Here is a 489,615-nt window from a genome sequence, read left to right on the forward strand (position 1 = left end):
CATACCAGCCACACCAATCACACTGTATAACCTGTGATCTGAACCCAGTTAACAGCATGATAACAGCGGAGCCTCTGAAAAGATGGCTCACAACAACAATAACCCGATTTTTGAACAATAACTATGTACAAGTATTGCAGACAATCCGCACTTGGGATGGGCGCCCAGCATCCACTACGGACTACGAGAAATAGAATTATCGGTAAGTAAATTCTTATTTTCTCTGACGTCCTAAGTGGATGCTGGGGACTCCGTCAGGACCATGGGGATTATACCAAAGCTCCCAAACGGGCGGGAGAGTGCGGATGACTCTGCAGCACCGAGTGAGAGAACTCCAGGTCCTCCTCAGCCAGGGTGTGCCCCTGACCAAGTAGCAGCTCGGCAAAGTTGTAAAGCCGAGACCCCTCGGGCAGCCGCCCAAGATGAGCCCACCTTCCTTGTGGAATGGGCATTTACATATTTTGGCTGTGGCAGGCCTGCCACAGAATGTGCAAGCTGAATTGTACTACACATCCAACTAGCAATTGTCTGCTTAGAAGCAAGAGCACCCAGTTTGTTGGGTGCATACAGGATAACAGCAAGTCAGTTTTCCTGACTCCAGCCGTCCTGGAAACCTATATTTTCAGGGCCCTGACAACATCTAGCAACTTGGAGTCCTCCAAGTCCCTAGTAGCCGCAGGTACCACAATAAGCTGGTTCAGGTGAAACGCTGACACCACCTTAGGGAGAAACTGGGGACGAGTCCGCAGCTCTGCCCTGTCCGAATGGACAATCAGATATGGGCTTTTGTGAGACAAAGCCGCCAATTCTGACACTCGCCTGGCCGAGGCCAGGGCCAACATCATGGTCACTTTCCATGTGAGATATTTAAAATCCACAGATTTGAGCGGTTTAAACCAATGTGATTTGAGGAATCCCAGAACTACGTTGAGATCCCACAGTGCCACTGGAGGCACAAAAGGGGGTTGTATATGCAGTACTCCCTTGACAAACTTCTGGACTTCAGGAACTGAAGCCAATTCTTTCTGGAAGAAAATCGACAGGGCCGAAATTTGAACCTTAATGGACCCCAATTTGAGGCCCATAGACACTCCTGTTTGCAGGAAATGCAGGAATCGACCGAGTTGAAATTTCTTCGTGGGGCCTTCCTGGCCTCCCACCACGCAACAAATTTTCGCCACATGTGGTGATAATGTTGTGCGGTCACCTCCTTCCTGGCTTTGACCAGGGTAGGAATGACCTCTTCCGGAATGCCTTTTTCCCTTAGGATCCGGCGTTCAAACGCAGCCGCGGTAAGTCTTGGAACAGACATGGTACTTGCTGAAGCAAGTCCCTTCTTAGCGGCAGAGGCCATGAGTCCTCTGTGAGCATCTCTTGAAGTTCCGGGTACCAAGTCCTTCTTGGCCAATCCGGAGCCACGAGTATAGTTCTTACTCCTCTACGTCTTATAATTCTCAGTACCTTAGGTATGAGAAGCAGAGGAGGGAACACATACACCGACTGGTACACCCACGGTGTTACCAGAACGTCCACAGCTATTGCCTGAGGGTCTCTTGACCTGGCGCAATACCTGTCCAGTTTTTTGTTCAGGCGGGACGCCATCATGTCCACCTTTGGTCTTTCCCAACGGTTCACAATCATGTGGAAGACTTCCCGATGAAGTCCCCACTCTCCCGGGTGGAGGTCGTGCTGAGGAAGTTTGCTTCCCAGTTTTCCACTCCCGGAATGAACACTGCTGACAGTGCTAACACATGATTTTCCGCCCAGCGAAGAATCCTTGCAGTTTCTGCCATTGCCCTCCTGCTTCTTGTGCCGCCCAGTCTGTTTACGTGGGCGACTGCCGTGATGTTGTCCCACTGGATCAATACCGGCTGACCTTGAAGCAGAGGTCTTGCTAAGCTTAGAGCATTGTAATTGCTCTTAGCTCCAGTATATTTATGTGGAGAGAAGTCTCCAGACTTGATCACACTCCCTGGAAATTTTTTCCTTGTGTGACTGCTCCCCAGCCTTTCAGGCTGGCATCCGTGGTCACCAGGACCCAGTCCTGAATGCCGAATCTGTGGCCCTTTAGTAGATGAGCACTCTGCAGCCACCACAGAAGAGACACCCTTGTCCTTGGAGACAGGGTTATCCGCTGATGCATCTGAAGATGCGATCCGGACCATTTTTCCAGCAGATCCCACAGAAAAGTTCTTGCGTGAAATCTGCCGAATGGAATCGCTTCGTAAGAAGCCACCATTTTTCCCAGGACCCTTGTGCAATGATGCACTGACACTTTTCCTGGTTTTAGGAGGTTCCTGACTAGCTCGGATAACTCCCTGGCTTTCTCCTCCGGGAGAAACACCTTTTTCTGGACTGTGTCCAGAATCATCCCTAGGAACAGCAGACGTGTCGTCGGAGACAGCTGCGATTTTGGAATATTTAGAATCCACCCGTGCTGTCGTAGAACTACTTGAGATAGTGCTACTCCGACCTCCAACTGTTCTCTGGACCTTGCCCTTATCAGGAGATCGTCCAAGTAAGGGATAATTAAGACGCCTTTTCTTTGAAGAAGAATCATCATTTCGGCCATTACCTTGGTAAAGACCCGGGGTGCCGTGGACAATCCAAACGGCAGCGTCTGAAACTGATAGTGACAGTTTGTACCACGAACCTGAGGTACCCTTGGTGAGAAGGGCAAATTGGGACATGGAGGTAAGCATCCTTGATGTCCAGGGACACCATATAGTCCCCTTCTTCCTGGTTCGCTATCACTGCTCTGAGTGACTCCATCTTGATTTGAACCTTTGTATGTAAGTGTTCAAATATTTCAGATTTAGAATAGGTCTCACCGAGCCGTCTGGCTTCAGTACCACAATATAGTGTGGAATAATACCCCTTTCCTTATTGTAGGAGGGGTACTTTGATTATCACCTGCTGGGAATACAGCTTGTGAATTGTTTCCAATACTGCCTCCCTGTCGGAGGGAGACGTTGGTAAAGCAGACTTCAGGAACCTGCGAGGGGGAGACGTCTCGAATCTCCAATCTGTACCCCTGGGATACTACTTGTAGGATCCAGGGGTCCACTTGCGAGTGAGCCCACTGCGCGCTGAAACTCTTGAGACGACCCCCCACCGCACCTGAGTCCGCTTGTACGGCCCCAGCGTCATGCTGAGGACTTGGCAGAAGCGGTGGAGGGCTTCTGTTCCTAGGAAGGGGCTGCCTGCTGCAGTCTTCTTCCCTTTCCTCTACCCCTGGGCAGATATGACTGGCCTTTTGCCCGCTTGCCCTTATGGGGACGAAAGGACTGAGGCTGAAAAGACGGTGTCTTTTTCTGCTGAGATGTGACTTGGGGTAAAAAAGGTGGATTTTCCAGCTGTTGCCGTGGCCACCAGGTCCGATGGACCGACCCCAAATAACTCCTCCCCTTTATACGGCAATACTTCCATGTGCCGTTTGGAATCTGCATCACCTGACCACTGTCGTGTCCATAAACATCTTCTGGCAGATATGGACATCGCACTTACTCTTGATGCCAGAGTGCAAATATCCCTCTGTGCATCTCGCATATATAGAAATGCATCCTTTAAATGCTCTATAGTCAATAAAATACTGTCCCTGTCAAGGGTATCAATATTTTCAGTCAGGGAATCCGACCAAGCCACCCCAGCGCTGCACATCCAGGCTGAGGCGATCGCTGGTCGCAGTATAACACCAGTATGTGTGTATATACTTTTTAGGATATTTTCCAGCCTCCTATCAGCTGGCTCCTTGAGGGCGGCCGTATCTGGAGACGGTAACGCCACTTGTTTTGATAAGCGTGTGAGCGCCTTATCCACCCTAAGGGGTGTTTCCCAACGCGCCCTAACTTCTGGCGGGAAAGGGTATAACGCCAATAATTTTCTATCGGGGAAAACCCACGCATCATCACACACTTCATTTAATTTATCTGATTCAGGAAAAACTACAGGTAGTTTTTTCACACCCCACATAATACCCTCTTTTGTGGTACTTGTAGTATCAGAAATATGTAACACCTCCTTCATTGCCCTTAACATGTAACGTGTGGCCCAAATGGAAAATACGTTTGTTTCTTCACCGTCGACACTGGAGTCAGTGTCCGTGTCTGTGTCTGTGTCGACCGACTGAGGTAAATGGGCGTTTTAAAGCCCCTGACGGTGTTTGAGACGCCTGGACAGGTACTAATTGGTTTGCCGGCCGTCTCATGTCGTCAACCGACCTTGCAGCGTGTTGACATTATCACGTAATTCCCTAAATAAGCCATCCATTCCGGTGTCGACTCCCTAGAGAGTGACATCACCATTACAGGCAATTGCTCCGCCTCCTCACCAACATCGTCCTCATACATGTCGACACACACGTACCGACACACAGCACACACACAGGGAATGCTCTGATAGAGGACAGGACCCCACTAGCCCTTTGGGGAGACAGAGGGAGAGTTTGCCAGCACACACCAAAACGCTATAATTATACAGGGACAACCTTTATATAAGTGTTTTTCCCTTATAGCATCTTAATATATATAATCATATCGCCAAATAAGTGCCCCCCCTCTCTGTTTTAACCCTGTTTCTGTAGTGCAGTGCAGGGGAGAGCTTGGGAGCCTTCCCACCAGCATTTCTGTGAGGGAAAATGGCGCTGTGTGCTGAGGAGAATAGGCTCCGCCCCCTTTTCGGCGGGCTTCTTCTCCCATTTTTCTGAGACCTGGCAGGGGTTAAATACATCCATATAGCCCCAGGGGCTATATGTGATGTATCTTTTAGCCAGTATAGGTATTTCATTGCTGCCCAGGGCGCCCCCCCCAGCGCCCTGCACCCTCAGTGACCGCTGGTGTGAAGTGTGCTGACAACAATGGCGCACAGCTGCAGTGCTGTGCGCTACCTCATGAAGACTGAAAAGTCTTCTGCCGCCGGTTTCTGGACCTCTTCACTCTTCGGCATCTGCAAGGGGGTCGGCGGCGCGGCTCTGGGACCGGACTCCATGGCTGGGCCTGTGTTCGATCCCTCTGGAGCTAATGGTGTCCAGTAGCCTAAGAAGCCAATCCATCCTGCACGCAGGTGAGTTCACTTCTTCTCCCCTAAGTCCCTCGTAGCAGTGAGCCTGTTGCCAGCAGGACTCACTGAAAATAAAAAACCTAACAAAACTTTTACTCTAAGCAGCTCTTTAGGAGAGCCACCTAGATTGCACCCTTCTCGGCCAGGCACAAAAATCTAACTGAGGCTTGGAGGAGGGTCATAGGGGGAGGAGCCAGTGTACACCACCTGATCCTAAAGCTTTTACTTTTGTGCCCTGTCTCCTGCGGAGCCGCTAATCCCCATGGTCCTGACGGAGTCCCCAGCATCCACTTAGGACGTCAGAGAAATATACATTATGGTAAGAACTTACCGTTGATAACGGTATTTCTCCTATGTCCACAGGTTTCCACAGGGATCCCACCCTGACGCATCTGATTTGAGAATCTTTATACTCACTAACCTCTTCCCTCTTGCATGGAAGGGAGTACATGTGTGTTCTTCTCGCCTGAATAGGGTTCTACATAATGCTCCTGCCTAAATGCTTTGGACAACTGATTTGACTGAGTCGGTGGGCGGGATTATATGGACGAGCCCGTTGCATCCTGGGAGGCCAGAAAGCTTGTTATCGTTTGGTGCCAATCCGCTGTCGCTCCATCATATCCCAATGTTATCCTGTGGAAACCTGTGGACATAGGAGAAATACAGTTATCAACGGTAAGTTCTTACCATAACGTATATTTTTACCACCTATATCACCCTGTGTTTGTTTTTATTTATGTAACATTTTTCATACATCTTTTACACTTGTAACACTGATCAGCTAACCTCACTTGTGTGTGTGTGTGTGGGGGGGGGACGTCTCAGATCATGTGATCTCTTCGCGATCACGTGATATGAAAGTGTTGTTCAGAATCTCCTTATTGGTTGGCGGGGATTAGCAAAACGGGTTGTCTGGACAACACATAGATGTCTTACAGGGAAAGTAACCTCCTCCTTAGTCACATCTTCCGCGTCATAAGCCACGTCACTCGATACGCGGGCACGTGGCTCTGACACGGTTGACCATGTGACTATGGTTGTGGTCCACGTCAATTGGAGGTTTTAGTCACATGGTCCCAGTATCCTGTACCACATTATCGATCTCTCGATAATGTGGCACAGGCACAGCCCACTCAGCACCAGTTGATCGGCAGATGACTCGGCCTATCATATTCGAATATGAAAATGTAGTTAAATTTGGACTGTAGATAAGAAACAGCACTATTAAACTGGCATAGCAGTAAAGTTACAGATCCAAATACAATCTGGAGCCCTTTTACATTTCTTGAACATTTAACTGAAAAAAAAAAAATATATATATATATAAGCTGGTTGAATAACATGTCTGCTATATGAAGTAAAAAGCTGATTGAATAATAAGCAGTGTGCTGGTTCTGTCTACACCCTGGCTGGAAGGTCTTGGATGGACATGTGTTGATATAACATTCTTTTTGACCGGTCACCTGCATCATTACATATGAGAGTGTCAGTGCGGCTTCCCGGGACTTTGTTCTGTGATTTGTCTATATATATATATATATATATATATATAGAACTGGTATGAACCGTCACTCCGTGCTGGAAAAAGTTGCTCCTTGGTGCCCTCAGTAGAAGTATTGAATAGTAGACGTGGAGACTGCGGCACTCAGTTTCAATGATAAGGCTTTTTACTGAAGCATGTTAGAAGGTTACAGGATGCCTAGACAAGGCCGACGTTTCGGTGCTGCAAGCACCGTTTTCAAGGCAGGCATGAAATACTGGGTAAGAATAGCTAACAAGACTAACAAACATAGATTTCTTACCTAAATAGGGGAACAGCCATCACGCCGCTGGAGAGCCGGGACCGGCGTCCGCTTCCGCCCGCCGCAGCTGCGTATGCGTCACTTCCGGTGACGTCAGTCGACTTCCTTTCACGTTACCATAGCGACGCGTCCCGTAGTCATGGCGACGCGTCTGCATGCCTGGCCGCCTCTGTGGAGCCGCTGACTGATCTCCCCGGCCCTCCATACAGCGCTCTGCCACAAAACACAAGGGGACACATTATAGAGAGTTAAAATATACATCTAGGCAATACACTATAAGCATGTATATGCAAATCAAGCGTAGATGGGCACATAAGTGTAACAGTCATATACGTGCTTGTACAAAAGATATCATAAATCGTATGTACTGTAAGGGATGAAGGAAGAAGAAAAGGAAGACAAAAGGAAGGAAGACACACAAAATGACCAGTTAAATCTGGCATCATAGCACTCATGTATGAACCAGAAGGAGAAATGTGAAATGTGGCAGTCCACTTGATCAGGGGACAAGATAATGTAAACTTCAACTTGCGTTGTACGAGGTTAATGTCCTCCAAAGACGTTCCAGTTGAGGCGTTCATTCATTCCATTGGGGGATACTGTATTCAGGACGTGAATCCACCTGCTTTCACACCTAAGTAGCTGGCCGTCACGATCGCCCCCACGTATTGAGATGGGAATGTGGTCAATCAGAATATGTTTGAGCTGGGCCAATGAGTGTCCCTCTGCAAGGAAATGGCGAACCACCGGTTGATCAGCCACCTTAGATTTAAGTGCCTTATTGATGGATGAACGGTGTAAAGCCATGCGTTCCCGGACGGTGCGGGTGGTCTTCCCCACATAATACATGTGACAAGGACAGATGATAATATACACCACGTGCGTGGATAAACAGGATAGTGTATGTTTGATCTTGAAACTCCGGTCCTTATGTGGATGTTTAAAGAAGTTGCCGGTGATCGTGTGTGTACAAGTAGTACATCTAGGGCACTTGTAGCAACCCGCTGGTTTTGTCATGAAGTGGGGTTGCACTTGGGTTTGCTTGAAACCCGTAATGTCCGTATGGACCACCATATCTCTGATGTTTTTGCCCCTTGTGAAACAAGGCATAGGACGTTTTTGTCTAAAGCATGTTGTTTCTTTATCCGTCGCTACTATGGGCCACAGGGCCCGACTTGCTCTTTGGACGACTTGACTGGAGGTAGTAAAGGCCATTTTCCATGGAATCACTGCGTCATTGGTACGAACTTTGGGACGTAGCAGTTCACTGCGACTCATGGCTAACACCTCGTGTTTTTGTTGTTTCAAAAGGTTCAAACTATAGCCTCTAGTTAAGAACCTATCGAGTGTAGCATCGATACCTTTGACGGCGGTGGCTGGATCGTCCGCAATTCTTGCAACCCTCATCATCTTGGACTTAGGCAAACCACGTTTAAGGGGTTTGGGATGGTGGCTTGATGCTAGCAGTAGGGTATTCCTATCAGTTGGCTTGGAATATACCTCGGTGTGTAAATGGCCAGATTCAAGTGTTACCAGTACATCCAAGTAATGAATGGTAGAGCGGCTATGCTGATGGGTGACCTTAATAGTGGAGTCACGATGGTTAATGTCCTCAATCATCTGGTCCAGCAGTTCCTCACTCCCTGTCCAAATGATGAACAGGTCGTCGATGTAGCGCATATAGGTCAAAATGTATCGCTTATATTCATCTTTATTGAAGAACATCTGGGATTCTTCCTGAAACATAAATATGTTTGCATAGCTGGGTGCCACGTGACTTCCCATTGCACAACCGGACAGTTGTCTATAGAAACGTCCATTGTAGATGAAATAGTTTCGGGTTAAGGTTAATTCCAACAGCTGCATAAACAAATCAATATCCAAGTCATCGATCTGTTGTGATTGATAAAATGACTTGGTTGCCGCAAGACCCTGGATGTGTGGAATAGATGTATATAGGCTGTTAATGTCCAATGTACACAGTATGCTGGCATCAGGGATGTTATTAATAGCTGAAAGTTGTTGTAAAAAGTCGGTTGTGTCCTTGATGAGAGTTGGTTGACTGATGACATGAGGTTGTAGAATATAGTCTAAATACATGGAAATTGGATGGTATAGCGAATTGCGAGCCGAGATGATCGGACGGCCAGGTGGATGGGTTGGATTCTTGTGAATTTTTGGAACGGTGCATAAAACAGGACTGATTGGAAAGGGTTGTTGATGAGCTTTAAGGAGTTTGGACTCCATGGTCCCCTGCTGATGTGCTGTCTTTAAAATGTCCTGCAGTTCCGTTTGATACTGAATCGTAGGGTCGCCTGGCAGTAGTTGATACACCTCCCCGTCGGCAAGTTGTCTGTCAATCTCGGCCATGTAGTCATCTAGATTTTGAATGACAATGGCGCCCCCCTTATCGGCGGGGCGCACAATGATGTCTCTGTATTCCAACAAGTTGCGTAAGGCCTGATGTTCTAACCGGCTGAGATTGTAATGTAATTTTGGTTGTGCCTGAACGAATTTCTGGACGGAATCGTCCATGAGTCGCGTAAATGTTTTGATGGAGCTGTTGGAAGATGCCGGATCAAAGGTGGAGGTGCTACGTTTAGACAGAAATACCTGTTGGGGTGAATTTTGTTGTAGGGGTTCGGAGTTCTGGAAGTACTCTTGAAGTCTCAATTTTCTTGAAAACTGATGCAGTTCGATGTTCCAATTTAGATCGTTATGCCTATTGGTAGGGACGAAAGATAGTCCTTTGTTTAGGACTTGTTCCTCGAGGTCAGTGAGTACTCGTGAGGACAAATTGTAAATTATTTTTTCTTGGTCTTTTGAGAGCTGCTTTCGCCTTTGCCTCTCGTTTTGGCCCCCGCGACGGGTGGCTTGGTACTTGAATTTGATTCCGGCTGGCTTTTGGTGCTTATGGCTAAAGGGGCCGAAGGTCCTTCCAAAGGGTCATCTGATTCGCGGGTGGCAAATTCGCTGTCGCTGTTGGATGTAGGGGCGTCACGTCCCCTGAGTTCTCTTCTTCTGCGCCACCCTTGCTTCGACCCTTGCCCGGCTGTTCTTGCTGGGCGCCCATCTCCTCCCATCAGCCAATGGTAGACTCGGTTAGAGTCATAATCATTCTGAACCATTTCCAATTTTTTAGTTTTGAATTTCACTAATTCCTGTTGATACAGGTAAAGTTTTGTTTTAATTGATAGATATAGATCGACATTGGAGGCACTCTTCAGGACCGTACTGTTTGAAATCTCCAGCCTGGAGATTTTGTTGCGTGCTGACTTTAATTCCCGGTCCGATTCTTGTATTACCAAAAGCATAAGGTCAAAGCTGCATCGGTTGACAATCCCAATCCATTTTTGACAGAAGTCAGGATTGTAGCGGCCTATGGTGGGTGCGTTCCGGACTCTGAACCCGCGTGGAATCATTTGCTGTCTGTAATATTTGGTGAGCGATATTCCATGCATCAGGTAATCTGTCTCGCGTTTTTTTAGTTTGATAAGTTGCTCACAGATCTCCTCTGCTGTTTGGGTTAAGTCCTTGTGAGGCCAGTCGTCCTTAAATAGGATGTCCTCCGCTTCTTCATCAGTGAACCGGTGTGTATATCCTTTGGTGACCGGCATGCCCTTGCATCCCGCAGGAAAGGAAGCGCTGGCCATGGTGTGAGACTGTGATGTTGTGGTGCTGGTCATGTCCATCTTGTGTGTGTGGGCAGATGGAGAAATGGCTACTGGAAATGTCAAAACCAGGACTGTGTGAACCACAGAACTGGATGCTAGGCAATGGGTGCTCGGTTCCGAGTGGGGGCAATAGCTCCCGGGAATACAGAACTGGTATGAACCGTCACTCCGTGCTGGAAAAAGTTGCTCCTTGGTGCCCTCAGTAGAAGTAATGAATAGTAGACGTGGAGACTGCGGCACTCAGTTTCAATGATAAGGCTTTTTACTGAAGCATGTTAGAAGGTTACAGGATGCCTAGACAAGGCCGACGTTTCGGTGCTGCAAGCACCGTTTTCAAGGCAGGCATGAAATACTGGGTAAGAATAGCTAACAAGACTAACAAACATAGATTTCTTACCTACATAGGGGAACAGCCATCACGCCGCTGGAGAGCCGGGACCGGCGTCCGCTTCCGCCCGCCGCAGCTGCGTATGCGTCACTTCCGGTGACGTCAGTCGACTTCCTTTCACGTTACCATAGCGACGCGTCCCGTAGTCATGGCGACGCGTCTGCATGCCTGGCCGCCTCTGTGGAGCCGCTGACTGATCTCCCCGGCACTCCATACAGCGCTCTGCCACAAAACACAAGGGGACATGACCAGCACCACAACATCACAGTCTCACACCATGGCCAGCGCTTCCTTTCCTGCGGGATGCAAGGGCATGCCGGTCACCAAAGGATATACACACCGGTTCACTGATGAAGAGGCGGAGGACATCCTATTTAAGGACGACTGGCCTCACAAGGACTTAACCCAAACAGCAGAGGAGATCTGTGAGCAACTTATCAAACTAAAAAAACGCGAGACAGATTACCTGATGCATGGAATATCGCTCACCAAATATTACAGACAGCAAATGATTCCACGCGGGTTCAGAGTCCGGAACGCACCCACCATAGGCCGCTACAATCCTGACTTCTGTCAAAAATGGATTGGGATTGTCAACCGATGCAGCTTTGACCTTATGCTTTTGGTAATACAAGAATCGGACCGGGAATTAAAGTCAGCACGCGACAAAATCTCCAGGCTGGAGATTTCAAACAGTACGGTCCTGAAGAGTGCCTCCAATGTCGATCTATATCTATCAATTAAAACAAAAATTGACCTGTATCAACAGGAATTAGTGAAATTCAAAACTAAAAAATTGGAAATGGTTCAGAATGATTATGACTCTAACCGAGTCTACCATTGGCTGATGGGAGGAGATGGGCGCCCAGCAAGAACAGCCGGGCAAGGGTCGAAGCAAGGGTGGCGCAGAAGAAGAGAACTCAGGGGACGTGACGCCCCTACATCCAACAGTGACAGCGAATTTGCCACCCGCGAATCAGATGACCCTTTGGAAGGACCTTCGGCCCCTTTAGCCATAAGCACCAAAAGCCAGCCGGAATCAAATTCAAGTACCAAGCCACCCGTCGCGGGGGCCAAAACGAGAGGCAAAGGCGAAAGCAGCTCTCAAAAGACCAAGAAAAAATAATTTACAATTTGTCCTCACGAGTACTCACTGACCTCGAGGAACAAGTCCTAAACAAAGGACTATCTTTCGTCCCTACCAATAGGCATAACGATCTAAATTGGAACATCGAACTGCATCAGTTTTCAAGAAAATTGAGACTTCAAGAGTTCTTCCAGAACTCCGAACCCCTACAACAAAATTCACCCCAACAGGTATTTCTGTCTAAACGTAGCACCTCCACCTTTGATCCGGCATCTTCCAACAGCTCCATCAAAACATTTACGCGACTCATGGACGATTCCGTCCAGAAATTCGTTCAGGCACAACCAAAATTACATTACAATCTCAGCCGGTTAGAACATCAGCCCTTACGCAACTTGTCGGAATACCGAGACATCATTGTGCGCCCCGCCGATAAGGGGGGCGCCATTGTCATTCAAAATCTAGATGACTACATGGCCGAGATTGACAGACAACTTGCCGACGGGGAGGTGTATCAACTACTGCCAGGCGACCCTACGATTCAGTATCAAACGGAACTGCAGGACATTTTAAAGACAGCACATCAGCAGGGGACAATGGAGTCCAAACTCCTTAAAGCTCTTCAACAACCCTTTCCAATCAGTCCTGTTTTATACACCGTTCCAAAAATTCACAAGAATCCAACCCATCCACCTGGCCGTCCGATCATCTCGGCTCGCAGTTCGCTATACCATCCAATTTCCATGTATTTAGACTGTATTCTACAACCTCATGTCATCAGTCAACCAACTCTCATCAAGGACACAACCGACTTTTTACAACAACTTTCAGCTATTAATAACATCCCTGATGCCAGCATACTGTGTACATTGGACATTAACAGCCTATATACATCCATTCCACACATCCAGGGTCTTGCGGCAACCAAGTCATTTTATCAATCACAACAGATCGATGACTTGGATATTGATTTGTTTATGCAGCTGTTGGAATTAACCTTAACCCGAAACTATTTCATCTACAATGGACGTTTCTATAGACAACTGTCCGGTTGTGCAATGGGAAGTCACGTGGCACCCAGCTATGCAAACATATTTATGTTTCAGGAAGAATCCCAGATGTTCTTCAATAAAGATGAATATAAGCGATACATTTTGACCTATATGCGCTACATCGACGACCTGTTCATCATTTGGACAGGGAGTGAGGAACTGCTGGACCAGATGATTGAGGACATTAACCATCGTGACTCCACTATTAAGGTCACCCATCAGCATAGCCGCTCTACCATTCATTACTTGGATGTACTGGTAACACTTGAATCTGGCCATTTACACACCGAGGTATATTCCAAGCCAACTGATAGGAATACCCTACTGCTAGCATCAAGCCACCATCCCAAACCCCTTAAACGTGGTTTGCCTAAGTCCCAAATGATGAGGGTTGCAAGAATTGCGGACGATCCAGCCACCGCCGTCAAAGGTATCGATGCTACACTCGATAGGTTCTTAACTAGAGGCTATAGTTTGAACCTTTTGAAACAACAAAAACACGAGGTGTTAGCCATGAGTCGCAGTGAACTGCTACGTCCCAAAGTTCGTACCAATGACGCAGTGATTCCATGGAAAATGGCCTTTACTACCTCCAGTCAAGTCGTCCAAAGAGCAAGTCGGGCCCTGTGGCCCATAGTAGCGACGGATAAAGAAACAACATGCTTTAGACAAAAACGTCCTATGTCTTGTTTCACAAGGGGCAAAAACATCAGAGATATGGTGGTCCATACGGACATTACGGGTTTCAAGCAAACCCAAGTGCAACCCCACTTCATGACAAAACCAGCGGGTTGCTACAAGTGCCCTAGATGTACTACTTGTACACACATGATCACCGGCAACTCCTTTAAACATCCACATAAGGACCGGAGTTTCAAGATCAAACATACACTATCCTGTTTATCCACGCACGTGGTGTATATTATCATCTGTCCTTGTCACATGTATTATGTGGGGAAGACCACCCGCACCGTCCGGGAACGCATGGCTTTACACCGTTCATCCATCAATAAGGCACTTAAATCTAAGGTGGCTGATCAACCGGTGGCTCGCCATTTCCTTGCAGAGGGACACTCATTGGCCCAGCTCAAACATATTCTGATTGACCACATTCCCATCTCAATACGTGGGGGCGATCGTGACGGCCAGCTACTTAGATGTGAAAGCAGGTGGATTCACGTCCTGAATACAGTATCCCCCAATGGAATGAATGAACGCCTCAACTGGAACGTCTTTGGAGGACATTAACCTCGTACAACGCAAGTTGAAGTTTACATTATCTTGTCCCCTGATCAAGTGGACTGCCACATTTCACATTTCTCCTTCTGGTTCACACATGAGTGCTATGATGCCAGATTTAACTGGTCATTTTGTGTGTCTTCCTTCCTTTTGTCTTCATTTTCTTCTTCCTTCATCCCTTACAGTACATACGATTTATGATATCTTTTGTACAAGCACGTATATGACTGTTACACTTATGTGCCCACCTACGCTTGATTTGCATATACATGCTTATAGTGTATTGCCTAGATGTATATTTTAACTCTCTATAATGTGTCCCCTTGTGTTTTGTGGCAGAGCGCTGTATGGAGGGCCGGGGAGATCAGTCAGCGGCTCCACAGAGGCGGCCAGGCATGCAGACGCGTCGCCATGACTACGGGACGCGTCGCTATGGTAACGTGAAAGGAAGTCGACTGACGTCACCGGAAGTGACGCATACGCAGCTGCGGCGGGCGGAAGCGGACGCCGGTCCCGGCTCTCCAGCGGCGTGATGGCTGTTCCCCTATTTAGGTAAGAAATCTATGTTTGTTAGTCTTGTTAGCTATTCTTGCCCAGTATTTCATGCCTGCCTTGAAAACGGTGCTTGCAGCACCGAAACGTCGGCCTTGTCTAGGCATCCTGTAACCTTCTAACATGCTTCAGTAAAAAGCCTTATCATTGAAACTGAGTGCCGCAGTCTCCACGTCTACTATATATATATATATATATATATATATATATATATATATATATATATATATATAAAAGTGTGTGTGCAACGTAAACAATATTAGATATAAAGTCGCTCATATACCTGTTCGCTGATTTAAAATAAGAGGTAACACCCTCATTTAACCCCCTAGAAATCTGATATGTCAAAACACCCACAGATGACTACATATCAAAACACCCACAGATGACCACATGTAAAACTACACACAGTAACCCAATATGACTAATTGCCTCATTCAGTCCGTAGGGTTGGAAAGAATTTTAAAAATTCAAAAGATCTCTTTCTTGCACAATTCATTGAAGCGATCTCCTCCACAGTTACTTCAATGCACTAGGATCGCCTTGATGGCACTTCACAAAGTGCCTAGATACACTATGATCGGTTTTCTTATTAATAATATTTCAATGATGTTCCAAGAACCTCAATTTGAGATTTGTTGTCGTTCTGCCTATATGGTTTAAGTTGCAAGTACATTGCAACATATATATCGCCCAGCTTGTATCTCAGTTAATAAAACTTTTGGTAGAGTAATTCATCTTATCTGTAATGGTCAAAACTATTTTTGTTTTATTTACCACATGTGAACAAGTTGTTCATTTGGTTTTTCCATGTGATAGAGAGAAGCACTCCACATTTCCACCAGAAGGTGATTGGTTGCCTGTACAACATATTTTTTTTCTATGATTCCCAAACAATACGATGGCTTCCTGAAGAAAACTTTATTGATAATACACATGGTATCACGTGATCGCCAGGTGGTCATGTGATTAGGACATATGAATAAAAACCTTACTAATTGCAGTTTTAAGCCTCATTTTTATATATGTTATTTGAAATTTGGTTTGCCTTCCCACTACTATCTCTATTAATTAGAGAGGTTTTGAGAAATACAAATGTTAAGTATGTGATTAATTACAGACAATTGCTATGTGTGTATGATAATGATACTCCTATATAAAGGGTACATGGGGCATAGGACAATACCTTTCATAAGGCTGCCAAAAGACAGTGAATCGCGTTAGAATGGCCTGCCTCTGGACCTGGACACTGCCAACAAGCCATACTGGGAGATGGTTTGGATGTATAAAGTACTTGGAAACTCCAGCAATATTTGTGGACAGAAGGGGATATCCATTACTATCTGCCTTGGACCATTGCTAGTGGAATACTCAACCACAGAAACCAAAACTACATTTACCAAAAATGCTGGTCTATTGTTTACAAAATGGTCTCTCCCTATATTGGTGTATAAAAGTGCCCTAATTATCTATAGATTGTGGACCAGAGACTGGTAAAAAGACCCTTATTACCTATTTTAAACCATTTTATAGTTTTTATTTGTATGTAATTCTATACTCATGCTTGTGTTTAAATAAAAACCATTGTTCCTTTTAGCACCTGTCTGTTTAAGAGTTGTTGCTGTTCATTATATATTTTAGTTATTTCTGACTATGTCCGATAGAACAGCAGCTTGGAAAATCATTTCTGGGCATAGCGCCTGATTATATATTATATTATTTGTTTAATATACCTTTTAAATTTGCGGATGGGTTGGGGATATTGTATAAACAAAGATAGGGTATTGATAAAAGGCTAGTGGAGTAGTATGGATAGAAGGGTGTGAGTCAAGGGAAGGAAATGTAATTCCACAGATAACGCTGTGGCGGCATTGTAAGATTAGTAAGATTTAATTGAGTGAGTGGCAAGGGACCAAAGAAAATAAGCAAAAGGAAGCCGACTAAAAACTAAAATAGTATCTGCAAATTATGTGGTGAATGCAGTTCATAGATGTACCTGTAGCATCAGATGAATGCTTGCTTAGGGGATGCCCCTGTGATTTCCTATTCTTAACGTGTATCCATTTTTTTTGTAACCTACTTTTATGTAGCTTAGATGTCTATTTACTAAACCTTGGATGGAGATAAAGTACTAGCCAATCAGCTCCTAACTGCAATGTTACAAGCTGTCCTTGAAAAATGACAGTTAGGAGCTGGTTGGTTGGTACTTTATCTCCGTCCACTTTATCTCCATCCAAGGCTTCGTAAATAGACCCCTTAGTTTGTCTGCACTAGCATTACATTTACAGCTTGGTAACACTTCCACTCATGTTCCTTGAAGATGCTCTAGTTGTGTCACAAAAGCTTTATGTGAACTGCCAATTTAAGGGTATTTTTGGAGCGGGGTTTACAGTGGTGACTTATTAAGGCAAAACCTATGCTGTTTAAATAGCAACTTTAAATCTCGAGACAAAAAAAACATTTGGACAAATCACTACTTCATTACACAGGGAACACTAGATATAGCCTGAAGAGGAGAGAGTCTGGGTACCAAACAGTAGCTTTTAAGTGGTCCCCCTGGTTACTTTTCTTTATTTATTTTGTTGTTTTGCTGAGTGGTCTGTGAAAGGCATCCTACAGGACACCTTCAGAGCAGTGCCCAGACCCAGTGACGGCAGCACTGGCGACTGGGCCAGTGATTTCTGCCACTGGACTCCTGAGTGGTACAGCACACCACCGCTCATGGAGCAATGCAAAGGGGCAAGTAAGCATAGCTGCAGCAGTGATAGCCATAGTCCCTGGGGGTTTTCACCTGAGGAGGTATGTGAAGCCTGTTAGCCCCACCCCTCAACACAATCGACTGCCTCCCTCAGGTAAACTCCCTCTCTCCTCCCTCCTAAAATGCTGGCCAGCCATTTTAAGAACATTGTTGCATCAGTGTGTCAGTCTGGGTAGCTAAGGTTGTCAGGCGCTGGGATGGTATCCGCTCTCATACCAACAGAAAGGAGCTGTCGTTTCTGGTAGCACCCAACAAGAATGCAAGCTCTTAACTGGGGGATTCGGCCATTCTAACTCTAAGCAGGCTCGAAATGCATTACCCTATTTAGGGGATATCCTATTTTGCCAGGAGTTAGACAAGATAGCAGCCACATTGGCAGCATCCAAGACAGCCTTCCTCCCCTTGGCAGCACTTCCCAGATCAAGAACGTCTCATTTTTGCTCCTTTCATCCACAGGGGAAAGCTAGAGGTCAGGCATCTTCTAGGTTTCTGGGTGCTTCCTCAAAGGGATTGAAGCCTCATGGTAAGCAACACTAGGCTACCAGATAACCTGTTCCCGAGCCTGCCGCATGACAGGGCAGGCCTCCACCTGGGCGACACTAGTGTGGGAGGCCGGCTTCTGTTTTTTGTCCAGGTTTGGATGGAGACCTCAATGGACACTTGATTCAGAGGCGTAGTCTCTCAGGGATACCCTCTAACTTTTTGAAAGTCCTCTGTTGTGTTTCTTCCCACTACATTTCCAGTAAAAGCAGAAGTACTCAGTGAGTCAGTTCACTCCCTTCTGGCTTCCATGGTTATCATCCTGGTGTCCCCCCATATCTGTTCGAGTTCTTAAGCAACCTCTTCGTAGTTACAAATTTGGTGGCTCATTCCTGCCTATCCTCAATCTGAAGATGCTGAACAAGTATGTTTTCCCATATTTCACAGTCTTTTCGCTCCATTATCCTGGCTTTGGAACCAGGGAATTTTACAGCATCATTGAACATCCAGGATACATATTTATACATCCTCATCTGAGCCAGCCATTGCCTCCTCAGATTTGTTATTCAGTTCAATCATTACCAATTTTGGCCATTATGAGTTGGACTGTTCACGGCACCTCAGTTGTTCACAAAGGTGATGGCAGTCCACCTGTGTCGCAGGTGTGTCAATCCTTCCCTATCTGTATGACCACCTGCCCCTGGCACAGTCGCCAGAGGGTTTGATTAACCACTTTTAGTTAACAGTGTATTTTTTACAGTCACACGGATGGAAGATCATATGGTGCAAGTCTTTGCTATTACCTTCTCAGGAGATGTTGCACTTGGTTACTCTGCTGGATTCCACACTTCAATGGGTCTTCCTCTGGGAGGACAAGACTCAGGATCTGCAGTCAAAGGTTTGCATGTAACTTGGTCTTTGGGTGTCCATCCATTCTTGCATGCAGATCCTGGGGTCTTTGGTCTCCACATTCGACATGCTGGAGTATGCCCAATTTCATCCTCTTAAGCTGGAAGTTCTTGCCAGATGGAACAAGTCACATCAAGGCACAGACAATTGTCCTCTCACAAGGGGTTCATGACTCCCTTTTGCAGTGGCTACACTAGTTGCACCTGACAAAGGTATTCCCTTCTGGTTCCAGAACTGGGTCCTATTCACCACCAATGCAAGTCTTTTTATGGTGGTTGGCTGTATCTTGCTGGCAGACTCTCTAGGGACGGTGGATGGTATGAGAGAGCCAGCTTACCGATCAATGTCCTATACTCAGGGTGGTATACAGGGCTCTTCGCTTAGTTCAACCTCTCCTCCAGGGGTTCTGGTCAAGGTGCAGTCGGACAACGCAACAGCGGCCTCCTACATAATCCACCAGAGCGGCCCCATGAAGAAAGTCTACAGCAGCCTTCGCTGGGCAGAGAAGTACCTTCCGGCTGACTGTGTTCATTCTCGGCGTTTGTAATCAGGAGGCAGACTTCCTACATTCAGGCGAGTGGGTCGTCTTTCACTTACTGGTCAGCCGCTGGTTCCTGCCAGACATAGATATGGTGGCGTCCTGGCATAACCATCAAGTACCAAGGTACTGTTCTCGCATCAGGGATACCGGAGCTCATCTAATAAACGCTCTGGTGGTGCCGTGGGCGTTTCCACTCATCTGTTTTCCTTCTGGTTTCAATGATCCAGCGGGTGCTTAGCAAGTTCAAACTGGAGGGCAGCATGATTATTCTAGGCGCCCCTGACTGGCCAAGGTGGGTGTGGTATGCCGATCTTCTGGGTCTCTCTATCGATGCTTCTCTGTGTCTGCCTCAGTAACCGGATATCCTGTGTCAGGGCCTGTGCTTCTATTCGAATCTGGCCTGTCTCACTTTGACGGGGTGGCTCTTAAGGCATCCGTCTTGAGAGCAAAAGGCTTTTCCAGGATGGTCATTCGTACCATGCTGAATGCCCGAAAGCAGTTTTTAGCTAGGATTTACCACAGTTTTTGGCAAATGTACTTCACGTGGTGTTTAAACCCTAGGTCATTCAGACTCTCAAATCCTTTCCTTTCTACAGGCATATCTGGGTTTGGGGCTCTGACTCATTCTTGAAGGTACAGGTCTCTGCCCTTTCTGTCCTCTTTCAAGGATAAATTGCTCTCTTACTGGACATACAGCTTTTTTTTTTTCAGGGCGTTCAGCACGTCCAACTGCTGTTTGTCCTCTCATTGGTTCTTAGGACTCTCCAGTCTGCTCCTTTTGAGCCCTGGATACTGCACACATTTGTTGGCTTATGTCATTGCATCTGCCCAGAGGGTGTCCGACTTCAGCACCTTATCTTAGGACTCTCCCATTCTGATTCTCCTTACTGTATGGGTGGTCCTTAGAACTCGGTTGGGTTACTTTCCCAAGGTGGTGTCTGTTTCACATTACCAAGAAATAGTGGTACCGTCTATCAATGCTCTGAACACTTTTCTGGAAGAGTCCTCTCTCAACGTGGTTTAAGCATTTAATTAATAACTCACCTACTGTATGTAACACTTTTTAACACATAGCTGTTGCTTTCTTATTAACACTAACACCTTTTAACCTCTTATTAGTGTGCTGTCCTGTGGTCGCTTGCCTTTGATGGCTTGGTTGGGTCCCACGCCCCATACTTCAACTTAGTGTATGACCCACAAGAGAAAAGGTCACCTGAATGCTGGTTGTGGGGGGTCGGTATTTTTTTGCCAAAAAGTTTTGCCAAGCTGTCACTGACTGCAATGATCAATAGACGCATACTCAGCTCTTCATAGAAGAAGTCTTTATGCCATAACATAAAGTGATGACAGTACTGTACTGTATGTCATAGATGCTCCTGGAGCCTACCATTTGTTAGGCATGCTACATTATCACTAGGTCTCTGCCGCACATCACTGATAAAATTATAAAGTCCCTGAGCATAGCACATATGTAAGGCATGCGTTGGAAATTTTAAAAAAAGCATCTACAAAAAAAAAGTAGTTCTTAGGGGGATATCCTATTAGCCCCGGTAAAACATTGGGGGTCATTCCGAGTTGTTTGCTCGCTAGCAGTTTTTCGCTGCCGTGCAAAAGCTAAGCTGCCGCCCACTGGGAGTGTATGTTAGCTTAGCAGAAGTGCAAACACTTGCATCGCAGAGCGGCTACAAAATAATTTTGTGCAGTTTCAGAGTAGCTTCAAACCTACTCAGCACTTGCAATCACTTCAGACCATTCAGTTCCGGATTTGATGTTACAAACATGCCCTGCGTTTGCCCAGCCACGCCTGCGTATTTCCGAACACTCCCTGAAAATGGTCAGTTGCCACCCAGAAATGGCCACTTCATGTCAATCACTCTGCGGCAGCCAGTGCGACTGAAATGCATCGCTAGACCCTGTGTGAAACTACATCGTTCGTTGTAATAGTACGTCGCGCGTGCGCATTGCGCCACATACGCATGCGCAGAAGTGCAGTTTTTTAGCCTGATCGCTGCACAGCGAACAAATGCAGCTAGCGATCAACTCGGAATGACCCCCATTGGGTGCAAAAAAGGTATGTTTTTCGCGATTTTTCCAGATGTTTCACCGATTTGCCCTTTCTCCCAAAAACACAGGTTCGGTGAAACCTGTGTGTTTTCGGAAGAAACAGCCCCATTTTTGCGGATTTGGTTTCGCCTGCCTGATTTCGCCCACGGCCGGAAACTGCCACACGGCACGGTGACCCCCGGCGGAGAAGCCAGGCCAGCGCCGTGACCGCATCTTCATCATCCACGGCGGCAGTCACATGACAGGGGAGTGTCCATGTGACTCGGGTGAGCCGGAGGAGCAGCGCTGCACTGGGAGCTGTCAGCAGCCGACACCCGGTGCAGCATCAGGTAACCCCCGATAAGCCACCGCTCGTGCTGGCTGATCGGGGGTAATAGGATAGCCCCCAGCCGAACAATTAGCCCCGGTAAATTACCGGGGCTAATTGGATATCCCCCTTAAACTGCAAGCATCATTTGACATTACATTGTATACTTTAATGGCTGTTTTTAAAAGCGACACCTGGTTCACAAACACGAGTATTGCACTCACTGCATACTCAGTTCTTTACCCTGCAACGGAAAATGCTTCCCTGTGTCCAGGCACAGGCTTACGTAATGTTTTTTCCCCACTACATGCCATACGGAGATAGGATGACCATGACTATATCTGTACATTCCAGTCAGTGGTGGTTCTAGGGGTGGCAATATGTAACGTATATAATGGGCTCTATTGTGGCATAACATGTAAAAGCAGCTCTACTGTGTTGTAACGTTTATAAGAGGCACTACTGTGTGGTGTAATGTGAATTAGTACTATTCTGTGACCACGCCCCCTTCCCATGAAGCATCTCCTCTATATAGTCTACTATTGGGTGCCAAAATATATGTTCTCTTACTAAAAAAACACGCTCGGGCTGGCCCTGTGTGCAGTTCAAGGTCCCCCTTGCCCATACACTCACAGCAGCTGGAGAAGATCCCGACACTGGAGAAGACACCACTTTGGAAGGTGAGTAATATTACGTTAATTGGAAACTTCCAATTGCATAATTAGTCCATGGAGGTGCTGCTGGGGTGCCAGAGCAAGTCCGGGTGATTTTTTCCTAAAATTAACGATTTTATGAAAAATCACACTTGCTCTGGAGGTGCGAGAAAAAAAGACCCAGGGGGCCTGTGGCCATTTTGCAGCTTCTGGCTGGCTGCTCAGGGTCCTGACAGGAGGCAGAGCTTGTCAGGACCCCGAGCAGCCATTCACAAGCCACAAGATAGCTGTCGCTCGCCCGAGTCAGCAGCACTATAGTCAGGGACATGACAAAGACAGCCAAATGCTATTGGTTCCCGCAACGCACTGCAACCCACAACACTGCCTGCCACCCCCCTTACCAGCGTGTACCTTTGCACTCTGTGTCGCTGCACTTGAATAACAATGTTCCTAAATGACAGGGGATGCTCCATTATTATGTGCCCCATTACCCATGTGTGCCTTTGCCCCCATTACCCATGTCTGACTCTGCCCCTGCATTACCTGCTCTGAGGCATGACAACAAACAATTTGATGCTTTGATGATTGTGTTCGCTAATTAGCCAATTACCATGGTGGCCTGTTACTCGGAGGATCTCAAGAAACAATACAATCAAAATCTGTTCAGTAATTCTCCAGTTCATCGCGAACATACATTAAAACAAACGTTTTTCTGATTATATTTATGAGGACAATTTTTGTTATTTCAGCTGTTTACTAAAATACATTCAAGCACTTTAAAACCATATGCATTATATAAATATTTATAATTTGAGGGTATTCACATCTGAATTGGAGGAAAGGTTTCGGAACAGCTGTTTAATATGTATCCCCTCTTTTTCAAGGGACCAAGGGCCTAATTCAGACCTGATCACTAGGCAGCGATTTTTGGTTTCCTGCTACCAGATAGTCGCTGCCTACAGGGAGAGGGTATTTGAGCTGTGCAAGTGTGTGAACGCATGTGTAGCAGAGCTGTACAAACTGATTTTGTGCAGTCTCTGCGCAGCCTATTACTTACTCAGCCGCTGCGATCACATCAGCCTGTCCGGGACCAGATTTGACGTCAGGAACCCTCCCTGCAAACGCTTGGACACGCCTGCGTTTTTCTGGACACTCCCTGAAAATGGCCAGTTGCCACCCACAAACGCCCTCTTCCTGTCAATCTCCTTGCGATCGCCCGTGCGATCGCTTTTTTCGCACCATCCCGACACTATGCACCGATGCCCGGTGCAGTCGTCCGACGTGCCTGCGCATTGCAGTGCATACACATATGCAGTTCGGACCTGATCACAGGCTGTGAGAAAACGCAGCCTAGCGATCAGGTCTGAATTACCCCCCAAAAGTAATTGCACAATTGACTCAAAAGCCATTTCATGGTATTGGCTATTCCTTATTAATTGAGCAGGCAAAAGGTCTGAGTTTATTCCAAGTGTGACATTTGCATTTGTAAGCTGTTGCTGTAACCCACAACCAGGGGTATATCTAGGGGTTCCTAGCGCCCCTGGCAAAGTAAGGGGCTGGCGCCCCCCTACACACATTTGGAATAAGGTGTGAGTATTGGAAATGGGGCAAGGTCTTGTGGGGGAAGGGCGTATACACAATAGTACTTCCAATTCAAATTATGCCACACAGTAGTGTCCCTCATTTCACATTACACCGCACAGTAGTGTCTCGTATTAACCCACCTTTCCCACAGCCTGACCTTAACCCGCCCCCCCAAAAGCCTCTTCAGTGGTGCCTAACCCTAACCCACCCTTCCTAATCTCCCTCCCTGCAGCCTAACCCTAGCCCTTCCGCCCTTACAGCCTAACCCTCCCACGTGGCTTGCCAGTGAAGACTTTGGCACAAACTCGATCCGGATTTTGGCATTCTGCATCGCTATCTATGTTGGGATGCCAGCATCAGCATTCCGAGCAGTTTCGGGCTGCTGGCGTCAGCTTTCCGACCGCCGGGATGCCAAACGCCGGCATCTTGACTGCATTCCGAATGTGTGCTAATGAGATGCTGTGAGATGAGCCTCAAATGGACCCAGCCATTAACCAAACACCATTAGTTGGATGGTAGAAGTGCTTCCTGTTAGAAAAAACATCAGGGTGCCATCACTTCCAAGATAAAATCATCAATTATACAATTAACTGATCTACATTTCCTTGAACATGGCCTTGAAATAGGTAAGATTTGTTGTTTCTTTATTACACTCAACAAGTTAAAGTTTTCGCTTACATACTACTTACTTACATCTAACGTGCATGAGAATCGTGTAGTTTTCCAGGTACTACAGTCCCAGCTCCCAAACACTGACACTTTTTTTATTATCTTCAACAACAAATATTATAGCACTATGCTATATAACAATTGTTGTGTACGTCGGCACCGCACTGCACTAGTGATCAGACTCACAATAAACTAAAGTTCCCAGCAGCCCTTTTTTATTTTGAGTCTGATTACAAGTGCGGTGCTGCCGGACACCAGCGCCACTCCAGCAGTAACAGACTCTCACCAGGTACAGTCTGACAGTACGGCTTTTCTATCCTTTGGCTGCGGGTGGCACAGCCAGGCGGTGCCCCCTCCTTGCCTGGCGCCCCTGGCGAGTGCCATCCTGGCCAATAGGTAGATACACCCCTGCCCACAACATGCAGTCAAAGGAGTTCTCAATGCAAGTGAAACAGGCCATCTTAAGGCTGCAAATGATAAACTAACAGTTTGGTACATTTTGAGAAATAAAGATTGCACGGGTGAGCTTGGAAACACAAAAAGACTTGAACACCGGCGGAAGACAACAGTGGGGGATGATCGCAGGATCATATCCATGGTAAAGAAAAACCCCTTAACAACATCCAGCCAGGTGAAGAACACTATCTAGGAGGTAGGGAAATCATCCAAGAATAGAAAGGACAGATTAGGGTTTGCCCCCCAAAAAATAAAAATAAAATTATATATATATATATATATATATATATATATATAAATACACACACATGGTCAAGTCACATTATTATTACCACCTCCTACATTTGACGTCAGCAGTGCGTAGCCCATGAAGTATGTCACGTATCGTGCGCTGGTAAGGTGGGTATATAAGGTGTGTTATAGACCATCTGCACACATATCACTCATTGTTGTCATGGGTATAAGGGGCGATTTATTCGACTTGCAAAAATGGATGATTATCGGCTTTCGTGCCATGGGTGGCAGTATTTCTGAAACAGTGGCTGGTTCTGGAAGCAGGCAAACTGACACAGAGGAGGAGGATTTTGAGAGGGAGCAGGAGAAAGAGCTGGAGGAGCCTCTCCTTAGTGACATCGACTGGCAGGAGGAGGAGGGTGATGGGGACCAGTTTGAGGAGGAGGAGGCCGCAGAAGAGGGTGAGGAGGATGAGGAAGGTGAGGAAGGCCCTATGCCAGGGCGTACTCCCAGTGGTCGCCATGTGCGTTTCTCCTATGAGGAAAATTGTGCCCTAGTCAGGGCAATGGTGCCAGTTTTTAATCGGCTTCTGGGGAAGGATAACCACAGCACTAATATGGTGCGTAAGCGCAAAATGTGGGAGGACATTACAGACGCAGCTAATGCGGTTAGCAATTTCAAGCGAAAAGTGGTGAACGTTAAAAAAAGATTTAATGACATAAAAAGACTGCTCAAAATGAAGATGGCTGCAGAGAGAAAGGACGCCAGACGCACAGGGGGAGGTACCAGTGCACCCTTACAGTTTACAGCCTACGAGGAACAACTTAAGCGAATAATACTGCCAGAGATACTTTCCGGGCTACACATAGCTGATACAACAGTATATGTGTGCATCGTTATATTGGCGCTGTGAAGGGCCTTGTGGATTACGCAGAGGTGTCATCAGCCACTGTAGTCACCCATACCCTGAATCCCCTGCAAAACATAAGTTGTGGTTGTGAATGATTAATTACAATTGTTTTCAGGTATTTGTTACACACTAAGGTATAGTTAATTACTAGTGATGAGCGGGTTCGGTTTCTCGGAAACCGAACCCTCCCGAACTTCACCCATTTTACACGGGTCCGAGGCATACTCGGATTCTCCCGTATGGCTCGGGTAACCCGAGCGCGCCCGAACGTCATCATCCCGCTGTCGGATTCTCGCGAGATTCGGATTCTATATAAGCAGCCGCGCGTCGCCGCCATTTTCACTCGTGCATTGGAAATGTTAGGGAGAGGACGTGGCTGGCGTCCTCTCCGTTATTGTTGAACTTGATTGTGCTGTGCACTATTGCTTAATTGTGGGGAGGGCTGGGGAGCAGCTGTATATAGGAGGAGTACAGTGCAGAGTTTTGCTGATCAGTGACCACCAGTTATCCGTTCTCTGCCTGAAAAAAACGCTCCATATCTGTGCTCACAGTGTGCTGCATATATCTGTGCTCACACTGCTTAATTGTGGGGACTGGGGAGCAGCTGTATTATATAGCAGGAGTACAGTGCAGAGTTTTGCTGACAGTGACCACCAGTATACGTTGTCTGCCTGAAAAACACTCCATATCTGTGCTCAGTGTGATGCTTTATTGTGGGGACTGGGGACCACCAGTATAATATTATATAGGAGTACAGTGCAGAGTTTTGCTGACCAGTGATCACCAGTATATAATATATAGCATTACGGTACAGTAGGCCACTGCTGTACCTACCTCTGTGTCGTCATTAAGTATACTATCCATCTACATTCTATACCTGTGGTGCATTTTAGTTTTGCAGTTTGCTGACACAGTGACCACCAGTATACTATATATAGCAGTACGGAAGGCCACTGCTGTACCTACCTCTGTGTCGTCATTCATTAAGTATACTATCCATCTACATTCTATACCTGTGGTGCATTTTAGTTTTGCAGTTTGCTGACACAGTGACCACCAGTATACTATATATAGCAGTACGGAAGGCCACTGCTGTACCTACCTCTGTGTCGTCATTCATTAAGTATACTATCCATCTACATTCTATACCTGTGGTGCATTTTAGTTTTGCAGTTTGCTGACACAGTGACCACCAGTATACTATATATAGCAGTACGGAAGGCCACTGCTGTACCTACCTCTGTGTTGTCATTCATTAAGTATACTATCCATCTACATTCTATACCTGTGGTGCATTTTAGTTTTGCAGTTTGCTGACACAGTGACCACCAGTATACTATATATAGCAGTACGGTACGTAAGGCCACTGCTGTACCTACCTCTGTGTCGTCATTCATTAAGTATACTATCCATCTACATTCTATACCTGTGGGGCATTTTAGTTTTGCAGTTTGCTGACACAGTGACCACCAGTATACTATATATAGCAGTACGGAAGGCCACTGCTGTACTTACCTCTGTGTCGTCATTAAGTATACTATCCATCTACATTCTTTACCTGTGGTGCACCTCTTTTTTCTTTGCATCATGTGCTGTTTGGGGACAATTTTTTTTAAGTGCCATCCTGCCTGACACTGCAGTGCCACTCCTAGATGGGCCAGGTGTTTGTGTCGGCCACTTGTGTCGCTTAGCTTAGTCACACAGCGACCTTGGTGCGCCTCTTTTTTTCTTTGCATCATGTGCTGTTTGGGGACAATTTTTTTTAAGTGCCATCCTGCCTGACACTGCAGTGCCACTCCTAGATGGGCCAGGTGTTTGTGTCGGCCACTTGTGTCGCTTAGCTTAGTCACACAGCGACCTTGGTGCGCCTCTTTCTCTCTTTGCATCATGTGCTGTTTGGGGACTATTTTTTTGAAGTGCCATCCTGCCTGACACTGCAGTGCCACTCCTAGATGGGCCAGGTGTTTGTGTCGGCCACTTGTGTCGCTTAGCTTAGTCACACAGCGACCTTGGTGCGCCTCTTTTTTTCTTTGCATCATGTGCTGTTTGGGGACTATTTTTTTGAAGTGCCATCCTGCCTGACACTGCAGTGCCACTCCTAGATGGGCCGGGTGTTTGTGTCGGCCACTTGTGTCGCTTAGCTTAGCCATCCAGCGACCTCGGTGCAAATTTTAGGACTAAAAATAATATTGTGAGGTGTGAGGTGTTCAGTATAGACTGGAAATGAGTGGAAATTATGGTTATTGAGGTTAATAAAACTATGGGAACAAAATGACCCCCAAATTCTATGATTTAAGCTGTTTTTTAGGGTTTTTTTGTAAAAAACACCCGAATCCGACAAAAAAATTTCGGTGAGGTTTTGCCAAAACGCGTCCGAATCCAAAACACGGCCGCGGAACCGAATCCAAAACCAAAACACAAAACACGAAAAATGTCCGGTGCACATCACTATTAATTACCAGACCCTAACAGTCAGTTATTACTACACATAAACACAATCATTAGAGGAATGTAAGTTGACTTCATGGCACAAATAAGTGTTACTGACCAAATAAGCACACCATTATGGGTCAGGGTCATGCTGCATTGTTAGGCATTAAAACAGTACTTTTAAAAGGACATATTAGGAAATACATTAAAACAGGCATTGCCAACCGCGGTCCTCAAGGCACACTAACAGTGCAGGTTTTAGTGATATCCAGGCTTTAGCACAGGTGACTTAATTAGTAGCTCAGTTTATTTTGATTTAACCATCTGTGCTGCAGCCTGGATATCACTAAAACCAAGTAGCCATCCCTCAGGCATGGTGTGCTGCTGAAAGTATTCCCAAAGGGAAGAGTGACGCAGGATACAGGCATAATGGCAAGATCCAGGGTAACCTGCAACCACACTGAAAATTCTAAGGTTAGCGTCACACACCACCTGCACATTGAGGGAGTGATGCCCACGTCGATTGACAAAGACATACCCCCTCACGTGTGGTGCCCGAATCCCAATGTGGGTGCAGTCTATGGCCCCCAGCACATTAGGGAATGCTGAGAGCCGATAGAATGCCACCTTCAGGTCCTGCCACTCGGACTCAGAACTTGGCAATGTGATATATGTGCACCACAGCTTCTTCAAGGCATATAACAATTGAGTTAAATGCCTTGATGAAGTGGCTTGTGTAACCCCCAGCAACCAAGTGCCCACAGGCTTAGTGGTGCCTGTGGCAAAAAAAGTGCAGGCCACACATTAATTTTTGCAGCCCAGACACTGCATAGTTGACAGAGCCATATGTCATGTCTCACCTGCTCATATAAGCTCAAGAGATTTGTGCGGTTCAACCAAAACATCACCACCTCTTGATTTTAGAGGGTGTCCAGGTACACCCTGGCACAGTACCTATGTGAAGCACAAAGTGGTCTGGGGACCTGGATCTGGGGCGCAGCCTGCGCCTTCCTCCTGCGCAGCTCCTCCAAATGTGCAATAACATATACACACAGCTCAACTCCTGACTGCAGAAACTCCATAGCTCAATCCCTCACAGGTGCACTGGATGATGTAGGGATATTTGTAAGGGTGTTTCTGAAGAAAGTATGGCTCACCTGTGTAAAATGTAACCCTTTGGGGTTTTTTTGGATGGTGGAAGTACTCCAAATCGCCTATCTCTACCTGGTCTGTTTTGTGTGCGGTTTTTAGTCAATTTTTAAGTACGATTTCCAATATCGCATCCTATTACATTTGCGATTTGTATACTTTTGAATGGGAAAACATCTGGATGTGATTTGAAGTGCGAAATATGTGATTTTCTCTGGGAAAAATGCGAATTAGAGTGCAATTCATTTGCGATTTACTTAAAATATACGTTATGGTAAGAACTTACCGTTGATAACGGTATTTCTCCTAAGTCCACAGGATCCACAGGATAACAATGGGATATGATGAAGCGACAGCTGATCTGCACCAATCGGTCAAAGCTTTTCCGGCCTCCCAGCATGCAACAGGCCCATCCATATATCCCCGCCTCCTTGCTCAGGCAAATCAGTTGTATTCCAAAGCTCAAGGCAGGAGCGTCATAGATAGCACTAATCAGGCGATAAGAACACACATGCACACCCTTCCATACAAGAAGGAAGAGGTTAGTGAGTAAAAGGATCCTCAAATCACGTGAGTCAGGGTGGGATCTCTGTGGATCATGTGGACTTAGGAGAAATACCGTTATTAACGGTAAGTTCTTACCATAACGTATATTTCTCCGTCAGGGACCACAGGTTATCCACAGGATAACAATGGGATTTCCTAAAGCAATTTAGTGGTGGGGACGCTCCTGATTGGATAGGAGAATCCTTCGCCCGAATTCAGCGTCATGAGAGGCAAAGGTAGCCAAGGCACAATGTCTAATGAATGTGTTAATGGAAGACCATGTGGCTGCCTTACTTACCTGTTCTGCTAAAGCACCACGTTGTGCTGCCCAAGATGGACCTACCTTACGAGTAGAGTGAGCAGAGACATTAGCCGGAACCGGGAGATCAGCCTGAGAATATGCTTCTGAAATCGTCATCCGAAGCCATCTTGGCAGCGTCTGCTTATCAGCAGGCAATCCCCTCTTGTGAAATCCGTAGAGAATGAAGAGAGAATCTGTCTTCCTGATGGCACTGGTACGATTCACGTAGATCCTTAATGCACGGAGCACGTCCAGCGATGCATCTCCCGCAGAAAGGCCCGGTACCTGGAAAGCCGGGACTACAATTTCTTCATTAAGGTGGAATTTAGACATCACCTTCAGAAGATACCCAGATCTAGTTCTGAGAACTGCTTTATCTGGATAAAAAAATCAGAAATGGGGAATGACATGATAATGCCCCTAAATCTGATACTCTTCTAACTGATGCCATAGTCAGTAGAAAGAGAACTTTAGCGGTCAACCATTTAAGATCCACTTTATTAAGTGGTTCAAACGGGGCAACTTGAAGGGCTTTCAGGACTAGACTTAAGTCCCAAGGCACTGTAGGAGGAACAAAAGGAGGTTGAATGTGCAGCATTCCCTGGAAAAAAGTAAGCATATCCTGTAAATTGCCAATTTTCTTTTGGAACCATACAGATCCTGTCAAACCACCTTACTTGGCTTTTATGAAACAGTAAGGGCAAACCTCGATCAGGGTAAAGAGGTGGATGTAATCTTTTTAGACTTTGCCAAAGCTTTCGACACTGTACCACACATGCGACTTATCTACAAGCTACAAGAAATAGGGCTAGGAAGCACAATATGCACTTGGGTCAGAAATTGATTAGATAATAGGGAGCAGCGCATTGTGTTTAATGGATCTTTTTCAAATTGGACTGAAGTGCTAAGTGGTGTGCCACAAGGCTCGGTATTAGGACCGCTATTGTTCAACATTTTCATTAACGACCTAACAGAAGATCTAGAGAGCATGGTGTCAATTTTTGCAGATGATACCAAATTGTGTAAGGCTATAAATACGGAGGAGGATGCTGAGTTGCTTCAGAACGACTTAGTAAAATTAGAAGCAGGGGCAGCCAAATGGAGAATGCACTTCAATACAGACAAGTGTAAGGTAATGCACTTTGGTAACAAGAACAAAAATAACACCTACATACTAAATGGGGTAAAATTAGGGGATTCTGTACTGGAAAAGGACTTAGGTGTCCTCATAGATAGCAAACTAAGCAGTAGTACCCAAAGTAGGACTGCAGCAAAGAAGGCTAATAAGATATTAGCATGCATAAAGCGGGGAATAGATGCAAGGGACGAGAGTGTTATACTCCCATTATATAAATCACTAGTGAGGCCACACCTTGAATACTGTGTACAATTCTGGGCACCATACTACATAAAGGATATCCTGGAGCTAGAAAAGGTTCAGAGGCAGGCGACCAAACTAATCAAGGGCAAGGAGACGCTGGAATATGAGGAAAGTCTTGCAAGATTAGGCATGTTTACACTGGAAAAGAGGAGACTAAGAGGGGACATGATCAACATTTACAAATATATAAGGGGACAATACATAGAGCTTGCGTGGGACCTGTTTTTTATTAGATTAACACAGAGGACTCGTGGACATTCGCTCAGGTTAGAGGAGTGGAGATTCCGCACAATACGGCGTAAAGGCTTTTTCACGGTAAGGACAATACGTGTTTGGAATTCCCTGCCTGAGGGAGTTGTAATGGTGGACTCAGTCTACACCTTTAAGAATGGGTTAGATAAATTACAAATGGACAAGGATATCCAGGGTCATGGTATATAGTCACGCACTATAGTACTATAAAAAGAGGGATAAAACTCAACGGCTGACATCAGCATCAGTCAAAATTTTAGACCAAAATAATCCTGCATAGGAGACCACAAATAGGTTGAACTCGATGGACAATTGTCTTTTTTCAACCTTAGATACTATGTTACTATGTCAATGCTGATACTTGCACTCTCAAGGAGCCACCTTCATACCTTTATCCCTTCCTGCCTGAAGGAATGCTAAGACCCTGGAAACTCTGAAAGATTTAGGGTCCATTTTCCGTTCACTGCACCAATGAATATAGGTTTGCCATATTCGGTGATAAATGCGAGCTGAGGAAGGTTTTCTTGTTCTGCGCATAGTTTGAATTACCTGTTGTGAGAATCCTCTTGACTTCAGGATAGAGGTTTCAAGAGCCACGCCGTCAAAGACAGTTGAACCAGATGTCTGTGATAACAAGGACCCTGCATCAGTAGATGTGGACGTTGAGGGAGCAGAAGTGGAACGTCCAGCAACATCCTCTGCAGATCTGTGTACCAATGTCTTCTGGGCCAAGCCGGAGCTAATAGTATCACGGCACCTTTTCCTTGCTTTATCTTTCTCACCACCCTGGGTAATAAGGTGATTGGAGGAAACACATAAGCCAGATGAAAATCCCATCTCACCGACAGGGCATCCACAAAGATCGCTCTGGGATCCTTTGTTCTTGACCCATATGTGAACACTTTATTGTTCAGATGGGACGCCATGAGATCTATCTCTGACAACCCCCACTTGTCTACTAGAGTCTGGAAGACCTCCGGGTGTAGAGCCCATTCGTTGCCTGAATGGCGTGTCGACTGAGAAAGTCCGCTTCCCAGTTTAGGACTCCCGGAACGAACACTGCGGACAAGGCTGGATGATGAAGTTCTGCCCACTTTAGTATGTGACTTACCTCCTTCATCGCTTTTCGGCTGCGAGTTCCTCCTTGATGGTTGAGGTACGCTACTGCCGTCGCATTGTCCGAGCGGATCTGGACTGGTTTTCCCCGAAGAATGTCCTTTGCCTGAATCAGTGCCATGTAAATGGCCCGAAGTTCCAATATGTTTATTGGCAGACAGGTTTCTTCCTTGGTCTATTGCCCCTGAAAACACAACCTTCCTGACACTGCTCCCCAGCCCTGAAGACTGGCGTCTGGTGTCAGAATTTCCCAATCTGATATCCAAAAGGGTGTCCCCTTGTCCAGATGGGATGTCTGTAGTCACCAGGCTAATGACCTTCTTACTTATATCGTAAGAAACATAGTCTGTGTTTTTATCGTCTGATGCAACCCATTCCATTTGACAAGAATCAGATGCTGCAGAGGCCTCGAGTGGAATTGTGCATACTCCCCCATGTCGAATGTTGACACCATCAAACCCATCACATGCATTGCTGCGTGAATGTATACCTTTTGACTGTGTAACAAGTCCTGAATCCTTGACTGGACCTTGGATATCTTGTTCAGAGGTAAAATTACTCTCTGAAGACTTGAATCCAGTACAGCCCCAAGTGAGTCATCCATTGTGATGGAACCAGAGACGATTTTGCCCAATTATGAGCCACCCGTGGTTCTGCAGACATGTTATTGTCTGTTTGTAGATGACATAAGAGCAATTCCTGCATCTGTGCCAGGATTAAAAGATCATCGAGGTTTGGAAATATTCTTATCCCCTGCTGGCGGAGATAAGCTGCCATTACCACCATAATCTTGGTAAATACTCTAAGAGCTGTGGCTAACCCACAAAGTAGGGCCTGGAACTGAAAATGCTGTTGGAGGATAGCGAACCTGAGATAGCACTGATGGGACAGTGCTATAGGAACATGTAGGTAAGCATCCTGTATATCCAGGGATACCATATAATCCCCTGGCTCCATGGTCAAAATGATGGAACGTAATGCCTCGATGTGAAACCGAGGTACCCAAATGTATTTGTTCAGTACTTTGAGATTGAGAATGGGCCGAAATGACCCATTTGGCTTCTGAATTAAAAACAGGTTGGAGTAAAAACCCTATCCTCGTTGTGCAGGAGGAACTGGAATGACTACTCCTGACTGAAGCATTTTTGAACTGCTTCTAACAAAGCCCTGGCCTTCGTCTCTACCCGAGACGGGATGGTATAAAAAAAACTTTGAGGAGGGTTCTTCTTGAAGGCAAAAGCGGAACCTAGAGATACCGCTTCCTGCACCCAGGCATCTGTTGTAGACTGCTGCCAGATCTGTGCAAACTGAAGAAGTCGGCCTCCCACCCTGGGGTCCCTAGGTGGAGGCCCGCACCATCAGGCTGATTGCTTATTATCTGTTTTCCCAACCGGTCCTCTGGTAGCCCAATGCTTTTTACTCTTACCAGACTTGTTGTATTGGGGCTGCTTGCCATCACTTTTTCCTTTAGCTTTTCCTTGAGACCGAATGGGCCGAAAAGCCGGAACTTTAGGTTTGAAATTGTATGTGGAAGGAAACTTGACCTTCTTGCAGTCTGCTTCTGACTCCAGAATATCTGTCAATTCTTTACCAAAAAGAATATCTCCAGAAAAGGACAAAGATTCAAAAACCTTCTTAGATTCTGAATCAGCTTTCCACGTAGGTAGCCAAACTGCTCTGAAAACAGCTATTGTTGAAGCTGATGCCCTGGAGGGAATAGTACCCATATCCAATGCTGCTTCTTCCAGGAACATTGCAGCCTGTTTTATATGAGCCATATGGGATTTTTGCACTCTAGAAGCTATAGAAAAATCCCTCTCCAATGCATCAGCCCAGGCAGCCACTGCCTTTGCCATCCAAGCTGAAGCCATGGCTGGCCTTATGACTACCCCAGACAGGGAAAAAATGTTTTTTAGAAAACCATCCACTTTCCTATCCGTGACATCATTTAATGATGTTGAAGGCAAAGGTAATGTAGATTTTCGCACTAATCGAATTACATGCGTATCTACTTTAGGAGCCACCTCCCTTTTTAAACAATCCCCAGCTGGAAGAGGATAATTAGAATTCCATTTCTTAGGAATTCTAAACTTCTTATTGGACATAGCCCAAGCCTTTTCCATAATTTCCGTCAGCTGATCTGACCCTGGAAACTCAGTCTTAACTGTTTTGGGATGTTTAAACACAGGTGCCTTGGTTTATAACACAGGCTCTGCAGAATCCTCTAAGGACAGATCAGCTTTCATTGCTTTAATTAACTCAGCTATATCCACTGAGCTGAGACCTTCCTCCTCCTCTTCGTATACCGAAGTAGAATTAATGTATATCTGGCACAGTGGGGCAATGTGTATCTGGCACAGTGGGGCAATGTATATCTTCTCAATCTCTGCCTCTCATCTGGCACTGTCCCCTCTGCCTTCAAGCGTGCACTCATCTCCCCTTTTCTTAAAAAGCCTACCCTTGATCCAAACACCCTCTCCAACTATCGACCCATCTCTCTCCTCCCTTTTGCCTCCAAACTCCTTGAGCATATTGACTATAACTGCCTCACTGACTTTCTTTCCTCCCACTCACTGCTTAACCCATTCCAGTCTGGTTTCCATTCTTTCCACTCCACTGAAATTTCCCTCACAAAAGTGTGCAATGACCTCCATGCAGCCAAATTTAAGGGCCACTACTCTCTGCTTATTCTTCTTGACCTCTCTGCTGCTTTTGACACTGTGGACCACCCTCTCCTTCTGCAAATCCTTTACTCTTGGTCTGCATTATACTGCCCTCTCCTGGCTGTCCTCCTACCTCTCTGTTCGTTCCTTCTCTGTCTCCTTTCATGACACTACCTCCCCCCACTTCCACTAACTGTTGGTGTCCCCCAAGGCTCTGTTCTTGGTCCTCTCCTTTTCTCTCTCTATACGTCCTCTTTAGGTGAACTCATTAGTTCTTTTAACTTCCAATATCACCTCTATGCTGATGACACTCAACTCTACCTTTCCTCCCCTGATCTCTCCCCGGCTCTCCTCACTTGTACCTTCAACTGTCTCTCTGCTATCTCTTCCTGGATGTCCCAGCGCTTTCTTAAACTCAACATGTCCAAGACTGAGCTGATCATCTTCCCACTCTCCAACACAACCTCACCTCTTACAATCTCATTATCCATTGATGGCATGACTATCTCCTCTAGCCCCCAAGTACGCTGTCTTTCACTAGTAGGGCCCTCTTCCCTCATGTGCTTATCCTTTTCTTAGTTTAATAATCCTCAACTGCCCAAATCCTGCAGTTCTCAGCCACCTTCATACTTATCTCAGTGTCGTCTACTGATGTAGTTATGCTTAGTTACCCTGTACTTGTCCGATATTGTCTTCAACTGTAAGTCACTGTTTTCCTCTTTTGATTATGTGCATGTGTACTCTGTAATTAGGCGCTGCGGAACCCTTGTGGCACCAAATAAAGGATAATAATAACAATAAATCAGAAAATTATGAAATATCCATATCTGTATATTAAAATTAATAAAGTCTTTTAGGAATCTGGATGACATTTTCATCTGTGTAATAGGAAATCTTTCGCAGAGACTTCGTTGGTTTTATGGGAGAACGCAACTTCCAATACTCGTTGCATTACATTTTGCTATAAAATAAAAAACATTTCATCAGTGGGGTGATGAAATGTTTTTTATTTAATATACAGATATGGATGTTTCATCATGGCCGTGCGTTTCACAAGATCTGCTTTGGTTATTTTGCAATTATGGCCGTGCGTTCCACACTTCACTCCCCCTTATTGTGCACGGTTTTAAAACTAAGTCTCATTCCATGCCGGCACTTAGATCCTTATTAGGATCTTTTTGTCATTCATCCCAGTTGAATTTGAATACTATTCATTCACATTTATCACTTAATAAGCTAGAAAACTGAAACCGGAAATCACATGTTGCGGTCCACTTGCGTTATAAGTTCTCGCTCCATGGACTCTGTTTACTTCTGGTTCCGGTCACGGTTTTTATAAACTTATTTTTATTTCTTACCGGCATCTAGATCCTTAATTAGGATCTTTCTATCACTTATTATAGTTAAATATATTAGTCATTCACGTTTATAAGCAAAAATATTGTGACCGTAAGTCACATGGTGTGATCCATATGCGTCCCACCACCATAAGCTTCCGCCCCTCGGACTTTGTTTACTTCCAGTCCGGAGGTGACAAAAGTTGGCAACTAATTAAACCACCCTCTCAATCTCCTGCACTTTACAACTCTATTTAAGCACAATAGCACTCCCACAAGTCCGCCACCTTATTTGTATTTACTACCGATCACCGGTTAATAGATAGCTTTCTAGAACCTGGAACCAGAAGTGACTCATGTGCGTGTCATATGCTATCCACTGCGGGGTTTTACACTTCTCATCACTTCTCCTTCTTAGTTACCATATTTCTATGGCTACCTCTTTCACTTCTTCACCATTATGTGTATCTGTAGACTTTCTTTATGATATATATGGTGTTATTAATTATCACTCACAGCAGGAAGTGAGATAATACTACACGTCCTGTTCACACAACAGGCAGTGAAGTAATAGTACACTTCCTGTTCACACAACAGGAAGTGAGTAATAGTACACTTCCTGTTCCCTTTGCTATATAAAGCAGATCTGGCAAACACTTAACCATCCCCTTGATGAAGTCCACAAGCTAGGATAAAACGCGTTGGTACTTATGCCTTCTGGACCCCTTTTGATGGACAGATAAGCCTTCTTTTAACTTATTTCTTGTACGTTTTCTACCTATTGGTTACCGTTTGGAATATCTGTGATTAAGGAACCGGTTGTCTCTGGACCCAGTGTTTGGGCAGATAAGCTTGTTATTGATTTTTATCTTGTACATGCAATACCTTTCGGTTTCCACTTGGAATATTATGTCGATTAAATTATTGTTTTTATATATAAAAAAACATTCTACACTGTTTTTTGGAACTTGCAACAGTTTCTAAATACAGTTCCTTTATATGAGAAAAAATAAGATTTTACTTACCGGTAAATCTATTTTTCGTAGTCCGTAGAGGATGCTGGGGACTCCGTAAGGACCATGGGGAATAGACGGGCTCCGCAGGAGATAGGGCACTTTAAGAAAGCTTTGGATTCTGAGTGTGCACTGGCTCCTCTCTCTATGTCCCTCCTCCAGACCTCAGTTAGAGAAACTGTGCCCAGAGGAGATGAACAGTACGAGGACAGGATTTTTGTAAATCTAAGGGCAAGATTCATACCAGCCACACCAATCACACTGTATAACTTGTGATAAACTACCCAGTTAACAGTATGAACAATAACATAGCCTCGGTTCAAACCCGATCAACTATAACATAACCCTTATGTAAGCAATAACTATATACAAGTCTTGCAGAAGAAGTCTGCACTTGGGACAGGCGCCCAGCATCCTCTACGGACTACGAGAAATAGATTTACCGGTAAGTAAAATCTTATTTTCTCTAACGTCCTAGAGGATGCTGGGGACTCCGTAAGGACCATGGGGATTATACCAAAGCTCCCAAACGGGCGGGAGAGTGCGGATGACTCTGCAGCACCGATTGAGCAAACAGGAGGTCCTCCTCAACCAGGGTATCAAATTTATAGAACTTTGCAAAGGTGTTTGACCCCGACCAAGTAGCAGCTCGGCACAGTTCGAGACCCCTCGGGCAGCCGCCCAAGAAGAGCCCACCTTCCTAGTGGAATGGGCCTTAACCGATTTAGGTAATGGCAATCCTGACGAAGAATGCGCCTGCTGAATCGTGTTACAGATCCAGCGAGCAATAGTCTGCTTTTAAGCAGGAGCGCCAACCTTGTTGGCCGCATACAGAACAAACAGAGCTTCGGTCTTCCTGATCCTAGCCGTTCTGGTCACATAAATCTTCAAAGCCCTGACCACATCCAGGGACTCGGAATCCTCCAAGTCCCGTGTAGCCACAGGCACGACAATAGGTTGGTTCATATGAAAAGATGAGACCACCTTGGGCAGAAATTGAGGACGAGTCCTCAACTCTGCCCTATCCACGTGAAAAATCAGGTATGGGCTTTTATATGATAAAGCCGCCAATTCTGAAACCCGCCTTGCAGAAGCTAAGGCCAACAACATGACCACTTTCCAAGTGAGGTATTTCAACTCTATTGTTTTGAGTGGTTCAAACCAAGGTGACTTGAGGAAACTTAATACCACGTTAAGGTCTCAAGGCGCCACCGGAGGTACAAAGGGAGGCTGAATATGCAGCACGCCCTTCACAAAAGTCTGTACTTCAGGAAGAGAAGCCAATTCTCTTTGAAAGAAAATGGATAAGGCCGATATTTGAACCTTTATGGACCCTAATTTTAGGCCCAAATTCACTCCCGTTTGAAGGAAGTGAAGCAGACGGCCCAACTGGAACTCCTCCATAGGAGCAGCTCTGGCCTCACACCAAGAAACATATTTTCGCCATATACGGTGATAATGTTTCGACGTCACGTCCTTCCTAGCCTTGATCAGGGTAGGAATGACCTCCTCCGGAATCCCTTTTTCCGCTAGGATCCGGCGTTCAACCGCCATGCCGTCAAACGCAGCCGCGGTAAGTCTTGGAACAGACAGGGCCCCTGCTGCAGCAGGTCCTGCCTTAGAGGAAGAGGCCACGGATCTTCTGTGAGCAATTCTTGCAGATCCGGATACCAAGACCTCCTTGGCCAATCTGGAACAATGAGGATTGTTCTGACCCTTCTTATTCTTATTATCCTCAACACCTTGGGTATGAGAGGTAGAGGAGGAAACACATAGACCGATCTGAACACCCAAGGTGTCACCAGAGCGTCTACCGCAACCGCCTGAGGGACCTGGCGCAATACCTCTTTAGCTTCTTGTTGAGGCGGGACGCCATAATGTCTATCTGAGGCAGTCCCCACCGATCCGTGATCTGTGTGAAGACTTCTTGATGAAGTCCCCACTCTCCCGGATGCAGGCCGTGCCTGCTGAGAAAGTCCGCCTCCCAGTTGTCCACCCCCGGGATGAACACTGCTGATAGTGCGCTTACATGGCCTTCCGCCCAGCATAGAATCCTGGTCGCCTCTGCCATAGCCACTCAGCTCCTTGTGCCGCCTTGGCGGTTTACATGAGCCACTGCCGTGACATTGTCTGACTGAATCAGAACCGGTTTGTTCCGAAGCCATTCCTCCGCTTGGCGTAGGGCGTTGTATATGGCCCTGCATTTGATAATGCGGTACCTTCTTAGCATGCTGCGGGGGAACATAAGGTAAAAAATTCGATTTACCGGCCGTAGCAGTAGAGACAAGGTCCGAGAGGCCTTCTCCAAAAAACTCCTCCCCCTTGTAAGGCAATGACTCCATATGCCGCTTTGAGTCGGCGTCTCCCGTCCACTGTCGGGTCCACAAGAGTCGCCTAGCAGAAATAGACATAGCGTTTAATCTGGAGCTTAGTAAACAAATGTCTCTCTGAGCATCCCTCATATACAAGGCAGCATCTCTGATATGCTCAATGGTCATTAGAATGGTATCCCTATCTAAGGTGTCAAATTCCGTAGATAAGGAGTCTGCCCATGCCACGACAGCACTACAAACCCAGGCCGACGCCATGGCCGGTCTAACGATAGTTCCTGAATGTGTGTAAATGTGCTTCATGGTAATTTCCTGCTTGCGATCAGCAGGATCCTTGAGGGAAGCAGTATCCGGAGAAGGCAGTGCCACCTTCTTGGATAAGCGTGTCAGTGCCTTGTCTACTTTAGGCGAAGATTCCCATCGTATCCTATCCTTCTGCGGAAATGGATACGCCATAAGAATCCTTTTGGAAACATGTAGTCTCCTATCCGGAGACTCCCAAGCCTTTTTCGCACAATTCGCTTAGCTCAAATGAGGACGGAAACGTGACCTCAGCCTTTTTCCCTTTATACATGTGAACCCTCGTGTCAGGGACAGGGGGTTCCTCAATGATATGCAAAACCTCTTTTATGGCAATAATCATGTATCGAATACCCTTTGCCACCTTGGGCTGTAATTTTGCATCCTCATAGTCGACACTAGAGTCAGTATCTGTGTCGGTATCTGTGTCAGCGACCTGGGATATGGGGCGCTTTTGAGACCCTGAAGGTCCTGGCGCCACAGGGACAGGCACGGTCTGGCTATCTGACTGATCCCTAGCTTCAGCCTTGTCTAACCTTTTATGCAGGAGATTCACATTTGCATTTCAGACATTCAGCATATCCACCCAGTCCGGTGTCGGCGTTGCCGACGGTGACCTGACATTCAAACACTTCCCCTCCACATTAAGCGAGCCTTCCTCGTCAAACATGTCGACACACACGTACCGACACACTTCACACACACAGGGAAACTCTTTTCTGCAGACAGTATCCCCTTTAAGGCCCTTTGGAGAGACAGAGAGAGAGTATGCCAGCACACACCCCAGCGCAATGACCCTGGAGACCAACAGAAAATGTTTTCCCCCCAGCAGCACTGTATAATATCTTATCCGCCAATTATGTGCCCCCCCCCCTCTCTTTTAAACACCCTTTCACCGTGTGTAAGCAGGGGAGAGTCCGGGGACCTTCCTCTCAGCGTTCTGTGGAGAGAAAAATGGCGCTGGTGATTGCTGAGGGAGAAGCCCCGCCCCCTCGGCGGCGGGCTTCAGTCCCGCTCAAAGTTATTGAAAAATGGCGGGGGCTCTTTTATATACATGTACAGTGCCCACCTGTACATGTATATTGTCTTTTGCCATAAGAGAGGTGTTATATTACTGCCCAGGGCGCCCCCCCTGCGCCCTGCACCCGTACAGTGACCGGAGTATGTGAGGTGTATGGGAGCAATGACGCACAGCTGCGGTGCTGTGCGTTACCTCAGTGAAGCTCTGAAGGCTTCTGCCGCCTGAGACGTCTTCTGACTTCGTTTCTTCTGGCTCTGTGAGGAGAACGGCGGCGCGGCTCTGGGGGTGGACGCCCAGTAAGAACCTGTGTTAACCCCCTCTGGAGCTAATGGTGTCCAGTAGCCGAGGAAGCAGAGCCTATCATTTAAGAAGGTCTGCCCCTCTCTACTCAGTCCCTCGATGCAGGGAGCCTGTTGCCAGCAGTGCTCCCTGTAAAAATGTAGAAAAAATCCAAACAAAAATGCTTTCTAGGCAGAGAACTCAGGGGAGCTCCCTGCAGTGCACCCATCTCGCTCTGGGCAAAGTGTAAAACTGAGGTCTGGAGGAGGGACATAGAGGGAGGAGCCAGTGCACACCCAGAATCCAAAGCTTTCTTAAAGTGCCCTATCTCCTGCGCAGCCCGTCTATTCCCCATGGTCCTTACGGAGTCCCCAGCATCCTCTAGGACGTTAGAGAAATTTTTATTATAACTTGAATTATACCATGGTCATTTGACTGAAGACTTAAATATAAAGGAAGCTAAGTGTATCTTTGTATCCCAATTTTTTATTACTTTTCCACACCATTAGGTGCTATATTCACTCCAACGTACTATATTATCACCACTTGTGTGTCTCACTAACACACATCTTATTGTGAAAAGCTGCCACTCAGTTATAGTTGAGGGGTGTATTAAGATTTGTGTTGCTATTACCGGTCTAAAACACATAGTTCACTTACCTTGGTGCCTATTTCTTCCTTTATTTTATATATATATATATATATATATATATATATATATATATATATATATATATATATATATACACACTGCTAAAAAAAATAAAGGGAACACTAAAATAACACATCCTAGATCTGAATGAATAAAATATTCTTATTAAATACTTTGTTCTTTACATAGTTGAATGTGCTGACAACAAAATCACACAAAAATTATCAATGGAAATCAAATTTATTAACCCATGGAGTTGGAGTCACACTCAAAATAAAAGTGGAAAAACATACTACAGGCTGATCTAACTTTGATATAATGTCCTTAAAACAAGTCAAAATTAGGCTCAGTAGTGTGTGTGGCCTCCACGTGCCTGTATGACCTCCCTACAACACCTGGGCATGCTCCTGATGAGGTGGTGGATGGTCTCCTGAGGGATCTCCTCCCAGACCTGGACTAAAGCATCCACCAACTCCTGGACAGTCTGTGGTGCAACGTGGCGTTGGTGGATGGAGCGAGACATGATGTCCCAGATATGGTCAATTGGATTCAGGTCTGGGGAACGGGCGGGCCAGGCCATAGCATCAATGCCTTCGTCTTGCAGGAACTGCTGACACACTCCAGCCACATGAGGTCTAGCATTGTCTTGCATTAGGAGGAACCCAGGGCCAACCGCACCAGCATATGGTCTCACAAGGGGTCTGAGGATCTCATCTCAGTACCTAATGGCAGTCAGGCTACCTCTGGCGAGCACATGGAGGGCTGTGCGGCCCCCCAAAGAAATGCCACCCCACACCATTACTGACCCACTGCCAAACCGGTCATGCTGGACGGTGTTACAGGCAGCAGAACATTCTCCTTGGCGTCTCCAGACTCTGTCACGTCTGTCACATGTGCTCAGTGAGAACTTGCTTTCATCTGTGAAGAGCACAGGGCGCCAGTGGCGAATTTGCCAATCTTGGTGTTCTCTGGCAAATGCCAAACGTCCTGCACGGTGTTGGGCTGTAAGCACAACCCCCACCTGTGGACGTTGGGCCCTCATACCACCCTCATGGAGTCTGTTTCTGATCGTTTGAGTAGACACATGCACATTTGTGGCTTGCTGGAGGTCATTTTGCAGGGCTCTGGCAGAGCTCCTCCTGTTACTCCTTGCACAAAGGCGGAGGTAGTGGTCCTGCTGCTGGGTTGTTGCCCTCCTACGGCCTCCTCCACGTCTCCTGATGTACTGGCCTGTCTCCTGGTAGCGCCTCCATGCTCTGGACACTACGCTGACAGACACAGCAAACCTTCTTGCCACAGCTCGCATTGATGTGCCATCCTGGATGAGCTGTACTACCTGAGCCACTTGTGTGGGTTGTAGACTCCGTCTCATGCTACCACTAGAGTGAAAGCACCGCCAGCTTTCAAAAGTGACCAAAACATCAGCCAGAAAGCATAGGAGCTGAGAAGTGGTCTGTGGTCACCACCTGCAGAACAACTCCTTTATTGGGGGTGTCTTGCTAATTGCCTATAATTTCCACCTGTTGTCTCTTCCATTTGCACAACAGCATGTGAAGTTGATTGTCAATCAGTGTTGCTTCCTAAGTGGACAGTTTGATTTCACAGAAGTGTGATTGACTTGGAGTTACATTGTGTTGTTTAAGTGTTCCCTTTATTTTTTTTAGCAGTGTATATTTTATATACTGTATATAAGCCAGCCATTTTCTAGAACAGCATTCTTTGGAGATCAACCTGTACCAGAATGATGTCAAGAAAAAAGTATTAAGAAGGTTGAGAATGGCTGAAGAATACCACTCCTTCTGTAAAACATGATAGAGGCAATGTGATGGCATGTGCATGTATGGCTTCCAATGGCTCTGGTCACTAGTGTTTATTGATGATGTGACAACAGACAGAAGCAGCGGGATGAATGCTGCTGAAGTGTATGGGGGATATACTGTCTGATCGGATTCAGAAAAGTTGTTTGGACGCCGCTTCATAGTACAGATGGACAATGACCCAAAACATACTGCAAAAGCATCACAGGAGGTTTTTTCGTCTTTACGGTAAACAAGTTGAATATTCTGTAATGGTCGAGTCAGTCACCTGATCTCAACCCGATCAAACATGCATTTCACTTACCGAAGATAAAGATAAAGATTCATGAACTAACAACTGAAGATAGCTGCAGTAAAGGCCTGGCAAAGCTCAACAAAATCCATATCCCAGCATTTGGCGACCCCTTGAATTTTTGGTCAACCCCTTGAATTAAATCTGAAAGACTGCACTTCAATTGAATCTCCATTTTTTTCTATTTCAAACCTATTGTGATAGGGTACAAACAAAATTAGGAAAATTGTGTCACCTAAATGTAATTGTGGGCGCAGTGTCACAGCGGAGAGGTCTCCATGGCATGTTTGTTCAGTCTGGAAACATCCAATAGACCATTTTTAATGGGTAAAACGAAAACTATGCATCCTTTTCCAGCTTGTTAAAAAAAAAAAAAAAATAGTGGAAATCTACTTGTAAATGTGAGCCCACTTCAGCGGGTGGGTGTCTGTGCATATGACAGGGGCTGATGTTTGTCAGCAGCTGCTTGGAAGGAATCTGGACTATAAGCTGCCACACCTGTTCCTGGAACAGTTGCTGCCTTTACATCTGTTGTGTAATACAAAGTATAGTGTGTGACTCCTGCTAATGCATCTAGGTGGAAGTGGAACACTTGTTGCTTTGTTAGAAATTGGATGACAACAGACGTCTGAGTACCACGCGCACTCAGTGACACTCCTGTTTGGTGTGGGCTTTGGGTCTATGCTGCTAATGTTCCTGTTCGTTGCAAATTGTCCAGGCCATTGTGGAAAAGATACCTCATTATTATTTACAACATAAATATATGCTGGCACTTTCAACTAATGCTGCTGCTGTTGAACAGAATGTATACATCTCTGAGTGGGTCTGCATGTGTTCAGAATTTTCCAAAACTCCTTCACTGTACTTGTCCTTCTTACCTCTGCTCAGGTGTGGCATGAGGGACTAAGGTAGGGACAGTATACCCAGGCCAAGGTATGTCTGAGGGGCCCAGGTCAGACAGCTGGACCAACACCCCTGTTTCTGTGCGCACAATATATCAAGCAGGCATGGCCAAGCCTCCATTATTGGCCAGCCCCCTCTCTAGCATCATGGCTTACCTGATGTCTCTGCCACCCTGCCTCTCCAGTCACAAGAAGGTGCAAGTGTCAGATGTGAGCGTAAGTGTCCGGCCTGTTTTGTGAGCATGCACACAACCAATTTGCATATTTTAAGATATACAAATTGGGTTAGAATAGTGGCAATATGGGATGCAAAATATATAAATAACCATTTTACTTGTCTAAATTACCTACAATAAGAAATTAATAGTCTTAAGGGGCCTACACACTGGGCGATGGTAGCGATATTATCGACTATCGATATTACCGATGGTTAATATTTTCGCCAACGATTTATAGCCTACACACTGGATGATATCGATGGCCAATTTGGACTATGATAGTACAGACATCGATATCATCAAAATTGACGGACATGGTTTAACGATGATCATTCAACGATGAACGATTGCGGGACACGCGCATTGTTCATCGTTGTAGCATACACACTGAAAGATATGAACGATTTATCGTTGCCTTTAGATCCACTGGACTGCAGTGTATAATCATCCATTTCCACACGTGCAGACAGTAGAATACAAGTGACACAGGCCTGTGCGCTAGCCATTACAGGGAGGCAGCTAGAAAAGCCTTCCCATTTATACAGTGACGATTCTCTGCTTGCCCATACAGCGCGTCACAGTTTAGGGAATGCCAACACTGCTCTTATCTGCCAGATATAAGCTGATATAAATAGCAACAATAAAATAACCTGTACAGCTACTAATGTGCTCTGTTCTCTTCCCTGCACTAAACACAGCTGACCACAAATGCATATGGAAGAGCCAGAATAGGTCTGCGGTCATTATTAAACCTCCTGCAAGGAGACTCCACTCTTAGAACGTAATACTGTGTCCAGCAATACTATTAGAGAGTGGGGCTAGATAATAGGCAATTATTTATGTCTGGAATTTAGATCTTATTATCTGCAGCAAAATAATCTGTAAATAAAATGAATATTGTAATTTATTTAATTATATAATCTTAACGTAAAGATCTAAAAAGATCTACACCTACAATGGTAATCTACCTGCCTTCCACCCAGCAGAACTGTGTAACTCCCACATCTAGGATCCCTTCCCCCACACAACATTCACAGTCATATGTCATGTCTCAACACAATGATCCAATGGTTTTGTTGGTTAGATCCAAGGAGTGTCGGCAGTACAGAGAGCTGCTCCCTTCCGTCATTAGATCATGCTGTCTGTGAGACATTATAATAGCATACACCGGTAAGACAAGGCAGAATAGCAGTATCAGTGGAAGTTAATGTAAAACTACAACAACTTCAGACACAGGGGGTCATTTATATGATCAATTAATCTTATCACCCATTTGATGAGAAAGGCATTTATTTAGTTAATGATTTACACTATGGGGGTAATTCTGAGTTGATTGCAGCAGAAAGTTTGTTAGCAATTGGGCAAAGCCATGTGCACTGCAGGTGTGGCAGATATAACATGTGCAGAGAGAGTTCGATTTGGGTGGGTTATATTGTTTCTGTGCAGGATAAATACTGGCTGCTTTATTTTTACTCTGCAATTTAGATTTCAGTTTTAATACACCCTGCCCAAATCTAACTCTCTCTGCACATGTTATATCTGTCCCCCCTGCAGTGCACATGGTTTTGCCCAATTGCTAACAAACTTTCTGCTGCGATCAACTCAGAATTAGGCCCAATGACTTAAGTAATCTGTACTTATCAGCTAAAGCATTGAGCAAAGGTGATTTTACCCAATGCGTAATGCTGCTAGATCACACTTGATATCAGTCGATTGGCCCACTATTGCAGCATATTTAGCCAAATCAATCAGATGATCCTGTGTGTGGTCAGCCTGAATATGAATTAGAGGTAGAGAAAAATGTTTCCCTCATTTAGGGGTACATTTACTAAGCAGTGATAAGAGCGGAGAAGTGAGCCAGTGGAGATATTTCCCCATCAACCAATCAGCAGCTCTGTATCATTTTATAGTATGCAAATTATAGATGTTACTTCAGTGCTGATTGGTTGCCATGGGCACTTCTCCACTGGCTCACTTCTTCACTCTTATCACTGCTTAGTAAATGTCCCCCTCAGTGGTTTATTCATGAAGCAGTGAAAAGAGTGGAGAAGTGAGCCAGTGGAGAAGTTTCCCATGGCAACCAATCAGTAATGAGGTAACATTTCGAAAATGCATTCTATAACATTAAACTTAGCAGCTGGTTGGTTGCCATGGGCAACTTCTCCGGTGGCTCACCTCTCCACACATTTCACTGCTTCATGAATAGACCCATATATGGTTTATGACAGCTGGCCGGACAGAAGTCTTAATTTTGAATCAATGTAATTAACAAAACAAGAAAAATTATAGTTGTGTATGTTTTGAATGTAATCTATTATAATGACTGACATGAAGATTTGAGCAATGACTAGAAGGATCACAGACTACTCCAGGTGGATGTGTTTTGCTCTTGTAATAAATTTGTTTCCTTCTTAAACCAGCAGAGTGTACCAAGGTTACAGTTGTCACATAGGATTGTATCATACAGTACAATAAATTTGGCTCTTAAAACTGATCTAGTATTTAAACTTTATCTTTCTTTATGATACACAATAACAAGGATGTCGGACAATCATTTTATGGAGAATTTATTACTTAAATAATGTACAGTCTTATAATAACTCAATGTATATGTGAAATAGTTGTAAAAACTGTCCAAGATGATTATTTCCGCTGTGTATCCATTCTCCCAGACAGGACATGTGACAAAGTATAATGACAAGATCTAAAGCACTCCGGTAGTGAAAGGGTTACTAGCTGGACTTGTTCAGAATAAAAATGTCTCTTTTTTTCTTAATGAGCAAAAGTTTAAGTCAAACACTGTCCAATCAGAAGCAAGATCAGAACTTTCAGCATCACATTCAAAGTAAACATTAAAAATGGACCAAAGAGATCAATGTTAGAATAATTTACATCCACTTATCCTTTAAATGCAAGGCTTGGAAAAAATAGTTGTTTTAAAAAAATATTTTAGAAACCATAAATATATTTGTACAAAATGTCTTGAAAACAAACAAACAAAAACAAATCATAATAACAGATGGCTGCATATGTGTCACTGGAGGAAAGTATTGCGCTAAATTTTGGTATCCAGATGATAGATAGACAGTGTCTAGTTAGACAGTCAATAGGTAGACACCATATGTTAGACAGACATTAGGTCGATATGGTCAAAAGGTCGACATGAAAAAGGTAGACAGTATAAAATGTTGACAGGGTCAAAAGGTCGACATGAAAATGGTCAACATAAAAAAGGTAAATACAGGTTTTTTTTTCAATTTTACATGTTTTTGGACTTTTTCATATCTTCTCTATCCATGTCGGCATAGAGTTGGTTATAAACCTTGAGGCGAGCGCAGCGAGGCGAGCAAAGTGAGCCCCCCGAGGGGATGCCTTTCTACAATTCGAGGTCCCAGATGACAAAAACTATCCACACAAACCCCAAAAATTAAAATAAAAAAGTCTACCTTTTTTATGTCGACCATTTCCATGTTGACCTTTTTACCCTGTCTACCTTTTGTACAGTCTACTCTTTTCTTGTATACCTTTTGACCCTGTTGACTTATTGACCCTAAACAAAAGGGAGGAAGAAGAAGGCTCTTGTGTGGGCGCACTCATTAATTGTAGTTAAATAACTAGAATGAATAACACTAGGTTAATTAGTCAGTAGATAAAACAAAATTTATTTGGAAATATTAAGAATATAATTGCCCCTTATTGAGGAGATGTGAATGATCCCAGATAAAAATGTTCTGGTCCTGCCTCAGGAAATGAGATGGAGAGGGGTAGAGACACTGCAAGTCATAAACCCTTTCTCACCCGGCCAGTACAGATGATCTGTATTAATGAGATCAATTTAGGTCAATTGATTTTAAATTCTGTCATAATCCCAATGAAGGAATAGCAGCTATTTATGGCAATAGGCAATAATAGAAATAAATCAAAGGATATACCAGGGTAAAGAATGAAAAGAATAGAAACAAATGGTGATGCTGCTGTTGGAGTCACATACCACACATCATATGCAATGATTAATGTTCTACAACACTGAGTATTCCCTGTGAGTCTCCACCTCAGGTACTAACTCAGCCCACACTGTTTCGCTTCCAAGATCGGACGAGATCGGGCATTAGCAGTGTGGTTTGATAGTAGAAAGATTTGGTCAGACGTCCAATGAGAGTGCGTCTTTCTACTATCAAACCACACTGCTAATGCCCGATCTCGTCCGATCTTGGAAGCGAAACAGTGTGGGCTGAGTTAGTACCTGAGGTGGAGACTCACAGGGAATACTCAGTGTTGTAGAACATTAATCATTGCATATGATGTGTGGTATGTGACTCCAACAGCAGCATCACCATTTGTTTCTATTCTTTTCATTCTTTACCCTGGTATATCCTTTGATTTATTTCTATTATTGCCTATTGCCATAAATAGCTGCTATTCCTTCATTGGGATTATGACAGAATTTAAAATCAATTGACCTAAATTGATCTCATTAATACAGATCATCTGTACTGGCCGGGTGAGAAAGGGTTTATGACTTGCAGTGTCTCTACCCCTCTCCATCTCATTTCCTGAGGCAGGACCAGAACATTTTTATCTGGGATCATTCACATCTCCTCAATAAGGGGCAATTATATTCTTAATATTTCCAAATAAATTTTGTTTTATCTACTGACTAATTAACCTAGTGTTATTCATTCTAGTTATTTAACTACAATTAATGAGTGCGCCCACACAAGAGCCTTCTTCTTTCTCCCTTTTGTTTATGCATATGTCACTGGCTCTGGGCGCACCCCCAAACTGGACATTATATTAAAGATTTACTTAAAAATTGTCCAATCTTGGGTTCTCTGTAATCAAAAACCATTTTTAGACCAGTGCCGGGTCGCCCCCTTTGTGTAACAGACTTATTGACCCTGTCGACCTTTTGACTGTCTATATGTTATACCAGACCCCTAAATGTTCTGCCTTCACTTTGTACAGGAACAGACCTTTATTGTGCACATCCTGCCCACACAGCGCAGAGGCAGGCACTGAACCAATAGCTAGCAAGGCTAATTCTCTAGGGACCAGCGACATCACCAGGGATGAGGTAACCAGTGACTGCACCAGTATATACCTCCCAGCATTCACTCATACAATGCGTATCATAAGCCCCTTCTCTGGCCTGCCCACATTCGCCTCAGTCAAGTTCACAGGAAGTCCTGGGTATTTGTGACTATGCCAGGCATTCTGGGAAAGGAGGCAAGTAGGATTACAGTGCTGCATTACTATTGGTTCAGCCCAAACAACTGATGCACTCTGGGTGGGCAATACAGCACACACATCTTACCATAAACTGCTATTAAAAAAAAGGACTTAAAAAATAAAAAACTATGGAGTATAAAAGTGTACTTTTACTTCTAATATCATAAGATAAACAAAACAGAGAGGTAAAGGCTGCTGCAGTTCAGAAGGGTACACAAGATACCACCGGCTAAATGAACAGGTTTGGCAAGTTAGCAAACACATATTTGCAGCGTTCATTGCTTAAATTAAAATAAAGTTTTCCAGGAAATGGAGATTACATATCCACGTTAGGGCTAACAGTCTGTGAATGATGTCCAAGTGACGATGAGACGAGATAGTGCTATAGTGCATCTTACTGCCAGACAAGTCCCAGGTGATCTCATCACACTATAGTCTCTTTCGAATTCCGTTTGAGCGAGTGCAGCCCCAATAACGACTGCTGATTGGAAGGTAAATTGATCGATTTAGGGATCACCAGAATAACCCTCTGATTGGTCCGACGCCATTCATTGTATAATCTACAGTGGTATCTAAATGACACCTGGAAAAAAAAAATGTAAACACGGATTTATAATTTGCAGATGGAAATGTATGACAGCTACTTCGCAAACAATATTGTAACTGCAGATTGGGGTTGTACATTAGTATTTTCACAATGCCACAGTGTTTGGCCGCCAAATGATAGTAATGTTAGAAAATTATTCTTTCAAAATGAATGGGGACAGTATAGCACCTGACAGAGAATGCTGTGGGAAGAGAGGAACATCATTTGCCTCGATACATAGTCATCCTTCATGGCCTACCAAGCTACAGTGTCTGGAAGAGATAAGGGGGGGGGAGGGGGGGGATGTATCAAACATTGGAGAGAAATAAGGTACCAACCAATCAGCGCAACCCGCCATTTTACAGGAATGTTTGAAAAATGGGTTAGGAGCTGATTGGTTAGTACTTTATCTCTCTCTCCAAGGTTTGCTGCAACTCCCCCTTAGTCACTGTATCTGAACGTCAAGCATCAGGGTGACTGCTCTATTTGGCCAAGCAATGCCTAACATAACATAAGATGATGGACAATTGTCTTTTTTCAACCTTATTTACTATGTAATGCATGCTAATGGATATTAATAACTGCACATATAGGAGAGAAAATAGATTCTCTGTGCATGACAGTACATCCTACTATTATTATATTAGCCATTTATTAAAAATAATTGTAATAGTTAAGTAATATGCTCAATTGCCCCATGGATTAAAATAAAAAGGTTCCACTGTTGGTGATTACATCACAGTTATTATCCAGATAAACATTTGTAAAACAAAGAATTCCATTGTCACATTTTAGGGATCTCAATAGACAGCTAAGTTCCTAGGCCATCCTCATGCCAGTCTAGCATTCAGTAAGAGCACATAGAAAGGGGGCGTCCATTATCCTGAGCAACATTTACCTGGAGGACGAGCTGTGTCCATAGGGGGTCATTTCGACCCGATCGCTCGCTGCAGTTTATCGCAGTGCAGCAATCAGGTCGGAACTGCGCATGCGCTGGCGCCGAAGGCCGTCGTTCCCTAGCGATCGCCTCTGCCTGATTGATAGGCAGAGGCGGTCGCTGGGTGGAAGGGGGCGGCACGGTGGTGTTTGGCTGCCATTATGGGGGCGCGGTCCGGCCAACGCAGGCGTGGCCGGACCGTGCGGGGGGCGGGTCGCATCAGCTGCGTGATGTCACACGCAGCTGCTGCGCCCACGGGCAGCGCCGATCAACTCCCGGCCAGCCGCAGGAGCTGCGCTGGCAGGGAGTTACTCCACAAGTACAAAAGCATCGCCGCTGCGCGATGCTTTTGTACTTGTGCGGGGGGGGGGGGGGGGGGGGACTAGCACTGTGCTGGGCGTCCCCCCGCATGTCAGGGAAGATGATTATAGCTGTGCTAAATTTAGCACAGCTACGATCAACTCGGACTGGCCCCCATAATCTGACATAGAACTGGTACCAGTACAGCTCCTACCTCTTAGTGATCTAATGCTTCCTCCTGGTGATCACAGCACAGAGTAGCAGACCAGGGACAGATGTTACACCCACCCACAGTATTATTGCTAATATTTACTAGCCTATTAAATTGAAGAAAGTTAAAATAGGAACAGAATGTCCCAAAAATCCATCTAACAAGTAAGTAGTAGAGGTATATGCACTAAGCAGTGCCTTGTACAAGATGCCGCGTCTTAGCGTGTGTCAGGCTGAAACTTCAAATAGCAGTGGTTTTAAAAACAAAACATGTGTTGCTATTAATATCATTGTCGTTTTACATTCTGGTCCTAATCACGCCAGGACGCAGCAGCTGACACAATGAGCCGAAGCTGACACTGCAGGGACCTGACAAACAATGGGCCTGATGCAGAGATGTACGCTAATGCTGCAGCTATGTTACATACAGTAGTTACATAGCTAGTGAGGTTGAAAAGAGGCAAAATACCCATCAGGTTCAACCTGTATTCTGTGTTAAGCTGCTCCCATTATAATGCACCTGCTGAAGTAATGGTTTAGTACCAATTGGCAACTATGATTCTTTCCACTCCCAGATATTAATGTCACTATGTTAAATGCTATAACCCTGGATACTTTTTCCAATTAAAAATTTGTCCAATCCGTTTTTAAATGCATTTACAGAGTCCGCCATTATTACCTTCTCCGGCAGGGTGTTCCAAATCTTTATTGCCCTTACCGTGAAGAACCCTTTCCTACATTGTGTACGGAATTTTCTCTCCTCTAGCCTTAGCGAGTCCCCAAGTGCCCTATACAGAGTTCTTTTAATAAACAAATCCCCTGCTAATTCCTTGTAATGACCCTTTACATATTTGAAGATATTAATAATGTCACCTCTTAGAAGCCTCTTTTCCAGTGTATCCATATTAAACCTAGTAAGCCTTTCCTCGTACTCCAGTGTCTCTAACCCTTCAATCAATATAGTAGCCCGCCTTGGAACTCTTTCTAGTTCCCCGATATCTTTTTTATAATATGGTGCCCAAAATTGAACACAATATTCCAGGTGCGAACGTACCAATGATTTATGCAGAGACAGGATTACATCCTCATCCCTTGTCTCAATAATCCCCAGTTTTATGCACGCAAGCACTTTACTTGCCTTTTTTGCTGCATTTTGACATTGCGTACTGTTATTAAGCCTATTATCTATGAGCACCCCCAAATCCTTTTCCACCACAGTTACCCCTATATTTTCCCCATTTACAGTATATGATGCATGTGTGTTTTTTGTCCCAAAATGCATAACTTTGCATTTTTCTATATTGAACCTCATTCCCCATTTAGACGCCCAGATTTCAAGTTTAAATAAGTAATTCTGTAGAGACTCCACATCGCTTTCTGAATTAATTACCTTACACAGTTTAGTATCATCAGCAAAGATTGACACTGTGCTTCCCAGGCCTATTCCTAGATCATCTACTAAAAGCGAAAATTTGTCCTTCTGTCTTTCTATACAAATCCACAGTTTACAAGCGACGATCGTGAAATTTTACGTACAAGCGTATTAAAACACGGTGGAGGCAAATAAAACAATCTGAAATCCCTAGCACCCCTAGGGAGGGAGACAGCAGCACAGAGTATATCAGGAGACAGCATAACTCTGGAATTGCTGGATCAATGTACTCAAAAATTGGTACACATATGCCTTACAATCTGGGAACAAACACTGTGGGGGGGGGGGGGGGGGGAACACACCCCTAGCACCCTTAGGGGTGAGGCAGCAGCACTGAGTATTTCAGCAGACAGCATAACTCTGGAATGCCTGCAGCAATTTACAACAAACTTGGTACACAAACGACTTACACTCTGGAAACAAACATTGTGGGGGTAACATACCATTAGCACCCCTGGGGGGGGGGGGGGGGTACAGCAGCACAGAGTATGTCAGCAGACAGCAAAACTGCGAAAGGCCTGGAGCAATTTACACCAAACTTGCTACACATATGACTTACACTCTGGGAACAAACACTGTGGGGGTAACACACCACTAGCACCCCTAGGGGTGGGCCAGCAGCACAGACTATATCAGGACATGCACCATATGTCAGTGATGACAGGGCTGCATGTGACAGGGCCAGTGACATGATGTGAGGAGGGGAATGCAGCTAGCACAAACCCACACACTGAGAGTTATATAGTGGAAGTAGCACGGACCCACAGCAGCACAGAGTATATCAGGAGATACATAATGTGCTGCGCTATATAAGAAACTGTAAAAAAAAGTCTATAATTTCACAGGGGCACTGACATGATGTGAGGAGGGGAATGGAGGCAGCAGGAAGCCACAGACTGAGAGTTGTATAGTGGGAAGAGCAGGGTCCCTTGGGGGACCAAAAAGGGGTCCAGCCACTACACAAAGTGCGTCAGGGAAACAAGATATGCCTATATACTAGATCTCCAACCAACGTAAATTAACAAACAACTATCATTCTCATTTACCATCCTCATCCCATAGCGAAGCACGGGTATTCAGCTATCTACAATGTTATTTATACTGTGTGTTTAATATTTACATTTATTTTTGTATACAGACATTCTTAAAATGCTGGGCAACGCCGGGTACTCCAGCTAGTTGATAAATATATTGAACAGTAGTGGGCCAAGTACGGACCCTTGTGGTATTCCGCTGACTACTGGTGCCCAGCTGGAGAACATCCCATTGACCACTACTTGTTGTACTCTGTTATCCAGCCAATTACCTATCCATGTACAAATAGTATATCCTAGGCCAAGTTCCCTTAATTTGATGATCAGTCTCCTGTGAGGCACTGTATCGAAGGCTTTTGCAAATTCTAAATACACCACATCCACTACTTTTCCCTGGTCAAGATTCTTGCTCACTTCCTCATAGAAGCTAATTAAGTTATGTACGCTTATGCAGTGACTGTGCAGAAGTATGCCAGTGCTGCAGCCACCGGGATTTGTATTGAGACCTTTGTGAGTCCCAGAGACTGCGTACAAAGATGCAGAGTAAGCTGCAGGTCAGTGGATTATGGAGTCCTCAGTAGCCTCACGGTCGCACATTGTGACCGCTGGGAGTGAGATGCCGGAGCTATTGCAGCTGTGTATGGAAATGCAGTCACAGGCTGAGACACGCTCAGGAAATGTTCATGACAGGCCCGCCATTACCTGTAACCGCCCCAAACGGTGCCTGACTGTCAGTCACTTTGTGAGTCCTCGCTGTGACCACTGCTGCAATATCATTGCAGCACATTCGCAGTGCGACCAGTAATGGCTCAACTGCGCAAACACTGGGTTTCCGCACATCTCTGCATCAGGTCCTCTGTGAAATACACATATAACAAGAAAAGAGAAAAGAAGACTCTTTTGTGGGCGCACTCTTGTATGTATATGTATAGACGTCTCAGAAGAAACGATGATAAAAATATATATATTTTATTAACACAAATCGATAAAATAGTAGTAGGATATTTTGTCAAAATATTGCAAGAGGGTGGGGGGGGAAAAGGAGAAAGAGGGTGGGGAAACACAGAACAAATATTAACAGTGTAAATACTGAATAGCAGTTCTGGGCTGCCTGGGTTCAAAATGACAAAAAGATAACAGCTGGAGGCCTGAAAGAATACCTAAGTTGGTCCTATGTAGGTATGTATATCACATTTTTTTTACCTATATTAGGTTGATGAATCAGCTACATCTCTTGTGAGTATATAGAAATAGAAAAGGTTGAGGTGAGCAAGATGAATCTGCTGTCAGTGTTAGACGCTGAGCCAAAACCGTCCACGGATTTCTACTGAACTGAGTATTCCTCAAGAGTCTCCCACTTGAGTACTAACCCAGCCCAACACTGCTTAGCTTCCAAGTTCGGAAGGATTCGGGCGTTGCCAGTGTGGTATGAAAGTAGAATGAATATTGTAATCGAGGGCTCAGGAATCACTGATGAGAGTTCACGAATCAGGAAGGAAAAGAGTAGCTATAGGTTGGAGAGGAAAATAGGGGATCTGCTGCCAATGTTAGACAGGGATGGTCACCCTGACCATCCCTGTCTAACATTGGCAGCAGATCCCCTATTTTCCTCTCCAACCTATATCTACTCTTTTCCTTCCTGATTCGTGAACTCTCATCAGTGATTCCTGAGCCCTCGATTACAATATTCATTCTACTTTCATACCACACTGGCAACGCCCGAATCCTTCCGATCTTGGAAGCTAAGCAGTGTTGGGCTGGGTTAGTACTCAACTGGGAGACTCTTGAGGAATACTCAGTTCAGTAGAAATCCGTGGACGGTTTTGGCTCAGCGTCTAACACTGACAGCAGATTCATCTTGCTCACCTCAACCTTTTCTATTTCTATATACTCACAAGAGATGTAGCTGATTCATCAACCTAATATAGGTAAAAAAAATTTGATATACATACCTACATAGGACCCACTTAGGTATTCTTTCAGGCCTCCAGCTGTTATCTTTTTGTCATTTTGAACCCAGGCAGCCCAGAACTGCTATTCAGTATTTACACTGTTAATATTTGTTCTGTGTTTCCCCACCCTCTTTCTCCTTTCCCCCCCCCACCCTCTTGCAATATTTTGACAAAATATCCTACTACTATTTTATCGATTTGTGTTAATAAAATATATATATTTTTATCATCGTTTCTTCTGAGACGTCTATACATATACATACAAGAGTGCGCCCACAAAAGAGTCTTCTTTTCTCTTTTCTTGTTGCATGTTTCATTACTGACTCAGGGTGCACCGCCAAATATAAGATTAATTAGAAGACTTAGTTTTCTCCTTTTACTTATTACATTTTGGTCTCAATATTATCCATTAGATACGTTACTACTTTCCAGTGCGGTATACCCCCAATACATATAAATACACATATAACAATGATAAAGGAGGAAAACTGTAACAAGAGCAGTATAGAAACTTATCTCCCAAAATCCCTGCCATGGGTAAGCAGAACCTGTGGGGGAAATTCAATTGGGCACGTTTTACCTGCAAAACAACCTTGCGGATCTCCCCTCCATCTTCTCACTGAGGAGGGGCTGCTGGGAGATGTAGTTCTCAATGCTGCCGCCTTTGGGATGGGGGAGTTACACACACACACACAGGGGTCACACACTAATACTTACACACGCTCACACTTTCTTACACACTCACACACACACACACACACACACACACACACACACACACACACACACACACGCTGCTGCAGAAGACCGGATCCTAATGCTGGAGGAGAAGACACTGTTTCGGAAGGTGAGTAATTACTGACTAATTAAGATAATTGGTCCTGCAGATTTCAGGAAAATCGGACTTGCTCTGGAGGTGTGAGAAAAAAGAAGCAGTGATTTCTATTGAGATTTTCTCTTTACTAGTGATAACCTGTATTTTGGGCCCGATTCAGAAAGGATTGCAAATTCTATGTGTACTTGTGATAACCTGTATTTTGGGCCCGATTCAGTAAGGATTGCAAATTATGCTAATTAGCAAAATTTGCAATCCTTGCGAATGCATGCCCATCGCAGAGCAAGGCCGGCCAGCATGCTGACCAACGCTCCGCCCCTTGATGAAGCAAAAATTGCGATTACATCACAATTTCTGTTTCATTGTAGAAATTAGGGTAGCCTCATGCTGGTGCAGGAGACCCGCCGCCAGAGCCGGATTAAGGGAACGACGGCTCAGCTGTCCAATAACGTATGAGTGAAGTAGGCTGCCCCAATGGCTGAGCGGCAGGCTGCTTCATTCATACATGATTGGAGAGCTGAGCCGTCGCTCAGCTGTCTGTGCGGTTGGCGGGGACGGGAGCGCAGGTCGATCGTTGGATGGTATGTGACCCCCCCCCCCCCCCGTCCTCCTCCTCTTCTCTTGAATAGGGGCCCCACTTTCATAAGTACCCCGGGCCCCCCATGGACATAATACGACTCTGCCCGCCGCCATCTTTTTTTGATTGCGGCGGCATGTGACATCACGCAGCTGCCCCGACCAAGCTCCCACCACGCCTCTATTTGCACCGCACCACCCCCATTTTTAGCCACGCCTCTGCAACGCTCAATCTCCGCCTAGAAAACGGAGCTTTGCCACCCCCCTTCCCTGGAGCACCTCTGCTAATTTTCTGTGATCCCTCGCATGCACCCACATCCTTTTCGGAATATTTGCAGTTGGATCGCGTTTTGGGATCCAAACTGAATCAGCCCCCTTATACCGGCTCACATCAGTTATAGATTCTCACCTCTTGCAGACCGGTGGTGCCATGGGCTGCTGAATTGGGTGTTATGGTTATGTATTACAAGAACAGAAAATCCTGAGCCAAAGTCAAAACTATTTTTCTCATTCATTTTATAAATAGGTTCAGAAAAGATAAAAATCAAAACAGGTACGTTGCCAAATACTCGGCAGATTATTTATTGATCCAAGTCAGGTGTGGAATGGGCCAGATATGTGGCAGCTTGAAGTCTTGAAATGAGCAAATGTTACAAAACACAGACCTGAATCAGTCTGCATGTCTCTCACTGATCTCAGACTTTCCTCTTAACCATTCCCTCATCATCTCATGGACTTGTAGGACTACAGTATGTATTATCCATTTACTTTTCCCTGCTTCCTGTTCCATCATTTTTCTTCATTAACCTTCTAAAACACACAGTATTTAAATTTTCACACGTTATATAAAAGCAAAGAGACACACAATGAAACACAAATACTCACAAGTGTCCAAAAGAGGTAAATAGTAAAGAGTGCAACAGTGAGTGCAATAAGTCCAACTGCTTCTAGCCGGCTACTGAAGTGCAGATGATCCACCGCCCCTCGCAGACATAGCCATCCTGAGATGGTGGCAAGCGGTGTTATGAACAAGAAGCACACCATGTCTCCAAACAGTGTCCTCTTCTCATGCTGTGGACCAGGGTTCCGCAACCACTGCATAAAGAAAACAAGATTGCTGAACAAAAATCCGGAACTGTGTGAAATAATAAATGAAAGCTAAAATCCCAACCTACTATGGGAAACCATCCTAATTGGAGTTACTAATCACAATGTGATGTAGGTCATATTCATTTAGGCTGAAGTTTTATCTGCAGAAAATTTTCTGCATGGTGAAATGTATACTGATTTCTAATTTTCCAACATATATATATATATATATATAATATAAGTATTCAGTATATATGAATGAGATCTTATTTCCAATAAATACAATTAAATCTGAAACACATTTGTTTACAAAAGTGAAAAAGCATAGTGCATAAGTTGTTTTGTGACATCATGGGGGGATTCAATAGTTTTTAGTGTGGCTGTATGAAATGGGCGGGCAGCAGTTTGGCAAAATGGCGAAAAAGTCCATCTTCTGGGAGCCCAAATGCTAACCTGGACTTCAGAAAGTACATTTTGTCACGATAAGTAAAGAAGTCGCACCTGATCACCAAAACAATTGAATAGTTCCATTGGACACCCATTACTTATTATTGGCCAAAAAATGTATTGAAATCCCCCCATGTGTCTACATTTGCAGATGCACTTTGTATAATGAGTAAGCACACAGGCTTTTAGGCAGTGATAGTAACTCTATGGCAAGATTCAATTCTTATCACGCCAGCAACCGCAAGATGGCACCCAAACAGAGCAATTCAATTGTAGCTCTGTTCAGGTGCAGTGGCTGCCGACACCTACATTTCAGCTCACACCCCCTTGAGTGGCAAGCTGAAATGCGCAAAGTGACCCATTTGTGCACCCAAACAGCACTTTCCGTGATCGTGCCCATTAGTTTGGTTGGGTTTTGACGCTCTATGCGGCTAAACCAGACTGCTATAGGCGCGATATGCATGATAACGAGGATCAATTGAATATCACCCATCGATCTCCCATCACTATAGAAGGGAGATCGGGTGCGATATAACAACTGAATACAATATGATACAATACGATTTATTGTCATCATCAAATACATTTGCCAATTAAATTCAATTTGTACAACACACCAAAGCAATAGTATAAAACTGAGACACAGGTATAAAAAAAAAGAGAACACGTACAGCACACATATGAGAGATGACAAATTATTCCCCATAAGTGTTTAAGATGCACACAGCAGAAGCTGTCACGTAGGTGAGTCGTGCACCCCATATCGCCCCAATGTGTGTAAATGTTGGCACCTTCTGATGTGAGGAGATGAGTATATCAGGAACATTCCTTGCAGAGATTGTGACAGATGCATGAATATGCCTAATTTTGAGCCTACACACAAAATACATGGTTTCATGGGATCACATTATATAAATGCGATTTGGGATGGAGTAGGTCAGTGGTTCCCAATTCCAGTCCTCAAGGCACTCTAACAGTCCAGGTTTAAAGGATATCCATTGTTGACTGAGATACTAAATAAGTCACCTGTGCTCAAGCCTGGATATCCTTAAAACCAGAACTCTTAGGGTACCTTGAAGGCCGTGTTTGAGAACCTCTGGGGTACAGATGTGTCCACTTACATCTTGCCTTCCTGCATGTTAAACAACCCTTCTAGTCACGCCTTGCTGTGGCGTGACTTGGTATTGCCGATCATCTTTTCGTGTGACTTTTTCCATTAAAATGTGTCTTATTTGCAAAAGATGCTGATAGGATGCACAAGAATCTTATGCTAATAAAAAAGTCACGTAACGATGCGATTAAGATGCATTTCTTGCTTGGAACCTGTCAGCTTACTCATGCCAGGCCTCTCCTGCTGCGTGGTGTATGAGGACACATCTGTAGATGCTTTTCTGTGTTTCATGTTTTGTGGAAGACTCCAAGACTAGACTGTTACACATTCCCTGACGCGGCGCAGGTCATGCCGCATCCTACACGGAATATGAAATGCATTTTGCGTTTCCTGGTTGCATTTTGGCAGGAAAGTACATTGCTAAGCACACTCCTCAATGTAATAAAAACATTCAAACACAACGGTCCTGTTTTCCTCTCACAGGCCATGTACTCTTTCCACCATGTGCATTTTCAAGGGGATCTGAAAACCAGCAAAGCCAGATGCTGGTTGGGGGCAGTTCCATGGACAGGGAAGTGGGACTGAAGCTAGAAATAACTTTGTAGGCAAGCAAACGGGCGCGATAACATTATGGGCCAGATGTACTAAGCCCTGAAAATTGATAAATTGCACGGTGATAAAGTACCAACCAACCAACCACCTCCTAACTATCAATTTTCAAACACAGCCCGTAACAAGGCAGTTAGGAGCTGATTGGATGGTACTTTATCTCTCTCTAAGGCTTATTATTACACCCCTTTATGTCTTCTACTCAGTGCTGTGGGAGATGTTCTGCCATTTGGAACATCTGTAAGATGCTCAGAGCAGCAGGCTAACGATTTGGATCAGTGTGACCCATCCTCCCACCCCTTGGGACACTTCGTGATGACGGCTTGAGTGACACTTAGGTGCCATGTAGCACATTGAAGTGCAATATTTTTGTGAAATGCTCAGAATATATAAGACAATGCTATGTTCATCTTCTGCCTAGAAACTGACATACACTTGAAATATACTATTTATTTTATTATTCATAGTTAAAATTCAATGTGACTCAAAGTTACATCCTTAATTCAAGTAAAAAAACAACTTTAAAACATAAAAGTCAGTTCTGACTGTGACTTAATTGACTGAGAAATATTTCACGCAGTAATGCTCAATGGGGACTGTGGCCAGATGAGATAACAGACATCAAGGAATCTGAGCTATCCAGAGAACACGACCTGCCTATTTGTGCTTTACATTGGTCTGCAGCTCAGAAATACAGTCCTGTGGCTATATTAGTTATCGTTCCACTGTATATCACATGCTGCCCTGCATGTGATCAGCAATTATGCTGATATCCTGTCTATATACTTATATAAGCAGCACAGTCATCTTACATAAGGACTGTCTGGCTTTCTATCTGCACGGTGTCACTAATCAGAGGGCAGAAATAAAATATGCTACTATTCATTTTATTAACCTTTTTCTTATTTAAATAATGGAGGTGGAACAGAAGGCTGTAAGTACAATCACAGCAAGATACCGTATATGTACTTACAGTACCAAACTCATTGCTGCTGTACATGCAACCCTGCCCCATACACTGCAACTGCTGTAGAGATGCATATATTACCTTCTGCCACCAGATGGCACTAGTGCTATTAACTTATTTACAGAACAACAAAAATGCAAAATAATTCCACAAATGTAAGGCTGCCCTGCTTCAGGACAAGCAAATGATGGTGGTTTGTTATCAATGGCATAGTGACGAGTAAAAGCCACAATAGGATCACAAGAATCACTAATAAGGTGAATTTCAAAGATAGTAAATATCATAGATGTAATTGTCAACTGTCTCATACTCAAGTCAAGATATAGCACTTGACTCTATAATATTATGCTATCATTATCATATACAGCATTGTAAAATAGATCAGAGACACCAAATGAGATTCTAGAAATTATTGGGGGGGATGTGCTGGACTGCACACCCTAATTCTAAACATAATAAGAGATGCTACAATGCTGAGACTTGTAGTGCCACACAGAAAAACAAAGAAAATGCAGGTGCACATGCTAAGAATGCTAGTAAGCAAAACAATTCTAATACTCTGCAATTTAACATGGAGTGAACGTGAGGTTCTTTTCGCAATATTTTTTCAAAAATATGGGTCCACCAACCACGGCCAGGTGTCCTCATCAGGTGGGTTCAAGTACAGAGCATGGGGGAGGGGGGTCTATATTTGCACTATTGGTGTCAGGGCAGACCTTGCACTAAAGGCCCATACACACTGTGCGATTTTGAGCTGAAAGCAGCTCACTTTTGGTGTTTTGAGCTACTTTCAGCTCAAAACCGCCCAGTGTGTATGCGATGAGCGATGAGCGTAGATGCGCGCTCCCGCTTCATCGCCGGCGTCCGGCGTTCATCTGCTGGTATTACCAGCAGATGAACGGCGGGGTGAACGGCTTTCCATAGCGTACTGCTATGGACAGCCATTCAGCCCCGCTGACATCGCTGGGCAGGGGGGAAAAGCGATCAGTGTGTATGCACTGAGCTATTTTCAGCCCAGCGATGTCAGCCATCATCACTGTGCATACACGCTTGGCAAAAACACTCAGTGTGTATGCACCTTAAAGGACCAGTGGCAGATCAAGGAGAAGGCATGTCTGTTCCGGCGAAGTTCCCAGAGTTCTCCAAAGCGAAGTTGATCTCCAATGCACATGCGCCAACTACTATGCTGCCTACTGTCCTGGCCGGCACCCACTTGATGTCCCGTGGCAGAGTCAGGGGAAGGGAAGGAGCTACATCTGCCAGGTCATACTCGGCTGACCCTTCCCAGCCCGCTCTCCGTCCCCTCTTCTTCCTCCCACTCTCTGACCCTTCTGACCCAACGCAGAACACAATCAAAATTAGGTCATCACGTCTCCTTGATGGCCTCATTTTGAACAGGGAATGATATACTGTATAGTTTGAACCTGGGCTTCACTACACATACAACTGGACACATTCTTCTCACTGTCAAGCACTGGCCGCTGCTGCAGAGTTCCTGCTTGCAGTTCCCCTCTGCCATCTTGCTGCTCTCCGCTGCCTACAGTTCTCCTCGGCCACCTCCTCTATAGAGCTGCCGGCAGGTCTGATTGTGGCACTGTAGAGACGGAGACAAAGCTGTCTCTGTCTCAAAAAAAAAAATTAGCCCGTCAAGGGGTGAGGGGGTGTTTTCGGAGTATTCAGAAACCATCCCTGTGTGGTGTGCTATAAGTATTCTATTTACATGGAAATGATCACAGTTGGCACATTACCACAATGCATAAAGCACTCTGGGCCTGATTCATGTTTGTAACTAAAGCAAAAAAAAGCAAGTAACTTTGGGGGTCATTCCAAGTATTTTCGCTCGCTAGCTATTTTTTGCAGCGCTGCAAACAGATAGTCACCGCCTATAGGGGAGTGTGCGATCGCATGTGCAGCCGAGCACTACAAAAAAGTTTTGTGCAGTTTCTGAGTAGCCCAGTACTTACTCAGCCGCTGCGATCACTTCAGCCTGTCCGGTCCCGGAATTGACGTCAGACACCCACCCTGCAAACGCTTCGAAACGCCTGTGTTTTTCAAACCACTCCCAGAAAACGGTCAGTTGACACCCATAAACGCCTTCTTCCTGTCAATCTCCTTGCGATTGGCCGTGCGAATGGATTCTTCATTAAATCCATCGCTCAGCAATGATCCGCCTTGTACCCGTACGGCGCGCCTGCGCATTGCGGTACATACGCATGCGCAGTAGTGACCTGATCACTGTGCTGCGAAAAACAGCAGCATGTGAACAGGTCAGAATGACCCCCTTGTTACATGTGTAAAACATGGATTTACCAGTTGTGTGCTTTTTTTGCTTTATTACAAACATGAATCAGGCTCTCTATATGCAAAGGATATAATTACTTTGCTGCCTTGTAGTTACAACAGATGACAAAATAGTTGGATATCTAAGATTTAATTCACCAATTAAAATGTCACACAAACCCAATAGGCAGATATGTTCATCTGAAGTAATATTTCAAAATGGTTGTGCAGAGCCGCTATGCACAATTATATAATTCTTGGACAGAAGCAAAGTACAAAAATTCATTTCTAATTATAACACTAAAGAATCTCATTAGAGCTATAACCATAAGTGAAGGCATTATCATCTCCCAAATTGGAGTACTTTAATTAAGAGAAAAGCACAGAAATTAAGTGCAGGAATCCCTTAAAGACTGTTCTAAGAGGCACAAGCAAACATGAAATGGCAAAGCATTAAGTACATGGTGCACAAAAAGCAATCAGAACAATCTCAACGCACACAGTAAGTCCCGCCCGTGACGGTTATCTGTTATGTATGATGGTGTTGTTCTCTACAGTGTTATAGATCATGATTTAGAGTTAGACACAAGTACATCTGTGTGCTGTGCAGTAATTGTACATGCAAGTAAATGGCAGAGCTTGCTCCAGTACTTTGAGCTGCATGCAGCTAACAGTTGCTGTCAGGGGAATACACATGCAGGCAGGGAATGGAAACAACAGAGATGCAACTCTAAGGGTGTCATTCAGCTGAGCGCAAGATTTAGTGAGGTAAAGATCCTTGCGTACCTTGCGCCCAATCATGGATTACCATGGATATGCGTGTTACAGATATCACAATTTACAAAAAATGATTGCCGGTTTTTCAGCGCATGAAAAAAAACCTCACCCCTCAGGTGGTCTCCGCTGCTCGTGATGCAGGGATTTTTGAACTTCCTGAAGGCAACTGAATTCCCCCCTAAATATAGGCAGACATATATATTTAACTTGTGTCTGTAGCATACTTGTGTACTTCTGACAAAGCAGAGCGTGTACTGTTCTGTCTGAGACGTGTGTCATAAAACTGACTTCCAAGTAGTTGCATAGTTCGGCACATACTGTATATGAGGATACTGTACATTGAGCCTAGTATTTAAGTTTTACAAAATGTGCAGTTGCCACCAAAAAGAAAAATATGCAGTGGTCACAGAAAGAGCCAGCACAGACTGACAATAAGTATACTCTTGTACACATGAAATCACTAACGCAACGTCCTCACATATGCATTACTATGCATTAATATATGTTGCACTCTACTATTTTATAGCAGTTCTTCCTTCCACCAGGTTCAAGCAATTTGTCACATGCTCCCTGTAAGGAAGCACACATCCCTACACACAGATCCCCTGTAACCAGTGCTGCAAGTATGGCAGTACTGCGTACCAGTAAGAAATTGGCAGCTGGTACGCAGTACCGCTGGGCCGACCACCTTGCAACCACTATGTCCGAGGAGAGCACAGCATGCGCCTCTCCTGCCCAGTCAGTCTGGTCTCCCTCCGGCAGCGGCGTGTATCACAATCAGGAGGCAGTTCGCGAGCCAATCAGAGCTAACGGACCAGCAGCCAATCAGGAGCCGACGCTGCCGGACTGCTGGGGGGCATATCTGTATCTGGGGGCATATGGCCTCTCCTGCCCAGTCAGTCCGGTCTCCCTCCAAGAGCAGCGTGTATCACAATCAGGTGGCGGTTCGTGAACCAATCAGAGCTCATGGACCAGAAGCCAGCCAATCAGAAGCCACCGCTGCTGGAGGCATATGTGTATCAGGAACTATTGGGGGGCAATATGTGTTTCTGCCAATATTGGGGGGGGGGGAGGCATATGTGTATCTGGCACTATTGGGGGGGAATATTTGTATCTGGCCCTATTAGGGGGCATATATGTATCTGGTACTATTGGGGGGCATATCTGGTACTGTGGAAGCATATGTGTATCTGGCACTGTGGGGGCATATCTGGCACTGTGTGGGCATATGTGTATCTGGCACTGCACTACTGGAGGCATATCTGTATCTGGCACTATTGGGGGCAAATGTATATCTGGCACTGCACTATTGGGGGCATATATGTATCTGGAACTGCGCTAATAGGGGCATATGTGTATCTGGCACTGCACTATTGGGGGCATATGTGTATCTAGCACTGCACTATTGGGGACATATGTGTATCTGGCATTGCATTATTGGGGGCAGATGTGTATCTGGCACTGTGGGGGCATATCTGGCACTGTGGGGGCATATGTGTATCTGTAACTGTGGGGGCATATTTGTATCTGGCACTGTGTGGGCACATCTGGCACTGTGGGGGCATATGTGTATCTGGCACTGCACTACTGGAAGCATATGTGTATCTGGCACTATTAGGGGCAAATGTGTATCTGGCACTGCACTATTGGGGGAATATGTGTATCTGGCACTGCACTAGTGAGGGCATATGTGTATCTGGCACTGCACTATTGAGGGCATATGTGTACCTGGCACTGCACTATTGGGGACATATGTGTACCTGGCACTGCACTATTGGGGGCATATGTGTATCTGGCACTGCACTATTGGGGTCATATGTATATCACGTCCCCATTTTAATTGGCCACGCAACATGTGGCCACACCCATTTTTTTAATTGGATATGGTCAGCGCACTCAGATGTGAGGATGTGTGTGAAGATTTGAAGGCTGAGAGGAGGGGGGGAGGAATATCGATTTAGTCAATGACTGTGTGTGAAATGATTAAAGAAATGAGGACTATGTTTGTACTGATTTGAGATCTGATATTTATTTGTGGGTAAAAAAGTCTCTATCAGGTGTGTCATGCAGACCACCCTTTGTACAGTATACCCTCCTAAATGGTATACCCTGATCTGGATTGACCCCTGATGGGTGAATGTCAGGTGTTCCTGTTAGGGCACCTTTACCATAGGTGGATATGACCTATGTATTTAGTATGAGTATAATAGTTTATCAGTGTTCGTGAGGTATGAGACTGTTTCGGCGTCCCGCTAGTCCGACCCTTGTAATGCTGATGTCTATGTGCACCACTATGAGGAAAACAGGTTACGGGCTTGGTTCTTTTACTTACCGCCGGGGGTGCGTTGACAAATCCTTGACAAAGGCATTATTGCTGAAACGCGTTGGACACTGCTGGACACTGCAACACAATTATTTACCACACTTTACAGCTCTCTCCCCCGGCTGGAGAACGAGGACTGCCCGAGAGATCCCGCACCACGTGACGCATCACGTGACGCGGCTACCAGGAAGTGACCAACAGGACCATAAGCAGGCGAGTGCAGCGGCTGCTGCACCGCACGGTGTTCGAGACGCCACGGACTGGTAGACAACAGCACTGGAAGATACAGGCACGGAAGCTGAGCCGGCACAGGCGCACTGAACGCGCCCCCGCAGGTAAGTAAAAGAACCAAGCCGTAACCTGTTTTCCTCATAGTGGTGCACATAGACATCAGCATTACAAGGGTCGGACTAGCGGGACGCCGCAACAGTCTCATACCCCATGAACACTGATAAACTATTATACTCATACTAACTACATAGGTCATATCCACCTATGGTAAAGGTGCCCTAACAGGAACACCTGACATTCACCCATCAGGGGTCAATCCAGATCAGGGTATACCATTTAGGAGGGTATACTGTACAAAGGGTGGTCTGCATGACACACCTGATAGAGACTTTTTTACCCACAAATAAATATCAGATCTCAAATCAGTACAAACATAGTCCTCATTTCTTTAATCATTTCACACACAGTCATTGACTAAATCGATATTCCTCCCCCCCTCCTCTCAGCCTTCAAATCTTCACACACATCCTCACATCTGAGTGCGCTGACCATATCCAATTCACAATTCAGTAGGAGGCTGGACACCTCCAGGTCTAGCAGCACCAATTCCCTACATTTCCCTCCCCCACCAGTGAGCGCAGTCTCCCATTTTTTCTTTTGATATCACACCCATTTTTTGTCACGCACACAGTACCACTAAGAAATGTTATCTACTTGCACCACTGCCTGTAATGCAGCACACATCCTTACAAATAAACCCTCTGTAATGCAACACACATCCTTGTATTATATCCCCTGTAAGGCAGCACACATCCTTACACACAGATCCTCTGTAACGCAGCACACGTCCTTGCACAGAGATCCCCTGTAAGGCAGCACACATTCTTGCACACCGATACCCTGTAAGGCCAAGGGCGGATCTAGGCGTTTCTTATAGGGGGCGGTTTCAAAATGAACCCTGACTCCTCCCCTCCCTATTTCTCCTCCCCCTTCCAGTCCTCACTCCTCCCATTATATATATATATATATATATATATATACACATATATATGCACTATTTGAATACCCGTGCTTCACTACGGAATGTCAAGTATTTCCGTGTGTATAACTTTCATTTTGAAGGACTTCCTGGTAAAGTAATTAGACTTACAACAGTACATGCTCCGCCCACAGCTGCCAATCTTTGTCAGGCCGCACCTCCAGACGGGTCTTTCCCGGATTGATGCTGTCAAAAGGCTGGCGCTGAGGAGAATAATCCGCCTCCTTCTCTGCCCGTCCCGCCTCTGTCTCACCCCCCATGCTGAAGTGGGCTGAACTTGGACTTAAACGGCGTCAGGAGTGTCACTATTCATCTCTGTGACCCCGAAAACTATGGATTTTTACATGTCACCCCCTTCCCACCCCCACCCCTAGGGGTCGTAGGTGTATCTTGCCCCTACAGTATTTTTTTCCAGATTGTAAGTCATATGTGTACCAAGTTTGTTGTAAATTGCCTCAGTCATTCCAGAGTTATGCTGGAACATACATATACACATACATACTTTAATTTTCCATTTATATATAGATAAAATGGGGGATAGCCCTACAGGCACAATGATGCATGGAATACTGATATATAGGATCATACTGGGATAAAGGGCTTTATGTTTCAGCTCATGGACCTTCTGAGGAGGCATAAAATACAGAATATTAGGGTAGAAGTACCCTGTGGTTGGCCAGGGACCCTCCCACTACACCAAGGCTACCACCACAGCCGCAGCCCAGGGGAGAGAAATACAATAGGGTATGTACCGGCCTCAAACTCGGGTATCCGGGCCTGGATGTTTGCTCCCACTCTCATGCCCAGATCTGCAAAGGGGAGACGGCTATAGCGGAGAAGGCCGGTTGGACCCAGCCACACACTCACACTCAGACGGGAGAGGGGGGACGGCGGAGGCTCATTCACTGAGTCCGAGGCTACCACCATGCTTGTCGTCGCTGCGGCTCTCCTATGAGCAGTGTCTGTTGGAGGCGCTGGACGGGCTCTTGGTGCTACTGGAATGGCTCTTGGCCAGGAAGTTGGTGTTCCTGTTCATCATGTCCGGCATGGCGGCTCCTAGGGTAGTCGTCGGGGACTACTTGGTAGTAGGTAAATGGAGGCTCCGTGCTGCCAACAGCACACTCATACACAGCCTCAGCACTCCACCTGGCGAGGGGTATCACACGGGTGGCCCGGCGTGATAGGAGGGGGGAGTGGGATTACAGGAGGCGGCGAGCCGTGGCCGTGTAACAGGCAGCGATGCTGGCCTTGCCTGGGCTTATTCATCACGCGACCCCGAAAACTATGGATTTTTACATGCCACCCCCACCACTAGGGGTGCTAGGGCTGTTTTACCCCCACAGTATTTTTTCTAGATTGTAAGTCATATGTGTACCAAGTTTGGTGTAAATTGCTCCAGGCATTCCAGAGTTATGCTAGAACATACATACACACATACATACGAACACACACACACACACACACACACACACACACACACACACACAGTTATATATATATATATATACACACACACACACACACACACATACTAGCTGAATACCCGTGCTTCGCTACGGAATTTAAAGAATAATGACAACCTTTGTCAGGCCGCACCTCTGGGCTTCCCCGGATTCATGCTGTCAAAATGCTGGTGCTGAGGAGAATAATCCGCCTCCTCCTCTGCCCCGTCCCGCCTCTGATACTGCCCTGCTCAGTGCTGTAAATGCTGGGATGACAGGCCAAGCTCCACCCGCTGTACGTTAAATATGTCAGGTTTGCAGGCTGTCTCTATGTAAAAGGGCCCTAGGTCTCCTTGCTTAGTTTTGAAACTAAAGTATGACTCTGCACCCACCCGTGTGTGCCTCTGTCCCTACCTGTGTGTGCATCTGCCCTTACCCGTAGGTGCCCCTACTCCTACCCGTATGCCTATGCCCCTACCCGTGTGTGCCTCTATGCTTATCTGTGGGTGCCTCTGCCCCTACCCTTGGGTTCCTCTGCTCCTACCCATATGCCTATGCCCCTACCCATGTATGCCTCTGCCCCTACCTGTGTGTGCATCTATTCTTACCTGTGGGTGCCTCTGCCCCTAACCATGTGTGCCTCTGCCCCTGCCCATGGGTGCCTCAGCCCTTACACGTGGGTGCCTCTGACCCTACCTGTGGGTGCCTCTGCTCCTACCCGTGGGTGCCTCTGCTCCTACCCGTGGGTGCCTTTGCTCCTACCCGTGGGTGCCTCTGCCTGAACATGTGGGTGCCTCTGCCCCTACCCATGTGTGCCTCTGTGCAAATTTCTCCAGGCTTTCCAGAGTTATGCCGAAAACTATGGATTTTTACATGTCACTCCCTTCCCACCCCCACCCCTAGGGGGGCTAGGGGTGTCTTGCCCTCACAGTATTTTTTTCCAGATTGTAAGTCATATGTGTACCAAGTTTGGTGTAAGTTGCTCCAGGTATTCCCGAGTTATCCTGGAAAACATATACGCACATGCATACACACATAGATCCATATATATATATATATATATATATATATATATATATATATATATATATACACTGCTCAAAAAAATAAAGGGAACACTTAAACAACACAATGTAACTCCAAGTCAATCACACTTCTGTGAAATCAAAGGGGTATATTTACTAAGGTTCCGATTTTGACCGAGATGGTGTTTTTTCTTCAAAGTGTCATCTCGGGAATTTACTAAACTCAAATCACGGCAGTGATGAGGGCATTCGTATTTTTTTAGAAGTCCAAGAAAAAAAATACGAATGAATACACCATCGGTCAAATACCCCTTTAATTTGGTAGAACTCGGTCATTTACTAAAAAGTGTAATTCACAAACACTGCCGACAATAGCCAAACACTGCCGTGCAAAAATACCAATCGTGAAAAAGTGCTAAAATAAAACAGACCTGCTTTTTTTTACCGTGTTCTGATAAGCATGCACAGATCCATGAGATCCGTGCATGTTTATCAGTGGCAAGGGTTGGGAAAGTGTTAAATTTGCCAAAAAAAAAAATGCGTAGGGTCCCCCCTCCTAAGCAAAACCAGCCCCGGGCTCATTGAGCCGGTCCTGGTTGAAAAAATCTGGGGATTAAAAATTGACCGGGGTTCCCCCATATTTAATCAGCCAGCACCGGGCTCTGCGCCTGGTCCTGGTTCCAAAAATACGGGGGACAAAAAGCGTAGGGGTCCCCCGTATTTCTGAAACCAGCACCGGGCTCCACTAGCCAGATACATAATGCCACAGCCGGGGGACACTTTTATATTGGTCCCTGCGGCCCTGGCATTACATACCCAACTAGTCACCCCTGGCCGGGGTACCCTGGAGGAGTGGGGGCCCCTTCAATCAAGGGGTACCCCCCTCCAGCCACCCAAGGGCCAGGGGTGAAGCCCGAGGCTGTCCACCCATCCAAGGGCGGCGGATGGGGGGCTGATAGCCTTTTTGCCAAAATTTGAATATTGTTTTTACTAGCAGTACTACAAGTCCCAGCAAGCCTCCCCCGCAAGCTGGTACTTGGAGAACCACAAGTACCAGCATGCGGTGGAAAACCGGGCCCGCTGGTACCTGTAGTACTACTACTAAAAAAATACCCCAATAAAAACAGAAGACACACCTTGAAAGTAAAAGTTTAATTCATACATCCACACCTCCAAACATACATACTTACCTATGTTCACACGAGGGTCGGTCCTCTTCTCCATGTAGAATCCATGGGGTACCTGTTGGAAAAATTATACTCACATAATCCAGTGTAGATCGGTCTTCTTCTGTTCTATTTGTAATCCACGTACTTTACAAAATAAAAAAACGGACACCCGACCACGCACTGAAAGGGGCCCCATGTTTTCACATGGGACCCCTTTCCCCGACTGCCAGGACCCCCCCTGACTTCTGTCTAAGAGGGTTCCTTCTGCCAATCAGGGAGCGCCACGTCGTGGCACCCTCCTGATTGGCTGTGTGCTCCTGTAGTGTTTGTCAGGCAGCACACGGCAGTGATACAATGTAGCGCCTATGCGCTCCATTGTAACCAATGGTGAGAACTTTGTGGTCAGCGGTGAGGTTACTTTTGGTCAACTGCTGACCACAAAGTTCCCACCATTGGTTACAATGGAGCGCATAGGCGCTACATTGTATCACTGCCGTGTGCTGCCTGACATACACTACAGGAGCACACAGCCAAACAGGAGGGTGCCACGACGTGGCGCTCCCTGATTGGCAGAAGGAACCCTCTTAGACAGAAGTCAGGGAGAGTTCCTGGCAGTCGGGGAAAGGGGTCCCATGTGAAAACATGGGGCCCCTTTCAGTGCGTGGTCGGGTGTCCGTTTTTTTTATTTTGCAAAGTACGTGGATTACAAATAGAACAGAAGAGGACCGATCTACACTGGATTATGTGAGTATAATTTTTCCAACAGGTACCCCATGGATTCTACATGGAGAAGAGGACCGACCCTCGTGTGAACATAGGTAAGTATGTATGTTTGGAGATGTGGATGTATGAATTAAACTTTTACTTTCAAGGTGTGTGTCTTCTGTTTTTATTGGGGTATTTTTTTAGTAGTAGTACTACAGGTACCAGCGGGCCCGGTTTTCCACCGCATGCTGGTACTTGTGGTTCTCCAAGTACCAGCTTGCGGGGGTGGCTTGCTGGGACTTGTAGTACTGCTACTAAAAACAATATTAAAATTTTGGCAAAAAGGCTATCAGCCCCCCATCCGCCGCCCTTGGATGGGGGGGACAGCCTCGGGCTTCACCCCTGGCCCTTGGATGGCTGGAGGGGGGGACCCCTTGATTGAAGGGGCCCCCACTCCTCCAGGGTACCCCGGCCAGGGGTGACTAGTTGGGTATGTAATGCCAGGGCCGCAGGGACCAATATAAAAGTGTCCCCCGGCTGTGGCATTATGTATCTGGCTAGTGGAGCCCGGTGCTGGTTTCAGAAATACGGGGGACCCCTACGCTTTTTGTCCCCCGTATTTTTGGAACCAGGACCAGGCGCAGAGCCCGGTGTTGGTTGATTAAATATGGGGGAACCCCGGTCAATTTCCCCCAAAAAATTTTTCAACCAGGACCGGCTCAAAGAGCCCGAGGCTGGTTTTGCTTAGGAGGGGGGACCCCACGCATTTTTAAAAAAATTTTTTAACAATGTTTTATTTTTTACGAAAGGTGCACAATGAAGCCCAGCACGGATCTCACAGATCCGGCCGAGATTCATTGTGTTAAAGTCGGCAGTGTTTTACAATTCACTCACGTAAAACACTGCCAAAAAATACGAATGACATCGACATCGGTAAATACGAAAATCCAGAATACGACAGCTTAGTAAATTAGTCGTAATAAATTCAAAAAGTTGCAATTTTACACTTTCGATGTCATTCGTGATTGAATGATTGAACTTTAACCTCATTCGGAAAAATACGAATTTTAGTAAATATACCCCAAACTGTCCACTTAGGAAGCAACACTGATTGACAATCAATTTCACATGCTGTTGTGCAAATGGAATAGACAGCAGGTGGGAATTATAGGCAATTAGCAAGACACCCCCAATAAAGGAGTTGTACTGCAGGTGGTGACCACAGACCACTTCTCAGCTCCTATGCTTTCTTGCTGATGTTTTGATCACGTTTGAAAGCTGGTGGTGCTTTCACTCTAGTGGTAGCATGAGACGGAGTCTACAACCCACACAAGTGGCTCAGGTAGTGCAGCTCATCCAGGATGGCACATCAATGCGAGCTGTGGCAAGAAGGTTTGCGGTGTCTGTCAGCATAGTGTCCAGAACATGGAGGCGCTACCAGGAGACAGGCCAGTACATCAGGAGACATGGAGGAGGCCGTAGGAGGGCAACAACCCAGCAGCAGGACTGCTACCTCCGCCTTTGTGCAAGGAGGAACAGGAGGAGCACTGCCAGAGCCCTGCAAAATGACCTCCAGCAAGCCACAAATGTGCATGTGTCTACTCAAACGATCAGAAACAGACTCCATGAGGGTGGTATGAGGGCCCGACGTCCACAGGTGGGGGTAGTGCTTAGAGTCCAACACCGTGCAGGACGTTTGGCATTTGCCAGAGAACACCAAGATTGGCAAATTCGCCACTGGCGCCCTGTGCTCTTCGCGATGAAAGCAGGTTCTCACTGAGCACATGTGACAGAGTCTGGAGACGCCAAGGAGAACGTTCTGCTACCTGCAACATCCTCCAGCATGACTAGTTAGGCAATGGGTCAGTAATGGTGTGATTTTGTTGTCAGCACATTCAACTATGTAAAGAACAAAGCATTTAATAAGAATATTTCATTCATTCAGATCTAGGATGTGTTATTTTAGTGTTCCCTTTATTTTTTTGAGCAGTGTATATATATACATATATACATAACATCAAGCCAGGTGCCCGCACCAGTTAAAGATCCAAAGTGGTGCAGCATTTCAGACATACAAAAAAAGTATACTTACAATGGTATAATAGCGGCACACTAATATTAGGTATCTCTGTTGAAAACACATTTGCCGGGCACCTGCTGCGATGTCCCCAGCTCGGCTCCTTCTTCTGATGGCGACTCCTGTACTCTCTGCTGTCCTTGCACAATGAGATATTACAGAGTGCGGGAGCAGAAACCAGGCCAGTGACATCGCAGCGGGTGCCCGGCAAATAGACTTCCAGCAGGGATACCTAAGAATAGTGAGCAGGCCGACGGCTGCAGACCCCTTCAACAAGGAGGGCTCCATCGCCGCTGGTTTTTACAATGATCAGGTCTGTGTTGGAGGGGTGCGATCGCCCTGCTGCCACCCAGTAAGGCCCACTCAGCAGTCGGTGAGAAGCACCTTTAGTTGGGAACAGTTTTCTAAAAAATTGCAATACGTGTCTGTATTCTGACTTGCGTGTGACACAGAATCACGTGCCATGAAACAGAATCCCCAACATGACAGTGCCGTGTCCATTTGTTCCTACTAATCCCAACTGGCGCCCACCGCCTACAGCTCACCATGACCTCTGCTTCCCGCAGTAACTGCAAGTGGGCGGGGCTGAGGCAATGTGTTACAGGGGACGATCGCCCTTATCACCCCCCCCTGCTAAATCCGCCAAGGCAGCACACATCCTTGTCCACATATCCCCTGTAAAGGGGGGTACTCACGGAGCGATATTCTAAGCAATCTGACTAGATTGCTTAGAATTTAAGCATTATCGCTCCGTGTGTACCCCCTACAGCGATAGCGATGCGCAGCCCCGCGCATCGCTATCGTTGGTGCTAGATTGGCAGCGCACATCTTTGCACACAGGTCACACAGATCCCTTGTAGTGCAGCACACATCCTTGCACACAGATACCCTGTAAGGCAGCATGCATCCTTGCTCACATATCACCTGTAAGGCAGCACACATCCGTGCTCACAGATCCTCTGTAATGCAGCACACATCCTTGCACACAGATCCCCTGTAAGGCAGCACACATCCTTGTATACATATCCCGTGATGCAGCACACATCCTTCCCACAGATCCTCTGTAATGCAGCACACATCTTTGCACACAAATGCCCTGTAACGCAGCACACATCCGTGCACACAGATCCCCTGTGATGCAGCGCACATCTTTGCACACAGGTCACACAGATCCCTTGTAGTGCAGCACACATCCTTGCACACAGATCCCCTGTAAGGCAGCACACATCCTTGTATACATATCCCGTGATGCAGCACACATCCTTGCACACAGATCCCCTGTAAGGCAGCACACATCCTTGTATACATATCCCGTGATGCAGCACACATCCTTCCCACAGATCCTCTGTAATGCAGCACACATCTTTGCACACAGATGCCCTGTAACGCAGCACACATCCGTGCACACAGATCCCCTGTGATTCAGCGCACATCTTTGCACACAGGTCACACAGATCCCTTGTAGTGTAGCACACATCCTTGCACACAGATCCCCTGTAAGGCAGCATGCAGACCCCTTATAATGCAGAAATTTTGATATACCAGAGACTAATCAAGACACAGGCAGTGGGCACCAAAAGAGTGGGCAGTGGGTACCAGGCAGTCAGCACAAAGGGGGGGGGGGGGGGGGGGTACAAATTACCTGGGCCCAGGTATGATGGAGGGGCCTAGTAAGGGTCCATTAGGGCCCCAGGCCCCCTCCCCCTTACCTGACAGCAGCAGCTGCAGCTCTTCTCAGCCCAGCACACGCCGCTGTGTACTGGGCTGCAGTGTGGCCATGGAGGTGCTTAAAATACTATTTTTTTCAGTATTTTTTTCTAAGGGTACATGACCACACCTCCTGTGATTAGGCTACGCCCCTTGAAAAGTACCTGGGCCCAGCCCGGCTCTCAACTGCCCTGGATACAGGTCCAAAAATAAACCATCTATTAATTTGTTTACATATTGGAGTTAAATTCGCATTTACCCATATACATTGTACTGTGTATATTTTTGTTTTCTTCTTTTTATACCATGAATGAAAGCAGAACTCTAATCACTGTGTATGTAGGTACTACTAATTAGGGAATATATGCAGGGAAATATCCAACAATTCTGCTTCGTAACAATGGCTTGAACACAGCTTTGAACCATGGATTGTGGCAGAATATTTAGCACAGTTATGTATGAGTTTCTAACAAGTTTATAATGAAAATACACCAGAATATATTACCGTTCTTTCAGCACTAGAGTCACAGTAATTAGATACATGCTCAATGTTAGATGAAATGTTAATCTCTGACCTTGGGCAGTGCTGGAGCTGTACCTGTGTGTCTGTGTTTATTGGATATTTGTGTGTGTGACAGAAACAAATATGACAGGGCCATTCTGTATGCGATCAACTTAATTACAAAACCAAGACACAAAAGGTGCTGTGTCTAAACAAAAGCAACACAATAAAGATCTATCTCCTATATAATCTCCTATATAATTGCCCAGATCTGTCACTCTGTGACTGTGTGGATAACGCTGGGAGTGGCTAGGAGCTCCCATTGGGTTAACAGCTGGTCTATTCCACCCAGTCCACAGCTGATTGGGCGGGAAACGCCCTCCCACACAGGTTACATCCAATGGGAGGCTCTGCCCTTTGGCTGCTGTGTGTTCCCAGAGCAGGATTAAAATGAGGCTGACAGGGCTGCAGATCCAGGCCCACAACCAAAAATAGGCCCACTGCATCTGCAGCAAGTCTCTGCGCTGTAGATAGGGGGGGATGGGGGGGGGGGAATCCATTTACTGCAGCGTCCTATGTCCTGCTGCCAGTCCACCTGCCACCTCCGGTATCAACAAACCCCACTCCCTAGCGTGGGTGGAACAAAAGCTGCTGCGGCCACCGGTGTGGATGTGTATGAAAGTGGCGCAGCAGAAGGCTTTCATAGCCCTCCCTGCGCTGCATACTCTCTGAGCACTGGAGCTTCCTCTGCGCGTGATGTCACAGAAGTGCCTCCCCGCCACAGCCATGCCCAGATCCCCAGAGGCCCCGACTCCGCAACACAGCACCTGGGCTGCCGGCCTGGCATTACCCGCCCCTCCCCCATTCTCAATTCCCCCTGGGCCCATCCGGGGCAACCCCACAAATCCCCTCCTCCACCCGCAGCACCCCCGCACCCGCCCCTCCCCCACCCATAGCCCCTTACGACGGTGTGAAGAGCGCCCGTAGGGCGCAATGAATCACCTAGTTTAATAAAAATAAATGTAAGTCTTTGTTAATAAAATAATCCGACATTGTGCTAGACAGACCTGGCAAAGACTATTATGGGCCAGGGGGAGGGAGTTAGTTAGTTCATAGGTGAAAGCCCATTCTACCATCCTAGCCGGGACATTTATGTGGAGTTAAGGTTATATAGAGTCTAGCGTTGGGGTATTATTATTATTATGTTGGGAGTAGGACTGGTATGGAAAGTTAATGTTAGCTGAAGTGGGAGGGGTGATTATATGTGAAGTGTACAGGGCTGCCACCAGAAATTGCGAGGTCGGCAATGATAATGTAGGCAGGACCCTCACTGGGGCTGGGGCTGTGGATAATGTGGGTGGAGTTACAGTGGGGGTGGGGCATCAATTCCGTTTTTTCAAAAATAAATTGTCAAAGTTTGGACTGTGGGGCTGGGTGTTAGCATAAAAGTTAATATTCATATAAATTCAAGTTCATCTAAATTAAATAATACCTTAACCATGCCTTAGCCACCTCAGTATGATACATAAATACCCCCGTGGCAGATCCACCTCACCACACATACCCCAGCAGCCCTCCTCTCACGCACATATAAACTGCCTTGCCCCAACCACCTCCCTCTCACGCACATATACCCCACTCACCTACCCATAAAACATATACCCCACCCACCTTCCTCTCACACATATATACCCAATCCTGCCCCAGCCTTCTCCCTCTCACACATATACTGTAGTATACACTCAGCCCAGCCTCAACCACCTCAGAATGGCACATAAATACCCTCATGGCAGCTCCAACTCACTCACACAGACACATATACCCCAACCACCTCCCTATCACACATATACGACCAGCACAGTCCCAGCCATCTCCCTCTCACACATATCTCAGCCTTGCCCCATCCACCTCCCTCTCATACATATATATACCCGAGCCACCTAACTCTCACACATATAGATACCGTACCCCTGCCTCGTCGCTCTCAACCAGAGTTTCCCAGTATGCTACTTGGTCTGCCATGATCCTGCAGACATAATGTTGCCTTCTCTCTGACTTATTTTAAACATGTGTACCTATGTATTTGTTCATCCATGTTGGCTTTTTTTATGTCTCCTCCATGGTGGCGGACATTTTATTGATGACATTTCTATACAGATATCCTCATTCACAGCTGCAGAGGACAGGCCCCCTCTCTGTCCAGGCCCGTTACTACAGTCCCTACCACCCCAATGGCGGCCCTGAAAGTGAATATTATATGGGGACTAGTGTAAGTGATATTAATATTATGTGGGGACTAGTGTGGGGGATATTAATATTATGTGGGAGCTGGTGAGAGTGGTTATAGTTTCCTGGAAAGTGCTGTGTAATATGATAGCGATATACAAATAAACAATTATAAATATTGGAACTGGAATGTGGGGTTAACGTTATTTAGGGACTGGGAGCAATTATTAATGTTATGTATGGTCACTGTATTAAATGTGAATACTATTAATGTGATGTCAAGGCTTGTTGGGGGATCTGGCCTATAATATTAATATGATATGGGGCATATTTACAACATCTTGCTGACCCACGGCTTGGAGCTCTGCTGGAAAGCATCTGCATGCAGCCCTGCTCTCTCCACGGTTACTGTGCAGCTCCTGATTTGCCTGTGAGCAGCATTCAGTGATAGGAGCTGAACAAACAGGAAGAGATGAGCTGAAGTTCACGACATTTATGACTATTAATTATTTTACAGCGGAAAATGTATAAAAGGGTAGGTTGCTCTCCAGTACATTGGTGTAGCTCTGTGCTGCACTGACTGACAAGAGCACTGCATTAAATATTAATTACTGTTTGTGTTCAGTTATGATTGTTTTATAGTTTAGCATCAATGGACGTAGGTTGTCCTCATTAGAGACAAAGCCATTCATTGGTTGTAAAATGCAGGGTGTCATCCATAATTTACAGGTGCCTAGTGCTGCGTACAGTCTCAATACCATCTAATATAGCCATAAACTCATAATGTAACATAACACAGCACTATATCCAAGTATATATTTATGCATTCTATAGTTGTGTGTTCTATAGACCTGGTTTAATGTTTATTTTCTAACTACTATAACATGCAATACAGACACGCTGAACATAGCGTGTTGTGTAGATAGGACACTGTTTGTCCCCGTGATATATTTAAATATAGGACAATATTTACTTTGTCAATACCCAGTATGTGCAGCATGTAATAATTTATAGTTTTATATTTGAGCCTCTGGGGCTTCCTTATTCCGGTAGTCATCAGCGAATCTTGCCACGGGCAAGCAGAATTTTTTCCCGGCGCGCCGCTGTCCGAGGGCGCAGCTGCCGTGGCAAGATCCGCTACTGGTGCCGGTGCTGAGCAGTTTGTAATGATGACGTCATCGCGCACCGCACGGCATTGTGGGAGTAGACATAGACGCTAAAGGTCATAATTGATCTCTAGTGTCTATGCGGTGCTATGGGAGAGACGTCATGATGTCTCTCCCATAGATCCGAGGAGCGGTGCCGGCGGCCGTGGGAAAGTAAGAGCGGGGATGGTATTTATTTATTTTGGTAAGCGGCACAGCTACAGGGGGCACAACTACTGAGGGCACAACTACTGAGGGTACAGCTACAGGGGGCATAACTGTGACCATGACCCTTCCCAATGAAAGTATTAGTAGTAGTAGTAGATATACAGTATAGGGACATTTTTACCAGTGCTCTGTTATGGATGTCTGACAAAGAAGCACTGAGGTAATGCAGACAGAATAAACGCTGTTCAGTGCTGAGATACAGCTAAAACAACACAGTCCCCGAGAGCAGCATTCTCTAGGAAAAACTGTAGAGAATTCTGCATTGTCAGTGATACTGATACTGTGGATGCCATCAACAAGGTACAACAACTAAGAAAAGCCATCAAAAGAACTCTGATGTTGTACTAGCTGAGGTGAGGACACACGGGACATCTCTCCCCCAAATATCTCCTGGAGCTATAGCTCACCCATAGACGTGTTTTCGTCTACAGAGAGCTATTTCATTATCATTTCCAATGGTCGGTAAGGAAAACATGGCAAGTAGTAGGGAAGGGATATTGACAGCACAGATGAATTGCAGCTCTGCACCACTGCAGAGAATTGCATCAAACAGTTCAGACCTTTTGCATTTTCCTTCCCAGGGACATAAAAAAAACAGGGTCAGGCAAAGCAATCACAAAGGCTAATTAAATCTGCTGGGCTGAGATAATGGCCAACAGCACGGTTGTAAAGGTTTTGTAGTGCCTTTTACTGGATGCCTTTTACTTTTACTAGATGCAAGATTTGGGGGCGCTCTGCTCACATGGGTGTGCCACTGCTGAGTCAGGGCACTATATTAAAGACTTCCAAATATAAAAGATTCTAATAGATATTAAGCCACATGCTGGGTACTAGATATTGTATTGCATTTGTTGTTGCTTTATGTGTAGTGCAGAACAACATTGCTCATTTTCTTTAATCCAACCCCAAATTGAAATACTGTCAGATTGTTTATAACGCCCACCCTCCACAACCACAGAAAGACAAATGAAATGTGTTATTGATATATATTTTGATAATATTTATAGTAGGGACAGGACCAGTTTAGAGTCAGCCACATTGACAGTGATTTATTACAAGGAAAATGTAAAACTAAATGTTTAGCAGAATATTTTATGCTTACGATTCAAAACAGAAAACGAATGCTATAGCCTTGCACTGGATGATAAATGAGACCACAAATATATACTGGTTGGTGAAAGGGGTTCAGTATGATTTACCGACGGACACAATACCGACATGAGTTTTTCAGGGTTTTTTGGTGTAAATGTCGACATGAACACCGTCGAAATGTACCGCGTCCCCTTGCATGGCGAGCGCGGGCACACTATTATATTCCCCCTCCAGGTCCACTGGGATGGTAAAGTATGAACAAATCTGTTTTTGGGCAAAAAATCCTTAAAACCGCATGTCGGCATTTTGACATGTCGGCCTTTCAAATGTAGGTATTCTGACTATGTCGGCATTTTTAACATGTCAGCATAATGAATGTCGGTATTTTGACCGTGTCGGTATTCTGTCAGTCAATGGCTGTCGGGATTGACCGTCAGTATTGTGTCCGTTGGTAAATCAACTGCTACACGGTGAAAGGCTGTCACCTTGTTTTTAGCAACTATAGAATGTGAGACTAAAACAGAACAATTTACATAAACAGGTAGATGGTGAAAACAGTCATTTAATGCAACTATAAAGTAATCATTGATCAAGGAAGACTGTCCTGATTTCTGCGGTCACTTGGAGATAATGATACAGTATTTCTGAAATAGTAATCACACATTTGCGTCCAGAAAAACACCAAAAAAAAACCCAACCCAGCAGCGCTGTAATATTGCCACTTCCTTTGTGAGCAATACAGAGCCAGATAGTTTAGTAAATACAAGTCACTTAGGGAAGAATTAGGCTGGTTCAAACTTGGAAGTATTTAACAGGACCTATAAGCTGATTTTAAAGTCTGCCTGTTACTTTCCAAGTTTTTATTTTAAATGACAATTCCCATTTTCATTTCTTATTCTATTGGGAAGATACAGTTTTACTTTAACCTGCCTTGGGTTAATGCTGTGTGTAAGTGCCGACCCCAGTAATGCAAATCCATTAGTGTTGCCTAGAGCCTGATTAAAAAAACAGCAACAACAGAAAAAGAAGCTGTCTGGCTGGGGAAACCAGGATAATATGTGTTGATCGAAAAGACAGCTTGACAGGAAGGAAAGACATTAATATTTTGTTATAAAGTATGGATGGAAAGCTGAGCGTCGCTTTTCGGAACATAACATATGATCCCCGGGGTATTAGATGCCGGACACAGTAAGTAAAAGTTGTAGTCACTGTTTTTTGTTGTTTTTCTGATTGCATTGAAACATGGCTGCTTGGCAGTCATCTCTCTGTAACTTCCAGCACCATTAAAACACACTTTCATTGCTATTTGCAGGCAATTACAGAGTATAAGTGCCGGTTTCCCTGGAGCGATGACACACTGTCACTCAGAGCACATGTGTGTCACTATTATAATATATACCCTCATCCTCCCCCTAACTAGCTGGCAGTCCCTGCCTTGGGTCTCCCACCATTGTCAAATTACAGCCTCCTGAGAACCGCTAACCCCAGACATCAGATCTAGAGAATTGTAACTGGCCTGTGTGAGGGTGTTGAAGACACCTGCTTGGACAGCTGCCTGGCTGGCTATCTATTCATGTGCCTTGCATACTCTGACACAGACCTGTTCCATGCTTAGAGAAAACTGCACTATAGGGATCTCTCAGCAGCTGAGTTACAATGAGGAAGGGATCTCTGCTGCCTTTATGTTAGTAAGGGGCATTTAAATGAAAGACTCAAAGCCCTAAATCCTGCAAAGACAGGACATTTTAGCTACAGTAGATTTAAGGCTTTTGCATTTCTATCGCAGTCCACCACAGATGAAGGCCATCACTGTCTGTGAAGGTTATCACTGACTATCGGAAATTATAGTTTTCACTGGGGGCATTCTGTGATGTTTCCCCATGCAAAGGAAGTCTATTTATCATGGAGAGCTGCAGTACTGCTGACCCGCGATTGACAATTCCGTCTCAGCCAGCCTTAGGCTCATAGGAACAATTATTATTCATATAAAGCAGTGGCCAAAAGTTTCTCAGTTTAATATTTCTTTCTAAATTTCTCAATAAGTAAAATGTGTTTATATGTCATCCTTAGGCTCAGTTATATGGTGAGGGACAAGATTTGCTTCTGTGTGTTCATAGATTTTATGATTGGCAGCAGCTAGCACTATTAATTGGACCTGGACTACCAACCCAGGGCACCCCTGTAAGTGTCCCGGGGCACTCCAGGGTACCACAGCACACAGTTTGAGAACCTCTGATATACAGCATTTTATCCATGTGTTTTCAAAAGTTATTTTTGCATAAAAAACAAGTTTCATCTTTTTATTTAAATTAATCTGATAATCTAGCTCATGCATGGCAGGCAGTAAAGAGGTAGTAACACTTCCATCCAATAGTAACTTAAAATAGACACAGTGCATGTGGAGGGATAGTATTGGGATCCCGACGCTTGTGATGTCGGCGGTCAGAATACAGACAGCGGCAGCCCGACATGCTGAATCCTGACACCTGGCAGGTAAGTAGTCTAACCGTCCCCATCTACCCCGCTAACCCTAACCGTCCGTCCCTGCAGCCTACCTCTAACCAGTCCCCTCTGCATCATAACCATACCCCCCCCCCGTAGCCTAAACCAAAGCCCCCCCCGCAGCCTGACCCTAACCCGCGGCGGCATACTTACTAGTGGGATGCTGACAGTGGGGATTCCGGCATCAGCATTTACGATTCATGATGGGATCCCGGTGTCGGTCATCTGACCGGTGTTGGGATTCTGGTATCGGTAGTCTGACTGCCGGCATCCTGAACACCGGTATGCTGACCGGATCCCCATGCAGAAATACTAAAATAATGACTTGAAACATTGCAGGCTCACAAACCCTTGTCTTACTTTCACCAAGCCTTACCATACTCGTAGCACGACACTTTTTATATATGTATGTTCCAGCATAACTCTGGAATGCCTGGAGTAAATTACACCAAACTTGGTACACATATGACTTACAATCTGGGAAAAAATACTGTGGGGGTAAGACACCCCTAGGGTTGTGGGTGATATGTAAAAATCCATAGTTTTCGGGGTAGCTTAGATGAATAGTGACACTCCCGATGCTGTTTCAGTCCAAGTCCAGCCCCCATCAGCTAGAATTTTTCTCACCACTGGCAATGTAGTTATTTGGTGCGCCACCGTTAAAATTATGAGTAGGTCAGAAGCATAGGCCCTATACTGAATATATATCATTATATAATTTTATATGATTCTAGACATTTAAGAAAACTGTTCTAGAAGTGACTGTGCAGAAAAGGAGGTTTTGCCTGTAGCACTCAATCAGATTCTATCATTGTTTGGTTTATAAAATGGAATCTAACCTCTGACTTGGTAAGTAGGATACTGGGCCTTATGCTGGCCATACATCAGACCAACTTTCATCCAACTCTCCAAACTTCCAACCGTCCAACTTGTCTGTCCAACTGAAACAGTCCACACACCTAACCAGCTTTTCATCAGACCTGTCAACATGTCAACTTTTGTCCAACTTGTGATGTCACCGAGGTAGGTGGACAGTGTCTGCCTCCTCCTGCATGTTTTGCATAAATATTTGTTTAAAAAATACAGCTTTTGCAATATTTTGTGATAATATTTAAAATCAGGCTGCTCAGATTATATTAATATTGTCTATTTGCTGTAATAGCAGTGATTATACCTGTAATGGTGACAATCTATAAGTATGTTTTTGCTGATATGAATAAAAAACTCTTCCTCATTAAGATGAGTCACTCATTGATTTTCTGTTGTATAATATTGTAAAGCTAATTTTCGCTATGCTGCTGGCATGTAGGGCTTAATTCAGCCACCCCACATGCCGGGCAATCCCCCCCGCTATCATGCAAGCGCTTCGCTCAACAGCTAAGCGCTCACATGATAACGGTAGCCCCCTGCCTGCGCAACCTAGCTACGTAGGCAGATGGAGGGCCGCCATGTTTTGGGTTGCAGCGGCTGCATGTGATGTCATGCAGCCGCCACGGCCCGCTCTGAAAACGGTCCAGACACGCATGCTATGTCCGGATTGCGCCCCCCCCCCCCAAAAAAAAAAAGGTGTGTCGATGCCCCATCACTGCCCCCCTGAAGAGAACACAGTTTAAGACCTTGCACATGCATGCACTGGCGTATGCGCATGAACACATGTGCTGATATCGCATCATAGCCATTTCAGCACAATAGCGACTGATGCTAAATCGGCCCCATAGTTCTTCAGGCCAGGTATTTAACTCTGATTCAATAGCTTTGTTAAAAAAGTAGCAAATTGTTTAGTAGTTAACTTTGCCTGTGAATACAATGTAACAGATGTGTCCCAGACTGGGTTGGATATTTTATGAACACAATGTGGAAAAGAACAGTGCTATGTGACTGGAAATCTAGGCAGCTATTAAACATGTTGTATTTTAAATGGGCATCTGGCTGTTCTGTTTAGCACATACATACATACATACATACATACATACATACATACATACACACAGTATTATTCAAGTGGGGAAGGTATCCATAGCCAGATATGCAGCTCTTCCACATGCAGTGCAGACACATGAATTAACACAAATTGCTTACATGTGCATTAGTGTATTAATTAATCAATCACTGATGTATGTTATATTTCAGGCAATATATTTAAACAGATGCACTACTTGTAGGAAGATGAGTAGCTGCCAATATATAAAGTAACAGTGCTTGCAAGTATATATGCACAATTGGAACAAATGTAGACAGCAATTATTATTGACAAATACACAGAACAAAAGCACTGCTCTAGGCAGCTACAAGGGCCACTATAAGAAGCAGCGCTTGGGTTGGGTTAGGGTGACCGGTGGTCGGGATCCCAGCCAGTAGCGGATCTTGCTACGGGCACGCAGGATTTTTGCCCGGGGCACAGACGTCCACCGTGGCAAGATCCGCTGCTGGTGGTGCCCCCCCATGCTGTGCACAATAACGGAATCGCGCACCGCATGGCATTTTGGGACCAGCAAATAGACGCTAGGGATCATAATTGACCTATAGTGTCTATGCTGCGCTATGGGAGAGACGTCATGACGTCTCTCCCATAGATCTGAGGAGCGGCGCTGACGGCCGGAGACGGAGGACAGCAGCAGTCGGGAAGCAGGAGCGGGGCTTGTGAGTATTTTTTTATTTTATTTTGTTACTTTTGGGGGTGATCGCCGCTACTGGGGGCACAGTACTGGGGGCACAACTGCTGAGGGCACAACGGCACGGGGCATAACTGACCATGCCCCTTCTCTGAAGCCACGCCCCTATTTTTTCGCCCTGGGTGCCACAAGGCCTAGATCCGGCCCTGATCCCAGCGGTCAGCATACTGATGCCGGAATCCCGGCCGCCAGGGGGGCTAGTGCAACAAAGCCCCTTGTGGGCTCGCTGTGCTAGCTATGCTGTGGGTTCTATTCCCACTCTATGGGTGTCATGGACACCCAGGAGTGGGAATAGTCCTGGGCCCCCTGCCGGCATTCTGGCTGCTGGGATCCCGGCGTCAGTATGCTGACCGCCGGGATCATAACTACATCCCCAGTGCTTGTCCCTAATACATGCTTAATTCCAAAGTATTGAGGATGCCATTATGCTGTAGTATTTAATCAAGCAAGGATATGACTCAGATTAGAAAGAAACTCCACTGTGCTCCTGTTTAGAATGATGAAATCAGATTTATAATAAAATTCTGTAATAATGTACAAAACTGAGTGCCTAATGCAGACCCGATCGCACCACTGCGAATTTGCGGAGGTTTGCAATTGGAAAGTTGCCGCCCAGATAGAGTAAAAACCCATCCCCTTGCAAGTCTGCGTACATTGGGGGTAATTCCAAGTTGATCGCAGCAGGAAATTTTTTAGCAGTTGGGCAAAACCATGTGCACTGCAGGGGGGGCAGATATAACATTTGCAGAAAGAGCTAGATTTGGGTGGGTTATAGTGTTTCTGTGTAGGGTAAATACTGGCTGCTTTATTGTTACACTGCAAATTAGATTGCAGATTGAACACACCACACCCAAATCTAACTCTCTCTGCACATGTTTAATCTGCCTCCCCTGCAGTGCACATGGTTTTGCCCAACTGCTAAAAAATTACCTGCTGCGATCAATTTGGGATTACCCCCCTTGTGTGAAAAGCTTTGCAAATGCCGGTCAGCTGCAAATCCGTTCGCAACTCACTCACCATCTAATGATTTTTCCAGTCTGTGCGTAGCCCAGGACTTACTCCTACAGTGCGATAGAAACGGGCTGTTCGGGCCGGAGCCGATGTCACACACCTTCCCTGAAAACACATGGGAACGCCTGTGTTTTTCCTGACACTCCCTAGAAAACGGCCAGCTAGCAATCAAAAAAAGACGCAGGAATTTTTTGCAGTTTGGCCTTGCACTTGTGCATTACAATCTGTAAGCATGTGCAGTCATTCGATAATTGGCCGCTTTGCGATTTCGCACAGCAACAATCAGGTCTGAATTAGGTCCTGATTCACTTCAGAAGACTAACAATAAATATCACGCAAAAATGTGCATTTATTTGTGTATAGAGATCCCTGACACCTTCCATACACTTTGTTCCAGTACTAAGATCAGAAACAGACTCATGCCTAACAGGCTGGGTAAGGATTATTATGACCACTGATGTATATACAGTCTGGCTGGAAGTGACCCAGCTGACCCTAAAGAAATTCATATTTCAAACATGTCGACTGATGGATAAACATGCCTTAATACTGGGAACAAGCCTACTCCAAACAGCAGACAATGCTAGACAGAATGTAATTCATCTTCCCTCAAACCTCACTATGGTAATGATATTCTTTGTGAGACTAAAGGAAAATAAACCAATTTACAGTCCCGTTATATTAAATACCTATTTCTTAGTAAAATAACCTGAAGCCCGTGAGTCACACACTGAATGAAACAAAGGAATGAAAGATCTTCAGAAAGAAGACTAACCCAATAAATGTTTTATTTCTGCGGGTAGTGCCGCTAGTATCCTTGATTGTTGTGCTGAATGCTACGTGTTATTTGTTACTGGAGCGTTACAGTATAAAAAGAGCATAAAACAACCAAAAAGTGATAAAAATACAGTATCTACTTTCTGACATTTAATAAGTCCTGTATGTGATAGTTATCATCACAGGATGCTTAATCTATTTAATAACAGTGACTTCCTATTTTATATAGGGAGATGATCCGAGGCATTCGGAGCATATCATAAAAAATCCAGCTCTTCCTTTATTGACCCTTCCTAAATGTACTTGTTGTTCTCCATTGAGGGAAGCTGTATGTGAATCATTTTCCAGTCAGTTTCATCATACTAGCAGGAACCTGTGCTGTCTGCAAAGTGGCCAAGGTATTGAAAGCAGGCAGTGGCAGCATAAATGTTTAGACATGCAGTCTAATCTTAGGGGGAGATGGTCCTGTAGGAGTCCTGCATAATGTGTGGGATCTTACTAGTCCTAAACATTGCTTATTTCACAGGTGCGATGTGGAGGCCTTGTTCTTATCTGAATTTTTCCTTTAATCCTAACTAGAAACAGACACGTTTTTCCTTGTGTTCTGAATGGAAAGGACACTACCCTGATATCTGGCCATGCTAAATGATTGTAAGGGGTAATATTTCTCTTCAAACTGGTAGTTGCTACCTTATAAAAATATGGTAGGGCCTTCTGCTAGGGATGAAGTTACAATGCCGGCGGACGAGAGCCCAGCGGTCAAAATACCGGAATCCCGGACAGCGGCATAATGTCGGCATCAAAATCCTGATAGAGCTCGGGATCCCGGCGCCAAAATACTGATGCCTGGAATTCCCGAATGTTCTTTTAGCAGGGAGCAAATGCATCCTGCTGCAGGGAGGTGGAGGTTAGGTTTTGGCATCAGAAAGAAGGTTAGGGTGCAGGGATGGGAAGAGGATGGCTAGGTACTGGGGAGAGGGGTTAGGATTAGGCACTTGCAAGGAGAGGTTAGGGTTAGGCACCAAGCGGGGAGGGTTATGCTTATGCAGCGGAGAAAGGAGGGTTAGGTTTATGCAGTGGAGAAGGGAGGGTTAGGTTTATGCAGCGGAGAAAGGAGGGTTAGGTTTATGCAGCGGAGAAAGGAGGGTTAGGCTTATGCAGTGGAGAAGGGAGGGTTAGGCTTATGCAGCGGAGAAAGGAGGGTTTAGGTTTATGCAGCGGAGAAAGGAGGGTTAGGCCTATGCAGTGGAGAAGGGAGGGTTAGGTTTATGCAGTGGAGAAAGGAGGGTTAGGTTTATGCAGTGGAGAAAGGAGGGTTAGGGTTATGCAGCGGAGAAAGGAGGGTTAGGCCTATGCAGTGGAGAAGGGAGGGTTAGGTTTATGCAGTGGAGAAAGGAGGGTTAGGCCTATGCAGTGGAGAAGGGAGGGTTAGGTTTATGCAGTGGAGAAAGGAGGGTTATGCTTATGCAGTGGAGAAAGGAGGGTTAGGGTTATGCCGCGGAGAAAGGAGGGTTAGGCCTATGCAGTGGAGAAGGGAGGGTTAGGTTTATGCAGTGGAGAAAGGAGGGTTAGGGTTATGCAGCGGAGAAAGGAGGGTTAGGGTCATGCAGCGGAGAAAGGAGGGTTATGTTTATGCAGCAGAGAAAGGAGGGTTAGGTTTATGCAGCGGAGAAAGGAGGGTTAGGTTTATGCAGCGGAGAAAGGAAGGTTAGGTTTATGCAGCGGAGAAAGGAGGGTTAGGCCTATGCAGTGGAGAAGAGAGGGTTAGGTTTATGCAGTGGAGAAAGCAGGGTTAGGGTTATGCAGCTGAGAGAGGAGGGTTAGGGTCATGCAGCGGAGAAAGGAGGGTTATGTTTATGCAGCGGAGAAAGGAGGGTTAGGTTTACGCAGCGGAGAAAGGAGGGTTAGGTTTATGCAGCGGAGAAAGGAAGGTTAGGTTTATGCAGCGGAGAAAGGAGGGTTAGGCTTATGCAGTGGAGAAGGGAGGGTTAGGTTTATGCAGTGGAGAAAGAAGGGTTAGGGTTATGCAGCGGAGAAAGGAGGGTTATGCTTATGCAGCGGAGAAAGGAGGGTTAGGTTTATGCAGTGGAGAAGGGAGGGTTAGGCTTATGCAGTGGAGAAGGGAGGGTTAGGTTTATGCAGTGGAGAAAGGAGGGTTAGGGTTATGCAGCGGAGAAAGGAGGGTTAGGGTCATGCAGCGGAGAAAGGAGGGTTATGCTTATGCAGCGGAGAAAGGAGGGTTATGCTTATGCAGCGGAGAAAAGAGAGTTAGGTTTATGCAGCGGAGAAAGGAGGGTTAGGTTTATGCAACGGAGAAAGGAGGGTTAGGTTTATGCAATGGAGAAAGGAGGGTTAGGCTTATGCAGTGGAGAAAGGAGGGTTAGGCTTATGCAGTGGAGAAGGGAGAGTTAGGGTTAGGCACCACTGAGGAGGGTTAGGGAAGGGGTGGATTAGGGTACTTTCTGGGTGGCTGTCATTATTCAGATGGTCGGGACGCCGCTGACTGTATTATGACCGCCGGCATCCCGTCCATCGGTATATCATACCGAATCCTTCTGCTAAAGTGAAAGGAAGCCATGTTTCTTTATATTGGGCCACAAATATAGTCCAGAGTCTTATAACGTGTAAACAGTGAAAGTTTCTGGATTTTGATCATACTTTGGGGGATGTGTACTAAGTCTTAGAGAGTGATAAAATGGAGAGAAATAAAGTACCAGCCAATCAGCTCCAAACTGCCATGTCATAGACTGTGCTTGAAAAATTAGTTTGAAGCTGATTGGTTGGTACTTTATCTCTCTCTACTTTATTACTCTCCAAGGCTTGGTACATCTGCCCCTTGGTGGAGCACTCCAATCACATTATTTTACTAGCTGTGATAATAGCATATTCTTTACATTGTAACTACTCCTTTTAAACATCTGAAACCTAGAGAATAAGAAATGATGTTGGATTATGCGGTTAGTTAATAATACAAAAGAGGGACATTCATAGGTAAATAAAGCTCTAGACCTGTCCATGTAAACTGTGGTTTAGTTACTCTATATTACCCTTGTTGTTGTTATTAGGTAGGCATATAAGAACAAAGTAAACTCTCACGTCCTGAGCTGGTATATAGTAACCTTTGTATGTACTATTTCAGTTCAGCAAAGGTCTGAACTTGCACCCACATCTTGGCAGTTGCATTTAGCCAAAGCTGATATTGGAACAGTGTCGACAGGGCCTTCAGTGGTATCAAGATTACACATTATATACACAGGCCCAGAGTTATCAAGCCTTGGAGAGTGATAAATTGGTACCAACCAATCAGCTCCTATAATTTTTCAGGGTGGTATTCATGTGACCGGCGGTCAGGAGTCCGACGGTCACATGACCTCCACCAATATACCGCCTCCTCACTATCCTGACGGTCGGCATGCCGACCAACAGGGAGTATTTCCACTCGTGGGTGTCCACAACACCCATAGAGTGGGAATAAAACCCGTGGCGACCACAGGTCACCACTGAGCCTGCAAGGGGCTTGCCGCACTCGCTCCTCCCCGCCGAGATTCCGGCGTCGGTATGCTAGTCATCCATACCACACCGCCTTTTCCAAACACAGCCTGTAACATAGCAGTTAGGAGCTGGTTGGCTGGTACTTTATCACCATGTAATTTATCACTCTCCAAGGCTTGATAAATCTGGGCCACAGTTTGTTAGATTCTTTTATACAATGAATTTATGACATATTTCTTCTGTTAATTAGTGCAACAATCTCTAATAAAATCTATATAAGTGAAATTACACTTATATTCTAAACTTATAGACATTAATGTAAAACGTGATCCATACCATAATGGCATCTATAGAGAAAGTGAAAGTGTACTTGGATGTTTGTATACGCTGGAAATATTGAGCTTATAAAGAGAACTCTTCCGTTAAGATTAATGAGAGAGAGATACCTATCTATATTAATATATCAGGAGGCACTAACAGTGTTACAAGCTATGCAGCCCTAGGGCCGGCTGTTGCCCATCACTGTCCTACACTATGGGGGTCATTCCGAGTTGATCGCTCGCTAGCAGTTTTTAGCAGTCGTGCAAACACTAAGCCGCCGCCCTCTGGGAGTGTATTTTAGCTTAGCAGAAGTGCGAATGAAAGGATCGCAGAGCGGCTACAATAAAAAATTGTGCAGTTTTAGAGTAGCTCCAGACCTATTCAGCGCTTGCGATCACTTCAGACCATTCAGTTCCGGATTTGACATCACTAACACGCCCTGCGTTCGGCCAGCCACGCCTAGACCTTGTGTAAAAATACATCGGCCGTTGTGAAAGTACGTTGCGCGTGCACTCTGCGCCGCATACGCATGCGCAGAAGTGACGTTTTTTTACTTAATCGCAGCAAAGCAAACATTTTCAGCTAGCGATCAACTCGGAATGACCCCCTATGTTAGGCATTCTATACTATAGTAAACAGTTCTGTTGCTGGACATTGAACATGTCGACATTCAGCATCTCAACACTGATGTTATGTCAACATGCTGTTTTTTTTCTCTCGTTCTATCCCCAGCCTTAACGGCAACTGTGATGCTAACCCTGAGAGCCATGCTAACCTTAACCCTTAGACCAACCCTAAACCTCATGGAAATTATGACATTATGACACTTTAACATTTTGGAAGTCAACATTCTGTCAATGTAGTCATTTTGCAGGCGTCGACATTAATGACATCACTATTTTAGCCATGTTGACACAGTGAATGTTGGCATCATGAACTGTGACATCCTGACTGCAGTAAATGAAAAACAAATGTACATAATAATGCTCAGTGATGAGCCACAGGTAACCCGGGCAACCAGCGTGACTGGAAGCCGCTACACAGAGGTTGCTCTATGTTTTGTATTATGTCCTGGTATGTAACTTGTATTTTACTACATGTATGGTTATCATTATAAAGGCTGGGACAGAATAGATGCACATGTTTATCAAATGTAACAATCATATCATTTAGTAAAGGTACATGTACATTCCAATATTGCTAATACAAAACTGCCATATTTCAGGCTTTCTATGGCTTTCGTTTAATCATAAAACAGTGTATCCAAAAATATTGCAGCATAATGATTTCCACATTCCAGTTTGCTAAGATCTGGAAATTGCTCAGACCGTGCACGCGCGCGCACGCACGCACGCACGCACACACACTCTACTAGTCATGGGGGGTTTTATGTGCAACAGCCACAGATATAATCTATTTCCTGATATGAAATACAAACTGATGTTGAGAATTGTATTCATTATAGAACTGTAAGGCAGTAATGTTAGACGTAGATTTCTATTTGCATTTGCCAACTCTACCTAATTTCCAGGGATTTTCCCTGTAAACGTCCCAATTGCACAATAATATTCATCTTTTACTTCATGGCAGAGACCATTCTCACCATCTATTATTTTTCTCAGAGCATTGTAGCTTCATTTTTATTGTACAGCAGTGTTTAAAAGGCAAAAAAGTATTTTGTAATTATGTTATCAACATGGCAAGCTGGGGATTGTAATACTAGAATAATATTGTAACTAGCGCCCACATTCTTTCTATATTTTTATTGAACAGCAGTGTTTAAAAGGCAAAAAAGTACTTCGTAATTATGTTATCAACATGGCAAGCTGGGGATTGTAGTGCCTCATGGCTCATTACATGCTCAAACACTATCTATAGTCTACTCTCAGCAACAAAAGGGCCCAGCCAGTCTCCTATCCCTATACAGTATCTCTACGTCTGCTCACTGTGCTCTGGCTACAGAAACAGTATGGGAAAGCATAAGGTGACACACAGACTATTCACTAGTCACCGTACATTTGCCCATGCAGTCACTATACTGTATGAATAATAAAACTCCCTGCTGTCCCATTTAGATGGAACATTTATGCTTTGAGGGCTCTGTCCCTTTGTCCCAATCCGGTCAACTTTGTGTCGAAGGTTCGAAGTAGGGATGACCATTGGTGTGCTCTCTATTAATGGCTGCCATTGATGGTGAGAATGGAAGGAAGCCATCAATGCTAGTAAACTATATATTGGTGGACCATCGATGGTGTCACCCACTGATAGTCATCCCCGCTCTATTACTTACTGGCCATGTAGAGTCGGGGGGGGGGGGGGGGGGGGGAATCAGGGGACTCTATACCGTTGATGGTGGAGAACCATTGGATATTCACCATCGATAGCAACCCCATACGATTTGCCAGGCCTGGTTATGGAAGGGAAAAGTACAGTAGCAACATGGTAAGTTTAGACAGGAATTCAGATATACAAAATCTCCACTGCTTTCCATATGATATCTTATTTCAGAATCAAAATAATGATCTGTCACGGATCGCGAGCCTAGCTTGTACCAGTAAGGCACACCAAACTCACCACCCAAATCTGGGGATGATAAAATAAATGCATACCTTCATCAATATGCTGAGCTGCACGCACCTGGTTTACGTCAGGGTACAGTATATATCACATACATTTATGCATTCCAGAGGTAAATTCTTAAAGTTAGACGCATAACAAATCTCTCCTGATCAGGAGTCATGCCTACAATGAAACAGTTGTTGCCTGTACAAGAAGAGGGCATTGCACATGGCATGCATACTGTAGTTATGGAGGGTGAGGACTCTAAGGGGGAAATTCAAATATTTGAAAAGTCGGTTAGGTGTCTGTTTTTTCCTGTCTATTAGATAGGAAAAAACAGACACTCAACTGACTTTTCAAACAATTGAATATCCCTCTAACAATTCCTGACCCCAGACCATGTTTACTGCTCTCCATTCTCAGATGTTTCAGATAAATCATTCGTAATATGTCAGTGCCTCATTTCATTCAGATAAACACTTGCTAGACACCTACAGTACCTTTTTTGGAATTTGTAATATCAATGCCAGAACAATACACCCAGACAGAAAATTCCATTCATTGGAACATTGAGAAAATTGCTAATACGTATCCAGGAAACAAAACGTAGACTGCTTTCCTTCCTCACATTTGCAGAAGTGGATTGTATTACTAAGCGGGGCTCAGCTCACATTCCGAGCGTTACAGCAAGAATCTGCCATTGTTTCATGTGGGCAGTAACCAGCTTGATTAATGTTTTACTGTAACTCATAGGAGGGGATTTTTAAGTTTTATTTTCTTACATACTGAATATAAGAGACTAGCTGCCCTTCCTAAAAGCAAAATGAGCTAATGTCACCAACATATTCCTAGTGTTATGACTCCTTTGTTTAAGCCAAATGTCACACCTTTACTAACATCCTATTATTAGACATGCTTTCCTGACATCCTCATATTACGGTTATAAATGAAGAACAAGCCAGCTTTCACAATGTGAAGGGTGCGACTTCCACTGTCAGATCCTGTTTTTATGGTGTGAAAAAAAAAAAAAGATTGATGAAAAAAATGCTGTCATCACTGTTTAAGGCAGTGGTGGAACTTGTGAGTGGTGCAATAATATAATTTGGGTCCCCCTCCTCCATCCCAACTTAAGTTCACAATAAGCCACACAGCAGTGGGTGACAGGGAGAGGCAGCGCGTGACAGCATAAGGCAGGAGGAGACAGAGCGTGATGGGGAAGCATTGGGTGACGGGAGGGGCATTGTAAGAGAGGAGGGTGCCCATGTGCAGACTCCGGGTGGGTCATCTCCTCTCCACGGCGTCATAGGCTCCGGCATTGTGCATGCACAGGTCTCTAGAAAAATGGTCCCCGGCATGGTCTGGAAACTAATTACCTACTGTGCATGCGAGGCGGCCATTTTGGGAGTGATTTTTGCCATGGCTGTTGCAGTGCCCGTCGCGGTATTTCGGAAAGGTAAGTATTAAAACATGGGTGCACTTTGTGCGGTTTGTGCCCCCCTGGACACAGGTGCCAGTGTGCACCGCACACATTGCACCCATAATAGAAACAACAGTGGTTGACTGGTACAAGCACAAAGGCCCTCATTCCGAGTTGTTCGCTCGCTAGCCGCTTTTCGCAGCATTACACACGCTAAGCCGCCGCCCTTTGGGAGTGTATCTTAGCTTAGCAGAATTGCGAACGAAGTATTCGCAATATTGCGAAAAGATTTTTCTGTGCAGTTTCTGAGTAGCTCGAGACTTACTCTTCCAGTGCGATCAGTTCAGTGCTTGTCGTTCCTGGTTTGACGTCACAAACACACCCAGCGTTCGCCCAGACACTCCCCCATTTCTCCAGCCACTCCCGCGTTTTTCCCAGAAACGGCAGCGTTTCTTCACACACTCCCATAAAACGGACAGTTTCCGCCCAGAAACACCCACTTCCTGTCAATCACACTCCGATCACCAGAACGAAGAAAAAACCTCGTAATGCCGTGAGTAAAATACCAAACTACTTAGCAAATTTACTTGGCGCAGTCGCAGTGCGAACATTGCGCAATTAGCGGAAAATCGCTGCGATGCAAAGAAAATTACCGAGCGAACAACTCGAAATGAGGGCCAATGTCCTTTGCAGGGGAAAAAAAGGGGCATGTACCTTGGTGGGTCCCTGCCCCTGATTCTTTCCTCAGTTTGGTACTTGGTCAGGCAGACTCTGACAGTGTCAGTTACACTGGATGTGAGCGCCTTTAATTCACAGACAGCTGTGAATCATAAAACAATGTACAGCTGTCTCTTAATTAGAGGCGGTATGTGGCTGTAATCATCAGTGCTGATAGGTGGCAGGACCCCTCTCTCAGACCAACACACACAAGGTCAGCCCTGCCTCCCTAAGGCAAGAGGTAGGTACCTTAGGCAGTGGGGCCCACTCTGCTCTCTGCACTGGGCCATTCATCTGATATTGTTCAAAATGGTCTGCAGGAGGGCTATGGGACAACTCATTGCTGGTCTGGGCAGCCATGGGCTCTTTGTCCTCAAGGGCCTGATGCAATGCACCAGCTGCACCAGTGGTAGTTCCGCCTCTGGTGTAAGGATTCCATAAGCGGGCTGGCTTATCTGCTCAGGTTGCTGGATTGACACAAAACAAGACCACATGTTACTACAAACTTTAAACGGAAATGTGAAATGTTATGTGAAATGTTACATTTTGTTACTTCAATTGAGCCCTTTAAACAGCTTTTTTCAGTTTACCCTGCAGGGGTTGGTAATAAGTGACTCTCCAGCTGCTGTGGGACTACAAATCCCAGGGTGCCGTGCCCTGCCATAGCAAAAGTTGTGGCAAGGCATGATGGGATTTTTAGTCCCACAACAGCTGGAAGATTGCTTATTTCCCACCTGAGGGTATGAAATTAAGTACTATTTGAAGTGGGATCAGCCTTTTGAGTTATACTGGAAAAATAATTATTGCTGTATTTTCTTTGTATAGGATCTGGGCAGTATAGCAACTGAAAAAATAAAATTAAAAAACTCTCAATCACCGTAACACCACAAAAATGATGCCCCGTATCTATAACTACATTCCAGAAATAAACTCTGCTCCAGCTTTTCAATGTTACCAAATTCTGTTGTTTTATTGCAAATGAGTTTTATTAATTTGCAGGAACATCACACTCTGGAACATATATTACTATGAAAAAGCTCATTGACTTCAATAGACTGACTCATTTAAATCAAAAGATTCCCATTAAATTTACTACACACACACCTTCAGTCTAACCTTCATTAATTTGGATTTATAAAGACACTCCAATCTGAAAGTGAGGAATATGAACTTGCTTATTATATTGAGACTTGATGCTTGTAAACAAGATGAGGCTTCATCACCAATAAAACCCTAGCACGACCAGCTTGTCTTACAAGTCAGTGTCATAAAGCCACAGTTTGCCTGTACGTGGATTAAAGGTTTTAAGTGTCTATAAAGTAGCCCCTATAAATTGCGATGCCAGCATCTACACTAGCAAGTTAGGAATGATAATGAACCAGATGCATAATATTATATTAATCACTTTGGATTAGATCAATATTAGACATGGGGCATAATTCAGCATGAGTTGTAGTTGTGCGATTATTCGCATAACTACAACACACTTCACTAGCATGCAGGATGATGCCCAGCACAGGGCTAGTCCGCCACCCACAAACACCCCCCCTTCCTGCTGAAAAGCAAAGCGCTTGCATGTTTAGGGTTGCCCCCTGCCTCCCGGCAGGCCGCCATAATTTGGGTCGTGCACTTGCAAAGGCCCGTTTCCGTTGTCCGGTCCACCTCCCCCGGAAGTTGCGACGACACCCCATCACTGCCCCCCACCGGGACTTAGACTGCATTCAGACACAAACTCAGTTCAAGACTTCACCCATGTGCGCAGCGGTGTGCACGTATTCACAGAAGTGCTGAAATCGGTAAATAGCGATTTTCAGAACTTCTACGATCCATGGCCACTAAACAACTGATGACAGCTACCAGCTTGGGTGGATGGTCCACACTTTCAGGCCCTATGGGTTGTGGAAATAATCAAGTCACTTGGTGCAACCACAGATCTTGGTTGGATCTTGCACAATTTGGCTGACCACATTATTCTATCATTGGTCATACCACAATAAGTTATCCAGTTTGTTCACTATTATAATTATTGTTCCATAAATGCACAAGAGTATAAAATCAGGTCCACTGGTGACCTCCATCATCTTGTGTGAGAGACAGCATAGGCCACTTGGAGAATGGTGAAAATTATTTGCTAAAGCCTGCGGGTGGGTCAGCGGTATAGTCCCAGAAAAGCAGGACAGCTGTGAGGTATTGGGGATATTTTATTCCACGAATACAAAGTCTCCCTAATCCCACAAGCCCACTCTTCCATCGGTCCCATGCTCATAAATTTGAACTGAGTCTGCAAATGTGAAATAAATGGAAGCAATCTAGACTGATGGATGTTAAAATAAGTAATATTTCAGCGTCATATCCCTTTAACCATTTTCGAACAACTTCCGTTATTCCCACACTGTATAACTTTTTTCATTTCTACTAAAAGCACAAGACACGCCTTCCACTCCCAACCATCCATTTATTCATTTCACCATCATATAAAGGGATAAACAAGCTATTTTATAATTAGGATGTACGTTCTGTCAGACAATCCCTGAAGACTACATATTAAAGTTACCTCACAGTCCATCAATTATTTAGCATCCTTATTGAATGGTCAGTGGCAAATGCAAACAAAATAGTTTTATGTAGTAACCGCAAGCTACTTAAGCCAGTCCAAGCCAGCTCGGTGGGGTTTTATAAAGAAATCGATAGATGCACAAGAGCCATCTATCTATGATGCTTGGGCTCTGAGCCTATCACTTATGTTTACACTTCATAGTCAGTAACACAAAAGCAGGAAATGAAATAACCCTTGTTCTTGCAGCATCACAATATGAACACTATAGGGGGAATTCAATTGTACCCGATAATTTTTGCATTGTAAAAACAGGACTTTTCTGCAATTTTCTTATGCAATTTTTTACCCAGGTAATTCAATTACCTCTCTATTTTTACCTCAATAAAACATTTTAATTTGTGGTTGTAAACACATCGGATACAGGATAAGTTCCCGGATCCATGCGTTTTTGTGATCGTGACAAAAAAAAATGCCACTTATTGGGGATTTTGTTTCGCCTTCCTATGGGCAAGTGAAAAAAAAATCCCTGATAGTACGGCTAATTGGGGAAAATTAAATAAACTAAAGGAGATGAATTAGCTGTGGATGTAAGTGGATGCTTGCCCATTCTTCAGGATGGCTAAGATCTAGAGGTGTGGAGTATAACAAGCTGGTGGTATTCACCAGGGACCCTCACGAGGAGGTTTGGACTTCGTTGCACTCACATGCAGATTGTGGCCCTCTGTCTGATTTCCCTCATACAGGTGCTGGTATACACTGGGTAGAGCTGGACATATGTCATGAAACGTAGTCAGCAAGCTGGGTCAGAACCAAAATGGACTGTGAAGTACCAGGGATAAGGCAGAATCAGGTCACAAAAAAGCCAAGGTCGAAACAGGAAATCACCAAACGCAGTACCAAAGAATCCGGCGGAATCAGGTCACTAGGAATAGCCAAAGTCAGACATAGGTATCCGATATCACATGGTTCAGGTATGCTGGAGCTAGGTATGAGCCTATACTCTGGCACAGGGGTGCTCCCAGGGACTTCCTTTTATAGGTGGAGTTCAAATCTGGCACCAATCAGAACACCTTTAGGCACATCTGTCCCTTTAACTCTCACACAGAGCGGTGCGTGCGTCCCTATGGAAGTTACGGCTAGCTGCCGGAGGAGGGAGCCAGAAGAGGAGATGCCAGCAGAGAGGCGTCACTGGGTCCGGAGTTGCGGCTGTCTGAAAGGAGGCGTGGTCTAATTTAAAAGGGGCATAGCCTCACTGGATCTCCTCTCCATCACTCTGGGGGCATGTCCAGCTTCTCCAAGGACGCTGGCTTCCCCCGGAGACTGGGCAGGGTGTAGTGCTGGCTCTTTATCTGTGACAGAAGCCAAGTGCTGCAAGAGATTATCACACTGCAGCACTCCTGTCACTGCAGAAGAGTCGGCACTTTGACTATACCCCTTCTGCACCCCCCACACCCGGCTTGTGATGTCACTGCACCAGCATCAGACGGTAGTGGGCGCCGGGTTAGGCCGCTCTGTGACACCTTGGCTAATTCCTCCTTATATGAGATTTGCTCAATTCATTTCTAAGAAAAAAACGTAGCGACACAAAATTATCATACAGTACATTGGATACTGTTTTACAAAATAAATGCAGTGCTATCAATACATAGACACTATATACAAGCAGGGCCATATTAATGCTGGTGGGGTACAGGGTCAATAAAGTTTTGGGGCCCCTAGATTTAAAAAGTTGATAACAAACACCACCCTCACATGTGTCCATGACACACACATACCTAGTAGTAAAAAGTGCTCATAAACATCACCAACCCCCCCCCCCCACCCGTTTCTTCAAGACACAGACACGGACACGCGGTCTGTACCACGAAGCAGAAGCCTAGATAACCCCAGCAGCATACACTCCTGGCTCACGTAACTGTCTCACGGAATTACACCTCGCAGAGGGACTCACTGGACAAAGATGAGATGACCTCCACAGCAGCCGCTGTTATTGAACATCTGCATCTGTACATAGTACATCTGTACTACTGCAGTGCACTTCAAACATCTGTGTGTGGGAGCTTCTAATGTGTGAGGGCCCCCGAGACAACCGCCCCTGTCACCCTTTGCTTAATCCGACCCTGCATGCAAGCATTACTTTTGTTAACCCAGGACATCATTCAGAGATGCACGCAAACCCAATGGTTCACATATATCTCCAATGTTTTCCAATCTGCGCATGCGTAGGATGTGTACTGTAGATGCGTAGATCTGCGTCTGCGATGACAGTCACAGTGCCTCCTAAGCCATTTGGGGGCAGTGACAGCCAGTGTTTCAAAGAATGGGGGCATGCTGAAGCCATTGGCTGCGTTCTAAGTTGCAGCTTCAAGGCTCCGGCTGCGTGAATATCCCTGTCATCCTGAGTAACCTGAGGGTTACTCGGATGGCCTATGCTCACACAAATGACCAAATGCTGCATCTTCAGACACACTAGCAGATCACAGAAGCCGGCAGGATCATTCCTTATTCTAGAAGTACAGGAAAAAGATGTGTGCTGAATTAAAGTTACAATTTAAACTGTGTGAAGCAAAAAAACTGATAAAATTGTTGCAGAAAGTCATGGTAAATGATCAGGAATACCACCATGGTGTGAGGGTGCCACTGATTTGTGCAACGAATCAAGGGTGTATTTTAGAAAACTGTGTTTTGCCCGCTATGGTGACGTGGTGACATGACCCCCACAATGTGACACCTTGTGCATGCGCACCACAAAGCTTCAGTTCTCTCTATTACCTCCGGAACAAAGCTGGAAGTTATGTCTTATCTAAAAGCTTTCATTTGGGAATCTTCTGCATTTTGTTTAATATCTTTATCAAACAATGCAAAGTTCAACAAAAAAATCCAGTCAGGCAAGAGGTTGTTGTAAACCTAGAGTCCTAAAAAGACCAACAAGAGACTTTATCTAAAAGTGCCTTTTCCACATAGAAGCATTAGTCTACAAGACAAAAAAGCAATAAACAATAAAATCCCAATCCATTTTATGTGTCTGTATCATTATCTATGACACATGGGTCTTCAACCTGCGGCCCTCCAGCTGCTGTGGAACTACACATCCCAGCATGCCCTGCCACAGTTTTGCTATTAAGGCATGCAACTGAGGAAGGGCATCTGACAATTACCTCACTCCATTCCAATGTATCCTCAATGCTGCAGGCCGGCTCATCTTCTTCACCAAACGCACTACGTCCACCTCCCCTCTCCTACAAGCCCTTCACTGGCTTCCATTCCCTTTCAGAATCCAATTCAAACTTCTCACACTCACTTACAAAGCACTCACCCACTCTTCTCCTATCTACATCTCTGACCTTATCTCCCTTTACTCTCCCACCCGTCCTCTTCGCTCTGCTAATGCACGCCAAGACCCACTTCTTTACCAAACCCAGCCAAATCTCATCCTAACCCTCTGTCCCACACTCGGTCTACCCCATCTGTGTCACCCCTGTCTGTCTGCCCCTCCCCTTTAGAATGTAAGCTCTCATGAGTAGGGTCCTCTTTCCTCATGTGATTATCCTTTTCTTACCTTAATAATCCTCAACTGCCCAAATCCTGCAGTTTTCGGCCAACTTGATACTTATCTCAGTGTCGTCTACTGATGTAGTTATGCTTAATTACCCTGTACTTGTCCGATATTGTCTTCAACTGTAAGTCACTGTTTTCCTGTTTTGACTATGTGCATACGTACTCTATAATTGGGCGCTGCAGAACCCTTGTGGTGCCATATAAATAAAGGATAATAATAATAATAATAATAATAATGTGTAGTTCCACAGCAGCTAGAGGGCCGCAGGTTGAAGAGCCATGCTCTATGCATTGGTAAAATAATTGAAATAAAATAAAAATAGGCTATTTTGGGTGAGTGCATCCCTGAGTATAGCACTACTGAACATAGAAGTCTGATGTCGCTTCTCCAATTTTTTTTTTCACACTGTTGCTGTGTTTTATAAATAGCTTATAGGGGGATTACACTATGAAAGAACGCTTTTATTTACTAAGCGAAATTGCCTGGTTGTAAATGTGTCAACTGGGTATCAGAATCATTTTCGAATCGTAATGTCTCAATTACAGCTCAGCAAAGTACAGCAAAACTGCATAGTATTTGCATAGTACTATTACTTCTTGTTTGGACATATGCACAGGGAAAATATGTATAAACACTAGAAAACTAACTTTATTGATGCATTTTAAAGTTTTCCATGCATTGCCATTCGATGCACATTTACCAATACACCAACACTGGCGAACGGAAAATAGATTGTATGGCATGCTCTAATTTTGCTAAAACTTGACACGTGACGTTAAGATTTTAGAAAGCAATGGTAGGAACAGCACCATGGACCATTATGTGACATTTTTAAAAACACTTTTATGTGTTTACACACTAGTAAATGATTCCTGACTCCCCTCCAGGTCTTTGTACAAATTCATAAGTACAGTGGCACGTTTTTTGTTATCTTATGTAAGCACTGATACTGGCAAAAACTACTTTGCCCCATTTGGTGGAGAGTAGAATCCACCTACCCACTATTCCAGTTTTGGAGGACAGTCCCGATTTGAGCAGAATGTGACACAATTTGTTCCAATTTCAGTGAAGTTGGGAAGTATTTTGCCTGCCACACCAAGCGTAAACAGGTGCCTCCAGTAAATGCAGCAATTAAATTATGTTTTTGCAGGAGGGGAGGGCGGTTGGGGTGATCTTGCACTTTAGAGGTGCTAAGCACACTCACTGGGAATGTAGCCACACCACCATGCCCAGATTTGGCCTTTCCTAATGTTGGGAGGTATGTAGGTCTGGTGTTACTCTACAGGAACCCACTCTTGTCTACTTCTTCTAATGCTGTGTACTGTATGTTGTAATGCTAAACATTTTAGGCTTTAATCATTAGTCACAGTTGCTGTAAAAACACCTGCCATTCGCATCCTCCAAGCCACACAGAAAATAATACATTAACCACTTTTCAATCCCAATACCCGGGATTGAAAAAATTGCCCGGGATTGGCCAACCTATCCCGGAGTAATTACATTCAGCACCATGCTAAATCTGAGAATGCCCGTACTCGTGGACTACTGAAGATGTTTAGGTGGGAGAATGGGCATTCTCTGTCTAAAGTGCCCGCTGTGATGCCGTTTTGTCCACATTGCGGCATAAAACAACATCGTGGACCTAAGTTTGTCGGATTTCTGCTCGCACTCCTGGAGGGCATTGTACAGCGGGGATGTGGCTATGATTATGCGAACACGCAGCCGTGCCCCCACTCAAAGCCTTTTACACCGTGTAACACCCCCTTTATGCCAAACCATGCCACCTGCATTGCCCACTGCTGTACCAACCTGGCTGCGCCCTCCCAGAGGGGGCAGCCATAAAGTCGCCAACTATGAGTGGATGGTCATGGTGCTTGATGATTTGCTGTTAATTACAGTGTTTAATGATGAAAACCACACCACCATGCCCTATAATATGCAGAAGTACACAGCAATAGTTACCACTGCTCACTGGTCACCAATGATAAATAGACCCCAGATATAACAGACTGATAATGTCAGGCAATAGTCCCACACTGTCATTGAGGGTAACAAGAAAACAGCGGTTGTCGACTGATTACAAAGCTGGACAGCATGATGGCACATATTACCAGCAGTGTACAGTCAGCAGTGTACAGTATGTGACAATTACAGAATCTCCTCAGCGTTAGCTGTGATACAGAAGCACAAAATGTTTTGTTTTGTTTTTTCTTGTAAATGTGTTTAAAAAATGTATTCAGATGGCTGGCTACCTGGCAAAACTTTCATATGGGAACATTCTGTATTTTGTTTAATACAAGATCTTTATCAAACAAAGTGAAATTCAACAAGCTAGTCCTGCTAGGCGAGGTTTTTTTTCTAAACCTAGAATCTTAAGATGCCCAATGAGAGACTTTATCTATAAGTGCCGGGAAAACAGAATAAAATGGCTTTCCATTCAGGGGGTTAACTGGACTCACTAAATCCATTAAGCTTTTTGAAGCTGGAAGGGTCACCTGTGCACTGCTGATTAATAGGTTGTAATCTCCTATAACAGCAATGGAATAAATCTGATAATAGCATACATAGAACCTTCAACCAATATTAAGGCGACTATAGGCACAATATATGGAATGCTGCAATTACAACAGCGTATAGTCAAGGACAAGTTAACTTAATGGCTACAAGTGAAGGGCAATTTAGCTGCCAACACAGATTCCTTATCTGTAACTATAAACATGATTCATCAGTGTCTTCCATCATCTTGATATGTTACTTTAATCTTACCAGATAGCGCTAGCAGCATGATCCACCAATTCCCATTTAAAGGGGAAAAAGCCCTATTGTATACACTAAAACAGTTTACACTTTACTGGCACTCTACCTGCAAACCGAATGCACATTACGCTTAGGCTGGGTACACACTTGACGATACCCATAAGATGCGACATCCTCAAGTGTGACGATATCGGACACACACACTGTACGATATCGTCAGTGATATCATCAGTGACGGCATCACCCACATCCAGGTGCATGCAGTCTTATCCAATATCTTTAGATTTCAAGACTGGAACTAAAGATATTGGACTTCATTAATGACCCGTGGGATCGCACATCGTTAACAATCTAGTGTGTACACACTGGACTAAAGATATTGGACTTCATTAACAACCCGTGGGATCGCACGAAAGCGTGCATCGTTAACGATATAGTGTGTACACACTGGACTATATGAACGATATATCGCCCAACCCGCCGGCTCGGACAATATATTGGGTGCATATCGGCAAGTGTGTACCCAGCCTTACTCTCTGTAATAAGGTAAAATAATACAGCTACAGATATGTCCATTCACATCTAGCCAAGCAATCATCTGCCAATCACCAGATATTGGCTGATCGGCCTAATGATTGAATAGGTGTGTATGCAGGAGTGAAGCATATTAGCCGTTAACGGCTTAAATTGCTCCTGCAACGGTTGGATCAGGGTCCCATAGAGAGAACGTACACTCTGAGCTATCTGTGGTTCAGTTTGTACAGAAATCACATTGACTAAAGAAACGTTCCAGGGATCATGGCGATCAGCCATGTGATCAGCATAGTGTGTACCCAGGTTTACTAAGAATTACATTTTGGGCAATGCATCTATCGGGCACAAAAAAACCTTTGTTTTACATGAGCCAACAAGATAGAATGGCAGAAAATGATATTGTCTAAATAAATAGATAGATAGATATAGATAGATAGATAGATAAATTATACTGTACTACAGATGTGTCCTCATACAGAACAACGGAACTTGATGTGAAAAAAAGCTTTTCTATACAGATTCAAGTGTTGCATATAAAATTAAGTGGTACAATCTAGCGAAGCTGTTTTGCTGCATCACACTACAATCATAGTGAAGTGATACACTGTGGACCTCCTCCTACAAATCCTTCACTACACTGGTCTGCGTGACAGTGACCTCTCCTGGATGTCCTCCTACCACTAAGACCATTCCTTCTTTGTCCCCTCTCATGACTCCACCTCTCTCGCACTTCCCCTAACAGTAGGTGTCACCCAAGGTTCTGTTCTTGGACCTCTCATTTTCTCTCTCTCTAAGTCCTGTTTAGCTGACCTAGTGTTCACTCTAGGCTGTTTTAGCAGGGCGCCGCGCCCTGCCCGTTTTTTAACAGACAAAACCCGCCCTGCCCCTTTTGCGGCGCCCTGCTAGAACAGCCGCCCGCTCCCTGCCCTCCCGGCGTGTATAGATGCCGTGCGCATGCGCGCGGCATCCATTCACGCATTGGGAGAGGGCTGGGGGAAACCCAGTAAGGACGGAGGTGCTGGGCACGCCCCCAACAGTGACGTCGGCGGCCACAGACGCTCTCTATAGTAGCGTCTGTGGGCCGCACCGCCCCCTAAAATGACGGAGGCGTTGCCACGCCCCCTAATTTGCGTGACCACGCCCCCAATTCGGACGCGCGCGCGCACATGTGCCCCCCTGAGTCCGGCGCCCTGCCCCTTTTCACTCCTAGAGTGAACACTAGCTGACCTCATTCACTCTTTGGACTTCCAATATTGGGGGTCAGTCAGACCTGATCGCACGCTAGATTTTTTCGCTGCTCTGCGATCAGGTCAAAACTGTGCATGCGTATGCACCACAATGCGCAGGTGCGTCGTACAGCGGATCATTGCTGTGCGATGGATTTAATGAAGAATCCATTCGCACAACCGATCGCAAGGAGATTGACAGGAAGAGGGCGTTTGTGGGTGTCAACTGACCGTTTTCTGGGAGTGTTTGGAAAAACTCAGGCGTGTCCTAGCGTTTGCAGGGTGGGTGGTTGACGTCAATTCCGGGCAAGAACAGGCTGAAGTGATCGCAGCGGCTGAGTAAGATCTGGGCAACTCAGAAACTGCACAAAACTTTTTTCGACCGCTTGGCTGCACATGCGATCGCACACTTGCAAAGCAAAAATACACTCCACTATCTGATCGCAGCGCTGCAAAAACTAGCAAGCGAGCGATCAGGTCTGAATGACCCCCATCATCTCTATGTTTATGAAACTCAAATCTACCTCTCCTGACCTCTCCCCCTCACTCCTCACTCGTATCTCCAGCTGTCTCTGCTATTTCTTCTTGGATGTCCCAGCACTTTGTTAATCTTAACATTTGTAAGACTGAGCTGAACTTATTCCCACTCTCACGCATAAACTCACCTCCCACAATTTCACGATCTATTGATGGCACAAGTATCTCCTCTAACAATCAAGTACGCTGTCTTGGAGTTATCCTTGATTCCTCCCTCTCCTTCATACCACACATTCAGTACCTCTCGCAGTCCTGCCATTTCCATCTCAAAAATATTTCCAGGATCAGATACTTTCTCACCATGTATACTACTATAACCCTCATCCACTCACTGGTCATCTCCAGATTGGACTACTGTAATCTCTTCCTATCGGGCCTTCCTGAAAAAAAGCCTCTCTGAACTCCAATCTATCCTCAATGCTGCTGCACAGCTCATCTTCCTCTCCAAGCATACTATATCCACCTCCCCTCTCTTACAAGCCCTACACTAACTCTCCTTCCCTTTCCCATTCGAGCTTCTCACACTCACTTGCAAAGCCTTCACCCATTCCTCTCTCATTTTCATATTTGACCTTATCTTCTTTTACACTCCTACCTGCCCTCTGTGCTCCACAAATTCATACAGTTGGGCAGTACGGATGGTGTAATGGTTAGCATTACTGCCTCACAGCACTGAGGTCATGGGTTTGATTCCCATCATGGCCCTGTGTGGAGTTTGTATATTTTCCCCGTACTTGCGTGGATTTCCTCCCACAATCCAAAAATATACTGGTAGGTTAATTGAATCCCAAGAAAATTAACCCTAGCGTGAATGTGACTGCGTGTATATGAGATAGGGAACATAGATTGTAAGCTCCACTGGGGCAGGGACTGATGTGAATGGCCAAAATATTCTCTGTAAAGCGCTGCGGAATATGTGTGCGCTATATAAATAACTGGTAATAAATAAATAATAAATAATACCGCCTCTCCTGCCAACTAATTACTTCCACCCATTCCTGCCTCCATTATTTGTGTGTTAATATACCATATATTTGCCCGACTGTACATTGTCTTGTATTGTAAGTCATTGTTTTCCTGTTTTGCTACAAGGGGTATCTTTAGCGCCAAGGTATGTTAATGTGGGTGTCACAAATAAAATAGTCTAATAGGACACTCCACACAGCTTCAAAAATTGCGGTGTCAGCTCAAGCCCTAAGTATAAAAAAGCGATGGTGAGTCGCCTATGTAATGGAATATGTGAAAAATGGATAGGGTAATTAGAGCGACTTATGGTGTCAATATCTTAAATAATGACTATAAACGAATGTATAAAATATATAAGACATTCATTTATTTATAAAAAATATAAAAAAAAAAAACTAAATTGTCACAGAGAGGGTGTAAATAAAACCAAGCTTCCAAGAGACTCATAATTAGCTAAAAATACATTTACTAAAAAAAATAGTATTTGGAGATATAAAAGTCAAAATATATATATAAAAAAGACAGCACAGATCATAAAAAATGCTTATCTTTTGTAGGAGTGAGGGGTGGTCAAAGTCCCCAACGCGGTTCGTCCTATAGACTTTGTCAATGTATAAAAGTAAAAGTATGTATATTTGTTCTTCATATATAGATATATCAGATATATGGCCCCGGCCCCGAAAGGGGTGGATTTTTTCATTTTAAACCTTACCAATATTTTAAGATGGATAATGAAGGGTATGTGTACTAAATTTGGTCCAGAGTCTTCATGGCTTGAAGGCTCTGGACCAAATTTGGTACACATTCCCTTCATTATCCAACTTAAAATATTGGTAAGGTTTAAAATGAAAAAATCCACCCCTTTCGGAGCCGGGGCCATATATCTGAAATATGTATATAAAATTTGTTGGTCTTTTTGTTTGTTTGTTTGTATATCTGTCCAGTTATGCATTAGGACGCCCTTGCACCGATTGGGATGAAACCGATGTGAGATGGTCCAGTTGGATACTGGTCGGACCTCACGGTGGAATGCGCGACCAGAATTTTGACCCAGGGAGCCTGTTCTGGGCCTTCCACTGCATGGATTTGGATGAAAACTTGAATGAATTGTAATAACTGACAGAAATAACCATAATTCAATGACCTGAAGTAACTGACTGAAATAACCGTAAATCAATGAACTGAAATAAGTGACAGAAATGGAGGTGGGAAGACAAAAAATGTTGTGCACCCAAAAGACTTGGAATAGCTACATTAATAATAGAAGGAAAACTTTAAACCCATCTCACAATGGAAAAGTGATTACAAAAGTGAACAGAAAGGAAAGCTGGGGGTCAGGGCTACTGGCGACACTAAAAAAAAAAAAAAAACAGACACCGGGCAGATATTTATTTAATTTATGAACAGTTATATTGTGCAGCATATTCTGCACTATATGGCATATTCTGGGCAGCGCCGGGTGCTTCAGCTAGTACATCAATAAAAGCAGATTCTGTGTTTGTGTTGTGTAGTTTGTTAATACTGTCAAGTTAATCTGGTCAAGCAGCTCAGTGTTAACCGTGTTTCTATTCCCATGTTAGCATTTAGGTGATGTAGTAAATTCAAGCAACCAAATGTACTTTTGTACTTGTATAAGAAAAGAAAAAAACGATCCCACAAGGGAATGGAACATTTTACGCATTTTATGAGACGCTTTCATCAGCGGAGCTGGTGATGTTTTATTTACAAACAGAGTGAGTCAGCCTGCTCAGCACAGTGGGACGCAGCTACGGCAGGCAGTTCATAGATTCATCTCTCCAAAACCAAAGGGTCACTCACAATCTTATAAATTATCACATAATAAATCCTGACGTCAATAAAATGGTGCTGCTGAAATACATTTACCTTTTACAATGCTGGCAATAACTTCAAGGTTATTATCACAATAATATGTTGTTTTTATTACCAGCTATTATTAAGAGCCAGCTGACAGCACCACGGGGGGCAGGTCTATGAATGACAGATGCTGAATTATTTATTATCTGTCATTACAAATCCTGATCCTGACAGGGGTGTTGATAATTAAATTGCTGTCAATCTCTGTCTCTTTTTCAGCAAGGGTCTAACACTTTGTGCCATGCATTCCCACCAATGGTTATATGTCTTCACTACAGGAAGGACGCATGTAATCTGCTTAACAACCGACACGATAGGGATCATTGGGATCATTGACCTGCAATATAGAGACTGGTAAAACAAGTATATCTGGGTAAAAAAAGGGACACTATACTAAAAATATGTATTTTCATATGACACGTGCTTATATTAAAAATGACATCTCAATATGATTATGGTAATCTGTTCTGGTGGTTTTGTAATGTTGAGGGTTACATTTTTCTGGCATGGTTTGGGTGGAGACATTCCCTCCCGACGCCAGGTCAATGCTAATTCCTACTGAAGATTACCGACTCATAATCCATTTCACCACATGTTGCCACAGTTCCCGTGGTTACCCAGTGGTTTCATAAGCACAATATGTTATAGAACCCAATTAAGCTTTTATGAGATATTCTGGAATGACACCTGAGACAGCTTTTACGTCAATACCACAATGCCTACTGGTCGCAACTGAGGACCAACAACTTATTCAGCGACTTTATAGTGGGGACATTTTATTATCTACTGCCTGTATACATTATGTAATATATTAAAATGCTAAAAAGCGAAGGCAACCACTTAAGAAGTCTTAGCAGCAGTTAATCGCACATGCACTTGTTCAATATAATGGTAATCTGCTAGATTGTGTTAGCAAAAACTGAGTTAATGCAAACTATTCCTAGAGGTGTCCCAAAACCTCTGTCGCTATAAAAGTAGTGCTAAAAAAGGCTGTTATTATACGCTCTGAAACATTATTTGGACTATACTGCATTGCAGGAAGAAGGCAATTAACACAAGAAGACAGATAAATATAGCCCTAAAAAAATGTAGATATTTTCTTTAGAGAAATTGCTACGAAAACCAAGGTGTACAGTGTCCTTCACAATCAAAAGGCACTTGGGAATTGGAGTAAACTCTGACTGGAAGAGGCCTGGCTGTCCCAAAGTCACAAAAGAATCAGCAGACGAGTTTCTAGGAGTGCCGTATGGTAAAGATGAAGTGAAGACTAGGTATGCATGCAAGCAGAACTCTGCAGAGAACTACAGATGGAGCCATGCTCATTGAGCGTAGCTACATCGCAGGCAGGGGCGAGTGGCATGTCTAGGCGCGCCTGTACCTCGGCCCGCCTGCGCCTCGGCCCGCTGCCGAGCGTACACAGACACTCCCATTCACTTTGAATGGGAGACGGAGCCACGATTAGCACTGTGTAGCAGCACCCAGCACAATTTTGCTGACACTGAGAGGTAGTGCGTGCTGGAACCAGATACTGTGGAGCAGAACACTGCACCCTGCAAAACTGTTGCTGGCACTGAGGGGTGGTGCTTGCCGGTATCGGATACTGTGGAACAGGACAATGAGCTCAGCTCATCGGATGCTGGCGCAGAGAGGTAGTGGTTACAGGTACTGAATATTGTGGAGCAGGTCACTTTCAAGTGCAGGATACCGTGAAGAGGATACTGTGGAGACCAGGGAAGCTGCAACAGGAGCAAAGAGCAAAGAGAATTAGTCCAGGAAGGTCTTAGGGATAAATGTATGAACTGGCCATATGGGGGGGGAGCAGTATCAGCGCACGTTATGTGTGAAATTGGGGGGAAGCGGTATCAGCGCATGTTATGTTCGCTATACCGCTTCCCCCCATGTATGATAGCTGTGGTGCAGGCACAGCGACAATGCAGGCACTGGTCCATATTGGGGCTGCTATCTAAAAGATAGCAAGCCAATATGCGTGGCCAATGTATGAACAGTCAGCATCGCTGATCATTCCGACACCTGCACCTGTTGATTTTGACAGCTGCAGGTAGCGATCGCCATACACCACAGCAGGTACAGAGCTGTTACTGGCTGTGACAGGTGCCGGCTCCGGACTGCGCAGGGATTCTTGCGTGAGTAGCGAGATCCCGCGCATGCACAGACGAGAAGGAGACACATCGCCTCTGCACTAAGCTGATGAGCTGTGTGCTCAAGGGCGCATCGCCGGATGGGGGAGCACTTCGGCAGACAAGATGTTAATACATCTTGTCGATGTCCCTTCCTGAATGGGTGAGTGGTGATCAGTTGATTGGACCCAAGATGGCAGCGCAATCTAGAAGAATCTGCCAACCCTGGCCAGCCGGCATGCCGTTGGGTACTACCAATCGACATGGAAGGTGAATACAGTATGGAGAACTGGCAGTACCGGATCGGGTATCAGAAACCTGATAGCCCGATGTGTGATACACAGCTTAACACTGATTTAAGTAAGCAAGTCTCAGTTTCAACTATGAAGAGAAGACTTTGAGCTGTGGATTTAAAAGGTGGCAGTAAGAAAGCCTTATCGAAGATAGAAATATAAGAAAAAGAGGCTTCCCTGGGCCATGAAGTGCCATTAGTAGACTACTGAAGACTGTAAGAGAACCTACTAAACAGATTAATCAAAATGTTACATTTTTGATTCAATACAGCATCAAGAAGGTGAAAAGACAGTTCCCCAGTATGTGACACCAGCTGTCAAACATGGAAGAGGAGGCGTGATGGGCTGGGGCTTTTTAGCTGGCGACTTGCACAGAGTGACTGGTACCCTGAACCAAATGAGCTACCATAGCTACCTAGTACTGGGCACAAACTGACCTCTTGGCGGCCCTGCACATAGACATTGTCAGATCATTGCCAGTAACTTGTTACAGTAAAACAGTTGGCAATAACTGGATACTTATATTTATTAGGACGACAATTTGCAAGTTATACGTCGAAAGAATTGACAATAATCTAAATGAGCACATGATATTCAGGCATGCTAAATTTTTATTCCAATGAATTCAATCTAATTTTTATAGATTGACACAATGAGATATAAGAAGCACAAGGTGACCAGAAGAAAGCACTCTAATTAATAAAAGGTTTTACTGTTCAATACTCTGTGATACATTTGATATTGCTCTGAATAGTAACATGTATAATTAATAATGAAATGTGTAATTATAACCCTATGTTTTTCATAATTTTATTAGCAATTCACAGACCTTTGATCCTCCTTGTTCAGGACTTCCAAAATTCTGTAATTCTTAAAAATATTTAAATTAAGGTCGATAAAACTTTTTAGAAGTATACAGTGTAGCTTGACATTATGTGACAAATAATTGTAAGGAACAGAAACCATTTTAGTCATATAATTAAGTCAAACATTTTCCCCTCATGAGTCTCCCTTGTTAGTATAATAAGCAGATAAGAGTGTCAAATGTCATTGCGGTACAGGTATAGGAGTATTCTATGTCATAATCAATACTGGATTTGTTCCGGTCTGCAGTGTAATGAAGCAGTGACAAATTATGAATCCCTTCAGCGCTGAGTGTGTTAATTTCCGAGACGTTAAAGTCGGGATTGAACGGTTATCTTTTACAGCAGACAAGCCAGATGACATGAATAATCAGGACAAGTGGGATAAAAACAATTATAATGATGTGATTTAGTCAGTGTGAACTTTAATCTAGTACATTCCTCAGCACCCAAGCAGCAGACGCAGAATCTACATTCTAATTCCAGCACTTTGTCGGCGTCTCTCAGAGGAACATTGAAGAGATATGGGAAGATCTAAATCAGTTATGAAGCACATTAAAAGCGAAATCGAAGTGAAATTCCAGAAGGCATTAAATCAAGAAAAAAGGGACCATGTACGAGGTCTCCACAGCTCATAGGGATATTGGTGTTCAAACTAGAAAGACAAAATGCATGGGCAATTATTCATTCCAATCTCCAAACACAGTAAACTCACTAGAACATAGGGTTCTACTTACTAAGACTTGGACGGAGATAAAGTGGATGGAGATAAAGTACCAACCAATCAGCTCCTAACTGGCATTTTTTAAACACAGCCTGTAACTTGCAAGTAAGGAGCTGATTGGCTGTTACTTTATCTCCATCCAAGTCTCAGTAAACAAACCCCATGATATTATAACCGAGTACAGGAAACTCGCATGTACCTGAGCCAGTCTGATGCAACAGATTATTGACAACATTGCAGAAAAGTCACAGGAATGACTTATACTCTAAAAGCAGCAGCAGCAGCATTACCTTTTAGCAATATATATATATATATATATTCCTTTTTTTCAACAGATAAAGCTTTTTTTCAGCAATTATCTTCTACTACCGCTGTACTAACTTCCATTAATACATAGGTCATGTAGCTTTGAATGCATTACACTGCCTCAAATTTCAGCATTGTTCCCCACATAAAATCATATTCCCTCATGTAGTCCATATTCCACTATAAACGCTATATACATATATACTGTGGTAGAAAGAGACTAGGATGTTAGGAGCTGCTGATGCCATACTGTGATAGTGGGTTCCTCACACACAAATTTAAAATAAGATTTTAAACCTACCGGTAAATCTTTTTCTCCTAGTCCGTAGAGGATGCTGGGGACTCCGTAAGGACCATGGGGTATAGACGGGCTCCGCAGGAGACATGGGCACTCTAAAGACTTTAGAATGGGTGTGCACTGGCTCCTCCCTCTATGCCCCTCCTCCAGACCTCAGTTAGAGAAACTGTGCCCAGAGGAGACGGACAGTACGAGGAAAGGATTTTTGTTAATCTAAGGGCAAGATTCATACCAGCCCACACCATCCACACCGTATAACATGGAATATACGCAACTAAGTAACAGTATGAACAAAACAGCATCAGCCAAAGACTGATCTCAACTGTAACATAACCCTTATGTAAGCAACAACTATATACAAGCCTTGCAGAAATATGTCCGCACTGGGACGGGCGCCCAGCATCCTCTACGGACTAGGAGAAAAAGATTTACCGGTAGGTTTAAAATCTTATTTTCTCTTACGTCCTAGAGGATGCTGGGGACTCCGTAAGGACCATGGGGATTATACCAAAGCTCCAGACCGGGCGGGAGAGTGCGGATGACTCTGTAGCACCGATTGAGCAAACATGAGGTCCTAATCAGCCAGGGTATCAAACTTGTAGAATTTTGCAAAAGTGTTTGAACCCGACCAAGTAGCTGCTCGGCAAAGCTGTAAAGCCGAGACGCCTCGGGCAGCCGCCCAAGAAGAGCCCACCTCCCTAGTGGAATGGGCCTTAACCGAATTTGGTAACGGCAATCCAGCCGCAGAATGAGCCTGCTGAATCGTGTTACAGATCCAGCGAGCAATAGTCTGCTTAGAAGCAGGAGTGCCAACCTTGTTGGCTGCACACAGGACAAACAGTGCCTCTGTTTTCCTAACCCGAGCCATCCTGGCTACGTAAATTTTTAAGGCCCTGACTACATCAAGGGACTTGGAATCCTCCAAGTCTCCCATAGCCACAGGCACTACAATAGGTTGGTTCATATGAAACGAGGAAACCACCTTAGGCAAAAATTGAGGACGAGTCCTCAACTCTGCTCTATCCACATGGAAAATCAGATAGGGGCTTTCGTGAGACACAGCCGCCAATTCGGACACCCGCCTTGCAGATGCCAAGGCCAACAACATGACCACCTTCCAAGTGAGAAATTTTAATTCAACCGTTTGAAGAGGTTCAAACCAGTGAGATTTTAGGAACCGTAACACCACGTTAAGGTCCCATGGTGCCACTGGGGGCACAAAAGGAGGCTGGATGTGCAGCACACCCGTTACAAAAGTCTGGACTTCTGGGAGAGAAGCCAATTCCTTCTGAAAGAATATAGATAGGCTCCATTAATGTACAGATTTCGGCCCTAACTTCAGGCCCATATCCCCTCCTGTCTGTAGAAAGTGGAGGTGGAAATCTTCCGTAGGAGCATTCTTGGCTTCACACCAAGATACATACTTCCTCCAGATACGGTGATAATGTTTTTGCCGTCACCTCCTTCCTGGCCCTTATCAGAGTAGGGATGACTTCCTCCGGAATACCTTTCCCAGCTATGATTCGGTGTTCAACCGCCATGCCGTCAAACGTAACCGCGATAAGTCTTGGGACACGCAGGGCCCCTGCTGCAACAGGTCCTCCCTGAGAGGAAGAGGCCATGGATCTTCAGTGAGCATCTCCCGAATATCTGAATACTAGGCCCTTTGAGGCCAATCTGGAACAATGAGTATTGCCTGCACTCTTTTTCGTCTTATGATTCTCAATATTTTTGAGATGAGAGGAAGAGGAGGGAACACATAGAACGACTGAAACACCCATGGTGTCACCAGGGCGTCTACTGCTAATGCCTGAGGGTCCCTTGACCTGGCACAATACCTCCGAAGCTTCTTGTTGAGGCGTGACGCCATCATGTCTATTTGAGGAAGTCCCCAAAGACTTGTTATCTCTGTAAAAACTTCTTGATGAAGTCCCCACTCTCCTGGATGGAGATCGTGTCTGCTGAGGAAGCCTGCTTCCCAGTTGTCCACTCCCGGAATGAAGACTGCTGACAGAGCGCTTACGTGATTTTCCGCCCAGCGATGAATCCTGGTGACTTCCGCCATTGCCACTCCGCTCCTTGTCCCGCCTTGGCGGTTTACATGAGCCACGGCTGTGACGTTGTCTGATTGAATCAGAACCGGTAGGTCGCGAAGAAGATTCTCAGCTTGGCGTAGGCCGTTGTATATGGCCCTTAATTCCAGTATGTTGATGTGTAGACAAGCCTCCTGGCTTGACCATAGTCCCTGAAAGTTTCTTCCTTGTGTGACTGCTCCCCATCCTTGGAGGCTCGCGTCCGTGGTCACCAGAACCCAGTCTTGAATGCCGAACCTGCGACCCTCTAGAAGGTGAGCACTCTGCAGCCACCACAGGAGATACACCCTGGCCCTGGGGGACAGGCTTATTTTCTGATGAATTTGAAGATGGGACCCAGACCACTTGTCCAGAAGGTCCCACTGAAACGTCCTCGCATGAAACCTGCTGAAGGGGATGGCCTCGTAGGTCGCCACCATTTTCCCCAGTACTCGAGTGCATTGATGGACTGACACTCTTTTCGGTTTTAACAGGTCTCTGACCATGTTCTGGAGTTCCTGGGCTTTTTCCATTGGGAGAAAAACCCTCTTTTGTTCCATGTCCAGAATCATACCTAAGAAAGATAGCTGAGTCGTTGGAACCAACTGTGACTTTGGTAGATTTAGAATCCAGCCATGTTGCTGCAGCACTCTCAGGTAGAGCGACACGCTTTTCAGCAACTGATCTCTCGATCTTGCTTTTATCAGGAGATCGTCCAAGTACGGGATAATTGTGACTCCCTGCCTGCGCAGGAGCACCATCATTTCCGCCATTACCTTGGTGAAAATCCTCGGGGCCATGGAAAGCCCAAACGGCAACGTCTGAAACTGGTAATGACAGTCCTGTACAGCGAATCTCAGGTACGCCTGATGAGGGGGATATATGGGGACATGAAGGTATGCATCCTTTATGTCTAGTGACACCATAAAATCCCCCCCCTTCCAGGCTGGAGATAACTGCCCGGAGCGATTCCATCTTGAATTTGAACTTTTGCAAGTACAGGTTTAGGGATTTTAGATTTAGAATGGGTCTGACCGAGCCATCCAGTTTTGGAACCACAAACAGGGTTGAATAGTACCCCTTCCCCTGTTGAACTAGGGGAACCTTGACAATCACTTGCTGTTGACACAGCTTTTGAATTGCAGCTAAAACTATCACCCTCTCTGGGGGAGAAACTGGTAAAGCCGATATGAAAAATCGGCGCGGAGGCACCCCTTCGAATTCCAGCTTGTAGCCTTGGGATACAATTTCCATCGCCCAAGGATCCACATCTGATTGAACCCAGACGTGTCTGAAGAGTCGAAGACGTGCCCCCACCGGCGCGGACTCCCTCAGTGGAGTCCCAGCGTCATGCTGTGGATTTAATAGAAGCCGGGGAGGACTTATGCTCCTGGGAACTAGCCGTAGCAGGCATTCTTTTCCCTCTACCCTTACCTCTGGCAAGGAAGGAAGAGCCCCGACCTCTTCTGGATTTATGCGACCGAAAGGACTGCATCTGATATTGTGGTGTTTTCTTTTGCTGTGGGGGAACATAAGGTAAAAAAGTAGGTTTACCCGCGGTAGCTGTGAAAACCAGGTCCGCGAGACCTTCCCCAAATAAAACCTCACCCTTGTAAGGCAAAACTTCCATATGTCTCTTTGAGTTGGCATCACCCGTCCATTGGCGGGTCCACAGGGCTCGCCTAGCAGAAATCGCCATGGCGTTGGCTCTTGAACCTAACAGTCCAACGTCTCTCTGGGCGTCTCTCATATATAAGACTGCATCTTTAATGTGACCCAAGGTCAATAAAATGCTATCCCTATTTAGGTTATCAATGTCAGCTGACAAGGTATCTACCCAAGCTGCTACAGCGCTACAAACCCAAGCCGACGCTATTGCCGGTCTGAGCAAGGCACCCGTATGTGCATAAATTGATTTTAAGGTAGTTTCCTGTCTGCGATCAGCAGGATCCTTGAGGGCTGCCGTGTCTGGAGACGGTAGCGCCACATTTTGGGACAAGCGCGTTAAAGCCTTGTCCACCCTAGGTGAGGATTCCCACCGTAACCTGTCCTGTGCAGGGAAAGGGTACGCCATAATAATTCTCTTGGGAATCTGCAGTTTCTTGTCTGGAGTTTCCCAAGCTTTTTCAAATAACGCGTTCAGCTCATGAGACGGGGGAAAGGTTACCTCAGGTTTCTTTTCCTTAGACATACATACCCTCGTGTCAGGGACAGAGGGGTCATCTGTGATATGCAAAACAAATTTTATTGCAATAATCATATACTTAATACTTTTGGCCACTCTTGGGTGTAACCTCGCATCATCGTAGTCGACACTGGAGTCAGAATCTGTGTCGATATCAGTGTCTGCTACTTGGGACAGGGGACGTTTCTGAGACCCTGAAGGGCCCTGTGACACAGTCAAAGCCATGGATTGACTCCCTGTTTTATCCCTGGACTCTGGTTTGTCCAATCTCTTATGTAATAAAGACACATTTGCATTTAAAACATTCCACATATCCAACCAATCAGGAGTCGGCGTTGCCGGCAGAGACACCACAATCATCTGCTCCACCTCCTCCTTAGATGAGCCTTCCGCTTCAGACATGCCGACACACACGTACCGACACCCCCACACACTCAGGGATATATCTATATGGAGACAGTCCCCCAATAAGGCCCTTTGGAGAGACAGAGAGAGAGTATGACAGCACACACCCAGCGCCACCGGACACTGGAATAAAATCCCAGTTAGTACAGCGCTTTTATATTAAGATATAAATACACTCACTGCGCCAATTAAATGTGCCCCCCCCCCCCTCTTTCTTGCCCTGTGTAACCGTGTTCAGCAGGGGAGAGTCCGGGGTGCCAGCTTCTCTGCAGTGTGCTGTGGAGAAAATGGCGCTGGTTAGTGCTGGAGGATCAAGCACCGCCCCCTCAGCGGCGGGCTTCGGTCCCGCTCAAATTATTTATACTGGCGGGTTTTTTTTAATACACAGCCTCTGCAGTATCTAATCTATTTGCCAGTGTCCCTTGAGGTTAATATTGCTGCCCAGGGCGCCCCCCCCCCTGCGCCCTGCACCCTTACAGTGCCCGCTGTGTGTGTATGTGTGGGAGCAATGGCGCGCAGCGTTACCGCTGCACGTTACCTCAGTGAAGATCTGAAGTCTTCTGCTACCTTTGAAGTCTTCTTTCTTCTTAATACTCACCCGGCTTCTATCTTCCGGCTCTGTGAGGAGGACGAACGGCGAGGGTGAGACCTGCGTTCCGACCCTCTGGAGCTAATTGTGTCCAGTAGCCTAAGAAGCAGAGCCTATCATTTAAGTAGGTCTGCTTCTCTCCCCTCAGTCCCACGATGCAGGGAGCCTGTTGCCAGCAGTGCTCCCTGAAAATAAAAAACCTAACAAAAAGTATTTTTCAGAGAAACTCAGGAGAGCTCCCCTGCAGTGCACCCAGTCTCCTCTGGGCACAGGATCTAACTAAGGTCTGGAGGAGGGGCATAGAGGGAGGAGCCAGTGCACACCCATTCTAAAGTCTTTAGGGTGCCCATGTCTCCTGCGGAGCCCGTCTATACCCCATGGTCCTTACGGAGTCCCCAGCATCCTCTAGGACATAAGAGAAAAGGGGTTGCGACCACACCTATGAGCTACCCTCAAATAACAGCCTACATGGCCTGAGGCAGCCAGGTCTTAAGTTAGAGGCCAAATAGGTCAGAGAGAGAGACTTTTGTCTGTCCCAAAAGGACTGGTATCCTGTAAGAGACCCTCAGCAGAGGAGCTGAGGAGGAGAGAGGCCAGTGAGGCCATTGTATGCGAGGCAAGAGGCCTCACTCCTCCTCAGCTCCTGTGCTGAGGGTCATTGTGAGTGTGATACAGGTTGAGTATCCCATATCCAAATATTCCGAAATACGGAATATTCCGAAATACTGAATTTTTGAGTGAGAGTGAGTTAGTGAAACCTTTGTTTTTTGATGGCTCAATGTACACAAACTTTGTTTAATACAGAAAGTTATTAAAACTATTGTATTAAATGACCTTCAGGCTGTGTGTATAAGGTGTATATGAAACATAAATGAATTGTGTGAATGTATACACACTTTGTTCAATGCACAAAGTTACCAAAAATATTGGCTAAAAGTACCTTCAGACTATGGGGGAAATTTACTAAGCTCCCGATTTTGACCGAGATGCCGTTTTTTCATCAAAGTGTCATCTCGGTAATTTACTAAACACTAATCACGGCAGAGATGAGGGCATTCGTAATTTTTTGCAAGTCCAAGTAAAAAATTACGAATGAATACACCATCGGTCAAAACGCGGCTGTTTAAGTATGAATCTCGGTCATTTACTAAGAAGTGCAAAGCAAAAAACAAACAAACACTGCCGTGAAAAATTACAACTCGTAAAAAAGTGCTAAAAAAAAACAGACCTTTTTTTTTTATTCGTGATTGGATAGGCATGCACGGATCCATGAGATCCGTGCATGTATATCAGTGGGAAGGGGTGGGAAAGTGCTTATTTTTTCAAAAAAAATTGCGTGGGGTCCCCCCTCCTAAGTATAACCAGCCTCGGGCTCTTTGAGCCGATCCTGGTTGCAGAAATATGGGGAAACAAATGACAGGGGTTCCCCCATATTTAAGCAACCAGCATCGGGCTCTGCGCCTGGTCCTGGTCCCAAAAATACGGGGGACAAAAAGAGTAGGGGTCCCCCGTATTTTTAAAACCAGCACCGGGCTCCACTAGCTGGACAGATAATGCCACAGCCGGGGGTCACTTTTATATAGTGCCCTGCGGCCGTGGCATCAAAAATCCAACTAGTCACTCCTGGCCGGGGTACCCTGGGGGAGTGGGGACCCCTTCAATCAAGGGGTCCCCCCCCCAGCCACCCAAGGGCCAGGGGTGAAGCCCGAGGCTGTCCCCCCCCATCCAATGGGCTGCGGATGGGGAGGCTGATAGCCTTTGTTGTAAAAGAAAAGATATTGTTTTTAGTAGCAGTACTACAAGGCCCAGCAAGCCTCCCCCGCATGCTGGTACTTGGAGAACCACAAGTACCAGCATGCGACGGAAAAACGGGCCCGCTGGTACCTGTAGTACTACTACTAAAAAAATACCCAAAAAAAGACAAGACACACACACCGTGAAAGTATAATTTTATTACATACATACACACATACATACATACTTACCTTAAGTTCCCACGCAGGTCGGTCCTCTTCTCCAGTAGAATCCAAGGGGTACCTGTTGAAGAAATTATACTCACGAGATCCAGGGGTCCAGGCTCCTCGGGAAATCCAGGTGTAATCCACGTACTTGACAAAAAAAACAAAACGGTGTCCCGACCACGAACTGAAAGGGGACCCATGTTTGCACATGGGTCACCTTTCCACGAATGCCAGAAACCCACTTTGACTTCTGTCTAAGTGGGTTTCTTCAGCCAATCAGGGAGCGCCACGTTGTAGCACTCTCCTGATCAGCTGTGTGGTCCTGTCCTCACTGACAGGCAGCACACGGCAGTGTTACAATGTAGCGCCTATGCGCTACATTGTAACCAATGATGGGAACTTTCTGCCCTGCGGTTGACCTAAAGTGACGTCACCGCTGAGCAGAAAGTTCCCATCATTGGTTACAATGTAGCGCATAGGCGCTACATTGTAACACTGCCGTGTGCTGCCTGTCAGTGAGGACAGGACCACACAGCTGATCAGGAGAGTGCTACAACGTGGCGCTCCCTGATTGGCTGAAGAAACCCACTTAGACAGAAGTCAGAGTGGCTTTCTGGCATTCGTGGAAAGGTGACCCATGTGCAAACATGGGTCCCCTTTCAGTTCGTGGTCGGGACACCGTTTTGTTTTTTTTGTCAAGTACGTGGATTACCCCTGGATTTCCCGAGGAGCCTGGACCCCTGGATCTCGTGAGTATAATTTCTTCAACAGGTACCCCTTGGATTCTACTGGAGAAGAGGACCGACCTGCGTGGGAACTTAAGGTAAGTATGTATGTATGTGTGTATGTATGTAATAAAATTATACTTTCACGGTGTGTGTGTCTTGTCTTTTTTTGGGTATTTTTTTAGTAGTAGTACTACAGGTACCAGCGGGCTCGTTTTTCCGTCGCATGCTGGTACTTGTGGTTCTCCAAGTACCAGCATGCGGAGGAGGCTTGCTGGGCCTTGTAGTACTGCTACTAAAAACAATATCTTTTCTTTTACAACAAAGGCTATCAGCCCCCCCATCCGCAGCCCATTGGATGGGGGGGGGACAGCCTCGGGCTTCACCCCTGGCCCTTGGGTGGCTGGGGGGGGGGACCCCTTGATTGAAGGGGTCCCCACTCCCCCAGGGTACCCCGGCCAGGGGTGACTAGTTGGATTTTTGATGCCACGGCCGCAGGGCACTATATAAAAGTGACCCCCGGCTGTGGCATTATCTGTCCAGCTAGTGGAGCCCGGTGCTGGTTTTAAAAATACGGGGGACCCCTACTCTTTTTGTCCCCCGTATTTTTGGGACCAGGACCAGGCGCAGAGCCCGATGCTGGTTGCTTAAATATGGGGGAACCCCTGTCATTTTTCCCCCCATATTTTTGCAACCAGGATCGGCTCAAAGAGCCCGAGGCTGGTTATGCTTAGGAGGGGGGACCCCACGCATTTTTTTTTATTATTTTACAGTGTTTAATTAAAAAAATAAATAAAATAAACCCCAGCACGGATCACACAGATCCGGCCGAGATTGATTGTAAAAAAAGTCGGCAGTGTTTTGCTAATCACTGCCGTAAAAATAGAAAAAAAACCACGAATGACATCGACATCGGAACAAAAGAAAAACCCGAATACGACAGCTTAGTAAATTAGTCGTAATCAATTCAAAAAGTTGCAGTTTTACACTTTCGATGTCATTCGTGATTGAACTTTGACCTGAAACGGGAAAATACGAATCTTAGTAAATTTACCCCTATGTGTATAAGGTGTATATGTAACAAAAATGCATTCTGTGCTTAGATTTAGGTCCTATCACCATGATATCTCATTATGGTATGCAATTATTCCAAAATACGGAAAAATCCGATATCCAAAATACCTCTCTGTCCCAAGCATTTTGGATAAGGGATACTCAACCTGTAGTGAGTTTTTAACTCTAATGATATTAGAATTCTTGGACTATCGCCATCTCAAGTCAGACATTGCATATACCGGGATTAAATATTAGAATAGAACTCTATGGCTTTTGTGAATCATTCTGCAATTGAAAAAAAACATGGGTAGCCTTTAAGGTTAAATAGTTAAGGGGATGAAGGAGTTCCAACAAACAGATGTCTCAAGGGGTAGCAGTTGATTTACTGACGGACAGAATACCGATGGTCATAATCCCATTGACCAACAGTCAAAATACAGACACAGACAAAACACCAACATTTATTATGCCGACATGTTCAAAATGCCGACAGTCAGAATACCGTCATTTGAAATGCTGACAAGTCAAAATGCCAACATGCGTTTTTAAGGAAATTTTGCCCCAAAACAGACTTGTTCGTACTTTACCATCCCAGTGGACCTGAATGGGGAATATAATAGTGTGTCGAAGCATGGCGAGCGCACGTGGCACACTTAGACGTTGTCCATGTCGACCTATGTCGACATTGACACAAAAACCACAGAAAAACTCACGTCGGTATTTTGACATGTCGGCATTTCAAATGTCAGCATTCTGACTTTGTCGTCATTTTGAACATGTCGGCACAATGAATGTCGGTATTTTGACCGTGTTGGTATTTTGACTGTTGGTTAATGGCTGTCGGGATTGAGATACATCGGTATTGTGTCCGTCGGTAAACCATACTGAACCTGTCTAAAGCCACATATCAAGCACCACTTAGATTTATCAAGCCTTGGAGAGTGATAAATTGCATGGTTATAAGCTACCAACCAACTAGCTCTTAACTGCCATGTTACAGGCTGTGTTAAAAAATGACAGTTAGGCACTGATTGGTTGGTAGTTTATTACCATGCAATTTCTCACTTATTATTTATTTATTAGCAGTTTCTTATATAGCGCAGCATATTCCGTTGCGCTTTACAATTAGAACAACAGTTATAGAACAAAACTGGGCAAAGACAGACAGACATAGAGGTAGGAAGGCCCTGCTCGCAAGCTTACAATCTATAGAGAAATAGGGGTGTAGTATGGTATGCCGGCGGCCGGGCTCCCGACGACCAGCATACCGGCGCCGGAAGCCGACTGCCGGCATACCGACAGCGTGGCGAGCGCAAATGAGCCCCTTGCGGGCTCACTACGCACGCCGCACTATTTATTCTCCTTTCAGGGGGGTCGTGGACCCCCACGAGGGAGAAAAAGTGTTGGTATGCCGGCTGTCGGGACTCCGGCGCCGGTATACTGTGCGCCGGGATCCCGACAGCCGGCAACCTGAAGACCACCCGGGAAATAGGTATTGATACACAAGGATAGATGCTACCTGTTGCATAATGGTCCACCAGATTGCTTGGTTCTTAATGGGTTGTATGATATGATCACCCAGCAATGCTGGAAGACAAAATGTGAGGTTATGTGGACTGTACAGAGACTTGATAAATCTGGGCCTACGTCAATAACTGGCCTACGCCATAACTATTGTTTGGGGAATACATAAAATAAAAGATGACACCCAAGTAATTCGGTTTAAACCCCTTTGTGACAAAATCATGTGCTTCACTGCAGTTCCATCCATGACAACGGTTCTCCACCAGAAGTAGCAACTCTCCTTAACCTCCAGTGAGTGTTGCCATAATTATTTCAGAAAATCTGCCACATTCCATCTGTGCGATAGGAATCTGAGGCTCACTAAGCAAGATGATGTTTGTCTAAGGCAAGTCTATAGAATGATGGCAGTTCAAGTCTATTCAAGTCTATCACTTAGAACTGGTGCACTCCCTCTTTCACTGTGACATGAAGAAAAAAAGCACTTCAGTTCCACTTCAAAGAAATGTATTATTTCAGAAGATACAGTACATATAGTTAGAAACCTCTTAGTAATTTCACAGCTTGCTTATTTCTATACTATCAACCTGTATTCCAAGAGACTAAATACACATAGAAAACATTTCCTCTGTAAAGCAAAGCTCGCTCTCCATTACATTGCTAAGTACCAGGCTCATGCGCTATATGGCCTTCCAATAGCTATGGAACTACAACTACTACTCCAGCCATGCTCTGACAGTTACAGGCTTACGCTTTCACTGCCTTCATTTCATGTTTGGTTTACATTTCAGTACAGAAACATTGTTTGAGAGAGCATTTAACGTACAATCACATATTTTAATAGGGTTAAGTACGAAATCCCGGTTAAGCATATTAACCCTAACCCATTCCTTCTCTAACCCCAGTACTTCCTGACCGCATCCCATTTTAATAGCATATGATTCCAACATTCAAATATGCGCTCACAGATAAGGCGAAAAGAATCTGCAATGTCAGAAATCACAGCTTCTGATAGGTCCACCCGCACACCCCACTTTGCAGGTTTGCAGCTTTAAATGTATATAATGAAGCCTATGATGCTGAACCTGTCACTTATACTCACTGCAGTATAAGACACTACAGCTCCCAGAGTTATGTGATCTCAGTATGGCGGTCTCTCTCTTCTTTCCTCTGTTGTGGAGGAGAGGTGGAAAGCATTAACCCCATGTATCCATAGCCTTCAGCTGGATAGCTGTCAGGTTGCTTGGAACATAATCAGGCATCACTGTAAATCCAATCAGCAAGCAATTGCTATTGGCCTATGTGAGGCAACTGCAGTAACATGTAGTCTGGGAACTACCCACACATTTCATTCACCCACCCATGTGTATGGCCGAAGTAGAGAGCACCAAGCAGCAGGTTCAGTGTGTAATCAGCTGTAATAATCAGGATAGGGCATCTGTCTGGCACGCAACAACAGTGTGAGGCAGAAGAGAGGGTCTTAGAAAAAGAGAATCTGTTCAAATCACACATTGTACCTTTCGCAGTCCTGCTAGTTCCAACTGTCAAAGTCAGAAAAATGTCTCAATGCACGTTGCCATATTTGCACCGCACACTGGTCCGTGCTGCGCATGCGTACGCTCTCCCGTGGAAGCGCATACCCGCAATAGCGTGCACTCGCACGCGCAGTATGCGCATTTACGGTAGAGTTTATGTGATCGTAGCGTGCGACTCATTAGTTACAAATGTTCACAATTAATGTAGTTTATAGATCATGATCCCTTTGATAGTTTCTGTAAGTTTGGTTAAAGTATAATGTCCCAGAGCTGAGGAATCCCTCTTTGCATCGTACGAAGGGTTTAACAGGAATCATACTGCAGTGTTTGGTACCCATCGGAAGAGTATTTAATTAGCAATATTCCGGTGTTGGTTTGGAGCGTATTAATCGCTCGTGCGAATAGTTATGGACATAAGAAGTTTATGTCCATTTCTATGATTTGCACATACTCAGGTATGCGGCGGGAAACCCAGTTTCCCACCCACCTGAGCTGTTGGAAATCGTCACAGCCCACCTGTATGAATCACCCTATGACCTTTTGTTATGATGCAGGGCCGAATTCCTTCGGCCAATGGACAATGGGATTGTAGGACCAGGAGATTGCATTGTGTGTGGAGCATAAATAGGCAGGCCGACCACATCCAGCTCTCACTCTCTCATCAACGGTTATCTGCTGATAATCGGGAGCTGGATATCGAGGCGCTGGCGATCATACCCTTTGTGCGTAAGTTCTCTCCATAATCATTGTCTTTCTGCGAGCCAATCTCTCTCTCTCTCTCTCTATCTCTTTTTCTCTTAAATACCTTATAGTATTATAGTATTGTATCGTATTGCATTTAGGTCAGTGTAGTATTGTCTTTTTGTATTTATAGTTTAGTTCTGTGGTTAGGAAGTCTCTGTTATATTGTAGTGTATCATATGTACTGTTATCCCCTTTCACAAGTATATTAGACATAATACAGTTAATAGGCCTTGGAAACCTAAACCAGTATCTGTGTATTTCCTATAGTGATAAGTGTTCATTTGAGCGTCGGTGACGCTCAAACAGCTTTGTAGATAGTCAGGTTACACAAGGTTGCATTTACACCCTGTACTCACATTAAGGTATTCTGTGTGTTTCATCGGTATAAGGTTTAATATCAAGGTATAGTGTTGTGAGCGTCTGCACCGCTGGTGACCTCCTCGTGGTCTCTAGCGTATGCTACGTTACAGCGAATCTTTCCCCTAGACATAACCAATAACGTGTCCTGTGATCACTGGGCCGTGAGCGAACGTGACGCTTGAGCGTCTCGCCTACGGCTGAGCGATCGTTACGCAAATAGCGTATCATTACGGTATTTCTTAAGTAAACAGCGTACAGTGTTCTTAGCTTCATAAGGGTTGTTTATACGACAAAGGAATTTAGCATTGTCAATTGCGGGCTCGTCCGGTCCTTTTCACATCTGCACTAGGTAGATCAGCAGACATTATCCCTCCAGCAAAGGGTGGGAGGTTGTCTCATAGTGCTGGCGGGACAAGCGTCTGCTTCGCTTAGGTAAAGAGTGCTGAAGGAATCCGGTAACCGGAAGTAAGAACAAAACGCTTGTGTCTTTTAAAACTGTTTATTTTTCTTTTGTCTTGCGTACGCATACATTTATCTGCATTTCTTTTTCAAATTTCGTATATCACTATTCCTGTTTGCCAATTTTTTTATAGTTGATAGAAAGTGCTAAAAAGAGATTTGCTGTTATTTAAAAGTAGAGGTAATAGTTAAAGTATAGAACAAACACACGGTTTGTCTGAGATACAAGGCAGTCAGTGTGGATTGCGGTAGATGATCAGGGATCATCTACATTGATAAATAAATATATTGTGTTACGGTGGATCCTTTGCATTGCGTACACGTGTCGCTAACAAAGACTAGCGTACGCAATCCAAAAGGCAGACGCACGCAGCGTTCATTACGCAACGTAGCGTCTGGTTACGCCCACGTAGCCCAAGTCACGAAAAACGATAATTAGCGCAAAAGCGATAAGTAACGCACAGCGGTAGATAACGCGACGCGGTAAATAACGCAAATCTATTTTTTGGGAAATCTGAAATTTAGTTTAACAGATCCTGCTCCTAATTGGTAACACTTTTGGCCTGAAGACAATTTCTGCGCAGAAATAGATATAGAAACAAAAGTGTACATGTGTTGAGTGAGTGTGTTTTGTATACAAAAGTTTATACAATTTTAAAGGTGGAACCAAAAGGAAAGTCGGGTACTCGTTAAGGAACATACGTGTAAGTGACATATACGGTGGCCAGGGAGGCATCTCTGGTTAAATAATATTTGAGCATTAGAGTATAGCGGACCATAAGGTAACAAGACCAGGAGGTCATAAGGAACAAGACCAGGAGGTCGTAAGGTAAAAGGTCCGCTATAAAAGTCCAGTGGCACAACGCCTGGGGCGTTGGTGCAGAACCCATATAGGCCATACAAGCTCTGGTTGAAGGAATCGCGGCCGGAAACATCGATTCCATTGGTCTTTCAGTACATGACAAGTAGTGCTCGTGTACTGAACGATTGGACCACACGTAATTGTGTGCAGTAGTTAGTAATCTGACCTAAATACCATTAGAGTAAAGTGGTCACAAACGCTATTTGTACATTCTGACGTGATTTGTGTAATTTTTTATTTTTGGAAGGGAAGTTCGCTGGTCACTCAGGAACTATCTAACAACCCCAACTTTACTGGAAAGAGTAAGTGTCCTGCGGGTAACCCTCATATGTTCCAGTAAACTGAAGGTTCCATAGGGGCCCTGTATCGAGTACGCTGGCATCATAACGGTGTTTACAGGTCGTATTGGTCGAGGTGGGCGAGTGAGTGGGGTACTCGGTAAACCGCCACCGCCGGCCTACTGTGGAGTAATTTGGTTGTCTGTAAAGGCTTGCTGAAAACCTTGATACAGAAAATCCAAGGAGGACTAAGCAACACCTACAGACTATGGGGGCCAGTTGCTCAGGTAGGGGGCGATCAACCCTGGTTCAGGTTGATTCTGTGAACCGACCAGTTGGGTCGGCACGATATGTAATGTGTGAAAAATATGGAATTCACACCGAATCTTTATGTGATGAATGGGAGAGAATGACTGTACAAGACAGGGACAAGTTCCCAAGAATAGGTAGCTTCAGTCCAGAGGTGTTACAAAATTTAAGGAGGAGGATATGTCTCGTAAAATCAGCAAAGAGACGAATTCAGCATCATGATTATTTACAGTTATGGCACCAGGAAGGTGAGATACAGAGAGGTTTGGCTCTGGCGGCGGGATCTGGGGCAGTCAGGAAGTTGATTGCCACAGCTCCTCCTCCACCATACATTGCAGGAGAGAAGTTGATTGCGGAGAGAAACGCACTGGGTTGTAAAACACAAACTCTTAGTAACACTGTAAATGTTAATGATGTTAACCAAATAACTCATGCAAGTATTAACCCGTGCAAGATGTACCCTGTTTTGAACCTTCCTCAGGAGTGTGATCAAGAAGACGATTCAGCAACAATTTCAGCTCTCTCTCTTGCAGCCACCATAGCAGAGACCACAGTAGGCACAGCGACACCCACGAGATTAGTGAAAGCCCCTAGCGGAGGGATAGGTGAGGTCGTGTCAACGGGTAAGTACGGCACCATGCACTACACTGAAACAATTGTACCACAACAAGCTGTAGAATCTACACAGGAAGAGGCTGTTAGAATTGCTCCTGTAAGGGTAATAGCAGTTCCCAATGGAAAAACAGATGTGTCTGGAGCCACTCCCATAAGGAACATTGCCATGTACACTCCATTTTCCAGAATGGAATTAAGAACAATAGTGTCCGAATTTCCTGACCCCAGGAAGGATTTAGTTGCTAGCCAAAAATACATCAGGGATTTAGGTAACACGGTAGAACCCAACAACAAGGATTGGCAGATACTGCTAAGAGCTTGTTTACCTTCCAATGTTGATGCAACTCAGTTTTTAGCTGATTGTGCATTGGATAAAGATGTACCGCTTACAGACGTGTACAATAAGGATAATGTAAAAAGGATAAATTTACAGCTAAAAGAGTATTTCCCAGCCGTTGTTAAATGGAATAAAATATTTTCCATTAAGCAAAAGGAGTCCGAAACGGCAATAGAATATTTTCACCGGGCACTATTAGAAATGGCAAAGTACACTGGTATAGAAGACATAAAGACCAACCCAAACCATCGAGAAGTAGCAGTATCTGTACTGATGGATGGTTTGAAAGAAACATTAAAAGCTAGGGTACAGACCACGCAGCCATGTTGGCGAGGTCTGTCAGTGTCCACCTTGAGAGAGGCTGCTATTGATCACGACAGAAATATCACTAGGCACAGGGAGTCGCAAAGTGATAAGTTGATGTCCGTAAGTATACAGGCGCTGACCACAAGGCAGCCTGCGTATGTACCACCGAATCCTGTGGGTAAGGCAAGTGTAATAACATGTTTTTCTTGTAACAAACCAGGACATTTTGCACGAGACTGTAGAGTAAGAAATGTACAAAGATCTTTTCAACCCCCTAGACAACAACACCACACACGACATTGGGAGCAGGGTCCACAGAGGCGGAGTTTTGAGCCACATACAGGGGAAACAAAAAGATATCCCCCAAACAGAGATTGGCATGCCTCTGGTAGTTCCCAGCTAACTCCCTCACAAGTAGTTGCTGCCAGCGGGATTCAGGGAGGTCAGCATACCCAATAGGGGTGTGGCCATACCTGTAATCTGCAACCAGTTAAATTGATTGCCAGTCTTGGAAGCGAACCAGAGATTGCAATCAATGTAGCCGGTAAAACTTTAAACTTTCTTGTAGACACAGGGGCGGCCAAGTCAGTGATCAATTCGACAGTGGGCATGAGAACCACTGGTAGGACAGTTCCAGCCATAGGAGTAACAGGAGTAGTCCAGCACTACCCTGTTAGCAAACCAGCCGAGATTACAATAGGGCCTTTGCATACCAAGCATTCCTTTTTGCTGGCTGCATCTGCACCAACTAATCTCCTGGGAAGAGACTTACTATGTAAAATGGGTTGCGTCATTTATTGTACTCCTGAAGGTGTATTCTTGGACATCCCTGAGAATCACGCTCAGGAAGTACGAGACATGTTAGACTCCCCATCAAAATTAATGTCACATTCCATTATGACAAATAGGAATCCATCCCAAATAGAAGAGATGACATCTCAGATACCAGAGTCACTTTGGACAAAAGATGGACAGGACACTGGATTAATGGCAAACGTAGCTCCAGTAGTAGTACAAGTAAAAGAAGGTAGGATAGCTCCAAAAATCCCACAGTATCCTCTGAAGCCAGAGGTGGAGTTAGGAGTTTTTCCCGTAATAGAGCGCTTGCTACAACAGGGCATTCTAGTAAGAACGTCCAGCACAGCAAATAGTCCCATCTTCCCTGTTAAAAAGAGTGGGGGGAGGGGTTACAGGCTAGTGCAGGATCTAAGGGGGATTAACAAAATAGTCGAGAGTCAGTTCCCCGTAGTGCCTAATCCAGCTGTCATCCTAATGCAAATTCCTCCCACTGCCAAATTTTTCACTGTTATTGACCTCTGCTCCGCTTTCTTTTCGGTACCTCTGCACCCTGACAGCCAATATTTGTTTGCATTCACATACAGAGGAGTCCAATACACGTGGACTCGGTTACCCCAAGGTTTCATAGATAGTCCAAGTATATTTTCTCAGGCTTTGCATGATTGTTTACAGTCTTTCCAACCGGAAAGTGGATCAGTGTTGATACAGTACGTGGATGATCTACTACTGTGTTCTGATTCATTGGAGGCATCCCTGAAGGATACGAAACAGCTCCTGTTTCATCTTTCAGACACAGGTCACAAGGTCTCCAAAGACAAGTTGCAATTATGCCAAGCTAAGGTAAAATACTTGGGACACTGTCTAACACAAGGACTGAGACACCTGACCGCTGATAGAATCCAAGCCATTAGAGACATGACACTGCCACAAACCCAGCAACAGATCAGGACGTTTTTAGGAATGTGTGGGTATTGCCGTAATTGGATCCCAGGGTTTTCCATATTGGCGCTACCTTTGCAGGAAATGGTCTCTTCAAACAAACCTGATCGGATTTCGCATACAGACGAATCTGAAACAGCATTTGAGAGACTCAAACAGTGCCTAACGCAGGCACCAGCACTAGGTATGCCAGACTATGGGAAACCCTTTGAACTATACGGAACAGAAAGTGCTGGGTGCGCAGCAGGTGTACTAACACAAAAACACGGTGATGCCAGCAGGCCAATTGCATACTACAGCGCTCAGCTAGACACGGTAGCGCGATCCCTCCCCACATGCTTGCGTAGCGTTGCAGCGATAGCATTGCTAGTGACGAAAAGCGAAGATGTCGTGCTAGGCCACAACCTCACAATCCATACACCACATGCGGTATCGGCCTTATTGAATTCTGCCCAAACCAGACATGTCTCATCAGCAAGGTTTACGAGATGGGAATTGGCATTAATGGCCCCAGTAAACATCACCATAAGGAGATGCAGCGCCTTAAACCCTGCAACATTTCTCCCAGGTGTGCCTGGACAGGCACAAAGGGTGGGAGGTGAGAGTGATGGGGAAGGAGGATTTAATGCAAAGGAAGATACACATGATTGTATGGAATATTTGACCCAAAATTTTACCGCAAGGCCTGACATCAGTGACAATCCACTAGAAGATGCAGAACTCACGTTCTACACGGACGGTAGTTGTCACAGACAGTCAGACTCGGGAGACTTGTGTACTGGATACGCAGTCGTAGATGACCAAGACACCATAGAAGCGGAACCGCTAGGCCCACCTCACTCAGCCCAGGTTGCTGAACTGGTCGCCCTAACCAGAGCATGTGAATTGGCTAAGGGTAAGTCTGCCAATATCTACACCGATTCTAGATACGCGTTCGGGGTAGTCCATGATTTCGGAGCGCTATGGCGTCTCAGAAATTTCATGACGGCAGCTGGTACACCGATAGCGCATGCAGCTCACATAAAAAGGCTTCTAACAGCGATACAGGAACCCGACAGAGTGGCTGTTATCAAATGTAAAGCACATACATATAGCCAAGACCCAGTATCCCTTGGTAACAGCCGAGCAGACGAAGCTGCAAAGCTTGCAGCTGCTACCCCCATACGGACAGACACCACACAACTGATGGTATTTAATACCATCAACACACAAAAGTTGTGTGAAATGCAGAATTTGTGTTCCACTCAGGAGAGAGCAGTCTGGAAGGCAAAGGGATATGGCCAGGAGTCCTCAGGGCTCTGGACGGATGGACATGGTAAACCAGTGGCCCCCAGGGCATACCTTCCGTGTCTGGCTGAAGCAGCTCACGGGCTGACTCATCTAGGCAAGGAGGGGATGTGCAAATTGGTAAGAGCATACTGGTGCGCCCCAGGATTCTCCTCTCATGCTAGTAAAAGAGCAATGTCATGCCTTACCTGTCTGAGAAAGAATATTGGAAAAGCAATACCAACAGAACCATCCCATATCCCACCTGCCGGCGGCCCTTTCCAAGTAATACAAATTGACTTCATTCAATTACCCCCATGTCGAAATTTGAAATATGTACTTGTTTGTATAGATGTTTTCTCGAATTGGGTCGAAGCTTTTCCAACAGCTACAAATACCGCTATGTTTACAGCTAAGAAAATTGTGCAGGAATTTGTATGTAGATATGGTATCCCTAGAATCATTGAAAGTGATAGGGGTACCCATTTTACAGGTGATGTCTTTCAAGGAATGTGTAAGTTGATGGGAATTGATAGTAAGCTGCACACTCCGTACCGTCCACAGGCGAGCGCGAAGGTCGAAAGAGTGAACAGCACTATTAAAAATAAATTGAGTAAAGTAATGGCAGAGACAGGATTGACGTGGCCAGAAGCTTTACCCATTGTTTTGTATAGTATCAGAACCACTCCCAGGTCCCCTCTTAATCTGTCTCCTTTTGAAATTCTGTTTGGTCGACAACCGCATGTCATGATTAACCCTCAGGATGATTTGAAATGTAACAATGAAGTAACTGTAAAGTACTTGATTAACATGAGTAAACAGTTGAGGAATCAAAATGATAATCTGAAGTTGGTGATTCCTGATTTACCAGATAGTAATTGTCATGACATTGAACCTGGGGATTATGTAATGATACGAAATTTTCTACGCTCAGGTTGTCTTATTGATAGATGGGAAGGACCATACCAGGTCTTATTGACTAGCACCACAGCATTGAAGGTTGCTGAGAGAGAGACTTGGGTCCATTCATCCCACTGCAAGAAGGTTGCTGATCCAGAGAAGTCCCGTGATAAGGAACAGACGGTAGAGGTGGTATCACTAGAGTGTCTGTTCCAGGAGGACTGAGGCGGCACCTGAGCCTTGAAGACCGAAAGCAGCTGTCGACTCCCCTCTCCCTTTTATTGTTTTCTCCACTTCCCATCCCCTCTCCCTTAAAATTTCTTTTTCCCCCTTCTCATTCTTCTCTATTTCCTCCTCAAAGATGGACTTGCCCCAAGAGACTGTGGTCCGGATTTTGATGTTAACCATGATGTTGACCAGAGCAGTCTGTTCCGGCGAGAGTACCATAGAGGTCGAGAGAGGTTCTGGAATGGGTTCCGATTATGATGATGGAGGCGTAGTTTTCCAAGATCAACCAAGCCAACAAGCAAAGGCGAGTATCAGAAAACGATCCGATAGAAGAAATTGTGATGGATTGTTAGCTGAGGAAAATTGTATCTGTAGGCTCTGTGATAATCTGGTTGAAGATGGATGCATAAAGAAATGTCAATCTAGTTTTAATATCCATATAGACCGGCATCCATTGAGTGACTATCACTCCTTAGTGGGTAACGTGTTAAACCAAACAGATTGTTGGGTATGCTCTCAAGTACCTCAGGGTCACAGTAAATCAGGGCTAGTACCATTTCCCTTAACGTTAGGGGAGGTACTTGAGCTAAGTGGTGGGAGACCGGTGGACCGGAGGTTTAACATCTCCAGCCCTCCTAGTTTGAAGCTCCACCAATACCATGTGGATAGGTCCCTCATATGTTTTAACATCTCCAATCCCAGAAAACCGGGAAATTGGGAAGTGTCATGGAGCAACCTTACCATGACCTTTTCACACAGAGCAGATAGAATGCCTACAGATACAGAACTCGTACGCCACATAGCCAGTAGAGGAAAATCATTCCGGTATCGATATACCTTAGGAAATAGGATTACTAAAGTTGGAGAGGTATCACCAGGATACTGTGCACATATCGTACAAACTGATACGTGCATTAGACAGATGGAAGAATTAGGGTCAGGAGATTTCACCTGGAAGGTTTGTAACATGGTCATGTCCTTCTCCGTCCCTTATGTTCTCCCCGATGATGCATATTTCATATGCGGGAGAAAGGCGTACAAGTGGCTTGCCCCAAACTCTGAAGGATTGTGTTATATTGGAAAAGTATTGCCTGAAGTAATGACTGTTACACATGACAAAATGAAGGACATACACCGTGGTGCCCAAACTCCTTATACTCACACTCACTACGAGCACCTTGTTAAAAGACAACTGTCAGAAAGGTTAGAGCATCCGGCCTCTGATCTTATCCATGAATCCACCGGGATTCAGGTTCTGGTAGCGTTAGATTTCACTCGCACCGCTCGAGGTGTGATGAATTATAGATACATTTCCGCACTCGCCAATTTGTTAGATAATATCACTGAAATGTATGATGACACGTTTAGATACACTGGAAGAGAACTTCAAGCTTACAAAACAGAACTAGTTCAGCATAGGATGGTTCTTAATTATCTTACAGCAGTAACAGGCGGATATTGTGTTACATTGGCAACACAGTACGGCATAAAGTGTTGCACGTATATCACAAATAGCACCGAGGATCCGGTAGAGGTCATAGACCAAAAGATGGACGATATTCTGCAATTAAAGTGGGAATTTCGTCGAAAACACAATCTCACCCTTGCTGCTGTAGGTAATGAGCTGACTGGTTGGGTGTCATGGTTGAACCCGCGAAATTGGTTCTCCGGTTTGGGAGAGTGGGCTCAAGGAGTCATAATGGATGTTGGAAAGTTTCTCCTATGTATTTTGGGTGTCGTTATATCGTTTGGATTGATATTTAGATGCGGGCAGGCTTTGATGAGGTGCAAGCAAAGTACGAAAGTGATGAGCTTGAGGAGTGAGGAAACTGTAATTAACCTGGATTTGATTTATGACCCAATGCTAGAAACCATGACGTAATGATGTAATGAGTATACGGTCCGCCTTTCACCCATTTCTATGTTTTCCTCCGAGGTACAAAGACCCACGTAGACGAAGGATTTGATGAGCCAAGGGGCCGACAACGGAAAGTTGGAAAGAAGAAGAGCAGACGACCTGATAAACAAGATTTTGATGGACAATGCCATGGGTACCCCAGTTTCCCTAGGAACTTTAAAATCACGCTAGCCCAACATTTTTTGTAAATCCATGGACGTTGTATGCTTTACTCACGATTTATGAGCAAAAGCACAAAGAAGAAGACTCCAATCAACCGACACCAATCAAGACCTCAATCGACGAATGTACATTTCCCTGACATAGAATATTATTGCATTTTTCGTAAGTGTTCTTTATCTTCATCTCTACAACCCTCAGGTAACGACACACATAGACGATAGGGAATACAGGCACAGATATCAGCAACCACATACCTCCCCCATTCATGTATCATCAACTAAAATGTGCATCCCCATTTTGTTACAACTGAAAGCCGAAATGAGCTCGGTAAAGTTTGACAGCCCATCCACAGACCTGTACCACAGGATAAGAAGGAATTCAAATGTATACTTCGCAATACCTCGAAGCTTGATTTACCACACGTACGGCACGATGATACATGACCCTCCAAACATGGACTCATACACACATGCTCCTGCTTTCTCACTAGGTCATACCCTCTTCACACCTTCTCCTCTCTCCTCCCCTACCCAACCATGGAAATCAATTAACCCCTGACTTACATTTTTCTCCTTAAATATTTTGTGGCAGTTATTATTGACTGCCAAAGGGTGGACTGTCAAAGTCAGAAAAATGTCTCAATGCACGTTGCCATATTTGCACCGCACACTGGTCCGTGCTGCGCATGCGTACGCTCTCCCGTGGAAGCGCATACCCGCAATAGCGTGCACTCGCACGCGCAGTATGCGCATTTACGGTAGAGTTTATGTGATCGTAGCGTGCGACTCATTAGTTACAAATGTTCACAATTAATGTAGTTTATAGATCATGATCCCTTTGATAGTTTCTGTAAGTTTGGTTAAAGTATAATGTCCCAGAGCTGAGGAATCCCTCTTTGCATCGTACGAAGGGTTTAACAGGAATCATACTGCAGTGTTTGGTACCCATCGGAAGAGTATTTAATTAGCAATATTCCGGTGTTGGTTTGGAGCGTATTAATCGCTCGTGCGAATAGTTATGGACATAAGAAGTTTATGTCCATTTCTATGATTTGCACATACTCAGGTATGCGGCGGGAAACCCAGTTTCCCACCCACCTGAGCTGTTGGAAATCGTCACAGCCCACCTGTATGAATCACCCTATGACCTTTTGTTATGATGCAGGGCCGAATTCCTTCGGCCAATGGACAATGGGATTGTAGGACCAGGAGATTGCATTGTGTGTGGAGCATAAATAGGCAGGCCGACCACATCCAGCTCTCACTCTCTCATCAACGGTTATCTGCTGATAATCGGGAGCTGGATATCGAGGCGCTGGCGATCATACCCTTTGTGCGTAAGTTCTCTCCATAATCATTGTCTTTCTGCGAGCCAATCTCTCTCTCTCTCTCTCTCTATCTCTTTTTCTCTTAAATACCTTATAGTATTATAGTATTGTATCGTATTGCATTTAGGTCAGTGTAGTATTGTCTTTTTGTATTTATAGTTTAGTTCTGTGGTTAGGAAGTCTCTGTTATATTGTAGTGTATCATATGTACTGTTATCCCCTTTCACAAGTATATTAGACATAATACAGTTAATAGGCCTTGGAAACCTAAACCAGTATCTGTGTATTTCCTATAGTGATAAGTGTTCATTTGAGCGTCGGTGACGCTCAAACAGCTTTGTAGATAGTCAGGTTACACAAGGTTGCATTTACACCCTGTACTCACATTAAGGTATTCTGTGTGTTTCATCGGTATAAGGTTTAATATCAAGGTATAGTGTTGTGAGCGTCTGCACCGCTGGTGACCTCCTCGTGGTCTCTAGCGTATGCTACGTTACAGCGAATCTTTCCCCTAGACATAACCAATAACGTGTCCTGTGATCACTGGGCCGTGAGCGAACGTGACGCTTGAGCGTCTCGCCTACGGCTGAGCGATCGTTACGCAAATAGCGTATCATTACGGTATTTCTTAAGTAAACAGCGTACAGTGTTCTTAGCTTCATAAGGGTTGTTTATACGACAAAGGAATTTAGCATTGTCACATCTCAAAAGTATTTCCAGGATCAAATTCTTTCTCACCCTTAGTAGAAGATACTAAGACATTCATCCACTTACTGGTCATCTATTGGACTCGTGTGACCTTGTCCTATCTGGCCAGCCTGAACTCTCTCCCTTCCAATCTCTCCTTAATGCTCCTGCCCGGCTCATCTTTCTCACCAAACGTACTATGCCCTCACCCATTCCTCTCCCACTTACATCTCTGTACTTATCTTCCTTCACACTCTTTGCTCCACAAATGCGTGCCACCTCTCCTGCCAGCTGATTACTTCCTCCCACTCCCACCTCCAATATTTTGAACATGCTGCTCCCCTCCTCTGGAATTCTCTCCAAATCAGACTCTCCACAAACATCAAACAGTCTCTCAAGGCCCAACTATTTCTCATCCTAACCCTTGGTTCCATGCTCACTGTCTCCCCGTCTGTGTCACTCCTGTCTGTGTGCCCCTCCCCTTTAGAATGTAAGCTCTCACGAGCAGGGCCCTTATCCCTCATGTGCTTTTCCTTCTATTAATTACAGCTACACCATACTCCCTACAACAGCACCTAACCCTTGGTTTCTGCCACCAGGATGCCTATTTCAGTGTTATGACCGCTTATGCAGTAATGTTTCTATATCATGCACTTGTTCTGCATTGTCTTGTACTGTATAGAGAGAGGGAAATAGAGAGGGATGGGGGGGGGGGGGGGGAAGAGAGAGAGAGAGAGAGAGAGAGAGAGAGAGAGAGAGAGAGAGAGAGAGAGAGAGTAGCAGAGGGAGGGAAAAAGGGAGATAATATTATGCAGGAAGATGGTTAATGTACTCGCAGATCTTTTTTTAGGATACTTGATCTGGGTGGCCGGATGTAAAGACGCCTTAGATCGCTGAAGGTGTGAGATGCCGGCCAATCTCATCCTTTTTTTAAAAGGCCAATCACTTACAAGGCAAAACCATGCCTTGTAAGTGATTGCCCCTTTGAAAAAAATGTCCGAGATCAGCATCTCGCACACCCGGTAATCTCAGGCATATAGTGTTTTTTTGGGGTAGCAGAGGTTAGAGCAATCCCCAAAATATTGCTATAGCCTTGCCTGGAACATACTTCATTTTATCCTGCTAGTGGGCATGTACAATGGTGCTTTGTTCCTCCTGATTTAAATCAATGGTTTCTGTAAAACAGATATCCTGAGAACTTTTGACATTATGAATGTCATGGACATTGGAGTGTGACCATTAATTACATGGGCAGTCTCTTGCACAAAGAGAGCTTCTAGAGCCCAGGAGAGCTATGCACTAGAGATGAGCGCCTGAAATTTTTCGGGTTTTGTGTTTTGGTTTTGGGTTCGGTTCCGCGGCCGTGTTTTGGGTTCGAACGCGTTTTGGCAAAACCTCACCGAATTTTTTTTGTCGGATTCGGGTGTGTTTTGGATTCGGGTGTTTTTTTCAAAAAACACTAAAAAACAGCTTAAATCATAGAATTTGGGGGTCATTTTGATCCCAAAGTATTATTAACCTCAAAAACCATAATTTACACTCATTTTCAGTCTATTCTGAATACCTCACACCTCACAATATTATTTTTAGTCCTAAAATTTGCACCGAGGTCGCTGTGTGAGTAAGATAAGCGACCCTAGTGGCCGACACAAACACCGGGCCCATCTAGGAGTGGCACTGCAGTGTCACGCAGGATGTCCCTTCCAAAAAACCCTCCCCAAACAGCACATGACGCAAAGAAAAAAAGAGGCGCAATGAGGTAGCTGTGTGAGTAAGATTAGCGACCCTAGTGGCCGACACAAACACCGGGCCCATCTAGGAGTGGCACTGCAGTGTCACGCAGGATGGCCCTTCCAAAAAACCCTCCCCAAACAGCACATGACGCAAAGAAAAAAAGAGGCGCAATGAGGTAGCTGTGTGAGTAAGATTAGCGACCCTAGTGGCCGACACAAACACCGGGCCCATCTAGGAGTGGCACTGCAGTGTCACGCAGGATGTCCCTTCCAAAAAACCCTCCCCAAACAGCACATGACGCAAAGAAAAAAAGAGGCGCAATGAGGTAGCTGTGTGAGTAAGATTAGCGACCCTAGTGGCCGACACAAACACCGGGCCCATCTAGGAGTGGCACTGCAGTGTCACACAGGATGTCCCTTCCAAAAAACCCTCCCCAATCAGCACATGATGCAAAGAAAAAGAAAAGAAAAAAGAGGTGCAAGATGGAATTGTCCTTGGGCCCTCCCACCCACCCTTATGTTGTATAAACAAAACAGGACATGCACACTTTAACCAACCCATCATTTCAGTGACAGGGTCTGCCACACGACTGTGACTGATATGACGGGTTGGTTTGGACCCCCCCCAAAAAAGAAGCAATTAATCTCTCCTTGCACAAACTGGCTCTACAGAGGCAAGATGTCCACCTCATCTTCACCCTCCGATATATCACCGTGTACATCCCCCTCCTCACAGATTATCAATTCGTCCCCACTGGAATCCACCATCTCAGCTCCATGTGTACTTTGTGGAGGCAATTGCTGCTGGTCAATGTCTCCGCGGAGGAATTGATTATAATTCATTTTAATGAACATCATCTTCTCCACATTTTCTGGATGTAACCTCGTACGCCGATTGCTGACAAGGTGAGCGGCGGCACTAAACACTCTTTCGGAGTACACACTTGTGGGAGGGCAACTTAGGTAGAATAAAGCCAGTTTGTGCAAGGGCCTCCAAATTGCCTCTTTTTCCTGCCAGTATAAGTACGGACTGTGTGACGTGCCTACTTGGATGCGGTCACTCATATAATCCTCCACCATTCTATCAATGTTGAGAGAATCATATGCAGTGACAGTAGACGACATGTCCGTAATCGTTGTCAGGTCCTTCAGTCCGGACCAGATGTCAGCATCAGCAGTCGCTCCAGACTGCCCTGCATCACCGCCAGCGGGTGGGCTCGGAATTCTGAGCCTTTTCCTCGCACCCCCAGTTGCGGGAGAATGTGAAGGAGGAGATGTTGACAGGTCGCGTTCCGCTTGACTTGACAATTTTGTCACCAGCAGGTCTTTCAACCCCAGCAGACTTGTGTCTGCCGGAAAGAGAGATCCAAGGTAGGCTTTAAATCTAGGATCGAGCACGGTGGCCAAAATGTAGTGCTCTGATTTCAACAGATTGACCACCCGTGAATCCTTGTTAAGCGAATTAAGGGCTGCATCCACAAGTCCCACATGCCTAGCGGAATCGCTCCCTTTTAGCTCCTTCTTCAATGCCTCCAGCTTCTTCTGCAAAAGCCTGATGAGGGGAATGACCTGACTCAGGCTGGCAGTGTCTGAACTGACTTCACGTGTGGCAAGTTCAAAGGGCATCAGAACCTTGCACAACGTTGAAATCATTCTCCACTGCACTTGAGACAGGTGCATTCCACCTCCTATATCGTGCTCAATTGTATAGGCTTGAATGGCCTTTTGCTGCTCCTCCAACCTCTGAAGCATATAGAGGGTTGAATTCCACCTCGTTACCACTTCTTGCTTCAGATGATGGCAGGGCAGGTTCAGTAGTTTTTGGTGGTGCTCCAGTCTTCTGTACGTGGTGCCTGTACGCCGAAAGTGTCCCGCAATTCTTCTGGCCACCGACAGCATCTCTTGCACGCCCCTGTCGTTTTTTAAAAAATTCTGCACCACCAAATTCAAGGTATGTGCAAAACATGGGACGTGCTGGAATTTGCCCATATTTAATGCACACACAATATTGCTGGCGTTGTCCGATGCCACAAATCCACAGGAGAGTCCAATTGGGGTAAGCCATTCCGCGATGATCTTCCTCAGTTGCCGTAAGAGGTTTTCAGCTGTGTGCGTATTCTGGAAAGCGGTGATACAAAGCGTAGCCTGCCTAGGAAAGAGTTGGCGTTTGCGAGATGCTGCTACTGGTGCCGCCGCTGCTGTTCTTGCGGCGGGAGTCCATACATCTACCCAGTGGGCTGTCACAGTCCTATAGTCCTGACCCTGCCCTGCTCCACTTGTCCACATGTCCGTGGTTAAGTGGACATTGGGTACAACTGCATTTGTAGGACACTGGTGAGTCTTTTTCTGACGTCCGTGTACATTCTCGGTATCGCCTGCCTAGAGAAGTGGAACCTAGATGGTATTTGGTAACGGGGGCACACTGCCTCAATAAATTGTCTAGTTCCCTGTGAACTAACGGCGGATACCGGACGCACGTCTAACACCAACATAGTTGTCAAGGCCTCAGTTATCCGCTTTGCAGTAGGATGACTGCTGTGATATTTCATCTTCCTCGCAAAGGACTGTTGAACAGTCAATTGCTTACTGGAAGTAGTACAAGTGGGCTTACGACTTCCCCTCTGGGATGACCATCGACTCCCAGCGGCAACAACAGCAGCGCCAGCAGCAGTAGGCGTTACACGCAAGGATGCATCGGAGGAATCCCAGGCAGGAGAGGACTCGTCAGAATTGCCAGTGACATGGCCTGCAGGACTATTGGCATTCCTGGGGAAGGAGGAAATTGACACTGAGGGAGTTGGTGGGGTGGTTTGCGTGAGCTTGGTTACAAGAGGAAGGGATTTACTGGTCAGTGGACTGCTTCCGCTGTCACCCAAAGTTTTTGAACTTGTCACTGACTTATTATGAATGCGCTGCAGGTGACGTATAAGGGAGGATGTTCCGAGGTGGTTAACGTCCTTACCCCTACTTATTACAGCTTGACAAAGGGAACACACGGCTTGACACCTGTTGTCCGCATTTCTGGTGAAATACCTCCACACCGAAGAGCTGATTTTTTTGGTATTTTCACCTGGCATGTCAACGGCCATATTCCTCCCACGGACAACAGGTGTCTCCCCGGGTGCCTGACTTAAACAAACCACCTCACCATCAGAATCCTCCTGGTCAATTTCCTCCCCAGCGCCAGCAACACCCATATCCTCCTCATCCTGGTGTACTTCAACACTGACATCTTCAATCTGACTATCAGGAACTGGACTGCGGGTGCTCCTTCCAGCACTTGCAGGGGGCGTGCAAATGGTGGAAGGCGCATGCTCTTCACGTCCAGTGTTGGGAAGGTCAGGCATCGCAACCGACACAATTGGACTCTCCTTGTGGATTTGGGATTTCGAAGAATGCACAGTTCTTTGCTGTGCTGCTTTTGCCAGCTTGAGTCTTTTCATTTTTCTAGCGAGAGGCTGAGTGCTTCCATCCTCATGTGAAGCTGAACCACTAGCCATGAACATAGGCCAGGGCCTCAGCCGTTCCTTGCCACTCCGTGTGGTAAATGGCATATTGGCAAGTTTACGCTTCTCCTCCGACAATTTTATTTTAGGTTTTGGAGTCCTTTTTTTTCTGATATTTGGTGTTTTGGATTTGACATGCTCTGTACTATGACATTGGGCATCGGCCTTGGCAGACGACGTTGCTGGCATTTCATCGTCTCGGCCATGACTAGTGGCAGCAGCTTCAGCACGAGGTGGAAGTGGATCTTGATCTTTCCCTAATTTTGGAACCTCAACATTTTTGTTCTCCATATTTTAATAGGCACAACTAAAAGGCACCTCAGGTAAACAATGGAGATGGATACTAGTATACAATTATGGACTGCCTGCCGACTGCAGACACAGAGGTAGCCACAGCCGTGAACTACCGTACTGTACTGTGTCTGCAGCTAATATAGACTGGTTGATAAAGAGAAGATGTCTATGTAACTATGTATGTATAAAGAAGACTGAAAAAAATCCACGGTTAGGTGGTATACAATTATGGACGGACTGCCTGCCGAGTGCAGACACAGAGGTAGCCACAGCCGTGAACTACCGTACTGTACTGTGTCTGCAGCTAATATAGACTGGTTGATAAAGAGAAGATGTCTATGTAACTATGTATGTATAAAGAAGAATGAAAAAAAACCACGGTTAGGTGGTATACAATTATGGACGGACTGCCTGCCGAGTGCAGACACAGAGGTAGCCACAGCCGTGAACTACCGTACTGTACTGTGTCTGCAGCTAATATAGACTGGTTGATAAAGAGAAGATGTCTATGTAACTATGTATGTATAAAGAAGAATGAAAAAAATCCACGGTTAGGTGGTATTACAATTATGGACGGACTGCCTGCCGAGTGCAGAGACACAGAGGTAGCCACAGCCGTGAACTACCGTACTGTGTCTGCTGCGACTGGATGATAAATGATATAAAAAATATATATATATCACTACTGCAGCCGGACAGGTATATATTATATATTATATAATGACGGACCTGCTGGACACTGTCTGTCAGCAGAATGAGTTTTATTTTTATAGAATAAAAAAAAAAAAACCACACAAGTGAAGTCACACGACGAGTGTTTAACTTTTTCAGGCAATCACAATATAAGTATACTACTAACTATACTGGTGGTCAGTGTGGTCAGGTCACTGGTCAGTCACACTGGCAGTGGCACTCCTGCAGCAAAAGTGTGCACTGTTTAATTTTAATATAATATGTACTCCTGGCTCCTGCTATAACCTATAACTGGCACTGCAGTAGTGCTCCCCAGTCTCCCCCACAATTATAAGCTGTGTGAGCTGAGCAGTCAGACAGATATATAATATATATAGATGATGCAGCACACTGGCCTGAGCCTGAGCAGTGCACACAGATATGGTATGTGACTGACTGAGTCACTGTGTGTATCGCTTTTTTCAGGCAGAGAACGGATATATTAAATAAACTGCACTGTGTGTCTGGTGGTCACTCACTATATAATATATTATGTACTCCTGGCTCCTGCTATAACCTATAACTGGCACTGCAGTAGTGCTCCCCAGTCTCCCCCACAATTATAAGCTGTGTGAGCTGAGCAGTCAGACAGATATATATAATATTATATATAGATAATAGATGATGCAGCACACTGGCCTGAGCCTGAGCAGTGCACACAGATATGGTATGTGACTGACTGAGTCACTGTGTGTATCGCTTTTTTCAGGCAGAGAACGGATATATTAAATAAACTGCACTGTGTGTCTGGTGGTCACTCACTATATAATATATTATGTACTCCTGGCTCCTGCTATAACCTATAACTGGCACTGCAGTAGTGCTCCCCAGTCTCCCCCACAATTATAAGCTGTGTGAGCTGAGCAGTCAGACAGATATATATAATATTATATATAGATAATAGATGATGCAGCACACTGGCCTGAGCCTGAGCAGTGCACACAGATATGGTATGTGACTGACTGAGTCACTGTGTGTATCGCTTTTTTCAGGCAGAGAACGGATATATTAAATAAACTGCACTGTGTGTCTGGTGGTCACTCACTATATAATATATTATGTACTCCTGGCTCCTGCTATAACCTATAACTGGCACTGCAGTAGTGCTCCCCAGTCTCCCCCACAATTATAAGCTGTGTGAGCTGAGCAGTCAGACAGATATATATAATATTATATATAGATAATAGATGATGCAGCACACTGGCCTGAGCCTGAGCAGTGCACACAGATATGGTATGTGACTGAGTCACTGTGTGCTGTGTATCGCTTTTTTCAGGCAGAGAACGGATTATAAAGTAAACTGCACTGTCCTCACTAGTAAACTCTCTCCACTCAGTCTCTACACTTCTACAGTAACAGTACTCCTCCTAGTCAGCTCCAGTAAATCTCTCTCAGTCTCTTATAATCTAAATGGAGAGGACGCCAGCCACGTCCTCTCCCTATCAATCTCAATGCACGTGTGAAAATGGCGGCGACGCGCGGCTCCTTATATAGAATCCGAGTCTCGCGATAGAATCCGAGCCTCGCGAGAATCCGACAGCGTCATGATGACGTTCGGGCGCGCTCGGGTTAACCGAGCAAGGCGGGAAGATCCGAGTCGCTCGGACCCGTGAAAAAAAACATGAAGTTCTGGCGGGTTCGGATTCAGAGAAACCGAACCCGCTCATCTCTACTATGCACACCTCATACTTCCACATACGTGTCTCTATATAATAAGCAAATAGGGCTTTCCCAATATCCCAAAGCACCCATCATAGAGCCACTTAGCTTGTCAAGACATTACCATTATTCTTTATGAAACCAGTTTCAATGGTCTAATGGGATATTTCACAGCTAAGATAAAGCTAGAAGTGTATATGTATTGTGATTAATGGATACAGGCAAATTATAAATGAAGTTAGTAAGACTCGTACTGCTTCCACTGCACCATTATAACACTGATCATTGTATTCGGGGTATAACAACATGACATGGTTGAGTTTTTGCCACACACTAGGTAATGTAAATTGCATATACGAGTGCTAGTGAAAGCAGCTATCCGTCTCTATAAATCTCAGCTCAGTGGTGTGCACAAGGAACGCTGCACTCCATAATCAACCTGGTGCAACTGAGGAGAGATTCATCAGTATGCAGTAGCTTAAAGGGCACATAGGAATATGAAAGATGGAGATGTTGCCTATAGCAACCAATAAGATTTTAGCTGTCATTTATTTACTAAAATCTAAAATGTATCAGATTAACGACAGAATCTTATTGAAATTGTAGACGAGGAGATTATATATAGAGGGTATGAAAATAGATGCAGATCTCTGCCTGTATTCAGAGTTTGTGGCATTTATGCGGATGCACCGCATTCATCCACTTGTAAGTGCAGCCGTCACAAATATCAGCAAATAATACGCAACAGCCCTATCTTTGGCGCCTGAAATTGCTGAACCTCTGCGGACGCTTACCTCTAAATAACCCTAAATTCAGTGCACACCCTTACGGCACATCTATGGCAACTTATGCAAAGTACAAACTTAGCCCCACTGCCACCCAGTTACACCCATTTATCTACAAGTGGAAACTGGACTCTGCTCAGGCTGCCTGGACCCAGTGGGAATCTTGCACTGCTACTTTACTAGGCTAGGCTAGCAGTTGATGCTGCTGTTTGACATTTGCTTGCTGAAACCTGGTATTAATCTGCTGTTGGTGGCACCGGCTGCAGGTGGGCATCTGCCTAAACAACATGTTTATATGTTTTGTCATTACAACAACAGACTTTGGAAAGCAGTGTAATGCGATTGTGTGTGTCTCCTGAAGAGACAATAGTTTGCCAAGGCCACCAAAGGTAGGAGAAATTGCTCTCAGGATCTCCTACACTGGTCTTTTTATAGAGGGAAGTGAAGGCAATCAGTCTCTTTCAGAGAAAAAAATTTGAAAGGAAAAATCATAGCGGCTTTATTACTGGATTCAGTGAATCATGAACAAAAGCAGCAATCAATCTTCTGCTAATTCCATTCAGCACCACCATACTAAGCAAAAATAACCCACAAGGCCCAGTAGCAGTACTCATGGTTTACTGTGCATCAAACTGGCAGCTTTGTCAGATTACCCCCCACCTGTGGACTTTTCCTCAGACTACACAATACACAAGTATATGATTGGAAAGCTAAGATCCCTGTTTAGAAGACCTTTCAATGAAAAACTGAACAAATGGATACAGTAAGATAATGATTGGGGATTCTTATTTCCAAGTATGACCTGCATGGGAACAAGTTCTATGTAATCAAATGAATAAAAACCTATTTTCATAAACTACTCTAAAGGGATTCCGCTCTCATGAGTTTTAACAACAGATTACTGTCATTGCTTGATAAAGAGCACACAATATAATCAATGGACAACATATTATTATCTGTCCTTTATAACAAAGCAGATTTGGTCTTCCCTTAATCACTGTAAAAAAAATCTTATGCTTCATGTGGGTTAAATACCAGGGACTGTGGCTTGCAAAGAGCTATATTCTAGTCTGTCTCTACACCGTATACATATGATGATAGAATACTAATGCTACTTCTTACTGGTGTTGTCTCCTGGTCTTCTGTTGCTGTATAAGTTCTGGTATTAGATAGCAGCACATTTCAGACAAATGAGATAAGTATAGCGACATAATCCAGGCAATGTGCATTTACTTACCTCTACTAATGGTCTTGGTTTGCGCTCAACAGAAAACCTGAAGTGACAGAGTTCACAGTAGCTGGTGTTGGAGGATGAAAGCCAGTGCTCCAGGCAGCTGCGGTGTATTGTCCCTAGTGTTCCAGTACATTCACATGGCGAGAGAAGGTCCTCTTGGTTACTTCCTTCATGGCATATCCTGCACATTGGGCGGTCATTGAAAGTGCTGTAGGAAAAGCAATATAGTTGTCTGTCAAATTTAAAAAAAAAATCCCTTCTTCCATCTATCACTGAGGTATACTGTACATATGGAGATGAATATGCCAGTATTGTGCATTGTCCATTTTTCCAAGACAGTCATGATCTCTGCCACTTGAAATCTAGAACCTGGAAAGTATATTTACAGAGAAGTCCAATGGAGTTGCTGATACAGATTTAGGAGCAGTTACATTAAACATGTTGCATTCCAAGGAGTACGAATTAACACATTTTTTACATACAGGACAAATGCTGCACAAACTTTCTGGCTACACAGACATATTGGCCACAACCATCTTTACCCCTCACTTAAACAGGACTAGGCCATATGCCACTGAGTTCTAAGTCAGGTTGTGCTTTATACAGTAGCTGGTTTTGCTCCTAACACTTAATCAGCCCCTAATCAGGATAACAAACATTGGGAACATATTCTCATAGCTATTTGTTAGCATTTGGTACCTACAACAAAACTTAAGAGTGGGAGCAAACTGAATATCAGTTTTCCAAAGTACGTAAGTCACAAAAATGCACTAGAGACAATATTGACAAAAATAATAAAATATTAGAGAAGTTTTTGAAAAACTCATCAGTTAAATATAAATACAATTTGAGATTTTCCTTATGTTCAGAGATCCAGATAATTTGCATTAGGTTACATAAGACCAGGTTCACTGTCCTTAAGCATTCTAATAAGTGGCAGCTCCAGAAATAGGGACTGTGCGGCGAATCCACCTCAGTAACTGCCATTCATTCTAACTTATTTCTCTGAATGTGCCTGTGTTATGGTACACAGTAGTGAAGTAGCTGTTGCAAACAACATTTGCCACCACAACATACATTGGGCGGTATTCAATTCTTTTCACCCCCTTCCACACCCGTTCTGTTTCTGCTGATGGGTGTGGTATCATCATTTCAGCTTGCTACCCCCGGGGTAGCGAGGCATCCTAACCCTTTACATATCTAAACCTGATTACTATGGGCGTGATATGCGCGATAAAGGGGATCACTTTAGAATGGAGATTGGGCGTGATATACAATTTGAATACCACCCATTGACTTCTAACTTCTGCTGAATGGAACTTACATAGATCTTTATGATAATCCTCTTAAAACCACTTTGGGGGTCTAGCCTATAGACAGAGGGCAATGTTTACTGCTTCTCGGCAGGTTGAAGCTTAAAATTTAAAGCAGCACTACCATTCAGTGTAAAGTTCACGGGCTTTACACTGAATGTGAGCGCTGCTTTAAATTTTCAACTCCAACCTGCTGAGAAGCAGCGGATTTTGCTTCACAAATAAAGGCCATAGAGTGACTCAATCACCACTGAAAGTGTGATATGATGTATTTTGGGGTGTTGAAAATGTGGAGTTGTAGACTGGCACTAATCACTCTTGATCAACCACAGCCCTTGGTTATGTTTCTCCTTTTGGTCTTTCCAAGAACTCGAGAAGGATGAATAAGATTCCATGAATACATTAATATAGCAGTGCTATACCAGGGAACCTCTGCACCAAGGTTGTATCATCGCCTCCAGCATGCATGACAAGATGTCACAGTGGTGGAAGACTGGGAGCAGGAAGCTGGGTGTTACCACAGTCTTGCACCCTGAGTGGTGGCTCTGATCACATTGCCCTTGGCACGTCCCCTTGACAAAATATTTAGAAAAGGTGAGGTCATCCCTCAATGCAATACCGAAAAAGAAGTGTGACAATAGTAAATAGCTCATAAAAGGTAAAAAAATTTAATTAAGGTAAAAAATTTAAAAAGGTAAAAAAGGTAATACCGGCACACCTGAATGTAGGTGAGAAAAAGTTTCTCACAGAGTATCAACTCCTCTCTATTTTAGGTTATATATTTTTTTAATCTCTATAGAAGTAGCAAGTAAATAACATGTCCATTTAGATGTCATTTGATTAAAAGTTATATTCTCTAAAAAATATATATAAATGTTACTTCAATGATTGGTTGCCATGGGCAACTTCTCCACTCTTTTCACTACTTAGTACATCTCAGACAAGCCCTGTTTTCATGGGGTTACTAATTAATAAAGCATAGTGTACAAGTATGATAGTAAAATCTAGTGAACCATTGCCACACTCGTATTTGTTATCTGACTTACATTTACCAGTTATGACAATCCTGGAAATTATATTGCAAATAGAGACAGGGAGATTATTATATTTATTCTAAGTCTCAATTTATAACTCAGTTTACAGAAAACAGTTAATAACTCATTTTGGTTATGAAATTGTTCTATTGGGGCTTACATATCAACTAGTTACCAGACTGTCAAAATGACGAAACAACATAACAGTTGTTCCGTCAACACTTGAATTGCTCCATCGGGTGCCATCTAGAGACAGCTGGTACACAAAACACTTGATTTCCTCCCATAGAGGTGAGGAGCTGTTTGAGCCTTTTATTATATAGGCTAGGTCCCTTATTTCTGCGATAATGATGATTGCATATATCTCTTATGGGATCTTGTCTGGACCTCACTTATTGATTTAATCTCAAATGTCTTTAAAAAAAAGTTTATAAATTATTATTTTATTGGAGAGGAGAATAGCAGTTGAAATGGGTAATATCCCCTTGGCAACCACGAACATCTCTCTCTCTCTCTCTTATCTCCTAATTACTATTACCGTATATACTCGAGTATAAGCCGACTTTTTCAGCACCTTTTTTTGTGCTGAAAAAGCCACTTCGGCTTATACTCGAGTGAGTATTTAGGAGGGACACGGAGGGCACAGCGCACGGCTCTCCTGTGTCCCTCCTGCGTCTCCGGCGTGTGTTAAAGGAAGTGCATGAACCGGCACTTCCTTTAACACACACAAGCCGCTGCAGCCGGAGACGCAGGAGGGACACAGGAGAGCCGCGCGCTGTGCCCTCCCTGTCCCTCCTTCAGAAGACAGCTTGGGAGCAACGGGACAGCGCGGGAGCGACGGAGGGTAAGTAACAAACTGGCACTGTGGGGCAAATCTGGCACATCTGGCACTGTGGGGCATATCTGGCACTGTGGGGCATATCTGGCAGCATGAGGGCATATCTGGCACTGTGGGGCATATCTGGCACATCTGGCACTGTGGGGCATATCTGGCACATCTGGCACTGTGGGGCATATCTGGCAGCATGAGGGCATATCTGGCACTGTGGGGCATATCTGGCAGCATGAGGGCATATCTGGCACATCTGGCAGCATGAGGGCATATCTGGCACTGCGGGGCATATCTGGCACATCTGGCACTGTGGGGCATAGCTGGAAGCATGAGGGCATATCTGGCACATCTGGCATTGTGGGGCATATATGGCAGCATGAGGGCATATCTGGCACTGTGGGGCATATCTGGCACATCTGGCAGCATGAGGGCATATCTGGCACATCTGGCATTGTGGGGCATATCTGGCAGCATGAGGGCATATCTGGCACTGTGGGGCATATCTGGCAGCATGAGGGCATATCTGGCACATCTGGCAGCATGAGGGCATATCTGGCACTGTGGGGCATATCTGGCACATCTGGCACTGTGGGGCATAGCTGGAAGCATGAGGGCATATCTGGCACTATGGGGCATATCTGGCACATCTGACATTGTGGGGCATATATGGCAGCATGAGGGCATATCTGGCACATCTGGCAGCATGAGGGCATATCTGGCACATCTGGCATTGTGGGGCGTATCTGGCAGCATGAGGGCATATCTGGCACATCTGGCAGCATGGGGGCATATCTGGCACTGTGGGGGCATATCTGGCACATCTGGCACTGTGGGGCATAGCTGGAAGCATGAGGGCATATCTGGCACTATGGGGCATATCTGGCACATCTGACATTGTGGGGCATATATGGCAGCATGAGGGCATATCTGGCACATCTGGCAGCATGAGGGCATATCTGGCACATCTGGCATTGTGGGGCGTATCTGGCAGCATGAGGGCATATCTGGCACTGTGGGGCATATCTGGCAGCATGGGGGCATATCTGGCACTGTGGGGGCATATCTGGCACTGTGGGGGCATATCTGGCAGTAGGAGGGCATATCTGGCACTGAGGGCTGTGTACGGCTAGAGCTGCATTTCCCACCCTAGGCTTATACTCGAGTCAATAAGTTTTCACAGGTTTTTGTGGTAAAATTAGGTGCCTCGGCTTATATTCGGGTCGACTTATACTCGAGTATATACGGTATATTTTAGTGATCAATAATTTGCTTTGTAGTATGCAAAGTGTTGTATGTTGGAATGTAACTTAAATCTGGTATGAAAAAGGATTATACATCATTTTAATTATTGCATAATGCAGTCCTCTAAAATGCAGTTTGGGGAAAATACAGTACATTCCAGTTACAGCCAATAAAGAAATGACTAGGAGAACACTGAATATAGGCTTGGTTCAAGAATTGTCAAGATACTAATGGATTTGGGCTTTTGTGATTCCTTAGGGTAGAATTCAATTAGCTACAATAAATTACCGTGGCTAATTGATCCCCAGGGGTAATTCAATTGACGCCAATAACCAGCATTATCCGGGATTTTGTTTCACCTGCCTGGAGGCAGGAGAAACAAAATCCACGATAAGTGACGTTTTTTAGCTGCGGAGATTGCGAAAACACAGGGATCAGGGATAGATTCCCAGATCCCCGTGTTTTCGCAAAAAAACAGGTAAATTTTACCGTGAACTGACCAAAAGAAAAAACCGTTGAGGAAAAAATCGTGAAAAAGTGATTTTCTTTTCACTGTAAAATCTACCGCGACTAACTGAATTCCCCCATTAGTGTTACATATTAGAATTTCTGGAAATGTTGAGCTGGGACATGACTACAATTATGTAGTCATAGTACAATATATTAATGCTATATTCACATGTGTGTCTTTGACCACTGTGCATTAATTATGAGTAACCACAAAATGGAGCAAATCAATGTTATTTTGAGGATCATGACAATGTACTGAATGATTGCTTACGTTCTCCCTTATAGCCATGGTAAGAGATATGTCCTAAGACAAGGGTATATATAATATGCTAGCGGAGCGACCTGATTCACTCAGACTATGAATTCTCTGGCTTGCATGGTAATGCATTTTCATTAATGATATTTTTCCACTTTAGTTGTCACGGTTGGTTGAAGGCATGTCATTTAGAAATGAGGCCGACCAAGATGCTTCTTTTTTTTTAATTTAGAAAAGTATCTTCTTACTGAATTGCCATACACATTGGTGTCAGCAAAGCTTCTGTTATATGACATCTGTGCAAAAGAGCTTAAAAGACTTCAGTTTCTCAGAGAACAGAAATCTGCAATGAACATGTTGAAATAAGATCCCTCTAGTTCAATAAAAACACAAAATACTAAATGAACAAACTTTAAAGAGCCACAATGCCATACAAATGAAACTACTACTACTATAAAATGTCACATTCAACTATTTCAGAATACCGTACATACAAATATGTGTGTTCGCTGTATATTTTAAATACAAGTATTCAAAAATGCAGAGAAAGTATTGCCTGAGTTATGGTGCCAAACCATTAGTATGACTAAAACAATGCAGTTTCCTACTCAAATGATCATACTCTGATATTGCATCTAGGGAGGCCAATCCCGGGATCGGGATCGGCGGGATCCCGGGATTTGGGCCCAAAAATACCGGGATTTGAATCCCGGGATTGGAGCCTCCAATCCCGGGATTCAAGGGATTACAGTGCGCATGTGCGGGAGGGTTGGAAGCGGCGCGGGAGGGCAGGTGGGTGTAAGTAATAACACTTACTATCAGGCGGCCACGGCAGCCATGGACACGCTGAACGCAGCGGCAATTCAAATGAAGCGCCGGCCGCCAGCCAATCAGAGCTGGCGGACCGGCAGCCAATCAGGGAAGCTGCCGCAGCAGCGGCAGCCAATCAGGAGCGACTGCTGCGGCAGCTTCCCTGATTGGCTGCCGGTCCGCCAGCTCTGGTTGGCTGGCGGCCGGCGCTTCATTTGAAATGCCGCCGCGTTCAGTGTGTCCATGGCGGCCGCGGCCACCCGCCTAATAGTAAGTGTTATTACTTACACCCTCCCTCCCGCGCTGCTACCAACCCTCCCGCACCACTACCTACACCCACCCTCCCGCACCGCTACCTACCCCCATAGGTGTGCGCAGACACTGACAGGCGGGTGCCGCTCCGGACTCCCCCCCCCCCCCCCCCCCCTCCACGGCACGGCATTATAGTGTTCTATCACCTCCCCTGTCCTGGACATAGACTGCTTACCTGCAGTCTATATCCAGGACAGGGGAGGTGAGAGAACACTATAATGCCGTGGAGGGGAGGGGGGGGGGGGGGTCCGTAGCGGCACCCGCCTTTCAGTGTCTGCGCACGCCTATGCCTACCCCCTCCCTACCTGCCGCACCGCTACCTACCCCCTCCCTACCTCCTGCACCGCTGCCTACACCCTCCCTCCAGCGCTGCTCCCTACATCTTTCACTGGTCCCTACTGCAATCCCGGGATCAGGGCCGGCTCGAGGCATGTTCGACTCGAGCGGCCGCGCAGGGCGCCGCGCGCTGGCGCCGCCATGTCGGAGCCTGGAGCCGGCCCTGATCTCCCTGCTGTCCTCCCGGCTCCCGCTGTGTGCGCCGCCGCTGTGTGCGCTATGCGGCGCCGGCGTCTGATGTCAGACACCGGCGCCGCACAGCGCGCACAGACAGTGGCAGACAGCACAACAGCAGCCGCAGAGGCGCGCACAGCAGCACTCCCCCTCCCTCGGCACAGCAGGTACTGGGGGCATATGTGGCACTGTGGGGGGCATTTATCTGGCACTGTGGGGGGCATTCATTTATCTGGCACTGTGGGGGGCATTCATTTATCTGGCACTGCGGGGGGGGGACATTTATCTGTGCACTGTGAGGGGGCATTAATGTATCTGGCACTGTGGGGGCATTTCTGGCACTGTGGGGGCATATCTGCGCTGTGGGGGCATTTATGTATCTGGCACTGTGGGGGTATATCTGCACTGTGGGGGCACTTATTTATCTGGCACTGTGGGGGCATTTATTTATCTGGCACTGTGGGGGGCATTTATTTATCTGGCACTGTGGGGGGCATTTATTTATCTGGCACTGTGGGGGGCATTTATTTATCTGGCACTGTGGGGGCATATCTGGCACTGGGGGCATTTAATGTATCTGGCACTGTGGGGGCATATCTGGCACCGGGGGCATTAAGGCATCTCTCACTGTGGGGGCATATCTGGAACTGGGGGCATTAATGTATCTGACACTGTGGTGGGCAATAATGTATCTGGCACTGTGTGGGCACTTATGCATCTGGCACTGGGGGCATTTATGCATCTGGCAATGTGTGGGCATTTATGTATCTGGCACTGGGGGCATTTATGTATCTGGCCCTGTGGGGGCATATCTGGCACTGTGGGGGCATTTTTATATCTGGCACTGTGGGGACATATCTGGCACTGTGTGGGCATTTTTATATCTGGCACTGTGGGGACATATCTGGCACTGTGTGGGCATTTTTATATCTGGCACTGTGGGGACATATCTGGCACTGTGTGGGCATTTTTATATCTGGCACTGTGTGGGCACTTATGTATCTGGCACTGTGGGGGCATTTATGTATCTGGCACTGTGGGGGGCAAATCTGCACTGTGGGGGCATTTATGTATCTGGCACTTTGGGGGCATTTATGTATCTGAACTGTGGGTGCATATCTGGCACTGTGTGGCCATTTATGTAGCTGGCACTGCTGGGGGGGCATGTCACGTGTAGCTGGCACTGCTGGGGGGGCATGTCACGTGTAGCTGGCACTGCTGGGGGGCATGTCACGTGTAGCTGGCACTGCTGGGGGGCATGTCACGTGTAGCTGGCACTGCTGGGGAGCATGTCACGTGCAGCTGGCACTGCTGGGGGGCATGTCACGTGTAGCTGGCACTGCTGGGGGGCATGTCATGTAGTGTTCCCGCTAGGCGTCTGTGGCTAGGCAATGTGTCTCAGTGCTCTCCCTGGTGCAATGTGTCTCAGTGCTGTGCCTGGTGCAAAGTGTATAGGAGGTTCTACCTGGTGCAGTGTGTATTAGCTGCACTACTGTGTGGTGTAATGCAAATTGCCACTATTATGTGGCCACGTACCTTCCCCACGAAGTAACTCCCCTTAATTTTTGCTGCGCGCCTTCAGCGCGCACTGTCCATGCTTTAACATATAGGTATGTGAACAACAAGCAGTATGTACATCATTTTGCCCTCCTAACTTAAAAATGTGCCCTCCCTGTGATCAGCACCATGCCCTAAAAAGTGAACACTATCATGTGTAGCTGGCACTGCTGGGGGGCATGTCATGTGTAGCTGGCACTGCAGGGGGGCATGTCATGTGTAGCTGGCACTGCTGCGGGGCATGTCATGTGTAGCTGGCACTGCTGGGGGGCATGTCATGTGTAGCTGGCACTGCTGGGGGGCATGTCATGTCTATCTGGCACTGCACATTATGTGTATCTGGCACTATACTGGAGACATTGTGTGTAAGGAACACTACTGTGGCTATGTTTAAGGCTGCTAATTGTGTGAAAATATATTTATAGTTTGATGATATGAAGTTACGAGGCCACGCCCACTTTTCCAGAGGCCACACCCACTTTTCCGGGAGCGCGCGCCTTCGGCGTGCGCATGGGGGGGGGGGGGGCGCTTTTACATTTTCTCGCTCAGGGTGCTAGTAGGCCTGGAGCCGGCCCTGCCCGGGATCCCGGGAATCCCGGGATTGACCGTTTTTCAATCCCGAATCCCGGGATTGAAAAAACGGCCCGGGATTGGCCTCCCTAATTGCATCAATCCTGGCTTCCCCCTGACCAGCTAACAGCAGCTTCTCGTTATTACTGTCAGTATCCATCATGCCTCTCACCCATTGCACTCTCCCGAATTTTCAATTCTCTATCGGCCATCTCCTCTTGGATGTCAGATCTGTGCCTGAAACTTAACATCTCTAATACCAGTTCATTGTCTCTAACCTCCTCCAAAGTTCCCTCTCCACCACCCATCTCCCTCTCCGTTGACAACTTCCTTGCCTTCATATCCCAAGCCTGCTGTGTGGGTGTCATTCTTGACTCTGTTTGATTTGCCCACCACATTCCGTTGCTTACCCAATCCTGCTGCTTTTACCTAAGTAACATTTCCAGTAACTGTTCCTTTCACACACTAGAAGCCACCAAAAGTACAATTCACACCTTTATCATCTACCGCCTTAATTACTGTAACCTTATCCTCTCTAGCCTACTGCTTTCTAGCATCCCTTGTCATTCTACTCATCCAAAGACCTCTACTTCTACTAATTCCCTGATGGCTTCCTCTCACTCCTGTCTTCAGGACTTCTACTGTGTTGCTCCTATCCCCTGCAGTGCCCTCCCCAATAAATCAGACTTGTGCGTAGCCTCTCAGCTCTAAACATACCTTAGGGCAGTGGTACCCAAACTTTCTTTAATCGTGGCAGTCCTAGACTTATCAGCATTTGTTTCATGGCACCCCTAGGTTAAAAGTTACTTTGACAAATCAAGCAAAAATGATTCAATGAAGTAAATTGTACTTAACGGTCATCCTTTGGTTCAGTCAAGTGGAGGTAGACAGGGTTGTGCTTCTGTTTGTCCACATATTTGTGACCGACAGCCATCAGCACTGGTTTTGCCTATCACATGGACCATAAATAATTTGGACCACCAACCCATAACACTCAGTTTGGTAACCACTGCCTTAGGGGCTTCATGGCACCCATGAAAACAATGTTATGTGTGATAGACTCCTCTGCTATATTTTTCATCTTTGGAATGGTCTATTCTGAAATCCTGTCCTAGTGTTTGACCACATTGTATTACTTGAGGGTAAATGATACTTAAAATGGAGCAGAGCATACTGATGGTATATTGATAACCACTGCATCGAATTACACTTTGCTCTTAAGTGAGCATGTATCATGACATCATGGTGCCACATGAATATATTACCAGCATTGGTGGAAAAGTATAATTAATTAAAAAATAAAACGACTGAAAAATTAAAATATTTTTTTTTTATTAACAGGTGAGGACTGATTTTCACTTAGTATGGCTTCTCCAATTTCACAGAGGCATTCAGGTTTCCTGGCTTAAGAGTGTATTGATTAACAAAGTGACCCTTAGTTCCAAAACAAATACATAAGCCCAAGGTTCCCCCATAAATGTATGCTGCCTCGGAAAGGTAAGAACAAACTACTTGCATAGGCTCCTATGCAGAAGGAGGAAGACAGATCAAAATCTACCAACCTTATAGAGTGCAGAGTCTAATGGGAGTTAGGGAGTGACAGTTTTGCGGCAGGGAAAACACAGGTCGCTGCTCTCAGCCTAGTCTCACTAGATGATAGTTGACAGGCAGGAAAATGGTGGATATAGGTCACAGACAGGGTTGACAGCTCAGATGCAAAATCAGAATCCAATTTAAAGTCAAAATGTGTACAGAACTGAATAACAAAGCAGAGGGTCCGAGGCGCAAGTAAACAAATGTATTTGGACAAGCCCTGTCAGTACATAGTACTTCAGAGAGAGATATATTCAGACGGCTAAGGTCTGTTGCTCAGTCAATAGGTCAAAAGGCAGAATGGTTAAATAGAGACCTTATGGTGTGATTAATAAGGAAGGCATTACAATGAAATGCATGTGACTAAGGGGCTTATTCATGCGGCCTCCGATAATTAAGATTCCTATTCGCGTCCGGGTGCAGAGACAACTGTTCTAAAAATCATCTGTCTCCGCAAAACTCTTCACTGCTACTTCTATAGTGTTGAAACTTTGCACTTTCCCGAGACTGACCTCAGCAGTACTAATGTGCATGCAGGACCATGGGTTCACACAGGCACAACCTCCGGCGGAAGCAGCCGGTCAGTGGCAGAGGGATCTGAACGGACTCCTTCCCATAAGATGGAGCGGTGTATGGAAACAAGCGCCATCTGGAGAAGGCAAATGTTCCTGTAGTCAAGCACCAAACATATTGTATTTTCGGATCTTGATACATTATAGTCCCTATCTGAGCATGTGCGGCCCCTCCACGCCGCGCTTCTTCCTTTCCAGCATCCTTAGTACAGTATATGGATGTGCCACTGAGTGTCCCCTAATATGGGTGTCCTAGTAAGGCCCCAAACACTGCTGTGCCATCACCAGAGCATATAATATAAACCCTGCTGCCACCACTATGCTTATGCTAGCATACAGTGGGCACATACACTGGCGCATCACAATTCCCAGGATACCCTGGTTGCAACTGGGATATCTCTGCATCATGTACCTGCAGCATTACTGTTAACCGTGTGTTACCTGCTGTTTCTACCTGGTTAATTTACAAATTTCATGGTTAATAAACAAATTCATCTCCTGTGTGGACTAACCTCTTTGCACACTGCTGACACCTACCACCATAGTGTCTGCTAATCCTCTACCTTGCAGCGTCGCAGACGTGATGCAATGATGCTGTCAGTGCCTGTTAGTGGAGACTGGAGGATTTAACCCGCTCCATGACAACGCACATACCCTTCAACATTTTACACATAAAAATCGGTACAAATTAGAAAAAGGGGCGTGGTCACGTGTAAAGGGAGCATGGCCACGCCTCTTTTCCTATACTTTTAAATAAAGTTTGGAGAGCCAAAAATCGGTACAGACCATAAAAAAAGGTACTGTACCTGCTGAAAAGGTACAGTCGGAGGGTATGAACGCGAGGCAGCGGTGGCACCTCTCACACACCCCTAGTTATGCCCTGATGCATGGCAGTGGGAGGTCAATTTGTGAGCAAGTTTTAAAGGATAGAGGGGGAAATTTTATTGTGGTGGGGGCACAAATTAGTTGTCCCTGCAAAGATTAATCTGGCCCTGCATGCTGCTGCTGTAGGAGTCCTTGTGACCGGTTAGTTAGGACATATATAAGGTCACTTTGTTACCTGAGGCACTCTATAGAACATATATAAAGTCAATTTGACACGTTAGGTACTCTGTAGGGCATATTTAAGGACACATTGACAGCTGATGCACTCTATAAGACATATATAAGGTCACTTTGCCACCTGAGGCACTCTACAGGGCACATAAGAGTGATTCTCAAGAACGTGAACATAAAGTCCCATGCATCACACGCTTTTAATTTTTTTTCCTTTTAAACTGTTAAGAAATTGTTGTTATATGAAAACTTAATTGCTGAGTAGCAATGCCTTACCCTATAACTTAAGGGTTCACTACGGCTGGCCGGCGGTCGGGCTCCCGGCGACCAGCATCCCGGCGCCGGGAGCCCGACCGCCGGCTTACCAACAGCTTGGCGAGCGCAAATGAGCCCCTTGCGGGCTCGCTGCGCTCGCCACGCTACGCGCGCCACACTATTTTATTCTCCCTCTATGGGGGTCGTGGACCCCCACGAGGGAAAATAATTGTCGGTATTCCGGCTGTCGGGCTCCCGGCGCCGGTATACTGAGCGCCGGGAGCCCGACCGCCGGCAAACAGAAGACCACCCTAACTTAAGACCCACTAAAATCTTGGTATTTTGGAGAAGTATGTCATTTGAATTTGTGTAGCTGTCCCATGCATCACGGAGAATCGCCCATATAAGGTCACTGACAGCTGAGGCACTCTATAGGACATATATAAAGTCACTTTGACAGCTGGGGCACTCTAGAGTACATCTATATGGTCACTTTAACACCCGAGGCACTCTATGGGACAAATATAAGTTCTCGGACAGCTGTGTCACTCTATAGAACATATATAAGGTCACTTTGACAGCTGAGGCACTCTATAGGACATATATAAGGTCACTTTGACAGCTCAGGCACTCTAGAGTACATATATATGGTCACTTTGACACCTGAGGCACTCTATAGGACATATATAAGGACACGGACAGCGGTCACTCTATAGAACATATATAAGGTCACTGATAGCTGAGGCACTCTATAGGACATATATAAGGTCACTTTGACAGCTGTGGCACTCTATAGGACATATATGTAAGGTCACTTTGACAGCTGAAGCACTCTATAGGACATATATAAGGTCACATTGACAATTGAGGCACTCTATAGGACATATATATGGTCACTGACAGCTGACGCACTCTATAGGACATACTGTATATATGTTCACTTTGACACCTAAGGCACTCTATAGGAAATACTGTATATATGGTCACTTTAACACCTGAGGCCCTGTACTCTGGGCACATTGAGCAGCAACATTTAAATAAGTTTTGATGTAGTTCTTAAATGTTTTAACTTCAAATTCTATTATGTTCTTACCAAATTTTGACTTTAACCACACGAAACTATGTAAATGTAAATAAATGTATGCTATGCGAATGATATTATAATTTAAAGGTATCATTTTAATTTTGCTAGTTATGTCATTACTATTGCTATTACGTTCAGTGATATACAAGAATTACGATTTACGACTAATATTAACACAATTTTTTTTTGCGAAGTGAGATGTATCAAATATTGGAGAGAGATTAAGTGGAAAGAGATACAACACTAACAAATCAGATGCCATCTGCCATTTGACAGGCTGTGTTTGAAAAATGACAGGAGCTGACAAATTGGTAGGTGATGTATGAACCAGTGAAAAGAGTGGAGAAGCACATGGATAGACCTCAAAGTACCAGCCAATCAGCTCCTGCCTTCTATGTTACAGTCTGTGTTTTAAAAATGGCAGTTAGGAGCTGGTTGGTTGGTAATTTCTGGGAGATGTACTAAGTAGTGAAAAGAGTGGAGAAGTGAGCCAGAAGTGAGCCAGTGGAGAAGTTACTAATAGCAACCAATCAGCTGATCTGTATAATTTTATAGTGTGCCAATTATAAATGTTACTTCAATGCTGATTGGTTGCCATTGGCTCACTTCTCCACTCTTTTTTTACTGCTTAGAACATCTCCCCGAAATTACCAACCAACCAGTTCCTGTCATTTTTCAAACACAGCCTGTAACTCAGAAGCTAGGAGCTGATTGGCTGGTACTTAGAGGTCTATTCATGTAAAAAATTAAAAGTGAATTGTTACTTATCACTAAACATCGCATCAGTTCGATGCGATATATAGCTTTGATAAGTAGCAATTCATGTATACTTTACTGGCGATGCGATACAGAATCCTGGGGTCCAGTGGTGTTGTCTTCTGCGGTGCTTTGAGTCAGCTAGCAGGTCCCTTCTGCGCATACACCGGTGGCTGAGGTCCCTGGGGGCTGCGGAGGCTGCTGGGAGGTCAGGGTGCGGGGCTAGCCTCGGGTTCCGGACAGAGAGCAGGAAAGCATTGCGCTTCCCTGCCGTTTCCGCACCCAAGTTCAGATAACGCTGTCCTGAGATGGCGAATCTGAAGTCCCTGGAGAAGCGGAAAGCAGGGTTTTCCATCCTTTCATGAATCGCACTCATGATACTAAAGTATGGTTATGCGATTCAGGCACAGAGTGGGGGTGCAGCTGGAAACGTTAGGGACTTTTCCACGATAACCCGCTTTGTGAACAGCCTAAAAGCAGAGAAAAGCCATGTTTTCTGCAAAACAGGGCTTTTCCCTGCTTTATGAATAGACTCCTTTATCTCTCTCCACTTTATCACTCTCCAAGAACTGATGCATATGCCACCAACCCTTGTGAAGCCACTGATTACAGTATATGCTTTATTTAACTTTTCTGTCGAATGTTGACATGGTTTTTTTGTTTTGTTTTCCCCATTGGAGCAAAAATAATTACCTGCTGGCAGTTTGCAGGAATATATAGAACATACATTAAGATTTTGCTGGTGATGATAGTACCATCCATCTGACAACAAGCTATCACAGATCTAATGTAGGGTAAGAAAAGGTTGAGAATACTGATGCAGGGACCATCTGTGGTATAGTAAAACTTGTTTTAATTTCCCATTAACGCACATGGAATGACATACTCATAAATGAATTATTATACAGGAAGCTGAAACTTCCTCTGAGTTATTAAAACCCCTTCCGTTCAGGCAACTATTACAGAAATCAAGCAGATTTTTTTTTTCACAGTTTCTGTGCGAATCAGCAGAGAAGAAAATAGAAAACATACAATCCGTGGTCTCTGATTTCTCTCACCTTTTAATTTATGTACTGATACCTTGAGGTTTATTCATCTGTGTAATATACACAACATTGCAGTTATACCCACACCCTCTGGCACGCATATATTGACACATAGTGATGTTTTGTCGAGAGGCTCATACTATAGTATTACAACACAATATAATATTACAGCACCAGTAGTAATAGTAAATCAAACATCTTAACCCCTTCATTCTTAAACATTTAAAGCAGCTCTGATATTCAATTTTTCAGGAACTTTGCAGTCATTCCTTCTATCTATCCTGATAAACTCTTATTTTTCTCTATAACGTGCCATTTTGCTAACTATAACTAAATCATTGTCAATCATGCATTCAAAAATAATCTGCACTTCAGATAATTATTGGAAGAAATTGGGTAAAAAAAGATCAAATATTGCAAATCTATTCTAGAATTGTTTAATAAACCATTGCACAAAACAAAATGTATTTCAAACGTTTACAACAAATTGCTCTACAATGATGTCATTATTATAAACTGCTGACACTCGTAACATTAATTCCAGATATTTGTGCTAATTGACGCTACAGTATATTCAAGTGAATCTGGGTTTTGCATCAAAGCCAAATCTGTTTGATCTGCTGCATTTTGATATCTGATTGTTCATAGAAATCAGCTTTTTAGATTGCACAGTCATCCCCATAGCTACCCCCTTTCAAAAAGAAAAAGCCAACCAATTGCAAAAAAATACTAATAACGATCTTACTTACCTCTGCGTGGTTAGAGTCCGTACTACTGTTGACAGCAGCTGACCGTCCTTTGCTGAAACTTGCATGACATACTGTGGCTGTCCATTCACAAGACCGCTACAATCTTCCACTGTCTTTCCAGAGGGTACTGAGCTAGTGCAGTCTGGTAAGACCTCAGGCAGGTGACTGCAGCGGCTTGTTGTCATAGTGACAGACAGCAATTATAGGGCTAATAGCTTCCGTATACGTACTGTATTTCCATCTGCAAAAAAACACACAAAGTGCTTGCTGTTAACAATTTGGCACGTGGAACACGTTTATTTGGCACAATGCAAATGAGGTGTAATTATTTACTCCTGTGGGCATGCACATTATTTAGGCTTGGATAAAACATAAACACATGTCATCTGAGGGAGAAGGCTGCTGGCAGATGCATAAGGACACGAAATTACATTTCACACAGAAAATAAAACAAAAAAACCATCACCAATAAAACGTGACCATTGTCTCTAGACTAATGAGAAGAATGCTTGTTCAGGCGTCACATGCAGGATTCACTGCACAGATGTTCAGGAGATGAGAGAAATAAAAGTGCTGCTTCAAAAACAACCTGACAAAAGAATATGTCACAGGAAGACAGACTTTAACCCCTTATACGCAACAGACGACAAGGCTTCTGTCACATCCAGCTAAAATAATGACAGCCGTTTCCTCATCTGCCTTACGTGATTATGTACAGGCTTCTGGAGGTGGGTTTCTTATGGGTTTCTTTTCCTGGATAATCTAGAGTATTTCCTAGTGCGACCGGTGCCTAATTCCAATTCATGTCACACACAGGTGACTGGAAATGTTACTTATGGCTGTAGATAATCAGTTTTCCACACCCCAGAGGCCGTCAAGCAGACTGGTCATCAAAGGATCTAAATTAATAATAAAGAGTCTTAATGAATCGGCCTTGCTTAATATTAATTGGAGCTCTCTTTAGATGAGTTTTCACTGTTTGTCACACTGCATGACTTGGCGGGAAAACCAGTCCATAATCTTGCATTTAATTCATTGTACAGGTTGAGTATCCCATATCCAAATATTCCGAAATACGGACTTTTTTGAGTGAGAGTGAGATAGTGAAACCTTTGTTTTTTGATGGTTCAATGTACACAAACTTTGTTTAATACACAAAAATATTAAAAACATTGTATTAAATGACCTTCAGGCTGTGTGTATAAGGTGTATATGAAACATAAATTAATTGTGTGAATGTAGACACACTTTGTTTAATGCACAAAGTTAGTAAAAATATTGGCTAAAATTACCTTCAGGCTGTGTGTATAAGGTGTATATGTAACATAAATGCATCCTGTGCTCCGCTTTGGGTACCATCACCATGATATCTCATTATGGTATGCAATTATTCCAAAATACGGAAAAATCCGATATCCAAAATACCTCTGGTCCCAAGCATTTTGGATAAGGGATACTCAACCTGTAATACTATTATGCACCAGCCTTAAACTTTTTTTTTTACACAAAAGTATATACAGTATAAATAATAATAATAATAATAATAATAATAATAATGTGGAAAGTACATGGTCTGATACTTGCAGACAAAGTTATTATTTAGAAGTATAGGTGAACGATTTTTGAAAGAGCCCTACAGCTAAAGTAAGTGACATTGCACTTGAAGGTAGAAAACGACTAAATACAGAACACAAAGTAAACCAGTACTTCTCTGAAAAGAATACACTGTATATTAAAAGTTGGTGTATTTACAGTAAGCAAGGAACACCCATGGTCCACCCTAAGGCTCCTATTGGCTAACGCAAACTTCAGTAGCTCTGCAAATGTACTTTGTCTGCAGGTCCCCTACATCTTGCTGACATGCTTTACATACAAGATATATGCAGCATATATTCCAACTGTCCTGATTTGGTGGGAAAGCGCCGATTTGCAGAGACATTTGTATGACACATAGGATGAAAGTCAATTCAATAACCAATCATCCTATGTGTGATTTAATAGGGATACATCATTTTTCTTTACCACCCCCTCAATGTTAGCTGAAAGTACATGTTTTAATAAATGGCATAATAAGGAGGTCAATATTTATAATCTAAAACAGTAGTTCCAAACTAGGTATCGTGACACCCTAGGGTGCCTCAGGGCACTTGCATGGGTGCCTTGGGTTGGTGGTCCAGGAACAACTAAAATATATATTTGTTCTTTCAAAATGTTTTTATTGACAGGTAAAATTAAAACATTCAATACACGCATATAGTCAACTAAACTAATTTATGGTCAATGTAATAGGCAAAACCAGTGCTTGTGGCTGCTAATCATAAAATATGTGGATAAATAGAGGCGAATACTGTCCCTCACACATAACTGAACCTAAGGATGACATATAAACATGATTTACCGAATGTAATATTTTTTCAGAATTTCGAAATAAGAAACTTTTGGCCTAGGGGTGCCGTGAAGAAAGTCTGATACTCTAGGGCGCTGTGCCACAAATAAGTTTGGGAACCACTGATCTAAAATATATACACTGTAAAGCGTATATTCTTAGCCTAGGGCCACACATAGCGGCCAAGCGGGTCCCATTCAGTGGGACCCGCTTGGCCGGAAGGAGAGTGCAGGCGCCCACACATGTGCGGCAGTCCCGCCGCCGCCGGATCCAACCACAGCATGCTGCGGTTGGGCCAGACGACAGGACAACAGGATTTCATTGTGAACACATATATTTCAATGTATGTGTTCACACAGTGTGGCTGTGCTGCACTGTGTTCAATGGAATCCTGTGTGTCACTGACCAGATCTTGCTCTGCGGCATCAGCAGAACAGGATCCATGTGCACACGAACTCCCCCTCCTGGCTGAGGGGTGGTCTTCAGTATGCCGAATGTCAGGATCCCGGCGCACATTATACCGGCGCCGGAATCCCGACACCTGGCATACTGACAGCTATTCTCCCTCGTGGGGGTCCGCGCCCCCCCTGGAGGGAGAATAAAATAGTATGGCGCGCGTAGCGCGCCACTGTGCCCGCAGCTTGGCGAGTGCAGCGAGCCCGCAAGGGGCTCCTTAGCGCTCGCCACGCTGTCGGTATGCCGGCAGTCGGTGTGCCGGCGCCGGTATGCTGGTCGCCGGGAGCCCGAGCGCCGGCATACCGTACTACACCCCTGGCCAAGGGACCCGCTTTGCTGCTATTTGTGGCCATAGCCTCAAACTTGGTCTTCAGGACCCCAAACAGCTCATGTTTTCCAGGTTTCCTTACAGAATCACAAGTTAAATACTTTGCTCCACCTGTGGATATTTTAAAATGTGTCAGTGAGTAATGAATCCACCTGCGCAACTGCTCGGTGACCTGGAAAATGTGAACTGTGTGGGGTCATGAGGACCAAGTCTGAGAACCACTGCTGTAGAGAATTTAACTCGCCCAAATAAAAGAATATATCTGCAATCCAGCATTTTATTTAACCATAGTTTCTGTCCATTAAACCTACAGTATTTACAGATGTATATATGTAAGTGTTGCCATGCCAAGAGACATGAAGATGTAAGACAATATTCTGTAAATATGTTATACACTGGCCATCTGCTACTCCGCCTAAGAACTGAGTGACAGGAAGAATGACCAATATGGCCTCTTGTGTGTGGCAAAACTGGACAAGGTATGGCCTTTCGCCTTCTGTACCAAGCAGCACGATAATATCAGCATACAAATGTTGATATACACTGCTCAAAAAAAAAAAAAGGGAACACTTAAACAACACAATGTAACTCCAAGTCAATTACACTTCTGTGAAATCAAACTGTTCACTTAGGAAGCAACACTGATTGACAATCAATTTCACATGCTGTTGTGCAAATGGAATAGACAACAGGTGGGAATTATAGGCAATTAGCAAGACACCCCCAATAAAGGAGTTGTTCTGCAGGTGGTGACCACAGACCACTTCTCAGCTCCTATGCTTTCTGGCTGATGTTTTGGTCACTTTTGAAAGCTGGCAGTGCTTTCACTCTAGTGGTAGCATGAGACGGAGTCTACAACCCACACAAGTGGCTCAGGTAGTGCAGCTCATCCAGGATGGCACATCAATGCGAGCTGTGGCAAGAAGGTTTGCTGTGTCTGTCAGCGTAGTGTCCAGAGCATGGAGGCGCTACCAGGAGACAGGCCAGTACATCAGGAGATGTGGAGGAGGCCGTAGGAGTGCAACAACCCAGCAGCAGGACCGCTACCTCCGCCTTTGTGCAAGGAGGAACAGGAGGAGCACTGCCAGAGCCCTGCAAAATGACCTCCAGCAAGCCACAAATGTGCATGTGTCTACTCAAACGATCAGAAACAGACTCCATGAGGGTGGTATGAGGGCTCGACGTCCACAGGTGGGGGTTGTGCTTACAGCCCAACACTGTGTAGGACGTTTGGCATTTGCCAGAGAACACCAAGATTGGCAAATTCGCCACTGGCGCCTTGTGCTCTTCACAGATGAAAGCAGGTTTTCACTGAGCACATGTGACAGACGTGACAGAGTCTGGAGACGCCAAGGAGAACGTTCTGCTGCCTGCAACATCCTCCAGCATGACCGGTTTGGCAGTGGGTCAGTAATGGTGTGCGGTGGCATTTCTTTGGGGGGCCGCACAGTCCTCCATGTGCTCGCCAGAGGTAGCCTGACTGCCATTAGGTACCGAGATGAGATCCTCAGACCCCTTGTGAGACCATATGCTGGTGCGGTTGGCCCTGGGTTCCGCCTAATGCAAGACAATGCTAGACCTCATGTGGCTGGAGTGTGTCAGCAGTTCCTGCAAGATGAAGGCACTGATGCTATGGACTGGCCCGCCCGTTCCCCAGACCTGAATCCAATTGAGCACATCTGGGACATCATGTCTCCCTCCATCTACCAACGCCACGTTGCACCACAGACTGTCCAGGAGTTGGCGGATGCTTTAGTCCAGGTCTGGGAGGAGATCCCTCAGGAGACCATCCGCCAACTCATTAGGAGCATGCCCAGGCGTTGTAGGGAGGTCATATAGGCACATGGAGGCCACACACACTACTGAACTAATTTTTACTTGTTTTAAGGACATTACATCAAAGTTGGATCAGCCTGTAGTGTGTTTTTCCACTTTAATTTTGAGCGTGACTCCAAATCCAGACCTCCATAGGTTAATAAATTTGATTCCCATTGATAATTTTTGTGTGATTTTGTTGTCAGCACATTCAACTATGTAAAGAACAAAGTATTTAATAAGAATATTTCATTCATTCAGATCTAGGATGTGTTATTTTAGTGTTCCCTTTATTTTTTTGAGCAGTGTATTATGACCATATGTACCAAAATGAAAAATAGTGTTCCTATGAATTTCACTAGGATCATTAACTGTATTAGTGATAGTTTTGGCCAGGAGTACTGTATTGTGCTTTCTAACCAGTTATTTTAGGGACAGGTTTTTTTATTATTTCTTTTGGCAGCGTCCTTCAGTAATCGCATCTCCAAATATTTCAGATCATGCAGGATCCTTCTTCCTGGGGGCACAAATTAATCCAATTAAAAGGATTGATGCAGATCATATTCATGTACTGCCACTGATTATTTGTGCTCCTCCCTGCATGATCTGTTTGTGCTTGGGGTAGTTTTTTGGGGTTACGTATTACATTCTGATTGCTTAATATTAATTTAGAAGAGATACATGTGATAGCCTTACAGCAAAGCAGGAGAGCCACGTGGAAATGTGGGTCTGCAGACCCATCAAATGTTATCCATATATGGGCAAAGCACCACACAATTTAACGCTGAAATTGCCAGACAGCCAAGTATTAATCAAATGAATTGCCATCAAAAGATCATGAGAAGGTAATAAATGGCTGGGGTGTGAAGAACTTCTATCATGTTAATTTCTTGACCCTCACAATGACATCAATTATCAGTGTATCCATCTTTGGAAATACAAAACGTTTGGCTGCATGCTGATGTACAGTCAAACTGCCTCAATTAGCAGAAAAGCATTATTTCATATATCGTTCTCTCATAAAAGCGCCTGAACCATTGAAATATACATTTGTGGAGGCTATAATGAATGTTTTATATAAAACACATTTTAGGCTTAGTGATCATTTAATAAAGAATGCCATGTTGCTTAAAATGTTCCAGATTTCTTGAAACATCAGCTACGAAGCTTTATGATAGCATGTCCACATTTCTCTGTGGTTGCCTGTATGCGACGGCATTTAAAGGGGGTAATATAAGTTTACATATGCAAAATTGCCTCTATGAAGTACCTCAGGATGTGTGGAAGCTCTGAGGCTGAGAGTCACAAGAGAGTTAAGAAAATTATAATTACAAATACAGTTTGTTATGATCATGAATTAGGAGAAATATATTAAAATCATCTGTGTCCATGCCCTGTTGCATTAAGATTCACCCTCATGAAAACTGTACCTATAGTTACCACACATTCGTACATTTACTGACTGTAATTAGATATATAAATATGTGATCCCCTTTCATACTACGTCATTATAAATATAGCACAGTATAAGTGTTTTATAGTCCGTATAAAATTATAAACCCTAAAATTTAACCCCTGTCCCCTTTGTTCTTTAGTTGAAAACTACGTTTGCATTTTCATACATTTTAGAAGAAACAGAGGGGGTCATTCCGAGTTGATCGCACCAAGCAACTTTTTGCTGCTGGTGCGATCAAGTAATCTCCACCTATGGGGGAGTGTATTTTAGCATAGTAGGGCTGCGTTCGCTTGTGCAGCCATGTTATGCTAAAAAAGTTTCACACAAAACAAGACTAACCCTGCAGCTACTTACCCAGTGCGACGGATCCTGCAATGAAGGTCCCGGCTGTGACGTCAGACATCCGCCCTCCGTTCTCCTGGACACGACTGCGTTTCTCTTACCACTCCCCGAAAACGGCTGGAAATGGTGAGTATCCGCCCCGGAACGCCTCCCTCCTGTCCATCTTCTTGTGATCGCCACTGCGATCACATTTGTCGTTGGCAGCGTCGTTGCCCGGCGACAATCGTCGCCAGGCAATGAGGAGCATGCGCAAAGCGACCGCCACGCATGCACATTTTTGACCCGTTCACACCGCAGCGAAGAACCGCTGCATGCGAACGGGTCGGAATGACCCCCACAGTGTTACTAAAAAAGTGTAAAAAATATTTTCAAAGATGAACAACCCTAATTGTACCTATGGTCCAATACTGTTAATTTAGTGTTCAATACTGTTAATTTAGTGTTCCATAACTGAATACTACATTCTAGTAATATAAGCAAGCATAGCTGTACATATAAACTAAATTATTAAAACAATAAAACCTGGTCTATCTGGTCTAAAGTTGTAGAAGGGATATAGTCAATAAGTGTGGGATCCGACAAGGGCTATTCAATGAACGGCCAAATCAGACTGTCGGATTTGTCCGTTCCCGGTGTCCTGCCCTGCTGCTGCCGTCCCTGGTTGCCGGGTGCACTGACAGCAGCAGTGGGGGGAGCTGACAACAGTGGTTGGCGGGGGGAGCTGACAGCAGCGGCCGGCGGGGGGAACTGGTGGCGGGGGGACATGTCTGTGGCGGAGGGGGGAGGCACTGCCGGGAGTAAGGAGCCTGGCCGGGGGGACGCCCTGCTCAATCCAACTTTTTTTTAAAGTCGGATTGAGATTGTCAGAAAGGGGGCCAAAATTTGTCAGATTTGGCCCCGTTTTCGACAGAAGCACGTGGACCGCCGCCTATTTCGCCGATCCACATGTTTTCCGACAAGTTGGGAATTCCCGACTTGTCGGAAAAAAACTGCCCTCTTTGAATAGGTCAGAACCCCTTCCAACAGAAATCGGTCGGAAGCTGCCGTCTTTCCAACAAGATGGCAGCTTCCGATAGCTATTGAATACGACCCTAAGTAGAAAACGTTCTATACTGTAGATGGGATCAGTATGTGATCTCACTGCATGGGATGCCGAATGTCAGTATATTGACACTGGCATCGCGTGCAGCATTCTGTCGGCAGGGAGGCGAGCGCAATTAAGCCCCATGCAGACTCACACTGCTTGCCGCAGGTTCTATTCTCCCTCTATGGGTGTTATGGACACCCGCAGTGGGGGAATCACCTACCTCGCTAGTATTTTGGCAGCAGTATGGTGACCCTGTCGATATCAAGGCATCGGTATTAAGACAGCTGTGATCCCGACGAGCGGTATGCTAACCGCATACCCTGTAGATACAAACAAGAATAATAAACATTCAATGTAATTTATAGGCGAAGCCCAAAACTGGATGAAACGCGGAGAATAACTGTTCTAACAGGACAATGAACGCACGAACACCAGAAAAAGGTGCACAGGGATAACAGAAAGGAAGAACACGTGCTTACGCTCACAGACATGTTCGAGACTGGGAATCCAAAACAAGAACACCAATTTGCATTGGAGTGAGAGGGAAATACAGGGGGCTGAAACAGCAATGGACACTGAAGGGTAAGTGCTGTTGCACATCGTGAGCACAACCCAGTGGTAATTCACTACACTACGGTGTTGATGTATCAACCAGTGAAAAGAGTGAGATGGACAAGTGGAGGAAGCTTCAAGAAAGCATTTGTCAAGTACACTATATAAAACGATAGTCACATGCTGATTGGTTGCCATGGGCAACTTCTCCACTAGTCCACTTCTCTACTCTTTTCACTGCTTGAGAAATCAACCAAGGAATGAAGAGCTGCAGGAACCATGCATCGATAAGTACAGTAACTGGTCAGTGGGTTCGGTTTAAAATCAAGAAGCCACAGCCAATATTTTAAGGATTGATCAGGTCTCAGGACAAGTACACTTATGTAAGAATATGAATGTTGTCTCTCTAAGGAAATCGGAATAGCGTGCACATCAATGTAATGGGCGTGTCAGTGTATTTTCTAATGAAGCATCATGTCTTGGGATGTTAGAGTTTTTCAACTTATGACTGATTACTGATGTCTATTAGGCAAGCTATATATTAATATAGATACTTCCTTAACTCACACAATGCATTGGACCCACTTCAATCAGGCTTTCATTCTCAACATTCACAGCACTGACTATAGTAGTGAATGATCAGGTCACTGGTAAGTCTAAAGGCCATTACTCACTTCTTTTTCTGCATCTCTCTGCTGCTTTTGACACTGTTGACCACTCTCTTCTCATACAAACACTACAATCCCTAGGTCTTCAGGACACACAGTCCTTTCTTGGTTCTCATTCTACCTATCTAATCGCTCTTTCAGTGTCTGCTTCTCTGAATCCATCTCCTCTCTGCTACCTCTATCTGTTGGAGTCTCCAGGGTTGATTGACTAAGGATCACATAAGCGATCCTCTGTGCAGTTTCCTGATGGTGGGGAAACTGCACATGTGCAGGATCCATTCTGCTCATGTGCCGTCGCAGAAGAATATTGCGACCGTGCGATTGCATCACAAATGCAGGAAGGAGGTGCCATGCACCTCCTCCTTCATTTACATTGCTAAGGATTGCCATAACAAAACTGCTGCAAACAGCTTTGCAATTGCAATCCTTAGTGAATTAGGCTCTTAGAACCTTTGCTTTTCTCAATCTATACCTCATCTCTTGGCAAACTAATCAGCTCTTTTGGACTCCAGTATCATCCGTATGCAGATGATACTCAAATCTACCTGTCCTCCCCAGATTTGTCACCATCTAATTGGTCCGTGTTACTGAATGCCTCTCTGCTGTTTCCTGATACCATCTCGCCACCTCAAACTTAATATTGCCAAAACAGTTTTGATTATATTTTCACCGACCAACAGTAGTTACCAACCTGATATTTCTATCACTGTTCTGACAATCAATCCTACACCACAAGCTTGCTGCCTAGTTCCCACCCTCGACTCTGAACTGCCCTTTATTCCCCACATTCAATCTGTCTCTAAATCTTGCTACATGCATCGAAGAAACATATCCAAAATATGACCATACCTTACACAAGACACTGAAAAACTCTAGTTCATGCTCTTATTATTTCCCGAACTGATTATTGCAATAGTCGTATTACTGGTCTTAACAAAAGGAGACTCTCAACACTACAATCCATTCTGAATGCAGCTGCGGGGCTAATCTTACTTGAAAGACATTCATCCTCTGCGGAGCCGCTCTGTCAGTTCCTCCATTGGTTACCTGCATTCTACCGTATTCAATATAAAAAACTTTTTCTCACACGCAAAGCCATTAACCAAACTACACCATAGTACATCTCTTCTCTTATCTCAAAATATCTCCCAACCTGACTTCTTTGCTCTACACAATGTCTCTTATCCACGCTCATTATTCACTGCTATTCGCGATTGCAGGACTTTCTTTGGGCTGCACCCACTCTGTGGAATGCCCTCCCACGCACAATAAGACTCTCCTCTAATCTCTAAACCTTCAAGCTTTCCCTGAAAACTCACCTCTTCAGGCAAGCTTATCAAATTCCGGAACTGCCCAAATAACCTTCATAAACTTTCCTATCCAATTACATCCCCACTGTACAGTCCACACATATCCTCACATAATTTCTCTTTCTTCACTTTCCCATCCTCCTGACCCCAGGCCAACATTGCTGGGTGACCATATCATACAGCCCACGAGAACCTTTGCAATCTGGTGGACCTTTATGCAATAGACAACACCTACCCTTGTGTATCAATGACTACTTCCTTATACATCGTAAGCTTGCGAGCTGGGCTCTCCAAACTCTATTACTGTCTGTTATTACCTAAGTTTTGTTTTATCATTCTTGTTTCCAATTGTTTTATTTTATTCAATCACTGTTGTTTCCACCTGTAAAGTACAACAGAGTTTGCTGCACTATATAAGAAACTGTTAATAAATAATAATAATAATAATAATAATAATAATAAATGTCTTTTTCAAGTATAAATCATATGAATTTTGCATTTAAATGTTATAAGACTGTAAAGTTGTAAATGGCACATTAATCACTTTAGAATGGTAAAGATTTAAACCTTGTGTGTTTACATTTTTATTGACTATTGGTATTTTTATTGAATAAATTGTCTTTATCTATATTGTCTGAGCATTTACATGTCCAGGTTTACCTTTCCCCCTCTTTTTTCCTATATTTTCTTTCATTATTAGAGGGAAATTTCAATTAACTCACCCCACTATAGCCACACTTACTCACTGGTGCCATATAATCTATAAGCAATAGGTAGCATCTATTCTTGTGTATCAATGCCTATTTCTCTATAGATTGTAAGCTTGCGAGCAGGGCCTTCCTACCTCTATGTCTGTCTGTTTTTGACCAGTTTTGTTCTATTACTGTTGTTCTAATTGTAAAGCGCAACGGAATATGCTGTGCTATATAAGAAACTGTTAATAAATAATAAATATAATTGCACCTAACTAAACTCCTGCCATGTTTCTGCTATTTTTCACCTACCAATTCCACCCTTACTCTTACCTTATATTGCTATATGGAGTGGCCCTCGATATACCGGCTGTCAGGATCCCGGCGCTCAGCATACCAGTGCCGGGATCCCGACAACTATTCTCCCTCTTGGGGTGTCCACGACACCCCTGGAGGGAGAATAAATAGCGTGGTGTGCAGCGCCACCGTGCCCGCAGCGTGGCAAGCGCAAGCCCGCAAAGGGGCTCTTTTGCGCTTACCCCTCTGGCGGCATTCCGGCAGTCGAGATCCCGGCACCGGGATCCCGCCTGCCCGCCACTCGTACTACACCCTGCTATATGAGTTAGATAAGAGCAGCAAAGAATCTGATTCCTATACTTTCACTAACCAAGTACAGTAAGTAGGGAAGCCTTCCTCTATATCTGCTCTCATATACCCTCCCCTATTCATCAATGAAAATATATATAAATCACAATAACATATTATGTATAAATATATATACATATATATATGTGTGTGTGTGTGTGTGTGTGTGTGTGTGTGTATATATATATATATATATATATATATATATATATATATATAGAGTATTGCACAGCTAGCCCTATGTCACATGACAGTTCAACGTATTGTACAGTTATGAGAAAAATATCATTGTGAAGGAAAAGAATTCACATTTCAACAAAGGCACTCGATCAATGTCGAACTAAAGAGTATAAAGTGCCACTTGCAGTATCTCACTTAGAAATCAGAGGCTGCATATCTATTCATAAATCCACTTTCTGTCACTAAAACCAAATAATCCTGGTATTGTGGACTGATCATTCATGTGGGGATTCAATTGCTGGAAAATATTTGTGTTCTTTTCTTGTATGTGAAGTATCCTAACAAGATATATTACATGAAACTGTATTCTTAATATCATATGAACTGTATACTGTATATGACTAGAACAACAAACATGTAAAAGTAAAAAGAGCAAAGACTGAAGTTTTAAAAAGGATTCCAGCTTTAAACATTTTAGATTTGACGTGTGACTGAATGGGGAATGCGTATGTAATGTGCTTAATGTTTAATGTGCCTGTGTGGTGAGCACATGGGAAGTTTCACTGGCTAAAATGCGTACTACTAAATATTTTATACTCCAGACCACTAGAGCTTCATGAAGGAAGGCATATAACCACTGTCAGGGTGTTTGTTGGTTATTTTATTTATATCTCTGGTCACAATAAAATAGTGACAGCAGATAAAGAGAGGATTCAGACATTTGTAGAGCTCCCATCTATTCTATTTTATCACAAAAGCTGTGGTGTTTGATAATGCAAATAGATACCTACCTTGAGTGAGCTTAATGATGCAACACAGTAGACAGAATTATTAATACTATTCCTGGAAAAATCACATACAGGACCACAAGAATAAAGAATGGGGGTGAAAGATGAAGACTACGGGTTGTTTTGCAGCGACTAGATCTAGCAATGAATGAGTCCATCATGAATTTCCCTTGAGAGACACCACATATTCTAGAGGAAAATGTGATGTCATCTGTCCAACAACTGAAGCTTGGATGAAACTGGATCATGCACAGTAGTACTGTATATCTAGAATTGATTAGCTTACCCGTTAAAACTATTCAATTCTAGATAAGCCTTGACAAACGTAAGCCCAGTTAAAATCCTCCTTGAGTAATATGCTGCCAGGAACCTCACTGTATATCTAGGGCAGTGTAGAATGTGTCAGAGGGATCAGTGCCTCCTTCAAGTGGGTGGGATTCAATACTTTTTTTTTTGTTACGACTATTTATGTTGTAAAAGTGATTTGTTTGCATTTAACTATATACTAGGTAGGCTGAGCGTATTCATCTGGTGAGCTGACCACATTCAACTGGTGAGCAGGTGGGCTGACCGTATTCAACTGGCGGGCGGGTGGGCTGACCGTATTCAACTGGCGGGTGGGTGGGCTGACCGTATTCAACTGGCGAGCAGGTGGGTTAACCGTATTCAACTAGCAAGCGGGTGGGTTGATACAGTATTTCTCGGGGCTACCACCAAAAAGTGATACAGCAAAAGGAAAGAGTATGAGTGCGCTGTCAGCGGCAGCCAGTAAAGGGGGGGTCAGCCCCTGGATAAAGTAAAACAACAATAGAATAATGTATGAACTGGCGCCGGCTGTTGGTCTAACAGCCGGCGCCAGTTCATACATTATTCAAAAAGTTATACAGACTTTGGCCCAGATTTATCAAGCATTGTAGAGTGATAAACTACATGGTGATAAAGTACCAGCCAATCAGTTCCTAACTGCCATGTTACAGGCTGTGTTTGAAAAATGTCAGGAGCTGATTGGTTTGTACTTTTTCACCGTGCAGTTTATCACTCTCCAAGGCTTGATAAATCTGGGCCTTAATCCCTCCCCAATGGCTCTGCTCCATGATCCCTTCCTCCCCTGTGATGGCCCCTCCACCTCACTAATGCAGTGGTTTCCGGCTCATAGGATATACATATTAACAGGTATGTGGGTGTGGAGCGGGAAGGGGCATAGTTGAGGGAAAGGAATATTAAGGACAAGGGGGTTCATTATGATTATTGGGTTTTATTTTGAAGGTGAAGTGGTAAATACTTTAATGGGGTTAATTAAAATTAAGGATTATTTTTCTGAGGTAGAAAATTGTGGTTTAATGGACGTGAATATGTGGTGTTGCCTCTTACACAGCACACTAAATTGCTTTATTAAACTTTAATGTTAAACAGTTTTGTTACAGTGCGTAATAATATTCACACTTCAAATCAAGGTGAGGACTTAACATTGCTAATTCACATATCGGTTTAGGGAGCCTTTACAGTAGAGTAAACTATCTTTTGTGAAGCCTGGTCTATGCCACAGCCTCACATCAAAGCATTCGTCATCCCAGCAGCAATCTTGTTGTTTGCTTTCCTTTATTAGCAAAATGTATCACTTGTTTCCCTCTGGTACAGAACACAATGTTACTACATTTCTGTTTATCCTGTCATCCAGTACAGAAGTACACCGCATGCTGGATTTGTCAAAAAGATATTAATACAGACATTAAAGCAACCTGCAACATAAAAAACATACAAATGAACATCAGAGAGCCTCCTGCAGTTAATATCCCTCTACTGTCTCTGGGACAATGGATCAATGGGGGTAATTCCAAGTTGATCGCAGCAGGAATTTGGTTAGCAGTTGGGCAAAACCATGTGCACTGCAAGGGAGGCAGATATAACATGTGCAGAGAGAGTTAGATTTGGGCGGGGTGTATTCAAACTGAAATCTAAATTGCAGTGTAAAAATAAAGCAGCCAGTATTTACCCTGCACAGAAACAAAATAACCCAGCCAAATCTAACTCTCTCTGCAAATGTTATATCTGCCCCCCCTGCAGTGCACATGGGCCCTCATTCCGAGTTGTTCGCTCTGTAATTTTCTTCGCATCGCAGCGATTTTCCGCTAATTGCGCATGCGCAATGTTCGCACTGCGACTGCGCCAAGTAAATTTGCTAAGAAGTTTGGTATTTTACTCACGGCATTACAAGGTTTTTTCTTCGTTCTGGTGATCGGAGTGTGATTGACAGGAAGTGGGTGTTTCTGGGCGGAAACTGGCCGTTTTATGGGTGTGTGAAAAAATGCTGCTGTTTCTGGGAAAAATGCGGGAGTGGCTGGAGAAACGGGGGAGTGTCTGGGCGAACGCTGGGTGTGTTTGTGACGTCAAACCAGGAACGACAAGCACTGAACTGATCGCAGTGGCAGAGTAAGTCTGGAGCTACTCAGAAACTGCTTAGAAATTTCTAATCGCAATTTTGAGAATCTTTCGTTCGCAATTTTGCTAAGCTAAGATTCACTCCCAGAGGGCGGCGGCTTAGCGTGTGCAATGCTGCTAAAAGCAGCTTGCGAGCGAACAACTCGGAATGAGGGCCATGGTTTTGCCCAATAGCTAACAAACTTGCTGCTGCGATCAACTCAGAATTACCCCCATTATTACCTACTATAATGCTTATTTATTAAACAGCACTGATGACAATGATTTTCTCTGTTATAGCCATCATTTAGCAATAAACAATCACAGGGGCAACAGGGCAGGGTGTGGAATATAAGATCTACACTAAAAAGGTCTACAGTCAATAGGTCTACTACTAATGAAATTAACCCTAATGTGAATGTGTGTGCGTGTACATGTGGTAGGGAATATAGATTGTAAGCTCCATTGGGGCAGGGACTGATGTGAATGGACAAATATTCTCTGTAAAGCGCTGCAGAATATGTGTGCGCTATATAAATAACTGGTAATAAATAAATAATAATGGTAGACATGCATTATGATGAAAGGGTCAAAAGGTCGACATAGAATAGGTAGACAGTAGTAAAGGCCGACAAGGTTAAAAGGTCCACGTGTAAATACTAGTCAACATTTATTTTAAAAAAAATTATTTGGGGGGGGGGGTTTGTCACTTTTCTGCCGAGTTGATCACACGCTGCCGATTTTCACAGTGCAGCGATCAGGTTACTACTGCGCATTCGTATGCACCGCAATACGCACGCACATCGTACGGTAGAAACAGCATCATTGCTGGGCAATGCTTCTAGCGACGAGTCCATTCGCACGGGTGATCTAATGTACTCTTTCTCCTCAGTCCTAATGTGGCAGACAACGGGTGCAGGGTAGGAGGCATGGGGCCCCACTGGCACTGCACACCCTGCACCCATTGTTAATGCACCACTGGGTGTAGTTTGGTCAAAAACATTTGTGTACATTTGAGCATGCTACTAAATAAGTCCATTATGGGCCTCATATGCCATCTAACACAAATTGGCTGTAGATACTCTCGCATTGTGGTCCACCTGTCCCCTTTCTGTACACATATTTTGATACTCATTATCATCCATCCAACTCTGCACTACCCGAATATGTGTCTTTATGCTCTCATTGAGCTTTCCCAAAGTGAATCTGCCCCGATACAGCCTAGGGATGCCTCTTTATTCACAGGGTTGGCTGCACTAGAAGTGCATTTGACTGTGTCATTTGACAGGCATATATTCAACTCAGTGCATCAGCCACTGTGCGATTTTTTTTCTATAAACATTGGTATCTAGTATCACTATTCTTACATCTTTCCTGAACACCAGTAAACAAGAGATGTGAAAACTAATTTCTAATTTTGGACAACACTGGGTGTCCTGGTTTCCGTTCACTTTCCAAAAATATACTTCCACTATCCAAAAATATCCCCCCCCAAAAAATGACCCTAGTTTGTATGAGTAGTATAGGTATGTATGGTATGGCTTGTATGTGGTATGGGCTGTATGCGGTATGGGCATGTTCGAGGGGGCATCATAAAGTTTCAGTTATCACCATGAACAGAATTACTGTAGATAGAAAGTTAAATGTGGTATGTTGAACTTGTCTTCTCCGCATAGTCGCTCCGCAGGGCCACACATTTCTGCCAGCATTTCTTGACCTTCGGCAATCCATCATTATAGATGCCCTACCGTTGCCTGGAGAACCACTGTTCCATTTCCAGAATTACATAATTTGTGTTGTAAAATTGCCTACCCCGAAGTGACTTCTTTATCTCAGGGAAGACAAAAAAGTCGCCAGGTGCGAGATTAGGCGTATAGGAGGGATGGGGCAATATTTCATAGCCATACCTGTCAGCATCCACAGCTAGTGATTGGGAGGAATGCGCGGGTGCATTGTTGGCTAGGAGACGGATGCCTTTGCTGATCATATCACAGCGTTTCTCTTTTGTGGTATCTTGCAATTTCTGCAGAAGAATGCAGTATTAAGTGTTGGTGATGGTCTGACCCTTCGGAAAGGTAATTGCCACGACATTTTCTGCAGATTTCTGCAACTCAGCCTTTTTGAGAAGGGGGGGGGGGGGGGGGGGGGAGGAGTAGTGTTTCCACTCCTTGCTCATTTCTTTGGTCTACGGATCATACAGGTAGACCCAGCATATGTCCATAGTCAAGAGACATCAAAACAAATTAGCTTCATCCTGCTCCAACAGAGTCAACATCCGCTGCAAATGTTCACACTGAGTTTGCTTGTGAAATGAGGTCAGCAAGCGCGGACCCCATCGTGCTGACACTTTAGACATGTTCTGCTGCTATGCATAATCTTCCACACTCTTCCGTAACTAAGAAAAACTTCTTTCATGATCACTTCAATGGTTAGTCGCCTGTCTTAGAAGACAAGGACCTCCACTGTCGTCACCGTGTCAAGTTCATCCATGATTGAGGGTCTCCCGGATGGATGCTCATCTGAGCGGGACATGTGTCCAGTTTAAAAGCTCCTTTTCCCCCTCATAACAGTGGTATATGATGTACTTTTATTACCATAAACAGCCACCGTGGATTTGGCGGGCGCTGTTACTCTTCAAATGGAGGAACTTAATAACACTGCAGGCTTCAATTCTGTCCATCATGCAGGTTACTGACATCTACCAGCTCCTCAAAAAAAAACAAGCTGACATACGTAGCTGTGATTTACAACATCATGCACATAAGGATCAACGATTATGTTGATGAAATTACATCCGGATATCTCAGTAACTCCATGGTGATAATTAAAAGCTTACGATACCTGCCTCATTCATTGTAGATTGTAAGCTCCACTGAGGCAGGAGCTGATGTGAATGCTCAAATATTCTCGGTAAAGCGTTATGGAATATGTGTGTGCTATAGAAATAACTGGTAATTCTGTATTGTCTCTACTGGAAATGAGCTCTGGACTAAATTGCCTAGCGTAGGAAACAAAAACGTGTACAGCATTCCCAAGTCTGCATGGTTCCTTACACTGCCTGCAGACTTTCTATAGTTTGTGGACAATGCAAGGAAACCCTGTGATGGCATTATGTTCCTGGCCTTGAGGAAGGATTAACATTAAAACGGTACACAGGAGGATGCAAGAGAAACGCTCAATGAGGAACATCAGTCATTTCCCTTTCAACTAGGTATGTGGAAACATTTAAACACTTCAGGCTTAAAAACTATGTCTAGATGTAGTTATACAGAGATGTTTCAAATTGTTAAAATCAGATTAGCAATTTCAAGTAAAGGTAATTTGTGAAGAAAAAAAGAAGAAACAAAATTGACATAACTAGAAAAATACAACCAGACATTTCAGGTATGGAACCGACAATTTTATGGTTGTTTCTCTGGAAGTAATATCACGCTGGCTAATTCAATTACAATATAAGACATTTCACTCTGTGGAACTGTAAATACGCACAGCTATTCTGATTTATATGAAATAAAAGACAGTAATAGTCCTATTAACTGTACAGAGTTAAAGTGTGTAAAAACAACACGTTCCATTCAATAGAACATTCCTGTCATTGTATGAAACCTGCTGTATTGCTTCCATAAATACCGAACAGGAGCCCATCTGTAGCAGGCAATTATTTAAATTACCTCCAAACCAACAGGAAATAGCTCATACACACAGTCAGGTATGAAACCCAATTTCATAATGAGAATATTGACCACCAGTAGGTCTCTGAAACCCCCCCCCCCCCCCCCATAACATTTTCAATTTCCTCTTTATAAGAGGAAAAAAATTCTACATTCATTAGTACAAATACAAATGTTTAAAAATGTAATGATCTGTAGAGATACTTAAGGAAAAGTGACAATTATATTATAATTAACGTTATATTGTGTGTCTAAGTGTCCCTGATAACGCTCTGAGTAGAGGTAGCCATTTTTTCCTGCTAAAGTCGAATGGAGGCTCCTAGCTATACAATATTGGTTCAGCTAGCAAAATGACTGACTGTATAGTCACACCGAGGGTTGGCTCCAGCCCTACTGGAGTGGTGCCAACCCCCTCACCATGTTCCCCACCTTCCATTGTAGCAATTAGGGGGTAGTGATGACATCCTCTCCTCCAGAGACAAAAAGTGTGATGCTTGTCTTTGACATAATAGCCAAGTGCCATACTCCTTCAGTGTTTTAGATCACCACTGGCACCCTAGGCAAATGACTCAGTTAATGGTAGTGTCAGCATTGGTTACATATATCCCAAGCAGAGTTGGATGATCCTTGGGGTGCCTAGGTTGAATAACAGTTGATCTGCATAACTCCAGGTGGGCTACTGTGGACGAGGGGCCATGGTCTGGATGGTTGGGATTATCATAATTACTATTGCTCTGCTTTCTGGTAGCTTGTCATTGCCACCAATGTAATGTGCCGTAGATCACAGATTTGCTTCCCAATTCATCCACCTCTGCTCTTGTACTTGACTACCCTTCTAATTCTCATTCACTATTCATCCCTCCACTCATCTTTGCATACATTGTTGGCTCAGACAGCACTGAAGCAAATGTATTCCCAAAAGTATTTTGTGAAGAAATGTCAATGTTATGTGGACAAGGGGCCTGATTCAGGTTGCATCGCATTTTTTTGAGAAGGCCCCGCTGTGCGCACACTGCGCCGGCAGGAGGCTTCCATAGTTTCTGCGACCACACTCTAATTGCAGTGCGATCGCAATTAGAACGTGATCTAAGTGGGTGGGCGGCGGGTAGCTTGATGGGCAGCCTTGCCCTGCAATGGGCGGCCTCCAGCATGCAATTGCAAGAGTAGCAGATTCTGCTACTCTTACTGAATAAGGGGGGTCATTCCGAGTTGTTCGCTCGTTATTTTTTTCTCGCAACGGAGCGATTAGTCGCTAATGCGCATGCGCAATGTTCGCACTGCGACTGCGCCAAGTAAATTTGCTATGCAGTTAGGTATTTTACTCACGGCATTACGAGGTTTTTTCTTCGTTCTGGTGATCGGAGTGTGATTGACAGGAAGTGGATGTTTCTGGGCGGAAACTGGCCGTTTTATGGGAGTGTGCGAAAAAACGCTACCGTTTCTGGGAAAAACGCGGGAGTGGCTGAAGAAACGGAGGAGTGTCTGGGCGAACGCTGGGTGTGTTTGTGACGTCAAACCAGGAACGACAAGCACTGAACTGATCGCAGATGCCGAGTAAGTGTGGAGCTACTCAGAAACTGCTAAGAAGTGTCTATTTGCAATTCTGCTAATCTTTCGTTCGCAATTTTGATAAGCTAAGATTCACTCCCAGTAGGCGGCGGCTTAGCGTGTGCAATGCTGCTAAAAGCAGCTTGCGAGCGAACAACTCGGAATGAGGGCCAAGGTTCAATGATCAGTAGGTGTATTAACATTAAATGGGCACTTATGAAAGGTATTAATGTGGGAGCTGGCTGGGGTTATTAATATTATGCGGGGGCTTTAATATTATGTGATAGTTCTTTGCTAGGTGTTAGGTCTGATGATGGGTATATCGATGTTATGTTGGGACACTTTCTTAAATGTTGGGTCTAGAGAGGAATTAATGTTCTATGGTGGCTCTTACTGTTGGAGATAGTAAAGTAATGCAGAGCTGGTTGGGCTATTAATATATTGTAAGCAGAAGGTGGAAAACACAATATCGATCTTTAGTAAATGTACCACTTCATCTCTTATAGCTGTTAAGAACTGTGATAACATGCTAATTTATGGGCAACAACTCTTAAGGGTGTTAAATAAACTCCAAATGCTTTCAAATTGCCTCAGAATCAGCACCTATACAAAAACAAAGCAGAGCACAGCTCTTATCAATAAGATCCAACAAGAGCCAACCTATTATACTTTACGCTGTTAGGGACATTGCCTTGAACACATTTTATTCCTCGTCAGAGAAACATATGCCTAAATCCGCCTCTGAAAAGTAAAAACAACTTATTATTGGAACATCCCTATAAGAGGAGTCCTCAAAAGAACAATTTATTGCATTCCTTTTCTGGCAGAGGATAAACTGCTGAGGATGTTTAAATGTATTTATTTATGCTGCAATGGGTATCTTGAGTCATGGCTACAGATCAAAACAATTGCTAACAAACTGAACAGGCAGTTTGAGCTTGTGCGTGTCTAAATAAAGCACCGGAGTGTTCCAAATCCAGGGCCACAGGAAAAGAAAAAAAAAAGACGCTGATTTGACAGCCAAGTGTGAGATGTAAATAACTGAAGCGCAATGTTTACCTGGAGACTTGGCAAGCGTATACATAGGAGTCATTTCATTTCAAGAATCAAAAAGAGAGACACTGCAGAACTCCGGCATACCGCACAATGACTGTAATCGGGAGATACAATGTCCTTCACACATTTTCATTACAGTTTATTTTTACAGCCAGCTCATATGTTAATGTATTTATCCTGATATTAGCAGAGGGACAAATGGGTGGGAGGGTGAGGTATTAAAACACAAATCTTCAGTACCAGGGACAGATCCAGATTTTAAAAATTTTCTCCATCAAATGTCAGTTTTCTGCCACAGACCAAATGCCATTGGCTTTTCTATGATGGGTCTAATGTGTGTGGTGCACACAGGCCCCTGGGTCCAGAGGGGGCCCACACCGAACCCACATTTTAATACTTACCTTTCCGGAATCCAATGACAAGCGCTGCATCTACAGCAAAAAAACACAGCCAAAATGGCCGCAGCGCATGCGCAGTAGTCCACCATGTTCCAGAGACCTGAGCCAAGCTGGAGACTACTGTGCCGTGCAGAGGAGGGGGCCCACCCAGAGGTGCACACAGGCCCCCTCCTCTGTTAAAACGCCCCTGCTAAATGCTTACTACTATTGGTATTACGCTGTAAGGAGAATGATATCCATGTAATCTATTCTTATTTGTTTTGGCGTATCTTAATACTTATTCAGAATAATAAACAACTTCATTAAACATATCCTGGGATTTGATGCACCTAGTTAGAAGTAAATTGTCCTTGGAATCTATTTGCTAGCAGCTTTGGAGGACTTTTACAGTATGTAATGCTGCTGTTTCCCATTACAGCTGGACATTGGCACCTGCCCCGAAACAAATATGATTTTCTATAATGATCATATGGGTCACATTGCTATAAGGAATGTACTGTATACTGATAGTTGCCCAGATTTTAGCAGGACCGTCCAATTCGACCATGAAAGGGGAAGGGTTTACACAAAAGTGGGCAGAGGTACACAAAAACTAACAGGCCCACATACTGCCCAAACACAATCTAGTTGCAAAGCCTGAGTTAGAAGTATACCCTCCCATAGCCAAGTATACCTTCCCCATGTGGAAAAATATTCTACAGTGGTTTGAACTTTGGGCCATACAGAATGAATGTTACATTTTTTTGTAGGTTATACAGATAAACTGAATGTGAACTACAAGTTTGATTTACTACATGGCAAACATGACCTCTCCAAGATCCAATGGGAAGCAAGTCATAAACTATTTTATTTTTAGTAAAATGTGGACTTCCTGGGCTTCTATTTAAAGGTATACACCAGAGCTCCATAAATCAGACTTCATGTATTCTTGGAGTTGTAGCTGAACAGCAACCAGAAGTCAATATGGCCCAGACGTTGAAGGTGAAAGAATACAGTAGATGTGGTTATAAACTGGAATCTTTTACAGTTCAGAGCAATGTTTCTGGTCCCCACTGGCAATAAAATGATTCCGCTTATTTCACAGGCACTTATTTCCTTAGACCAGATTTATGATTGTACCACACACTGGGTCATAAATAGTGAAAATGAGATGTCAACACTGCCATTTGCTGATTCCACATACTTTGCATATTACAGACATTTATCTCAAGTGAGAAGACAATTTATACAGTCAATATAAAAAGAGTATTCATGAGCCTTTATTGTAGTTTTTAAAGAAAGGATTAATACAATTTCAACAGAATTATATTCCTATTTTACAAAAAGTAAATGTGTACAGGAATTGTAGATCTATACACTGAAACATCCTTTCAGTGGAGCACTGGGTCTTTATTTGGACTGTCATTATGGTGCAATAAGCATACAGTATCCATCCAGTGCACCTACACTGTGCAATACTAATGTATACTGTACTTTTGGCATCCTACTCTTATAAAAGGGATGGTCTACTCTTGGTTATTTGGTACCCCCTGACTGTGGAACAAGGGAATCTAATGGTCACCTGAAGTCAGGAGCTGACTGGGCTATTTATCTGAACACTACCGCTGTAGCTCACACAAATGTAGGAGACAATCTGCTCAGCCATCAGTACCATTTCTTTTAAAATAACCTTTGTGTTATTTTTTAATCAAAGATATGTAACTAAAACTGCTTTGTAAACTAAAGCTGGTCCCATGTGGCTGCGTGAGGACAGACACTATCTTATACGCATATCACTGACACCCATTTGCCTATATAGTACAATTAATATGCCTATAAATATCACTGGTCTATTTGTTAAATCATAAGCTCATTTCAATCATTTTCCTTGTTTCTTTAAAGACTGTAAACTCTTAGCAAGCAGCAGGACCCTCTCACTTTTGTAGAATCAGACATGTATAATATGGGATGTAGTTGTGTGATCGGCAGGACGGAGACTGCCGGTCACAATACCGACACCGGGATCCCGCCCCCTAACACTCCCGATAGTCAGCATGCCGACTAACAGGGACTATTCCCACTCGTGGGTGTCCACGACACCCATAGAGTGGGAATAATACCTGTTGGCGGACGCTGCTCGCCACCAAGCTCCCAGGTTGGCGAGCGCAGCGCGCCCGCAAGGGGATTCGTTGAGCTCACTCCCCCTGCCAGGCATCTTGAAGCCGAGATCCCAGTGTCGTTATGGTGACACATACCCAGCTCGTATAATACTGCTCTAATACAATAATGCACGTTATAGCAACAGAATCCTGTTCAAATTTTAAATAGCAACATGATGCATCTGAGTCATATGAAGTACAGATAATCTCTCAGTATGTATTATATAATATCACGTTCCTGGTGGTGTTTGTCAGTAATTGATTTACAATATGCTAAATGGACAGGTATGTTGCAAAGTTCTGTTTAGAAACATCAGTCATCTTGGTTTGTGCTGGAGCAGATGGGAAGCAGTCCCCATACCGCTAGTTGGGATCCCGGACGTCACAATACCGACACCGGAATCCCGACTAGTGGGGAAATAATGACATCGGAATCCCGGCACCACGGGCTTTCCTCCCGATGTCCACGACGGGTGTAGTACGGTATGCCGGCGGCCGGGCTCCCGGCGACCAGCATACCAGCGCCGGGAGCCCGACCGCTGGCATACCGACAGTGTGGCGAGCGCAAATGAGCCCCTTGAGGGCTCGCTACACTTGCCACGCTGCGGGTAGGGTGGCGCGCGCTATTTTATTCTCCCTCCAGGGGGGTCGTGGACCCCCACGAGGGAAAATATATGTCGGTGTGCTGGGTGTCGGGATTCCGGCGCTGGTATACTGTGCGCCGGGATCCCGACATTCGGCATACAGAAGACCACCCGTCCACGAAACCCACAGAGGGAGAATAAATCCTGTGGCGAGCACACCGCTGCCGACATACCCGTGGCCGGGATCCCGCTGTCGGTATACTGTACTGATCCCGGAGCAGATATATCTTCTCCAAAATGCATGGATGTGTTGAACAGTTTGGTAGTGTTTGTGGACTAAGAAAAGTTTGCACATGCTGATGAAAGTAGGTGATTGGACTGCGAACTACAGAGTAGGTTTGCAAAGCAGTTAAAAATAATATATATTTTTAACTGCTCCATAGTGATACTATTGAAATGAAAAGGGCAGAGAAGGAGTAATGTTTAGGGTGTTACTTGTTTGTAGAATGACAAAATAGGCACAGTAGTGCAAAAATAAAGCCATTTCCAGTACTCATCCTGTGCCTGTCATAAAGCACCTCAACAGTATACATCCATGGAGGGATCATACACTGGTCAGGGACAGTATCTCAAACACAGCTTTCTTTCCTGTTTCACTAGTATCAGATTCCACCAGCATACTGTCTAGGAGATGTGGAAGGGGCTTTAGCTGCCTGTAATGGAGCAGATAGGTAATACTTTACATTTTTAACAGAGCTGCAGTGGAATGTCATGGAAGCTTATTATTTGAATATATACATGCTTTCATGGCCTTTAAAGGACAAGTTGTCCACTATGGGGTCTATTTACTAAGCCTTGGATGGAGATAAAGTGCACAGAGATAAAGTACCAGCCAATCAGCTCCTAACTGTCATTTTCAAACCCAGCCTGTGACGTGGCAGTTTGGAGCTGATTGGCTGGTACTTTATCTCCGTCCACTTTATCTCCATCCAAGGCTTAGTAAATAAACCCTTAAATAACCTAGAAGTCAACTGCTGGAATTACTAGTTTCCCTTATCCACAGGGGATCACCGTGATCTGCATTATAAGAGCTCTCACAGCCTGCTCATTCCCTTCCTATTAGACATATAGGGGCTTTCCGTGCAGGTGCTACTTTAAACCATTTTGAACTGTATGAAAATTGTAATTTAAATATCGTCTTTGTGCACATACTGTATTTTGGCCAGTCCATCAATAAGCATATCTGGAGAAGTGGGGTAGCTACGGTACATGAGACAAACAGGATCAAACAGTTGAAGTCTCAAGTGCTTTTCCTTCTGCCTCAGGCAAGAGATGCATCCAACAGATAAGACAACACTTATAACAGTGCCTTAGATACTTATCAAACGATGATGCTAATTAGGATCCAGTAGTAACGTGGTTGCATAGCTACAATTTATTTCCGATACTAAATATACTTTCAAGTGCCACCATCAGTAACTGAGATGCATGCTCTGTAACACTATGTTCTAATAATAATAATAAGCTCTCCATGAATTTATAGTCTTCCATGAATCACTAAACACCTAGAAGGTAACATTGGGCCTAATATATTGGAGTAATTTATTAGTGGGGAAATTATTGTTTAATTAAGGGATCTAGCATATACCAGGGTAACCAGGCATTCGCCATGGTTTGACCTCTGCCCTTCCCTCTTCTCGTCTCCGCCCCATCCCGGATCCTCCAGGCTAAATACTTATCCTGGCCTGTTTCGGCCCAGAGTGGTGCTCCATCCTCACTGCCAAGTCTGTCCCATTGCTGCCCATATTTGAATTTTTTTTTTAACACAAAATAAAAGCAAATATTACCCCTTAAATACAATTTACAAATAATATTGCTCTTGTATGAAATAATAATTTCTCCAGGAAAAATGTATAAAACAGTATTTCCCCCATAAGAGAATGATCAATGTTACAGTATCTGTGTATTGCGTACTGTGATTCCTTTCCTTCTGAATGCTTTTTGCATTATCTCGATGGATACAACCACTTCATTTATTTGAGTGGGATGTGCAGGTTTCGCAGCAGGTTTGCAGCAGTTATTAAACCTGATGCTTAGTAAATTTAAGGTCCAGTCCTGGATTCTTGGTGGGTTTAGGCTTGCCCACTGGTAACCACAGGAAATTGCCTCAGATGCAAAATCACTGCTTAATAAAGTGTTCTCACACTTTTTTAAATCACGGCTCCCTGGAGGATCAGAATTTTTTTCACAGCACCCCTAGGCAGAGGCGTCGGAATGGGTGGGGGGGCAGCTCGCTCCCCCCAAACATGAGAGAGGCGCCAGCGGGACTTGACATCTTGTTTGAAAATGCGGGGGCCGCCCGCTCCTGCACGCCCGCCCACCCGGCATCCTGTGGGGGTATGTATTGTATATCTGATACTGGGGGTATATGCGTATCTTACACTGGGAGCATATATGTATTTAACACTGTGGGGGGTGCATATGCTCATCTGGCACTTGGGGGCATATGCGTAACTGGCACTGGGGGGGCATATGTGTAACTGGCACCGGGGGGGCATATGCGTAACTGGCACTGAGGGGGCATATGCGTATCTGGCACTGGGGGATATGCACATCTGGCACTGGGGGGCATATGCGCATCTGGCTTTGGGGGCATATGCGTAACTGGCACTGGGGGGGCATATGCGTATCTGGCACTGGGGGGCATGTGCACATCTGGCTTTGGGGGCATATGCATATCTGGCGCTGGGGGGGCATATGTGTAACTGGCACTGGGGGGGCATATGCGTATCTGGCACTGTGGGGGATATGCACATCTGGCACTGGGGGGCATATGCGCATCTGGCTTTGGGGGGCATATGCGTAACTGGCACTGAGGGTCATATGCGTATCTGGCACTGGGGGGCATGTGCACATCTGGCTTTGGGGGCATATGCGTATCTGGTGCTGGGGGGCATATGCGTAACTGGCACTGGGGGGGCATATGCGTATCTGGCACTGTGGAGGATATGCACATCTGGCACTGGGGGCATATGCGCATCTGGCTTTGGGGGGCATATGCGTAACTGGCACTTGGGGGGCATATGCGTATCTGGCACTGTGGGGGATATGCACATCTGGCACTGGGGGGCATAAGTGCATCTGGCACTGTGGGGGATATGCACATCTGGCACTGGGGTGCATATGCGTAACTGGCACTGGGGGGGCATATGCGTAACTGGCACTGGGGGGCATAAGCGCATCTGGCACTGGGGGCATATGCATATCTGGCACTGTGGGGGCATATGCGTATCTGGCACTGTGGGGGCATATGCGTATCTGGGACTGTGGAGCACATGTGTATCAGTAACTATGGGGACATGTGTATCAGGAACTATGGGGACATATGTGTATCTGGCACTGCAGATTGGGGTAAAAGTGTCAGACCACGCCCCTTTCTTGTGAGACCACACCCCTTTGTGTGGCGTGCGCGCTGTTCCTTTAAGAAGTTTATCCCATAAAAAGGCGCCGAAAATGTAATTTGCTTACTAAAAAAAAATTGGCTCTGGCCGGCCCTGCCTACACGCTGTGTAAAGTAATAGCAGCGGTGTTTGACGCACCACTGCTAATATAGCGTGGGCAGCGCTGAAGCTGCCTGCCACGTGTTCTCCGCCCCCCACCTCATCTCCGCCAGTGTCTGAGCTCTGCGACGTGCTGCCAGTGAGGTGACAATGGAGTTAAGCAGCTGCATAGTTGCTTCCTTCTAACATACACCAACAATGTTGCATCAATAATACAGATCAATAGGGTTAACTTATTCAGGCATAAACAGATATAATGCAGTAATTATATACGTTCCTGTCATAGGCTTTTTCCTTTGCATGGAATTCCAACTTTAGGTGCTTCTCATGCAGATCCCTTTTTCCCTTGCGATGTCACTCATAGTCATCATAATATATAAAACAAGAATATTGTCTATGGAGAACTCATGCAATACGTTTTTTAATTTAGACGATCAAACAGACAGAAATTCCATACGTCACATAAAAAAATTACACATAAAAATACAGTGTAAATTAAAAAACTATGATTGTGATTATATGGTCCTCCTAACCATATAATCACAAAGCACACATCGCACAGGTGAGGTCCCAGTATCGGACCAAGAGGGGGTAATTACCAGAAGGTTTGAGAACTCAACCAGTCCTCCAACAGATGTAAAACAATGACTTCAGATGTCCTCCCGTATAAGCTTTGTTATGGATTTCGATACAGAGCCCCTCTGGATCCAATCGTGGTAGTCTCTTGTGCACCGCCAACACGTTTCAAGCCTTTCTAGGCCATTTTCAAGACCATTTGCCACCACTTTTCACCTGTGCGATGTGTGCTTTGTGATTATATGGTCAGGAGGACCTTTTTTTATAGAATTTTTACACTGTTTTTTAAGTGTAATTTTTTTATGTGACGTATGGAAGTTCTGTCTGATCGTCTAAATTAAAAAACGTATTGCATGAACTCTCCCCATATTCTTGTTTTTTTGTATGATGACTATGAGTGACATCGCCAGGGAAAAAGGGATCTGCATGAGTAGTACCTAAAGTTGGAATTCCATGCAAAGGATAAAGCCTATGATAGGAACGTATATAATTACTGCATTATATCTGTTTATGCCTGAATAAGTTTGCCTAATTGATCTGTATTAATGATGCAATATTATGGGTGTATCTAAGAATGGAGCGCCTGGAACAATTGATACACGATTTCTTTGTGTTATTGCTCACTGGGGTGTGGGAAGCGCCCCACAAGTGTACTAATTGTTAAGGCTGACCCCATTTTGCGCACCAGAGAAAATACCATTTTGTTCTCGGATGCATAGTTGCTGACCGTGGGGTAGGGAAGTGGAGCACAGGAATGAGAAGGAGAAGAGAGAGGAATGAGGAGGAGGGGGAGCTCTACAATGTATATAATGGGCTCTGTCAGGCATTATGTGTGTAAGAGGCTCTACCAGATATAATGTATATAAGGGGCTTTACCAGGCATACTGTGTGTAAGGGAGCTCTACCAGACATAATGTATATAAGGGGTCACTCACTCCCAGCTGCTCCATAAAGTTCCGTACAGGTACAAGTGACCCGACTAAGGTGGCCATAAATTAGGGGCGCCAAACTCAGATTTTATCTTGCCCCCCCCCCCAACTGAAAAACGTTCTGATGCCCCTGCCCCTAGGCCAAAAATGTTTTCTTCAGAAAAAAATACTAAATGAAGTAAATTGTGTTTATATGTCATCCTTAGGGTCAGTTATGTGGTGAGGGATAACATTCACTTCTGTTTGTCCACATATATTATGATTAGCAGACACCAGCACTGGTTTTATCTATTACATTGACCATAAATAATTAGAATTTTTCCTGGACCACCAACCCTGGGCACCCCTGCAAGTACCCCAATGCACCCTAGGGTGCTACGGCACAAAGTTTGAGAACCACTGGCTTACTGCATATAGGCCCTGATGGTTCAAGCATCATGCCAAGTAATCGTATGATAACATGCAGGTGACACTTCCAGATTGCCAGTAAATGTACACATGCATCAATAAATGTGACTAAGTTCTACCAGAGAAAATCTGCATCTACATCTAGGGGGTATTCAGCGGTTTGTCAAAGTCGTTGAGGATCTGCAGCTGTACCAAAGGATTTAAAACTGAAACAGAAATAAATGCTAAATCAGCAAGGCTTAGCTTTATTACACGGTTGCTGCTTTAAATCCATCAGATTTTGAAAAACAAAAGGTAAGTAAAGTCCCATATCCCAAGAATTCATTGCCATTTAAATGCCCAGCACTAGTGTTAGCTATTTACAGTAAATGAAAATGCTACAATTCATTAAACCAGCATTGACACTTTTAAAGGATTAGTGATGGAAAATCTCACTGAAGCCCTGCACCAGGAGCAGTGGCAAAACTTGTGAGTGGTGGGCCCAGGTGCAAATATATAATTTTGGCTCCCCTTCTCCACCCCAACCCAAGTACACAATATGCCACACGGCAGTGAGTGGCAGGGAGAGGTGAAGGATGACAGCGTAAGGCAGGGGAGGCAGAGGTTGACATAGAGAGGCAGAGGATGATAAAGAAGGCAAAGAGAGGCAGTGGGTGAAAGGGGTACAAGAACAATGTCATGTGTGATGTGGAGAACTGGGGGCATGTACCTTGGTGGGGGCGGAAACACAGAGGCATCTGCTCTGTCTACTATGGCAGGGGGCCCTACCCCTTGTACTTTCCTCAGGTTGGCACTCAGACAGACAGACAGTGCCAGTTACACCGGTTGTGAGCTGCTTTTAATTCATAGACAGCAGTGAATAAAAAAAAAAATGTAGAGCTGTCTTCTAATTAGAGGCAGTATGTAGCTGTGATCATCAGCACTGATAGGTGGCAGAACTCTGCTTTTCAGTCTGGCACACACACGGTCAGCCCTACCTACCTAAGCTAAGGGGAAGGTCCCTCAGGCAGTGGGGCCCACCCTGCTCTCGACACTGGGCCATTCATCAGACGTTGCTTAAAATGGTCTGTGGGGAACAGGGGGATGGGCAGGGGATAACTTATTGTTGGTCTGGGCAGCAGTGGGCCCCTAAGTCCTCTGCGACCCCGGCGCAATGCACCTGCTGCACCAATAGTAGTTCCGCCTCTAACCAGGAGGGTAGAGAAGGACAGGAAGGGGAAGAAAACAACTAGAAGGGCTGAGTTTATCTTTATGCCAACACTTGATAAACTGACACAGGACGTTCCCCAATTAAAAAAACAAAAACAAAAAACAAACAACAAAAAAACCCAAACAGATTTACGTTTTATCACAGACAGCCACACATATCAAAGTAGGTGAACATTATGGAAAACTTGTTTTAAATAATCAATACTGTACATTTTTTTACAAATAATATCTCAGGCAGTGTAGCAATCCCTACTGCATTTAAAACACACATACCTCAGCCATACAGTGTATCCGGAAAGTATTCACAGCGCTTCACTTTTTCCACACTTTGTTATGTTACAGCCTTCTTCCAAACTGGAATAAATTGATTTATTCCCTCAAAATTCTACACACAATACCCCATAATGACAACATGAAAAACATTTTTTTTTGTGATTTTTGCAAATGAATTAAAAATAAAAAACTCAGAAATCACACGTACACAAGTTTTCACAGCCTTTGCCATGAAGCTCAAAATTGAGCTCAGGTGTATCCTGTTTCCACTGATCATCCTTGAGATGTTCCTACAGCTTAACTGGAGTCCACTTGTAGTAAATTCAGTTGATTGGACATAAGTTGGAAAGGCACACACCTGTCTATATAAGGTCCCACACTTGACAGTGCATGTCTCTGAGCACAAACCAAGCATGAAGTCAAAGGAACTGTCTGTAGACCTCCAAGACAGGATTGTCTCAAGGAACAAATCTGGGGAAGTGTACAGAAAAATATCTGCTGCTTTGAAGAATAAATATCTGCTCCCAATGAGCACAGTGGCCTCGATCATCCGTAAATGGAAGAAGTTCGGAACCACCAGGACTCTTCCTAGAGCTGGTCGGCCGTCTAAACTGAGCGAACGGGGGAGAAGGGCCCTAGTCAGGAAAGTGACCAAGAGCCCGACGGCCACTCTGTCAGAGCTCCAGCACTCCTCTGTGGGGAGAGGGGAACCTTCCAGAATGACAACCATCTCTGCAGCAATCCACCAATCAGGCCAGTATGGTAGAGTGGCCAGACGGAAGCCACTCCTTAGTAAAAAAGCACATGGCAGCCCGCCTGGAGTTTGCCAAAATGCAGCTGAAGGACTCTGACCATGAGAAACAAAATACTCGGTCTGATGAGACAAAGATTGGACTCTTCACCAAGCCAATACCATCCCTACAGTGAAGTATGGTGGTGGCAGCATCATGCTGTGGGGATGTTTTTCAGCAGCAGGAACAGGGAGACTAATCAGCATAGAGGGAATGAAGCAATGTACAGGGACATCATGGATGAAAACTTGCTCCAGAGCGCTCTTGACCTCAGACTGGGGTGACAGTTCATCTTTCAGCAGGACAACGACCCTAAGCACACAGCCGAGATATCAAATGAGTGGCTTCAGGACAACTCTGTAAATGTCCTTGATTGGCCCAGCCACAGCCCAGACTTGAATTCGATTGAACATCTCTGGAGAGATCTGAAAATGACTGTGCACCAACGCTTCCCATCCAACCTGATGGAGCTTGAGAGGTGCTGCAAAGAGGAATGGGTGAAACTTCCCAAAGATAGGTGTGCCAAGCTTGTGGCATCATATTCAAAAAGACTTGAGGCTGTAATTGCTGCCAAAGGTGCATCAACAAAGTATTGAGCAAAGGCTGTGAATACTTATGTACATGTGATTTCTTTGTTTTTTATTTTTAATAAATCTGCAAAAATCTATAAAAAAAAATTACTTTTTTCACGTTGTCATTATGGGGTATACTGTAGTGTGAAGAATTTTGAGGGAAGATATGAATTTAATCCAGTTTGGAATAAGGCTGTAACATAACAAAATGTGGAAAAAGTGAAGCGCTGTGAATACTTTCCGGATGCACTGTATATGATTATCGAGATTAGTGACTATTATTAATATGCTGTTACTGTAACTACTCACTGCATGCATAAAGCACTGCAGCACATTGTATAGCTTTAGCTTTTACACTATGCTGCTGCTGCAATCACAGAGCCAGATGTATTATTATGATTTATTTATATCACCCCAACACTTTCCGCAGCACTGCTCAATAATGGCTAAGCTCACACACTGCATGGAATAGAACTGTTCATATGTAACAAGAAGTTTTAGCCTTATAAGGAAACCTGAAAACTGTACAGACATCAGTATGCAATTCATCACTTTATATAAAACAGCAGCTCCAGATGTAACAGTACCATTGCTGTAATAGTACACCAACCAAAGCCAGGCACTACCTTTCAAATCTGGTAACAGCAGACTGCCCTAAGGGTAAAAACACAGACTGGTTTCACAGGAAAGCAGAAATGCTGATGAGAGGTTATTATACTCAGGTCACTGCTATAAACTGGCAAGATATCTTTGAAAGGCATCACAGCCTCTCCAACCACAGCTATACACCACAAGTGCCTGGGGAGCAAGTAAAGACTTTTGGATGAAAAACTTTTTCATAGTAGTAATATGCATTTTGCAGCCTTCCTTCCTAAGGAATCACACAGAAGCATGAAACATGCACTATTAATAGTATGACATTCTGCAGGAATTTATCACTTATGGCCACTTCTCAGTAGGTAGTTTACATGTGCGATCACTGCTGAAGGGACGTGATTCCAATTTGGCACTTCCTTTTACTGCTCTACTAACACTGCACTTCAGAGGCAAAGACTGGTGCAGCATGCTGCGTTGGAGCTCTTCATTGTACTCTACTCCTGGTTCTTGGCCCATTCTGTCTGCTGGTTGCCCTGACCTCTGCTTAGACCGTGACCATACTATTATTAGACACCTGTTTTGACCTCTGCTTGGACTGTGACAATTAATTATGCTAGTTACCTGCCCTGACGTCTGTCTGGGTACCAACTAGTGATGAGCGGATTCGGTTTTACTCGGTTTTACTCGGTTCTCAAAACCGAATCTTATTGGCTCACTGATGTCACGTGTTTTGGATAGCCAATAAGATTCGGTTTTGAGAACCGAGTAAAACCGAGTAAAACCGAATCCGCTCATCACTAGTACCAACTACTGTTATTTACCACCTGCACTGGATGGAAGTGAAATGAATAGAGCCGTGGAACTGTGAAGAGTACTTGAATCCTAATGCAGCCCTGACGCGTTTCTCGACCGGCACACACTGGTCGTTTCCTCAGAGGGTTTCTCGACCGGCACACACTGTTCATTTCCTCAGAGGGTTGGATTCCAACCCTCTGAGGAAACGACCAGTGTCTGGCGGTCGAGAAACACGTCAGGGCTGCATTAGGATTCAAGTACTCTTCACAGTTCCACGGCTCTATTCATTTCACTTCCATCCATACCACCAGGTCGTCTGATTGGAGACACTTGCACGGGTTCCCCTTGCCAAACGGGGACCGTGGCCGTCAGTTAAACCTCCTTGGAGCCAGCGGCGTCCAGCCATTTTCAGCACAGCCAAATCTCCTGTAAGCGACAAGCGGCAAAAGCTCTGACACATCACGGTGAGAGAGTGACAGACGAAGCCGCTGGAGCGAGCGGCGCCCGGTCACCTGCCAGTGACGCCTGAACATTGGAAGTGGTAAGCACATACTGCTCCGTTTTGCTGTCACAGTGAGAGAGTGGCAGACGGAGTCACTGCAGTGTGCTTTGAATATAGGCATATTGATGCTTAAAGAATAGAGACAATAAACATCACAATTAGCAGAACATTTGCTACATAGTCTACTATCTTTAATCTGCAAAAGGAAAAATAACCCTGTAACCACGGAACTGATTTATGAGTACTATCTGAAATTCCCTACAATTGAGTCATCAGTTGTGTGCATTTAAAACACGGACTGAAGGATACATTGGTTTCTTATAAGGATCACCATATTAGTTAATCTGGTAATCACTAGTGCACTAGTTTGTGGGAACATCTAGGAATTTCAGTGTGGATCCTATATTAATATGGAATTTATTGTTTTATGTTATGTATTACTACAGGTTGAGTATCCCTTATCCAAAATGCTTGGGACCAGAGGTATTTTGGATATTGGATTTTTCCGTATTTTGGAATAACTGCATACCATAATGAGATATCATGGTGATGGGACCCAAGTCTAAGCACAGAATGCATTTATGTTTCATATACACCTTATACACACAGCCTGAAGGTCATTTTAGCCAATATTTTTTATAACTTTGTGCATTAAACAAAGTGTGTGTACATTCACACAATTAATTTATGTTTCATATACACCTTATACACACAGCCTGAAGGTCATTTAATACAATATTTTTAATAACTTTGTGTATTAAACAAGGTTTGTGTACATTGAGCCATCAAAAAACAAAAGTTTCACTATCTCTCTCTCACTCAAAAAAGTCCGTATTTCGGAATATTCCGTATTTCGGATATTTGGATATGGGATACTCAACCTGTAATATATGCAAAATTTATCATGTTGGGATTATGCATATTTTAAGATTACATTTTAAATTTTATATTATAGTTCAGTCTGCTTGCACACTCTTTTCTTTTTTGTTTCTTGCATTATATGGGGTCTGCTAATACCCCATTCCCTTGAGAGCAGCAGGCAGCATATCAGCATTGGCTCAGTGAGGCGCCTTTTCTTTCGTAGGTTGGATGTACAAGACCTGGGGTCAATCATGTAAATTCAACTGTAAGGGAAAAGGGACTGGCAGCGTGGTCCTGGGACTTTAAGGAATCGAGTGCTTGGCATTACACACGTACTACTTATTTTGCTTTCTGTTCTCCCTCTCCCCCATTCTTCTGAAAGCGATAACTGGCTCTTTAACTGTGATTGATCTACTAGAATTTGAAGATGGAAGGGCACAGGTGTTCCAGCAGTAGGGCGCTTCATAGCAGAAGGCAGTGTCCAGATTCCTTATTGAATTTTGTGACCTTTGACAGGCTTTGGAAGTTAGAGCTTATGTGTTAAATGTGTTATCTGTTGGGGCAGGAATTCTGTTTCTGAAAGCACAGTAAGGTAATATGATGGTAGAGTGGTCAGCTTTCCCAGCTCATTGCCCTGGGGGCACAATCAGTGTGAATTATGTATGCTTAATATTAGTGATCTCTGTAAAGTGCATGTAATATGTATGGCTACTAAATAGAGGATGTTTACACATGATTGTACTAAACCCATTTCTGTACAATAAAGTGCAACCGTCCACCATAAGACAGAACAGGCATTATAAATACCATGTCCAAATTTATGGAATAGATGAATGATGCCCTAGTATAAATAAATGGAAGAGTTTTGTGCAGGGTGGCTTAAGAGAGGAGAGGACCCGTGTGCAGACTCCTCTCTGTGGGCTCACCCCTATCTGCATGCGCAGGTCTCCAGAAACATAGCGCCCCCAATGTTCCCAGAGACTAATCACTAGTGTGCATGCGCACAGGGCCGGTTCTAGGCCGTTTTGCGCCCCGGGCGGGAAATAGGGCGTGGCTTCATACAGGCGGCGTGGTCAGTTACACCCCCTGTACAGTAGTAGCGCCGCTGAAATGCTGTGCGGTGCGCGATGACGTCATCACGCACCGCACAGCAAAGGTCCTCTCCACGAAGGGAAACTAGACGTGTAGTGTCATCGCGAACCACACAGTAAAGGTCCTCTCCACGAAGGGAAAGTAGACGCTACGCATCTAGTTCCCTTCACAGCGGGACGCAGCGGGCAGCGGGACACAGCGGGCAGCAGGGGGCACAGTAGTAGCGGCTCTTGCCATGGTGTGGCGCCCTCCGGAAGGCGCCGACGCCCTCCGGAAGGCGGCGCCCCAGGCAAAAGTCCTGCTTGCCCGTGGCAAGATCTCTAGAAACATGGCTAAGCGCGGTCCATTACTTGCTGAGAAATGCCGCCTCCAGGGTCCTGTGCTCTGTGCAATGGCACCGCTTGCACACCCTGGCATGAGCCTGATTTAGAGTTGGACAGAAGCCCATATGTAGAAAAAATAAGCATTTCAGTACTGCACATACACGGAAAAAGGAATAACAGGTCCTCCAAAGATCAGGCGCTAACATTGTTACCACTACGGGATTTGTAGACCACAAATTAGGAGTCTGGACTGAAAATTCAAAAGAAAAGAGGCAGTGCAGAATGCAGATGAAGCTATGAGACTGCCTAATAATGCTAGTTATAAAAACACTTTATGGGAGGTAAGGCACAAATTTGTAGTTTGCAGGGGGGTACAGAAGACCCTAGCAACGGCCCCGGTACTGCCAAATGTCGGGGGGGGGGGGGGAGGTGGCGGGGGAAAGGAGTTCCACCACCTCTAAAGGACCACTTTAAGCACTGATTACATGAAATAAAATATCTATATGCCACACAGCGGGAGGTGCTGGCGTGAGTAAGCTGACAGGTCCCATGCAACTCTGCTAGCGCTGGGCATCTTTTTTGTTCTTTTTAAATTGCATCTTAGTCACAGTGTGATGTAACTAGAGTGGACAAGGATGCACCTGGAGAATGTGCTGATTAATATGGATGCTAGCAGAGTCTCACAGGACATGGCGTGCCAAGAGGGGCTGTTTGGGGCGAGTGCGGCAAAGATGTGTGAGGACAGATTTGTATAAACGGGATCCGTTCAATTTGCCAGGCTGTTAGGATCCCAGCGGTCATGATGCGGACGCTGGAATCACGACAGCTGGCTATGCCGCCAGCCGGAATACCAGCACGCAGGGGCTATTTCCACTCGTGGGTGTCCACGACACCCATAGCGTGGGAATAGAATCTGTGGCGAGCGCAGGCTTGCCCCGCTGCCGGCATTCTGCTGGGCGGGATGCCGCTGTCGGGATACTGACAGTCGGCATCCTGCTCGGCGGGATTATGTATGTAATCCGTATAAACTGCAGGGTTTCATATATGCAGCAAGATGTTACTAGAAACATATAGGACTACCTGACAAAGTCAGTTTGTATGAAATCCACATTGAAAGAACAGCCAAAATTATCAGAATTCCCATAGTAGAATGGCTTGTTACTATCCATTTGCGTCATTTAGAAAGCTGCTGTCTCCCCCAGACAGATAAATACAAGTAACACCGGGCTTCTCAAATCACAATGGATTGCACAGTAAATGTAATATGATGTCCAGATAACTCTGTTCCGCTCCCGCTTACTCATAAATTTTGGGATCTTCAAAAATAATTCCCTGCAGTAAAGCGAGCATAGCAGTTTCTAACATTTTACTTTAGCAAAAATATGCAACTACTGTAGGTATAGTGTTAAGGGCCCTATACACTTAGCGATTTCACTGATCGATATGAACATACTTGTTCATTAATGAACGAGAACTCATTAATATTGGTCAGTGTGTAGGCACCAACAATGAACGATTTGCGGCCCTGTGCTCGTTCATCGTCGGTGCCGGATCGCTTGTGCATGCAGGCTAATATGGACAATCTCATCCATATTGGCATGCACGCATATGGAGCCGGGTGATGGGGGGAGTGAAGAAACTTCACTCCACACATCAACTCCCCCCCCCCAATACTGGGTCGCCCGTCTGCCGTATTGGCCGTTGGGCAGCTCGGCAATGGGTCGCCTAATGTGTAGTGTGTAATGTGTTAGTGTTTGTGATTGACATATCTATGCACCAAATTACATACACACAAATACAACACTGTGCCCACTTTTTTTGGTCCAACTTTCCTCTAACCAACTCTAAAAGAAGCCTTATTTGTCAAATAAAGGGCAGGATGTAAAGAAGTGCGAGTTTGGCAGCCATGCGGGACACCGGCCGAACTTGGGCATTTTTTTTAAAGGGGCGATCATCTACAAGGCATGGTTTAGCCTTGTTCATGATTGCCCCTTTAAAAAAAACTTCATTACATCCCGGCCAATATGTCTAAAGTATATTGTGTATGATGTAACACATTGGGCCTAATTCAGACCTGATCGCTCGCTAGGTTTTTTTTGCACTGCTGCGAACAGATAGTCGCTGCTCATAGGGGGTCATTCCGACCCGATCGCACGCTGCACTTCCTCGCAGCTGTACGATCGGGTTGGAACTGCATATGCGTGGCATGCGCATTGCGCACGTGCGTCATTGCCCGGCGACGTAGTAGAGCTGTACAAACAGATCTTGTGCAGTCTGTGCGCAGCCCAGGACTGACTTAGCCGTTGCGAACACTTCAGCCTGTCCGGGACTGGAATTGACATCAGGAACCGTCCCTGCAAACGCATGGACACGCCTGCGTTTTTCCAACCACTCCCTGAAAACGGTCAGTTACCACCCACAGTTTCTTCCTGTCAATTTCCTTGCGATCGCCCATGCGAGTGTATTCTTCGCACAAACCCATCGTTGAGCGGCGATCCTCTTTGTACCTGTGCGATGCGCCTGTGCATTGCGGTGCATACGCATGTGCATTTCTGCCCTGATCGCAGCGCTGCAAAAAACACTAGCGAGCGATCAGGTCTGAATCACCCCCATTATACAGTAAGTAATGATTGGTACAATTAAAGTACAATGAAATTAAATAGTAAGCATACATATTTTAAATGTATGGAATGACATCCGACATCTATCCATCTATTTATCCGACTGACTTTTCATCAAAGTAACTATCAAAAATTGGATTTCTTTCACTCCTACTATTAGGCACAACAATGAAGAATTGAGCGTACTGTTAAATGCATGCATTCAACTTCTCCACGTTGTCTCAGAGACCATTATTCATAGTATAGATTTTATTCATCGTATTCATTCGGCTCTTGATTCAGACGCTTTACAAGTAACACAAGACATTCTTAGAGTACTTTGCTGAGTTAGACATGAAAAATACCTTTTTTTTTTCATTGGGGGGCTATTGTTGATTTGTATACAGCCAACATCTGTGCATTATACAGAATAAGTAAAAAAAATTGCATTTATAAGAGGAAAAGGTGCCTGAAACATAAAGTGTCATGCCAAGGGTGGTTAGAATTGGTGGCATTTAGACCAGGCCTGTAGCCACATAATCATCATCACACATATAGAGGTAGATGCTATAAAGTGGCGTCTAAGAGCAATATCACACAAAGGAAGGGTGGGGGGGGAGGGGGGGGGGGTCTATGTACTAAGCCTTGGAGAGAGATAAAGTGGACAGAGATTATGACCCCTATCTACTAAGCGTTGAAGGGAGATAAAGTGGACATAAATAAAGTACCATACAATCAGCTTCTGTCATTTTACAGACCAAGGGGTCTATTCATGAAGCAGTGAAAACACGGGAGAAACAGACCAATGGAGAAGTTGCCCCTTACATATTTTTAGAATGTACTTGATAAAGGCTTTCTTCAATGCTGATTGGTTGCCATGGGCAACTTCTCCACTGGTTCTTTTCTCCACTCTTTCACTGCTTCATGAATAGACTCAATATCCTCTAAGTTACTGTATCAGCCAGCCAGCTCCTAACTGCCATTTTTCAAACACAGCCTGTAACATGGCAGTTAGGAGCTGATTGGCTGGGACTTTATCTCTGTCTATTTTATCACTCTGCAAGGCTTAGCACAAATAGACCACTGGGTTCAGGGTCATTTGTACAGAGGAGGGGGCCCGTGTGCAGATTCTAGGTGGGCCCCCTCCTCTTCATGGCATTGTAGACTCTGGCATTGTGCTAAAGTCTACTGCGCATGCTCATGTCTATTAAAACACGGTACCCACCATGTTCCGGAGACTAAATTCCATTTTGCCGTTGATTTTTTACCGCGGTTAGAGCTCTGTTGCAGTACTCTGGAATGGTAAGTAATAAAATATGGCTGCAATGTGTGTGGTGTGGGCCCCCTGGACCCAGGGGCCCGTGTTGCTGGACCTAGAGAGTACAACGGTCATTGCTCTTGGTAATCTCCATGGCTCACTTAAACCCCGTTCACACTGAGCTGAGAACCCGGGTTATTGCTGGGGCGAGCCGCCGCTTCCTGGGTCATGGCTTGGCATGAAAGTGTTGAACTGGGTCGTGCATCCCAGGTCCATCACAAGTCACAATCAGGGTTATTCCTGGCCTGACACAGGGTGGCAACAGTGTAAGACCAGGGTCACACATGATCTGGGTCATGCCTAAAAAACTGCTCAGGAGCACTTGGAGAGGACATCATCTCCAAGCATCCTGTGTGAATGGCAACAACCTAGGACTCTGCGGTGGAGTGAAAGGGGTAAGTATATCTGAAGCCCCGGTTCCAACCCGTTTTCAGTATCCTGGGTCAGACACGGGTCGGAGCCGGGTCTTCAGTGTGAAAAGGGTGTTAGCGGCAGCAGTAGCCACTGTAGGTTCTATGAACATGGATAATGCGTCTATGCTCTGGGCCTGGTTCAGACCTGACTGCAGGTCTGTGTCCACACACAGATTCACGATTATCGCGACTCTACGGCTGCACAAGTTCCGTGCTGAAAGGGCCTTGCGATATTACCCACACTTCCCTTCTGCCGCTGCCTGACTGACAGGCAGCAGCGTTGATGGGATGGCCTGCATTCCCGTTATCTCGGAGGGGAGACCCAGAGCTCTGATTGTTAGCACGCAGACTTCCTGGCCTCGTGGCCCCCTTCCATGGGCCAGCTGGGTAAACAAGCTTACCCAGATGGCCATTTGCATGGAACATCGCGAGTTGGATCCCAGCTTGTGACATCTGTCACAGTGCTGGGATCACAGCAACACGCAGGAGGCGTTTCTTCTACTGAGATGTCGCCTGCATGTCCCTCCTTCAGATCAGATGGAAATACGATGCTGCCTGCATGCGACATTGCATTTCCGTCCATTTCTGAATCAGGCCCACTTAGCCCAGTAGCAAGCCTAATGCCAAAGCATAGTTCAAATGTTGAATTGGGCAATTTGATATGTCAGGTGTAAGCAGCGATTTTGTCTTTTTGCTACATGTTCAAAATTCAAGACAAATTAATTTCCGGAGTGCCACCACCCTTACAGCATATGAAAACATTTCCAGAAATAATAGATGGGTACTAACAATGCAAGTGGCTTCCCCGTCCTATCTTTTTTGAAGATAGTTCGCTCAGGTTAGGTTAGTCATTTGTAGTCAGGAAATGAAGACATGTTTCAGAATTTTGCATTGTTATTAAATTGTGAGCAGGACTAACTGTGTCAGGGTGCACAGGCATTACTGAATATGCAGGCTATGGGGTCATCGATGGTCTATGACCAATGTTACCTACTTTTACCATTAATGGGCGAGAACCAGATGGTTTCCCGGCATAGATGATAAGCATATATTGAATATTTTTTTCTCTCTCTCTCCAGGGTGTTGGGGACATGGTGCATAGCTACGCCCCCCGGGACTTGATTGGTCCACAGTTTGCTAAAAAAACTAAAGTAGGGCTGACCATCGATGGTTGCCTTATAGTTTCCCACCATTGAGGTTGTCCATCAATGGTACCATCGATGGATAACCCACCGATTGCCATCCCTACTATGGAAGAGATTTATCAAACCTTGGAGTTAAAGTGTAGAGACAAAGTACCAACCAATCAGCTTAACATTGTCATTTTACAGGCTTTGAAGAAGATGAATAAAAGCTTGGCTAGAGACAAAGTTGACAGAGATAAAGTACCAAACAATCCGCTCCTGTCCTTTTTCAAACACAGCCTGTAAAGTGACAGGAGCTGACTGGTTAGTACTTTATCTTTCTCCACTGTATCTCTCTTTAAGCTTTGATAAATCTCCCCACAAATTTGGACTGTCTGATATGGAGATGGTAGAGTTTGCCAAAAAGGTCTCCTCTGGGAGTAAATTAGGTGGAGCCGGAGGGGATATGTAGCAGACATGGTAGGACAGGATGCCACTCAAAATATTCTCAAGTGTAACCTTATGGCACTGGTGCCAAGAGTTGCCTCTGACTGTGATACAAGCTATGTTTTATGGAAGATCACATACTAAAACAACGAAAAATATCTTATGCTTATGTTTTGTATATGTTTATGTTTTATGTTTCTATGATGGAGTAGCGTCACTTCTAAGCCATAAGCTGGTATAATGATCTGATGCTGGCTGAAATCTGATTGCTTTTACATTACCTGCAAATGTGGCTGTGCACTGAGCAAGCATGTGGCAGAAAATAATGTATTGAGAAACAGAATATAGGTGAGAGCACAGAGTACAGAGAGGCAGAGAAATGGACAATAATCCGACATCTGAGATGGTAAAACATTGAGAAACCTGAGTAAACAGATGGGACAGATTAGTGAATAAATTGCTAGAGGAAGGAAAAGAGAGAAAGAACACTGTAAGCACCAGGGAGAAGGGCAGACAGACCACAGACAGCTGAGTAATCCCACAGAACATTAGAGTGAAGAGAATGGGGCATAACAAAACCATGGCGCCTTTTTATCAATACAGCCTAGGTCACAGCAAGAATGTACATTTATCCCCCCTTACTGCAGCGATAAAGATCCACCCAATTTAACAAAAAAATAAGAGATGTATTAAGCTTTGGATAGTGAGTTGGGAGCCGATTGGCTGGTTGTTTATCTCTCTCCACTTTAGCACTCTCCAAGGCTTAATCCATCTGCCCCATCGTCAGCGATACTATACACCCTCCTCAGTACTAGCACAGAGCAGTAAGGGTTAACGTACTGTTTCGCTGGGCCAGTATTGGCCTATGGCCAATGTGTGCATGCATGTTATTATACCTTTACACTGTGGGTCACTATCTCCTTTAATATTACTGACTAGAACAGCATTATATAAAATATAATACCAGGTGTTAATGAAAATGGTACAACGCTTGTTTTATGATACCAAGCCAATAACCTGTAAATGAAAGATCTACCTGATATGGAATGATATTGGGTTATATTCGGAGCACAGAATATTACTAGAGCTACAGTAAGAAGCAAAATGTAATGGGCAAAAATCACTTAACAGAGAGACACTGCTAAGACTTGTGGGAAACTTGTGCTAAGGATTGGTAGAAAGTTGGACCTTTTGTAGTAATGAAAGTGTGCGCTGCGGAAGTAGTAGGAGTTAGGCGTGTACAAATACCTCCTTTCTTGTGAGCTGAGACATGAAATACATTCTGAAGAGGTCTTCTATCAGAGCAAGATAGTGATAATACTGATTTCCATATACCAATAGGTTGCAGTGTTCTCAAGGGCGTAACCAGAACTTTGTGAGACCCATAGCATCCTAATGAATAAACTGCTGCGGAGGGGTATCTCTCAATATTCATTGGGACAGGGGCCCCTTGCCCCTGTCTCAATGAATCTTGAGAGACACCCCTCCGTAGCAGTTTTTTATTTCATGCCCCATAGTAGTGCCCTAGTTTATTTTGTAAACCATAGTAGTTCCCTAGTTTACATGATGTCACACTGTAGGGCTGCCAGTACACATTATGCCACACAGTATCCCCAATTCACATTATGACACTTTCCCTAGTTTATATTATGCCACATTACAGTGCCCCCTGTTCATACTATGCCAGATTAGAGTGCCCTTCAGTTCAAAGTATGCCACGTTACAGTGCCCCTGTTCATATGCCATACAATAGTGCCTCCATTTCATATTGTGCCACATTACAGTGCCCAGGTTCTTATTATGTAACATTATAATGCCCTCCACATTACAATGAGCAGATCAGATTATGACACATTACAGTGACCTCCACTTCAAATTATACCACATTACAGTGCCTCCTTACCCTTATGCCATGCAACAAACACTCCTCTCATTGAAAATGTAATGTCACACAATTCAGGCTGGGCAATGGATCTGACTAAACTGCTAATCGTGCGAATCTGGGAAATGAGTAAGCAACCTGGGTCCAGGCCCTCTAAGACTCTGGGCCCCATAGCAGTGGCACCCCTTGCGCCCACTATAGTTACACCCATGAGTAGTCTTTGCTCTTGTGAAGATCTGAAAGAGACTTTTAGGAAGCTATTCAATCAAAGGCAATGTAAAAGGATGTGCTGTCAGGCTTGAACACTCGTGGTGGAGGTGGTGGTACATCAATCTGCCTATAAGGCACACTTCTCCAAGTATTGAATTGCCCCTCAAGTTTTGTATTATTTCTCCAGATGTCTTTAAAAGCAGCACAAGTACCACCAGATTATCAGGAGGGAGAAGTCTTAAGTTTCTATCAAACCCCCCCAAAAATAATTAATAATTTAAAATGTCTTGAAGTGTCTGGCACCATTTACTGTTTCACACTACTGGGAACTTATCAAGCCCACCAGGACCAGAGTGATAAGGTGCCTGGATTGTGTGGTCCCCTCCTGAGCCATGTATATGGGCTGCATAAATAAGGCCTTTGTATAATAGAAAGGTTTCTATTCTTCAATTATCTGACTTATACCCCAATGAGATTTAAATGTAGCAATAAGTGCCATTGTGATCCAGTAAATAGGCCATTATTGATGATCACTTTACCTGAATGTCTTTTCTCACCCACACAAAGCACAGTATTTAACTGTATGCTGCCAAGTTGCTGATATAACATTTTCTCACTCATTACATCTCCCTTAGGGAACTGTTTTTTAGTCTATTTAATTCTTGCCCCAGAGCACTTACAATTTGCCGTTGTCAAAAGCAACATATCTGATAATCCAACAATGGAAAGAGACTGACACTGTTCCTGAAAGGCATCTGGAAATGACAGTGTTAAAGTCTGATCATAGCTAAAGAAATTCTGCGGATTGTGAATGGAACCCTTCATGGCAGAGTCCTCATTAAATTAACCTTTTAAATCTCTATTTTCCAGAGTGCTTATCTGCTAGGAACATTGAATACTAAACCCATTGCTTTTGCAGCCTGTCCCTAGCGTGCAATTGCTGTTCATTACTTTTATAGGTGAAGCCATCTTATAGAATGAGCAATGGCACTGAAAATAGAAAATGACACTATAATTACTAACAAGGAAGAAACATGTTTGACTGACTATATGGAACAAATAAATACATAATTATTTGTCCATGTTTCATTTTACATTATTGGGAGATGATTTAAAATAAGTGGGATTACTACTTTCTCAGTCCAGGGCATATATGTTTCTGTCTAATCATATACATGACGTTTTCCTAAACAAAAAGAAAAGCGGGGTCATTTATTAGAGACATATCACATTATGAATGCATAAATTGTTCTTATATACAGTGCTGTAACAAAACAGCACTGCACTATGCTGGCCCCGCACCCTACAGCTTTGACATCATTGCTCCGGTTGAGTAGAGCACCATTCGCAAATCTTCTAGTGGCTGCAGGGTGCCAATCCTTGTGTCACCCACAGGTTCCTGCGCTCTGTGCGGCAGCACCTCTAGCACCCCCTAGTTACAACCCTGCTTATATAGTCCATAAATCAAATCATATTGCCCCTGCAAACAAAAAATAGTTATCCTGCATGTTATCTATTATATTTATATTGTCCTTTTATAAAATAATTATTAATGCCCCTGTGCTAAAACAATAATCCCTTTGTAATTTATTATTTATTACCAGTTATATAGCGGATATTCTGCAGCGCTTTACAGAGAATATTTGGCCATGCACATCAGTTCCTGCCCCAAGGGAGCTTACAATCTGTATTCCCTACCATATGCACACGTAAACACAGGGGCGGAACTAGCGGTGGTGCAGCCAGTGCATTGCACTGGGACTTACCGTAATGTAGGGGCCCACATTTGGCAGCATTACTAGCAGGCAAGCCAGGTACTAATAATGAGTCAGACAGACTCATTATTGTAAGCCGCCGGTCGTCACACCGCAAGCCGCAATGAAGAGGGAAGAAGAAGCAGTCTAAATGGAAGAAAGGACGGGGCCCTCCCCTCATCTCAGACTCGGCTGTCCCTCTCTGCCTCCTCTCATGACAGACCCTAACACGAAAGCCAAGGAGAAGAGGAACCATCCTACCTGCCCCTGCCATCCAGCCATGCGCTGCAGTTCTGGCATGGCTACGGCATGCTACACCTGCTGTGACCACTTTGGTAAATTACATAATTGTATGCATAAGGGTAATCCAGAAAATATTAGCTGAAGAAAAAAACAAACCTTGTCTATTTCCCCACATAATCACTGCCTTCATTTAAGAATTTATCATATCTGTCCACGAGCTTTAGAATCCCCTTGTTGTACTCAGCTGTCTACAGGCCATTGAACCAATTGTTGACTGCAATCTTCAACTTATTATCACTTCCAAACTGTTTTCCGCCCTGGAACTCTTTGAGCTTAGCGAAAAGATAAAAATCGCTAGGACCAAGGTTCGGACTACAGGGTGGATGATTAAAAAAAACCCTCCCAAAACTGTGACAAGTGATAGGAGTCCTGGTTGATCTTCGTTATGCACGTTTGTTCATCCATTATTTCACACAACTTTCACCTGATTTAATTAATGATACATTTCAGCAGCTCTCACTTTTCTACGCATTTAAGAATCGAATAACACTCCTCACTTCACAGTTGGAGGGATTTTGCATAGTAGGGTTGATTTTAACAATGCACAACAATGGGGGTAATTCAGATCTAATCGCTGGGCTGCGTTTATTGCTGCCATGAGATCAGATAATCGCCGCCTCCAGGGGGAGGGGAAAAGTCTGTGCAAGTGTGCATTTGCTTCTGTAGCAGAGCTGCACTAAAATATTTTTGTGCAGTCTCTGCGCAGCCCAGGACTTACTGAGCCTCTACGATGGAATCCTGCTGAACGGGGCCGGAGCTGACGTCAGACACCCTCCCTCAAAATGCCTGAGCCCACCTGCGTTTTTCCGGACTCTCGTAGAAAACGGTTACTTGACACCCACAAATGGCCACTTCCTGTTAATCGCCTTGCGTTCATTTTTTTAGCTCTATCTCATTGCTAGGCGCGATCCCCGTTGCTGTTGTGCGATGCACCGGCACATTGCGGCTCAGACACATGCACACTTCGGATCTGATTGCACGCTGTGCAAAAATGCACAGCAGCGATCAGATCTGAATTACCCCCATTGTCAAAAACAACCGTGACAGCACACCAATCACAGAGCAGTTAGAAACAGGTTAGGGAGGCCGTATGACCATGAATTGGGGAGGGTGTTGCAGTCACGCACGCCAGGTCGTATGAAACTCTTCTAGCGTCAGGCATCTTTTTGCCAGAAATGCATTTTAGCTGCAACGCAATGTGACTAGGACGCACGAGGAGACTGTGCAGATTCATTTGATATATGACACCTGTATATCTGTGTGTGGCTGAGGGGTCTATTTACTAAGCTTTGGATGGAGATAAAGTGGACGGAGATAAAATACAAGCCAATCAGCTGCTAACGGCCATGTAAAGGCTGGGTATGAAAAATGACAGTTACGAGCTGATTGTCTGGTACTTTATCTCCGTCCAAGGCTTAGTAAATAGACCCCTGAGTCTCTGAATCTGTATACAAAGTGCCACAATGTAGCAGCTGCAGCTATTTTACAATACAAGTTCTGTTCTGCTTCATATACAGACTCAGGGACTGATTCAAAGATATGCGCTGTTGTGCGACTTCACGCAGATTCCTGGTTATTGGGAATCTGTGGCTGCGCAAGGCCAGTTCTGTGTATTTGTAGAATAGGCCTTGTGATGGCGCACGTAGTTGCCCTCTGCCGCTGTCTGACTGACAGGCAGCGATGTTGAGGCGGTCACCTAATTCCTAGGAAAGCTTTTTGCAAACTAACCCAGCCTTGATTTTTGATACAAACGCATAGCTTTAGGCTCCGTTATGGACCCACCGTGATGATGTGGCACAGCAGTGCAACGTGCATTATGTAATCACATCATGATGCAGCTAACATGTATTTTTCAAAATGGCAAATGCCCCAATAAATGCATATATCCAACCAAAAAACCATCGATCAAAAATAACTGTAATACATGTTTCATTCAGCTTGTACTTATAAGGTGCCATAATTATGACTGCACTGGATTTGGGAGGGATAAGGAACATACTTATTTAATAAACACAATTATAATTGTAGTTACCAAGAAGAAAATCCTGCAATTCAAGAATATATAACGTCTCCAAAACATGTTTACTCCCTCAGAACAGAGCAGGTTCTACCAGGATAAGAATTTATTAACAAAATAGGAATACTAGTCACACCTGCCTCATTATAGCGAATAGTCACAGCACATTAAAACACCCTGTCAATTATTTTTACGGCATGCCTGGTTCTACCGGATCCATTTAAAGGTGATTGCTCATGCAGTCCAATCTTATACTCATTTGGAAAAGCGATTCAGATCTTTGGAACACTGCTATTTTCTATGTAGAAATCATTTTAAACTTGGAAACTCAGGGCCTGAGTTGGGAGCAAAGGGAAAAAAGCAGCAAATTAGCACCTTGGTAAAACCATACCTCCCAACATGACCTTCTCCAGGAGGGTCAGAATGCTATGCTCCCGGACTTCCCTCTTAATTTATGATTGCCATCACCTGTGCTGTAACACCTTTCTTATCTCATCACCTGTTAAAATCAGGTGATGGTAATCACAAACACAAACAAAGCTGCATGCAAAAGCAGCCAGTTATTTTCCCCGCCACAAAAATCTAAAGGGATTTAGGGGCAGGATCAGCATGGATCGTTACTGAGACTGAAAAGAAATTGTCTCAAAGCTGCTTCTACGAATCGCATGTGAAGTGCCGCCCAGAAATGTTAAAAGACACACACCGATGCGATCACAACTCTGTGTATGCTGTTGCAGCATACTTGCCTAACTGACCCTCTCCATGAGGGAGAAAATGCTCTGTTCCTGGACTTTCCTGGTAATGTATGATTGCCATCACCTGTGAAGAGCTAGTTAATTGATAAAGAAAGGTGTTTCACCACAGGTGATGGCAATCATACATTAGCAGGAAAGTCCAGGAACAGAGCATTTTCTCCCTCATGGAGAGGGTCAGGTAGGCAAGGTTGTGTTGCAGAGGTGCGATACATACACAGTAACCGAGTACTGTGGACAGTTGCAGTTGACCAAGGCCTACTCAGAATAATGCTGATGCAGTCGCCCCAGTGTCATGTTTTTAATCGCAAGTGAAAGCAGCGGACATCATATACACGCCCAGAAAACGGCCATGACACACCTGCATTTTTCCAAGCACTCCACACAACGCCATGTTAACACCCATGAATGGTCACTTCCTGTCAATCACTCTGCAATCGCATTTCACAGAGGTTGTGATCGCAATGTGGCTTCGCGCACACACATTGGGGGAGATTCGAAAGTGTGAAAAGTCAGTTGGGAGTCTGTTTTTTTCGTATCTAATAGACAGGAAAAAACAGACACCCAACCGACTTTTCAAACATTTGAATTCCACCCAATGTATTCACAGTCTTTCTAAAATCGATTTGCGTTTTTGGATTATAGTGATCCAAACTGAATGAGGGCCTTACACCCCTAGCAGTGCAACATGGTTTGTACCTGTAGCAAACTGCACCTCTTATCCTACTTTGGTTTGCACCTAATAGGCCCTACACACATGCCGATATTCTGAAAGATATGAACGATCTCGTTCATAAATGAACGAGAACTCGTTCATATCTTTCAGTGTGGAGACTCCAGCGATGAACGATGCGCGGCCCCGCGCTCGTTCATCGCTGATCTCCCGTCGGCTGTGCATGCAGGCCAATATGGACGATCTCGTCCATATTTGCCTGCACTTCAATGCAGCCGGGTGACGGGGGGAGTGAAGAAACTTCACTCCCCCCGTCACTGCCCCCCCGCCGCCGGGTTGCTCGTCGGCCGTATCGGCCGTCGGGCACCTCGGCGGCGCATCGCCGAGTGTGTAGGGCCCTTTACTGTGAATCAGGCTCTCAGTATTCAACCACTGCTATGTGACATCAACTTAAGGTAGATGAAAACACACTATCAGATACTGTAGGATAGGATTTCTTTCTGCAGCCTGCTTGTATGTGTGGGGCCTATCAGCAACACTCAATAAGTCACACAGGATTTTGATAAATAGGCTCTCCCTGTTGTTGGATAACAGTATTCCCAATGAGAAAAATTAAGCAATTACATATATTTAATTATCTGTAATTCATATGTAAAGCAGCGTTCCAGTCAGCTACAGTTACACAAGCACCTGGAACACGTCACATACACCAGCATACTATTTGCACCCATATTATTAACTATTCCTTCAGTTTGCCCCAAACACATTAGTTATTACACAATTAAAATTAAAAATAACTTAAAATATATTTAAAAACACAGACAGAAGCATAGATAGATAAAAATATCTGCGCTATGAAAAAAAATCAGCATTACCTGAGCATTTGCAAACAGCCATTTGCAATTGATTTGTAAGTTGCGGGGGCCATTTTATAATAATCATCTATTTACACCTGCCTTGGCTATCTACAAATAATACTCCTTAAGATGGGCATACACTATACAATTATCTGCCAGATAATCTGCCAGAACTGGCTGGTTGGAATGAAAATCTGACTGATGAGCACAAATGACAATCGACACTTTGCTCCCAAACACTGGAAAATGGACAAAATCTGTCGTTCAGACAAATTGATTAAATCCATTTCATTTAACCAATTTTTCCTAACGACCATTTCTGCCAATTTTTCAGCATTTGGGAGAAAACGGTGATTGTCATTTGCTCCCATACATTACCAGATTTCATTCCAACCAGAAAGATTGGACATATAATGTTATAGTGTGTATTCAGCTTACGTCAGATGTCATTTCACAGTGTTCATGTGTCCACAATTACACTGTAATTTCTATTTTGGAAAATTTCTATTTTCAAAATATTTATTTAAAAACTTACTCTGAGAAACATTCTAAACATGAATATGCCAATATATACATATCAGCCCCAGATACAAAAGGTTGTCCTATGTGGGATGTAGTTAAGTGACTGGCGGTCAGGAGGCCGCCGGTCACACCACTCCCTCTACACCCCGCCCCCTGAGAAACGGCATGCCGACTAGCAGGGACTATTCCCACTTGTGGGTGTCCACGACACCCATAGAATGGAAATAGAACCTGTGGCGACCACAGGACGCCAACGAGCCCGCCGAATGGTGCCCGCAGCGTGGCGCCCGCAGCGAGGGGTTTGTTGCTCGCGGTCATGCATACTCAACCCTCCTATGTTTAGGACATTGGGTCTATATATATACAAATATGCATGACTAGTATTTAGTTGTGCACAAATGTATATGCATATTAATAGGACAATGGATCTTAACAGGTTAAGCTGGTTACACACCTATTCAATTGTCAGCAATTTTGAGCTGTTCATTTAACATCGTAAGAGTGTGTATGTACAGGTGTGTATGGGGGTATCGGTATAGTTGGGACTTCCAGACGGGAGTGAAAATGATAAACCATTGCATCTAAAGAAAGATCACAAAGGCATGTACCCAGCTTTAGACTCGCCGGTCACGCCTATCCAGACACAGGTGGCAGCATCATGCAAACCTGCATGGGTACATATGTAGGCCCCTCTGTTACGGGCATGCCTAGAGCCAATTCACATAAGATATGAAAACTGGCATAGCACTTACTCTAGCAGAGCCGTAGCTTACAAAATGTCAACACATTGGGCCAGATTCAATTAGCTGTGTGTTGAGTCGGATGATCCATTCCTGTGGGTGCTCACAGCTATATAATTACAGATCTGTTATCCACCTGCGAGTATTCTGAGACATTCCATTAATGCTGATGTCTGCTTGCATCTCGGAGCAGGCTGATCACCGGTCTGTATTTAAATAGTTTTTTACCCATGGGAACAAACCGTGTGACTCAACCCATGGCTAACTGCCGTGAAGCTGTACAAGCCTTGGAGAGTGATATAGTGGAGAGAGATAAAGGCCAATCAGCTCCTAAGTGCCATGTAACTCTGTTTGAAAAATGACAGTCAAGAGCTGATTGGTTGGTAGCTTATCTCTCTCCAAAGAGGGTGGCAGGCTGCTAAATGCTGTTTATCTGTAGAAAATGTGAGATCAATACAAATGTATTTGAACGAAGGGTGTTGTTATTTACAGAATAAATGACTGTAGAATAGATATTATTCAGCAGGTCATTATTACAATACAGTAGAAAACCTTATAACAGTGTCCCTGTGAGACGGAAATGGTATCACACATGATATGTCGCTTCTTCCCTGGCCCCATTTCTGAATCATTTATCCATAGTGTTCTGTTTAATGGTGCAGTGAATTATGTGACTGCATCATCCTATGGTATACATAGCTGATTGCCACTTTTCCTCTTATTTTCCTTGGGCAATTATGCTGTTGTTAAAATGTCAAACGTGATGTATTTTCTCCAGTTTCTTCAGGCAATTAAATGGAGCGCACAACAATTTTCTGTTTTAGCGTTGCAATCATTTTTTAATATTATGCCAACAAAAGGGTCGTTCCGTAAGCACTGATACAAGGCTGGCATCTGCAGGCATTGCCTACTTAGATAAAAATAGCCATGTGTATTCTAAAACATAAATGTATCATTAATGAAGGAAGCCGTTACTCACATAAACTCACTGTCAGAATTGTACACTACAACAGGCTGGAAATATGAAATGCCAGCACCTTCTTCATGCACCTTAATGGTGTAATGTTATCTAGCTAGGCGACATAGTTAGTAGACCGCGGGTCACAATACCGCCCCCTACATCCCGCCATATCCAAATCCCGACTAACAGGGACTATTCCCATTCATGGGTGTCCACAACCCCATAAGATAAGTCTCAGACTATGAACTGCTGATCAGATGACACAAGGTAACAGTTATGTGCTGCAAGCCTGCATTACTGTACAGCTGATAAGTATCATATAGCATGAGCTCATCCAGGACAGCACAGGAGCCATGTGCTGGAAGAAGATATGTGTTGGCGGTTTATGTAAATCATGCAGATCATCAGTAGCACAGGCAAGGCCGTAACTAGCAGTGTGCTAGCGGTGCCTTGCCCACAGCGCAAATGCACTGTGGGCGCAATACCGCCAGCAGCACCCGCACATGTGCACTCCTGCCGCCGCTATTGCTGCCATCAAGCACCCGTAACAAGCTCTCTGCCTGGCCGGCCAGCCGCCCGCCTACCAGCCAATCTGCTTGCCCGCCCGCCCCTTCCGGAAAGGAAGGGAGGGCCCAGGTCCTGCTGGCCGCCGGCTACTGCTCACTGCAGCAGCACAATAAAGTAAATTTGTGGCGCACCTGACTTCACGACGCGCCTCTAGAGGAGAGAGGAGGCGGCGCACCGGAGGAGCAAGCAGTCCCTTTCAGGAGAAAACGGAAGGCCGGGTAATTAAGTTTGCAAGCAGGCTCAAGAGGGCTTTTGTGCCTGGCTACACAGTGAGTGTGTGTGTGTGTGTGTGTGTGTGTGTGTGTGTGTGTGTGTGTGTGTGTGTGTTTGTTTATGGCTGGAGAGAGAGAGAGAGAGAGAGAGAGGGAGAGAGTATATAAAAGGAGAGGGGGCTCTACCTGGTGCAGTAGGTCTACCTGGTGCAATGAAGAAAAAGAAAGTGGGCTCTACCTGGTATAGTATGTCTACCTGCTGCAACGTATGAAAGGAAAGGGGGCTCTACCTGGTGCAGTATGTCTACCTGGTGCAATGTATAAAAAGAAAGGGGGCTCTCTTTACCTGGTACAGTAGGTCTACCATGCACTGTATAAAAGGAAAGGAGGCTCTACCTGGTGCAGTATGTAAAAGGGGGTGCTACCTGGCGCAGTGTGTAAAATGGGGCTCTACCTGCCTTAATGTGTAAAAGGTGGCTCTACCTCCCGTAATGTGTAAAAGGGGACTCCACCTGCCGTAATGTGTAAAAGGGAGCGCTACCTGCCGTAATGTGTAAGAGGGAGCACTACCTGCCATAATGTGTAAAAGGGGCTCTACCTGGTATAATGTGTGCAAGTGGCGCTACTGAGCACCGTAATTTGAATAATGCTGTTTCTTGCACACAGCGCTAAAATGTCTAGTTACGGCACTGAGCACAGGGGCTTATACGGAACACAACACTATTATTAGAAAAGGCTTATTTTGTGTGTTCTATTCTTTTGAAGGATATCTACCTCCATAATTAATGAAGGTTTGGTAGAGTCCAACGGGAGGAAACCAGTTCAGTGCATTGGGCATAAAGCTGCTCTGGAACGTTCAGGCAATCTGGAACCAGAATTTTCCAACCATTTTCCATAGCATCTCTGTTACCATCTCTGTATTACCAGTAGATGAACGGCGGGGTGAGCGGCTTTCCATAGCTTCCTGCTATGGAAAGCCGCTCACCCCCGCTGACATCGCTGGGCAGGGTGAAAAGCGCTCAGCGTGTATGCACCTTTAGTATACAGATACAGAGACTTAGGTCGTACACAGATATAAAAGTCACATAACAAAATTAACACAGTCTCCCGCTGCATCATAATTGCTTCACATTGCGCCTAAGCATTTCTGAGTAAAACAGACGCGAAAAAGATGGCTGCCCATAGCAAAGTTGGACAGATACAGGCGCACCGGGAGTGGCTGTTTGGCGTAACTGCAGCAATGATGTCTGAGGACACATCTGTAGGCATATCATTAATGAATATCTATGGAGGATAACTAAGGAAAAATATCTGTGCCCTGGCGTTGAGAGCATACTGTAAGTCAAGCCAAATGTCTAAGGAAATAACTAAAATGAATTAGTTGAAGTACAGCATTTGCCAAATTAAAGTAAGCTCCCAGCATGTTCTGAAACCCTTAAATATGGGCGAATAAGGACACTTCACTTTCTTTAATCTGATTAGCAAGGAAAACATATTTGGAACTGGAACATTTCCAGAGAGGAAGTGGGAAGCACTAAACCTGGAAATTATACAGATTGTTCTTGTTTTTTGCTGTTTCCGTTTAACAAAGTCTTTAACATTCTCAGAATAATTTCTAAAGTTTGTACTTACAACAATGATTGCTAGGATGTCATGCTCATCCGTTTTACTGGTCTTTCCCACCAATCAGCTTTGCATTGTCTAAGCTATTCAAAGTACTCCATTTAGAATCCCAACATTGTCCCTTTATTCTGTATAGGTTACATTAGTATTCCAATCTCCCTGGTGTCTCCCAATCTCCAGACACAAGAAATTGTTCTATTTTTCATTTTAATATCTTGCTGTCTGGTATTTACACAGTACCTGCACATCCTCAATCCCCTCTAGGTGACACTCCACATTACTGCAATTAACACTGACTGACTGTACGGGATACGGACAAGATGTCAGCAGTCGGGATTCTGGCACTTGTCCAAAATGCTGGCACCAGAACTCCGACATCACTTGGAATGCTGACATCAGAATCCCGACTGCTGACATCCTGAACATAAGTATGCCGGGGTCTCCTAGATTTTGCCCACGGGGCGTGTGTGTGTGTGGGGAGTTACGTTTAGGTTGCAGGGAGAGGGTTAGGTTGCGGGAAAAGGAGGGTTAGGGTTAGGCTGCAGGGAAGGAGGGGGAGGTTAGGCGCCCCTGAGGAGGGTTAGTGTTAGGCTGCAGGGAAGGTAAGGTTAGGTTTAGGCACCACTGGGGAGGGTTAGGGCTAGGCTGTGGGGGTTTAAGGCTGGGGGGGGGGGTTAGTGTTAGGCTGCACGGAGGGTAAGGTTAGGTTTAGGCACCACTGGGGAGGGTTAGGGCTAGGCTGTGGGGGTGGGGGATTAAGGCTGGGGGGGGGGGGGTGTTAGTGTTAGGCTGCACGCAAGGTAAGGTTAGGTTTAGGCACCACTGGGGAGGGTTAGGGCTAGGCTGTGGGGGTGGGGGTTTAAGGCTAGGTTGCGGCAAGAGAAGGTTAGGGTTAGGGTAAGCATACTTATCTAACCTGGATGCTGAGCATCGGGATACCGGTGCAACACTTTATTATACCTCCCACATTCTATGTTTGAGAATTGTGCTAAGACTGCATAACATTGGGAGTAATTTCACACAATGGATATTCCACATCACCCCCTACGTCACCAACCTTTCATCACTTCCCTAAATCCTAACAGGAGGGATAGTCCATTAGGTCCATCCTCCTACAATGGACAGTGAGAAAGTTAGGGCTTATCTCTGTCACTGTCAAACATTTATTACCTGGAAAACTCATCAATCATTCCTAGATGGCAGATTACTCTGCAGAGTCTTCAATTATCACAGTTTATGAAAACCCCTCAATCATTCCCAGATGGCAGATTCATTTGCAGTCTTCAATTATCATAATTTAGAAAAGAAACCAATTTATTTCACAGTCTGAAATGCAGTTTCCCTGGTGCCAACTCTTATATGTAGAGCCTCTTCAGGTGCACATTTTAGATGTAGAGCTGTATCAGCTACACAATCTTATATGCATATCATTATCAGAGGCACACTGAAATATGCAGAGATGTATCTGTCGCCCAGACAATGTCCAGACAGTGTAATATGCAAAGTATCTTCTAGCATGTACAGTAGTCGGGATGCAGGCACCAAGTAGACATTCAAGATATTAACAGTAATAATGTCAACCACTGGCGTATCTATAATGGGTGCAGTGTGTGCGGTGCACACGGCCCCTGGGTCCAGAGGGGGCCCACACCGCACACACTGCACCCATTTCTTCTATACTCACCATTGCGGCGTCCATCGGTGACTGTGTGTGAGCCCCCTTCACTCCCATAGCCGTCACCACCGCTGCTAGTGCACTGAGCACTAGAGACTGCGAAAAAAGGCACGGCGGACATTTTTTCAGAGTCCTGCGTATGCGCTGTAGACTCTGGCACTGAGTCTCAGTGCTGAGAGCGCTAACAGCGGCGGTGATGGCTACAGGAGAGGAGGGGCCCACACACGGAGTCTGCACACGGGTCCCCTCCTCTCTAGAAACGCCTCTGATGTCAACACCAGTATGTTGGCAGCTATGATTAGAGATTTGCTGAAATTTCAACATGGAACATTTGCAGAATGTCAACATGTTCACATATTATAAATCTCAACATGTGAAATGCTGACATTCTACAGAATGCTGACATTAGGTTAGCATACCTCTCAACATGATCCTCTCCCGGAGGGACACAAAGCTCTGCTTCTGGACTTTTCTCTTAATGTATGATTGCCAGCGCCTGTTTTGAACAGGTAGCGGATAAGAAAGGTGCTTCAGCAGAGGTGATGGCAATCATACATTAAGAGGGAAGTTCAGCAGTAGAGCATTCTGTTTCTCTTGGAGAGGGTCATGTTGGGAGGTATGGGTTAAAGCTGAAGGTGAAAGGTCAGGTCAGACATTCCCAACCACGGTCCTCAAGGCACACTAACAGTGCAGGTTTTAGTGATATCCAGGCTTCAGCACAGGCGACTTAATTAGTAGCTCAGTTATTTTGATTTAACCATCTGTGCTGCAGCCTGGATATCACTAAAACCTGCACTGTTGCTGTGCCTTGAGGACCGTGGTTGGGAATGCCTGGGTTAGGTGTAGAGGTTAACATACTGGAACTCTGCATCACCTGACACTGAAGGACCTGGAAGACACCGCTGCACCACTGCAGCTGAATGAAGGTAAGTGATCACTGCACTGCTGGTAGTCTGGGACCCAGTGTTTTGTCGACATTCTGAGCATGTGGACAATTCATAAGTGTCACAATACTGCAGTCAATGTAGACATGCTAAACATGTCGACATGCTGCATGTCAACATTAGAACCATGTCATCATCCTGATGTTGACATGATAAATGTTTGCAAACCTGTTTAGTCTAATATGTAAAATTTTCTTGGTTAAATATTTTTTGTAGGGCCCCACTTTCTGTTCTAAAGAATAGGTACAGCTCTGGCTGAAATGGCCTCATAGAGCAGCTGCGAGGGCAACAGTTAAGCTGGATACACAGTACGCGATCTGTATACCCAGTGACATGGCGTGACCCGGCAACAGCAAGTGCATACAATTGCTGATGTAGGTAGCGACGGAGCGACGGCAGGGACCATGCTGCATTCAGCACCCCCGTCGGCACTGCATTTAGGGCCACCGAGGATGACGCTGAAGATCTGCGGGAGCGCACATCGTCAGTGACATAGTGTGTACACACTACACGATGAGCCCGATATGTCGACCTGATATTGTCTAGCTCTAGTGTATACCCAGCTTTACGAGAAGAATGAGACAAGTAAAATATAATATGTATCTGGCAGTGCAGCTTTAAAACTGATCTCTATAAGAAATAATCTTTGTGTTAAATTGTACTAATTAGGGGATTCTCAGTGCAGCCCTTCAGGGAGGAGGACTGCTTAGATTTAGCTTTAACTACTAATTTTGAGACCGCAGACTCTAGGAACACATTAAATGATGAATGTGATTAATCTCTGCTCCTTTTGGGCCTGATCCAGAGATGGATGCTATCCGATGAGAAAATATTCATCTCATGCTCCTTATGCCAGCAATGCAGAACCAAGTGCTGCATCCAAAGATGCAGCATCAGATCATCAGCACAACCAACGGGTGTGATGACCGTAGCCCCCAGCTATCGGAGTAAGCCTCAGCTTACCTATAATGACTGGCAGAACTTCTGAGCCGGGGTCAGGAAGTCTGTGTTCAAAGATGCAGACCCTGGGCCTGGAACGCCTAGAAAATATTTTGTAGAATCGTCCCAGTCACTGCTCCCACTCCACCCCTAAACTCCACTGCATGTTATACCATCTCTGAATGGGTTGGGGCCAGGTGACCGGCGGTTGGGATCCCATCGTGACCGGCGGTTGGGATCCCATCGGTCAGCATATCAACGCTGGAATGCCGGCAGGGGGGCGAGCGCAACAAAGCCCCTTGTGAGCTTGCTGCGCTCGCCATGCAGTGGGCTTGCCACAGGTTCTATTCCCACTCTATAGGTGTCGTGGACACCCACGAGTGGGAATAGTCCTGGGCCCCCTGCTGGCATTCTGGCGCCCAGGATCCCGACCGCCGGGATGGTAACCGCATCCCCTCTGAATAAGGCCCTGGACAATTACAGACGAATTAGCCTTGTTTTGACTGATAACTGTTTGTGAAACAAATGCAGATCTAAATTTACTGGAACTGGCTATAAAAGTTACCATGGAATTCCAATGGGCGTCAAGCCCAGGTGGGCACTACTAGAATGTTTTACACTAAGAAATATGATTGCAGCATCTGCTAAAATCTTTACAACATGAACAGATAATTATTATATACTGTGGATTGATTTCTTCACACTTATTTAAGGGTCTATTTACTAAGTCTTGGAGAGAGATAAAGTGGATGGAGATAAAGTACCAGCCAATCGGCTCCTAACTGCCATGTTACAGGCTGTGTTTGAAAAATTACAGATGGGAGCTGGTTGGTTGGTACTTCATCTCCATCCAATTTACCTCCATCCAAGGCATAGTAAATAGACCCTGTAATCGGGGCCGCACATCGTTCTTCATTGGTGCCTACACACTGAAAGATATGAACGATATCTTGTACATCAATGAACGAGATTGTTCATATCCTTTAGTGGAAACGGTAAATGTGTAAGGCCTATAAGTTGGTGGCACAGTGGAAATTGGTGCGGAAGTGGGTGAAAAAAACTTCACAGCCCTGCCCACACACCCAGAAATGCCTCCCCAATATTAAAATATGTAAATAAGGTGCCAAATCCAAAGATATCTTTCATCTGTCAAATTGTTTGAAAAATTGCTTAAGGCCCCTACACATTTGGAGATCCGCCGCCGAGCTGCCCGACGACGGATACAGGCGAACAGGCGGCGGGGAAGGGGGGGGGCAGTGATGATGGGAGTGAAGTTTCTTCACTCCCCCGTCACCCGGCTCCATAGCAGTACATGCTAATATGGACAATCTCGTCCATATTGGCCTGCATGCATAAGCGACTGGGCACCAACGATGAACGAGCGCATCGTTCATCGTTGGTTCCTGCACACTAAACGATATGAATGCGTTCTCGTTTATTAACGAACGAGATCGTTTATATCGTTTATTAAAATCTATTAGTGTGTAGGTCCCTTTAGTGTGTACACTCAATTGAAGTTCAAGGGAAATTGTTCATCTTCCACATTGTTCATCTTTCACATTGGTCATGTCTTCTAGTGTGTACAGCCCTTAAGCCTTACTTTTCCATACTCATACTTCTGGATCTGCTGTCAGCAAATCCTGACTCCCTACCAGCCCCGTCAAAAAAGTTCACCTGTATTCACTTATGGGGGTTGGTATCGGGCTCCCGGTGATCAGAATGCTGACAGTGGCAATTTTGATGCGCTGGATCCCGACACCTGTTCAGTAAGGATACTACCACTAACCTCCTACCCCCCTAACCCTCCCGCACTCTAATCTTACCCCAACTGCAGCGTAACCCTAACCTTCCCTAGTGGTGCCTAACCCTAACCCTCCCTCCCTACAGCCTAAATCTAACCCTCCCCCCCGCAACCTGGGGATGCCAGTAGTTGGGATTCCAGCGCCGGCATTCTGATCTATGTCGGAGTTCCGGCTCAGATCTTCTGACCAGTGTTGGAATTCCGGCATCGGCATTCTGACTGCCGGCATCCCGATCGCCAGTATGGTGATGGAATCCCCATATATGGACATCTGAAATCAATTTTCTAGCACCCTCCGGTTCTCTTTTTGGTATGTCTATCGTGATAAGGGTATTTGTGTGTATTGAATTATTTATATATATATATATATATATAAATGTAGGAATGGTTGTGCAATCAATGTCCTTAATTCTCCTGATTTATAGTCCACAGTTCAATCGATGCAAGTGCTGGCACTTCAATAAACAGCGTAACCACAGCTGTACTGTTCCAATGTGCACTAAAAAAGAGTGAAGGCGCACTCAATGAGCAGGTATAACAAGTAATTTAATACAATGATAAAAGCTCACATACATCTCAGTTTAAGACAGCCGGCTCACGAACAAATCCATAGTGCCTCCGGATAGCAGCTGGTGAATCGTTCTCTGCCGCTCAATCAGCAAATGGTCTCCTCAGCGTGTATGCTCATGGACTCAGCAACAAACTCCGATCGCTCAGAGCTGTCCTTCCCGGCCACGCCCAACGCGTTTCGTCACTGCCGGACTTCGTCAGGGGGTGTGGTCTCAATCACTCTGACTCTCATTTTTATATCACATGTATATCAATTAATTAATTATCAAAAAACTATAAATTTTCACTGTTTCGTGCCATACGCACTTCTATAGTATATCTAAAATTAATTTACACAAATATACACTTTATTAATCAATCAGCTAAGAGAATAAAACCTTCTTATTCAGCATAAAAAATCTGCTAATCATTTTTAACAAGATTGCTCCTTCATAGAGAATTAATCAATTACCTTAATTAGTAAACACACACAGATGTCACAAAAGAAATGATTCCATGACGATCACCATAAAAATCATCATTTAACATTTTCAAAATTAAGAGATTTGATTGTATCAGCTTCATTAGGCTTTCACAATAATTAATACCAAAAAAAGAAGGAACTCAGCATTGTATATAGTCTGTAACTACGGGAAACTGACATGAGCAGACCCAGTCTCTAACGTTAACACCCACTGAAAACACAATCTTCTCGCGATACAGGTACAGCTGCCGGAAGCCGCACCGACATCCCGATCCAACCATTGAGCTCAGTGGAGCCACACCAGACACCGGTTACATTAAAAATGTACTCAATCCATCCACATCAGACCCGTATTACACTATTGCGGGCAATATTACCTATAAACTAACATTTGAAACTTTAAAAAAAAGAAGAGATGTGTATTAAGGTGTATAACATCGAGCTTTATAGAAGTTATGGAGCGATCGTATTAGAATGTGGGGTCCGTTTATGATAGTTTTCTCCATTATGCCCGTTATTTCTTCTTTATTATGTCTCTCTCTTTTTTTAAAGTTTCAAATGTTAGTTTATAGGTAATATTGCCCGCAATTGTGAAAGCCTAATGAAGCTGATACAATCAAATCTCTTAATTTTGAAAATGTTAAATGATGATTTTTATGGTGATCGTCATGGAATCATTTCTTTTGTGACATCTGTGTGTGTTTACTAATTAAGGTAATTGATTAATTCTCTATGAAGGAGCAATCTTGTTAAAAATGATTAGCAGATTTTTTATGCTGAATAAGAAGGTTTTATTCTCTTAGCTGATTGATTAATAAAGTGTATATTTGTGTAAATTAATTTTAGATATACTATAGAAGTGCGTATGGCACGAAACAGTGAAAATTTATAGTTTTTTGATAATTAATTAATTGATATACATGTGATATAAAAATGAGAGTCAGAGTGATTGAGACCACACCCCCTGACGAAGTCCGGCAGTGACGAAACGCGTTGGGCGTGGCCGGGAAGGACAGCTCTGAGCGATCGGAGTTTGTTGCTGAGTCCATGAGCATACACGCTGAGGAGACCATTTGCTGATTGAGCGGCAGAGAACGATTCACCAGCTGCTATCCGGAGGCACTATGGATTTGTTCGTGAGCCGGCTGTCTTAAACTGAGATGTATGTGAGCTTTTATCATTGTATTAAATTACTTGTTATACCTGCTCATTGAGTGCGCCTTCACTCTTTTTTAGTATATATATATATATATATATATATATATTCTGTGAGAAAGGGCCCGCACATCCAATATACTGCTTCAAAAAACTTTTATAACATATTCAAAAGACGTTCACATAGCTCCATATAAAGTGCATGTATCCGGAATAAGGACAATTATAGAGGTATACAAGCCTGCCAGGGTGGTCACAAATGTAGCCAAGTCCCACAAATTCCGGTACGCGTCAGCATGGTGTCAACAGCTGTTTCGGTGCCCTATGAGCACCTTCATCCTGGACTACTGATGCTAGTGTGAGAGCCCCTTATAAATGGTCCAAACGAGTGTGAATGAACTCACCTGTGTAGCGTCATTTCCGCCGCGTCTGTCACTCCAGGAAGTCTCCGCCCGGAAGTGACGTCGCGTAACCTAGGGAACCGCTTCGCCGTTGCCAGCGCAACCACTACTCCCGCATGTAAACAAGCGGAAGTGATGTGGCGCAACCTAGGCAACAGCCTAAAGGACATACTACGGACACTGGGATAATGGTATACCCCGTCTGTGTTGTATAAAGCAACATACAATGATAGCAAGTTGACTATTAATGAAAACACACTGTACGGATCAAATACAAGGGACTCCCACACAACAAACAAAACATACAAACATACATAAATACAAACACTACAGTTATAGAGATATCAGTATAGGCACATCTAGACACAATATCACATAATACTTAAAGATAAATGGAACACAATAAGAGGGATTTTACAGAAAGCAACTAAGGCTTTGAGCCTCATTCAGCCCTCCCGGTGCCACTGTCCCAAGCTTATTGATCCAGTAGCACTCCCTCTGTAATAGAAGCTTATTACGGTCACCGCCACGACGTAAAGGGGCAATCTGATCAATAGGCATACATCTGAAATCCCCAGGTGTATGTTTGCAAGACACAAAATGCCTGGCCACCGGAGGAGTATTAGAGTCCATTGCCTGGTAGGCTTTTTTAATAGATGTACGATGCATCGCTATTCGTTCCTTCAAAGTACGGATAGTCTTCCCAACATAAATGAGATTGCACTGGCAGATTATAATGTAAACGACATATTTACTATCACAGTCCAGGTGATGACGAACATTGTATTTATTGCCCGTTTTGGGGTCCAGAAAAAATGTTCCCAACAGTAGGAATTTGCAATTGACACACCCATGGCATTTGAAAACACCTTGTTTCGGTTGCAACCATGTTTTGGACCTGATGGGTCCTATATCAGACTTAGCGATGATGTCCTTGATATTATTGCTCCTCTAATAACAAAACAATGGTCGCTGTTGACACAAGTCGCCAATCACACTGTCTGACTGTAATATATGCCAGTGGCGTAAAATGATTTCTCTAATATGTCTAGAGGCAATGGAGTATTTTGAGGAAAAGATGATACGCTCCATATCTTGGGTTTTCTCTGCAGGCACCAGAGTGTCCTCACGTTTAATCGACATGCACTTCTCAATAGCCTCTGCAATCTCATTCGCATCATAACCTCTTTTAATAAACCTATCACCCATTTCTTGTAGGGCATCTGGTAGTTCATCAGGTTCTGATGTAATGCGTACTACTCGCAAAAGTTGTGAAAATGGCAAACCACGTTTCAGTGGTTCTGGATGGAAACTGTCCGCCATACGGATGTAACAGAAATTATATCTGCTGGCTTATCAACCCAGCACAAAATGTATTATACTATTATATCAGTGCACAACCCCTACAAGTGTAAATGCATACAACTAATGAGTTTTAATGCAGATCTTTATATAGTGAAGATCATGTATTCTGTATATTCCATTTATTAGAAGAGTGAAAACAACATCTGCAGCCCCATCTGGGTTATAGTGGGATGATGCCATAATGTTTTTACTAAATGTAAATGAACCGATGTACAGGAAAGTAATTACCCTGCATGCGGAATGCTACTGCAACTGATGCATTATGTGTTACTGCAATCCCAAAACACTGTTTTTGTGCATTTTAATCCTATACATTTTTAGATTTTTTTAGAGTTGTTTCAAGTTTGAATCTACATTGCCAGGCATAAAGGTATCACTTAATCTGTACCAATACATATAAATATACAAATACAAGTGCTCTAAAATGTCAGAATTAAAGGAAAATGACCATTACAGAAACATTTTATGTTATTCTATACAGTACTGAAAGTACAAATCTGATCAAACAAATATTGCATCCTGCAGCCTCACTTTCTGCGGACTTGACTTCCCCAGGGTTTGTGCACACAAGCGTCTATTAATCCATCTTTCCAGTTTTTGACAAGTGAGAGATGTATACTCAGAAAAAGATTATTGCAGTACAGTGAACACAGCCGTCTTACCACACGAGAGGATGGAACAGGAATGGGAGACATGCTATACTTTCCCTTCAACCTCTACTTTGTCAGATATGTCAGAAATCCAGTAATGATCTCTCCTCCATTTACCCCCCAAAAATGGAACAGAAATGAGGGATTAAAATATATCCAATTACACATAGCATACTGCTCATATTAGTGATTCAGCCAATAGTTATGGTGCCTACACATCATCAAACTCAAAAAGTTTCACCAATTCTGTGGGGGAGGGGGGGGGTTTGGGGGGTTTCCCTCCGATTTAAATATTCCCCAATCCACCAATACGTGCCCATACTTTGCAGATATTTTTTCAGTGATTTGCAGATTTTGTTCATCCAAAATTCAGATCTTCATGAAAGTGCTCATTTTACTAATGACATACTAGTAACGGTTTGCAATTCAGCTGATTATTGCCATACACTAGTAATCTACAGACTCGAATGGTCGCTGAAATACAACATGTTGGATAGACGATTCCGATCACTTTTTGGTTAGAATCTGTGATTGCTGTACTCCATACTTACAGATGTTTTTGTCCCAATCATCTGCAAAGTATGGAATTGTCCCAACCCATCTCAGATGTATGGGCCTGGAGAGGCTGTGGTTTTGACCCATAGTACATTTTCTGATTGTCATGACCGGTTAAGTGGTAGCACAAGCAACACTAATGTGAGTATTCTAGAATGTTTTACAAGAGAGCCAATGGTTTATGTACTATTCCGATGGCAGCATGACTGACATGCTTGGGGGGCGGCGAATGGGTCCGTTCTAAAAAACGTGTACGTGTCGCTCCCCATCTTGTAGGCATGCATTGTCGGTCACAGACTTCAAGGACCAGGCTGACCAGTTCCAATGTGCTTACTGAGTAAGCTTCGGGTTATGCAGACTGGCTGAGGGCTGTGACCATCGCGTTAGTGATCCGATGCTGCGTCTTTGGATGCAGCATTCGGATCGCAGGTGCATACAGGAGGCGTCTATCTCCTACAGACACCTCCTGCTGCAACTGCATTTTAGTTATATAGTATTGCACAGCTGCTTCCCTGCGGCTGTGCAGTACCGTACATATGTGAATCAGGCCCTTAAATGGAAAGTCAAAACAAAAGCTGGGTACACACCACATGATATTTTAAACAATATCGCTAATTTTCACCCTATTGAGCAATATCGTTTGTTATATCACCCAATGTGTATGCACAATCTCATTCATGATGCGCGCTCCCGTGGGTCGTTAATTAGTTCCTCTATCATCTGTACATGCAGATCAATTTTGACTATGTCGTTGACGATGCATCTACAGCACGGAGGTAGGATGACGTCATTGAACGATATTGTTAGCGATATCGTTCAGTGTGTACACACTACCTAGTGTTCACTCTAGGAGTGAAAAGGGGCAGCGCGCCGGACTCAGGGGCACATTTGCGCGCGCGCGCCCGAAACGGGGCGCGGCCATGCAAATTAGGGGGCGTGGTCACGCCTACGGCATTTTAGGGGGCGGGGCAGCCCATAGACGCTACTATAGAGAGCGTCTGTGGCCGGCGACGTCACTGTTGGGGGCGTGCCCAGCACCTCCGTCGGTAATGGGTTTCCCCCAGCTCTCTCCCAATGCGTGAATGGATGCCGCGCGCATGCGCACGGCATCTATACACGCCGGGAGGGCAGGAAGCGGGCGGCTGTACTAGCAGGGCGCCGCAAAAGGGCCAGGGCGCGTTTTGCCTGCTAAAAAACGGGCAGGGCGCGGCGCCCTGCTAAAACAGCCTAGAGTGAACACTACTACCTCGTTCGGCATGGAGTTCAATTGGGAACACTGACAATATCGCTCATGGAGAGTATCGTAGTGTGTACCCAGCTTTAGAGTCCATTTGTTAAAGCTTTTCATCTCATAGATATTATACACTAAGACCTGAGGTACTTTCTACAGGATGAGATATTTCAATTAGATGAAACAGGGAAGAGAACACATCCAGAAGTGCAATTTCTGGTTCACAGGTAACCACAAAGCAGTATTCTCTCCACATAACGACATAATTCCTAACATGTCCTTGGAAGGGGACACCAAGCCACTGCTTCTTAGTGTTCTTTGCATGGAATAGCATTGCAGTTTTAAATTTCTTTCTTAAACAGATCAAGAAGCGTCAACTTACTCATTGGTGTCCACTTCCAAGGATGTGTTCTTGTTGCTGCACCATATAACATTAGAACAAAGACATGCATACACCATCTAGTGCACTGCACCTGGGTTTAGATCCTTCAAGCCATGTCACCAAACAGTAACCCTTCAGTTGCCACTGTGGACATTTTGCCCATGTGGGGCGCAAATAAATGTATCCATCAGAGAACAATAAAGTGTGTTTTGGGCAAGAACAGATTTAAAACATTTACTACGCAGTGACTTCTGCAAGCCGCTGATTCTCACTGGTTTTAACACCAAATTTACTATTATTTTCAAGACAAGCCTGATTTTGCATTTAATATTATTGCCCTTTTAATTTTCAGGTTAAAAACTGGCTTACAAAAGCTGCCGCTTGGCAAATCTAGCCCTTTGTGTGCAATGGTAAAATATGTGACAGATCCACCAATAAGACAAAAACAGTCATCTATGGTAAAGCTATTCTTCAATATTCTATTTTTCTTTTAGTGCTAAAGCCAGACAGAAAATTGGGCGCTGAAGACAGAGAACTTTCCTGACCTTCAAAGAACACGTTACCATACATCAAAATAATTGTTTTTTTTTTGGCCAGTAAAAAAGACAACATCCTTCTCCAGGTTTATTTCTCAGTAATGTCATGTACTATACAAGTGAAGAGAAGACAGCAGAGTTATCAGGCATGCCCATTAAAATAAATCATAACTGGAAATAAGAGGCCATATTTATGCGGCTGTACATTAAATACGCATACTGCAGAGCATTCTTTTCTGCCTTTACTTTAAAGACAAATCTGTTCATTTAGAAAATATATGCTCACCTCATATACTGCCAATAACAGTATAATACCAAATCTGAAATAATTTAAAATTATGTTGACTGAACCATTTGTAAATGTTGTATTTGTTCATGGACCAAAACCTCCTACAGATGAGGTATGGAGACCCTATTACCCTGTGGAAGTACCCAGCACATCCTTCCACCAATTTCCATTACACATACATTGTTATACATTGTTTTCTTGGGTACAGTACTTGACTTTTATTCAGTCAAAATATTCCTGCAAATAACTGTTGACAACTTGTTGCTGATACTAAAGGCCCATACACACTAGCCAATTTTGAGCTCAAAGTACTGTAGCTCACTTTCGGCGCTTTGAGCTACTTTGAGCTCAAACTCGACCAGTGTGTATGGCCGGGTGATGAGCGCTGATGCGCGCTACTGCATCATCGCTGGCCGCCGCCGTCCGTCGGACTGTTTGAACAGCAGAGTGAACCACTTTCCACAGTCTCCTACTGTAGAAAGTGGTTCACCCCCCCCCCCCCCCCATGAACATCGGTGGGCACAGGGGAAATAGCTCAGTGTGTATGCACTGAGCTATTTTCCGCCCAGCTATGTTCACATCATTGCTGTGCATACACGCTGGGCAAAACGGCCAGTGTGTATGCACCTTAACTCTGCTATATACAGATTTTGGGAATGTTATGTATACACTACACAATTTTCAGGCCAACCTGGCAGCTATTGTGTCATTGGCAGGATGATTGTATAAGTTAGTACCAGTGTCGGACTGGGAAATGAAGGGCCCACTGGGGATAGGGGCCCATGCTTAGGGGTGTGGCATTTCCGGAGTGGGTGTGGCCAGCCACCACAGAGGCTTGGCTAACCATTAGAGAGTGCATGGTCTGAGCCCCTTAATAAATATAGATAGTAAATACTGCTAGTGCATGCATTATAATGTGCCAGATTAATAACAGCAATGCTCTATAGAAAATACACCATAGTCCTATGTAGAATAAGGTAACATACAGTATGTATAATTCAAGTGCACAGTCTGAAACCTGATCCCTAGAGTAGGAGGAGGGGCCCCAGGCAGTGGGGCCCACCGGTGGTTCCCCCTGTACCCCTGTGGGCCAGTCCAACCCTGGTTAGTACAATGCATTAGGTCCAAAATGTCTAGAATCGGCTCCAGATGTAGTGTGTGCTGTTCACGTCATTTTGGAATTGTTCGGAAAATGAAGTATGTATGGACCTCGGCCTGATTTCTGCTGGTAGTTGAAGGGAGAGACTGATAGGCAAGACAATTAAAAATCAAAGGGATTGCTTAAAACTAAATGATTATTGGATACGCTGTATAGCGGCAGTTTACAGGAATATTTCGGTTTGTCAGACTCAAAATTGGTCATTACCATTGCTTCCAAATTTTGTAGTATGTACCTAGCTTAAGGCAGGTGCCAAGGCTCAAATGTCAGCAATGAGTTGTTTGCGTTCTTCCCCAAAATGAAAAAATCCTTATCGCAGATATTCTGAGCGCTTATTGTCTACCATTTTAAAATATAAAACAACTTGGATTTTAGATATACCATTAATATCCACCGATGGAATATGATTAAGGGGAAGGAAGTGGAGAAGTTGCAGACTTCTGTCAACAAATGTGGCTTCCTATAGAAGTGCATACATTTAAGGTTTAAGGGGTATTCAATTAAGTGCCATTTTTTTTGACTGGTCAAAAAAACGGGACTAATTCGACACGGTATTCAATTGCAGGCATTTTTGCCCATTTTTGTACCAATTTTGCCCATGCCTTTGCCCAGTACGCCAAAAATGGACGAAAATGCCTGCAAACTCACCAAAACTCACCAAAACACGTGCATCGGCGATGAATCCGTGAATGAATGAGTTTTTGCCAGTGGTGGATTTTTTGATCAGTCGAAAAAACGGCATAGGCATTGAATAGGTCGAATTTAAATTTGACCTAAAAACGGGCAAAAAGTACAGTTTTTTCGACTGGTCAAAAAAATGCCACTAATTGAATTCCCCCTTAAAGTACAATCCTTCCTGCAGATTGTCCTGATTCTAAAAGATTTGTTCCTAAAGGTGTCTCACATTAAGACCTTCTGTTTGTTTGGGTTTATTTGCACAGCAGTCATCTCTTGTCCTGTGTGCTACATATGGCAGCCTCAGTACATATTACTATACTTCATGCTACATACATTAAAATATAGAAAAGCGCAGTATTTAAAAGAACAAAAATACAGCATGTTCTGTTTTATGTGTGCCCTGTTGTTCAGTGAGTACATTCTATGTATATGCACAGATCTTATGCACTAGGATTTGCAGTGCAGCTGTTACTCAGTGGCTATGATGCATAAATTATTCACACTCTGTAACCACGTACACTGACAATACAGTTGTTACCATTGAGATCGGTTTGTGAACCCAGTGGACGGGATGTCGGCGGTCACAATACCGACGCCGGCATCCCAATGGTCAAGATCCCGACAGTAGAGAAGAATTTAAACTCCTCCCCCTACCCCCTAACCCTCCCTAACCCATGTGGACTACAGTTGGGAATGGTAACCTGTGCCGAGCGCAGCGGAGCGAGGTATCTTGCTCTAAGCATGGCGAGCAATACCATGTCGACATTTTGCGTGTGTCAACATTTTACCCATGTTGACCTTGTGCATCTCGTCCATTTGGTGTCGACCTTTTCACCGTTGACCTATTACACCATAACCGACCATCAGCATGCACACATTTATGGAGTTTTATAGACATGTGACAACATTGTGCAGATACTGTAAAGTTTTGTTTATGTCATTTATAAATGTGTCTATTATTTTTGTGGCAGCGTGTGTATTAATTACTAGTGAAATCCTGTCTCCACCCAACAAAGCTGCTTTAAAAACACATTGATGTGCAAAGTACAGTATAAACTAAAGCTGAACTGTCTAACTGGCAGCCCTCCAAGGGAATATCTGAGAACCTGTCTAGCGTCTGCGTGGTGACATACATGTTCACTAGGATCAGTCAGGCCACAGCATATCTTTACCATGCTGAAATGTATTGAATTAAGGGGCCCCCCTTAAATATATTTCTTTGCATAGGCATCGTCCAGGGTTTAAACTAACCCTTAAACTAAGCTTTATACAATAAAATGTCCTAGGGCAGGAATATCTCCCGTAATGTATTTGGGTAAATAAGGGGCAGATGTTTTAAGCCTGGAGAAGTGATGAAGAAGTGATAAGCGGAAGAGGATAACGCACCAGCCAACCATTACTTGTTTGAAAAATGACAGTTATGAGCTGACTGGCTGGTGCGTTAACACCTTCCACTTATCACTTCTTTATCACTTCTCCAGGCTTAATACATCTGCCACCTAGGGGTCTATTTATCACGTTCTGGGAAATTTGTGGATCCGGATTCAGCTTAGGAGACTCTGGAGTCCCAGGATCTTTGAACAAAAGGCGTGCGGGACGAATGAAGGACTTTAGCATAGATGTTATTTATTAATGGAGCAATGAACAGTAGTTCCAGATTAGAGTATTGTCCCAATTCAACATGGAAAGTACAATACGGCTGCTGGAGGTGGGAAAAACCTGGTTCCCGTAATCCAAGGCTGACGGAGGACGCCGGGGTTTAAGGTAACTGTGGACTGAGGCTCAGAGGCAGGGTAGGCTGCAGAGTACTGGAGGGTACAGAAGCTAGAACAGGATTTAGCAAGACCGACTCTGGATAGTGATGCAGCCGAAAACTGGGAGCTGGTTTCAGACAAGTGCTGCACGGATGCTGCTGCAGAGCACAGAGAACTGTTGCCACAGCCTAGGCTGTGGAGGACGTTGCACTGGCAAATTCTGCTTCCTGGTCTCACAGATTTATACCCGTGGCACGGATCTTGTTGGTTGCTACAGCCAGAACCTCTTCCTGAGAGAAGGAAGGGCAAAACAGACCTTTGCCAGAATCCAAGATGGCGACACCAGGAGCAGGCACTGATGACAGTACACTCAGCCTGCCTCTCTCATGCTTCTTCACACAAGCCTCCGCCTGCCTGCCTGTTCACATCGCCCAGCGCCAGCAGCCCACCCCCCTTGCCGGAGGGACCCTGTCAGAACCCCCAGACTGGTAAATCCCGGCCCTCCCGCACCTGCCGAGGCAAGACCGTGACACTATTCATGAAGCAGTGAAAAATGTGGAGAAGGGAGCCAGTGGAGACGTTGCCTATGGCAACTAATCAGTATTGAAGTAACATTTATAATTTACATACTATAAAATTGTACGGAGCAGCTGGTCGCCATGGGCAACTCTTCCACATGCTCACTTCTCAACTTTTTTCACTGCTTCATGAATATACCCCTAAGTCTCAAAACATTGGTATCATTCTGTTTCTATTCCAAATAGTGCAGAATCTGTGTGGAGTGTGTATGTTTTCCCAGTGTTTGCGTCGGTTTTCTCTGGGTGCTCCACTTTTATTACCATGTACATATTTATAATGGGTGCAGAGCGTGCGGTACATATTGCCCACACCGCACACCCTGCACCCATACATTATACTTACCTCTCCGTAGTTCAGCGGACATCACCATGACAGAAATCACTAGGAACATGGCCTAGGTGCCATGTGCCTGGACACTTTTGCTTGCACAGTTCACTCTGTAAACTCTGCAACTGCAGTGGTTAGAGGGGTACCCATGGGAGACTGCATATGGGCCAATTCCTCTTTAAAATGCTGCTGTTCTTTACCTTAGTATCTGGTAGAGAAATTAGAGTGTAAGCTCCGCCAGTGCTGGGACTGATGTGAATGACTAAACATAGGGCCATAACTAGGTGTGTGCCAGTGGTGCCTTGCCCATAGCGCATATGCACTGTGGGGGCGATTCCAAGTTGATCGCTCGCTAGCAGTTTTTAGCAGCCGTGCAAATGCTATGCACTGGGAGTGTATTTTAGCTTAGCAGAAGTGCAAATGTTTTTATCGCAGAGCGGCTGCAAAAAATTTTTGGGTAGTTTCAGAGTAGCTCAAAACCTACTCAGTGCTTGCGATCACTTCAGACTATTCAGTTCCGGATTTGACGTCACACACCCGCCCAGCGTTCGCCCAGCCATGCCTGCGGTTTCCCGGGCACGCCTGCGTTTTTCCGAACACTCCCTGAAAACGATCAGTTGCCACCCAGAAACGCCCACTTCATGTCAATCACTCAGCGGAAACCAGTGCGACTGAAATGCATTGCTAGACCCTGTGCAAATCTGCATCATTCGTTGTGCCCGTACGTCGCCGCATACGCATGCGCAGAACTTCAGTTTTTTAGCCTGATCGCTGCGCTGCGAACAAATGCAGCTAGCGATCAACTCGGAATGACTATCTGTGGGAGCACCATCTTGCAGCACCACCCGCATGGCCGCCCGCAGCTCAGGGGTTAAATTGGGCCGACGCAGTTGTAAATGAAGCCCACCCACCTTGCCCAGCCACAGCAGCAGCAGTCAGTTCTCTGTCCAGCCCTCTCTGCATAACGGATGGCAGCTCCTCCTACATGTGCTGCATGCCGTTCTTGTATTTCTTGCACACCTCCTCCTAATTGTGCCTTCCACGTCTGTTACCCATCCCGCCAACTCTCCATACCGCTCCCCCCTTGCTCAGTGTCTTCCATTACTTCCTAGCAGTGTACTGCAGCCTGTATGGCCAGTGGCCACAGGTGTACAGCCCCTTACTTTCTTCACTGGTGGCTCCTCCTCGCACCACAATGCCGCGGAAGCTGGCTGCGGGACCCACTCCTTCTACGCACACTGTGACTGTGAGAGCACCACACTAAGCTGCAGGTTGGTATTTGCTGTGACCCTGTGCTGTGGGAAGACCGCAGACTGGCAGGGAGGCACACACTGCAATGGGGGTTATTTTAGATTGCAGGGTTTTTTTTCTGTGGTGCTCCCGCTCTCAGTCCCTCTCTCTTTCTCCCCCACTCCCGTCTCTCTCCCCACCTCGCTCTCTACCTCCAACACCTCACCCACTCCCTCATGTCTCCCTTTTCCACATGTCTCTTGCTCTCCCCGTCTCGTCTCTCTCGCTCTCCCCCATGTCTTGTCTCTCTCGCTCTCCCCCATGTCTCATCTCTCTCGCTCTCTCCCCATGTCTCGTCTCTCTCCCCCACATCTCATCTCTCTTGCTCTCCCCCACATCTCGTCTCTCTCGCTCTCTCTCCCACTTCTCCTCTCTCTCCCCCCCTCCACGTCTCGTCTCTCTAGCGCTCTCCCCATGTATCGTCCTTCTCACTTTCTCCCCCATGTCTCGTCTCTCTCACTCTCTCTACCATGTCTCATCTCTCTTGCTCTTTCCCCCACATCTCGTCACTCTCGCTCTCTCCATGTCTCTTGCTCTCCCGCGTCTAGTCTCTCGCTCTCTCCCCTACGCATCTCTTTCTCCTCCATGTCTCTGTCTAACCTACATCTCTCCCCCACCCCTGTCTCTCCCTCCATCTTGCTCTCCCCCCTCAACATCTTGACCAATCCTCCATGTCTCACTCTCCCCCACGTCTCTTGCTATCTCCCCTAAACATTTTTCTCCACTGTGTCTCTGTCTTAGCCACATCTCTCTCTTCCAAGTGTCTCTCTGACTTTGTCTCTGCCCCCCCCCCCCCCCATATAGCAAACACATCTCCAGGGAGGCTCATTCTCTGCTCAGATCATGTATCTTAAGCTAAGTACACACCTGGCGGACCTATCTAACGATTGGTAAGTGCACACAGACTTACCAATCGTCTGCCCAATATGTTGTGCCTGACATCACAAGTGGGTGGGCATTTAAATGTGCCCTCCTAGCTGAGGGACTCTACCTGGTGCAATGTGTAAAAGGGGCTCTACCTGGCATAACGTGTATAAGAGCTCTACCTGGCGCAATGTTAAAAGGGGGCTCTACCTGGCACGGATGTAGTACGGTATACCGGCGCTCGGGCTCCCGGCGACCAGCATACCGGCGCCGGGAGCCTGATCGTCGGCATACCGACAGCGTGGCAAGCGCTAAGGGGCCCCTTGCGCTGCGCTCATCAGGCTGCGGGCACGGTGGCGCGCTACGCGCACCACACTATTTTATTCTCCCTCCAGGGGGGTCGTGGACCCCCACGAGGGAGAATAGCTGTCGGTATGCCGGGTGTCGGGATTCCGGCGCCGGTATAATGTGCGCCGGGATCCCGACATTCAGCATACTGAAGACCACCCCCTGGCACAATGTGTAAAAGGGACTCTACCTGGTGCAATGTGTAAAAGGGGCTTTTCCTGGCATAATGTGTAAAAGGGGCTCTACCTGGTGCAATCTGTGATAGGGACTCTACCTGGCATAATGTGTAAAAGGGGACTCTACCTGGCATAATGTGTAAAAGGGGACTCTAACTGGTACAATGTGTAAAAGGGGGCTCTATCTGGTGTAATGTGTAAAAGGGGCTCTGCTCTACTGTGGTGTAATGTGTGACAGGGGGCTCTACTGTGGTGTAATGTATATAAGGGGCTCTACCTGGCTTAATGTACTTAAGGGGCTCGACTCTACTAGGTGTAATGTGTGAAAGGGGGCTCTACTGTGGTATAATGTATATAAGCGACGCTACCTGGTGTAATGTGTATAAGTGGCACTACTCTGTGTCGTAATTTGAATAATGGAGAGTACTGTGCGGTGTCATATGAATTGGTATTATTTTAAGACCATGCCCCTTCCCCATGAAGCCACGCCCCTATATTTTTTCACAATGTCCCTGTTTTACTTATAGTGGGGGGCAGTGGAGGGGGGGTGCACCGATTCTATTTCTGGCACAGGGCACCAAAATGTCTAGTTACGGCTCTGATTAAACATTCTCTGTAAACCCTGCACAATATGTTGTTGTTATATATATATATATATATATATATATATATGACTAATAATAGATAGGAAAAGATTACAAATAGCCAAAAGGCAGAAAATAAACCACAAGACTAAAATTGTATGTTTTTTCTCCATTCTAAGAAACTTAGATGTAGAAAGTGACAGAGTAATGTAAAATACAACTCACAATAGAAGGCAACTTGACTGAATCATTCAGCCAGCAAAAGGCTCCCAGTGATTTCTCGATGTGATGCAGAAAATAGAACAGTTTGCAAACTGTGCGCTTTTGTCACTTTCTACTAATACAAAAAGATTTCCCATGCTGTCTTGTGATCGTACCTCACATACAAGGATACAGTCAGTTCCTGACGCATACACTTGGCAGTTACACTGGTACACTGCATGCTGTGGGCTCTAATGCTCTTAAAATGTCAAATTTGAGCCAAAGAGTAATTAGACATTTCAGCGAGGATTTCATTCTCTAACCTTGTGTGGGTTATATGTGAACCTGCTACATGAAGAACCATGTAACTTACAACTCTTGTCCAACCTCATTATAGAACACAGGACCCCAGAGTACTGCCATGTGACTAGGGACTGTGGGAAAATCACAGACCCCCTTTAATTCATAAGCACTAGGGACATGAGACCATGAGTTATGCAGATGACCAGATAATTAATATCCCAAGATACTTATCTCAAAGCAAATGAACGCTGTAGGTGCCATTCATTGTAGGATTATTGCCATGCTAGATGCTACTGTATACTATGACATTTCTGTACAATATTATTATATCATATTAGTACATCATGCTTTATCACTATATTATTAATATTTCTATTTTAACATGATGTGATTTGAATTTATACAATGGAGGGTCCTATCACATAGACATGTTTTCATCTTAGGTAATATGACTACTCCAACAGGTAAAATGCAAATATGGAGAAGATTCTCTTTACTTCTTATAGCGTTTGACTTTAAAAACAAAACTTGGACTACAGTATGACCGCCACTTAAGAAGTGTTCACAGCAAGGAACAATTACTGTAGAACTACAATTCCTCAGCCACCCCCTGTCTGCTAGGAGATTTGTCCAAACCATCTATGGTGAGGACAGACCAATCGCTCTGTAGACTTCTGTTCTGTACACTCAAAATGCAAGCACTGGGCCTGCACATGGGGGCAGCCATGGCTTAGTACTATAATGGAGAAATCTTGTAATCAAACCTTACATCTACATATAGCAAACACATCAGTACACATTATCTTTCCCTGGCTCTCACCGTATCTGGTATAGGAAAAAGGTTAAATTAAGAATGCTTCCCAGAGTGCATAACCCCTATTTACAAGCTCAATTAACCCTAACCAAAACCTACAAACCTATAATTCAGCTAATAAAGACCTTTATCAGCTGGGCTGTGGTGATGCTCAGTATAGTACCCCACCTTGAACAAGGAAGAATAGTGCTTTAATAAATAGTAACTTTTACATCTTACAAAGATTACATGGGTATCCGTTTGGATGGTCGACCATGTTATGGTCGACAGTCATTAGGTCGACCACTATTGGCTGAAATTGACATGGTCGACATGGACAACACGTGAAAGGTCGACACATAAAAAGGTCGACATGAGTTTTTAAAAAAAAAATATTTTGTGGAACTTTTTCATACTTTATGATCCACGTGGACTACGATTGGGAACGGTAACCTGTGCCAAGCGCAGCGGTAACAGAGCGAGGCACCTTGCCCGAAGCGCGAGCCATGCAAGGGGCCGCCGTGCACTAATTGGAGCTCCCCGTCACTTTACGCAGAAAACGACAACAAAAAAGTAAAAAAACTGAATGTCGACCTTTTCATGTGTCGACCATTTGTCCATGTCGACCATGCCAATGTCGACCAATAGTTGTCGACCTAATGACTGTCGACCATTACATGTTCGACCATTCATACCGGAAACCGATTACATGAAGCCATAACTAGTTCTGTGCATAGAGGAACATGATCATGTGGGTACACTTGTAACAAGAGAAACGTTTAACTGTATAGGAGTATAATGATGTACGACAAAACTAGTGGTACAGGAAGTTGTAAAAGTATCCAACTTGCAAACAGGAAAACAAAACAAACTTGCATGTTTTAAGTGGAAATTACACAATGTCTTCTGGCTCTATTGTAAGTTTTAAAATGTGGCAAAACAATTTTTTTTAAAGAAGTTGTACATGGTTATCATTAAGCTTTATGATTTTGCCCAATTTAAAAAGAAAAAAAATCCTCAAGCAGTATTTTTAAAACTAGTGCTCTAGAATATGTCTGTATCTAACTACCCAGTGTTAAAAATAACATTGATAACTGTAATAACAGCTACAACAATAAAAAATCCTAGTAACAGCCAAGAAAACACAGTGCTAAAATAAGATGTGTTTGACGCACTCTCGCTCCTCTTTTAAGACAACTTGCTATTTAATATTTTAACATCTTAACCTCAGATATGATTAGTCTCTGCCCGTGCCGGAATTGTAACTGTAGAAACAAGAGTAAATCAACAGAAGGCTCATCTGGCAGAGATTCATTTCGGACTTTGGTCTTGGCAGTGGAGTAGAAGAAATAGTTATTTAGATCTGACAGGAGAGCTTTGACCAATTGGACCAACACATGAAAAAAAAAAAAAAAAAAACAACAGTATCACAGGCAGGTGCATGTCACTAGTATCTGAAAAACCCCAGTAAGTACTTTTTTTATATTCATCTGTAATAAAATACATTTGTGGTGCGTGGGTTTAATATATGTTGCCCTAGTTCAATTGTTATCAGTAGCCAACTGATCATAATTCCTGATAACATTCACCTACTGAAGTTATTTTGTGGGCTGGACAATTATTATCACATTATGGGGGTGATTCAATTATTTTAGCCCCCCTGTCTCTCTAGACATGGACGATATTCAAATGTTTGTTCTGGCACTGCTCTCCCATTGCTTTTTGCACTATAAGACCGGGCTTAGCCATGTATATTGACTAAACCTTTCTAAACTATTGGGAACAGCAAGGAAAATGCACGAAAAGCTGGACATTTTGTACATTTCTGCTTATCTCCACAGAAGGGAGCAAGCAAGCAGAAATAATTGGGCACAAGCGGTATTCATACCCGAACAGAGCTACAACTGAATTGCTCTCAAAAACAAGGCACCCAAGAAAACAATTGAGTTGCCCCCTAGATCTTCATCTCTTGCTTGTTTGTGTATAAGCTATTTTTTTTAACCAATCAGGTAATTTGAATGTTCAAAGTTTAGCCAATCAGATAATCTGAAATGAAGTAAGCAAGTAGACACAGACTGAGAGCGAGTGGAGCTGCAGTTTAAAACATACAGTAGCACAAATGTGATAAGGGTTGAAAGTGATTTTGAACAGAACCTATAGAAAAATGTATTTATTTACATGTGCATGAAAATTACAAGTAATAAGATTGAAGTATGCCATGTAAACTGTACCAGCACAAAGAGAAACTATCAATTATATATATGGGAAAAGCTAACATTCTACACAGTCATCTCCAGAAGCAGCCTAAGGTTCCCATTTACATCCTGATGCTAGCTCACCCCACTATCAGGGCCAGCTATCCCAGTTCACATTATTCCACAGAGCCCCCTTACTGGTGTTATAGCTATGAGTGGGAGCTCCCCTAAATGTTTTGGGGTCACCCTGTTGTTAATAAACTGGTGGCTTTAAAAGGTCTGCTCCTTAGTGTCCAGGAGATGAGCTGCATGTGCCACAACTTGAGATGTCCTGTGCAGTGTCTGTCCTGAAATCAGATGATTTGCTGCGGTGAAAGGAGCGCAGGGCACATGGTATCAGCATCCAAGCATATAGGGGAGTTTCCCGGGGCAATAGGTAACCACTCATAAGTGTGCACCTGACATTATATTTTATCCTAGGACAAACAAAATAATCCACTCTTCTTGATAAAAACACAAAAGCAAGCTATATAAAAAAAATTACATACAATATAGTGGCCAAAGTTAAGGGAGCACATACAAAACCAATCATTGAAAGCAACTGAATGGCTGAACAAATGACCCGACCATGGGGGTAATTCCAAGTTGATAACAGCAGGATTTTTGTTAGCAATTGGGCAAAACCATGTGCACTGCAGGGGAGGCAGATATAACATGTGCAGAGAGAGTTAGATTTGGGTGTGGTGAGTTCAATCTGCAATCTAAATTGCAGTGTAAAAATAAAGCAGCCAGTATTTACCCTGCACAGAAATAAAAAAAAACACCCAAATCTAACTCTTTCTGCACATGTTATATCTGCCTCCCCTGCAGTGCACATGGTTTTGTCCAATTGCTATCAAAAATCCTGCTGCGATCAACTTGGAATTACCCCCCATATTTCCTATTTGAACACTAATCAGCTTTTCCAGAGAAAACATTTCTTTAGGTGTTGCACCCAAAAATCCACTGGGACCATTTTAATGCTGAGTGATGAGCAGTTGTGATGAATAGCTGTGCACCATACTCACACTTACAGTAGAGCAACATCATTCAACTCCCTCTACACTCCTATGGGAAGCAAATTAAGAGAAGCGATACTGCGGCCGCCATTCTGACGGCACATCATCCACATCAGTCACAGCACTGAATCATCCCTAAATAATGATGAACGGCATCATGTTGGAAGACAATCATGGCATATACAACTCTAAAATACAAAATTACAAATTACAAATAAAACATCTATTTAAACTTAACTCCCAAACTGTTGCATCTGAAAAAGCGATGTAGAGTTGCACGGGACAGCATCAGCATAGGTGGGTAAATGTGACCAGGAGATTTCAGCATAACACCCCAACACATTTTTGCTTTGTAGATGCTTCTGCCCCATTTCTATAATGTATTTCATTTCATATAATCCACTTAAAAAAAAAACACTATACAGCTTTTAATTTGCGAGAAATAAAATATACCACTTAATAGCAAATGAAATTGCCTAGAAAGAATAACATTAACAAGTATTAAGATGTTTTTCATCTACCTGCTAAAGCTTCTTCGTTCTTCAAGCACATCAAGTCATCTGGCTCCACTGCTGCACAGCCTTTCAATTTAATAACCCCACATTGAACATTGCTCTATTTCTGTCCAGTAACTGGGAATACACAAAGCTCCATGCTTCATTTACTGTGTAAACAGCAACAGCATTTAGATTTAGGGACAACCTTAAAATGAGGCATGCGTGGACATATAAAGGACTGATCATGATGTGACTATGGAGATATGTGACTTTTGACTATAAAGATAAGAGTTATTGCCACCCACGTCTGTTATACTTCCATACAGTGCATCCGGAAAGTATTCACAGAGCTTCACTTTCTCCACATTTTGTTATGTTACAGCCTTATTCCAAAATGGAATAAATTAATTTTTTCCCTCAAAATTGTACACACAATACCCCATAATGACAACGTAAAAAAAAGTTTTTTGAGATTTTTGCAAATTTATTAAAAATAAAAAACTAAGAAATCATATGTACATAAGTATTCACAGCCTTTGCCATGAAGCTCAAAATTAGGTGCAGCCTGTTTCCACTGATCATCCTTGATATGTTCCTACAGCTTAACTGGAGTCCACCTGTGGTAAATTCAGTTGATTGGACATGATTTGGAAAGGCACACCCCTGTCTAGATAAGGTCCCACACTTGACAGTGCATGTCTGAGCACAAACCAAGCATGAAGTAAAAGGAATTCTCTGTAGACCTCCGAGACAGGATTGTCTCAAGCCACAAATCTGGGGAAGGGTACAGAAAAATATCTGCTGCTTTGAAGGTCCCAATGAGCACAGTGGCCTCCATCATCTATAAATGGAAGAAGTTCGGAACCACCAGGACTATTCCTAGAGCTGCCCAGCCGTATAAACTGAGCGTTCGGGGTAGAAGGGCCCTAGTCAGGGAGGTGACCAAGAACCTGATGGTCACTATGTCAGAGCTACAGCATTCATCTGTGGAGAGAGGAGAACCTTCCAGGAGGACAACCATCTCTGCAGCAATCCACTAATCAGGCCTGTACTGTAGAGTGGCCAGACGGAAGCAACTCCTTAGAAAAAAGCACATGGCAGCCCACCTGGAGTTTGCCAAAACGCACCTTAAGGACTCTCAGACCATGAGAAACAAAATACTCTGGTCTGATGAGACAAAGATTGAACTCTTTGGCGTGAATGCCAGGCGTCATGTTTGGAGGAAACCAGGCACCGCTCATTACCAGGCCAATACCATCCCTACAGTGAAGCATGGTGGTGGCAGCATCATGCTGTGGGGATGTTTTTCAACGTCAGGAACTGGGAGACCAGATAGGATAGAGGTAAAGATGAATGCTGCAATGTACAGAGACATCCTGGATGAAAACCTGCTTCAGAGCGCTCTTGACCTCAGACTGGGGCGACGGTTCATCTTTCAGCAGGACAACGACCCCAAGCACACAGCCAATATATCAAAGGAGTGGCTTCAGGACAACTCTGTGAATGTCCTTGAGTGGCTCAGCCAGAGCCCAGAATTTAATCCGATTGAATATCTCTGGAGAGATCTGAAAATGGGTGTGCACCGACGCTTCCCATCCAACCTGATAGAGCTTGAGAGGTGCTGCAAAGAGGAATGGGCGAAACTGCCCAAAGATAGGTGTGCCAAACTTGTGGCATCATATTCAAAAAGACTTGAGGCTGTAATTGCTGCCAAAGGTGCATCAACACAGTTTGAGGAAAGGCTGTGAATACTTATGTACTTTTTTCACATTGTCATTATAGAATATTGTGTGTAGAATTTTGAGGGGGAAAAATTAATTTATTCCATTTTGGAATAAGGCTGTAACATAACAAAATGTGGAAAAAGTGAAGCTCTGTGAATACTGGGAGCCTGTTTTGAGCATTCCACTGGATGGATTTGGGTGAAAATTTGACAGAGCGGTAACATTGGATCCCAGAAGACATACTGGGGGTGGAAGTCCTGGTCAGACCTCCCATTGGTGTATGCTAATCAGAACTTTAACCCAGGGAGCCTGTTCTGGAATTTCTACTGGATGGATTTGGATAAACACTTTACAGAGTGGTAATACTGAATCCTAGAAGACATACTAGGGGGTTGGTGTCCTGGTTAGACCTCCTATTATACTGGGTACACACTAGCCGATATGTCCGGTGGATAAAATCCACATATTAGGCACATAATCTAGTGTGTATCCACTATGTCACTGAAGATGCACATTCCCTTGGGTCGTCTGCAACATCCTCCATCGGCCCTACATACAGGGACGTCGGTGGATGTCGTTAGGGAAGGTCATGCTGACGAATGCAGCATTGTTGCCGCTCTGTCATATGCACTTTGCCGATGCTGGCTCCCTGCCAGATCCCGTCACTGCCGATGCCGCTGGGTACACACATTGCATAGTGTATACCCAGCATTAGTATTCACCGGGCAGAACTTTGACTCACTGAGTCTGTTCTGGGCCTTCCACTAGATGGATTTGGATGAAAACTTCAAACAGTGATAAAATTGGGTCCAAGAAGACATACTAAGGGGTTGGAGTCCTGGTCAGACCTCCCGTTGGTGTTTGCCAACTACATAATGTCAACATGTACTGTATGATGAAAGAGAACATGATGGCATGTCCATGATGTCGACATGTATGATGTCGACATTGCCATAATGTTAATATGTTCACAATGTCAATATCTAACCTGCTCTCTAATCCTAACCCTAACCCTGGTGCTAACCATAATGGCAATGTCGACATTTTCTAGATGTTGACAGTCTAAATCAGAGGTTCTCAAACTCGGTCCTCAGGACCCCACACAGTGCATGTTTTGCAGGTAACCCAGCAGGTGCACAGGTGTATTAATTACTCACTGACACATTTTAAAAGGTCCACAGGTGGAGCTAATTATTTCACTTGCGATTCTGTGAGGAGACCTGCAAAACATGCACTGTGTGGGCCCCCAAGGACCGAGTTTGAGAACCTCTGGTCTAAATAGTTCAACAGCATAACATTCAACATTCTGGGATCAATTAAATTTACTCGTCCTCACAAGTCTGAGCAAGTAAGTGCGGTAACATACCGTACTTACTGTAGCTCTGGACTCGCAGATTTTTGTTCATACAAAAATCAGTGAGTCCAGGACAATATTGCCTGTGTGGGTGTGTGTGTGTGTGTGTGTGGGAGGGAGGCATTACAAGCATTTCTATGCCATTGCAAAAGTAACTCGCCGTCACACAGAACCTGCCAGGAACATAACCCTGCAACTAGTAGTGCTACTGGACAGCTGCAGGCACCCTGCAGGCTCTGGAGATGCCCGAAGCACGCTTAAGACGCTCCAAGCAGTGCTCTACTTACGGGAGCCTATGGGTCGACCCACTAGGTGTAACATCATGACGTGTTTAGGGGGCAGGGCCGGCACAGGCTATATAAACCACTTCCAAATATTAAATCAGATACATTTATTAAAGTCCTTTGGCAAGAAAAGCAAGCAGGCTAAAGAATAATTAATTCTTCTCTAAACTGCATCCATTCTTTCCCAGATTGCAAAATCGGTTCTCCTTTTCAGCAACGCTACATCTGCTTTCTACCATTCCTGTGGTACCGAAGTTCAGGAAATTAAGTTCTTAAGTACTAAATATGTTCTGTCTATTTTTGGGTTAAGCCTCCAGAGGATCCCTGGATGCATGCCATCTGGGCCAGGTGGTTTCAGGCCTGCTATCTTTACCTAAGCACTTTTCAAGTTCCTTCTGTGTTTGCCAAGAACTGGATACATTAATTGGAAAGAAATGTGCAGGTCTGATGTGTTGTAAACTATATTCAGGTCTGTATTTCTTATAAACTGGGACATTATGTTGATAGCAACGATTTTCTCTTTAGATTTTCTTTTCTTGCCACTTGGTTTTTACCAAACTAATCTAAATCTAATGAAAAAATATTGAGAGACGTGGGGGTAAATTTACTAAGTTGGGAGTTCTATTTAAGATGGGATGTTGCCCATAGCAACCAATCAGATTCCAGGTACTATCATCTAGAAGGTGCTAGATAAATGAGAAGTAGAATCTGATTGGTTGCTATGGGCAACATCCCATCTTAAATAGAACTCCCATCTTAGTAAATTTACCCCGTGGTGTTGAATACAGAGGTAAAGGCTCTGATTTCCTGTATTACAAATTTAGAGTAGTATTCAATTGCCAGCGCTAATATAACTCACAGCAAAAACAGGCTTTTTATTCAGATAATATTATCGGGTTATCCAATTATACCCATTAACTGTACAGTAAATGACCCGTTTTCAGGTAATAACACATGGAATCCGGGATAAGGTCCTGGGCCCATGTGTCATCGCGAAAAATGGGTTTTGAAGGCTTGATTATCATGATTCTGTTTGCGTGCCTGCGGTACACAAATCCTAATACCAAAATAACAGCTGGCGGTCAGGGCTAATTGAATAGCCACCGGGGATCCATTAGCCACAGTAATTTACTGTGGCTTATTGAATACCCCCTTAGGATGTTTTCACTCCCTGAGGCAGATTTATCAATGTTCACAAAGCTCATTTTTTGCAGAAAACAAAAGTGATAGGCCTTTTTTTTCTTGCCCTATCCACCCTATACAGTAAGCAGGAGATATCTTCAGCTAATAACTATGCCCGCATTAATAGACTTTGCATGGGGAATGTAATTTATCAAGTAGGAATAGCTATTCTGTGAGTGCTATCTCAAAATTTTGTTAACTAAAAGGGAGTACTAAAAACTTGGTAGACCAGAACTGGTGCTACAGGACAAGAGAACCCTTATGGCTTCAGGTTTGGTATGAAAGATCTGCAGTTATTAGATAGTCAATAGGTCGACACCATGTGGATGACATGCATTAGGTCAACAAGGTCAAAAGGTCGACAGGTAAAAGATAGACAGTTCAAAATGTTGACTAGGTCAAAAGTTCAACATGGAAATGGTTGACACAAAAAAGGTCACCACAAGTTTTTATGTTTTTTGTTGTGATTATGTATGTTTTTATCACCTGCGACCACAATTAGTGTTAACGTAGACCCTAGTGGGCTTGCTTCACTTGCCATGCTGCAGGCAAGGTGCCTCACAGGTTACTATTCCCAATCATCGTAGTCCACGTAGTGAACGTTGAAAAAATTAAAAAAAAAGTTGTGTTGACCATGTAGACCTTTTGACCGTTGACTTTTTAAAACCTGTCGACCTTTTGATCCATCTATCTGTTGCATGTCGACTTTTTGACCCTGTCGACCTAATGCCTGTCAACCATGTGGTGTCGACCTATTGACTGTCTATCTAGATAGTGTCTAGCCACAGTCTGGAACCCGTATTTAGAGTTAATGCTGCCCGTTTTAGTACTATTCTCTCTAAGGGTATTATTTTTTAATGCTATTTAGCACAGCAATGACTAAACATAGCTTTTTGCCATGATTTAACATTATTCTGAGAGATTCTCCACTGCCATGGCAAAAACTATCTGAAGCAATGGGTTCCAGACACTGGATAGACACTGTCTAAATAGACAGTCAATAGGTTAACACCATATCGTTGACAGGCATTAGGTCAACAGGGTTAAAAGTTAGACCGGCAACAGGTAGATGGGTCAAAAGGTCAACAGGTTTTAAAAGATCAACACAGCATTAAATCATAATACCCTTCAAGAGAATTTTCATAAATATGCCAAATAGTACTAAAATTGAAATAGTACTAAAAATTAAAATAGGATTTTTGTAATTTCTTTAATCCAATATTTGAAGTTTATGTTCCCGTTTGTGTCAAATTAAATTAAATTCCTCAATTTAGTCTAATTTGTTTATTTCCCTTTACTGATGTGGATCAAATACATTTCCATTAACCTTTTTTTAACCTTTTTTTATCTTATTTTCTTTAATTGTATTTATTTTAATTTGTTGTTGAAAGGTGTCTAAGGGCAGACCCTTTTCATTCTTATGAAAATACTATTATAGGCTGTGTGTTGTGGAGTTGCCCTTAGCAGATTAAAATTAGTCTTTCTAAGATTAGGGATCCTGATTGAGCCCATGCCTATACTGTTTTGGAAACTGATTACAAACAAAACTTAGCTGTTGTCATTGTTTCCCAAGAGATTACACACTAAATATTATTTTATACTGTTAAGTGCTGTACGTAGCACATTTCTGTGGGTCATTAAAGGACATATACATGAATAGCCACAACATTACATCAATAATATTAACACAAGCAGCAGCATTTTTACACCTCTACCAAAAACAGATGCATATTTTTGAATATTTCAAAAACTTTTTGAATAAATGGCCTCTGCGTGATTTACAGCATCCACCCCTATTCTCCTCATGCATTTTTTTACAGCTGAGGATTGGTAAAGTTAGGATCTCATTAATACTTTAATAGGACACAATTTTTGTCTTCCAGTTAGATTTTGGTGAAGCAGCACATTTCCAGGAGCACTACCCAATGTAAACAGAAAATGTTATGCCATTACAAGATTTCAGGTGATGTAGGCAGGGCTGGCATTAGAATTTGTGTGGCACAGTACAAATGAAAGATGCGGAGCACCTACCCCCTTTTGTTAGACCCGGGCCTCACAATTTCTAAGGGCAGTCCCACTGGCGTATCAGTGCAGTGTGTGTGTGTGGTGCACACAGCCCCTGGGGTGCAGGGTGGCCCACGCCGCACACCCTTACCAATTTTTTCAATACTTACCCTCCAGAATCCCGTGCCAGCAGAAGTAACACGCAGAAGCCACGGGAAAATAACGCAGTGGCCATTTTCCCAGCATTTTGCACATGCATAGTAGGAAAATTACATGGAAAATGGGCACCACGCCATTTTCTACGGGACCTGCACATGCACAATAGACTCTGGGACAGCGCTTTAGTGACCCCAGTGCCTAGAGTTTATTGCTCTGCTGGCTAGAGAAGAGGGGGCACAGACGGAGACTGCACACGGCCCTCCTCCTTTCTGGGCAGCCATGACAATAGACTCAGTAAACAGATGTGTCCACACACATCACTGCCCAAATAGCGCGGTACCGCATATGGTAGCGTACGCATGCTCCCGCTACCAATACAGTAATCAGCGGGGGAAAGCCTGCAGAGGTAGCAGGAAGTGATGCTCCCGCTACCCACTTATACAAGGGAGCCAGCGGAGGTCTGTCTGCATGGCTCCCGATACCAGTAACTTTTACTGGGGAAGCCGGCGGTAGAAACGGGAGCTTACCCATAGAAGTTAAAGGGGAAGCTGTTGGCTGCGGGAAGTCGCACTCTGCTTTGATGCACACACATGGCAGCAGCACAGTAACACTCTGCCTCCTGCAGCAACATTTTAAGAGGACACAACAGTAGGTCAGTGAGGCATCATACAGAATAGATCTAAAGTGACAGCTTCACTTTTTTGTAGAAATATTGAAGTAGCTCATTGGACTAATATATAATGAAATTCACATTGAACCAGTTATTCTGTTTTCCTGTGTACAATATTGAGCAGAATATTACGTTTAAAAATCATGTTTTATTAGGTGCTTGGGAATTTATTGACTGTGCAGAGTTTGCAGAGTTTGAGATAACATGTTCAGGAATGGCCAGTATAATGCTGCATATACGCTAATCCACAAAAGTTTTGGTGTCAAGCACATCTCAAATCCCAGAAGATTTATGGGGAACGGAATTCTTTCAAAATATCGCAGAACATGAAGACAGAACAACATTTACGCAATATCCTGAGTTCTTTAAGTAAAAATCAGCCCTGTTGTTGTAGTACAAGAGGGAACCGCTAAATTCATAGTTTGGCTATGTGTACAGGATAAACAAAATAAACGTATAGAAATATACACAGCACGACAATGAAGGTATTTACATGATGTGAACCTCTTGTATGTGTGCTAAATACAACACAAAAAAGGACGGGGCAAACATAATTGATGTCATGGTAATCTTTACAAACAGTATTGTTCTGTAAATATTACCAGCTCAAATGGAATGACATGTGAAAAAAAAGGACTTATTCAGAAGGTTAAAAAAACATCATACTATAAAAAAACTTTATTCTGCGGTGATAAAACTTTGACACCTGCTTAGTCACTGGTAATATAAAATGGTGAATTTATGTTTGTTAATTGGGTGACTTAGTAAAATTATTTCAGCGGGAAAGACTATCGACCAACCCCCCACCCCTTCTAACATTATAAATGCACCGTTAACATATTAGGACACAAAGTTATCATATATTAAACCATTAAAGCTATTTTAGTGCTTTTATAGACATTAGCGGCTGCAAAGTACGTTAATAGTAATAGCTGTGAGCAAGCCTTAAATTGTGTTTGCTGTTCTCTTCCATGTAGTCTGTCAGTGGATGGACAAGCAAAATGTTCAGATCTGCTCTACTCTTTATACTGAATAGGGATGTCAAAGCATGAATTAACTGCAGTCAAACACAAAGGAATTCAACAGTAAAACAACCTCTTGGATAGAAAGTTGCAAGGATAAGATACACACTTCCATTTCAGCAAGGCAGCTCATTAATGTGATAGTACAATAACTCACCAAGAAGCTAGTAAGAATTCCATCCAGCACGCAGAAGAAAGATCAATATTATTGCGCACTTGGTCAATATAGAAAAATAAGAACATTTGTACGGATAATAATAATTCACACTCACACAAAATAATGGGGATTTTTGCAATACGTGTCACTTAGGGTTTTACATATAAGGCCTTTTTCAGTAATCTGGAGCAACACAGCTTAAATACTGTATAATAAATACCCCAACTTTTTCTCTCCTCTTTCTATGTACTGTACTAGGATTCTGGTTAACAGATTCCATACTTGCATCATATTTTGTATAATGCATAGCAAAACACCCGCGATGAAATGGCGCGTTTCACTGAATCGCTAGATAGGCAGAAGTTAACACAAGCTCTGTAGATGTCATATTTCTGCACATTTTAATACAAACGTAGTACTAAATAAATTACTATTTAATAAATGAAATAAGCAGGGAATCTGGCATGTGCAAAAGTTTGTGAACCCACGAAGGTGACTTGTTAATTATTATTTATTTAAGACTTCAAAACTCGATTGACTGGGTAGCCTTAACTTAAACCAATTCCAGAGCCGAATACATAATCTGACCCTTCTATCCTCTAAGGATATTGTGTCTAGCCTCTATACTAGGCTCAGGTTTTGTAAATAAAAATAATTGACTGTTATGAAGCAGCGGATGGTTGTAATAGGATATGTTAAAATTTTACGCTTGGAAATTAAACTGTAAGAAACATCATTAAGAAATGGAAATGGAGGTGATCTGATGAAGTCAAGGCACGATCTGGAGGACTTAGAAAAAGGTGCTATAAAAAGCTTGAACAAATTAAACAAAAATGCAAAGCAGAAGCCAGGGGTGTATCGAGGGATCCGGGCACCCCTGGCAAAGTAAGGAACTGGCGCCCCCCAAATTTGAAATAGGGAAGGTGCATGTGCAAAAAAGGGACATGATCTTGTGGGAAAGGGGCCTGACCATACAATAGTTCCCCCAATTCAAATTATGCTACACAGTAGTAACCCTTATACACATTATGCCCACACAGTAGCAGTTTCCTTTGCACATTATGCCCACACAGTAATTCTTATAACACTGAGGAGACATGAGCAGTGCCTGGCCTGGCTGTGGAGGCAATGCCACCCAAGGCCAGGTAGTATAATCAAATAGTAGTGCAAAGAAGTGCAGTGCAGCGCACTACCCAGTGGTGCAAGTAGAAAAAAATCTTAGTGGTACTGTGTGGCCAATGAAGATGGGGGCTTGATACACATATGACTCCAATAGTGCAGTGCCAGATATACATAAGCCCCCAATAGTGCCAGATACACATATGCCCCCAGTGCCAGATACACACATGCCCCCACAGTGCCAAATACACACATGCCCCCACAGTGCCAGATACACATATGCACCCAGAGTGCTAGATATGCCCCCACAGTGCCAGATACACATATGCCCCCACATTGCCAGATGTGCCCCGACATTGCCAGATACACATGCTCCTACGGTGCCAGATATGCCTTCATAGTGCCAGATATGCCCCCACAGTGCCAGATAAGCCCCCACATTCATAGTCCCCATCACCCTCCCAGCACATAGCCATAGTCACCTCACAGTAAATAGCCGTAGCCCCCACCTCCCCAAGCAATAGCCGTAATTTCCCCCAGCACATAGGCGTAGTCTCCACCTCTCCCATACAGTAGTCCCCACACCCTCCCAACACATAACAATAGTCCCCTGCCAGCATAGATAGCCATAGTCCCCATTCCTGCACACAGCATCTCACCTACCCAAACACATAGCCATAGTCCCCATCCCCCTCCGAGCACATAGCTGTAGACCGCCCTTAGCACACAATAGTAGTCTTCCCCACTCCCAGCACATACATAGCCTCCCCACACAGCACATAGCCCTAGTCCCCACCCCACAACATTCCAGCAGATAGCTTTAGTGTCTGGCAATACCTGCAGTGCCGAGCTCCCTGGGATGGAGGACAGAGAATCACTCAGCAGGCATGAGTTGGCGCCGGTGTAAGGCACTGCACCAAACTACGTGAAGAAACTGAAAATAAACTACAGCTCCCAGCAGCCCTTGCTGCCGGGAGCTCCCGACAGCAAGGGTTGCTGGGAGTTGTAGTTTATTTTCAGTTTTCTCCCTGTAGCGCATTGCGGTGCCGGACACCGGCACCAGCTCCTGCCTACTGAGCGATCCTCCGCCCTCCATCCCAAGCGATGCACATGCAGCTCAGCACAGCAGGTATTGCCAGACACTATGGCTTAAGGGATTCCACCCATTGGCCGAGGGTGGCACCGTCAGGCGGCACCCCCTGCTCAGCTGGAGCCCCTGGCGAGTGCCATCCTGGCCAATGGGTAGATACGCCCGGGGCAGAAGCCATATATCACTGCAAAGGACAAGCAGAATGGATTATCTGACTCTCTAGTAGTGGTCCAAAGAACACAATAAGTTTCGTATGGCCTCAACGCAAGATCAGTGTCTGCAAAAAGATACTAGACATTTGGCACGAGTGCTCTGGTGAAATCAGGTGTTTTCACTGGAAACACGGCTTCCTCTATCTGTTAACCATTTACCTGGCACGGTCATATGGGATACAACCAAACGCAGCCAGGAGGGCTTTTCCGACATGGCTGTATCCCGTAGGACCGTGCTGTCCGATGCGTCCCCGGGGCTCGTAATGAGGAAATTCATGTCCAGAACAGTGTTCTTCCTGATCCAGGCCTTCTGCAGTACTGTTGCGATTTGTAACTGCCGACATCACTGCCAGAATCACGCCCCAGTGTGCCATGCTAACAGCACTCTGGGGTGCATAAGCTGAAATTAAAAGTGTGAGGGGAGAACATAGTTCCCCTCCAAGCACTAATATGCTAACGTACAGAGATCAGCTGCAGAAGGGGGGAATAATGATCAGCCACCCACCTCAGCGTCATGCAAAAAAGCAGAATCTGCAGCTGATGATCATCGCATGCTGGGGGCCGTCCAGCGCAAGGCAAGGTTGCCCAGCATGCAAATTGCCGCCCAGCGATGAGATCGCAATTCAACTGTGATCGCATGGCAGACCAGACAAATTAAGGAAGTCCCCCTACATATGCAGCCAGGCTGAGTATACAGGCACTCCGCCATCTTTTGCTTCGCAGCTGCTGTGCGTGACGTCACGCAGTTGGCCCGAAAACGGTATGCCTGCGTTGTCCGACATCCTTCCGGGATACAGTCGCATTATGAATGCTCACGCACACATGCTGCGGCCAGTGCGCATAAGTCAGTAAATAATCCGTTTGCGATTTTCAGACTTCTGCGATCCAACCTGAATAAGGCCTTAAAAACGTAATAATACAAATCTCAAAGCAATAAATAATTAATATATTATTATTGCTTTTTTAACTATATATGTTTTGGGTTTTTTCAGTTTACAAAAAAAATAAAGTAAGAACTTTAAAAATCTCACTGTTAAAAGCAAAACACATCCAGGTGCTGAGACATAATACACCCACAGCAACTTATAACTAATTGGGATCTGCCAGTCTCCAGTTCTCTGAAGAATAAAAGAAAAAAAGATGAAATAATTAGCTTTGGTTTTTACTTTACTTTTTTTTTAAACCTAATCATTTAATGCCTTTATCAAGTTTATAAGAAATACCATTTCTGCATTATTCATTAAGGACATGTTTACATCATCTTAACCTTATTATGTTCCTAAGAATACAGGCAATTATTTAGGCGAATGGTTTTTTAAAATTATTATTATTTCATTATTGTTTTATTTTGAAGTATAGTGTTTCATAGATTTCTAGATTATTAAAACCACAAATGCGTTCAGCATCAAAGTCTGCAAAATTGAGATATTGTATTTCTGTCCTCCGGGGGAATATTTAGGTCATGCCTGATCATGCAAAGCAGGTCTTCATCTCTGGTAAATAAAATATACGGGGGAAAAAATCTCCATCATTGCTGAAAATCCCACTCACATATCCCAGAGCTATAAACGTCTAATATATCTGAAAAAGACAATTAAAATCCAGTATAGTAGGGTTTACACCATATATAGTTAGAGACAAGCATTCTGAATTCCATAAAACCTCTCTGCACAGTTCCTAAATTCTAACATTTACCAGACTACACTGTCTGCCATCCAAATAGTCAGATGTGAAGTAAAACACGTATGTGTCATGAAACGAAAGACTAGTTTTGTTTTAACCTATTATGGAAATGTTTTGCTTTTATTGAAAAATACAGTTTAGAACTGGGTTGCCCAGACGTTTTTACTCAGTGATCTACTCTAAAGAAGGCTCACTTCCTAGCTTTAAAATAATAATAAAAATACTACTACTAATAATAATAATAATTTTAGATATGTACAATTCAATAAGCCACTGAAAAAAAAACACGAATTTACCACGAAAAGTGCCTATTCAATTGTCTGTGAAAACGTATTTGTGGTAATATGACCACAAATTTTAATTGACCACCTCTGGGAAAGTGATAAACTTGGGGAAAAATCCCTATTTTAAGGTAAACATTTCTGCATTTGGTTTAGAGCCCCTGGGACACCCCCATGCGTGACCAATTAGATGTTTTTCATTATTTTTAATTCACCAATAATGACATGTCATTTTTGGGATGAAAGGGCAAAATTATGGAAATTGGGGTACAAGGTATGGGACAAGTATACTGGGGTGCTTTATAAGTGTTTTTAGACTTGCAGGTAGGAGTCCTCTAAAATGACCTAAATATGTACTTATACCCATTTCTATGTATCTCCTAGGTTCTAAGCTCCTTGGAGCAGGGCCCTCTTCCCTCCAGTTCTCACAGCCCTCTTCTCTTGCACCTCAATTACAGCTTTCTCTTACCCAGTGACTTCCTATACCTTAATTTCCTCCTGCTCGCGACTGTTCATCTCTTCCAGTGGCTGACCACCCCTAGTAGTACGCAGATTACTTCTTTGCTCCCTGATATCTCTGCTGTATTGTGTACTGAGAACTGTGGCGCTAATTGCTACCCGTGCACTGAGATGTTATGTTCTATTTACCCTGTGTTGTTCTAATGTGTGTTCATGTACGGTGCTGCGAAACACTTTCGGCGCCTTATAAATAAATTGTAATACTAATAGTAATAGCCCGAACTTAATTTTAACACTTACTTTGCTGAAAAAAAATTGCTTTATAGATATTTTTTACATTTAAAAAAAATGCATATCACAGTCATTTGACCCAGAAATTCTTTTATTATAACCAATAATAAACTTTTATACTGTTATCCGATGATAGTTTAGCTTTTTTGGGGGGTACAGGCAGATTTACCCATTTTTTAACTTTTCACTTTTGGCAATAATTTTTGTGGTAATCCAGTTTTGCGAATTTTCAATTGAGTAGGTGAATCGCAGGTGCGCACATACCCGGCCCTGTGACTTCTAATGTAAGCAACCTGTAGCTTTCTACCTGATGTGGAACCACAAGACACAGCATATCATGCTCATTTGGAAAATGTATATAGCTTTATAGTTCTTAATATTGAATATGTTCTCACATAACATGTCAACAATGCTCCAACATTTAAACAAAATTGAGGCAAAGTAAGCTCCTCCTCTGACCACCCACACTGCACCTGGTCTGCACAAGTCCCTATCCACTCAGAAACGCCCACTATTGGGTGAAATGTCACGCCTTTTGAGGTCCACAACTTGGGACAGTCCTTCCAGAATCAGCATAGTCGGGAGGTATACAATGCTATCTATAATATTCCTATTAACGCCAATAATGGTTGCTTTAAAAGCTTAAAGGAATATTGTAATAAAAGAAAGTGTAGTTAAGGTGAATATACATATACAGTCTTTATTTACTGCATTATTTCCCTTTATACTTCTGAAAAATATTCTATTGATACCCCTTTCACACCGCAGCTTGTACCCGGTATTTTGCCGTTTTAACTGGCTTCCTAAACGGGTCAAGCTGCGATGTGAAAGGGTCCCCTTCAATTTACCGTTTTCAAAATACCTGTATTTTGAAACGGTAAAAAAGAAGGGTCCTACCCGTTTCAGTCCCATTTCACTGTGCAGTGTGAAAGGGTCTGAAACGGTATTTGCAAGCCCCAGCAGGTCATAGGCTGTCTCCATGTGTGATGTCAGCAGCCACAACCAGGAAACAGCTTGGAAAACACAGGAGACACATGTGAGAGTGGCTTTATAAACGTTTAGACTGCAAAGCCATTATAAAATGTCTAATTGGAGTAATGAAGAGGTGAGGGAGCTGCTTTAGGATCAGAGGGGATGAGGAAATCTGCTGCCAAATTACTGGGACAGTCAAGGATACCCTCATATATAAAAACATAGCAAAAATGCTTCAAGCTGCTGGGTTCCATCGTACGACTATCCAAATTATTAATAATTAATTAATTAATAATTATTAATAATGTGTGGGCCAGAAAAGTCCATTTATAATGACAACCACTGTTTTCTATGGGTGAAACGGGTTCAGTGTGAAAGGTACCAAAACGGTAATAAAATGGTAATTTACTGGTTACAACATGAGATGTGAAAGGGGTTTAACTGCTCAGACCCGTTTTAAGAACCGTTTCAAATACCATTTCAAAAGCAGGTTTTGCGATGTGAAAGCAGCATAACCTTCTAAGCAACAGTCCTATGTCTCTACGTTCGGATTCAGAGAATGTTCCTTGGTTCGGAATTAGCTGCTCTTTTTTATTCTTTCACTGCACGGATTGAACATGATCTACAGAAAGTGCTATGGCAGGGAGCGAACAGAATTTGTACTAATGTACTACTTATAAACAATTTTATTTATGTTTTTAATCCTAGAACCTAGAAATTCTAAATATAATGTTATTAAAATATTATGAGCATGCCCCTTCACAGTTGGGTTCACTACGGCTGGCCGGCGGTCGGGCTCCCGGCGACCAGCATCCTGGCGCCGGGAGCCCGACCGCCGGCTTACCGACAGCGTGGCGAGCGCAAATGAGCCCCTTGCGGGCTCGCTGCGCTCGCCACGCTACGCGCGCCACACTATTTTATTCTCCCTCTATGGGGGTCGTGGACCCCCACGAGGGAAAATAAGTGTCGGTATGCCGGCTGTCGGGCTCCCGGCGCCGGTATACTGAGCGCCGGGAGCCCGAGCGCCGGCATACAGAAGACCACCCTTCACAGTTGAATAGCTGCAAGGTGTATGCAATGAGTGAGTATGAAACATGCAGTGGCCATCCGGAATCTCTGGCACGTTCTTATGGTAGATGAACGGAACAGTGATGTTTAAACAGAAATATTCCCCCCTGCAAGACAACTACCACAACAGTACAAAGTAATACACCAACTGCAGGGCAACCCCCAATTTACACAGATATCCCACTCCACCTTTTTTTTTTTTTGCAAAGCCATACCCTCAGTGCCAGACAATTTACTTACCTTTGTACAGAGATTTATTTATGAACAGTTTCTTATATAGCGCAGCATATTCTGTTACAGTTTGAGAGATCATCAACTCCCAGACAACTCCTTTATATGGCGGAGTGTTGCTTCTTCTCTGCAACCCATACTTGCCAACTTTTATTGTTTCTACTCCACAAAGGGAGATGGAGATAGCTACTGTGAGAAACAAATTGCATTATTTGACCCTGCACCTGCAACACAATGCCACAAATTGTGTCACTTTGCAGTGGGGGAAGGGTGAGATGCTGCAATTTACAGAGAAGGATGTCATGATGCCCCCTGTTCTACCAAGTCCCTAGAAAGTGGGCAGGATGCAAGGGGTGCCATACTCTTCAGGGAGTCAGTGGGACTTCCCAAAAATGAATGAGTACTGAAGACGTTCCAGGAGAGTAGCCAATTATACCGAAACGACATATGTCTGACAGCAGTCAGAAGAGATAAGTACAGCCACTGACAATACAGTGAGGAGAGTCCTGTGCTGTCCCAGGTAAACAGATAGTACAACAAGGAAGTAATTATAACCACAGTCCATATAATAAAGGGGCCCAACATCTCAGGTGCACTCTATGCCAGAGAAAAAGAATGTGCCTTAAAGTACAACGTTAATATGGTTTATAATGGATTTCTACAGGTACAGTAATAATTATGTGATTTGGAAAATAATGAGGATAAAATTACACTAATGTGCCAGACTGCTACTAATTAGTACTCTACCCCATTGAATCTTAACTGGGCATGGAGCATACATTGTGTTGTGTATGACTGTATGATGGTGCCTACAGGACTCCCTCATGATTTTGTTATGGGGCAGAGACATTCTAGCTACGTCCCTGAGATGGGGCATATGGGATTTCAGTCTGGGTCACATGAAGTTCTGTGTCTTCATCATTTTCGTTCTTGAAAAATATTAACAGACACTTTAATATATTGCCTCTTAGCCTGCATGAGGCTTCCGAGCCCGTTATTAAAGCCTACTGAAGATCTTCTCATCAATGCAGAAAGAGTGGTGCTACACAAAACGGAATATTGTACATTGTTACTGATAATGTAGCAGAGAAAAATGTTGAGCACCCCCCCCCCCCCCCATCTAAGACCTCTAACTGCTATTATATCTTCATATCAGAGTTTTATCACTTATAAGTACAGTACTGTGTGAATAATATTTCTGCTTTCATACTGCATTATAATGACAGCTTTTTTAAGCTCTTCTTTATAGGCAATTTCCAGTAATGAATTCCAATTCATCTGGTGATAAAAAGTGTCTTTTGTTTCATATCTGGTACATAGTATTTAAACTTAAAGTCACTTAACCCAAACCTATTTTTATGAGTGCAAGTCCCCTTTAAATATTCAGGAGTTGCTGAGTATAATTATACTTTTAAAGATGTCATGTTGTATTCCTAATTCAAATATACAGATAACAACCTCTCATAAGTCTCAGATAAAAAGTCTATTAGTAAAAATCAGCACATCCTTGCTTGTTCATCCAAATGGAAAGAGCCTATAGGAAAATCAATTGCCGTTCTAGCCTGGGTTAATGGATCTACATAGCTTTATTTTTAGAGACATCAAAACCATGCTGTTTCTCAGTATAATCATAATGAGTTTATGCGGTCAGAAATTCACATAAAGCACAACACTTTTAAACGCTAAGAAAATATAAACGGCAAATCATTAGCTCACAGCAGCTTTGCAACCTGCAATGTTTACACTATCAAAAATCTATATGTAATACTTAGAAATGAATATATTATGAATACATCAGGTTTTGAACTTCTTTTTGTTTATATCTTTCAAAAAAGAATTCCTAAACTCAGTGGATGAAAAGCATATTGTATATAAATTAGCCAACGTTTTAACGTTTTTCATGACATTCTGTTCATGAAAGGCTTACCATATGGTATATGGGGGGTCATTCCGAGTTGTACGCTAGCTGCATTAGTTCGCAGTGCAGCGATCAGTATAAAAAAACGGCAGGTCTGCGCATGCGTATGCGGCGCAATGTGCACGCGCGTCGTACGGCCACAACGAATGATGTAGTTTTGCACAGGGTCTAGCGAAGCATATCAGTCACACTGGTGGCCGCAGAGTGATTGACATGAAGGGCGCGTTTCTGGGTGTTAACTGACCGTTTTCAGGGAGGGTTCGGAAAAACGCAGGTGTGCCAGGAAAAACGCAGGCGTGGCTGTGCGAACGCTGGACGGGTTTGTGACGTCAAAACAGGAACTGAACAGTCTGAACTGATCGCAAGCGCTGAGTAGGTTTTGAGCTACTCTGAAACAGCACACAAAAAATAAGAATTTACTTACCGATAATTCTATTTCTCATAGTCCGTAGTGGATGCTGGGACTCCGTCAGGACCATGGGGAATAGCGGGCTCCGCAGGAGACAGGGCACATCTAAATAAAGCTTTTAGGATCACATGGTGCGTACTGGCTCCTCCCCCTATGACCCTCCTCCAAGCCTCAGTTAGGTACTGTGCCCGGACGAGCGTACACAATAAGGAAGGATCTTGAATCCCGGGTAAGACTCATACCAGCCACACCAATCACACCGTACAACTTGTGATCTGAATCCAGTTAACAGTATGATAACAAAAAACGAAGTAGCCTCTGAAAAGATGGCTCACAACAATAGTAATAACCCGATCTTTGTAACAATAACTATGTACAAGTATTGCAGACAATCCGCACTTGGGATGGGCGCCCAGCATCCACTACGGACTATGAGAAATAGAATTATCGGTAAGTAAATTCTTATTTTCTCTAACGTCCTAGTGGATGCTGGGACTCCGTCAGGACCATGGGGATTATACCAAAGCTCCCAAACGGGCGGGAGAGTGCGGATGACTCTGCAGCACCGAATGAGAGAACTCCAGGTCCTCCTTAGCCAGAGTATCAAATTTGTAAAATTTTACAAACGTGTTCTCCCCTGACCACGTAGCTGCTCGGCAAAGTTGTAATGCCGAGACCCCTCGGGCAGCCGCCCAAGATGAGCCCACTTTCCTTGTGGAGTGGGCCTTTACAGATTTAGGCTGTGGCAGGCCTGCCACAGAATGTGCAAGTTGGATTGTGCTACAGATCCAACGTGCAATCGTCTGTTTAGACGCAGGAGCACCCATCTTGTTGGGTGCATACAATATAAACAACGAGTCAGATTTTCTGACTCCAGCTGTCCTTGAAATATATATTTTTAATGCTCTGACAACGTCCAGTAACTTGGAGTCCTCCAAGTCGCTAGTAGCCGCAGGCACCACAATAGGCTGGTTCAAGTGAAAAGCCGAAACCACCTTAGGGAGAAAATGAGGACGTGTCCGCAGTTCTGCCCTGTCCGAATGGAAAATCAGATATGGGCTTTTGAATGATAAAGCCGCCAACTCTGAAACTCTCCTGGCTGAAGCCAGGGCCAATAGCATGGTTACCTTCCATGTAAGGTATTTTAAATCTACCGATTTTAGAGGCTCAAACCAATGAGATTTGAGAAAATTCAAAACTACGTTCAAATCCCACGGTGCCACTGGAGGCACTATTGGGGGTTGTATATGTAGTACACCTTTGACAAAAGTTTGTACTTCAGGCACTGATGCCAATTCCTTCTGGAAGAAGATTGATAAGGCCGAAATTTGAACTTTAATGGACCCCAATTTTAGGCCCATAGACAATCCTGCTTGCAGGAAATGTAAGAATCGACCCAATTGAAATTCTTCCGTTGGAGCCTTCTTGGCCTCACACCACGCAACATATTTTCGCCAAATGCGGTGATAATGTTGTACAGTCACTTCCTTTCTAGCCTTAATCAAGGTAGGAATAACTTCCTCTGGAATGCCCTTTTCTTTTAGAATCCGGCGTTCAACCGCCATGCCGTCAAACGCAGACGCGGTAAGTCTTGGAACATACAAGGTCCCTGCTGAAGCAGATCCCTTCTTAGAGGTAGAGGCCATGGATCCTCCGTGAGCATCTCTTGAAGTTCCGGATACCAAGTTCTTCTTGGCCAGTCCGGAGCCACCAGTATTGTTCTTACTCCTCTTTTCCGTATAATTCTCAGTACCTTTGGTATGAGAGGCAGAGGAGGGAACACATACACTGACTGGTACACCCACGGTGTTACCAGAGCGTCCACAGCTATTGCCTGAGGGTCTCTTGACCTGGCGCAATATCTGTCCAATTTTTTGTTGAGGCGAGACGCCATCATGTCCACCTTTGGTCTTTCCCAACGGTTCACAATCATGTGGAAGACTTCTGGATGAAGTCCCCACTCTCCCGGGTGAAGGTCGTGTCTGCTGAGGAAGTCTGCTTCCCAGTTGTCCACTCCCGGGATGAACACTGCTGACAGTGCTATGACATGATTCTCCGCCCAGCGCAGAATCCTTGCAGCTTCTGTCATTGCTCTTCTGCTTCTCGTGCCGCCTTGTCGGTTTACGTGGGCGACTGCCGTGATGTTGTCCGACTGGATCAACACCGGCTGACCCTGAAGCAGCGATTTTGCCAGGCTTAGAGCATTGTAGATCGCTCTTAGCTCCAGTATATTTATGTGAAGGGACGTCTCCAGGTTTGACCACACGCCCTGGAAGTTTCTTCCCTGTGTGACTGCTCCCCAGCCTCGTAGGCTGGCATCCGTAGTCACCAGGACCCAGTCCTGTATGCCGAATCTGCGGCCCTCTAACAGATGGGCACTCTGCAACCACCACAGGAGAGACAACCTTGTTCTTGGTGACAGTGTTATCCGCTGATGCATGTGCAGATGCGATCCGGACCATTTGTCCAGCAGATCCCACTGAAATGTCCGTGCATGGAATCTGCCGAATGGAATCGCTTCGTAAGAAGCCACCATCTTTCCCAGGACTCTTGTGCATTGATGTACTGACACAGTTCCTGGTTTTAGGAGGTTCCTGACAAGTTCGGATAACTCTCTTGCTTTCTCCTCCGGGAGAAACACCTTTTTCTGAACCGTGTCCAGAATCATTCCCAGGAACAGCAGACGAGTTGTCGGGGTCAATTGAGATTTTGGAAGATTCAGAATCCACCCGTGTTGCTGAAGCACTACCTGGGTTAGTGCTACACCGACTTCCAGCTGTTCTCTGGACTTTGCCCTTATCAGGAGATCGTCCAAGTAAGGGATAATTAATACGCCTTTTCTTCGTAGAAGAACCATCATTTCGGTCATTACCTTGGTAAAGACCCGAGGGGCCGTGGACAAACCAAACGGCAGCGTTTGAAACTGATAATGACAGTCTTGTATCACGAACCTGAGATACCCTTGGTGTGAGGGGTAAATTGGGACATGCAGATAAGCATCTTTTATGTCCAGGGACACCATGAAGTCCCCTTCTTCCAGATTCGCTATCACTGCTCTGAGTGACTCCATCTTGAACTTGAATTTCTGTATGTACAGGTTCAAGGATTTCAGGTTTAGAATAGGTCTTACCGAACCGTCCGGCTTCGGTACCACAAATAGTGTGGAATAATACCCCCTTCCCAGTTGTAGGAGGGGTACCTTGACTATCACCTGCTGAGAATACAGCTTGTGAATGGCTTCCAAAACCGACGTCCTTTCTGAGGGAGACGTTGGTAAAGCAGACTTTAGGAACCGGCGAGGGGGAGACCTTTCGAACTCCAACATGTAACCCTGAGATATTATCTGCAGGATCCACGGGTCCACTTGTGAGCGAGCCCACTGATTGCTGAAAATCTTGAGTCGACCCCCCACCGCTCCTGAGTCCGCTTGTAAAGCCCCAGCGTCATGCTGATGGCTTTGTAGAACCCGGGGCGGGCTTCTGGTCCTGGGCAGGGGCTGCTTGCTGCCCTCTCTTACCCTTTCCTCTGCCTCGCGGCAGATAAGACTGTCCTTTTGGTCGCTTGTTTTTATAGGAGCGAAAGGACTGCGGCTGAAAAGACGGTGTCTTTTTCTGTTGGGAGGGGGTCTGAGGTAAAAAAGTGGATTTGCCGGCAGTTGCCGTGGCCACCAGGTCCGAAAGACCGACCCCAAATAATTCCTCTCCTTTATATGGCAATACTTCCATATGCCTTTTGGAATCCGCATCACCTGACCACTGTCGCGTCCATAAACTTCTTCTGGCAGATATGGACATCGCGCTTACTCTTGATGCTAGAGTACAAATATCCCTCTGAGCATCTCGCATATAAAGAAAAGCATCCTTTAATTGCTCTAGAGTCAATAAAATACTGTCCCTATCCAGGGTATCAATATTTTCAGTCAGAGAATCCAACCACACTACCCCAGCACTGCACATCCAGGCTGAGGCTACTGCCGGTCGCAGTATAACACCAGTATGTGTGTATATACTCTTCAGTGTAGTTTCCAGCCTCCTATCTGCTGGATCCTTGAGGGCGGCCGTATCAGGAGACGGCAACGCCACTTGCTTTGATAAACGTGTGAGCGCCTTATCCACCCTAGGGGGTGTTTCCCAGCGCGCCCTAACCTCTGGTGGGAAAGGGTATAATGCCAATAACTTCTTGGAAATTAGCAGTTTTCTATCTGGGTTAACCCACGCTTCGTCACACACGTCATTCAATTCCTCTGATTCTGGAAAAGCTACAGGTAGTTTTTTCACCCCCCACATAATACCCCTTTTTGAGGTACCAGCAGTATCAGAGATCTGCAAAGCCTCCTTCATTGCCGTGATCATATAACGTGTGGCCCTATTGGAAAATACGTTTGTTTCTTCACCGTCGACACTAGATTCATCTGTGTCGGTACCCGTGTCGACTGACTGAGGTAAGGGACGTTTTACAGCCCTTGACGGTGTCTGAGACGCCTGAGCCGGTACTAACTGGTTTTCCGGCCGTCTCATTTCGTCAACTGACTTTTGTAATGTGCTAACATTATCACGTAATTCCATAACTAAAGCCATCCATTCCGGTGTCGACTCCCTAGGGGGTGACATCACCATTACCGGCAATTGCTCTGCCTCCACACCAACATCGTCCTCATACATGTCGACACACACGTACCGACACACAGCAGCCACACAGGGAATGCTCTAATCGAAGACAGGACCCTCTTAGCCCTTTGGGGAGACAGAGGGAGAGTTTGCCAGCACACACCAAAAACGCTATAAATGTATATAAACAACCCTAGAAGGTGTTGTTTTTGATATAAGCGCTTTTAATATATCAATATCGCCAAATTATGCCCCCCTTCTCTTTGTTACCCTGTTTCTGTAGTGCAGTGCAGGGGAGAGTCCTGGGAGCCTTCCTCACCAGCGGAGCTGAGCAGGAAAATGGCGCTGAGTGCTGAGGAGAATAAGCTCCGCCCCTTTTTCGGCGGGCTTTTCTCCCGGGTTTTAAGAAAACTGGCCTGGGTTAAATACATACATATAGCCTTAATGGCTATATGTGATGTATTTATTTTGCCACTAAAGGTATTTAATATTGCTGCCCAGGGCGCCCCCAGCAGCGCCCTGCACCCTCCGTGACTGAATCAGTGAGACGTGTAGCAACAATGGCGCACAGCTGCAGTGCTGTGCGCTACCTTCATGAAGACTGAGGAGTCTTCTGCCGCCTGCTTTCCGGACCTCCGTCTTCAGCGTCTGTAAGGGGGATCGGCGGCGCGGCTCCGGGACGAACCCCAGGAGGACCTGTGTTCCGACTCCCTCTGGAGCTAAGTGTCCAGTAGCCTAAGACTCCAATCCATCCTGCACGCAGGTGAGTTGGAAATCTCTCCCCTAAGTCCCTCGATGCAGTGATCCTGTTGCCAGCAGGATTCACTGAGATTTAAACCTAAAAAAACTTTTTCTAAGCAGCTCTTTAGGAGAGCCACCTAGATTGCACCCTTCTCGGACGGGCACAAAAACCTAACTGAGGCTTGGAGGAGGGTCATAGGGGGAGGAGCCAGTACGCACCATGTGATCCTAAAAGCTTTATTTAGATGTGCCCTGTCTCCTGCGGAGCCCGCTATTCCCCATGGTCCTGACGGAGTCCCAGCATCCACTAGGACGTTAGAGAAACTTTGTAGCCGCTCTACGATACACTTGTTCGCACTTCTGCTAAGCTAAAATACACTCCCAGTGGGTGGCGGCATAGCGTTTGCACAGCTGCTAAAAACTGCTAGCGAGCGATCAACTCAGAATGACCCCCATGAGCTGAAGGGCCAATCAGCCACCCCAGTCTCTGTGACTGCAGTTCTGATTGGTCGTCCCACTTACATTTTCCCGTTTGCAATGTCAAACATAGTCCCAACCCATGGAGTTCCTGGTAGGAGTACATTTTTCACAAAACCTATGGGTCTGATTTAAAAAGGAAAATAGGAACATTTCCAGTTGTTGTCAAAATCCATAGAGGTTATATAATAGGTTCTGATGTTACAGAATGGGTGGGATTGCAGTGTACCATATGTGACCTTTGGAAGAGGCTGAGGAATGTAACTGGTGTGATTTTATTGAACTGAAATAGAGTGTGATCTGCAGGAACTGGTGGAACTGCTCCCTATTAAATCTGGAAAGTTCTGTTAGGTCCTCATATTGTGAGTAGATCCCAGCTTTCAGGAGAGAGATAAGTGGTAAGAAACAGGCATTAGACCAAGTTAGAGAATCCAATCTTAGGTAATGCAGAATTGTGGTAATCTCGCATTTCCCAGGAGTGAATGCAGGGTTATCCCACAGCTGACCGATCGGCAATTTTATAACAATGTGCCCATGTGGCTAAAGAGTGGTGGAGTAGTGATGCAAAAGGGCGATTGAGGGCCTGTGGTAACCAGATCAGGGAACAAATGGGAACATATTTAACACTGCATTTTACATTTCCACCCAAACTCTGGTGCCTGGAAGCAAATGCCATTGTATACTGTACATTCGGCTAGTCTGGCTGAGTAACACTGAAACATAGAATGTGATGACAGACAAGAACCTCTTGGCCTATCTAATCTGCCCTTTTTCATTTATTATTTTGGCAACTTCAACTCTATTTGTTCTTTAGGTCTTTGTAAGGATATTCTAGTGCCTATCCCATGAGTTTTTCTATTGCTCTACTGTTTTAGGGATCCTTCAGGGATGACAACGCATTGCGGAAGTCTGCACACGTGCGCTGCGGTCTTTGCACATGCGCAGACAACTGAAAAGCGTCCATCTGCGTTTCTAGCAATTTAACAATTGAATCTGAATGAGGGCCATTATCCTCTGCTTGGCTGCCTAAGATAAAGCTCATCTGGCATTATTCACTTTTCTTCCTAAGTGAACGTTGCGCCCAAACACAGCCGCAAAAATTAGCTCCACAACATTATGGGACTACCATAGAGTTTCACTTTTGGGGGTGATTCAAATATTTTTGGGCACCTGTATTTGCATATTGCCCATCACTATAGGCAGGATGATATGCACGTTTGTTCCAGAGCCAGGCGCCCAATTTTTTTATCATGTTTGTCATGCACCACAGCACCATGTTTAGCTGCTTTATAATACTGTGATGTGAAAAATGCTGTTTGGGTTCCCAAACAGGACACTTTGCGCACATTTTCGGTCGCCACCTGTGGAGGCTGTGAGAAAAATGTGTCTCCCATGGCTAATTGGTACCCAAACAGAGTAACCATTGAATTGCTACGTTGGGTGCCCATTAGTCAGCGCCGCTAGGGTCGGGCACCCACGGGGAGGGTTAGGCTATGCAGCGGGGGAAAGAGTTAGGTTTAGGCTGTGAAAGGGGGAGGGTTAGGTGGTGTTGGGGGGGTTAGCATTCTAACCATCAGTATGCCACGGTCAGTATTCTAACCGCTGGCATCCCGAACACAGGCATATCAACCCCAACCCATTTAACCATATATAGTTTTCCTTTATTGTGTGTTTTTTTTATGAATGTATTAATAAGAAAATAGTATGCAATACAAAAATGCGATTTAAAATTGTGATAACTCTTATGGGCCCTACACACTGGGCGACATAAGTGAAAGATATGAATGATCTCGTTCATTAATAAACGAGATACCATTCATATCTTTCAGTGTGGAGGCACCAGCGATGAACGATGCGTGGCCCCTCATCGTTGGTGCCCCGTCCCTTGTACATGCAGGCCAATATGGACGATCTCGTCCATATTTGCCTGCTGTGCTATGGAGCCGGGTGACGGGGGGAGTGAAGAAACTTCATTCCCCACGTCACTTCCCCCCCGCCACCGTGTCGCACATCGGCCATATCCGCCGTCGGGCAGCTCGGCGGCGGATCGGTATGTGTGTAGGGCCCATTACACATATGAAAGACAGAATTATCAGAAAACTAGAGAGCATCCACAGAATTTCACTAATTTATGATTTTCTATTGTAAGCTTCATAACAATTACCTATTCATTTTATGTAAGGTGCTGAGATAATTTCTGTTTTCCTATTATCTGCTATCAAGTAACCTAGTTGGCCATTCTACTGTGATTGTCACGTTCAGATACGCAGGCTGCGCAATCCTTGTTGATAAAAGGACTAAATGACGCATAAACCCTGTGCCACGCATCACACAGGGCTGTTTCGTCACCTTTAGCCAGCTTTATCTCATTTCCACACAGCCAACTGTACATTTGGAAAATGTTTTTATTGAAGCAATGAATGTTACAATACAGAACAGCCAACTGTAAATTTGATCAGCCCAAAGTCACATGTATTGCAGATAGCAGCAGAATCAGAGCTCTGCAGGCTGAGTATGATTTATACATCACTCGCAGGCAGTGTACTGCAGCGGCATCAGACGTACAACAGCGAGTAGAAGAGGTGTACTCTATGGTGTGAGGAAAAGAAATCACCAAAACATGAAACACTTACATACCTCAGGTGGAAAACAATGTATTTCAATTAAAAGAAACATGTAGATGGATGTTGCAGTGTTTGCTTTTGATATTTTCAGCAGACGTTATAGGAATAACTTGATTTTTGTTGATAATAACTTGGTATTACAACGTAATTTTGATGAGATATTGAATTTTTATACAGTATTATGCAATGTTCTTTCAATCTTTCAATACAAAGTCATTTTGACATATTTTACATGAATGTAATAATAATTAGTCTTAAAACTATGAATAACGGGGATAATTCCAAGTTGATCGCAGCAGGAATTTTGTTAGCAGTTGGGCAAAACCATGTGCACTGCAGGGAAGGCAGATTTAACATGTGCAGAGAGAGTTAGATTTGGGTGTGGTGTGTTCAATCTGCAATCTAATTTGCAGTGTAAAAATAAAGCAGCCAGTATTTACCCTGCACAGAAACAAAATAACGCACCCAAATCTAACTCTTTCTGCACATGTTATATCTGCCTCCCCTGCAATGTACATGGTTTTGCCCAACTGCTAACAAAATTCCTGCTGCGATCAAACTTGGAATTACCCCCAACATTCATGCACAAACTAATGTATTGTAATAACATTTTCTTTATTCTAATAACACCCTATTATAATCAGCAGCTTTATAATCCTATCAGAACAAAGCATTGCTGGCCTGTCCCTCGCACAAATGGCTGTGAGGGACTCATTGATATAAAAAAAGGATGAGTTCCGCAATCAGATAGTGCTGTCAGGTACAGAGACTGTAGATAACTTTATGTAGGATCAATCAGGATGTGACGGACACACAGGTTGCAGCATACTCAGGGCCGTCTTAACAGCAGTGTGGGCCCCTGGGCACAGCAATACACTGGGGCCCCTACCCATCCTCCATGGGTGGGGGTGCTATCAACGGCAGCTTTGATATCCCACGGACGGTAGGGGGTGTTCTAGCTTCCGCTCAGCATGTAGGACCTGGAGCAGTATTTTCTGCTAATTACTCCTTTACTGCACAGATGGGGTGGGAGGGAGAACACTAAACTGTAGAAAGTTCACTTTGGGCTGAATGAAGGGGCCCCGGTACATGACTTCCAGGGTAGTATGGGGTGTTTAATATGTAAAGGAGGGGTCGATAGTGGAGTGGGCTTCATTTTCATCATTTTCTGGTGGGAGGGCAGCTTGCTTGACTGCAGATATGTCAAGTTCTTGGAAAAATATTTCTTAGCTTTGCATGGGATAAAAAAATTAGAGTGTCTCACCTGTCAGGAGGTTCTGGGGAATTGGGGATCAGAGTTCAGAAGCCAGAACAATCCACCAACTAATATACAAAACTGCATATTAGGCGTGTGGAGCGTGAGCAGGGACCAGCTGCTTGAAGGCTGATATCTCTGGTTCTGGGCGTAGTAGAGACAAGCTGCTAGTGTCCACCAAAAGGGAAGAGTCACAGCTTTTGAAGTGTACCATCAGAAAAACTCGTCATACAGAGCCTGAGATATCTTGATGGTAATAGCATTAACAGGCTTGGATGGGGACCACTGCTTTGAACTCGGATATCTCTGGTTCCCTAGGGCCGATTTTCAAAAATCTGGTACCCCTGGAAAGAGGGGACCCTCAGCTATCAGCCTAGGGCCCTTATACTTCTGGGGCCCTTGGGCAAGAGCCCATTGAGCCCATACAAAAAGACGGCCCTGAGCATACTGCAAAGGGATACACCACTGATAGCAACAGTGAGCTACGGTGAGCAAGCCAAACACACCTTCTGCAAGACCTTGGGGCGACACTAGTGAAAATTAAGTATCATGGCAGATACACTTTTAAATAGGATCTGAGACATATATGCTTTTAGCTCTTAGTGTACCTGTCAGTTACTGTAACAGTGACATATGGGGGAAGGAAGTATGTAATAAAATATGTGCACATTTCCCAAAACAAAACTCATGTTGAAACTCAGGTTTTTGGGATCTGTTTATTTTGTAATTAAAGTTAAAAAGTAGTTTTATAAGTGTAATGAATTTTAGATGTGTGTTTATTCATTTGTAATGTTTTTTTGTCGGGGGGGGGGGGGGTGGGGGGGGGTGGGGGGGGTTTGCATGCCAACTAAATGAATACAGGTCACAACTTTATTTTAATATAACTTTCATATTATGCATTTTAAGATGTTTTAATAATCACAAAAAACAAAAACGAACAGACAACCAAAGAAAACAACTGCAACAAGATGCATTTGGAGAGTCAATTATGACTGGAAACAATGAAGTAGAACCCCCCTTTTGTTTAAATGATGGGTCACTGGGACCCACATAATTATGAACTTGGGTTCTAATTCAGCATGAGTTGTAGCTGTGCAAAAAATCGCACAACCAAGTCCGCCACACATGCCGGGCCCTGTCCCCCGCTAACACGTGAGTGCTATGCTACGCAATGAAGCGCTCGCATAATTAAGGTAGCCCCCTGCCTTCGCGGCAGACGACTTCCTAGCATGTTTAGGCTTGCAGTGGCTGCATGTGATGTCACACAGCCGGCGCAATCTGCCCCACAAGCGGTCCGGACACGCCTCTGGACTGCACCCCCCAAATGCTGCGTCGACGCCCACAAAATGTGGCTTCGATGCCCCGTCACTGCCCCGCCGCCAGGACTTAGACTGCGTTCTGAAGAGACAGCAGTTTAAGACCCGGAGCACGTGCATGCACTGAAATCGCCTAATCGCGATTACAGCATGTTAGCGATCCATGCAGAATCGGGCCCTGCGATCATTGCTCCAGTTCCCCAGCTACAGACCAAAATAGCTCTGTTCTTAGGAGTTTATAGGGTCTATGTACTAAGCCTTGGAGAGAGATAAAGTGGATGCAGTTAAAGTACCAACCAACCAACCAGTTCCTGTCATTTTTCAAACACAGCCTGTAACATGGTAGTTAAGAGCTGATTGGCTGGTACTTTATCTCCGTCCACTTTATCTGTCTCCAAAACATGAGGGTAAATGTATGAAGCAGTGATAAGAGTGGAGATGTGAGCCAGTGGAGAAGGTGCCCATGGAAACCAATCAGCATTGAAGTAACAGTTATAATTTGCATACTATACAATTGTACAGAGCAGCTGATTGGTTGCCATGGGCAACTTCTCCACTGGTTCACTTCTCCACTCTTATCACTGCTTCACACATTTACCCTATAGACCCCTATTACCTTTATAGTTTGTATACAATTAGTTATAGAACATTAAACAATCCTGAAAATGTAACATTTAAAAACAGCAATTCAAATTTTAATGAATATTTTTAAATTGTCGCCAATTTCCCTATTTCTTGGATTTAAGGTGGATAAAGAATATTGCTCAACATTATTAGGAAGAGGCATTCTAACAGAACCAGATTCCCTTGCAGGGAACGGTCTAGCTGTGGCACTCCAGCTGTTGCTGACTGGATGTCTGATCATCATGGGAGATGAAGATTGGAAACAGCTGGAGTGCTGGTGGTTACCGGACCCTGCTCCGCTGTTCCTGTCTCTATAATATCAACAGAGTTTCTTCTGCAGTGTCGGGCTGACACTTGACAGGTGTAGCCGCTCCTAATGAATCATGCCATTGGCCTCCTGAATTTACAACATATTCAGCCTCCTGTACAATCCCTAATCTTCAACGTTTCCCAATCCAAGGCTGGAGATACAATTATGAAACTGAGAACTATCACCAAACACACAGGGGTAGTCTCTTTTGCATAAATATCTGTGTTTTTGTAAATACGTGTTAATATAATACTCCTGAAAAATACATTTAAACCCCATTGCATTCATGTATGCATTGTATCAAATTATAACACTGCATTCAAGTTGTGTTTTTTAAACATGTGTTTGTAAGATAACAAGAAGTTGTTATCCTGTTTAATCCAAAACATTTATGTATAAACGCTCTTATTTCCACAATCTCCCGCTAAGATAAAAATATCCTTTAGTCTTTAAACTTTGTTGTTGTGCATCTGATGCCTTGAATTGGAGCTAGAAGCATACCCACATTGCAGCACAACATAAATGTAACAATATGTAAGTACATTATTGCAAACAAGGCAGAATGGAGTGAGGGGTGAGCAATGAGAAGCTGTAATATCCTGATTGTGGCTCTAATTGCCATTTTATAGACTGTGTTAATTAATGATAGCTACAATCTGGTTGGTTGTTATGGGTAACTTTTCCACTTTATCTCTCTCTAAAGTTGGATTCACATTACACGATGTGTGTACCCAGCCAACGTGACGGATGATGTAACAATACATTGCCCGTCGCACATAGTGAACAATGAAATGAATGACGGAACGATCCATCATTCTCTCCTTCATTACTATGCATAGCGCCACAAATGACAAATGATGCCGCAGGAGCGAGCATAGTGCGTACACACTGGACGATCTGAATGATTCGTCATTCCGATCCATCTTAAGTCGGAAAATCATTCAAGATAACGTGTGTACCCAGCTTAAGGTTTGATACAGCTCCCCATATAAGAGAAACATGTTCCAATGTATAGACAGACAATGTCTATGTCAACAGTCTATAGGTCGACCCTATATGGTCGACATGCATTAGGTCAACACTGGCAAAAGGTCAACATGCGTTATGGCGAAACTGAAAACATTTGACATTGAAAAGGTTGACAAGTACGAAAAGTCGACATGTTCTGATGGTCGACATGGCAATGGTCGACATGATTTTTAACGGGTTTTTGCATTTTTTTTTTACACCTTTTTCATACTTTGCCATCCATGTGGACTGCAATTGGGAACAGGAACCTGTGCCGAGCACAGCGGTAGCGGAGCAAGGCACTTTGCCCGCTGTACACCAATTGGGGTTCCCTGTGCTCTGATGATGAAAACAACACCAAAAGAATAAAACAATGTTCTGTCAACCTTTTCATGTGTAGACCTTTTGTAATTGTCGGCCTTTTCCCATGTCAACATTTTATCAGTGTCGACCTAATGCATGTCAACCATATGGGGTCGACCTAATGACTGTCAACCTAGACATCGTAGATCTTCTATACCACACCCAAGCGAAACAGAGGAAAGTATTAGTAAACTTTGCAGGATTAGGCCTCTAAAGGCAGCCAACTAGTTGTGACAGTTCAGGTACCATTATTCCCTAATATCACTAGAAATTATATTATATTATCTGGACACGTGGCAGTGAGTCATTATATTGTTAGAAAATAAACAGAATATAAAAAAATGATAAAGAAATTTACATTATATAAAAAAAACAAAGTAAAATATGCCTTTTTATTTACATTGCAAATTTTTTTACTAAACTTTGAGAAGAGAGATTAAAATGTCAGCGGAACCCTAACCATCCCCTCCTGCAGCCTAACCCTAACCGTCCCCCTAGAGCCCGACCCTAACCGTCCCCCTAGAGCCCAACCCTAACCCTAAAACTAACCCTAGCAGCATTGTGACCAATGGATTTTGCTGCCGGGATTCTGACTGCCAGGAATTCATGCACTACTAATATCAGCGAGCTTCCAGTTGCCATTCTCTGCCAGAGTAATCTACAGTATACTGCATCTGAGTGGCAAGCGTTACGCCATCTGAGCCTATAGACTGTGTTCCATTCTTCCCTAGTTCTGGTTATCAAATCCTGGTCAGCTACAACTTCTGTTAGCAGTACTTTAACAGCTCCCTGGTTCTGCCGCTGCACCACTGTCTGCTTCTTAAACTTACAGGATGTCACCTATTTACTTATGGACACTTCGACGTCACCTACAAAGCATAGGTGGTCATTACGAGTTGATCGCTAGCTGCATTTGTTCGCTGTGCAGTGATGAGGCAAAAAAAACTGCACTTCTGCACCTGCGTATGCGGTGCAATGCGCACGCGCGTCGTACTATTGCAACGAACTATGTAGGACTAGCGAAGCTTTTCAGTCGCACTGCTGACCGCAGAGTGATTGACATGAAGTGGGCGTTTCTGGGTGTGAAATGACAGTTTTCAGGGAGTGTTCGGAAAAACGCAAGCATGGCTTGCCGAACGCAGGGCGTGTTCGTGACGTCAAAACAGGAACTGAACAGTCTGAAGTGATCGCAAGCGCTGATTAGGTTTTGAGCTACTCTAAAACTGCACAATAAAACTTTGCCGCCGCTCTGCGATCCTTTCGTTCGCACTTCTGCTAAGCTAAAATACACTCCCAGTGGGAGGCGGCATAGCGTTTGCACAGCTGCTAAAAACTGCTAGCGAGCGAACAATTCGGAATGACCACCTTAATCGCCTACCTTGCTAGTAATGAGTGACTGTTGCTGTGTTCTATATTATTCTGTATCCACTAAAATATTATTTTTATGAAATGGAACTTGCTCAGACCTCCAAGTTTTCTCTACACACCTTCCGGCTGTCCTAACATCTTGGCCACTGTCACAAATCCAAAACAAAAACAAACACAAATCCTGACAGTGATTTGCGTGAAACTCTGAATAAGCCCCTTCGTGTCCACTGAGGTACTTGCAGCGATTTGTGTCATCCAATACTGCCCCTGCCCATGTCACAAGGGAACTGGGAGGGATGTTAAGAGGTATGTATTCTTACTGCTCCCTGTGTTTTTGCATTGATAGCCCGCTCCACAGTAAATGCAGTAGAGCATTTGTTGGTACCAAAATGTGGACTTGATCTCTGCAGAGACCCAACATTAACATTGCTCCGCCTGAGTCATATTTTCACAACAGGCAACCTTGGTTGTCTACTACAGCAGTGCCTGACCTTTGTGATGCAGTAAGACCATATTTACCTTCATTTTGTTTATTTTCCTCTAACCATGGCCTGGCAGGTGCTAATGGTGTAAAATAGCTGTTCAGTGACTTGTCTGCATGTTAGGCCAGTGGTCAGAATCTGCTGGTTGTTATTATCTGTACCTGTGTTTCTCCTGACAGAGTAAGAAGACTCCAGGGCCACGGCACTGCTACTTTGGGGCACCCAAAAGCCATCATCTTGCGCAACCAAAAAGTGTGTTTCTACACTTATCCTACAGGATTTGAGTAGTGAAATGTACACAGCATAATAAAATCAGGTGTAATAAAGATTAGGAGCTCTGCAGGTCAGTATCTGGCAAACCACATTCTCCACATTTCACTTGTAAAACTAAGGAAAGACTAATTTAGTGATGGGACTTCCAATGCTTAAGGTAGATCATTTTACAAATATAATTGTATACCAAAATACCAAAACTCCAGCTGCGGGGTTTTGGTATTTAATTGCGGGACTGAAAATGGGACGCAGTGATTTCTATCTTCTTTTTCGCACCTCCAGAGCAAGTCTGATTTTAACTAAAATCGTTAATTTTAGGAAAAATCACCAGGACTTCCTCTGGCACCCCGGCAGTACCCACCCTGAGGACTAATTAAGCAATTTTAAGTTTCCAATTAGCAAAATTAGTAAGTTATTTTTTTCACGCGTCGCTGGTATCAGGGGCGCGCATACCCACGGTAACGACGTACGTAAGTTTTTTTTACCTCGCTAAACCACATGCTCAACTGAATTCCCCCTAGGTATTACATTTTACCTTCTTCAAACTCCAAGTGAGATACTGTACACATAAATTAGAGAGAGAATGATGCTTGGAGTGCAGATAGAAAGTAGAGCTGGCTCACACTACTATATGTTTTTCAATATGTTATCTGGGCAGATTAAACAATGAAACACATTCAGTTCCCTATGTGGTACACTATGTCCGTACAGATGAGCATATTGGGAAACGTACCAAGGAGGCTACACAATGATGAATAGTAAGTACACAGTTTTACTCCGTGTTATGTTTCCCAAAGTGTAATACAGAGAGATTAATGACCTCAATGCACACTGAAGATTCTTCGGTGCCTGATCTGTGTGTGCTTCAGGCATAACCCAATCCACTTGGAACAAATACACTCATCTGAAGAAGCCCTTATTGTTCATATGATTTGTTTTCATTTCTTGCCAACAATTTATCCTTCTTTTATAGACATGTGGTGCCCATAATTAAGTCATATCAGTTTCCTGTTTCACAGCTAGTGGAACCTCACTTTTACCCCACCTACTTCTGCTTCATTTCTGCCTTTATATTTTCTAACCATGGAAATGACTCAGCAACGGACTGTAGGAGAGATTAATTCATATATAACCAAGTTTCCACTAAAAGCCAAGAAATGAAGATGCACTGTACAGATTACGCAGGCGTGTTAGCTCTCTGTGAAGGCCCGTATGGCCTCACCCCTCTAATGTAACCCAATTACAAAGACGTTCCAGACAAAAAAATTAAGTCGGGTTAATAAGCGCCTATTGATAGAACAATCTGATGAAGTGAAGGAACATATGAAGTTGAATCCAAAATAGTGCAATCAGTATAGTTCCACATATGGAGAGCGTGATGCATAGTCTACAAGGGCCTATCCGATAATAACTGTAAAGTATACAACACAACAGCTGGCATTAAGTGTCACCACTCCCTAGAATGACTGGCATAATCATTCTATCATGGATCCCACCAGCCTCAGAAATTTCCAATAACACTGGTCTTGGTACAGTGATGGATAAACTGTCAGCAGCCAGCGTCTGTATAATGCAAACCTTAATGACCTATAACACATGCACAAAAGATAGAAGGCAGAAGGAAGGGATGATGGGGAAGAGGGGCTACAGGCACTGTCGCTCTGTATTCTGGGGGATGTAGTCAATATCCCGGGGCTCAGCATGCCAATGGTCAGAATCCCAGCAGCAGAATCCCAACGGTAAGTAAAGGGGCTATGGTTAGGTTTAGGGTTAGGCACTACGGGAAGGGTTAGGGTTAGGCTGCACTGAAATTGTGTTTCATTATGTGTAGGCACCCTGTCCTAAAGAGATGTGTCCTCATACGTCTTGCCTCAATACGCCATGCAGCCGGAGATGCCTGGCGTGAGTCAGTCGGCAGCACCTGGGCAGCTCTGGTAACTTTGGGCATATTTCTTTGCCGAAAATGCGTCTTATTTGCATCGTTATGTGGATAGGATGCACAAGCAGCTTATGCTGATTAAAATATGTGGCGACTCTGGCTGTATCTGCATATGAAATGCTACGCTACAGTGATTTCCAGGAAAGCATAGCTTAGCTTTCCTGGATGCTTTGCATCATATTCAAAAAGAAATGCAACTTAGACACATTAAAATGAAAAAAGTTGCACATAAAGAAGTCCGGCGCTACAGAGTCACGCCATGGCATGGCGAGACTAGAAGGCCTGCTTAACGTGACTACAGCAAGGATGTAGGAGGACACATCTGTATCTAAAGTGACACCCAATAATTTCAGCAGATGAATGTAAGAACCGAATTATATAACATAAATAATTTCTACTATGGCGGGCGTACTGTTAAATAATACAAGATCGTAATTTATGGCAGTAAAATATTGTTAATGTACAGATGCAGCAATGCTCATTGCACCAGCGATCAAGTGTGCGTTCGCGGGCACGTGTGACTATTCGCACCCATGATACAAGTGTGCACATATATACGCATCACGGGATGGATGAGCAATGCTACATGTGTGTATATAATAAGAATTTACTTACCGATAATTCTATTTCTCGGAGTCCGTAGTGGATGCTGGGGTTCCTGAAAGGACCATGGGGAATAGCGGCTCCGCAGGAGACAGGGCACAAAAGTAAAGCTTTTCCGATCAGGTGGTGTGCACTGGCTCCTCCCCCTATGACCCTCCTCCAGACTCCAGTTAGGTACTGTGCCCGGACGAGCGTACACAATAAGGGAGGAATTTTGAATCCCGGGTAAGACTCATACCAGCCACACCAATCACACCGTACAACTTGTGATCTAAACCCAGTTAACAGTATGATAACAAAAGGAGCCTCTGAAAGACGGCTTCCTACAACAATAACCCGATTTTTGTAACAATAACTATGTACAAGTATTGCAGAATAATCCGCACTTGGGATGGGCGCCCAGCATCCACTACGGACTCCGAGAAATAGAATTATCGGTAAGTAAATTCTTATTTTCTCTATCGTCCTAGTGGATGCTGGGGTTCCTGAAAGGACCATGGGGATTATACCAAAGCTCCCAAACGGGCGGGAGAGTGCGGATGACTCTGCAGCACCGAATGAGAGAACTCCAGGTCCTCTTTTTGCCAGGGTATCAAATTTGTAGAATTTTACAAACGTGTTCTCCCCCGACCACGTAGCTGCTCGGCAGAGTTGTAATGCCGAGACCCCTCGGGCAGCCGCCCAAGATGAGCCCACCTTCCATGTGGAATGGGCATTTACATATTTTTTGCTGTGGCAAGCCTGCCACAGAATGTGCAAGCTGAATTGTACTACAAATCCAACGAGCAATAGTCTGCTTAGAAGCAGGAGCACCCAGCTTGTTGGGTGCATACAGGATAAACAGCAAGTCAGATTTCCTGACTCCAGCCGACCTGGAAACTATATTTTCAGGGCCCTGACAACATCCAGCAACTTGGAGTCCTCCAAGTCCCTAGTAGCCGCAGGTACCACAATAAGCTGGTTCAGGTGAAACGCTGACACCACCTTAGGGAGAAACTGGGGACGAGTCCACAGCATTGCTCTGTCCGAATGGACAATCAGATATGGCTTTGTGAGATAAAGCCGCCAATTCTGACACTCGCCTGGCCGAGGCCAGGACCAACAGCATGGTCGCTTTCCATGTGAGATATATCAAATCCACAGATTTGAGTTGTTTAAACCAATGTGATTTTAGGAATCCCAAACTACGTTGAGATCGCCCAGTGCCACTGGAGACATCAAAAGGGGGTTGTATATGCAGTACTCCCTTAACAACTTCTGGACTTCAGGAACTGAAGCCAATTTCTTTCTGGAAGAAAATCGACCGGTCGAAATTTGAACCTTAATGGACCCCAATTTGAGACCCATATACACTCCTGTTTGCAGGAAATGTAGGAATTAACCTAGTTGAAATTCTTCCGTGGAGCCTTCCTGGCCTCACACCATGGAACACATTTTCACCTAAGCAGTGATAATGTTGTGCGGTCACCTCCTTCCTGGCTCTGACCAGGGTAGGGATGACCTCTTCCGGAATGCCTTTTTCCCTTAGGATCCGGCGTTCACCCGTCAACGCGGCTGCGGTAAGTCATGGAACAGACATGATTCTTGCTGAATCAAGATCCTTTCTAGTATCTCTTGAAGTTCCGGGTACCAAGTTCTTCTTGGCCAAACCGGAGCCACGAGTATAGTTCTTACTCCTCTCCTTCCTATCATTCTCCATACACTGGGTATGAAAGGCAGAGGAGGGAACACATACACCGACTGGTACACCCACGGTGTTACCAGAGCGTCCCAGCTATTGCCTGAGGGTCTCTAGACCTGGCGCTTCATGTGGGACGCCATCATAACCACCTTGGTCTTTCCCAACGGTTTACAAACATGTGGAAACTTCCAGATGAAGTTCCCACTTTTCCGGGTGGAATTCATTCATGCTGAGGAAATCTTCCTAGTTGTCCACTCCCGGAATGAACACTGCTGACAGTGTTATCACATGATTTTTCGCCCAGCGAAGAATCCTTGCTGTCATTGCCCTCCTGCTTCTTGTGCCGCCCCGTCTGTTTACGTGGGCGACTGCCATGATGATGTCCTACTGGATCAGCACCGGTTGACTTTGAAGCAGAGGTCTTCCTAGGCTCAGAGCATCGTAAATTGCCCTTAGCTCCAGTATATTCATGTGGAGAGAAATCTCCAGACTTGACCACACTTCCTTGGAAATTTCTTCCCTGTGTGACTGTTCCCCAGCCTCTCAGACTGGCATCCGTGGTCACCAGAACACAGTCCTGAATGCTGAATGTGCTGCCCTCTAGAAGATGAGCACTCTGCAGCCCCCACAGAAGAGACACCCTTGTCCTTGAGACAGGGTTATCCGCTGATGCATCTGAAGATGCGATCCGGACCATTCGTCCCGCAAATCCCCCTGAAAAGTTTTTGCGTGAGATCTGCCGAATGGAATCGCTTCGTAAGAAGCCACCATTTTTCCCAGGACTCCTGTGCATTGATGCACTGATACTTGGCCTGGTTTTAGGAGGTTTCTGACTAGGTCGGATAACTCCCTGGCTTTCCCCTCCAGGAGAAATACCTCTTTCTGGACTATGCCCAGAATCATTCCTAGGAACAGCAGACGTATCATCGGAAAACAGCTGCGATTTTTGGAATATTTAGAATCCACTCGTGCTGTCGTAGAACTACTTTAGATAGTTCTTTTCCGACCTCCAACTGTTCTCTGGAAACTTGCCCCTTTCAGGATATCGTCCAAGTAAGGGATAATTAAGATGCCTTTCTTCTTTTAAGAATCATCTTTTCGGCCATTACCTTGGTAAAGGCCCGGGGTGCCGTGGATAATTCAACGGCAGCGTCTGAAACTGATATTGACAGTTCTGTATCACGAACCAGAGGTACCCTTGTTGAGAAGGGCAAATTTGGACATGGAGGTAATCCTTGATGTCCAGGGACACCATATAGTCCCCTTTTTTCCGGTTCTCTATCACTGCTCTGAGTGACTCCATCTTGATTTGAACCTTTTTATGTAAGTGTTCAAAGATTTCAGATTTAGACTATGTCTCACCAAGCCGTCTGGCTTCAGTACCACAATATAGTGTGGAAGACTAATACCCTTTTCCTTGTTGTAGGAGGGGTACTTTGATTATCACCTGCTGGAAATACAGCTTGTGAATTTTTTCCCAATACTGCCTCCCTGTCGGAGGGAGCCGTTGGTAAAGCAGGCTTCAGGAACCTGCGAGGAAAAAATGTCTCGACTCTCCAATCTGTACCCCTGGGATAATACTTGTACGATCTAGGGGTCAACTTGCGAGTGATCCCACTGCGCGCTGAGACTCTTGAGACTACCCCCCCACCTCACCTGAGTCCGCTTGCACGGCCCCAGCGTCACGCTGAGGACTTGGCAGACGCGGTGGAGGGCTTCTTTTCCTGGGAAGGGGCTGCCTGCTGCAGTCTACTTCCCTTTCCTCTATGTCTGGGCAGATATGACTGGCCTTTTGCCCGCTTGCCCACATGGGAAACGGAAGGATTGAGGCTGAAAAGACAGTGTCTTTTTCTGCTGAGATGTAACTTGGGGTAAAAAGGTTGGATTTCCCAGCTGTAGCCGTGGCCCCCAGGTCCGATGGACCGACCCCAAATAACTCCTTCCCTTTATACGGCAATACTTCTATGTGCCGTATGGGATCTGTATCACCTGACCACTGTCGTGTCCATGACATCTTCTGGGAGATATGGACAACGCACTTATCTTGATGCCAGAGTGCAAATATCCCTCTGTGCATCTCGCATACATATATATAGAATGCATCCTATTAAATGCTCTATATCAATAAAATATTTTTAGTCAGGGAATTCGACCAAGCCAACCCAGCACTGCATCTCCAGGCTGATGGCGATCGCTGGTCGCAGTATAACCACCGTATGTGTGTATATACTTTTTAGGATATTTTTCCAGTTGCCTATCAGCTGGCTCCTTGAGGGCGGCCGTATCTGGAGACGGTAACGCCACTTGATAAGCGTGTGAGCGCCTTATCTACCCTAAGGGGTGTTTCCCAACGCGCCCTAACTTCTGGCGGGAAAGGGTATAACGCCAATATTTGCTATCGGGGTAAACCCACGCATCATCACACACTTCATTTTATTTTATCTGATTCAGGAAAAACTACAGGTAGTTTTTTCACTCCCACATAATACCCTTTTTTGTGGTACTTGTAGTATCAGAAATATGTAACACCTCCTTCATTGTCCTTAACGTGTGGCCCTAATGAGGAATACGTTTGTTTATTCACCGTCGACACTGGATTCAGTGTCCGTGTCTGTGTCTGTGTCGACCGACTGAGGTAAATGGGCGTTTTTTTAAAAACCCCTGACGGTGTTTCTGAGACGCCTGGACCGGTACTAATTGTTTGTCGGCCGTCTCATGTCGTCAACCGACCTTGCAGCGTGTTGACATTTTCACGTAATTCCCTAAATAAGCCATCCATTCCGGTGTCGACTCCCTAGAGAGTGACATCACCATTACAGGCAATTTCACCGCCTCCTCCAACATCGTCCTCATACATGTCGACACACACGTACCGACACACAGCACACACACCTGGAATGCTCTGACAGAGGACAGGACCCCACTAGCCCTTTGGAGAGACAGAGGGAGAGTTTGCCAGCACACACCAAAAAACGCTATAATTACATAGGGACAACCTTATATAAGTGTTTCTCCCTAATAGCATCTTTATATATATATTTATGTCGCCAATTAGTGCCCCCCTCTCTGTTTACACCCTGTTTCTGTAGTGCAGTGCAGGGGAGAGCCTGGGAGCCTTCTCTCCAGCCTTTCTGTGAGAGAAAAAATGGCGCTGTGTGCTGAGGAGATAGGCCCCGCCCCTTTTCCGGCGGGCTCGTCTCCCGCTCTTTAGTGAAGTTTGGCAGGGGTTAAATATCTCCATATAGCCTCTGGGGGCTATATGTGAGGTATTTTTAGCCAGTATATAGGTTTACATTTGCCTCCCAGGGCGCCCCCCCCCAGCGCCCTGCACCCTCAGTGACAGCGTGTGAAGTGTGCTGAGAGGAAAATGGCGCACAGCTGCAGTGCTGTGCGCTACCTTTAGAAGACTGTCAGAGTCTTCAGCCGCCGATTCTGGACCTCTTCTAACTTCAGCATCTGCAAGGGGGCCGGCGGCGCGGCTCCGGTGACCATCCAGGCTGTACCTGTGATCGTCCCTCTGGAGCTGATGTCCAGTAGCCAAGAAGCCAATCCATCCTGCACGCAGGTGAGTTCACTTCTTCTCCCCTCAGTCCCTCGTTGCAGTGATCCTGTTGCCAGCAGGACTCACTGTAAAATAAAAAACCTAAGCTAAACTTTCTCTAAGCAGCTCTTTAGGAGAGCCACCTAGAATTGCACCCTTCTCGGCCGGGCACAAAAATCTAACTGGAGTCTGGAGGAGGGTCATAGGGGGAGGAGCCAGTGCACACCACCTGATCGGAAAAGCTTTACTTTTGTGCCCTGTCTCCTGCGGAGCCGCTATTCCCCATGGTCCTTTCAGGAACCCCAGCATCCACTAGGACGATAGAGAAATATATATATATATATATATATATATATCACTCCAATGTCGGCACTCCGGACTAGTACAAATTACTTAGAGACAGTTGTGTATAGCAACGTTTCAGCGCTCTGCGGCGCTTTTATCAAGCGCAGAGCGCTGAAACGTTGCTATACACAACTGTCTCTAAGTAATTTGTACTAGTCCGGAGTGCCGCCATTGGAGTGATATACGTGAATACACTTAGCCTGGAGGACTACGTGTTGGAGGGCACCTGGCAAAGCAATTCTGATTCACCTGGGGAGTGCCGGAGCTGGGAGCAGTATATATATATATATATATATATATATATATATATATATATATATACAGGTTGAGTATCCCTTATCCAAAATGCTTGGGACCAGAGGTATTTTGGATATGGGATTTTTCCGTATTTTGGAATAATTGCATACCATAATGAGATATCATGGTGATGGGAACTAAATCTAAGCACAGAATGCATTTATGTTACATATACACCTTATACACACAGCCTGAAGGTCATTTTAGCCAATATTTTGTATAACTTTGTGCATTAAACAAACATTCACACAATTAATTTATGTTTCATATACACCTTATACACACAGCCTGAAGGTAATTTAATACAATATGTTTAATAACTTTGTGCATTAAACAAAGTTTGTGTACATTGAGCCATCAAAAAACAAAGGTTTCACTATCTCACTCTCACTCAAAAAAGTCTGTATTTCGGAATATTCCGTATTTCGGAATATTTGGATATGGGATACTCAACCTGTATATATATAAAATTATATACACACACACACACAAATATATGTATATAGGCACCCTGGGATGCCGCGGGTTGGTAGTCCAGGACCAAACCAAATTATTTATGGCCATACTGATAGTCAAAACCAGTTCTGCCAATCACAAAACATGTGGACAATCAGAAACACAACTGTACACCACCACATAACTAAAAATCGATTGTCCTAGGGGTAACATCAAAATAATAAGAATTTACTTACCGATAATTCTATTTCTCGGAGTCCGTAGTGGATGCTGGGGTTCCTGAAAGGACCATGGGGAATAGCGGCTCCGCAGGAGACAGGGCACAAAAAGTAAAGCTTTAGGATCAGGTGGTGTGCACTGGCTCCTCCCCCTATGACCCTCCTCCAAGCCTCAGTTAGGATACTGTGCCCGGACGAGCGTACACAATAAGGAAGGATTTATGAATCCCGGGTAAGACTCATACCAGCCACACCAATCACACTGTACAACCTGTGATCTGAACCCAGTTAACAGTATGATAACAGCGGAGCCTCTGAAAGATGGCTCACAACAAATAATAACCCGATTTTTGTAACTATGTACAAGTAATGCAGATAATCCGCACTTGGGATGGGCGCCCAGCATCCACTACGGACTCCGAGAAATAGAATTATCGGTAAGTAAATTCTTATTTTCTCTATCGTCCTAGTGGATGCTGGGGTTCCTGAAAGGACCATGGGGATTATACCAAAGCTCCCAAACGGGCGGGAGAGTGCGGATGACTCTGCAGCACCGAATGAGAGAACTCCAGGTCCTCCTTAGCCAGGGTATCAAATTTGTAGGATTTTACAAACGTGTTTGCCCCTGACTAAATAGCCGCTCGGCAAAGTTGTAAAGCCGAGACCCCTCGGGCAGCCGCCCAAGATGAGCCCACCTTCCTTGTGGAATGGGCATTTACATATTTTGGCTGTGGCAGGCCTGCCACAGAATGTGCAAGCTGAATTGTATTACACATCCAACTAGCAAAAGTCTGCTTAAAAGTAAGAGCACCCAGTTTGTTAGGTGCATACAGGATAACAGCAAGTCAGTTTTCCTGACTCCAGCCGTCCTGGAACCTATATTTTCAGGGCCCTGACCACATCTAGCAACTTGGAGTCCTCCAAGTCCCTAGTAGGCGCAAGACACCACAATAAGCTGGTTTAGGTGAAACACTGACACCACCTTAGGGAGAGAACTGGGGACGAGTCCGCAGCTCTGCCCTGTCCGAATGGACAAACAGATATGGGCTTTTTTGAGAAAAAAACCACCAATTTGACACTCGCCTGGTCCAGGCCAGGTCCAAGAGCATGTTCACTTTTCAAGTGAGATGCTTCAAATCCACAGATTTGACTGGTTTTAAACCAATGTGTTTTGAGGAATCCCAGAACTACGTTGAGATCCCACAGTGCCACTGGAGGCACAAAAGGGGGTTGTATATGCAATACTCCCTTGACAAACTTCTGGACTTCAGGAACTGAAGCCAATTCTTTCTGGAAGAAAAATCGACAGGGCCGAAATTTGAACCTTAATGGACCCCAATTTGAGGCCCATAGACACTCCTGTTTGCAGGAAATGCAGGAATCGACCGAGTTGAAATTTCTTCGTGGGGCCTTCCTGGCCTCACACCACGCAACATATTTTCGCCATATGTGGTGATAATGTTGTGCGGTCACCTCCTTTCTGGCTTTGACCAGGGTAGGAATGACCTCTTCCTGAATGCCTTTTCCCTTAGGATCCGGCGTTCCACCGCCATGCCGTCAAACGCAGCTGCGGTAAGTCTTGGAACAGACATGGTACTTGCTGAAACAAGTCCCTTCTTAGCGGCAGAGGCCATAAGTCCTCTGTGAGCATCTCTTGAAGTTCCGGGTACCAAGTCCTTCTTGGCCAATCCGGAGCCATGAGTATAGTTCTTACTCCTCTACGTCTTATAATTCTCAGTACCTTAGGTATGAAAAGCAGAGGATGGAACACATACACCGACTGGTACACCCACGGTGTTACCAGAACGTCCACAGCTATTGCCTGAGGGTCTCTTAACCTGGCGCAATACCTGTCCCGTTTTTTGTTCAGACGGGACGCCATCATGTCCACCTTTGGTAATTCCCAACGGTTTACAATCATGTGGAAAACTTCCCCATGAAGTTCCCACTCTGCCGGGTGGAGGTCGTGCCTACTGAGGAAGTCTGCTTCCCAGTTTCCATTCCCGGAATGAGACACTGCTGACAGTGCTATCACATGATTTTCCGCCCAGCGAAAAGTCCTTGCAGTTTTTGCCACTGCCCTCCTGCTTCTTGTGCCGCCCTGTCTATTTACGTGGGCGACTGCCGTGATGTTTTATCCCACTGGATCAATACCGGCTGACCTTGAAGCAGAGGTCTTGCTAAGCTTAGAGCATTATAAATTTACCCTTAGCTATATTTATGTGGAGAAAAGTCTCCAGACTTGATCACACTCCCTGGAAATTTTTTCCTTGTGTGACTGCTCCCCAGCCTCTCGGGCTGGCCTCCGTGGTCACCAACATCCAAAACTGAATGCCGAATCTGCGGCCCTCTAGAAGATGAGCACTCTGTAACCACCACAGGAGAGACACCCTTGTCCTTGGATATAGGGTTATCCGCTGATGCATCTGAAGATGCGATCCGGACCATTTGTCCAGCAGATCCCACTGAAAAGTTCTTGCATGAAATCAGCCGACTGGAATTGCTTCGAAGGAAGTCACCATTTTTTTACCATGGCCCTTGTGCAATGATGCACTGATTTTAGGAGGTTCCTGACTAGCTCGGATAACTCCCTGGCTTTCTCTTCCGGGAGAAACACCTTTTTCTGGACTGTGTCCAGAATCATCCCTAAGCACAGGAGACTTGTTGTCGGGATCAGCTGCGATTTTGGAATATTTAGAATCCACCCCTGCTGTTGTAACAGTATCCGAGATAGTGCTACTCCGACCTCCAACTGTTCCCTGGACTTTGCCCTTATCAGGAGATCGTCCAAGTAAGGGATAATTAAGACGCCTTTTCTTCGAAGAAGAACCATCATTTCGGCCATTACCTTGGTAAAGACCCGGGGTGCCGTGGACAATCCAAACGGCAGCGTCTGAAACTGATAGTGACAGTTCTGTACCACGAACCTGAGGTACCCTTAGTGAAAAGGGCAAATTTGGGACATGGAGGTAAGCATCCCTGATGTCTCGGGACACCAGATAGTCCCCTTCTTCCCGGTTCGTTATCACTGCTCTGAGTGACTCCATCTTGATTTGAACCTTTGTAAGTGTTCAAATTTTTTTAGATTTAGAATAGGTCTCACCTAGCCTTCTGGCTTCAGTACCACAATATAGTGTGGAATAATACCCCTTTTCTTGTTGTAGGAGGGGTAATTTAATTATCACCTGCTGGGAATACAGCTCGTGAATTGTTTCCCATACTGCCTCCTTGTCGGAGGGAGACCTTGGTAAAGCAGACTTCAGGAGCCTGCGCAGGGGAAACGTCTCGACATTCCAATCTGTACCCCTGGGATACTACTTGTAGGATCCAGGGGTCCTGTACGGTCTCAGCGTCATGCTGAGAGCTTGTCAGAAGCGGTGGAACGCTTCTGTTCCTGGGAATGGGCTGCCTGCTGCAGTCTTCTTCCCTTTCCTCTATCCCTGGGCAGATATGACTCTTATAGGGACGAAAGGACTGAAGCTGAAAAGACGGTGTCTTTTTCTGCAGAGATGTGACTTAGGGTAAAAACGGTGGATTTTCCAGCAGTTGCCGTGGCCACCAGGTCCGATGGACCGACCCCAAATAACTCCTCTTCCTTTATACGGCAATACACCTTTGTGCCGTTTGGAATCTGCATCACCTGACCACTGTCGTGTCCATAAACATCTTCTGGCAGATATGGACATCGCACTTACTCTTGATGCCAGAGTGCAAATATCCCTCTGTGCATCTCGCATATATAGAAATGCATCCTTTAAATGCTCTATAGTCAATAAAATACTGTCCCTGTCAAGGGTATCAATATTTTTAGTCAGGGAATCCGACCAAGCCACCCCAGCTCTGCACATCCAGGCTGAGGCGATCGCTGGTCGCAGTATAACACCAGTATGTGTGTATATACTTTTTATGATATTTTTCCAGCCTCCTGTCAGCTGGCTCCTTGAGGACGGCCCTATCTATAGACGGTACCGCCACTTGTTCTGATAAGCGTGTGAGCGCCTTATCCACCCTAAGGGGTGTTTCCCAACGCGCCCTAACTTCTGGCGGGAAAGGGTATACCGCCCATATTTTCTATCGGGGGGAACCCACGCATCATCACACACTTCATTTAATTTATCTGATTCAGGAAAAACTACGGTAGTTTTTTCACATCCCACATAATACCCTCTTTTGTGGTACTTGTAGTATCAGAAATATGTAACACCTCCTTCATTGCCCTTAACGTGTGGCCCTAATAAGGAATACGTTTGTTTATTCACCGTCGACACTGGATTCAGTGTCCCTGTCTGTGTCTGTGTCGACCGACTAAAGTAAACGGGCGTTTTAAAACCCCTGACGGTGTTTTTGAGACGTCTGGACCGGTACTAATTGTTTGTCGGCCGTCTCATGTCGTCAACCGACCTTGGCGCGTGTTGACATTATCACGTAATTCCCTAAATAAGCCATCCATTCCGGTGTCGACTCCCTAGAGAGTGACATCACCATTACAGGCAATTGCTCCGCCTCCTCACCAACATCGTCCTCATACATGTCGACACACACGTACCGACACACAGCACACACACAGGGAATGCTCTGATAGAGGACAGGACCTACTAGCCCTTTGGAGAGACAGAGGGAGAGTTTGCCAGCACACACCAAAAACGCTATAATTATATAGGGACAACCTTATATAAGTGTTTTCCCTTATAGCATCTTTTTTATATATTTCTAACGCCAAATTAGTGCCCCCCCTCTCTGTTTTAACCCTGTTTCTGTAGTGCAGTGCAGGGGAGAGCCTGGGAGCCTTCCCTCCAGCCTTTCTGTGAGGGAAAATGGCGCTGTGTGCTGAGGAGATAGGCCCCGCCCCTTTTTCGGCGGCCTCGTCTCCCGCTCTTAACGGATTCTGGCAGGGGTTAAATATCTCCATATAGCCCCCGGAGGCTATATGTGAGGTATTTTTAGCCAAAAATAGGTTTTCATTGCCTCCCAGGGCGCCCCCCTCCCAGCGCCCTGCACCCTCAGTGACTGCCGTGTGAAGTGTGCTGAGAGGAAATGGCGCACAGCTGCAGTGCTGTGCGCTACCTTAAGAAGACTGAGGAGTCTTCATGCCGCCGATTCTGGACCTTCTTCTTGTTTCAGCATCTGCAAGGGGGCCGGCGGCGAGGCTCCGGTGACCATCCAGGCTGTACCTGTGATCGTCCCTCTGGAGCTAATGTCCAGTAGCCAAAGAAGCCAATCCATCCTGCACGCAGGTGAGTTCACTTCTTCTCCCCTAAGTCCCTCGTTGCAGTGATCCTGTTGCCAGCAGGACTCACTGTAAAATAAAAAACCTAAGCTAAACTTTTCTAAGCAGCTCTTTAGGAGAGCCACCTAGATTGCACCCTTCTCGGCCGGGCACAAAAATCTAACTGAGGCTTGGAGGAGGGTCATAGGGGGAGGAGCCAGTGCACACCACCTGATCCTAAAGCTTTACTTTTTGTGCCCTGTCTCCTGCGGAGCCGCTATTCCCCATGGTCCTTTCAGGAACCCCAGCATCCACTAGGACGATAGAGAAAATGCTGATGCTCTGGGGAGCTGTGTTTCAAAAAAGTTTGGGAACCTCTGATCTATGCTGCACGCACAGTGTAACAAGAACTCCGTTGCTCCAACTGAAGGTTACTGTATTACATTTATAAAATGGATATTTTGTATTGATTTCAAATATAATTGTTTACAAAAATCCAAAATATAAGGATGCTACAAAAGAATAAATGAAAAATATAATAAAAACAATATAAGACTGGTTATAGAGCTCATTAAATGCTGGTTGTTTGCTGTAATCCACATTGTACAATGTCAAAGATTAACAAATAGCAATTAACTAGCAATGCCTTAAATTTATTACCACAGGTTATTTCTGATCAGGAATTTGGCAAGAATATCTCCTGCCATTTAAATCCCATCATCACCTCTAGCACCCATTTCAGACTCTACAAACGTCTGCACACGCAGCTAAATACTGAGGGCCTCATTTAGAGTCAGGAGCAAATCCAGCTACTGGGCCTGATCCGAGAAGAGAGCAAAGCAAAATGAGCAAGCAACTGCTCCTGGACAAGCCATATCCCAATGCAAGGGGTGAAGATACAGTTCCTTTTTTGAATGCAGGGTAAATCCTGGCTGCTTTTGCATGTAGCCCACAAATATTGGACAGATTTATTTGTACACTACTGTATATTATAAATGAGATTTCAGTTTGGACACATCCCACCCAAATCTAACTCTCTCTGCACATGTTACATCTGCCCCACATGCAATGTAACATGGGGTGGGGGATGGCTAGCGCAACGAAGCCCCCTGCGGGCTCGCTGCGTTTGCCACGATGCAGGCTCGGTGGGGTTCTATTCCCACTCTATGGGTGTCATGGACACCCACAAGTGGAAATAGTCCCTTTCAGTCTGCATGCCAACTTGTCGGGATTGAGTGTGTGCAAGATGCAGGGGGTGTACATTTGTGCCTCTGAATCTGTATGGACTGAGACACTCACTTTTAGCGTCCATAGGGCCTAATTCAGATCTGATCGCAGCAGCAAACTTGTTAGCAAATGGGCAAAACCATGTGCACCGCAGGGGGGGCAGATATAACATGTGCAGAGAGAGTTAGATTTGGGTGGGGTGTGTTCAAACTGAAATCTAAATTGTAGTGTAAAAATAAAGCAGCCAGTACTTACCCTGCACAGAAACAATATAACCCACCCAAATCTATATATCGTATATCTGCCCCAACTGCAGTGCACATGGTTTTGCCCATTACCTAACAAATTTGCTGCTGTGATCAGGTCTGAATTAGGCCCATAGATGCTGAAATACCAATTGGTGTACCATTTAAACTTGCACCCTATGGCACGCAGTTTCTCCGTATGGCCTATTTTGTTAGCTGTTGAGTGTCTGCGTATACAACCACTTTCACCAACATGACAATGGCACTCCCATATAAACTATCCATGGGACTTACCGCGTAGCTGCAGTTCCCAGGTATAACACCCAAAGCTATTCAATTATTTGTGAATTTCCACATTAATTAAGCACACCAAGCTTTAACTAATAGCTCCCGGGTTAAGTGCCCGGATCTATGGAATAACCTCACACTGTTAGCCCCAGAGGGTGTACCTAATGCAAATATTTCTCTCAGATCCGGAGGCTGATCCAATCTGCCCATATGAATGCATCTTTGAGTGAATATCATGTTATATTCCACACTTGTTACCTTGTAACTTCCTTCTATGACACTATCAGTATTTATGAAATAAAATGTAAAAACAATACAATAAAAAGGCCAGAGAGGTGTTGGAGGATGAAAGGGGTGAGCAGCAGAACCACGGCGGCACCAAGCTCCCCCTGGAGCTCCGATGGATGAAGCCCTGAGTAGGGTGAATTTATTTCTCCTTACCAGGGAGTGCACAATTAATATGTCTGCAGATTTATGAAAACTATTCCACTTTTCGGTCTTACCTGTAAACAAACACATGTAACATGCATTAAGGAGAAACTATATGAAGCAACAGCCATATCCTGCTAATGATAGTGACTTGTAAAAATCAGTAGAAGAATCAATATCCTAATAGCAAATACTGATAACATCATTACTCACACTAATAAGCATTGTTTATTTGATAAACACCTCTATCTTTTGAAGATAGGCATGCTTAACAGTTGCTAGTAAATGACAAATAAAAATGTGAAGAAATGAGTAACAGGTCTGTATGAGAACATAAATAGCCAATAACTGAGACTACATCAAACATCTTGCTAAATTTGATCAAAAATATCAACTGTAACACAGCCATTTATGTCACACTATTATGACTTTGTGGTCATAATCCTCAATGCTGCAGCCCAGCTCATAAATAAATAAATAAATAAATAATAAATAAACAAACAAATAAATTAATGAATTAATAATAATAATAATAATCAACATCATCATCTTCATCATAAAAATAAATAATTGCTTTAAACTGGATCAGCCATATGCTATAATCTTATGATTGGGTATTAGGTAATACGTGCAGAGCCCCCGCTGTCAGTACACAGTGAAGGCAGGCACATTGTGCGCTGAACTGGCATTCCTGAGAAATCACCATCAACCAGAGGGGAGGCGGTCGTTAGGTCGACAAGTATTAGGTCGACATACATTGGGTCGACGACTGAAGGTCGACATGCATTAGTTCGACATGGTCACTAGGTCGACATGATCATTAGGTCAACATGTACTAGGTTGACATGAGTTTTTCACAATTTAAAAAAAAAAATCACCTTTTTCATACTTAACGATCCACGTGAACTACAATTGGGAACGGTAACGTGTGCCGAGCGCAGCACACGGTGCACTAATTGAGGTTCCCCGTCACTTTGCAAAGAAAACGACACCAAAAACAGTCGAAAAAACCCATGTCGACCTTTTTCCATGTCGACCTAATGATCATATCGACCTAATGCATGTCGACCTTCAGTGGTCGACCCAATGTATGTCGACCTAATGCATATCGACCTAATGAACCGCACCCCAACCAGAGACCTCACTGACGAATGACTTATACTCTAAAATGAATAATTTCATAGGACAAATTCAAACACAGACTTTGCATTGCTTATATTTTGTGCAGAAATTCATATCCAACGTTGGTATTATAAATGCTTTTAACTAGTAGACAATAGTGAATACACGTCTGTCCACAAGGACCTAATGCAGTGGTTCCCAAACTTTTTTGCATCACGGCGCCCTAGAGTATCAGAATTTTTTTAACGGCACCCCTAGGCCAAAAGTTTCTTATTGACAAATGCAGAAAAAAATATTAAATTATGTTTATATGTCATCAAGGTTCAATTATGTGCGGAGGAACAAGATTTGCTTCTGTTTGTCCACATATTTTATTACTGGTAGCCACAAGCACTAGTTTTGCCTATTACTGTATACTGACAATAAATAATTGAATTGGTCCTGGACCACCAATCTGAGGCACCCCTGTAAGTGTCCTGCGGCACCCCAGGGTGCCACGGCACACAGTTTGAGAATCTCTGACCTAATGTACAAGTTAAAATATTATATTTCTGTCGCAAACATTTTTATATGTATCTACAATATGAACCTAACTGATCTATGATTTTGTGAAATGGCAATAAAACTGACTTTATCATGCTTTTCTAGTATTAATGTATTAAAATAGATAATAATCTAAATATATATAAGTTTGGTAAGGGCTCCAAATAGTTTGGATACAGAATGATAGATCAGCAGTATGGTTTATCTTTGCAGTCTAAAAATCCAAAATTGTCATACAGAAAAAAATCAAAAGCTCCAAACATTATCTTTTCTATAATCAGGATGTTGTTTGCCTGTAACATAAAAAATAAGCATTATGTTCTGTCTGCCTTTGGGTAGCGTGGTCCTGCTATTCTAAGAAAACAATATTGATCTAGCAAACAGACACATACATCCATAAATTACACCTGTTTTGCTCTGTCGCTCTATCAAAAACTGCAAACTATTTGCTCGAATAGATCTGAACAAATCAATGTAGAAAATTGTACTGTTTAGTTTTTACGTGTGAGAACCTGCTAATGGTTAGACGAGTGCTGTCGTATGTCTGGCATTTTAACTTTTCACATAGTTTGGGGCTAATTCTGCTGTTTGTTTTACTATAGAAAGACACAAGGAGCATCTTTGGGACGTGCCTGGCACTCATCTTCCTCTTCTCGTGCTCCCCTGGATTTGTCACATGTGCCGGAAGCAGTGATCTCCAGACCGGGTGTGGTATTGAAAGTCGACAGTAACTAAGTCGACAATGTCTAGGTCGAACACTATTGGTCGACAGTAACTAGGTCGACAGGGTGTCTAGGTCGACACGGTCTTTATGTCGACATGTTCTAGGTCGACAGGTCAAAAGGTCAACATGAGTTTTTAATGTTATTTTGGTGTCGTTTTCTTCGTAGAGTGACCGGGAACCCCAATTAGTGCACTGCGTCCCCTCGCATGGCTCGCTTCGCTCGTCATGCTTCGGGCATGGTGCCTTCGCTCCGCTACCGCTTCGCTCGGCACAGATTACCGTTCCAATCGTAGTCCACGTGGATCGTTAAGTATGAAAAGGTTCAAAAAAAGAAAAAAATTGTGAAAAACTCATGTCGACCTTTTGACCTGTCGACCTAGAACATGTCGACCTAAAGACCCTGTGGACCTAGACACCCTGTCGACCTAGTTACTGTCGACCAATAGTGGTCAACCTAGACATTGTCGACCTAGTTACTGTCGACTTTCAATCCGGATCCCCTCCAGACCAGGCCTACTACAGCACTGGTATAATTTACATGGGCAATTCTAGGTTTTAAAGATTATTCCCTGTAATTGCTGATACTGAAATTGTCTGTGATTATTGCTAGTAATCATCTGCACAGTACCGTATACCCAATTCTGTGTATTCAATGCAATTCTCTGTGTTTCATAAATAAATATTTATTGAATCAGAAGTATTTAAGCAAAAACATATATAAGTGGAATTCAGTTGCTTTTTGCACTTATAAGCAATGGCGCTTGACAGAGCTATTCAATTGTTTTCAATTGTGACACTTGTTAAGTCCAAATGCACCGGGTTTAGCTGCATAAAGCAGCTAAACCTGTCTAAAGTACAGGAAACACTGCAGCTCACAGGGGCTCTCATTCCGAGTTGATCACTCGCTAGCTGATTTTAGCAGCAGTGCAAACGCTAGGCCGCCACCCTCTGGGAGTGTATCTTAGCTAGCAGAAGTGCGACCGAAAGGATCGCAGAACTGCTCCAGAAAAAGATTGTGCAGTTTCTGAGCAGCTCGAAACTTACTCCTAGCTAGCGATCACTTCAGACTGTTCAGTTCCTGATTTGACGTCACAAACACGCCCTGCGTTCGATCAGCCACTCCCCCGTTTTCCCAGCCACTCCTGCGTTTTTATCGGGCATGCCTGCGTTTTAACACACACTCCCCGAAAACGGTCAGTTTCCGCCCAGAAACACCCACTTCCTGTCAATCACTCACCGATCAGCAGTGCGACTGAAAAGCTTAGCTAGACCTTGTGTGAAACTGCATAGTTTTGTGTGAAAGTACGCAGTGCGCACCATACGCATGCGCAGAAGTGCCGCTTTTTCAACTAATCGCCGCGCTGAGAACGAAAGCAGCTAGCGATCAACTCGGAATGAGGGCCAATACCCACTATAATGAGGATTGTACTGAGCCAAAGCCTGCCTGAATAATACCTTATGTGACATGTATATGCTCAGAATTAAAGCAGCAATTTTTGTTTTACTTAGTATAGATTTATTCTGGACTACTATGTCAACCAATCACATGGCACATGATATTGTGAGAATAGATGCTTTGGAAAATTATTCTGAGCTCTGTGCAATGGGATATCTCCCTTTCCCCGCCATTACATGAAATGCAGAGAACCTGCACAGACTGTGGTTAGTTTGCCCTCTAGAGAGATTTTGAAAAGGAGAGTAATTTGTAGAAAAATAGCTGGAGAAAATGCATGTCAATTTGCTATTTAAAGAAGATGGAAAAAAAAATATTTTAGGTTTGCTATTTTAAAATACCCCTGGAAATTAAAATATAAAGAAACATGCACTCATGGGTTGGAATTTGCATGGTTTTGTAAGGGCTTTAGGGTTCAACAGAAACTTTGGCTTCCACATTGTCAGATGTACAGACTCAAGAATAACCAATGTTTTATAGTACTAGTTGACCTTTGATCAGGTCAGTACCAACTTTTGTATTTGTGCCTATTTTTAAATGTGGGTGAGTAAGGTATAGTTAATATATAATATCTCTCATGTGTAGGTACTAATGCTCTCCACGCACTCTGCAATGGAGCAAGCGCAATGCTCATTCTATCCCAGTGGATGATTAAGAGAGTGAGCAATTGCAATGACTATTAAACAACACAATAATGTTTGGCTTTACTTTGTTCATACTGTATGTTTGTTCAATACCAATGACTGATACAAGCCATTCTCAGGAAGTGGCAAGTGTTTTTGGGGTCAGATCTTTGAATATCATTTGATCTATTCTTGTATGTTGGCAGCATCAGTCATAGGGGTAAATTTACTAAGATGGGAGTTCTATATAAGATAGGATGTTGCCCATAGCAACCAATCAAATTCTACTTCTTATTTATCTAGCACCTTCTAGAAGATAATACCTGGAATCTGATTGGTTGCTATGGGCAACATCCCATCTTATATAGAACTCCCATCTTAGTAAATTTACCCCAATGTATATAAACTAATGAATGGGGGGGGATTCAATTATGTGCCAGGAGGAGTCACCTGGCGAATCCGCCTGACACTGCTGCACTTTACCACTGCGGGGATCTCGCTCAAAGGTGCTCGCTGTCCCATAGGCAGCAAACACTTTTAGGTGAATCCGGCATTTGGCCAGCCGGACGAAGGGGGCGGTTTGCCACTATTGGCATAGAAACACCACTACAACGGCTGATTCGCCCCCTTCTCATCTAATTGAATATCCCCCCATGGACACTAGATGGCCACATGTAATGCTGCACTTCATCTTGAAACAAAAAAGCTAAATATACTCTCAAGATCAAAATGTATGTGCCTAGCAGTATTTTAGGAAGATACGTGAAAGTTGTTATTCAACAGGTCAATTAACATACTGAAATGTTAGGAGAATGGACATTCTGAGGGTAATACAACTGTTTTATGGGCGGTGCTAATTTAGTGTTCACTCTAGGCTGTTTTAGCAGGGCGCCGTGCCCTGCCCGTTTTTTAGCAGGCAAAACCCGCCCTGCCCCTTTTGCGGCGCCCTACTAGAAAAGCCGCCCGCTTCCTGCCCTCCCGGCGTGTATAGATGCCGTGCGCATGCGCGCGGCATCCATTCACGCATTGGGAGAGGGCTGGGGGAAGCCCAGCACCGACGGAGGTGCTGGGCACGCCCCCAACAGTGAGATCACCGGCCACAGACGCTCTCTATAGTAGCGTCTGTGGGCCGCACCGCCCCCTAAAATGACGTAGGCATGGCCACACCCCCTAATTTGGGTGGCCGCGCCCCCGTTTCTGTGCCCCCGGAGTCCGGCGCCCAGCCCCTTTTCACTCCTAGAGTGAACACTATAATTAGTGGGTGTCTGACGGAGAATTTAATTGTTGCTCCGTTTGGGCGCTAATGCAGCAGGTGGACGCATTTCTGCTTGCAGCCTCCTGAGGTGGTGAGCAGAAATGTGCAAAAAGCCCATCGTTTAGGTGCGCTAACCTGGCCTTTAGATGGGTTTTGCCACTTTATGTTTCTATACCCAGTGGGGTAGATGTATTGACCTGGAGAAGGCATAAGGAAGTGATAAACCAATGATAAAGCAGTGTTAAGTGCAAGGTGATAATGCATCAGCCAATCAGCTCCTAACTGTTAATTTACATATGAGAGCTGATTGGCTGGTGTGTTTATCACCTTGCACATATCACTGGTTTATCACTTCCTTATGCCTTCTCCAGGTTAATACATCTGCCCAGTGTTTTTAGGCACGACAACCTTGATAATTAATGGGCACTGAAAAATTATTGAAATTCACCATCAGGCACCCATTAATTAGCCCCAAAAAAAAAACTATTTAATTTCCTTACTTACACTGCACAATACAGCTCTGTGAAGACACACAGGGCGGTATTCAAATAATATATCACGACCATCTGCTTTCTAAAATGATCTCCGTTATCGCACATATCGTACCCATAGTAATCAGGTTAAGCTGCATAACGGGTTGGGTGCCTTCACTGCCCAAAGGTAGCAAGCTGAAATTATGATACCATGCCCCCGAGGGCAAAAATAGAACGGGTGTGGAAGGGGGTAAAAAGAATTGAATACCGCCCACAGAGTCACATTTCTTGTTTGTGGAAATGTCTCCCAAGATGAAAAAATAAGTGCACCATACAGGTGCAATAGAGAAATACATTAATAGCAAGATTTAATTAGCTGTCTACGTATAAGCGCCAATTACAGCAGGCCGATCTGTGCTCCTCCACAGCCTCTGCGATATATCCTGTGAAACCACAGGATGCTGTTCCGGCAGTGCTTGCGGCTATTTGAATTTGCTCATTAACCGCACACATCAGGTCGAAAACATCTCACATTACACTAACAATTATCACTGATAAGTACAATTTATTATTGGACTATAATATCTGAATTCTTTCCAAACAAATATATAATATGAGAAATATACAGGATAGGCTGCTAGTCAGTTAAATAAAGCAGCAAACTGAAATAATTCAGAAATAAAACAATAAAACATCCGAGAACTCTTAATACCCTGTCCCTTTTGTGTGCGCAAAATAATGGTCTAGCCACACTTATATAATAATGGAAATGATTAAACTTTCAGCCATGTTTTGAGTAACTTAGGGCCTGATTCAGAGATAGACCGAAGTTCAATGCGGCATGCAAGCAGCACTAAATTCCTGTCCGATGTGTAGGAGGGTCATGCAGAAGACGTCTCCGTAGAAAAGACATCTCCTGCATGTAACTTCGATTCCAGCACTGCAACTGACGTCGCAAGCTGGGAGCCAACATCGCAACCTTCCCCGCCTAAGACTCAACTGGCGCAGCTGGCCAATGGAAGCAGGGCCTGCAAGGCCAGGAAGAGAAGCCCCTGTTTCTAGGAACGTAGCCCTCCCTCCGCCTCCCCCCCCCCCCCCCCCCAATGCTGCTGCATGTCATTCAGGCAGTGGCAGAGGGAATCTCTCTCTGTATAACAGCACAGGGCCCGTTCTGCCAGCTGCAGATTCCCGATAACCACGAATCTGTGCAGAACTCGGAATCAGGCTCTTAGACTGTTCTTGCTTAAGCTGCTATTATATATGCAGTGGGAAATAAAATAGGGGGTTGGTATCACATTCCAAAATAGGAAAGGTTATTATTTATTTATTTATTTAATTAATAGTTACTTATATAGCACCAGCAAAAAACAAAACTTGGTAATAACAGACAAAGAGGCAAGCTTACAATCTATGGGCTGTGTCACAACAGCTTTGTGCCGTGTGTAATGCTGTGCACATGTGCAGCAGCAGGAGCGTCTTGAAATAAAAAAACGCTGTGTGTGAAAGCTTCCATGCACACACTCGGTTCACTGCCTACAAGGACAGCACGGCCCCGGCCCGGCAACCGGACTTTTCACTGGATATTTCCGGCTGCAACCTGGCAGCAGGGCCGGCGCCGTGCTGTGTGAAAGGACCCTACACCATACATCATTAATTAGAATACCGGCACGGCAAAAATCCATCCGGCTTTTTCCCGTCCGGCAAAAACCGTTGCGTGTGAAACAGCCCTTAAGGATCGCCCTTCCCTCATTTTTCACAGACTCTTTTCTCGCCCTTCAATTTTCTTTACATTTTTCTGGAGTTATCACTAATGGTATGCGAACAAATGGTCGAGAGTGACCATGTTGACAGTCTTAATGTCAAAAGGCACCATGTCGATATATTCAGAATCAGAATGTGGACATATTCATAATGTCAACATGTGAAATGTCAACATTCTGAGTATGCCGACAGGCTGCGGAGGAATGATAGGGGTAGGCTTGCGGGGGGAAGTTAGGGGAAGGGCAGGGGGAAGAAGGATAGGAGCAGGCTGCGGGGGGGGGGGGGGGGGATAGGAGCAGACTGCGGGCGGAGGTTAGGGGTAGGCTGCGGGGGAGGTTAGGGGTAGGCTGCGGGGGAGGATAGGGGTAGGCTGTGAGAGGAGGTTAGGGGTAGGCTGCGGGGGAGGATAGGGATAGAACAAAAACAATGAGAGGATAGATCAAAGGCGATAACAAAGCAAATAAAGTGATAGATATACGTCACATGTTATGAAGTCCTTCTCTGAATGGTCACTCTTTAAATCGTCTCATATCATCTAGGTATTAGACATGGAAAAAAAGAAACAGTACACATGCATGGGTGGTATTGCATAAAAAAACTGATTGAACAGCCCGTAAGTGTCCAGAAAGGGAAAGCCTAAAGTGCCGGACCAGATTTGATAGAAGATGAGGATAGTATCTCGCCACCACTCCACTATACTCGTGGACGTACCGAAACTCACATAAAAATTGGTAAGAACAGATGTATAAAGGTATCTGTTAATGCTATATCCCACGTGATATAGGGCAGAAAGGAGGCTACTACAAATAACGTACCCCACTCACTTATAGAGGGGGATTAATCCCACGTATCAAGGTATCTTTCAAACCAGGATCAGGAATGACATCCAGGATAATTCAACAGGTTTATTTATAAAAAAAAGTCCATAAAACAGCAATCTGAAACTTTTCTATGTTGCTTCCACTCTCTAGTTTGTACAAAAACATGCAGGTCAGGTTCTATAATAGACAAAAAAGTGATGTAATCCGGTTTTACACCAGTACTGTCATGCTGCGCAGCATGACAGTACTGGTGTAAAACCGGATTACATCAGTTTTTTGTCTATTATACCTGACCTGCATGTTTTTGTACAAACTAGAGAGTGGAAGCAACATAGAAAAGTTTCAGATTGCTGTTTTATGGACTTTTTTTTATAAATAAACCTGTTGAATTATCCTGGATGTCATTCCTGATCCTGATTTGAAAGATACCTTGCTACGTGGGATTAATCCCCCTCTATAAGTAAGTGGGGTACGTTATTTGTAGTAGCCTCCTTTCTGCCCTATATCACGTGGGATATAGCATTAACAGATACCTTTATACATCTGTTCTTACCAATTTTTATGTGAGTTTCGGTACGTCCACGAGTATAGTGGAGTGGTGGCGAGACACTATCCTCATCTTCTATCAAATCTGGTCCGGCACTTTAGGCTTTCCCTTTCTGGACACTTACGGGCTGTTCAATCAGTTTTTTTATGCAATACCACCCATGCATGTGTACTGTTTCTTTTTTTCCATGTCTAATACCTGGATGTTGTGAGACGATTTAAAGAGTGACCATTCAGAGAAGGACTTCATAACATGTGACGTATATCTATCACTTTATTTGCTTTGTTATCGCCTTTGATATATCCTCTCATTGTTTTTGTTCTCTATTGTTTGATCTGTTATTTGGACGGATCTGTTGAGGATTTAGATTGGGCTGACAACCTGTTGCGCCAGAATTTACCCTATTGTGTTCTCTTTTGTATGAGGATAGGGATAGGCTGCGGGAGGAGGTTAGGGGTAGGCTGCGGGGGAGGATAGGGGTAGGCTGCGGGAGGAGGTTAGGGGTAGGCTGCGGGGGAGGATAGGGTTAGGCTGTGGGGGGAGTTTAAGGGTAGGCTGTGGGGGGAGGTTAAGGGTAGGCTGAGGGGGGGAGGTTAGAGATAAGCCGGGGAGGTTGGGGGTGTGGCGGTGAGGATTGGTGGTTTAGGAATAAGGCAGGCATACTTACCAAAACGCAGGAGAATCAAATAACTCTGCCGAAACTGTTCCTCACTTGACCACCAGGACCCATAAGAAGACTACGGTGCTGCTGGGACCAAGTAAGTGACCACTAGGAAACCAGGGACGTTAGGTCTACATTTTATCATGCCGACAAAGTCGACATTCTATCATGTTGACACTGCAGCTATGCCGTTATTCTGGTGTTGACACAGGAACTGTGGAAATTACATACCACATGCATCAATCACGTACAGGAGGACTGATTCGGAGTTGGGAGCATAAAGCTAAATAGAAAAGCAACTATCTTTGCGCCTGCACCAAACAACGTTGCAATGCAGTCGGGGAAAAATACATTTACTTTTTGCCTGCAGGATAAATAATGTCTGCTTTTACAATACTAATTTTTACACTCAAATTTAGATATTCGTTTGAACATGCCCCTCTCAAATCTAAATCTCTGCACGTTACATCTGCCCCACCTGCAGTGTAGCATAGTTTTGCCAAGGAGCTAAGTTTTTTGCATTTCTTTTCTTTGCTGTCAATTCAAAATCAGTGCCAGTATGCCCATGTGATATGGGTGCATGGGCGAGAGATGTGTAAAGGAAGATTCCAATGATATGCAAGTTTTTTAGAATTTGGATGGAAAGTAGGTTGTAAAGGTGTGTGTGCACAATTCGCCAGTTTGAGCGGAACTTCTGGTCGGAAGTGTAATCAAACGTAAAATTGCATCGAAAATATGACTGTACAAGTGTGTACCTAGCTTTAGTTGTCTGCACACTACTACTGATTACACAAACAAGGTGTAACGAAATGTGCAATTGTACAAGATATTAAGAGCTATCACAGTATCGTCAAAATATTAATTAAACCTGATCCTTTAATAAGCTGCCCATCGTCACTCACCAATGCAATAGTTACAGTAGCACAGTATACAACCTAGCCTGTATACATTGCTTCCTTTTGCTCCACCCTGAGAAACAATTAGCATTATATTTACACTCCACCCGCATGCAATACATGAGCTAAAGATAGGCACAGGAGAAAAACACAGCATTGAGTCCATATTATGCTAAGACTCTATGATAACAGTGTTATTCACACACTTTAGGTCTAGAAATGATAAATTGGTCCTCAAGGTCATCTGCACTGCGTCCCAGTGTTTGACAGGCATAGGTTATGTAGTCACAAATTACCGCTATGTGCAAATGTTTGGAGTTTATATGGTGACTTATTACCAAGTCACACTTGGCAGAGCTCCTTTGCTAATCTCTCATGCGCTCGCAGCTAAAAGCATTGATAAGGAGGTCTGCATGTATGGGAGTTTAAAGTAGATTACAGCGGCATGGGGCATAGTTTATATCAAAGTATTAGACAATATTTTCCAGCCAATTACCCGTATGACAGAAAGTAGACTATGCAGGTAATAAGATAGATGATGACCTTATGTTTCTCATTTCATTCTTTACAAATCATTTATCAAGGGCAATGAAGTGAACGTGGACGTATTAACAATGCACATTTGCTTTAACATTAAATCGATTTATGTGGTAACATTTCAAGATTGCATACAAGTGCAGTTTGGCATCCACTCTGTTAATACATTCCAGCATAGGGAAACTGGGGAGATTCACTTTTACACGGATACATTTTCTCATTATTCAGAGTTTGTCCATTATTGAATATTTACATATACATATCTGTCCTATTAATACAGTAAACTTTCAAAGGACCACTGAGGGTTAACAGGGAAACCTGGAGATATCATTACCAGGATCTCCAACCTTGTATACCTGATGACATACAGTAAGCAATGTAATCTAAATGGGCCATCAATGAGACCTACAATGGAGACTGTATCTGCCAGTACAGTGGAGAGGTTGGACAGGTATTATAGCAAGAAAAGTATTACAAAGACAGACAGGCACACAATACAGAGTCCTGAGGATACAGCAAAGCACCATTGCCGTATATACATTGGATGTTTGAATGCATAGAAGCCACATTTCAAGAACAAGCAAAAATAAAAATTTCTGTTAAAACTTTCTCCTGTGATAACAAGTCATGTGACGGATATATGTTCCAGGGAACAGAGATCACAGTTATCTTCTATGTGGGCATTTGGCACAGACAGATCACAGTTACCTTCTATGTGGGCATTTGGCACAGCCAGATCACAGTTACCTTCTATGTGGGCATTTGGCACAGACAGTGTGGACTGCATTTATACAACATAGTATAAAACAGAAGATGTTCAAAGTCAGGGCTCGTCTGCGCATCCCCTCGGCCCTTTCATTCACCATTGATTGTTATGTTTTAACAGATGGGTCTCACTGCCTGGGTTGTAAAGCAGCAACGGCAGCAGGAGTGAGGGAATGTGCATTCACTGGGCTGTAGCTGAGCAATCGTAAAGTTTAAGGACAGTCAGGCAGACCTAGACAAGAGGAGGCTACAATCCCAGACACCAACAAAGATCAGACCCCCTCCTGTCTCATTCATGGGAGAAGTTCAAGATTAACACTCAACTTCAGCACATGAGCAAGCTGTACCTGCCCAGCCACATCATCATCATCATCATCACCATCACCATCACCATCACCATCATCAGACACAGGCTAAACATTTACCCAGATGTGTCAGGATGCAACGCTGTCATTGATGGCAGCTTTTCCCAAGTAACAAATATGCACAACAATATCTACAACCGAAACATACTCCACTATCACATGGATACACAAAGCACACAAATATACACAAAACACTTCCATAAATAATGAGCCAACGTAATGCACTGTGCACAGGAGAAGTATGTATAATTACATGTATAAAAATACAGATATATATATATATATATATATATACACACACACATACACACACACACACACACACACACACACACACACTATACGCGCACACACAGATATATATTTCTGTAACTCACCTCTGCAAATCAGCACATGTTCAGTACAAGAGGAGTGTGATGTAAATAAACCTTCTTGATTTGCCTCCTAAAACAATGTAGAGCAATGTAGCAGCAGCAGCAGAGGCTATAGTCTCACTTCTCACTGCTGCTGCTGCGGCTGCCGGAGCTAGGAGCTCTGTCAATTCATTGAGCTGCCGGAGAAGAGGCTGGGACATGGCTCTGACTGACAGCTATAGGAGCTAATCACAGCTTACGCCTCATGTAGACAGCATCAGAGTGGGCGGGCCCCCAGCAGGGATTCATTCAGGACTGCAGGCTGTGGGAGAGTGGTGTCAAGTGAGGAGGTGTGAGCTAGAAGTCTCCTGCACTACTGATAGGGGGAATGTGGACCCCTGCTGGACACAGACACCAGGTAAATTCATGCAATTGCAGTTGATGCTGGAAAACTTTTTTAATATATTGCCGATATTAAATATATATGAACTCAAATGTATATATTGTCTAGTTTGCAAAACTGTTTTTATCTTTCTACATTACTCTTGTCCTTCTTTACTATATGACTAATATATGTGGAAAACAGATGAAATAGCATACAGACAAAACAGCATTTTGAACGTAAAAAACACACAAAACAAAAAACATTGATTTGCCGTTCTTTTTGCCCTTCCTAAGATGGATTTCTGGCAATTTTGGAAATTTACCACAAAGAGTGCACACTCTTCAAAGCCTTGGATACAAAGATATAAAAAAAAAAATCTCAACCAGTCTGTTCGACACACGTTTTTCATATTTTTGGGTGACAAATTTTCCCTTCCAGCACGTGGAACCCCAATTGGTGCACCCAGTCCGCTCACATAGTTTTATTTATAATGGAGACGTTCAGCATTGTATAATTTGCAGCAAAAGTCCTGATTCCGAGATGGATGCTACTATGACTGCAATCAGTGCCGTAACTAGAGATTTTAGCGCTGTGTGCAAGGAACAGCATCGACGCACCCCCCATTTAAAATAGGGCCAGTGCGTGCCAAAAACAGAGGGGCGTGGCCACAAAATAATACCGATTCATATTACGTGGCACAGTAGTCTCCAGTATTCAAATTACATCGCACAGTAGCGTCACACACATTACACCAGGTAGAGCCCATTTTACACATTACTCCAGGTAGTGCCCCTATCACACATTACGGCCTGCAGAGTCCCCTTTTACACATTATGGCAGGCAGAGCCCCTTTTTACACATTACGACAGACAGAGCCCCCTTTTACACATTACCGCATGAAGAGTTCGCTTTTACACATTATGGAAGGCAGAGCTCCCTTTTACACATTACGGCGGGTGGAGTCCCCTTTTACACATTACGGCGGGTAGTGTCCCCTTTTGCACATTACGGTGGGTGGAGTCCCCTTTTACACATTACGGTGGGTAGAGTCCCCTTTTGCACATTATGGCGGGTAGAGTTCCCTTTTACACATTACTGCGGGTAGAGCCCCCCTTTACACATTAAGACAGGTAGAGTTACAAGTGGGAGAGAAAGAGAGTGGTGAGAAGGAGACAGAGAGGGGTGGATCACATGGGACACACGCACGCACATACACACACACACACACACACACAAAACACACTCTACCTACAGTATGTGAAGATGGCAGCGGCTCAAGCATCCCCTGCCCGGCTCCCAGAATCCCATGCGCGGCTGCCTGCATGGAGGAGGTGGGGCTCCGGCCCGGGCTGATGCAGGGACACTGCTGCACTAGAGGGGAGGAGCGGGGTGGAGCACACAGGGAGACCGAGCAGCGCTGCCAGCTATAATGTACAGCAGCAGCTTTGCATCCGGCAGAGGAGCCGGGCGCAACACTACTGTTATAGTGAACAGCGCTGCAGCTGGTGGTAGCCAATGAGTGTGGATGCGGATGGTGCGCCCACAGCGCAAATGCGCTGTGAGCGAAGCACCATCTGCCCACACCTAGCTACGACTCTGACTGCAATACTGTAGCTGTCGGAACACAGGGAGCTATAATCAGGGCCAGATTAAGCCTTAGGGGTGCTGGGGCACTTAAGACAGGGGAGCCCTGTTGGAACGGATGGGTGAGGGATATATTAGATTGTGCATACCTCCCAACATGACCCATTCCAGGAGGGACAAAATGCTCTCTACCTGGACTTTCCTCTTAATATATGATTGGCGTCACCTTTGTTGAAGTATTGATTTATTGATAAGAAAGGTATTTCAATACAGGTGATTGCAATCATAACTTAACAAGGAAGTCCAGGTAGAGAGCATTTTGTCCCTCGTGTAATAGGTCTTGTTGGGATGTATGAATTGTGTATATTAGATGTAAACTAATAGTTTAATAATACTGATTAGCTCCACCTAATTGAAAGACAACTATTTCATATCATTTTCTTGTAGTGGAACAAAGACAATTTAAACAACCTTACAATACACATAGAAAAATAAAATCTATAATTTATCTTGTCACATACAAGAATAACAGTAGCCTCTGTACCACTTACACACTAGGACAGGATTCAGGAGGTCTCACTCTAGACCCTCATAGATAACAGGTTACACAGGACCCAGACACTCATTGAGGAGAAGAGGGGGGGATCCCTGTGTCACTTACAGCTCTCTCCAGCCTCCTTTATCTCCACTGGTTGGAAATCTGATGCTCCTTTATCTCTGCCTGTACTGCATAATGTCCTGCTCGCATTCTGACTGCCTGGTTCTGCTGCTGCATAAGAGGGAGAGCTAGTGATGTCAGTGTCCTCCGGCTGGGGGCCCCCCTGACAAAAGGGGGCCTGGAGTATAGTATGCCCTGCACACTTCTCTTAATCTAGCTATGGTGATAATATGCTGTCAGCGTTCCCCTTGTGCCTCAGTGAGTGATTGTGAGCACATGCACTGAGGCTCCTACTTCCACTGACTGTAGACAGTGCAACTGTGTCTGTGGTTCCGAACACTCCACCATCGGGGCACTATTGCTCGAACTATTGACACTTTCTCAGATTCCTATAAACATGGCCTCTATGGATGTGGATCTGTGTTGGGAATACAGCCATGTTCACTTACACACCTGTGACATTCCCATGAGACTGCCTTTTTTTTTTTTTTTTTTGCAAGCACTTCAGGCCAGCCCCCAAACACCACCCAGGAACACCCATGGTTTTGTGCCACCAGCTCTATTGTAAGCGACTACATACGTAACAGTGGTCTCTGTGTACACTCAGTGGTACCCATGTGCGGAAGAGGTTTTTAGAACTTTATGTACATGTGCAGTAGCAAATAATTGCCCGACTGTGCAACACTAGCATTGCCTCCACCTCTGCATCAGATCCAAAGTCACCATGCTTATTTTACATTCTAAACTTCATGATTATTCAGCCACTCTCTTTTCCTTCCAATTATTATTTCCTCCAGACCCTATAGTAGATAATGCAACACTCATCATGATCACGGAATTGCAATTGCACATAAGAAATGTATTGTAATAGAAATGTATTATAATTATACAGCTAGCTGCTATCAGTATGTAATCCACAGCAGCTACACTTGAAGTTTATTGTGACCAGAAAGATTTAATCGTACATAAAAAAAAGGAGGGGGTCCGGGGGGAGGACTGCTCAGAATGATTCATGCAAGGTTCCTGGAGGGATAGCCATGGCTGAAGCAATTAATAAGCTATCATGTATTAAGTTAAATAAAGGGTACGGTGAAATGATATATCCTGATATCTGTCCAGGTGTAAGGAAGAGAAGTGCTGCAACTCTGCAATGGATGCATAGAGCATTTAATTGGAATGCTGTGCACAGCATTTGCTAAGCCACGTACCTGTTAAGCCACAATCCATAATGGGCACATGCAGCTGGTGGATACAACTGATGATTATAATACCCCAATAGGGGATATACTGTAAGTCTTGTTTTGTAGTCATTTATCATACTTCTACTCTTCTGGAATGTCTGCACTTGCCACTTGAGCCTAGCCATTGGGATCTCCCTGGGAGAGATCCATAAACTAGGTGATTTATTTATGCTCAACCTACTATCAAAAAAAGGTTAACGTTTTACAGAGAAACCTATGGGTGTGACAGTCACTCAAGAACAAAAGTCAATCTCAAAAGATGCTGGGACCATGTTCCTGGGACTTTTTGATCTTGAACTTTCTGAACTGCCACTGCCGCCGCCCACTTCCTGGCCACAGCCAATCTCCTGCAGGCTTTGGATACATAAAGCAGGAAGTTATGGGGCCCATACATATGCAGTGTATTGCCTCAATTCCCCATTCTGTTGATACATGGGTCAGTGAATAGGGGAAATCCAATGTTGGAAATCCCTGATTCGCTGATTCAAGACAAATTATGATCAGGATGGGATTTATTTTTGAACATACTGAATTTTCCCAATTGTCAGAACTGGGAATTGTGGCAATACATTGCTGATGTACGGGCCCAAAAACAGTGTGATGCATGAGATCATGTGTGGAGGAGCTTCTCCTCTTTACGATTGACCTACTACTGTACACTATATTATCCTCTTTTTTACTTATCTTTTTCATGCCTGGATGAAAGTCATTTTTAAGTAGAAAAAGTGGAAAGCAGTGACCATGAAGAGATTTTGATTGTATTGGGACTTGCTGAACATGCATGTACAGGATGATATTACTATTCCATTTCATATTATGTACACACATGTTTCCAAATAGTGAATGGCTCTAAGCACTCTGATTGATGGATAACTCCAGCCATCCGCCAATCAGCATGTTGAAAGCCATTGACCTTCTGGCTGCAGGCTGAGAGGCAGCTAGAGAATGCTGCCCTGATTTGTGGATAGTTCCAGCCATCCACCAATCAGCATGCTAGCAGCCATTCACTGTCTGGCTGCAGACTGGGAGGCAGGCAGAGAATGTTGCCTGCACACTCTGTGTAATTCACAATCAGAGCAGCTGGGCAGCATTCTCTACTTGTCTCCCAAGAAACTCCAGAAGCAGTGACCTTAGCAGTGGCCTTGGGGGCAAATACCCCCCGACCAGCACACCCCTGCTCAAAGGGGTCCTTAGAATTGTGGGTCCCACCCTGGGCCCATTAGCCCAGTAAGCCTATACGTATAGCTGGTCTGCTGCCAGGTACCCCTATGAATAGGAAATGGAGAGGATATAAAATTGTTAGCCATCACTCTGGAGAAAGCACTTAAATTCAGATAGCAGATTAGTGTTATTATATGTGGCAGTAAACCAAATCTAACCAGTGTTTCATAAAGATGGTCCCGGACTACCAGACACTGTTTCATTGAGAGATAAAAGGATACCGAGACCATCTTCATGACTACCACTCACCTGTTGCAATACTGCTGGAACCTTTCAGATATTGGTGACAGAACTACGACATCCTAATAATTCCAGTTTGGTCCCAATGTATCAAAGAAGGGAGCAACAGTTTGAATCGATTTGCTATAATTTTGGTATAATGTGGGGTCGCTGCCTGGTTTAAGGTATACTTTAGTGAATGCTTCATTAAAGTTGGGTGGAAGTGAGTGATCTAAAAATGGAATTAAAGAATCTCATGAAGGGTCCAGTTATAGTGGATTGAAGGAGTTTGTAAAACTCACCAGAAAGACTATCCTGGGGACTTACAATTTTGGACAGGGGCAAATTAAGAGAGGAGGGGGCCCATGCACAAGCTCTGTGTGGGCCCCTCCTCTCTGTCAGCCTCCGCAGCGATGCAGATCTCCAGGAAAATGGCACCCTCACCTTATTCCCGGGGGACATATCTACTGTGCATGCGCGAATCACAGAGAAAATGGCAGCTGCACCATTTTACTGGTGATTTCACCAACCACTAGTTCCACTTCTGGCCCAGTGCCCCTATCCCACCACAGCACTCATCACCCAGCAGCACAGATCTGCCACCACCATGACTCCATTGACTTCACCAGAAAAAATAGAAAGATAGTGATGGAAGAAGAAAGTTAGGGCTAAGGAAACGTGTGAGGGGCACAATGGTAATAATGGATTATTATGCAAATGCAGAAGCTGGTATGGAGGGCAGATATAATAAGAGGAGTACATGGAGACAGACAGACATATAAAGGGGCAGAAAAAAGGGCAGACAATGCAGAGATATACAAGCACAATGGCAGGGAGGCAAGAGCTGTAAATATGTACAAAATTATAAATATACAAAGAGGGGAACAGATCGGAAAAAAAAAAATAGCACAGACAGAGAAAAGGGGGAGACACTGACACAGAGGAAAGGTGTAGGGGAGAACATAAACAGAAGGGCAGAGTGGAAGGCATATACAGAAGAAGAGACACTGGCACAGACAGGGCAAGGGCAGAGAGGTTGGTGCTTATAGGGCAAGAGCTGAGAGGCTCCTGCAAATAGTTCAAGAGTCGAGAAGCTCCTGCAAACAGGGCAGATTCTGGAACAGATAGGGTAGGACAGAGAGAATGGTGCATTAGGGGTCAGGCTTAGAGGCTAGTGCAGACAGAAAAAGAGCAATATACTGTAGCTGGTGTAGACTTGAGAAGAACAGATAGGATTAGCATAGGTTATCACTTCAGAGGATGGGCAGAAAGGCTGGTGCAGATAGAGGATGAGCATAAAGAATAGCTCAGAGGAATGGAAGAAAGGCTGGCGCAAACAGTGATGGGCAGAAAGTCTGGTGCATAAAAAGGCAAAAGAGGCTGGTGAAGGCCGAGTATGGGCAGAAGGGCTGTTGCAGAAGACTGAAGAAAGACTGGTGTAAACAGATAACCGGCAAATATTTTGCGCAGACAGGATCTGCTGGAGCAATCAGCAGACAGTCAGAAAGACTGGTTCAGAAGAGGGGAATAAAGGCTGACGCAGACAGATTACAGGCAGAAAGGTTGATGCAGACAGGATCTGCTGGCGCAATCAGCAGACAGGCAAAAAGACTGCTACAGACATGATCAGTAAAAAGGCTGGCAAAGACAGGCTGGGCATAGAGGCTTGCTCAGAGGAATGAAAGAGAGGCTGGTGCAAAAAGTGGATGTCAGGAAGACTGGCATATACCGAATGGACAGAAAAACCAGCAGAAGAAGGGAAAAGAGGCACAGGCAGAGGATTGGAAGAAAGGCTGGCGCAGACAGAGGAAGAGAGATTGGTATAAAGAGGATGGGCAGAAACGCTGGCAATGAAAGAAGATGGATAGAGAGGCTTGCATATACATAGTAAGAGGAAAAAAGAAGGCTGGCATAGGCAAGAAAAGGGCAGGAGATGATATTGATCTGGGGCAGGCTGCGAACTATGTGGTATCATGGCGTGGTACCTGAGCCAGCCGCGCAGTCATTTCTACAGGACTCACATAAGGCACTGGGAGCCGTAGCCACGCTTGCCCAATTTGTGATAGGCACCATTCTGTACATGTGTAAATTGCCTTTATCGGTGGAGAAGGCAGAGCCACATGGATTGGAAAGTATTTGGTTTGAGATAAAAGCATGGGTTAAAGATCCGCGGCGCAAACACCGGCCAATCGCAGTGCACCTTCGATTGTAAAAATAAAAGTTACAAAATGACAAGATGGGAGGGGGAGAATATACCCGGTGAATGCGCTTCCCACTGTATCATGAGCCACTGTGACCAGCGTCCAGGAGATGGTGTATAGACAATGATGCTGCCCGGCAACTCTTACTGCACACTCTCACTAGTACAGGCAGATCGGCCGCACTCCTTCTGTCTCCCGGCTGCCAGTCTTGAAATGCGGTGTGTGGCCGAAGAGCTAAAATTTGTAGCCCCATCCCAGCTTAGCCCACCTCTGCCCCCACTGTCTGTTCCCCAATGACGGCCTCATATAGCGCTGAGCTCTGATCGCGGTAGCCAGAGCCGTTATGTAGGTGCCCCAAACCTCTGCCGGCCCTAGGCTTGGAATGCCATTAGGCATTCCAAATGCCCTAGGCAGGGCCAGTTTTAGGGTGTTCGGCGCCCCCCTACAAACTATAAATTTGCACCCTCCCACCCACGCATAATAAAGGGGTGTGCTCTCACAAGGAAAGGACGTGGCACACAACAGTTACCCCAATTAAATTACACGACACAATAGCACAATCTTATTCACATTACACCCCATGAAATGCCCGATTAATATTGCAGCACAAAGTAGTGTACCTTATTCATGTTATGTCACACAGAAGTCCCCCTTAGTCACGTTAAGCTACACATTAATGCCTCTTGTACACATTATGCTGCACAGTAGTGCCTCATATACAAGGCCCACAGTAGTAGTGCTCCTTACATATAATGCCCACAGTAGTAGTGCCACACATAATGCCTACAGTAGTAGTGCCATTCATAATGCCCACAGTAGTAGTGTCGGTTACACATAACGCCCACAGTAGTAGTGTCGGTTACATATAATGCCCACAGTAGTAGTGCCACACATAATGCCTACAGTAGTAGTGCCATTCATAATGCCCACAGTAGTAGTGTTGGTTACACATAACGCCCACAGTAGTAGTGCCACGCATAATGCCCAAAGTACAGAGGCGTTTTAACTCCTCTTTGCAGTAGGCTCTGACATTGTGCTAATCACTACTGCGCATGTATGGTCGCCATTTTGCTGGTGATTTTGCCACAACTGCATCGTCCAACGCACCGCACACACTGCACCAATTATAGAAATGTCAGGGCCCCTTACACACAATGCCCACAGTAGTAGTACTCCTTACACTTAACATTGACAGTAGTAGTGCCATACATAATGCCCACAATAATAGTGCCGCGCATAATGTCCACAGTAGTAGTGCCCCACATAATGTCCACAGTAGTTGTATCTCTTACACAATGCTCACAATAGTAGTGCCTCACCTAGTGCCCAATTAGTAGTACACTTAACACCAACAGTAGAAGCGCCACACATAACACCCACAGAAGTGGTGCCCCTTACACATACAGATGTAGCCACGCTCATCATTGCCGCAATGCGCAGCGGTGGCACGTCTAGTGTGACCACGACTGTGTGTGTGCGAGTGCATGTGTATGCACACATTAAAATCTATGGAGCGAACACCTGCTGCGGCCAGTTGTAGTGCGTTCACATCATGCCGCAATGCGTGCACACATGCGTATGCATCACCGCAACGATGAACACGTCTACATCTGTATGTCCACAGGAGGGGAGAAGGGGGGGTGAACAAGCCAGGAGGGGAAAGCAGGAGAGCAGCTACTGCCAATGCAGCAGTCCACAGGATGGCAGAGAGGAACAGCTGGGACCAGCAGCAGGACAAAACTGCAGCAGCCACTGCGGCCCACTCCCTCCCTCCCGAGGATAGGCAGCGGGGTTCTTCACCAAGCCACAGCCATCAGAGTCCTGTCAGAGATGCAGTCACCCTCCAAAGCACCAGGGTATGGAGCGGGATCCCGAGGGGATGACGGTGAGATGCCTGCTGCAGGGAGGCACACGGAGAGTCGCTGATAGGCGTGCTACCCACTGCCGTCGCTGCTACCTGTCATACAGTGACAGGCGCAGCGGCAGCAACAGCAGCAGGTAAGCAGTGCAGGGAGAGCGCCTCCTGTGCCCGGCGCCTCTGTGCATTGCAAACCCTTGCTGAGTGGGTTGCGCCGGCACTGGCTGCAAACATTGCATCCAATGGCACAAAGCACATAGCTGGGATGGGAGCAGTCATCCTCCTTTCCTGATGCCAGGGTAGCAAATGGAAGATGAGAGAGCAGGGCTCTGCACAGTCACACAGAATGGAGTGGAGCTTGGAAGCGCGCCCATGGCTGGCTCATTAGCAGTTAATGGAGAATGATAGCTTCCACGACCTGGCCGCTGCTGCCTTGCACCCACTGCCACAGCCCGATTAAGTATTTCGGGACTACTATGCAATTATGCACCCTCTCTCGGCGGCACTCCTGACGAGTGCCATCCTGGCCAAGGAGTATATACGCCCAGTGGTGGGATTCAAATAAATTAACAACCGGTTCTATGTCCTAATGACCATTTTAAGTATACCAAAAGACATAACTAAAGGTAGTTTAATAATTCACGTATTTAATACTCAAATAAGAACAATAAAAGAGGTACACAAAAGTAGATGAAAAGAGGGACTACATACATACCCCCAGCCAGTCGCCCTTACCACAGGACAGGTCCTGCACTTGATTCCTCGATGCAGCTGCACGCTGGTGGTGGGTGGTGATAGGTGAGTGACCGCTCCGCTCCTGAAAATGGTGCCTCATAGGAACGGGCATTCCGGAACCAGTGGTGGAGCCCTCTGTCACCCCTGCTTAACCTGAGCTGCCGTCCGCAAACCCGCCCCCCCGCACAGACCGCAACAGGGCCTAGTGTCTGTGTAGCACTGCAGAGTTCCTCCGCGCCCGGTCCACCCTCTCTCAGCGTCTGGACATGCTTACTGCGCATGTCAGGACTCCAGGGAGAGGAGGAGTCAGCAGGACAGGGCCGGGCGCAGAGGAACTCTGCAGTGGTACACAAACAATGACGCTCGGCCCTGTTGCGGTCACCGGTCTGTGCTGGCGGGCTGGTGTGCGGGCGGCAGCTCAGGCTAGGATAGAGGGCTTCCGGTGCAAATATAGCCCTGGCAGTGCTCATTAGCAAACGGTTCTCAGAACTGTACCTAATATTAGGTATCGGTTCTATGGAACCGGTGCGAACCGGCTGAATCCCACCACTGTATACGCCCCTACATAAACATACATACACACACACACACACACACACACACACACAAATACACTTTCTTTCTCACTCACTCTTTCCATGCACTTACCAATCTGCTGACGTGTAGCTCCGACCCCATAGGTCGTGTGTAGACCCGCCCCTCAGTGTCATGTAGCTCTGCCCCCTTTTTGGTCAAACACTGCCACAGGGGAGAGGGAGAGGAGGCTTCAAGCTGCTGGCGCTGCTGCCTGTCAGTGTGACAAGCACAGCAGCTGGCAATAGCAGCAGGGAAGACAGGTGCAGTAGCTGGAATGCAGAGCAGGGAGAGCCTCTTTCCAGCCTGGCGCCTCCCTGCTTTGCATCACTTTGCTGAGCGGATTCTGCCGGGCCTGGTCCTAGGCAATTGCATAGATTGCACATGCACAGGGCTGGCTCTGGGGAGGGGCATGGCCTTTTGGGAAGCCTCTGTTATATTACTCCAGGTGGTCTAGTATTTCCGGTACACAGGATGCCAGCGGTGATAATACCGATGCTGGCATTCCAATAGTTGCAATCCCGACAGCGTGGGGATAAGAGTGTTCCCCCCTTTCCCCTACCCCTTAAACCTCCCTTCCCACAGCCTAACCCTGACCTACCCCCGTTAATGCTTAGGTCGACACTCATTAGGTCGACCACTATTGGTCGACATGCATTAGGTCAACATGGTCATTAGGTCGATGTGGTCACTAGGTTGACATGGCAAAGGTCGACACATGAAAAGGTCGACATGAGTCACATATTTTTTTTTTTACTTTTTCATACTTTACGATCCACGTGAACTAGGATTGGGAATAGTAACCTGTGCCGAGCACAGCGGCAGCAGAGGAAGGGACCTTGCCCGAAGCATGGCGAGTGAAGCGAGCCATGCGAGGGGACACGGTGCACTAATTGGGGTTCCAGGTCCCTTTATGAACAAAACAACACCAATTTTTTCTTAAGAAACTCATGTCGACCCTTTTCCACGTCGACCTAATGACCATGTCGTCCTATTTCAGGTGTCGACCAATAGTGGTTGACCGAATGACTGCCGACCTAGTTACTGTCGATCTTATGATCCACATACATCGCCCATATTGAATAAAAAGGGAAGGGGCATGGCCACACAATAGTACCCCCAATTCAAATTATGTCACACAGTAGCGCAATCTTATTCAACTTACATTAGTGCCCTTTATTAATATTTCACCACACGTAGTGCCTCTTATTCACATTACATCACACAGTAGTGCCCCTTAATCACATTATGTCTCACAGTAGTGCCCCTTATTCATGTTACATCACAAAGTAGTGCCCTTTATTCACGTTATGTCTTACAGGAGTGCCCACTTATACAATAGTGCCCCTTATACACAATTCCCACAGTAGTGCCCCTTATACACAACGCCCACATTAATAGTGCCCTTATAGATATGATAAACCCACAGTAGTAGTGCCACTTATACACATAATAAAGCCCACAGTAGTTCCACTTCTACACATAATGCCCACAGTAGTGCCACTTATACACATAATAAAGCCCACGGTAGATGTGCCCTTATACACGTAATAAAGCCAACAGTAGTAGTGCCACTTATATACATAATAAAGCCCACAGTAGTGCCACTTATACACATAATAAAAGCCCATAGTAGTGACACTTACACATAATATTGCCCACAGCAGTACTGTTCCCCTACATAGAATCCATATCACCCTATATCCCTCTTCCCCCACATACAGAGTCTGCCCCCCCCCCCCCCATATTTATAAGCGTATTGGCCTGCAGTCCAGCAGTGTTACCTGTGGTGGAGAGCACTGTGCTGACGAAGAACAGCAACGAGTTGAAGTGAATGCCACCATCCTGAACAGCTAGCACGAGGAAGGCAAAGCACCAAGCTGGCCAGTTCCTGTCTCCCAGCCTATATTTTGTTAATGTGGATGGCAAGGTGGGTGGGTGGAGACGGAACTGGTTCTGCCTGCAATCACAAATGAACGCCCACTTTAACCCCTGATTGGGAGCATATACATTACAAAAATATAAGAATATCATGGTTAGTAGCTGACAATTACATTTTTGTGAAGAGGTGACTTGTTGCTTTAGATCGAAAATAACTTGCTTATGCTCACCCACCTTAATCTTGTTGGACACAACCAGCAGTTCTGTAGAAGCCAATTGGCCTTTAATATCTTTGAAGGCTTCAGCAAATTATGCAGTCTGCTGTTGCATATTGGTGGCCATAGTGTCTTTGATGGCTTGTACCATGGGCCTAATTCAGACCTAGATAATTGGAGAGAGACTGCGCTCACTGGGATGGGGGGTTGGTGCTGCTAGGCCTAGAGGTGTCCTACCTCCGTACTAATGTTAAGCAATGGTGAGGTCAGCGCACTTGTGGGAGAGAAGGAATGTGAGAGAGAGGGTGAAGATGGAAAGGGATGGAGAAAGAAGGGATGAAAGAAAATGGGAAGAAAGTAATGTGACAATTTGATGTATGATAGTGTTCACAAATGACCATATGTCGTAATATAATGATGTTTATTAGGGTGGTATGTTCCCACTGTCAGGTGTGTCATGCAGACCACCCTTTTCAGTGTACCCTGAATGGTACACTTCTGCTCAAAACTTCTAGAATTAATAATAAGAGTGGTGGGTAAAAGTATGTGCCTCTCCGTAAATCTGGCACAATGTCTGTGTCAGTGTTATGTCCTTAGGAGTCCTAATGTTCAGACTCAGAGGTCCCTTGCGGGATGAATGTCAGGTATGCCCAAGGGTGCACCTTTACCATAGGTATGGTATCACCTATGTGGCTCTGATTATAGTGGACACTCACCATCTAACAAATAATCACCGTACGGATTAGGCTCATTTAACACGGTATGATGAACCCATACCTCGGGTGATGGGACTACGAATGTAGGGGTATGACAAGACGTCTAGGGACTTAGATTAATTCATAAGTAAACACATGGTCAGTACCATTATATTAGTCCTACACTGAGACAATCCACTCATCCTTAGAAAGCCATAAACATTTAATTCACACTAATTCAGACCTGATTGCAGCAGCAAATTTGTTAGTAAATGGACAGAACCATGGGGGTCATTTACCGAGTTGATCACTCGCTAGCAACTTTTTGCAGTGCTGCGATCAGGTTAAATCTCTGCAAAACTGCGCATGCGTATGCACTGCAATGTGCAGGCGGGTCGTACGGGTACAAAGAGGATCGATGCTGGGCAATGGATTTAACGAAGAATCCATTCGCACAGCCAATCGCAAGGTGATTGACAGAAAGAGGTCGTTTGTGGGTGTCAAGTCAACTGACCATTTTCTGGGAGTGTTTGGAAAAACGCAGGCGTGTCCAAGCGTTTGCAGGGCGGGTGTCTGACGTCAATTCCGGGACCAAAAAGACTAAAAGTGATCGCAGCGGCTGAGTAAGTCCAGAGCTACTCAGAAACCGCAAACAACTTTTTTGTCCCATCGGCTGCAAAAGCGTTCGCACACTTGCAAAGCGAAAATACACTCCCCCGTGGGTGGCGACTATCTGATCGCAGCGCTGCAAAAAGTTGCTAGCGAGCGATCAACTCGGAATGACCCCCCCATGTGCACTGCAAGTGTGGCAGATATAACATTTGCAGAGAGAGTTAGATTCGGGTGGGTTATATTGTTTCTGTGCAGGGTAAATACTGGCTGCTCTATTTTTTACACTACAAGTTAGATTTCAGTTTGAACACACCCCACCCAATTCTAACTCTCTGCATATGTTATATCTGCCCCCTCCCCCCTGCAGTGCACATGGTTTAGCTAACAAATTTGCTGCTGCGATCAGGTCTGAATTAGGCCCCATGACGTCATACATTAATGGAAACGAGAGGGGTACAGACATAGTTGAAGTGACAGAAACTGTCCAGAAGAATTTATATCTGGGGCTACAGATGACGTCTCATCAGACTGAGAAAGTTCCTTGGGAGCAGAAGTATCTCATTTTCTTCTTGATTTGTTCCTTTGGGCTTTATGTGGCAAAATGGCAGTGCAATGTATCATGCATGTGTACAACTGAAAGTGTTCAGGTCAACTCAAAACATGCTGAGATTGTGATAAACAAGCCTAGAGAATAAGGAAAAGGCCATTCTTATATTTGAATTAGGTCAGTGTTTCCCAACCACAGTCCTCATAGCACACTAAAAGTCCATGTTTTGAGGGTAGTCCTACTTAAGCACAAGTGACTTAGGGCCTAGGGGGTCATTCAGATCTAATCGCTGGGCAGCGATTTTTGCAGTCCTGCGATCAGATAGTCACCGCCTACAGGGGGAGTGTTTTTACGTTGTGTAGGTGTGCGATCGCATGTGTAGCAGAGATGCACAAACTGATTTTGTGCAGTCTCTGCGCAGCCCAGAACTTACTCTTCCAGTGCAAAGAGAACAGGTTGATCGGGACCGGAGCTGACGTCAGACACCCTCCCTGAAAATGCTTGATCCCACCCAGAGCATGAAACCCTTGGCAATGAGCATGGAACCCAGAGCATAAAATCCCTAGTAATGAGAATGGAACCCAGAGCATTAAACCCCTGGCAATGAGCATGAAACCCCTGGCAACGACCATGGAATCTAGAGCATGAAACCCCTGGCAACGAGCAGGTAATTTAAAAGTAATTAGAAGCATAATGTGTAATAGGCATTGTGGTGTGTGGCATAATGTATAACGGGCATTGCAGTGTGTGGCATAATGTGTCACAGACATTACGGTGTGTGGCATAATGTATCACGGGCATTGCGGTGTGTGGCATAATGTATAACAGGCATTGCAGTGTTTGTCATAATTTGTCACAGGCATGACGGTGTGTGACATACTGTATCATGGGCATTCAGGTGTGTGGTATAATGTATAATGGGTATTGCAGTGCATGACATAATTTGTCACAAGCATTACAGTGTGTGGTATACTGTATCACAGTGTTACAAACCTCCAGCTTGTTGTCCTGTACGCGCCGGTTGTTACTAGGCAACTGGAGCGCCAGAGAGCTTCCGCCCGGCAGTCTCCCAATCGTCGCTGGGTGACGGGAGACGCTGGGTATTGTCAGGGGCGGCTGGGAGCAGATGTGCAGCACTCCAGCTGCAGGTTATGAGGATTCATTAGGGGGATCTGGCAGGCGAGCGGGCTGTTTGGCTTCTGGCTGCTATATCTCACAGGCAGCCCGGCCAGCCCCTGCCGGTTATAGGTTTCAGTAGCAGCGTGAGCCCTTGTCCCACTGCCTGTTGCTCTGAGTTTACCAAACAAATAACAAGTGGCGCTTGACAGTCAGAAAATTAAAACATTTATTTTTAAAAATGTATATGAATTATTACAACAACCTCCCGGGGGTGTATAACAATATCAAAACATCACAATAATATAGATGTACAATATATTATAACTGAGTGTTCAGGCTATAATTAAAACACCAATTGTAGATGATCTTATATACATACAATTAACCACTAATAACACCTGGAAGGTCATAAAACGTGCAGGGTTCAGTATATGCACAAAAGTGTATAGCTATAAAGTACTTTGTCAGAACAAAGGATCACTCACGGCTGTGTGCTTTGAAGATTTGCATGTATCACAGATGAATAGCAGTAAGCGGCTGGTGCAAGATTATTAGGATGAAAAAAGAATTTATATGCACCTATAACGCTGGGCAGGAGCTTCTTCGGTCCCTGCTCCCTGGTGTTGTCTCGTTAACCAAGTGGAGACACACACCAGAGCCTCAGCGAATGGAATTGATGCCGCGCCGTGCGGGGAGTCCCGATTGTCCGTCCTTACCCGATCAGCGCCACCTCCGGTACCTCCGTGCTTTCCAAACGGAGGCAAATAGCTGGTGAAGCCGGAGCTGTTGTGGTGATCGGTCCGGGTGTATTGGCCGGCAGACGGCCTGTCTTGAATGGAGCAGACACCCGAGCAGGTGTAATTTCCGTGCGCCGGTCCGCACCGGACCTGTCGGGAACGGCACCTGTTGCTTCTACCGCCCCAACTTGAGATGAACGGCTGGGGCTGTAGGAATGAAAGGCTGCAGATCGAATGCTCCGGGCTGCAGTAATCAAAACCGGGCTCCTATGCACGGCTCTGAAATTCAATTTGAAGCAGACAGCAGTAATGATCCTTAAAGTGCAAAGCCTGTATCCTTAACACGTTTCAACGCCAGCAGGGCGTCTTTTTCGAAAGGCAGGTTTCAGTAGCAGCGTGAGCCCTTGTCCCACTGCCTGTTGCTCTGAGTTTGCCTGTAAACAAGCTCCTTGATATCCTGATCTCTTGTCATGCTGCAGGAGAGCATTCATTGTCCAGAATCTGTTACCATCACATATCATCAGTCTGCCACTCTATTCAGTTCTTCCTTGCCTGCATCCGCATATCGAAAGAGACACGTGACGTTCCTCTGGGAAATCTGGTCAGCAACGCCAGTCCTCTTTCCAGTTTTCCACCGCTGCTCCGTTTGCTAGTCGACGTCTCCAGCTTGTTCTCCATTTTTACTGGCAGTACCTTGTTACTCTTCACAGCTTCCTTAAGGAATCAGCCTCAAATATCTACTCTCTGTGAGGATGGACGCATTTCCACAGTCACTGACAAGTCAGCTCCCCGCACTTTTGTTAGTGTCAGTCCAAAGTTATCTGTTCTGAAATCCCTCCATACACTCCTTCAAACGGTAGTTGCTTCTAGTGTCAGGAATAAACCGGTACTACGGCCTTTAGCATAAGACCAGATGGCATCCAAGTACTGGTAAGTATGTCCAGATTTAAGGGAAAAGCGGCTGTCCTAGGGCAAGAAGACCTACTGGTCAGTTCTACGGGTCTCATCTTCTGGCACTCAGAGGTGACTATCAAGAAATCTTCAAGCAGCATAATATTATAACCGGCCCAAAACTGACTAGCCAACAAGGATTTGTTGTCCATCATAGATCTCTCCCCACTAAGTTCAGCCCAAGTTCTGGCAGGGCAAATCTAAGGATTAACCCAGAAACTTCAGAAGCTCTCTCTACAAGTGGCTATGCAGGGTAATCAAATTTGTGCTGTTTCTGCTTCTCGCAAAGTCAAGGAACCATGGATTAATCTTCCGGACCGCTTTTCTGGCGACAGAAGAATTCTTTAACTTCCGTGAGAGTTGTAAATTATATTTCAAGCTTCGTCTAACTTTTGGTTCTGAGGGTCAATGGTTTAGCATTATTATCTCACTTCTTCAAGGTGATCCACAGACCTGGGTGTTCGGGTTGTCACACGATTCATTTTTTTTTTTTTTTCAATCAATTTTTATTAATTTTCAGATAAACAAAGAGCAATCATAGATTACAAGCATCATGGTAAGAAAGACATTTCAGAAAAACAAAATATTCCCCGAATCCTCTTCGTTATAAATATCCATACAGATTGCTCAGTAAACAATGAACAACAATATAACCAAACCTTAGAGAAAGGCAGGGAATAAAGAATAGGAAAGGAGAGAAAGAGTAGGAAACAGGAAGAAAGATAAGAAAAGAAGAATAAAATAAAGGGGGAGGGATCCTCTGTTCCAGAAAAACAGTATCACCGTAAACTTTAAGCAGAAGACATATAAGATATATAATCATCTGTCGTTTTATACTATAGCCATGATAACCAGGTGTCTATAAATCCAGTTAATTTATTGGGTGAGGAGTTAAGGATATCGTCCATTGACAGGAAATAGTTTAGCTTGTTAAAGTAGTCTCTACGGCAAGGTGGTACCGTGGATTTCCACAAAACTGGAATAGCAGCACGAGCTGCGTTCCCCAAATGTTTGAGAAGAGAAGACTTGTATTCTGGTAAAGGAACATGGGAATGATTAAGAAGCCAAAAAGCTGGATCTGATGGCACTGGAAACTTTAATATTTGCCGAGTGACATCAATTATATCTGACCAATAAGCAGTTAATTTCGGCCAGCTCCACCAGATGTGCTTCAAAATCCCAATGTCAGATAGACACCTCCAACACATGTTAGGAACAGAAAGATAAATTGCATGTAATAGGGAAGGATGTCTATACCACCTCATAAGAATTTTGTATTGTGTTTTCCTAATGGTAATACATGAGGAGCTGTAGTGAGTTTTTAAGTATATACGTTGCCAATCAGTTTCGGATAGGGAAATTCCCAGTTCCTTCTCCCAGGATCTAGTCCATGGGGGGTGAAGAGAGTCTTGCTTATACATAGCAACAGGGGTCAAAACTACAGGGGCACAACTACTGAGGGCACAGCAACAGGTGGCAAAACTACAGGGGCACAACTACTGAGGGCACAGCTACAGGGGGCAAAACTACTGGGGGCACAGCTACAGGGGGCACAACTACAGGGGGCATAACTGACCATGCCCCTTCCCTATGAAACCACACCCCTATTTTTTGCCGCGTGCCTACGGTACGCACAAACCCCAAAGGGACCTTTCGCCCTGGGCGCCACAGGGTCTAGAACCGCCCCTGATTTCTAATAGATTTCCAGATTGTCAAAGTCGGGGCAATAGTTGGATGAGAAGGGGAGGGTTTACAAATATTTGTAAGCCAAGGGAAAATTCCTTTAGGTGTTTTTATGAAACAACTTTCCAAAGCCACCCGTTGTTTCATTTATCTATCTCTAGGCCACTGAAAAATTCTATTTCGATGCGTGGCTTGGTAATATAGTTTAAAATCCGGAAGTTGAAATCCAACCAACCTGGATCGAGTCAAAAAAGATAATCTGATTCTAGGATATTTTCTAGCCCATATAAATTGTCTAAACAATAAATTAAGCGATTTGAACCAAGCATCCGGTATTTGAATGGGTAAGGTTTGGAATACAGTAGGTATAAAAGTTTAGGGAGTGTATTCATTTTGAGTGCATTTATCCTGCCCAGCCAGGAGAGTTGTTTCAGATTCCACCCCACATATTCAGATCTAAGTAAGGCAAGAACTAGAGAAAAATTCATAGAAAAAAGCTGAGAAAGCTCCCTAGTAATTTTGACTCCCAGATATGTAATATATGAAGAATGCCAGACAAATGGAAAGGCTATTTGCAAGCCCTCTATCATTTTACGGGGAGCCGCAATATTTAAAGCTGACGATATAGAGAAATTAATTTTAAAGTTAGAAAGAGATCCAAACTTCTCAAGTTCCAGCATAAGATGAGGCAACGAGGTTACAGGGTAAGAGATAGCAGCAAGGAGATCATCTACAAATAATGTATTCCAAACCGTTCCATCGTATCCCTGAAATTTGAGAGTTGGGTCTTGTAGCAAGGGCCTCAATGCATAATACAAATATTAGAGGGGATAGGGGGCAACCCTGACAGGTACCATTACTGATGGTAAAAGACTCAGACAGGAAGCCAGTGACCTTCACTCTCGCTGATGGTGTTGAATAAAGGGACAGAATCCTATGTAAAGCAATTGGACCCAATCCTAAGTGTTCCAACACCGACCTCATAAAAATCCAGTTTATCCTATCGAAAGCCTTTTCAGCATCCGTAGATAAAAGAATAGTGGGTGTGTCTTTCTCAGAAATATGTTGAATCAGATTAATTATTTTAGTTGTATTATCTCTTGCTTCAAGTCCCTGCACAAAGCCAACTTAATCACTATGAATCAAATGGGAAAGGAGAGAATTAAGTGTATTAACTATTACTTTGGCATACAATTTAAGGTCCACATAAGCAAGGAAATAGGCCTATAGCTGGAATACAAGGAAGGGTCTTTACCTAATTTGTGTATCACTGAAATGTGTGCTTCTAAGGATTGTGAATAGAAATGTGAGTCACTGGAGACCTCATTAAAAGCTTTCAGTAACATGGGAGATAATATATCTTTAAATGTTTTTTAATCGCCTATCGTAAATCCATCCGGATTTGTACTTATACCCGAGGGAGAAGTTGAAATAGCCATTTCAATCTCTGGTAAGGTAAATGTTAGCGCTGGGAGGAGCGCATCCCGGCCGTTGCTTTAGAGCTGGGATGCTGCGCCTTCCGCTGACCCGCACCCGGCACCTAGCAACATGCAGACGTCAGGTGCAAAGCCTTTCGGTCCCCGCCCGGCGCCTAGCAACAGGCAGATGCCGGGCGCTGAGAGCCGCCGGATCCCTAGCAATGGGATGCCAGAGGCAGACAGCGTTCCCCTTTGCTGGGTAATTAGTAACTCAGCTGTAGCTTTAGATTCGTGCAGCAGAGCATTTGCATAAAGTTGATTAAGACTCCATGGTTCTTTTGGTGCAGCACCATACTTCAACATTACGGAGATCAGAGAACAAGGTCAGAAGGCTAGTGGCGACATAGTAGAGGTATTGCAGTGTTGAAATAGGAAGACATCAGCGAGCATAGACCCCCAGTCGTCATGAGGTCAGTTGCTTACGGATAGTAGCACGAAAATGCCATCCTTGAACGGCAAAGTAACATATATGAGCTAGCAACTGGACCCTGCTACCGCCCTGGACATATAGGCTGCTGCGCCGTAACTATATTGATGCCCCAAATGCTCCAATTGGGTCCTGTGATGATTGAGGGAAGCAGCTTAAAAAATAAAAGGGATCAGTAAATGAGTATAGATAATCACAGCAGCAGTCAAACAGTGTGGATAATGCAGTCATCACAATCTGCCACCGCAGGGTGCCAACATAACAGGAGCGAAGGCCAGGTAGTAATAATAAAAGCAGTGCAGGCAGCTACTCACAACGCAGGTAGGGCTACACCAGCAGAAATCCCTGCTGGAAAGTGGTCAATCTTAACTTCTTCCCTCTGGGGCTTTGTTTTATTAATAGTAATACTGGGAGGATCAGATTCGATCAAATGCAGGCTCTCAAGCCAGGTATATAGTCATGCAGGAGTTAGGGGAGTATAGAAGCCAACATCCAGGACACGGAAAAAAGGGGGCACCCCCGTAAAACTCACCCCCCTTCACCTGCTGCAACAGAGCAGATGACAAGACCCGCCAGCTATGGAGCCATGGAGATGATGCAGCCTGCAGCCTGAACAGCCCACCGGGATGATGCCCGCTATGTATGCAGCTTATAGTGAGCTCCCCCTCCGCTCCCGCCGCAGCGCTCTCCACTCGCCAGGAAAGAAGGTGACACAGCACGGCTGTTGTGAGGGGAGGTAGGCGGCTCCGAGCTAGTGGAGTATATAGACCTCAACCCGCAAGGAGGCTGGAGGCCCCCGGGCTCCGAGACCGTGCACACTTGGGCCAGGTAGAAAGAGGGCAATATGTAGGGTGTGGAGGGAGCCGAGCACAGGCTTGGAGATGACTAATTAAAGCATTAACTAAAGCACTAACTAAATATTGGCCCAAAGCTCCACTCAGATATGTCCGTCCTGCTTGCCCGTTAGGCCATGCTCCCATCACATGATTCTGAGGCACTTCGTTCTGTAGATGCCTTCTTTAAAGCCATGGGGCTGTAGTAGGATGATCCCGACAGAGCCGCATCTGCTGAGGCGCACCTCCGTTCACTCAAACAGGGCTGTGGTATGGCTGAGTCGTATTGCACTGAGTTCCAGAGGTGGGTGGTAGATTCGGGATGGAATGATCCAGCTCTTCGGAGTCAGTTTTGCATTGGATTATCGGACCAAATCAAGGATTTCCTTGTTCAGTATTCGCCCCCGGGATCTTTGGATTCTTTCATGCAACTTACCATCCATGCAACTTTCATCGGCGACTTCGAGAACGCAGATGTGAGAAGGATTGTGGGGTGCCTCCCACTCGTCTGCTTGACATAGAGGTGTCGGAGGATCACGAAGAGCCTATGCAGCTCGAAGCCACTCATATCTCTATGGAATAGAAAAATAGAAGATGGTCCCATGGTCTTTGTTTATATTGTGAAGGACAGGGTCACCGAGTGAACAGCTGTCCTCAGAAGCCATTGAAAGACAGAGTCTAAGTGAAGTTGAAAGGATTCACTTAGGCATGTCTACCATTTCACCCTCAAATTCTGTCCTACTGTAGTTCCCGGAGAGGTTTTTTTTATGGGAAGAAAGGTTTCTGTTGCTGCCTTCTTGGACTGTGGTGTGGCTGGTAATTTTATTGACCCTGTGTTCGCTTCATCTTTAAACATACCTGTAAAACCTTTGGATATCGGCCTTTTCTGTTTGTGGTTGGATGGTAACTATCTCTCTCAGGGGCAAATTTCCTTCTATACTCTGCCCTTGTCTTTTTCAATAGGAATTCTTCATATGGAAAGTCTCAGCTTCTTTCTTATTCATTGTCCTTTGGCACCTGTGGTGCTTGGATTATCCTGGCTACTGGAATATATAACCCTACCATTAACTGGAAGTCTGGAGAGATTGTTCGTTGGAGTGTGGAATGTGAGTCCAGCTGTCTCACCCTCCCTATTCGAACTGTACAACCGATTTCCAAACCACTGCCGGAGCTGTACCAAGCCTTGCAGGATGTCTTTTCAAAGTAAGACGTAGACGTTCTTCCTCCACACTGAGTGTATGATTGTCCTATTAATTTGGTCCCCAGTGCTAAGCTGCCTAAAGGTTGATTGTATGCCCTCTCAATTCCTGAAACTCAGGCGATGGACCAATATATTCAGGAAAATTTGACCAAAGGATTTATTCGTCCCTCTAGGTCTCCGGTAGGAGCCGGATTAATTTTTGTGGCCAAAAAGGACGGCTCATTACAGCCATTTATTGATTATAGAGCTTTGATAAAGTGACAGTAAAAAATTTGTACCCTCTTCCTCGGATGAGTGGAAGACAGCCTTTAACACTCACACAGGGCATAATGAATATCTAGTTATGCCATTTGGTCTGCCCAATTCCCCGGCGGTATTTCAAGAACTAATTAATGATGTTCTTAGAGAGTTCCTGGGAAAATTTATAGTCGTTGATCTGGATGACATCTTGATTTACTCCATGGCCCTGACTGTTATGATTCTGTTCAGAATGCACCTGGTGTCAGCTGATCCATCTGTGTCTTCCTGTGTTTTCTGTTTCTTAGGCTCTGTGTACATGCAGCTCAGCAGGTGCACAGGGTTTGTAATTAGAGTTAACACTCCCAGCCTGGCCTTGTTCATTGGTTAGTGTGGCTGTTATAAACCAGCTAGCTGAGTTCTCCCACGCCGGTGATATTATACTATCTTCCTGCCTGAACGGTCTGCATTGTCTGATGTCTATGCTGAGAAACCTGGTCTGCCAGTTCATGTTATCCAGCAACTCCTGTTCTTGCCAGTTTGTGTTCTAGGACTACCTTAGCTAAGTATTATGGACTTTCACTGTGCCCTGTGGATTCTCTAAGCATTCATTACTTGTGTTTACGTATGACTGTGGACTTCCTCTATGCCTGCATGTATTTCTGATTTATAGTGCAAGTCCTGCAATCTAAGTACTGTGTATTATTACTCTGGATTCTTGTTCAACTATTTCATTACTCTGCTGCAAGTCTCATTCTGGATAACCAGTTGCTCTCTGCTCATGTTGTACCTTGGATTGTTACTGTGATTCATTTGCCATACATTATTATATCACTGCTACAATAAAGTACCTAGTATTTCCTCTCATCTGTGGACATTCATTACCTGATTGTGATACATTCTGGTCCTGAATTCAAGCCTTGGCTCATAGCTGTGTAACTACTCATCTGCTGTCCATAATCAGTGTTAAAGTATGGTGCTGCACATTCCTGCCTTAAAGGCAGAGTCCATGGTCTGCTAAACTTTAAATTCTGCTACACCTCGCTCAAGTTACTACAGTATTCCACAGTCAAGTCTGGTTAACCATTTCTGTGCCACTCTGCATCTGCCTGCATCTCCAGTGGTAAACCTCTTCTTGTAATCACATGCCAAACATTAGAGGCATGTGAATTGTAACGCTGTCTGAGCACTGTGTTCAGGTCAAGATGGTTCTCCAGAAATTATGAGAACATGGTCTCTTCACCAAACTGGAGAAATGTGATTTTGAAGTGGAAAGGGTATCATTCCTTGGTTATATAATTTCTTCTAAGGGATTTTCAATGGTTCCAGAAAAGGTTCAGGCTGTACTGTCATGGACTCATCCTTCAAGTCTCAAGGCAATCCAACGTTTTTTGGATTCTCAAATTATTACTGCCGCTTCATTCGCTCATTTTCCACCATAGTGGCCTCGATTGTTGAACTCACCAAGAAAGGTGCTGACCCTCTGCATTTGTCACTTCTGGCCATTTAAGCTTTTGAAGACTTGAAAAAAGCATTCACCTCAGCACCTGTTCTCCATCATCCTAATCCTAATATTAATTTCCTTGTGCAGGTGGATGATTCTGATGTAGGAGCCGGAGCAGTGCTTTTGCAGAGAAATCCTGAAGATCAGAGGGTCCATCCATGTGCCTTTATCTCTCAAAGGTTTTCCTCAGCCAATTATGATGTTGGTAACCGGGAACTGTTAGCCATGAAATGAGCTTTCGAAGATTGGCATCATTGGCTGGAGGGGGCACGTCACATAGTCACTGTGTTCACAGAACATAAGAATCTGGGTTATATTGAAGCTGCCAAGAGGTTGAATACCTGACAGGCCCATTGGGCCTTGTTTTTCACAAGGTTTAATTTTGTGATCACCTTTAAGAACGTTAAAGCAGATGCATTATCCCACAGCTTTCAACTGGTGCAGGATAGTAAAGATTTGGAGTCTCCAATAATTCCTTCTTTTTCCATTCATGCCAGCCTAACTCAGGATCTGGCAACTCGTGTTCTGTCAGCCCAAGCTCAAGCCCCTGTGGGAACTCCTGCTGGTCAATTATTAGTTCCTCAGAATCTTCGGAAGGCTGTTTTAATGTAGTTTCATTCTGTCAAAACCGCTGGACACCCGGGAATGTCAAAGACTTTTGTGCAACTAGCTCGAGCGGTGTGGCGGCCCACTATGTCTGGGTGTGCAGGTTGCAAAAAGTAGCCACGCCCCTTGCAGTGAGACCACACACCCTTTTTTTGGAGCGTGCGCACAAATTTTTTACTTTTCAAATGACAATGGGGAGGGGGCTCCAAAAACGTTTTTGGCTTGGGGGAGCAAAATTTCTAGTTGCGCCACTGAAATGAGAACATCTATATCACTCACAAGTGATTGATTTGCATTCCAGTTGCATTCCAATAATGGGAGGTTCATTTTAATAAGTCTTAAATCACACTGTATACAAAAGAAAAGTTTTACTGTGCATTTGTCTATAAATACAGACAAGCCTTGAAGAAAGCCTTTTTCAAAGAATTCCCAGGGAAGCCAGGATCTAAGGGTTCGTGGACCCCTCAAGGGGCGGTACTGTTAAGAGCCACCAGCTCGTTCCCCTGTGCACTCTGGTTGTTTCTAGGCAACCGGAAACAACCGTAGCGCCAGAGAGCTTCCGCCTGATGGTCTCCCGCTTATTGCTTGGCCACGGGAGATGCTGGGTATTGTCAGGGGCGGCTGAGCACGGACGTGCAGCGATCCAGTTGCAGGTTATGAGAATTCATCTGATTGGCTCCTGGCTGCTATATCTCACAGGTAGCCCTGCCAGCCCCTGCCAGTTATAGGTTTCAGTAGCAGCAGGAGCTCTTGTCCCACTGCCTGTTGCTCTGAGTCTGCTTGTAATCCAGCTCCTGGATCTCCTGATCTCCTGTCCTGCTGCAGAAGAGCAATTATTGTCCAGAATCTGTTACCCTCACACACTGTCAGTCTGCCAGTCTATCCAGTTCTAACCTGCCTGCTTCCGCATATCGGTAGAGACACGTGACGTTCATCTGGGAAATCTGGTCAGTACTCTTTCTATTCCGCCACCGCTGCTCCGGTTTGCTAGTCGACGTTTCCAGCTTGTTCTTCATTGTTAATGTTGGTACCGTGTTACCCTTCACAGCTTCCTTAAAGAATCAGCCTCAAAATCTACTCTCATTCTGCGAGAATGGACACATTTCCACAGTTGCTGACAAGTCGGCTCCCCGCACTCTTGTCAGTGCCAGTCCAAAGTTATCTGTTCTGAAATCCCTCCATACACTTCTTCAAACAGTAGTTGCTTCTAGCGTCATGGATAAACCAGTACTACGGCCTTTAGAGTAAGACCAGACGGCATCCAAGTACCGGTAAGCATGTCCAGCTTTAAGAGAAAGGCGGCTGTCCTAGGGCAAGAAGACCTACTGGTCAGTTCTACGGGTCTCATCTTCTGGCGCTCAGAGGTAACTACCAAGAAGATCTTCAGGGCATTGTATTGTGTTGTATAATGTGTTGTGGGCATTGTGGTGTGTGGCATAATGTTTCATGGGCGTTACGGTGTGTGGCAAAATGTATCATAGGCATTACGGTGTGTGGCATAATGTGCCTGGGGCATTACGGTGTGTGGCATAATGTATCAGTGGCATTACGCTGTATGGCAAAATGTGTAAGGAGCATTACGGTGTGTTGTATAATGTGTCACAGGCATTACGGTGTGTGGCATAATGTGTAAGGGTCATTGCAGTGTGTGGAGTAATGTATATGTGCATTACTATAAGGAGGAAAAATGACAATTAATGTAAGGGTCATGAATCAGGATTTTTTTTCCCTGTGGTGGCCAATGTCTGAGCGTGCAGGTTGCAAAACCTGGGTATAAAGTAGTCACGCCCCTTGCAGTGAGACCACACACCCTATTTCGGAGCATGCGCAGACAAATTCTTTACTTTTCAAATGGCAATAGGGAGGGAGTGGCAGAAACTTTTTTGGCTTGGGGGAGCAAAATTTCTAGTTACACCACTGAAATGAGGACATCTATATTACTCACAAGTGATCGATTTGCATTCCAGTTGCATTCCAATAATAGGAGGTTCATTTTAATAAGTCTTAAATCACACTGTATACAGAAGAAAAGTTTCACTGTGCATTTGTCTATAAATACAGAATTAGGACAGATCTAGCGGTTTCCATCCATCATGCAGAACAAAAACAGTGCAGTTGTCTATACATACGGAATTTAATTCACCAGCTGTGAAAAGCAATTTCTTTAACTCCTTGTGCACCTGTTGTATATTTGTTTAAATTATACTGTATGTACTGCCTATACTCAGTGACTGTGTTGTTCATACAGCTGTTATACGTGATGAGAATTATTTATGGTGTTCTGCTTCCGGAAATCTGCTGTTAACTTATGTGCCTATGGTACAATATGGAAAGTCACTTCCAACTTCAGTAGTTTAGCATATTAGGTATTTATTAGTATGGGGAGGAGTTTTGAGTTTTTTAAGTACTACTTTAATTATATATTTTACTTAAATTGTGTAATATACAGTAGTTATTTAGAAATAAATGCATTTTGACCCAAGGAATGTCCTCCCCAAGATGTCCACCCCTCTCCCCTTCCCTACTTTTGAATGATACACTTTTGTTGTAATCAAGGAGACTAGTCCCACAGTACTTTTTTATACAAGCATTTTTTTATTATAGTTGTGTTGGCCATAGTGTGAGGCCTTGGATCACACTGTCTTTTTACTCATATTTAATCTTTATTTCAACAGACTTGTGAATTTGACCCTATGTAACAATGTCATGATTTCATTGAATAATCTCATAGATTTCATGAGACTGCAACAGTGAGTGGTCAGACTAAGCCCACTCATGGAAGTTTCTTTGGTCCTGGAGATCAGTCATGAAGGTAACCAACCATCCCAGTTTTGGGACTGTACCATATTTTACCACTATAAGTCCCACTTTCGGGGGCAAACACTTGTAATGGGACCTACTAATTTTCTAACTCTACAAGCTTGGAAAATACATACATTTTGGCATTTACCACGACAAAGATACACTGGGAGTGCAAGACATGTCAAGACTAAGGATAAAATAGGGTTGAGGCTACCTAAATGATAAAAAAAAAAAAAAAGTGGGCGCTGACTAGATGGGCCAAGTGGTTCTTGTCTTTCACCAAATTCTATGTCTCTATGACTGGGTCTGCGTTATATAGCCGCCAGATATCTCAGTGTCTGCATTGTAAAGGATAACAGATAATAGGTATCTGCACTGTTTGCATTATTTATCCAAAAAAGACTTGGGCATCTTCATGGGGCCTTATGTGTAATAGTCAGTGACATGCAGGTACATTTTTACCTTTTAAATTTACTTTAATATTACTGACTAACTCATCAGAATTGTGTCTGTGCCTGCATCTTACATAAGGCCCATGATCTCAGGGAAGGGGGGGGGGGGGGGACACGACTGCTTGGATTGCAGTCCTGGGCCCGGGTAGAACAGGGGGCCTGCGCCTAGTCTAACGTGGGTTTGGAGGTTGGGCAGCTGCTGGTGCTTGCCGTCAGCTGCTTGGTACTTTGATGTCACGTGTGCTGCACTGCAGTCACACAGAAGAGGACAGCCGCAGCCAGGCGACACAGAAGTAGGTAAGTGTCTGTAGCCTGAAGGGGCCTGGGTGCACGGTCTGGCTGGAGACACAGAATGGGGGCTGTAGCTGGAGACACAGAATGGGGGCTGAAGCTGGAGACACAGAACAGGGGCTGGCATAAGACACACAATGGTATGAGACACAGAAAGAGGGGGCTGGCATGAGGCACAGAAGGGGGCTGGCATAATACACACAAGTGGGGCTGGCATGAGACCAAAAGGAGGGGAGCTGGCATGAGACAGAAGGGGGCTTAGTCTGCGTGATACTGCACTCTCCTGGCTGTCCTCCTACCTCTCTTCTTTTTCTGTTTCCTCTCATGACTCCACTTCCCTCCCTCTTCCACTAACAGTGGGTGTCCCCCAAAGTTCTGTTATTAAACCCCTCCTCTTCTTCCTCTATACGTTCTCTTTAGTTGAGCTTATTAGCTCTTTTGACCTCCAACATCATCTCAATGCTGATGATACTAAGAGTTACCTTTCCTCCCCTGACTTCTCCCCTCTCTCGTATTTTCAACTGTCTCTCTGCTATTTCTTCCTGGATGTCCCAGTGTATCTTAAACTTAACATATCTAAGCCTGAGCTGATCATCTTCCAGCCCTCCTGCATAAAACTACAACTTTATTATCTACTGATGGCACAACCATCTCCTCTAGCGCTCAGGTTAAAGTTATCCCTGACTCCACCCTCTCCTTGAAACCACACATTCAGTCCTGCCATTTCCATCTAAAAAATATTTAAATACAGGTTGAGTATCCCTTATCCAAAATGCTTGGGACCAGAGGTATTTTGGATATCGGATTTTTCCGTATTTTGGAATAATTGCATACCATAATGAGATATCATGGCGATGGGACCCAAGTCTAAGCACAGAATGCATTTATGTTACATATACACCTTATACACACAGCCTGAAGGTCAATTTTGCCCATATTTTTTATAACTTTGTGCATTAAACAAAGTGTGTCTACATTCACACAATTCATTTATGTTTCATAAACGCCTTATGCACACAGCCTGAAGGTCATTTAATACAATATTTTTAATAACTTTGTGTATTAAACAAAGTTTGTGTACATTGAGCCATCAGAAAACAAAGGTTTCACTATCTCACTCTCACTATCTCACTCTCACTCAAAAAAGTCCGTATTTTGGAATATTCTGTATTTCGGAATATTTGGATATGGGATACTCAACCTGTATTTAAAGGATTCGATCCTCTCTCATCACGGATGTTATAAAGAAACTCATCCAGTAGCGCAGAGAGGGGGAGAGCAGGTACAAATTACCCGGGAAAAGGATGCCTAGAGACAGAGAAAGCTGTGCAGAAGGCAGCATATCACAGTGAACCCTTTGATTACACCAGCTGAAGCAGTTGTAATTATCACAGGGCTCAGGAACTTATTCAATAAGGATTGTAAAATTTGCGATTCGCAATCCGGCCAATTAACGAATGCATTGCACACGGGTGAGCAAAAAAAGCAACAGAAATTGTGTACTGATCGTGATCGCAATGAAGCCGCTGTTTGACTTACAGGAAGCTGGCGTTTCTGGGCGGAAACCTGTTCGTCAAATTACTTTCTAACAAATAGTTAAATTGCCAGCTCCAATATATACTGTGGACACCTGCACATCTTATTACCATGTGCTATGAATGTGCGCTATACATCGCAAAACACTACATCCCATAAGAGAAAACAATACACCCACACATTATATGAGTTCCAAAGCTTATTAATGTATATATTTGTTATTAAAAAGATATGTATTCAATATATCACAATGTACAGTATATATATATATATATAGTTACATGGTTACAATTTACACAGTAAGCAGTTATTACAAACTAATTCAAATACATACACGGCCAGCAATACAATTACCATCTCCCTCAATGCTCACTACGCTCCCCCTCTATGCTCACAGCAGAGTATCGGCAGAAACCCATCTCGATCAGCGTCTGGGACAAACAGGAAGCGCTTCTATGTGGGATCAGCTATTCACTGAGTCTGTTGGGCGTGTACAGATCTCTTGTTATTAGTCTAGGGGAGGGAAATTTCTCATTCATGATGAGTCATTGGTCAGTTCATATGCAAGCAACGTCCAGCCTTGATGGTGTAATTACAGGAGATAGCCACTGGTACCAAGCTGTCTTCCAGGAAGTTCATTGTTCTAATAAGAGTGACTTTAGCTTTCATACATTTAATCATATCTACTCATGGCAATGTGCTACAACCTAATCACAGGCATCAAATTGACTCACACATTAATCTGGTTACTTTGACACCAAGCACGACATGTCCATCTTGATCCGCTCCAATAATACACATACATGGCATTACTCCATTATATAATTTGAAACCTTATGATGTCTGGTGCTTGATATGTTTAAATTTATGTGCTGTATGAAATATGTGTTGAATCTATCTTTGTGGCATGTCTGTGTAAATGCGTATGTTACCATATATTGCTGTGCTCGCTGCGCGTATTTGCAAGCATAGCGACTCATAATGTGTGGAGTCTGTATGTTCTCTCTATGTAATATTTTTGACTTCGACAAACCTGATGTTTTCTGGGTTTGTCTGAAAAAATACAGGCGTGCCCAGGCATTTTTAAGGAGGGCCTCTGACATCAGCGATGATCAGTACCAGCCTCTTGTGTCGCAAGAATTGTGGATGACCTTGCCTGGCGCATATAGGAAAAATCTTCGATGTTCCGATAATTGCATATGGTTTTGTGATCAGCTGCATATTGCGATGCATTTGCAAATTCTGCAATGGGTGTTTTTCTCTATTTCTGGGCGACAACTATTTGATCGCAGCAACTGGTTTTTAGCAGAAATTTCAGTCCTTACTGAATAATGTCCTCACTGTGATATTTTTTTTTTTAAAGTTTTTTTTTTTAATTTGGTCAGATCACTTTTCCCAATTATAAGTATAGGAAATGAGATCTGGGTTACTAAAAAATAAATGAATTAAAGGGTTTGGAGCAGTTTTTCACTAAAACTGCTCCAAAAGTCCTTTAATACATTCCAGTGATACTAAAATAATGTGAAGAGGGCGTAAAAACACCCCTTTTCACATTATTTTAATAACAAAAAACGTTGATAAAATATGACACTAGAAAAAATTTATTGTAAAATGCAGTCAGTGGAAAGGGTGATTTTATTGTGGCCCCTCCCTGTTAGAGCTTGTACTAGCGCGGCCGCTATCGCAAGAAGAGGCACGCGCTGCCTAGCTGAGAGTAGGTACGCACGCCACATCAGTGACGTCACGCACCTCGAAGGAAGAGGGGTGACTTGTCCAGCAGCCTGCTCTCTGCTCCCCAGGCCGCCATCATCTGGAGACTGCAAGCCAGTGGTGAGAGGAGGGGACACGGAGTGGGCAGGGCCAGATTAACAATGAGGCTGATGGAGCTGCAGCTCCATGCCCCCCCCCCCTTTAAAATGGAGACAGGAAAAAAAACTTTTTATTTTTTAGCTTCAAGCAGCCACTTGGGGCCCGTCCATTCACATCGCAACTGATCTCCCCCTGATAGCCAGCCAGAAGCTTTAATAATGAAATTGTTTTGTTGTGATATGTATGTGTAAGATATTAGTATGGTGGGTTTAATTATTTAGTTTAATAGGGGTGGACGTCTTTGTCCTTTCATACTTTAATGTACTGGGGGTAGGGGACTGGGCTACTAATGTATTGATATGTTGAGGGTTAATTGTTTAAAATAATGCAGGTGAGAGAAGTGTTACTGATTTATTGAGATTGTGAGGGTTAATTATTTATTTAGTGTAATGAGGGTGAATGGATGGGCTATTCATTTATTGCTGTGGTAGTGGGGCAGTCATCTAATGTAATAGTGGTTGAGGGCTGGGCTTTTAATGTGTGTGTAAGTGTGCCCTGCATAGGTAGGGGGAGTCGATGGCATAGTATGGGTACTGGGAAGGTATGCTTCTGATACCCTTAGTTGCATGTAGTTTCCTATAGCAGCATTCACAGGTGCGTGTGTATGCGTAGTAGCAGAACAAAGGGAAGGTAGTGGTGTGCGTTCCTGCGATGCACAACACCACGCTACCTTTTCCAGCATAGATGTGCGAGGACACATCTGTAGCACAATATGGTAGTGTGGGAAGGTAGCGCAGAATGTGGTGTGGAAAGGTAACGCAGTAATGTGGTGCGGGAAAGTAGCGTAGTACAGTGGTGTGGGATGGTAATGCAGTTTGGTGGTGTTGGAAGGTAGCGCAGTACGGTGGTGCAGGAAGGTAGCGCAGTAATGTGGTATGGGAAGGTGGCGTAGAACAGTGGTGTGGGATGGTAATGCAGTACAGTGGTGTTGGAAGGTAGCGTAGTACGTAGTACGGTGGTGTGGGATGGTAATGCAGTACGGTGGCGTTGGAAGGTAGCGTAGTACGGTGGTGTGGGATGGTAATGCAGTATGGTGGTGCGGGAAGGTAGCATAGTTCGGTGGTGTAGGAAGGTAGCGCAGTATTGTTGTATGGGAAGGTAGCGCAGTAATGTGGTATAGGAAGGTGGCGTCGAATGGTGGTGTGGGATGGTAATGCAGTATGGTAGTGTGGGAAGGTAGCGCAGAAATGTGGTATAGGAAGGTGGCGTTGAACAGTGGTGTGGGACGGTAATGCAGTATGGTGGTATTGGAAGGTAGTACAGTTTGGTGGTGCTGGGAGGTAGCGTAGCACGATGGTGTGAGATATTAATGCAGTTCGGTGGTGTTGGAAGGTAGTGCAGTACAGTGGTGCGGGAAGGTAGGGCAGTGACGTGGTATGGGAAGGTGGCGTAGAACAGTGGTGTGTGATGGAAGTGCAGAAATGTGGTGCGGGAAGGTAGCACAGTAACGTGGTGAGGGAGGTTAGCGCAGTAATGCGTTGCAGGAAGGTAGCACAGTACGGTGGTGCCGGAAGGTAAGCGCAGTGATGCAGTTTGGGAGGTAGCTCAGTGATGTAGTGTGGGAAGGTAGTGCAGTGATATAGTACGTCACCACACCCGGAATAACTTCTCTGCAGCACTGATCACACAACCTGCGACGGCACATAACAGGTCCTTCCTAAATCTCAGCTTCAGACCCATATGGAGGTTAATCTGGCACTGGGAGTGGTGACAGAGTAGGGGATATCGGGGCAGGCTGGGAGAAACAGACACCGAGTGAATCTGATTTCACTGTCGTCGATACCTGCTGCAGTCATTCCTTTAAAAAAAAAATTGTCTTGCAGCTTGCAGGAATTTTTTTTTGTAAAGACTGGCAGGCTGCATGCAGTACTGCACTGGCTGATAGGGGGACGTGGGGTTCTGCGGGGGGAGGGGTTATTCTGTGCTGGGGAGAGATGATCTGTCTGAGGGGAGTTATTTAGTTCTAAATGGAGTGGATGATCTATTTTCAGGCCCGGCAACATTGGGGGTGAAAGTGACACCAATACTGGGCCCCGAAGTTCACAAGGGCCCCGGGAACAAAGAGCACAAAAAACAGGACTGCAGCGCCTAATTGTGTTTTAATAATGCAGTGCCGAATAATGGGGCTGGTCTTCAGGTTGCTGGCGGCCTGGCTCCCGGCGACCACCATACCGGTGCCGGAATCCCGACTGCCGGCATACCGACATCTTTTCTCCCTCTTGGGGGTCCAGCCCGCAGCATGGCGAGCCTGCAAGGGGCTCATTTGCGCTCGCCCAGCTGTCGGTATGCCGGCGGTCAGGATTCCGGCGCCGGTATGCTGGTCGCTGGGACCCCGACCGCCGGCAAACCATACTACACCCAATAATGGTCCTCAAATTAAGTACATGAACTTATTAAAAGCAAATAAAGACTTCGGAAACCCTGAACACTGGAAGTAACCGCTGTGCGCGCCACAGTGCGTTCCAGCAACCAGGAAGCATGCAGCGGAGTCGGGCAGAGCAGATGCAGCAGGAGCTGTACCATCAACACTGCACACCGTACCAGAAATGTGGGAGAGGGGAGCCTAACACTGCAGAGAAAAAAAACAGCAAAGGTTACCTATTAAACATCCTGGCTGGTATAGCCATCTATACATCAGATCTGTCCGTTCTTTCCCAATCACAGTCTGTCTATCTATCTATCTATCTATCTATCTATCTATCTATCTATCTATCTATCTATCTATCTATCTATCTATCTATCTGTTTCTATATATGAACGCCTATGGCAGGCTTTACATGACTTAACACCACAGTGGTTCCGAAACTTTCCTTGTATCATGGCACCCTAGGGCACAGGTTCTCAAACTCGGTCCACAGGACCACAAACAGTGCATGTTTTCCAGGTCTCCTCACAGAGTCATAAGTAAAATAATTAGCTCCACCTGTGCATCTTTTGAAATGTGCATGTCGGGTGCTCTAGATAACGTGCGCTGTTTGGGGTCCTGAGGACTGAGCTTGAGAACCACTGTAATAGAGTATAGCATGAAGTAGCTATGTTCGCTTTAAAATGTATTTAGTGAGTGTGCAGAGGATTACATGTCACCCCAGTTTTAATTTCTTAACTACTTCTGCTACAACACAATACTATCTAAACTTTTTCATGGTTCAGCTACTACAGTATGACATGCTCTGCCTTTTGTTGGTGTAACTCCGCCTACATTACATTTTGAAGTGGTAATCCCACCTACTTTGGTATTGGATCTGCCTACAGTTGATTTGGTGCCGCCCACATAAGGCCACGTCTAAAAAAAATTCCAGGGCCACTTTTATTTCCCAATCCGCTCCTGTTTGTACCCGTACAACGCGGCTGCGCATTGCAGTGCATACGCATGCGCAGTTTTGCCGAGCTTTGACCTGATCGCAGTGCTGCAAAAAATAGCTAGCGAGCGATCAACTCGGAATGACCCCTCATTGCTGGTCTGGGCAGCAGTGGGCCCCTTAGTCCTCATGGGCCCCAGTGCAATGCACCTGCTGCACCAATGATAGTTCCGCCTCTGAGTCCCTTTGCAATGCAGCTATAGGAGGAATACAAGCCTGGGCCTGATAGGAAATAATTTCCGTCAGCTTAGAGTAGACTACTAGAGCAACTGCTCTCCCAACGCTGTGTGATTCTGGGGGATCCAGTCTTTAGGTCGACAGCACTTAGGTCGACACTCTTTAGGTCGTTCACTATTGGTCGATATGCATTAGGTCGACATGGATACTAGGTCAACATGTCAAAGGTTGACACATGAAAAGGTCAGCATGAGTTTTTCACATTTATTTTTTCATTTTTTGAACTTTTCATACTTTTCGATCCACACGGACTATGAATGGGAATAGTATCCTGTGCCGAGTGCAACGGCAGTGATGCAAGGCACCTTGCCTGAAGCATGTCGAGCGGAGCGAGTCATGCGAGGGGACATGGTGCACTAATTGGGGTTCCCGGTCACTTTCCGAAGAAAACGACACAAAAAAACCCCTCACACCCTCATTTCGACTTCCCCCCATGTCGACATTCCAGGTGTCGACCTAGTCACTGTCGACCAATAGTGGTCAACCTAATTACTGTCGACCCTATGATCCACACCCGACTCTGGCCAGAGAAGCCTCGCCTGCTATTCCACACTAGCACACTGGTTTGAAAACTGTTGCATTATCTCCTTGGATGCAGGAATTAGACCCCCATATCATCCCTATAACAATTAGTCTAGTTACGCCAGTCAGTTTCCTCCCCACACATGATAAAAATATGAACAGAGAAATATGACTGTTGTGCTGTATGGTGCTGTGTAATCATGTGGGCCATATAAAAAAATATAAATAATCATTCACTGGACGATAAGAATACCTGTAAAAGAAAAAATATATATATTTTGCCATGCATTGTATTTTATTTTATTCAATGCATTGAATGTGAGAAAGTACTTGTTTAAACAGACAAATAATACTGAGTAATGTTAGGATATGGAGCCTAATTCAGACCTGATCATAGCAACAACTTTGTTAGCAGATGGGCAAAACCATGTGCACTGCAGGGAAGGGGGGCAGATGTAACATGCAGAGAGAGTTAGATTTGAGTGGGATGTGTTCAAACTGAAATGGAAATTGCAGTGTAAAAATAAAGCAGCCAAAAATAAACCCTGCAAATAAACAATATAACCCACTCAAATCTAATTCTCTCTGCACGTTACATCTGCTCCCCCCCCCCCCCTGCAGTGTACATGGTTTTGCCCATCTGCTTACAAAGTTGCTGCTATGATCATGTCTGAATTAGGTCCAAGGTGTGCTCTGTACCTGTCTCCTTCTGTGTATTAGTCTATGGGCGCATCCCCTAGTGTTAGACCCCCTAGTGCCAAGAGTCACTCGGAGGCAGAGTTATAAGATGTAGTTCCTTCCCCTCCATCTTAGAGAGTGTGACACAGAGTGTGTGAGACAGAGTCCTGGTGTGCAAGCATGCAGAGCTGAGACTGGAAGCGGATCTCAGCTACAGAGACTCACAGCGTTTCCAGTCCATGTATCGCGGCTCTGGAGCTGACGCTGGGTCGGGCGCCACACCATCTTCTCTACAGTAGGAGTCAGACTGCATGGCTGTGCAGTCCTCCATGCTTTACTGCCACAGAAATCTTTTGATCGGTACTACTACCCAATGCTGTTACTTTGTGTGATATATGTTGTGATATATGCTGTTACCTTGTCTGATTACCACTATCAGTATTACATCTGTGTCACTTGTGTTCACTAAATAAACCTGCATTACTGTTTAAGTCATTCAGTGTGTGGACTGACATCACTGCACCAGATAGCACAGTACACTCTGCCAACAAGTAAAGATTTTAATAAATACATAGAGGGACACGATACATACACATGCACCTAAAAACATAGAAGATGTCTCAATGGTTTCATGCACACTATTAGCACCAGTAGCAATTGGGCCACAGTTCTTAAAAGTTATTGGAAAAACTATAAATCTAGCATTACCAAACAACCAAGCAGCCAACTAAATAAATGAATGAGGGGTCTATTCATGAAGCAGTGAAAAGAGTGGAGAAAAGGACCAGTGGAGAAGTTCCCTATGGCAACCAATCACCTTTGAAGGAAGCCTTTATCAAGTACATTCTATAAAATGTAAGGGTGATGCTGATTGGTTGCCGTAGGCAACTTCTCCACTGGTCTGTTTCTCCACTGTTTTCACTGCTTCATGAATAGACTCCTGAATAACTATTTCTTCCACTTCCCTGAGCGTTTTAGACCTAAATCTTTTAATAATAGTACTTATTTTTTATTTACTGTACACTAGACCATTTATAACGTTTATAGATATCCACAAATTTGTACGCAAATTGTGTATAAATGTTTTTTCTTACCAAAGAAACAGTTGAAGAGTTAGGAAATACTGTGGTACCGGCAATAACACCATTCAAACCAAATTCTTTTTCCAGCACATGTAAAAGGGAACTTTTAGTGAACTAGTACAAGAAGATCTGAGGGGTATAAAACCCACAGGAATTAAGCATAATTTGTCATTTAAAGAAAGAGCAGCACTTAAGGACTTTAAAATGAATCTAGAATTGACCATTAAACCCGCCGATAAAGGTGGCAGGGTAGTAGTTATGAATAAAGACTGGTATATGAAAGAAGTAGAAAAACATGTAGGGGACAAAAATACTTATCTCAAACTTAGAACAGACCCCACAGGGAGGATTGTTACGAAGTTACAACAACTGATTAAGAAGTATGAAGATTTAGGTATTTTACAAGAACGGGAGCTAAAATTCCTACTGAATCCTAATCCAGCCATTCCAGCACTTTTTTTTATTGCCCAAAGTACATAAGGATGCTAACCACCACCCGGGTAGACCAATTGTCTCTGGTGTGGATTCCGTTACTGCAAATTTATCTGAGTTTATAGATTACTTTTTGCAACCATTGGTTTTAAGTAATGTTTCACATCTTAAGTATGCTAGGGATCTTCTCAACTTCCTCACGACGGTCCAGTGGGAGGAAGATATGATAATGATCACAGCCGATGTGAAATCTTTGTATTCCATATTCGAGCATGAAGCAGGAATACATGCAGTCACGGCTTATTTAAGAAATAGCACACTTGAACACATTCAAAATGTTATTATAGAAGGCATTGATTTTATCTTGAATAATAATTATTTTATTTACAATGGGGATTTTTATGCACAAAATGTCAGTACAGCTATGGGCACCAGGTTCGCTCCTAGTTACGCTAATATTATTATGGGTAAATGGGAGCTGGATTTTATTTGGAATAACAACCCATATGGAGTGAACCTGGTGGCCTAGAAGTGTTATATTGACAATGTTCTTTTTATCTGAAGGGGTGATAGAGAGAGTTTGGATCTTTTTTGTTCCTTTTTAAACACCAGTGCATTGAATATAAAATTGACCTTTAATATAGATAAACAAAGGCTTGATTTTTTGGATATTACTCTGTTTATACAAAATGGGAAATTATGCACCAAAATGTTTACCAAATAGACAGACTCAAGGTCATATATAGATTTTAATAGTCATCATACAAATTGGCTAAATTCAATTCCACATGGTCAATTGAAACGCCTGAAGAGGATTTTGACAATGTATATAATATTTGTCCTATTAAAAACACGTTAAAGGTTAAAGAACACAGTACGCAATTGGCGCAAAAGGTACCGCAAGGGTATGCGCAGACGCTGTGCACAGGGTGTGAACACAGGCATTGCAGATACTTACAGAATTAAACTAGAATAACTATACCTTAAGGAATGTACTTATACTGTAAACCTCTGTGTAGTGGTAGAGTGTAGATGCAACACAGTGTAACCTTATTAATTTAAAAGCTGTTCGAGCGTCTCCGACGCTCTGAGAATACTTAACACTATAAGAAATACACAAATACCGTGCTTAGGGTCTAACGCCTTATATGAATGTTATACTTGCAAAAGAATAATACAATACAAGTCACACACTACAATATAACATAGACTAACTAACCAGATAACTACACAGGAAATACAATACAATACAATTACGTTTAAGGGAAAAAATGAGGGAGAAAGAGGAGAAGAGAGAGAGAGAGAGAGAGAGAGATATGGCTCACAATAACTATAAAGACAATATGGTTGCAGAGAAGCTTACACATGTGAGGAACAATCGCTGCGCAGTTAGTCAATGCTGAGAATCTTTGTGGAGAAAATACTTGAGCTTACCCATACTGGCTGTCCCTATATACACAACCCTACAATACCGCATGGGACAGAAGCTAGACTCCATTTTGGGAAAACTCCAATGATTCCAAAGACTGCAACACATGGTTGAAAGGGGGAGGGGAAGACACCCAGCAGCAGCCATTTCTTACAAACAAACTAATCTTATTTCACATTCCAAACAACTTCCTAGAACCATCTTATTCAGTTTCACATTCCAAACAACTTCAGTATCTCAATAACCAGAGCATATTCATCACAAGACCAGATCACAATGTAACCACACATATCAGCCTGCCATTGCTACCAGCACATATTCCCAGATCTATCACACAAACAAGTTACAATATCCTATTTAAACCAGCACCATTGACCTTAAAGCAATCTGTCTATATTTCCTTATCTAGCCATGTGAATTCAATACTTAGCCTTTAGCTTGGAGGTCAGTCCTGGGGATGTAGCCGCCATGCTGCTGGGTGCCAGGTAGCTGTGTGAGTGAGTGAGCCCTGTGATTTCCAGTGGATAATATCATACCTGCATTCCAGCTGTGGGGGTGTGTCAACCACAGGAAGTGTGTCTTTCACAGTATGTGGGCTGTCTTGTATCAGGGAGCTGAGCATGTGAGCTTGGTTATGCAAAATGTTGGGTGATGACTAACACATTCCTGTCTTCTGGAGAGCTATTGTTTGGCGAATACAAAACAAAACAAAACCCTGTCTCTGGGTTTTGTTCGATATTCATGATGTCCACTTTCAGTTGAGACAATGACATCTCAGCAATCATTCTTCTGGAGACAAACCCTAACCCATTCGTAAACACAGGTGTTGGCCCTCCTCATTGAGTCTCAAAGCTCAGTGTAATTAAAGGCCATTGTACTCCGTCTGCGGGAAAGATACTGATTTGGAATACAATTAATCTTCAATTACTATTCCTGTGCTTAACTATGCATAACACCATGTGAAGCCCTCCCAACATGCAAACTATTGTTTGGGGAATCTCTAAGGTCAAAGAGCCATTTGAGACCCACTGATACCTGCTGGACTCAGGGGAATATTAACTTATAAAATACATTATATGGTTAAATTATGTAACGATTGAGTCGCACGCTGGGCACACAGAAACTCTACCGTAAATGCGCATACAGTGCGCCTGCGGGTGCACGTAACAGCGGGTATGCGCACACACGGGAGAGCGCACGCATGCGCAGCGCGGACATGTATGAGGTGCAAATATGGCAGTGTGCATAGTGATATTTTTCTGACTTTGACAATTTGTACGGAGGATATAGTATATCAACAGCAGGCGAATTAACTTAAATGTAGATTTGAAAAAAGTGGATATAAAACAGAAATACAGGTTGAGTATCTCTTATCCAAAATGCCTGGGACCAGAAGTATTTTGGATATCGGATTTTTCCATATTTTAGAATAATTGCATACCATAATGTGATATCATGGTGATGGGACCTAAGTCTAAGCGCAGAATGCATTTATGTTTTATAAACACCTTATACACACAGTCTGAAGGTAATTTTAGCCAATATTTTTAATATCTTTGTGCATTAAACAAAGTGTGTGTACAGTCACACAATTTATTTATGTTTCATATACACCTTATACACACACAGCTTGAAGGTCATTTAATACAATATTTTTAATAACTTTGTGTATTAAACAAAGTATGTGTACATTAAGCCATCAGAAAACAAAGGTTTCACTATCCCACTCTCACTCAAAAAATTCAGTATTTCGGGATATTCCGTATTTTGGAATATTTGGATATGGGATACTCAACCTGTAATAAATAAAGCAATAGAAGTTAATGTAGTAGAGAGGAAGGATCTGTTGGTAACGAAACCACCTAGACCAACTGATAAGGGCAAATTCGAGTGGGCCTTTGTTACGGGGTTCAATTCACAATACAGAATTCTGGAGAGATCGATTAAGAAAAACTGGAATATTTAAAAAGGGATCCGGTGCTAGGTCAAATTATTCAGGACCGTCCAGTCTTTATATACAAAAAAAGCTCCCAATTTAAGGGCAAAACTTGTAAAAAGCTACCTTCCCCCGACAAAAGGAGAAGGAAGGATTGCCACCAAGTGATTCCACCGATGTGGAATATGTATAGGCTGTCGGGAAATAAAAGGCGTTGGTTCGAAAAAATTAGATAAGGTACAGATCAATGGTAAAACTTTGGTTTTAAATTATTTTATTACATGCAATATGAAGAATGTTATATATTTCATAGAATGCACCTGTCACTTTTTCTATATAGGCCAGACCTCCAGACCTCTTAAAATACATATAGGGGAACACTGTAGGAATATCAAAAAAGGATTATAGACGCATGCCCTATCTAACCATTTTAAAAAACATCATAACTGCTCCACAAGGGATATTGTTAGGTTCGCAGGATTTAAACTTGTGAGATGCAACCATCGCCAAAGCGATATTGCGTCTCTGTTGGCTAAATGTGAGATGCAGTGTATTTTTTATTTTAATACACTGCATCCTTATGGTGTTAACAATGAGTTTGAGCTCAAATGGTTTTTATGAGTTTTCTGAATATTATGATCTTTTTTTAGGTTGATTCATGATTCATTTAAATATGTGAAAAACATACATCATTTTCTTTTAACGTATACTTTTTACTTTTAGATACCATTGGTAAAAAAAAATTGTGAATTTTTAAGTTAAATTAGACAAGTATATGGCAACTATTGAATAAAGCTAAGTATGTTGCCATGGCTACCACAAGGAAGTGACTTTGTACACATGGAACATTTCCCCTTTTGTAAAGAGCCGCAATGTCCAGAGATGATGATGCGGGAGGGACATGAGGATGCGCTTCCGGGTATGATGCACTTCCGGGAAGAGACGTCCTGGTTCACGGACAATGAAGCGCCGGGAAGAATTAAATGGTTGCACAACCGGAGGTGACGCGTCGATGCGGGAACCAATGGGAACGATCTGACATATCCGTTACAATGACTACAGTATTCAACGGACCCAGAAGCCATAGTGGTTTACGGAGGGTAGAGATCTATGATTATGGACTACAGCTGTGTGTAATAGTTTGTGATTGGATAAGTTTTTTTTTTAAATGGACCCAACATTAGGAGATTATTACATTGCCTTGAGAAAGACCCACGTCTTAGGGTCGAAACGCGTTGGATGCATTAAGAATTAGACCCTGTAATTCCTGTTTGGATTTGGGACTACCGAGCATATGCCAGAGGGTGTTAGGGTCTCCTGCCCTGTGCTGCCACGTCGTCATGGCAACCGGGAGACAAGTGCTAGCGGAGTAACCTGAGCGCAGCTGATACTCCGGTTCGGGTCTTTTGCTGTGCAGTGGTTATAGGCTTTGTGCACGGCAGGGGATCCGGTGCTGGTTTTTGTGCTCACAGTCTGTGAGGTCTGAGTGGGGCGTGGACAGCACCTGCTTTATAAGGCCTCTTCTCAGGGTAAGCAGATGCTGCTGAATCTTTGTTGGTTAGTCAGTTCCTGAAAGTTAACCAGTACTGTGTAGCTTTGTATTTGTTTGTTGCTTACTGCAAATAGGCCTGGGGATTTGGTATTACACTCTGCCAATCCAGACCTAGCAGTAAGACTGGAGTCAGTCGTTTAGCTTGCTGGGGTTCTGTTACTACTCTGTGAACTTAGCAAGTTTGCGGCTGTATTCTAAGACTTGCCTGTCTAATCCTGTCTCACTGTGCTAGGTGTCAGGGGTCAGTTTAGTGGCAGTAAGCTGAACCTGTGCACTGCAAGTGAGAATTAGGATTGTGGAGACTCTCCTTGTGTCTATCATTCCATCTCTGACCAAGGAGTTTACTGCCACACCCGTTGGTAACCCTTTAGGGTTTTGCTGTTGCCCTTAGCAACAGCATTTCGGGTTCTCTACGTATTAAAACACAACATCTTGCTTTTCCCATCTGAGCATTTCTAATACAAGGGAGATACCCAGTTCCTTAGCCTCTGGGCTTCTCTGTTCACTTTGTGTGTATTTTGTTAACCTATCACCTTCTGTGTACGTTATGTCATATTCCCCAGTCTGTCTGTGAGTCCATTTGTTTTGCATAACAGTTCAAACACCAGTACATTCCTGCAGGCACTGGAGTGCATAACAGTTCTGACACCAGTACTTTCCTGCAGGCACTGGTGTGCATAACATATTCAGCAGCCTAATACTCCTGTTGAAATTTTGTGGGAATATGGAGCATACCCCTCAAAATACGTTGCAACAGGTGGTCGATCAGGTGCAGGTCCTGACTCGACAATTTAATGATTTGTCCATTAAAATGCACACCTCCCAGGCTGCTGGCGGAGCTCTCGCAGCAGCAGCACCTGCAGGGGTTAAGGAGCCGAAAGTAAATCTCCCGGATCGTTTTTCTGGAGATCGCTCGCAGTTCTTTTGTTTCAAGGAGAGCTGCAAGCTATACTTCCGGCTTAGGCCTCAGTCTTCTGGGTCGGAGATTCAGCGGGTGGGCATAGTGATTTCCTTGCTACAAGGAGACCCACAGGTCTGGGCATATGGGTTGCAGCCTGACTGTCCGTCGCTTAAAAGTGTTGATGCTTTTTTTACAGCACTGGGCATGTTGTATGATGACCCTGACAAGACGGCCTCAGCCGAGGCTCAGATTTCGATCCTTAAGCAAGGGCGAAGGCCAGTTGAGGTTTACTGTACGGAGTTTCGGAGGTTGGCCCATGATACCCAGTGGAATGACCCAGCCCTGAGACACCAGTACCGAAGAGGTCTTTCTAACCAGATAAAGGACCAACTGGTACAATATCCCTTGCCTGATAGCTTGGATCAGCTCATGCAGTTATCCATCCGGGTGGATAGACGGCTGAGAGAGCGTAGGCTTGAAAGGGAGACTGAGATTTCCTTCCTTCCTAAGGGAACCTCAGACTCTGAGGAATTTTCCGAGGAGCCTATGCAGATTGGGGCTACCCGCCTCTCCTCGCGTGAGAAGACGCGGAGGAGACAGCAGGGGTTGTGTTTGTACTGTGGGAATAAAGGTCATGTGGTAGTATCATGCCCAGAAAAGCCGGAAAACTTCAGGGCCTGAGGGTGATGGGAAATATCCTGTCAGGCCAGAAGTCAGAATTTCCCAAGAAGACTTTTATCATTCCGGTGACCTTGAAGATCCTCGGTCAAACTGTCAAGACTGAGACCTTTGTGGACAGTGGGGCCGACGGGGTTTTTATGGACCGCCAATTCGCCCTGAAACACTCTGTTCCCTTAGTACCCTTGGCATCGGAAATTGAGATTTGTGGGTTAAACGGGGAACCATTATCCCAAGGTAAAATTACCTCTTGCACTAGCCAGATTTCTTTGTTTATTGGAGCCACACACTCTGAAAAATTGTCCTTTTATGTGACTGTCTGTACTTTTGCCCCATTGGTGTTGGGGTTACCCTGGTTAAGGGCCCACAATCCTCAATTTGACTGGGTCTCTGGGGAGATTCTTAGTTGGGGTACTGATTGTTTCAGGAGTTGCTTGAGCCTTCCAGTCAGGCTCTCGCAGCTAAGTTTGCCAGGATTGCCAGGGTGTTATGCAGATTTTGCGGACGTGTTCTCCAAAAAAGTTGCAGAGGTACTACCTCCCCATCGCCCCTATGACTGTGCCATTGATTTGTTGCCAAATGCTAAGCTTCCCAAGAGCAGGTTGTACTCCCTGTCACGTCCTGAGACTCAGGCTATGGCAGAGTACATTCAGGAGAACTTGGCTAAGGGATTTATCAGACCTTCACAGTCTCCAGTTGGGTCGGGGTTCTTCTTCGTGGGTAAAAAGGACGGTTCGTTGCGACCCTGCATCGACTTCAGGGAATTGAACCGTATCACGATTAAAAACTCATACCCACTGCCTCTCATTTCGGTCTTGTTTGACCAGCTTCGTACTGCCACCATTTTTTCTAAGATTGACCTACGCGGTGCGTACAATCTAATCCGAATAAGAGAGGGGGATGAATGGAAGACTGCCTTTAATACCCACTCAGGGCATTATGAATATTTGGTGATGCCTTTTGGGCTCTGTAATGCCCCGGCAGTCTTCCAGGATTTCATGAATGATGTGCTCAGGGAATATTTGGATAGATTCTTAGTTGTATACTTAGATGACATCCTAATCTTCTCCCATTCCCTGGAGGAACATCGGAAGCATGTACGCTTAGTCCTCCAGAAACTCAGAGACCACCGGCTTGGGGCGAAGCTGGAGAAGTGCGAATTTGAAGTTCAGCAAATCGCATTTCTAGGATATATTATCTCCCCAGAAGGTTTCCAAATGGAGGGTTCCAAGGTACAGGCAGTCCTGGATTGGGTGCAGCCCACTAGTTTGAAGGCGCTTCAGCGTTTCCTGGGCTTTGCGAATTTTTATAGACGATTTATCGCTGGATTTTCGTCTATAGTGGCGCCCTTGGTGGCACTCACTAAGAAAGGGGCGGATGTTGCTCACTGGTCTTGTGAGGCTAAAGCGGCTTTTGCCCGTCTCAAAAGGGCATTTGTTTCGGCCAAGGTGCTGCGACACCCAGATCCAGAGCGTCCTTTTGTGGTGGAGGTGGATGCCTCTGAGATGGGTATTGGGGCAGTGCTTTCTCAGATGGGAGTGTCTGATAATCGCCTTCATCCCTGTGCTTACTTTTCCCGTAAATTTTCGCCTGCCGAGATGAATTATGACGTGGGTAACCGGGAATTGTTGGCTATTAAGGATGCACTCGAGGAGTGGAGACACTGGCTTGAGGGGGCTAAGTTTGTGGTCTCAATTCTCACTGACCATAAGAATCTGGCATATTTAGAGTCAGCGAAGCGTCTCAATGCCAGGCAGGCACGATGGGCTTTGTTTTTTGCTCGCTTTAATTTTTTGATAACATATCGCCCTGGGTCAAAAAACATCAAGGCTGATGCGCTCTCGCAGAGTTTTGCTCCAATCCAGGAGACCACCGAGGAGCCGTTGCCCATTGTTTCCCCATCATGTATTAAAGTGGGCATTACCCAGGATTTCTTATCATTAGTCCTTAGAGCACAGGAGCAGGCTCCTCCAGACCTTCCGGTAGGTCTTTTGTTTGTGCCTCCTAGGTTAAGACAGCGAGTGTTCCTGGAATTCCATGCCAAGAAGTCGGCAGGTCACCCGGGTATTGCCAGAACTCGGGAGTTGCTATCTAGGGCGGTGTGGTGGCCCTCGGTGGCTAAGGATGTGGATCAGTGGGTTCGGGCATGTGACATCTGTGCCCGAAATAAGACTCCTAGAGGGGTTCCTGTTGGCCCATTACATCCACTCTCTATCCCATCTAAGCCATGGACCCACATTTCAATGGATTTTGTGGTGGACTTGCCCAAATCCTCGGGGATGACAGCCATCTGGGTTGTCGCTGACAGGTTTTCGAAGATGGCGCACTTCGTTCCACTGGTTGGGCTGCCATCGGCCAGACGCCTGTCTGAATTATTTATGCTGCATGTTGTGCGTCTCCACGGGTTGCCACTTGATGTGGTCTCTGACCGCGGATTGTGGCCAAATTCTGGAGGGCATTTTGTTCCGATCTCCAGATTTCTGTCAGCTTGTCGTCAGGCTACCATCCGCAGTCTAATGGGCAGACTGAAAGGGTGAACCAGTCCTTGGAGCAGTTCCTCAGGTGTTATGTCTCCAAGTGTCAGACTGACTGGGTTGCTCATCTGTCCATGGCGGAGTTTGCCTATAACAACGCGGCTCACTCTGCTACAGGGATCTCTCCCTTCCTTTGTGTGTATGGGCATCATCCTAAGGCCAATTCTTTTGACCCCCTGGACTCCACGCCTGGTGGTTCCTCTGTGGTTTCGGTCCTTAGAGGTATTTGGCGGAAAGTGAAGAAAGCCCTTGTGTCTGTGTCATTAGTGACCAAAAGGGTTTTTGATAAGCGGAAAAGACCCTGCAGCTTCAAATTAGGAGACTTCGTCTGGTTGTCTACCAAGAATTTGAAGCTGAGACAGCCATCTCATAAGTTAGGCCCCCGGTTCATCGGCCCTTATAAGATCACCAGGGTTATCAATCCGGTGGCATTTCAGTTAGATCTGCCCCGTTCTTTGGGTATCAATAAAACATTTCATTGTTCCCTTTTAAAACGGGCGATTAGTAATCCTTCTTCCAGTGGAAGACCTTCCCCTCTTCTGATACGTGGCCAGAGGGAGTTTGTTGTTGAAAGGATTCTTGACTCCAAGGTGGTTCGGGGTCGGCTGTCATTTTTGGTGCACTGGAAGGGGTATGGCCCGGAGGAGCGGTCGTGGGTGCGCAGTTGTGATCTTCATGCCCCCAGACTGATACGCTCTTTCTTCTCGCAGTTCCCCGATAAACCCGGTGGTAGGGGTTCTTTGACCCCTCGTCAGAGGGGGGGTACTGTTAGGGTCTCCTGCCCTGTGCTGCCACGTCGTCATGGCAACCGGGAGACAAGTGCTAGCGGAGTAACCTGAGCGCAGCTGATACTCCGGTTCGGGTGTTTTGCTGTGCAGTGGTTATAGGCTCTGTGCACGGCAGGGGATCCGGTGCTGGTTTTTGTGCTCACAGTCTGTGAGGTCTGAGTGGGGCGTGGACAGCACCTGCTTTATAAGGCCTCTTCTCAGGGTAAGCAGATGCTGCTGAATCTTTGTTGGTTAGTCAGTTCCTGAAAGTTAACCAGTACTGTGTAGCTTTGTATTTGTTTGTTGCTTACTGCAAATAGGCCTGGGGATTTGGTATTACACTCTGCCAATCCAGACCTAGCAGTAAGACTGGAGTCAGTCGTTTAGCTTGCTGGGGTTCTGTTACTACTCTGTGAACTTAGCAAGTTTGCGGCTGTATTCTAAGACTTGCCTGTCTAATCCTGTCTCACTGTGCTAGGTGTCAGGGGTCAGTTTAGTGGCAGTAAGCTGAACCTGTGCACTGCAAGTGAGAATTAGGATTGTGGAGACTCTCCTTGTGTCTATCATTCCATCTCTGACCAAGGAGTTTACTGCCACACCCGTTGGTAACCCTTTAGGGTTTTGCTGTTGCCCTTAGCAACAGCATTTCGGGTTCTCTACGTATTAAAACACAACATCTTGCTTTTCCCATCTGAGCATTTCTAATACAAGGGAGATACCCAGTTCCTTAGCCTCTGGGCTTCTCTGTTCACTTTGTGTGTATTTTGTTACCCTATCACCTTCTGTGTACGTTATGTCATATTCCCCAGTCTGTCTGTGAGTCCATTTGTTTTGCATAACAGTTCAAACACCAGTACATTCCTGCAGGCACTGGAGTGCATAACAGTTCTGACACCAGTACTTTCCTGCAGGCACTGGTGTGCATAACAGAGGGATATCCCAGATTGCCTTCCCGGGAGGACTCCTGGTGACTATAAAAACGTGGTTGAGAACTGTTTTGCTATCAGTTCTCAGCTCTTCTGGTAATTGTTCAGTCTTTTCATTACCAACTGGAATAAGGGGGAATCTTTGTATTTGCGATCCCAATACTGTTTGGTGTACATTTGTATATTTTGTTTGTCATTATGTGATGAAATCAATTTTACTGCACATGATATGATTTTGCTTCTTCCTCATGTGCTGCTTATCATGATTGGAGGACTGCACAATATGAGGATAACATCATCTGGTTTAAGTGATGTATATTTATTTTGATTTATCACTTTTCTGTGGCGCTTAGTGGAACTTCTATCTTTCACTATTCTTTCCATGGTTTGAGGTGTGTTTGGGGAGACACCTTTTGTGATATTTGCACCGTTAGGCTGCCTAGATTGCGCAGTTACGAATACGTCACCTTAACTTTTTTGTATTGCTGATGTTGGAACCTCATTCACTTTTATGGCACAATAGAAGAATTCAGCATACAGTTGACATAAACAGTAGGAAATTATATTCAGACAGTGTTAATCGAAATTTACCACAGGTGGCAGTATCCTGCCACTGACACTAGAATCCGTTTTAACCAAGACCCATTTCCACTGGGGATGTAACCTCCTAAGCAAGGCGAATACACTATTACTCCGTAACAGAGTTGGGCTCACAATAACAGTCTTACTGATAGTGCGAGGAGCAGGATGCAAGCAGTCTGCTAAATAAACAGGTTTACCGTATAGATTAATTCAAAGTTCCTCACAGGAGAGTCAGTATACTGTTTCCACCGGATGGCAGTCTTTAATCTGACCGTTACATATATGATGCAGTAATTACAGCCATAGCCGTAAAGAGCATGTCTCCTTCTATAGGCAATTATACTAGAGGTTCATTTGCAGAATATAACACAGTTCAGTGAACATTGCATAGCAGGTAATATATACAGTTCAATGCAAGCAGAATAGCGAAAGTTATTCTCCACAGTTATTCTCCACAGTGTGTCTCTCCTCTCACACACACTGGTGCGAACCCCCTTCTTCTCTTTTTTCCGCCTTCTCATTCCCTCCTCCATTATAATTAAGTCCAAGGGTCCTAGTGCCTATCTGCTCACTGGTCCTGCTGGCGTCTCCCAGGCAACATCAGAAGGCAGTGTCAACCCCTTCAGCATTAACAGGATAGGTAGTTATCGAAGCTCAGCAAGGGGAAAATTAGGGGAACGTACTCATGTCTTATCCAGTCCGACAGTTGCCTGCAATGCATACCCTTTGTAGTACAAATTAGGGGGGTCCAGTTCAGAGTGTCACAAATAGATGCTGCGCACATGCGCACGTCTTCTATTCATGGAAGAGAGGGGCTGGGGGCATGTCCAGCAGCTTCCTGAGCCCTAGACATGCCCCCACAGTAAAGGAAAATGGGGGGTGACTTCCCTGCAAGACCATGCCCCCTAACCAAAAGGCCATGCCCCCTAAATTTGGGGCAGATGTTCTTTTTCATCCGTAAAAAAGTCAGGAGGTAAGCAGTATTATAGTGGGTATTCATTGAGGCAGGGAGGAGTTGGACTGGTGTAAATGATTCCATAATCTCTGTACAGTACTGCTTGGTATGATCAGCGCTATATAAACAATAATAAATAAATCATTTATGTTCATTTTCTGGTAACATATCAAAAGGCTTATTCTATATATAACGTCTTTTATCTTTCAGTGAATTATGAACAGCTGCATTTTCTTACAGGAATGCTAAAAAAATAATAATCAGACATGCCACTGAATATGTTGGGATTGTTGCGTCTACTGTTTTCAGCATGCATGTTTATGTACTGTATAAATCCCAGACAGTTGTGCCATCACATCCATCCCTCTGACACATCCACCCCTCTGACTGCGGCTTGCAGAGAATTGGCATTTAGGTATGCAGGTGGTGACCAAAGTTAATCACTTCATGTAAACCCTTTAGTGTGTGGTGTTTAGTGTATGCTTCATGGTGTTCACCCAGTACCCAGAAATAAATGATTGACCATGGTGTTCCCCCAGTACCCAGAAATAAATGATTGACCTTGATCTCACAAAGACAGGAATATGTGATGCTGAAAACCCAGTTGACCTTGACACAGTAGACAGTGAAATAATAAGCTGTGTTGAAAGCTTACAGAATATAATACCAGGACAGCTCATTAGTGGGAATGTCAGCATAGGAAAAAGTACTAACAGATTTGAAAAAAAATAAAAAAATAATGAATATGTCTCTTTAGTTCAGGCTTCTATTTCCGTTTGCTCAAATATAGTTGGGTATGAGACTGCCCTTAAACTATTGGGCACTTAATAAAAAACCAAAACAAAACACACATATCAAAAACCCTACTGTGAGCGAATAGACCTGAATATTGATGGCACAACTATCTACTCCAGTCCCCATGTGCGCCCCTTGACTCCTCACTCTCCTTCAAACCACACATTGAGTCCATCTCAATAATATTTCCAGGATCAGACCGTTTCTCACCCTGGAAGCTATGACCCTCATACACTCACTGGTCAGCAATGGGGTGCTTAGATAAGGTGTTAAACTTAATGACTTTGAGTGTGGTGGGGTTTCTCCTAACTATTGCTTCATGCACTATTAACTAATATACAGTATGTATTTTGCTTGGAAGATCAAAAATACAGCACCTCGTTGTGCATGTGCACATTGCGGTTAACATTCACGATGCATGGTCACTACCTCACATGTGTGTGACCTTGTCTACCTCGCAACCGCACCCTGTGTGCATACAGCTGGATCCTGTGTGTACTAAGACGCTGTGTTACAGCTGTACTGCTACACATGTATACTGTGAGTTCCTGCTGCTGCAGAACATCTTCTATATACTACAAGCTGTTATCTCTGTTATCTGAATAAACCAATCATCCTGGTTAAGTGGTGTTGTGTGGACTAACATCCCTATCTGACACCGCAACACTCTGCCAACAGGTTATGTGCCCAGGACCCCAAGTACATATACAGTAGTTGCAGATAATAGCAGGGATAATACATTCTCTTGCTGTCATAAATGCTTCGAATAGACAATGGGTCTAATTCAGACCTGATCGCTGCCGTGCGTTTTCGCACAGCAGCCGATCAGGTCTGAACTGCGTAAGCGCCGCTGCCGCAGTGTGCTGGTGCAAGCCAAACAGCTGGTGGCTGTCTCAGCCCTGCGATCGCCTCTGCTTGATTTACAGGCAGAGGCTGTCGCTGGGCAGGCCGGCGGCGTTTGACTGCCGTTTATGGGGCACGGTCCGGGCAACGCAGGCGTGCTCGGACCGTTGGGGGGCGGGCCGCGGCAACTGAATGACATCACATGTAGCCTCTGTGACCCTCACAGCGATGAGTAGCTCCTGCCAGCGCACAGGAGCTGCGCAGGTAGGGAGCTACCCCTGAAGTACAAAAGCATCGCCGCTGTGCGATGCTTTGTATTTGTGCGGGGGTGTCGGGCCTGAGATACGGGGCGGACTAGCCCTGTGCTGGGCGTCCCCCCCCCCGCATGTCTGTGTGTCTGATCGTAGATGTGCTAAATTTAGCACATCTACAATCAGGTCTGAATTAGGCCCAATGTGTAGTTCACTGATAATTCAGAAAGCTTGAGTGAAATAATTAGATTTCAAAACTGGTACAATATATTCAAGGTCTCATAGATAATTCCTATTGATAGGTAACACAGTTCACAGTGCTAATACTGTATACAGCCGGTAAAAAATAGTAATGACTCCAAGCATTAATAATAGTGTCTGTAGATCGGGTACAGGTTGATAGAAAGCTTGCAAGAGACAGGGAGAAGGTTGGAGAGCCTGCATAGGACCAAGGCCGGCAACAGAAATCTGCCCCCCCCCCCCCCCCCTTCCCCATATCTCTTCCAGGCAGGTACAGAGTTGAAATAAATATGGCTTAAAGTGGTCCTGTAGAGGCGGTGGTATTTAGGAATAAACTGAAAATAGGATTTTGGTTACCTACCGGTAAATCCTTTTCTCGTAGTCTGTAGAGGATGCTGGGGTCCACATTAGTACCATGGGTATAACCGGGTCTACCAGGAGCCATTGGCACTTTAAGAGTTTGAGAGTGTGGGCTGGCTCCTCCCTCTATGCCCCTCCTACCAGACTCAGTCTAGAAACTGTGCCTGAGGAGATGGACATCTTCGAGAGAAGGATTTAACACAGATAGTGGCGAGATTCATACCAGCTCACACATACAAGGCACATCAAGCTAACTTAGCTTGAAAACTCAGCAACCGCTGAAACATTACTTACCAAGTAACAATGTAGTACTCAACTAAAACTGTCAGCATCCTCTACAGACTACAAGAAAAGGATTTACCGTTAGGTAACCAAAATCCTCTTTTCTCTTACACCCTAGAGGATCCTGGGGTCCACATTAGTACCATGGGGATGTACCAAAGCTCCCAGAACGGGAGGGAGAGTGCGGAGGCTGCTGCAGAACTGATTGGCCTCTGATGATCTGAAGTTCAGTCAAAGTATCGAACTTGTAGAACTTTGCAAACGTGTTCGACCCAGACCAAGTTGCAGCGCGGCAAAGTTGTAAAGCCGAGACACCCCACCTTACGAGAAGAGTAGGCCTTGACAGACGTAGGACACGGCAATCCTGCTGTAGAATACGCATGCTGGATAGTGAACCTGATCCAGCGAGAGATCGTCTGCTTAGAAGCAGGACACCCAATTTTCTTGGGATCATACAGGACAAACAGAGAGTCCGATTTTCTGTGACGAGCAGTCCTCCTCACACAGATTTTCAGAGCCCTTACAGCATCCAAGGACTTTGATGAAATTGTGGAGTCAGTAGCCACTGGCACCACAATAGGCTGGTTGATATGAAATGCCGACACAACCTTCGGAAGAAACTGCTGACGTGTCCGGAGCTCAGCTCTATCTTCGTGGAAGATCAAGTATGGGATTTTACAGGACAAAGCCCCCAACTCCGACACACGTCTAGCAGAAGCTAAGGCCAACAACGTGACAGCCTTCCATGTAACAAATTTGACCTCAACCTCCTGTAGAGACTTGGAGGAACTACAAGACCACGTTAAGGTCCCAAGGCGCCGTAGGTGGTACAAAGGGAGGTTGGATGTGCAGAACGCCCTTCAAAAAGGTCTGAACCTCCGGGTGGGCAGCCAATTGTTTCTGGAAGAAAATGGATAGGGCCAAAATCTGGACCTTCACAGATCCCAACCTCAGGCCCATATCCACACCAGCTTGTAGGAAGAGGAGAAACCGTCCCAGTTGAAACTCCACCGCAGGAAATTTCTTGGACTCACACCAAGACACATATTTTTTCCAAATTCGATGGTAATGTTTAGACGTTACTCCTTTCCTAGCCTGTATCAGGGTAGGAATAACCTTGTTCGGAATGCCTTTTCGAGCTAGTATCAGGCGTTCAACTTTCATGCTGTCAAACGTAGCAGCGGTAAGTCTTGATAGGCGAACGACCCCTGCTGCAGCAGGTCCTCTCAAAGAGGAAGAGGCCTCGGCTCTTCTTGCTGTAGATCCAGAAGATCCACGTACCAAGCCCTTCTTGGCCAGTCTGGAGCAATAAGGATCGCTTGAACCCTTGTTCTCCTTATGAGCTTTAGAACTCTTGGGATGAGTGGAAGTGGAGGAAACACGTACACCAACTGGAACACCCACGGGGTCACTAGGGCGTCCACCGCCACTGCTTGCGGGTCCCTTGACCTGGAACAATATTGCCGAAGCTTCTTGTTGAGACGAGAGTCCATCATGTCGATCTGGGGTACGCCACAAAGATCTGTTACCTCCTTGAACACCTCCGGATGGAGACCCCACTCTCCTGGATGGAGATCGTGTCTGCTGAGGAAGTCCGCTTCCCAGTTGTCTACTCCCAGAATGAAGATTGCTGACAGCGCCAACGCGTGTTTTTCTGCCCAGAGGATGATTCTTGTTACCTCTGACATTGCAGCTCTGCTCTTCGTTCCGCCCTGTCGGTTTATGTAAGCCACTGTTGTCACATTGTCCGACTGCACTTGAACGGCCCGATTTCTCAGAAGATGGGCAGCTTGAAGAAGACCGTTGTAGATGGCTCTTAGTTCCAGAATGTTTATCGGCAAGCCGGCTTCCAGACTTGACCACCTTCCTTGGAAGGTTTCCCCTTGAGTGACTACGCCCCAACCCCAGAGACTTGCATCCGTGGTTAGAAGGATCCAGTCCTGAATCCCGAACCTGCGGCCCTCCAGAAGGTGAGGCAGTTGCAGCCACCAGAGGAGTGAAATCCTGGCCTTTGGTGACAGACGTATTCTCTGGTGCATGTGTAGATGGGATCCCTACCACTTGTCCAGGAGATTCAGTTGGAAGGACCGAGCGTGAAACCTCCCGGCCTGCAGGGCCTCGTAAGAGGCCACCATCTTTCCCAGAAGGCGAATGCACTGATGAACCGACACCCGGGTTGGCTTCAGGACATCCCGGACCATTGTTTGTATCACCAACGCTTTTTCCTCTGGAAGAAACACCCTCTGCACTTCCGTGTCGGGAATTATTCCCAGAAAGGACAACCTCCTGGTTGGTTCCAAATGTAATTTTGGAAGATTCAAGTTCCAACCATATTCCCTGAGAAGCTGGGTTCTGAGAGCTATGGACCGTAAGAGCTTCTCCTTGGATGATGCTTTTATCAGCAGATCGTCCAGATATGGAATTATGTTCACCCCCTGTCTGCGTAGGAGAACCATCATTTCCGCCATCACCTTGGTGAATACCCTCGGTGCTATGGAGAGGCCTAATGGCAGGGGCTGGAACTGAAAATGACAGTCCAACAGTGCGAATCGAAGATAAGCTTGATGCGGCAACCCCCCTCCTCCAGACCTGCTATCACTGCCGTCAGAGACTCCATTTTGAACTTGAACTCCCTCAGAAAGGGCTTTAGTGATTTTAAGTTCAGAATGGGCCTGACCGAATCATCCAGTTGCGGTACCACGAAAAGGTTCGAATAGTAACCTTTGTTTTGCATATGAGGTGGTACTGGCACAATGACTTGTGCCTCCACCAACTTCTGGACGGCTTCTTGCTGGACAGTCCTGTCTGCCAGCAGAGCTGGCAAGCCTGATTTGAAAAATCGGTGAGGAGGGAGATTTTGAAATTCCAGCCTGTACCCCTGAGACACAATATCTTGCACCCAGGGGTCCAGGCCGGACGACACCCAGACGTGACTGATATGCCTGAATCTCGCTACCACCGGCCCCACCTCCGGGGCGTGCAGTCCACCGTCATGCTGAGGGCTTTGGTGTACCTGAAGCAGGTTTCTGTTACTGGGAACCTGCAGCCGCAGGTTTCTTGGACTTGGGCCGACCTCCCCGAAAGAAGGTGTTGGACGACTTGGCCTTTCTGGACTTGGGAAACCGAAAGGGCTGTGATGTAGCTGAAAAAAATGGTTTCTTCGGAGCAGGTGTAGCTGAGGGAAGAGAGCCTGACCTGTGTAGGGTACGGTCTCCACACTCCTCCTGTATTCCGCGTCGGCAGACCACTGGTGCAACCACAGTTCTCGACGAGCTGATACAGACATGGAAGAAATTCCCGCAGCCATGGAACCCAGGCCTTTCATGGATTCTACCTGAAATCCTGCCGAATCCTGAATGTTACGTAAAAACAATTCAACATCACATTTCTCCATAGTATCCAAGTCTTCAAGTAACGTGCCTGACCACTTTACTATAGCTTTGGCAATCCAAGCCGTGTATATGGATTTGAGCGTATTATCAATTTTACGATCAGCCGGCTCTTTCAAGGCGGTAGATCCTGGAACAGGTAAAACCACCTTTTTTGAGAGTCTGGATACTGAAGTGTCAACAATAGGCGGGTTTTCCCATTTTTTCCTGTCCTCTACCGGGAAAGGAAATGCTACCAGAACCCTTTTAGGTATCTGGAATTTTTTATCCGGGTTTTTCCAAGCCTTTTTGAAAAATAGCATTTAATTCCTTTGACGCAAGGAAGGTTAGCGAGGCTTTCTTATTTTCAGTGAAGTAAGCCTCCTCAACCTGCTCGGGTGTTGTATCAGCAATATTCAACACATTCCTAATAGCCTCTATCATCAACTGCACCCCTTTTGCAAGAGATGCTGCACCCCTTTTGCAACATATCCCCATCACCATCTGTAGTATCAGAATTGGTATCGGTATCATCCTGCATGATCTGAGCAAGAGCACGTTTATGGGAATATACAGCAGGGAGCCCTGATGTACCAGAACTGGGCCAGACTGTCATAGAGTTCTGTAAAGCCTGAGTTGCAGATTCATTTTGTGCAACCCTATTTGAAATCTGAGCAATCATAGATTTGATAGTGGATAACCACTCAGGCTCCCTTGCTGGAATCTGTGCTAAACCAGTGCAATCCTGATTACATGGAATGGGATCATCCTGAGAGGACATATCCTCTGCAGCATATGACACAGAGTCCCTGGACATTGCTTAATGGAGACCACAGACACTCCATACACACACAGGGGAGGACAGACAGAGTTTCACCCCCAAGAATGGCAAGAGAGACACAGAGATTGGAGCCAACCCACACACAGCGCTTTTAATATAAAGGGAGACCCCCTATCAGCGCTCACTGTGTACCTTAATAGGTTACACAGTCGTTTTGCAGCCTCCCCCCCCCCCTTCTACAACCCCCTGGTACCGTGAGAGATAGCTGGAGTTGCTCTGGAGGGACTTGCTCTTCCTGGACAGCGCTGTGCATGCAGGAAAATGGCGCTGAACGCTGCAGGGTCCGCTCTGAGGAGAAGCTTCGCCCCCAAAATGGCGCTGTCTTCCCGCTCTTCCTAGGATTATACTGGCCTGAGGATTTGTGCTGGCTAAGATCCCGGGACCCCGACAGGCTGTGTGACCAGTGTAGGGTGTAGGCGCTGGCTCAGGGCACCCCTCACAGCGCCGCACTATGTACCGCTGAGCCTCCGGAGCACAGTTAATGCTGCGCTCCTACCCTGATGCTGCCATCTTCACACCGGCCCCCCGCTTGCTAGAGGGGTCGGTGACTCACTCGCCACTGATCTTCAGCTCTGTAAGGGGGTGGCGGCATGCTGCTGGGGTGAGTTATCCCCTGTGGCGGGGAACGATCTATCCCCTCAGGAGCTCAGTGTCCTGTCAGCGGAGATAGTGGCTCAGACCCCGCAGGGCGGACACTACTCCCCTCCTTAGTCCCACGAAGCAGGGAGGCTGTTGCCAGCAGCTTCCCTGTAAAATAATAAACTCTAAAATAAACTTTACTAGAGAAACTCTGGAGAGCTACCCTAGCTGTTACCAGCTCCTCCGGGCACATTTTCTAAACTGAGTCTGGTAGGAGGGGCATAGAGGGAGAAGCCAGCCCACACTCTCAAACTCTTAAAGTGCCAATGGCTCCTAGTGGACCCGTCTATACCCATGGTACTAATGTGGACCCCAGCATCCTCTAGGACGTAAGAGAAAACAGAAATGACAGAAGCATGACAGGACTAGCGGGGTGATTCGGTTAGGCTCGCAATCTTGATCCTCTGTGCACATGCGCAGGACCCGTTCTGGCAGTGACGTGCGGCAGGGTGAGGCAGGTGAGGCAGAGCTTTTCCTGTCATACTGACGTTTGTGCCAGAGTTTTGATTGTATAAAGTATATGAAAAATAAAAAGATTATGTTTGCATTATTCTAATAATTTTTATAGCCAAAACTCTGGTGTAAAAAGTCTGTGGCAGGTGAGGCAGTTCCTCCCTGCCTATCTTTTCCACACATCTCTGATCAAACCTCACCAAATTTCCAGGAGTTTATACTGCTGCACCTGTGTATAATGCCCACCTGTACCCTTTGGCTCATAATTGTGTGTAAATCTGTCTGTGGTGTTAGACACTGCCTCCTGAGCCATTTAGCTCACCGCACGTCCCTGCATTCTGCGTATATGTAGAATGGGTCCTGCAATCTCAGCGCAAGTATGTGATCGCCTCTGCCTGATTGACAGTCAGAGGTGTTTAGAGAGAGGAACGGTATCTCGCCCTTTTTCCGGGATTGACAAGGCCAAGGACTGTGTTGAGTTGTACTTTCCTTGGCCTTGCAAAGCCACCTGCGATAGCAAGCCTGAGTAAGCTCAGGCTTACTCAGCCTGCTGTTGCAAATGAACATCGCAATCAGTTTATCACAGATGTAATCGCAAATGCAGGAAGGAGGTGGTATGCACCTCCTCCTGCATTTGCATTGCAAAGTATTGCAATTGCAATCCTTACTGAATTAGGGGGGCTATTCAGGATGCGATACGACCGCAATAACCGGGTTCTCGGCGCCAATGCACACGTGAAGGTCTCGTCCAGGGGTTAAAGTGGGGGGGAACGAGGTGGAACTGAGTTCCACCACCTGTAATGGTACGGGGAACTAGTTCCACCATCTCCATTGCCCTGCACAGTAATTCTAACAGAAAAGCCCGCCCCATCATCTGCGTCAATCGATGATACAGGCGGCACTAAAGTTGCTGATGAGCTGCAGCCACCTACTCCTTCCTCAGGTCCTGATGCCTCCATGGTCCTCCTCCATGAGTTCCACCACCTCACCAGGACCACTTTAAGCCCTGGTCTCGTCCTGCGCATGCACCAACAGCCAATGCAATATGATTACATTGACTGAACTCATCGGCCTGATTGATAGGCAGAGGCATTTGCGGGGCGGCAACGTAGTGTTGCAGGGACGGTGCGCTGCAAAACGGGGGTGAGGCGTCATAATTTTCAGGGGGGGCTGCGTGACGTCACTCGCAGCCACTCTGATCAAGAAAATGATGGCAGACCATCTACATACGCAGCCTAGCTGCAGCTGCAGGGGGTCGTCAACAGTTGGGGTCGCAGCCACTGGGCAGGCCATTCAGCATACTGGGCAGCCTTGCCCTGCAATGGGCGGCCCCCAGCATGTGATAGAAAGGACTGCAGATTCTGCATTTTAGCAGAATCTGCAATCCTTACTGAATAACCCCCTAGGCCCTGAGTCTATGTGGACACACACATTTGTGGAATGGAATGGCTGAAGCTATTATATTGTAAAATAAATGTTAGAGATGTGCTATATTTTGTAACACTCTTGTCACCAACTGAGACTCAAATGTTAGGCCCCTTAAAAAATATGTACATTATATGCCGCACAGTGCCCCCAATTCACATTATATGCCGCACAGTGCTCCCAATTCACATTACTGTATATGCAGCACAGTGCCCCCAATTCACATTATATGCAGCACAGTGCCCACAATTCACATTATATGCAGCACAGTGCCCCCAATTCACATTATATGCCGCACAGTGCCCCCAATTCACATTATATGCCACACAATGCCCCCAATTCACATTATATGCCGCACAGTGCCCCCAATTCACAGTATATGCCGCACAGTGCCCCCAAATCACATAATATGCAGCACAGTGCCCCCAATTCACATTATATGCCGCACAGTGCCCCCAATTCACATTATATGCCACACAATGCCCCCAATTCACATTATATGCCGCACAGTGCCCCCAATTCACAGTATATGCCGCACAGTGCCCCCAAATCACATAATATGCAGCACAGTGCCCCCAATTCATATTATATGCAGCACAGTGCCTCCAATTCACATTATATGCAGCACAGTGCCCCCAATTCACATTGTATGCCACACAGTGCCCCCAATTCACATAATATGCAGCACAGTGCCTCCAATTCACATTATATGCAGCACAGTGCCCCCAATTCACATTATATGCAGCACAGTGATCCCAATTTACTGCGCTCCCCAAAGGGCTTCAGACTGTGATCACTGCCGTTGCAGTAATCGGGTCTGAATTAGGTCCTGTATTGTTCCTCCCAGGTGTTTATCCTGTATGTACAGTATATAACAGCAGCTGCACAACATCTATTTACACCATTACTTAATCAGGACAGAGTCACTTTGAGTCACTTTCCATTACTTGTTTGACTATTATACAACAATGTAAAATGATCATTATTTTAATCAACTGAATTGTTACCTTTCTCTATTTGATTTGTTTAGACAAATTGGAGTTTGTCTCTGTAATTGCAATTTACATTTCTGGTAGTGATGTGCACCTGAAATTTTTCGGGTTTTGTGTTTTGGTTTTGGGTTCGGTTCCGTGGCCGTGTTTTGGGTTCGGGCGCGTTTTGGCAAAACCTCACCGAATTTTTTTTGTCGGATTCGGGTGTTTTTTTCAAAAAACCCTAAAAAACAGCTTAAATCATAGAATTTGGGGGTCATTTTGATCCCATAGTATTATTAACCTCAATAACCATAATTTCCACTAATTTTCAGTCTATTCTGAACACCTCACACCTCACAATATTATTTTTAGTCCTAAAATTTGCACCGAGGTCGCTGGATGGCTAAGCTAAGCGACCCTAGTGGCCGACACAAACACCTGGCCCATCTAGGAGTGGCACTGCAGTGTCACACAGGATGGCCCTTCAAAAAAATACTCCCCAAACAGCACATGACGCAAAGAAAAAAAGAGGCGCAATGAGGTAGCTGTGTGAGTAAGCTAAGCGACCCTAGTGGCCGACACAAACACCTGGCCCATCTCACGCAGGATGGCCCTTCCAAAAAATACTCCCCAAACAGCACATGACGCAAAGAAAAAAAGAGGCGCAAGCTCTTCCCGTCCAGTGTTGGGAAGGTCAGGCATCGCAACCGACACAATTGGACTCTCCTTTGGGATTTGGGATTTCGAAGAACGCACAGTTCTTTGCTGTGCTTTTGCCGCAAGTCTTTTCTTTTTTCTAGCGAGAGGATGAGTGCTTCCATCCTCATGTGAAGCTGAACCACTAGCCATGAACATAGGCCAGGGTCTCAGCCGTTCCTTGCCACTCCGTGTCGTAAATGGCATATTGGCAAGTTTACGCTTCTCCTCAGACGCTTTTAATTTTGATTTTTGGGTCATTTTTTTACTGATCTTTTGTGTTTTGGATTTTACATGCTCTGTACTATGACATTGGGCATCGGCCTTGGCAGACGACGTTGATGGCATTTCATCGTCTCGGCCATGACTAGTGGCAGCAGCTTCAGCACGAGGTGGAAGTGGATCTTGATCTTTCCCTATTTTTTTAACCTCCACATTTTTGTTCTCCATATTTTGCGCACAACTAAAAGCCACCACAGGTATACAATGTAGATGGATGGATAGTATAGTATTATATTACTTATGGACGACGAGTGACGACACAGAGGTAGGTACAGCCGTGGCCTACCGTACTGCTGCTTATATATATAATATACTGTATAACGGACCTGGTGGACACTGTCAGCAGACTGCTAAACTAGGATGAAGAAAAAAAAAACACCACAGGTATACAATGTAGATGGATGGATAGTATAGTATTATATTACTTATGGACGACGAGTGACGACACAGAGGTAGGTACAGCCGTGGCCTACCGTACTGCTGCTTATATATATAATATACTGTATAACGGACCTGGTGGACACTGTCAGCAGACTGCTAAACTAGTATGAAGAAAAAAAAAACACAGGAGTGTTTTTCAGGCAGACAAACGTATACTGGACTGGTGGTCACTGTCAGCAAAACTGTGCACTGTACTCCTGCTATAACTGCTGCCCAGTCCCCACAATTAGGCAGTGTGAGCAGAGCAGTGCACTCAGCACAGATATATTATGCAGCAGTGCAGCACACTGAGTGAGCACAGATATGGTGGTCGGAGCGTTTTTTTCAGGCAGAGAAACAAAGGATTAAACTCACTGGTGGTATAATCAAAACCCTGCACTGTACTCCCTAACAGCTGCTCCCCGTCCCCAATCCTCCCCACAATTATAACTAACTAAGTCACTCTGTGTTCTACTATAACGGAGAGGACGCCAGCCACGTCCTCTCCCTATCAATCTCAATGCACGTGTGAAAATGGCGGCGACGCGCGGCTCCTTATATAGAATCCGAGTCTCGCGAGAATCCGACAGCGGGATGATGACGTTCGGGCGCGCTCGGGTTAACCGAGCAAGGCGGGAGGATCCGAGTCGCTCGGACCCGTGTAAAAAAAAGGTGAAGTTCGGGCGGGTCGGATTCCGAGGATCCGAACCCGCTCATCACTAATTTCTGGTGACCACTAAAAAGTGATCTGTCTGTCCTATAAGGCAATTACTGGATGCTGCAGAGGTGGAACTATCATTGGTGAGCAGGTGCATTGCCCCCGTGGCCCCTGAGGGCTAAGGGGCCCAATGCAGCCCAGACCAGCAATGAGTTATCCCCAACCGCCCCCCCCCCCCCAGACCATTTTGAGCAATGTCGGATGAATAGCCCAGTGCAGGGAGCAGGGTGGACCCCACTGTGCCTTACCTTAGGGAGGCAGAGCTGACCTTGTGTGTGTCGGACTGATAGAGCAGTCCAACTACCTATCAGTGCTGATGATCACAGCTACATACTGCCTCTAATTAACAGACAGCTGTACGTTATTTCTGATTCAATGCTGTCTGTGACTTAAAGGCAGCTCACAACTGGTGCAGCTGGAACTTTCAGAGTCTTCCTGACCAAGTGCCAAACTGAGGAAAGCACAAATTGTGTCACAGACAGAGCCAGAGCTCACTGTGTTCCTGCCCCCACCAAGCTACATGCCTCCTGTTCTCTGCACCATGCAGTACATTGTGCTTTTACCCACCACCCACTGTATCTACCTTTCACCCTCTGCCTCTCCCTGTCACCCACTGATGTGTGGCATATTGTGAATTTGGATTGGGGTGGAGGTGGGGGACCCAAATTATATTTTTGCACCTGGGCCCACCACTCACAAGTTTCACCACTGGCATGCTGTCTATACTGTATGGTGGACACTAGTATGCAGTCACTAAAAAGCTGTTTGTAATTGTTGGCAGTTACTGGGGGGCTTTATGTCCTGTATGGCAGTCACTGGGATGCAGTGTTTTCTGTATGGTAGTCATTAGGATGCTGTCTGTCCTGGATTATTAGTCACGTGGATGCTGTGTATCCTGTATAGTGGTTACTTGGATGCTGTGGCCCTCATTCCGAGTTGTTCGCTCGGTATTTTTCATCGCATCGCAGTGAAATTCCGCTTAGTACGCATGCGCAATGTTCGCACTGCGACTGCGCCAAGTAACTTTACTATGATGAAAGTATTTTTACTCACGGCTTTTTCTTCGCTCCGGCGATCGTAATGTGATTGACAGGAAATGGGTGTTACTGGGCGGAAACACGGCGTTTCAGGGGCGTGTGGCTGAAAACGCTACCGTTTCCGGAAAAAACGCAGGAGTGGCCGGGGAAACGGTGGGAGTGCCTGGGCGAACGCTGGGTGTGTTTGTGACGTCAACCAGGAACGACAAGCACTGAACTGATCGCACAGGCAGAGTAAGTCTGGAGCTACTCTGAAACTGCTAAGTAGTTAGTAATCGCAATATTGCGAATACATCGGTCGCAATTTTAAGAAGCTAAGATTCACTCCCAGTAGGCGGCGGCTTAGCGTGTGTAACTCTGCTAAATTCGCCTTGCGACCGATCAACTCGGAATGAGGGCCTGTGTGTCCTGTATTGTGGTCACTGAGATGTTTCTGTCTTGCATTGCTGCAACGTGGATGCCGCCTGTCCTGTACTAGAGCCACACGAATGCTTTTTCTCTTATGTCCTAGAGGATGCTGGGGTCCACTTTAGTACCATGGGGTATAGACGGTTCCGCAGGAGCCCTGGGCACTTTAAGACTTTTTTTTAGCTGTGTGAACTGGCTCCTCCCTCTATGCCCCTCCTCCAGACCTCAGTTTAGAAAATGTGCCCGGGAGACTGGATGCACACTAGTGGAGCTCTACTGAGTTCTGCTAGAAAATAGACTGTTAGGTTTTTTATTTTACAGGAAAGCTGCTGGCAACAGCTTCCCTGCTTCATGGGACTTAGGGGGGGAAGTAAAACCAACTTCTCAGTTAGTTCAATGGTTCTGCTTCTGCTGACAGGACACCATTAGCTCCTGAAGGGTACTGAACACAGCTCCAGCCTAGCCAGCGTTCACTCCCACAGCACTGCCTCCACCCTTTAACAGAGCCAGGAGTCAGAAGACAGGTGAGTAAATACCGGAGTCCTGCAGAGAGGGGTCCTCCGTTCATCGTGGCGGCATGCAGGTACAGCGCAGCGGGGGCTGCGCGCCATGTTCTCAGCACAGGGTGCAGAGCGTGGGGGGGGGGGGGGGGCGCGCTCTGAGGACATATATTAATCCTTACTCTCACTGGAAAAAAGGCATCTCCCTGAAATCTGAGGAGATGCCAGCCCCAGCCAGTATAAAAATGTTAGTGCTGAGGGGGAAGCGCGCCATTGATAACGGCGGGACTTCACCTCAGAGCGGCCAGTACACTCACAGGCGCCTTTTTCTCTCCCCAGAAGCGCCGGTGAACTGCTCCTCAACGCTGTCTCCTCAGAACCGCTGTCACAAGTACCAGGGTGTTATAGAGGGGACGGGTGGGGGACATTTTTATTATTCATTAGCGCTGCTACTGTAATTTTTGTTATATAATTATATAAATTGCATACAGGGCGCTTTGTGTGGACTGGCAATTCCCTTTGTGTTTATCTCTGACAGACATTAGGAAGGTCTGTCCCCAATAGGCCCCCGTGTGCCTGTGGGTGTGTGTGTGTGAGTGTACAGTACACGTGTGTAACATGTCAGAACACAGGGAGGATTCTTCCCCGGAGGAACCCATATTTGAAGCACAAGAGGGTAATATGGCCCTTCCCTCTCAGAAGGAGCCGTTGTGGGTGAGACATTTGCAAACTAATATGTCACAACTTGTTAAAACATTTTCAGAGTCTGAACAACAGACAAAGTATTGGAGACAGTCTGTGGAAGACGCGTTATTAGTGATTCCCTCACTTTCCTCCACTCACAACCCTTCCAGTTCACATAAAAGGTCTCTGTCCCAAATTATGCAGGAGGACACAGACACAGATTCCGACACGGATGTAGACACTGGAGAGTTGAGAGGGGTTGATCCCAAATTGGCGAAAAGCATTCAATGTATGATAGTCGCTATAAAAGAGGTGTTGGAATTTCCTAATGCAACACCACTACCTGAGGAAAAAGATTATTTTAAATTAAATAAAAAACAGGTGGTGACTTTCCCTCCTTCTAAGGATTTGAATGCATTTTTTTGAAGAAGCTTGATCTAACCCTGAAAAGAAATTTTCTATCCCCAAGAGGATACGTGTTGCATACCCGTTCCCTGAGGACGACAGACGTAAATGGGAATGTAGATTCAGTTGATAAAGGTGACCTGATCCTAACTCTCAGTCATATCAAAGATGCTGCAGGTTATTTAGTAGAAGCTATGAAGGATGTTGGTTTATTAAATTCAAGATCCTCCGCTATGGCGATTTCAGCTCGCAGGGCTCTATGGATTCGCCAATGGAACGCTGATGCAGAATCAAAGCGAAATATTGAGGCACTCCCTTACACTGCTGAGGCACTATTTGGTGACAAACTGGACGCCATGATTTCAACGACAACATCAGGCAAGTCCGCTTTTCTGCCTTCTGCAGCACCTCTGACTAAGAAAGATTTTCATTCTTATACGATGCAGTCCTTTCGGCCCAACAAATATAAAAAGGCAAAAGGTACCCCCTTCTTCGCTGGTCGAGGGCTGGGTAAAGGTCGAAAACCTGCCACACAGGTAGGTTCCCAAAGGGCAGAAGCCAACCGCTGCTTCTGCTACAACCACTGCATGACGCTGGGACTCCCATTCAGGAGTCCGGTTGGTTGGGGGCCCATCTACTATTCTTCAGTCAGGTCTGGGTTCACTCAGGTCTAGATCCTTGGGTACTACAGATAGTATCTCAAGGGTACAAACTGGAATTTCAAGATCTTCCCCATGCCGATTTTTCGAATCAGCCCTACCAGTTTCTGTTCAGGACAGCACAAAAGTGCTGGACGCAATACAGAAATTATGTCAAACCAATGTAATTTCCTTGGTTCCTGTAATGCAAAGAAAACAGGGTTTTATTCAAGTCTGTTTGTGGTACTGAAGCCGGACGGTTCAGTCAGACCGATTTTAAACTTAAAATCCTTGACTCTTCATCTGAAATGGTTCAAATTCAAAATGGAGTCACTGAGGGCAGTAATTTCCAATCTGGAAGAGGGGGAATTTATGGTGTCAGTGGACATCAAAGATGCTTATTTGCATGTTCCCATATACCCTCCACATCAAGCATACCTGAGGTTTGCCATTCAAGACTGTCACTATCAGTTTCGGACGTTGCCTTTCGGCCTCTCCACGGCTCCAAGAATATTCACCAAAGTGATGGTGTAGATGATGGTTCTCCTTCGCAAGAAAGGAGTCAACATAATTCATTACCTGGACGATCTCCTCGTAAAAGCGAGATCCAAGGAAACGTTATTGCAGAACATCGCACTGTCCATGACGGTGCTTCAACAGCACGGTTGGATTATCAACCTTCCAAAATCTCAGTTGGAACCAACAATGAGATTATCATTCCTGGGAATTATATTGGACACCGAGGTACAGATATTCTTACCTCTGGAAAAGGCTCTTGAAATTCAGAGGCTTGTCAAACTACTTTTGAAACCAACATGTGTGTCGATCCATCAGTGCATCCGCCTGATGAGCAAGATTGTAGCAGCTTACGAGGCACTACAATATGGCCAATTCCATTCCAGGGTTTTCCAGTGGGACCTGCTGGACAAGTGGTCAGGATCGCATCTTCACATGCATCGAACAATAATCCTGTCGGCAAAGACAAGAGTTTCACTCCTGTGGTGGCTACAAACTTCTCACCTACTGCAGTGACGCAGGTTCGGGATTCATGCCTGGGTCCTGGTAACCACGGATGCAAGTCTCCGAGGTTGGGGAGCAGTCACGCAAGGGGAAAACTTCCATGGAAGATGGTCAAGCCAAGAAACGCTTCTTCACATACACATTCTGGAGTTAAGGGAAGTCTACTACTGCCTTCAACAAGCGGTTCATCTTCTTCAAGATCATCCCATCCAGATCCATCCAGACAATGTAACAGCAGTGGCTTACATAAACCGTCAAGGAGGAACGAAAAGCAGAGCGGCCATGGCAGAGGTGACCAAAATACTCCTCTGGGCAGAAAAACATGCAACAGCTCTGTCAGCGGTCTTCATTCCAGGAGTGGACAACTGGGAAGCAGACTTCCTCAGCAGGCACGATCTCCATCCTGGGGAGAGGGGCCTCCACCCCGAAGTATTTGCGGAAATAACAAGTTATTGGGGCATTCCTCAAGTTTACATGATGGTGTCTCGTCTCAACAAGAAACTTCAGAAGTATTGTTCCAGGTCGAGAGACCCACAAGCAATAGCAGTGGATGTTCCAGTCAGGGTACGTCTTCCCTCCATTTCCACTAATACCCAAAACTCTCAAGATTATAAGAAGAACAAGGGTGCGGGCGATACTCATCGCCCCAGATTGGCCAAGAAGGGCTTGGTATCCAGATCTTCAGGATAGAAGATCCTCGGTTTCTTCCTCTTCGAGAGGACCTTCTTCAGCAGGAGCCGCTGGTTTATCCAGACTTACCGCGTCTGCGTTTGACGGCATGGCTGTTGAACGCCAGATCCTAGCTCATAAGGGTATTCCAAATGAAGTCATTCCCACACTTATTCAGGCCAGGAAAGGGGTAACGTCCAAACATTACCATCTTATTTGGAGAAAATATGTTTCTTGGTGTGAATCCAAGAAGTCACCTCCGGTGGAGTTTCAATTAGGACATCTTCTCCTATTTCTACAAGCTGATGTGGATGCGGGTTTAAGATTAGGATCTATCAAGGTCCAAATTTCGGCTTTGTCCATTTTATTTCAGAAACAGTTGGCTTCCCTTCCTGAGGTTCAGACATTTGTAAAAGGAGTTCTGCCATCCAACCACCATTTGTGCCCCCCGCGGCGCCATGGGACCTTAATGTGGTGATGCAGTTCCTTAAGTCGGACTGGTTTGAGCCTCTGCAGGAGGTGGAATTGAAGTTTCTCACTTGGAAAGTGGTCATGCTACTGGCCTTGGCATCAGACAGACGAGTGTCTGAATTAGGGGCTTTGTCTCACAAGAGCCCTTACTTAATTTTTAATGAAGATAGAGCTGAACTAAGAACACGTCAGAAATTTCTTCCCAAGGTTGTGTCTTCTTTCCATTTTAACCAACCTATTGTGGTGCCAGTGGCTTCTGACACCTCAGCCGAGTCCTTAAATGTCATCAGGGCTTTGAGGACTTATGTTACTAGAACGGCTTGGATTAGGAAAACAGAGGCTCTGTTTATCTTTTATGACCCCCACAAAATTGGGTGTCCTGCTTCTAAGCAGACTATTGCACGCTGGATTAGAGGTACGATTCAGCATGCTCATTCCACGGCAGGATTGCCAATACCGACTTCGGTTAAGACCCACTCTACACGGAAAGTGGGTTCTTCCTGGGCGGCTGCCCGGGGTGTCTCGGCCTTGCAAATTTGCCGAGCAGCTACTTGGTCGGGTGCAAACACGTTTGCTAAGTTTTACAGGTTTGACACCTTGGCTGCTGACGACCTTCTCTTTGGTCAGTCAGTGCTGCAGTAACATTAGCACTTTCCAACCCGTACTGGGAGCTTTGGTATATCCCCACGGTACTAAAGTGGACCCCAGCATCCTCTAGGACGTAAGAGAAAATAGGATTTTAATATACCTACCGGTAAATCCTTTACTCGTAGTCTGTAGAGGATGCTGGGCGACCCGCCCAGTGCTCTTTCTTCCTGCATTGTATATTTTCTTCTTACACAGGTTTGCGTGTGTTACGTTATTTTACAGCAGTTGCTGTTGTGTTTATTACGCTTTGTGACATGTTGTCAGTTGTATGCCGTGCTGTGAGGCATGTTAGAGCGGTGTGAGCTGGTATGAATCTCACCAATAGTTTAATGTTAAATCTACTCTCAAAGTTATCCGTCTCCTTGGGCACAGTTCCTATACTGAGGTCTGGAGGAGGGGCATAGAGGGAGGAGCCAGTTCACACAGCTAAAAAAGTCTTAAAGTGCCCAGGGCTCCTGCGGAACCGTCTATACAGTTGTGCTCATAAGTTTACATACCCTAGCAGAATTTGTGATTTTCTGGCCATTTGTCAGAGAAAATGAATGATAACTCACAAACTTTTCTTTCACTCATGGTTAGTGGTTGGGTGAAGCCATTTATTGTCAAACAACTGTGTTTACTCTTTTTAAATCATAATGACAACAGAAATTACCCAAATGATCCTGATCAAAAGTTTACATACCCTGGAGATTTTGGCCTGATAACATTCACACAAGTTGACACAAACGGGTTTGAATGGCTACTAAAGGTAACCATCCTCACCTGTGATCTGTTTGCTTGTAATCAGTGTGTGTGTATAAAAGGTCAGTGAGTTTCTGGACTCCTGAAAGACCCTTGCATCTTTCATCCAGTGCTGCACTGACGTGTCTGGATTCTGAGTCATGGGGAAAGCAAAAGAATTGTCAAAGGATCGGCGGGAAAAGGTAATTGAACTGTATAAAACAGGGAAGGGATATAAAAAGACATCCAAGCAATTGAGAATGCCAATCAGCGGTGTTCAAACTCTAATTAAGAAGTGGAAAATGAGGGATTCTGTGGAAACCAAATCACGGTCAGGTAGACCAACAAATTTTTCAGCCACAACTGCCAGGAAAATTGTTCAGGATGCAAAGAAAAATACACAAATAACTTCAGCTGAAATACAGGACTCTCTGAAAAAAAGTGTGGTTGTTTCAAGATGCACAATAAGGAGGCATTTGAAGAAAAATGGGCTGCATGGTCGAGTCACCAGAAGAAAGCCATTACTACGCAAATGCCACAAAGCATCCCGCTTACAATACTCCAAACAGCACAGAGACAAGCCTCAAAACTTCTGGAACAAAGTCATTTGGAGTGATGAGACCAAAATGTAACTTTTTGGCCACAACCATAAATGTTACATTTGGAGAGGAGTCAACAAGGCCTATGATGAAAGGTACACCATTCCTACTGTGAAACACAGAGGTGGATCACTGATGTTTTGGGGATGTGTGAGCTACAAAGGCACTGGAAACTTGGTCAAAATTGATGGCAAGATGAATGCAGCATGTTATCAGAAAATACTGGAGCAAAAATTTGCACTCATCAGACCGGAAGCTGCGCATGGGACGTACTTGGACGTTCCAACATGACAATGATCCAAAACACAAGGCCAAGTCGACCTGTCATTGGCTACAGCAGAATAAAGTGAAGGTTCTGGAGTGGCCATCTCAGTCTCCTGACCTCAATATCATTGAGCCACTCTGGGGAGATCTCAAATGTGCAGTTCATGGAGGACAGCCCAAGAATTTACAGGAACTGGAGGCTCTTTGCCAAGAAGAATGGGCAGCTTTACCATCTGAGAAAATAAAGAGCCTCATCCACAACTACCACAAAAGACTTCAAGCTGTCATTGATGTTAAAGGGGGCAATACACGGTATTAAGAACTGGGGTATGTAAACTTTTGATCAGGGTCATTTGGGTAGTTTCTGTTGTCATTATGATTTAAAAAGAGTAAACACAGTTGCTTGACAATAAATGGCTTCATCCAACCACTAACCATGAGTGAAAGAAAAGTTTGTGAGTTATCATTCATATTCTCTGACAAATGGCCAGAAAATCACAAATTCTGCTAGGGTATGTAAACTTATGAGCACAACTGTACCTCATGGTACTAACGTGGACCCCAGCATCCTCTACGGACTACGAGAAAAGGATTTACCGGTAGGAATAGTAAAATCCTATTTTTTTTATTATGGTCACATAGACAATCTGTGCATTGTATTGTGGCTAGATTTGTACTAAGGATTTGATAACACCACTAAGGTTTCTGTTTGAGAACACCTACAGCTTATTTGACCTCGTCAACATACTGTAAGGCCACTTTCAGAAATTTTTCCAGGGCCACTTTAACTTTCCAATCTGCCCCTATTTGTGTTTTCAAAATTCCATCAATTGCATTTGTAAGAGCACCACTAATACATAAGTGACAGCCCCTCTAACATGCTTGTTTGGATCAGTTGCTAATAAGGTACCACTGAATAAAGGTTAGCAGTGTCTGTTACCCAGTACAATCAAACCAGAACGAGACAAAACATCATCATCCCGCTATCGGATTCCAGCGGGATTTGGATCCCATAGAAAAAAAAAACCCCTCGTTGCCGCCATTTTCACTCCGGATTTGGAGAGTGAGGGAGACAGACCTCTGTCTCTCTCTGTGGGCAGGATGTACTAAAGGTAAAATGCGATAAAACCCCTGTTTTGGGGGTTTTTATCGCATTTTCATTTGTACTAACCCCCGTCCGTCGTGTTTTCGCTCCTGAGAGTATCACCATCTTTGGATGGTGATACCCTATAGAAGCCTATGGGGCCTCTGTCACCGCATTGTGATCAACATCGCTGCGATGGGCAACGAGGGGTGGCGATGTATGTTAATACATCCCGCCCTGTGGGTGGTGGTGATGGGTGGGGTTAGTGTGTGCTCTGTAGGGGTGCTGCTGCAGTCACTGTGGTGTACCTGTGCTGTGTTAGGGGTGCTGTCCTGGCTGTCAATGACTGTCACTGGTGTTTCATGTGCTGCAGCTGTACATGGGTGTTGCTGTCCTGGCTGTCACTGTTTTGTACAGGGTGCAGGGGCACTGTACTCCTGTATGCTGTAAAATATAGGGGTGCTGCTGCAGTCACTGTGGTATACCTGAGCAGTATTAGGGGTGCTGTCCTGGCTGTCACTTGCTGTAACTGGTGTTTCATGTGCTGCAGCTGTACATGGGTGTTGCTGTCCTGGCTGTCACTGTGTTTGTACAGAGTGCAGGGCACTGTCCTCCTGTATGCTGAAAAATATAGGGGTGCTGCTGCAGTCACTGTGGTATACCTGAGCAGTATTAGGGGTGCTGTCCTGGCTGTCACTTGCTGTAACTGGTGTTTCATGTGCTGCAGCTGTACATGGGTGTTGCTGTCCTGGCTGTCACTGTTTTGTACAGGGTGCAGGGGCACTGTACTTCTGTATGCTGTAAAATATAGGGGTGCTGCTGGCCCTGTATGTTGTAAAAAGTCAGAGGTGCAGTTGTTAAACATTAAAAGCACACTGCTGTATGCTGTAAAATATAGGGTGCTGCTGCTGTTCAAATAACATTACACTGGCCCTGTATGTTGTAAAAATTCAGAGGCGCAGTTGTTAAAAATGAAAAGCACACTGCTGTATGCTGTAAAAATAGGATTTTAATTACCTACCGGTAAATCCTTTTCTCGTAGTCCGTAGAGGATGCTGGAGTCCACATTAGTACCATGGGGTATAGATGGGTCTACTAGGAGCCATTGGCACTTTAAGAGTTTGAGAGTGTGGGCTGGCTCCTCCCTCTATGCCCCTCCTACCAGACTCAGTCTAGAAACTGTGCCCGAGGAGACGGACAACTTTGAGAGAAGGATTTTACACAGATAGTGGCGAGATTTACACCAGCTCACACACAAGGCAAACCAAGCTAACTAGCTAGAAACATAGCAACGGCTGAATAAGATTACTTACTAAGTAACAAAACAGTACTTAACCAAGAACTAAACAGTACTGAACTAAGTAACCACTGCAGGACCACGAAGCACTGGGCGGGCGCCCAGAATCCTCTGCGGACTACAAGAAAAGGATTTACCGGTAGGCAATTAAAATCCTATTTTCTCTTACGTCCTAGAGCAGGGGTGGCCAACCAGTCAGAGACAAAGAGCCAAAAAATCTTGTTAGGTACGTCAAAGAGGCAACATCAAGCTGAAGGTGCGTGTGCAAAAATGGGGTGTGACCTTGTGCCTGCTAGGCCACACCCCTGGTATAAAAGACAATGAAAATGCCAGATCCACATAAAATACATTTTAAAGCCAAAGTCAACATAAAATACATTGAAAAAGACACTTCCACATAAAATAATTAAAAAATCCAGATCCACATAAAATATATTGAAAAAGCCATATTCACATAATACACTTCAGCTCCTCCATGTGTCACTCCAGCCAGCACCCTCCTGTGTCACTCCAGTCAGCTCCCCATTGTGTCTCTCCTGCCAGGATTCTCCTTTGTCCCTCCAGCCAGCTCCCCATTGTGTCACTCTTGCCAGCATCCTCCTGTGTCACTCCAGCCAGCACCCTCCTGTGTCACTCCAGCCAGCACCCTTCAATCGCCGTAGTGCTGCTGTGTGTCTGGTTGGAGTGCACCAGTTTCCAGGATCTGTTGTGGTCAGGTCACTGAGTGTCGGGAGCCACATTTGAATAAAGAAAGAGCCACATGCAGCTCAAGAGCCACAGGTTGGCCACGGCTGTCCTAGAGGATGCTGGGGTCCACATTAGTACCATGGCGCCCCTGTGTATGGATGACCGAGAACGAACATTTACAGTATGGATATTAGAATACCTAGAGTAGAGACTGAGCACTGGTATAGTAAGTAGATCAACTGAATTGAGTTCTAGATGTACAATGTGTACAGTCTATAGGTAATGCTGGTCTCAGGGCTGTAGTACAGCAGAGGCAGGCTACAGCTAGAGTAAGAAAGAAGTGCCTGTAGTACTTGTGGCAGCCTGCAGGTGATGATGAAACGTGATGCTACACGTAACTGGGTGCAGATTGTAGATACAGATGCGTGTTGAAGGACACCTACTGGTATATGTGCGAAATGCAGGACAGCCCTGGTGGTAGATGACTAGAATGAATGCGCACTGATTCATATGCAGAATGCACTTGTAGATGCAGGTAACTCATACTTGCAGACATTGCTGCCCTCTCTTCCAGGAGGGAAGCAGCCTGGTTGGCGAACAGGGGGCGTGTCTGGTGGTAAGGGAACGTGGGCATGGTGGCACAAAAACATAATTGTGGCTCCGCCCCCTGCTATCTAGCGCAGAGGAAAAGACACTGGATAGGGGGGTGGAGCTACGATGATGTGATTCAGTGTGAATCGCATCATTGGGTCCCCCTTGGACCGCCCACTGGTGCTCCGTTGTGGGTGGCTGAGGTAGGGTGTGGGGGCTGGAGGTGGATGCCAACCTTTCCGGGGTCCCGCAAGCACCCCCCTATTTTCGGGGAGCCTCCCTGCCATTCCGGGAGGGTAGGCAAGTATGAGGTAACTGAAAACTTAGATGCAGAATGCACTTGGCAATGCATGTAACAGGAGACTGGAACAGAAGCCGTAAGCCTGAACAGACTAGGAGCAAGGATACTGATTTCTAGTGTTGTTCTGGCAATGAGAATAGCACTAGACAAGGTTTAAATAGGGCGCTCCTAGCACTGATTGGTTGAGCATATGATGTGAGCATGACTGCAAGAACCCGGATGAACTTTGTATTCATTTGAGTGAAGACAAGATAGCCCATACTACGCAAACACGGGAACTGCCTGGAGGGAACAGCCAGGCCCACGTGCAGATTTGCCAGCACAGGTCTCAGGGATGCCAGATGCGTCCAACAGGAGCACAGATGGCAGTGATGTCACACCACCACACCCAATGAAGTGGGCTAGGAACTTTACAGTCTTTGGCAACATGCCGATAAGATACTATAGTTAAACCTACTACCATACTAGGATTAAATACTTTATTTTAATTATGCTTTTTAAAAAATAATAATAATAATACAGCCTCTTTGGAGTCAGCTTGTAGGGCCATTGGAGCAGCAAAGATCCCGCTGTTACTACAACAATAGTAGGAGGAGACATGCTTGGAAAACTGGAAGAACTGGGAGACGTAGGAAGTGAGAAACAGGGTTGGCAGTAGGCTAAAGGGAAGGGTACATTCATTCCCCTTCACATTTAAAAAAAAACACACCCAGTCAACACTTATCAAGTTATATTAGATGAAGAGGTGCAGTCATTGTTAAATAATAATAATAATAATAATAATAATAATAAAGTTCACGGTTCATTGAAGAGTAGAAAGAAAATCTCTATATTGGAAAGACAATAGGGGTCGGATGTAATAACTAGAGATGAGCGGGTTCGGTTCCTCTGAATCCGAACCCGCCCGAACTTCATGTTTTTTTACACGGGTCCGAGCGACTCGGATCTTCCCGCCTTGCTCGGTTAACCCGAGCGCGCCCGAACGTCATCATCACGCTGTCGGATTCTCGCGAGGCTCGGATTCTATCGCGAGACTCGGATTCTATATAAGGAGCCGCGCGTCGCCGCCATTTTCACACGTGCATTGAGATTGATAGGGAGAGGACGTGGCTGGCGTCCTCTCCGTTTAGAAATAGATAGGAGAGTGAGAGTGAGACACTTCATTTACTGGAGCTTAGGAGGAGTACTCAGAGAGTGCAGAATTTTGCTGATAGTAGTTAGTTAGTTATACTAGTGACTGACCAGTGAGACCACCAGTGCAGTTTTATTATTATTTAATATAATCCGTTCTCTGCCTGAAAAAAACGATACACAGTGACTCAGTCACATACCATATCTGTGCTCAGCCCAGTGTGCTGCATCATCTATGTATAATATCTGACTGTGCTTACACAGCTTAATTGTGGGGGAGACTGGGGAGCAGTTATAGGTTATAGCAGGAGCCAGGAGTACATATTAAACAGTGCACACTTTTGCTGCCAGAGTGCCACTGCCAGTGTGACTGACCAGTGACCTGACCACACTGACCACCAGTATATTGTGATTGTCTGCCTGAAAAAGTTAAACACTCGTCGTGTAACTTGTGTGGTGTTTTTTTATTCTATAAAAAACTCATTCTGCTGACAGACAGTGTCCAGCAGGTCCGTCATTATATAATATATACCTGTCCGGCTGCAGTAGTGATATATATATATTTTTTATATCATTATTTATCATCCAGTCTATACTAGCAGCAGACACAGTACGGTAGTTCACGGCTGTAGCTACCTCTGTGTCGGCACTCGGCAGTCCATCCATAATTGTATACCACCTACCCGTGGTTTTTTTTTCTTTCTTCTTTATACATAATACATCTCATTATCATCCAGTCTATATTAGCAGCAGACACAGTACGGTAGTCCACGGCTGTAGCTACCTCTGTGTCGGCACTTGGCAGTCCATCCATAATTGTATACCACCTACCCGTGGTTTTTTTTTCTTTCTTCTTTATACATACTACATCTCATTATCAACCAGTCTATATTAGCAGCAGACACAGTACGGTAGTCCACGGCTGTAGCTACCTCTGTGTCGGCACTCGGCAGTCCATCCATAATTGTATACCACCTACCCGTGGTTTTTTTTTCTTTCTTCTTTATACATACTACATCTCATTATCAACCAGTCTATATTAGCAGCAGACACAGTACGGTAGTCCACGGCTGTAGCTACCTCTGTGTCGGCACTCGGCAGTCCATCCATAATTGTATACCACCTACCCGTGGTTTTTTCTTTCTTTCTTCTTTATACATACTACATCTCATTATCAACCAGTCTATATTAGCAGCAGACACAGTACGGTAGTCCACGGCTGTAGCTACCTCTGTGTCGGCACTCGGCAGTCCATCCATAATTGTATACCACCTACCCGTGGTTTTTTTTTCTTTCTTCTTTATACATACTACATCTCATTATCAACCAGTCTATATTAGCAGCAGACACAGTACGGTAGTCCACGGCTGTAGCTACCTCTGTGTCGGCACTCGGCAGTCCATCCATAATTGTATACCACCTACCCGTGGTTTTTTTTTCTTTCTTCTTTATACATACTACATCTCATTATCAACCAGTCTATATTAGCAGCAGACACAGTACGGTAGTCCACGGCTGTAGCTACCTCTGTGTCGGCACTCGGCAGTCCATCCATAATTGTATACCACCTACCCGTGGTTTTTTTTTTCTTTCTTCTTTATACATACTACATCTCATTATCATCCAGTCTATATTAGCAGCAGACACAGTACGGTAGTCCACGGCTGTAGCTACCTCTGTGTCGGCACTCGGCAGTCCATCCATAATTGTATACTAGTATCCATCCATCTCCATTGTTTACCTGAGGTGCCTTTTAGTTGTGCCTATTAAAATATGGAGAACAAAAATGTTGAGGTTCCAAAATTAGGGAAAGATCAAGATCCACTTCCACCTCGTGCTGAAGCTGCTGCCACTAGTCATGGCCGAGACGATGAAATGCCAGCAACGTCGTCTGCCAAGGCCGATGCCCAATGTCATAGTACAGAGCATGTCAAATCCAAAACACCAAATATCAGTAAAAAAAGGACTCCAAAACCTAAAATAAAATTGTCGGAGGAGAAGCGTAAACTTGCCAATATGCCATTTACCACACGGAGTGGCAAGGAACGGCTGAGGCCCTGGCCTATGTTCATGGCTAGTGGTTCAGCTTCACATGAGGATGGAAGCACTCAGCCTCTCGCTAGAAAAATGAAAAGACTCAAGCTGGCAAAAGCAGTAGCACCGCAAAGAACTGTGCGTTCTTCGAAATCCCAAATCCACAAGGAGAGTCCAATTGTGTCGGTTGCGATGCCTGACCTTCCCAACACTGGACGTGAAGAGCATGCGCCTTCCACCATTTGCACGCCCCCTGCAAGTGCTGGAAGGAGCACCCGCAGTCCAGTTCCTGATAGTCAGATTGAAGATGTCAGTGTTGAAGTACACCAGGATGAGGAGGATATGGGTGTTGCTGGCGCTGGGGAGGAAATTGACCAGGAGGATTCTGATGGTGAGGTGGTTTGTTTAAGTCAGGCACCCGGGGAGACACCTGTTGTCCGTGGGAGGAATATGGCCGTTGACATGCCTGGTGAAAATACCAAAAAAATCAGCTCTTCGGTGTGGAAGTATTTCAACAGAAATGCGGACAACAGGTGTCAAGCCGTGTGTTGCCTTTGTCAAGCTGTAATAAGTAGGGGTAAGGACGTTAACCACCTCGGAACATCCTCCCTTATACGTCACCTGCAGCGCATTCATAATAAGTCAGTGACAAGTTCAAAAACTTTGGGCGACAGCGGAAGCAGTCCACTGACCAGTAAATCCCTTCCTCTTGTAACCAAGCTCACGCAAACCACCCCACCAACTCCCTCAGTGTCAATTTCCTCCTTCCCCAGGAATGCCAATAGTCCTGCAGGCCATGTCACTGGCAATTCTGATGATTCCTCTCCTGCCTGGGATTCCTCCGATGCATCCTTGCGTGTAACGCCTACTGCTGCTGGCGCTGCTGTTGTTGCTGCTGGGAGTCGATGGTCATCCCAGAGGGGAAGTCGTAAGTCCACTTGTACTACTTCCAGTAAGCAATTGACTGTTCAACAGTCCTTTGCGAGGAAGATGAAATATCACAGCAGTCATTCTGCTGCAAAGCGGATAACTGAGGCCTTGACAACTATGTTGGTGTTAGACGTGCGTCCGGTATCCGCCGTTAGTTCACAGGGAACTAGACAATTTATTGAGGCAGTGTGCCCCCGTTACCAAATACCATCTAGGTTCCACTTCTCTAGGCAGGCGATACCGAGAATGTACACGGACGTCAGAAAAAGACTCACCAGTGTCCTAAAAAATGCAGTTGTACCCAATGTCCACTTAACCACGGACATGTGGACAAGTGGAGCAGGGCAGGGTCAGGACTATATGACTGTGACAGCCCACTGGGTAGATGTATGGACTCCCGCCGCAAGAACAGCAGCAGCGGCACCAGTAGCAGCATCTCGCAAACGCCAACTCTTTCCTAGGCAGGCTACGCTTTGTATCACCGCTTTCCAGAATACGCACACAGCTGAAAACCTCCTACGGCAACTGAGGAAGATCATCGCGGAATGGCTTACCCCAATTGGACTCCTGTGGATTTGTGGCATCGGACAACGCCAGCAATATTGTGTGTGCATTAAATATGGGCAAATTCCAGCACGTCCCATGTTTTGCACATACCTTGAATTTGGTGGTGCAGAATTTTTTAAAAAACGACAGGGGCGTGCAAGAGATGCTGTCGGTGGCCAGAAGAATTGCGGGACACTTTCGGCGTACAGGCACCACGTACAGAAGACTGGAGCACCACCAAAAACTACTGAACCTGCCCTGCCATCATCTGAAGCAAGAAGTGGTAATGAGGTGGAATTCAACCCTCTATATGCTTCAGAGGTTGGAGGAGCAGCAAAAGGCCATTCAAGCCTATACAATTGAGCACGATATAGGAGGTGGAATGCACCTGTCTCAAGCGCAGTGGAGAATAATTTCAACGTTGTGCAAGGTTCTGATGCCCTTTGAACTTGCCACACGTGAAGTCAGTTCAGACACTGCCAGCCTGAGTCAGGTCATTCCCCTCATCAGGCTTTTGCAGAAGAAGCTGGAGACATTGAAGGAGGAGCTAACACGGAGCGATTCCGCTAGGCATGTGGGACTTGTGGATGGAGCCCTTAATTCGCTTAACAAGGATTCACGGGTGGTCAATCTGTTGAAATCAGAGCACTACATTTTGGCCACCGTGCTCGATCCTAGATTTAAAGCCTACCTTGGATCTCTCTTTCCGGCAGACACAAGTCTGCTGGGGTTGAAAGACCTGCTGGTGAGAAAATTGTCAAGTCAAGCGGAACGCGACCTGTCAGCATCTCCTCCTTCACATTCTCCCGCAACTGGGGGTGCGAGGAAAAGGCTCAGAATTACGAGCCCACCCGCTGGCGGTGATGCAGGGCAGTCTGGAGCGACTGCTGATGCTGACATCTGGTCCGGACTGAAGGACCTGACAACGATTACGGACATGTCGTCTACTGTCACTGCATATGATTCTCTCAACATTGAAAGAATGGTGGAGGATTATATGAGTGACCGCATCCAAGTAGGCACGTCACACAGTCCGTACTTATACTGGCAGGAAAAAGAGGCAATTTGGAGGCCCTTGCACAAACTGGCTTTATTCTACCTAAGTTGCCCTCCCACAAGTGTGTACTCCGAAAGAGTGTTTAGTGCCGCCGCTCACCTTGTCAGCAATCGGCGTACGAGGTTACATCCAGAAAATGTGGAGAAGATGATGTTCATTAAAATGAATTATAATCAATTCCTCCGCGGAGACATTGACCAGCAGCAATTGCCTCCACAAAGTACACAGGGAGCTGAGATGGTGGATTCCAGTGGGGACGAATTGATAATCTGTGAGGAGGGGGATGTACACGGTGATATATCGGAGGATGATGATGAGGTGGACATCTTGCCTCTGTAGAGCCAGTTTGTGCAAGGAGAGATTAATTGCTTCTTTTTTGGTGGGGGTCCAAACCAACCCGTCATATCAGTCACAGTCGTGTGGCAGACCCTGTCACTGAAATGATGGGTTGGTTAAAGTGTGCATGTCCTGTTTATACAACATAAGGGTGGGTGGGAGGGCCCAAGGACAATTCCATCTTGCACCTCTTTTTTCTTTAATTTTTCTTTGCGTCATGTGCTGTTTGGGGAGTGTTTTTTGGAAGGGCCATCCTGCGTGACACTGCAGTGCCACTCCTAGATGGGCCCGGTGTTTGTGTCGGCCACTAGGGTCGCTTATCTTACTCACACAGCTACCTCATTGCGCCTCTTTTTTTCTTTGCGTCATGTGCTGTTTGGGGAGGGTTTTTTGGAAAGGACATCCTGCGTGACACTGCAGTGCCACTCCTAGATGGGCCCGGTGTTTGTGTCGGCCACTAGGGTCGCTTATCTTACTCACACAGCTACCTCATTGCGCCTCTTTTTTTCTTTGCGTCATGTGCTGTTTGGGGAGGGTTTTTTGGAAGGGACATCCTGCGTGACACTGCAGTGCCACTCCTAGATGGGCCCGGTGTTTGTGTCGGCCACTAGGGTCGCTTATCTTACTCACACAGCTACCTCATTGCGCCTCTTTTTTTCTTTGCGTCATGTGCTGTTTGGGGAGGGTTTTTTGGAAGGGACATCCTGCGTGACACTGCAGTGCCACTCCTAGATGGGCCCGGTGTTTGTGTCGGCCACTAGGGTCGCTTATCTTACTCACACAGCTACCTCATTGCGCCTCTTTTTTTCTTTGCGTCATGTGCTGTTTGGGGAGGGTTTTTTGGGAGGGACATCCTGCGTGACACTGCAGTGCCACTCCTAGATGGGCCCGGTGTTTGTGTCGGCCACTAGGGTCGCTTATCTTACTCACACAGCTACCTCATTGCGCCTCTTTTTTTCTTTGCGTCATGTGCTGTTTGTGGAGGGTTTTTTGGAAGGGACATCCTGCGTGACACTGCAGTGCCACTCCTAGATGGGCCCGGTGTTTGTGTCGGCCACTAGGGTCGCTTATCTTACTCACACAGCTACCTCATTGCGCCTCTTTTTTTCTTTGCGTCATGTGCTGTTTGGGGAGGTTTTTTGGGAAGGGACATCCTGCGTGACACTGCAGTGCCACTCCTAGATGGGCCAGGTGTTTGTGTCGGCCACTAGGGTCGCTTAGCTTAGTCAACCAGCGACCTCGGTGCAAATTTTAGGACTAAAAATAATATTGTGAGGTGTGAGGTATTCAGAATAGACTGAAAATGAGTGGAAATGATGGTTTTTGAGGTTAATAATACTTTGGGATCAAAATGACCCCCAAATTCTATGATTTAAGCTGTTTTTTAGGTTTTTTGGAAAAAAACACCCGAATCCAAAACACACCTGAATCCGACAAAAAAAATTCGGTTAGGTTTTGCCAAAACGCGGTCGAACCCAAAACACGGCCGCGGAACCGAACCCAAAACCAAAACACAAAACCCGAAAAATTTCCGGCGCTCATCTCTAGTAATAACGTCCGTGTTGGCTGGTGGTGCGGGTTCCCGGCTGAACTCAACCATTTTTTTTAAAGTGGCAATCATTTTCAAGGCATGGTTTTGCCTTGTAAATGATTGTCGCTTTGAAACAAAATCCTTGTTTGGCCGGGAACCAACTCGTACGTCATTACATCCGGCCCTAAGCTGATGTTTGTAATTGAAAAAAAAAAGGTGTTTCTTTTGCACACCCTACGGAGTTACAGAGAGATTGGGATACACTGTACTGTGGGATGATGCTGAGTTGGGAGCAGATAAAAATAAGCAAATAACTTTGTATCTGGAACAAGCCATGTTGCAATGCAAGGGGAGCAAACATGTATTTTTTGTTCTGCAGAGTAAATACTGTCTGCTTCTGCACACTGGACAGCTTATTTTTGCACTGCAATTTAGATTTCAGATTAACAACCCTTTCCCCCTCACCCAAAGTCTAGATCTCTGAATCTTTTATATCAGTGTAGCATGGCTTTATAAAGGGTCAGGTACAGGGCAGAGTGACAGCAGGGTACAGGACAAAATGGCACTAGAGGTTGCTGGATGGCATGCATGGGCTATGGCCACTTACCATTCATGAAGGGACGAGTGAAGGTCTGCCTGGAAAATGAGCAGGGCATAGGGAAATGCATGGAAGCAGCCTCCGTCACTCGGCCGTCCCTGCTTTTACCGGTTTCTGTGTATTTCTCAGGGACTTCTGACTTGGTGGCTGCTGAAGGCAGAGTCATGAGGTGAGACCCACGAGCTCATGGGAGCATCTGCTGCGGCTGGACTTGCACAGCAGCTGCCCTGTCTGCTACGTTTTTCTTTTGACTTGTGTAGAAGCTCTTTGATAACGCTGCCCGATTGCAGCTGTGCTCTGATCACAGCAGCTGGACGGTTGAAGGATGACAGACTAGGTGAGTGAAGGGCGGCGGCTGAGGGGACAATGGGACCAGCCCAGCTGTACTGCAGCAATACTAGGTGTGGCGGGTCCTGCAGGCATCCTGGGTCCCATAGTAGCCGCATCCCCTGCACCTATGATAGTTCCGCCACTTCCTTGATATATTGATATGGCTCAGTGGTAGTACGTGACCCTGCAGGCAACAAGAGGTGCTTGGTATGACTATTGGTATGGTTTTAAAACTGGAGAATTTAAATAATAGGCTGTTGTCATTTTCTCTCCATTAATTGGTGTTGCCTATATTATAGTGTAATGGTAGTTTATACAGTAGTTGCGAACAGAGGGAATGAGAATATCCTCCCTAAGGTCATACATGATGTAACTTCATTTTTTATTTTATTATTGGTAGCAAGAAAGCATTTTATTTTATTACAAGTGGCGCTTTTGTGTGGGTGGACATTTTTATTTAGTTTGGTCAAAATCTCCTGCAAATGCACTTTCTGCAAAAGTGCAAATATAAAGTGTTGTTTGATCCAATTCTAAGAAGCCGTAGTGAAATGAAGAGCAAGCACAAGTCACAAGTTAGGCACGTTTTTGTGTTCATTCCAACATTTTTGAACCCCTAAATAATCACTGATTAGAAGGCTGTGGCCACATTTGATAAAGGCACATGCCTTTAAGCCCAAACCTAATTGGCAAAGACAGATACAATAATGAAATACATTACTTATTTTATTTTATTTATTAACCGTTGTTTATATAGTGCCAGCCTATTCCATTGCACTTTACAATTTGGAACAAAATAGCAATAAAACAAGACAGGGTAGTAACAAACAGCCAAAGAGGTAAGAGGGCCATGCTCACAAGCTTACTATTTATAGGGGAATAGGCATTTAGTACATGAGGATAAGGTAAGGACTACATAATGCAAATGGTCCAGTCAGATTGCAAAGGTTCTTGGTGGGCTACATGGTTCAGACATATAGCAATGTTGTCCTTGGGTTAGTGGTTTATGTGAGTTATGTAAAGGTATGTGTGGACTATATAAAGGGGAGTTAGTTGGGTAGAATAGGTTGTGGAGGTTATGCAAGTGGTTCTGGTATTTGATAAGCTTGCCTGAAGCAGTGTGTTTTCAGGGAACGCTTGAAGGTTAGGAGGCTAGTAGAAAGTCTTGTTGTGCGAGGGAGGTCATTCTACAGTACTCTTACCATTCATGGGAGCAGGTAATGAGTGCGGATGAAAGACACAGACACTTGGGCAGAGAGAAGGGGTTGATCTGGGAGATATTTTGAGATAAATGAAGAGTTGCATGGTGGAGTAACTTTATTCCCTTGTATATTAGCAAAAGTATTGTATAATGAATTGGATTAGATAAAGGCAGCCAATGTAAGGACTGACAGAGCAGAGCAGCATTATAACATTTTGCAAGGTAAACCGTCCAGACATTGCATTCAAAATAGATAGTAGGATTGAAAGTCTAGTTAGGGGAAGACCAGTAAGAAGGCTATTGCAATAGTCAGTGCAGAAGATAATAAGTGCATGATTTCAAGTTTTTGCAGTGTCATGTGTGAGATATGTGTATATTCTGAAAATATTTCTTGAATGTACAGTATATAACAAGATTTGGAAAAAGACTGAATGTGGGGAACAAAATACAGTTCTAAGTAAAGGATGACACCTAGGCAGTAGGCTTATGGGGTAAGGTAGAGAGATGGGGTAAGGTAGAGGGAAAGTAACTTTTGACTCGCAGAAATATTATTAGCTTTATTTTAGAAAGATTAAGTTTGAGGTGAGAGAGGACTTCCAAGATGAAATGGCAGAAAAATAGTCAGTGACTCAGTTTTTTTTCTCTTTTACAGAATGACTCAAAAAGAGAAGTGAAGGGAACAGAAGACACAAAAATATTGTAAAATTTAACATATAAAATAGATTTCAAGTATAGGCCCTATAACAAGGACAAAGGTAAATATACTAGTAAGAGAAGCCACAAGAAGATAGAAGATAACATTTCGTATTCACCAAAATATTAAACTAGTCCTATGAACAATCATGTAGTCCAGTGGTTCCCAAACTTTCTTGAATCATGGCGCCCTAGAGTATCAGCATTTTTCCCATGACACCACTAGGCCAAAGTTTGTTATTAAAAAAGTCAGTAAAAAAATCGGAAATAAAGTAAATTGTACTTTCCTGTCATCACTAGGTTCAGTTATGTGGTTGTGAACAGGTCTGTGTTGCTGTTGGGGATAGGCAGCCAAAAGCACTGGTGACTAGTGACCATAAATAATTTGATTTGGTTCTGGACTGTCAACCTCTGGCACCCCTGCAAGTTTGGGAACCACTGATGTAGTCAAACGTTAAGAATAGTGGTATCAATAAGAAACTGGGCACCAGACCCATGATTGATTGTAATTGAGGGGTCTGTTTAACAAGTGGTGATAATACCTTTCTCCTGTGTTTGGGCGAAGGAAGGGATGATTTATGCGTCCAACCTGCATGGACCATAGTACTGTCAACATGCACTCACTAAACTTGTGTGAACACGGCATTACAACTCAGTTACTCCTTTCAGTTGTATATGTAGATGCCACTAAAATGCTTCTTCCTTTGCATTGTAAATATAAGGGGCAGATATGCTCTGCAAACACGTACATTCAATAACCATTTTCCCCGTATGTACAGCCTAATCCCAATTTCCAAGGAGAGCTTCTGGTGGCAGCATTTTTTATTATAGGGTAGTTTTGTGTTACATTACAACCCTATTATATGAAATAGGCCTTTAAAACTGGAGCTAAAGGTACAACTAAAGGTTCCGTCCTCATTATGAATGGGAATTTGGATTTTGTAGTAATAAGTTTCTTTTCATTTATATCTCTCCCTACATGGATGACCTAATTAAGAATGTGCTTAGGACAATCTCTTGCTCTGAATTTGCTAATCAATTTGTGTGCTTGATGAGAGAATATTTATAACAAATTAAGGTGTATGAGTTGTCTTTTTGAGATGTTGTCCTTCCATCACTTTAAATGGGAGCTGTTATAGTGCAGATCATTTGCATCAGCAGCTTCTTTAGGTGGAATTAGAGATTGAGGAACAGAGACTGCAAAGGTTAGGTGTGAAAATCCTCGGAGGTCTTGCGAAATTGTACAAATCTGTTTAATCAATCACCATGCCTTTCATTATAGAGACATAACTGCCCTGAAATGTACAGCTACAGATTTAACATTAGTCTGACTCTCATTTCTCGCAGCTTTCAAGTGACAATTTAATGTCACTTTGGTTCTTTTGAAATCTATTTTTAAATGGCCCAACAGCTTTAAATAAATTACTCAGCAATGGCATTTCATAAATTCACATAGAAATCTGTTACATATAAAGAATTTGTGAGTAAAAACTTTTAGAAATAAAATCACTTCATTTAAATCATGACATATCATTCCTCCTATATAGGGCACTGGTAAATACCGCTTACGTTTCAGTGTCCACTACTTTTATATATTTAGCAATGTCAACATACAGTATATTTGAACTGATTTAAAAGAAATGTAGAGCAATATGATAAGCCCTTACATACAGCAATACAGATACAGCATAGCTCCCAACATTGGTGATCAGAGGAGTGGGACCCTGTGTGTGACTAAGGTGCGCGTCGCCAAAAAGGGTACGGAGCCTAAGGTAAATGTGGGTGGGGGGGGGGACTCACAGCACCCCATATCCCATCAATGTGTATCTCTGCCTTGCCACGGGTGCCTCTACCTCTTCTGCCCCAATACATGTTTGCCTCTACCCCACTTTGTATTTGTATGTGTCCCTGTCTGTGTGTTGTGGATTATTTTTTTTCCTGACTGTCTCCTCGCCCATGTACATACACAGAAAGTGGCTTCCATATCGCTAGTCGGGATCCCGGACATCACAATGCTGACGCCGGAATCCCAACTAGCTGGGAAATACAGACGCCGGAAGGCTTTCCTCCCTCTTTGGGTGTCCACAGCGAGCCACCATGCCCGCAGCATGGCGATCGCAGCAAGCCCTCAAGGGGCTTGATAGCTCTCGCCCTGCTGCTGGCATTCCTGTGGCCGGGATCCCATTGTCGGTATACTGACGGTTGGGATCCCGGCTGACGGTTTTACGTACTGATCCCACACACAATACACAACTTATAGGAAATTTAAGTTTTTAAACTTAAATGAAAGTATTTTCTCCTTTGGTACTTTTAAGTTACATAGACACCACTGTAGATGGTGCTTTCTATGAACTGCTGTTTTAAATTATTGCACTACTTGGATTACTTGAGCCAGGCAACTGGAGATTTGAGAATGAAGCAGCACAGCGCAGAGCTACAGTGAGGTATAATTAAGTAAAAAAAATTATGGGCCCCTCATGTCCCAGTATGATACTTATGGGGGACACTCCCCCTCCCTGGCACAAGTCAGTAAGTATGGGGGGGTGTCATCGATAGACTATGGCTTCACACTACACCCCGGGTGACAATACAGAGTCAAAGGTCTGCAGGCTGTTAATGTTTTATAATCTTTCATCTTTTAGAAATACATGTTAGCAGCCGAGACCATCGCCAGGGAAACCAGGACCCACAAAAAACAATGACATACCATTTGGGCAGCAACCCATATATATTGTACTGAGCCTGCAGTGCTGCATGCGGGCACTTCCTTTTGGTATAGGTGCATGTAAGACTGAAAACTCATTGGCTATACAAAAGTATAGTTATATGTACTGACACTGATATGGATTGTGTGGAAGGATATCTTTCACAATTGTTAATCTAGATCCACTAACGCTATAAATCAGCAAGAACAAGACAAGCAGAAAAGCTCATTTGGTGAACACAGAGCTGCTGCAACAATAAAAGATGAGATAATGTCTGTTCATATGAATGGCAATCCATTTCACAGCTGCTGCCCAATCCCCTGGACGTTTATGAAGTTGTGGCACTTAGCAGACTGGTTGCTTGGTTTATTTCTCTGACACCTTTAAGAGATACCAAAATCCAAATTAAAGAGAAACATGATTTATATGGTGTCCTAGAAAGTGAATATATTTGCTGCTAATGGCCACATTCTCTGTCCCAGCTGTAGGGAAACACCATACTGGGACAGCGCTAGTACATAGCTGCCAACATTTTACAATTATTTCTAGGGAGAGTTTACTGCTGACTCTGTACATCTAACTACGTCCCACACGACACTGGCTAGGTCAAGTGCAGCGCACTACAATCCCCATAATAACACATTCATTCAGTTTTATTATACCATGATATTTTGCATAAAAAAAAAAAATGTATGCTAGAAACTGCAATCATTTTGGAGTGTGGTATGGAAAGTAGATAGTAACTAGGTCGACAGTGTCTAGGTCGACCACTATTGGTCGACAGTAACTAGGTCGACAGGGTCTCTAGGTTGACAGGGTCTTTAGGTCGACATGGTCTAGGTCGATAGGTCAGAAGGTCGACATGAGTTTTTTATGTTTTTTTGGTGTCGTTTTCTTCGTAGAGTGACTGGGAACCCCAAGTAGTGCACTGTGTCCCCTCGCATGGCTCGCCATGCTTCGGGCAAGGTGCCTCGCTTCGCTCGGCACAGATTACCGTTCCAATCGTAGTCCATGTGGATCGTTAAGTATGAAAAGGTTTAAAAAAAAATCGTGAAAAACTCATGTCGACCTTTTGACCTGTTGACCTAGAACATGTCGACCTAGAAACTCTGTCGACCTAGAAACCCTGTCGACCTAGTTACTATCGACCAATAGTGTTCGACCTAGATAGTGTCGACCTAGTTACTGTCAACCTAGAGACCGGATCCCATGATTTTGTACAGTTTGCCTATTATGAAAGATATTGATATTTTCAAGGACAAATCATTAAAAGCTGAGACTTTCAGTGGAATGTATGGGTATTTACAGTGGCAGCTGGGGAGGGGGGTCACACAAATAAACATACATGTAATGTTGTAGGTATATCGAGTGCCTCCCGTTGGTAATATATGTGCTGGCTGCCTTACCCAGGGATCAACAGCGCTGCTCTTTTTCTCTGAGCCAGCATTGTACGGGACACTCTGTTTCAGTATTATAAGTGATTGTCCATTTAAAAAACATCAGAGATCGACCAGCATCCCGCACCTCTGGCGATCTCGTACGCCATTACAACCCGCCCATAGACATTGACAGTAGAAAAGATATAACATTCACAGAAAGGTAAGAGAATATAGTATAACCCCTGCTCAGTGCTGTAGCAGGGCATGCTGTGCTAGTCCCTCCGCCCTACTGGTTCACCAACGCCACACATGACATCATGAAGAGCATACCTCCCAAATTACATATTTTCTGAATGTGGCGTCAGAGTCGAGGCCGCAGGTTGAAATGGGGTGGGGACTCGGGGTGGGCCTCAAGTTGAAGGGGCGTGGCTTTGCTCCACGACCACTGTTTTTGTAAAAAAAATTTTTGGGGGGTGGTGCCCAGCGCTTCCTAAGCAAGAGGGGTTCAAAGTACCTGGAACCTCCCCCCCACCCCCCGCCCATCGATCCATCGTTGCAGCTGTACAATATTTGTTTTTTTATTCATTTACAGTGCCTCAGGCAAGCTCTGCGGTTGCTGGCAGCAGCCTCCGGCTCCTATTACACTGAGACACAGGCTGGCCGACGCCACTGAAACCTCCCATCCCATGTGGCTTGCTTTACGACAGAGCTGGCCGAGTTAAGAAGTGAACGACTATCCAATACAGGTGAGCAGGTGTGTCTGTTATGTGCTGTGGGAGCTTAGTTAATATGCTGGCCTGGTGAGGCACTGGCTGTTTGGTGGTGGCGGTGTGGGGGGTTCGCGGTTGTGTGCTATGTGTGTGTTTTTGTGTATATACTGTACTGTGTGTATGTATGCTACTGTATGTGTATATATGTATGTGTATATATATCTACATATATATATATATATATATATATGTATGTGTATATATAATTATATAGTATTTGCCATTTCATATATTAGAGACCAGCAGCTACATTTACTAAGGGAAGCTTTTTACTACCATTTGGCTTAGAGAGTCATGTTTTGTATTTAGTGGTCTATTTACTAAGCCTTGAACAAAGATAAAGTGGATGGAGGTAAAGCACCAGCCAATCATCTCTTAACTGCCATGTTACAGGTTGTGTTTGAAAAATGGCAGTTAGGAGCTAATTGGCTTGTACTTTATCTTCAGCCACTTTATCTCCATCCAAGGCTTAGTAAGTAGACCCCCCCAATCCTTTCGGCCTTTTATGTCCAGCGACCAACAGTGCTGAAGTCGTGTTGGCTTTAAAAGTGCCACTTATTGAATTTAGAAGTGTTTTTACATCTTTTGCATAAAATAACATTTGTTTGGACTACCAGAATGTTATTGTTAATTGGTTGTCCTGAGCAAACTGTACATATAGTGATTTTGTTTATGTTACCAGTTTTTTGGACTTTTTTCTTTTATAAAAATAGGTCAGGTGTTGTTGTAATCTGGAAGGTACCCGAAAGCGAGAAGAAAAAGTATATAATAGTACAGTACAGTATATAACTGTTTCTGTTCATACACACAGACATGATCATCAAATTCACCCTACAGCTACAGTATGTAGAAGACTGCTGCCACAGTACTTCATTTAATGAGGTGGGGAATACTAGAAGCAGTAGACATTTGGTGAAGGAATGATTTGTAATAAAATTTCATAGGTTTTAGTAAAGGTGTAAAAGGAGAGGCTACATGTGACACTAATACATTAATGACCATTTAATATCTGATTCCATTAATCTCTTTAATTAACCATTCATAAAAGATGGTTTTAAATTTATCCAAAACACTGTTTTTCTTCCTGCTCTAAATGATCTCTTTGGGCTAAATGTAATAGGGTGCAAGTTTTTTATGTGAGTCAAACTCGCACATTTTGAAGGTGTTAGTTTGTTCCGTAACACGCAAATGTAATAGCCTGCAAATTTATGAGTTCAAGACTATTACAAATGCGAGTCAGTGCAAGTTTTTTTGTGGTTAAACTCGCACCTTCTAATGCGAGCAGGCCCACCATCAGAGGGGTGCTGCAGACACAGTAGTCCCAGGCCTGGCCTCTCTCTAAGAGAGGAGAGGGCCTGGACCGCTCATGCCGCTGTCCGCCCGCTGCTCATGCCAGAGATCTGACTCTGGGGAACATTTACAAAGCAGTGATAATAGCTGAGAAGTGAGCACGTCGAGAAGTGGCCCCATCAACCAATCAGCAGCTCTGTATCATTTTATAGTATGCAAATTATAGATGTTACTTCAGTGCTGATTGTTTTCCATGGGCAACTTCTCCACTGGCTCACTTCTCTGCTCTTATCACTGCTTAGTAAATGTCCCCCTTTGTCACAGGAGGGGGAGAGGATGCTGCAAGCATCAATTGTAAGCATCCCTCCCAAAATGGCTGCCGCCTGATAGGAGACAGTTATTAAAGATACTAGAGAAGGCTCCTCTAGTATCTTTAATAACTGTCTCCACTGAGGAGGCGACCATTTTGGGAGGGTTGTTTTCAAATGAAGCATGCAGCAACCTCTCCCCCCTCCTGTGACAGTGTCAGAACTCGTGCATGAAAAGGGGGTGGGGCTACTGGAATGGAGGGGGTGGGGCTACACAGGACCAGGCTGGCTGCTACCCAGGCTTGGACTGGACCACAAGGGTACAAGGGAAACCATCAGTGGGCCCCACTGCCTGGGGCCCCACCTCCTACTCTAAGGATCAGGCTCTAGACTGTGCACTTGAATTATACATTATACCACTGCATTCCCCCGGTGGGACCTACATGCCCCAGTCCGACACTGCTGCTACCACAGGATAATGATCTGCAACAGCTCCTGCCAGCCTGTGATAGGTAAGTTGAGGGAGAGTAAGAGAGAGAAAGTGTGTGTGTGTGTGTGTGTGTGTGTGTGTGTGTGTGTGTGTGTGTGTGTGTATGTATGTGTGGGTATCTGTGTGTGTATGTATGTGTGTGTATCCGTGTGCGTAGTCATTATGTGTAAGCGGCATCGATACAGGGGGCACTTTGTGTTTAAGCGCCACTGCTACTGGGGCGTGTAAGTGGCACCCCTATTGGGGGACATTATGTGTATAAGCAGCACCGCTACTGGGGGCATTAATATGGTGCAAGGGGCATTAATATAGTGTTGCTCTGTGTGCACAGGATTTATTTTTTAAATATATATATATATTTTTTTACTTTTTATATTTTTTTTTTTTTTTTTAGCGGCGGGGGCTGCCTATTTTGTCAGTCCTGTACCCAGGGCCGGCGCTACCACTAGGCAGCTTTAGGCAGCTGCCTATGGGTGGCGACCACTGGAGGGCGGCACCAGACACTGAATAAATTACCAGCCGGCAGCTCCCCCTTCGATTGGCTCCCACGTCATGTTGCCTGCTCCCACTTCCCCCGCAATTGGGCTCACCCTGTGATTATGCTCCCGAATGTTACCCGCCTCCCCCCTCCTGCATCGTTACCCACTCCCACCCCCTGCGATCGGCTCCTGCATCTTGTTATCCGCTGCCCGCTCCGCCTTCACGCGATCCCACAATTGGCTCCTGCATGTTTTTACCAGCTCCCCCCTCCTCCCCCGCAATTGGACACCCGCTCTCGTTTGCTCGTTTGTTACCCGCTGCCTTCCCCTCCCTCCTGCATCTTGTTACCAGCAACTTCCTGTCCCCACTCCGCTGCGATATCAGTGGGTGTCCCAGAGGACTCGGCCTCCACCTGCCAGTAGGACCAAAACCTGGGCATGGAGGAGGAGGCTGACTGAGAAGATGAGTTGGGTCCGTGGATGGCAAAGCGGGCTGACATCTGCGAGAAGCAGCGCACACTGACCCTCTCACCTTGTGTCAGTAAGTGGTGTCTGTTTGTGTCAGTAAGTGGTGTCTGTGTGCATTTGTGTCAGTAAATGGTGTTTGTGTAAGTAAGTGGTGTCTGTGTAGTTTGTGTGTGTTAGTAAGTGGTGTCTGCATTCTTGTCAGTAAGTGGTATCTATGTAGGAGGTGTGTGTGTGTGTGTGTGTGTGTGTGTGTGTGTGTGTGTGTGTGTGTGTGCGTGTTAGTAAGTGGTGTCTATGTGCATTTGTGTCAGTAAGTGGTGTCTGTGTAGTTTGTGTGTGTCAGTAAGTGGTGTCTGTGTGCATTTATGTCAGCAAGTGGTGTTTGTGTGTGTGTCAGTAAGTGGTGTCTGTGTAGTATGTGCATTTGTGTCAGTAAATAGTGTCTGTGTGTGTTTGTGTCAGTAAGTGGTGTGTGTGTGTGTGTGTGTGTGTGTGTGTGTGTGTGTGTGTGTCAGTAAGTAGTGTGTAAGTAGTGTGTGTGTCAGTAAGCGTTTGTGTCGGTAAGTGGTGTCTGTGTTGTGTGTGTCAGTAAGTTGTATCTTTGTCAGCAAGGGGTGTCTATGTATATGCCAGTAAGTGGTGTCAGTAAGGGGTGTACTGTCAGTAAGTATTTGTGTCAGTAAATTTGTGTCAGTAAGGTATGTCTGGGTATGTATGTGCCAATAACTGGTGTCTATGTCAGGGGTATTTGTCAGTAAGGGGCATCTGTGTCAGTAAGAGGTATCTGGCAGTAACCAGTAACTAGTGTCTATGTCAGTTAGGGGGTGTCTGTCAGTAAGTATGTATGTGCCAATAAGTGAACTCTGTGTAAGTAGTGGTAGTGTATCTGTGTCACTGTGTTTGTGTCAGCGGAATCTTGTGTCAGTAAGCATGCTTTTTTTTTTTTACATACATTTTGTTTAGGGGACAGTCTCTTTTTGACAGCTGTGGAACTTCTAAGAAGCCACTGCCACACTTTTTCCTGAGGGGTGGGTGGGTGTGGGTAGTGTGAGGGGGGGAGAGCAGCAGGCAGAGGTTTTGCCTAGGGTGCCGAGAAGCCTTGCACCGGCCCTGCCTGTACCCCACAGTTTCTGATGGCAGCCCTGAATGCGAGTTTAACAGAAGCCTGCACAGATCAGTGAGAGTCGTGCATGCTTCTGGGCTTCAAAGTTATGAAATAATAAAAAAACAGAACAAAAAATGATGTTGCCCCCCAAAGCACACCCAGCCCTGGATTATTTGAGGCAGTCCAGGTTCTTAAAATTCGGGGGAGAAAAATGTGTGAGGTTCCCCTGAAGTTTAAGAATCAGCTCTGGCCTTTTGGAGCGTCCTATTCCTAAACATATGGGGAATAAAATGAATAGGGACCCCACATATTTTTAGAACCAGCACCAGGATCCACTAGCAGGGAGGTAATGCCACAAATGGGCACACACTTGAGGGGTTACGTGGCCAAAGCATTAGCTCTCCTACAGGTCAGCCCAGGCCGGGGTTTCCTGGGGATGTGAGGACCCCCTACTAGTCAGCCCAGTCCTTGGGTGCCTCCAGTGCATCCAAATATATAATAAACCATATTCTTGTAAAGTATAATGTAACATATGTATAATGCATAATTCAAGTGCACCTGGATAAAGTCTGGAACCTGATCCCTGGAGGAGGGCCCACAGGAAGTGGGGCCCACCGGTGGTTTCCCCTGTTCCCCTGTGGGCCAGTCTGACTCTGAACATACTCTCCAATATTTGACATTTAAAAATCCGTACAAATTCGAAAAGGGGGCGTAGCCACGGGCAAAGGGCCTTTTCCTGTACTTTCAATGGAAGTTTGGAGAGCCAAAAATCGGTACAGACCATAAAACAAGGTACTGTACCTGCCAAAAAGGTACAGTTGGAGGGTATGCAATAATGCCTCTACCTGCTCATTGTCACGGGTTAAGTGCAGCATGACAGCAGTTGGTCAGGGATCCGTAACTTCAGGAGAACACTGTCAAGGCAGGCTGTGTTTGTGGATCTGTTGGACTCAGTCCACCGGAAGGAGCGGATGCCCTTGTGTGCTGGAAACAAGGAGGACGAAGATAATTCTTTCTCATATATTTATTAAGACAACAGAACTGAGAAGCTGAGGCAAAAGTTCAGGATTAGGGAACTTCAGGGAAGGAAGTCACTGACTGCCACAAGGCGTGAATGAAAAACTGTAACAACCGGATCCTGGATGATGTGAAGACATGGATGAAGAATTGTGGAAACTGGATGCTAGATGATATGAAGACGTGGACGAAGAACTGTGAACACTGGATGCTGGATGATATGAAGACGTGGATGAAGAACTGTGAAAGCTAGATGCTGGATGAGATGAAACGTGGACAAAGAACTGTGAACACTGGATGCTAGATGATATGAAGACGTGGATGAAGGACTGTGAGAGCTAGATGCTGGAGCTAGTGAACCGCCACGAGAATCCTGCGAAACCCGAAGGCCTTGGTGGGAGAGCGACCGTGACTGCACCGTGGAGAGCTGGCGGGCGTTGTACAGCGAGAGTCGGCTGAAGATTCGGAGATCCTGATGGAACCAATTACAAGAGACGCACAGAACAACTGCGGGAGCACAGAGCTAGGTACAGAGTAACCACAACAAAGCACTGGCACAGAATGCAATAATCCCAGCCTAGTTATAGGCAACAGGAAAAACAGGACTGGTTGGCACTCACCCTTCACGCTAATTGGTGCTACCCTTGGTCTCCAACATGGCCGCTCCCAGCACTGCAGACACACCAGGGAGCTGCTGGCCACTAGGTCCTCCTCCAGCCTCCAGGAAGCCACACTCACGCTGCCCAACCCAGCCGCATCCCTGTGCAGCCACGGAGCCAACGCACATAGCCCACCGGCAACAGCCGGACAGAGGGACCCGCGGCGTTAAGCACACGCTGCCTGACAGTACCCCTTCCTCTAAGGGTGATCTCCGAACACCTTCGAGCTTTGTTAGGGTTTTTGGAGTGAAAGTTCTGGATTAATCTTGGAGCATGGACATCCTCAGCGAAAACCCAAGACCTTTCCTCGGGTCCATGCCCTTTCCAGTCTAGGAGATATTGAAGATGTCCATAACGATGGCGAGAGTCCAAAATTTCTTTAACCTCAAATTCCCCATCCTGTAAACTGCAAATTTTAGGAGGTTTGGGTAAGGCTGTGCGAAATTTGTTGAGGACCAAAGGCTTTAGGAGTGAAATGTGAAAGGCATTAGGGATCTTTAAGGAAGACGGCAGTTTGACTTTGAAAGATACAGGGTTAAGCACTCTTTCTATAGGGAAAGGACCTGGGCACGAACTTCATGGAGGGTAATTTGAACTTGAAATTGCGAGTGGATATCCAGACTTGGTCCCCCACCTTGTAACTGGGCACTGCCTTTCGTTTTTTATCAGCGAAAGATTTATAACGTAAGGAGGTTTTAATTGAAGTCTTGCATACTTGAGTCCAAATATTGGAAAGTTGCTTGAGAACTAAATCCGCCGCTGGCACTTCTTGAGTCGGGAGAGTTTGAAACACCGGTACTCGTGGATGGAAACCATAGTTGACATAGAATGGCGTGGACTCTGAAGAAGAGTGGAAAAGATTGTTATGAGCTAACTCTGCCAGCGGAAGATAGTCCGACCAATCATCTTGAGAAGAGGAAATATATAAACGAAGAAAGGTTTCCAGATCTTGATCTACTTGTTCTGTTTGTCCATCCGACTGGGGGTGATATGCTGAAGTATGACACAGTTTGATGCCTAGGGAACAACAAAGTGCTTTCCAAAATTTGGCCACAAATTGTGTGCCCCAATCTGAAACGATTTCGAAAGGGAGACCATGCAAACTGAAGATCTCAGAGATGAATAATTTGGCAATTACTGGGGCCGAGGGCAGTCCAGTTAGAGGGATGAAATGCGCCATCTTTGAAAATCTATCCACCACCACCCAGATGGTATTTTGTCCCTTCGATGGGGGTAACTCAGTTATAAAATCCATTGAAATATGGGTCCAAGGCTTTTCGGGTATGGATAATGGAAGAAGCAACCCAGGTGATGGGCCCATGGGGTTCTTGTGTTGGGCGCATTTTGAACAAGCGACTACAAATTATTGAACGTCAGTTCTAAGGCGTGGCCACCAGTGGGACCGCCGAATGAATTCAAGAGTCTTGCGGACCCCAGGATGACCCATAACAGATGAAGCATGGGCCCAAAACAAAAACCGTTTCTGGAGATTTGGGGCCACAAATGTTTTTCCAGGCAGGGGTACAGGAGCTGAAGAAAGCTGAATTGTTAAAAAAGAAGTTGGACTTACAATAGCTTGTTCATCCTTTTGGTCATTAGATTCAGAAGATTTGAAGGAGCGGGAGAGGGTATCAGCTTTCTTATTAAAGGATCCTGGGCGATAAGTGAGCTTGAAATTAAACCGAGTGAAAAAGAGAGCCCATCTTGCTTGCCGTGGATGGAGACATTGACCTGTTTGAAGATAGAGTAGATTTTTATGATCAGTGTATACTATGTTGGGCTCCTTCCAAAAAGGTGTCTCCATTCCTCGAATGCTACCTTAATGGCAAGTAATTCCTGGCATAGTTTCGTTCAGCAGGCAGGAATCTTCGAGAATAATAACCGCAGGGATGGATCTTTTTGTCCTCGTAAACTTGGTATAACAGCTCCAACTGCCTCCGTGGGAGCATCCACCTCCACGAGAAATGGACGATGAAGATTGGGTTGGCGAAGAATGGGAGCAGATGTGAAGGCTTGTTTCAAACCAAGGAAAGCTTTAGTAGCTTCAGGGGTCCAATTCGCGGAATCTGCTCCTTTACGTGTTAAGGCCATGATGGGTGCAACCAAGGTGGAGTAACCCTTAATAAATTTTCTGTAGAAATTGGCGAAGCCAAGGAAGCGTTGAATTCCTTTGAGAGACGTGGGAGCTGACCAGTCACGAATAGCTTGAACTTTGGCAGGATCCATCCGTAGCTCTGATCCGGAAATGATGAAACCTAAAATAGACGCTACCTTGAAGGTACATTTCTCCAGCTTACAGAATAATCGATTCTTCCTCAGGTGAGCTAACACTTTCTTGACTTGGAGACGATGGGACTCTAGATCTTTGTAGAATATTAGGATATCATCTAAGTATACCACCAAGCATTTATAGAGAAGATCCCGGAAAAAGTTCATTCACATAACTTTGGAAAACCGCTGTGGCATTACAGAGACCAAACGGCATCACAAGGCACTCGTAATGCCCATCACGAGTATTAAACGCCGTTTTCCACTCATCCCCAGCATGAATTCTAATCAAGTTGTAAGTGCCTAGGAGATCAAGTTTGGTAAAAACTGTAGCACCTTTCACTCGATCGAACAGTTCCGGGATCAGTGGAAGTGGATACCGATTTTTGATAATGATCTCATTGAGACCACGATAGTCGATGCAAGGTCGCAGGCCACCATCTTTTTTCTTAACAAAAAAGAATCCAGCCCCTGCAGGAGAAGAAGGTGGTCTAATGAAGCCTTTGGACAAATTTTCTTGTATGTAGTCGGACATAGCCTGAGTCTCAGGGATTGACAATGGGTAAATTCGGCCTCTAGGAGGAGTCTTCCCCGGCACCAAATCAATCGGGCAATCCCATTCACGGTGAGGTGGTAAGGAATCTGCCCCTTGCTTACTGAAGACGTCACGGTAAGACTGGTAACTCGTGGGAATTTCAGAGACATGAACTGAATGAAAAGGTTTAACAGAGACCAAACAAGCAATGGTGCAGGATTCTCCCCGGGATTGGACCTCCATAGTTTGTTAACAGATTTTTGGATTGTGTTTCTGTAACCAAGGTAATCCGAGAATTACGTCATGAGAGGCTTTGGAAATCACTAGGAAGGAGATATATTCAGAGTGTATTACGCCCATCTTCATTCTAAGATAGGTAGTTTGTAGGGTGATTATACCATCAGGGATTCGACTCCCATCCACCACCGTGACGGCAATAGCCTGTTCCAAGGGCACAGTTTGAATCTTAAATTGCTGGACGAAGGCGGAAGAAATGAAGTTCCCTGCTGCTCCAGAGTCTAATAAAGCTGAGACCAAGAAGACAGAAGATGGAATTTCCAAATGAATGGGCAAAGTTGGCTCCTTTCCTGTGCGTGATTCTAGAGTAACTCCTATCTTAACCTCTCTGGAGTAAGCTAGGAGCGGGAGTTTTCCGGCAGGAGTTTACAGGACTTCACGAAGTGATCTGAAGAGCAGCAATACATACAGAGATTCCCTTGACAGCGCCGAGAACGCTCCTCTTCCGTATGCCGAGAGCGCCCGATTTGCATTGGTTCTTCAGTTACTGGAGCAGATGGTGAATAAGAGTTTGTTACAGGTAGAGATCAGATCATCCAGTTTTGTGGGCACATTTGAACCGTAAATCATCCTTAATCCTGTCTGAAAGGCTGTTCCAAAATGCAGCAATTAAGGCCTCCTCATTCCACCGTAATTCAGAGGACAAGGTACGGAACTGGATTACATACTGACTGACGGGACGCGAGCCCTGCCGAAGACGAAGGATTTCAAAGGACGCAGAGGTGGTTCGACCCGGCTCGTCGAAGATCTTCCTGAATGAAGAAACAAATTCAGAATAATTGGAGAGGATTGGATCCCCTCTTTCCCAAAGCGGAGACGCCCACTCCAGAGCTTGACCAGAGAGTAGAGAAATAATATATGCGATCTTGGTGCGGGCCGATGGGAAATTGAATGACTGAAGCTCAAACTGGATTTCGTACTGGTTAAGGAATCCCCTACAAAGTTTTGGAGAGCCGTCGAACTTGCTAGGTGGAGGTAGCTGAAGTCATGATGTAGAGCCAGTCTCCGGGGAAACTACTGCAGGAACAGAAACTTCTGGAGCTGGAGACTGTTGGGCCCTAATGGCCACATGAAGAGCTTCTATCCGGTCGGACATGGTCTGCATGAATTGCACAATTTGTGACTGAGTGGACTCTTGAATCTTCAGGCGTGAGAGAATATTGGCCGTAGCATCGCCTCCGGAGGCCTGGTTGCCCGCCGGATTCATGGGGCCAGTGCTTACTGTCAAGGCAGGCTGTGTTTGTGGATCCGTTGGACTCAGTCCACCTGAAGGAGCGGATGCCCCTGTGTGCTGGAAACAAGGAGGATGAAGATAATTCCTTCTCATATATTTATCAAGACAACAGAACTGAGAAGCTGAGGCAAAAGTTCAGAATTAGAGAACTGCAGGGAAGGAAGTCACTGAGTGACACAAGGCGTGAATGAAAAACTGTAACAACCGGATCCTGGATGATGTGAAGACGTGGATGAAGAACTGTGGAAACTGGATGCTGGATGATATGAAGACGTGGACGAAGAACTGTGAACACTGGATGCTGGATGATATGAAGACGTGGATGAAGAACTGTGAAAGCTGGATGCTGGATGAGATGAAGACGTGGACGAAGAACTGTGAACACTGGATGCTGGATGATATGAAGACGTGGATGAAGGACTGTGAGAGCTGGATGCTGGAGCTAGTGAACCGCCACGAGAATCCTGCGAAACCCGAAGGCCCTGGTGGGAGAGCGGTCGAGAGACGCACAGAACAACTGCGGGAGCACAGAGCTAGGTACAGAGTAACCACAACAAAGCACTGGCACAGAATGCAATAATGCCAGCCTATTTATAGGCAACAGGAAAAACAGGATTGGCTAGCACCTTCATGCTAATTGGTGCTACCCTTGGTCTCCAACATGGCCTCTCCCAGCACTGCAGCTGCTGGCCACTAGGTCCTCCTCCAGCCTCCAGGAAGCCGCACTCACACTGCCCGACCCAGCCACATCCCTGTGCAGCCACGGAGCCACAGCACACAGCCCACCGGCAACGGCCGGACAGCGGGACCCGCAACGGTAAGCACACGCTGCCTGACAAACACTGTCAGGGCCGGCGCCACCATTAGGCAGCTTTAGGCAGCTGCCTATGGGCGCCGGCCACTAGAGGGCGGCGACTCACGCTGGCGATAAAAGAATGCTTACCTTATTATTATTGTAGCTGAGCGCCTTAAGAGATGAGGAGCAGGGACTGCCGCCAAACTGTTATCAGTCAGCCGGCAGCACAGCCACAGTGTAAGTGTGTGTAACCCATCTTATATGCGCTGTCTGCTCCCTCCCTCCTCCGCAATCATCCTCCTTACCTCTCCCCTTCTGCGCGGCCATAGCATCCTACACCCTCGTATATGCAGAGTGCAGTCTCCCGTATATACCACGCGCTGCCTGCCGCTGCCGCCCGCCCCCCCCCCTCCTCGAGACTATGCCACCCGCCCCGCGATCTCTTACCCGCATATATTCTTCCTCCCTACCCTTTATGATCCATTCTAAACATGCTACATGCCTAGTTTGTTCAGTAGGCCCATGGAGTCTAGCTAAAGAAAGGGGTGGGGGGGGGGGGGGGGAGCAGCAGCGGCTCTGGGGGTATATAACAGATAGGGTAACCCTTTGTTACCAATGGAATTTTATTTTTATTTTTTGGCTATATATATATATATATATATATGTATATATATATATATATATATATATATATATATTGGAAGTAGTTGGCGGCACTCTCAGGCACTAATGGAATCCAAAACTGTATGACTGTATGCCTGTGCGCCGCAAACTACTTCCAATATATACAAACAGTGGTAGCTGCCACTTCCAGTGTATATATGTGTCTGTGGTGGGCACCCGACTTTTATTACCTTTAAGTATGTAACTGGAGTGCCGAACACCAGCTCTATATATATATATATATATATATATATATATACGCACAGATGTGGGAGGCAGGTACAGAGGGATGTAGTTCGTATGTCGGCGCTCAGGATCCCGGGGGTCAGCATGCCGACATCGGAATCCCGAATGCTAAAAATGCCACCCCCTGTCGGCATTCTGTATGCCGGGATCTCGGTGTCGGTATACTGAGCACCGGGAACCCGGCAGCCCGCATACCATACCCAACCCCTCTAAGCTCCTCTAGCTGACACTCAGGTGTAATGTGCACGCACGTCAGGCTGCTGTGCGGTGTGTGTGACACTGCTGGGGAGCTGAGCAAGCTGTCATTGGGCAGGAACAGCTGAGCAGCCACGGAAGAACAGGAGGCTAGGCCAATGTACAACTGGTGAGTTTGCTTATGCTGCTGTGGGAGGTGATGTGGTGTTATTATTGTAGGGGCTGTATCTGTCAGTGTGGTCAGTCCTGTATGTATACGTATCAGTGTGGTCAGTCCTGTATGTATACGTATCAGTGTGGTCAGTCCTGTATGTATACGTATCAGTGTGGTCAGTCCTGTATGTATACGTATCAGTGTGGCCGGTCCTCTCTGTATGTGTATCAGTGTTCCCGATTCTGTGTGTACTGTATATGTGGTCAGTGTGGCCGTTCCTGTCTGTATATGTGTCAGTGTGGCTGGTCCTTTCTGTGTGCATTTCAGTGTGCCCGGTCCTGTGTGTATATGTGTCAGTGTGCCCGGTCCTGTGTGTATATGTGTCAGTGTGCCCGGTCCTGTGTGTATATGTGTCAGTGTGGCCGGTCCTTTGTGTATATGTGTCAATGTGGCCGGTCCTGTGTGTATATGTGTCAGTGTGGCCGGTCCTGTGTGTATATGTGTCAGTGTGGCCGGCCCTTTGTGTATATGTGTCAGTGTGCCCAGTCCTGTGAGTATATGTGTTAGTGTGCCAAGTCCTGTGTATATGTGTGTTAGTGTGGCTGGTCCTGTCTCTGTATATGTGTCAGTGTGACTGGTCCTGTGTGTGTATGTGTCAGTGTGACTGGTCCTGTGTGTATATGTGTTACTGTGGCCATCCTGTCTCTGTATATCTGTCAGTGTGGCTGTCCCACTTCTGTATATCTGTCTGTATGGCCAGTCCCGTCTCTGTATATCTGTCTGTATGGCCAGTCCCGTCTCTGTATATGTGTCTGTGTGCCCGATCCTGTATTTAAATCTGAAAAGCCAGGGCCACTTGGTTGCATTTGCCCCCCTGGCTGAAAGTTGCCACCCTGCCCCTGGTCATCACCATGTTATATATTTTCACTAATGGCATATAGGGCATTACCCCACCTGTCACAATCAATCCAGGGATGTTTTTTAGATTACATCTCACTCTGGGAATGGAAAAATGTGATAAAACCCTGTTTTCAGGGTTTTACAGCATTTACCGTATGTACTAAGACCTGGCCTCCTGGCTTCCGATAGCTAGGTTAAAGCCAGCTAAACCTGACATCACCCGATAGAAGCCTATGAGATTCTTTCCTCATTGGTGCTCTCAGAGGGGATCCATCAAAGAAGTGCAGTACCAATAGATAGTGGTATTATATTGCTGGATTATTGGCAGGAAAAATACAGGTTGAGTATCCCATATCCAAATATTCCGAAATACAGATTTTTTGGAGTGAGACTGAGATAGTGAAACCTTTGTTTTCTGATGGCTCAATGTACACATACTTTGTTTAATACACAAAGTTATTAAAAATATTGTATTAAATGACATTCAGGCTGTGTGTATAAGGTGTATATGAAACATAAATGCATTTTGTGCTTAGACTTGGGTCCCATCACCATGATATCTCATTATGGTATGCAGTTATTCCAAAATACGCAAAAATCTGATATCCAAAATATTTCTGGTCCCAAGCATTTTGGATAAGGGATACTCAACCTGTATTTGTTATATTTTTCTGTTAGTCTTCAAAGTGTTGATGTAATCTTGATGTTATGCATTTTTTTTTTTACGGTAGTTGGTATCCAAATTAATATTTTATGAGCTGTCCTATAGTGGTTCTTGTTGTGCAGTGGTGTGAACATGTATGATACCAAAAAGCAGTGTTGCTATTAGAAATGTATATTGGACTTTTCTGGACCCTGAATGCTGTGTGGAGAGATTAGGAGCCATCCCGGTGCGCACTTTGGGAGCTGTTTACCCTGGTGCAACCCATCAGTGGTGCTCCACCCCTGTGACGTCACACGTCGATGCGCAGGGAAGGCTTGTGTTTAAGAAGACTTTCCTGCACATCGCCCAACGTTTGAGGCAGAAGCGGGCCCCCATCTCTGTCCAGGTCTCCACTCCCAGCAGTCCCCACCTGATGGCGGCCTTGTGTGTATATATATATATATATATATATATATATATATGTGTGTGTGTGTGTGTGTGTATATACATAGAAACATAGAATTTGTCGGCAGATAAGAACCACTTGGCCCATCTAGTCTGCCCCTTTTTTTTTTTATACACACACACACACACACACACACACACACACACACACACACACACACACACACACACACGGCCAAGTCACAGTATTATGACTAATTGCCAGAGTAACCGCTGTGCGCAGCATCATGGAGGGCAGCTAGATGGAGCTGAGCTGTTGTTTTAGCCCCAGATTCATTTTGACGGTGAGCTGCTCCACTGTAGTGTGTCGGTCGGCCCTCGCGCATCTTCGTAGCCAACATTCACCTCTCACACCAGTGGCACGTAGTGCTCCGCAGTTTCCACATCAATTATTTGCAATGTTGCCATTTGTCCAGTCACAGTACACCTGCAGCAGCACACGGACAGTTCACACACTCCGCTGTTTAAGAAATACTGCCGCCCTTGGACCAAAACCTGATAATCACCCCTTTTTTGCAACTCTGATGAATCGCGTCATTTACCCATGACAGCAATGAGTGATATGTCTGCAAACGGCCTATCGCACACCTTATATACACACACCAAGCCAGCGCAAGACACGTGGCGTACTTCATGGTCTACGCGCTGCCGACATCACATGTAGGAGGTGGTCATAATAATGTGACTCCGCCGTGTATAATTATTCCAAAGGCAAGTGCAAGCTTGCCTTTGGGGTAATTCAAGCCGTTTTACGGATATGTGCAGAAGGTTTTTTTTACTTTAAAAAATGTATAAATTGTGCCAAGGTTATTGCTGTTACTGTTACGGTGTTATTTATTGTTGCTATAATTTATGTTGTAAATCTAAAAATAAATCTAATACTAATTTAAAAAGTCAAGTATGTACAGTATGTGAGCAGCTGGGGGGAGGGTATAGGTGAAGGCAGGGGCACTATTGTGCAGCTTTGCCTAGGGCGCCTAGAAACCTTGCACCGGCCCTGGCTACAGCACAGCATATGCAGGACGATGTGGCACAGCCGCCACTAATGGCAGCATCCACCCGGCTCCAGCAAGCGAGGTATCGCTTGCTGGAGTCGGGAGGACGCTGCCGTGAGGTCTGGCAGAGGTGCCACATCCTCCTACAACGCTGCTGTAGCGCTGCTCTCCCCAGTCTCTCTGCGGCTCCCCCCCCCCCCTCCCCGTATCCTCCTCTCGACTCCCACATCTCAATTTGACTTTTTTTAAAGTCGAATTGAGATGGCCATTGAATAGCCCTTGTCGGATCCATTCCGACAAATGCATGTCGGAATGGGACCGATTTCATTTGAATATACCCCCAAAGATTGGTCCAGTAATCTTACAAACTTGTCCTATAAGAGGAACAAGATGGCGGGAGCCTAATGACTCATGAAGAGTCATCCTTCAGCACTCAGGAAAGGAAAAACACCCTTGTGGAGGAAACCTCTGGGGAACCATGGCTGAAGAACTGCCCGTCCCTCTAGGCATTAAGAGACTATGCAGAGTTTGCCCAGACCACCCGCCCACCCAGGGCCGGCGCCACCACTAGGCAGCTTTAGGCAGCTGCCTATGGGCGGCGACCACTGGAGGGCGGCACCGCACAGTGAATGAGAGACAGAATGCTTTTGTTATCATCCTGCCACTGTCTCTGCAATACTGCCGCCCCCTCTCCTCCGCAACAGCACCCGGCAAAGCTATACCAGTCCAGCATTCCACTCCTTGATTGAGCTCCCGCATATCACCCGCTCCCCCCCCCCCCCCCCGCGCGTCATGATGTTACTCGCTCTCTCCCTCTCCTCCTCCCCCCCCCACCCCCCGGCGATTACAAATGGAACTGCACCGCCGAACTAATTCCACAGTGCTCGGCGGCGTTACTAGTAGTCAGGCAGGGTGGCTGGGAGCATGACACTGACGCCGTGCAGTCAAGCTTCCTGTCCCTGCGCAAGAGGATCCAGGTCTCCTGCTATGCGCTCCACGCAGCTACCCACCTGCAGTGCCAGTGCCACCTGTACTCCGCTACCCCCGGTCCATGTGATGTCTGGGACGCGGCGGGGAGAGCTCAGCAGAGACTCCCCTGCTGTAAACACTGCGGGCCATCTGTTGGTAAGCGGCTCAGCGGGCGGACTGGGGAGCTGTTTGGTTGCCATGGTGACCTTAGATCCTGGCAAAGCTTGCCATGTGAGCCCCGGACATGCAGCTTCCATACATATTGTATTTGCTTAGCAATGCATGTATGTTCCATGTACAATGTAACACATGTTCTGTATGGGTATGGGTTTAATGTAGCACATGTATTTTCACAGTGTGCAGTAGATATATGCTATGTATGTGGACCCATGTAACTGTTTGCTCTTGGTTACATGCATGTTCTATGTGTGCAGCTGGTGTGTTCTATGTATGTTCTGTTTGGGAACTATGTTACTGTGTCTCTTGGCTTACATGCATGCATACATACATACATACATACTGAGAGACAGAAGTTGAGGTAGGCTGAGAGATGCAGGGGGGAGGGGTGCAGCTGAGGATGCAGGGGCGAGATGATGGTGTGGCTGAGAGATGTAGGGGGAGATGATGGTGGCTTAGAGATGCGGGGGGGATGGTGTGGCTTAGAGATGCGGGGGGGATGGTGTGGCTTAGAGATGTGGGGGGGGTGGTGTGGCTGAGACGCAGAGGAGAGATAGTGTGGTAGAGAGACGCAGTGGGGAGATGATGTGGTAGAGAGACGCAGGGGAGAGATGGTGTGGTAGAGAGACGCAGGGGAGAGATGGTGTGGTAGAGAGATGCAGGGGAGAGATGATGTGGTAGAGAAACGCAGGGGAGAGATGATGTGGTAGAGAGACGCAGGGGAGAGATGGTGTGGTAGAGAGACGCAGGGGAGAGATGGTGTGGTAGAGAGACGCAGGGGAGAGATGATGTGGTAGAGAAACGCAGGGGAGAGATGATGTGGTAGAGAGACACAGGGGAGAGATGGTTTGGTAAAGAGACGCTGTGGGGAGATGATGTGATAGAGAGACGCAGGGGAGAGATGGTGTGGCTATTAATAAGTATAAGGGGTAAGCTATGTGGGTTTATTATAGTGTAATGGGTTAATGCTGTATGGTTGGCTTAATATTTTTATTAAGGTTAGGAATTGGTACTTTAGATTACATAGAGCAGATTGAGCGTTATGGAAAATAAATGTAATTAATAATGTAGGGGTATGGTGGGTATGAGGGAGTTAATGATTATTATTGGCTAATTATGTTGAATGAGGTTGTTGCTGAAGCAGTTAATGAAGTTTTAGGAAGGTTATTTAATGATGAGGTAAGATTTTCAATGATCACAAAATTGCTCTCCGTACTGTCTGGCGGTCATAAACATGCTCGCCGTACTGTCTGGCGGTTATAAAAATGCTCTCCGTACTGTGGCGGTTATAAAAACGCTCTCCGTACTGTCTGGTGGTCATAAAAATGCTCTCCGCACTGTCTGGCGGTCATAAAAATGCTCTCCGTACTGTCTGGCGGTCATAAAAATGCTCTCCGTACTGTCTGGCGGTCATGAAAATGCTCTCCGTACTGTCTGGCGGTCATGAAAATGCTCTCCGTACTGTCTGGCAGTCATAAAAATGCTCTCTGTATTGTCTGGCTGTCACAAAAATGATTATTATTGGCTAATTATGTTGAATGAGGTTGTTGCTGAAGCAGTTAATGAAGTTTTAGGAAGGTTATTTAATGATGAGGTAAGATTTTCAATGATCACAAAATTGCTCTCCGTACTGTGGCGGTTATAAAAACGCTCTCCGTACTGTCTGGTGGTCATAAAAATGCTCTCCGCACTGTCTGGCGGTCATAAAAATGCTCTCCGTACTGTCTGGCGGTCATAAAAATGCTCTCTGTATTGTCTGGCTGTCACAAAAATGCTCTCCGTATTGCCTGGTTGTCAAAATAATGCTCTTAGTATTGAGGTACAGACAATTAAATGCTGTTAATATTGTATGGCTGTCACAGTAACGGTCTTAATATCTGATGGTGACTAAAATTCTCTTCATATTGCTTGGTGGTCCCAAAAATGATCTCCTTATTGTGCAGTGGTCACAAAAATGCTCTTAGTATTGTGGGGCAGCCACTAAAAGGCAGTCAGTGTTTTATCGCGGTCAAAGAAATGTTCTCCGTGATGTCTCGTGTTCACTTAAATTGACTCCTTATTGTCTGGCATTAACTTATATGCTCTTTGTGTTGTCTGGTGGTTACTAAAATGCTCTTAGCATTACAGTACATGGTGGTCCTGCATTGTAATACATATTATAGTGTTATTATATTTTTATGTTCATAAATCTAAAAATGGCTATAATAATATTTTAAGTAGTCATTTGTGTATGTGAGTGACTGGGCGGGGGAGAGGGGGGTATTTTTTGGGGGAGCAGGGGCGGTATTTTGTAGCTTTGCCTAGGGTGTCTAGAAACCTAGCACCGGCCCTGAACACTGTTCATGCCTGCTTTCCTTCCTCCTAGTAAATGCCTCTTCCAATATGGTCGCTGCCTACTCTAGCATTCTTCACAACTGTCTTCTCTCAGGTGGAGGCAATTTTGAGAGGGACATTTTCACAGTTCTGTGCGGCCAGCCAGACCTCATAGAATACTGCACACACTGGCTATGGGATAGCACCCTGTGTGATTGCACAGCTGGCCCACCCTTAGAAATGGCCCTGATGTCAGTGACTCACAGTACGTAGCAGAGCAACAGTGCCATTCTTTCATTACTTCATACTAATTATTTCTATCCCCGGAGGAGCTGAGGCGTGAGCAGTGCAATTAGTTGTACAAGCACTATATAAAGTACACTGTACAGTTCTATTATGGGGATCTGGTCAGGATCCCGGCATTCGAAATACCGATGCCAGAATCCTGATCTGGTCAGAATGCCTGAACTGGCATCCCAACAAGGAGTACAATCCAGTCGCTGGAATCTCGACCGCTGGAATACCAAGCGAGCTAAACAAACACTGTGGTGGGAGGGTTAGGCTGCGGGGAAGGGTGTTTAGGTTTAGGCTGTGGAGAGGGGGGGCTAGGTTAAGGCATTCCCGGGGAGGGTTAGGATGCAGGGGGCGGTGGGGTGAGGTAGGGTTAGGATTAGGTTGCGGGAAGGCGGGAATACGTTCAGGCACCCCTGGGGAGGAATAGGGTCATGCTATGGGGGGGAGGGCAGGGAGGGTTAAGTTTATGCTGTGGGTAGAGAGGGTTAGGGAAAAGTAAGTATATAGGATTCTCACCATCGGGATGCAACAGTCGGTATTCTCACCGCCGGCATATCAGACCCAACCCATATTCTGGACGGACTGATGTGATTATTGTATGTTAGAATATGGTCATAGTTAAATGATGTGATGGAGTTGGACGATTTGGATTTCTGGGGGAAATTATGGTGTGTCTGAAATGAGGACATTATAATAGTACTAGACATGCCCCTGGGCGGTGTTAGATATGCCCCTCTTTGCAGTGTATCTGTCACTAGATATTCCTGTGTGCACATCCTAATGAAACGTGCTGCACACGACAGTGACAAATATAGTAGGATGTGTTCATACCAGGGGCGGATTAGCCATAGGGCTCACTAGGAAGATTCCCGGTAGGCCAACGTGTCTATGGGGCCTGTTGTGTGTGTTGTCATGTGGCCCCATCCTCCCATGACAGACAGCCCACCGCTCTAGTGCACTGCATTGTCTCCATTCATTCTGTTATTCCATATCTGCAGTACAGCAACTCTGCCATCCAGTGATGCTGCTATGGCTAGATGGTATATTATACCTCCTGTGGTGCCCATGTCGGTCCACTTCTATAACATTTTAATGGGTCACTTTTAGATCCCAATCTTCCCCTGGTCTCAGTCACAACTGCAGCAAAAGATGCTAGTAAGGCCCTATGAGGATATATCCCATCCCCCACAACAGACCCCACCCCCTGATCAGACCATATCTCCATTAGGGCTGCTTCCATAAATTTCCCAGGCTGTTTCTCCATCCCAATCCATCCCTGGTTCATACAGACCTAAAGCAACACTGATATTGCGAGGCACATCTTTTGCACCTGCTACAGGGCATGTACAAATACATTCTGATAATGATGCCTTGGCATAAACCAGACGGACATGCTACTGATGTGAAGCCTGACGCATCTCAACATGTACAGCTCTGCAGGTAGGCAGATATATTTCATTTATTTTAGGTGCTTTTGAAAAAACATTATAATAATTTGTGCATACATAGAAAAATTCACAACAAACATAACATAATCCAATAACCCATAGCAACTATAAATGTGTTTTTATTATATAACGCGCACAAGTACCTTTAAGCTAATTGCTGTGGGGGTTTTTTTTTAGTAGAGAAACTCCAGTGTGTGTCTTGTATATATTCCTAATAGATCTCTCTTTCTACAGTACAGTATGTGACAAACACGATCATGATTCATAACAAAGCAAAATTGCTGTTAAAATATCTTGGACATTTAAATAAAGAGATAAATAACAGTTTATGATCCACTTTAATTCTTTCAACAGGCAAATGATTTTACATTAATATTTCAATGAGCTTGTGTACTAATAGTCACATTGTATATTGTTAAACTAATTTCCTGTGGTCAGAGATGTAAGATTTATACTCTCAAGAGCAATGCAATATTTATGGGCAGATATAAGTCATTTTTTCTTATGTGATATCTAGCCTTACAGTAAATGTAAAGTTGTTTTGTATTATTCAGTTTTTACTAACAGTTTACATCTATCTGGCAAGGTGCGCGTGGCTAACTAGCAAGTAAGAAAACACTAGGGGAGATCTGCTGGGTATCCGGTCTATAGATCTGCACTAAAAAGGTCTACAGTCAAAAGGTCGACCACTAATGGTAGACATGCATTTGGTCGGCAGGGTAAAAAGAAAGACCGACCAATAAAAGGTAGACAGTTCCAAATGTCGACATGGTCAAAAGGTCAACAGAGTCAAAATGTCGACATGACAATGGTCGACAGACACGAGTTTGGTGTTTTTTCCTAGCTTTTTCATACTTTACCATCCTCGTGGACTACAATTGGGAATAGCAACCAGTTCCGAGTACAGCAGTAGTGGAGCGAGGCACCTTGCCTGAAGCATGGCGAGCGAAGGGGACGTGGTAAAGCTGGTGTGTGCCAGAAAAGTGACAAAACCTCCCCCCCAAAAAAAATTGTGTCTACCTTTTTTGTGTTGACCATTTCCATGTCGACCTTTTGACCCTGTCGACCTATTCTACTGTCTACCTATTTTATGTTGACCTTTTGACCCTGTCGGCCTAATGCATGTCTACCGTTAGTGGTAGACCTATTGACCGTAGACCTTTTTAGTGTAGATCTAATAATCCATAACCGACGTACTGTATCAAGCCTTGGAGAGAGAAGGGTCTATGTACTAAGCCTTGGAGAGCGATAGAGTGGACAGAGATAAAGTACCGGCCCAATCAGATCATAACTGCAATGTTACAGCCTGTAACATGGCAGTTATGAGCTGATTGGCTGGTACTTTATCTCTATCCACCTTATCTCTCTCCAAAGCTTAAGCTGGGTACACACGGGGACGATATGTCCCCAGCCGATATGTTAGTCCGTAGGGCAGACATATCAGATCCTGGGTACACAATGAACAATGTAATGAAGGTCCTTCCTTCATTACACATGCCGCGGCTGCTAGCTTTATCCCTAGGCTTGATGTGCAGCACATCAAACCTGGTGATGTCGCTAGAGACCATGGCACCAGCATATCAGGCATACACACTGAGCGATCTGCCCAATATTAGAGATGAGCGCCTGAAATTTTTCGGGTTTTGTGTTTTGGTTTTGGGTTCGGTTCCGCGGCCGTGTTTTGGGTTCGAACGCGTTTTGGCAAAACCTCACCGAATTTTTTTTGTCGGATTCGGGTGTGTTTTGGATTCGGGTGTTTTTTTCAAAAAACACTAAAAAACAGCTTAAATCATAGAATTTGGGGGTCATTTTGATCCCAAAGTATTATTAACCTCAAAAACCATAATTTACACTCATTTTCAGTCTATTCTGAATACCTCACACCTCACAATATTATTTTTAGTCCTAAAATTTGCACCGAGGTCGCTGTGTGAGTAAGATAAGCGACCCTAGTGGCCGACACAAACACCGGGCCCATCTAGGAGTGGCACTGCAGTGTCACGCAGGATGTCCCTTCCAAAAAACCCTCCCCAAACAGCACATGACGCAAAGAAAAAAAGAGGCGCAATGAGGTAGCTGTGTGAGTAAGATTAGCGACCCTAGTGGCCGACACAAACACCGGGCCCATCTAGGAGTGGCACTGCAGTGTCACGCAGGATGTCCCTTCCAAAAAACCCTCCCCAAACAGCACATGACGCAAAGAAAAAAAGAGGCGCAATGAGGTAGCTGACTGTGTGAGTAAGATTAGCGACCCTAGTGGCCGACACAAACACCGGGCCCATCTAGGAGTGGCACTGCAGTGTCACGCAGGATGTCCCTTCCAAAAAACCCTCCCCAATCAGCACATGATGCAAAGAAAAAGAAAAGAAAAAAGAGGTGCAAGATGGAATTGTCCTTGGGCCCTCCCACCCACCCTTATGTTGTATAAACAAAACAGGACATGCACACTTTAACCAACCCATCATTTCAGTGACAGGGTCTGCCACACGACTGTGACTGATATGACGGGTTGGTTTGGACCCCCCCCAAAAAAGAAGCAATTAATCTCTCCTTGCACAAACTGGCTCTACAGAGGCAAGATGTCCACCTCATCTTCACCCTCCGATATATCACCGTGTACATCCCCCTCCTCACAGATTATCAATTCGTCCCCACTGGAATCCACCATCTCAGCTCCCTGTGTACTTTGTGGAGGCAATTGCTGCTGGTCAATGTCTCCGCGGAGGAATTGATTATAATTCATTTTAATGAACATCATCTTCTCCACATTTTCTGGATGTAACCTCGTACGCCGATTGCTGACAAGGTGAGCGGCGGCACTAAACACTCTTTCGGAGTACACACTTGTGGGAGGGCAACTTAGGTAGAATAAAGCCAGTTTGTGCAAGGGCCTCCAAATTGCCTCTTTTTCCTGCCAGTATAAGTACGGACTGTGTGACGTGCCTACTTGGATGCGGTCACTCATATAATCCTCCACCATTCTATCAATGTTGAGAGAATCATATGCAGTGACAGTAGACGACATGTCCGTAATCGTTGTCAGGTCCTTCAGTCCGGACCAGATGTCAGCATCAGCAGTCGCTCCAGACTGCCCTGCATCACCGCCAGCGGGTGGGCTCGGAATTCTGAGCCTTTTCCTCGCACCCCCAGTTGCGGGAGAATGTGAAGGAGGAGATGTTGACAGGTCGCGTTCCGCTTGACTTGACAATTTTGTCACCAGCAGGTCTTTCAACCCCAGCAGACCTGTGTCTGCCGGAAAGAGAGATCCAAGGTAGGCTTTAAATCTAGGATCGAGCACGGTGGCCAAAATGTAGTGCTCTGATTTCAACAGATTGACCACCCGTGAATCCTTGTTAAGCGAATTAAGGGCTGCATCCACAAGTCCCACATGCCTAGCGGAATCGCTCCCTTTTAGCTCCTTCTTCAATGCCTCCAGCTTCTTCTGCAAAAGCCTGATGAGGGGAATGACCTGACTCAGGCTGGCAGTGTCTGAACTGACTTCACGTGTGGCAAGTTCAAAGGGCATCAGAACCTTGCACAACGTTGAAATCATTCTCCACTGCACTTGAGACAGGTGCATTCCACCTACTATATCGTGCTCAATTGTATAGGCTTGAATGGCCTTTTGCTGCTCCTCCAACCTCTGAAGCATATAGAGGGTTGAATTCCACCTCGTTACCACTTCTTGCTTCAGATGATGGCAGGGCAGGTTCAGTAGTTTTTGGTGGTGCTCCAGTCTTCTGTACGTGGTGCCTGTACGCCGAAAGTGTCCCGCAATTTTTCTGGCCACCAACAGCATCTCTTGCACGCCCCTGTCGTTTTTTAAAAAATTCTGCACCACCAAATTCAAGGTATGTGCAAAACATGGGACGTGCTGGAATTTGCCCATATTTAATGCACACACAATATTGCTGGCGTTGTCCGATGCCACAAATCCACAGGAGAGTCCAATTGGGGTAAGCCATTCCGCGATGATCTTCCTCAGTTGCCGTAAGAGGTTTTCAGCTGTGTGCGTATTCTGGAAAGCGGTGATACAAAGCGTAGCCTGCCTAGGAAAGAGTTGGCGTTTGCGAGATGCTGCTACTGGTGCCGCCGCTGCTGTTCTTGCGGCGGGAGTCCATACATCTACCCAGTGGGCTGTCACAGTCATATAGTCCTGACCCTGCCCTGCTCCACTTGTCCACATGTCCGTGGTTAAGTGGACATTGGGTACAACTGCATTTTTTAGGACACTGGTGAGTCTTTTTCTGACGTCCGTGTACATTCTCGGTATCGCCTGCCTAGAGAAGTGGAACCTAGATGGTATTTGGTAACGGGGGCACACTGCCTCAATAAATTGTCTAGTTCCCTGTGAACTAACGGCGGATACCGGACGCACGTCTAACACCAACATAGTTGTCAAGGACTCAGTTATCCGCTTTGCAGTAGGATGACTGCTGTGATATTTCATCTTCCTCGCAAAGGACTGTTGAACAGTCAATTGCTTACTGGAAGTAGTACAAGTGGGCTTACGACTTCCCCTCTGGGATGACCATCGACTCCCAGCGGCAACAACAGCAGCGCCAGCAGCAGTAGGCGTTACACGCAAGGATGCATCGGAGGAATCCCAGGCAGGAGAGGACTCGTCAGAATTGCCAGTGACATGGCCTGCAGGACTATTGGCATTCCTGGGGAAGGAGGAAATTGACACTGAGGGAGTTGGTGGGGTGGTTTGCGTGAGCTTGGTTACAAGAGGAAGGGATTTACTGGTCAGTGGACTGCTTCCGCTGTCACCCAAAGTTTTTGAACTTGTCACTGACTTATTATGAATGCGCTGCAGGTGACGTATAAGGGAGGATGTTCCGAGGTGGTTAACGTCCTTACCCCTACTTATTACAGCTTGACAAAGGGAACACACGGCTTGACACCTGTTGTCCGCATTTCTGGTGAAATACCTCCACACCGAAGAGCTGATTTTTTTGGTATTTTCACCTGGCATGTCAACGGCCATATTCCTCCCACGGACAACAGGTGTCTCCCCGGGTGCCTGACTTAAACAAACCACCTCACCATCAGAATCCTCCTGGTCAATTTCCTCCCCAGCGCCAGCAACACCCATATCCTCCTCATCCTGGTGTACTTCAACACTGACATCTTCAATCTGACTATCAGGAACTGGACTGCGGGTGCTCCTTCCAGCACTTGCAGGGGGCGTGCAAATGGTGGAAGGCGCATGCTCTTCACGTCCAGTGTTGGGAAGGTCAGGCATCGCAACCGACACAATTGGACTCTCCTTGTGGATTTGGGATTTCAAAGAACGCACAGTTCTTTGCGGTGCTTTTGCCAGCTTGAGTCTTTTCAGTTTTCTAGCGAGAGGCTGAGTGCTTCCATCCTCATGTGAAGCTGAACCACTAGCCATGAACATAGGCCAGGGCCTCAGCCGTTCCTTGCCACTCCGTGTGGTAAATGGCATATTGGCAAGTTTACGCTTCTCCTCCGACAATTTTATTTTAGGTTTTGGAGTCCTTTTTTTACTGATATTTGGTGTTTTGGTTTTGACATGCTCTGTACTATGCCATTGGGCATCGGCCTTGGCAGACGACGTTGCTGGCATTTCATCGTCTCGGCCATGACTAGTGGCAGCAGCTTCAGCACGAGGTGGAAGTGGATCTTGATCTTTCCCTAATTTTGGAACCTCAACATTTTTGTTCTCCATATTTTAATAGGCACAACTAAAAGGCACCTCAGGTAAACAATGGAGATGGATGGATTGGATACTAGTATACAATTATGGACGGGCTGCCGAGTGCCGACACAGAGGTAGCCACAGCCGTGAACTACCGCACTGTACTGTGTCTGCTGCTAATATATAGACTGGTTGATAAAGAGATAGTATACTCGTAACTAGTATGTATGTATAAAGAAAGAAAAAAAAACAACGGTTAGGTGGTATATACAATTATGGACGGGCTGCCGAGTGCCGACACAGAGGTAGCCACAGCCGTGAACTACCGCACTGTACTGTGTCTGCTGCTAATATATAGACTGGTTGATAAAGAGATAGTATACTCGTAACTAGTATGTATGTATAAAGAAAGAAAAAAAAACCACGGTTAGGTGGTATATACAATTATGGACGGGCTGCCGAGTGCCGACACAGAGGTAGCCACAGCCGTGAACTACCGCACTGTACTGTGTCTGCTGCTAATATATAGACTGGTTGATAAAGAGATAGTATACTCGTAACTAGTATGTATGTATAAAGAAAGAAAAAAAAACCACGGTTAGGTGGTATATACAATTATGGACGGGCTGCCGAGTGCCGACACAGAGGTAGCCACAGCCGTGAACTACCGCACTGTACTGTGTCTGCTGCTAATATATAGACTGGTTGATAAAGAGATAGTATACTCGTAACTAGTATGTATGTATAAAGAAAGAAAAAAAAACCACGGTTAGGTGGTATATACAATTATGGACGGGCTGCCGAGTGCCGACACAGAGGTAGCCACAGCCGTGAACTACCGCACTGTACTGTGTCTGCTGCTAATATATAGACTGGTTGATAAAGAGATAGTATACTCGTAACTAGTATGTATGTATAAAGAAAGAAAAAAAAACCACGGTTAGGTGGTATATACAATTATGGACGGGCTGCCGAGTGCCGACACAGAGGTAGCCACAGCCGTGAACTACCGCACTGTACTGTGTCTGCTGCTAATATATAGACTGGTTGATAAAGAGATAGTATACTCGTAACTAGTATGTATGTATAAAGAAAGGAAAAAAAACCACGGTTAGGTGGTATATACAATTATGGACGGGCTGCCGAGTGCCGACACAGAGGTAGCCACAGCCGTGAACTACCGCACTGTACTGTGTCTGCTGCTAATATAGACTGGTTGATAAAGAGATAGTATACTACTAATATTATATATACTGGTGGTCAGGTCACTGGTCACTAGTCACACTGGCAGTGGCACTCCTGCAGCAAAAGTGTGCACTGTTTTAATATAATATTATGTACTCCTGGCTCCTGCTATAACCTATAACTGGCACTGCAGTAGTGCTCCCCAGTCTCCCCCACAATTATAAGCTGTGTGAGCTGAGCAGTCAGACAGATATATAATATATATAGATGATGCAGCACACTGGCCTGAGCCTGAGCAGTGCACACAGATATGGTATGTGACTGACTGAGTCACTGTGTGTATCGCTTTTTTCAGGCAGAGAACGGATATATTAAATAAACTGCACTGTGTGTCTGGTGGTCACTCACTATATAATATATTATGTACTCCTGGCTCCTGATATTACCTATAACTGGCACTGCAGTAGTGCTCCCCAGTCTCCCCCACAATTATAAGCTGTGTGAGCTGAGCAGTCAGACAGATATATATAATATTATATATAGATAATAGATGATGCAGCACACTAGCCTGAGCCTGAGCAGTGCACACAGATATGGTATGTGACTGTCACTGTGTGCTGTGTATCGCTTTTTTCAGGCAGAGAACGGATTATAAATAAAACTGGTGGTCACTATCAGCAAAACTCTGCACTGTACTGAGTACTCCTAATGCTCCCCAAAATTAGTAAATCAAGTGTCTCTCTAATCTATTCTAAACGGAGAGGACGCCAGCCACGTCCTCTCCCTATCAATCTCAATGCACGTGTGAAAATGGCGGCGACGCGCGGCTCCTTATATAGAATCCGAGTCTCGCGATAGAATCCGAGCCTCGCGAGAATCCGACAGCGTCATGATGACGTTCGGGCGCGCTCGGGTTAACCGAGCAAGGCGGGAAGATCCGAGTCGCTCGGACCCGTGAAAAAAAACATGAAGTTCTGGCGGGTTCGGATTCAGAGAAACCGAACCCGCTCATCTCTACCCAATATGTTGTTCCGAATCGTCCCAAAACGACATATCGGCCTGATATCGGTCCAGTGTCTACTCAGCTTTTCTATAGAGACCCCACAGACCCCAAGTGCACATGTTGCCCAAAGCAACCAGTCAGCTACTAACTGTCGTTTATCTAGCACAGTATTTGAAATGTCATGTGGGTGCTGATTGGCTGATTTGGGCAACTTCAGCACGCTACTTTAAGCTATAATATAATAAATTAATCCATGACATATATGTAATTCCAACCTTATTAATGAGTCTGCTAGATTGTGTTTAGCAGCCATCTTCACTGGAGATACCGATAAACATACAGGAATACCAGAATCATTATTTGGTTGAAAATGGAATATGATTTATGATTAAAATACTTTCATTATGCTCATTGTGACTATAATGAAATATACATCAATATGAAAAAGGAAATATATCTTGTATATTACAAGATTAGAATCAAAATGTAATTCCTTCTTTTCCAATATGTTTATTGGTTTATTGTGTAAATATACTGTATTGTGATTTTCAGAATATCTGGGTTAGTTACAAATGAGTACTTAGAAATAGGCATAGAATATTTATTGTCCCTGTCTAATATAGGGCCTGATCCATTGCGACTGCCATTCCTACGCTGCGGTACTGCGAAAATGTGCTATTGTCGCAGCCACTGGGATTTGTACGGAGACCCCCACTGGTGGCATCTTTAATCTGATGCTTGTACACTATGGGCCCGGGGTTGGACTGACCCACAGGGGTAAATGGGAAACTCATTGTGGGCACCATTGCTTGAGGGCCCACCTCCTCCTCTAGGGATCAGGTTCCAGACTGTGCACTTGAATTATACATTATCAGAGGCGTAACTAGGGTTCTCAGAGCGCAGGGCAAGATTAAGAATGCCCCCCCCACACACACACACACACACACACACCAGAAAAAAAAATTGGCTCCCAGTGTGAACAGTAAAAAATGTGACCTCTCCCCTATATATATAAATACTATTTTGTGCGTGCCAAAGCCGAGCACGCTCATGGAGAGGAGGCATGGCCTCACTAAAAGGGCATGGCTTCACTAAAATGGGCATGGTCTCGCCGGAAAATACTACCTTACACCCCAGTTTTTGACCCTGCAATGACCTCTGCCACCAGAGGAAGGAAAAAAAAAATCCACCATATTAAGCCCCACACAGTAATGCCCCATGCACCATACTGTGCTATACACGGCAAAACCCGTTATACATTATGCTCTACACTAAAGCTCCTAATTATTTTTAAATTACCTGCTTGTTGCCAGGGGTTTCAGGTGCTGGGTGTCATGCTTGTTGTCAGCGGTTTCACGTTCTGGGTGTCATGCTCATTGCCAGCGGTTTCACGCGTTGGGTGTCATGCTCGTTTCCAGGGGTTTCACACGCTGGGTGTCATACTCATTGCCCAGGATTTCACACGCTGGGTGTCATATTTATTGCCCAGAGTTTCACACGCTAGGGCGTCATGCTCGTTGCCCAGGGTTTCACACGCTGGGTGTCATGCTCATTTCTAGGGGTTTCATGCTCGTTGCCAGGGGTATCATGCATTGGGTGTCATGCTTGTTGCTAGGGGTATCATGCGCTGGGTGTCATACTCGTTGCTAGGGTTTCATGCTCTGGGATCCATGCTCGTTGCCAAGGGTGTGCTTAAAGAACCTCCCCATCCCCCAGAGAGAGAGAGTGCGTGTGGTTTCATCCCACCTTACCTTCAGCTGGAAACATGGGACTGTCTGTGAGGTCTGCGGGGAGCTCAGGAAGCGTGACGCTGGAGTCGCGGTCACGCTCCCTCACAGCAGCAGCACCGCATTAAACATAGTCGGAGGGAGGCTGGGAGCTGCTGCAGGAACGCCGCCAAGCTCCACTGACCTAGCTCGACAGCGCAATGGTAACTGACGGGAGGGCGGCAGCAGTGCAACAATGGAGGTGAGTGGGCAGGTACGTTGCTCTGGACATCGGCGCCATCCTCTGCTGGGCCTACCACGGCACTCAGGGCACGCACCCTGCTTGCATCCCTCTAGTTATGCCTCTGTACATTATACATATGTTACCTTGTACTGCACAGGACTATTCTACAGTGCATTGCTGTTATTACTCTGGTACATTGTCAAGCATGCACTAGCAGTATTTAATGTATATATTTATAAAGGGCCCAAACCATGCATTCTATAATGGTATGCTAAACATCTGTGGTGACTGACTACACCCCCTCTGGAGACTGGCCACACCCCTAGGAATGAGCCCTTACCACTGCATTCCCATGGTGGGCCCTTCTTGCCTCAGTCTGACACTGTTTGAGTCTAATCTATGTTTGAGTATATGAGCTACATTTTATACTGAAAGTATGCTCAGAACAGAGTTTGCAGTAGGGGCCAAACCATACTTACCTACTTTCTAATTCTCCTCTCCGGGAGAAGCCCGGAGAGGAGATGATGTAGGAGACTTTGGGGGCGGGCCAGGCTGTGTCATCATCAAGCCCCGCCCCCACATTGGGAAAATGACGCTATATGCGGGTCCACGGGAAGGGAACGGGGCTAAAATGACGCAGTTCGCTTCATTTGAACCCCTCCCCACGGACCCGCGAATATGGGAGAGTATGTCTTCATCCTGCCCACATCACTAGGGTGCGAGCAGGATGTGGGAGACCTGCCTACTTTTCCGGGAGTGCGGGGGGCTACTCCAAAAAATGGGAGCCTCTCGCAGCTTCCGGGAGAGTAGGCAAGTATGGGCCAAACTCCCTCTCCAGCGCATTCAGACTGTATGGATCTGCTGGAGGGGTATATATAATCTATTTTGGTTTACAGTTCATTGTGTCTCCAGGACAGATCTGGCGTCTGCATTGTATAGACACCAGATATTTGGGGCACCTGCATTGTATAACATTTGATTTTTGTGCTCTGTACTGTATACTAGCTTCCAGAAACGGCTGGCAGCAGTTTACTGGTCAATAGTACAATATGGCCTGGGTTTTGTTTAGTGGTGACAAGAATTTCTGTTTTTATCTATATATTTAATCGACAAAGCAATTTTTTTGTGAGAGCAACTACTCCAAAATGACAACACCGATGTTAACAGTTCAGGTGTCACTCAATATGGTGTGTGATGTAGATGTGCAATAAGGTCACAGAATTTTGATAAGTGGTCTGATTGTTGAGGACTCATGAGTCAAAGTTGTGATTGATTACCATAGGAAAAGCATTGAGTGGGGGTGAAATTTATTTATTTGTGCTCGATTTTGAACAATTGTTGACTAGGTGTATATTGGGGGTCATTCCGAGTTGTTCGCTCGCAAGCGGATTTTAGCAGATTTGCTCACGCTAAGCCGCCGCCTACTGGGAGTGAATCTTAGCATCTTAAAATTGCGAACGATGTATTCGCAATATTGCGATTACACACCTCGTAGCAGTTTCTGAGTAGCTTTAGACTTACTCGGCATCTGCGATCAGTTCAGTGCTTGTCGTTCCTGGTTTGACGTCACAAACACACCCAGCGTTCGCCCAGACACTCCTCCGTTTCTCCGGCCACTCCTGCGTTTTTCCGGAAACGGTAGCGTTTTTTCCCACACGCTCATTAAACGGCCTGTTTCCGCCCAGTAACACCCATTTCCTGTCAATCACATTACGATCGCCAGAACGATGAAAAAGCCGTGAGTAAAATTCCTAACTGCATAGCAAATTTACTTGGCGCAGTCGCATGCGCATTAAGCGGAAAATCGCTGCGATGCGAAGATTTTTACCGAGCGAACAACTCGGAATGACCCCCATTATTCACTAGGATAGCATCTGTATTGTCTGTCACTAGAATCATGGGGGTCATTCCAAGTTGATCGCTAGCTGCCGTTGTTCGCAGCGCAGCGATCAGGCAAAAAAAAAGCAATTCTGCGCATGCGTATGGTGCGCACTGCGCACGCACGTCGTACTTTCACAAAAGCCATTGTAGTTTCACACAAAGTCTAGCGACTCTTTTCAGTCGCACTGCTGACCGCAGAGTGATTGACAGGAAGTAGGTGTTTCTGGGTGGTAACTGACCGTTTTCAGGGAGTGTGCTGAAGAACGCAGGCGTGCCAGATAAAAACGCAGAAGTGGCTGGAGAAACGGGGGAGTGGCTGGCCGAACGCAGGGCGTGTTTGTGACGTCAAAACAGGATCTAAACTGTCTGAAGTGATCGCAAGCTAGGAGTAGGTCTCGAGCCACTCTGAAACTGCACAATTTATTTTTGTAGCAGTGCTGCGATCCTTTCGTTCGCACTTCTGCTAAGCTAAGATACACTCCCAGAGGGTGGCGGCTTAGCGTTTGCACTGCTGCTAAAAAGAGCTAGCGAGCGAATAACTCGGAATGAGGGCCCATGTGTTTTGTAAGATGCCACAAGTTCAGCAGCAAGAGACGGTTGCTAAATATCACACATAAAATCAGAACAAGTAAGCACAGGATTAAAGCAGGTGGTGTAGAAGTGAGATAGATGCTAGGGCTATAGTAAGGGGTGTGCCACCATTGTCGTCACCCAGGGTTAATGGTAGAGGGTTCGGCACAGTCACTGCCTCAGTGGCATTCTTCTCCAACTAGTAGAGCACCTGGAGCAGCACCCTGGAGCATGGAGAGGTGCTCAGTGGCGTCCCTGTACAAAGCTACTTACCTGCTCCCAGCTTGGGCCCCTTTTCATGCTGTCATATGTTCTCAAGGCAGGATGGGAGGAAGAGGGGTCTGCACCAGTGGTACATTATCATGATGCACTAGCAGTATTTAATGTATATATTTATAATGGGGCCCAAGCCTTGCATTCTATAATGGTAAGCCAAACATCTGTGGTGGTGGTAGGGGGGAGCAGCACTAGTGTGCAGAACTGCCCTGCAGGTATTACGGAAGGCGTTGCATGTGAGCGCTTACAATATACAAGGAGAGGGCAATGCTGAGACAAAAGGAGTTAGTGGGAGAGAGTGGAGATACGAACTGTAGCTGTTAGTACCCCATACATGCCGACATTCTGGCTGCTCTATCCGGGAGCAGGAGGTTATCGCGGCACCTCCTTTAAGCCATGCGCCCGCTCTGTAATGCCGCGATCACCGGCATTATACTGCAGGGGGCGTGGCTATGATGACGTGATTCAGGAAGAATCACGTCATCGACTGCCCGGACAGGCAGGGGGCCGGGAGGGTCACCCGATTTTGGGGAGCCTCCCGGCCATTCCGGGAAAGTTGGCAAGTAGGCAGTAATATTAAATACAGAGTAATATTAAATACAATCGAGATGAAGTGGGCAATGAAAGGAGAGTAGATGAAAGATGGAAGATTGAGTATAGAATGCACTATGTAGAATGCGCTGTATTTTTTTTGTGTCATCCAGCATTGCCTCTTTGTTGTTTATCTGTCTCTAGAGCACAGGTTCTCAAACTCGGTCCTCAGGACCCCACACGGTTCATGTTTTGCAGGTCACCTGTAGATTTTTAAAATGTGAGTTGGTGATACACAGTGCAGCTGCTGGGTGACATGGAAAACGTAAATTTTGTGGGGTCCTGAGTAGTGATGAGCACCGGAAATTTTTCGGGTTTTGTGTTTTGGTTTTGGGTTCGGTTCCGCGGCCGTGTTTTGGGTTCGAACGCGTTTTGGCAAAATCTCACCGAATTTTTTTTTCCGGATTCGGGTGTGTTTTGGATTCGGGTGTTTTTTTCAAAAAACCCTAAAAAACAGCTTAAATCATAGAATTTGGGGGTCATTTTGATCCCAAAGTATTATTAACCTCAATAACCATAATTTACACTCATTTTCAGCCTATTCTGAACACCTCACACCTCACAATATTATTTTTAGTTCTAAAATTTGCACTGAGGTCGCTGGATGGCTAAGCTAAGCGACACAAGTGGCCGACACAAACACCTGGCCCATCTAGGAGTGGCACTGCAGTGTCACGCAGGATGGCCCTTCCAAAAAACACTCCCCAAACAGCACATGACGCAAAGAAAAAAAGAGGCGCAATGAGGTAGCTGTGTGAGTAAGCTAAGCGACCCTAGTGGCCGACACAAACACCTGGCCCATCTAGGAGTGGCACTGCAGTGTCACGCAGGATGGCCCTTCCAAAAAACACTCCCCAAACAGCACATGACGCAAAGAAAAAAAGAGGCGCAATGAGGTAGCTGTGTGAGTAAGCTAAGCGACCCTAGTGGCCGACACAAACACCTGGCCCATCTAGGAGTGGCACTGCAGTGTCACGCAGGATGGCCCTTCCAAAAAACACTCCCCAAACAGCACATGACGCAAAGAAAAAAAGAGGCGCAATGAGGTAGCTGTGTGAGTAAGCTAAGCGACCCTAGTGGCCGACACAAACACCTGGCCCATCTAGGAGTGGCACTGCAGTGTCACGCAGGATGGCCCTTCCAAAAAACACTCCCCAAACAGCACATGACGCAAAGAAAAAAAGAGGCGCATTGAGGTAGCTGTGTGAGTAAGCTAAGCGACCCTAGTGGCCGACACAAACACCTGGCCCATCTAGGAGTGGCACTGCAGTGTCACGCAGGATGGCCCTTCCAAAAAACACTCCCCAAACAGCACATGACGCAAAGAAAAAAAGAGGCGCAATGAGGTAGCTGTGTGAGTAAGCTAAGCGACCCTAGTGGCCGACACAAACACCTGGCCCATCTAGGAGTGGCACTGCAGTGTCACGCAGGATGGCCCTTCCAAAAAACACTCCCCAAACAGCACATGACGCAAAGAAAAATGAAAGAAAAAAGAGGTGCAAGATGGAATTGTCCTTGGGCCCTCCCACCCACCCTTATGTTGTATAAACAGGACATGCACACTTTAACCAACCCATCATTTCAGTGACAGGGTCTGCCACACGACTGTGACTGAAATGACGGGTTGGTTTGGACTCCCACCAAAAAAGAAGCAATTAATCTCTCCTTGCACAAACTGGCTCTACAAAGGCAAGATGTCCACCTCATCATCATCCTCCGATATATCACCGTGTACATCCCCCTCCTCACAGATTATCAATTCGTCCCCACTGGAATCCACCATCTCAGCTCCCTGTGTACTTTGTGGAGGCAATTGCTGCTGGTCAATGTCTCCACGGAGGAATTGATTATAATTCATTTTAATGAACATCATCTTCTCCACATTTTCTGGATGTAACCTCGTACGCCGATTGCTGACAAGGTGAGCGGCGGCACTAAACACTCTTTCGGAGTACACACTTGTGGGAGGGCAACTTAGGTAGAATAAAGCCAGTTTGTGCAAGGGCCTCCAAATTGCCTCTTTTTCCTGCCAGTATAAGTACGGACTGTCTGACGTGCCTACTTGGATGCGGTCACTCATATAATCCTCCACCATTCTTTCAATGGGGAGAGAATCATATGCAGTGACAGTAGACGACATGTCCGTAATCGCTGTCAGGTCCTTCAGTCCGGACCAGATGTCAGCATCAGCAGTCGCTCCAGACTGCCCTGCATCACCGCCAGCGGGTGGGCTTGGAATTCTGAGCCTTTTCCTCGCACCCCCAGTTGCGGGAGAATGTGAAGGAGGAGATGTTGACAGGTCGCGTTCCGCTTGACTTGACAATTTTGTCACCAGCAGTTCTTTGAACCCCAGCAGACTTGTGTCTGCCGGAAAGAGAGATCCAAGGTAGGTTTTAAATCTAGGATCGAGCACGGTGGCCAAAATGTAGTGCTCTGATTTCAACAGATTGACCACCCGTGAATCCTTGTTAAGCGAATTAAGGGCTCCATCCACAAGTCCCACATGCCTAGCGGAATCGCTCTGTGTTAGCTCCTCCTTCAATGTCTCCAGCTTCTTCTGCAAAAGCCTGATGAGGGGAATGACCTGACTCAGGCTGGCAGTGTCTGAACTGACTTCACGTGTGGCAAGTTCAAAAGGTTGCAGAACCTTGCACAACGTTGAAATCATTCTCCACTGCGCTTGAGACAGGTGCATTCCACCTCCTATATCGTGGTCAGTTGTATAGGCTTGAACGGCCTTTTGCTGCTCCTCCAACCTCTGAAGCATATAGAGGGTTGAATTCCACCTCGTTACCACTTCTTGCTTCAGATGATGGTAGGGCAGGTTCAGGCGTTTTTGGTGGTGCTCCAGTCTTCTGTACGTGGTGCCTGTACGCCGAAAGTGTCCCGCAATTCTTCTGGCCACCGACAGCATCTCTTGCACGCCCCTCTCGTTTTTTAAATAATTCTGCACCACCAAATTCAAGGTATGTGCAAAACATGGGACGTGCTGGAATTTGCCCATATTTAATGCACACACAATATTGCTGGCGTTGTCCGATGCCACAAATCCACAGGAGAGTCCAATTGGGGTAAGCCATTCTGCGATGATCTTCCTCAGTTGCCGTAAGAGGTTTTTAGCTGTGTGCGTATTCTGGAAAGCGGTGATACAAAACGTAGCCTGCCTAGGAAAGAGTTGGCGTTTGCGAGATGCTGCTACTGGTGCCGCCGCTGCTGTTCTTGCGGCGGGAGTCCATACATCTACCCAGTGGGCTGTCACAGTCATATAGTCCTGAGCCTGCCCTGCTCCACTTGTCCACATGTCCGTGGTTAAGTGGACATTGGGTACAACTGCATTTTTTAGGACACTGGTGAGTCTTTTTCTGAGGTCTGTGTACATTTTCGGTATCGCCTGCCTAGAGAAATGGAACCTAGATGGTATTTGGTACCGGGGACACAGTACCTCCAACAAGTCTCTAGTTGCCTCTGCAGTAATGATGGATACCGGAACCACGTTTCTCACCACCCAGGATGCCAAGGCCTCAGTTATCCGCTTTGCAGCAGGATGACTGCTGTGATATTTCATCTTCCTCGCAAAGGACTGTTGGACAGTCAATTGCTTGGTGGAAGTAGTAAAAGTGGTCTTACGAGTACGACTTCCCCTCTGGGATGACCATCGACTCCCAGCAGCAACAACAGCAGCGCCAGCAGCAGTAGGCGTTACACGCAAGGATGCATCGGAGGAATCCCAGGCAGGAGAGGACTCGTCAGAATTGCCAGTGACATGGCCTGCAGGACTATTGGCATTCCTGGGGAAGGAGGAAATTGACACTGAGGGAGTTGGTGGGGTGGTTTGCGTGAGCTTGGTTACAAGAGGAAGGGATTTACTGGTCAGTGGACTGCTTCCGCTGTCGCCCAAAGTTTTTGAACTTGTCACTGACTTATGATGAATGTGCTGCAGGTGACGTATAAGGGAAGATGTTCCGAGGTGGTTAACATCCTTACCCCTACTTATTACAGCTTGACAAAGGCAACACACGGCTTGACAAATGTTGTCCGCATTTCTGTTGAAATACTTCCACACCGAAGAGCTGATTTTTTTGGTATTTTCACCAGGCATGTCAATGGCCCTATTCCTCCCACGGACAACAGGTGTCTCCCCGGGTGCCTGACTTGAACAAACCACCTCACCATCAGAATCCTCCTGGTCAATTTCCTCCCCAGCGCCAGCAACACCCATATCCTCCTCATCCTGGTGTACTTCAACACTGACATCTTCAATCTGACTATCAGGAACTGGACTGCGGGTGCTCCTTCCAGCACTTGCAGGGGGCGTGCAAATGGTGGAAGGCGCATGCTCTTCACGTCCAGTGTTGGGAAGGTCAGGCATCGCAAACGACACAATTGGACTCTCCTTGTGGATTTGTGATTTCGAAGAACGCACAGTTCTTTGCTGTGCTTTTGCCAGCTTGAGTCTTTTCATTTTTCTAGCGAGAGGCTGAGTGCTTCCATCCTCATGTGAAGCTGAACCACTAGCCATGAACATAGGCCAGGGCCTCAGCCGTTCCTTGCCACTCCGTGTGGTAAATGGCATATTGGCAAGTTTACGCTTCTCCGACGATTTTATTTTAGATTTTTTAGTCCTTTTTTTACTGATATTTGGTGTTTTGGATTTTACATGCTCTGTACTATGACATTGGGCATCGGCCTTGGCAGACGACGTTGCTGGCATTTCATCGTCTCGGCCATGACTAGTGGCAGCAGCTTCAGCACGAGGTGGAAGTCGATCTTGATCTTTCCCTATTTTTGGAACCTCAACATTTTTGTTCTCCATATTTTAATAGGCACAACTAAAAGGCACCTCAGGTAAACAATGGAGATGGATGGATACTAGTATACTTATGGATTGACGAGCGACTGCCGACACAGAGGTAGCTACAGCCGTAGACTACCGTACTGCGTCTGCTGCTAATATAGACTGGATGATAATGATATAAAAAATATATATATATATCACTACTGCAGCCGGACAGGTATATATTATATAATGACGGACCTGCTGGACACTGTCAGCTCAGCACTGCAGACTCCTAAAGTAAGCTACTAGTATCAAGAAGATAGAAAAAAGAAAAAAACACCACGGGTAGGTGGTATACAATTATGGATGGACGAGCGACTGCCGACACAGAGGTAGCTACAGCCGTGGACTACCGTACTGCGTCTGCTGCTAATATAGACTGGATGATAATGATATAAAAAACATATATATATATCACTACTGCAGCCGGACAGGTATATATTATATAATGACGGACCTGCTGGACACTGTCAGCTCAGCACTGCAGACTCCTAAAGTAAGCTACTAGTATCAAGAAGATAGAAAAAAGAAAAAAACACCACGGGTAGGTGGTATACAATTATGGATGGACGAGCGACTGCCGACACAGAGGTAGCTACAGCCGTGGACTACCGTACTGCGTCTGCTGCTAATATAGACTGGATGATAATGATATAAAAAATATATATATATATCACTACTGCAGCCGGACAGGTATATATTATATAATGACGGACCTGCTGGACACTGTCAGCTCAGCACTGCAGACTCCTAAAGTAAGCTACTAGTAGTATCAAGAAGATAGAAAAAAACAAAACACCACAGGTAGGTGGTATACAATTATGGATGGACGAGCGACTGCCGACACAGAGGTAGCTACAGCCGTGGACTACCGTACTGCGTCTGCTGCTAATATAGACTGGATGATAATGAGATATAAAATATATATATATCACTACTGCAGCCGGACAGGTATATATTATATAATGACGGACCTGCTGGACACTGTCAGCTCAGCACTGCAGACTCCTAAAGTAAGCTACTAGTATCAAGAAGATAGAAAAAAAAAAACACCACGGGTAGGTGGTATACAATTATGGATGGACGAGCGACTGCCGACACAGAGGTAGCTACAGCCGTGGACTACCGTACTGCGTCTGCTGCTAATATAGACTGGATGATAATGATATAAAAAATATATATATATATCACTACTGCAGCCGGACAGGTATATATTATATAATGACGGACCTGCTGGACACTGTCAGCTCAGCACTGCAGACTCCTAAAGTAAGCTACTAGTAGTATCAAGAAGATAGAAAAAAAAAACACCACAGGTAGGTGGTATACAATTATGGATGGGCGAGCGACTGCCGACACAGAGGTAGCTACAGCCGTGGACTACCGTACTGCGTCTGCTGCTAATATAGACTGGATGATAATGAGATATAAAATATATATATATCACTACTGCAGCCGGACAGGTATATATTATATAATGACGGACCTGCTGGACACTGTCAGCTCAGCACTGCAGACTCCTAAAGTAAGCTACTAGTATCAAGAAGATAGAAAAAAAAAAAAAACACCACGGGTTGGTGGTATACAATTATGGATGGACGAGCGACTGCCGACACAGAGGTAGCTACAGCCGTGGACTACCGTACTGCGTCTGCTGCTAATATAGACTGGATGATAATGATATAAAAAAAATATATATATATCACTACTGCTGCCGGACAGGTATATATTATATAATGACGGACCTGCTGGACACTGTCAGCTCAGCACTGCAGACTCCTAAAGTAAGCTACTAGTATCAAGAAGATAGAAAAAAGAAAAAAACACCACGGGTAGGTGGTATACAATTATGGATGGACGAGCGACTGCCGACACAGAGGTAGCTACAGCCGTGGACTACCGTACTGCGTCTGCTGCAGTGCTAATATAGACTGGATGATAATGATATAAAATATATATATATATATATATATATCACTACTGCAGCCGGACAGGTATATATTATATAATGACGGACCTGCTGGACACTGTCAGCAGAATGCGTTTATAGAATAAAAAAAAACACCACACGACGAGTGTTTAACTTTTTCAGGCAGACAATCACAATATACTGGTGGTCAGTGGTCACTGGTCAGTCACACTGGCACTGGCAGTGGCACTCTGGCAGCAAAAGTGTGCACTGTTAAAAATATGTACTCCTGCTATAACTGCTCCCCAGTCTCCCCCACAATTAAACTGTGTGAGCAGTGAGCACTCAGCACAGTCAGATATACAGTATTACATAGATGATGCAGCACACTGAGGGCACACTGAGGCTGAGCACAGATATGGTATGTGACTGTGTCACACTGTGTATCGTTTTTTTTCAGGCAGAGAACGGATTAATTAAACTGGTGGTCACTGGTCACACTATCAGCAAGTAGTACTCCTAATATGCTCCCCAAAATTAGTAAATCAAGTGTCACTCTCTACTACTCTCTAGTCTACTCTAAACGGAGAGGACGCCAGCCACGTCCTCTCCCTATCAATCTCAATGCACGTGTGAAAATGGCGGCGACGCGCGGCTCCTTATATAGAATCCGAGTCTCGCGATAGAATCCGAGCCTCGCGAGAATCCGACAGCGGGATGATGACGTTCGGGCGCGCTCGGGTTAACCGAGCAAGGCGGGAAGATCCGAGTCTGCCTCGGACCCGTGTAAAAAGCGTGAAGTTCGGGGGGGTTCGGTTTCCGAGAAACCGAACCCGCTCATCACTAGTCCTGAGGACCGAGTTTGAGAACAACTGCTCTAGAGTACTTTTAAGGTATCGCTGAGGTGCTCTCTCTATTAGTAGTCATGAGAATGCATTTGGTAGGCTATTGTTTTCAGTAAATCATGCAGTACTTTTGCTATTGAATTCTGGTCACTTGAATGCTCTGTGTAATGCATAGAGATCACTAGAATGGCCCCTGTGTTGTATACCGGTCAGTAGAATGTTCTCTGTATTGCCTATAGGTAACCCGAATTCCCTGCTTTATATATTTCTTTTTATTGTATATCTTAACTTTTTGTAAATTCCTCCAGTTTAGTTATCAGTTATGTTATCCTATGACACAGAGAGAGATGTAGATAAACTGGTGTCATTTCCGTTGTTGGTGATTTTAATGAAAAACAACTTTGAAGTATAATTGCCACTAGATCAGTCTACACCAGAAGTTCTCAAACTTTTTGGAATCATGGCACCCTAGAGTATTAGAATTTTTTCACGGCACCCCTAGGCCAAAAGTTTCTTTTTTCCTTAGATTCAGTTATGTGGTGAGGAACAGAATTTGCTTCTGTTTGTACACAGATTTTATGACTGGAAGCTACAAGCACTGATTTTGCCTATTACATTGACCATAAATAATTTTATTTGGTCCTGGACTACTAATCCAAGGCACCCCTGCAAGTGCCTCAAGGCACCCCAGGGTGCCAAGGCAGACAGTTTGAGAACCACTGGTCTACACAATATGTTATTAGCTGTGTAAAAGCATGCTCACATTAAACAAAAATAGGCCCAGGCCACTTGCTTGTGTTTGCCCGCCAGACCAAACGCTGCCAGCCTTACCCTGGCATTATACAATTTCTATACCCACCTGCTGAAATCTGTAAGTGGTTGATATTTTTATTTTTTTCTTGAAAAGATTTTGACCAAGTTATTGAAGTAGCTAATTATTATTTTTGTTTAAAAACAGAAAGAAAAAAAACGCAAGTTAATTTATAGGAAGCGTTACATGGTAACTAGAATCCATGCAACTAATTTTTGTATGGCAGAGATATAGGGACTGATTCAGATCTGTACGCACCTACAGTATACTTACCTACCAGATGGATCATAATACCCCTGCCTGTTACATAATGGCAAAAAATGTAAGTGAAATAAAGCAAAAAAAAAACAGAACCCCACCAAAGAACTTTATACGTGCCCAGCAATAACTAAAGTTTATTTAGATCAACGATGCGGACAGTGTTTGTGCCCATCCTTCTCAATATTGCTATGGCATTGGAAGTGATTAAAATGTCTGTAATGTCTGTGGTTGCCCTGTCTGGTGCTCCATTCCGCTACATTGACATTAATGAGTGATTAATTTTTAGCTAAGTACAGTGATCCCAGCATATTCATGTAAGTTACTGACATTCTCAATGTTAGTCTGCAGTATAAATCTCGTATATGAAACTATTTGTATCCAAATGAATCTAGTAATATGATAGATTTATGGGATGAAAGGAAATTAGACTCAAGACGCACTTGAAATATATTCAGATTAATTGTGTGCTTGATGATTAGGCCTTAGGAACAACTGACCATTCCCATCTCAATTACTAAATACCCACCCTAGCTGCTAAATCATGTGTTCTAAATTGCCAATGTGAATTGTTTTATGTATACTACAACAGTGAGTGGAATCGATTGTAACACCTTCCTTTTAACCTACAAGATAGCTTCATTTCTTCAAATATTTGAATTAATTTAGTAAAATAAATCCCCATTTGTGCTGGAATAGATATAAGATAACATAGTATGGTAAAGAGGGGGTAATTCAGATGTGGATGGAAAGAGCATCACTGCTGCTTACTTGGAAGCAGCAGCGATGTACAGATATGGTAATGCATCAGGAGGTGTGTGGTATAAGTAGCTGCCTCCTGCACGCATGTGTGATTCTCTGCTGTGTCCAAGGACGCAGCTTCAGATCACCTGCAACACCATCGGCCATCTGAGTAATCCATTGGGCTGTCAAAGTCAAATTGCATATTTCGATATTTAGAATACACTATGGCATTTACTAATGGATGCGTCTACAACGCATGTGTCAAATATGCATGCTATAGGTAATATGGTAGGGCGCGAATGACCGTAATGGTGAGTTTCTGTGCACATTACGGTAGAAGACGCATTTGTTAATAAATATCATACTGTAACACAATAGCAAATATTTCTTTCTTACAGAAAATATACACTCAAATGTGTTACAACCAGAAATACAAATCTAATAGTGTCTTAAACATATCAGATTGTTCTGTCCAAACAGGCATTGTGTCATAAAATGTGATACTCCTTTATTCATGGAAGATAGACCTTTGACTGATTGAATGTGTAAATACCGTTGTTTGCCTCAATTGTTAGCATGAACAATTGGGACTTGGTGGTGATCCCATTGATCCTGTGCTGTCAATGGGGGTAATTCCAAGTTGATCGCAGCAGGAATTTTTTTTAGCAGTTGGGCAAAACCATGTGCACTGCAGGGGGAGCAGATATAACATTTGCAGAGAGAGTTAGATTTGGGTGGGTTATTTTGTTTCTGTGCAGGGTAAATACTGGCTGCTTTATTTCTACACTGCAATTTAGATTGCAGATTGAACTCACCACACCAAAATCTATCTCTCTCTGCAAATGTTATATCTGCCTCCCTTGCAGTGCACATAGTTTTGCCCAACTGCAAAAAAATTTCCTGCTGCGATCAACTTGGAATTACCCCCATTGTCTCTGAACGGCAGTATAACAAACAAGAAGCCAGATATCATACAATTGCTAAGGATATGCAGATTCCTGATTGTGTGCCTTAATTCTGCATTCTTAAACACACCCCTGCACATACCAAAATTTTGTGTGCATCTTAAGTGATAATCAATATAATACAGACCAGTCATTGATATTTGAATTAATAGTGATATGTCAAATGTATTATGTATTCTGGCTTTATGGCTTACACAGTACTGACCTGTCCCCTACACAATGACATAGTCTTTACACAGCTGGTCAACAGTATATATATATATATATATATATATATATATACAGGTTGAGTATCCCATAGCCAAATATTCCGAAATACGGAATATTCCGAAATACGGAATTTTTTGAGTGAGACTGAGATAGTGAAACCTTTGTTTTCTGATGGCTCAATGTACTCAAACCTTGTTTAATACACAAAATAATTAAAAATATTGTATTAAATGACCTTCAGGCTGTGTGTATAAGGTGTATATGAAACATAAATGAATTGTGTGAATGTACACACACTTTGTTTAATGCACAAAGTTGTTAAAAATATTGGCTAAAATGACCTTCAGGCTGTGTGTATAAGGTGTATATGAACCATAAATGCATTCTGTGCTTAGATTTAGGTCCCATCACCATGATATCCCATTATGGTATGCAATTATTCCAAAATACGGAAAAATCCGATATCCAAAATACCTCTGGTCCCAAGCATTTTGGATAAGGGATACTCAACCTGTATATATATATTAGTGCTGGGCAACGATTAACATTTTTAATCGCAATTAATCGCAGGATTTCCTGCGATTAATAGCGATTAATCGTATTGTTTGCCGACTAAAGTCAATAATGAATTCAAAAGTGGTGTATTGCGCACTTTTAGTACTTCTATATGAACAACAGTACAATAACATTAAACAACACTGCAATAACATTTGGTTTGCAGTTTTCCCTTAACACAGTAGCATTTAAAAAACGTTAAAAATTTAAATAAAAAATAAAATGTTTTCTGAGAATCTAAATCTGTTTTCTTTCCCAGATTTTTGTTCCCACCAGATTGGACAAATATATTTTAGGTGTGTAACCTATTTACTCTTCTGCACCAAGCCAGTTGCTAAGACACACAAGGTTATTTACATTTTCAGATGATAAAGAAACTCTCTTCTTCTGTACAATATGACCAGCAAGAGAAAACAACCTTTCACAGGGTACTGATGTTGCAGGTGTGGCCAAGTACTTCTGTGCAATGGAGGCCAGCCTGCTGTGTGAGCCTGCATGTTTGGACCACCACTCTAATGGACAGGACTCTGTACTGATGGTGGGCTCCGCTCTGAATCGACGCACACTGTTCTCAACTGAATCTTCCTCCTGTTCAGAATCAGACTCTGATGAAGCAGCCAATAGGGCTAACTTTTTATTTGGTGGCTCTGATGTTGTTGCTTCCACAGGTTTCTCTGCAACAAACCTCTGTTCCTTTAGAAAGTTGGTGACTAAGGCCCACACCTCACCCCTCTCAGCTCTGGGTATACACTTGAGGTCCTTGAATCTAGGGTCCAATGCGGTAGCAATCTTCAGATATGCAATGTTGGCATTTTCTTTGCGTGTCTCCAGGTCTGTTCTGCATGTTCTAAATTTGGTGGGAACTTTGCGGTCAGCGGTGAGGTTACTCGCGGTCAACCGCTGACCGCAAAGTTCCCACCATTGAAGATAATGGAGCGGCATAGTGCTATGCGCGGCCTGACAGCTCAGACGCGCACAGCCAATCAGGAGAGTGCCACGACGTGGCGCTCCCTGATTGGCTGAAGGGACCCTCTGTGACAGGAGTCACGGGGGGTCTCAGCAGTCGGGGAAAGGGGTCCCATGTGTAAACATGGGACCCCTTTCAGTGCCGTGGTCCGGGTAATGCGTTTTATTATTTTGCCAAGTACGTGGATTATAAAAAAGAAGAGGACAGATCTACACTGGATTTTTGTGAGTATCATTTTATTTTCAGGTACCCCATGGATTCTACGTGGAGAAGGGGACCGAGTCGGCGTGTGAACATAGGTAAGTATGTGTGTGTCGGCGTGCATGTATGTAATAAAGTTGTACTTTCACAGTGTGCGTGTACTGTTTTTATTTGGGTATTTTTTTTGTAGTAGAACTACAGGTACCAGCGGGCCCGTTCCCCCCGCATGCTGGTACTTGTGGTTCTCCAAGTACCAGCTTGTGGGGGAGGCTTGCTGGGACTTGTAGTTCTGCTACAAAAAACAATATTCTTTTTTTTGACACATGGCTATCAGCCCCCCATCCGCCGCCCTTGGATGGGGGGGGGCAGCCTCGGGCTTCACCCCTGGCCCTTGGGTGGCTGGAGGGGGACCCCTTGATTTAAGGGGTCCCCACTCCTCCAGGGTACCCCAGCCAGGGGTGACTAGTTGGGGGGGTAATGCCACGGCCGCAGGGACCTATATAAAAGTGTTCCCCGGCTGTGGCATTATTTCTCTGGCTAGTGGAGCCCGGTGCTGGTTTTAAAAATACGGGGGACCCCTACATATTTTGTCCCTCGTATTTTTGGAACCAGGACCAGGCGCAGAGCCCGGTGCTGGTTGTTTAAATATGGGGGAACCCTACGCAATTTTCCCCCTGTATTTTTACAACCAGGATCGGCTCAAAGAGCCCGAGGCTGGTTATGCTTAGGAGGGGGGACCCCACACAATTTTTTTTTCATTTAACTATGTGTGTTGTGGTGGACAAGCTTACCAGAGACTCAGTCTCAAGAGGTTATGGCGGCTGGCGGCTTCCTCTTCTCCGGCGGCTTCCTCTTCCTCTTCTCCGGCGGCATCCAGTGGCTTCTCCATCAAGGGGGTCAGATGAATTACTGCTTCCGGCGTAGCAGCGTTAACACTATTATCGCCTTATGGCGTTAATGCATTAATAACGTGTTTTCTTGCCCAGCACTAATATATATATATATATATATATATATATAGTGCTTTGCTAAAGTATTCACCCCCTTTGCATTTTTTCATGTTTTGTTGCCTCACAACCCGGAATTAAAGTGGATTGTTTGAAGGTTTGCATCATTTCATTTGGGCAGTACGGATGGTGTAGTGGTTAGCATTACTGCCTCACAGCACTGAGGTCATGGGTTCGATTCCCACCATGGCCCTAACTGTGCAGAGTTTGTATATTCTCCCCATACTTGCGTGGGTTTCCTCTGGGTACTCCGGTTTCCTCCTACAATCCAAAAATATACTGGTAGGTTAATTGGCTTCCAACAAAAATTAACCCCAGTGTGAATGTCTGTGTGTACATGTGATGGGGAATATATAATTTATTTATTTATTAACAGTTTCTTATATAGCGCAGCATATTCCGTTGCGCTTTACAATTAGAACAACAGTAATAGAACAAAACTGGGTAAAAACAAACATATAGAGGTAGGAAGGCCCTGCTTGCAAGCTTACAATCTATAGGGAAATAGGCATAGATACACAAGGATTGATGCTACCTATTGCATAATGGTCCACCAGATTGCTAGGTTCTTAATGGGTTGTATGATGATACCCCACAAAGGTGGCCAAGTGTCAGGAGGGTGTGAGACTAAAGAAAGACAAGATATGTGATGTTATGAATACTCTACAGAGGATGTAATTAAATAGGTTAGCACTGAAGGTTATGTGGGTGGGTCAGGAATTTGATAGGCTTGTCTGAAGAGGTGAGTTTTCAGGGAACATTAAAAGGTTTGGAGACTAGAGGCGAGTCTTACTGTGCGTGGAAGGGCATTCCACAGAGTGGGTGAAGCCCGGATAAAGTCCTGTAATTTTGAGTGTGAACAAGTAATTTGTGTGGATGAGAGACGTAGATCTTGTGCAGAGCGGAGAGGTCGGGTAGGGAGATATTTTGAGATGAGTGAAGAGATGTATGTTGGTGCAGTTTGGTTAATAGCCTTGTATGTGAGTAAAAGTATTTTATATTTAATACGGTAGAATACCGGTAATCAATGGAGGGACTGACAAAGCGGGTCTGCAGACGATGAACGTCTGGCAAGGAAGATTAGCCTCGCAGCTGCATTCCAAATGGATTGTAGTGGTGAGAGCCTATGTTTGGGAAGACCGGTCAGGAGACTATTACAATAATCAATGCGGGAGATAATGAGAGCATGGATTAGAGTTTTTGCTGTGTCTTGTGTAAGATATGGTCGTATTTTGGATATGTTTCTTAGATGTATGTAACATGATTTTGAGACAGATTGAATGTGGGTAACAAAGGACAGTTCAGAGTCAAGAATGACACCTAGGCAGCGAGCTTGTAGGGTAGGGATGATTGCCGAGTTCTCAACAGTGATAGAGATATCAGGTTGGAAACTACTATTGGCTGGTGGAAATAATAGGATTTTGGTACTTACCAGGTAAATCCTTTTCTTTGAATCCATAGGGGGCACTGGAGTACTCTTGGGATATGGACGGTTCCACAGGAACTAGGCACTGAATAGTTAAAATTTGTCAATACCTCCCCTCCATATCCCAGAGTACCTCAGTGTTTTTTTACTGAGCCGAACTGGAGCTATAGAGGTTGACAATGGAGAAATACATATAACCAAAAACGGACAACAATAAAGTTGACACAAAACGAAACTGACAACTAACAGTTGACACCAACCCGATAGAATTTCTAATTTGAAACAGTCGGTAAGAGTGTGTTACCATAATATTCCCTGCACTTACCACAACCAGGTAAACAACTGCTCTGGGTGGGCGTCCAGTGCCCCCTATGGATTCATAGAAAAGGATTTACCTGGTAAGTACCAAAATCCTATTTTCTTTTTCATCCACTAGGGGTCACTGGAGTACTCTTGGGACGTACCAAAGTTTCCCCCGTAGGCGGGAGAGCTATTTGGCACCTGTAACTCTAAACGGCCAAAGCTAGATGCTGATGCCGCAAAAGTATCAAACTAATAAAAGCGCACAAACGTGTGCACTGACGACCATGTAGCCGCACGGCAAAGCTGTGTCGTAGAAGCTCCACGACCAGCTGCCCATGAAGTTCCCACAGAACGTGTGGAATGAGCTGTTACCGATGTAGGCGGCTGTAACCTAACCTGAAGATAAGCCTGACGTATGGTCAGTTTAATCCATCTGGATAAGGTCTGCTTAGAGGCTGGCCAACCCCTCTTGGCAGCATCATAGAGAACAAACAACGTATCCGTCTTACGAACTGTAGACGTTCGAGATACATAAACGCGTAATGCGCGTACCACATCCAGAGTTTCAGAATGTCCTGTTAACACAGGAACTACTATTGGTTGGTTGATGTGAAAAGATGACACTACTTTTGGTAGGAAAGCGGGATTCGTCCGAAGTTCCGCTCTGTCGTCATGAAACACCAAATATGGTGGCTTGCAAGACAAGGCACCCAAATCTGAAACACGCCTTGCCGAAGCCAAGGCTAGGAGAAAAATTGTTTTCCAAGTGAGAAACTTAATATCCACTTGTTGTAAGGGTTCAAAATGAAAAGACTGTAAGAAATCTAAAACCAGATTCAAGTCCCATGGCGCAGTAGGTGGAGTGAATGGAGGCTGTACTCTGAGGACACCCTGCATAAAGGTGTGTACCGACGGCAATAGAGCCAATCTTCTTTGGAAATAAAGTGACAACGCAGATATCTGCACTTTTAGTGTGGATAAACGTAGACCTCCATCTAACCCCATCTGTAGAAATAACAAAAGACGGGATAACTTGAAAGAAGATGTCGGAAACGTCCGAGCTTCACACCAACCTATATAGGCACGCCAAATTCTGTAATAATGAGCTGCCGTAACCGGCTTCCTAACTCGTAACATGGTTGGAATGACTGATTCTGGAATGCCCTCTCTTCTTAAGAGGGCGGTCTCAACAGCCCCCCCGTCAAATGCAGCCGCGCTAAATCGGGGTAAAGGAACGGACCCTGTTGTAACAGGTCCGGACGTAGTGGGAGCGGCCAAGGATCGTCTGCGAGTAATCCGCGAAGATCCGAGAACCAAGCTCTCCGAGGCCAATGAGGCGCCACTAGTATGACTGTGATGGACTCTCTCTTGATCCGTTTTAGCAACAGAGGGAGCAGCGGAAACGGTGGAAACAGATACACGAGGCTGTACGGCCACGCGACTGTGAGAGCATCCACCGCCTTTGGATCTCGTTCTGGACACATACTGGGGCGTTAGATGATTGTGGCGAGATGCCATCAAGTCCACCTGCGGGTAACCCCACTTCTGGACCAGCGTGTGAAACACTTCTGGATTTAATGCCCATTCTCCTGGATGAAAATCCCGACGACTGAGATAATCTGCCTCCCAGTTGTCCACTCCCAGAATGAACACTGCCGACAATATCACTTGGTGATATTCGGCCCAATTGAGGATTCGAACTACTTCCCGCATTGCCATGGGGCTTCTCGTTCCGCCTTTGTTTGTTGATGTATGCGACCGCCGTCGCATTGTCTGACTGCACCTGAACAGCCTGAGCCTGCAGCATGTGGACTGCTTGTCACAATGCATTGTAAATTGCCCGGAGTTCCAGGACATTTATAGACAGCAATCTTTCGTGATCCGCCCAGAGACCCTGGAGTTGAAAATTTTGAACTACAGCTCCCCAACCTCTGAGACTTGCGTCTGCCGTGAGAATTATCCAATTCCAGGCGCCGAACCGTTTCCCTGCGGTTAGATTCTGTAGTTTGAGCCACCAGAGTAGAGACACTCTGGTCCTTGAGACAACCTCACCCTGTGGTGAATCTGTAAATGCAAGCCCGACCACTGTGCGAGCACATCCAGTTGAAAAGGACGTGAGTGAAGTCTTCCGAACTGAAGCGATTCGAAAGCCGCCACCATTGTACCTAAGAGGCGAATGCACAAATGAACCGAAACCGTGCGTGGCTTGAGCACTAATTGTACCAGATGACGAATGACCTGTACTTTCTGTTCGGGTAGGTAAATTCTTTGATCTACCGTATCGAGAACCATACCTAGGAATTGAAGTCGTTGAGACGGAACTAGATGTGATTTCTTGAAGTTAACAATCCAACCGTGGTGAACCAGTACATTGTATGTCAGCAATGCCTGTTGAAGGAGGATTTGTTGAGACGGAGCTTTGATGAGTAAGTCGTCCAAGTACGGAACTATTATCACTCCTAGGGATCTGAGATGAGCTATCATCACAGACATCACCTTGGTGAATACCCGAGGCGCTGACGAGAGGCCAAATGGTAGAGCCTGAAACTGGTAATGGTTCTGTTGTATTGCAAACCGCAAAAATCCTTTGATGAGGAGGCCAAATCGGAATGTGTAAGTATGCATCCTTGAGATCCAGCGCAATCATAAATTCATGTGGCTCTAGACCTGCAATTACTGACCGTAGAGATTCCATCTTGAATCTGTAGTAAGTGACGTACTGATTGAGGCCCCTTTAGTTCAATATTGGCCTGACCGAGCCATCTGGCTTCGGTACCACAAACAGGCTGGAATAATAACCCTGACCCTGTTGGTGCACAGGGACCGGAATCAAAACTGCTGCGTCCAGCAGAGACTGAATGGCAGTCTGCAGAATCGCCCTCTTGCCGTCCGACAGAGGCAGTCCTGTCCTGAAAAACCGCATTGGCGGGAGACAGTCGAACTCTATTTTGTAACCTGTTAAAACTAAATTGCGGATCCACCCATCTGTGGACGTCTGAAGCCACGCCAACTGGAATGACTGAAGACGTGCTCCCACATTAGGAGATCCGAGATGGGCTGGGAGCCCGTCATGCCACTGGCTTACCGGTGACTTTAGTATCCTGACGAGTGGTATTGGTTCGTTGGAAACTACGTCCCCGACCTCGTCTACCTGGTGTGGCCGTTCCCCTGCCACGCCCGTGAAAGGACTGAGGTGTAAAGGATTTGAACGCCGGTCCAGAATACCTTTTTCTAGGAACTGTTGGAGGAAATGGTAAGAAAACCGACTTTCCTCCCGTGGCCTCAGAAATCCATTTGTCCAATTCAGGACCGAATAACTTCTCGCCCTCGTAAGGTAACGCTTCTATTCCTTTTTTGACCTCTGTCTCCGATTCGCCAGGAACGTAGCCAGAGCGCACGTCGTGCTGTGACTAGCGATGATGAAAGGCGAGAAGTGAGCTGACAGACGTCAGTAGAAGCTGTACATAAATAGTCAGCCGCTTCCCAGATTTGATCAGCGAGAAGTACAAGATGATCATCAGTTAAGGCAGATCTGAGTTCTGTTATCCATACCATTAGAGCCTTAGTTACACAAATGCCACTCAACCCAGGTCTAAGCAGCACTCCTGCTGCTGTATACATGGACTTTAGCATAACTTCTATTTTACGGTCCGAAGGGTCCTTGAGTGTAGTTGCAGCTGGTACTGGTATGGTCAATTTCTTTGTAAGTTTAGACACAGATGAATCCACCAACGGCGGATTCTCCCATGTAGCTGTCATATACTCTGGAAACGGATAACTAGACCTAAATCTGTGAGGTACAGAAAACCGTTTATCCGGATTCTTCCTTGTTTCTAGTAACATTTTATTAAGAGATTCTGAAACAGGGAAACATATTGGAGACTGACGCACCGCTCTGATGAGATTATCAATGCCCGGGCTGTCGAAATCGTCACCATCTGACTGGTCTACTTCGCCCTCCTCAACCACATCTTGTACAGTGAGGTCTGGCGAAGAATCATCAGACAGTAACATAGCAGAAACCGGTAGTTTATAAGAAAAATTAAACTTATCCCCCTTAGTCAAAGAGGATCTGGACCTTTGGTAAGGCTGAGACCCCTCTGGTAGTTCTAGCGGTCTCACCCTAGATTCAGATCTTGCCGCCTCTCGCTCCTGCCGAGAGGCGGCCAACTCTGATTGCAATCCAGCTAAGACATCTGCTAATATAGCCCATGGCGGGTCCGGGGTTGAAATTGGATTTGAAACCGGAGCAGAAATTGTATTTGTTTCTGAATTTACAAAACATACTTTACATGTGGTAAATCCATCAGGTAATACACCCTTACAGACATGGCAGAAAAACTGCTTTTTGGACTTTGCTGGTGTTTTACTCATTATGCAAACAGACAATACAAAATACAAAGACAAACAACTTGCGCGACTCAGTAAATAGCACTAAGGTGTCTCTATATCTCTGGCCAAGTGTGCCAGCAATATGCCTGATCCCAAATTCCCCCTAACACCCCTGCGCCCAATGGTGGAGAGATGTAATATAGGAATTCTGGAAAAGAAAACAGGAAAAACAGGAAGCATGGTTAATATGTCCCCATGCTCACAGTATATCACAAAAGTGCAGACTTATAACTTATGTAGCAGATTTATAATTCTTTATATGCTTATATGCACATTCCTGTTACAAAGGTTTAAAAACCTATTCATGCAGCGCTGCTGGCCCTGTGCTAGGCTAATACCAGACACACTCGATATTAAGTGTGTCTCCCCCTCTCCCCCGTGCTCCGTGTACCGCTCTCTGTACACGGAGACCGGGCTATGACACTGCGCCTTCCGGAAGCGCATTGGAGCAGGTGAACATGCCGCATAGAGCCGTGGAGCAGCCTATGCAAAATCAAAAGACCGGCGTGGCTCAGAGCGGCAGGAGAGGCACTTACACAGCGGCGCTGGAAGCGGCGGTGGGCGGCTGAGGGCAGCGGCGGGCGGCACATACACACACAGTAATCTCACACAGCGGGGCGGCAGCATGAGCTGACCGCCCCTATCAACATACCTGGACCCTGTGGTGAGGGCAATGACGGGGCTTCTCTGTAAGCACTGTCAGCCTTTTACTGCAGGAGTCCTGCACGTGGTAGTGAGGGAGCTCTTCTAGAGAGGTCCGACACCCACAGCTGCTTCAGCAGCTTTCACTATCCCAGACCCTCGCCTTCCTGGAAGGGGGAAAGGGATGTGGCTTCAAACAAAAAGTATCAAAAAATCAATATTTGTGGACCAACTTCCACAAGCCTAGTTGCTCGGTGAACACCGAAAAAACACTGAGGTACTCTGGGATATGGAGGGGAGGTATAGTCAAATTTTAACTATTCAGTGCCTAGTTCCTGTGGAACCGTCCATATCCCAAGAGTACTCCAGTGACCCCTAGTGGATGAAAAAGAAATAATTAATTCTGTTTTGGAAATATTAAGTTTGAGGTGGCGAGATGTCATCCAAGATGAAATGGCAGAAAGGCATTCAGTGACACGGCCCAATACAGATGGTGACAAATCAGGGGAGGATAGGTAGATTTGAGTATCATCCGCATACAGAGGTAGCGAAGGAGAGGTGGAATCAGAGAAACGAACACTGAAGGAGCGATTAGATAGGTAGGATGAGAACCAAGAAAGGGCTGTGTCCTGAATACCTAGGGATTGTAGTGTTTGTATGAGAAGAGAGTGGTCAACAGTGTCAAAAGCAGCAGAGAGATCAAGGAGAATAAGTAGAGAGTAATGTCCTTTGGATTTAGCAGTGACCAAATCATTCACTACCTTAGTCAGTGCTGTCTCTGTGGAGTGTTGGGCACGAAATCCTGACTGAAGTGGGTCCAGTAGGCTGTGTGAGTTGAGAAAGTGTGTGAGGCGAGTGTAGGCTAGTCTCTCAAGTAGCTTGGAGGGGCATGGGAGCTGAGAGATGGGACGATAGTTAGAGAGAGAGTTCGGGTCAGAGTTTTGTTTTTTCAGAATGGGAGTAATCACTGCATGCTTGTATAGAGAAGGAAAGATACCAGTAGACAGGGAGAGATTACAGATTTTTGTTAAGGCTGGGATGAGCACAGTAGACAGAGCTTTACTAATTTGTGAGGGTATAGAGTCAGGGGGAGAGGTATTAGAGTAGGCAGATGAAAAAAAGTGCAGATACTTCATCTTCATTTGTAGGATCAAAGGAAGAGAAGGTGTTAGAGGGTTCAGGCAGGGAATTGAGCAGGTCACTTGCTGTGGAAGAGCATACCATTTCATTTCGGATCTTGTCAATCTTGTCCTTGAAATAGGAAGCAAGATCTTGCGCACTGACAGTGGCTGGTGGGTTAGGTGAGGGAGGGACAAGAAGTGATTTAAATGTATTAAAAAGTCGCTTGGGGTTAGAGGCTTGAGCAGAGATGAGAGATTGAAAATATGTTTGTTTGGCAGTGTCCAGAGCATTACGATAAGAGTGGTAGGTGGTCTTATATGTGAGAAAGTCACTTGAACTACGAGATTTACGCCACTGCCGTTCAACTTTACGTGAGAGTCTTTGTAAGTGTCTAGTGTATTTAGAGTGCCACGGTTGACATCTAAGTCTACGTGGAGTGTGATGGGTAGCTGGAGCCACTTCATCAAGTGCTGTTTCTAGAGTTTGGTTAAGGTGTGATACAGCAGTCTCTGGAGAGGTGAATGTAGAAATTGGTGAGAGCAGTGGTTGCAGAAAGGTAGATAGTTGTTGAAAATTAATAGCGTTAATATTTCTGCGAGTAAGAGGTGTCCCTGTAGACTTTATGGACATTGAGTTTGAAGTAATTGAGGAGAGCATGCAGGTGATAAGGTTGTGATCTGAGAGAGGGAAAGGAGTGTTAGTGAGTTCGTAAACAAAGCATAGTCTGGTGAATACAAGATCAAGGCAGTGGCCCTTCTGATGAGTAGGGGAGTCAGTCCATTGGGAGAGGCCAAGAGAGGAGGTTAGAGAGAGTAGTTTAGAGGCATGGGGAGATTGTGGACTGTCAATAGAGAGATTGAAATCGCCCATAATGATGGTGGAGATGTCAGAGGATAGAAAGTGAGGGAGCCAAGCAGAAAAATCTTCCAGAAACTTCTTGGGTTGCCCAGGTGGGCGATAGATAGCTGCAACACGCAGAGAGAAAGGGGTGAAAATCCTAATAGAGTGTACTTCAAAGGATGTAAATGTGAGTGAGGGAACAGGTGGTAAAACGATGTGTGTGTAAGATTTGGACAGTAATATTCCAACACCACCTCCTTTAATGTTACCAGGTCTGGGGGTGTGTGTGAAGTGGAGGCCACCATGTGACAGTGCTGCAGGGGAGGCAGTGTCTGATTGTGTGAGCCATGTTTCTGTTATGGCTAGCATATTTAATTTTTTTGCTATGAAAAGGTCATGAATAGCTGTTAATTTGTTGCAAACAGAGCGTGCATTCCATAATATAGGCCCTCATTCCGAGTTGTTCGCTTGCAAGCTGCTTTTAGCAGCATTGCACACGCTAAGCCGCCGCCTACTGGGAGTGAATCTTAGCTTAGCAGAATTGTGAACGAAAGATTCTCAAAATTGCGAATAGAAATTTCTTAGCAGTTTCTGAGTAGCTCGACACTTACTCTGCCACTGCGATCAGTTCAGTCAGTTTCGTTCCTGGTTTGACGTCACAAACACACCCAGCGTTCGCCCAGACACTCCCCTGTTTCTCCAGCCACTCCCGCGTTTTTCCCAGCAACGGCAGCGTTTTTTCACACACACCCATAAAACGGTCAGTTTCCGCCCAGAAACAGCCACTTCCTGTCAATCACACTCCGATCACCAGAACGAAGAAAATTCCTCGTAATGCCGTGAGTAAAACACCTAACTTGAGTAAAATAACTAAGCGCATGCGCTCTGCGAACATTGCGCATGCGCAGTAAGCGACTATTCGCAAAATAGAGAAAATCGGCAACGAGCGAACAACTCGGAATGAGGGCCATAGATTGTAAGCTCCACTGGGGCAGGGAGTGATGTGAATGGCCAAATATTCTATGTAAAAGCACTGCGGAATATGTGTGCGCTATATAAATAACTGGTAATAAATAAATACATTTCATTCACAGAACATGGCTACAACGTTGAAGATTTTTTTTTTATTGTGAAGCAAATAGGACAAAATAACAGAAAACTTCAGTGTGCATACTATTCACCCCTCTAAAGTCAGTACTTTGTAGAGCCACCCTTTGTGGCAGTTACAGCTGCAAGTCGCTTTGGATCAGCTTGCCACATCCTGCCACTGAGATTTTTGCCCATTCCTCAAGGTAAAACTGCTCCAGCTCTTTCATGTTGGATGGTTTCCACTTGTGAACAGCAAATTTTCAAGTCTGACCACAGATTCTCAATTGGATTGAGATCTGGGCTTTGACTAGGCCATTCCAATACATTTAAATGTTTACCCTTAAACCACTCGAGTGTTGCTTTAGCAGTATGCTTTGGGTCATTGTCCTGCTGGAAGGTGAACCTCTGTCCCAGTCTCAAATCACAGACAGACTGAAACAGGTTTTGCTCAAGAATATCCCTGTATTTAGCACCATCCATCTTTCCCTCAACTCGAAACAGTTTCCCAGTCCCTGCTGCTGAAAAACATCCCCACATGATGCTGCCACCACCTTTTACTGTGGGGATGGTGTTCTTGGGGTGATGGAATGTGTTGGGTTTGCACCAGACATAGCGTTTTCCTTGGTGGCTGAAAAGTTTAACTTTAGTCTCACCTGACCAGAGCACCTTCCTCCATACATTTGGGGAGTCGTCCACATGCCTTTTGGTAAACTCAAAACGTGCCTTCTTATTTTTAACACTAAGTAATGGCTTTTTTCTGGCCACTCTTCCATAAAGCCCAGCTCTATGGAGTGTACGGTTTAATGTAGTCACATGCGCAGATACACTAGTCTCTGCTGTGGAACTCTGAGGCTCCTTCAGGGCTACCTTTGGTCTCTGTGTTGCCTCTCTGATTAATGCCCTCCTTGCCCGGTCACTGACAGATCATGTGACACTTAGATTGCACACAGGTGGACTTCATTTCACTAATTATGTGACTTCTGAAGGTAATTGGTTGCACCAGAACTTTTGAGAGGTTTCATAGCAAAGGGGGTGAACATATATGCACATGCCAATGTTCAGATTTTAATTTATAAAAATTATTTTTTTATATAAATTTTTCTCATTTTACTTCACCAACTTAGACTATTTTGTGCATATCCATCACATAAAATTCAGATAAAAAAGAAAAATTCAATTACAGGTTGTAATGTAACAAAATAGGTAAAAACCCAAGAGGGGTGAATACGTTAGCAAGGCACAGTATATAGGTATTGTTACATTAGATATCCAGTCATACTTGTAGTACAGGGATGGAACTGCATAAGGACACTGTGTGTGGGATCAAGTTGTTCAGGGTCACATAAGTAATAATCCGGTGTTTGTGAGGATATTGTCACATATTGCGGCAACAAGTTATTAGTGATACCGGATTCCTGTATATTCCTGTATGATACTGTGGTCGGTTTGAACTGGTCTTTAGGCTGGAGCCCAGAGGTAAACAACTGTAATCACATCCCAAGATTAGGCATCGCCCAGTGTTTCAAACTGACCAACGACCCATGGTGTACTGAATATGTCCCTTCCCTGGACCAATGGAAGATCTTACATTCCCCATTGTACTGTTTTTGGAACATTGTATAAAAGGACACGCACCTGGCCCAGGTTTCAGTCACCTTTCTCAGAGGTCATCTTGCTAGACGACTGAGTCCTGGATCCAGTGGTGTCAGCGTATGTATTTGGCCTGTTACCTGTAAGCCCTTATTGGTGTATTATACTGTACTTGCATTTCTCTGTATAATTGTTTGATAAATTATTACTGCGATCTGCATCTGCTTTTCCCTTTTCACATTATTAAATATTTGCGGGTTGGAGCGCAGTACACTTGTAACGTGTTCATTTAAGGTAAAGTGCTGCACCTCTCCTCATCAGAGTTGTATCCGGTCACATTAACGATTGCACTGGTTTTAAATATAGTCAACTTTTACAGGGCTGTTAGGGTTGGGATCGCTAATGGATTACACAGAGGAACCCTGGACAAAATAAGGGACCCAACACCGAGAGATGCAGGCCAAACAAACAACAAATGATGCATGGAAAAAAAGAAGGATAAAACAGGAGGGCAAAGTTATGCTAAAAAATGCAAATCAACATGTATTTTTAAATACTAGTAAAATGCATTTCAAGCAAAGCATCAAAGAGACAATTGTAGGCTTTATTTATGGGTTTACATGTAGTAAACGCTAAAAGTTGAGGTCCAAAAAAAGTAGAGCCGGATCAGCCATAAGACAACACCAGTGGACAGGGCAGTGTGCTTTGGTTGCCTTGTGGGTAATACGATGTGTCCCCATTGCAAGGATTATTAGGATTGGCTAATGCTTCATAGTGCCCTTCCTCTGGGACCAATCATGAAACCACTGCATTACAGATAAAAGATCTGTCTGCTTACCTCCACTTCCTTCTCATTTGATTTCCACCCCTCCCTTCTGCTCTGCACACTGGCTGGTAAAGTGTGTATTAATGTTAACTGGGTGAGGATATGGTATACACTTAATTTGCCAGCTGACGAGATCCCAGCCTTCAGGATACTGACGCCGGAATCCCGACAGCTGGCAATGCCGGCAGCCAGAATACCGGTGCAACAGGACTATTCCCACTCTTGGGTGTCCACGAGAGTGGGAATAGAACCTGTGGCGAGTGCATTGAGTCCGAAAGGGGACTCTTTGCGCTTGCCGCATTGCCGACATACTGGCGGCTGGGATGCCGCTGTCGGTATATTGACGGTCGGGATCCCAGCCACCAATCATACCAAACCCGGGGATATAGTCATGTTGACATTTATATCGCCATTCATAATGTTGACACCACAATGTTGATATTCTACATGGACCATCAGCAATGGATTAGACACTAAGGGCTAGATGCTTCATCGCTTGGAGAGTGATAAATTTCAGAGAGAAAAAGTACCAGCCAATCAGCCCCTAACTGCAATTTTACAGGCTGTGCATGAAAAATGACAGGAGGTGATTGGCTGGTGCTTTTTCTTTCTCCATTTTATCACTCTCCAAGCGATGACACATCTAGCCCTAAATGAGGGTTCTGGTTAGGCTACGGGAAGGGAGGTTGGGGTTAGTCACCAAGAGGAAGGTTAGGCTTCAGGAGGGTAGTTTGGTGTTAGGCACTAGGATGAGGGTTAGGCTACCGGAGTGGAGGTTGGTGTTAAGTACTAGGGAATAGTGATATACTTAGCACTGGAAGTCACGCAGGAAATGCTGGAAGTTATCAAGACGTCACCGCCAGTCTTGGAAGACACCACTACAGCCATCGAACCTGCCTTACCAGGTAAGTCACCACTAGACCTCCAAGGACGTTTGACATTCTAATCATGATGAATGTCAGCGTGGTTAATGTCGACATCCCAAGCATGTCAACATTACGACCATGTCAACCTTCTTATGTCAATAAAATGTACATTACATGCATAGTATCTAAGGTTGAAAAAAGACAATTGTCCATCGAGTTCAACCTATTTGTGGTCTCCTATGCACGATTATTTTGTATAAAATTTTGACTGAAGTTGATGACTGACGTTACGTTTTACCCCTCTTTTTTATAATAACCATAGTGCGAGACTATGCCCCGTAACCCTGGATATCCTTATCCATTAGGAATTTATCTAACCCATTCTTAAAGGTGTTGACTGAGTCGGCCATTACAACTCCCTCAGGCAGGGAATTCCAAACACGTATCGTCCTTACCGTAAAAAAGCCTTTACGCCGTATTGTGCGGAATCTCCTCTCCTCTAACCTGAGCGAGTGTCCACGAGTTCTCTGTGTTGATCTAACCAAAAACAGGTCCTGCGCAAGATCTGTATATTGTCCCCTTACATATTTGTAAATGTTGATCATGTCCCCTCTTAATATCCTCTTTTCCAGTGTAAACATGCCTAGTCTTGCAAGCCTTTCCTCGTATTCCAGTGTCTCCATACCCTTAATTAGTTTGGTCGCCCGCCTTTGAACCTTTTCTAGCTCCAGGATATCCTTTTTGTAGTAAGGTGCCCAGAATTGTACACAGTATTCAAGGTGTGGCCTCACAAGTGATTTATATAACGGGAGTATAATACTCTCGTCCCTAGCATCATTCCCCGTTTTATGCATGCTAATATCTTATTAGCCTTCTTTGCTGCAGTCCTACTTTGGGTACTACTGCTTAGTTTGCTATCTATGAGGTCACCTAAGTCCTTTTCCAGTACAGAATCCCCTAATTTTACCCCATTTAGTAGGTAGGTGTTATTTTTGTTCTTGTTACCACAGTGCATTACCTCACACTTGTCTGTATTGAAGCGCATTCTCCATTTCGCTGCCCAAGCTTCTAATTTAACTAAGTCGTTCTGAAGCGACTCAGCATCCCCCTCCGCATTTATAACTTTACACAATTTGGTATCATCTGCAAAAATTGACACCATGCTCTCTAGACCTTGTTAGGTCGTTAATGAAAATATTGAACAATAGCGGTCCTAATACTGAGCCTTGCGGCACACCACTTAGCACTTCAGTCCAAATTAAAAAAGATCCATTAACCACAACGCGCTGCTCCCTATTATCTAACCAGTTTTTGACCCAAGTGCATATTGTGCTTCCTAGCCCTGATTCTTGTAGCTTGTAGAAAAGTCTCATGTGTGGTACAGTGTCGAATGCTTTGGCAAAATCTAAAAAGATTACATCCCTCTTTACCCTGATCTAGGTTTGCGCTTACTGTTTCATAAAAGCCAAGTAAGTTGGTTTGACAGGATCTGTCCTTCATAAACCCATGTTGATTCCTTTTAATGACCTTATTGACTTCAAGGAACTTCTGAATACTTCTTAGAATACCTTCCAATACTTTCCCCACTATAGATGTAAGACTAACTGGTCTATAATTACCTGGTTCAGCTTTACTTCCCTTTTTGAATATAGGCACTACTTCCGCTATACGCCAGTCTTTGGGAACCATACCTGATATTACTGAATCCTTAAAGATCAAAAATAGCGGTTTTGCAAGTTCAGAGTGAAGCTCCATTAAAACCCTTGGGTGAATACCATCGGGACCTGGTGACTTATTCATCTTTAAATGTTTTAATCGGTCACAGACTACTTCCTCGCTTAAATAAGTACCTATCAGTGGGATATTCTCATTATTGAGATTATGTTTTAGTCCCTGAATTGGGTCCTCTCTAGTAAATACTGTTGAAAAAAACTCATTTAGTGTGTCCGCTATGTCATTATCATTTTTGCTTAAGACTCCCAACTTGTCTTTTAAAGGGCCTATACTCTCCTTCTTTAATCTCTTGCTATTAATGTATTTAAAGAATTTTGCCCATCTGTGTGTATTAATGTGTATATTAAGGTAATCTGTGCATGTGTGTGTGTCTGTATTAATATTAGTAGATGATGGCAAAGCACATGAAGGAAGAGGGCCCTGCTCGTGAGAGTTTATATTCTAAAGGGAGGGGCAATTGAGTATTGTTTAAATGCTCATTCATCCAGTTAATTGTTTAATGGTCTACTGTAAGTTATTTGGAATTATTGTCTTTTGACCACCCAAAACAGAAAAGATATCTGGTTAGTAAATTATTGGACATTTCATAAGCTAAATATAAATTAAACATATTTTTTTTTTTTACAGCATATTTAAACTTCCAAACCTGAAACAGAATGAAAACTGGAAGTTAATATAGAGCTTGTTATTAGATTCTAACTGCATCACTCTTTATATATCCCATTTTAACTTCACTCACACGTATTTTCTTACATTGTAGATAACAATAGTTTTTATCTGCAGTCACTGTTATTGCACACATCCTCTCCTCTAACTTCCCTAACGCACATGTGCGTCCACTGATACTGTTATCATCAGTCATCTGCTTTTATGAGATCTGGCAGATGCACTACAACTTTTTTTTAAAGTTGTTTCTTATTTCAAGATGTAGCTGAGCCATGCTTACCTACTTTCTGAGGAGGCAGCCAGGTCGATACAACAATTTGCAATGCCCTGATTACTGGCATGTAAAGAGGGGGGCGGGGTCCGCCCCCTTTTTTTACTACAAACGGTGGGATCACAGGGTGTGCAAGCGGATTTGGGGGTGAGGGGGGAAAGCATCTGACGTCTCCGGGAGACTTGCCTTCTCTTCCGGGGGGCCGGGACTGCTACACGATTTTCGGGAGCCTCTCGGCCATTCCGGGAGAGTAGGCAAGGCTCACTTTACCTGTGGTGCACATATCGCGGGAATGATCGCATAATGTAAAGTCTGGTAATAGCCTAAGCTCAGATAAGTGAGGCTACATCTGTACTAGTGTGTCAATGCACTGGCGCTACAAGTGTCAGTGTGCCAGTGTAGCGTGTCAGGGTTGTCTTGGCATTACGCTGATATTTAGAGACCCAGAACAGGTGTGCCGAGAGGTGGGGAGGCAGGTACTACTCAGCCGGGCCCAAGCTGGTGGGAGCCCGGGTCAGCTGCTCCTTTGCCTACTACAGGTTGAGTATCCCATATCCAAATATTCCGAAATACGGAATATTCCGAAATACGGACTTTTTTGAGTGAGAGTGAGATAGTGAAACCTTTGTTTTTTGATGGCTCAATGTACACAAACTTTGTTTAATACACAAAGTTATTAATAATATTGTATTAAATGACCTTCAGGCTGTGTGTATAAGGTGTATATGAAACATAAATGAATTGTGTGAATGTACACACACTTTGTTTAATGCACAAAGTTATAAAAAATATTGGCTAAAATTACTTTCAGGCTGTGTGTAGAAGGTGTATATGTAACATAAATGCATTCTGTGCTTAGACTTAGGTCCCGTCACCATGATATCTCATTATGGTATCTAATTATTCCAAAATACGGAAAAATCCGATATCCAAAATACCTCTGGTCCCAAGCATTTTGGATAAGGGATACTCAACCTGTACCACTAGTTACTGTATAGCAGCGCAGCTGCAGCGGCACATCGAGCACTGAGAGGAGACGTCTGTCGCTGACCTTTCCTAATTTGTACTGGTTTTCATGTGTAAAATGTTGGAGGGTATGAGTTACTTAACCAGTGATGTTGTTTTATTGAAGTATAACAGGTACAGACATATTTACTGTTGTATAAACACTGGTTCTCAATAATCAAAGCTGCAGCGTAGTGGGATTCTATTAGTGATGAGCGGGTTCGGTTCCTCGGAAACCGAACCCCCCCGAACTTCACCCATTTTACACGGGTCCGAGGCATACTCGGATTCTCCCGTATGGCTCGGTTAACCCGAGCGCGCCCGAACGTCATCATCCCGCTGTCGGATTCTCGCGAGATTCGGATTCTATATAAGGTGCCCCGCGACGCCGCCATTTTCACTCGTACATTGGAAATGTTAGTTAGAGGACGTGGCTGGCGTCCTCTCCGTTTATTAATGTTGATGCAAATATTTGTGCTTATTGCTTAATTGTGGGGACTGGGGAGCAGCTGTATTATATAGGAGGAGTACAGTGCAGAGTTTTGCTGATCAGTGACCACCAGTTTTATTCGTTCTCTGCCTGAAAAACGCTCCATATCTGTGCTCAGTGTGCTGCATATATCTGTGCTCACACTGCTTAATTGTGGGGACTGGGGACCAGCAGTATTATATAGGAGGAGTACAGTGCAGAGTTTTGCTGACAGTGACCACCAGTATATATAGCAGTACGGTACGGAAGGCCACTGCTCTACCTACCTCTGTGTCGTCAAGTATACTATCCATCTAGATTCTATACCTGTGGTGCATTTTAGTTTTGCAGTTTGCTGACAGTGACCACCAGCATATATATATATATATATATATATTTATATATATATATAGCAGACGTAGTATGGTACGGAAGGCCACTGCTCTACCTACCTCTGTGTCGTCAAGTATACTATCCATCTAGATTCTATACCTGTAGTGCATTTTAGTTTTGCAGTTTGCTGACAGTGACCACCAGTATATATTGCAGTACGGTACGGAAGGCCACTGCTCTACCTACCTCTGTGTCGTCAAGTATACTATCCATCCATACCTGTGGTGCATTTCAGTTGTGCGCAGTATATATAGTAGTAGGCCATTGCTATTGATACTGGCATATAATTCCACACATTAAAAAATGAAGAACAAAAATGTGGAGGTTAAAATAGGGAAAGATCAAGATCCACTTCCACCTCGTGCTGAAGCTGCTGCCACTAGTCATGGCCAAGACGATGAAATGCCATCAACGTCGTCTGCCAAGGCCGATGCCCAATGTCATAGTAGAGAGCATGTAAAATCCAAAAAACAAAAGTTCAGTAAAATGACCCAAAAATCTAAATTAAAAGCATCTGATGAGAAGCGTAAACTTGCCAATATGCCATTTACGACACGGAGTGGCAAGGAACGGCTGAGGCCCTGGCCTATGTTCATGGCTAGTGGTTCAGATTCACATGAGGATGGAAGCACTCATCCTCTCGCTAGAAAAATTAAAAGACTTAAGCTGGCAAAAGCACAGCAAAGAACTGTGCATTCTTCTAAATCACAAATCCCCAGGAGAGTCCAATTGTGTCGGTTGCGATGCCTAACCTTCCCAACACTGGACGGGAAGAGTTTGCGCCTTCCACCATTTGCACGCCCCCTGCAAGTGCTGGAAGGAGCACCTGCAGTCCAGTTCCTGATAGTCAAATTGAAGATGTCACTGTTGAAGTACACCAGGATGAGGATATGGGTGTTGCTGGCACTGGGGAGGAAATTGACAAGGAGGATTCTGATGGTGAGGTGGTTTGTTTCAGTCAGGCACCCGGGGAGACACCTGTTGTCCGTGGGACAAATATGGCCATTGACATGCCTAGTCAAAATACAAAAAAAAAATCACCTCTTCGGTGTGGAATTATTTCAACACAAATGCGGACAACAGGTGTCAAGCCGTGTGTCGCCTTTGTCAAGCTGTAATAAGTAGGGGTAAGGACGTTAACAACCTAGGAACATCCTCCCTTATACGTCACCTGGTCCGCATTCAGTGTCAATTTCCACCTTACACAGCAAAGCCAGTAGTCCTGCAGGCCATGTCACTGGCAAGTCTGACGAGTCCTCCTGCCTGGGATTCCTCCGATGCATCCTTGAGTGTAACGCCTACTGCTGCTGGCGCTGCTGTTGTTGCTGCTGGGAGTCGATCGTCATCCCAGAGAGGAAGTCGGAAGACCACTTGTACTACTTCCAGTAAGGAATTGACTGTCCAACAGTCCTTTGCGAGGAAGATGAAATATCACAGCAGTCATCCTGCTGCAAAGCGGATAACTCAGGTCTTGGCAGCCTGGGTGGTGAGAAACGTGGTTCCGGTATCCACCGTTAATTCAGAGGCAACTAGAGACTTGTTTGAGGTACTGTGTCCCGGTACCAAATACCATCTAGGTTCCATTTCTCTAGGCAGGCGATACCGAAAATGTACACAGATGTCAGAAAAAGAGTCACCAGTGTCCTAAAAAATGCAGTTGTACCCAATGTCCACTTAACCACGGACATGTGGACAAGTGGAGCAGGGCAGACTCAGGACTATATGACTGTGACAGCCCACTGGGTAGACGTATTGCCTCCCGCAGCAAGAACAGCAGCGGTGGCACCAGTAGCAGCATCTCGCAAACGCCAACTCGTTCCTAGGCAGGCTACGCTTTGTATCACCGCTTTCCATAAGAGAGACACAGCTGACAACCTCTTACGGAAACTGAGGAACATCATCGCAGAATGGCTTACCCCAATTGGACTCTCCTGGGGATTTGTGACATCGGACAACGCCACCAATATTGTGCGTGCATTACATCTGGGCAAATTCCAGCACGTCCCATGTTTTGCACATACATTGAATTTGGTGGTGCAGAATTATTTAAAAAACGACAGGGGCGTGCAAGAGATGCTGTCGGTGGCCCGAAGAATTGCGGGCCACTTTAGGCATTCAGCCACCGCGTGCCGAAGACTGGAGCACCAGCAAACACTCCTGAACCTGCCCTGCCATCATCTGAAGCAGGAGGTGGTAACGAGGTGGAATTCAACCCTCTATATGCTTCAGAGGATGGAGGAGCAGCAAAAGGCCATTCAAGCCTATACATCTGCCCACGATATAGGAAAAGGAGGGGGAATGCACCTGACTCAAGCGCAGTGGAGAATGATTTCAACGTTGTGCAAGGTTCTGCAACCCTTTGAACTTGCCACACGTGAAGTCAGTTCAGACACTGCCAGCCTGAGTCAGGTCATTCCCCTCATCAGGCTTTTGCAGAAGAAGCTGGAGGCATTGAAGGAGGAGCTAAAACAGAGCGATTCCGCTAGGCATGTGGGACTTGTGGATGGAGCCCTTAATTCGCTTAACCAGGATTTACGGGTGGTCAATCTGTTGAAATCAGAGCACTACATTTTGGCCACCGTGCTCGATCCTAGATTTAAAACCTACGTTGTATCTCTCTTTCCGGCAGACACAAGTCTGCAGAGGTTCAAAGACCTGCTGGTGAGAAAATTGTCAAGTCAACAGCTCCTCTTTCACATTCTCCCGCAACTGGGGGTGCGAGGAAAAGGCTAAGAATTCCGAGCCCACCCGCTGGCGGTGATGCAGGGCAGTCTGGAGCGAGTGCGGACATCTGGTCCGGACTGAAGGACCTGGCAACGATTACTGACATGTCGTCTACTGTCACTGCATATGATTCTGTCACCATTGAAAGAATGATGGAGGATTATATGAGTGACCGCATCCAAGTAGGCATGTCAGACAGTCCGTACGTATACTGGCAGGAAAAAGAGGCAATTTGGAGGCCCTTGCACAAACTGGCTTTATTCTACCTAAGTTGCCCTCCCTCCAGTGTGTACTCCGAAAGAGTGTTTAGTGCAGCCGCTCACCTTGTCAGCAATCGGCGTACGAGGTTACTTCCAGAAAATGTGGAGATGATGTTCATCAAAATGAATTATAATCAATTCCTCCGTGGAGACATTCACCAGCAATTGCCTCCAGAATGTACACAGGGATCTGAGATGGTGGATTCCAGTGGGGACGAATTAATAATCTGTGAGGAGGGGGATGTACACAGTGAAAGGGGTGAGGAATCGGAGGATGACGATGAGGTGGACATTTTGCCTCTGTAGAGCCAGTTTGTGCAAGGAGAGATTGATTGCTTCTTTTTTGGTGGGGGCCCAAACCAAACAGTTATTTCAGTCACAGTCGTGTGGCAGACCCTGTCGCTGAAATGATGGGTTCGTTAAAGTGTGCATGTCCTGTTTATACAACATAAGGGTGGGTGGGAGGGCCCAAGGACAATTCCATCTTGCACCTCTTTTTTTCTTTCATTTTTCTTTGCATCATGTGCTGTTTGGGGACAAATTTTTTGAAGTGCCATCCTGTCTGACACTGCAGTGCCACTCCTAGATGGGCCAGGTGTTTGTGTCGGCCACTTGTGTCGCTTAGCTTAGTCACACAGCGACCTTGGTGCACCTCTTTTTTCTTTGCATCATGTGCTGTTTGGGGACAATTTTTTTGAAGTGCCATCCTGCCTGACACTGCAGTGCCACTCCTAGATGGGCCAGGTGTTTGTGTTGGCCACTTGTGTCGCTTAGCTTAGCCATCCAGCAACCTCGGTGCAAATTTTAGGACTAAAAATAATATTGTGAGGTGTTCAGAATAGACTGAAAATGAGTGTAAATTATGGTTATTTAAGGTTAATATTACTATGGGATCAAAATGACCCCCAAATTCTATGATTTAAGCTGTTTTTGAGGGTTTTTTGTAAAAAAAAACCCGAATCCAAAACACACCCGAATCCGACAAAAAATTTTCAGGGAGGGTTTGGCAAAACGTGTCCGAATCCAAAACACGGCCGCGGAACCGAATCCAAAACCCCGAAAAATTTCCGGTGCACATCACTAGATTCTATACAGCTGGTGAGTGTATGCTGCTTGCAGGTAGTAGTGAAGGGATGCTGGATCAGCTTCATGCAGATAAACATCAGGGGCCGTATGTAATGCAGTGCGAGACAGCCGGAGCTCAGAGATTCCATCCAAACACATACATTTTTTAAAAGCGATTTTTAAAGGCAAAATCATGTACAAGTTCGGCTGGAATCTCAGAGCTCCGGCCGTCTCGCACTGCATTACATCCAGCCCCAGGTTTCTCTGGAGCTAAGCATAAGACTTGTATCTCGACCATGCACTGGTGTATTTATAATGGGTACAGTGTGTGTGGTGCAGACGGGCCCTTAAAGCCAGGGAGGCCTACACTGCACCTATTTCTTTAATACTCACCCCACCGGAAAGCCCCGTTGACGGCAGCAAGTGCACAAATAATCACTAGTATAATGGCATGGTGGCCATTTTACCGGTGATTTCTCTAGTGTGCAATGAGCAAAATGCCGGGAAATGGCAGTCACGCCATTTTACCAGTGATTATTTGTGCGCTTGCCATCACCAACGGGGGCCTCCAGAGAAGTAAGTATTAAAGAAATGGGTGCAGTGTGTGCTCCCCCTGTACTGGATCTGCGTATGCGCATTAAAGTCTGAGCCCCTAGTGCTCAGACTTTAATGCGTTTCCAACTAAAGAGGAGGGGGCCCAGATGATGGAGGCTGCACACGCAGCTGCCACTATGTCTCTCCTAACACAGCACCACTGTATTAAGGAAAAATTTTAAAGATGCCTGCAGTAACATAGTGCTGTGGTACTTCAGTTTGGAGGACAGAACTCCCTGGGTCCTAGTGCCCAGAATGTATGCACAGCAGGGATACTAAAAAGCGTGGGGGGGACTTTTGTGGTTGTAGAGGGGCCCGAAAGTACTAGGAAGGGGGGTCCGTGCCAGAGTGCTGAATCGTCTTAGTACTGCCCTGCAGCAATTACACTGGACAGATGGCTCTTGCTAGTGCTACATATGCAGCAAAGGCTATTATCCCTAAACTGGACTATAATATACATTTACTGGTAGATAGTGTTGGTTGAAGCTCTAGCCAAAGAGGTTCAGCTCCAGCAAGTGACCATATAAAACAAAAAGAGAAAAATGGATCATATTCTTTATTGTATAAATTACCTTACAATTATCTTCAATAATCTAGGGCCAGAAACTCAGCAAGGACAAGGATATATACGTGACAGAAAGGGATGCAGTGATCTATACGCATGCAAATAATTGCCTCAGACATTTTACAAAGCTGAAAAAAATGTGGTTCCACAATTTACACAGCGACTTGACATAAATTTACTTAGCAAATGATAGGATCTTGGCCGTTTTACCACCACAATGTAAATTTATAGTATTGTTGACAGCTATTCTTTGTCATTTGGCAAGATCTAAACTGCACTCCATAAAAAGTGCATGGAAATGGCATAAATAAAATTAAATTCTAAAAGTTATATATATTTTTATAGATTTTAACCTGAATGGTTAATTAATGCAATAAAATGTATACCACCTTCCAGGAATTTCTTCACAAAAAAATTAAAATGATAAAAAAGGAGCCAACATGTACAGAATAAATGATCTTCCTTCTCTTTTACTTAACTGTATATAACAAGATTTTCTAAGTGACAAACTAACAATAAATCTACCCATTTGCTATTCTTCAAATATTGTTTATTCTTATATAGTATTATTTATTCAGCTTATATTAGTTATGTATTGCATTAACTCTGTTGGTAATCTCGTTGCCAGCAATGCAGTTAAATATGGATTTAATGGAAGTATAATTTTCTTTCTGTATTGATCATAGTCATGCACTTGTAGTTCCCTGTGCCAAGTTTTTTTTTCTATTGCTTGAGCTCTCTCTTTATATAACATAGTCTCCCAGTGATTAACTCTTGCTGCTTCTCTTAAAGAAAAAGTAAAAGGTAGTCTTTTAAAGCTGCAATTCCATCTAATAAATTCATTAAGGTGCCCCTCCCAGCCGGAGACCCCAGGGTGGTCCTTCATTTCTCTCCAAAACCGGGAATGGGAGGGTGTGGTATAAGTGGTAGGTCTTATTGCAACCACTTTGGAGAATTGCTTCATAAAATAAACAGTAATACTGAACTGGCAGAGACTGGAAAAATGGCTGATAATTTTCCTGGGTGATAATTTCTGCATATTAGCTCAAAAGAAAATATTTAAGTCAGTTGGCAAGGAGTGAGCTTGGGTAGGCAAAAGGTGTGAATAGGTACACAGAAAGGGGCATATGTATTAATAATTGTGCTTCGATTATTAATATTCCATTTTGCGGCAAATATTTTAATGTGTAGGTAAACCGGAAGGGACAGTGGTAGCGATAACACCCAGAGCAAGTGCATGCTACAGTGCTCCCAACGTCTGCATTCCAAAAGGGAGCGTGGCCAGAATGCGAGGTTAAGTTGAGTAATCATTCACATTTGTCTCTGTGCCATTGGAGCTTACAGTCCAAGGAGTCTATTTACTATGGGCCAAATGTATTACGCCTTAACAAGTGATAAAGTGGAGACGGATGAAGAGTGAAAAAGTACCAGACAACCAACTCTTAACTGACATTTTTCAAACACAGCATGTGACATGGCAGTTAGGAAGCTGATTGGATGGGACTTTATCTGCGTCCACTATATCTCCATCCAAAGCTTAGTAATTAGACCCCTAAATTTGTTAACACACATACTTGTATTTCCATGTGCCGCCACTTAAGCCATGTAAGGTCATCCTATCTGAGGACATCTACCCCTTTTTCTATTTATTATCCATTGATTTACTTGTATTCCAGATGTCAGGTCATTTAATAAATATACCAAGCTGCTTTTTCCTATGTACCTGGGATTACTGTCATTAGGTTGAGAAGCCTTAGGTCGACCACTATTGGTCGATATGGTCATTAGGTTGACATGAACAAGGTCGACATGAATTTTTCACTTTTTTTCTTAATTTTTTATAACTTTTTCATACTTTACGATCCACGTGAACTACAATTGGGAACAGTAACCTTGCCCAAAACATGGCGAGGGGACATGGTGCCCCCATGTATCCAGAAGTACCAGGTAAGCCATGGGTAACATGCACAAAGACAAGAGTTCTTTTAACATTTTTTTAGCATTCATTTTATGTGTAATGCAAAATATACATTTTTAATACTGTCCATGTACAAATAACACTTTACAGGCAATGAGGTTTATTATTGGGGACAAAAGATAAAATAGGTTTGTATAATTTACAATCTACAGTATAGTACACAATTGTTCCTTTAATAGATATGTGCACCGTTGTGTTATTTTACTAGGGTCTGTATCTGCTGTACATCATCCATGAAGGGGACGAGAAGTTGTGCTCTGATTCGCCTCTCAGCACAAGATGTCAGCTTCCTTTCCACCCTTCCAGCAATGGTCCATTTCTGATCATATTACCTTTCTGAGCAGTCTCTTGCCTACAACCTAGCTTTGTGTATACGGGATAGGATTTGATCTGCATTACTTGTACAGAATTGCTTTATTAATATTTAACATATTTTAATAAATTTAAAGACAGTGGCGACCTGCGCATTTGAGTGTGAATAGTTACAGACAAACTTATTGATTCACCATTAAGACAATTAATGAGGATCATTAATGCAAAAACAATATTTTTTGCTCTCAGCATTGATGTACCAAGTTAATTGTTCCACTCTACGCTCTAGGTGTATGGGGTTTGTAATTGGAGAACAAATAAAATCTATACAGATGGCTAAGACAGATAATAAAATTCATACGTAGCATAACCACACACACACACACACACACGATAATACGATTTTAAACCTACCGGTAAATCTTTTTCTCGTAGTCCGTAGAGGATGCTGGGGACTCCGTAAGGACTATGGGATAGACGGGCTCCGCAGGAGACATGGGCACTTTAAGAAAGTTTTTAGGTCTGGGTGTGCACTGGCTCCTCCCTCTATGCCCCTCCTCCAGACCTCAGTTTGAGAAACTGTGCCCAGAGGAGACGGACAGTACGAGGAAAGGATTTTTGTTAATCCAAGGGCAAGATTCGTACCAGCCACACCAATCACACCGTATAACGTGTGATATACTAACCAGTTAACAGTATGAAAACAACATAGCATCAGTCCAAGACCGATGAAAACTAGAACATAACCCTTATGTAAGCAAAACTATATACAAGTCTTGCAGAATTAGTCCGCACTTCGGACGGGCGCCCAGCATCCTCTACGGACTACGAGAAAAAGATTTACCGGTAGGTTTAAAATCTTATTTTCTCTTACGTCCTAGAGGATGCTGGGGACTCCGTAAGGACCATGGGGATTATACCAAAGCTCCCAAACGGGCGGGAGAGTGCGGATGACTCTGCAGCACCGATTGAGCAAACAGGAGGTCCTCCTCAGCCAGGGTCTCAAACTTATAGAACTTTGCAAAGGTGTTTGAATCCAACCAAGTAGCAGCTTGGCACAGCTGTAGTGCCGAGACCCCTCGGGCAGCCGCCCAAGACGAGCCCACCTTCCTAGTGGAATGGGCCTTGACCGATTTTGGTAACGGCAATCCTGCCGTAGAATATGCCTGCTGAATCGTGTTACAGATCCAGCGAGCAATAGTCTGCTTTGAAGCAGGTAACCAACCTTGTTGGCTGCATACAGGACAAACAGTGCTTCTGTTTTTCTGACTCTAGCCGTTCTGGCCACGTAAATTTTCAAAGCCCTGACCACATCAAGGGACTCGGAATCCTCCAAGTCACGTGTAGCCACAGGCACCACAATAGGTTCGTTCATATGAAAAGATGACACCACCATAGGCAAGAATTGAGGACGAGTTCGCAATTCCGCTCTATCCATATGGAAAACCAGATAGGGGCTTTTATGAGACAAAGCTGCCAATTCCGACACTCGCCTAGCCGAAGCCAAGGTTAATAACATGACCACCTTCCAAGTGAGATATTTTAACTCCACCGTTTTAAGTGGTTCAAACCAATGCGACTTAAGGAGACTCAACACCACGTTAAGGTCCCAAGGCGCCACCGGAGGTACAAAAGGAGGCTGAATATGCAGCACTCCCTTCACAAAAGTCTGTACTTCTGGAGAGAAGCCAATTCCTTTTGAAAGAAAATGGATAAGGCCGAAATCTGAACCTTAATGGAGCCTAATTTTAGGCCCAAATTCACTCCAGTTTGCAGGAAGTGAAGGAAACGGTCCAGATGGAATTCTTCCGTAGGAGCATTCCTGGCCTCACACCAAGAAACATATTTTCGCCATATACGGTGATAATGTTTAGAAGTCACGTCCATCCTAGCCTTAATCTGCGTAGGAATGACCTCATCCGGAATGCAATGCCGTCAAACGCAGCCGCGGTAAGTCTTGGAACAGACAGGGCCCCTGTTGCAACAGGTCCTGTCTTAGAGGAAGAGGCCACGGATCTTCTGTGAGCATTTCCTGCAGATCCGGATACCAGGTGTTTCGTGGCCAATCTGGAACAATGAGAATTGTTCTCACTCCTCTCTTTCTTATTATTTTCAACACCTTGGGTATGAGAGGAAGAGGAGGAAATACATAGACCGACTGGACACCCACGGTGTCACTAGGGCGTCTACAGCTACCGCCTGAGGATCTTTTGATCTGGCGCAATACCTCTGTAGCTTTTTGTTGAGGCGGGACGCCATCATGTGTATCTGGGGTAGTCCCCACTGACTTGCAATCCGTGCGAAGACTTCCGGATGAAGTCCCCACTCTCCTGGATGCAGGTCGTGTCTGCTGAAGAAGTCTGCTTCCCAGTTGTCCACTCCCGGAATGAACACTGCTGCCAGTGCGCTTACATAAATTTCCGCCCAGCGAAGAATTCTGGTGGCTTCCGCCATTGCCACTCTGCTCCTTGTGCCGCTTTGGCGGTTTACATGAGCCACTGCGGTGATGTTGTCTGATTGAATCAGAACTGGTTGGTCGCGCAGTAAGGTCTCCGCTTAACGTAGGGCGTTGTATATGGCCCTCAGTTCCAGGATGTTGATGTGAAGACAAGTCTCTTGACTTGACCAAAGACCTTGGAAGTTTCTTCCCTGTGTGACTGCTCCCCAACCTCGGAGGCTCGCATCCGTGGTCACCAGGATCCAGTCCTGAATGCCGAACCTGCGGCCTTCTAGAAGGTGAGCACTCTGCAGCCACCACAGGGGAGATACCCTGGCCCTGGAGAACAGGGAGATCAACTGATGAATCTGTAGATGTGACCCGGACCACTTGTCCAGTAGGTCCCACTAGAAAGTCCTCGCATGGAGTCTGCCGAAGGGAATGGCCTCGTATGATGCCACCGTCTTTCCCAGGACTCGAGTGCAGTGATGCACTGACACCTGTTTTGGTTTCAATAGGTTCCTGACTAGAGTCATGAGTTCCTGAGCTTTTTCTATCGGAAGATAAACCCTTTTCTGGTCTGTATCCAGAATCATGCCCAAGAAAGTCAGACGAGTCATAGGAACCAACTGCGACTTCGGGATATTGAGAATCCAGCCGTTTGCTATAACACCTTCAGTGAAAGTGATACGCTGTTCAGTAACTGCTCTCTTGATCTCGCTTTTATGAGGAGATCGTCCAAGGACGGGATAATTGTGAAACCTTGCTTGCGCAGGAGCACCATCATTTCCGCCATTACCTTGGTGAAAATCCTCGGGGGCCGTGGAAAGCCCAAACGACAACGTCTGAAATTGGTAATGACAATCCTGTACCGCAAATCTCAGGTACGCCTGATGAGGTGGATAAATGGGAACATGAAGGTATGCATCCTTTATGTCCAGAGATACCATAAAATCCCCCCCTTCCAGGCTGGCGATGACCGCTCTTAGCGATTCCATCTTGAATTTGAACCTATTCAATTATAGGTTCAGGAATTTTAAAATGTAATATGGGTCTGACCGAACCGTCCGGTTTCGGGACTACAAACAGGATTGAGTAATATCCCCTTCCTTGTTAAAGCAAGGGAACCTTGACCACCACCTGTTGAAGATACAATCTGTGAATTGCATTTAACACTATCTCCCCTTCCTGGGGAGAAGCTGGCAGGGCCGATTTGAAAAACCGGTGAGGAGGCACCTCTTCGAATTCCAGCTTGTAACCCTGAGAAACAATTTTTATTGCCCAGGAACCCACCTGCGAGTGAACCCAGATGTGGCTGAAAACTCAAAGACGTGCCCCCACTGGGGTGGACTCCTTTAACGGAGCCCCAGCGTCATGCGGTGGATTTTGCAGAGGCCGGGGAGGACTTCTGTTCCTGGGAACTAGCTGTGTTGTGCAGCTTTTTTCCTCTGCCCTTACCTCTGGCAAGAAAGGACGCCCCTCGTACTTTCTTGTTTCTTTGTGATCGAAAGGACTGCATTTGATAATGTGGTGCTTTCTTAGGCTGTGAGGGAATATAAGGCAAAAAATTAGATTTACCAGCTGTAGCGACCAGGTCCGAGAGACCTTCCCCAAACAATTCCTCACCCCTGTAAGGTAAAACCTCCATATGCCTCTTTGAGTCGGCATCACCTGTCCATTGCCGGGTCCATAGCACTCGTCTAACAGAATCGACATAGCGTCTTTGAGCATCTCTCATATATAAGACAGCATCTTTTATATGCCCTAGGGTCAATAAAATGGTATCCTTATCTAGGGTCTCAATTTCCGCTGATAAGGTATCTGTCCATGCTGCTACAGCGCTACAAACCCAGGCCGACGCAATTGCCGGTCTGAGTAAGGTACCAGAATGTGTGCAAATGGACTTCAAGGCTACCTCCTGCTTGCGGTCATCAGGATCCCTGAGGGTAGCCGCATCTTGGGATTGCAGCGCTACCTTTTTGGATAAGCGTGTCAATGCTTTGTCCACCCTAGGGGAGGATTCCCACCGTATCCTGTCCGTTGGCGGGAAAGGATACGCCATAAGAATCCTTTTGGTAATCTGCAGTTTTTTGTCTGGAGATTCCTAAGCTTCTTCACATAATTCGTTCAACTCATGTGAGGGGGGAAAGGTTACCTCAGGTTTCTTTCCCTTATACATGTGTACCCTCGTGTCAGGGACAGGGGGTTCCTCTGTGATATGTAAAACATCTTTTATTGCAATAATCATATATCGAATACATTTAGCCAATTTTGGCTGTAATTTTGCATCATCGTAGTCGACACTGGATTCAGAATCCGTGTCGGTATCTGTGTCTATTATTTGGGATAGTGGGCGCTTTTGAGACCCCAAAGGTCCCTGCGACATAGGGACAGACATGGGTTGACTCCCTGGCTGTACCTCTAATCTTTTGTGCAATAAATTTACATTAGCACTTAAAACATTTCACATATCCATCCAGTCAGGTGTCGGCGTTGTCGACGGAGACACCACATTCATTTGCTCCCCATCCTCTCTAGGAGAGCCTTCTACCTCAGACATGTCAACACACGCGTACCGACACTCCACACACTCAGGGGATCCTCTTATCTGAAGACAGTTCCCCCACAAGGCCCTTTGGAGAGACAGAGAATATGCCAGCACACACCCCAGCGCTATATGACCCAGGAAAAAACACAATAAATATGTTTACCCGGTAGCGCTGTGTATATATGCGCCTAATTATTGCCACCCCCTCTTCTTTAAAACCCTCTTTCACTGTGGTATAAGCAGGGGAGAGTCCGGGGAGCTTATTCTCTGCTGTGCTGTTGAGAAAATGGCGCTGGTGAGTGCTGAGGGAGAAGCCCCGCCCCCTCGGCGGCGGGCTTCTGTCCCGCTCAAATACACAAAAAATTGGCGGAGGCTCTTATATATATATACAGTGGCCAGCTGTATACATATATATTTTTGCCAAAGAGAGGTTCATATGCTGCCAAGGGCGCCCCCCCTGCGCCCTTACAGTGACTGCCGTGTGTGAGGTGTATGGGAGCAATGGCGCACAGCGTTACTGCTGTGGGTTACCTCAGTGAAGATCATGAAGTCTTCTGCCGCCTCTGAAGTCTTCTTTTCTTCTCATACTCACCCGGCTTCTATCTTCCGGCTCTGTGAGGAGGACGGCGGCGCGGCTCCGGGACGAACTCCAGGGTGAAACCTGTGTTCCGACTCCCTCTGGAGCTAATGGTTGCCAGCAGGCTCCCTGAAAATAAAAAACCTAACAAAATACTTTCTTTCAGGAAACTCAGGAGAGCTCCCTGTAATGCACCCAGTCTCCTCTGGGCACAGTAGTAAACTGAGGTCTGGAGGATGGGCATAGAGGGAGGAGCCAGTGCACACCCAGACCTAAAGTCTTTCTTAAAGTGCCCATGTCTCCTGCGGAGCCCGTCTATCCCATGGTCCTTACGGAGTCGCCAGTATCCTCTATGGACTACGAGAAAAAGATTTACCGGTAAGAGAGGATCGTAAGAGAAAATGGAGCTTGTTTAGAAAACCAAGGTTTATTACACTAACTGCCTGCTTTCTCTCTCTTCAGTTCTCTCTAAACTCATCTTCTCTTTCTCCCTCTCTTACCCCAACACTCCCTTCAGTCTGTCTCTTCCCCACCTCTCTTTACTGCTCCTGTCTGATTCTTTCTCCTTCTCCATTTTGTTTCCTTTTTCTATCCTCTCTCCGGTTACTCTCTTTCTCTCTTGCCCCCTCTCTGCCAGTGCTTTTTTCTCTCCCTCTCTTATCCTTTTTAAATATCTGAGATTGTATACTATGCGTAACTGTATTCGATTTTTTTTTCCGTCAAATGTTACATACATTATGCCAGGAGGGGGAAGAGCAGAGACCTACATGCGTTTATAATTACCACAGAGCCGTTTACTGTATATAAAGCTCTCACTGCTACTTTACTCCACTTAAATATTACCGCTGTTACTGAACGGGGCTTGGCACATCTGGGATGTGTGCTCCAGTTACCATGGGTCACATGATATACCCTAATATATGTCTGTTTCATGCAGTATAAGCTCAGACATGAAATCGGCATGCAGGAGCGGGGAGAGGTGATGTCATTTTTATCAGCAGTGAGAAATATTACATAGATAACCATCAAATACAAGCATATAGATCAATAACTGCTTCACAATTTGGAAATGTAAATCCCTTTTGTATGGAAGCATTTGTTCATACAACAACTATTAAGTGGTAAGTTTATGCATTAGTAGGGTTGAGATCCTATTAGCAATAGTCAGTGTACACAGATATCCACAGTAGAAAGTGACATTCATAATTTATTTGTGTAATATAAGAGGGGCCAATGAGACTGTGCAGAAAATAAGGTCATAAGAGCAGAGAGGTGGGTGCAAAGGTTAGCAGTGTCCGATAGGAGGGGATGGGTGCATCTGGGTTCTTGGTTTTCCAGGATAACAGTTTTATAAGAAGGATAGAGGCAATTGGTGAGAATACTCTCTGCTGTCTTCACCCACAAAAAGTCGTTCATTGTTCCCCTACAGTACCTCAGGGGGCAGAGATTAGGCCTCATATTACAGATTTAAAGAATCACAATGTGTACCTGTCAGACCCCCCTTCTGAAGAAAGGTGAATTTCTAGGCACAGGTAAGAAGAAACAATAATTACCTATGTAAAAAAAGCTGTTCTGGTGTCCGCCTCACTCTTATAACTAAGACATAAGTACCAGAAACCAAGATCTACATTAAGAGATATATTTAATTTCTTTTTTTAAATTAAGGGGCTGGTCTTATACCACTAGCAGGTTGGACTGTGAAGTCATGTTTCACTCTTTCCACCATGTTATTATGTGTAAATTCTTCTGGGGGGAGTAGGCGGCAGCGAAGTGAATGAGACACACATGAGGATGGGTCTGAATGCTGGGAGTCTGTCTCACCACCTACAGACTGGAACTCTCCCCTCACTACACTAAGATACAGTGTCCATTGAGTCTCCTACCTGCCTGCATCCCTGTTTGTCTTCTTGCTGCTGCTGCCTGAGCTGCGACTACAATGCACTTCCTAGTCACATGACACATTCAAGTATCCATCAGCGCACAAGGCTCACACTCAGAGGCATGCCTCTATTAGCTCCCTTTCTGTGCAGCATTACTGCCCGTGGTGTGGCCCCGGCACCAGCTCTGCAAAGCAGTTACTGACTGTAGAACTGAGGCAGAGCTGTTGCTGCCTCATCTCTCGTCTCCCTGCAGCTCCAGGGATCTCCACAAAGCTGGTGATTGTTAACTATAAAAAGGATTACAATAAAGATGTTTATGTTATAAATATCTTCTTTGTATTATTCTAATAATTTTTAGTCAAAATCTCAAGAGTTTGCAGGGAGGATGACAGAGGAGGATCTGCCCCTCTTGCCTACCCTGACTGCACGTCCCTGGTAGGCGGACAGGTACAGTAGGCTCAATTCTTTACATGAGGAAATCTATTTCCTTTGACTCTGCACTCTTGATGGACAGTTATTTACAAAAGTGAGATACTTAATATCAACAAAATAACGGCCACTTTGCACAGAATATTTAGCATGATTGCACTGCACATGACCAGGAAACAGAATACACCCTGTCCCGCTTACGCCCGCCTGTGTATGGGTACATGGAATAGAGGAAAGGTGAATTGTAATCTAGGCTTGAGTACAGGAAGGGAGTGCTCACATATTTGTACATCAGCAACCAGACGCATACACTGTACTGTATGTGGCGGTGGTGATGATGATGATGACTGGCACAAGGGCTAGCGGACTGTTTGGGAGGGCGTAACTGCAAATGTACTGCTGACACTGAAAGGTACATTTAGCTACTTTGTTTCCCCATACACAACACAGATGTCTGTATTAGAGAGGCTTTCTGTTCTAATGTTGCCTAATTGTTAATATGTGTATTTACCAAACAAACCAAATGGTTAAAACATGGGTGTAAGGGTGAGTGTCAAATGCCTGGTGTTAACAGAGTCCATATACTGGAGGTGCAGAGTTGTATGGCTTTGTGCTAATATGCTATGTCTGTGTGCTTTTTGTGTAATTACAGTATATCCATTTTGTTAACAACTCTGTATAAGGAACAAAGTGCAAATCAATTAAAAAGCAAATGCACACTAGCTACTATAAAAACGGCATATAGCTTTGATTATTTTAGTGTAAATTAAACAAATAAAACAAAAATATCTGTTAGGATCTTTCAGAGTATTTTATCTCTCCCATTATGTAACATCAATTCCAGGCATTGCCTATTCTGCCCAGTGTAATCCTATGTAGTGCGCCTAAAATGGCCACCTCACCTGGATGCTTCATGGGTAGGATGAATAATCCTTGCAATTGATGACCAAAGATGGCCGCCACACCCATTATAGTATCTCCAGGCTCTCCATATTTCATGCAAAGCTAAACCTCTATTTGTGTTCATTGTTTCCGTACTGTATTATGGGGGTAATTCCAAGTTGATCGCAACAGGATTTTTGTTAGCAATTGGGCAAAACATACTGCACTGCAGGGGAGGCAGATATAACATGTGCAGAGAGAGTTAGATTTGGGTGGGGTGTGTTCAATCTGCAATCTAATTTGCAGTGTAAAAATAAAGCAGCCAGTATTTACCCTGCACAGAAATAAAATAACCCACCCAAATCTAACGCTTTCTGCACATGTTATATCTGCCTCCCCTGCAGTGCACATGGTTTTGCCCAATTGCTATCAAAAATCCTGCTGCGATCAACTTGGAATTACCCCCTATGTTCATTCTATTTGTTAAACACCTTGATTCCTATCGGGAAAAAAAGCATTATATAAATAAAATTATTATTATTAGTTACTTTAATAAATTATTATTATTATTATTATTAGTTACTTTAGGAGTAAACAATCCCCACGATTTGTTTTGTGCAAATCTGATACCAAACTATTGTCATGTGATAGACCAGTGATGCCCAAACTCACTCTGCTTTCTCACCACAGGCTTTCATTTAATGTGCTCTGCATGTTATTTATGTTGCATGAATAAGCAGAAATGAATAGGTTGTTTTTGTGAATTAAAAGCCCACAGTCACCTAAGTCCATGCCAAATACTGTATAGGGGAACCGGCACATCACCTGCAACCCCTGCATCCACAGCCGCGATCATCAGTCTGTCTGCCACTGGGCTTCGCCTTCTGTGTCTGCAGCAATAGGGCGGGAGGTGGCTGCTTCAAGAGCAAAGGTAAGTATAAAAACACACAAACACACGCTCCCTCCTCTACGGCATAATGTGTAAAAGGGGGCACTAACCTGGCGTAGTGTGTAAAAGGGCCCGCTACCTAGCGTAGTGTTTAAAAGAAGGCTCTACCTGTCCTAGTGTGCAAAAGGGGGCTCTACCTGGCATAGTGTGTAAAAGGGGGCTGTACCTGTTGTAGTGTGCAAAAGGGGGATGTACCTGGTGTAGTGTAGAAGAGGATACTCGACCTGGCATAGTGTCTAAAAGGGGGCTCTACCTGGCATAGGGGTGTATTCAATAACTGTCGGAAGGGGTTACGACCTATTCAACATGGGTTGATTTTTTCCGACTTGTCGGAAAACACGTGGATCGGCGGAATAGCCGCCGGTCCACGTGCTTCTGTCAGAAATGGGTCCAAATCCGACAGTTTTGGCCTTTTCCGACAAACTCAATCCGACTTGAAAACAAGTCGGATTGAGGTGAGAAGACAAGCGGTGCTGCGGGCAGCTGGGGGAGCTGCGATCGACGGCCGGCGGAGGGGGCTGGCTGCGGGGGGACACATCTGTGGCAGAGGGGGGAGGCGCTACAGGGAGAGAGGTGCCTGGCCGTCCCCCGGCCAGGCACCTCTCCCTGCAGCGCCTCCCCCTGCCACCGTAGACATGTTCCCCCACAGACAGCTCCTCCCGCCAGCGGCTGATCTGTGCTTTCCCCGTGGCCCGCAGGCACATCTCTCCCTGCAGCCAGCTCCTCCTGCTGCCGATCTCTGCTCCCCCCCGCCGCCCAGCTTACCCCCACCGCCGTCCCACTCTCACCCACTGCCATCTGCGCACCTGGCTGCTGCTGTCAGCGCATCTGCAGCCGCTGACAGCAGCGGCAGGACGGGTCCCTGTGTATGCCCAAATCCGACAGTCGGATTTGGCCATCCATTGAATAGGGGTTGTCGGATCCATTCCGACAACTGCATGTCGGAATGGATCCGACTTTTATTGAATATACCCCATAGTGTGTAAAAATACGATTTTAATTTCCTACCAGTAAATCCTTTTCTCGTAGTCCGTAGAGGATACTGGGGTCCACATAAGTACCATGGGGTATATATGGGTCCACTAGGAGCCACTGGCACTTAAGTGTTTGAGAGTGTGGGATGGCTCCTCCCCCTATGCCCCTCCTACCAGACTCAGTATAGGAACTGTGCCCAAGGAGACGGACAACTTTGAGTGAAGGATTTTACACAGATAGTGGCGAGATTCACACCAGCTCACACATACAAGGCAAACCAAGCTAACCAAATTGAAAAATCAGCAACGGCTGAACAATATTACTTAACCAAGTAACAAAACAGTACTTAACCAAGAACAAAGTAGTACTGAACCAATAAATCACTGCAGGATAACGAAGCGCTGGGTGGGCGCCCAGCATCCTCTACGGACTACGAGAAAAGGGTTTACCGGTAGGTAATTAAAATCCTATTTTCTCTTGCGTCCTAGAGGATGCTGGGGTCCACATTAGTACCATGGGAATGTACCAAAGCTCCCAGAACAGGAGGGAGAGCGCGGAGGTTCCTGCAGAACTGATTGACCAAAAATTCGGTCCTCAGAGGCCAAAGTATCGAACTTGTAGAACTTAGCAAACGTGTTCGACCCTGACCAAGTAGCCACTCGGCAAAGCTGTAAAGCCGAGACACCCGGGCAGCCGCCCAGGGAGAACCCACCTTACGAGTAGAGTGGGCCTTAACAGATTTTGGACACGGCAATCCTGCTGTAGAATACGCATGCTGGATAGTGAACTTGATTCAGCGAGAGATCGTCTGCTTAGAAGCAGGACACCTAAGTTTCTTGGGAACATACAGGACAAACAGAGAGTCCGATTTTTTGTGACGAGCAGTCCTCTTCACGTAGATTTTCAGAGCCCTTACAACATCTAAGGACTTTGATGAAATTGAGGAGTCAGTAGCAACTGCCACCACAATAGGTTGGTTGATATGAAAAGCCGACACAACCTTCATAAGGAACTGCTGACGTGTCCGGAGTTCAGCTCTATCTTCATGAAAGATCAAGTATGGGGCTTTTACAGGACAAAGCCCCCAACTCCGACACACGTCTAGCAGAAGCTAAGGCCAACAAAGTGACAGCCTTCCACATGAGAAACTTGACCTCAACCTCCTGTAGAGTCTCAAACCAATCCGATTGGAGAAACTGCAACACCCCGTTAAGATCCCAGGGCGCCGTAGGTGGCACAAAGGGAGGCTGGATGTGCAGAACCCCCTTCAAAAAAGTCTGAATCTCAGGGAGGGCAGCCAATTGTGTCTGAAAGAAAATGGATAAGGCCGAAATCTGGACCTTTACGGATCCCAACCTCAGGCCCATATCCACACCTGCCTGAAAGAAGAGGAGAAACTGTCCCAGTTGAAACTCCACCGTAGGAAACTTCTTGGATTCACACCAAGATACATACTTTTTCCAAATGCGATGGTAATAGTTAGACGTTACTCCTTTCCTAGCCTGTATCAGGGTAGGAATGACTTTGTTCGGAATGCCCTTCCGAGCTAATATCTGGTGTTCAACCTCCATGCCATCAAACGTAGCCGCGGTAAGTCTTGATAAGCGAACGGCCCCTGTTGCAACAGGTCCTCCCGAAGAGGAAGAGGCCTCGGATCTTCCAGCAGTAGATCCAGAAGATCTGCGTACCAAGCCCTTCTTGGCCAGTCCGGAGCAATGAGGACTGCCTGAACTCTTGTTCTCCTTATGAGTTTTAGAACTCTTGGAATGAGTGGAAGTGGAGGAAACACATACACCGACTGGAACACCCACGGAGACACCAGGGCGTCCACTGCCATGGCTTGCGGGTCCCTTGACCTGGAACAATACCTCAGAAGCTTCTTGTTGAGATGGGAGGCCATCATGTCTATTTGAGGTACACCCTAAAGATCTGTCACCTCTGTGAACACCTCCGGATGGAGGCCCCATTTTCCTGGATGGAGATCATGTCTGCTTCCCAGTTGTCTACTCCCGGAATGAAGATTGCCGACAGCGCCAACGCGTGTTTTTCTGCCCAGAGGATGATTCTTGTTACCTCTGACATTGCAGCTCTGATCTTCGATCCGCCCTGTCGGTTTATGTAGGCCACCGTCATTACATTGTCTGACTGCACGATCTCGCAGAAGATGGGTCGCTTGGAGAAGACCGTTGTAGACGGCTCTAAGTTCCAGAATGTTTATTGAAAGACTGGATTCCAGGCTTGACCACCTTCCTTGGAAGGTTTCCCCCTGAGTGACTGCTCCCCAGCCCCGGAGACTTGCATCCATGGTTAGAAGGATCCAGTCCTGAATCCAGAACCTGCGGCCCTCCAGAAGGTGAGGTAGTTGCAGCCAGCAGAGGAGTGAAATCCTGGCTTTTGGCGACAGACGTATTCTCAGGACGTCCCGGACCATTGTTTGAAACACCAACCCTTTCTCCTCTGGCAGAAACATCCTCTGCACTTCCGTGTCGAGGATCATTCCCAGAAAAGACAATCTCCTTGTTGGCTCCAAATGTGATTTTGGAAGGTTCAGGATCCAACTGTGGTCCCTGAGCAGACGAGTCGTGAGACCAATGGACTGCAACAACATCTCCCTGGACGATGCCTTTATCAGCAGATCATCCAGATATGGGATTATGTTCACCCCCTGTCTGCGGAGGAGAACCATCATCTCTGCCATCACCTTGGTGAACACCCTCGGTGCTGTGGAGAGGCCAAATGGCAGCGCCTGAAAATGATAGTGGCTGTCTAACAGTGCAAATCTGAGATAAGCCTGGTGCGGCAGCCAAATCGGAATGTGGTGGTACGCATTCTTGATATACAGGGATACCAGAAACTCTCCCTCCTGCAGACTTGAGATCACTGCCCTGAGAGACTCCATTTTGAATTTGAACACCTTCAGGTAAGGGTTCAGCGAATTCAAGTTCAAAATTGGTCTGACCGAACCATCCGGTTTCGGTACCACGAAAAGGTTTGAATAATAA

General features: G+C 44.9%; 1 protein-coding gene and 2 pseudogenes across 2 annotated transcripts; 1 reads left to right on the plus strand and 2 right to left on the minus strand.

Moving 5' to 3' along the window:
- Nucleotides 1-51,131: 51,131 nt before the first annotated feature.
- MARCHF3 (membrane associated ring-CH-type finger 3) lies at nucleotides 51,132-313,395 on the minus strand. 2 transcript variants are annotated; one of them, XM_063961182.1, is made up of 5 exons: nucleotides 313,222-313,395; nucleotides 168,344-168,584; nucleotides 152,290-152,494; nucleotides 60,393-60,602; nucleotides 51,132-52,228 (listed from the first exon to the last, which is right to left on the minus strand). In XM_063961182.1, the coding sequence occupies exons 2-5, from the start codon at nucleotides 168,526-168,528 to the stop codon at nucleotides 52,070-52,072; spliced, it is 759 nt and encodes a 252-aa protein (XP_063817252.1). In that variant the 5' UTR covers nucleotides 168,529-168,584; nucleotides 313,222-313,395; the 3' UTR covers nucleotides 51,132-52,069. The 2 variants fall into 2 exon arrangements, with proteins under 2 accessions (XP_063817252.1, XP_063817337.1); XM_063961267.1 differs by lacking the exon at nucleotides 313,222-313,395 and adding an exon at nucleotides 217,809-217,873.
- Nucleotides 57,466-57,584, minus strand: LOC134948456 (5S ribosomal RNA; annotated as a pseudogene).
- On the plus strand, nucleotides 57,836-57,954 carry LOC134950266 (5S ribosomal RNA; annotated as a pseudogene).
- Nucleotides 313,396-489,615: the final 176,220 nt, after the last annotated feature.

The sequence above is a fragment of the Pseudophryne corroboree genome, chromosome 1 (assembly GCF_028390025.1).
Source record: "Pseudophryne corroboree isolate aPseCor3 chromosome 1, aPseCor3.hap2, whole genome shotgun sequence".
In the NCBI taxonomy this organism is placed as follows: Eukaryota; Metazoa; Chordata; class Amphibia; order Anura; family Myobatrachidae; genus Pseudophryne; species Pseudophryne corroboree.

Bases quoted from the DNA above. Each gene is read 5' to 3' on its own strand.
- MARCHF3 (XM_063961182.1), bottom strand. From the start codon at position 168,528: ATGACAACAAGCCGCTGCAGTCACCTGCCTGAGGTCTTACCAGACTGC. The intron at 152,495-168,343 runs GTAAGTAAGATC...CTTTTCCTACAG, and splicing joins CGGACTCTAACCACGCAGAG to CACTTTCAATGACCGCCCAA. The intron at 60,603-152,289 runs GTAAGTAAATGC...TTCTTTATGCAG, and splicing joins AACCAAGACCATTAGTAGAG to TGGTTGCGGAACCCTGGTCC.